General features: G+C 41.4%; 8 protein-coding genes, 1 long non-coding RNA gene, 1 other non-coding gene and 2 pseudogenes across 28 annotated transcripts; 8 read left to right on the top strand and 4 right to left on the bottom strand.

Moving 5' to 3' along the window:
* Positions 1 to 13,009: 13,009 nt before the first annotated feature.
* On the top strand, positions 13,010 to 43,100 carry SGO2 (shugoshin 2). 2 transcript variants are annotated; one of them, XM_022567367.3, is made up of 9 exons: positions 13,010 to 13,267; positions 15,904 to 16,038; positions 18,148 to 18,323; positions 19,252 to 19,329; positions 20,036 to 20,121; positions 29,194 to 29,402; positions 31,112 to 34,300; positions 35,757 to 35,907; positions 41,280 to 43,100. In XM_022567367.3, exons 2-9 carry the CDS (start codon positions 15,906 to 15,908, stop codon positions 41,293 to 41,295), a joined length of 4,038 nt encoding a protein of 1,345 aa, XP_022423075.2. In that variant the 5' UTR covers positions 13,010 to 13,267; positions 15,904 to 15,905; the 3' UTR covers positions 41,296 to 43,100. The 2 variants fall into 2 exon arrangements, with proteins under 2 accessions (XP_022423075.2, XP_089772661.1); XM_089916535.1 differs by lacking the exons at positions 13,010 to 13,267; positions 15,904 to 16,038; positions 18,148 to 18,323; positions 19,252 to 19,329; positions 20,036 to 20,121 and adding an exon at positions 20,141 to 22,417.
* Positions 43,101 to 52,406: 9,306 nt separating this feature from the next.
* Positions 52,407 to 114,141, top strand: LOC111171714 (aldehyde oxidase 1). The gene is made up of 33 exons (XM_022567369.3): positions 52,407 to 52,574; positions 55,245 to 55,341; positions 56,852 to 56,960; positions 58,445 to 58,571; positions 60,906 to 60,967; positions 61,967 to 62,056; positions 62,695 to 62,775; positions 63,833 to 63,977; positions 64,689 to 64,781; positions 65,631 to 65,782; positions 65,973 to 66,066; positions 67,403 to 67,512; positions 68,537 to 68,721; positions 69,678 to 69,840; positions 71,913 to 72,005; positions 76,551 to 76,720; positions 77,070 to 77,196; positions 79,403 to 79,525; positions 82,827 to 82,923; positions 85,680 to 85,804; positions 87,841 to 87,974; positions 89,017 to 89,104; positions 93,532 to 93,618; positions 94,458 to 94,649; positions 96,812 to 97,039; positions 102,174 to 102,269; positions 104,209 to 104,337; positions 105,028 to 105,102; positions 106,501 to 106,553; positions 107,770 to 107,884; positions 111,054 to 111,119; positions 112,722 to 112,910; positions 113,544 to 114,141. The coding sequence occupies exons 1-33, from the start codon at positions 52,508 to 52,510 to the stop codon at positions 113,763 to 113,765; spliced, it is 3,984 nt and encodes a 1,327-aa protein (XP_022423077.2). The 5' UTR covers positions 52,407 to 52,507; the 3' UTR covers positions 113,766 to 114,141.
* On the bottom strand, positions 113,397 to 207,479 carry LOC115802101 (uncharacterized). 8 transcript variants are annotated; one of them, XR_016394051.1, is made up of 6 exons: positions 207,087 to 207,478; positions 146,597 to 193,167; positions 116,846 to 146,474; positions 114,735 to 114,804; positions 113,781 to 113,875; positions 113,397 to 113,686 (listed from the first exon to the last, which is right to left on the bottom strand). It is a non-coding gene; the product is annotated as an uncharacterized LOC115802101 (long non-coding RNA). The 8 variants fall into 8 exon arrangements; XR_016394053.1 differs by having other exon boundaries at positions 146,402 to 146,474; positions 207,087 to 207,471; XR_016394049.1 differs by having other exon boundaries at positions 116,846 to 193,167; positions 207,087 to 207,479.
* Positions 207,480 to 225,271: 17,792 nt separating this feature from the next.
* Positions 225,272 to 297,573, top strand: LOC111171715 (aldehyde oxidase 2-like; annotated as a pseudogene).
* A 35,508-nt stretch (positions 297,574 to 333,081) lies between these two features.
* On the top strand, positions 333,082 to 345,775 carry BZW1 (basic leucine zipper and W2 domains 1). Of its 5 annotated transcripts, none has more exons than XM_022567372.3 (12): positions 333,082 to 333,195; positions 334,374 to 334,447; positions 336,729 to 336,905; positions 339,308 to 339,402; positions 340,198 to 340,263; positions 340,888 to 341,023; positions 341,766 to 341,875; positions 342,011 to 342,181; positions 342,626 to 342,772; positions 343,285 to 343,423; positions 344,782 to 344,904; positions 345,334 to 345,775. In XM_022567372.3, exons 2-12 carry the CDS (start codon positions 334,384 to 334,386, stop codon positions 345,363 to 345,365), a joined length of 1,260 nt encoding a protein of 419 aa, XP_022423080.1. In that variant the 5' UTR covers positions 333,082 to 333,195; positions 334,374 to 334,383; the 3' UTR covers positions 345,366 to 345,775. The 5 variants fall into 5 exon arrangements, with proteins under 5 accessions (XP_022423080.1, XP_089772653.1, XP_089772651.1 ...); XM_089916524.1 differs by lacking the exon at positions 333,082 to 333,195 and adding an exon at positions 333,263 to 333,351; XM_089916527.1 differs by lacking the exon at positions 342,011 to 342,181.
* LOC149748539 (uncharacterized) lies at positions 333,292 to 333,933 on the top strand (annotated as a pseudogene).
* A 2,550-nt stretch (positions 345,776 to 348,325) lies between the features above and the next one.
* Positions 348,326 to 368,332, bottom strand: CLK1 (CDC like kinase 1). The gene is made up of 13 exons (XM_022567375.3): positions 368,205 to 368,332; positions 366,903 to 367,066; positions 366,358 to 366,586; positions 365,257 to 365,347; positions 364,791 to 364,857; positions 363,551 to 363,667; positions 363,294 to 363,460; positions 362,362 to 362,456; positions 362,145 to 362,274; positions 361,377 to 361,459; positions 360,846 to 360,925; positions 360,657 to 360,747; positions 348,326 to 360,533 (listed from the first exon to the last, which is right to left on the bottom strand). Exons 2-13 carry the CDS (start codon positions 367,064 to 367,066, stop codon positions 360,390 to 360,392), a joined length of 1,458 nt encoding a protein of 485 aa, XP_022423083.1. The 5' UTR covers positions 368,205 to 368,332; the 3' UTR covers positions 348,326 to 360,389.
* LOC149748538 (uncharacterized) lies at positions 367,281 to 374,457 on the top strand. The gene is made up of 3 exons (XM_089915914.1): positions 367,281 to 367,458; positions 367,693 to 369,376; positions 370,177 to 374,457. The coding sequence occupies exons 1-2, from the start codon at positions 367,281 to 367,283 to the stop codon at positions 368,598 to 368,600; spliced, it is 1,086 nt and encodes a 361-aa protein (XP_089772040.1). The 3' UTR covers positions 368,601 to 369,376; positions 370,177 to 374,457.
* Positions 374,047 to 383,561, bottom strand: PPIL3 (peptidylprolyl isomerase like 3). Of its 4 annotated transcripts, XM_022567380.3 has the most exons (10): positions 383,458 to 383,561; positions 383,184 to 383,251; positions 382,572 to 382,644; positions 382,203 to 382,272; positions 381,693 to 381,768; positions 381,524 to 381,598; positions 379,702 to 379,795; positions 379,262 to 379,329; positions 377,102 to 377,220; positions 374,047 to 374,813 (listed from the first exon to the last, which is right to left on the bottom strand). In XM_022567380.3, exons 4-10 carry the CDS (start codon positions 382,205 to 382,207, stop codon positions 374,687 to 374,689), a joined length of 564 nt encoding a protein of 187 aa, XP_022423088.1. In that variant the 5' UTR covers positions 382,208 to 382,272; positions 382,572 to 382,644; positions 383,184 to 383,251; positions 383,458 to 383,561; the 3' UTR covers positions 374,047 to 374,686. The 4 variants fall into 4 exon arrangements, with proteins under 4 accessions (XP_022423088.1, XP_089772655.1, XP_089772656.1 ...); XM_089916529.1 differs by lacking the exon at positions 382,572 to 382,644; XM_089916530.1 differs by lacking the exon at positions 382,203 to 382,272 and having other exon boundaries at positions 383,184 to 383,555.
* LOC115802180 (U6 spliceosomal RNA) lies at positions 376,082 to 376,188 on the top strand. The gene has a single exon (XR_004022580.1). It is a non-coding gene; the product is annotated as a U6 spliceosomal RNA (small nuclear RNA).
* NIF3L1 (NGG1 interacting factor 3 like 1) lies at positions 383,466 to 399,497 on the top strand. 3 transcript variants are annotated; one of them, XM_022567379.3, is made up of 7 exons: positions 383,466 to 383,622; positions 386,244 to 386,704; positions 387,554 to 387,716; positions 390,255 to 390,381; positions 392,477 to 392,615; positions 394,233 to 394,316; positions 398,095 to 399,497. In XM_022567379.3, the coding sequence occupies exons 2-7, from the start codon at positions 386,269 to 386,271 to the stop codon at positions 398,277 to 398,279; spliced, it is 1,134 nt and encodes a 377-aa protein (XP_022423087.2). In that variant the 5' UTR covers positions 383,466 to 383,622; positions 386,244 to 386,268; the 3' UTR covers positions 398,280 to 399,497. The 3 variants fall into 3 exon arrangements, with proteins under 3 accessions (XP_022423087.2, XP_022423086.2, XP_089772654.1); XM_022567378.3 differs by lacking the exon at positions 383,466 to 383,622 and adding an exon at positions 383,632 to 384,349; XM_089916528.1 differs by lacking the exon at positions 383,466 to 383,622 and having other exon boundaries at positions 386,223 to 386,704.
* Positions 395,173 to 453,412, bottom strand: ORC2 (origin recognition complex subunit 2). Of its 2 annotated transcripts, none has more exons than XM_022567377.3 (18): positions 453,140 to 453,412; positions 450,017 to 450,065; positions 448,987 to 449,090; positions 448,373 to 448,516; positions 436,911 to 437,000; positions 432,289 to 432,381; positions 431,362 to 431,393; positions 429,360 to 429,420; positions 426,745 to 426,938; positions 425,684 to 425,782; positions 416,362 to 416,471; positions 413,691 to 413,823; positions 412,552 to 412,648; positions 410,502 to 410,648; positions 409,724 to 409,895; positions 407,365 to 407,426; positions 406,200 to 406,318; positions 395,173 to 404,068 (listed from the first exon to the last, which is right to left on the bottom strand). In XM_022567377.3, exons 3-18 carry the CDS (start codon positions 449,081 to 449,083, stop codon positions 403,982 to 403,984), a joined length of 1,737 nt encoding a protein of 578 aa, XP_022423085.1. In that variant the 5' UTR covers positions 449,084 to 449,090; positions 450,017 to 450,065; positions 453,140 to 453,412; the 3' UTR covers positions 395,173 to 403,981. The 2 variants fall into 2 exon arrangements, with proteins under 2 accessions (XP_022423085.1, XP_089772649.1); XM_089916523.1 differs by having other exon boundaries at positions 453,201 to 453,412.
* Between the last annotated feature and the right edge of the window lie 17,775 nt (positions 453,413 to 471,187).

Genomic DNA, 471,187 nt, shown 5'->3' with positions numbered 1-471,187 from the left:
CACCCTCTGGCTGCTCCCAATTCTATGGTAAACTGAGTGAATGTACAGGTCTTATAAGGAACCCAAGCATTAAGGAAGCCTTTGGGTGACTATTCCCTCCACCAGCTCTCGCAGAAGTAAAAGATAATCCTAACTCTGATGCATAGGAACTTGAGGGGAAGGGAGATAGGACGCACCAGATAAATCAGAGCCTGAGTCATAGACCTGATCAGACTCAAGACTACCCTCCTCTTCTGGTTCTTCCTGGAATGGGAAAGATAGGGACTTGTCATGTTGAGGAGGAGTAAATAACTTTATGTTCATCCTTTAGGAAAAGATTCCCAAACCATAAGCAGCCCCCTCCTTCCAACCCAGGACAAGGTATCAGAAAGAGAATGAGGTGTCTGGTTGCCCCTTTACTCGCAAAACCTGGATGAGCTGCATTGTTTTTCTTTTAAAAATTCCTTGTGCAGAGTGTTATTTTTCATCAAAATAACACTAGGGGTGGAATTCCTGGGTAGCCAACATAATAGCAGACATCACGGCGTAAATCTGAATCTCCCAAATCATTCTCCAAAAAGCTGAATACAGAATAGATAACAAATAAAACTGCACAAAACTCATGCCATCTGCATAACTAAGAATGCCCAAACTTCAAATTATCTGGAAGTAGAAAACATAAAAACCAAATCTTGGCAAGCTGTGTCCCATTCTCCTGCCACAAAAAAAGAAAAAGGCTCTTGGTGGACCTATGATTGATCTAAGATAACCACAAAAAAGAGAAAGTCTGCTTTTGTGCTAACATACTGGTAAAGAACCCTCGTAGATCAAAGCACTTACTATGTATTTTTAAAAATTAAAGCTGCACATAATTCAAGGTGCCAGTGTGTGAAAACCATTGCTTCTGGTATCGAAGGGGAAAAAAGGAATGGAGAGGCACATTTTGGAACCTGGTGAAGAGGAAAAGAAGTAAAAGGAAATTTAGGGTCAAGTAAGAAAAACGAGATCCAAAGCTGTGAAAATATGCAATCTTTAGCCCATATCACTCACACACACACATACATACATACACGTAAACACACAAGAATCATCCATTAAGAAAGTATTTAACTGCAGAAGAGGACACCCTTGAACCTGAAATCTTATAAACCATTCAAAAATCTTTGAAATGAGTAGATGAAAACAGAGTAAATATACACAAAGATATTATAAGAAGAAAACAGAAAACAAGACAACTTCAGCTGATAAAAAGTGCTTCCCCCCAAAAAAACTAACCCAAAGCAGAAAAAAAACAAACAAACTACAACACAAACTCCAAAGTGAATTAAATATCCACTTTGGGAATATGAAAAACCACCTTGAACCAGAAATTCAAAAATTCAAAAATAGAAACAAACAAACAAAAAAAGAAACAGGAAGAAATGAGAAGGGAATAGGTTGAATGCAGGAAAGAAAATAGGAGTAAAAGACAAAAATTATCACAGAAGTGAAGAATAAATTGCAAAGATTCTGGGGGAAAATAAGATCAAGTGAAAATTTAATAAGGGAAATTGAAAAAGGCAGAAAAATAACCAAGATAATGAAAATGAGATACAAAGTTAAAGTAATTAGGATCAGAGAGAAGTGGTTGAAATGAAAGAGAAAGAAGAAAAAAACATACAAATAATGGCAGTCCCTAAACTGCCTAAACAAAATGATGAAACAGAACTATATTTAAAATCCAAAAAATGTTCAGAATGTGAAAGAAGATATATTGATAATTCTATATACCCATAAATTACATGAGGAAATTAAACCAGAATTGTCAGCTCCCAAACATATGCAAGTAAAGCTATTGGACTTCAAAGGTAAAGAAAAAATACCTAAGCCTTGAAACAAAAAAGATAAGAAATGCCAAGGACAAGAGAATTAAACTGGGACCAGCCTGCTCAAAAATAACATACAAGAAAGGCAGCAGTGGAATAGCATTTTTATAAAAACACAAAGAAAAAAAAGTGTAAATCAAGGATATTCAGTCAACCTGTCCTTCAAGTATCAAGGCAATAGAAAATGAGTTTTTTGTTTTTTGTTTTTTTTGCGGTACGCGGGCCTGTCACTGTTGTGGCCTTTCCCATTGTGGAGCACAGGCTCCGGACGCGCAGGCTCCGCGGCCATGGCTCACGGGTCTAGCCGCTCCACGGCATGTGGGATCTTCCTGGACGGGGGCACGAACCCGTGTCTCCTGCATCGGCAGGCGGACTCTCAACCACTGTGCCACCAGGGGAGCCCCAAAATGAGTTTTTAACATGAAAAATTCAGGGAATTTTGTATACATGAGCCTTTCTTGAAGAATCTTTGAAAAAGTGATTTCCATTCAACCAAGTAGCAAAACTTCATCAAAAGACGTGATGGCAATCATTCAGTATATTTAATGTAGACCTAAAACTAAAACCAGGTGAGAACAAAGCTCAAAGAATAATGTTATATGTAATGTGTAACCGGTTCTAACATAGCAGAAATAATGCAAGTAAAAATGGGAGGAGGGAGAGAGAAAGAGGAAAGTAGAATAAGTTCATTGATTGTGATATAGCAGTAGGTGGGGGTTAAAGGATAATATTAAAATTGACCAATCAGATAATAAAAGGTTAAGTTAGAAAGACAACTAAGGGCTTTATAAAAAGTATGAGGACAAAGATAACCACTAGAATAACACTACAAACTTTCCTAAATACAAAAAGAAACTTTAAAAATCAAAAGAACAAGGAAAAAGCATTATGTACAGAAAGAAATATAACAACTATAACAATATTAATGTCATTAATATTAGATAAAATAATTTAAACATAAAATAATATGACAGTGGGACTAAATATATGCCATATTAATAAATATGGATAGGTTTAACTTATTAAAAGAAAAAAGATTTTCAATTTGATTCACAAAGAAAGCTGCTGAAAATGAGACATGCCTAAATCAGAATGTCAGAAAGTCTAAAACTAAAAGAATGGGCAAAGGTTTACTAGGCAACTGGAAATGATAAGTAAGTGGAGGTTATGATCCAGATACCAAAGTAGAATTTAGGGCTTCCCTGGTGGCGCAGTGGTTGAGAGTCCGCCTGCCGATGCAGGGGACACGGGTTCGTGCCCCGGTCCGGGAGGATCCCACGTGGCACAGAGCGGCTGGGCCCGTGAGCCATGGCTGCTGAGCCTGCGCGTCCGGGGCCTGTGCTCCGCAACAGGAGAGGCCATGGCAGTGAGAGGTTTGCGTACCGCCAAAAAAAATAAATAAAGTAGAATTTAAACCAAAATGCATTAAATTAGACAATGAAGGACATGTTTTAATGTCCCAATTCACAATGAATATATAACAGTTATAAATTCTATTCACCAAATAACTCAGCAACACATTTATAAAGCAAAAATCATAGGACATGCAAAGAAACATGGAGAGAAATACGTTAGTAGCAGGAAACTTTTAATATGCCACTTTCAGTACATGCAGACCAAGTAAACAAAAAATAAGTGAGGGAAAGAAATATAGATGTAAATAGCATAATTAATAAGGTAGATCTTATGGATATTTTTACTTTGGACCCAGAAAGTAGAGAATACAGTAGTAACAGAAGATAAAATGTTTTAGAATTAAGTTATCAAGAAATGTGCAAATCTTATATGAGAAAAATTTTAAAGCACTCCTGAAAGATACAAAAACAGACTTGAAACAAATGAAAGACATTCCTTAATGTCATAAAGATACCAGTTTTATCTAAGTTACTTTATAAATTTAACAAGTACCAATAAGATTTTTATGGAGTTAGACAAGTTATTAAAGTTTATGTGGAAAAATAAGCATGAAAAAATAGCCAGGAAAACACTGAAAAAGAAAAGTTTATGAGGGATACTAGCCCTACCAGTTGTTAAAATACACTATAAATCTGGTTTGTTTATCTACTCATGGTACTGGTGCATAAATTGACAAATAGACCAGTGTAATAAAATAGGAAGTCCCAGAAATAGATTCAAATACATATGGAAATTTAGTATGTGACAAACATGGTATCTCAAATCACTTGGGAAAAGATGGACATTTTAATAAATACTGGTGGGACAACTGGTTTGCTATTTGGAGAAAGATAAAATTAGAACCAAGTCTCACATTATAATCAAGAATAAACTCCAAATGGACCAGGGATATAAATGTCCAAGATGAAACCTTGTAAGTACTAGAAGAAACCATGTATGATTTTCTCTATAGCCTGGATGTAGGAAAAGACTTTCTAACTATGACTTGAAATTCAGATGCAATAAAAAATAAAATTGATACATTTGACTATGTTAAAAAAAAAACTTTTGAACAACAAAAAATAATAAGAGACATAACTAACAGGGAGACAATTTGCACATACACATTTCTCAAAAATATGAAAATATCTTCAAAAATCACTCATTATGGGCTTCCCTGGTGGCACAGTGGTTGGGAGTCCGCCTGCCGATGCAGGGGACGCGGGTTCGTGCCCTGGTCTGGGAGGGTCCCACGTGCCGCGGAGCGGCTGGGCCCGTGGGCCGTGGCCGCTGAGCCTGCGCGTCCGGAGCCTGTGCCCCGCGGCGGGAGGGGCCGCAGCAGCGAGAGGCCCGCGTAACGCAAAAAAAAAAAAAAATCACTCATTATAAGTGAAATGCAAATTAGATCTACCCCGATGCTACAACTCCAACAGTATGAAAATTCTGTACACAAAGTTAGTCACTGTAGTATTATTTGTAATTGCAAAATATCAGAAAAAACCTAAATCCCTATACATAGGAGAGTGTGTGAATAAACTGTGGTACATCCATACAACAGAGTACTCTGAAGGTGTAAAAAGAATGAGGCCATTTTCTGTGAACTAATGTAGAGTGATTTCCAGGATATTTTGTTAAGTGAAAAAGACAAAATGCAAGCGTTTTTATACTATGTCACCTTTTGTGTAAGAAAGAATGGGAAATGAGAAAACACACATGTATCTAATCATTTGTACAAATAGAAACACAGGAAGCATAAACAAGATACTATTAAGATTAGATACCTATAGTTGGCTAAGTAGTGGCCACCAAAAATGGCCGCCCTGGAACCTGTGAATGTTACCTTATATGGAAAAAGAGTCTTTGTAGATATCATTAAATTAGGTATCTTGAGGGAATTCCCTGGCAGTGCAGTGGTTAGGGCTCCGCACTTCCAGTGCAGGGTGCAAGGGTTCATTCCCTGGTAGGGGAACTAAGGTCCCGCATGCCCTGTGGCACGGCCAAAAAATAAATAAATAAACAAATAAATAAGGTATCTTGAGATGGAGAGATTATCTGGGATTATCGAGGTAGGTCCTAAATGTAACCACAAGTATCCTTATAAGAGGCAGGCAGAGGGAGATTTGACTACAGGCAGATGAGAAAGTCTTATGATGGAAACAGAGGGAAGAAGAGTCAGAAGATGTTATGCTGTTGGTTCTGAAAATGGAGTTGAGGAATGTAAGGAATGCAGCTCTAGACACCGGAAAAGGGAAGGAAACAGATTCTCCCCTAGAGCTTCCATGGGAGCTTGCTCCTGCTGTCACCTTGATTTTAGCCCCATAAGACTCCTTTCAAACTTCTGGCCTCCAGAACTATCAAAGAATAAATTTCTGTTGTTTTAAACTACTAAGTTTGTGGTAATTTGTTACAGCAGCAATAGGAAACTAACACAGGTGGTAAGGAATTAGGAGTGAGAAACAGAAAGAAGAAAGGAAGAGAGTGACACTTTTGAATACACCTATTTATAAAGTTCTGGCTTTTGAAACTAGTTAATGTTTCGCATACTAAAACATAAGAAAATAAACATACGTGCACATAAAGATAGGGAAAAACTCTAAAACTATATACAAGTAGACCTAAGTAAACCTAACCGTAATTCAAATGAATAGCGTAGTCACGCTGAAGTGAGGGGGAAAACTAATGAATCCAAGTAACTTTAGATCACTGTATTTGATGACATACCCTTAAACTTAAGACTTTAAAAAGAACAGTAAATAAATTTTAAAGTCTAGTTAAGTTTTCACAGAGGTATGGGGTAGCAACTCTGAAGTTACTTTCTATGTATTCTAGGACTGAGCAAAAAGTAATATATTGTAAATAATAGGAACCATATTTCTCACTGTTAGAAAAGTAGTTATATACATTAAAAAGGAAAATGCTAGAATGAACCCTATGGTTTTTATTTGGAATGGAAAGTATTGGTGTGAATGCATGGGTTTTCAAATAGATGATGGATAGGTGGATAGATAGATAGGAAGAAAGAAATGTGGATATGTTTATATTCATGCATGTATGTATATACAAATGTATATAGATTTTCAAGCTCTCTCCCCTGAGTGAACCTAGAGCCAATGACACTCCAGTAGCAATGGGCATATCGAGTACCTAGATTTTGGTTTCTAAATTCATTCTGCCCCATTCTCCAGTAAAAGGAAACAGAGCTTCTTGGTGAAATGGTTGATTGACTGAGGCTGGGACTGAGAAAGTACAAAATGAGGCAGAAATATCCTGCTGTTTCAGAAAGTAAGAGTGTTCAGTGAATGATGGGGGCTGTCAAAGGGACACAGGAATCATCTTGAAGGGCTGCTGGCCAAATATGGGACCATTGGCTTGTGAAAATTAATTATGATAGTAATAGATTATAATCTATTGAATAAAATAAGAATCCATGAGTCCATACTGATAAATACTGATAGGTGGTGATAAATACTGATAGATGAGCCCATATTGTTGGATGGATAGGTATACAGACAGATAGGGGTGGAGAGGAAATCTCTTGCCAATCAGCAAAAGAAATAATAAAATTAGAAAAATCACCATTTGGCAACTATCACAGAAATACTTGATTCAGGCAAGATACATCAGTAGATGTTAAAACTAGTGAGTGAAAATTTTGATTAGTAGCAGAATAGTTATATACACTCAACATGTCTCCCTACCAGATTCTTATTAATCATAAATAATAGCAAGTCTACAGTGGAGAAACCTGGCAGACAGTACTTAAATCAAATGATCAAGGTAACGTTGCAAACCAACATTATGTGCTCTTGATATATACTGAGAACTCAACATCACTTCCATGCTACTTTTGCCCAATAAGAACCAGAATTTAATCCTGAGGAAATATCAGACAATCCCAGATAGAATGACATTATAATTTAGTTGGCCTGTACTCTTAAAAATGTCAAGGTCATGAAAGACAAAATAAGAATTTGTAACTTTTCCAGATTAAAGGCGTCTATAGAGTGAAATTGTCAGAATAAAAAGTATCATAATAAAAATACAAGTTTATTTCAAAATAAAAGGTTAAAAAATGTAAACATAATTCCATGTTATATAGACTGTCTGTAAATTATTCTAACAAGTCCAGAAACCTTTCTGCAAGCTGATAGAAGTATATCTTCTGCATAGCGCTGATTATGTCCTTTTTCTGCTCAAAAATGTACCTGTGTCCTTATTGCAAAATAACTGCCCCATCTTTCTTTTCCTACCTAGCCCTCTATATTTACATCATACCTGAGCTGAACTATTCGTTAGAAAATTTACTCATTTTTATCCATATTATTGCCTTTATCCTACCCCTCTCTCAAAATAAACTGCCCCTTTCCACACGCTGTAGTTCTCATCTGGTGAAACCCTCCTCATCCTTCAAGACCCCTGTATTAGTTTCCTGTGGCTACTATAACAGATTCCCACAAACGGGGTGGCTTAGAGCAACAGAAATTTATTCTCTCACAATTCTGGCAGCCAAGAGTCCAAAATCAGGGGATCAGCATATCTGCACTCCCTCTGAAGGCTCTAGGGGAATCTGTTTCTTGCCTCTTCCAGCTTCTGGTGACTGTTGGCATTGCTGATTGTGACTGCAGCTCTTTCTGTTCCATCCTTCTCTGCATGTGAGTTTGTGTGTCAAATTTCTCTCTGCCTGTCTCTCATAAGGACACTTGTGGTGAGATTTAGGGCTCATCTGATAATCCAGGATAATCTCCTCATCTCAAAATCCTTAAATCTTCAAGGACTCTTTTGCAAAATAAGGTAACATCCATGATTTTGCCTTATAAGGTAACATTCACAAGTTCCAGGGATTAGGAAGTTAATATATCTTTGGGGGGGGATTTTTTCAACCTACCACAACCCCCAGGTCACATGAACTGTCCCCTGTGTGGCTTCCTGGATCTACAACCAAATAGGAATCATTCTTTCCTTTGCTACTGTCGTGGCAATGAGCCTGGACCACCTTGTGTTGTTATCATTGTATGTGTCAGATCTGGTTGTCTCTAAAATTCTTTGACAGCTCAAACTTTCCATCATTATAACCTCATAGGACCTAGCACCTATTAGCTGTTCATCCTTTTTTCTATTAGCTGTTTATCCTTTTTTCTAACTTCTACCACTCTCTATATAGTGCATTACTTACACATTAAAATGGCAAATATGATCTTAAGAAAACCACCTATGTCATCAACCCTAATAAAATTAGGATGATAGAGAAGATACATGATGTTTTGTGAGTTTAAAAAATTATGAGTTGTCCTTTAATTGAGAAAAGTACTTCACATTTGCTTTAACGGTGAATGTAGCAAAGATTTCTACAGCCAACTGTTACGATAAATATTTAGCTACTTATAGGCTCCTGCCTTGGCTGAGAAAAGTTTGATTTGATGACCCTATTTGTTTGAGTTTATTTATACTCATCGTCTAAATTTTTACTTTGGGAGAAATCTGCAATCTAGCGTATTTATCTTTTCCCTCTCAAATTCCACAGTGTTTTAGTCAGCACGCAACTGAGTTTGAACCCAGTGCTTTTTATATTTCTTTCCATGACTAACTGTATCTCCAGTTAGTCCTAACCTTGTATAGTGATTGATATGATAGCAGCTGAGAGTTTTAGGCACAAACTAATTATTTCCTTTCATTCTGTTAGAGAAACGGTTTACAGAGATGGGGAAGTTTTGGTTCTTGTCTAAATAATGTCCCTGACCTTAGTTTTTACTAAATTAAAGCATCAAGATGTTTTAAATGTAGAGATGGCTTTTTAAGGAAGCAACTGTTCTAAATAAAATGATAGGTAATAGTCTTATATTCGTATGACTTTGAAAGCTTACAAAGCAGCACTTTTGTTTTTAAACTCATCTATGTCTACATCTGGTCTTTTATCTTTTCTTCCTGCCTCAGAGGAAGAGGCAACCCTTCAGCCCATGGCTTAGCCCTTGTTCCAACCTCTGCATCCATGGAACTCTGCTCCACCATCCTGTATCATCAATTCTCCTTTTCTACCAACCCTTCCTCCAGCCTATGCAAAGAATACAAACCCTCCTTCCACCTGGATGCCCCGGAGCTATTGTCACTTCTCTTTTCATCTTCAACGAATTGTCTGCTCTCTCATCTTTGCATCCTCTCTGCTGCATCCTAACTGTTGACCCCGGAGCTGTTTGTGCTCACATCTCCAGCTTCTTAAGACAAAGTTGGCTGTCTCCTCATTGAAATGAGCTCCTCTCTTGGCCTGTGTGAAGCCTATGTCTCCTCCTCCCTCTCACTGCCTTTCTTGCTGCCCTTTCATCTTTCCTCCCTGCACTGATGCTTACCAGGGTTCTACCTTCTACTCTCCCTGTGCTTCTAAACACTCTCCCTCCTTAACTTAATTGATTCTCCTGATTTCTGTTACTGTTCACTGCCGACACCCAAGTCCAGACATCTCTTTTGAGCTCCATGTTTTATACCTGTGTGTCTGTTGGGCGTTACCTCCCACGCATCCCAAAGGGACTTCAAAACAGCAGAATTCATTATTATCCACAGCTGCTATTCCTTTGCATTTGCAGTGAGGGGTAGAAGGGAGACGGGATATGTGATAAGGAAGGGTGTGGACGGAGACCTCTTGGGACCCTCTCCAACAGCCAGGGGAATGTCCTCTGGGAGAGAACTCTGGAGATGTGGGCTTCAGGGCCTTGAGTTGTTGGATGGTGCATGTAAATGTAAGCCCCTTAGTAAAGCTAGTGAGCACAACAGCTGACTTTGCAATCCCTCCCCAAGCTTCCAGCTTGTATGGTTTGAATCTTATCACTGGAAATCTTGAGGAAAGAAATGCTTAAGTCTTTTTGGAATTCCCTGTGGAGGCACAGAGTAGAGGTTGGGAAATAGACACTGCCCCCACCCCCTCCCTCTCTCTCAATATAGTCCAGCACGTGAACTAGTGTCGTGTAGGTGAAACAGCTGCAATGAGAACTACTGCTAGAGGTTATGCGGCCAGACAAATGATAGACCAAGACCCCTGATTATTTTATCCTTCCCCAGAGAAGCCTCCTTCCACACATACATATACCTAGACCAGAGAGAAGAATGCTTGGTGTCCCTATTACATCTTCCCTGTCCTTGCATAAATCAAAGAAACAGTGTCAAATCACCTCCAGTCTCTACTTAATAGAAATGTATGGGAATGGATAGTTTGCCTGTCAGCCTCATTGATCTTCACCTCTAGCATAATGCCAAAAGGGACTCCCCAAAAATGTATACTGAAGAAAAAGAGGAGGCTGGGAAGCCTCGAAACCGAAGTGGCAGATGACAAGTCACTTATCCTCTTTCAAAGAGGCCCAGGCCAGACTGCCTGGCTTTAAATCCCAGCTATGCTGCTTACTAAACTTTGCAGAAGTTACTCAAATATTCTGTGCCTCAGTTTCCTCAACCATAAAAAGGAAATAATAGTACCTACCACATAGGATCGTTGTGACAACTTAAAAGCTATATAAAGGGCCTGACACAGGGCTTAGGAAATGGTAAGCACTTGATAAATGTTATCTGTTGCAATTATAATTATTACCTGTCCCTCACCGGGCATAGCAGGAAGTCTTCTCATTAATGAGAATAGAAATAATGGTTGTAGTAAGGTAGCATCAAATACTGAAACAAACCTTTGTCATTCTTTTGGCTGCCCAGCTCAAAATGCGCTTCCTGAGTCTAGGTGGGAGGCAGAGATGGCCTCTCACTAAGAATCTGATAAAGCCAGATACAGGCTGAATGTTCAGGACTCCCTTGCAGCTAGGGTTTGTAGCCTGTGATCCAGGCTTGACCAGTCAGGCACACCCAACCCAGGCCTAGCAACAGGAGCTAGTGATGCCAAGTGGCAGGGGTGTAGGGCACTGACATACAGTATGCCCACTTTTCCCAGAGGTAGCAGCAGTGATGGTCCCAACAGCAGCATTCAAAGCCACTGCTGGCTGTGCAGGATCAGCAGCATCTTCACAGGCTGTGACTGTGGCTGGGTCCTTGTCCGCTGCCAGACCCCCTGTTCCTGCCTGTTTTCCAAGCCTGTATCTCTATACTCTCCAGAAATCCTTTAAATAACCCAGTGGCCTTTTCTGCTTCTATCAGATTAGGTTAATTTTTCTTGGGCTAATTTTCAACCTGCCAGACTGATATGGATTATCAGATCAGATGGTTTAATAAAATATACGTACACTATTTCTACTTTGTTTTATTGGCTTATTGATTTGCAGTGTGCTTCTACGTGGCTCCTGTTCAGGGACTGTTTTTCTTGGATGATTTTTGTTTTAGTAGTGCTGAGATGGTAAAGAGGATTGTTCATTCTTATTGTTGTTTGGCAGGAAGCTTTCCCTCTTCTCCCTTGCCCTCCTTCCTCTTTTTTTGGTGTGTGTTTGGGGTGTGGGTCAGGACATTCAAATTTTAATTGACTGGAATCTACTCCTAGGTAGAGAAAATTAGGTAACTAATGAGTACGAAAATTAAGGAGATGGAGAGGAGCAAAATCAGCGCCCTGTGCAGGAGAGTATCCCAACACAACTGTGAGCTCATTTAATTTATAGATAAGGAGCTTGGAACAAAGAACCCAAAGGTAATGTGTGTTCAAGATACAGCTAACTGTATCTTCACACTCGTAGCCCAGGGCTTTTGGCTCTATTCATTTGCCTCCACCCAAGAGGCAAACGACCTAAAAGCAAGCTGAGGTCAGGTTAAATTCAGCCCAGTCAATTACACTTTTTAGGTTTATGATTTTGTATGATAAGAACTTACATTTTCAAGAGCTTTTTATAATTTACAGGCATTTGGTTCATGAAATTCCCTGAACTGCTCTGAAATAAAGTACATATAATATATATTGAGCATTTAATGTGTCAGGCTGGGTACACAAGATAGAGAGCTAGTTAACCCCTTGATAACCAGAAATTTCTATAATCGACATATTTCATTTTAAACCACTATTATTGAAGTTTTTACTGTAGTATAGACTTATTTTAGCAGGCGGCCAATCAATAAAAACTGTTCTACTTACACAAGACTCACGTAGCTAGATCTCTATGGAGACCAATCTTGAAATATATTTAAGATCTAACTCAAAACCATGTTTTGCATCATTTGTCTAGATTCTGTAAAGTAAAATGGAAAGTTGTGATTCTCAAATGTCCCCAAATGAACAAAATATTGACAAGAATATGAAGTTGACTGCATCACTGTATAATTAATTATTAAAACCTAGATTTAACAAGCTATTTTCGTTTTCAGTCTAATGGCATACAAAGAGGAAATTTTATTCTCTGTATAGTTTTTCTAAATTCTTTGTATGGAATATGAAAGTCACTTGTGAAAGGAAACTAAGCTAATTGACCTGTAACATAAAGTGAGTAATATATATTTTTGTGTAGCTCTGAATCACAGAAAATGCCATTCTTGTATATTTAGCTAAAACAAACCATTAGTATAAGACCTAAGAATTAATGAGATCCAGGATTTTCAACGAAATTTCATTGCCGCTTTCCCCTCGAAAAGTTAAAAGAAAAATGGGGAGGGCTTTTAAGTGGAAACTAAATGACGCAGCTGGCATCATAGTGCAAAGATGCAGAAGAACTGGTAAAATGTGGGCGGGCAGTCTCACAGTAACGTCAGAAACAACAAAAACTTTCCAACAGGCTTCAGGTGGTTGTCAAGCCTTTTAAACATCTGACTGACAAAGGTAGCTTTGTCAAAGGAGCGTTTTCTTTTTCAAAAACATTAGGCGACAGCGCAACAGAACCTGCTCAAAGCCTTGCACCCAGGCTAAGTTGCCCCTGGCTTGCCGGGCCACGTCCCCTTCGAACGCCCGCGGCGAGGTCCCGCCCCTTCCACCTCCCACTTCCTGGTAACCAAGCTGCTTTGCGCCGCCTTCTCGGGACCTGATTGGCTGACGAGGCAACCGCTAACGGCTACGGAGTTTAAACCCAAGCCCTGACCCCGAGCGCCGGGCTCCGGGAGCTGAGTGGTGGTCCCGCCACGCTGAAAAAGCGGTAAGTCAGTGATCTGTGACATTTGGCGTGGTCTTGCCCTGTCTGGCGGGACCCATGCCCTTCCCGAGCTGAACCTCCCGGCGCTGCCCTCCCGGGTCTCTGGTCCGCCGAGCCGCGCGCGGCCCGCGGCCCCGCCCACTCCGCCTCGGGTCTCCCGGCCCCCGGGCCCAGTGCTGGCTCGGAGGGGCTTCTTGAGGAAGGCCCTGGTTTGGATCTAAGTCACTGCTTCTTGCCCCTGGGATTTGAGCTCTCGGCTCCGTGAGGGGGGCCAGCCGCCAGGCAGAAACCCAGCTCCTGTAGGAAGGAATTTCTGTCTATATGACTGCTCTACTGCTTTTAGAACAGTATCTGGCTCACTGTGAGCGCTCAGTAAATAGGCTGAATGAATGTTAGAGACTGCTTTTTTCAAGTTCTTGGAGGAGCCCTTTCCTTTGGAGTGCTCGATTAAAAGCGAGACTGACTGAAGGCGAAGCGATGATAGACGACTGGGAAGAACTTAGAACCAGAACTAGGTCTTGACGCACAGGTAGGATTTCGGTAGGCAAATAGGGACTATGAGTTTTCTAGATGAGGAATCCAATTCAGGAGAATTGAATGTGGGATTGAGTAGTTCTGCTTTAGCCGAGATGCTAGCCAGACAAGAGCTACGGAGTAATAATACATAGGTAATGTTAGTGAGCGCTCTGTGCTACGTCCAGTACTAGGCACTGTATATGCGTTGGCTCATTAAGTCCCTACAATGAGATGCTCTGACTTTTTATAATTTTCTAAGTCTGGAAATTGAGACTTGGAGATGCTAGGATCACGTAGCTGTGAAATATTAGAACTGGGGCACCAACACAGGCTAACCACTATTTATAATACAGTCAGCTCTCCTGTCCGACTCTCGGGTTCCGAATCATCTCCTTCAACCAACCGAATCACTGAAGGAAAAAATTGGGGAAAATTCCAGAAAGTTCCAAAAAGCAAAGTTTGACTTGCTAATTGCCGAGCTACTATTTACATAACATTTATATTGCATTTACAACTATTTACATTGTATTAGGTACTATAAGTAATCTAAACTATGCAGAAGGATGTGCCCAGGTTATATGTAAATACTATGCCATTTTATATAACGGACCTGAGCATAGTGGATTTGGGTATCTGTGGGAGTCCTGCAACTACTACCCTGCAGATACCAAGGAATGACTGTACCTCAATCTCTGTGTGGTAAGTCACCCTGCAATGGGTACTCCAATACAAGGGACCTGAAGCTGAAGAATGCCTGGCATATGTCAGGAGCAGTTAGATCTTGGTGGCCACTGTGGCTTGAGAGTCATGGACTAGGGGGGAGAGAAGGAGGAGTTTAAAGTTACAGAAATGGGAAGAAGAGCAGTTGGTGAAGAGTTTTAGATAGTATAGATTAAAACACTGTAGTGAGGGCAGGAGTGGAAGTAGGGAGGTAAGAGGCTATTGAAATAATTCAGGTGAGACATGTTAGTGCCTTAGTCTAGGTTGGTAGCAGTGGAGATACTGAGAAGTCGTCAGATTCTAAATGCATTGTGAAGGTAAATTGGGATGTGAGAGATTTTTGACTAGAGCAACTGGAAGGATGGAGTTGCCATTAACTGAAGTGGGGAAGGCTCTGAGTGAAGCAGTTTTGGGCAGGTTAAGTTTGATATGCTCTTTCAGTTATCCAAGTGGAATTGTGGAGTAGACAACTATATGAATCCAGGAAAGTTCAGGAAAGAGATCCAGACAGAGGACATAAATTTTGGGGTTCTTGATATCTAGGTAGTATTTTAAGCCATGACTTAAATACATAAAATACACCAAAAGATTTAGGGTAGATAAAGAGAAGAAATCCAAGGAGAGAACTTATTATAGGTTGGAAGAATCTGTAAAAGAGACTGGAAAGAAGTAGCTAGTTAGCTAGGGAAAAAAAAAAAACAAAACCCAGGAGTTTGGTGTTCTGGTAGCTGAGGAAATATTGTTTTTGAGGAGGAAAGAGAAATTAACCACATTAAATGCTGCTCTTAGATCAAGTTAGATGCGGACTGAGAACTGACCGTTAGATTAGCAGTGTGGAGGTCATTAGAAACCTTGGCAAAAGCAGTTTTGTTGGAATTGAGTGAAATAGGTTACAAGAAGATTGGAAACTGAGTATAGGCAATTTTTTAAGGAGTTTTGCTGTAAAGGCTGCAGAGAAATGGAGTGTATGTCCAAGGATGAAGTGGGAACAGTCCCCATAGGATTAGGTGCATCTCTTCTGTGCATGTCTCTAAGGTTACACTTCTTACTTTGTATCACAATAGAGTCTGTGCCCACACTGGACTGTGCATTCCATGACTGTGCATTCCTATGCAGCTTTATCCTGTTTTTTTTTCTCAGTGCCTAGCCTAGCTCCTGGCAGGCAGATATAATGGTATAGGTTTAAACAAAAAAACAAAGTCATTTACCTTTTTAGGATTCTACTTTTAAACCACTTTTGATTATATTCATACTTTTAGATTTTATATGAAGGGTTCTGCAAATACTTATGTACAAAGTATATTATTAAAGTCATGATTTACTTCTTAGAATGTATTTATCAGTTATCCTTTTTCCCTTTATTAATCAATACTGTGATTTCCTGCTTTCTTTTTTTACTTCAGTGATGGAGTACCCAGTGATGGAAACTGGTTCACTTTTTACCTCAGGAATTAAAAGACATGTGAAAGAGAAAAGAATTTCAAAGGCTGCTAAGTTGAATGTTTCTCTTGCTTCAAAAATCAAAACAAAAATACTAAGTAAGTGTTATTAGTCTTAAAGTATACTCACATTTTTACTTTTTTCTGGAGAATTGATATAGTATTTGATACTTTTTCAAGTATAGAAGATGACTAAAATGACTATTTTGTTAAATGAGACTTTCTCTATTCAATTCTTCCTATCTCCTTCAACTCCTGTTAGTTGGGTGGTTATGATGATTTACGGTCAGTGGTGACAGCTGAATTTTCAGCAGTGAGGCTGGGGTGGCCCAAGGCAGCTACCTCCTACACTGCAAAGAAAATACCAACGTGACATTTCTGAAAAAGAGCTGAAAAAAAAGTGACGGATTGTCTTTCTGACATGTTGCAGCATTTGGATGATGGGTAATCTAGAGGTGGTTGGCGCAGATAGTGTGCTGTAGTGGGTGATTTTATGTAACCAAAGCTCATCATGAGTGCACTGAGCTCTTTGGAGATGGTGTTTCATGGATTCTGGAGCTAAGATGTCACAAGGCAAAAAAAAAAGAAAGGGAAATGCCCCAAGATAAATTTTCATTACTTCTGAAAATTATCTCAGTGATTCATTTCCATCTTAGCAGGATTGGGGGAGGTTTCCTGTTGATCAACACATGTGAAAAGTAATTGTGCCTTGTGAAATAGCCCAGCCTCCTGAGTGTCTTTAAATCGTAATGTTGCTCCTACCCAGGTCTCTAGGACCATCTTTTGTGTTAGAGCACTTTCTATAGTGGCAGTTTCCTATTCTCTTTGGCAGGACCATTGCTCGCCCACTGCTATGAAGGAATACACTGAGTCTGAGGAGTGCAACAGGAAAATGTTATTAACCTTTAGCTTCTGCAAGTCCTAAACTGGTTCTAGTCTATTTCCACTTGATATGTCAAAGGTGGCTGTCTGAATCTACTTTCTTTGTGCCAAAAATAAAGTACTTTTTGGACTCTGTTTTTTTTTGACACCCAAGCTTTCCCTGAGTATTTTAAAATATATTATTAGTATTATAAACTATTATTACCATTACTATTACTATAGCTATTAATACTATTACATAAAAATATATATTACTATTATAAAACATATTACAGGGCTTCCCTGGTGGCGCAGTGGTTGAGAGTCCGCCTGCCGATGCAGGGGACGCGGGTTCGTGCCCCGGTCCGGGAAGATCCCACATACCGCAGAACGGCTGGGCCCGTGAGCCATGGCCGCTGAGCCTGGGCGTCTGGAGCCTGTGCTCTGCAACGGGAGAGGCCACAACAGTGAGAGGCCCGCGTACCGCAAAAAAAAAAAAAAAAAAAAAAACATATTACATATACTATAACTTTAAATCCACGGGATGTGTTATTGAATAGTGGCATGTAAATCAAAATTATGAAAATACAGTTATGCTTTAGGTGTACTAAGGGAACACTATATGTAAGGTGAGCGTTACCAAGGAATTCACAATTAAATTTCTTTTGCTAACAACGGGGAAGCATTCTGATTTAAATTATATTTACATAGTACTTGTAAAGAGAAGGGGTCAAGTTTAGATTGCAATAGATGCCTAGAAATAAGAGGTAGGATATCTAAGGTGGAGGTAGAAGATCCCACAGGGTTTAGATGATCTGTACAACATTACAGTAAGTATGCTGCCTTTCTACTTGAGGTTTTGAAAAATGGACTTTGGGAGCATTAATTCAGTTCTGGAGCCACAGAAACTGGCTCTAAAATTTTCACAGATTGGCTACCCTAATTTCTCTAGGACATCTTTAGTTATAGCTGTGGGATCAGCTTCTCCATTCTACCTCCTAGTCAAAGGTAGGAAGGAAGGCAGAGCAACAAGTATCAAGATTTAGTTTTTGTGACTGATCTAATTATCTAGAATACTGTGTCTATATTAGAGTCCTCTTATTCCTAACTCTGTATTCACAAACATTCTGCATTTCTCACAACTCTTATTCACCTTCTATCTAGCTTTTATTTCTTCAGCTCCAAACTCTGGGTACATTTTTTTCAAAATTCCATCTGTGTTGTCATGCTCTTCTTTTCTAACTTCAGCTAAAACAAAATGAAATATGTTTTGTCCAAAGTAGTTTTATTAAGGAATATGAAAATGTATTAAGATGTTCAATATTAACTCTTAAAATTTTTTTACAGATAATTCTTCTATTTTCAAAATTTCTTTAAAGCACAACAACAGGGCATTAGCTCAGGCTCTTAGCAGAGAGAAAGAGAATTCTCGAAGAATTACAACTGAAAAGATGCTATTGCAAAAAGAAGTGGAGAAACTGAATTTTGAGAACACATTTCTTCGTCTAAAGCTAAATAATTTGGTATGGAAACTATATTGTGTTTGAATTCTAAAACTGTATTATTTTAGAAGCTCTAAATGTTTTTCAGACCTGTAATTAATGTAAAAAATTTATTGAAAGAGTGTGCCATGTTAATGGACAAACAACAGGGTAATAAAATAGGTGTCTTGAATCTACATTCTAAATGTGTACTTGTGGCTCTGCAAACTAATATAATACCTTGATCAACATTTGATTGCTTATCATAAGCAAAACTTGATACATTTAATATATTATAAGATGGGCATAATTCCTCCAGTGAATTGAAAGGAGGGAAGTTCCCTGAGTGTGTTCTCTCTTAATGGCAACATTCCACTGGCTATAAGCCAAGTAGAATGAAGATTGTAGTCCTTGCTTTTCCTTCCAACTTCCAACTTTGTCCACAGCAGGGCAGTAAGAGCCAGTGCTTAGCTAGGTTACAGCTACAGCTATAGCTCTAACTCCAAAATGAGTAGAAATTAATTTAAAATGGAAAAATGACTTACTATACTTCTTGGAGGTTAAATTCCTGTGGCTGACAAACTGTGTTCAGTTGCCACATGATGCATTATTATTATGAGAAGATTAAAAACTGTAGGAAGGGACTTCCCTGGCGGTTCAGTGGCTAAGACATTGTGCTTCCAATGCAGGGAGCTCGAGTTCGATCCCTGGTCAGGGAACTAAGATCCCACATGCCGCGTGGTGCTGCCAAAAAAAAAAAGTAGGAAAATTTATGACTGATAGCTCAAAAGCATTCAAAACGTGTGTGTATGTGTCTGTGTCTGTGTCTTTTTGAACTATGCAGTGTAGCACCTTTTTAGCCTAATGTGATCTGTTATTTTTTAAGTCTTCTCAACTGATGGTATTTGTAAATGTATGGTATAATAAACTCCAAATCTTAGTTGATTAGAAGGCTCTTTCTTTATTTCAGAATAAGAAGCTTATAGAAATAGAAGCACTCATGAACAATAGCTTGATAACTGCAATTGAAATGAGCACGCTTTCTGAGGTAAGTAGAATTTGTGTCTAAATAGTGTAATATTTTTAGCATTACTGAGGATAATTCAGATTAGTTAAGTAGCATCAAGGTTAGAGATGCGTATCTTAAACTTTGTACCAAGGAATGGAGATAATATTAATTTTAATTGGCTAACAGCACATTATTATTTGATATAATTGGTTATTGTAATTTTTATATAAAAATTAGCTTTTGATTAAAAGTAACACAGGATTAGACAGCTCATGGAACACAAGACAAAACAGACTCAAACACGTAAAAGATATTAGTAGAAAACTCATTTCAAATTAGGGAAGAATTTGTATTATTTTTAAAAAGATGGACACAATCGAAAAACTATTGGGGAAAAAAATAGAGGTAGATCCTAGATCCCCATGTTCTTCAAGGGTCAAATGTATATGTAGAAATATTGTATATGCATGAGTATAGACATGTGTATATATTCATAGGCATAGAATAAAGTTTGGGAGGTTATACACCAAAATATTAGTAGTGATTATCTTTGTATGGCATGATTAAGGAAGAACTGTGTTTGACCTTATCATCACATTATTCTCATTAAACTATTGAAGGCTACACGTAAGAATTGTTCTATTACTGTTAGTATCTTGTATATTTGGTACTTTAATGACGAACATGATCTAATGAGATTAGAAATTTCATTCATTTTCATTTTCTTTGTTCTTTTCAAAAATAGTTCCATCAGAGTCCCTTTCTTCTGCCAAGTAGCAAGAAGAAACGGGTTAGTAAACAGTGCAAATTGATGCGTCTTCCATTTGCAAGGTAATTGCTCCAAAACTTGGTTAAATACTGACTGGTGCACTTTTACCTGAATTGGACTTTGAAAAGTTTTTATTTGGTTTGCTTCCTTGAAACAGAAAAACATTTAAAAATAAATAATGAAATACTTGTCAATATTGTGCCAGTGAAAGAAATTGAAGATATAATCTAATAGAATTCAGTTTTAAACTTTGAAATAATATTCAGCTTTCCCATAGTTTCTAGAGAAGAAAGAGGCACAGGTAGACCTTGAGTTACATAGGTTTGAATTACACTGGTTCAGAATACTTAGATTTTCATACAACATAATCTGTGTGTGTTATGCAATGTTCTGGTTTCATCAACCTGTAGTTGCCTGTTAAGGTAGAAATGAGATGGTTTGTGGTATCTTGCTACAGGTTGTATTTCCAGGGCTCCAAGGAAACTTACCCATCAATTCAATAACCAAGGTCATCTATAGAATCCTGCTACTCTTCAGTTCTTTCTTTTCCTCCAGGTCACCACTGGCCTCATGTTTTCTGCTGGGTAAATCTGATAACTATTTCTACCTTTATTATCTTGCATACTACTCAGACTTTAAAATAAACTTTCATCATTACTATTCTCCTGACCAAAATTCCCATTTCTTGATTAATTTGATTATAATCTTAGTTAATACTCTATTTCAAACCTATCACTTTTACCGGTTTTTTTTGTTTGTTTGTTTTTTGCGGTACGCGGGCCTCTCACGGTTGTGGCCTCTCCCGTTGCGGAGCACAGGCTCCGGATGCGCAGGCTCAGCGGCCATGGCTCACGGGCCCAGCCGCTCCGCGGCATGTGGGATCCTCCCAGACCGAGGCACGAACCTGTGTCCCCTGCATTGGCAGGCGGACTCTCAACCACTGCGCCACCAGGGAAGCCCAAACCTATCACTTTTAAAGATAGTTACTGAGGTCCAGAGAGGTAAAATGACTCAATGAATTAATAGCATTGATCAGAATTGTCTTGTCTCTTTTAGACAGTGTTCTTTCTGTTACATAAATTATAGGTTTAATGCATTTTTTTAAGTGTACAAAGTGCACTTATGTATTGAAGTGGTATCTGTACTATAGTAAAAAAAAAATTCTTATATCCACTGTGTCATTTTCTATTCATTCCAGTTTGTTCCATTGTTTTGTCTGTTCTGTACTGGCGCCACATTGCACCTGTACATTTTAATTAATATAGTTTTAAAATAGTACATTTTGTTGTCTTGTAGGTGCTCAGGTTTTTTTCAAGAAAATCTTGGCCGTCATTATGCATGCATTATTTCATGTAAATGTATGAATCAAGTGTTAACTTGCCCTCCAGAAAATTTTATTGTGTTTTTTTAAGTAAACTTTTTTTTTTTTTTTTCGCGGTACGCAGGGCTCTCACTGTTGTGGCCTCTCTCGTTGCGGAGCACAGGCTCTGGACGCACAGGTTCAGCAGCCATGGCTCACGGGCCCAGCCGCTCCACGGCATGTGGGATCCTCCCGGATCGGGGCACGACCCCGTGTCCCCTGCATTGGCAGGCAGACTTTCAACCACTGCGCCACCAGGGAAGCCCTTAAGTAAACTTTTGTTTGAAGTATAATGTACATTTTAGAAAAGTGCAAAAATCTTTAGAGAATGGTGAATTTTCACAGTGAACACTATATGGTATAGCCAATACCCAGACCAAGAAACAGATTATTACCAGTACCTCAGATAGCCTTGTGCCCCTTGCCAGTCACTACTCATCACCCACCCGAGGATAAATATTATCCTGACTACTAACATTGTAGATTAATTAATTTTGCCTAGTTTTGAATTTCCTTTAATGAAATCATACAGGATGTATGATTCTGGTCTCTGGCTTCTGTAGCTCAACATTGTGTTCGTGAGATTTCGTCCATATTGTCCTATGTAGTTGTAGATCAGTCATTCTCATTGCTGTATAGTATTCCATTGTATGTATTCCATAATTTATCCATTCTTCTGTTTTTAGTTTTTTTGCTAGGTTTGGTCTATTATAAATAATTCTACCTTGTATCTGCCTTTTGATTAATATATGTATACATTTCTGTTGGGTATATACTTAGGAGTAGAATTGCTGGGTTTACATGTATTTGGCTTTGGAAGGAACTGCTAAACAGTTTTCTAAAGGGATTATGCCAGTTTACATTTCTAACAGCAATATATGAGAATTCCTGTTGTTATGTATCTCCAACAACACTTGTTATTGTCTGTCTTTTTCATTTTAGCCATATGGGGTGTAGAAGTATTACACTGAAGTTTTAATTTCCCGATACTTAATGAAGTAAGGCATCTGTTTATATGTTTATATGTTTATTTTCTTTCTATCAGGTTATCTTTTTTTTTTTTTTTTTGCAGATTTGTAGGAGTTCTTTCTATACATTGTGTATAAATTCTTTGTGCATACAATTGTCTGTTACTCTGTGGCTTGCCTCTTTGCTCTCTTAATGGTATCTTTGGATGAACCCAATTTATATATCTATTTGTCCCCCTCCCTCTTATGGTTATGCTTTCTGTGTCTTTTAAGAAAGCCTTTACCAATTGCAAGGTCATGAGGTGTTCTCCTATGTATGTTTTCTTTTAAAAGCTTTATTATTTTCCCTTTCATGTTTAGATCTTCAGTCTACCTAGAATTTTGGGTATGATGTGAGAGAAGAGTCATTTATTTTTTTAGTGTGGAAATCCTGGTGACCTTGAACCATTTATTGAAAAGACCATCCTTTCCCCACCTCATTGCAGTGTCATCTGTATAAAAAATCAAGTGACTGGATATGTATGGGTCTATTTCTGAACTCACTATTCTATTACATGAGTCTTTTTGTCAAAACCACACTATCTTAATTACTAACTTTATAATAAGTCTCGATATTTGATAGTTTGAATCTCTATTTTAGTTATTTATGCTTTAAGAATATATATTAATTGGCCATTCTTGGCCTTTTGCATTTCCATGTGAATTTTAGAATCAGCTTGTCAGTTTACATACACACACACCTGGAATTTTGATTGGGATTATGTAGAATATAGTTCAGTTTGGGGAAAATTGACACTTTATAAAATTGAGTATTTCTTCCATGACCATGGTATATCACTCTGTTTTTTAGATATTATGTATGTAGTTTCAGAGCTTTTAGAATACAGTTATTGCACATCTTACATTTATTCCTACTTATTTGATGTTTTTAGTGCTATTCTTAATAGTTTTCAAATTTTCTTTTTGATGATAGTATATAGAAATACAACTAATTTTTGAATATTAACCTTGTTTACATTGACATTGCTATTAATTTTAATAATTTATCCATAGTTTTTAAAAAATTTTATATTAATAGAATTTTATTATTTGTAAATAAGAACAGTTTTCCCTTCACCTGTCTCTCCAGTTTATAGGCCTTTTATCTTTTGTTTCTTACCTTGTTGGACTGATTATTTCTTGTTCAGTAATGAATAAAAGTACTAACAGTGGGTATTCTTATTGTATTCCCATTATTTAATATGTTTGCTCTTAGGTTTTTATAGATTCTCCTTATCAGATTAAAGTAGTTCCACTGTACTCCTAGTTTGCTAAGAGTTTTTTCATCAATGGCTGTTGGATTTTATCAAATGCTTTTTCTGTCACTATTGAGAAGATAATATTTTTCTCTTTTTTTTCTATTAATGTAATGAATTTTTTATATTTTTTCTACTAAGGTAATGAATTATAATTGATATTTTTAATGTTAAATCACTTACAATCCTGAAATGAATTGCTCCTGATGATATGTCCCTTTGATATATATCACTAAGTTTATTTTGCTAATCCTTTAAAGGATTTTTGCATGTATTTTAATAATGAAGGTGATGTATAATTTTCCTTTATTATAATATATTTTGTCAAGTTTTGATATTTATATTATGCTGGTCAAAGTAAATGAATTGATAAATACCCCTCTTTCTATTTTCTGGAAGTATTTGAGTAAAAAATTTTTTTTCTTTAAATATTTGGGAGAAGTTATCTGGACCTGAAGTTTTTTTGTGGAAACATTTTTGATAACATCCCATTTTAATAGATGTAAGAACATTCAGCTTTTCTATTTCTTCTTTTGTCAGGTTTGTTAATTTTTAAAAAGATTTGTCCATTTCATTTAAAATATCAAATTATTGGCATATAATCGTTCAGAATAGCTTTAGTTACATGTTTAATGTCTGCTGTAGGGTACATAATGATGTTCTCTTTCAATATTGGCTATTTGTTTTTTCTCACTTTTTTCTTGATTAGTTTTGCCCTAGAGATTTATCAATGTTGTCATCTTTGCAAAGGTGAATCATCTTTGGGGTTATGTTGATCGTTCTTTTAGTATATTTATTTTCTATTGCATTTATTCTGCTTCTTATTATCTCTTTTCTTTTTTAAATTTTATTGAAGTATAGTTGATTTACTGTGTTGTGTTTATCTTTTCAATTTAAAAGTTTTATTATTACTGTAATTATTTGTTTCTTAAAATGGTTTAGATTATTGTTTTTAAATTAAGCCTTTTCAAAAATATGAAGTTGTTGGGGTATAGCTGCCTACATTTAAGGCTATTTTTCTCCTTTAGCTGCATCCCACATTTTTTGATAAGCTGTATCCTTATTATCATTTATTTCAAAGTAGTTATTACCTTCAGTTCAGATACATTGTTTGACTCATGGATCATTTACAAGATTATTTAATCTCCAAGCAGCTGGGTGTTTTCTTCTAATTACTTTTTGTTGGTTTCTAATTTAATTCCTTTGTGATTACAGAATATAGTTCAAGTGATTTTAGTCGTTTTAAATTTATTGAGACTTGCATTAGAACACAGCTTGGTCTAATTTGGTAAATATTTTTGGTACACATGGAAAGAATGTGTATTTTGTGGCTGTTGGATGCAGTATTTTATATATGTCGATTATGTCAGGTTTGCTGATTATATTGTTCAGACTTTCCATATCTTTCCTGCTTCTCTTGTCTATCAGCTGTTGAGAGAAGTGCATTAAAGTCTACCACTGTGATTATGGATTTATCTATTTCTCCTTTTAGTTCTGTCAGTTTTCTGCTTTATATATGTTAAAGTTGTTACTAGATGCATATAAATTTAGGATTGATTTGTTTTCCTGATAAATTGTTTTATCAATATGAAATATTTCTGGAAATGATACTGGAAATGATACTGATACTTGTCTGATATAACATTGCCATGGTATGTCCTTTTCTATACTTTCAAACTCTCTGTTATATTTAAAATGCATGTAGGTTTACCTTTTTTAAAAAATGAATTTAATGTAATATCATCTCGTTTAATTAGAATAGCTGTTATGTTTACATTTCATATAATTCCTGAGAGTTGGGTTTATATCTGCCATCTAGTTATTTTCTGTTTGAGCCACCTGTTTTATGTTCCTTTTTTCTCTCCTTTCTTTATTTCATTTGAAATAAAACATTTTTCATAATTTAATTTTCCTTGTCTATCAACTTCTATTCCTTTATGATGACCCTAATGATAGCAACACTCATCCTTGATTTATTATACTCTAATACTGATTATTATATTAACATTCCTCAGTGATGCTAGCATCTTCGAACACTTTGACTCGACATTCCTGTGTCCTGCCTTTATGTTATTATTATGTATTTTCATTCTGCATATATTTTAATCCCACAAATTAACTACTTTCACTGTTTTGTGTAGTCAATATTCATTTCCAATTTCTTCATATTGCTTCCTGCATTTTTTAATTGTATGCTCCTTTTTAATTGTATTTTATTTTTTGTTTTTCCAGCTTTATTGAGGTAAAATTCACAAATAAGCTTCTTGCATTTTATTTCCTTCTGAAATCATTTTCCTTCTGCCTGAAGAAATCCTTTATTATTTAGTTCAGGTACTAGCAATGCATCCGCTCAGCTTTTATTTTTCTGGAAACATATTTATATCACCTTCATTTTTAAAGATTATGTTTGCAATGATAAAACTTTAGGTTATTAAATTTTAGCAATTTAAAGGTATCATTTCATTGTCTTCTGTCTTTACTGTTGAAAAGTTGGCACCGTTTCTGCAAGTTGAGGAAGTTCCTTTTTATTCTGGTTTGCTGAGAGTTTTAATAATGAATTTGTATTGAATTTTGTCAAATTTGTTTTTTCTGTATCTGTGGAGAGAATCATAACTTTTCTCCTTTGTTCTATTAATGTGACTTTGATTTGTTTAATGTTAAACCAACTTTACATTCCTAGAATAAATTCCACTTGGTCATGGTGTATAATAATGGTGTAGTATTATTTCTATGTGTTGATGGATTTGATTTGCTAATAATTACTTAAAGAATTTTGTACTTATTTTCATAAGGAATATTGGTCTATAATTTTCTTATTATATAGGTTTTGATAATGGTTATGCTGGCTTTGTAAAATGAGATAAGAAGCATTCCCTCTTCCTCCATTTTCTAAAAAAAATTGTACAATTGGTATTTATTTCTTCCTTAAGTATTTGAGAGAATTCATAAGAGAAGTGGGTCTGGAGTTTTTAATTATTAATTTCATTTCTTAGATAGATATGGAGGGCTTTTCAGATTTTCTGTTCTTTTCAGGTCAACTTAGAAAATATTTGTCTTTTTAGAAAATTATCCATTTCATCTAGACAGTAAAGTTTGATTAAACTAGTTAGAGTATTGTCAATTTTACGGATCTCTTAAAAAAACTCAGCTTTTGGTTTCATTGAATTTTTTTTTCTCAATTTTTTTTCGGTTTCATATTTCTTTGGTGTCTGCACCTTATTATTTCCTTTTTTCTACTTATTTTTTTAAAAATGAGATATAGTTCACATAACATAAAATTTCTCATTAATATGAAGTTTATTTTTTAAAGTATACAATGCAGTGGTTTTTAATATATTTATAAAGTTGTGCAACATTCACCACTTTCCAATTCCAGGATATTTTCATCACTCCAAAAAGAAAACCTATATCCATTAGTAGTCATTTCTCATCTCTTCTTCCCCAGCCCACAGCAACCACTAATCCACTTTCTGTCTCTATGGATTGCCTATTTTGGACATTTCATATGAATGGAATCACACAGTATGTTGCCTTTTGTGTCTGGCTTCTTTCACTTGGCATAACATTTTCAAGTTTCATCCATATTATAGCACGTATTAGTATTTCATTCCTCTTAATGACCGGTTAATATTCTATGGTACGGATAAACTACGTTTTGTTTATCCATTTATCTGTTAATGAGCATTTGTGCTCTTTCCACTTTTAGGCTGTGAATGAGTAATCGTACTATGAATATCCATATAAAAGTTGTTGTGTGGACATATTTTTCACTTTCTTGGGTGCGCCCTTACCAGTGGAATTGCTGGATCATATAATTCTATGTTTAACTTTTGGAAGAATTGGCAAACTGTTTTCCAAAGGTGCTCTACTGTTTTACATTCCCACCAGCAAAGTATTAGGGTTCCAATTTCTCCATATCCTCACTAACACTTGTTATTACCTATCCTTTTGATTATAGCCATCCTAGTGGATATGAAGTGGTATCTCACTGTGGTTTTGATTTGGATTTTTTGGGTGACTAATGATACTGAGCATGTTTTCATGTGCTTATTGGCCATTTATTTATTTGGATCATTCTCTGTTGATTATCTTTTCTCTTGAGTTTGAATCATGTTTTTCTGTTGCTTCATATTTTGAATAATATTGGATTGTACCCCTGACATTGTGACTCCTATGTTGTAGAAAATCTGGATTCAGGTATATTCCTCCAACAAGTTTGATGTTTTATTTTAGTAGATAAGTTACCTTATCTGAACTCAGACTTGTTATTACTTCCCTGTGATGAACAACATATGAAATCTCATTTCAGTTCTATAATCCTTAGCTGGGCCGCTTGGAATCTTTCTCATATATGTGATTCAGGAATGAGCTCGAGATTTGGAGAGAGTTTATGCACAAAATTTGGGGCTTCCCTGTCTACTTTTCCTGTTATTTCTCCCATCACACACACTTTACAGCAGTTGTAGTTGCCCTGAATTCTGACCTTGAACTAATAATAATAAGACTGGATTTCTAACTTCTAGAAAAGGTCGCACTGACTGAGGTTTGTAAACAGTGAGAAGCTCACCCTTTTTCTAAGTGCCAACCCCTCTTCTGTATCTAGTTGCTTTTTATTCACTCTCCAGTGACTTTGGGTAGTTGTTTTTTTTATACTTTGTCCGGAATTTATATTCATTATGTTTGATAAGGTTGATTCAATAGTAGCTATTTGGCCATTACCTGAAGCAGAACCCCTCCTCTGTAAAATAAACAATTTTTGCTAACCTGTTTCTTCAAGTGGTATAGACATTTCTTCCCAATGGCTATTCTACTGATAGGTGCCTTTAAATTTTTAACAAATATTTTCTAGTATTTATTTTTATCATTATCAATAATTTTTAAATATCTATGATTTGTTTGGCATACAAAGCAAAATCCTTATCATTGGAGCATATTACTCTTTCTTCTTTGAATTCAAAAAGGTCATTTTGTCTATTTCCATAGATTTCTTTTTCCCCCCATAGATTTAACTACTCTAGGAATATGGCTTTAGTTTACATGGATACCTTTTGGAAACATAGCAGACTTTATTACACACAAAAGTTTACATACAAGTTGTACTTGTTTGAAACCAGAGGAAGAGTTTTGGGTTTTCCATAGAGTTAATTACAGGAAAATTATAACTATTATACACGAATATTTTTAAGTATGTTTGAACTTTATTCATTTCATTAATTTTATTGTCCTAATAGCTCAACCAGTGATTATATCATTTATCTCCTTTTGGAGTCACTGGAGATAAGGGGATAAGAAGCATTCCTGTTTCACTCCTCTGTACTATTAGAAACTACCTATTTCCTACCTTCATTGAACACAAAATGGTATCATTGCCTTCATTGAACACAAAATGGTATCAGGGTGGGTTTGTGGTTGGATCTTAAATAAATGGAATATAGAAAGAACTATCCATGTAATTTTCTAAATAATTTTTGTAAAATACAAAATTCCTCATTCATTCTTACTTGCTCTTAGGGTTCCATTAACTTCAAATGATGATGATGATGAAGATAAAGAAAAAAAGCAGTGTGACAATATCATGTCAAAGACATCACCTGATAGCCCCTCTTTGGTATCAACTCAGCATAACTTGGAATTGTTATTTCTTAAAGAAAATGATCAGAATGTTTGTGGTGTAAATGATTCCAAACACATTTCTTCTATTGTTGATATACTTCCCAAAGGTGAGATTTTTTTTTTGTTAATTCATTTTGAGTGTCAGTATTAAATAGTTAACATTCATTGGATTTTCTTCTTGGGGGCCATCATGTATAAACAGTTAATAAGTTAGACTTCTTATGTTACAGATTTCCTAACTTCTACTATTTAAAATTTCTGGTGAAAAAATTAGTTTAAAGGTAAATATGCCAGGACTTCCCTGGTGGTACAGTGGTTAAGAATCTGCCTGCCAATGCAGGGGACATGGGTTCAGTCCCTGGTCCAGGAAGATCCCACATGCCATGGAGCAACTAAGCCCATGCGCCACAACTGCTGAGCCTGCGCTCTAGAGCCCGTGAGCCACAACTACTGAGCCTGTGTGCCACAGCTACTGAAGCCTGTGTGCCTAGAGCCTGTGCTCCACAATTAGAGAAGCCACTGCCATGAGAAACCCATGCACCGCAATGAAGAGTAGCCCCCACTCACCACAACTAGAGAAGGCCCACGCGCAGCAACGAAGACCCAGTGCAGCCAAAAAAAAGTAAATATGCCAACAAATGTCAGGTCTACAGTGGCCTAATACTACTACTCTGGAAACAGTATTTAGAAGTGAGCTGGCCTAAAGAGCTTTTCTTGGTATCTTAGCTTATGAATTGAAAGACATGATATATTATTTAGTTATATCTTCTCTTTTTCAGAGATATAAAAATTGAGGTTCTAGATACGTGTAGTGACTTTTTCAAGATCATAACCAATTGGTGATAAAGCAAGAACTTGAGCCTAGGTGATGGTTGAGCAAGAAAAAATGATGACACTTAAATTTTAATTATATGGTATTTTAAAATAATAATCCTGTGGTGTAGTCTGGTTTATATATTTGACATAGAATTTCAGATTGGGATATGGAACCATAACTATATTGAATTTGGAGTTTGAATTATTTTTCCTTTCTAAAAGGTATATGACTGTGTGTATGTAATTTTTATAAACTTTAGCTACCTGCTGATAACATTTTGATAGTAATCCTTATCAGAGTTATCACTGTTACTTGGGTTCATTTCCCAGATTCCTCTCACTTAGAAACATATGTTAATGTTAATGGCTCTATTGTTGGCTATTCTCCACTCTACTGCTGAGGCCAAGGCAGAGTGAATTCCCAGTATATATTTTTTGTAGATAGAAATGTAAAATGTGACTTATGACTACTCCATTCATTTCTACTTTATTTATTTGTTAAATATTTTTTTATTTTTGGCTGTGTCGGGCCTTAGTTGTGGCATGCGGGATCTTCATTGTGACATGTGGGATCCTCTGCTGTGGCACGCGGGCTTCTCTCTAGTTGTGGCACACAGGCTCCAGAGCGTGTGGGCTGTGTAGTTGTGGCATGTGGGCTCTGTAGTTGGCAGCACGTGGGCTCTCTAGTTGTGGCCCACTTGCTCAGTAGTTGCAGCGTGCGGGGTTATTTGCTCCACGGCATGTGGGATCTTAGTTCTCTGACCAGGGATTGAACTCTCATCCCCTGCATTGAAAGGCAGATTCTTAACCACTGGACCACCAGGGAAGTCCCCTACTTTATTTTTTATCAGCATAGATTCTTCATAATATTAGTATCTGAACAGAACACATTGTCAGAAATCCTTTCTCTGAAACAGTTTGATTCCTAATCTCATTTGTTTAAAGTAATAAATTCCTTGTTACTACTTATTTCTGAATTTTGTTTCCCTTTATTTTATAGAAAGCCATTCCCACTCAGACCAAAGTTCCAGGAGTTCTCTAATGAGTGAGATGAAAACTGCCCAGTCAATGAGCCACAGAAAGAAGTCATCTCCTAGTAATGTGACTAAAAGGAAAAAACGTGTATCATCTTCGGAATCAAATAATCCTGCAGACACTCCCTGTGTAACAGATTTGGATCAACAACAGATTTCAAGTCCAATATTAAATTGGAATAATGAAATAAAAGATTGTACTAACGAAGCAAATATTAAAATGCAAAGAAACATAATGTGCCTTCCTGCCTCATCTGAGTCTGCAAGTGAACCTACTGCAGAGGGCCTGAATCCAGTTCAGGGTAATGATGACTTTCAATTGCAAAAAACTGTGTATGATGGTGACATGGATTTAACTGCTAGTGAAGTAAGCAAAATTGTTACAGTTTCAACAGGCACTAAAAATAAAAGAGATAATAAAAAACCAAATGATTGTGGAATGAAAACTTTCAGAAAAGTGAAAGATCCAAGCTCTGAAAAAAAGAGAGAAAGATCAAAGAGACAATTTAAAAATAGTTCAGATGTGAATATTGAGGACAAGATCAAAAATGGACCGGAAAGAAGATCTGTTGTCCTGGATGGCAAAGAGGATTCAGAAGAACCAAATTTTATTTTCAGTACTGAACAGCTGACTCAGTTGAACATGCCGAAGAAAATAACCCTTCACAATGGCTTTGATCAGGATGACAGACCAAGTACACAGTATAACAAAAAGAGGAAAATAATTCATGTAACAGATGATCAAGAGGAAATATACTCTTTCTCCCAAAGTTCAGATAAATTCGAGCAGGACAGTAAATTTGATATGGGTCCTAGTTCTCTAGCTTATAAGAAAAGTAAAACTTCTAGACAGACATTTGTGATTCATCCGTTAGAAAAAGATAACTTATTCCCAAACCAAAAGGTTAAAGAAACCACCTCTGAAAACCTAGGAGTCACAAGTGAATTTCAAACAGTTTATCTTTCCAGCAAAGATAATGAAAAGTTATGTGATTATGAGACCCAAAATATGTTAGATTTGAAAAAGCACGTCACTGATAGGCAACCCACTCAGCAAAATGAACCAAAAATAAATAAGAGGCTTAGGCAGAAAATAAATCGGAAGACAGAAATAATTTCTGAAATGAACCAAATACTTGGGGATAATGCCAAAGATGTGCAAGGCCCAGAAAAAGGTAACTTTTCCTTCCAAACCCGAGAGGATAAAGAAATCATCTCTGGAAACCTAGAAGTTTCAAATGACTTTCAAAAATCTGGTGTTTCCACTAGCAATAATGGAAACCTGTGTGATTGTGAGACCCAGAATGTATTGGGTCTGCAAAAGCAGATCACCGACGTGTACCCTGTTCAGCAGAATGAAACAAAAATTAATAAGAATGTTAGGCAGAAAGTAAATCGGAAGACAGAAATAATTTCCGAAGTGAATCTTTTAGATAATAACAGAAGTGGGTATTGCCCAGAAAAGGGTAACTCTTTCTTCCTAACCCAGGATAAAGAAGTTATCTCTGAAAACCTAGAAGGCACAAGTGCGTTTCAAACACCTGCTCTTGCTTCCAAAGATAGTAGAAACCTATATGATTATGACACTCAAAATGTTTTGGGGGTGAAAAAGTATGTTTATGATATACAACCTGCCTGTCAAAATGAATCAAAAATAGATAAGAAGCTTAGGCAAAAGGTATGTCGGAAGACAGAAATCATTTCTGATATCAACCAAATATATAAGAATCATGACAAAGGAATGCATGACCCAGAAAAAGGTAACTTATTTTATCTAACTCAGAAAGATAAAGAAATCATCCCTGAAAACCTAGAAGATGCAAATGAGTTTCAGATAGCTGATCCTTCCCTCAGAGGTAATAGGAATCCATGTGATTATGAGACTCAAAACCTTTTAGGTGTGAAAAAGCATGCTACTGATACTGGGAAGCAAAATGAATCAAAAATAAATGAGAGTCTCAGGCAGAAAGTAAGTCGGAAGACAGAAATAATTTTGGAAATGAACCAAAAAAATGAATTTAACGACAAAGGTATACATGACACAGTAAAAGGTGCCTTCTTCTCCCTAACCCCAAAGGATAAAGAAACCATTTCTGAAAACCTAGAAGTCACAAATGAATTTCAAACGATTTATCTTCCCACCAAAAATAATAGAAGTTTATATAAGACCCAGAATATGTTGGATTTGAAAAAGCCTGTCACTGATAAGCAACCCGCTCAGCAGAATGAATCAAAAATAAATAAGCTTAGGCAGAAAGTAAATCGGAAGACAGAAAGAATTTCTGAAATGTACCAAATATATGAGGATAATGATAAAGATGTGCATGGCCAAGAAAGCTATACAAAAGATCTTAATTTTAAAATAAATAAATCTAAACAAAGGCTTGAAGGCCAAGGTATTAGTGGATACTGTATGGAAATCAGCAGTAATGAAAAAGAAAATTGTGGTCAAATTTCAAATCCTTACAAACCAGTTAAAAAGCATGGGGAAGAATCATCAGGCAAGGCAAAGAACATTTTGGCAAAAGGTAACAACAAACCTATTTTGCACTTAACAGGTTCTTCACAGACGTCTGTCTCCTTAGAACTAGGTTTAAAACACACTACTGATGAGACAGATTCTGACCCTGGAAACCAAATGGAACTACATAAGAATCCAAAGCAAAGCACTACAACGCTGAATAAAAAGAGAGATATCCCCTTCATGGAAGTGACAAAGGAAGGAGAGTGCCAGGTCAAAAAAATAAATAAAATGACATCCAAATCAAAGAAAAGGAAGACCTTCGTAGATCCTTCTCCAGATAGTCATGAACTAATGGAGATAATATCTGACACCATTCAGGGAATATCAGTTGAATCTGAATGTGCTGTTAAGGAAAAAAAATTGGAAAATGAGGAAATTGTCAAAATTAAGCCAGACTTTCACACAAAAATGTTGAAATCTTTATCTCAGATATGTTCACCTAACAGACAAGATTCTTCCTTTAACAGTGTTCCTGAGGGTTCAAAACCTTTGAGTATTTCTTCTAGTAAAAACCTGAAAGAAAATTTTGCTCTGGAGAGCTCACCCGTCTTTCAAATAAGTGATGATGTGCATGAGAAGATGAAAAAGATGAATTTTAAAGTCAGCCAAAGAACACAAAGATCAGAAATAGGTATGTCCATACCTGAAGTGATCAAGTTTCAAAATTCTATATATTTTTTCATTTAACCAGTAAAGCCTTTCCTGTTATAACATTTTTATGGAATTTTAAAACAATGTATAATTGTGTAGCCCGATCTGTAGAAGCAATATGGAGGAATTTAAAGAAAGTTTAATACTTTGAGAAGATAACAGTGAGAGTGGCTTGGACATTTATACACTAAAAAATGTATTTGGCCTTTAGCACAAAGTTGTCTGATAATGACATTAGGCAGATAATTTCATTTTTCATATTTTTGAAGGAAATTGGCTATTTTAAATGTATATAATAATGAATTGCCCTGGTTTGATTTTACCAAAGACAATTGCAAATTTCTTAAGGTTGGGACTCTCTCCAATAGCATATATTTAATATGATCAAAACTTATTCTAGGTATTTTAGAAGATTAAAAAATAATACCAACTCCCTTTCCTCAGAGTACATGTATGGAAAAGTAACAGGTACAGTGTTTAAATATGGCAAATGCTTTAATAAAACCACACATGTTAAGGGATGTAATGACGGGGAATAATTTTGGCTAGAGGAATCTGCAGAGGCATCATCAAATAGATAGCATTTTAAGCCCTAAAGCATGGGTAGGATTTTTACCTTTAGTGTTTATTTCTTATTTTCCCCAGTTATTAAAATAATACTCACTCATTGCAGAAAATTGAAAGTAGAGAATCAGAAAATAGTAGAAAAAACAATCACCCAGAAGAACTACAGTCAATATTTTGGCATATGCATGCAGGCTTGAATCTATGCATTTTAAAATACATACTTGAAATCATACTATATATAACATTACTCACCTCACTTTTTCCCCTTAACATTGACATTCTTTTGTTATTAGCAATTTTGCAACATTAGACATTCCCATATCAATTAAAGTTTTCTACTGGGAGCCTAACATCTCAATGTATGTATGTAGAACACTAGGATTTTTATGGATAAGACTTCATGTAAAGGGAATACTGACGCAAAAGAAGTGCCAGGGTCTAGAGTTGCAGGACATTTTAGAGACTGGTGAGCCGTCTTTCATCTCTGTTCCTCACGGTGCCTTTCATAGCTTGAGCAGTCGATGACAAATGTTGAATGAATGTGCAGTAATTTGCGTGATTCGGTGACTAGAGTTGAATTCATGAAGAATTTCTGTCAGCCTAAATGTGATTTCAGAATAAAAATATTGCAGGCTACTACTTTGCTAGTTTGTCTTAAATGGTAGGTCTCTTTTCCTCTCATTATTGCTAGAAAAAAACTGATTTACAGATAATTTCAGTGCTACTTTCGTAAAATTTAAAGTTATAACTTGATTATTAAGTTTAAAAATTTGCTACCAATAATTTACAAACCAGTAAATATCCTATGTGTAGTTCCATATCTCTATATATACTGTTAAAAATATTTTTGAAAACAATACTCTTTTCAGGTGTTAGAATGCTACAGGACTTGACAAATACCAGTTTTGTTTCAAATAACACTGCTAAATCTGAAAACAAGTTAGAAGATCTATCTTCGGAGCTGTCAAGCCGAAGAAGAAGGTGTACTCCTCTCTCTTTAAAAGAGCCAAGTCTCAAAGGGTGAGTATTCAATGACATAAAAGCGATTTCAGTGCAGTACTGTAAAATACGTGCTTTCAAAAAGATTCCTGCCTGAATTAGTATTTGAACACTTCTGAGTATCAGTGAAGCATGTATTGTTGACATGTAACAACCACAGTATGATCTGGGTAAGATTTGAAGAAATGTCTTCTTTTATTCTTTGAACAGGCTTAAAAGTGTTTTTTTGTTGCCTATAATTTGCAAACCTCATTATTTGTTACCCCCATTTATTGATTCAGAGTGTTTATATGTCCTTTGGTCTCAAAGAATAATAGTCCTTTTTCTTTTTTTTTTAAACCTCAAACATATACCCCCAAAGAGGGAATAGTACTCCCCCCACCATTTATCCATCCCTCAGCTTTGAAAGTTATCAATATTTTGCCATATTTACTTCCACTATCTGTTTTTTGTTGTTGTATCTTTAAAGCAAATCCCTAATATTGAGTCATTTAATTCCTAAAACACTTCTGTATATATCTCTAGAATATAAAAACTTAACAAAACTGGACAACAATGACCACAACTAACAAAATTATCAATAATTCCTCACTGTCATCTAATAGCAAATCCCAATTCACATTTCCTTGATTATCTCAAAAAATGTCCAAATGCCTTTTACGTATGTTTTATTCAGAATCTTATTTTTACAAGGATAAATGAAGTTGCTATTTCAGAGAACCTGATCATATTTGGGATGGTATTTCCAAAAGGATAGAGAGAAATATCCTCAAATTTTCTCTTTGCATTTGTTTCAGTGTTTGCTTCTGTAAAATTAAAGACATTGATCGTTTTTGACAGGTATTTTAAAACAATAACCAGCAGGTGGCAGCAATGCAAGAGAGGGTGCAAGAGAAGCCAGTTAACCAAGGGCTTTTTTAAAAAACAGCTTTATTGAGCTATAGTTCACATATCGTATGTTTCACCCATTTAAATTGTACAATTCAGTGGGTTTTAGTAGATTCACAGATACGCACACCGTCACCACAGTCAATTTAAGGACGTTTCTTCATTTCAAAAAGAAACCCCATGCCCTTTAGCTGTCACTCCTGTATCTCCCAGCCCTAGACAACCAACCCATCACCTACTTTCTGTCTCTATAGACATCCTCTTCAGACATTTCATATGAATGAAATCATATAATATGTGGTCTTTGTGACTGGCTTCTTTCACTTAGCATAATGTTTTCAAGGTTCATCCCTGTTGTAGCATGAATGAGTAGTATTTCATTCCTTTTTATGACTAAGTAAAATATTCTATTGTATATATACACCACATTTTATCCGTTTATCTTTTGATGATCATTTAGTTGTTTCCACCTTTTGGTATTATAAATAATGCTCCTATAAACATTTGTGAGTTTTTTTGTGTACATACGTTTTCATTTCTCTTGGGTATTTGCCTAGTCGTGGAACTGCTGAGTCATATGTTAGCTATGTTTAATCGTTTGAGGAACTGCTAGACAGTTTTCCAAAGCTGCCGTACCATCTTATAGTCCCACCAACAGTGGGACTCTGTTGGGTCCTGATTTCTCTATATCCTCACCAGCACACTTGTTATTATTTGACTTTTTGATGATTCTAGCCATACTAGTGAGTGTGAAGTGGTATCTTATTATGGTTTTGGTTTTCAGTTCCCTAATGACTAATGATGTTGAGCATCTTTTCATGTGCTTATTGGCCATTTTTATATCTTCTTTGGAGAAATGTCTATTCAGATCCTTTGCCCTTTTTTCAGTTGGGTTATCTTTTTCCTATTGAGTTGTAAGTTAAACTTTTTATTTTGAACTAATTTTATACTTACCAAAAAGTTGTAAAAATAGTAAGAGGTTTCTCATATGTTCCTTACCCAGCTTTTCCCAATTCTAACATCTTACATACCTATACTACAATTATCAAAGCTAGAAAATTAGCATTGGTACAATACAAGATCTGGGCACTAGGTATTCTCACTGCTTATGTTGTGTTGTATTATCTGTTGTTGCATAACAATATTATCATAAACCTGGTGGCTTAAAACAACACACATTTATTTTCTTTTGGTTTCTGTGGACCAGGAATCTGCACTTAGTCAGCTAAGTTGGGTACTCTGCTTAGTGTCTCACAAACCTGTAATCACAGTGTCATCCAGGCTGATTCTCGTCCAGAGGCTCTCGTGGGGGAAAATCCGCCTCCAAGGTCACACAGATTGTTGGCAGAATTCATTTCCTTGTGGTTATAGGACAGAGGGCCCCAGCTTTTTTGCTGTTGGCTGGAGGCTATCCTCAGCTCCTAGAGACCACCATTAGCTCCTTGCCCCATGGGCCTCCCAACATGGCCACTTACTTCAAAACCAGAGAGAGTCTCTAGAGCAAATCCTCTGGCAAGATGGAGTGCTATATAATGAAACATATACTCAAAAGGGAGACACCCCATCACCGTTGCCATTTCTGTTGGTCAGATGCAAGTCACAGCTCCTGTCCATACTCAAGGAAAGGGTATTATACAAGGGCATGAACACCAGTAGGCAGGGATCGTGGCGGGGTCCTCCACAGAGTCTCTCTACCACAGGGACAATTGATATTAGGCCCCATCAACAGACAGAGCTAGGAAATGTATGTATTATACTAATCCATGAATATGCATACTTTTATATTTATCTGTCTGTGTGTATAGTGAAAACCTTGAGTTTAGACTGATACCTCTGATTCCTGTTCAACATCACAGGGTTCATTTTAGCTTTGCTTATTTGTAATTTCTTCCTCTATTGGTAAGTAGCCTGGCTCTCATTATCTATGACATATTTATTTATTTATTTGTTTGTTCAATTCTAGCATACACATAAAGTAGTTTCAGAATTGCTGACCCATATCCCTATGAGAAACGTACTAACTAGATCATAACATTTAGGTACAGTTCTTTTTGTCTTAGGTTAGTTCTTTTCTTACCACCCACCTTCAACATAATTATGTTATTCATTTGTTATTGTTTGTATTCCATTTTCTTCTCCCACATCTTGGTAGGTTTAGTCATTTACTTTTGGAGTATGTGAGTCATTTCTTGGGTTGTACAAGTCAGAGCTATACAAAGTGGTATATGCAGAGAAGTGTTAACTACTTTCATTCCTGCTACCCCATTCCCATTACCCCTCCTTTCTATCCTATTTTCACCACCTCCTGTGGATAATCAGTTCCTTTAGTTTCTGGTTTATTGCCCCTGTGTTTCTTTTGCACAAATGAGCAGATATATGTATATCACCCTTTTTCTTACATAAAGGTAGCATACTTAACTACTTTTTTGGGCTTTGCTGCTTATCATTTAACAGTATGTTCTGGAAATCACTCCATATCAATTTGTAGAGACTTTTCTCATTCCTTTTTACTGCTGAATAATAATTAATTCTTTTAAAAGAGCTACCTATTCTAAACTAAATATAGCAAAATGCTGTAATGAAATAGTATTCTATTTTAGTTTGGATCTTCTGGGCATGCAGATTATCTGGTAATCAGTTTAGTTGGCAAAATTTTTTTTTTGCGACTCGCGGGCCTCTCACTGTTGTGGCCTCTCCCATTGCGGAGCACAGGCTCCGGACGCGCAGGCTCAGTGGCCATGGCTCACGGGCCCAGCCGCTCCGCAGCATGTGGGATCTTCCCGGACCGGGGCACGAACCCATGTGCCCTGCATCGGCAGGCGGACTCTCAACCACTGCGCCACCAGGGAAGCCCAGCTGGCAAAATTTTTAAAAGCAAATATCACAATGTACATTAGTATAAACTAAGAGTAATAACAATCCAGCTGCTGTTTTTTTCCTTTTGGACTGGGAATGGCATGCGGCAGGTACATCACAGCTTTTGATAGGCCCCCACTGAAGATAAATCCTGATGGAAACTGCTTACAGTATATTATGGAGTGGTCATCACAGGCATTGAGAGTAGGAGTCGCAGGAGTTACCAGGAAGGTAATACAAATATATTTTTTAAAGTCTTTATCTCTTAAGTCCCAAAGTACTGGATATAACAAAAGGGGACATTTTAAATAGTAAAAGCCCTAATCCACAAAGAGTATGTAATAGTTATGATATTTATGTACCAAATAGCAGAACAACTACTTTTATGAAGCAAAAACTACAGGAGATACATGGAAACAGATAGGAACACACTAATAAGTTTTAATATACTCAGTATAAAACAAATAAAGTGGGCAAAAAATAAGTAAGGAGATGGAAGGTCTAAACAACATAATGAATAGGGTAAATCTTATGTATACATATCAAACTCCACACTCTGATAAGAGAGAATACATATTCCTCTCAAGTGTTCATGGCACAATTACAAAAGCATATCCACACCATGCTATGAAAAACATATACCATGACTGAGTAAGGTTTATTCCAGGAATGCAATGTTGGTTCAGTATTAGAAAACCTATCCTCATATACCATATTAATAAACCTAAGAAACTAAAGCATATGATTCTTTCATAGATGCTGAAAAAAGCCTTTGACGAAATTCAACAGTCACTCATGATTAAAACACTCGATAGACATTGAGGGATACTTTCTTATAATGATAAATTGTATATACATACCTTAATCCTAAAGGCAGTATCTTGTTTAATGAGGAGACAATGGAGGTATTTCCATTTAAATTAGGAACAAGGCAAGAATGCCCACTGTTTCTGCTACTATTCAACAAGGGATTGATGAACTCAATTCAAAATGGTGGTTTCTTCTCGGGAGATGAGAGAACTGTGATCTCGTCTCACAAAAAGGAGCACACTGGAAAGGGGCACACTGGAGGCTTGTGAGGTGTGGTAAGAGTTTATTTTTTAACCTGGGTGTAGGTGTATCAGCATTTATTTGAGTTTTTAAATTGTACATTTTGGGCATCCCTGGTGGCGCAGTGGTTGAGAGTCCACCTGCCGATGCAGGGGACATGGGTTCGTGCCCCGATCCAGGAAGATGCCACATGCCGCGGAGCGGCTGGGCCCATGAGCCATGGCTGCTGAGCCTGCGCGTCCAGAGCCTGTGCTCCGCAACCAGAGAGGCCACAACGGTGAGAGGCCCGCATACCAAAAAAAAAAAAAAAAAATTGTACATTTTTATATATTCTTATATGTATGCTAAAGTTCATTAATAAAAAGGAAATATATAGTAAATCATGAAATGTGTAAAATCTATGTTGATTAATTTCTCTTAAACCTTATTTATAATTCCCATTATCATAGAGTATTTTAAATATGTGACGAAGCTTTGTGGTTTGAGGAAACTGCTTTCTACTGGTATGATGCAGCAATTTTCCTCTCCATACTTTGCAGCAAAAGCATTAGCTTTAGGTTGTTATTATTGTTAATCTTCCTTTTTTTTCTACTTTGCAGGAAGATGAGAAGATGAGTGAATTTATACATTCTGGTTTTTCTGAATTCTCAAACCATAACAAGTCAAAACAAGGATATAACTAAGATCAAGAAGATGAAACGTATGACAAAAAGTTTTGGGTTTTTTTTTCTTTTTCATTTTCTGCCTTTTCATGGAGTGTTTATTCTTATGTATAGATAATATGCATAAAATAACTATTTTGTAATACTAACCTTTTAAAATTATTTTGGTCATCCTATAACATCTTCCTGCTCATTTAAGCTCCTTTCAACCAAACAACCTTTAAGTAAACAATAGCTATTAGCCTTTTAACCAAATAAAATGTATTATAAATACTTTTGTATTGGTTACCTTGTTGTACACCAAGCTATCTTGTTTTGTTTTGTTTTTAAAACCATTCAGTAAATGTGAACACCTGTAAGATTTTAAAAGTCACCTTCTGTCCTGGCTAGTTGTCTTTCACCCTTTGTTCTTCAACTTTCAAGATTACTTCTTCAATTGCAGCTTCTGTATTACTTCCATTATATGTAATCTGATGAGGGGTTGGCTGAGGGGTTAACCTCTCAGGCTCTTTTGAATTTGGTTTTTATAACTTTAAGTAGTAAATCCTATTCCTATCTGAGATTAATGAACATAGCTTACTGTATTCAGATGACTAGTCAAATTCTATTCTGCCTATATGGAAAAGTTTTCTTAGACAATATCCGACAACGAAAAGGGTGGGCCCAGAAATCTGCATTTTTAACAAACACCGCAGATAATTCTGGGGCAGATTGTCCTAGGACCAAACTTCGAGAAACTGCTGTAGGACTACAGAGTCCCACAGAACTTACTCATTATCAACAGTGTTGGCTGAATGGAGGCTAGAGGCTTTATTAAAGGAACAGTTTACACAGTGGTTAAGAGCTTGGCATCCTGACAGTCTGTTCCTTTCCTGTACTCCTATTACTTTAAGGCTTCAGACCTCCTAGAGTCATTCTCTGGTATTATGTTTCCTATTGTTTAGTTCTATTTTTTTCTCTTTTCCATGAGGTTTGTCTTTTCTTTTTTTCTGTTCCCATGCAAATTATTTTTCATTGTATGTATCACACTTATAAACCTTTTCTTTTATTGTTGGCGGAATTTGGTCACAGCAAGAAACAAATTTCCTATTCCCATATTATAAAGACATTTACCCATGGTTTCATTTTGTTTTTACATTTAAATTTCTGATTCATATGGATTTTGTTTCATGGTGTGAGACAGGAATGCAATTTTGACCTTTTTCCAAATGATTCCCCATTAATTAAAAAGTCCGTGTTTTCCACTACTGATTTGAAGTGCCACCTTTTTCAATGTTGTATTTCCATGTACACTTAAATTTATTTCTCAATTTTCTGTTCCCTTTACTTGTCTGTGTTTCTTTTGATGCCCCACTACCATCCTCTAAATTATAGAGACTTTGTGGGAGTTTCAAAGTTTCCCTCATGGATGTTTTCCACATTTCTTGATGCCTAGGCATTCTCTCTTTTTTCCTGGTAATATAAATGGGAAATAAACTCTGTTATTGTTTGCAGTATTTTCTAAATCTATCTCCTGAAAACCAAGCTATCTTTACTCCCTTTTTCTCCCCAATTCTTAATGCCTCTTGTTGCTTTCTCTTGTCTAATTGCATGGCTGCTACCTTGTGTTAAATGTTAAATAGCAGTGACAATAGTGGGTATCCTTGTCTTGTTCATGATTTTCATGGGAATGCCTCTGGTTTTATCCCATTAAGTAAGATGCTGTGGTTTGAGCTGGTTATGTATGTTTATAATCACATTAAACTATTATCTACTGATTATTATTTTATTGAGTGCTTTTTAAAAAAATTATGAATGAATGTTGAATTTTGTCAAGTGACTTTTGGCGCTGATGGAGACTATTAGTTAGGGTCCAGCCAAGAGATAAAAACCACAGATATACTGGGCTTCCCTGGTGGCGCAGTGGTTGAGAGTCCGCCTGCCGATGCAGGGGACGCGGGTTCGTGCCCCGGTCCAGGAAGATCCCACATGCCGCGGAGTGGCTGGGCCCGTGAGCCATGGCCGCTGAGCCTGCACATCCGGAGCCTGTGCTCCGCAATGGGAGAGGCCACAGCAGTGGGGGGCCCGTGTACCACAAAAAAAACCCCACAGATATAAATTGTTAACCATATTCTAGAGAATTGAACAAGAACTGAAAAGGCAAAAGGGACTAGGGGAGTATCATAGAGGAAGTAACTATGGGAAGCACCCACCATCTCTGAGGCTGAGGGAACACAGAGAAAAGGATGGAAGTATTGAAACTTAAAGGCTTAGAGGAAGACTTTCAGGAAGACTTTAAAGGCTTAGAGGACTCTAGGGGGAGGGTGTGCAACTGGTTGGTGCTGTTTCCCTGAAGGGCTACACAAGACTGGTCCGATAATGTGGAAAAGCTGCGAATTGGAGCCAGCTGTGGCTGCTGAAGTCAGTTGTTCCCGCCGCATGAACCACTCTGTGGTGACCCTGACAGGAACAGGAAGCAAACAGGAACAGCAAATGTCTCTCTCCTCCATCCTTCCAGTTCCCCTCTATCACCTATCGCCAGAGACTGGAAGGGAACCTGGCAAAGGAGAAATGTGGTTTGCCAAGGCTTAGCCTTAAAGTGGAGTAGAGAAGTGTGGATTTGAAGTCAAAGCATAATAGCTTAATGTGAATCAGCACAAAAGAGAGATATGATTATCCTCCTTTGATATATTCACATAGTGAACTATATTCATTAATTTGTTGATCCTGAAACAAATTCTTGCTCTCGTGGAATAAACCCCACTTTTTAATGTGTGCCAGCTCTTGTCTCAACTCTAAGCCCATCTCTCTATACTTTGCCGTGTGATGCCAGAACTCTGCAAGTCACGTTTCTTCTTTGCTAGCTGACTTTGAAGCTTCTGTCAATAGGGGACGATAGAAGGAGATGGAAAGTCATGTGAAATCTGAGTGCCCGCTGACCCCCGGAAGCCCTTTTCCTACATCCTGAGGTATTAACGGCAGCTGAGCAATGCTCTCCCCTCAGAGGTCTCCTCTTAAGTTTCCAAGTTCTAATAATCCCAGCCTCTTCCTTTTTTCCCCGGGAAGGTTCCTGTTCATTGCTGGAGGAAATGCAAAATGATACAACATTTATAGAAAAGGTTTTGACAATATCTAGCAAAATTATTCAATACATATGCGTATAAAATCATTTGACGCAGCAATCCCACTTTTAGGAAACTATACCAAAAATTCTCTTGAAAAGAATACAAAAATTTCACCATGGTATGGTTTGTAATAACAACAACAAAAAAGGAACAACATAAGTAGCAATAGGGAGCAGCTAACTTGAAAAACAAGTGAAAATGAAAACTATCAAGATGGTGACAAACACAGAGATAACTGACCTTAGAATTATAAATGTGTATCTTTATTAGGGTATACTCTAAGAATAAAAGAACTGTAAAGAAATCTTAAACTTTTATTCACTAACCTTATTGCGGCCATAGTATTGATGTGGTTGTTTTGAAATCGATCTAAGGACAAGATAAAGCAATTATGTTGAAGTTTTAGAACCAAGATTTTTGGCATAAGCGAAAAGAGATACAATTGTAAAACCCAAGATGGTTAAAAAAAATTGAACCTGAATTAAATCAAGGCTTTAGATCCGTAAGCAGGGTACAAGAAGTCAGTAGCATGGAGGAACAAAGAACACCAGGGAGAAGCAAACAGTCATATTCAAAATGTGGTTCATTCTGTAGGACAACTGACCTAGGTTTCTTCTTCAGAGTGTTGATAGCTTTAGAAAGGAGGAGGGGATGAGGAGACTATTCTAGATTTAAAAAGACTGAAGAGACGACAAGGACGTACATCAAGTAGAAATCAAATGTAAAAAGACATTTTTTAAGACACTGGGAAATTTGAAGGTATTAAAATACTCATTTTGTTATATTTGATAATGGCATTTTCCTTTGTAAGAACAAAAATTTTAATGTATACTGAAGTATTTAGGGGTAAAATAATGTGCTTGACATTGGCTTTAAAATACTCCAGAAGAGACATGGGAGTGTGGCAAAATGTTGCGAATTTTTAAAGCTCAGTGAGTCAGGTGTATGGGGATGCTAGTTGTACTCTTTTATGTACAAATTTTAGAAATTTTCACAATAACGTATACGTTTACATAAATGAGATGGCAAATGTTCTAGGTATGTTAAGAGAAGTCTGGAAAAGAGTGTGAGTCCATTTGAGCTTTTGTTATAGTGCAGATTTCAAAAATGTAAAAACAGACCCAGAAAGTTAACAGTGGTAAGTTCTAAGTTGTGGACACAGGTGACTTCTTTTTATGCTTTTCAGTATTTTCCAAGTTTTATTTTTAAAAAGTTTTTCGAGATGTTTTACATCACTATTAACACTCATCAGATAAACTTTATAGTGATTCACTGGATAAACTGAATAACGATAAAACTTAAAAAAGATAGTTTATATCAAGGTAGCTCTTGATATAAAAAACTGGAATAATTGTTTGTAAAACTGTGAGGTAAAGTTGTAAAACCATCCATTGTCCTTAAGTTTCTTTCCTGCAAAGCTGGAATGAATGTGATTGTTTATCAACTGTTAAAAGTACAGGATGAGGCAGGCGTGGTGGCAGGAAAGGTACAAAAAAAAACCCTACTGTTCCCGGACTTCAAATCTAGCTGGAAAGCCATTAAAATATGTACTAATGTAAGAGACCGTAGAGAGTCACAGGACCCGCCCTACCTGCTAAGAGGCGGGGGAGTGGGGCGCAGACGCCCACCGCCGCAGGCGAGGGAACGAGGGTCTCAGCCAATGGTCTCAGGCCGGAGGGAGCGCGGCGGTGACGTCCTGATATCCGGGGGGAGAGCTTCCCTGGCCGGGCGCTCACCGCACTTTGGATCTTAATTGGGACTTTATCCCTCGGCGGTGGCTGGACTTTAGGACTCTGCAGCCAGGTCTGCGTCGTCGTGTCGGGTCACAGGTGCTGGCGACTCTTCCTCGGGATCCTCGGACCGCGGGCCTGCGCGGTGGGACCGCGGGACGCCACCATGGACGGGACGACCGAGCTGCTCTTCTATGTGAACGGCCGCAAGGTGAGCGCGCCCCGGGGCTGCCCGGCCGGTCCCGCCGGGCCTCCCCGGTGCTGGAGCGCTGCTCACGCGCCGGGCCCTGGGCTGCACGCGGGTTTGCCTGCGCGTCGGGGCAGGGAAAGGATGCGTCTTAAGGGACTGCCTGGATCTTTGGGTTCCGCCTTCCTCATGTTCCTTTCTCCTCTCCTTCCAAGACGCACGGTATCAACCGCACCCCACCCCATAAACAGGAAGAGAAATGACTGTCCTTGTTCGGCAGAGTCAGCACTCCCAAATCTTCCCTCCGTAAGACCCATCCCCAAACGGGAACGTCTTTCATTAGGCCTCAGCTCTTGGGTGTGTTTGGATGAGCAGAGAGCGGCTTGGAGTCAGGACAGGACCACAGAGATGAATTCATTGAGACCTCTCACTCCCATCGTTTCCAAAGTCACAGCTAGTTCCTGGCAGCACTGAGCCGACACCCTCCTCTGGGGACTCGAAGGCCCTTAGTGGGTCCACTGCTGGCGCGGCAGCTGCCCTCTCAGAAGCCGTGCTGGCTCTGCAGATCCTCTGGGGCAGTTCCAGCGATTGTCCGATGTTTGGAGGCAGCAAAGCGCCCGGGGAATCCTTTAAAACACTCCCACGGACGTGACCATAGATTGCTCACTCTTCATGTTGTCCCAGCATATTGCCGCCACTTTGCAAGGGGGAAACTGAGGCAGGAGTGTTAAAGGGCTTCCTTAAGAGCAGACAAAGGAGCAAGGGCTGTGATAGCGGCCTTTCCACACGCCGGCGCCTTCAGAGCCGCCCTGTGATCCCTGCTTCTGGGCCGGGATAGGCCGACTTTCCCTGACTGGCACAGGGACTCACCAGAAAGCTAAGGAAGGTCAAGCATCAGGGCCTCTCACTTGTGAGGCCTCTTCTAAAGCCCTGAGCCTAGTTTCGCATTTGGATTTTGTATTATTTTTCTTAAAGAGGACTCCCTCCCCCAAACTGTGCAAGTTCTAGGCCCTATAAAATCTTCCTCTGTTCCTGCTGCCTGGATTCCACCCTGGGTAAAATGAGCTTGTTTTTCCTGAACTGTGTTGGGGGCCGTTAGGACCCCCTCGCAGGACTGCTATGAGCGTGAACCATGATAAGGGCGAGGATGGCAGATGGGAGTTGGGTTTGAAGTGATCGCGTGATGTCGTTTTTTTTTTCTTTTGCATAACTGAATGGTATAGTAGACACAGCTCTGGCCTTTATATTTGGACAAACAAGTATTCATTTCCAGCTCCAGTTCTTATGGAGACAACCTAACCTAGCCTCAGTTCCTCTGTTAAAGAGAGATAATACTGCCTACTTCACAAAGAGTGATGGTGAGTTTTTAATCCGTTTATTTAAGGGCCTGCTATATGCCAGTGTTCCAGTGCCCTCAGGGGACACAACAGAAATGACCAAGTCCCTGTCTGCACGGAGTTTATGTTGTGCTGGGGAGACAGAAGACAAGCATATAAATAAATAGAAATGTATCAAGCCAGGCAGTGATAAATGCCAGGATAAAAAATAAAGCAGAGTGAGGGGCCGGAGAGTGGCGAGAGCTGGTTCTTCAGGCGGGATGGATGTTTAAGACTTTCTGAGAGGCTGACATTTGAGTGGTGGCCAGTATGAAGTGAGGAACAGACGTCTGAGGGAAAAGCATTCCAGACCGAGGGAGCGGAGGTGCAAAGATCCTCAGACACGAGGATTTCTTCATGCTCGGGGGGGTTAGCGAGGAGGCCGGTGGGGCTGGAGATGTGGCCAGGGGCTTTGGAGGAGATGGTAAGGGTTTTGGTTAAAGGAGGAAACAGGTGTTTGAGTCTAGCTTCTTCTCCCCCTCCTCCCTCCCCTGCTCCCAAACAAACTGTAGTGGAACTTGTAACAGAATGGCTAATAATAGTTTGTGCTCTGTTGATTTTTTTTTTTTTTTTGCGGTACACGGGCCTCTCACTGTTGTTGCCTCTCCCGTTGCGGAGCACAGGCTCCGGACACGCAGGCTCAGCAGCCATGGCTCACGGGCCCAGCTGCTTCGTGGCATGTGGGATCTTCCCAGACCGGGGCACGAACCCGCGTCCCCTGCATCGGCAGGCGGACTCTCAACCACTGCGCCACCAGGGAAACTCGTGCTCTGTTGATTTTTAAAAATAGATAAGCTGGTTCTTATCTATGGGCTTGTTTTATTTATGAGCCAAAAGTCCTGTGATCATTTGGAAAGTGCAGGCTAGAAATATTGATTTAGTTTTTGCAATTACCCTGTTAAAAGAGATTATGTCACCCCTTCCCTTTCCTGCCCCTCCCTTCCAAATTCTGTTAGGTGTGTGCTTCAATCCCAGCAAGCAAGCCTGATTGCCACATGGATAGAATTAGAATAAAGTCTCTGGTTCAGAGGGCGAGTGGATGTCGAGAAAAGTGAGAGAAGAAAGCCACCAGGAGAGGGGGTCTTGAAGTCAAACATAACCTCTGGGATTAAAATCCTGCCCTTGAAAGGAAGCTTTGAAGCCAGTTAGGAGACTCTGGGTGATGTGATTGGCCTCCAGTCTGGGTTTTTTGCAGAATCCCCCCAGGTCACCAAAAGGTGTCGTTGGGCAGGGGCTAAGGCCATGCAGGTTGGTCAGAGATCGAGCTGCAGAGAGATTTCTGAAATCTTACTCGCTTCACCAGCAGCCTCCAAAGCAGGTGACTCAGTTAACATGGAGTTTGCGGGAGGCAGAGCCCAGGAATAAGTTACATCCTAGATGCCACTCTCAACACATCTCAGGAACCGTAGCAACTCGTTTTATGAAGCAGTGAGGTGTAGAGATCAAAGGTGTGGGCTTTGGAAATGGTTAGGCGTGGATGTGAGTCCTGTGCTGTCTGCTCTAACGCTCAGCAGCTCTGGGGCCTTGAGCAAGTGTCCTCATTGGTTGTCCCCTCAGGCCTCTTTCCGTCTTTCTCTCCTCGCCATGTCCCACAATACACACGTCTTCTGTCTTCTTCCTCTCAGCTTTCCTTATTTTCTGTTCTTTTACCCCTTTCTCTCTCCTCCTGATCTCTTTCTCTTTCTTCTTTCTGCCTCTGTCTTGTATCCGGCAAGGCCCCCTTCATGCACTAGTCACAAGCCCTGCACAGAGGAAAGTGATTTGTCAACCTTGTGCAATGTGAACTTATCTCCCAAAGGGCCAGTGGAAATACAGAGGGACACATGCCACCCTTGCAACATGCAAGGCTTTACTGAGACAAAAACATGCAATGACCCTGAGCTGAGAGCTGGCATCATTTCTCCCAACCAGAGTCAGTGAGAATAACTCTGTTCCTCATTCCCTCCCTCCCTCCCCACCCCCTGCCAGCTACCATCTGAGTCCTGACCTCCCTGTTTCACTCCAAGACCTGCCGGGACAGGGTACATGCCAGATCCCTGCCCCACTTCCCTCCTCCAAATGTGCCATCCACCAAATCAAGAAAAGTAAACACATTTCAAGCCAGGGGCACTTTGAGCCAAAGTCCGATCTCTTGAGACATCTCCGGGAACAAATACCCAAGCAAGCAAGGCCTGCTCTTCCATTAATTCCTTATGAAAATACAAATCTCTCTCAAGCCTAAAGTGCTCTTTATTACCCAGATCCTGTCTCTCCATTAAAATTGGGCTTCTGAGGATTCATCATCATATGTATGAATTAGAATTAGTTTCACCTGCAAATGGCACAAATTCAAAACTAAGTAGTTCAAAAAAGATATAATTCATGTTTACTTTTACATAAAGGATACTGTATCTGGGGATAGACATTGCAGAGCTGGTCTAGAAGCTTCTTGGTGTCATCTGAGACCCAAGTTTCTTTTCTTTTTTTTCCCCTGTTGCCGTTAATGTGTTGCCTTATGGTCTAAAATGGTTGCTGGCATTCTAGCCACGTCATCTTTATTACAGGCAGCAGGAAGGAAGAAATGGAGAAAGCATGCTGAGGTAGACAATCAGTAGTTTGTGCCACCATTACTGGTTCTTCTGTTTTTCTTTCTTTTCTTCTGTTTATAAGTCCCAGCCTGTGAGAAATCATCCCTCCTTTCTTAGTGTTGTCATAGCAAATTGTACATATCAAGTTATTCATTTAGATTAATTAACATTTATTATGTCCTTGTCATATATCCCCAGCACCTAGTTCAGTGTTTGACATAAAGAATAATGGAAGGTGGTTTCTCTCAGGATCAAGAGAGGCTTATACATAAACAACTAATTATGCTGCAGAGTAACACGTTCTGTGAAAGATGTGTAGATGTTGACCATGGGAGCACAGAGGAGGACTGTTTCTTGGAGCAGAGAGTGGGAAGGATATATTAAATGGCAGCAAATCCCACAGGAGAGAACACTTGAGCAGGGCTTTGAGTGGCAAACAAAATTCTGCTAAGTAGAGAAAAGAGGGAGGACTTTCAGGACAGAGGGAATCCTATAAGCAAATGTAGTTAAGGGTAAAAGTCCCTGCACTGCTGGGACCAGCCAGTTCTCCCATGTGACCAGAGTTCAAGATGCATGGGTTGAATGACAAATGATGGAAAGTTTCTCAAAGAGGCCTTGTAGGCTATGCTAAGGAGTTTGAATTTCTTCTTGTGTTCCAGGAGCTCTTGACTAGAAATTCACCTAAGACCCACTCAGTATATTCATTAAAGATGCACATTTTCTGGTTCCCTCTCCCAGAAATCCTGATTCGATAGGGGTTTCATTTTAACAAGCACCCTGAGTGATTCAGGAATTCCCAGCAGAGCAGTTTGGCATCCAGGAGCCAGTGTTGGATTTAGGCAGATACAGGACATGATCAGACTTGGATTTTAGAGAGGTTGCTCCAGTGGTGGTATAGAGGGGGGGCATTGCAGGTGCCCGGAATGGAGGCAGGAGACCTGTTAGGCAACTGTTATCATTGTTCAGGCTGGAGGTAATAAGGGTGGATTTCAGGGAGTGACAGTATAAGTGAAGGGTGTTTAGAGAATCGTTTTGGAAGTTTAAATGGCAGGACTTGGTGATGCTTACTGTGGTGGATTGAAGGAAAGAAAATGTCGCAGATAGCGCGGTTTTTTAAGCTTAGGTGACCTAGCAGATGGTAAGGCTATTAAACAAGTTAGGGAAAAGAAAGGAAGAAGTAAGTTTGGGAAATAAAGAGTTCCATTTGAGGACCAATTTAGTTAGGGATGCCTGGGGACGTCCCACAGTTTTCCTTGTATTCTAGTATGTACACACACACACACACACACACACACACACACATAATCACTTGTCTGTTACCATATTGCACATTCCTCTAGGGCACAGATCTGACCTTGGTAATTGGCACGTGCCTCACTTTGCCCGGCCTATGGCCACTTAGAATTGAGGGTGAGGAAGCATGTGTCCCCTTGTCACCTACTTTCCAGAAGGGAAAATTAGTATAACATGGTGAAGGATGATTTCTAGTTCTGAAATTGTGAAGCAAATCATGCTTCTATTTGTGAATGTAAAAGAAATCCAAATTTGTCATCAAAAAAGAGAAAACACGGTCACTTTGGAAAACATAACCAACCGTGACATTTCAGTCATGCCATCCATTGGGTGCCCCTGTTCTAACTGCCATCCTGCTAGGCTGCCCACACAAACTTACTTCTTAAGTGTGTCTTTGCTTGCACATGTTTGTATCATCCTTTGTCTCTTAGATTTGGGAGCCATGGTTGGTTGTGATCTCTTTCTGGAAACTGTAATTCTTTGAACATGGTGAACAAATAAGTCTTTAAAAAAAAACTGTATCAATTTCTCAGAGACTATTCTAGTCCAGGAGACCTCCCCCACCTCTCTCTTTCTCTTCCTCCCGCTCCTATATTCAGTTCTACTGTTATCTTTACCCTCACTTGCCTCAGACTTTCTAGGAGAAGTTGGACAGGAGTCAGTAATGTTTTGTTAGCAGAAACAACCACCGCCTTAGAGAACAGTGATAATTCAGGACCAAGGACAGTGGCAGAGTAGTGGCCGGGGCTCAAGATGTAGACTTCACACTTCAGAGAGGTGATTTGTATATCACAGGTGTTCCGTAAACATTAAATCAAGTTTAGAATATGAGTAGAAGAGCGCATGTTCATGAAATCACCGATGTAAATATTCTAGTTGTCTCAGCTTTGTGAGTTAAACTCTTTCTTATGGTACAGGTGATAGAAAAAAATGTCGATCCTGAAACAATGCTGTTACCATATCTGAGGAAGAAGCGTATCCTTTGCCTTGAGTGTGCATATGTGTGTATGTGTGTATATCCCTGATATCCTCATCAAGTGTTATTTCAAATATCTTTTTAGAGCCACAATGAGTCATATTCCCTACTGGGGCTTTATGTTCATCTTTAAGAAAGTCCTAGATTGGAGTTTTGTAGGCAGTGAACAATTGTGCTTATCAGAGAACCAAGTTCTTTCTAATCTCTCTTTAGGCATTAAATATATTGAATAAAATGGAGAAGCTAACAATGGGAATTAAAACAATGGGTGCTAAAATGGCTTAATTAAACACCCTTTAGAATTGAGTCACAATATTGATATTCTACCTTCAAGGACTAATCATCGTGCACATTAGAAAAAGAGAGCACAGGAACTTCTCTGGTGGTTCAGTGGTTAAGAATGCACCTTCCAATGCAGGGGTCACGGTTTGATCCCTGGTCGGGGAACTAAGATCCCACATGCGGCGGGACAACTAAGCCCGCAAGCCGCAGCTACCGAGCATGCAAGCCACAACTAGAGAGAGAAGACCACGCACTGCAGTGAAGAGCCTGTGCACCACAATGAAAGATCCCGCATGCTGCAACTAAGACCTGACGCAGCCAAAAATAAAAAATAAATAAATAAACAAGTAATAAAAGTTATTTAAAAAAAGAAAAAGAGAGCACAGAAATCTCCTGAAATGAAAGTGAAAGAACAATAGAGACATTAAACCTGAAAATGTTATCTTGGAAAAACTTTCTCAATAAAAGTCATCTAAGGAATGGATTCTTATCCTGCTACGCATGAACTCCAGTGGGCTTCCAGAGGTCTGTGGACCCCGCTACATTATATGCAAACTTGTGTGACAATGGGAATTTGTACATTTTTCCCCCAGAGAGAGTGAAATTCCCAAAAGAGCACACAACTCAGAAAATATCAATAGCTATCTTCTGAAAGTCATTCAAGGATTTATTATTATTATTATTCTATTAATTTTATTTATTTTTGGCTGCATTGGGTCTTCATTGTTGTGCACGGGCTTTCTCTAGTTGTGGCGAGCAGGGGCTACTCTTTGTTGAGGTGCACAGTCTTCTCATGCTGCAGTGGCTTCTCTTGTTGCAGAGCACGGGCTCTAGGCGCACGGGCTTCAGTAGCTGCAGCACGCGGGCTCAGTAGTTGTGGCACACGGGCTTAGTTGCTCCGCAGCATGTGGGATCTTCCCAGACCAGGGATACAACCCATGTCCCCTGCATTGGCAGGTGGATTCTTAACCACTGTGCCACCAGGGAAGTCCTCGAGGTTTTTGGACATAAAAGTAATTAATACTTATTTCCTGGTTATCCATGGTACCAATGTGATATTTAAGATTTGGTTCACTTGTGAGTGACAGAAAATCCCAATAGCAGTAAACAAGATAGTTTATTTCTTTCTCATTGTGTTATTTCAGGTTCTCTGGGAAGCACACACTAAAAAATGAGATTAAATATTCAAGGGTTTTATTAGGAAAAATGCCTGAGTGAAATAGGGAGGCAGCCATAGAAGACTGAGACCTGTAAGGAAGAGAGGGAGAGAAGACTGAGTAGAAGGGTCTCAGACTGCTGTGCAGTCTAAGGCACGTTCATCAAAGCCACTGAGAATGGTTGACAAGGACTCCCATACCTCTGCATAGCACTGAGCCATTGGTGGGAAGCAGCCCGTGCGAGGCATAGCCTTGATGAAAAGTGGGGTGATGGATATCAAAGTGCAGCAGTTGGCTCTCTTGGTCAGTTGCCCTCTATGTTGAAGGAAGTCCCTGAGGCACATTCTCATGGTTGTCATACTCACATAAAGGAATCCCAAAGGTACGTAGATCCAGGCTAGCAAAGCATTGTCACAACATTATCAGGAACCAAGCTCTTTCTGTCTTGCTGCTTCACCCTCCTCAGCAAGAAGCTTTCTCCTCATGGTCAGAGATAACTCACTGAGGTCCAGCCATCATATCTGAATTCCAGCAAATAGGAAGAAGTAAGGGATGAAGGAGGGGCACCCCTCTCCCTCTGAGGACATTTCCCTCCTGGACGTCAAAAACAGCCTTTATGCTTACATCCCATTGGCCAACATTGTTAATGACCCCACCAAGCATCAGAGGAGGCTGTGAAAATGTATTTTTTTAATCCTGGGCAACCATGTGTGTAGCTCAAAAATTAAGATTTCTATTACCAAGAAAGAATGAGGGAAAAGGTATTGGGAAACAACCAGCAGTTTCTGCCACTGAGAAGCAGAGAAATATGGCACACTTGTATAACATGACACAAATATTCTAAGAATTATTTACAATTTGACATTCTACTTTGTATGTCATCAAAGACACAGATAAGGATAAGAACAGATATGCAGTGTACTCATACCTTCAAATCCTCAAGGCCTTATATGTGTAGACTCTTCCTCTTCTTAAGTTTGGCCTTATTTTTGGCAACCTGGGGTCCAGTTGTTTTAAAAAGGAAGAGACTAGATATAGCATGCAAATGTAAATCAAGAATTTACAAGATTATAAATAATAGCAGCTAAGACATACATACATTATTTGATAAATAAGTATCAAACTTAACTGTACATTTAAGAGTCTTTGATGGTGTTGTCTCCTAAGGCCAGAGCTATTTCACAAAGAGAATTATGGAAAACACATTATCTTTAACTGTGCTTTTTCCAGTCCGACTCACAGGAACTAAATATGGCTGTGGAGCAGGAGACTGTGGTGCCTGCACGGTGATGATATCACGATGTAACCCCATTACCAAGAGGATAAGGTACCTTGCTGCAAAGTCCAGATATGGTTGAAATTTTGTAGCTTTGAACTTTGTTTTTCTTCTTCCTTTGGTAAATATGCATTGAGCACCTACTATGTGACAGGAACTGTGATAGGCATTGGGGATACATTGACGGGCATCAAATCATTCCGGTTCCAGCAAAAATGTTACATTCTCAGCCCTCCCTGATCACCTTCTCCATAGCAGTGCCCCATCTCACCTCGGCAACTCCCTACTCCCTTCGCCTATATTAAGGTATTCATAGCACTTCTCACCATATGTTTGTGTATGTATGTATCGTCTATGTACCTATGTATTGTCTATCTTCCTCAACTAGAATATATACTCTACAAAGGCAGGGATTTTATCTGTCTTGTTCACCAATGAATCCTAGTGCCTGGTACTCCACCTGGCACACAGTAGGCACTCAATAAATATTTACATTTATTTAATAAATGAAAAATATTCTTCCAGTCTTTCTTTTGTGTGTATACTTAAGGAAGCATACTGCCTATACAGCTTAGAAACCTCTATTTTTTGCTGAACTTCTCATGAGTATCTTTTCAAAATAATAAATATAATTTTAATGGCTGTATATGTTCTGTTGTTTGGGTGTATCAAAACCAACCCCCAAATAGTGATCACTTAGATTATTTTTTGGTTTTCACTATTATAAGGAGAGTGAGCATTCATGTGTATATATATGTTTATATTTGTGTTTCTGATAATTTCCTTATGATAGATCCATGCAGATGGAATTAGAGGATAAAAGAGTGAGTGCGTCTTTAAGTTTTTATGCCTTCCAGCAAAATGTCTCTCAGAAGAGCTCTATCAGTTTACATTCTTTTCAGCAGTATGTGAATTCCATTTTCCCAAACCTTTGCTAATAATGCATATTACAATTTTTTTAATCTTTGTCATTTTCTTGGATAAAAATGATTTTTCATTGCTTAATTTGAATCTCTCCTGATTGCTTTTGAGGTTGAACGTTCATTTCATGTATTTATTGGCCATCTGTAATTTTGTTTGGTAAATGAGAACATTTTAGGAGTCGTTTTGAGTTAGACATTTTCTAGCAGTAGGTTTGTGGGATTGAGGAGTTCTGTATCCACAGCCTATTTCTTCTTCTGAGGCACAATATCCATTTAACTTTATCGCCCAACTAACCCCTTGCCCAGCATCTGCTTGGAGGATGAAACATGCTCTAGGTGATTGTCACAAGTGACTGGAGAGGAGAATGTCAGCCCCTCAATCAAGAGAAAAAAACAACGTTAGTGGAAACTGTTCTTGAGTTAGAATTAGGAGGCCTAATTTGAATCCTATCTGACACTCCAGCTGTGATCCTGAGCAACTCACTCTGACCCTCAGAGTCTCATTCTGTAAAATGGCCATGAGCTAAGGACAAAATGTATATGCAAAGCCTAGGACATTATACAAAACCTGCCATGTTGGAGGTGCTCCTTTCCCACTGGGTACAATGTAGTTTGTGCTTCTCTTTTTCATTCTGAAGACATTATTCAGCCAACGCCTGTCTGATTCCCATCTGTTCTCTGTATGGTGCTGCCGTCACCACAGTGGAAGGCATAGGAAGCACCAAGACCAGGATTCATCCTGTTCAGGTGAGGATGCACCTCTTCTTCATAGGGTTTCTGTGCTTCGAAAACCATTAATGACATGATGAGTTCTTGAAATTAATACAGTAGATCAATGAGCCCTGCTGCTTGGTCACAGCCAACAGATGACACCAAGCTGGGGGCCAGGAGTGAAACCTGGGACATGTGACTGACTTCTTAGAAAAATACTTTTGAAAGACTAGAGAACTTTCTCTTTAAAAAAAAAAAATCTTGACATCACTTAGCGTTGTTTTCTGTATTCTAATTAGATGGGACCTGTCCATTTTACATTTTCCAAACTTATAAAGAAATGAGAGCCAAGTGCATTGGGGGATATAATCTTAATATATTTTTTTCTATAAAGAGGAAAATAACATGATTTTAAAGCTGAGTGAAAATCTCAGCTACCAAAAAGATTTGTTAAATTTAGGGCTTGTTCGGAAGATATATAATAGGAGTTGTTAATGAATTTTGAAGCTTTTCTCCTAAGGAGGCACCTTGTTAGAACTTTGCCTCAATGAAAGGGCATCTCAGACTCCTAACTCTTTCAGTTATGTATACATTACCCAGAAAAATGCTGTTGCTACTTGTTTTTATCTAAGTTAATGAGTACCACTTAAGAGGAGAGGGTGGAAGAGGAAAAAGATAGGGGCAACATAGAAAATGGCCAAAGTTCAAATTCTCTCTGCTTGAAGGAATCTTGGGTTCTGTTTATTTTCTATGAAACCTCTTTACCTAGAAGGAGCAGATTCTGCCTGGGTGTGCTTGTGAGACTCGGCTGTTCGGAGGCATGAAGACACCCTTTCATTTAGTACCTGCCGCCCATCTCCTGGCTGCAGTGTAGACAGATGACGGCTTCTGAAATGGGGTTGCACCTTTGAAGTTAGACTCCAAAAAGAACAGGCTGGGGGCTGGGGGGAGATTTGGAAGAGAAATCAAGGCAATGTTTCCTTCTTGATTGTTTTTGGATTAATGATGGCACTTTGTAAAAGAATTCCTGTGTGCTGAAGTGTTAGGGCAATAGTGGGCAGATAAAGGCACTTGGGAAATAAAAGGGTTTTTTCCCCTCAACTTGAATATAATTCAGTTCATTTCTTTGAAGGACTTCCTTTATCTCGGTGATTCCCATTCTGGACTACAGATTGAAACACCTGGGAATCTTTAAAAAATATATGTCTGTGCCCCACCCCAGAGATTCTCAGTCAAATGGTCTGAGGTACTGCTTGGACCTTGGAAATTTTAAAGCTCCCCTGGTGATTCTGAAAGCTGAGAACCTTCAATGAAGCTCAAAAGCTGTTGAGGACCAGTCATCACCACCACCCCAGCCCAAGAAAGGGAGACACCAAGGCTGAGAAGGATTTTCCAGGGCTTCTTCTCCAACTTTAATGTGCATGTGAACCGCCCAGGGATCTTGTTAGAATGCAGGTTCTGATTCACTAGGTCTCGGGTCAGGCCCAAGATTCTGCCTTTCAACCTTTCTGTGCTTCCAGGAGAGGATTGCCAAGTGTCATGGCACGCAGTGTGGCTTCTGCACCCCTGGGATGGTGATGTCCATCTACACGCTGCTGAGGAACCATCCAGAGCCCACCCTGAGTCAGTTAACTGATGCTCTTGGTGGTAGGTTATATGTGTGTGTGCTTTAATTTTTAAATGATGTTGATAATGATAGCTAACATTAGCCATTTATCAGGTGCCACACACTGCATTAAGTGCTATATAAACATTACCTCATTGACTCTTTATGCTAACTTTATAAGGTAGGCATTATTATTATCCCCCATTTCATAGATGGAGAAACTGAGGTTTAAAGAGAGTAATTTACTAAAAATTATGTCACCAATAAGTGGAGGAGTCAAATCAGGATTCAAACACGATCCACACATTGCACTTGGCTGATATATTTCTCAAGTCTCTCTTTTTTTTTTTTTTTTTTTGCGGCACGTGGGCCCCTCACTGTTGCGGCCTCTCCGTTGCGGAGCTCAGGCTCCGGACGCGCAGGCTCAGCGGCCATGGCTCACGGGCCCAGCCGCTCTGCGGCATGTGGCATCTTCCCGGACCGGGGCACGAACCCATGTCCCCTGCATCAGCAGGCGGACTCTCAACCACTGCGCCACCAGGGAAACCCTCAAGTCTCTCTTAGTCTATAAGAGTCTCCTCCCTTTTTTATTGTTTGCTTATTTTAATAATAATTACAAAGCCAGTTTTTTCATTTACCCTTAGAAAGGGTCCAGTTATCTCCACATGCTGCTCTCTCCTATTGGGTGCGTGCTCTCAGGGCAATATGAAGTTATCAGAGGGCTCATGATGAATACAACATGAAATCAAAGAGACTGACATCTTCTGGTGATACTTATTTCAAAGAGCTGTCTTTATCTGGAGGTAGTTTATCAAGTTCAGGAGCTCAGTGTGTGTGTGTGTGTGTGTGTGTGTGTGTGTGTGTGTGTGTATGTGTAGTGGGGGATGGGGTGCGCATTGGAGGAGGCCTTCATTAACAAGACTCTGAAAAATTCTAAAGAATAAGAGCCTCCCAAATCCTATTTCTGGTGAAATTCTTCATGGCTCTACTTGTCTCCTGTCTCCCAGGGACCTTATTTCTCTGCCGTGTTACGTGGGCCTAAAGCTCATGTGTTCAGCTCCTCTGCGAAAGTGTTCCAGGGAAGACAGGACTAAACAGAAGTAGAAAGGGGAGGTGCATAAGACACAAACTGTCTTCTGCCTTATTTCCCTTAAGTCGTCTTATGCATTTGATCTCGTGGCCGTTTGTGATGTGAACAAGTGACGAGGGGTTCTCAAATTTTCAGGTGCTTAAGACTTACATAGGAGTTTGGAAAGAATGAAGATTCCTGGGACCCAACCCCAGACAGCTGGCTTCAGTGGCTTTGTGTTTTAAACAGATGCCAGGTTTGGGGGTTGGAGGAGAACATGGGATGTGGACCACTGTGGAGGAGCACTGGCCTAATGATTTATTGTAAATAAATTGTGTGCCCAATTGCTTCCAGAGTTTAAAAGTTATCTTTGCTGCTGTATAATGCCTTTGATCTTTCTATCAACTGCAGCTTAGCTCTTTTTTTAAATACCAAAAAAGATGATGTACAATGTAGCTTTATTTACATTGTCTTTTACTGCATATGGAAAATAAAATTTTTTTATTGAAGTATAGTTGATTTACAATATTGTGTTAGTTTCAGGTGTACAGCATAGTAATTCAGTATTTTTGCAGATTATATTCCATTATAGGTTATTACAAGATAATGGGTAAAATTCCCTGGGTTATACAGTAAATCCTTGTTGTTTATTTTATAAATAGTAGTTTGTATCTGTTAATCCCATACTTCTAATTTACCTTTCCTCTTCCTTCTCCCCTATGGTAACCACAAGTTTGTTTTCTATGTCTGTGAGTCTGTCTCTGTTTTGTATATTTGTATTATTTTTTTAATTCCACATATAAATGATATCATACAGTATTTGTCTTTGACTTATTTCACTTAGCATAATATTCTCTGGGTCCATCCACATTGCTGCAAATGGCAGTATTTTATTCTTTTTTTATGGCTCAGTAACATTCCATTATATGTATATATACTACATCTTCTTAACCCAGTCATCTGGTGATGGGCATTTGGGTTGTGAAGCTTAGCTCTTGAATGTGCCCATAGACCAAGAGTTCTTGGCTTGAAATCATTGTGTTCTTTGAGCACCTATCACAAGCAGAGGATATAAAAACTGTTTACAGAGAGAAAGTACAAATAGCTGAGTTGTTAGACTACCTCAAGACTATCAACCAAGTATCCCAAGTAGCTGACAAAAAAAAATCCGACTTTGTGGATTTGGGGACCAAAATGTCAAACAGGGCTTCCTTCTTGGATGGGGTCCTTATTTCCAGCATGCATCTGGCAGACGGTGCCTCTCTCTAGGTTCCTTGATTAACAGAGTTGGGTTTTTCCCCTCCAGGTAACTTGTGCCGTTGCACTGGATACAGGCCCATAATCGATGCATGCAAGACTTTCTGTAAAGTGAGTAGAAAGGAACACGTTTTTGAGTATATTTTTTCCTCAATGAAACAAAATGGTGCAGGTTGGCAGGTGTGATTAGGAGAATAGCCCATTTCACTAATGCAGGGCTACTTCTTATCTCAAGGTCCGTAATTGCTGTTTGTTACTTGATCTTGAGCAGGGCGCCTACCCTGGTTCATTGAGCTTGCCCTGGTAGCCACACAGGCAGCACCTGAGCACTTCGACATTGGCTGTGGGTCATTGTTCCAAGGGGTCTTAACTGACCTGCTTGTCTGGGTTGGGTACCCTGCCCCGCTGCTCCCGCACCCCTATCACAGCGCTGGGCACACGGTGGTGCAATTGCCCATTTGCTCTTCCGTCTCTTCACCAGAATGTGGTCTGCTTGACGCGGAGGCTGAGTCACTGTGCACCAATGGAATTAGGCACTCAATCGATGCTTGTTGAATGAATAGATGAACAAACAATGTTGAAATGAGGGACATAAGATGGCCCTTTGGAATTTAAATGATGAAAGCAGTGTATCATAAGAACAGAGTGATAATAATAATACTTGTTATTGTTAATATTTCTTTATTAGTAAATTAATAATAAATTAATAAATTATTTCTTGTTAATGAAATATTAAATCAACCATTGTTAATATTTATTGCCATGTGCCAGACTTTGTTATAAGATCTTTACATCCTGGTGACTATAGTAATAATACTGTGTTGTGTACTTGAAATTTGTGAAGAGAGTAGACCTTAAGTGTTATCACCACACACACATACACACACACACACACACACACACACACACAAATGGTAACTGTGAGGTGATGGATGTGTTAATTAACCTGCTTGTGGTCATCATTTCACAAAGTATACGCATGTCAAATAGTCATGTTGTACACTTTAAATATACACAATTTTATTTGTTAATTATATCTCAATAAAGCCAAAACAATATTTAGTAGAATCAACAATAAATTCTTGGTTATTTGTTTTTTTCACCCACTAGACTTCTGGCTGCTATCAAAGTAAAGAAAATGGGGTTTGCTGTTTGGATCAAGGAATAAATGGATTACCAGAGTTTGAGGAAGGAAATGAGGTCAGTGAAATGTAAATTTTTTATAAGGTTTTCTCAGGACATGAGTAGAGACCAACTTACCTTTAGGAAGATTAAATGGTTGCGTAAGGTAGCTAATTTGAGGTGTGCAGCATGTCCCCTCCCCCATTCTCACCCCATGTCTATCAAAAAAAAAAAAAATCTAACCTAACAACTTCATCCCTCACTCCTGATGTTACTCTCGGTCACATACAACTACCTATAGGAGGGAGAACACATTGATCTCTTAGTTTAAAAAAAGCCTTCTTCAAGTCTTTTTTCTAGTGGAGATGTTAGGGAAATGGAAGGGCAGGGAGTGATAAGAGCGGTGGCAATTCAGGGGAGTGTTCTGGCTCTCAGTTGTGTCTCACGCTGCTGCCTCCTGTGCTCCCCCCAGACTCCAAGGAGCACGTGCAGGGGCTGAGGGCTTTGGAGGCCCACCAGCATCTGCACTGAGGTGCTGGTGACCTGGTCTGTGTTAGAGCCCTTGGCTTAGAGCCCAGGTACCATGGCTGACCAGTGGGGTTTTTTGTCTGTCTGTCTCTTCTATGCCTATCTTCCTCTGACCTTATTCCACAAAAGGATTTAAAGTAGGGAGAATTGCCTGATGACAATAACTTCTGGTACTTTCTCTTCTTAAGACAAATCTAAAACTTTTCTCAGAAGAGGAGTTTCTGCCATTGGATCCAACTCAGGAATTGATATTTCCTCCTGAGCTAATGGTAAGTAAGACCAAGTTGAGCTCATCCTAGAGGAATTCACGGTGAAATGCCAGGAAGGATATTTGCTTATGGATCCTCTCGAAAGCTGATTGGCGAATAGGTAATATCCACCTGCCATTCTCAGTCCAAGGTCTAAAGAGTATGGGATCAGGGCAGAGATGGGGGAATGAGGGTGGAGTCACCACCAGGGGACAGTTGAATGTAAGAAGCAGCAGATGGTATGTATTAAAAAATGTCCTGAAAAGACATCACAGCATCTGTAGATTTAGACATGTTTTGTATTTCCGGTTTTGCTGAGTTTTATTCTTCCATTAAATTTTTTGATGAAATTAAGCATGTGAAGTATTTTTAAGCATTGAAATGGATTCTTTTGAGATATAAAAGCACCAAAGGGAGATGTATTGGAATAGTCTCCAGAAGGAGTAAAATATTGCCACATTTTATCTTGTACTCTGATTCCTAGTAAAGCTCTACTTTTAGGTGACTTTTATTTTATTTTATTTTATTTTGTTTTGTTTTTTCCAATGATGATTTTTTTTAATATTTATTTATTTGGTTGAGCTGGGTCTTACTTGCAGCGCATGGTCTCCTTAGTTGTGGCATGTGAACTCTTACTAGTGGCATGTGGGATCTAGTTCCCTGACCAGGGATCGAGCCTGGACCCCCTGCACTGGAAGCGCCGAGTCTTATCCACTGCGCCACCAGGGAAGTCCCACTTTTACTTTATTTTTTAATTTTTTTATTTTTTTGCGGTATGCGGGCCTCCCACTGCCGTGGCCTCTCCCGTTGCGGAGCACAGGCTCCGGACACGCAGGCTCAGCGGCCATGGCTCACGGGGCCAGCCGCTCCGCGGCATGTGGGATCCTCCCAGACCGGGGCACGAACCCGCGTCCCCCGCATCGGCAGGCGGACTCTCAACCACTGCGCCACCAGGGAGGCCCTACTTTATTTTTTAAAAAGATCTCTATCTCCTGTCTCTGTTCCTGTAAAGACAGAGAAGAAACAGGTGGAAATATTATCACGAGACGATCTTGAATCTTTACTGCTTTTTCAATAGACAATGGCTGAGAAACAACCACAAAGGACCAGGATTTTTGGTGGTGACAGAATGACATGGATTTCTCCAGTGACCCTGAAGGAACTTCTAGAAGCCAAAGTCAAGTATCCCCAGGCCCCGGTTGTCATGGGGAACACCTCTGTGGGTATGTAGATCCCCAGGGACTTCTTATGAGGAAACTGAGGAAAAGGGCTTTGGGGAGGAGAAAACCTCATATATGCATGTTCTCAGAAAAAGCAGTCTGAAATAACATTTTGAATTATTTATACTTGACTTCCCTTGAGCACTGCTCAAGAGACTTACAACTTCATCACATAAGTGAATTCCTGTTGCCCTAACCGGAGCAGTGCACAGAGCTGTACCCAAGAGGCCTGCTCTGTGACAAATTAGCAGCAGCAGCTCCAGTGACAGCTGTCCTGTCTTTCCATGTAGAGACTGATCTGGGGCTGGTATTTGAAATTGCTGTTTCCTCTCTCAGTGGTGTCTCAATGGCCATAATAGGTTTTCTTAAGCTGCAGTGACAGGCTCTTTCTATGGTGTCCATTGTAAACTCAGTTTGACTGCCTACTTCTTTGAGGAGTCTCCTAGAGTCTTCCCAAGGAGAATTTTGAGTATACCACAAGTGGTCTTGGACGTGTCTGCCAAGTTTTAAGGCTGACGAGTCCAAAGAGTTCCCCAAGTTTAGTGAAAATCCACCCGTCCGTTCTCTGTGTGTGTGATTTGGCAATAAACAGACCAATAGATATGTAATTTTTATATATTTAAAGACATCAGTTTTAATCACAATTTCAAAATTTAAAAGGCAGTTATCCCCCCTTCATCTCAGTCTGCTTATTTTTTTTTCCTAATCCTTCAGGGCCTGACATGAAATTTAAAGGCATCTTTCACCCAGTTATAATTTCTCCTGATAGAATTGAAGAACTGAGTGTTGTAAACTATACAGATAATGGTGAGTTCTTAAGGTCCCTATTTTCTTAGTTAAAATGCATTAATCAGCTTATTTGCTTTGCTCAGCAGACAAGCAAAAAAAGTCTTATTCATAATTAGAATATACAGAGAGACTCCCTTGTAAGGTGATAACTCTGGAGGAGGCTCAGGGAAGAATTCTTTATGATTATACGAGATACTAATTGTCTGAAGAGTCGGGTTTTCACTGAAGAACTTTTATGTCTGCTGTGTGAGGGAAATGTAACAGCTCTTCAGTGAAGGGTACTGTGCTAAGTGCTGGGTAGAAGATAAAGAGAGCCTTTGCTCTCCAGAAGCACAGTAGTAACCAAACAAGTTTACATATGAAGCAGCTTACAAACTGGCTTTTCCATTTCAATAAAGGAAATTGATTTAATGACAATGATGAGAAGCAATGAAATGTGGGTTTGGAGGCTGGCTCTGGAGTCCAGTTCCTGACCATGTCATATATTAGCTGAAAAACTTAGTCAAGTTACTTAACTGAATCTCAGTGTGTGGGGGGCTATTAATACTTCAAAGCTTTGTTAGAATTCAAGAAGATTCTGTGAAGCATTCAGCGTAGTGCTTGACCCAGTGAGTATTCAGAAAATTTAGCCTCCATGACCTCCATCACTCTCACCCCTGCCTCTGTCACCAGCACCATCACCTCCTTCACCATCATCATTAACACCTCCATTACCAACCACTATTCCCACCGTCACCACCATGACCACCAGTAAGCAGGGTAGCATGTATCTAGCATAAAGATCCCATATCTGTAGTCTAAAATCTAATGGACATTTCCAGGTCAGCAATGATCACATTGCGTTATCTACAAATGATTTCATTTCAGGACTGACCTTAGGTGCTGCCCTCAGCCTGGCTCAGGTGAAGGACGTCCTGGCTAATGTGATCCTGAAGCTCCCGGAGGAGAAGACACAGATGTACCAGGCTCTCTTGAAGCATTTGGGAACTCTGGCTGGATCCCAGATCAGGAACATGGCTGTATGTATCTGACGACTGTAACATCTAGTATGTGTCCCATGAATGACTGTCCCTGATAAATCATGACATTTTCATTCTTTTGGAACAGACAGAAAGAATAGTTTTCCAAAGTCTTGCTTGATTCTTATTTTACCACTTGTGTCATTATAATTACATAAGTGGAGTGAAAATAACCCATTATTTTAAAAAGTCTTTAGGGGGCCACATAGTGAGCAGGCATCCAGATTCGGATCTGAACCCCCTCCTGGCTGTGGGCAACTGTACCCTCAACTTGCTATCAAAAGGTAAGTGACAGCTCCTTCTTAGGGACTATTAAACCCTGTTCCTCCTACCCTTTTGCCTCTCTAGGGACGCAGGAAGTCCAGTTTTGAAAATTACTCTCCTTTATAATATTAATAATTCCTCTGCCTTTCTGGATGCTTGGAAAGTTGGTCAGTCTGGTCCTAAATGCACACACACCCAATGTCTTCATCTCTTTCTTTCTGAGGACTTGTGCTAGATGTTTTCCCATACTGGTCACCTGACATCGACCAGTGTTGGCTAGTGTCCCGGTGTGATCTGAATAGTGGAGAGAACTCTAGGCTATTGACAACGACTGGGCCCCTTTGTCAAAGACTTTCTCCAGGTGGTACAGGAGTATGTGAGACCCACGTCATGCTATGTGCTCATGCTGTCATTGATGGAAGCCTGCAGACCTTTTTCTATTGAACAGTGGTTGGGCTTCATTCTATATTTATTTACTTGAGTTTTGTTTTTTGAAAGTAAATCCAGGACTTTTCAGTTATTTCTTTTATTTTAACTTTGTCGACAATTATTAGGAAGTTTTCATTGGTCCTCTGTACATCCGTTGTTTTTTTTTTTCATTTAGAAATATGTACTAACTTTCTGTTACCTGCATTGTTAAATGCCTACTCTTCATGTCATCTAAACCACAAAATTATCTTAAGGAAGAAGGTGTACATTCAGTTATCAATTTAAGTAACATCCTTTAAAAAATCATTTATTGAGAAATAGGTTTTGTGATGTAAATATGAACATCAAATGCTTCTTAGCTTTATCCCGAAGTCCTATTTCATTATAGCTTTAAACGGTTCCTCCCCCCAATATACTGATTAAGGAACAGAAATTCTTTTGGTGCTGAGAAAAGATATAAACAAATAAGACTGCATCCCACTAGTATAAAAGTTCATTAAAGGCAATTTATTTATTCACTACTGTATCAAGTAGGGTTCTTGGTTATAAATAAATGTTTGTTGAATGACTTTATTAGAATATCAAAAGGGATATTAATGTCCTCTCCCTTCTTACAAAGCTCAAAATGAATCATGCTGTTCAGAAAGAGTGCCAAGGTCCGACTCTACCTGACCTCTGGTCTACTCTGCTAGATATTTTTATTTATAATCAAGCAAGGAAGGCAAAAAAAAAAAAAAGGTGGGCCCTAGATGGGAAGAAACATTGCAAGATGCCATTTCATGGTGAAAGATTTTTAAACATAGGAAGAGCACTTTTTTCCTCAAACAATAAATTTCCTGTGATATTTGGTAGAATTATTTCCCAAGTTTTGGGAGTTTGATTGTTTAATAGAACAGATTCCAGGGAAAGTGTCATTTCTTTCCACAGAAGGAAAACGACAGATTCCTTTAAATGAGCAGTTTCTCAGAAAGTGCCCCAGTGCTGACCTTAAGCCTGAAGAAATCTTGATCTCAGTGAACATCCCTTATTTGAGGAAGGTGAGAATGTCCTTTCAATTTCTTGGTTTTACTTGTGAGTGCACAGCTTGTTAATTCCAACATAGGGTGGGTTAAGAAAAGGTGTTGAGCGTTTGCAGTGGAGAATATGAGGATTTGTGAATAGTTAGGTTTCACTTGTGTTATATACCCCCCATCATTGCTAGAATCTGGAGACCTTTGACTCTACCTTCCTTCCCAACCCTGCCCGCCACCTCTCTTTCACTCTCTGTGTCTCTTTCTCCCTCCCCACCTTCCCCCCACCCAAACCAACCTCTAAAGTTACTTTCTTACAGATTTTTAAAAATTCTTTGTACCATGAGGCTTTTTCCTAAATAAGACTTAAAACTATACTTCTGCTTATATCTTGAGGTTTTGAAGAGGCTATAAATTTGCAATAGAACTTAATGGTAAGAAGAAGGGCTTTGGAGTCAGACTCAAGAGTGAATCCTAGTTTTAGACCTACTTTGACCCTGAGCTCATTACTGAATCACTCCTAATTACAGATGCCTCTTCTGTAAATGCGAATAATCAAGCTTGCCTTGGAGGGTGTATGAATTTGCTAGGGCTGCCATAATAAAGAACCACAGCCCGGGTGGCTTAACTACACTCTTACTTGTGGAGGCTGGAAGTGTGATATCCAGGTGCTGCAGGGTTGGCTTTCCCTTGGCTTTTCTCCTTGGCTTTTAGATAACTGTCTTCTCCCTGTGTCTCCGTGTGCTTTCCCTCTGTTTGTGTCCGTGTCCAAATTTCCTCTTCTTGTGAGGACACCACCATGCTGCATCATCGCCCACCCTGATTATCTCATTTTAACTTAATCACCTCTTTAAAGACCCTATCTCCTGATACAGTCACATCCTGAGGTACTGGGAGTTAGGACTTCAACTTATCAATTTTGAGGGGGGACACAATTTGGCCCATAACAGAGAGTGTGGCAAGGGTCAAATGAGGCAACATAAACAAACTGCCTTGTGCACAGTTGTACCTCAGTGTGCTTTTATAGGTGCCACTTCACTTTTGCTTTCAGTGGGAGTTTGTGTCAGCCTTCCGACAAGCCCAGCGGCAACAGAATGCGCTAGCGATAGTCAATTCGGGAATGCGAGTTTTTTTTGGAGGAGGAGATGGCATCATTAGAGAGTTATCCATTGCATATGGAGGCGTTGGTCCAACCACCATCTGTGCAAAGAATTCCTGCCAGAAACTCATCAGAAGGTATGGATTCATGTCCTTAGCCTCCAAGTAATAGAGCAGCTCTTTCTGTGGTGTCATGTAATTACAAGAAGAAAAATGCTTACTACTTTTCTGTTTAATGACATGGAATTCCAATAAGATCTCATGATTATTCCCATGTGTCTTAGTGAATTCTGAAGTGGACACCATATAGTGTGTGTGTGTGTGTGTGTGTGTGTGTGTGAACCCATCTCCCAATAGTATATAGACACAGTAAGCAAAATGAGTAAATCTGCATTCTTTATCATAAGAGAATAATTTACCATTATGAAAGACAGATTATGGGAGTTTGTTTTATAATAACTTGCTAAATGCACATGCATACCTAACTTTTTTATTTCTATACGTAATACTAGTCGCCAGTATTTCTTGAGCATTTACTAGGTACCAGTTAACATTTCAGCAGTAATAGACTAACGGTTAAAACCACGATCTTGATTGAACCACACTGCCTGCATCCAGATCTCAGTTCAGCTCTTATAAACTGTGTGATCTCTTTCAGCTCACTTAATCTTACAGTACCTCAGTTTCCTTATCAGTCAGGGAGATAATCACACCTCGTAGGACAGTTGAGAGGATTAAATGAATGGATACGTATAAGGTACGTAAAACAGAACCTGGCATGCAATAAATGTTCTAGTGATATAGGGAGCAGTTACTCCTGGGCTGAGGACTTAACATGAGTTGTCATTTCTTTCTCACGACCATTCCAGGAGCTGTGTTCTACCATTACTGCCCTTTCAGAGATGATGAACTGGTGGGCCCGGGCCAGACACCTTGAGAGTGGTGGTCTGTGATTTGAACTTGGGTTGCCTGACTCTGGAGTTTGTACTCTTTTTCTGCTGCCTTAAACGGTTGCTATTTGTCTTACAAGCTCACTGAGCCTGTGAGGTAGTGAGTCCTGTTGGGCAAGGAGTCTTCTCTTTTGACGCCCACAGGCGCTGGAATGAAGAGATGCTGGACACAGCTTGCAGGCTGATTCTGGATGAAGTCTCCCTCCCAGGCTCAGCCCCAGGTGGGAGGGTGGAGTTCAGGAGGACTCTCATCGTCAGCTTCCTCTTCAAGTTCTACCTGGAAGTGTCACAGATTTTGAAGAGGATGGTAAGTGGAACTGACCATGCATTACCTTTCCCAGTCTTGGGGGCTCTGGGGATACACACAGTGGCGGCAACAACTCCCTGCCAAATAGCTGTAGAATAGAATAGAAAAGACAACCCAAATCGGAGACTCACGGGCTTGCTGGGCGTATGGCAGGCCGTCTGTTGATGGAGTGAGTGTTTGGGGAAGAATGGCAAGTAGAAGAACACAGAGTCGTGCGGGATTTGGTTTAATACCACTCAGTTATTTTGTTTCTGACCTGTTGTATGTCTCCATGGTGTTCAGAAACTTGTTAATGATTTGAATATATTTTCCCTTAGGAAAGCGTTTCTTCCACCTGTCGAGGTTTACCTTTGTACGTTTGGCTTTCTTCTCTGGGTTCAGCTTTGTTTTCTCTCACTTGTAAGATGGCAATGGCAGCCACTCCACAAGGTTGTTGAGAAATGGGTCATCATAGGAAAAATGCTTCAGAGAACCATGGTGAAGACTGCCTACTGGTAGTCATAATCACAGTAGTAAGCATCGGGCATTCTTTCACCTGGCCTCCCTTATGACAAACAATTAGAGTTACAAGACTGTTGGCAAGGGAGGATACAACTGAAAAAAGTTTGGAATAAATTTGCTAGACCCAAAGGGAACTTCAGCCATATTGGTTCATTAATCCCAAGCTACAATCAGCGGACCAAACTAGACTAGAAGCCAAGAACATTCCTCATGTGGTATAGAAATTAGTATGATCACTTTTTTTTTTTTTTTTAAATAAAATTATTTATTTATTTATTTTTGGCTGTGTTGGGTCTTCGTTGCTGCATGCGGGCTTTCTCTAGTTGTGGTGAGTGGGAGCTACTTTTCGCTGCGGTGCGTGGGCTTCTCACTGTGGAGGCTTCTCTTGTTGCGGAGCACAGACTCTCGGCACACGGGCTTCAGTAGTTGTGGCATGCAGGCTCAGTAGTTGTGGTTTGCGGGCTCTAGAGCACAGGCTCAGTAGTTGTGGCACACGGGCTTAGTTGCTCCGCGGCATATGGGATCTTCCCAGACCAGGGCTCGAACCCGTGTCCCCCTGCATTGGCAGGCAGATTCTTAACCACCGCGCCACCAGGGAAGCCCTGGTATGATCACTTTAAATTAGAGGCAGAGTTCTCGCTTATCATTGCTTCTGAAGGTATCTTCTCATTATATGTGAGAACCAAGAGCCAGAACACTTGTATCAAAGTTTTTAGAATAGAAGCTTGAAATCATATATAAGTGACATATTGTCACTAGGTAATCAAAAGAGAAAAAGTAATAAAGCCAACTATACACTCCTCCAATTAATAGCAAACTAATACAATTTATTGGATGAATCAAATGATATAAATTACAGCTTCCATCTTGTAGTCTTTTACCTTCTATTCAATTTCCTCTATTAATATTCCTCTGCTATTAAAAATAATAGCCTTTGTTGGCTTTAATTTTCTGTTAAAAATTTAAAATTGTAAAAAATAGCCATTAGGTGCACTGTTTGAAGTCTTGCCTAAGGACCAAACTGACCCACTTTTCCTCAGCTCTAGGAGGTGTTCCTCCTGGGGCCCCAGAATGCTTACTGCTGTGAGGTTGTGACAGAGATGCAGCCCGCCGCAGTTTCTCTTCTTCCTGATTGGCCAGGCGGTACAAAGCAGAGCTTGATGCTCATTTGCAGTGGTGTACCTTGGCTCTGACTTTTTCCTGGCTTAACTACTCTCTTCCTTTCCAATCATTTACTTATAGCTCCTACTCTCCCGTTTTATTGGTTTGTAAGTCCTCAAATCATTTAGGGAGGCATGTGGAAGTATCATAAGAAACTTAAAGGTATTGGGAGTCAGTAATCTACTGTTTTCATGTGGCTCTTCATAATATGTGGTCATATGTGTGGACCTTCCAGAGTGTGTGTCCTGGAGGTCAGGGAGAACCCTGCTTCTACTTCCAGGATTCTGAATTAGGGAAGTACTTAACAAATTTAGACTTCACAGTAGAGCTGCTTGCTAAGAGCCATGTTAGCCTCCCTCCCAAGACCATCGTGGCATATTTTAAATATCTACAGTGGTTCTACTTTTCAGGACCCTGTTCACTATCCTAGCCTTACAGACAAGTACGAGAGTGCTTTAGAAGAGCTTCATTCCAGACATCACTGGAGAACATTAAAGTACCAGGTTAGTGGCTTTTTTCTTCTTTTTAATTCAGAGGTCCTGGGCTAAAGCTTCTTCACTTATCTCTCAGCGATTGTCAAGATGTATTAGCCCGAGCTCGCCTTCTGGTGAACCCGCAGCCTTCTTTACTGTTAAGTAAAATTTCAAAATCAATGCAGTATTGTGATTAAAAATAAAGCTAGCAGTGGTAATTTTTTTAAATGTCTGTTTTCAACTTGAGGACTGTGTGTTTTGTTCTGTGGCCTTGTACCACTGACATGAACAAGCTGCCTAGTTTGCCATATGCTCTTGGCCTTGGCATTGTGGAAGTCAGAACACAACAAAAGGCAGAGCTGCTGATTTATTTTGCTTGGATGTGGAGATACTCTGCTCCCCCAGTCCCCATTCTCCAAGTGTTTTCTCTGTGAGTTAGAGTTTTAGAGTTGAATCAAACGTAAGTTCTAAGAGCTAATTTCAAGGTCTCCTAATGAAAGCTGGCTATTAGAACACAAGTCCTCATAACTTTCAAACAGAATTTTCAGCTACAACATCATAAGAGTATCGCCTGAAGTCCTCCTGTTGGTAAACTAGATAAGATTCAGTGCTTCTCCTTGAAATTGTTATCAAGAAACTTTACCTTGAGAGTTTTATTAAGTCAAGAGCATGAAAAGGCTTTTTAAAGATGCTTTTTAAATAGATTCAGTTCATTGGATCTATTGTTGAATTTAGTTATAAAAGCTTACAGTATGTCATAACAAACAGTTCCCTGTTGGTATATATCTCTTCAGTTTTTAGGTTCAATATATTCAAAATCCAAATATGCCAAACTCCATTGAAAGTGTTGAAAGTGATCATTTTGAAAGTCAAAAATAGCTTCCCTCTTCCCCGGTGTAAGATACGACCACTGCAACGTTTGGCTCATTTATAAATACCCTAACACTGCCTTGACCATGGAATAAACTTCAACAACCACGGGAACAACAACAAATTAATGGGCTTTCAAATCATCCAAAGAAAAGTGATAATCTTCACATAGTTTGTTATTATAGATTGCAAGATCAAGTTTTGGAAGTAGTGTATCTCTCACATATATGTTTTATTTTTGTTTTTCCTCTGGGTTTTCACACATACACACACGCGTGCGGGCACACACACACACACACACAAATACCCACATTGCTAGAGGAACTTCAGCAGTCATGACCAATATTTTTTTTCCCCAAATCAGTTAATTTGCTTAAAAGCCTTTTGACAGAGATCACCAGTTAGAGGAGACAACATTCTTTCCTCCGTGGTATCTTTAGCCATATAACAAGCACAAGTAAGTAATCAAATACAACCTCTTTCATCAGTAGGTTCATCACAACTGACTTTAAAAAAAAAAAATGTTATAGCTTCAGCTAAATTAATCAATTTTATATTTATAGATATATGTATGAAAGATATATTTTGGGATTTATCTTCAACCTTTTGGCAGGCAGGGCTCACAGCAAGGTTTCAAAACGCTTTTTTCCCAAAGCAGTGATGTGTTTCAGTATTTATAGTAAAAAGTATTATGTCATAGAAAACTCCCAGAGCCTATGTAGAGACCTGTGAATATGTTTCCTTAGTGTCTAAGCTTAGGATTACCTGGAATTTTGCTCTTCAGGATAGAAAAAATCTCTTTGGATTAAAAAAAAAAAAAGATGTGGGTGATTCTTCATTCAAATGTTGTTCAAATGGAGAACTCAACACAGCATTATAGGGCAGCACTTTGGGGGCATTTCACAGCGGGAATCAGTCCCTACCATCTGAAACAAACTGGACCGGATACATGTTTTTCTTTGGATCACCACCTCAGCTTCTCAGAGAAGAGGGAGAAGAAGCCTGCTGAGAGCACTTGGCCGTGAGGATGGGGCTGGTGTGCATTGGAGCTGATTCAAATCCCTGTTCGTATTGCCTGAACCCCAACATGTAAAATTTTCTCTCATTCCCCCCCTTCCCCTACGTTTGTGGCCTAATGTCCACCTTTATTTAACGGTGCCTAGGCCAAGTTCTAAATTATTTTTCTTCATAATCTTCTGCTTTCTAGTTTATAAAGTCAGGATGAACACAACCACCACAAAACAAAACACAAAGGCTTAGCCAATATTCCTTTTTTGGTGCATTGTCTTGTACTAATTACAGAATTGAAGTTTACATTTAAGTGAAGCAAATATGGGCTTTAAAACAATAAATGTTTATCAGTAAGTATATATTTTACTGTAAAACAGTAAATTTTATATGAAATAGGAATAAGTTCAGAGCATCCTACACATATGTCTTATGCCAAATTCATTTGAGAAATGACTCTACTTTCTACATTTAATTGTCAGGGAAAATTTGGCTGATATCTTGTTGTCATTTATAGTATAAAAACAATAGGGTTTTTTTCCTCATTTCTCTAATAACCAATAAAAATGCTGAACGCATTTTCGGATTACATGTGCCACTCTCCTTTTCCCTCTGACAGATCAGAGGTTTCTCCAGGTTCCTGCCTAGAGAACCTCTGATCTATCTCAAGCTGAAGGTTTATTTTTTGAGTCCCTCAAGTAGGTTGGCAGTGACTGACAACCATTCTTCCCAGGTCTCGTGAGCAGCAGAGGGGCTTGGGGAGGTGTCTTTTCACAGATAGCTTTATGTAAAGTTCCCATCGTAACCATGCTGGCTTTCCTCCATTCATGGTATTTGGTAAATGGAATCCAAATGTTCAGAAAGGCAAAGAAAGCAAAACACCTGCATGAGAAGAAAACATGACAGTTGATCAGTAGGATCCCAGACAGCTAGGGTCTTTCCCTTCCATTCTGTGCAGCAAGAGCCTCAGAGCACTTTCGTTGAACCAAGGGAAGCTCTGATTCTGGAAAATCTGCAGCTATGATTGACATGAGCTACCACTCTAGGTGGAATCAAACATCTCATGTATTATCAATATGTAAAATAAGTAGGCTTTCTCAAACTGCACATTCTAGGAATCAAATACAAATGTATTTACTTTTTAAAAATTTCTCAGATGCCTTACATGATGCTGAGCTGGAAACAGGTCAGCTTCTATGGCTTCTTCTCCTCTCAGTAGAGGTGCTAACCAGCATGTGTTCTGTTGGTGCCTTTTCTTTTCTTTTTTTTTTTTTGCGGTACGCGGGCCTCTCACCGTTGTGGCCCGTCCCGTTGCGGAGCACAGGCTCCGGACGCGCAGGCTCAGCGGCCGTGGCTCACGGGCCCAGCCGCTCTGCGGCATGTGGGATTTTCCCGGACCGGGGCACGAACCCGCGTCCCCTGCACCGGCAGGCGGACCCTCAACCACTGCGCCACCAGGGAAGCCCTATTGGTGCCTTTTCTGTCTTCCCTCCTACTGTGTGATGTAGTGGAGCACTGTGAGCCTCATCTCCAAGAAAGAGCCTGTGCCTCACCCAGGCTCAGGGTGACGCCGTGAAAAGCGGTGTGGAGCAGCAGAGAGGGTGGGAAAGGGAGCCTCCATAGCTTTTTCCGGGCCTTACCTTGGCCAACCCTCCTCCTGCCCGGGTCTTCCTGAGAAAGCCTAGGGGGTCTGGCCTCAGCCCTGGTGCCGGATGCAGTACTGACCCCGCGAGGTGTGGACGGGGCAGCTCGGCACTGCTTTGCAGGCGGCTCCTCCCGCAGAGCTCCAGGCCCCAGAGCTGCCTTCTCCTTTGAGAGGAGCCTTTTGGGAGTGGCCGCTTGGCTGGCAACTTTCCTGGAATTTCCACCTCCCACAGTCCCATCACCGGACCCCTCGGCAGCCTCAGCCTTGCCCCTGGTCTCTGAGCTTGGTCTATACCATGTCTCTCAACCCTTCTTTCTTCATACCTCCAATTCTTTTCCCAACCAAGAAAGCTAACAACTCTCTCATTTTAAAATACTGGAGGAGATGTTATGTTTCTTAATTTCGACTTTGGTTAATGAAGCATATTTAAGGTATACCAGTGGCAAGACATTTTACTCCGTGGGTCTCTAAGAAAAAGTCATATTAGTGAATCATTACTCAAAATGCAGCTTCCTTTGTCTTCATTCTTTATCAGGATTGTCTGAGTTATGAGTCTTACCAATTATTTCTTAGACTTCCTCACTCAAAGAAGAAAATAAAAAAAGCTCTTGTGGTTGAATGCATGCACTTATTTTCTATAAACATGGTCATCAGGCTTTTCTGCAAAATAGTACATGTGCCATGCTTAGCTACAACAGTAAAATAATTTTGATAATAAAAGTTAAAGAAATACATGAGCATTTGAAAAGGACATCATTTTATATTGTCAGGAAGAAAGATTTATATTCATTTACTTACACAAATAGAATTTGTTAGAGATGTTTGTGGTCTATATCAAAATAGTGGGGAAAAAAATAAGAACAACATCATGGCTATACATCCCAGTTTGCCTACTGAATTATTGAAATAGGCTTACTGTCCTGGTGTTATTAATAGTGATGTTTTTATTTTCGAAAATGTTCTGGTTTGGATGTAAATGATGTAGCTCCCCTCTTATGAGAGATGTGCATAATATGATTATAAAAATGATATGTTGATTATTGATTAAACAGAATGCAGACCCAAAGCAGCTTCCTCAAGACCCAGTTGGCCATCCCATCATGCATCTGTCTGGTATTAAGCATGCCACAGGTGAAGCCATCTACTGTGATGACATGCCTGCAGTGGACCGGGAGCTGTTCTTGACTTTTGTAACAAGCTCAAGAGCTCACGCTAAGATTGTGTAAGTGATAAGGTTTTTACCTAGTAGACAGAAATGATTGCCTTTTTTGGCCAAGTCACATTAGTGAAAAGTAACGGTTTGAAGAGGGTAAGCTATTTGTTGGCAATGTCCAATGTATTAGATTTGAAGTGAAATGGGATCAAAGTGTAGACTTCACCACAGTTTGTCCCTCCGTATAATAACTTCATCGTCCCGGGAATTTTTTCCCCATTGTCTGGCATGGAACTATTGGAGGGTTTTGGATGTATCTTCCCTCTCTCGTATCTTATTCTCCGATTAAGAACGTTCTCTGTGGTCTGCAGGCTGCGGGGCCGCTCTGAGTAGCCCTGTTCTGTGTGTTCTCATCTAGGTCTGTGGATCTGTCAGAAGCTCTCAGCCTGCCAGGTGTGGTGGACATCCTGACTGAGGAACATCTTCATGGCATCAACTCCTTCCGCCTTTTAACCGTACCTGAGAAACTTCTATTGACAGATGAGGTACTGCATTTTTGCTTTCTGTTTTAAAAGTAACTTCCTCAGTTTATGACACTTCGTATTTTCTTAAAAGATAGCATTGAACTTGGCACATCATAAAGGATTCCAGTATTCTTTGAATGCTTATTATAAATCACTATATTCTAATAGTGAATTCGTTCAAAAATATTCATTTTCCACGTAAGTAAAGAAGTTGACTAGTTATATAAAAGATACTTGAGTGTTTTATATTTTCTAGTAGTAAGATCATGTGTTGCTTTCATACTTATGAAAGGATATATGAGAAGAGAATAATGACTTTTATTTTCTGATACTTTCCCTGAGAATCCCTTGCCATTGCCCCCGTCTCAGTCCAACGTCCAAGTTCAAGGGGTAGCTCCACCATGAAGTCTTTCCTTATCCTTTAATCCAGGAGTTCTCTCTCCCTCTCGGAACTCTCTCTCATTCATTCATATGCCATGTGTTCAACAGGCATCTTTTAAGTGAGCACCTACTGCCGTAGGTGAACAAGACCCCTGTGGTTCTTGCCCTTGCAGAACTTAAAGTCTGCAGGAGAAGGCAAAGTGGACCTTTATTGCACTTTCTATCTTATATTGAGCTTATGTATTTATGTCTATGTCTTACCTATTTCTCCTACCTAGTAAAATGCCTTGAGTGAGGGCCCACGTCTGGTTCATCGGCATATTCCATACACTGCTTCCTACAAAGAAGAGTAAATGAGCAGAGGAACCGTGATAGCATTGTTGCCATTTGAACGTTTCAGATGATTGAAACATTGACTACTGTATCTCAGGTTATCAGAAGATGCAGCAAGGGCAGTGTCCAGAAGGTTTTCTACATAACTCCAGATTCTCAGTTCAGTGTTTACCCAAAAGAGCTTTATCATTTGGAAGAGTCCCTGCCTCTGGCTCTCACTAGCAGACACAGTTGATAAAAATGAAAGTTTGGTGACTGAGAGTCTGAAGTCAAGGTTGAACCTCCCCCAAGGCAGAGGACAATGAGAGCTGTGGCCTTTGCGTAAATGTTAATTAACCAAGCAAAGCCTTCCTGGGCCCTGAGGTGTGTGCACGTTGATTCTGAGCATCTCAGGGGCGTGTCTGTGAACCAGCTCACAGGGCAAGACCCATGTCTGTGGAGAGCAGAGAACAGAGCTGTTGCGAATGATTGCCTCTGTTAGTTTCATTCCTTTTTTTAACATTTGTCCTTAGCACGCTATATCTTTAAAAAATCATTTCATTGCAGAAATTTTAAACACACACAAAAATAGAGACTAGTACAATGAATCCCCATAGGCCCATCACCCAGCTCCAACCATTATTAACACTTGCCATTTTTGTTTCATGTGTCTCCCCACTGCCCCCGCCCACCCGTACCCAACACACTTTTGTGTGTGTGTGCTGGATTTAACTTTTCTTTAACTACCATTTTTGTTTGGTGATAAAACTACTATATGTTCATTGTAGAAAAGACCTAATAATCTAATGTCGTTCTTAAAAATGAGTGATTATGTTTTGATTTGGATCTCAGTAAAAGGTGGGAAAGAGAATCAAAGGGTCGTATGACTTCTTCCAGTCCTGACTGTTTTACCTCTCTGGAGCCTTAGCCTTGTTTATCCCCATCCGCTTTCTACCCTGGTCCCTGGGTGACCTCCTTAGGCCGCCTACCTACCCCACCTGCTGGTGAACCGAGGAATGCTCCGGGCTCGCTCTTGGCTCCTGTAGTCACTTCTCTCCGTGAAAAGCCTGTGCTCCACCACAGTTCAGGGCAGACATGTGCTCACCAGCGGTGCTGCATTAGCACTGTCTCCCTCCTTCCTCTCTGGGTGAGATGGTCTGGGTGAGATGGTCTGTGCTCCCGGTTCATGAAGGAGAGGCCACTTCTCAGAATGGCCCAGCTCGCGGTGTGGCAACCCCAGGTCAAACCACGGGACTGACTCTTCTGCTGTACATGAGGCAGCCTCAGACCTGTCCCTCTTCAGCCACCGCTGCCAATGATGCAGCGCAAAGACCTGCACTCTCCCAGTGCCCGAGGTCAGCAGGCCAACTCTGACAAATGTGCTTCCCTACCGAAGCCTTTGTTAACCACAGCACTGCGGTTGGGTCATTGACTGTGTGTCTAGCTCTGTGCTAGCAGGGAGGGGGGGAATGAACGAAAGGAGAGGCCCTGGTGCCTGCCCTCCTTGGGAACAGAGGTCTGTTCTGTGTTGTAGGTATTTTGCGTGGGTGAGCTTGTCTGTGCCGTGATTGCTGATTCCGAGGTTCAGGCAAAGCGAGCTGCGCAACGAGTGAAGATTGTCTACCGAGATTTGGAGCCACTGATCCTGACCATTGAGGTAATGAGTTCAAAGTTTGCGCCAGAAGAGCAGATTTCAGCGGCATATCACTTAACATGCTTTTGACTGCAGAAACAGGAAAGAAAATCCAACTCAAAGTGGCTTCCGAAAAACAAGGGCTTTGTTGGCCTCAAACTCTATCAGTGTTAGCAAGAAAGCTGATCTTCTGCCTCTCCTCCTTGCTGCCCATGGTACAGGCTTTATCTCCTGTGGTGACAGGTTGGCAGCCAGGAGCTTCCAGTTCACGTCCAATAAGCAAGAAAGAATGCCATTGTCCCAACATCCCACGAGTAGGTCACATCCCTCTCTGGATTCATGACTGGCAAGAACTGGTGGTTACTGCTGGCGGGGGGGTCAGATTTCTTTGCGGTTTATGGGCTGTATGGGGGAGTGATGGAGACCTAAACAGAAATCTGAGCACTATTTGGAAGCGGACAGGTGAAAAGAATGCTGGATGGGTAACCAACAATGTTCAGGAGAGGGGACACACCCTAGGACTCCATATACACCTTCACCCAGACTCTTTCAGGTACACAGTGAGAACCAACAAGATGCTCTATGAAGCATATATTGGAGACACTAGTTTTAGATCCTTTATGCATATCTTAAGTAAGTATGAGAAATAGATCCTATGATGCCTACACCTATTTTGGCAACTTAAACAAATTGGGGAACTGCATTTCCTATCCTGTTTTTTAAAAAGGATTTTGAAATTTATAAAGGTTTTCAGACTCATCTCCCTGAAATGATATGAGTATTCTTCTGCATATATTTCACTGGTTCTTATAATTTACTAAATAATAAAAGCATGAAAGTTGGGAAAGCATCATGAATAGATAAGATTCAGCACATACAGACTCAGTGTAATCTTGGAATACAATATTATCTCCACAACATAATAAATAAATTGGGCTCTAGGTGACTAGCATGCTCTGAGGCAGAAAATAAGGAAATGAGTTGGCCAAGATTAGTGTCTCCAGGAGAACTTGGCCTTGGTTATGTTTCCTATCATGCTGCTTTATGCCAAGGAACATAGAGTTTGTTTCTGGACAATGTCCTCAGTGTTCTGAAATTAAAATAAAATCATGTCAAGGAGACAAAAACATAAAAGTTTAGCTGGAGTCAAAGAGTGATTATGCTTTCCAAATTTTCCTGGCCAGTTTCAAATTCAAACATTCTGTTCCCTTCTTAAACCCTTTTCATTCATATGTTGCCTGCTCTTCTTGCTTACTTTATACATTCCTTCCTCAACATTTTGTTTTAGAGTTAGGCTTACTTCTTAGTAAGAAATTATGTCCGTAATACTTTATCAAAAATCTTGTTTGTAATTCTTTGCCCAATTCCAGTAGCTAAATATCTTCCCTTCCCCCTCACCCCGCTTTCCAGCCAAATAAAATTCCAAATAATCAAATAGACACCACTCTCTTCCCACCCCTTCCCCCCCAACTTGGACCGGCACATCTCTAATTGTCTGCCAGAGAATCCCAGCATCAAATACCAAACTTTGACATCCTGGAAAAGAGCTACCTCATGTTTATATCAGAGGTTAAGCTCTCCAGGGTTAATCAACTAGATCAAGTAGATTTAATCAAACTGTATAGCAAGGAAGTATGTCCTGCTCCCTACACATTACAGTTCTTTTTATCACTTTGCTGACCAAGAAATATTCAGGAAATTAGCTCCAAGTTACTCAAAGAGCAAGCAGCAAGGGAAGTGGAAAAAAGATTAAACTTAAAAAAAATTGGATTTATAAAAACTTAATTTCTGTTTTGAACCTAGAATATCTGAGTCTTGGATTAATAAGAAAATCATATGAATTGATTCCATTAGGAAGTGTGTTATCAATCAAAATAGGATAAAAACAAATGGATCTCCATCACTATCACTACTGTTTAACCTAGCTTATGCTGTTTTGAATTTTTAATAGTTTGAATGGGGAAATGCTATCAAAACTCTTGGCTCACGGGGTCAGGCTGATGACCATGGTGAGAAAACTATGCTCCCGACCAGAATCTCTCATCAATCGTCATGGTCAACAACGTGACCATAGCTAATACCTAGAGTTCTCTGTGTGTTTACCTTGTTCTAAGCAGGTTTCCTTCATTAACTCACTAAATGCTCACAGCAATCCTATGAGGTAAAAACTGTTATTATCCCCATTCTGATGCAGAAACTGAAAGACACAGTTACCCAAGGTCCAGCAGCTGGTCAGCAATAGAAGCGATCCACAGACACTCTATCAAAGACCCTTGGCCCCATGGTAGTAGAAAAAAAACCAACCCACTTTTTGAATGGAGGAAATGGCAGGATCACAATAGAACATCCCGTAAGGTATACTGATAGGTCTAGACACCGATTGGTGGCCAGAGGGAACCAGAGTTAGGAGAATCCCTAGCCGCCAGCAGGCTGGAATTTCATAGATGGACAATAATCCATTGTAGAAATTCTGGCAGGAGCTGGCATGTCACGTTTGCCAAGGACCCAGGGATTACAGCAAGATGAATTCCTAAGGATGGGTAAGAAAACCAGCCTAGATTATTATAGCTACATCCCTGATTATATGTACCTACTACTGTACCCCTTTCAGTAGGCATCTGGGAGAAGCCATTAAAAACCAGAATATAAGTGCATTTGTGGTACCCACTCTGGACTTGTAACGGAATCTTTCTTGCAGGACTGGAGGTCCCAGGTGCAAATGCTGTACTCATTCCCCCAGAGGAGCTTGGGGCTGGCAGGCAAGGCCACCATGTCCTTATCACTAGGGTGTCTTCAGCTAACACTGACAGAGCACTTATTATATGCCGTGTAAGCTCTTTCATGCCTCATTTCATTCTATTCTTTCCACAACCCTATTGGAGCTATGTGCACAACTCTACCTTCATTTTACAGATGAGGCTCAAAGAGGTGAAGTAATAGACCCACAGTCAAACAGCTGGTAAATGGAGAAAATGGACACAACTCCGACTGGGTCCAGAGCCCAAGATCTAAACCCCTGTGCCTTGTTACATTGGCTGCATAACATGGGCTGTGGAATGAAAAGAATAATCTGCCTGGAAATATTAGTTCCGTAATGGGACCACCTGGTGCTACGTGTTTTCTGAGCATACTTTTTTTTTTTCTGATGCGGACATTTGCATTTGCTCCATGGGGAGTCTTTCTGCAGCCTGGTTCTCAGCTCAGCTCATGCGATTCCAGAGCAAGAGAAGCGCTGCGCACTCAGACAATGCAGCATCACATGTGGCTACTGCTGTAGGACTGGGTCTCTTGCCCCGGGGGCCTCACTTTTCTGTTCTCTTTCTAGGAAGCTATACAACACAAGTCCTTCTTCGAGCAAGAAAGGAAACTGGAGTATGGAAATATTGATGAAGCATTTAAAATGGTGGATCAAATTCTTGAAGGTAAAACTATCTGAAAAGAACGATGAGAGGGGAAGCAACCCCGGCCTGCCCAGTTGTTATACAGATGGCGTCTGTTTTCCTGAAGGTCCGGAAACTGAGGCTCAGAGTGGTTAAGGAGCACCGTCACACAACAGCCACTAAGCCACGAAGCACTGTGGATTAATAGCTTTTTTAAGGATTTCCAAAGCCCATGTTTCTTTCTGTTTCATCCTTTCTGACTTCTCCCTCCCCCCTCCATCTCTGCTTTCTCCTTCCTTTCTTCTTTCCCTCCCTGTCTCCTTCCCCCACTTCCTTGCAGACTTCCTTTAGTTATGTATATATGTAATGAAAATTAAATTTCCCTCTTGGAAATCAGTTGATTTGAACTTTCCAATAAAATTTTTGTAACTTTTTATTTTGAAATAGTTTTAGATTTCAGAAAAGTTGCAGAAACATTAAAGAAACTCCTAATTACCCAGATTCCCCAATAGACATTTCATGACACTTGCTTTATTATTCTGTGTGTGTGTGTGTCTCTGTCTCTGTCTCTCTGCCTGTCTGTCTGTCTCTCTCTCTATATATATATATAGAGAGAGAGAGACATATACACACACACATACACACACACGCACATTTTTTTCTGAGCCATTTGAGAGTAAGTTACTGACTTGATGCCTCTGTCCTCCTAAATACCACAGTGTCCATTTTCTAAGAACAAGGATATTATCTTACATAAACATACAGGTGTTTTTTTGTTTTGTTTTTTTTTGCGGTACGCGGGCCTCTCACTGTTGTGGCCTCTCCCGTTGCGGAACACAGGCTCCGGACTCACAGGCTTAGCGGCCATGGCTCACAGGCCCAGGCGCTCCGCGGCATGTGGGATCTTCCCAGACCAGGGCACGAACCTGTGTCCCCTGCATCGGCAGGCAGACCCTCAACCACTGCGCCACCAGGGAAGCCCCCATCTGAGAATGTCTTTTTAATTTCTTTTTTATCCTTGAAAGATATTTTCACTGAATATAGAATTCTGAGTTGACAGGTCTTTTAGCACTTGAAGAAATATGTTATACCAGCTCTTCTGGCCTCCGTGGTTTCTGATGAGAAATCTGCTGTCTTTTGAAGTATTTTTCCCCAATAGGAGAGGCAGTGTTTTTCTCTCTCTTCTTTCAACATATTTTGTTTTTAGTTTTCAGAAGTTTGACTGTGATGTGTCTTGGCATGAGTTTCTTTGGTTTATCTTCTTTGGGATTTACTCAGCTTCTGAAATCTGTAAGTTGGTGTCTTTTACCAAGTTTGGGAAATTTTCACGTATTACATCTTCAAATACTCGACTTTAATGACACAAATGTTCAGACTTTAATTTTAATCACAACTGTTTCTGAGGCTCTGCTCATTTTCTTTTCAGTCTATTCTCTCTATTGCTCAGGTTGAGCAATTTCTATTGTTCTGTATTCTTGTTCCCTGATGATTCCCACTGTTCTCTCTATTCTGTTGTTGAGCTCATCCACCGAGCCCCTTATATTCTGAGTGTTGTATTTCTTAGTTCTAAAATTTCCATTTTGTTCTTTTATATCTTCTGTTTCTTTGCTGAGATTTTCTATTTTTTTTCATTTGTCCCAAGTGTTTATGTAAATTAAAGCATTTTTATGATGGCTGCTTTAAAATCCTTGACAGATAGTTCCTACATCTGTGTCATCTCGCTGTTGGCATCTGTTGATTGTCTTTTCTCATTCAAGTTGAGTTCTTGGTATGATGAATGACTTCTGATTTTATCCGGTTCACTTTGGATATTATGTTGTAAGACTTTGGATCTTATTTAAATCATCTATTTTACCAGAACTCCTCTGACCCTGTGTTGGAAGGAACGAGGGGTGATGTCTTGTTATTGCCAGGTGGAGCATGGAAGTAAGTCCAGGTTCCCTGTAGGGTCCCCATTAACACCACCCCAGTGGAAGATTTGGGGTACCTCATCACAGCTTGATAAGGGTGGAAGTCTAAGCTTCCCACTCAACTTTTGCAAACAGAGACAGGTCTGCAGTTTTTTCTGTAGTGTTTGGCTAGAGCAGAGTAGGTATTGCGTAAAAGTTTTCTGTCTTGATAGGCTTCCGCTCTCCTGGTCCTTTGGCTAGAGAAAGTAGGCTTTTCTTGGGGGATTTTTTTCTCTTTGCCTGTTGGTGTTTCTGGATTTCTGCTTCCCTGGCACCAAGTCTGGGATATATGAAGCAAACAATAACTAAACCCACTGAACTCAACATTGTGTCTTTCCTTGGGTCCCAAAGTCCCTAGCTGGTTTGCCTTCTCCTCTACTTTTCAGAACCTTCTTATGTTTCTTTTATTACATATAATGTCCAGAATTGTTAGCTGTACTTAGAAGAAGGAACAGGGAGAAATGCATCTACTCCATCTTGTCTTGGAACTGGAATTCTCCTTGCTGTAGTATTTTGACTCTGAAAAGTCACACATCTTTCCCTATCACTTTGAGACCTACCATGCTGGCAGACATGACACATTCCCCTGCAGAACTCTAATTCAAATATGCAGGTATAATAAAAGCTAAATATTGTTATGTTTGGAATACATAAACACTTGGAATAAATGAAAAAACAAGAAAATCTCAGCAAAGAAACAGAAGATATAAAAGAACAAACTGGAAATGTAACCCACTGCCCCAGCAGAAGCACTGTCGGTGGAATTTCTCTGTAATGAGATAACACCTGAGGAGTGCTACCTGTCCTATCTGACTGTCTCCTTGATTCTGGAATATTTTCCTCTAACAGGTGAAATACACATAGGAGGTCAAGAACATTTTTATATGGAAACCCAAAGCATGCTCGTTGTTCCCAAAGGAGAGGATCAAGAAATTGATGTCTACGTGTCCACACAGTTTCCCAAATACATACAGGTAATGTGGGGACCATTATGGAGGGGACATGGCTAAGTGGTTTCTGTCAACAAGATATACCAAGAACAGTTTAGAACATTTTAGAAACTGAAGGAGTTTGGAATACTAATAGCCATATCCATTTGGGTATTAATAACCATACAACTTTAAAACTTTTAAGATAGTATTATGAAAGTAATGGCCTTCTGCTTGTGGGTCTGTAACTTTAAAATCAGTTATGGGATCAGCCGGTCTCTTTTTCTATACCCTTGGCACTGTTAAGAACACGAAAGAAATGATGACTATAGTCAACACTGCTGTATTATATATGAAAGTTGTTAAGAAACAGATCCTAAGAGTTCTTGTCACAAGGAGAAATTTTTTTCTTTTAATTGTATCTATATGAGATGGTGAATGTTAACTAGACCTATTGTGGTAATCAATATATGTAAATCAAACCATCATGCTGTGTACCTTAAACTCATACAGTGATGTATGGCAATTATTGCTCAATAAAACTGAAAAAAACCCCAAAATTTAACAAAGGAAGGCCTGCCCTCCAAAACTTACAGCCACCTAACTCACATGAAGCAATTAGGAAATAGTACTGGGCAGAATGCAACCAGCAAACTCAGAATTTACATAGGTGGAAGAATTAAGGGAATGGAGGTTTGTCAAGCCCGAGAATCATCCAGGAAGTCTCATGAAGATGAAGTCTTAAGCTGGGATTTACAGTGGGAATGAGGTTCGTCTAGATGGTGAGAGGAGAAGCCATTTCCAGGGAGTTCCACACCACGATCAAATGCCACTCATTCGTTCATTCATTCATTCACTTGTCCCTTCTGCAAACACTTTTTGCCTGTGTCCTATATGCCAGGCAGCACGTGTGTAAAGAAGGAGGAATAGTACGCAGACTGTCCAAGGTGGATGTGCCTGGGGTGGCTAGTTTAAGCATCAGGGTGAAAGTAAGGGGAACAAACACTGGGGTCTTGATTCAGTAGGTCATAAGGAGCCAGTGTCATTACCAGAGCAAGTAGGAATGTGGGAATGTGGAGAATGAGGCCTCTTAGAAGGTGGAACACTAAGAAGGATCAGGCGAATTCCATTCCATTCCTGTTGTGCCTCTCACTCCCTGTGTGACATTGGTCCCATCACTTCATTCCTCTTGGGCTCCCCACCTATAAAAATGAGTTATTAAGACTTAATGACCTGGACTTCCCTGGTGGCGCAGTGGTTAAGAATCCACCTGCTAATGCAGTGGACATGGCTTCAAGCCCTGGTCCAGGAAGATCCCACATGCCACGTAGCAACTAAGCCCGTGCACCACAACTACTGAGCCCGCGCACCTACTGAGCCCGTGCTCCGCAACAAGAGAAGCCACCACAGTGAGAAGCCTGCGCACCGCAACGAAGAGCAAGCCCCGCGCCTCACGCGCCACAACTAGAGAAAGCCCGTGCGCAGCAACAATGACCCAACGCAGCCAAAAATAAAAAATAAAAGTAAGAACAAATAAATAAATTTATAACAACAACAACAAAAAAGACTTAATGACCTCAAACATTAGGATGGCAAGGAAGAGCAAGGCCTACATCCAGGGAAGACCCACCAGCCAACTGAATCCAAATGTAGGGTGAGGAGTGCTCGTTCTCCAGTGGAGACAGTGGTGTGCAGGGAAGAGACCCAGTCTGAGAGAGGCTTGGAAGGCCACGAAATCTCACTGCTGCAGGAAACATATCCCTAGGGGTTAGTCTGAAAAGGATACCTTGGGTGTAGTTCATGGGGAAAAAAATTTTTTAAATTTTATTATCACAAAAATATCTCATTGATACTGGAAGGACTACTTAATATTAATGATAGTTTTGGTGCTGTCATTACAGCTGAATACTACTGAGATCAGCATGGATGCATGCTTAGGTTACTGGAAATCATCCCTTTATTTAGTATAACCACACAATTTGTGTATCACGTACAACATTAAGGAATCAAAATGTGTAAGGACTATTCCCACTCCCTTGCTGCACATGGGTCAGATTAATGAGAACTGTTATCATTCACAGGACATAGTTGCTTCAACCTTGAAGCTCCCAGCTAACAAGGTCATGTGTCATGTAAAGCGTGTTGGCGGGGCTTTCGGGGGGAAGGTGATGAAAACTGGCATCATGGCAGCCGTCACCGCATTTGCTGCAAACAAGTAAGTGGAGAAAATCTGTTAAGTAGACTAAAAATAAAATGAGGTCACATTGAATATTTTCAATATTGCGGTTAAGGAGGAAGAATCTGGGTCAAGGTTATTTAAAATCACATATAATATACAAATATACAAACCAGCTGCCAGCTTATTACAACTTCTTTATTTTATATTGTCAAACTACATACTATAAAAACAAAAATGAGAATCAATTACTGAAAAGAGTAAAAACCACAGTAAAATATATAATACCTGGGGAGTAGACAGAAGCAGATCCTGAAAGGGTGGGGTTACTTGTCCTTAGCACCTGTATATCTACATAGGTCAGTTCAACCTTTTGAGCTAGACATTTATATCTATCTATATATCTACACCTATACATATCTCAAAAGGTTTATATACATATAGATAGATAAAAATATGTGTATCTCAAAAGGTGTGTGTGTGTGTGTGTATATATTTTTTCCCCTTAATTTAAATGGAAAATTTGCTTCTGTTATGCTTACCTTTATTTATAGTACCATTTTCCTTTAAGGGTGTCAGAATATAACCATAGGAAATTGTCTTTGGAACAGGCACACCTAGAAGGCTTAGTTTCTTTGCTAAGTAATGTACGTCAGTTCCTCTGCCCCGTGACACAAAAAGACCTTCATTCCAGACCTGTCCTATCAGGGAATACTTGGCAGTCAGATACCACTTGAGTTCCTCCATTTGTAACCATCTATAATGTGGCCTTGGGACTGTTTGCCTATCATGGAGGTGATTATCACAGTGGGAAATAACCCCAAAGCAATACCCCGGAGCCTTGGGCCTGAGAGCCCCCTTGCATAAGTAGTGAGTGCCAGGCACTGTGCCCTGACCCAAAGGAAGAGGAGGTCAGGGCACAGTGAGGGCAGCACAGCCTGGGCTCAGGGAGTCACTCTGCTGTTCTGCGGTGTGTGTGGACGCCACCAGGCTCTCACTAGGCGTTACATAAACCCTAGATAATACCTGTTAGGTAAAAGAGTTTACCTCTCCCGATTTTTTTTTTTTTTTCCTGTTTTAGGCATGGTCGTGCAGTCCGCTGCATTCTAGAACGAGGAGAAGACATGTTAATAACTGGAGGCCGCCACCCTTACCTTGGAAAGTATAAAGTGAGTAGAAGGATGGGGGATTTATGTTGTAAATATAACATTACAGAAATGCAGAGGGCAGCATCTGGCTACTCTCTACTGGGGAATGACAGTGAGCAAATCAACAAATTGTGCGTCACACTTTCTCTTCCTTGTGCTAACTGATTACTGGCTGGTTCAGTGAAGCTTTTCTGCTTTCCTCAGAGATACCAGTTTGTGGAAAAAGTACGAGCTGGTATTGGCTGCTACAGAGTGCATAGCTGAAAAACATGTGAGTATATACACATACGTCCATGAAAGTGGATCTGATAACCACACTATTCCCACAGTTTTATACGTGGGAGGTAAAAACAGAATAATTTCTGTAACAATAATGTTATGCGAAATTGCAAATACTTGCCAACAGCTTCCTCATTTATCAATATGTCAAAGGTATTTTGGTAAAACTCTGTACCAGAAATTCCTAATTCCTAGAAAAGTTTCTGTAGCAGAAAATAAGTATTCTTTTGCTTTATAAGAAATAAGTTTACTTGTCAGAATGGGCTAACTGCTCTAACAACTAAAAACTCTCTGGGACTTAGAACTTTTTTGTGTTAATTCTTGCTCAAGTAACAGCCCAGCGTTATCAGAGGAGGGTGGGAGGTGGGCGGAGAACAGGAGAGAACCCTGCTACACAGAATCACTCATGGGCTCAAGCTTTTTCCATCTAGTAACACCACCATCCTCCCCTCAGACCACACTGTTGAATATGGAAGCCACTAGGCACATACGGCTATTTAAATTTAAATCTACTAAGTTAAATGAAAGTTAAAATTCAGTTCCAGGGCTTCCCTGGTGGCGCAGTGGTTGAGAGTCCGCCTGCCGATGCAGGGGACACGGGTTCGTGCCCCGGTCCGGGAGGATCCCACATGCCGCGGAGCGGCTGGGCCCGTGAGCCATGGCCGCTGGGCCTGCGCGTCCGGAGCCTGTGCTCCGCAACAGGAGAGGCCGCAGCAGTGAGAGGCCCGCGTACCGCCAAAAAAAAAAAAAAAAATTCAGTTCCACAGTTGCATTAACTGTATTTTAAGTGCTCAGTAACCACCTGTGGCTAGTGGCTGCCATATAGGACATGCAGATAGAGAACATTGCCATCATCACAGGAAGTTCCATTGGTTAGCACTGCCCTAAAGACTCTTTGTCCTCCACTGGATTTTCTGCAGAGGGCAGCAGACAAGGGAAGGGAAGGGAAGAGAGGGAGCAGAGTGTTGTGTGGGAGATGTTCTGAGCACCAGGCCTGGAAGTGGTGGTCCTTGCTTTAATCGACACATTATTGGCCAGAACTTTGCCACGTAACTGCAAGGGGGCATGGGAAATGTAGTCTTCCTGCATGCCCAGGATGAAAGACCACAGGATTTGTTGAACACATCACATCGTTTCTACCACAACTGGTGTACCTGCATACATATTGTTAGAAGATAACGAATGTATCTATTTCAACTTACATTCACCCTAAGCTATATTTTGAATTGGGTTTAGTGCAACATAGATTTATTAGAGCAAACTTTGTCCTGAAGGAGACCACGTTCTAGCCGTTGATGGGGAAATAAGACTTACACATATGAAGTCATTATGAAAACATAATTATCTCAGGTTAAAGGAGGAGGTGCACATAGTAAAACTATGGGGAGAGACGAATATGAGTGGGAGTGCGCACAGGAAACCTCTTAGAGAAGGTGAAACGTAAATGACCTTCAAGAATGGATTGGCAGAAAGAAGGCATACCAGGTGGTGGGAATAGTAGCAGCGTAAATGCAGAGGTGGGATACACGTGGCCTGTTTGATAGGGGCAGGAGTAAGGGGAGAAGGGGAATTAAGAGCACAGAGCGCTTACTGGAAAGTAATGGGAAATAAGAGGGGTTGGGTTAGGTGATGCCAGACTCAGAGTGGCCTGAGAATCCCAGGATGGGGGGTTAAACTTGATCTCATAAGATACAGTGAGACTGAGTAGATGCTTGACCAGTCAAGTGTCATAACCAAACATGGGCGCTTTGTGGGGGAGAATACGATGGCACTGGGCAGGACGGCCTAGCGAGGAGGGAGGACGCAGACCACCTGGAGGCAGCTGATGCCTTCAGACAGGAAGCAGTTGGGGTCTGGCTACGCTAGGAAGATGTAGAAAAAGAGATGGGTCCAAGAGCTATGATAAAATAAAATAGAATTCGGTGACAAACTTAGCAAAATATAGTGGAGAATAAAAACCACAGACATGCCTTGGAGGTTTCTGATAGAAAGAGCCAAGTTGGAAGGAGGAAACAGTCTAGACGGACAGGGATGAGTTTATTTGTGTGTTTGGAGAAGAAGTGACAGTGGGACATTTAGAAGTGGAAATGTCCTTCATCGATATGGGACTTTATTGAAAAGACTGGATTATAAGTTACAGAAACCATCAGCGTAGTGATGATTAAAACCTTGAGAAAATAATGTGTTCGGATGGAGGGTAGTATGAGGACAGGAGATGATATTAATAATGTTTACAGTAGTAGTATTTAGGATACTTGCTAGGTTTCAGTCACTGGCTTATGATTTTCCCTGCATTACCTTACTTATTGCCAGGTCACAGATAGTCAGAGAGGTTATATGACTTGCCCGAGATCACAGAGTGGGTTAAGTGGCAGAACCGGGACTCAGACTTAAACTGCTGAATTCATAGTTCATGCCCTTGACTTCAGTTTGCATTTGGTTCCAGTCAACAAAAATCATTAAAATAAACTTTACTTTTATTATTATTATTATTATTATTTTTGGCTACGTTGCATGGCTTGTGAGGTCTTAGTTCCCCGATCAGGGATCGAACCCGGGCCCTAGCAATGAAAGCACAGGGTCCTAACCACTGGAGCACCAGGGAATTCCCAAAATGAACTTTAATAAGTTCAGAAATATTGAATACATCTTAAAAGCAAGGAAGATATTTATTTAAAAGACCTCCAGCAACACCAAATGCCGCTGAGAATTGTGAGGAAATTGGGCCCTATGAGAAAAATGTGCAGAGTCCATTATGTGCAGGCCACCAGATTTGGAGATTAGAAGATCGCTGGCTTTAGGGGAAAAGGTTTTGGTGGAAATATGAGGATGGGAGTCAGAATTCAAGAACTTATGGTGAGCATAAGAGGTCAAGAAATATGCAGTTGATTTGCTTTAGGAGGAGAAAAAAGATTGAACAGTAGTGACAGATTAAACAGGAGGGTTTTTTTGTGTGTTTGTTTTGCTTTTATATCTTTCTCTATCCTTCCTTTTTTATTGTTATTATTTTTATTTGTGGCAAAATACACATAACATAAAATTTACTATCTTAACCGTGTTTAAGTGTACAGTTCAGTGGCGTTATTATGTACAGTCACACTGGTGGGCAGTCATCACCATCCATCTCTGGAATTCTTTTCACCTTGCAAAACTGAAACTCTGTACCCATTAAGCAATAACTCCCCACTCCTTCCTCTCCCAACAGCCCCAGGAAACCACCATTCTACTGTCTGTCTCTGTGCATTTGACTACTTTGGGTGCCTCACATAAATAGAACCATACAGTGTTGGTCCTTTTGTGACTGACTTATTTCACTTAGCATGATGTCCACAAAGTTCATCCATGTTGTAGCATGTGTCAGAATTTTTTCCTTCCTTTTTTTTGGCTGAATAATATTCCATCGTATGTATATGCCATATTTTGTTTCTCCACTCATTTATTGATGGACACTTGAGTTGCTTCTACCCCTTGTGAATAATGCTGCTGTGAACATGGGTATACATATATCTCCCTGAGATCCTGCCTTCAATTCCTTTGGATAAATACCCAGCTGCACCGTTTTACCTTCCCACCAAGAGTGCACAAGGGTTCCAGTTTCTCCACATCTGCACCAACACTTATTGTTTTGTTTCTGTTTTTTGGGTTTTTTTTTTTTTTTGCTATAGTAGCTATTCTAATGGATGTGAGGTGGTATCTTACGGCTTTGATTGGCATTTCCCTAATTATTAGTGATGCCGAGCATCTTTTCATGTGCTTGTTACCCATTTTGTATATTTTCATTGGAGAAGTGTCTATTCAAGTCCTTTGTCTACTTTTTAATCAGGTTGTTTGGGGCTTTTTGTTGTTGAGTTGTAGGAGTTCTTTATACATCCCAGATATTAACCCCTTATCAGATATATGGTTTGCAAATATTTTCTCCCATTCTCTGGATTGCCTTTTCACTCTGTTGATCGTATCCTTTGATACTGGGAAGTTTTAAATTTTGATATAGTCCAATTTATCTATTTTTTCTTTTGTTGCTTATGCTTTTGGTGTCTTATCCAAGAAATTGTCAAATCTAATGTCATAAAATTTTTCATCTATATGTAGAGGGTTCACAAGTGACAGAGTAAACTTTAGAGAGACTTGGTCCCCAGAACCAGTATCAAAGGTCCATTCTCTTTCCCCAGGCTGGATTCATGAACGATGGCAGAATCTTGGCCCTGGATGTGGAGCATTATAGCAATGGAGGTGCCTCCCTGGATGAGTCATTACTTGTAAGTGTTTTAATGAGCAAATTCACATTCTGGAAAGTGTTACATAAAATTATTTAATTCAGAAAAATGTTCAGTAGTTAAATAATATTTAATTATAAAAGCGTAAAGATTCGCAATGCAGGGAGCAAGTAGACTCATGTTACTTACTGGTGCCCCCAGGGTGAGCCCAGAGATACTGGCCAAGTCTGCATCTGTGTGTTGTCTCTGTGTTTCCCAAACTTAGAGCTCTTTTCCCAGATGCAAGGATTAGACCTTCACCTTGACCCCACTCATGTTTTGAAATGGATAATTCTTTGCTGTAGGTCCGCCCTGTGCACTATAAGAGGTCCCTCAGTATCATTGGCTTCTATCCAGTATGTGTCAGTGGCACAGCCACCCTCCAGACCTAACAACCCAAAATATCTCCAGACATTGGCAAATGTCCCAGGAAGGAAGAGGGGAAAATTGCCCCTGGTTGAGAACAAATGCATTAGGCCAAATACCAGCATTTTTTTTCCTGTTTTTCAGGATATTTTATTCTGTAAACTGAGAGAGAGTCTACATTCTGTAGACTGAGAGGGCCTATGAATGCTTCAAAGGCTTTTGGAAATTTTTAAAACCTGGGGAAAAATGCATTAGCCCTAATGTGAAAATGTAAAAGTAATGATTTCAAAAAAAATTATTCAAACCTTTAAAAATCATTTTACAGTAAAAATGCATTTAATTTGAGACATGGGTCAAGGTTAGCATGTTTGATGTGACGTAGGTCATTTCTGGCCTGATTTTGGTCCGAAGTCTCAGGATGGTAAAACAGGTGCAGAAGGATGAGGTCTCATCACATCAACTCTGGATTTCCCCAGATGATAGAGATGGGACTTCTGAAAATGGAAAATGCCTACAAGTTTCCCAACCTGCGCTGTCGGGCGTGGGCGTGCAGAACCAACCTTCCGTCCAACACGGCTTTGCGAGGGTTTGGCTTTCCTCAGACAGGGCTGATCACCGAATCCTGTATCACGGAAGTTGCAGCCAAATGCGGGTTGTCTCCTGAGAAGGTAAAACTGAATTAGTTTCACAGACAAAAGATAGTGAATTTTAGAGGTGGGAGGGCCACTGGGAGTCTTCATGTTGAGGAATTTGTGGTCCATAGGGGCTACATGATTTGCTGGAGGTAACCCAGCTAACTAGTTAACACAGAGCAGGACTTCAGAGTTCAGGGGTCCTTGTCTTACTCGGGGTCCTCAAAAATCCTGGGGCAGAGGGTATTGAGAAGTGAACTCTGGATTCATTGTTAGTGAGAAGTCTCCATGGGTTAGAAGTATAACTGCTACTAATAAGTTCTGTCAAACCCTTCTTTCCTCTGCTTCCTTAACATCTTAGGGAGCTGTCATCTGAGTCATTTCAGTTACTAAAATGGCCTCCTTTCTGTTCTTTAAGTCTTGGTCCCAATTTCATTCATTAACAAGATCGGTTCCCTTCCCAGGATCCTGGAGTAGAGTTAGGGTGGGCAGAAGGTGTGCCGTCTGCCCCCTTCTCCCTCCCGTGAGGACCAGGGAAAACAGACAGCATCTCCCCAGCTGACTTCTCCCAGCAAGCTCTCTGTCCTCTTCTTGGTTAGATGAAGCCACTTTTCAAGTATGTTGTCTCCGGGCTCCATTTCTGCCAGCCCTCTCAGAAATTGACAGTCCCCTGCAAGCATTAAATCTCCAACTGACCCTCAGCTGGCCCCTCACGCAGCATCCCCTGAAGCCCACACCTCTTGGCCCCATGCTGCAGCCATCCATGGAAAGCCCCAGTCCCTGATTCATCTACCTCCTTCCCGCCCCCACCAGCACTAGAATTTGTGACCATAGACAGGAGCCATCATCTTTATGTCTCTTGAACTTGGGGGGGGGGGGGCCTTGCCCCTCCCTTCCTGGCTGTCTCACCATGGCCTCTTTCCCAGATGTGCTGTCACATTGGTAGCACTAGGAGGAGGATCAGCTAATGACCTCCCTTCATCCCCAGAGAAGATGGAGGAGAGAGTAGCCATCCTTCAAAACACCACAGCAGGGGACTTCCCTGATGGCGCAGTGGTTGAGAGTCTGCCTGCCGATGCAGGGGACATGGGTTCGTGCCCTGGTCCAGGAAGATCCCACATGCTGCGGAACGGCTGGGCCCGTGAGCCATGGCCACTGAGCCTGCGTGTCTGGAGCCTGTGCTCCGCAACGGGAGAGGCCCGCATACCGCAAAAAAAACAAAAAACAAAAAACACCACAGCAGGGATTTCCCTGGTGGTCCAGTGGTTAAGATCCACACTCCCAATGGAGGGCATCTGGGTTTGATCCCTGGTCAGGGAACTAGGTGCCGCATGCCGCAACTAAGGATCCCGCGTGCCGCAACTAAAGATCCCGTGTGCCACAACTAAGACCCAGCACAGCCAAATAAATAAATAAATATTTTTTAAAACCCCCCAAAACAAAAAAAAACCACCTTCCCCCAAATGGCACAGCTCACTAATTTCCAGTCATCCTTTTATAATGATCTGGGACTTTTTGGAGGGGGAGATGGGAAGAAGATATGTCTGTAATGACCCCTGTCAGCTTGGGGAGAGGGCTGGCCTCAACTGCTGAGAGTTTTCTCAGCTGAGAATGTGAAGTACTTGACCTTTTGTTCTCAGCTGGGTGCCTTAGTCACCAATTTCTGGGAATTCAGGAAGAATTCTACTCTGCTTCAGACATCCTGGGATAGAATCACTTAATTGTCTTTTCATCCTAGTTATGGGCTATATTTAAACAAACTTTCTTAGTTTCCTGTTTGGAAGTGAGTGGTCTTCTCTTGCCTCAGCATCTGAAAATTGAAATCACACGGATCATGTAGCCTGGAATTAAATTCAGCATTACCTTTCAACAGATACTCACAGGTACAACTGGAATTAAGTGTCCACAGTGTACCTGGACTGCACTGTTGAGTTATATAAGAAATATGAGGAAAGGAGTCCTTCCTCTGGACTTACACAAGAGTGGCATCGAAGGCATATAAGTGCTAACACATTTGATAGAGGCTCTGAGTAGAGGAAGAGGAAGATGTTATGTGTTGGGAAAGGCTTCAGCAAGGAGTAGATTGAACTCAGTTTGGGTTTTCTGTGATGAGCAGAATTTGACTAGGAGGACAGTGGGTGGGAGAGACTATGTGCCTAGTGCCCCACCAACCCTTTTGATCTCCTTCTCTTTTGTAGGTCCGAACGATAAACATGTATAAGGAAATTGATCAAACACCCTACAAACAAGAGATTAATGCCAAGAACCTGATCCAGTGTTGGAAAGAATGCATGGCCATGTCTTCCTACGCCCTAAGGAAAGCAGCTGTAGAAAAATTCAACTCGGAGAATTGCTGGAAGAAGAAGGGGCTGGCAGTGGTCCCCCTGAAGTTTCCTGTCGGCCTTGGATCAGTTGCTGCTGGTCAGGTCAGTTCTCCAAACAGACAAATCAAAAGGTGTTGAGGAAACTTTCCATTAAGGTGGATTAGCCATATGGTTGCAATATCTAATTGTTCAACTTCCCCAAAGCTGTGCTCCGTCCAGCTAGTTTTTCTCCAGAGGAGACAAGAGCTACTTTGCCCACTTCCCCAGGGTTGGTGACAAGCATTCTTGCTGGGAAATTGGGAGACCCAGCACCTATTCCTGGCCTTGGAATTGAACAGCTGAATTAGCTCACTGTGGGCCCATATCACTTAAGTATAAAATAAGGGTGGGGACCAATGACCCCCAAGACTCCTCTTCAGCTACTCTGATTCTGTGAGATAGAAACCGGAAATGGAATAGTAACAGGAAGCTGCAAGGCACTCGGTGCTCCTCCCATTTTTGGTGGGCTGGGGAAAATTACATCCAGAAAAATAAATCATTTAAATATCTTTTCAAACAATCGTAGAAGTTTTTTTTCACTTTATAGCCGTTAAAGGTATCACGGGGAGGACTGAAAATCTATTCTTTTTTTTAATAAATTTATTTATTTATTTTTGGCTGTGTTGGATCCTGTTGCTGCACGTGGGCTTTCTCTAGTTGGGGCGAGCGGAGGCTACTCTGTTGCGGTGCGCGGGCTTCTCATTGCGGTGGCTTCTCTTGTTGCAGAGCATGGGCTCTAGGTGCATAGGCTTCAGTAGTTGCAGCACACGGGCTCAGTAGTTGTGGTGCACGGGCTTAGCTGCTCCGCGGCATGTGGGATCTTCCCAGCCCAGGGCTCGAACCCGTGTCCCCTGCATTGGCAGGCAGATTCTTAACCACTGCGCCACCAGGGAAGTCCTGAAAATCTATTCTTGTTGTTTACTTTCTTGAATTGATTAAATGAATTCCCTGCTCGGTTGCTAAACCTCACTTGCAGGTTCCAGCTCTTCATTCTTGAGTGGGACTTACCCCGAACAGCTGGTGGTCTTTATTGTCGCTCATTGTACAGCAGGGACGTGGGAACCCTGTTCCCTATGTTCTTACGTGTCCGTATGTGTATCTGTACATACATGTGGATGAGGTGGCAGAGCCCTCAAAACTGTAGTCCCTCCCCTTCGCAGAGTTCACTTTGGCTGAACCGTGAAGAAGGTACGGCAGGTGTGTGTTTTGAGCGCTGACAGAATAGGGATAAGTGGGGGTGGGGCCGTGAAGAGCACTAGTGTGTAGGCCGTGTGATGCGGAGGCCAGGAAAAGCAGGCAGGAAGGCCCTCCCCCCATTTCCACACCCATCATTCACCCATCTATCCTGACTCAGCCTCGATGAAATCACCAGAACGTTTTCATGCAGCTTTGATTGTAGGTGGGTTAACGCAGAGGGGCATATAACAACACAGTGGCGATCTGAGTGCAGCCTTCCTGTGCCTCTCCTGTTTACGATGGCAAAACAGCACAGATGTTGTTTAGTCATCTGCCTACAATTTACTCAGATGAGAGAGTCAAGAGGCTGTGGTTGAGGAATAAAGGCAAAAACAAGGTTATTAAAAAGGAAAGGAAGGGGGAAAACTATCCCTAGAAAAGGGTTAGCGAGCAGTGACTCTTTGTATATAGTTTTGGGGCAAACTGATCAGCCAGCGGCCAGCAAAGAGGTCAGTCTGGGCCATCTGTCCTTGAGTACACCGACCAGGATCATGCAGAAAACAATTTCCATTGTATATGAATCTTCTGGAAATTTGGGGGCGTTAGGCTGTGGGTAGACATGGCAGGCTGTCTCTATTCAATGGTTGCCATTACTTAATACCTGGCCTCCACAGGAGACTAGTTCTGTCCCATTTCCCTCATCAGAAATTTCTCAAAAAGTAGATAAAAATTAACGATAATTACTGAGCACCTACTATGTTGTAAGTTCTTTTAGATTTTATCTCATTCAGCCCTCAGGGCAACCTATAAGATTTGTAACCTTATGTTAATGATGAGAAACTGAGGCTCAGAGAGCTTAAATAACTTGTCCAGAATCCCACAGCTGGTGAGAGGCAGGGCCGGTGATAGAACTCAGGTCTCAGAGGCTCCAGAAGCTGTGCTTTGTCAGCTACATCAAGCTGCTTCCCCATAGCACCTTCTGGGGGGAACTGAGGTGGGATTCAGCTCAGCTGGGAAGAAACTAGACAACAGCCAGCAGCACAAATTCATTCTCAAAGGCTCCTGAGACGCCTTCCCCACCACCACCATCCCCTCCCATCCTTGCCTGGAAACCAGCTTCTGTGCTTAAAACATTTGCTTAGGGCTGAATTGCAGAGTTGAATTGAGGAGTTTGAGATCACTCAGGCTGCTTCCTGGAAGCCATACGCTGAAAGCCTCTGTTCTGAAGTAAACCAGATGGAGGGGGGAACTAGAGCACCTTCTGCGTCTACGGCCCTAGGCTGGGTGATTTGCAATTTCCCACTTGATTTAAGCCCTATCTCCCCTCTGTTGGCTGGTGTGATTCTGTTTCATAGAAGGGGGAGCTGAAGCCCACAGAGGTGTGCTCTCCTACGGAAGGACATCCAGCTAGTGAGTGGTAGAACAAGGACTTGACTTCAAGACTGTGCTCCCAACAGCTGAGGGTGTCAAACATGCCTCACCTGCATTATATTTAATTCCTAGACAGAGCACTGAAGTGCGCACAGTATCTAATGAACCTCTGTATTCCCAGTGCCTTCATACGGCACCTGGCACAGAAGAGGAACTCAAACGTTTGAATGGCTGAGACATTTTGGGAATCTGTTGGGTCAAAGCTCATGTCTCACCAACACCAGCAGTCATTGCTTGAGGACTTAAATTTCACAGACTAAGTTCCAAGTTTATATTGGACAACCATCTGTTCCCACGTGCCAGTTGTGCTGATTTCGTAGATGCAGCTTTGCAGAATTATCTTTTCTGGCGCTAACAATGAGCCATCCGGTGGTGCCACTTAACTGAACCGAATTCGACATTTTAAGTGGCCCAGGAAGACTGCAGCAGCACATGGGACAAGTTACTCAGCAGTCTCGGACAGAAATGCTGCCCTGGACACACAGGCAGAGCGCTGCTGCCAGTGGGGTCACACGTGATGAAATGCAGAATCCACTGTACTTGTAGTTCAATCACATGTGCCAGTCACACATTTCACCCACAAGCAACTTCTGAATTGCTGGCAGAGCCAAGGAGGCCAAATAGAGTGTCTACAAGCTTAAGGAACAGATTAAATGGCTATGCTGTTGCCAATTCATTTATCAAACTTTTATTGAGTACTTACTACTCGTGAGTTACTATGTTGCTTTGCAAAGGATGCCTTAGGACATGGACTTTCCTTTCAGGGGGCTTACATTCCAGCAGAGGACAAAGAGGTGCCTTAGAATGGAGCCCAGGAGCAGCCGCTGCAGCTGGCATCCCCTGCCGTCTGGTGCATAACCCCTGGGCAGCCCTCCCCGGGTGCTCTGTAGAGGATGTCACTCCTTACCTTTATTGTTTAGAGAATAAATGACCAGGAGCACAAGACAGTGTTACCAGGACTGATATGTCAACAGAGTGTAAAACGTGCACTGCTGGATCTCCCCAAGGATATGACTCCCCACTTGGATATGACTATTATGGCAACGATGCCTTTCCTAAGGTTCTAAGATCCTCCCTTGGGCTGTGAGTGTAGGTGCCTTTGTCCTCAGAGAAAGTGCTCCTATGTCCCCATTTTCTCAATACATCCCTAGTTTATACCAGCTGACCAGGTAAATAGAGCCCATTTTCACTGTCAAAGTGCCTGATTTGGAATGCTAGAGGCTTCTGCGTGTCATTTGCTAGAGTAGTGTGAACCTTTGGATGCCAGTAGAGGCAGCTCTCCAAGTGTAGCCCATGGCCCACAGGTGGCTCTAAAGTTCCTTCTGGTGGGCAAAGAATCGATCTAGGAATGCACGCCTTTCCTTGGGCATATCTGGTGACTGACATGCAGTTCCTTTGACTTTCACTTCTGACCAGGGTTGTTTATAAGTAATCTAAGTGAGTAAAGCAAGGCTTAAAAATTTTAGCTTCATTAAATGGAAATTAGCTTGTTACCAGAATTTTCTGAAGACCTGCCTTTACAAATCCTAGATTATTATGCCACTCTGCATAGAAGCTTAGATATTAAGAAACCTAGCCGATAGCTTTTGGTGACCCCTGGCTGGCCTAGACTACATCTAGGAGGCTGGCACTTCCCAGTTGAGCAGCAGTAGAGGTGTGCCTTGGAGACCCCCTGAATCACAGTGGAACCAGTAGAAGCATTTTTCTCTAGGACCATATGCTGTTAATATTGCTCGTATACTGGAGACTCAAAGTGAAGACGCCATTCACATTTTCTGCAGTCTCCTGGGATATCTCAGTCTCCTGGCCCATCTCCATACCCCCTAGTTTAGCACAAGCAGACTTGGCAAGAAGGCACATTCCTATCGACTGTAAAACATGCTTAGCTTAGAGCCTGGGTGTTTCTGACCACAGCAGCCTTTTATTCTATGTTAGCTGTTTGGTTCCTTCTGTATTCCTGTGGGAGCTGTGCAGTTAGATAAGATTACTTCGAAGTTCTCTTCGAACTCTAAAGCCCTATAACTCTGAGCCAAGATGATTGAGGGAGGGCTTAGCTCATTTTGCAGCAAAAAAGTAATGTCTATCTGCCCCATCTTATTTGGATTTTTATTTTTGCTTCTCTATAACATACCTACAACTATGGGGATAAGTGTTCATGTAAACAAGTCTTCCTTCTTCCCCAAACTATCTATACATAACTCTGCATTTAAAACTGACGACACCCTCTCCCCCAAAACACCCAAATCCAGATTATTGTTCCGCCCTGGGTAGGGGGGATCCTTGAAGGTACCAGGGCGCTCAGCTGTTCTACTGAGGAAATAGCGTAAGCAGCCTAATCCTGCCCCAGACTCACAGCCATCCAGCGACAGGCTGGCCTCTTGTGGGACGATCATGAGGCAGCACCTGTCCCTGCCTTGCCCTGGCTCTGCTCAGTGCTCTCAGGGCAATGGGGAAAGGGTCTGCGTTTATTTTGGCAGATGTGGAAAGGAGGGAGGGGATGCTTTACAGGGAAAAGGTTTTCTAATTGACAAGATATGTGACAATGTCAATCAAAAAGATCGCGGCAACTGTTTTCATCTTTTTTGCTTAGGCTGCTGCCCTGGTTCACATTTATCTAGACGGGTCTGTGCTGGTGACTCATGGTGGAATTGAAATGGGGCAGGGGGTCCACACTAAAATGATTCAGGTAAGAATGCAGATAATTGGGTTAAGTCGGATGTGTGCTTGTAGATATGTGTAGGAGAGAGAAACCTGGAGTGTACATCTTCTGTTCCCAAATAAAAAGGATAGGACACTTTAGCTTTGACTACTTCAACTGCTAAGCTATTCACAGAAACTGGGTAAACAAGCCAGTTTTGTAACTGACCCTCCTAAAAGAATGTGGTAGAATTGCCTCTGGTTGTCTTACTGCTAAAGAAGGTTGTATGGTCATTTGCTGCTTTCCTTTGGATATATTAACAAGTGTGTTGTCTTTTTTGAACCTTTGCTGGGCAATAAAAAGATTTAGAAATTCTGATGTATTGCGTTATTTCTTGCCCTTTTTATAGTAAGGACTCTGAACAACTGATAGTATAAAACACGTTTGATATTTCTAACCGAACTACCAGTTTTCTTTTCGCTCAATTATTTTAGAATAATTTTTAGCTACTGTTTCTATTTTGCTAGTTATTGTAATATTACAGATTATAAAACATTTGAAAGGCAAACATTATTTTAGAAAACCCTGCACAATTATACCACTTAGCAATAATCACTGTTTTGGGGTCTCTCTATTTTGACATTTTTTCTTTTTCAAAACATCACTGGCATTCTTTTTATATAATTTTATATCCTGGATTTTCACCTATCCTTATATAGAGTGACCATTTCCTCCTGTCATTAAGAATTCTTTACAATCATGATTTTTAATGCTGCATGTATATGTCTGTATAATTTATTTAGCCATCCCCAATTGCTGAACACTTCAGTGAAATTTTTGTCCATAAACCTGTGATCAAACCAGTGATTTTTTTAAAAAATAAATTCCAGGAATGGAATTACTGGGTCACAGAATATATCTTAAGTCACTTGCCACGTTATCAAATTGTTTTCCAGAAAGTATCCATCACATTTCACCACTACCCAACATGTTACATTATGGATTGTTTAAAAAAAAAACTTAAATTATAATTTAAAAATATATAAGCTTTTATCATTTAAAAACTTATAATTATTTCCTCTATTAAATTATCTATTTAATAGAGGAAAGTATCTCATTATTGCTTTAATTTGCACTTTTCTGATCATAGAGGTGCTGAATATATGTTTTATTTCATGTTATCACTTGTTTGAGAATTGTGTGGTCATACCTGTCCCCCTTTCTGGGGTGAGACTTCTGTGTTTTCCTTGTTGGGCCGCCAGAAACCTTTCTTTTCTAAGCCTATGCACTTTGTGTAGGCGGTCTTCTGAAAGCCAGTGATGGGGAGGGCTCTGTATGCCGTATGCCCCTGTGGTAACTGTGGACAAACTCAACTAAGCCATACTGCTAGCAGGAAAGAGAATGTGGGACCAGCCGAGATGAGTAGTATGATTTTGCCCCATCGTTAAACACAAAGGAAGAACCTAGCAGCCAGCTAAGTCCTTACGTTGGCCAGTGGCGCTGGCACCATGTACTTCTGGCATCTCCGGTTGGTGCAGCTGCTTTAACAAAGCCATTGTCCTTTCTCAGAAATGCTCTCTTCCTGGAGCATCTCCAGAAATGTGCATAAGGCATCTCCTCTCTGATGAAGTCAGATTTGCTAGGATTTTGCAGAGTGCAGAGGTAGGAGGGGCCTTGAAGGTGCTGATTTCATGATGATGAAAACATGAAACATTTCTTCCTGCCTTGGCTTGGGGCCTCACCTCCTCTTCCTGGTGCTGTTGCACAAAAGAAAGTCAAAGAACAAGAAAGTGTGCTCAGGGCTGGGGCGCCAGACTAGCTACAGGGTCTTAGACAAGAGGAACTTCTTGTGGCTGGAAGAATTCGTGGTCCTGCCACTTGTTCCAGTTGGGCATGGGGGTGTTCCACACACATGCTATCGTATGCTAAGTGCACGGGTCTATGACTAACCAAAGAAAAGTGAAAGAAGATCTCTTCCAAAATCCAGGTGGCCAGTCGTGAATTAAGGATGCCATTGTCCAACATCCACCTTCGGGGAACAAGCACAGAAACCGTCCCTAACGCAAACATCTCTGGAGGCTCCGTGGTGGCCGATCTCAATGGGTTGGCAGTAAAGGTAAAAATCGTTGCAGTGGCACCCAAATCATGAACCCCGTCAAGGCTGGAGCTCAGAAGATGTTGCAAATCAACCCAGTCTTGTCTCCTTCCCACGCCCTCTTGGGGAAAACTGCGCCTTCCCCCAGTCGGGGGCTCAGTCAGTGTCAGGACTGGCCACTCTCCTGAGCGGGAGATGCCACCTCCTTTCTCCCTCACTCCTGAAAGCTCACTGGTCCCCAAGCCTTATCAGTTCTACTCAGAAATGTCTCTTTCCAGTTCCAGGTTGCAGTACCACGGCTGCTTTGGTTCAAACTTGCGCCTCTTGTCAGGGCCATCGCGAGCCTCTGTCTGTCCACCCCAGCTTCATTGCCTTTCACTCTGGCTTCCTGCAGCCAGGGAAAGCTTTCCCACAAAATAAATCTGACCGTGCTGTGCTTAAAAACAGTGACCGGTGGTTTATCAACAGCTTTTCTGTTAAGTCCTGACCGCTTAGCAGGGCTTACACGGCCCCCATCCCAGGCGGTCTGTCTTTAAGACCAGCTCATGCTTCACCCCCAACCCCATGAGACCTTTCACCCCACCTCTTACGGGGTTGGTGTCTTCCTTCTCCTCTTAAATAAGCCTATATAACAGCACATAATAGTGTGTTTTTGAAATTGTTGTTCTCGTGACATTATGGTCATAATTTTAACTAAAAAATAATCCCTAGGACGCTTGTCAAACTCTTCTAAAACGCCTTGAACCCATCATCAGCAAGAATCCTGGAGGCACTTGGAAGGACTGGGTGAGAACCGCTGTTACTTTGTGTTGTATGTTAGGGAAAAAGGAGAGAGGAGAGTGAGACGTGTGAATCAAATACCAGTAGAAAGGGCACATCAAAAGGTACTGCAGTTACATCATGATCAATAGAAGCCTTTGGCTCTCGGCATGTGGAGATATTATCACAGCATGATGGAGGAACTCCTACATCTGGGACAATTCTCTATTAGAGAAAAGATGGTTCTTGTGTCCAGAACTCTTGTTTTAATCAAGAATTAATTAATGTTTCTTCCTAAGGAATCTAGGTATTTTCTAGATAATAGCAGTCCATCCATTTGTTCTTTTTTGGGGGGTTCCCCTGTTCCTGAAATTGGAAGATAACGCTAGAATCCTTTTATAAAAGTAAAAATCATATAAGCGCCCTTTAGACAGAGGAAACCAAGCCATTTGGGTATATAGTCAGCAAGTAGTAGGCACTAAATGGAATGGAAATATTCAACTGCTTCCTTTCATCTACCTAAAATCTAATTGGATGAGAAGACACACATTCTAAAGGCAACTAGGAAACTTTTCAGAGTAACAGGTTCTAAAGTACCAGGTGGTGTGGAATGGATACCCACTGAAGGCTGACAGTTCTAGGATGTCAAGTCATATTAAAGCACTGGTGTGGAGGAAATAACATTGGAGAGTCTTACTTAGAAATGGTTCCTGCTATTCCATAGAGTTAGGATTCATTCTATAATTCATATTTATAGGAGCTCTCAATCCTTTCTGGGCATATTTATTTCTGCCCTTTGCCCAGTGCTTCCTGGGAGAGTCTGGTTGGAGAAGGATGGACAGAGATGCAGTGCAAGAGAGTCAGTCCTCCACCATCAGAAAATGCTGTCATTCAGCCCACTTTCCTCTGTAATGGTTGCACTTCTCACATTTTTCTTTCTCAGACTTGGGGGCATCATTTTGTATCTTAGTCAACTGTGTACACTGCAGAGTCAGGAGAAGCCTTTTGGTGTATTGTACCCCTCTCCTAAGTCTGTTATGGATACATGATATTAAAATTAAATGTCTGACCACCCATTTTTTCCTGAAATGTTCTGTGTTAATAGGCTAAGTCTTTCCAGGTGACTGAGTGAAATTCTTCATAAGCAGAACATGTGTTGCCCCCAACAGTCCAATTTATAAGTGTAACATACCATGGGAGTCATTTATTATGATGATATGCATTGAACAAATGCTATTCCTACAAGCAGTGAACCATAAATGCCTATAGAGATGGAAAATGCTGAAAGGAATAAATTAAACTTGGTCCTTCCTAGTTTTTACTACTGATCACTTTATTTAACACAGAGTAAAATTAATACTGAAGTCTCGAGTGATTCTTACTTTAGACATCTTTATCGCATCACGTTGTATTCTTCTTTCCCAGGCACAGGCTGCTTTTGATGAAAGCATTAGTCTTTCAGCTACTGGATACTTCAGGTAAATCGTCCTTTCAATCGCATGCTATGGAAAATGGCAGCGGTATCTTGAGGGGAGGTTTCATTTCTGTTTGCCATTTTGGCAAAAAATGATTTTGTACCTTGTGTTAACCCACTGTTATAAAGAACAATTAGGTGCTACTTAATCCAAATTTCCAGAAAGCCTGGGAAAAAATAGACACAGAAATAAAATACAGCTGAATCGATGATTCAGATCATACTGGGAAGTACTAACCTGGGGGTTAGTGCTTGGAACCCACAACAGTGGTTGACCTTTTGTTGAAAACTCAGTGTGTCCCTTAAGTTAGGAAATGAAGGAAAAGGGATGCAAATTAAACCCATAATAAGATAAATACCATCTCACACCTTCTAGATTGGCAAAATATAAGAATTTGACAATAACTGTGTGTTGTCAAGATGTGGCACAACTAGAACTCAGACACTTTGGAAAAGAATCTATCAATTTATCGAGTTATTTTAATGGAGAGTGGAAGCCATCAGAGAATAGAGTGATATAGAGTCATACCTGATTTTGTCTCTTTGTCACTTGTCATGGGAGTCCCAGGCTATCAGGAATTGGCTCTCAGGAATAAGCCCCTCCAGACTGGGCGGAGCAGAGGAGAGAAGGGTAGAAAGTACTGGCAAGCTGCTGGCCTGTGCTTCTCTTCTACCATGGCATTTGTTTGGTGTTCTTAAAGAACAGCTAGGAACAGAGCAGGCCATGGTGCCTGATGGAGCGACCAGAGTAGTGGTACAGAATGAGAGCCAAGGGGCCTGATCCCTCGCACAGAAGGCTGAATCCTAGAGCCAGCAGATGGGTGAACTGCCAAGCGTGCACCTTTGATGTAGTGTTTGGTGTAAAATCCAGGTGGAATCCCCCACATCTGATGACGATAGGATTACATGACCCAATATTAGCCAAAAGCAATAGGATGAATATCCATACAGTCAGCAGTTAACTTCCAAGCATAAGGAGTCAGTGGTAGGGAGTGGTTTCATGTTTTTATCAGGCAAAGCAAGTAAGAAGTAAATATTTATTTATTCAGCAGACTTATTGCATGTATTATGTGCTACACACCATTGTACATGTGCACTCCTCTGGTTTGCTGTGCATACAAATTGAGCACAGCTCTTAACGGGTCTGTTTAATCATTGTGGTCTGCAATTAGGGGACTTGGTCACTTAACAACGCTCCTCAAGAATTCTATTTCCTCCAGGGGTTATGAGTCGAACATGAACTGGGAGACAGGCGAAGGCCGTCCTTTCGAATACTTTGTTTATGGAGCTGCCTGTTCCGAGGTTGAGATAGACTGTCTGACAGGTGCTCATAAGGTCAGTACCAATTGGGAAGGTCTTCAAGTTGAACTCTAGATACATCTATTTTCCACATATTCCATCTGTCTGAGCACCAGAGAGGCACCATGTAATCGGCCTAGGGATAATTTGTCTGTTTTACCAAGGAAAATAGAAGCTCAGCAATCGCCTCAGTGTTTTATGTGGAAAACAACTGGCAGCCTCTCTTCTTTATTTCCCCTGCTCTTTCAAATGGAATCAGGAAAAAAAATCACTTCAAGGAAGAAACACAGCCTACAGGGGGCTTCAAGGAAGAAACAGCCTACAGGGGGCTTCGATGTAGAAACAGCCTACAGGGGGCTTCCTCGTGCATGAAATGCCATCATATGGCATTCTTTTTTTTTTTTTTTTTTAAGAAGATGTTGGGGGTAGGAGTTTATTAATTAATTAATTTATTTTTGCTGTGTTGGGTTTTCGTTTCTGTGAGAGGGCTTTCTCTAGTTGTGGCAAGCGGGGGCCACTCTTCATCGCGGTGCGCAGGCCTCTCACTATCGCGGTCTCTCTTGTTGCAGAGCACAGGCTCCAGACGCGCAGGCTCAGTAGTTGTGGCACACGGGCTCAGTTGCTCCGCGGCATGTGGGATCCTCCCAGACCAGGGCTCGAACCCGTGTCCCCTGCATTAGCAGGCAGATTCTCAACCCCTGCACCACCTGGGAAGCCCCATATGGCGTTCTTGAATGATTTCATAAGCATCCACAATCTGCTAACAAGCACCAAGGGCCAGCCCAGGGGAGCTAGTGGCCAGCTTTTGATATCTTTTGTCCACCTAGGTCCTGCTTTTTAGATAGTTTAAGAGCATCCTTATGCTTTTAAGAAATGCTATGGGGCTTCCCTGGTGGTGCAGTGGTTGAGAGACATGCTTTTCATGCTACAGTAGCTGTCCTGTGTTAGGGAGTTCAGTAGAAAGTCCTCTGATGCTAACTGATTTCTACATTCCCCCCTCCCTCGAAGAAAATGTTGGTGAAAACTTAATCATTTGGGTTTCCTTGTGTCTTGCATATGCCTTGGTCTTGTTAAGATCTAAGAACAGGGTAATAATTAGCCTTGGTATTAAATGTTAAGGTGTGCTCTTATAATTTATTGAACAATCTTTTTTTTACATAAATTTATTTATTTATTTTTGGCTGCATTGGGTCTTTGTTGCTGTGCACGGGCTTTCTCTAGTTGCAGCGAGCGGGGGCTACTCTTTCATTGCAGTGCGCAGCCTTCTCATGGCAGAGACTTCTCTTGCTGCGGAGCATGGGCTCTAGGTGCAAGGGCTTCAGTAGTTGTGGCATGCGGCCTCAGTAGTTGTGGCTCGCGGGCTCTAGAGCACAGGCTCAGTAGTTATGGTGCACGGGCTTAGTTGCTCGGCAGCATGTGAGATCTTCCTGGACCAGGGCTCAAACCCGTGTCCTCTGCATTGGCAGGTGGATTCTTAACCACTGCGCCACCAGGGAAGCCTAACTGAACAATCCTAAGAGATGCATGAGACAGCCTTATCAGATGCCTTCATAGAAGCTAGATCTGAGGCTCAGGTTAGGTATCACCCCAAGGCAAAAGGCCATAATGTGACATCCCACTAAGGGACCTCCCTGTGGCCTGTTTTTCAGAAATTCTCTTCATATTGATGGAATTGCTTTAACAGACATTTATCAGCTGATACCATTTCTGAGGGTCAGGAACCTGGGAGTGGCTTATTGGGGTGATTCTGGCTTGGGTTTCCTCATGAGGTTACCGCCAAGCTGTTGACTACCGCCAAGGGTTGCAGTCATCTCAAGGCTCAGTGGCAGCTGGAGAATCCGATTCCAAGCTGCATTGCGTGGTTGTTGGCAGGAAGCTTCAGTTTCTCACTGGCTGTTGGCCAGAGGTCTCCGTTCCTCACCACATGGACCTCTCCATAGGATGTTTCAGTGTCCTCAGGACGTGAAAGCTGGTTCCCCGTGAGGGATTGGTCCAAAGGAAGAGGAGAGATAGAGAGTATGGGCGATTAAGATAAAACCCAAGACAGAAGCCAGAGTCAGCCTAGTCTCGGAGTGATGAACTATTACTCCTGCCATATCCTACTGACCACACAAGCCACCCCTGGTAGAGTGCGGGAGCGGGCTGCATGAGGACGTGAATACGGGGAGGTGGGGGCCATCGAGGGCCATCGTGGAGTCTGGCTGCCACAGCCTAGAGCAGCCCTGTCAAATGACAGTGCAGACAGCAGTAAGTCCACAGCCTTGAAAGCAAAACCTTCACTAGCACTGCAGAATTGAGAGCATCCCTGCTCGCCTCCAGTTGAGGCCACTGGTCTCCTAGAAGAGGCCACCAGCCTTGCTAACTTGTGTGGAAGAGAAATTTACATTTCACTGTGTCTTTAAACAAGATGGGTGGGTACCTGAAGTTTTATCATAGTAAAACATTCTAGATCACTATCTAATTTGCTTAAGAAAAATGCTAGATGAAAGTCCCAGATCAAATAAGGAAATTCTTGGGTTTCCTTTGTTGCATTCATAATTATAAGTAGAATCTGTCATGACAAAGACCATATGTCACAGAAAAGAAGGTACAGACCTGCTGGGGAGCAAAGGTGTCACCACCAGGCTGGCTGGGCCTGCTGTCCTTCTCCTCATTTGTAGGTTATCAGAGAACTTTTGGTCACCAAGGTGGTAATGTTAGATTTAATCTCTGCTCTGCTCTAAAAATGAAAAATGTAAAATAGCATATAACAGATTTTTTGCTGATGTGCCCTGAGCTCTTGATTCAGTAACTATCACCCAGCCAGCTGGACTCTGAATGTGGGGTTGTGTGGTAGCCACAGAGTTTTGCAACAAGGATCAGGAGGGCCATAGACATTTCCTGTTTTCTGTGGCATATGTTCTATTTGTTGTAGTGGATTAAACTGAATATGTTACATCACTCAGCTGGAATCAAAGTCAAGTAAATATTTTTCTCTCCTATTTTTTCCAAGAAAAAAAAAATCACTGATTAAGCTGGTTGAGTATTTATATAACTTTGAAAGTTACACATAATAAACTTTGTTGCTTCTTTCTCCTGAAATATAATGTGGCCCAAAGATAGGTTCTTTTCCAATGCCATCCTGACAGGAACTGCTTCTCGACTTTGTCTCCCCAAGTTGTATTCATTAAACTAAACGTCTTTACTTTTTTTTTTTAATTACTAGAACATCAGAACAGACATTGTCATGGATGTTGGCTGCAGTATAAATCCGGCCCTTGACGTAGGCCAGGTATGTGGAACTGACTTTCCTGACTCCCTATTTGTAAAAGTCAAAGCTTCTGGGGGATCTGCCAGGAACACATCCCGTTGGCTTGTTCATCGTCTTCTTATTCTATCCCTTTATTCAGAATCTTTCCATTCAGGACAGCCACGGAACTCAAATCTCTTAGTGTTTAAAAAAGGGAAGGGGACAAAGGTGTTTCAGTTCCACGAGGAAAAGTTGATTGGCTGCTTCTTTAGAGAGTCACATGCTCTCTGGAAGCTTCCCTCACTTTCTTTACCTGCCTCAGCCCCAGTGGGCCATTCAGCTCCATACTTGCAATGAAGCGTATAGTCTGAGGGACTCTCCAATTAGGACATTGACTGGAGAACGGGAAGAATGTATGGGTTGGAGGAGTCAAAGCGGGCTTCCGGGAGGAAGTGGTGTGGACCAGGTAGTCAAAGAATGATCGGGAAGAGGTGTTCTGGGTGGGAGGAGAGTGGAGGAAATCAACCTAAAGAGAGAGCTAAGATTCTGCACACCTTGTGTTCATGGCTGGCAGTGAGGAGAGGCTGGTGGCAGCGCTCAGCCATGTCCCAGGAGCAGGATGTGAGGCTGGAGGTAGGGAGCAGAAGAGGGCCGGGCTGGTGGAAGCCTCCAAAGACAGGCACCTCACTTAGCAGGGGGAGGGGACTTGGCCCCGGGAGCAGTCTGGAGTGTTAGGAAGCTTCCTCTAACATCGTGGTAGAGAAGAACATCTCTGCTAATAGATAGAAGTGAGGATGGAGATGGGTGGAGAAAATATGGCCACAGGAAGGAAAAAAGGAAGAAGAGACTCAGAAATCACAAGTCTGTGTGGGCCTTCCCTGGTGGCGCAGTGGTTGAGAGTCCACCTGCCAATGCAGGAGACACAGGTTCGTGCCCCGGTCCGGGAAGATCCCACATGCCGCGGAGCGGCTAGGCCCGTGAGCCATGGCCGCTGAACCTGTGTGTCCGGAACCTGTGCTCCACAACGGGAGAGGCCACAACAGTGAGAGGCCCGCGTACCGCAAAAAAAAAAAGAAAAAAAAAAGAAGTCTGTGTGGAAAGGTAATTTTGTCCACGTGCTGACATCTAAGAACCGGAGCATTTTAAACCTGTAAAGGAAGCTAAGCAAGCACACGGTTCAAACCCTTCATGTTACAAGCGAGGAAACTGAGTCTAGAGATGTGAGGCCAGCAGGCTCGTGAGTGAGGAGCTGCTAAGGTTCCGGAGCCCCGAGAGTCTTTCCTGGGGTGCTGGGGTCTGTGGCCAACCAGTCAGAGAGCGTTTCATCTGCCTTGTAGGCAGAAAAAGTCAGGGCATTTGGGCTACAGGCTCCCTGAGGGTTCTTCCAGAGCTGCAATTTTAATGCCAGGCTGAGATTCGAACTCAAGTCCTTTGAGTGAACTTAGCGTTCGCTAAGATGTTCAGACATGCTTCGAGGTGAACTTGTAAGTAAACATTTGGAGACATACTCCAAGACATGCTGAAAACCCCCTTCAACTTCATTTTTAAGATTCACACTAACAGCAAGAAGGTGAAATGTTACTGTTGACTGTCTTTTCTCATATATGGAAATTTTTATTTTTATTTATTTATTTTTTGCCTCAGATTGAAGGTGCATTTATTCAAGGCGTGGGACTTTATACAATAGAGGAACTGAATTATTCTCCTCAGGGGGTCCTGTACACTCGGGGCCCAAACCAATATAAGATTCCTGCCATCTGTGACATCCCCACGGAGTTGCATGTTTCTTTGTTGCCTCCGTCTGAAAACTCAAATACCCTGTATTCATCTAAGGTAAGCTGTGCTCTATGAATAAATGCATGTTTACGTGATATCTGTGCCAGGAGGGAGGGGCTACAGTCATCTCTTGGTTGTTTGGGGGGTTTGCCAGGATTGTAGGGGAAAAAAGCCCTATTAAACATTTTTTTTTGTTTGGCCGCCATGCGGCTTACAGGATCTCAGTTCCCCAACCAGGGATTGAACCCGTGCCCCCCGCAGTGGAACACGGAGTACTAAACACTGGACCACCAGGGAACTCCCAAAACATTTTAATTTTAAAGTAATTTAACAACATTATACAATTTAAAAAAAATACTCCAAATCGTGGAGACTAACACAAACTACTATTACCATCAGGTTGTCTGATTTTTTCATCTTCATGCCAATAGTCACCTTAATGCCTATATCTGCTTTCTCCATTTGGGATCATTTCCTTAGGCTGGAATCCTAAGAATGGGAATACTGGGTTAAAATAGTGAATTAGTTTTTTAAAGGAAAAAGTTGTACATGTAATATTTAATATTTTATGTACCCGTACATGCACATATGTACCTATAGATGCACATATACATAATACACATACATAGGTATATATATACAGAGAGGGAAAGAGAGAGTCATAATCTAGTTGACTTGTTTCCCTTCCAGGGCCTGGGAGAGTCTGGGATATTCCTGGGGTGTTCGGTGTTTTTCGCCATCCAGGACGCGGTAAGTGCAGCACGACGGGAGAGAGGGCTGTTGGGACCGTTGAAGCTCAATAGTCGACTGACCCCAGAGAAGATTAGAATGGCCTGTGAAGACAAGTTCACAAAAATGGTATGTTCTGCTCATGCAAGTCTGAGTTGTTTTTTCCCCTGTCCTTGTGGTTAAGTTTCATTAACCCACCGTGGTGGTTTTCCACGGAAGAAGTGGTGACAGGAATCCTGAAGACATCTGAGCAGGAGAGCAGCCTGCCTGCAGTGGGGCTCAGTTCTACACCACTAAAAAAGAAAGGTTCATTCTTCATTTCTTCACTCATCAATTGTATATTCCTCCTTATTAGTTTTATTCCCTTCCCAGGACACATCAGTCAGGGATAAAGTTCAGGAACTGTGCCCTGAACCCAAGAATCCCAGGCCGAGAATCTGGGCCACCTCCACAATCTAACTTCCTCGGAAGGAAGTTTAGAGGACAGACTAAACTTCCTTCCAAACCACTGGGAGTATGTGCCATTCCTCATTTGAACCACAAAGTAGGATGGGCCCTTTCCCAACCCCCAGCAGCAGGAATCCCTCCTGCAAGCCAACCCCCCTCCCGCCCCGCCCCCTCCGGCTGAGCAAACATCTCAGCTCTCCTTGGGCGTTTCCAGTGGGATTTTTCATTGTGGGAGGAGGTCATGCCATTGACAGTGACTCCTCTGACTGTAAACAAGTTATTCCTTATACTGAGGGGAGAGCCCCGTCCTATACCTCCTCTCATGAGGGCTCTTCATGGTACCCCTTATAGCTCTTCCTAAACCCCACGAATCGCTGCTTCACTCTGGAGAAGCACAGAGGCTGATTCCACCTTTCCTTTGTCCCTCTTCAAGCATGAGATGACTCTCATAGCTGTCCTGCCTCGCCCGACCCTTGGTCTCCTCCTGGATTCCTCCACGTTTCTCATACTGTCATGGCCAGACCTCTCGTTGTCCTGGTCACCCTCTGGGTGGCTTTTATCCTATTTTATAGTCTGCTATTTGTCACACATCACAAACATTTTCCAAGTTGCAAACATCCAAACTTGTCCTTTTATTCCAGATTCCAAGAGATGAACCTGGATCCTATGTTCCTTGGAGTGTACCCATATGAATCAAATACAAACCTCTGGCGAAGATGGGGTGGCTCTTCCAACAAAGCAATCTATCCAGTCTCAATGCTCTAGGATGATGGGTCTGAAAGACAAATTTTCACAGTTCAGAAATCATTTCACAGAGTATTGCTTTTATAGGATGCTGATTTTAAATGTTCCATTTGGAATTTGATAGATATGCTTAAGCAATTTAGAAATCATATTTTAAATGGCATAAATGCTAACTGGTTTCCTCTAGAATGGTATTCTTTATTATTCTGTCCCTTAAATCCATCCAGCTGAATGGAATGGAAGATGATGGTTTATATGTAATTCATAGTTGGCTTGTATTCACCAACAGAAATTATACTGTCTAGTGAAAGGTGGTTTTCTAAGTAACTTTATTAGTATGAACTGTAAAGTTGTCATTTTCTCATTTGTCCCCATCTGCTAACACCCTCTTTTTCTTGTCAGAATGGATCTAGGCACTATGTCTAAAGAGTCTGTAGGACCAAAGAAAAAAAACCAGATAAATTGAACTTAATCAAAACTAAAAAGTTTTGTGCTTTAAAAGACACTATGAGAAATTGAAAACACAAACCACAGAACAGGAGAAAATATTGAAAATATTTGCAAATCGTATGTCTGATAAAGATCTACTGTGCAGAATATATTTTTAAACTCTTACAACTCAACAATAAAAAGATAAATAACCCAATTTTTAAATGGGCAAGGGAATTAAATAGACATTTCTCCAAAGACATCCAGGTGGCCAATAAGCACATGAAAAGATGCTCAAACTCATTAGTCGTGAAGAAAATGCAAATCAAAACCACAATGAGATATCATTTCACACCCACTAGGGCAGCTGTAATCAAAATGATGGACAACAGTAAGTGCTGGCAAGAATGTGGAGCAATTGGAACGTTTATCCATTGCTGGGGAGAATGAAAATGGTGCAGGTCCTCTGGAAAACACTTTGGCAGTTCCTCAGAAAGCGAAACACGTAGTTATCATATGACCACTCTTACATATATACCCAAGAGAATTGATAAACGTATGTCCACACAAAAACTTGTACACCAAGGTTCATAGCATTATCTATAATAGCCCAAACTGGAAACAGCCCAACTCTATAAACTGATATATGTGTTCTATCCATGTAAGGGAATATTATTGAGCCATACAGTGAATGAAATACTGATACATGCTACAACATGGATGAACCTTGACAACATTATCTGAGTGAAAGTAGCCAGGCACGGAAGGCCACATATTCATAGTATGATTCCATCTATGAAATGTCCAGAATAGGCAAATTCATAGAGACAGAAAGTAGATTAATGGTTGCCAGGCCCTGAGGGGAAAAAGGAATGGGACGGTGATGGCTAATGGGTACAGGGTTTCTTTTCAGGCTGATGGCAATGTTCTGGAATTGGATAGAGATGATGGGTGCACAACCTGTGTATATACTAAAAACCACTGAATTACACACACTTTAAAAGAGTGAATTTTATGGTATGTGAGAAACAGAAAACAAGGAAAAGAGTGAGAAGTTGTGAGATTCATAAGAAATATATCCCAGTGGCCTTTAGTGACAGGAAACCTCAAAGCAGCAAGACAGAATCACTGAAAAACTCCAAACATCAGCACTGATGTATAAAGGACTAGAGACTAGAGTATAATATCTTCTCCCTGTCACACTTGCAACTCTTGACTCTTGTCCCAGAGCCAGGTAAGACGGCAAAACTTCTTCAATGACCTAGGACTAAAGACTAAGGTCATTCTTATTATGGTTACACATGGTTACATTAAAACCCTTTAAAGAGCAGACTTTCTCATTCATATCACAAATGATTATGGAGCACCTACTATGTGCCAGGTGCTGTTCTAGTCACTTAGGACATAACAGTAAACCAAGTCAACAAAGATCCCTGCCCTTGTGAAGATTATAATCTAGTCAGGGGAGACAGACAGAAAATAACAAATATAATTGAATTACAGAGTGTGATCGATGGAGCCCAGTGCTGAGGGAACAATCAAGTAGAGCAGGTTAGGGCGACAGAGAGTGAGGGAGGCCTGCAGCTGGTTGCAGCTGGTAGGTCTGGGGATGAGGATGGTGAGGGTCTGAGCCAAGAAGGTACCTGGAGGAAGAGCACGTCAGAGCATCTGGGGGCAAAGTCCGCACCGGGGGAGTGTGCCTGCCTCTCTGTGGACAGAAATGGCGCTTGTGAGCCCGGAACAGGCCCGGGGAGGGGCAGACAAGCAGAGCCTTGAGACCACTGTGAGGACGTGGGCTTTTAATCTGAGTGAAAGGCAGAGCAGAGAAGTAACACGAACTGACCCATTTTAAAATCTCACCCTGGATGCTGTGGTGGCACAGATCAAAGGAGGGCACATTCTTAGGCTCCTCACAGCTTGGCTTCCCCAGGTTTTCTGTTTCTTCTGCTTTCTCCCCCTCTCTTTTTGTCCCTTTGCCAACCCCTCCTCCAGCCCACGTCTATAAATGCTGGGATTTCCCAGGGAGCCGTGGGTCCTCATCTCACTCCCTCTCCCTGGCGGGTGCCTTCACTCCTGTGGCTTCTCTGCCTGCAGCCTGGGCTTCTCTCACTCAAAGTCCAGCTCTGAAAACCCAACTTGCCTGTCACTGCCACTTGGATGTCTCAAAGGCACCTCCATCTTAATGGGTCCCAAACAGATCTTCTTGTCAGTGCAGCCATCCACAAGACGCTGTGCCGAAGCCCGGGGTTGGGGGGAAGGGGGAAGTGATCCGAGATGCTCCGTTCTCCAGGTGCGCAAGTCCTGTTAATCCCACCTCAGAGAAACGTCTTACATCTGCCTCTCACTCTCTTTGTTCCCCTGTTGTCCCAAGCCATCATTATTTCTAACTTGACTGTTGCGGAAGTCTCCTCATCTTTGCCCTGTGTTCATTTTGCTTCCCTTCCAAACCATTCTCCAGATTAAAGCCAAAGTTACGTGTACAAGTATGGACACACACACACACACACACACACACACACACACAATATGATCATGTTACGATCTTGCCTCAAATCCTGCCATGGCTTCCTATTCATCCCACCAGAATACTGTTCCAAGTCCCTAAGGTGGCGTGTGTACCCTCAGTGCTCTGGCTCCTGCCTACCTCTCCAGCATTATCTCACAACCCCCTCTCTTTTACCGTGAGCACTTCCCGTTCTATTTGGGACCTTTGCGTGTGCCCTCTGCCTGGAAGACACTATCACTTTGACCCATCCTTTTGTCTGTCTGATACTACGTAGTGCTTCTCTCATTTTAAAATGCATGCAAATAACTTGAGGATCTTGTTAAAATGCAATTAAGCAAGCCCAGAAGCAATAAGGTAAGCCGGAAGTGGCACATCCAGAATCAAACACAAGGAATTGAAAGAACAAGCAAGCTGCAGGTAACCCAGACCCCGTTACCCACTACTGTTGCATCAGCATGTCTCCCGCAAATCATCCCTGTGGCTACACGGTGGAGCGAGAGGTCCTTTAGGACAAACCGATGGAAAAGGAAAAGTCAGCTTGGTTCACAAATGGGTGGGCTCAGTATGTGTGTACAAGCCGGGTATGGGTGGTGTCTTCACTACAGCCCCACTCAGAGGTGGTGAGGGCAGATTCCCCTGATGGGCAGAGCTTTGGATGGCGCACCTGGTCATCCATTTTGCGTGGAAAGCTGAGTGGCCCGAGTGGCCCATGGACTCATGTGTAGTAGCGACAATCTCATACTTGATTGGTTGTACTACCGCACACATTTTGGAAGGTGATTTAGTTGGACCCAGCAGTGTACATACCCTTCGACCCAGGAATTCCAGTTCTAGCAGAAAACACCCACCATGAAAGAGGCAAAGTAGACAAAATGGCATTTGACATTAGACACCTCTGTCCCTGGTCACTCCACTGCTGACACAATGGATGTGGGAAGGGCCAGGGGGGCAGGGGTGGGCCCTGTGCATCCATGTAGCTGCTGCTGAATGTCCAACGGCCCCCAATACAGACTAAAGCTAGTCCCCAGTTTAGCAGCATCCTTCCAGGAGACCAATTCGCCACTTGGTGGCAAGCTGCCAGCATTGAACACTTCTACCCTGGAAGGAGACGTGATTTATTTTAACAGAAAGAGACGCATATCTTGGGGGAAGGTTTGCTGTGCCTGCCTCCAGGACCTCAGCCATCACCACTACCTAAGGGCTTACTTAGTATTAAATCTGCTCTCTTAAGATCCCACATAACATCACCTCAGAACAATTTACAGCAAATACTGTCACCTGCTTTGCAGCAGGGTGGGGTAAGTGTGAGATATGGGATCCAACGGTCATATCACATCTGTACCACTCAGAAGCGCCTGGGCAATGGAATGACCTAGAGAGGGTACAACTGACATGCCATCTGGAAGGCTTGTGAGGTTGGAACTCCATCCTCCCAGATGCAGGATACTCGCAATTAAAGGGCTATATGTGACGTCTCCAGTGGACAGTTAACAAACCGGCATAAAATACCTGGACATTTACAGCAGCTTATGGTTAATATCCCTTGTACGTAAGAAAATTCTTCAAATTAGTAAGAAAGTAAAAAACCTAATAGAAAATAGAGGACAGAAGAATAAATACAAATATTCACTCAATCTATAGCAAGATGGAATATCTCACAATAACAGAAGAAATGCCAATTATGAACTGAAATTCCCCCCAGATATTTGAAAAATGCCAAGTGTAGATGGTACTCAGTGCTGGCGAAGGATATGGGGAAACAGACACTATCTCATACACAATTCATTGTATTACTGCACATTTTGGAAGCCAGATTAGTTGGACCTAGTAGCATGCAGACCCTCCAACCCAGGAATTCTAGTTCTCAGAATTTGTGCAGCAGATATACTTGCTCAAATGTGCAAAGATAAAGCCTACTTGTAATAGTGAAAAAAGGAAAACAATGTAAACTGAGAACAGTTTAATAAATTATGACAATAATAAAAATAGTTAACATTTATTGAGAACTTACTAGGTGCCAGGTGCTGTTCTAAGCACACCTATTAGCTGATTGAATCCTCACAGCAATCCCCAGAGAGATACTACTATTTTGTCCATTTCACAGGTGAGGCAGTTGAGGCACAAAGCGCCTAAGTAACTTGAGAAACGCAAATTTCGAAGTAATATGAATAGTTTGATTTCACTTTCTAGATTCATGTATGTACATATATTTCATATATGCATGGGAAAATTCTGTATGGATACAGAGGAATCTGGTAACAGTTAACTCTGAAAAGTGAAAATTGGGAAGGAGAATTTTCGCTTTTACTTTATACAATTTTGTGGTTTTGATTTTTAAAAAATAAGCGTTAGTTTCATAATTTAAAAACAAATACATCGGGCTTCCCTGGTGGCGCAGTGGTTGGGAGTCCGCCTGCCAATGCAGGGGACACGGGTTCGTGCCCCAGTCCGGGAAGATCCCACATGCCGCAGAGCGGCTGGGCCCGTGAGCCATGGCCGCTGAGCCTGCGCGTCCGGAGCCTGTGCTCCGCAACGGGAGAGGCCACAACAGTGAGAGGCCCGCGTACCGCAAAAAAAAAAAAAAAAAAAAATTAACACCTAAAAGCACACCTGAACGCATTATATCTACATGATTTAGTTCCATTTCAGATTAAAGAAGGTTCTTGTTGCTGGCTGTAAGAAGAAATTTTATTCCGGTGGGTCGCCCCCAGGGCAGGGAAAAGTGTACATTGTGTAAGAACTAGATTGAGATTGACCTTTCAAATTGGCCTAAGGGAGGAGGAAAGTGAGGGTAACAGAGGGAGGTAGGGAAATAAGACGACTGAGAGCGCAGGCAAACAAGATTTGATGGCAGGAACGCAGACAGAGAGCAGACCAGAATCACCCCTCGGGGCTGCCCTCTGTCCTGCTGGTCACCCTCCCATGGGAGCATCCCGGCCCCTGGCTCAGGTGGACACAACAGCAGGTGCTTTAGGGGCAACTCCACAACATTTCAGCCGATTATTCTGGCGTAATGTCTCATTCTAAGGAGTCCGATGAACTTGTTTTCTTTGTGAATGGAAGGAAGGTAAGTTGATCACGCTGTAGTTTCTAAATTTATGTAGAGAAAGAAACCATGGTAGCAAGAAGGTATTAGGTTCAGGTGACCAGCGTGTGAACTGGTGATCGACTCCGTGACCATGGCACTCTATCAACCTGTAGGTCTCTGGGAGGAGGGGGTGGAATCTACTTGTAAAATGCATTAGGACTACTAGATGAAAAGCACTTGATTATATTGATGTCTTCAGACTGCATTTGGTAATTGCATGCCAAATTAGATTGTATTCATCTAAGTGTTAGGCATGGATTTCTCTTTATGACCATCTTCCCCATCTCTCTCTTCCTCCCCACTTCCTTCCTCCCCTCTGCCCCAAGCCACCCTCCCCCGACACACACAAATTAGAAGTGTAAAATCTTCAGATCATTTGCAACTAATTATAAAACTTCTGACCAGCAAGACTAGAAGAGAAGTCATCCCGGAAAGCTAGGGATAAATTTTACAGTTAGTTTACCTTTTAATCTGTTACTTCTTTAAGTGGGCTTAAATCAGACCTTTGTCCTTAAATTAGGACAAAGGGCAAAATAATTTTCTGGTCCCACTTTTGTTTTGAGTTCTTGAGATTTAACTAAGACACAATCCACGAATGGAATGTGCACTTTGCTTTTCACTGTCTTTAACGCTGGGCCTGAAGGACAACCCAGCATCGTTGTTCTCAGCCCCACTGGCGGAGAAGAAGAGGCAGTTGTGGTTGAAACTGAGCATAACGGTCCCATGTGCGCCCATTCCACGTAGGGCTGTGTACAGAAATGGAAGCTCAGGGCAGCTATGTAATGTGCCCCAGATCACTCAGCTAATAGGCATCAGAGGGACATTGCTTCTCATCTTTCTGCTCCCAGAGTTTGTGCTGCTTCCCCTGGACCAAGTTTCCTCTCCTCAGGTGGTAGCAAGCCTTCTAGAATCCCTTCACCAACGGGAAGTGAGTTGTGCAAATGTTTTCCCGTGGGTGCTGAAATACTGCTATTTGATTACTACTGCCAAGGTCTTGTTTTCTTAACTTTGCAAATATGAGTGAAAAACAGGAGTACGTTTTTTAGGTAGTATTGAGAGTTAAAACCATTTTACTCAACTCTGTGAACTCAAGAATTTAAAAAGTTTATAATATTCAGTATTTCATAATCTTTTATTATTTTCCTGAAACCCGTGTTGTGTTAGAATGCAAATCCTTGTTGGTTATCCTCTGACACAAAGGCAAACATTCGGCCAAAATAAAGCCAAATACAATACAGTGTTACGTAATTTTATAATTGCAAAGAGTGATGTTTGATCAACTCAGGCAAACAAGATCAACAAGCATAGTTCGAATGATTCTTATTATTCAGAAATAACGGGCTACAGGTAAACTGCCTCAATCTATAGAATCATTTTCTCTGCAGGGGTCATTGAGAGTAATTCAGATCCTGAAGTAAATTTATTATTCCACCTGAGAAAACACTGTATCGTTTTGTTTGTTTGGGAAATCAAAGCTAATAAGAAACTCTGGAAACTTTGCAGTCTCTCTTGCAAAGTTTAGAACTGTTTCTTCCTACCATGCTTCATTGCAAACATTTTTTTTTAAACCAGATTTATTGCTTGTTACATCATTTTACTGTGGGGCTGATTCACTGAATCAGTTTATTTAGCAATTAAATAATATTAAATAAGGCAACTGTGCCAACTTACACCACCAGCCCTAGCTTAGCTGACTCTACCACCTCCTCCCTCTTCTAATCCGTAGCTTAATAAGGCTGATCTGTATTCACAGGGATAGGCCTTGACTAGGAGATGTAATGTAAGCTTCTTCTTTTTTAAAATATATCTTTATAATGAAATTAGAACATTACCTAACACCATACACAAAAATAAACTCCAGATGGATTAAAGACTTAAATGTAAGACCAGACACTGTAAAACTCTTAGAGGAAAACATAGGAAGAACATTCTTTGACATAAACCACAGCAAGATCTTTTTTGACCCACCTTCTAGAGTAACAGAAATAAAAACAAAAATAAACAAATGGGACTTAATTAAACTTAAAAGCTTTTGCACAGCAAACTAAACCATAAACAAGACAAAAAGACAACCCTCAGAATGGGAGAAAATATTTACAAATGAAACAACAGACAAAGGATTAATCTCCAAAATATACAAACAGCTCATGGAGTTCAATATCAAAAAAACAAACAATCCAATTTAAAAATGGGCGGAAGACCTAAATAGGCATTACAAACATTTCGATTGTAGGTAGGATTAAAGTAAGTGGCTTGTCTTGCAAATGGAATGGTATAAAACAATGGTTCCTGAACTTAATCAAGGATAATGATTACCTGGAGATACTGTTTAAAATGTGGAAGTTTTTGCGCCCCACTCCCTGACACCTGATTCATTCTGAGAAACTTAAGTTCATGGGGGCCCTCAGCCTCTTGGTCAGTATCACATGTAGCTGAGGGTCCTGCCTTGGTCTCCAGGGCCAGCCGCCAGGTCAGCTGTGAGCACGTGGTCACTGTCTGCACAGACCCTCTATGGAACTGAGGGTTGACCAGTGAGAGCTCTGGAGAGCTGGGGTCTGCCTGAATTCACCAGAGTTGAGCCCCGGACTGTGGCTGACAGTCCGGCCTCCTGGAGGCTGTTCTGACTGATTCCTAACCTTCAGTCACAGTGTAAAGACAGGTGCCCCCTGTAGACTTGTCTTGGGGCAGGTTTGGAGACCAGAAAACACATCTATACCTGCAATCAGGCAAGAAGTGAAAGCCACCATCAAGAGAAGGACCCTGAGAGACATTGATTTTTTTTTTTGCTTGTTTCAATACCAAAAAAAAGTGTGAAAAGTGCCCTTAGAAACTCAACAGGCAGCAGTACCTTGTTTGTGTACCTTCTTTCCACTTTGACATCTTCGCATTCTGTGACTGTATAAAGGTGTCATGACAGCGTTGGGGTGTGTCCCACAACCATGCAGAAAACCAGCTCTAATTCACTACATCCCCTCTACTCATTCCATCATCGATTTATGAATGAATTGAAAGCTCAGGCATTTTGTGCGGGATGGCTATAGATTTCTTTTTCTTTTTTTAGGCCAAGCACCCAAAGTTGTATTACATTCTCTTCCAATTATCCCATGTTTCCTTGTTTAAAAGAAGTGGTACTGGGGAGGCTCCAATTATATTAGAAATCTTCCATTTTCGATGGTTTGTGTGCCTTTTAGATACTTTCTCCTTTCCTGTCTTTGTGTGAATGAAAAAAAGAGAGACACCCCAGGAGAGATCTAAAAGCCTGCTCTCACCCTTCCTAATAACCCTCCTGTAGACAGATGACCATATCCAGGGTCAAACTCAAGTTCTCTCCTCCTCTTGAGAGGTACAATGAATTTCATGTGCTTTCAAAAGCCTGAACATTTAGGGGAAATGCCCAATTATCGTCATCATTTATTCAACCAGTATCTATCAAGCTTCCCCTGTCCTAGGCACTGGGAACCAAAGTTACCTGCCCTCGTGGAGTTTACACTCTGCTGAAGTTATTGAATGATTTGCCTTCAAGGTGGTCTCTTAACTTCTTCCTCATATCCTCTGAGTCTTTATAAGGTCACAGGTAACCTGGAGATTGTCTGAAGGGTAACGAATTTATTTGACCAGACATATAACAGCTGGCAAACTGAAAAGGGCATAGGAATAAACAGAGACTATTTCAACTCCAAAAATATTTTTCAACAAGATAGTTTGGAGGGGGAAATGGCTTTTTTAATTCCAAGTAATAGAATATTTATTTTTAGGTCTCCATACTCAAGTTCCAAATCATTTATGTAATGGCCCAGCTTTGATACATACTCAACTAATTGTATTCATATCAAAGTAATTACTATTATAATCATCTAAATACATTTTCCTTTTTCTTTTTTGGAAACTGCTGCTGTCACTGTGCCAATTCTTTTCAGCTTCACTGTGTGAACTCTGAGGTCACTCCTCCATCACTGCCTGCCTGGTGCCCATCTGCCCTCTCGATGGGGTGCTGCCACCACCTTAGAAGTCACAGGAAGCACCAAAACCAGGATTGATCTAGTTCAGGTAAGAGCATATGTTAATGAGTTCAGGATAAATATGGATCTAGGTGGCTCCTTTAGCTGTTTGGGCCATGGCTTATGGTTTTAGAGAACAAAGATAGCAGGCGAAAAAGTAAAACAGACAGCTAGTAGGAAGCAGCCGCATAGCACAGGGAGATCAGCTCGGTGCTTTGTGACCACCTAGAGGGGTGGGATAGGGAGGGTGGGAGGGAGACGCAAGAGGGAGGGGATATGGGGATATATGTATACGTATAGCTGATTCACTTTGTTATACAGCAGAAACTAACATACCATTGTAAAGCAATTATACTCCAATAAAGATGTAAAAAATATATGTATGGTAGGTGAAGGTCTCTGTCCCTTTCATAGGAAAAAATGGTAACCTTTTCTTAATTTCTTTTTTCATTCTGTGGCTTTCTTTATTATTATTTGAAGCTTATTACGCTTCCGTAAAAATGTACGGGCAAGGGGTGCAGAGGGAGTGACTCTCTGAGTCACTTCAGACCATCTAATTGCCTCAGGGAGGAATCCTTCCTGCAGGAAGGTTTTGGGACCTATGCACAAAGACACGGAAATGCATATTTATCTTGTTTCCTATAACGAAATGAAAAAGACAAGGTTGCCTATTCTGTGTTTGTTCTGTGTAAATGGCCAAGCTGCTAATTCTAGCCAGAAAAAAATACTTAGAAAAAAAAAAACTTTTGTGACTAAGATATTTGAATTTGGCATACTATGTGATAGTCTTTAGTCAAGACTATATATGTTGAATAAGTAATAAACCCTTTGGGGGCAAGGGCTATGTCTCGTGTAAATGACCCTCCCACACCATAAGGCATTGGTGTACCAGGAATGTCGCTGGCAGACCACTGAGCCAGAGGCCAGGGGGAAGGAACCTCACCGGCCTTTTGTCCTTCTACTCCCACGAAGCCCCTCACACCATCAGAGGCACACAGCTGGGCGCATTCGTCTCAAGGCTGAGTCTGTGTGGGATTTTTAAACTCAGGTACTCAGCTGCATTAGTACAAATGTCCAAAAATGAATGAAACACCAGGTAACCCTTCAGTGGAAATAAGAAGGAAAGCTGGAGCTCTCTCTATGGACAGAAGACTTTACAACAAATCCCTCGAATTCAATTTTTTTCCCCAATTGGTAGCAGAATGAGAGGGAGAACAAAATAAAAGCAGATAATCTCAATGTCTGTGGTCTTGGTTGAATCCAAACTGTGCCCTTGAAGTCATGTCCCGGGTTAACTTCGAGGACTTCCTCCCCAGCGACATCAATGGACTCTCTCCCCAGAAAGCATCCCTTGGCATCTTACATGTGAATAATCACAGCACTTCCAGCCTATACCTGCCGGGCCTGTGCCGACCTTCAGTTGCACCAGTCGGAGCCTCTGCCTCATTTCTGAGAGCTTCCTACCCCTCAGCTTTCAGGCTGGGTGCTCTGTGTCCTCTGCTTTTAGAAAAGGATTGCTAAAGGCCATGGTACCCATTGCGAGTTCTGCACCCCAGGCATGGTGATGAGCATCTTCACTCTCCTAAGGAACCACCCAGAGCCCCACCACAGAGCAGTCAATGGGAAGCTTGGGTGGTGAGTCCCAAACCTCTACACTGTAGAAGGAGTACTATCCTTGACAAGATGAGCAGGACACTCAAGAATTTTCCTCCAAGGAATCAGCCCAAAGGACTTGGCAAAGATTGACTCGTTGATCTCTGTGACCCACTTCTCTCAAGCTGTGTTGGCAAATATTATCCATCCCTATTTAGCAGGAGGGGAAACTGAGGCAGCCAGCCAAGAAGTAAAGTGAATTTTCCACATGACTGTTACATTCTTGGCATCATATCAATTGTTTCTGCTCACTTTAACATAATGTATGTTTGGGAAGCACATGTTTATGGAAACAGTCTTTGCACAGGTGATTTTGATGCAGTTGCAATGTTATTGGAATGGTGTTTGGAAATATTAGGCCTTTAAAAATCTTTTAATTATGTACTTAGAGTCAGCCAAAAGAAGCAATGAACTTTTGTTTGCTTTATGTTTTGTTGTGGCTGTAGCTGCTACAGTTGTTATTTAAGTATTATTAATGCTTATGAAGTTATAGACTCTTGGGGATCAGAAGAAACTCCCTATGACTCATCAACTTGTACTCAATCGAAAAAAGCCTTAAGACTTTTAAAGCAGTGTTTCCCCTTTTGCCATTTTGGAAACTTTTAAATTCTTATTAAATTGCATATATGCCTGTCACGTTGTTTTCTAACTTTGATACTATTATTTGCAAATCAGATAAACATTACCTTCTGTCTGTATGTATGTCATTGATTAAAATACTGAATAGAATAAGCCAAGAGGAGAACTATGAGAAAATTAATCAACACTGTTGACATTGGACTTGTTCACTCAAGTACAAACCCTTCTGGGGTATCATGCATTTACATTTCTTCATCCCCTCCACAGAGGGAGCACAGCCAGCATCAAATGCCTCCTAAAACCCCCGCGCACTGTGTCTACAGCACTGACCAGCTTCTCAGTGTAGAAATCTTCTCTCAAGGGACTTCCCTGTTGGTGCAGTGGTTAAGAATCCGCCTGCCAGTGCAGGGAACACAGGTTTGAGCCCTGGTCCGGGAAGATCCCACATGCCGCAGAGCAGCTAAGCCCGTGCGCCACACTACTGAGCCTGAGCTCTAGAGCCCGCAAGCCACAACTACTGAGCCCATGTGCCACAACTACTGAGCCCACGAGCCACAACTACTGAAGCCCGGCACCTAGAGCCCATGCTCCGCAACAAGAGAAGCCGCAGCAATGAGAAGCCCGCGCACCGCAACGAAGAGTAGCCCCTGCTTGCTGCAACTAGAGGAAGCCCATGCACAGCAACGAAGACCCAATGCAGCCATAAATAAATAAATAAATTTATTAAAAAAAAAAAAAAGAAAAATCTTCTCTCAAAAGGGAAAGAGGCTAGTTTTCTTCAGTATTCACTCTCCTCTTAGGGACCACTTCTCGAGGCCCCCTCATCAATAACCCATTCCAGAATAGATGCAGAAAGTTGCCCAAGAACAAAGTCAACCTCATCAGCGTGCATTTTTTCGAACACCAGGATCAATGGTTGCCTGTCTCCCGGGCTCCAGCTCTGCTCTGGTTTCCTATGATGTCCCAAAACACTACTGACCATGGTTTCACAATCTCATCTATAAATTCAAGGTCATGGGACAAAGTCCACCTTGATCGATCTGACCACTTGAACAGATCTAAAGAAGCTAAGTGCTGTCTTAAAATCTCCACGTGTGGTGGGCATCATATCTTTTTAAATGTGCTTATCTGATGCTTTTGGTTTACCAAGTATTCCTCTGGTGAGAAATACGGAAGCAAAACTAGGAATAAAATAGTTGTGCCTTCTCTCTGACACTTGTTAATATTACTCTATCTTCATTGAGCAGTATATTTGTTCTTTGATTGATACATCTTATGTTCGATAGCATTTCCCACAAAAGTTCTCTCTGTCTGGCACTTAGCCAACTTGGCACTGCTGTGATTCACACTTCTGCCTTTGGTGTCAATTTGCTCCATTACTTCCATAATTTGTTCACGTCCTTTCTTGTTCTTTGCCTAGCAGAGAACAATCTGGTTACTGTGCCCCCCGCACCCACAGTGCTTATTTCTTCTTCATTTACAGTTACATCCTCCAAATTTCATTTCTGAGAGCTTCCTGGGCATTTTATGCTATATTTCCTTTTTACAGTTGCTGGTAAATTGGAGAAGAGCCATCACTGCTCTGTACTTTCTGAAATGGACTTCTGAGAAGCCTATAGCCCTGAATAACAACACCCAGCACTCTTGTCTTTCTCTTGTTATGAACCCAAAGATGTTCTCCCTAAACATTCTGTCACTCTCCTATCACAACCTTTGTGGTTGGCTCGACAGCCATTCCCCTCATTTATTCCTCTCACTTTTTGAGCCACGCAGGCATTTTTTAGGTCTTCTTCTTTAAAAGAGGTAGAGCTTCTCAAACCTGGGTAATTGAAGGATCCCTTCCCAGCTATATTCTCCCTCTGTTTAAGTTTTGTGATTTGCTTTAGGGAGGCCCCATCCGTACCTTTCGTTGGGCCAAGAGGCTTGTGTTGTCCAAACCCCGCTGGGAGCAAGCTTCTGGTTCAAGCGGTAGGATGGGTTTGGAGGCACGAAGACAACCCCTGTTGGGGCCACAGCGGATGCTGAAACTATATGTTCAGATCAAGGAAGCTGGATGCGATAAGCCAGAAGTAGAAGTCTCAGACCCAAAACTAAGGGACTAGAGGCAGATATCAAAGGTAAAGCAATTATACTCCAATAAAGATGTTTAAAACAAAAAAGCCACGGAAAGCCAAGGATCAGAGGGTCAGGTATAAAAACACTAAGTTAGGGGGCTTCCCTGGTGGCGCAGTGGTTGAGAGTCCGCCTGCCGATGCAGGGGACACGGGTTCGTGCCCCGGTCCGGGAAGATCCCACATGCCGTGGAGCGGCTGGGCCCATGAGCCATGGCCGCTGAGCCTGCGTGTCCGGAGCCTGTGCTCCGCAACGGGACAGGCCACAACAGTGAGAGGCTCGCGTACCGCAAAAACAAAACAAAACACTAAGTTAGGAAAATAAAAGCTAGGAATCTGGACAGTTACTTTTAGCAAGCACTGTGGCCTGTAGTGTGAGGTACGAGAGTCATAGGTACATTTCTGTTTGTTTCTATTTCCATTCTCACCCAAATGGTCTCTACTCCCTTTCTTCCTGTGAAGTTCCTGGATTTCCACTCAAGTTTATATTTTATGATCATATGGTCCCACCCTTTGTTAGTGTTCTTGTTTTTAACATTGCCAGGTACCACGTGGATCTCATCCCTCTAGGTTTTGGTGGTGTCCATCAGACAACAGTAGCATCATTGCACCAAAATTGCAGGTCTTCTTTCTTTATCACCCACAGTCTGTGCTTTAATATCTAGATGCCACCGTAACGGCTAACGTTTATTGAGAGCTTTCTGTGTACCGGGCGCTATTCTACGGCAGGTACTACATGCCGGCTGTGCAAATGATGAAACTGAGGTACACAGCGGGTACGTCACTGCCTGAGATCACGTCACTAGCAAGTGGAAGGGTCAGGATTGGAACTCAGGTAACCTGGTTGCAGCATCCACGTTCTTAACCACTCATCTGAATACGTTTATTTTCCTGAGGTCATTTTCCTCGTTATCTTCTCTGGAGAATTACCAGGACCTCTTTTATTATTATCACTTTTCCCTCCCACTATAACTAGTGTCTTCTTTGGTTTCATATTGTGGGTTATCACCTATATAAGTTTTTAGTATTCTAATTTAATTATTTCTCAAATTTATTCATGCTCCTTTCTACAAGCATCAGTGCCTACTGTGTTATGAGCAGTATGCCTATACGGTCTTTACACCTAGTGAGAATCAGTCCAGACCAGAGGTTCTCATCCAGGGCCAATTAAAGTCTTTAAAGGGGTCTGTGAATGTGCAAAATGTGTGTGTATCCACATGTGATTTTGAGGAAACATTCACAGAACAGAAATCATCAGTTTCTCAAAGAGTCTGTGACCACTTCCCATAAAGGTGAGAATCACTGGCCTAAAGAGACACAGAGCTAATTACAATACAGTGACATCCTGATCGGATCTAGGAGCCATTCCCGCAAACACGCTTTCCCAGCCTTTGTAAGAGATACTCCCTCTGTGTCTGGGTCAGTCCTTCCAATGTTAAAAGATATCTTAATACCACCTAGTGACCTCCAAGAATGTAAAGGGTCTGAGATTTTACCCCACTTACAAACTAACAAGTTAGCCTGACACAGTTTGATGGATGCTAGCGGAAGGCACAAGACTCCTGGATCAGAGACAAAGGACTTTATTCTTCACAGCAATAGCAGAGCTAGATTATTAGAATTTATGCCTGCTTCTTGAGCATCAATTCCGAAGGCAATATGAGTAGGGCCAGTGGACACCTGGATGTGCAAAGGGTTGCATTGCAGGAGAGGAACCCTGAGATTAGGGAACTCAAATCTTTTATAATGGATGGTAAGCCTGCCAGAAGGTGATGTTATCTTTAGTATACTGGACAGTAAGAATGTCTGCTAATTCCTCCATGGGAGACACTGCTTTATCTTCCGAAGCTGTTCACTATACCAACATCCTTGAAAAGAGGGTCTGGAATCAGAAAACAGATCAGTGGTTTCTGGGGACAGGGAGTTGCTGGAGGGTTGATTCCAAAAGGGCATTGGGAGTTTGTGAGGGAGATAGAACTGTTTCATAGCTTGTTCGTGGTAGTGGATATACAATTGTTTGAGTTTGTCAAAACTTGCAGAACTGGACACTAAAAAGAGTGAATTTTACTGTATGTAAATAAAAAATAAATATTATAATTTAAAAAACAAGAACAAAAGAAATAAGAACGACAACAGAAAAAAGAGGGTCTGGAACAAAAACAGGCAGAGCCTCTGCTCACGAGATGGGCACATCTCTGGCACGTGGCTTGTACCCTTGAAGACGTTTCCTCAGTCCTTTGCCCTTTCTCTTCACTGGTTTCCTGCTCTGCCCCCTTCCACAGAGTGCAGTCCAGAAATGTGTCCTAAATGTCTTCTGATGATGCTAGTTCAATCTAGAAAAAGTACTGGGATTTTGTAGACCGTCCTTTTTGGAGGGGAGAGGAGTCCTGGTTATGAATGAGGGAGACATTCCAAGGGCAGAGGAGTGAACTTTGGGTCGAATCATTGTATATTTCTTTCTACCCAGGCAATTATGCCGCTGTACTGGCTACAGACCCATCGTGGAGAGTGGGAAAAGTTTCAGTCCTGTGAGTATAAAACATCTGAGAGCTGCCGAGCCAGGACTTCTGGAGGAAACAGCAAAGCGTCACACCCATTACGTGGAATTGGTTTTCAAGGAAAGCACAATACTGTCCATCAGAGACTCAGATGTTTGCCATTTTGCCCTTCTCAATGCAGGTAACTAGATACTCTTCTCAGAAATACAGTCAGGGAGCGCCTTAATGGCTTTTTTGAAGGTGAAGTTTATAAACTAGCATGTTCTAAGTGAAAACAGATTATGCCATCTTCCTTACATCTAGCTTTGTGATAGGGAGAAACAGAAAAGAATCTATTTCTCACACTGTCATTTCAGCAGCACGTTTTGTGGAGTCATAGCCAAAGTGAAACATGTTTCTGAAATAAATGCCTGTGTTCACTCTGACTGTGATTCCATCCTTGATTAGTACTAATGGTCTATGGGGAAGAGAGGAGAAGCTGTTTCCATCTTTCATGCTGTGTGGAATGAATAGCCACTAAGTATACGTACCATCCATAGAGCTTCTGTTTCAGACCCTCTCGTGCCTACTGCCTCCACATCCCTCTCCCTAAAAAACCTATGATAAGTCACTAAGAAAGACTATATAGAATTATTAATTTTAAAAACATAACCTTTTTTCTACAAACGTATAAACTGTAGAAGTTAAATATCCAGAGATGTTTGGATTCCTAAATTGTTAAGAAGAATGTGGAAAAGTGAGAAAGCATTATGATGATGCCAAAGGGGGATGTGCAAGGAAATATGTCTAAAGGAAAGATTAAAGAATGGATTAAAGTCCTGCATTGGTGTCATCACAGACTGGGCGCTCAGCTCATGTCTCCAAGCTCCTTCCATGCCCCAAAGAGCTGCCCTTGGCCACCACACAGGCCTGGGGGTGAGCCCCTGGTTGTACCCCTGCCCTCTCTGGGAGGAGGGACCAGAGCAGGGGCCAACATGGGCCCTGGAAGTGGGTTTGGGGCCTTGGCAGCAGGGAATTCTGAGGTTGTGTGTGTCTGTGGCTTGTGGCTGGAAGGTGGGGTACTGGCTGTGAGTGTAATGTCCCTTTGGTCCCAAGGACCCCTGCCCCTTGGGGATGGGTGTGGCAAGAAGGGGCCAGAGTTGGGACCCAGAGCGGAGTCCCAACAATCTGAGACTAAGGACGGTGTTGGGAATGGACTCCTTAAGCCACATTTGATACTTCTGACATCAACAGAAATATAAAGAAGAGTGGACTCCAGGATGGTTGTTCATGTACACAAAAAATAATGTTACAGAAAATCGAATAAAGTGCTTAATCTCACCATTCCTCACTCTTCAGCTATAATTTTCCTTACATCACCTCCCTGCAAAGTGTCAACTAACCATGTTTAGTCCCTGTTAGAACGGGTAGACTTCCTTTGAACTGTAATAGCCAACAGACAGAACTGGATTCAGTGGTTCCCCAGGCCAACTCTGGTTTAGAAAGCCATTTCTAATTTTGTCTGAGACCCGCTTTCCTGTAATGTCCACATATGGGATAATGTTGGGCAAATCCGTGCCTCGTTTATGAGACAGCCTTTCCCATAGGTGCAGCCAGCTCTCATCCCCTCTATCCTTATTCACTCACCCTCCTTGTCCCCTTTCTTTTTTCTTTTTCTTTTTTTCCCCACCCTGGCATCCCTTCCTTGTCCCCTTTCTAGCTGAGTTATTGTCATACATTTTTCTAACGTCTCTTCCTTCCTGAGACTCCAGGTAACATCTCCATAAATGATTCCTGAATCCTCTCCTACTGCTGCTCTCTCTGGACCCTTCCCTCCCATACCTAATCCTGAGCTCACTGTCACCTCCACTCTTACTCTGCTGAACCAGCCCCTCTCCTGCCTTCCATGCTTATGGTAAATGGTACCACCATTGTGTGCTTTTTCTCACCCAGAACCAAGGCCTGATGATTTCAACACGCACTAGCCCTCAAGCTCATCTGTCGCTTTTCCTCCGCACTCACGCTGCCCTAATCCAGACCATCTTCATTTACACTGAGATCATTACACAACTTCTGCACCTGGTTACCTTCCTTCCCACACCTCCCACACAACCCAACTCACAGCAGGGTCCTCACATTTCCCAGAATTCCTTTCGAAGCGTTTAAAAAATGTGATGGCCTAGGATTTCCCTCAGTTTTACTGGATTGGAACCTCGTGCGGAGTAGCCCGGGAATAGCTCAGAATTTTTACAAAGCTCCCCAGGTGACAACCGCAACCAGTCTGCAGGTCTGGAATCAGGAACCACTGCATACTGTAGCCCAAGAAACCTTCCAGAACTATCAGTTCAGAGATGCTGAGTGGCTCCCACTGGCCCCAAATGCTGTCTCAAAACTGAAGCCCGCCTTTGAAGACGCTCCACAGTCTGTCTGCTCTGACCCCTCACACAGCCTCCTTCTAATCACTTCCCTGTGGTCAAAGCCACCGACTTGGTTTCTTCCTAACACCTCGTGGACAGCCTCCCAATCTGGGTCTGTGCTGGCTCCATTCCCTCCTCGCCCCTCTTCCAGGAAGCCTCTGCAACCACTGTTCCCTGACCTCCGGGGAGCCTGCCTCTGGACCCCTCTTCTGATGCGTGGCTTCTGTTGGCCCTAATTGTAGTTCATCTTGCTCCAGCCAGGCCCTGTGCTTGGCACAGGACAACTGCTTGACAGATGCTCCTCTCGTCAGAGTAAAACTGAGGGACTGGTCTGTCCCTCACTGCCATGTATCCCGAGCCCAGTCCAGGGCCTTTCAAACAGGAGAGACTCAGTACTTGGCTGTTAATGACCATGGTGCTTATCAAACTTTGACTTTTTTTTTTTAACCAAAAGATTAAAACACTAATTTTTCTTCTTAAAGTTTACCAAATTGTGTAAAAAGAAGACCTGCAGCCCTTGGACTCAACCCAGGAACTTATATTTCCACCTGAACTAATGGTATGTCCTTTTCTCCTGATTTATTTCTCTTTTTGTGTCAACTCTAAGGGAATAAACAGTCCATCAGCTCATCCCCAGGTGATACTTTCCAGCATCTTTAACTCAGATATCTTAACGTGAATGTCAGAAGGAAAATGTAAAACATCTTCAAAGAAAAACACTCTCTTCCTTATAACTTGTTTTAGTTTTTGCCCCACTAAAAATAAAGCCAGAGTGAACAAGGATTTACTATCTATCATAGGAAATTTTACATACTCAAAATGTTAATAGACTTAATATCAAATTGTCCCATGGGTACCTTTGCACTACCGTCACCTTCAGGAAACTGTGGAAGGCATTCCCCTCCCTGCCCTGCCCCTGGGTGGACCCACCTTGTCCATGACCTCTCATTTAGTAGAACTCATCTCCTTCTGTGTCCAAAGCAGGACAGTCAGAGTCTGTTTTGGCACACAGGCATCTTTATTAAAATCCAGGGAAAACCCAGGGTACAAACTGTAAGCAGGTGAGGGCAGTTACCAGCTCCCTGCATCACTTACCTGACAGCCTGGCACAGGTTTAAAGCATTTTCTTTTCTTTTTAAAAACCTGTTCCTCCAGGCCTCTCTTGGACTCATCTGTAATTGTTGCACAGACTTCTATGGGGAGCATCCCATACGTCGGCCCTTTGCTAGGCCCTTGGGATACAGAAATGATACACTGCCTGTCTCTCAGGAGCTCAGTCGGATGGAAGAGTCAGACAGATGTGCCCATAACAATTAACGATAGAAGGCCAAGAGGGCTGTATGGAGACCTAGGAAGCGGGGCTGGGAGTGGAGCAGAGAGCAAGAGGTGGGAGAGGGTGGACAACCAGAGAGACTTTGCCAAAGCGCCAAGCTTGAGCTGAAACTTGAATTATCAATAGAAGTTATCAAGAAGTAGGAAGGGGAAATGAATGGGACATGGAGAGGGAATTCTAGGTAAAGTAAAAATCACGTGTATTGGCTAGTGGCTTTGCGGAACTCAGAGCTTTCAGGAAAAACCAACAATCCCAAATGATGAGGGCATCGCCTGTTGGAGGGTTCATTGTAACCCCCACCCCTACCCCAAAGTGTGGGACTGGAAAGGGTGGAGAAGGGCAGATCCTGATGGGCCTTTAGTGCACATCTAAAGAATATAAATATTTTGCACAGGTAATGGAGAGTCATGAAAGGATTTCAATAAAGGATATTTACCATTCGGAAAGATTACTCTGGCTGTTGTATGGGGTAAACATTGGAAGGGGTCACAAGTGAATGCAGGGTGACAGGTGGGTATCACAGAGCCCAGGAGAGGGACAATGGTGTCTAGGATTAGGGTGCTGGTGGTGGAGGTGGAGAGAGGGGGCAGACAGGAGAGAGGGTTAAGAGGCAAAATCAATAGGGTTTGGTGGAGAATTGGGATTGAAGAGTGTGAGTTTTGTCTTATTTATTAGTGGAGGAAGCTTGAAGATTGATGGGAAGAATACAAGTAAAAGGGAGAAGCTGAAAACTTCAGAGATGGAAGGGGTGGGTCGAAAGCATAGACTGAGGAACGCCTTCTCTATTTCTTTCAGAAACCTTTCACTAACACAGTCTTCTCAAGTCTGGGGAGGAATCCCCCTGTGCTCCCTAGAGCTCTGTCCTTATCCTGTAGGGTATCTTCTGCCAGATCGACATCACCTATGTACTCACTAGGTTGTGAGCATAAACCACCTGTGAGGAAGATGTGGCATTCACTGCTGTGTCACCATTGCCCTGCAGGGCATCTCAATTTTTTGGTCTCAAGACTGCTTAAGCCCTTAAAAAATGATTGAGGGCCCTAAAGAGCCTTTGTTTATGTGGGTTATATCTATTAACATTTGAAGTATCTGAAGTTAAAACTGGGAATTTTTTGTCTTGGTTTTTTTTTTTTTTTTTTTTTTGCAGTACGCGGGCCTCTCACTGGCCTCTCCCGTTGCCGAGCTCAGGCTCCGGACGCGCAGGTTCAGCGGCCATGGCTCACGGGCCCAGCCGCTCCGCAGCACGTGGGATCCTCCCGGACCGGGACACGAACCCGCGTCCGCTGCCTCGGCAGGCGGACTCTCAACCACTGCGCTACCAGGGAAGCCCTTTTGTCTTGTTTTGTTTTGTTTTTGGCCACACCGCGTGGCTTGCGGGATCTTACTTCCCCAACCAGGGATTTAACCCGGGTCCCAGCAGTGAAAGCACCGAGTCCCAACCACTGGACTGCCAGGGAATTCCCCAAACTGGGAAATGCTTTACACATTTTTTAATTTGAAAATAACATGGGGCTTCCCTGGTGGCGCAGTGGTTGAGAGTCCGCCTGCCGATGCAGGGGACACGGGTTCGTGCCCCGGTCTGGGAGGATCCCACATGCCGCGGAGCGGCTGGGCCCGTGAGCCATGGCCGCTGAGCCTGCGCGTCCGGAGCCTGTGCTCCACAGCGGGAGAGGCCACAACAGTGAGAGGCCCGCGTACCGCAAAAAAAAAAAAAAAAAGAAAATAACATGGATGTGGTCCTAGAGACTGTCATACAGAGTGAAGTAAGGTCCTAGAGACTGTCATACAGAATGAAGTAAGTCAAAAAGAGGAAAACAAATATCGTATATTAACGTATATATGTGGAATCTGAAAAAATTGGTATAGACAATCTTATTTACAAAGCAGATATAGAGACACAGACGTAGAGAACAAATGTATGGATACCGAGGGGTAAAGGAGAGGGTGGGATTAATTGGGAGATTGGGATTGACATAGATACACTATTGTTTTTTAAATAGTTTGGGGTCTTTTTTTTTTTTTTTTGCGGTACGCGGGCCTCTCACTGTTGTGGCCTCTCCCGTGGGGAGCACAGGCTCCGGATGCGCAGGCTCAGCGGCCATGGCTCACGGGCCCAGCCGCTCCGCGGCAAGTGGGATCCTCCCGGACCGGGGCACGAACCCGTGTCCCCTGCATCGGCAGGCGGACTCTCAACCACCGCGCCACCAGGGAAGCCCTTTTATTTTATTTTTTTAAATAAATAAATTTATTTATTTATGGCTGTGTTGGGTCTTTGTTGCTGCGCGCGGGCTTTCTCTAGTTGTAGCGAGCAAGGGCTACTCTTCATTGTGGTGCGTGGGCTTCTTATTGCGGTGGCTTCTGTTGGTGAGGAGCACGGGCTCTAGGCACGCGGGCTTCAGTAGTTGTGGCGCACAGGCATGTGGGATCTTCCCGGACCAGGGCTCAAACCCATGTTCCCTGCATTGGCAGGTGGATTCTTAACCACTGTGCCACCAGGCAAGTCCGACACAGATACACTATTGATACCATGTATAAAATAGATAACAAATGAGAACCTACTTTATAGCACAGGGAACTCTACTCAATGCTCTGTGGTGACCTAAATGGGAAGGAAATCCAAAAAAAGAGGGGATATATGTATACGTATAGCTGATTCACTTCGCTGTACAGTAGAAACTAACACAACATTGTAAAGCAACTGTACTCCAATAAAAATTTTAAGAAAAAGAAAATAACATGGGTGAACACATTGCACATTAGCATGAATAACATATGGTTCATGAAGAATAACTCTATCTTTCCAAAGAGAAATCAGTGAGAAGAGTGGCATTGTTTCACAATTTTTGCAAAGCTCTTTAATACTGGCTTAAAAGACAGCTGGCTTTGCATATCTGCTTCTACATTCAGCCTGTTACTGTACCACACATGACGCAACCTTTGGAAAGCTCCAGTGTAACTCGTGAGAGAATGAGAAGGAAGAGGGTAAATATTATTATAAAATAGTTTTGACCTTGGAACCCATAAAAGGAATCCATGGACTATCCTCTGAGAACCACTGGCCCAACCTGGTGAGACAAACGTATGGACTGTTTCATTAACTGGAGCTTTTAATCAATTCCCAGAAACTTCCATCTCTCTGTCATTCTTTCCGACAAAACACATACCTTAAGACAAAATTCTTATGAAAAGAAATTCTCTTTTAGCCAATCTGCCTTTATTGCTCAATTTCCATCACTTTAGTCAGTTAAGCAACTTCCACCATGATTTTTGTTCAGTGTTGAAATTATTCAGTGTGAAATGATTTATGGAAACACAGAATTCCACCCAAAGATCTGCCCTTTTGATGGCTCCCACAAAGAGCAAAACAGTTTTGCATAAAATACTTTTATAAAGGTATCACCAAATTTAATTTCAAATAAATTAATTCAAATCCCTTGAGAAATGGTTTCCTTATTTTTTTTAACTAGCGAAAGTTGTTTAAACCATGTTTTTTCCAGATGCATGGAACCATTTCAATTTTAGAGAACTCCAGGCAGGGAGCCTGGTGCCCTCGGGCTCATGGTTCTGCTCACATTAACCATCTGTGTCTCCTTGACTAGGTCACACCCCCTCTTTGAGCCTCATTGTTATTCCCTTCTATAAAACTAGACCAGTGATTCTCAGATTTACTCATGTGCAGGAGCAAGCAGAAGTCCAGGGCTTTTCCTTGAATACCCTATTCTTTGCTGAACATCATAAAATAGTGGCAAATTTAGTTAGGCTGAGTGGAATAGGAACTATTTCAGACTTAGGAAATATGACTTATTATATGGTCCCTGTACCAGGTCAAAACAGGAAGCACAGAAGTCCATTAAAAAGAAGAAAAAGGAAAAGAAAAGGTCACCCAATTAAGCATGATCTACTCTTTGCAAACTACCCTCATAAATATTTACTTGTTCATTCCATCTTTGTCAACTCTCACTTGCAGTGCCCTTGGCTTTAGAGAAACGAAATGGGAGGAAAACTTTAACAAAATTCTGCTCTTTAACTACTTCTGCTGAGAAAAGTCCAACTTTCCGCTGTAGCTGTAAAACCCCTCAATCTTGCTTGGGAAACAATGATGGTCGGTGAAAGGAAGGTCCCTATTGGCTTTAAAAAGTCTGACATTCTGTTCTTTTACCATGTTTCAACACACAGCCAGCCTTACCTCACAGAAGTATGGCCTCTGAGAACCAAAGTAGCTTCTAGTCAAATCCCTAATTTGCAGATAAAATCAAGCCTAGAGACTCACTGAGATTTTCCTAAATTCACCTGGCTCCCTAGTGGTCAGTCAGGGCTTAGAACCTGGGTCTCCCATTTCCTGATGGACTCAGTGTTTTTGCACTTTGCAAGCCTGCCTGATAATAAATAGCACACATTCCCAGCACACATACAGTTAATTCTCTGTTGATGTTCTGTTATCATTTGTAACTTAGCCAGCAATTATTTCTTCGGTTGAGAAGTTGACATTAGAAATCTCATCCCTGGCACATAAGATTCTTGTTTGTTTATAAGATAAGATTTAATTAAAATCCACTTAGTTTTTTTTTTTTTAAACTAGAAGAGGTGGAAAAATAAATATGCAAAGCAGTGAATTTAATTGTGAAGTGATTAGGCTACTGTTCTATGAGTATCTGTCTTTGTTTTGTTATCCATGGTGGGTTCCATTAAATCTTGTTCAGTTTGTAAGCTCTAATGAAGGCCGTGTGTTTGTCATTGACACCAGCATTAAGTCTGAATTTATCTGTTGCTGAGATTGGCAAAAGAGCCCAAAAAGAAATGTCTGGCTTTCTATGGGGAGAGGACTCCCTGGATCACCCTAGGAACCATAAATGACCTCTGGGACTGACAATGAAGGACCCTAAAGCTCCCCTTGTGGGGAACACTTGCGATGGTGACAGCAATGACACCACAGTTCCTACTTTGATTGAAAATCAAAATTAATGAAAGATGTGTCATAGCATCTGCTCACAAATCAAAATACATACCTGGTGATTCAAACTCACTCTGTTGCCCAACTAATAGCCAGCTTGTTATATAATTAAGATCTCTGGCTCCTAAAGAGCAATTTCATCTCAGTCCAACTCTAGAATGTGGTCGAAAACAAGCCTCATCTGTCACAGTTTTATTTCACTTTGCTTATTAGGCCTATGATAATTGCTTCTAGGTCACAGTGTTATTTGCAACATGAAATCTAGCTGGCTTCTTTCCCACTAATGATAATTCTCCTACCTGTGAGGGCCTGATACAAAGTTTAAAGAAATGTTCCATCCAATTATTATCTCTCTTGCAAGGATGCTGGAATTATTTATAGTGACTAACACAAAAGGTGTGTTCTCATTTATTATAACAAGATCCTTATGTTACAGATGGTTCTGCTGAAGAAAGCTAAGGCTACTTGCCACTAACCAAATCACAGGATCATGAGGCTGGAAGAAATCATACTTTCCAGTGTGATGCTCAACCGCATCTGATCTTTCGAAAATTCAGAAAATCCTGGTAAAGATTGCACATTGTCTCTCTTTTTTTTTTTAAACTGACTTTAAAAATTTTTTGATTTTATTTATTTTTTTATATAGCAGGTTCTTATTAGTTATCTATTTTATACATATCAGGGAATACATGTCAATCCCAATCTCCCAATTCATCCCACCCCCACCCCCACCCCCACCCCCACCGCTTTCCCCCCTTGGTGTCCATATGTGTGTTCTCGACATCTGTGTCTCTATTTCTGCCCTGCAAACCGGTTCACCTGTACCATTTTTCTAGGTTCCACATATATGCGTTAATATACAATATTTGTTTTTCTCCTTCTGACTTACTTCACTCTGTATGACAGTCTCTAGATCTATCCATGTCTCTACAAATGACCCAATTTCACTTCTTTTTATGGCTGAGTAATATTCCATTGTATATATGTGTCACATCTTCTTTATCCATTCATCTGTTGATGGACACTTAGGTTGCTTCCATGTCCTGGCTATTGTAAATATTGCTGCAATGAACATTGTGGTACATGACTCTTTTTGAATTATGGTTTTCTCAGGGTATATGCCCAGTAGGGGGATAGCTGGGTCGTATGGTAGTTCTAGTTTTAGTTTTTGAAGGAACCTCCATACTGTTCTCCATAGTAGCTGTATCAATTTCCATTCCCAGCAACAGTGCAAGAGGGTTCTCTTTTCTCCACACCCTCTTCAGCATTTGTTGTTTGTAGATTTTCTGATGACGCCCATTCTGGTGCATTTTCTCTTCAGACTCAGTTTTCTGCACAGAGCTGTGGCTCAACAAATATTTGCTGATTCACCCAGAAACTCCTCCAGCTGCCCTAGCTACCTCCATTGTTCAAGCAGGCTTAGTGAGTTTCTCCCCTCCAGCAGCAGACAGCAACAGCGACCGCATTCCCTGTTAAACAGCCCGTGGTGTTTTCACAGGCCAAAATCGTCACCAGGCACTCACTCCTTCAGTTTTCCCTTCTCCAAGCAGCCTGTCCCAAAGGTATCCAACAAGGAGAGGCTTTTTTTTTTTTTTTTACTATTTAGAACTCAATTCTTTCTTTTTATTTTTTTGTACTCAATTCCATAGACCAATATTACTGTGTGAAAAGTACAGGTAAAATAAAATCATTTTAAAACACTCATTTGGGGGACTTCCCTGGTGGTGCAGTGGTTAAGAAGCCGCCTGCCAACGCAGGGGACACGGGTTCGAGCCCTGGTCTGGGAAGATCCCACATGCCGCGGAGCAACTAAGCCCGTGCACCACAACTACTGAGCCTGCGCTCTAGAGACCGCGAGCCACAACTACTGAACCCTGCGCCTCGAGCCCATGCTCCGCAACAAGAGAAGCCACCGCAATGAGAAGCCCGCGCACCACAATGAAGAGCAGCCCCCGCTTGCCGCAACTAAAGCCCACACGCAGCAACAAAGACCCAATGCAGCCAAACATACATTAACTAATAAAAACACTCATTTGTCTATTAATTGTATAGTTATTAAGCACTTACCATGTGCCAGGCACTGGGCTATATGCTGCTAAATCATGAAAAAGACATGATTTCTTCCCTAGGAACTCATCATATTGTGGGAAAGATAGACGTAGAAAAAGAGCGATAAGTGTGATACTATTTGGCTGTACCACTCGGCTTGCAGGATCTTAGATTGAACCCAGGCCCCAGGCCGTGAAAGCATGGAGTCCTAACCACTGGACCGCCAAGGAATTCCCAATATTTTCTTTTTCATCAGTGGAATCTTCCTCCACAATCTAAGGGATGCTTTCAAAATTGTACTGTTTTTGGATTAGCCCAGTTAAGGCAATTTTTAAATTTTAATGAAGGAGAATTTGGGGATTTTTAAGTGAGGAAAAGACAAAAATAAATAACCATTTTAAACACTGATACATATGAAACAGAAATAGACTCACCAACATAGAGAACACACTTGTGGTTGCCAAGGGGGAGGGGGTTGGGGGAGGGATGGAGTGGGGAGTTGGGGTTAGCAAATGTAAGCTATTATATATGGAATGGATAAACAACTAGGTCCTACTGTATAGCACAGAGAACTATATTCAGTATCCTATGATAAACCATAATGGAAAAGAATATATAAAAAAAGAATGTATATATATATATGTACAACTGAATCCCTTTGCTATACAGCAGAAATACAACATTGTAAATCAACAATACGTCAATTTTAAAAACACAGCAAAAAAACCCCACCCTGCATACATTAATTTTAAAGCTAGATATAAAGTTGCAAGTGCTAATCTAAAATAAATATCTTGTGTTTTTTATGCTCTTCTTAGCGTTTTTTCCCTCAATTTTCTATTAATAAATCTGTTTGACTTTGCTAATAAGAAGTGTGTTTTTAAATGTTGCTTTCTATCTTGTAGAAATGAGAATTAGAATGCAGAATTACTAATCAGATATGTACAGTAAGAGGAAGTCTACCTAAGAGACCTTTTCTGTCATTATTGTAGTCCTCTGGGAAACTGAAAATTGTAGTTTACACACACAAAACCCCAGATGTTACTGCTGCTCATTTCACCTGTGGTTTCAGAAATGCTGAGTCAACTTCATGGTTCTGGCTCTTTAAGAGATCAACTCATTCTCTCAATCTTTACTTACTCTGCCTTTGACCTTGGCTCATGTTGTAGTAAATATTCTTTGAAGTCTAAATAAATATCTGTTTTATAATTTCAAAGGCAGGGGGACCTCAACATGCACGCATTCAGCGTCAAATCACAGTCACGTTAGAATGAGTCAAGTAAGTTCATGTCCTGAGTTCAGAGTGCAATTTAACAGAAAGGTGGACAAGTGGACAGCTGTCTTCTTTCTAGATGAATCCTTAGACTCCTGAGCTGGGATACCTGTTCTAAATTAGCCTATTTGATATGTAAAACAGAACCTTATTAAAGAAAATCCTTCCCCAAAATGAATTCATCAGTCACATCTATTTATGTATTAGTCAAATGGTCTTAGCTCCAAGAAGTACTCAAAGAAAACCTTATTTCAAATGAGAGTTGCAGCATTTATTTCAGGCTCTTTTTAAAGGATCTTGCTTTCTGTCCAACTTCCCAAAATTAAAGCATGAGCTCCCTCTGCTGAGTGAATTATTGTATGAAACAGAATTTGTGCAGTGCCTGTGATGCCAGAAAATTCTTAGAAACAAGCAATTATGAAGTGAAAAAAAATATTTTCCTTTTTAAAAATCACGACTATAATATGGGATGGAAGGGAAAGGTGGAGGAGAGTAATTTACAAGGTAGAGATTCGTTAGTTGAGATTTCTCTCCCTAAGCCTCACTCCTGCATGCTTTATAACCACCATTGCTGGAATCACCAGGAAGTGCTTACAAGCCCCTGTTCTCACACCTACCCTATCACCTGGCTTTGGTTCTTCACAGCACTTAATCATATCTGAAATTACCGTCCTTGTTTATTCATTGATCTGGTGATGGCTGTCTTCCCCTGCTAAAATGCTGGCTTCCTGTTAGAGAAGAACTTGTCTGCTCTCAGCCCTAGAGCAGTGCCAGGCACACAGTAGGTGCACAGGAATATTTGTTAATGGGTGGAGGAAGAGAGGGAAGCAGGAAGTCAGGTTAGCACTTGCTGAAAGCGTCACCTAGGAATGTGATCCATTTAGAGAACGATTCCGTGCCAGTCATGTAGAACTGGATACAAATTAGTAGGAAATGAGAGAAAGAGAGAATTACTGAAGGCATAGGGAAAGGGGTGTGGAATTCAGGCTTAACCTTAAAGATGGGGAGGGTTTGGTCAAGTTAGACAAGGAAGCAAGCAAGCATTGTGCTAGGCACTGGGATACAATGGTCTTTAAAAAAAAAAAAAAAGGCATGGGCACCACCCTCACGAAGCCTACAGTTTAAGCGTGAAGATAGATGTCAAACAAATAATCACACAAACTAAAATTTCAACTGGACAAGTGCTCCAAAGGAGAGGTGCATGGTGTTAGGGGAAGAGATAACAGGAGGACCGATTTTATAGGGGAGTTAGAGAAGGCTTCTCCTAGCTGAGATCAAAGGGTAAGTGGGGATAACCAGGTAAAGAGGATGAGCGCAGCGCATGCCAGGGGCTGGAGATGGAAAACTGTGCTGCTGCTGGACCACGAGGGAAGAGGCTGGAGATGGACCCATCACCCAGGAGGGAGCGCCGACTTTGTGGAGCAAGAAAGGGTTCTAATGGCTTCCGTATCTTTTTCAGGGGTTCTAAGCTATTTTGACTCTCTTTTTCTTACTTTCTGTATTTACAGGATGGTCCACAATGAGTATATGTTACTTTAATAATCAGAAAAATGGGACATCTACGAACGAAAAAGTTGTCACCACATGTCCACTGGAGGCTTCTCTCCCTACTCGCCTTCTTTTCCAGGCTTACAGAATATGAATGACGGTATCTCGCTTTCGGGCAGGACAGCCTGGGAGAGGCCGCCACACAGCTCCCAGAGGCGAAAACACAGCGGTGAATCACCTGAGAACCTGGGCTTCACAGCAGATCATGGCTCTGTGTTCTCTTGGCCCACCTCCGGGTGTGGGTACCTTAGTGAGGAAAGGTTGTGTCACTCAGTATTGCTGCCGTTTCCTGCTACATCCATCTGTGCTTCCACAAGGCCAAATCAGACGGACTACTTAATTTCAGATCTTCGTGGCATAAGCCACTTGAATGACCAGGTTCTAAGGGAGGTGGGTGCTGCCTTCCTGGTCCCCCCACCCAGGCCCTGTCTGCCATTGTCTGTTGAGGGTCTATCCCATCCAGAAAGTCTATGTTATCAGCCCCCAAAGGGGATTTAAAAAGACAACTAATGGATTTGTTGAGAGCAACTGAACTGGTAATCAATGTGAATGAGAATGACACAATTTATTCAACCTTTTAGGGTAATTCTATATTATAGCAACTATAATATGTCATATATAGCTGTAAAATATTAACTATAAACTATAATCTATATATAAATAACATACCACAGAGTTATCCTCGTTACCCCTCAGTGTCTCTGTACGAAAGAATTGTTGGGTTGTGCCTGCAGCCCAGTCTAAACCCTCCTCTTTGAATGCTGGGGCTTTGTGTTTCTGTTGGCTTCCTCGGGATCCTGTTCTGTTCACATTCTAGCTGCTTGAGTTAGAATGGCTGTATCTCTCTGCGAGGGCCTTTAACCACTGATGGTAATCTCAGTCTATCTGCAGTCCAGTGTTCAAAGGGAATTCTTCAAAGATGGAATCCTCATCCATGGCCTTCCCTGGGAGGCAGCTTCCCCAGAAGGAAGGTTGTGACTGTGTGTTGCCCACGGGTCTTCGTTTCTCTGCCCTCACTCACACCTGACGCCCTCGTTCCTTGTCAGCTCTGGGCTGCCTGCATCTGTACTGCAGCCATGGGACGGGTTCAATAGTGCTTCACTGGGAACAATTTTAACTATAGTGGAATCCCCAGAAGAGGATTCATGAGGATCACAAGACATCTTTCATGGTGTCAAGAGCCTACTGACTATAAAATACCTAGATTTATACTGACCTTGTCAGGTAAATTAATTGGAAAGGGAAGTTCCCACAGGACCGGCCTGGGGAAGTGCCCCTCTGTGGTGAAACTGAAGACAAAACAGAACACATTTTGGTTTACAAACTACACGAGAAAAATAGGTCTCTTTTTACTTTTTTTTTTTAAATAACTTTTTTTCGTTTTTTAAAATTTATTTATTTATTTATTTACCTTTGGCTGCGTTGGGTCTTCGCCGCTGCGCACGGGCCCTCTCCAGCTGCAGTGGGTGGGGCCCACTCCTTGCCGCAGTGTGCAGGCTTCTCATTGCGGTGGCTTCTCTCGTTGTGGAGCACAGGCTGTAGGCGCGCGGGCTTCAGTAGTTGTGGAGCACGGGCTTAGTTGCTCCACGGCATGTGGGATCTTCCTGGAGCAGGGCTCAAACCTGTGTCCCCTGCATTGTCAGGCGGACTCTTCACCACTGCACCACCAGGCAAGCCCTTTACTTGACTTTGGACCAAAAAATGTTTTAGCCAATCTGACCCTCTGCCTTATCCATCAAGCTGGCTTTTGAATGTCTTTTACCTCTTACCATGAAGCAACCGCCCTTCAAAGGATAAACATTTATTGCCACAGAGGCCACAGGCTTTGAAAGAACATCCCTCCCAGAGGGCTCCGCAAATATCTTGAGGAGGACAGCACTCTTGAGATAAGTGTGTGGTCTCTCCCAAGGAGACTGCTTCCAGGGGAGTAATATTCAGTTGCACGTCTACAGTTCAGGATTTGGATTGAAAATAATCACATGCCTCTATGGCTGTCTTTCACTGATTGATGTTATCGCTGTCATTTGGATTTTATTTGTTGACGTCCCTGTTCTTGTGAGTAACATACCTGTGTTTACCACTGACCCTCTCAAGATGTTTCAGCTCTTCAAACTCACCCACATGCTCTCTCCCACAGTATACCATCTGTCTGCCACTGTCACATTTACTCACTGATTCAGGCCCTTCTGCCCGACAAATTGCCCCTTGTAGCCTCGGCAGAGTGCTTCCCGTAAGCTGGAGGAGTCTTGCTCTGTTAGCACAGGTGGAAAGCTTTTTCTCCAAGGCAGGGTCCCTAGATACATCTGGATATAACCATATCATGGGAGAGTCACGATACTATGTGTGGCTATTTTCAATTTCATTTTAACTTTAGAATGCCTTTTTATAATAAGAATACTACTGGATTAATAAAGTATAAGGTTGTTTCAGTAGTATATGGTGCCTATAATTAATGCTTCTTCCCCCACCCCCCCAACAAGAAGGAACGCAGTAAATTCCTTTAAATGATCATCTTCTTTCTGGAGAAACCCATGCAAGCCTTAAGCCAGATCAAGTCCTAGTTTCTGTTCTCATTTCTGTCTTTAGAAAGGTATAAGATTATGAAGTTTATGATGTCCACTTTCATCTGTTTTAGTTATTTTTATCTTGAATTGGATTCAGCATAATAAAAATAGAGTTTGCAGCAAATATTTTACACATGCCTAGGTGCAAACAGTAATAACAGATTAGATGTTGATCTACATCATTAGAGGGCTTTAGGTCATTGCACTATTTTCTTATCCATCTTCTTAAAAAGTTCTAAAAACCTAGGATCCTTAGCATCACAAATCATATCATTGAAAAAGACTAATAAGCTTGTGGTATAGGTGAGGAGGGTTGAGGTCCAAAGAAATTTAATTATTTCAACAAGGTCTCGCAGTGAATAGGTGGCAAAACCAGGACCAGAACTCTCAGAGAGTAAAAATACGGAAACCAAGTAGCATATTGCTTAAATGTTTGAAATAAAACGTTAGGGGTTAGTAGAATCCCACCAACAGGGGGCAGCAAAGACCTTCTCGCCTGCCTCGGTGTAATTTATGTTCTAGTTTTAGGGATGTGGCTTTTTCTCTGATGTGGTTTCTGACGTGACAGAACCAAGAAAACAGATGTGTTATCAGTCCTGGCCTTAGTGACAATGAGAAATCAGGTGGTCGCTGTCTAGGTGGTGTCTCCAGGCCAGAATATGTACCACAGAGCCCAGTGGATGACAGCACCTCTGTTCCTAGGTTATTATTGAGTGAGGCAGCTGTCTCTGCAGGAAGACAGCATTTAAAGCACTCGGATCTGGATTTTTCACTAAGAATTGTTTCCAACAGTCAATAAATTAGGCAAAGGAGAGCAACAAAAGTAAGAGACTGCCAGAAATTCTCATGTGCATTTCTAAGCAAATACCAGCGACCACAGTCATGTCAGCTGCGTGGCTATGGGGTTGGAAACGAGGTGAAGTCGGGAGGGGAAGATGAAAGATAAATTCGGAGTGTGGGTGCAAAAGAGTAGCCTGAACCAGCTCCCTTCCCAGCCTACAAGGGGGCACTGGGGTCTCCGCAGGCTCCCCCTCCAGTCTGCTGCCTCCCGCTCTTTCTCATGCTTGGCCCCCTTTCCTCCTGTGGTCCTCTCTGCCTTCCCCTGGGTCTCACATTTCAGACCTTCCTGTGCTTCCTGTCCCTCACTCAGGACTCTGACTCGTTTCCATTGATGAAGGGGGCGGGAGGGGGCGTGTCCTTACTCAGGCACTTGTCCTCAGCTCCCACTAAAGAAGTTTGTCCCCCGTCCAGCTCAGCTGACAGTGGAAATGGATTTTATCAACCTACCTGTACTTATCCAGCAACACAGATTAGTTTTCTGGGAGCATAATAACGCCTTTTCTTATCTGTCCCCTGGAGTCAGAGTCTGCCCTGTCAGTGGCAAAGCCACGTTTGGAAATCATCGGGGAGGTAAGCCCTTCACTGGGTATAGGACCAGGTCAAGTATGGACTGAAAAATCAACTTAGAATGTACGTATACGAGTATACACATACATTTTGTGCTTTTTTTATAAAAGTGAAACATGTCCTTTCATGGATGTTTGACAAATATGGAAGGATGTAAGGAAGAACACTGAAATCTCTTATAAACCTACCTCCAATATACAGCCACAGTCAAAGTATTTCGAAAATATTAAAAACTTGATTCTCATACAAATCTAAACTAAGCACACATGAAAGATTGATTTAACTCATCACTGAGGGAACCAGCTAGATGATAAAACTGAATGAAAGTGAATTTGAGAGACTGAGTGTACACGCACTGAGAGAACAAGGAAGGAAGACTGCTAGTTTAGATACAAAGATGGTTCCTATCTTGCAGAGAATAAAACCGTAATCTTTAAGAGCAGATATAACTTGATTAGCTACTGGGGGAAAAAAATCCACATGTTGTCATGTAACTTCACAGAGTCCAGGCTCTAAATCAATAGTAAAGACAGTCATCCTGCTTATCTGCAGTTTCACTTTTCTGTGGTTTCAGTTACCCCTGGTCAATCGCACTCCAAAAATATTAAATGGAAAATTCCAGAAATAAACAATTCATAAGTTTTAAATTGTGCACCGTTCTGAGGAGCATGATGAAATCTCTCAGAGTCCCACTCCATCCCGGCAGGGACATGAATCACCCCTTAGTTCAGCGTTTCCTTCCCGCTGTTCACTTAGTAACCACAGTATCCTAGTGCCTGTGTTCAAGTAACCCTTGTTTTACTTCATAATGGTCCCAAAGAGCGAGGGTAGTGATGTTGGCAATCTGGATATTCTCTTACTGTGCCTTATTTATGAACTTTATCATAGGTATGTATGTAGAGGAAAAGAACAATATGTATAGAGTTCAGTACTATTTGCAGTTTCAGGCAGCCGCTGGGGGTCTTGGAATACAGTCCCTTCAGATAAGAGGTGACAACTATAGTAACTTAAACAAAGGAGTGTTCCCCTAGAGAATCAGATAATCACTGAGCGGCTCTGCTAGACTGTTTTGATATGACATGGAAAGGACATACAGTCATTCTTTTTTCCAAGCCTTGGATAGTTTTTCTTAACACATCATTATGATTTTAATAGATTTCCTCTAGTCTTAAGAGTTTTTAGGGTGTATATAAATATGTGAATAAATAAAACACATATTTTTACCAAGTGATGATTATGTTTTATATATAATCAGACATGTTTCTTTTTTCACTTTATAGTGTATCATGAACATTTTTCCATGTCACTATTTTTCAAAAACAATTTTAATGGCTATTTTTTTTATTCAGATGGATATGCTATAATTTATGTAACCAATCCCTCATTGTTGAGAACAGAACAATAATATTACAGTGAATGTTCTAGTACATAAACCTTTGCATTTCATTTCCACTTATGTCCAATTCCAATTAATTCCTAGAAGTGAAGTTTCTGTCCACTTTTTAGGTCCTTAATACTTGTAGCCTTTAGGAATATCATTTCCACTTATACTTTCAGAAACTGAGTATGATTACATTTATTTCATCACACCCTTACCAACACTGGGTATGTATATTTTTTATATATATTGTATATAGACAGTATATATATTTCTAACATATAGATTTCTAATACTTGACAGTTTAGAAAAAAGCGTATCTTATTATTTTGATTAGCATTTCTTTAATTATCCGTGAAGTTATACGTTTTTTAAAAAATTATATTGACTTTTTTTAACATCCTTATTAGAGTATAACTGCTTTACAATGTTGTGTTAGCTTCTGCTGTATAACAAAGTGAATCAGCTATATGTATACATATATCCCCCATCCCCTCCCTCTTGCGTCTCCCTTCCACCCTCCCTATAGCTCTGTTATGTTTTTATGCTAATAAAATCTCACAAAAATGAACACTAAAGACAGATCTGAAGGACAAAAATACAACAAAAGGCAGCAGGAAGCCTGAGAGAAACGCAGGGGGAAAGGATTTTGTGGCTGACCCCTGTGGCTGGAAGCAGAAAGACTTATTGTTGTATGCATGTACGACAGACGGTCACATTCACATGGTCCTCAGGACCCCAGACCAACCCACTGCTATAGACCCGGGACGAACAGGAGAGAGAGGGCAGAGCAGTGGTCAAACGTGTTTCCCAGATCAGAAAGCTGGTTCTCGCCCTGGCACTGACTGACCTGCTGTGGCTGGGTTGGTTGTTGGCCCACAGAGGTTTACCAGATGGCACAAAAGAGCCTGTTATTTGGAGATCCGCCCGGTGTTCATCCCCAGGATCTCTGGAAGACGTCTGCAGGGGATAGGAGTATTCCCTGTGTTACATGGAATTCCTCTGGTTACATGGAATTACAGAAGGTAAGAACTGACACTCCTTAAAGATCTTCTTTTACATGTTGCCCCATTTGCCTGAATGGAATTTTATCCTCAGTCCACCTCCAAATTCAGAGTCCCACGTCAATAGAAAATTCTCCGCTCTCGGTTTATAAGTTCAAATGTTTTTTAGTTGAGAAGCATGGATCTAATCTTGCACTTTTGCTGGTTTAGAAACTGAAGCCCAAAGGGCTTAAAGCAAACAAGCAAATGAACAAAAACTCCTTCCCAAAATTAAGACAGCAGAACCGGGACTAGAACTCCTGTCTCCCAGTTTCCCATGTGACCCTCGTTTGATCAGCACTGCCTGCCTGGAGGGAGATATCACATAGGCTGGCTTCCAAAGCTGTCAGATGACGCTGACCAGAGCACATGGCCTTCCACTTGCCAGTATTAGAAATGTTTACCTCAAGTGGACTTTCACTAAGATCTGTTTTATGAAACATGTATGCTCTCTCAGAAAAGCAGACTTTCCCACATATTAGCTGTCCCAAATCCATCTTCTCTCGTGGTCCAGTCCCCACCCCAACTCATCTCCATCACACCTACCCTCTTAGCTTCACACTGGTAAGACAACGAGGAAGAAGAAAATTCCAGTTTAAGCTGAACAGACTAGTTTGGAAAGTTCTTTCTCACATAGACTAGGGAAAGATCTACCCATTTCTTAGTGGATGTCTCCATCTCATTAACACTCCTGCTTGGTTGATTTGCTTCGTGATTGGCTTTGTTTTTGTAAACATAGAGTGTAGATCCTCAGCAGCCCCTCCAAGACCCAGGTAGATGCTCCATCATGCACCAGTTACGTATTAAAGATGCCACAGGAGAGGCTGTATTTTGTGGTGACATGCCTGTCTTAGCAGGAGAACGCTTCCTGGGTGTGCAACCAGCACCACATGCTAAAATCATGTAAGTAAACAAGGGCAGAGTTAGAAAGCCAGAAATATCTAGTAGGTATTATAAAGGCATAATTATCTATTAACAATCTACCCAACTCAGTACATCAAAGTATTTCACAAAAAAGCAATCCCAGTATTTAGCTTGGTCAAAGAAAATTTTTAAAGAAGAAAGAAAACTGGGTTTGGGAGCAGGTAAAGAGTGCACCCCTGCCAAGATAAGGAGCTGGTATATGAAGAGCTGGCCGTTACTCCCCGAGGATGTAAAGGATGACAATTACTTCCTCAGCTCATGAGATCCCAAAGAGCTACAATTCTCTCTACTGTTTTACTGAATGTCCATCTTCAAAGGAGCCTGAGTTCCCAGAAGTGCCACCAACTGAGCATTGGTTTAGGAAACCTCAAGGATATGCCTTCAGTGGAAGGTGAGAATAACAAAATGCTCCCCTGCGGACGCCCTTTTTTGTCATCCTCAGCATCCAACGAAACCAATATTTTCCACTTCCATAGCGTTAGCACAGTTTTAACACACTGCCATTATAGACTTGCCTGGTGGTGCTCCTGTGAATTACACTGGGGTTCTTGAGATGCTGTTCACACATAAGAGGGCCACGACATCCCATGTAACACTTGGCTCCTTTGTGGTTCTGTTTCCTCCCCAGTCCCACTGATGCCTCCAAGGCCCTGGCATTGCCTGGTGTGGTCCACCTGATAAAAACTCAGGATGATCCATGATAATGGCCGTGAAGTAGGAAGGCCATCTGCATAGGACCAGGTGGTATGACCAGAGTGTCTCAGATTCTCATGGTGTTTTCATAGTGGCAACTGCTACTCCCTGGTGCTATTTTCCAAAGGCCTTTATACACAGGACCACATGTAACCCTCCTCACAACCTTAGAACCTTAGATTATTTATTTGTACTAAGCCTTATTTCAGAATGAATTTGAGACAGCAAAGAACCCTCTTAAGTTGGCATTTTAAGATGAAGACACTGAGGCTTAGAGAGTTCTAGTGAATTGCCTGAGGTCATAGAGCTAGTGGTGGCAGAGCTGAGCTGGCGTTCAAACCCCATGCTCTACCCTACAAGAAACCCCACGCATCATCCCAGGGCATGTTGTCCCTGGCTGACAGGGACCTTGCTGCTATACATTTTCATTCCCTTCTGACATGTTACTTATGATGGGGGCAAGACTGTCCATCAAATACATTTTGATTCTGTTTGATTCTGTGTTGTTTAATTTTGAAAAATAAATTTTAAAAGTAACCTTGAAAAATCCCTTGAATTGTCCATAAAGTCCAGAACACAAGGTTTTATACATATGATCCTATTCGGTAATGTTTATGCAAACTGAAGTCTGAGAACAACGTGACTTAAAATACGGAACAAAGGTTAAGTTTCTATGCAGGTGTCTGAGTATTGAAATCATTCTCCTCTAACATTCCCATCAAATTCCTGGCTAGGGGTGGAGGGAGAATTCTAAAGACCATCTGCTCGCCTGCAGGGATTAGACTAATCTAAATTAAGCCTCCAGAATGTTTGTGGTTGTGAGGATTAAAGGTGTTAGAGGAGTCCCAGTTTCAGTGAAGGCTGAAGTTCATAGGTAAGTTAAGTATGCACATGACGGGATTCCATTATATGATGGTCATATTTTCTGAGCTGTACCAGGTCAAGATGGTTTGAGGCACTAGGACATTGTGTCTGAAATCTGTGCTGTCCTAGGAAATTCCTGGAGTGACGGTTAACACTGCGTTTGGTTTTCAGTGTGAGAATGTGGAGGCGACCAAAATCAGGAATCTTGAATTACACTATATCGGTAATACCTTTTGTTTGTTACCACCCACGGGATGCAATACAACACAGGTCATTCATCAGGCCTGACAAAAAATGAGAACAAAGAAATGTGGAGGAGGCATTTCAACCTTTGATCAAGTAATTGAAGGTCAATTCTTGCGGCCATGGCTCACGGGCCCAGCCGCTCCGCGGCATGTGGGATCCTCCCAGACCGGGGCACGAACCCGTGACCCCTGCATCGGCAGGTGGACTCTCAACCACTGCGCCACCAGGGAAGCCCTGAAGGTCAATTCTTAAGTCCCTTTTCATCATGAAAGTTTTAAAATACTGATGCGATTTTAATCGATGATGCTGCTTCTATAGAACTTGGGTGCAACTGACTCATCTTAATTCTTCTCATGGAAGTTAGTAAAGAGATGGACCAACCAGAACATCAGACTCAGAGAAGAGTGGGAGGTTTTATGAAGGACATTGAATCCTTGGCCAAAAAATAGTACTGGTTCCATAGACTATGGAAGTCATTTGAGGGTTTGAATAGGAAGGTGATAGGATCAAAATTTCCCTTCAGTGAACCTGGCAGTGCAGTTTGGATGTAAGTGTCCACTGGAAACAAGGTCAAAGGTCATTATAGTATGCCAAGTGAGAGACGACGGCTGGCACCTTGGAGTAGAGAGGAGAATACAGGTACGAGTCGCTAACTAGGTGTGAAGAGTAAAAAGAATCAAAGAAAACCTTGAAATTAGAGATTGGCAGAAGACGAGGGTTCAAGGGGCCAGCAAGCCATTTGAGGGTACTGTCCACAGCCAGTTAGAAGGAAATTCTGGTGCTTTGAGAAATGCTGAGGCTGGAGATGTAGGTTTGGGAGAAGCCGTGTGAGTGAATGACATCACCAAAGGAGAGAATAATATCTGAAAATCAATTTTTAAAACATATATCACACCTAGTTCTTCAGAGATTTCCGAATAAAAAGACAAATACTCTAAGACCAGAATCTGAAGTAAAGGGGTGGAGAGAGAAGGAATTGGTCCTATGATTTATTAAGGAAAATTATAGCCACCAAACTCATGGCAGAAGCTGGAGGGAGAAGAGATAGAAAGAGAGGCCTGAAAACAGAATCTTTAGCAACACTTTTCATTGGAGTTACTATTAAATTCCCAGACTTCTATCACAGAGAGAACTAAAATTGGATGAACCTAATAATTCCAGGATACCCATCCTAGATATTCAGGGGTATGAATTCAAAAGCTGCCCATATATAAATATTTTTTGGTACCAGGTCAGTTTAAAATTTATGTTGATGGGTTGATCATTAAATGCTTCTTTCCAATTGCCCTGGTAATTTTCTGCACCATCTCCAGCTTCTTGAAGGCAAACAAACTTTATATTCTACTACCTACGATTAATTATAGATTTCTGAAGTTTTTACCTCCCACTTCGGTGAAATTTAGAGAAAAGAAAAGATTTTATCCTCCACTCCTTCCCTCCCCTCTCCCCCTCACATACAACCATTTATTCTTCACAGCTGAGGTCCCTGTGGGTTTTAAAGAGGACTCTTTCTCCTTTTTAAATTTTTAAATATATTTTTTAACTTTTTCTTGAAGTATAGTTGAACTACAATGTTGTGCTAATTACTTCTGTACAGAAAGTGACTCATATATATATATATATATATATATATATATATATACATACATACACTCTTTTTCATATTCTTTTCCATTTTGGTTTATCACAGGATATTGACTACAGTTCCCTGTGCTGTACAGTAGGACCTTGTTGTTTACCCATCCTGTATATACCAGTTTGCATCTGCTAAACCCAAACTCCCAGTCCAACCTTCTCCCACTGCCCTCCCCCTTGGCAACCACCAGTCTATTTTCTATGTGCCTGATTCTATTTCATAGATAGGTTCGTTTGTGTCATATTTTAGATTTCACATATAAGTGATATCATACGGTATTTGTCTTTCTCTGACCTACTTCACTTAGTACGATAATCTCTAGTTGCATCCATGTTGCTGCAAATGGCATTATTTTGTTCTTTTTTATGGCTGAGTAGTATTCCATTGTATATATGTACCACATCTTCTCTATCCATTCATCTGTCGATGGACATTTATGTTGCTTCCATGTCTGGGCTATTGTGAATAGTGCTGCTATGAACATAGGGGTGCATGTATCTTTTTGAATTACAGTTTTGTCTGGATATAGGCCCAGGAGTGGGATCGCTGGGTCATATGGTAGTTCTATTTTTAGTTTTCTGAGGAACCTCCATACTGTTTTCCATAGTGGCTGTATCAGTCTACATTCCCACCAACAGTGTAAGAGGGTTCCCTTTTCTCCACACCTAAAGAGGCCTCTTTCAGTGGGTGCTGGTTGTGGTTTGGATTTAATCTTTCTAGTAGATAGATGCAAGACGAATGACTGGCTGGGTGTGACTGCTGAAGTGCTAGTCTCTATGTGCTGGGTAAAGCCACCCCTGCCCCCTGGGCAGTTTCATTGCAGAAGTAGATTCACCCTTGGGTGAGAACATCTCATTATTTATTCTGATCTGATCACTGACTTTTTGCTCAAGTCAGTAATAATTAGTTTCTAGTTCTTGAGAATACGCCAATGAAAGCAGATAGGGAAATGGAGCCAAACATGTGGGAGATTTTAAATTGCACATAATCGCTCAATTCTCCTGCGTAGAATAATAGCTGCCTGTGAAAACGTTGCCAAATTAAAATGATTCTTTGTAATCAAGATAGGAAACCAAATGTTGCTCCCATGACCTAGAAGAAAATAATAGTAACACTTAGTAAAACGTGCTGTATTGTGTTTTGAATATGTTTAAATTAAGTAGCTCTAAAAATAAGACCCTGTGGGAATTTCCTGGCAGTCCAGTGGTTAGGACTCTGCGCTCTCACTGCGAGGGCCCGGGTTCGATCCCTGTCGGGGAACCAAGACCTCACATGCCGCAAGGCAATGCCAAAAAATTTAAAAAAAAATTTTTTTTAATGTTTTTAATAAAAATAAATATAAGACCCTCATCTGCTTGCTGTGTTTAGCAGGGGAAACACACTTAGGACAGGAACATTATTATGTGATACCAAAGGCAGAGGATAAAGAAGTGGACATATACCTGTCAAGCCAGGATGCAGCATTAACACAGGTTGGTACATTTCTAGTCACGATTTTGGGGTCATGATGCATTTCTAAATGAGGTGTTGTCATTTTCTTGATTTATAGCTGTGGAACCCAGGTATAAAAGCTAATGCTTAGGCAAACGTTAAACATCAAGAAAGAGGCAAAGCCCAGCTCGTATTTGTACCAGTCTCCTCTAGTCTCCTCCAAAAGTCCTCCTCCCCTTCTTCCCAGATAATAGCTGCCTCCTACTTCATAGAAAAGGAATAATAAAAATTGAGGCCCATCAAGTATGAATGGCCCCAATCCCCATTTCCCCTCCCCACCTCCACCATGCATGCAGTCTCGGATGGTGAGGGCTCCTCCCTCCTTTCCGGGGTCAGTGTTGACACCAGCTCCCTTGTTCCACTCACTCTCCACAATTATCCCTTCTATGTTCCGTACCTTTAACTTCCATCTCTTGACTGCCTCATTCTGAGAAACTCAAGTCCACCCCATCCTTAAAAGTAACCCTCTCTTGATTCTGCTTCCTCCCCTAGCTATTGTTTCTTTATCCTTCCCTTCAGAGACAAGTTTTTATAGCAATTTCGTACCCTGTGTACTTCCTTCCTTCCTGTTTATGCCTCAACTTACTGCTTCTGCCAAGGCCACCAGCGGCCTACTAGTCCTCCAATGTGAGACACTCTTCAGCTCTTTCTGGTCATCTCTGCTGCCTTCTACACTGCAGACCGTTTGGTCCTTGCAACTCTACTCTCCTGGCTTCTCTGACATTAATCTCTCGAGTTTGTCTTTATGCCTCTTTGTTCCTTCTTTAATTTCTCTCTGGCTCCTCCATCTCTGCCTAGACCTATTATTCTTCTGGAAATCCAGACCCCTTAGAGTATAAAGGTATAGACCTTTCTCCCAAAGAAAAAGGATCTTTCTCCCAGATAAACTATTTCCTGTATAAGTAAGTCTACCAGCTTCAATAAACAACCCCAAAGCTTAATGGATTAGCACGACCGAGGCTGATTTCTTGATTGGGCAAATCAATGTGAATGTTCTCCTAGGTGGCTCTTCTCCAAGCATGATTCAGGGATCCGCCCTCCAACATTATGTGGCTCAGCCACCTTGGAGTCTTCAGCTTCCAACTGCACAGATGGGAAGTCAGGGAGAGTGAAAGATGCATATGATCCTGCCCCCATTCCATTGGCCAGAGCTTGGTCACGTGATGTCACCTAGAAGCAGGGAAAGCTGCCTGCCCCCCACTCCATCGACCAGAGCTTGGTCACATGATATCACCTAAAAGCAGGGGAAGGTACCTGCCCCCATTCCATTGGCTGGAGCTCAGTCACATGATTTCACCTAGAGGCAGGAGAAACAGAAAAGTAGCTAGCTACACACTTAGGAAGGAAGAGAAGTGGATATTGGCAAATGCTGTGGAGTCTCCCAGACTCCTTGATGCCTAGATTAAGAACTGCTTTAAATGTCAGAGTTCCCCTGGATGCCGTAGCTCATCGCTCTTCACTCTCTTTAAGGTCTCGCTGGTGCTCTCACCGTCTCTCATCGTTTCTCTACCCTCCCCATGCTGGTAATTACCCACTTTAGCCCTGACCTTTCCCAGGAAGATCTGACTTCTCTATCTAAGATATTTCATTTGGTTGGGCCATGGACATCTTAAAATCAACAAGATCAAAACTCAGCTAACCATCCTCCTCCTTAAACCAATTTCTTATTCTGTTTTTGACCTGAAATAATGACCTTATCGTTTACTTATGCACAGAAGGCAGAAAACTAAGTGGCATTCTCAATCTCTCACCCTCACTTCCTGCAGAAAATCCTCCCAACTACCTCTTAAATGTTCTCTGAAAACTATTTAACATGTTTCTCTTATGTTTTACTATTTAAATTTTTTTGAAAATTTTCAGTCATTTGGAAGAATGAAAACCTATATGCTCTTCCCCTAGATTCACCAATTATTAGTATTTTGCCATATTTGTGCCCTTCTCTCTCTCTCTCTCCCCTACCCCACCCTCCTCTATCAGTGTTCGTTCTTCTGAATGCTTGAAATTCTTCAAAATAAAAAATTTAAATAGCAAAACATCAGAAGGAAATAAAATGTTAAATACACACACACGTATTCCTACAGTATCTTCCTTCATAATCACAACACAATCATTCTTGGGAAATTTAACGTTACATAATACTATTTCTCTCATATATGAGTCATATTCAAATTTCTCCAATTGACTCAATAATGTCCTGGGAATTTTTGGTTTGTTTTTTTCTGGTCCAGGATTGAATCCAGGATCATACACTGCATGTCTCTTTTATCTCTTTTATTCTAAAACTGTCTCAGATATTTTTTTCATGGCATCGATATTTTTGAAGAGCCAGGAGGACCGTTCAGCAGAATATCCCTTTGTTTGGATTTGATGGTTTTCCCCTCCTGATTGGATTCAGGGTAAACATTTTTGGCAGGAACATCAGGAATGTCTTTCGAGCACCACACATCTGGAGGCACAAGACCTTAATGTGCCCCATTATCAGTGATATTAAGTTTGATCATTTGGTTAAAGTGGCACTGCCAGGTTTATCCTATGCAAAGGTATCTTTTCCCCTTTGTAGTGAATATGCTATCCGTGGAGTGATAGTTTGAGACTGAATGAATATTCTGTTCCTCCCAAATCTTTCACCCATTGGTTTTATTTATTTATTTTTAAATTTATTTTATTTATTTATTTTTGGCTGCATTGGGTCTTCATTGCTTTCTCTAGTTGCAGCAAGCGGGGCCTAATCTTCGTTGCGGTGCACAGGCTTCTCATTGCGGTGGCTTCTCTTGTTGTGGAGCATGGGCTCTAGGAGCACAGGCTTCAGTAGTTGTGGTGCATGGGCTCAGTAGTTGTGGCGCACAGGCTTAGCTGCTCCATGGCATGTGGGATCTTCCCGGACCAGGGCTCAAACCCACGTCCCCTGCATTACCAGGCAGATTCTTAACCACTGCGCCGCCAGAGAAGCCCCACCCATTGGTTTTAATATCACTGATGATTCTTGCCTGGTGATCTCTTCTAACTTTATTATACATTTTACATTTATTACTTGAGATTCTTCTGTAAAGAAATTTAAATTTTTTGTATCAATATGGACTTTAAAAAAATTAATGTGTCAAAATCCTTTCCAACCATATGATTTTTGACACTCAGATTGTTCCACATTTGCCAGTAGGAGCCCCTTCAAGCTGCCTCCTGTAGCCTTTTGACATAAATCCATCAGCTTTTGAGCACATTCTTACTTTCTAATTCAACAAGATTGCCCCAAATCTGGAATTGACCTTTCTCCAGGGAGCCCCGGTTACTTTTAGTGGGAAATGGTATTGAGAAACCAGATCTGGTGTTAGGTGTGTTCATTGCTACTGGGGTGTCTTTGCTCTTTCCTATTTTCAGCTAGGAAACACATATTTTTAAAAGAAAGGAGTTCATATTTCTTTTAATACTTCTAATTTCAATCCAGAACTACAGGGTTCTTCTTCACTTTCCCCCATTCCATATTTGTATCCCCCTTCACCCACACTGAGAACTCTGGTTCCCAAAACTATACATGTATTTATTCATTTGCTCGGTCCTGTAAACACCCACACAAAACAGTTTCAGAATTACTACACTCAGCGCTACAAACCACAAACTTACCAAGGAAAGTCGAAGCTTTCTTCTTATTCTAACGATCGATCCTAGCGAGAGTGTATACCCTGAGAATCGAGTTCAACATCTACTTGGATTAATGTTTTGTGGTAATAGCATCAGTTTTACATACAGCTAAATTCATTTGTTTCTGTTTATATATTCAATTTTAGAGAATTTTCCCCATCGCCATTTATGTGATTTTTTATCATGTAAAACGTCCTCATAACTATTAATGGCTGTATATAATGCTTCACTTGTTGACATTTCACTGGTAAGCTATTTGGGCTTAACTTCAGACTTTACAAAGACTTCTTCAGGGGATCCAGAAGAGTTTTCAGAAATATAATTAGTAATTTGTTCTTCCCCAGTGTCCTTGTACACCTAAGAGTGTGACATACCATCTCCTGCCAACCTACCTGCCATGATTATCCCTTGGGATACGGGCCACAAGCTGGGACTCATGGTGTTTATCGTCGCCTCTACTCCTCTTACCCCAGCCACGGTGTTTGGGGCGCTCCTGGGACTCCCGCCACCCCCAGGCAGAAATGACCCAGCAAAGACCATTCTTTTGAGCAGTGGTCTTAATCCCTGGTGCAATTACTATCACCTGGCGAGATTTTTGAATGCTGATACTTATCTCCCCTTCAGACCAGTTAGATCAAAATCCCTGGTGGTGGGATTTTGTCAGTCAGGCTTTTTTGTTTGTTTTCCTTCATGCATTGCTTTATGAGGAGCTACTTATCAGTCTTGCAAACTCTGAGCACAAGACTCTCGAGATGCCACCCAATCCAAATATCTATTGATAACAATCCATGGAGGGGCTCTTTTCTTCCCCAGAAGTATATCAAGAATTAATTATGCATCCCTGAATCTTTAGAAATCATTTAAAATTTTATGTAACTTAGATGTAAATATAGAGAATAAGATGATAGAAATCACATGCAGTGGTGCTTTGATATTTTCAGTTCATCCCTCATCCAAGAATTGGTGAGTCTTCAGACACAGCTAAAGACCATCCTTGGTCTTTCTCTGCTTCCATTTTACAATATGTTTATGTTTCTAGTATCTTTCTTACCCCACACAGCTCTGTGGATGTCTGATTCAGGACCCTTCTTGCCCTACACGAATTATTCTCAGTTCCTAGACACCTAGTCTTCTTATCATCGTGTTTCCACAGAGGCTGCTCCCACCACCACTCACTGCAAAGAATGCCTCCTGCTCCTCCCCTGGCCTCTCGTGCAGGGGCTCACCTACTCTACTTTCTACCTGTCTATTCCTAGTGGGGCCCAGCATTCTGTGCTGGTGGGCTGTATTCTGCCCAGTGAGGCAGCAGAAATTATTTCCTGATTGATGTCTGAGTCAAACACGGATCCTGTACTGAGCAGACACACAGCCATACAAAGAAAGAGAGACACCTTTCTTTAACTTGCTCCCACCTGCAGCTGCAGAGTTACCATCACCACTCCTCACCTGCCTCAGTGGGACCATCACCAGCCTCAGACCCAAGGTTATCTTCGTGGCACACGGGCTGCCTTGCCCGCCTGACTCAGGATCATTTTTAAAAGGCATTATAGGCATATGTTCAATTTTTAGTAGTCCAACCAAAATTAGGCAGACTGTGATCTTAAGAGCTTCATAAAGGAGGTGGTATTAAGTGACTTAGTGAAAAAAGAAAAGGGTGGGGTTCAGTATACTGAAGAAAACCCACTAGGTTTCTGTTATGGGTGCCACAAGCAAAGTGATGTTTTCTTGGGAGGTGGCTTCTGCCACTTTTATGGGGTGGATTTAAAATAGAAATGGTTAGAGAAGACTCTGGAATTTGAACAGCTGCAGTAGTTTGGATGTGAGAGAATTAAGCCTCAGACAAAAGTCTGGCTGTTGAAAGAGGAGAATGGAATCCTAGAAATATTATGAGAGAAGAAATAAATGGCAAGGTTTGAACATGGATTGGTATTTGGATGGAGAATATGAGAAATTAAGGCTTGAAACAAAACTCTGCAGAACAGTGAATCATTAACACCATTAATTATATAAAGAATCTTGTCAAAGTTAATAATAAAGGAATCAAAAAATATCTCAAACTAGAGGGTATGGAGAAAAGGGAACCCTCCTACACTGTTGGTGGGAATGTAAATTGGTACAGCCACTATGGAAACCAGTATGGAGGTTCCTTAAAAAACTAAAAATAGAGCTACCATATGATCCAGCAATCCCAATCCTGGACATATATCCGGAAAAGATGAAAACTCTAATCGAAAAGATACATGCACCCTAATGTTCATAACAGCACTGTTTACAACAGCCAAGACATGGAACCCAAATGTCCATCAACAGAGGAACGGATAAAAAGGATGTGGTGTATATATATATATATATACATATATATATGTATATATATATATATATATATAATGAAATACTATTCAGCCACAAAAAAGAATGAAATAATGCCATTCCCAGCAACATGGATGGACTTGGAGGGTATCATACTAAGTGAAGTAAGTCAGACAGAGAAAGACAAATATCATTCGATATCACTCATATGTGGAATCTAAAGATATTATACAAAGGAACTTGTAAATTTACAAAACAGAAATAGACTCAGACACAGAAACCAAACTTACGGTTACCAAAGGGGAAATGTGGGGGGAGGGAATAATTAGGGATTTGGGGTTAACAGATACATGCTACTATCCTTAACATAGATAAACAACAAGGTCCTACTGTACAGCACAGGGAACTGCATTCAATATCCTGTGATAAACCATATGGAAAAGAATATGAAAAAGAATGTACACATGTAACTGAATCACCTTGCTGTATACCTGAAACACTGGAAATCAACTATACTTCAGTTTTAAAAAAAAGAAAGCACTGAAAAAAAATCTCAAACTACTCAGAGGAAATCCAATGAATTGCTTTTGATAACCAATCTTAAAAACTGAGAGTTATGTACAAAAACCACAAAAAGTGGTCCATTGTGACTCCTAAGAAAGATCAACAGAAAAGGAACTTCTTAAACATAAAGATAGCTTCCCAGCTGCCTCATTTATTAAGAAGAAGCAAGAAATTTACAGCTTCCTACTCTTTCCTGGGTATTATTCTACTCTTTGTCTCCTAACTCATATAGTCGAGAAGATGACAATGGTTTCTGGAATACTCCATAAACATGAACTCACAGTCTCAAATCATTTAAAGTTGTGATTCTATTTTTTTCCTCTCCATTTTATTCCAATCCATTTTATTCTAAAGGTAGGCATGACATAATAATAAATGGAGGATGCCACCTACTACTTGGGAAATATAAGGTGTGGAAAGTCATTACATGCAATAAAAATTCAGTGATTGACTAGCTTGCGGTTTCAAATATCTACAGAACCCTGTGTTCACCCACAGGCTCCGCTGACAATGTGATTTCTGCATCTTCTTATCAAGCCCCACTACTGCACTCTGTGACAGCTGAGTCACTGCACATAAAAGAAAAGGGAACATTAATGCAGGGAATGAGAGAAAGGCTAAAAGCAGGATGAACGTATGAATAGAAGCCATAGCATTTGCAGGTCTCCTTGTTTGGGGGGACCTTGGGAATACAGACAGATTAGGATTTGGGGTGACACTGCGCCAAGCCTGATTCATCCCCATGCATTTATAACCTGGTTATACAAATGCTCCTGTTCACTGAAGGATATTCTTCTGGCACCATCAACACTGTGGAATATAGCCTTGAGTCTCTAAAGAAGCAGAAAATACCACTAAGAATCTAAAACAACCATCACAAAGCCCAAGCACTATACCCCAGGAGATTTCAGCCTGTGGGAGAGGCTCTTTGGTTCTTACTCTGAGCTTTATCAAGACTAATTTACAAGCATGGGTGATTTCCCACTCCACGGTGCATTAGAAGTAAATCCCTGCTCAGACATCACCTTCTCTAGGAAATCTCCCCGTGTGAGCCTAGATTCCCTCCACAGTTCATTCAGCACCATAATTGGTGAGCACTTCCCACATGCCAGGTGCTCTCTTTCCCAGTACCCTGAACATCTCATTCTGAATCAAGTGGCTTGTCACAAGCTGGTCTGCCTGCCAGACCACTGGCTTCTTGTGGGGGGAAGTTTCCTGCCTCTGCATTTCTATTCTCCTAGTATCTAGCACATAAAATACACATACAAGATGCTCAACAAGTATGTGCTGAAGTGCAGTGTGTGACAGCACACCATAAAGGAGTCAGGGGTCAGGCAGGTAGAGGGTCATATACGGCTGCTTCCCTTGGAGGGATCATTCATTCAACAGATAGATAAATAGTTCAGGGTTCTTCAATACAGCCCACCAGAGAGTATCAAGTAAGTCAACCAGAACAGTGATTGAGAGCTACAACATTAAAATAATGGAAGAAACTCAGAACGTTTAGTCTGAAGAAGGAAAGAACTGAGGTGTGAGCGTGGGCTGCTGTCAGGAGACGGGAAGCAGCCGAGGGAGGAAGGGCTGTACCTGTGGACGCCGCCGAAAGCCAAACAAAACACAGCGACTGGTCAGCCAGGATAGAATCCCCAGGGCTCCCGTCTCACCCTGCTCCCTCCCTGCAGTCTCTAAGCTGGGGCTCCCTGGACGTTGGACTTCCTCTCTCCCCTGATCGCCTTCTGGCATCGATGGTTGCACATCAGAGCTCCCCGACATTGACGCTCGGCCACCCCATCTTCAGCTCTACTCTAGTGACTGCATGTCCTTTCGATGGATGTCCCAGGTTTCCCCCAAACGACTTCCACAGAGCTCACTCATCGTTTCCTCTCTTCCCTCCCACCGCCCTCACCCCAAGGCTTGTAGGTGTCACGGCATGACACCCTTGGCATCTGGAAGGAGGGAGGGCAGAGGTTTGAGCCTGTCCCAGGCACATCCCTCCTCTGCTTATACCAAGGGAAACACTTACGTGGGCACTTCTCAGCAGCTCCTCTCCTGCCCGGGGCCTGGGCCTCATTCTTGACCCTCATCCAAGCCCAACTGCCTCTGCAGCTTTGTCTCGTGTTCCAGAACCGCACTGAGTCCCTCCCACGGCCCCTTTGACTCACTGTCTAATCCCTTGGCAATAGGTATGAAGGTATCACTGGCCTATTGGGCTTTTTCCTGTGTTCCCCCGATGTTTCTGACTATTCTAGAAGCTTCAGAACTCATCTTTTCTCTACCTGCTCATCTCCTTGAGGGAGGCCCCACCTTTTACCTTTGCTTCCTAATGAGCCCTCAAATAGAAACCCACAGCCCACTCCATTTATAGATGGAATCTTCATGACCCACCCCCCCCATGATTTTGTGATGCACATATTTTTTAATTCTCACAATACATGTATTCTAATTTAAATAACAAATATATGCTATAACACCTTGGAGGAGGAGGTGCTGTCCTGAGATCCAGAAAACAATGGTTTGTCCCAGCTCCACAAAAGGTTGGGAATGCTGCACCATCCAGCAGAGCTGTTCTTTCCATTCTTTTATTTACCTGGGGTCAGACTCACTGATTCAGGAGATATTTATACAAGAGGGCACCCCCCCCCCAAAAAAAAAGTGTTCCTTATTTGGGACTTCTTAAATAAATTACACTGCATCTATATGATGGACTGCTAGGCAGCTATTAAAATAACTGAGGTAGAGCTTTATATGCTATGGGAAAATATCCAAGAATGATGTTTACATTATACCTTTTGTAAAAATCATCTCACAAAATTATGGCATATTCATAAAAATAAATTCTAGAAGGAATTTCAAGGAAATGATGACAGTGGTTACCTTTAGGAAAAGAGACAGGGCTGATAAGTGGGCAGGGGAGACTTCATTCTTCATCTTGTACTGTCCTGTATTGTTTGATTTTTCTAACTGGGTACATGTACATGTTCATAATCCCTTCTATGAAGCCCTTTAGGCCAGACGTATTTTGGGATCCTAATTTTCCTGATTTAAAAGATCATATGATCTGTCTACCAGATACTATGTAAAATCTTCAGCAGAGTCTGGGGCAACATACCCTATTCAAGCTTGTACTTCCTCAGTGAAGTGTATGATTATTCACACTGAGATTTTTTAAAAGACTATGAATCTCATCATTGGATAAGATCAAGTCAGGTTTCTCCACCACGTTGGCTTTCAGGGCTTTTTGGAATTCATAATTGCAGATAAGGGACTGAGGACTTATATTAGCGCTATTCAATTTTTCTTATGATAACAGGGTGTGAGCAATGAGATAATGGATGATTTTTTTTCTTTATACTTTGCTATATTCTATTCCTTACTTTTCTCTGCATGCTTTTTACTCCCCAGAAGAAGTTGACAGTAATAGGCTCAGAGGAACAGGAACACACACTCACTAGGACAGAGTGGCGATCCCTAAATGACAACTGCGGGCAAAAGGAGCCAGTAAGCCAACAAAGGACAAGGAGCTCTAAATTCCGCTGGGTGTTAACAATTTGGGTCAATTTGTTATTGCTTCGCAGGGCAGAAGAAGCAGGGTGAGAGCATTCCCCATTGAATTCAACCTCACGATAGGAAAGAGGGAGATAGGAGAACAGTGCCCAGCAGGCATTCGAACTGTAACTATTCGTGCAGCTGAAAATGGCAAGAGGACCGAGAGAAAGCTCAGGACTAAATTCTAACAATAAAGTGTACATGTAGGCTTTTCTTTACTTCACAGTTTTCATGGAGTGGCACCTTTGCTATTCACAGGTGGCACACACCTTTGGATGAACCCATTGATCCTGTACGTACTTGAATGAAACTGTCTTTATTTTAGGGACTTTTGGTAGTTCATTTGTGACTGCCTCACTGTCAAAGATTCGCGTACAGATGGCAGGAAGCACAGATTTCTAATTTTATTTCCAGGCTGCTGTTTGATTCATGTCTACACAGATGGGGCTGTAATGGTAGTTCATGATGTAGTTGGATCGGGACAAGGTATTAACACCAAAATGATACGTGTGAGGTTGTTTCAGTTTCGCCATCAGCCAAGATTAGACTTTATAAAATATTCCCAGACACTATTATATCACCTGTGGGCTTTCTAATGCAATGACCACAATTGCCCACAGGTGTCCCTAGGCGCTCATTCTGGATTACCTGTCAATGAGGCAGCTGGGATTTGGGAAGGGGGCTTCACCTCCCCTCTCTACTGAGAGGGGTTTCACCAAAACTCAGCTCCCCAAGGACCACTGGCTCCTTCCCTCCTGTAGAGAATCTGTAATTGCTCAAGGGCTCCTAAGCCAAGATGCTGGGCTACCAGCATTCCCAGACAACTCTTGTACATAATTAGCACCCCAAATTCAGACTTCCTGGTACCAGACAACCTGTTCATTGCCTCATCAATGAGCCCACTTTCTCATGCTCATCCCATCAAAGGGGGACCCACAGTAGAGTCAGGGCCCTTCCTCTAGAATATGGACCCATGCTGCATGTACAGTGGGCCTCTCCATGGGTCATGAAAAGATGGGGAATCTGTGCTTTCTCTTTGCAAGAACCCCCTTTCCTCAATAAAGACTTTTTTAAGCCCATGTCATGTGGCATTGTGGGATCTGTTTTGACCTCTGACACTTGACAGGTTTGGGGTATAGTGAAGCACTTCCTATTTAAAAGTTTTTAAACTCTTAAAAATATTTGGTTGTTATGTATCCACCTAAACCATAGATTATGAATCTCCTTATCACTTTTCAAAAGAGATAAAAGACTTTTCTATAGGTTTAAATTAGTGTCCCAGAGCACATTCTGTCCACTTGTTTTCCTGTGCAGGTAGCCAGCCATGAATTAAAGATACTGATGTCTTGTATACATCTTGGCGAGATAAATACCATGACTGTGCCCAACCTTGGTCTCCACTAGTGCAGATGTCAATGGAAAAGCTGTGTGGGTGATGATTTTACTGACACCAAACCTCCTCTTAAATCTCAAACCCTTTTTCCAGAGAAGCCCTCTGCTCTAGAGTCCAGAAAATTTCTCATGATGCCGTCCTTCCTCATGAGCACCGGACAGAAGAGGGTAAAACACCATGTCATAGCGTTTCTCTGGACCACCTGAAATAGTGGGCACTGGATTATTGTTTAGCAGCGTAAGTTCTACTTTTCCTTAATACATTTTAAGAACACCACCCCAAGACCCTAACTTCACAAAGGCAGGACACACTGCCTTTCTTCCTGAAGCATTATTTGAAGTATAGAATGTAATATGATCCATTCATTCCCAGCCTGGCCATGGGAAACTACAGAAGAAGGGGGCTCAAGAGGAACTCTCAGGTGGAGGTAATTGGATCTTGAGCCAGGAGGTTACCTCTTTGAAAGGCTTGAAAAGTAAATTGGTACCACTCCTGTACCCTCGTCATTTCACTCTCTATGTCCAAGCAGAGCACAGTTATAACAAGCCCCTACACAAAATACCTCCTTACTTGAGAACGATGACCACCCCAGACAGCCCTCTCAGGGGTTCGGAGAGCCAAAGGTCATGGTAGCTAAAAAAGGACAAGTGCAACGTTCCACTTTGAAAGGGTGTGGGCAGAGATCTCCCTGGTTTGGTCTGCCGAACTTGAGTACCAAGGCCAAGAGTAACCTACTCAATACTGGTAACTCTGTAACCATTCGGGTTACAAGAATGTCTTCTTTAATAAGTGTCACTTAGATGACATCAAGCACTGTAGTTACCTAATCTTATTTAGTACCTAAAACCACCCTTCAAAGTAGGTATTAGGGTGACCATATCATTCAAACCAAGATACTCTGGAGAGCAAAGGAAGTCGTCAATATTAACGTAAAGATAAGAAGTGTGACCAAGGGACTGTCCTGGGCAGACCAGGTGTGTGGTCACCTACTGTTAGTATCTCCAGCTCACAGATGAGACCCCTGAGGCATGGAGAGTGTATGTCTGCTGAGGAGAAGCAGAGCTATTCAAGCCGAGGGATGTCTGACTCCAAAACCCACGTCTCTTCACACCACGCGGCCTTGCTCTTAACCTGATCTGGGAATAGTTCTGGTGCTCGCTGCTCTGGGCAGTGGTATCCGTAGCCTTGCTAAGTATTCAGCAAATCTTAAATGGAACCTTAACAGATCAAGCAAATAAGAACAGAGCTGTTTTGGTAGAACTGGGCAAATGGGGCTCACATTGTCTGGCTTCCCTCCAGCCTCCTCCTTTACCTCCTGGGTGACCCTCTAAGCCCCACCGTTTCTACAAGGAACACCAGGGCCTGGCCGTCACCTAGATGTGGGGTCAAACCACATGCAAGCTATTTGAGGAAGGACAGGGAATATAATGGTCGGTGCCACATGAGAACCTCTGCTGCATTTAGAAGTCCTGACCATTTAATTCTCTATCACTCTGCTTTTTCCACCTGCAGCAGTCCTGCCAGACCCTCACACAACACCGTGAGCCCATTAGTAGCCAGAATCCTAATGACACCCGGAAGGGGCAGGTGAGCTCCAGGTGTGGCTGAAACCTGCAGAGCTCTGGTGGGCTATGTGGTAGAAGCGCTTGTCTCATGTTCTACTGCATCCCTCAGGGCTTCCTTCTCCTCCCCTGCCCAGTGCTGTCCCATCTTCAGGAGCAGACAGATCACCTGGGCATCTTGTTAAAATGCAGATTCTGATTCAACAGGTCTTGGGTGGCGCCTTAGAGGCTGCATTTCTCTCAAGCTCCCAGGTAATGCCTATGCTGTTGGACTACACTTTAAGTAGCAAGAGCTTAGGCGACAGATACAGATCAGCAACACAGATTTTACAGAAGTATCTGGTTCATATGGATATGTTTTCACATCTGGAGAAGCAGTTCAGAGCTGTTAAATGCTGTTCTTGTTTAAATGCAACTTAGTGTGTGTCTGGTTATTAGCAAAAGAAAGTAGACCTTACACCATCCCGTTCACTTCTGGGAATTTACAGAGAAAAAGCAATACATTTATAGGAAGTTCTTGCGTGAGAAGCTGTTAAGTTTGATCATGTTTTGAAAAACATCTTTGACTAATTTACAAATATGTGCTACTCGCCACATGCACATTTTAAACTTTCATGGGAAAACTGGATAGGTATCCCCTGGGTGGCAGTCCTTGCTCTTCTGCCAGGAATAAAACATTCATATGACAACATGACCCAGATTTTAAAACTGAGGGAGCAGAGGTTCTGCAAAGCCACATGAGTGCTTAATTAGTGCTGTTTGAAAGTCACTTTGATGTTTCACGGGAAACCCTCAGGGAGCAGTGATGGATGGGACACACTGGCAGCAACATAAGTGATCTACCAAAATTACCTCTTTTTCACTTTGTTCCTTTGAACTGAAAAATATACTATGCATATTCTAACCATAGCCCATAGCTGTAGCTCCACCCTAGGCCCAGGAATGGGGACAGGAAGATCTTGCTTGGGGTCCCTGCATTTAAACTTCCACCACAGACTTTTACCTTCATCACTTTTACAATTGTTCTTCAAACAGATTCACCAAAACAGTGACTTTGTCTCCTCACCATGCTCGCTGTTCACTCAGCAAATTAATATTCCCAATAAGAAGTATGACTGCAAGAAAATGGGCATTTTCCCATGTTTTGCTCCTTTTGTCCAGTTTTATATTTTTCCTCTGAAAACATTTCTCTTTTGCAGGTTAACGAAGCCTTTACTCAAAAGCATTAGTCTTTCTACCACTTGGATATTTTAGGTAACGGGTATTTAATACTGTCCTAAAATTATTCTGTATTAGAAGAGAAAAGAAGCTTTGAAAAGTCATGCTTCATTGTTCACATTTTTAATATTGTTTATTATTATTTATTTTATTTTACTTTCATTGAAAGGAATGCTTCTTTCATTAGGGAGAGGAATGTATTATCATGCTGGGGTGGTGGAAATTTTTGAGATAAGTCCCATAATTTCCTACATGTAATGTCTCGTTACACCTAAAACAACCACAGGTTTACAAGCTAGTTGTTGATGGTCCCGTGCATAATGTCAACAGCTTAGGATAGAGGGATTTTTGCAAAGCTTTTTAGTGCTGTCTCACATGGATTTAGCGCTTATGCCTTTCGGTCTCAATAATTAATAGGATGCAACATTTGTTGCTTCCTAGTATATCTTGCCCTCCAGAAATATTGCCTTACATTCTGCCTCCTGAGGGTCTCTTGTCAAATGGAGGCTTGATTATAGTAGCTGTGAGTCAAACCATAGATGACCAAAAGAGCCCCATACAAATAAAGTTGAACAATGTACCACATCAGACAAAGGAGTCTGTCCAAGCAGGCAACAAGGAGATCCCACTGGAAGCAACAAAAACTAACCCTGCTCTTACCAGATAAGCATATATGGGCACATCTTTCGGGCTTATTGGGAGGGTGGTATGATTTCCTGGTGATGGCCATAAAGTCACAATCCACACCCGGAAGTAGGTTGGGATCCACCCAGAGTGGGGTGCAGGCTCAGGGCGGGGCAGGAGCCTTGTTCCTAGATCTGTCAAGGCCAAGTGAGATGACCTGCCTACTTTTATACTGGAGTCATAGAAACACGGACAAATCTGGAAAGAGCATGGAGTCAGCCCTCTGAAAGTCTAATTGTGCCAGAAAGCAAGGGAGTGCTTGAAGAATGATGAGAACAGGTCAAAAGAACACAGGAAGTGTTGAAGGGGTTTTCCCACTGGCCAAGGCTGGTCATGAATTTTTGTTCTTTGTTTCTAGGATCTCTTTTCCTACAGTGTGATCATTTTTGTTACTCTTTTTAAGGCACTAACTTGCTATATTTCTCTAAACTTAAGACCTCTACAAGGAGTCCCAAGATACCATGAGTAGGAGATTGCTTGCTGACCTTTGCTTTTTACAGTCCTCTAAAGACCTCATAACATTCTGTGTATTTCTTAAATTCACTCTACTGTTGGCCTCTGACCTGTTTTGCTTTCTCTCTCAAAGTAAACTTAGATGTGAAGCCAAAACATCACCAGAAAACCCTCCCTGCTTTTTTTGCTCTTCTATAGTTGCGGAACAAGAATCGTAACAACTGTAAAAGGAACAGACTACTCAGATTCTCTGTGACCATCACAGTCTCCTCCCTGGAGGTGGGTCTACACAGGAAGCCAAATCAGAACCAGAAGTTTCCCCAACATGCACAGAATCAGAAGGGAGGTTGATGATCCGGCTCTTCAATGCAATCATACAAAGCCAGGCTCACACATCACCTCACTGGCAATCAAACCAGGAAATGCCAAACCTGGCCGAGGTTCCCTGCCGACTGCCAGTATTTGGCTGTTTTTTTCTTTTCCCCAAGCTTGCAAGGCTTCTCAAACTCCTCTTCTGATTAATGTGTGAACATGGGCATTTCCTGACAGGTATTCTGAAAAATACTGCACAACTTTTTAAATGTATATGTCAAAAACAACCTGTCTACAAGAAGAATGGTAAAAAGGAGTTGTCATACTCAGAAAATATTATAATCTGCACTGTTCATATATACAATACTAACATTTATTATGTTATAATATATGTTATAAACTTATAACTATAAACTAAAGCCATGAAATACAACAAATGGAAGAATTTGTTACCAAGGGATGAGTAGAGCAAACTGAAATGACTTTAAGGTAAATATGTTTAAATTCCATTCCTCAAAGAAATATATTTTTCTAAATGGGAGGATATGAAAAAGTTGGTGACTATGAATCAAGCATAAGTTCATATGAAAAGAATTAGTAAAATATCCTGATGATGAAAAATATGGTCCTTGAACTTAGAAAACTTGAGACTTAAAAAAACAAAGAAAACTTGAAACTAGACATAACTTTTAAATGAAAATATGTGTAACAGGTTGTCTTTAGCCCCAGGATTAGTGAATAAGCACCACTTACTGAGTGTTTACTTTGTGTAAGACATGTTAACAATTTTTTTTTAACTGAGGTATAGTTGATTGTGTAAGTTTAAGGTATACAATGTTTTGGTTTGATACATTTATATATTGCAATATGATTAGCATTAGCTAACACCTCTATTATATTATTGTATTTCTTTTTTTGTGGTGAGAACCACTAAGATCTACTCTCTTGGCAACTTTGAAGTTTACACTTCAGAATTGTTGATATAATCATTATGTTGTGCATTAGATCTCCAGAACTTATCTACTAATTGCAAGTTTACACCCTTAACAACATCTCCCCAATTCCCCACACCCTAATCCCTGGTAACCACCATTCTACTCTCTTTAGAGTACAAGTTGTTATGAGTTTGGCTTTTTTAGATTCCACATATAAGTGAGATCATGCAATATTTGTCTTTCTGTGTCTGGCGTATCTCACTTAGCATAATATGCTCCAGGTTCACCTAAGTTGTTGCAAATGTCCCGATTTCCTTCTTTTTTAAGGCTGAGCAGTGTTTCAGTGTATATATAGACCACATTTTCTTTACCCACTCATCAGTCAATGGATACTTATGTTGTTTCCATATCTTGGCTACTGTAAATAATGCTGCAATGAACAAGGGAGTGCAGATGTTTCTTCAAGATAGTGATTTCAATTCCTTTGGAAAAATACCCAGGAGTGGAACTGTTGGGCCATACAGTAGCTCCATTTTTAATTTTCTGGTTTTCCGCAGTGGCTGCACCAATACATTCCCACCAACAGTGCACAAGCGTTCCCTTTTCTCCACATCTCACCTATACTTGTTGTCTTTTGACTTTTTGATAGTAGCCACTCTAACAGGTGTGAAGTGATATCTCATTGTGGTTTTGATTTGCATTTCCCCAGTGATTAGTGATATTGAGCATCTTTTCATATAGCTGTTGGCCATTTATATGTCTCTTCTGGAAAAATGTCTATTTGGGTCCTTTGCCCATTTTTCAATTGAGTTATTTGGATTTTTGCTATTGAATTGTATGAGTTCTTTATATATTTGAGGTATTAACCCCTTATCATATATACGATTTGCAAATATCTTCTCCCATTCCGTAGGCTGCCTTTTCATTTTGTTGATTGTTTCCTTTGTTATGCAGAAACTTTTTAGTTTGATGTAGTCTCACTTGTTTACTTTTGCTTTTGTTACCTGTGCTTTTGGTGTCAATTCCAAAAAAATCATTGCTAAGACCAATGTTGGAAAGCTTTTCCCCCTATGTTTTCGTCTGGGAGTTTTATGGTTTCAGGTCTTATATGTACATAATTTCATATCCTGCCTTTTTCCCCCATTTGATATGTTTTTATCATACCTATTTGCCACATTATTACCTCATCTTCATTACTATTATTTTTAATGACTATAATATTAAGACTGATTATGGTGAAAATTTGCAACTTTAATTTTATAGGGAGATGGACGAGTATAGGTACTTATAAACCTTAAAAATTCTATTAGATTACGTATCAAAAATTTTATAATGAGTGACATCAGCAGCACGGTGTCATGAGTCGTTCCTTTTTTCTCTCCCCGTTGATTTACAACTAATCGGACATCCATAAGCAAAAAAAAAAAAGCACCCTGAAAGGCATAAACAGGACACCCATGAGATCCATCCCTCTGTGCATCTGAAAGAGGGTGGATTGGACCCTAGAGGAACTGGCAAAGAGAGGGAATTGGAGGCAGAGCTGGTGGCGGCAGAGAAGGCTTCGAGCCAGCACGACTTTTCTACCTGAGGAGGTGGAGGGTGAAGGCAGTGGGGGGGGGGGGGGGGGGAGCGGGGCCTGCCCAGCCATGTGCTGAGCTGTAGGGATCAGTTGCTCTGTTGCTGTCTCTCAGGAGAGGCCAGAGTGACTGGGGAGAGGAAGAGGAAAGGGAAGCAGGCAAAGAGAACTGAAGGAAAATGTCTCCCGCTGTCTGCCTCAGGAGGCAACAGCACTGCCCAAGGACCTCTGGGACTCCTCTACTGGAGGACCTCCCTATCAGGCATCGGTACACTCAAAGCCCCAAGTGCTAACTGGCTCACTTGCTCTGCCATCACATTTTGCTTTTTTTTTTTTTTTTTAAATACACTGCCCAATCTCAGCAATTAATTAGAGCTGGTAAGAGAAACCAAAAACTTGTGCTATAGCACCACCTTCTGGAAAACAAAAGGAACGCTCTTAACTACCAGTCTGTAGAACGGTTAGAATCAAAATAAAGCCTTGCCTAAATGAGAAATTTGCTACTTCAAATGCAGCGACAGAGGCACTTTTCACCAAACACCGTGAAAAATCATGGTAATATGGCATCACAAAAATAAAATGACAATTTTCTAGCAAAGACACGGAATATTGAGATCTAACTGATAAAGACATTAAAATAGCAGTTATGAAGAAATTCAATGAGCTACAAGAAAATTCAGGAAGACGATACAATAATCTCAGGAATAAGATTAATGAACAGAAGGACTACTTTACCAAAGAAGTTGAAAATCTGAAAAAGAACCAAACAGAATTTCTGGAACTCAATAAATGAGATGAAGAATGCATTACAATACATCGGAAATAGAGCAGATCATATGGAAGAAAGAATTAGTGAGCTCAAAGATAGAAATATAGAAATGATTCAAGTGGGAGAGGAGAGAGAACTAAGATTTTTAAACAGTGAAGAAACCTTATGAGAACTATCTGACTACATTAGAAAAGCCGGCATAAGAATAATGGGCATCCCAGAAGGAGAAGAAAGACACGAGGAAAAAGCATATTTAAAGAAATAATAGCTGAGAGCTTCCCAAACTGGGGAAGGAACTGAATATACAAATGTACGTAGCTATAGAACATCTTATTTTTGCAACACAAAAAGACCTTCCCCAAGAGACATTATATTAAAATTGTCAAAAGTCAACGGTAAAGAATTTTAAAGGCAGCCAGGGGAAAAAAGCAGTAACCTACAAATGTATCCCCATTAAGCTATCAGCAGATTTCTCAGCAGAAATTCTATAGGCCAGAGAGAGTGGAATGAAATATTCAAAATACTGAAAGATAAAAATTGTCAGCCACGAATGCTCTCTGGCAAAGTTATCCTTCAGATATGAAAGAGAAATAAAGTCTGTCCCAGACAAGCAAAAGCTAAGGGAGTTCACCACCACTAGACCTGCCTTATAAGAAACGTTGAAAAGGAGCTATTCAAGTTGAAACAAAAAAAGGAAAGTACACAGAACTCTGATTAAGGTGATAAAGAGTCAGAATTAGAATACTATAACTTTTTTTTTAGAATAATATATTATATTCTTACCTATAGCACAAAGGTTAAAGGAAAAGATCATTAAAAATAACTATAACTACTACATCTTGGTAATAAAATCACGGCATTAAAAAGAGATAATTTGTTACATCAAAAATATAAAAGGGAAAAAATATATATATAAAAGGGGGAAAGTAAAAAGATGAAGCCTTTATAGGAGACTGAAAGTAAAATGTTATCAGAAGAAAAAGGACTCTTTTATTTATGAGATGTTTTATGTAAACCTCATGATAACCACAAAGCAAAAATCTAGAATAGAGACATGAAATATTAAAAACAGGGAGACTGAGCAAATCCTCATGGAAAACCACCAACTTAAAATGTAAACAGAAACAGAAGGAAAAAGAAACAATGGAGAGACAAAATAATCAGAAGGCAAAAGATAAAATGGCAGTAGAAAATCCTTACATGTCAATAATCACCCTAAATGTAAATGGATTGAACTCACTAATCAAAAGGCACAGAGCGGCTGGATGAATAAAAAAACCAAAAAAAAAAAGCCAAAACAAAACCCGAAAACAAGACCTAACTATATGCTGCCTGCAGGAGATTTAATTCATCCTCAAAGTGAAAGGATGGAAGATGGTATTTCAAGCAAGTGGAAACAAAAAGAAGGCAGGCATAGCCAACTTATATCAGACAAAATAGACTTCAAACCAAAAAGGGTAACAAGAGACAAAGGAGGTCATTATATAATGAAAAGGGGGTCAATACATTAAGAAGATATAACAATTTTAAGTACATACACTCCCAACACCCAAGTACCGAAATATTGGGTTGGCCAAAAAGTGACTTCGGTTTGTAAGTAAAAATAAAAGACACATTTTTCATTTTCACCAAGAACTTTATTGAACAACGTATTCACCCTTTTGTTCCACTACCTTCTGCCATTTTTCAGGCAACTTCATAATTCCATCTTCCCCAAACTTTTTATCTTTGTGAGCAAAGAACTGTTCCAGGTGCCTTTTATAGTCTTCCAGGGAATTGAAATGTTTTTCCATTAAGAGAATGTTGTAAAGGTCGAAATAAATGGAAATCCAAAGGTGCAATGTCTGGTGAATACAGCGGATGAATCGGAACTTCCCAGCCAAGCCGTAACAGTTTTTGCCTGGTCATCAAAGAAACATGCAGTCTTGCATTATCCTGATTGAAGATTTTGTGTTTTCTGTTGATTAATTCCAGATGCTTTTCGTCGAGTGCTGCTTTCAGTTGGTCTAACTGGGAGCAGTACTTGTTGAAATTAATCTTTTGGTTTTCCAGAAGGAGCTCATAATGGAAGACTCCCTTCCAATCCCACCATATACACAACCTCACCTTCTTTGGATGAAAACCGGCCTTTGGTGGTGTTGTTGGTGGTTCATTTGGCTTGCTCCAAATCTCTTCCATTCCACCTTACCGTACAGTATCTACTTTTCATCACCTGTCACAATTTATTTTAAAAATGGAACATTTTTCTTACTTTTAAGTAGAGAATTCCATGCAGAAATACAGTCAAGAAGGTTTTTTTTGCTTAACTTATGTGGGACCCAAACATCAAAGCGATGAACATAACCAAGCTGGTGCAAATGATTTTCAACGCTTGATTTGGATATTTTGAGTATGTCGGCTATCTCCCGTGAGGTATAACATTGATTATTCTTAATTAATGTCTCAAATTGATTGCTATCAACTTCAACTGGTCTACCTGTCTGTGGAGCATCGTCCAGCAAGAAATCTCCAGCACAGAACTTCGCAAACCACTTTTGACATGATCAGTCACAGCACCTTCTCCATACACTGCACAAATCTTTTATTGCATTTCGGTTGCATTTTTACCTTTCTCGAAATAATAAGACATAATATGCTGAAAAATGTTGCTTTTTTCCTTCCATCTTCGATACTAAAATGGCTACACAAAAATTCACCAATTTTGATAAGTTTTTTAAAAATGCATGCTGATACGACAGCTGTCACAATACAATCTAACAAAATTGTTTCGAATGAAGTTAAAGACGACTAAGTGCTACTAGATCCATCTTATGGAAGATACCAAATGAACTTTTTGGCCAACCCAATATATTAAGCAATTAATAACATGTCTTAGGGCAGAAATAGACAACATAAAATAATTGGAGGGGATTTCAATATTCCACTCTCAGCACTATTGCTGATCATCCAGACAGAAAATCAACAAAAATATTGGAATTGGACCACACTTTAGACCAAGAGAACTTAATAGAAATATGCAGAGCATTCATCCAACAGCCTAATATACATTTTTCTCAAGTGCACATGGTATATTCTCCAGGACAGATCATATGATAGCTACAATATAAATCTTGGCAAATTTAAGAAGACTGAAATTGTATTAACTATCTTGTCTGACCATAGTGGTATGAAACCAGAAATCAACAAGAGGAAAGTGATAAGACCTACAAATATGTGAAAACTAAGCAACACACTTCTAAACAACCATTGGGTCAAAGAAGAAATCGAAAGGAAAATAAAAAATGATTTTGAAACAAATGAAAATTGACATAGGACAGATACGTACACACCCTATTCTATGGCACCAGTGAGTTGGTACATGAATGTTCCACACACTAATCACATATTTTACTTGCTTTGAATACAGGTTGAGAGAAGCAACGCTCTTTCTTCTGTTTCCTGGGCATCACTAAACTGTTCTATTAACTAAAATTATTTCCTTATCTTCTTTTATTTTTTCATACAAGTGTAGAAGGAGAATCCTTGAATTTACTTATTCACTCAACAAACATTTATAGATTGCATAGTTGTAGGCAATACTACAGACCTACTGAATCAAGTAGGGTCCAGGAATCTGTGTTTTCAACAAATTTTCCAGGAGTGTGTGATACCCACTGACAGTAGGAACCACTGACTGATGATTGACTGTCTAGGTAACCACTAAGGAGATCAGTCAGGAACTCATCACAGACAGGCAAGAGATGGAAGAAGCATAAATTAGGTCAGTAGAAGAGTGAGGAGGAGGAGACAGATGTTCAGAAATGTGAGGTAAATTGGCTGGTGTTGATGGGGTAGGCAGTAGATAGGAAGAAAAAGAAAGACTAGATCACAAATTTCCATAATGGAGATCCAATCATAGTGGTCTCAGGGACTGAAATTTCAAGTTAAGAAGGAGATGAACACTTAAAAGACAAAAGTATGAGCTCAGCTTAGTTCTGTTGACTCCCAGGTATCTATGAGAGACCCAGGTGGAAGTGTCAAGGGGAAGGCTGGAGATCCAAGTCCAAAGTTCAGGGCCTGCAATGAAGATGTAGATTTGGAAGTGATCCACAGAGAAGTGGTAGTTGAAACCACAACAGAATCCAAGATCATGGCAGGGAGAGAGAGAGAGAATAGATGGGCCAAGGGTGAAAGCTTGGGGGCCTTAACTCCACAGTGAAGAGCTGAACAATTGTGCTCTTTAACATTTTAATATAATCCAAATGTTTTAGCATATCACAAATATGAACAAAGAAAATGCTTGAAAGTTTATTTCAGCATAAAATTTGCAGTTCCAATCATTAATTCTTTCTTGAACCAAATTTTTGTAGGGCTCATTTCTATTTAAATAACTACTAGATTAAAAATGTAGTCAAATTGTGTCAGAATTTAGTCCTTGGAATGAGGGAAAGAGGGGGACTAATGCTGGGATATGAACCCACTGCTAAAGAAATTGGCTGGGACATTCTCCCCTGAGAGAGAACAGATCCAAGACCTTGGCCACCATCCTCAGACTTTGAAAGACATCCTAGTAACTAAAAAAGGATCTGAGAGCTCCTTCTGTTGGTCAAATGACTTTGAGATGAATGAACCTTGTTCTAAAGGTTGGACCACAGGAGAATTGGGGATCTGTTTCTAAAATCACCATTATGCAAATGATTCATTGGACCATTGAAGATTAGCATTGTTTGTTTTTATAAGCAAATACAGGCACTTTCCTAAAATCTGCAAAAGAACATCAGAAAGTCATTTCTTGCATCTGCAAGTAGAAATATTGAGAGCTGGAGACTCCTGGACTCCAGAGGAGTCAGTCACTAAAGGAACTACATCTTTAGGTGATACTTGGAAATTCTTAGCACAGTATAAAAAAGTGAGATTCATTTCTTTCTGTGCCTTAGATTTGAAGGAGTGTTTATTCAAGGTCTTGGACTTTATACTCTGGGGAGCTGAAATTTTCTCCCAAAGGAATCGTAGACACCCATGGTCCAAAGCTGCACAAAATACCTGATTAAAAAAAAAAAAGAGTGCTGATATCCCAGAGGAGCTCCCTGTGCCTCTGCTGGCACCAACATGAAATCCAATAGCAATCTATTCCTCTGAGGTAATCATCTAAACCTTCCTTTCATTTGTCCTGTAAAAATATTTTATGAATGAGTGAACCAATCTATCTATCTCTCAGGGGAAAAAAATCATATTGAGGAATTCACTGAGAATAAAACCCTGAGAGATACAGAAATGAAAACCGCAAGAGAGAAAACGCAGAAGGGAAAACTACATTGAGATGATGCCAGAGTGTAAAGGCATGACTACAGCTCCTATCAGCTATAACTAGTTCTCAGAAGGTGTCTCTAGCACCAAGACATTCATTTCAGTGTCCAGAGTCCTTGGGGTTTTTTGATAAAACACAGAAGCCATATTGGTGTCCTTTGCAGAGTATTGGGAGGTTTTGTAGTCCTTGTATCATCTGCCAGCACCAGAGGACTTGGCACTTCTCAAGCTTAGCCCAGAGGGATGCATTTGAGCCAATGCTTAAATAAAATAAAAAGATAAACCTGATTCCTTTCACAGGCCCTCACAGTTTCATCCCCCTTGTCTCTCATGTACCAATGGATGACAGGAGGAGCCAGGGTCTCCCAAGGCAGAGGGAGAGGGCCTGCCAATGCAGTTTGCATCTACTTTGCTCACTTCTTATGGCTAACAGCCCTCCCATAAGACCCAAAAGGTTTCCAGGTGGATCCTGGCTTTACCCAACCTCTTTGACCCAAGACTATCAAATGGATCCTTCCTCGAGTGTCTCAGACAAATATGTACCAGAATTTCCAAATTGGTTTTACCAAATATAAAAATTAAATAAATCCGTATATCTACTAGAAGAATAGGGCAAAACATTTCAAAACAAGAGTGTAGTACTTTATCAGTAGATGCCCTTGTTTAGTATTGGATTAAACCATATTAATTTGTTGGTGTTTGACTATTTTTGACATAAAAATGATAATTTCGTGTGGTTCAATATAACAAGTGAGGAATTACTGGGATAGCAAAGGCTAATGGTGCCTAATCTGGGAAAACACTAACCAAGGCAGATTTGTCTCCAGATTCACACTGATGTAGGAAGAAGGACTAGCTCCCCAGATGCCAAAGACTCCTCAATGTTCCCACTTATAATCTCATAGCAGAAATCCTTTCTCCTCAGATGCTGTCAAATGTCCCTTATGAGCCCCTAAAAATTACTAAAACTCAGGTATTTCAACAGCCCACTCTAAGTTTAAGAGAAATTAACTGTTTTGCAACTAGAAAAGATTATGTAAGTAGAGCATACCACTGTGAAGAGCAAGGGACAGTATGGGAACAATTGGGGACCTACATTATTCTCCCTGACCCTTGACCTACACACTGTCCAGCTTTAGAAGACAGACACTTCACTCTCTTCCCTGAAACAGGGTTTTGAATTGTCTAGAAACAAATGAACTCCTCAGTTCTCAATTAATCAGTACATCTCCAGAAAGAAAAATGTCAAAAACAAAAAAACTTCTCATACATATTTAAAGTCAGTTCCAACAATGATACACACACACACGTATACACACATTGAAAACTTCCCAAAGTTTTCCCAGTTGAACAAACTACTGAGTCCTTGAATTAATAAACAATATGGACATTGGTTTTAAGTGAGCATTGTTGGTTTTTCTGTAGTCTCTTACTTAAGGACAAAATTCTTCTCTAGAAAAGTTTTAACTTATGCACACACACACACACATTTGTAGAGCCTTTCTGTTTATGCTTCTAAAAGAAGCTTTTAATCGTCTCACGGTGGGGTAGTTGACAAATAATTATAAATAGCAATGACAGGGAATCCTAAACTCCCCTAAACTCTCTGACTCCTGCCCTCAAAAGTCCCAGACACTGACGTACAAATAAGCTGATTTTTCCTTTGGATCTTCAGCCCAAAGCCCTGATGTAGAAAGTTGGGAGCTACATTGGCAAACGCAAGGGACAGTATGCCCAATTTATGAAAATTCCTTTGCATAAACTGGAGGTAAGAAGAGTTTCTCCATAAAATCTAGAGTTTAATCCCCACCCCAGGCCTTCCAGAATTTGGACAGCTCCCTTGTTGGCAATGTCCCAAGCTCTCTTTCCTTAGCCTAGTAGGAGGAAAAGTCATGGAGGCAAAGAGGAACCAGAGAGGGAGAGAGAGTGCACCTGTTTCCTCTCAGGAGAGGAGACCCTGCCCAGCATCTCCTGCATCTCACCTCTACAGCCTCCCTTTGAAAGCAGCCCCAACCTTCTCACTCCTCCATCCTATGGACAGAAAAGCACACAAGACAGTGGTGAGAGAACATCTCAATTTGAGCTTGTCACTAGGAAAGCCCTTCTCATTGAAATGTCCCCACAATGAAAGGAGTAACCAATAAAATAGCCTTAGCCCTTGGCCTATTTTGGTGGCAACACTCCTTCCTTTTGGAGGGAAGTGGAGGCAAGGGGGAATGGGGATTTCTGTTAGCCGGTAGACCATGCATTCCCTCTTTCTGAACCTTTAGCTGTGTTTACTGCAGCTTTCTTGGGCTGGCTTATCTCTGCCCCCAATTAATTACATAATGCCCCCCATGAGAACCTCAGAGCCTGAACAATCCCACCCCACTCTTGGACCACATGATGCAGTAGCTCACCTGCACTGGTAAAAGTCTCAAAATAAGACTCCAAGGATTTCTTTTACAGTCAGCCTGTCTGGATTACATCTCAAACAAGTCTCAGGATTTTGGAATGTCCACACAGCAAACCAGCAGTGGGAGCTGCTCACCTTCTCTGAGAGAACAGGTGAACGATGAATTCCTTTCACCCTGTTCAGCCTCTGGACCAGCAGCAAAGAGAAGGAACATCTTCTATCCCCTAAAACAAGAAGGAGGTTGCATCCTGTAAAACTTGCTCACACTGCTAGAGAGGGAGGAAATATCTACATCACCACCAGAACCTCACTACCAAGCAAGAAGCAAGTTAAGTCCTACTCACAACACTTTGTTACCAAGGGCCTTCCTTCCTGAGGCCACCCTTACCAGTGAGAGGGTTACCCCAACATTCCAAAAAGTGAAATCTACACCTGAAGAGAACAAAACCAGGGCATCCCTGCTAGGCAAGCTCAGGATGCTGAAGCAGAAAGCTGGTCCTGCATCCTTCTCCCTTCTCCCTCCAATTCTATCCCAACCCTCATATGATGCCCAAAGGGATCTCCTACACTACCCCAGCCCCTCCAATGTACAGTGACACATCCCCTATCTCAAGCCAAGCTCAAAGATGTCATTGTACAGGAACTTAATCCATTCTGTAATTGTAATCAACCCTTTCTTGGGTGGATACTCTGAATTGTCACTCATCTGACTTTCCAGGACCCCTGCTCTACTACTCCCGTCTAAAGCCGACTATGTTCCCATTTCTCAGGAACTTTTTGGTGTTCCTTTTCCCTATTAAAGAAAGCTGAGGGTTTTATGCAATCACCTAAATGTCACATAAGGGGATTAAAACCTGGGCTCCCATTTTAATATGTGTGGAGCTTAGGGGCTTCCAGTCCCTGGAGAATCTAGTCTTCCATTTGATTTTTCATCTTTTTCTAAGTTTTAAAGACTGACATGGCAAGATGAACATCCTTATCTTGATCTCAGTTATGGTCCTGGATATAGTAGCTCAAAGAGGTTGGGCTTAATACCCTTTCAATCTACAGAACTGATCGTTATTTGTGATGTGGCAATACATCAGCCCACACATAGAGTTGGGGTGTTGGAATGGAAAATGTTAATAAAGCCAAGGTGATGTTTCTCTGAGCTTGTCACTTCAAAGGCCATCACCTCTGACAGCATTTCACCAAACCTGGTTTATACAGCTTATAGCTTACCCACTTCTCAACCGTATAATCTGGCCTCCTCTCTCACCACGCTACTGAAACAGCTGTTCCCAAAGTCCCCAAAGACCTCTGTGCTACTTTAGCCCTTCTTGACCTCTTAGCAGATTCGTCATGGTTAGCTTCTCCCACTCCTTCCTTCTTAAAATACACTCCTCCCTTGGTTCCTATGCTTCACCCTCGTGATGTTCCCGCTCCTTCTCAGGCTCTTCCTTCCCTGTTTGCTTTTTGTTTGTCTGATTTTGCACATTCCCACCAATGTTGGTGTACCTCAGGACTCCGTCCTGGACCTCTTTGGTTTCATTCTATGGGCATTTCCTAGACAGCCTTATCCACTAGTCAGTATCTATAGCATCTTGAGGCCAAGGCCTGTTTCTCTCACCTGTATCCTCAGTCCCAGAACAATGGCTACACATAAGATACACCTAACAAACATTTGGTGGGTTAAACTGCTGTTTCTCTTTAATAGCATCAAATCTATGGCTGGCTCCCAGGCCCCCTCCATCAGTGCCTGTATTTCCCCACAGAAAGTGTAAAGTTTACTACACTGTACTTCCTAAAGAAAGACAGAGATTGTTCTTTCCTTGGCCCTTCTCCTGTCCCTTGGGTAAAATTTCTCAGGTAGGCTCCTGAATAGTTTTTCAACCTGCAGTTCACTGCCTGATAGAAGATCATAAAGTTAATGTACTAGGTTACAACCACAATTTTTAAATTAAGCAGAATATAATACACTAATATAGGCAATATCAAAATGTTTTATACATGAGGGACGGGATTTATTTCTTAAATCTCTGTATGTGTGAATGTAGCACACATTGAGTGTACTGGTAAAAATGTAAAATTTATATATTATGGTCAAAAAAAGTTTGAGAAAATCTGCTCTGAAGTGTCCACATACTATATCCAGGTCAAGGGTAATCCCAGTACAGTTTATCTCATAAACAACATATCCTTCTACTAAGCCCTAACAAGTATCATGAACTTAAATCCATTACAGAGCAAGTTTCAGAATAAGTAATCTTTTCATTTTAGTAGTTTCCTAAAAAGATGGACTACTCAAAAATTCAGGGCCTGTGTTGCCACTTAATTTTTTTCTTCTTTTAAACAAACTTCATCAAAATAAAAATTAAGGGCTTCCCTGGTGGTGCAGTGGTTGGGAATCCGCCTGCCAATGCAGAGGACATGGGTTCAAGCCCTGGTCCGGGAAGATCCCACATGCCGCGGAGCAACTAAGCCCGTGAGCCACAACTACTGAGCCCGCATGCCACAACTACTGAAGCCCGTGCACCTAGAGCCAGTGCTCCACAACAAGAGAAGCCACTGCAATGAGAAACCCATGCACCACAACAGAGAGTATCCCCCACTCGCTGCAACTCGAGAAAGCCCACGCACAGCAACAAAGACCCAATGCAGCCAAAAATAAACAAATAAAATAATTTTTTTTTAAAAATTAAAAGGTCATGATATATTTTGCCAGAATATATTTTCATAGCATCAAAATGATCTGTTTCAGAAAATGCATTGTTCTATGTGAAATGAGTATCAGGAGTTCTCACTAATTTCCAAAAATCCTTTGGAAATCCATACATGTGGCAAGTTTGGACTGACACAGACACTCTTCAGGACTGGGAAGGTGACCCATGATTCTCAGATTTTACCTCCTCCAGAGGGCTTACAAGAAGGACAACTAGGAACCTATTCCAGGCCCTAAAAATAAGGGTATAAGTGGTAGAAGAATCTCCTTTCCAATGGTGGTGAACTTTTGAAATCCTGGGATAAATATATCTGGTAGATTGGGAGAGTGTCACCTTGTGCAGTTTCAGAACCACACATGGAAAAGGCCATAAGGATGCATCACAATTCTCTTTGTGTTTTTTGCTGTTGTTGTTGCTGTTTTTAGTGTGCTTTTTCAACAACATATAACCCAACACTACATACACCGTTGTCTCCCAGTTTCCCTGTCTTCCTCACCCAATAGCATACCCATCTAGGCCATATGTCAGAGAGTAGGGAACCTCACTGGAGACCTGGGATTATCAACCTGTCGTGAAGCCCTTGCCTTTTTGCCCTGGGGAGCATTTGTATCTTCTCCCTGAGAGTTCTTGACCCCTTGGGACTTTTCATTCATAGGTGCAGATGGACTGGGCTTCATTACCTGTCTTAGGTGTTGGGCTTCTCCCCTAGTCCAGCACTCAGAGGTATAAACAACTAAGTTATATAGTTGCTATATGCCAACCAGGAGAAAGGGGAAAGCCCTCTAAGGAAATAAGAAAGCTCTGTACAATAGAGACAGTGGGTATCTGTAATATCATTCAATGCACAGTGGCAGAAAATGAGACTGGAGAAATCACCATGTAACCTGGAGATGAGGGAAAAATCAGGCGTTATCAACAAACATGACCACCCTGCAGACGAAACAGTATTCCCATATCAAAGAAGAGTGTGTCTATAGAAGAGGTGAGTCATCATCAACTATAGCAAATTGGCCTCAAAGAGGAAAAAGGCTGTAGCCGCAGCCTTGCTGAGGGAGAGGGAGGTTAAATCACAGTAGTGCACGTCAGAAGTGTGACTGAATTGAGTCCAGTCCCAGCTCCCTCACTAGCTGTGGGGCCTTGGGCAGTTAGTTACCTAACTGTTCTGAGTCCCAGTTTCCTCATCTAAAACGGGGACAATGGCAGTGCCTGACCCATAGAATTGTTGTGAGGGTTAAGGGATGCAACCCATGCAAAGTGCTTGGCAGGTGCCTGCACATGGTCAACTGACAGTAAGTGTGAGCTGCTAGTGTTACTTATGTTACTGTTAACACTAATAAGCAATTCATCCTAGACAGGTGTTTAATCATATTTATTCATTCAATAAATACTTACATCAAGCGCCTGTTATATGGGAGTTCGGCCACGAACATGGCCCATATGGTCCCTGTTTTGACTGAGATGGTGCATTGTTCATCAGGTTTCTCTATGGCTAGAGTGAAATATCATTCAAATATTTCTGCCCAATGTTAAGCCCACCAGAAAGTGTTCTGATCGCAGTTTGGCTTCCCCTGTACATTTGCCTGCAGGAAGAGTGCACTGGGCCAACGCTGTCTGTACAGTATGGTTTCTCTTGTAAACTAATGTACTGAGTCTGCACTGTAAGCAATCTCTGGGGAGTCTGAGCAGTCTCCTGGGGCCAAGCGACTCTAGAGCTCTGATACAGTTAGGTATCCAGGCTATGATGAATGCCACCCTCCAGGGTCCTGTTTCACCCCATGTCTCTTCACCCTATGAACCCTTCCAGCCCTGGACACTCTGCCCGGGGGCTGGCATCTGCCTATTTTCGAATAAAGACAACTGAGGCATGAGGGGCAACAGCCCTGAGCCTGGACCCTGAGGAACTCCAACTGAGCCCCGACTCCACCACATCTAGCCACCTGACCCTGGGCAAGGCACTCAGAGTGCAGGGACCTCATTCCCCAGGGTGGTGGAGAGGATTCAAGAGTGGAATATATGTGGAAAGGCACTGGTGGCATCAAAGAGGAGACAGGCGTAAGAATCACAACCATAGGATCCCTCCTACCTCCCTGGAGCACTCTGGCTTACCCAGAGGGAGGTAGGGGAGACCTGTGTACCTCCAGCTGCAGGGAAGACCAGACTGCTGGCGATGACAGAGCTGCTCCATGGTCACTGCTGCAGGACCCGAATGAACCAGTATAGGTGGAGTAGTGAGCCACATGTTGATGTCATATGAAGGCCCTTGAAGTTTTCTTGGGCCAAAATAACTCTCCCACCTGCCTGCTAATTCCCAGCATTAGTCACTCACTGCTTGAGGGATATCTTAGGCGTATTAATGTGAGTTAAGGTATAATTGATCTGTTAGGCAACAGATTAGCTAAAGAATACATGAGTAGAGAAAAAGTTATGTAATTCACAGTAAAAACCCTTCGATGGCTTCCCTTGTTCTGATAATAAACTATGCAATTCTGAATGTGATTGCCAAAGCCTTGCATGGTCTGCCCTGCCAACCCTTCCCAAGGATCCTTGTGCCACAATGACTGCACTAGGACCACGTGGCCTTCTTCAGCTCCTTGAACAGACCCAGCTTTTCCCTTCCTCAAAGCCTTCGCACATGCCGCCGGCATCAATCAGGGTGATGATGGTGCATATATATATTCTTACATGCATGCATCCACATACATATATATGTAAACGTGCATACACACATACATAGATACACATATATACCTACAAAAGTATACATATACACATACATACATATATGTGCACAAAAAGATTTATTTTAAGGGACTGGCTCATGCAATTGTGAGGGCTGTGAAAAGTCTAAAATCTGTAGGGCAGGCCAGCAGGCTAGGAAAACTTAGGCAGGATTTCTATGTTACAGTTTTGAGACAGAATAATTCCTTTTTCAGGAAACCTCAGTTTTTTGCTCTTAAGGCCTTCAGCTGATTTGGAGGCTCACCCAGTGTCAAAGCAATCTCCTTTACTTTACAAGTCGACTGACTGTAGATGTTAATCATATCTACAAAATACCTTCACAGCAACATCTAGTGTTTGACCAAACAATTGGGCACCATAGCCTAGCCAAACTGACACATAAATTTAACCATCACACTGCCCCTCTGCCTGGGATTTCCCCTCCCTCCCTCACCCGACTGGCACCTTCTTGCCTCCTAGGTGTCACTGTATCACTTCTTCAGGAAGCCAGCTCTGCCTGTCACCTTATCTAGGTGCCCACAGCGGTTCTGTCTCTAAGCACCTTTTATTTTTCATCTGCTGCCCTGCCCCAGTTCTAAGCTTACTTCTGAGTCTACTTATTTCCCCACTGGATCTCCCCACCTGGATCTAAGCTCTATCACAGCAGGGTCACGTAGGTTCTGGTCACCGCTGCAGGTTGCTCTAGCCCATAGAGCATCTTCAGGTACCTTAGAAAAGGCTCCCTTCCTCCAACGTGCCCCTCACAGGTCAGGGCCTGGGGAGCAAACTGGGCTTCCACTGCCTGAAAGCCCCTGTGCAGGAGTCAACCTGTGCAGCCAGCAGAATGAGAGACAAGGCCTGCAAGAGAGGACAGGATGAATGAGTATCCCTGACACATTTGGACAGGGCCCATGTTCTGGGATGCTTAGATTTCAACTTGAGAAAAAGACACGTAAAAACACAAGGAGTAGCACTTCCCTGGTGGTCCAGTGGTTAGGACTCTGTGTTTCCACTGCAGGGGGCATGGGTTCGATCCCTGGTCAGGGAACTAAGATCCCACATGTCTCGAGGCATGACCAAAAAATAAAATTTTTTTTAAAAATTAAAAAACAAAACACAAGGAGCTTGGTGGTGAGGGAGCAGGGTTCAGGCTTGTGTGTGGGAAGTGGGGTGGGATTGAGGCAGCAGGAGGGCCTTAGTGGGGGTAGATAGAAGACTAAAGGATAAGAGAAAGATACCAAAGAGGAACACCCCCTAGCAGGAGGAAAGGAAGACAGGGTGGGGTGTCAGTGGCAACTGGAAATTGGAAAGGACCCAGAAACATACCCCATCAGAATTAGAACAGAAGCCGGGGGACACCTAACCCAGAGACCCTCAACAGCAGGCACTGCCCCCCAAGAGGACACACTGGACTCTCCGAGAAGGGGCATACTTACTCTGTAAAAGCATTGATTCATTATTATAGTACTCCAAGTTTATACTTTGGAAAAAGCTTTTAAAAACCTATTATTTTCTTAATTCAGAATACATACAGAGAATAAATCTTTGACACGGGCCTGACTAGGCGTATCATCCAAAAAGCAAGATGTTTCTAAACACTCCTCATCCTTTGAGAGTTTGTGCTGTAGGTAATACCTGAAGCTTTGGCCAGCTTGGCCACCCTCACCCACACAGTCCCCTCGGGCATGTGCACTCCAGCCCTCAGCCAGCCACTCACACCTTGCAAGCTCGGCCAGCTTCTGAATTACTGCCTGGGCCTACTCTCCTCCAGAACAGAGCTCCATCGGGGCCCAAACAGTTCCCTGCACAAATAGAAACCAAGCTCTGCCACAGAATTCGGGGCTGCCCTGGAACTGCTCACAAGTGACAGTTGAAAATACCCTCATCTTAAAAAGAATAATCCCAGGAAGCAACAATTTAGAAGAGGCCAGAGGCTGCCAGCCAGGACTGACACATGTTTAATCAGTGGTGTATTTATTCTACAAACATTCACTGCACCCCTGTGTGGGCCAGTCACTGGGCCAGGCTGGAGGATACAGTAGTGAACAAGAGAGATCCCGCTCTGTGCTTCCCCAGCAGACTGCCAGCTACAGGTTCCAGAGATGGAAGAAAGGGGGACCTTAAGGTGCTTATGTAAATCAGCTAGGTCACTGTGCCTACCCTTCATGGGTGGGGTGTTCCAGGGTATGTTATTTATTACCCTCCCTTTTAATTTCTTCTCCTCCACCCCTAGGGCCTAGACGAGTCAGGAATATTTCTGGGGTTTTCTATGTTCTTCACCATAACGGATGCTGTGGTTGCATCTCACAGGGTGAGGGGCCTGGCCCCAACTTTAACAAGCAACAGTCCAGCCATGCCAGAGCTGATTCGGATGGCCTGTGTGAATTGGTTTGCAGACCTGGTGTGAGGTCCTTCCTTTCTGTCTGTGAATTCTCTGCAGCTCCTTCAGTGATGCCGAATGAGCATGGGGGCTGGTGATATATGTTAATTTAAAACTAAATTCACACGTTCAACAAATAGAATGTTTTCATTTCAAAAATAAAACTTACTCATTTTACATTTTCAAATATGAAGCTATAAGATTTTTATATTTATCAAAAGGGCATATGCATTTTAAAGGACTGAGAAACGGTGCTTCCTATCTGGGCCCTGAAGGGGTTACAGGCAGGCTTTGATCCTTTGAGCTGCAGCAGTCTTCAGCCACAATCAGCCTCCTCTGCTTACCCCAGGTGTGCTGCGCACGATCATTTCCTTCGAGCAGCATGACCTGCATTGCCCAATACCATAGACATAAACCACAAGTGGCTATTGAGCTTGGAAATGAGGCTAGTCCAGACAGATGTGCTAGGAGTGCAAGATACACACTGGATTTTGAAAACATGTTACCAAAAAGGAAGAATGTAAAATACTTCATTAATAATTTTATATAATTAGATGTTGAAATGATAATATTTTGGCTATATTGGGTTAAGGAAAACATATTATTAAAATGAATTTCACCTGTTTTACTTTTCTTAATGTGGTTATTAGAAATTTTTTAATTATATATATGTGGCTTCCATCTGTGGGTCACATTACATTTGTATTGGACAGCACGGCTCTGGACAATCCCTACTGCACCTTAACCTGAGGAAAAAAAGACAAGACTTACAGGCACTGGTAGTTAGAAGAGATTTAGTGGATGTAGCGGGCTGGGGAAGGAGGATCAATTCTTTGCTTAAGAAATAAACTTTTACAAGATCTAGAATTAAAAGTGCATACCAAGAAAGAAAGAGAGGAGGGGAGAACAAAGGACAGGAAGGGGATCGGGAGGGAAGGAGAGGAAAAGGGAGGGGAGGGGAAGGAAAAACATCAAAGGGAAAGGACCTCTGTCTCAGTCAATTCAGGCTGTGATAACAAATTACCATAGACTTAAACAGCAAACATTTATTCTCACAGTTCTGGAGGCTGGGAAGTCCAAGATCAAGATGCCAGCAGATTTGGTATCTGGTGAGATCCTGCTTCCTAATTCATAGACGGTTGTCTTCTTGCTGTATCCTCACATGGTAGAAGGGTAAAGAAGCTCTCAGGGGTCTCTTTTATATGAGCACTAATTCATCCATGTGGGCTTCACCCTCATGACCTAATCACCTCCCAAAGGCCCCACCTCCAAATACCATCAGCTTGAGGCTTAGGATCTGAACACAGAAATTGGCAGGGGAGGGGGTTGGACATAAACATTCAGTGTATAACAACCTCTAACCTTATTCTATCCCTCAAGTCTCCTCTCCTCCCAATGACCCCAGCCAGACTGACTGGCCCACAGTTTCCCTGCTATCGCATCTGTCGTCTGAACACCATTTAGCAGTTTGGGTCAGTTCCACAAGCACATTCTGTGTGAGGCATTGTGTGGCACCAAGGGAGAACCACAGTAACGATATGTCTGCCCCGAGGCAGTCAGTCTAGTGGAGAAGCAGCCATGGAAACAGCACTGGCCATACCAACCTCCCCGTGCTGGGGACTGTACACTGAGGGCTCCAATTCTCTCTTCACCCCCAGCTGGACTGCAAGCCTTAGAGTTGGGTGGCATGTCTTATTTCTTCTGCCTCCATCGCTGAGCTGCGATATTCATAAAATGCTAACTTATTGGAAAAGGTTTGCGATATAGTGGCTTTAAAATCAGGTGACTGCAACTACTGAGCCTGCGCGTCTGGAGCCTGTGCTCCGCAACAAGAGAGGCCGCGACAGTGAGAGGCCCGCGCACTGCGATGAAGAGTGGCCCCCGCTCGCCACAACTAGAGAAAGCCCTCGCACAGAAACGAAGACCCAACACAGCCATAAATAAACAAATAAATTTATAAAATCAGGTGACTGGAACTTCCCTGATGGCGCAGTGGTTAAGAATCTGCCTGCCAATGCAGGGGACACGAGTTCGAGCCCTGGTCCAGGAAGATCCCACATGCCGTGGAGCAACTAAGCCTGTGGGCCACAACTCCTGAGCCTGCGCTCTAGAGTCCGTGAGCCACAACTACTGAGCCCATGTGCCACAACTACTGAAGCCCGTGTGCATAGAGACTGTGCTCCGCAACAAGAGAAGCCACTGCAAGGAGAAGCCTGCGCGCAGTAGCAAAGACCCAGTGCAGCCAAAAAAAATCAGATGACTAGGTTCAAATCCCAGCTCTGCCACTTAAACTAGCTGTGTGGTTTTTTTTTTTAACATCTTTATTGGAGTATAATTGCTTTACAATGGTGTGTTAGTTTCTGCTTTATAACAAAGTGAATCAGCTATACATATACATATATCCCCATGTTTCCTCCCTCTTGCTTCCTCCTCCCACCCTCCCTATCCCACCCCTCTAGGTGGTCACAAAGCACCGAGCTTATCTCCCTGTGCTACGCGGCTGCTTCCCACTAGCTATCTATTTTACATTTGGTAGTGTATAAGTGTCCATGCCACTCTCTCACTTTGTCCCAGCTTCCCCTTCCCCCTCCCCGTGTCCTCAAGTCCATTCTGTACATCTGCGTCTTTATTCCTGTCCTGCCCCGAGGTTCTTCAGAACCATTTTTATTTTTTGGATTCCATATATATGTGTTAGCATACAGTATTTATTTTTCTCTTTCTGACTTACTTCACTCTGTATGACAGTCTCTAGGTCCATCCACCTCACTACAAATAACTCAATTTCATTTCTTTTCATGGCTGAGTAATATTCCATTGTATATATCTGCCACATCTTATTTATCCATTCACCTGTTGATGGACATTTAGGTTGCTTCCATGTCCTGGCTATTGTAAATAGAGCTGCAATGAACATGGTGGTACATGACTCTTTTTGAATTATGGTTTTCTCAGGGTAGATGGCCAATAGTGGGATTGCTGGGTCGTATGGTAGTTCTATTTGTAGTTTTTTAAGGAACCTCCATACTGTTCTCCATAGTGGCTGTATCAATTTACATTCCCACCAACAGTGCAAGAGGGTTCCCTTTTCTCCACACCCTCTCCAGCATTTATTGTTTGTAGATTTTTTGACGATGGCCATTCTGACTGGTGTGAGGTGATACCTCACTGTAGTTTTGGTTTGCATTTCTCTAATGATTAGTGATGTTGAGCATTCTCTCATGTGTTTGCTGGCAATCTGTGTATCTTCTTTGGAGAAATGTCTATTTCGTTTTTTAACCTTAGGCAAGTTTTTGACCTGTCGGTGCCTCAGCTTCTGCACCTGTCAACTAGAGAAAAAAAATGGTACCTACCTAGTAGAGGTCCTGCATTAAATGAGCTGAGCTGTAAAAGTCTTTAACATAGTCTGACACATATTAACAGCTAAATAAGTACTAGCGATAGATATTATCAGCCTCTGCCACCTGATAGGATGGGGTGATAGGATAGGGTGGGCAGGGGAGAAGGAGTCCAAGGTAAGTCCGAGGTTATACTCAGGTGAGTGGAGGAAGTGCCTTTAACAGAAGTAGACAACACAGGAGGAGCTGCTTTCAAAGGCAAGGTGGAGAATTTGATTTTAGATTTATAGCCTGGTAGTCAGCCAAGGGGTTTATCCAACAGGCAGTTAATTCAGGATTGGCAAGAGGTCTGGGCCGCAGACAGATTCATGAGTCAGTGCAAATTAGTCATTAGAGCCAGGAAGCACTGAACACCTGGAAAGAAGTGGTGAGCGCTGGAGTCTGGGCACACAGCCAGAGCAGGAACACACCTTCAGGCAGAGCCAACGTCTGCCACGGGGAAGGGGGAGACCACTAGACCGCAAGATCTGAAAGGCCCTGAAAAGTCCCCCATTACACACCTACTTAAAACAAAAACCCTCTCCTCCGCCGAAAAGCACAAGATCACACCCCTGCAGTGGATGAACCCCAGCAAGCCTCGATTAATGTGCACCTAACTCCAGGGGGGCTGAGGGTCTCAAAACTCGGGTGAGGAGCCATGGACTCCGGTCTGCGGGCTGATGGGCAAATGTCACTTGGCAGTGGCATGGATGAGGCCAGCCAGGCGGGAGAGGCGGTCACAGGAAATAAGCCGCGGAACGCTGGGCGACTTCGGGGGAAAACGCGCACAGGCTCAAACCGTTTGCGGCCTGGGAAGCGTTCGGTGATGTGCAGCTCACCCAGACCGGGTCTGGAGCCACTGGCCACTCTGACCAGCCTCTCCCGGTGCCCAAACACCCGTCTCGCCATAAATCCGAGACCGCCAAGGCCTGGCGAGGGTCCCGCCGAGATGCGAAGCGCCTGGTGATGAGCGAGGAATGAATGCTACCTGCTCAACCGAACTTCCCGCGGGACACGGTCGCTTTGCTTTCTCAGATAAGAGTCAACGGAGAGCGTGGTCGTGCGCCCACCAGGTCCGGGGCGCGGCCGAGCTTCTCGGGCGGGGAGAAGTCACCGGGGCGGGGGTCACCGGGCCGGGGCGGGGCTGGGCGGAGGTCCGGACGCGCAAGCGCGAAGCACCGGCCGCGCCAAGGTCCGCCCCGCGAGGCCCCTGGGCACCGCGGCCGTTGGGCCGTTGACGCCGCGACGCGGGGAGGACCAGGACCCAGACAAGCCAGCCAGCCCCGCCAGGACCCGCTCGCGGGGACCAGGGGACAATGACCAGGCCAGCAGCAGCCATCCTCAGTTCTCCCTCCAGGGCATCCTTGTAAAGAAAGAGCACCGCCGGGCGTCTTGAGGACCCATGACCACAAGACCAGAGTGGTGGCGTTTATCCTTGTGCTCTGGAGCAAAGAGAATTTAGGCCAAACCTGTTTAAGCCAGCCTGGCTGTTTTCTGCTGTAGATTCAGTGGTTCTTGAAAAGCGTCTTGGTAGGAAAAAGAAACTGAAAACTGTACCAGGCAAGGGCCGAAGGAAACCGTTCTGTAAAGAGAAGTGCTTAGTGGTGACCAGCCAGGATGCTGGAGCGAGGCTACCTGGGTTTGAGTCCTGGCTTTACTACTTCTAGGGTATGACCTTGGGCAAGTTTCTTAAACTCTCATGCCTTGGTGTTTTGGACCTGTAAATGGGTACTATAATAGTCCTTGCCTCATTAGATTGATCTGAGGATTAAATAAGCTAATACTTAGAACAGCGCCTGGCACATAGTGAGCACTCAATAAAAATGAACTCTTATTGTCATTCCAGAATGCAGGTGCCTTCACCAGTGCAGAGTCATGGCGGCATTGCTGGTCCTGCAGAGAGAATGAAGCTACCAAAGAGAACACAGACACAGGATGCTCAAGTTAAACAAAGCCACAGCATCATGCAGTCCTTTTCATTAAAAAATTAAATAGCCGTCTAGAAAGTTGTGAAGCAAAGTGGAGAGAGGCCAAGACTTCAGTAGAAATCACTGAAAGGGATTTTGTACTTAAAGACTTTTCTTTGAGCAAGTGCCTAAGTAAAAGTTAGCAACTGTCTGTGATGAGCACTGAAAGCCCTGAAATAAGTAGTGGGACTCCTAGCAGGACAAGAACAGCAGAAGAAGGTCCAGAAAGAACATAGACTATCGTCTGAGCCACAGTGGATAGGCTTATTATCAGTTCTTTAGTACGAAAGAACAGGATAGACCCACTCTAAAATCTTCAGGATAAAGCTCATTACAGTATAAATTTAGTCATTCTTTTTAAAAGAGCATCCATTTTGTCTTTATAAAGTCATAGGTGAACCAGGCTTTGTGCTAGACATTGGAAACACATGGTGAACAAGACAGACCCTGCCCGCATGGAGTTTATGATCCTAGGAGAGACCTGACATTAACCGAGTAATCACACAAATGTCATTGCAAGCTTTGTTAAGTGCTCAGAAGAAATATGAAATGCTCAGTGAAGATAATATAAGGGACTTTGAAACTTGGGAGTCCAGCAGCTTTCTGAGAGAGCAACAGCAATGGCACGCCCTGAGGATAAGGGGACGTTGCCTGGGCAAGAACTGCAGCAGACGGTGCCAGGGAAGAGCATGCTTGAAGGCTCTGCGGTGGGAAATGAGGGGTGTGAGCCAGCGACTGGGAGAAGGCCTGTGCAGGGAGCATGTCAGTGGGATGGAGAGCCTGCCAGGCAGGACCATGTTAACATCTTTCTTCCAAATACAGGGCAGGTCACTGAGGGGTTTAGGCACACGCAGTTGACATTGACATATTCAGATTTGTGTTTTCAACGGATCCTTCCAGTTGCAGTGTGGAAGCAAGTTTGAGGGACTAGAACGGAAAACAGAAGTCTATTTTGGGAGGCTCTCAACCTGGCTGTTAGAGTCAAAGTTATGGTGCCCACAACCAAATACAGAGACCCCTTTACTGAGTCGGATCCCAAGAGGCTCATACCTATCTGGGTGCTCCGCATGCTAGAGTGACACCCAAACCATAGGAGTCCATGTGACCACAGTGAAGCTTTTATTTGGGTAAATTTAGTTGAATCAAAAAGGTGTCAAGAATAACATTAGCCATATAGAAGTTTGTGAAAATAATGGGTTTGACCTAGTGAACTAAGCTGGGAATGTGAGACTGAAATAATTAGCTGATGTGCTGGGGTTTGAAGAGGCTGTCTGATTTCAGGACAACTGAGAGACAGAGGAATTAAACAGATGAAGATCAAATTACTATACCAATTTTATTAAAAGCAAAGTTGAAGAATTGGCTTAGGGCTGTGGGCAAGCCATGTTGCACATATTCCACTTCTGAATTCAACCTGCCCTGATCGTAGTGGGCCCTGTGACTGGGGCAGGTGGTACAAGATGGGGCCTGTTTGGGGGACTTTTGCCTTTGGGGGCTCCTTCCTCCATAAACAAATATTAGAAATTATATTTTACGGCTGAATTGGTACAAAAGTATAATCCAGGGTGGTTTATATTCATTTTTTCTTCTGATTTTAAAAGAAAAGAAAACAATTCGTGGCCCTCTGAACTGGGGTACGTCAGCCCAGCAGAGGGCAGAATCCTAGAGTCGCAGGCAGGTAGGTCCTGAGATGGAGGAGAGGGGATTTGAGCTGAAAGTGCCAGTAATGGACAGTGCTACTCTCATAGGGTCCGCCCATGGAGCATGACTGGTTGTCCCTTCAGCAAAGTACACTAGGATCCAAATAAATGTTCTGGTCCTGGCTGACCAAATTTGTGTACCAGCAGATTCCAGTCCCCATGGATCCATGTACCAAGCGGCATTAAGAAATACAGTCTGGTAGCCAAAAATAATGTTAGTGTGTTTTCCAGTCTTTGTGTCTCCTGAAGAATGTTCATTGAAATCTGTAACTCATCACACCTCCAGAAAGCCTGTTTCCTCCTAATTCGTTCAAGCCCTGCAACTAACTGCCCTTACTGCAAACCCACCTGTCTAACCCTAGTCTGGCTTGTCTGTCTTCCCCAACTCTTTCTTCCTTTTGTTTCCTCCCCACCATTAACCTGCTTGTTCTCCAGGAAAGGAAGCACAGAGACCTGTGGGGAGGGGGAAATGCCCCTCCCTGTGAGGGGTAGAGAGGAGGAAGGAGGAAGGGGTGGGAAGGACTCACCTACTGCGTCAGTCTTTGCCCTGTCACACCGCAGAAGCCAGAAGCCTTAAAAAATAGCCCGTTTTGTTACAATGACAACAGACAATGTCTAATAGAAAAAGAAATGCCCTATAGCAGGGCCCAGCTAGAGATGCAGGTAAGCCAGCGGGCACAGGAGGTGCCGGGTAGGGAGCGGGGAGTGGCAGAGAGGCCACACCCCCGTTTTTGACCGGAAGAAGAGAAGGGCAGTGTTATCCAGCCCTCCATGTGCCCGTTTGTCTTAGCTCCTGGGGTAGAGAGCAACTGCATGGCAGAAGAATGCTATGGAATTCTTGGCCAGCCACTTGGTGGGCAGAACCGAGGGCTCCATTGCATAGATGAACCAGAATTCAAAAACAACAACATCAAGTACAGATTGTAAATTATAGGCAAAAGCTATGGAAATGTTTGAGGAAAGCAGTACTCTTTAAACAATTCTGTCCTAAGGGGCCTTATTTCTGTCTAGGTGTTTGATTTGTTACACATGGACAAGTGGCATGTGTGTGTTTCAACAGCTGGTGCTTTTATTAGACTCCAGAGGCTGGTTCCATGAAATCTCCAGGCCTGTGATGCAGCCCAGCTCCCAACATGACCTGCATTTCCAGGGAGGATGAGAAGTCCATAGTTTTACATCTTTGAGCAAACAAGATCCATGCCTACTGATAAGGCAAGACCTCAAGAAATATCTAACTCCAAGGGATAACTGCCCATTTTCACATGATAGGAGAAACCATATCTCTGTATTATTACAAGCTCAAACAAGCCCTGGAAGGAACTCTGTGCTATTAAATCTTAAGGAACAGTTGGTGTTCTATATATACACATTTCTACTCACCAGGGAGACACTGCAGCTCCATCTGCTTGAAAACGATGTCGAAATAACCTGGACCTGGAATTGCCAACACATCTCAGGAGGGTGGTACTGGGTCTTTCAACCAAGCAGTTTCCATCAGTGGTGAAACTAAGCCAACCCAGCGAGGGGCTAGAAGGCACCCAGAGTCAAGCCATACAATTTTTAAAAACATGATGGATAAAAGCTAGGGGATAAATTACCATGACATTTAAAAGCTGCAATAGTTTCTATTTCACAGGCAGTGAAAACTTTATTACTCTGTTAGGGTAGACTATTCCAGCATTCCAAGGAAACTGAGAATTATTCTCTGTCTCACAGGTGGTTGAGGAAACAAGGATGAGAAATTACAAATAGGAATCTCATAGGGCACAGACTCACTTGTACAAAACATGTAACTATCTTTGGGTGCCTCAGAACCTCATTTGTAAAATGGAGATTTGATTCCTACCTCAAAGATTATCAAAATGGGGGGCCTTCAATATGGTGAAGGAGTAAGATGTGGAGATCACCTTCCTCCCCACAAATATATCAGAACTAAATCTACATGTGGAACAGCTCCTACAGAACACCTACTGAACGCTGGCAGCAGATCTCAGACTTCCCAAAGGGCAAGAAAATCCCCATGTACCTGGGTAGGGTAAAAGAAAAACGAAAAAACAGAGACAAAAGAGTAGGGATGGGACCTGCACCAGTGGGAGGGAGGTGTGAAGGAGGAAAGGTTGCCACACACTAGGAAGCCCCTTCACTGGCAGAGACAGGGGGTGAGCCGGGAGGGAAGCTTCAGAGCCATGGAGGAGAGCGCCGCAACAGGGGTGCGGAGGGCAAAGTGGAGAGACTCCCGCACAGAGGGTCGGTGCTGACTGGCACTCACCAGTCCGAGAGGCTTGTCTGCTCCCCCTCCAGGGCGGGCTGGGCTGGGAGCTGAGGCTTGGGCTTTGGTCGGAGCGCAGGGAGAGGACTGGGGTTGGCTGCGTGAACACAGCCTGAAGGGGGCTGGTGCGCCACAGCTAGCTGGGAGGGAGTCTGGGAAAAAGTCTGGACCTGCCTAAGAGGCAAGAGACCATTGTTTTGGGGTGTGTGAGGAGAGGGGATTCCTTCCCCGTCTGCACACAGAAGGCAGAACACCACCTAAATGAGCTCCAGAGACCAGCATGAGCCGCAGCTATGAGCTCGGACACCAGAGACGGACACCAGAGATGGGTATGAAACGCTAACACTGCTGCTGCAGCCACCAAGAATCCTGTGTGCAAGCACAGGTCAGTACACACACACACACACACACACACACACACACACACACACCAGGAGCCTGTGCAGCCTGCCACTGCCAGGGTCCTGTGATCCAGGGACAACTTCCCCAGGAGAACACATGGCGTGCCTCAGGCTGTTGCAACATCATGATGGCCTCTGCCGCTGCAGGCTGCCCCACATTCCAATTATAACTACCGTACCCCTCCCTCCCCCAGGCATGAGTGAGCAAGAGCCCTCTAATCAGCCACTCCTTTACCACCCTCCTGCCTGGGTGGGGAACAGATGCCTGAGGGTGACCTACACGCAGAGGTAGGGCCAAAACCAAAGCTGAACCCCAGGGACTGTGCAAACAAAGAAGAGACAGGGAAATTTCTCCCTGCAGCCTCAGGAGCAGCAGATTAAATCTCCACAATCAACTTGATGTGCCCTGCATCTGTGGAATACATGAATAGACAATGAATCATCCCACAATTGAGGCAGTGGACTTTGGGAGCAACCGCAGACTTGGGGTTTGCTGTCTGCGACTGATTTGTTTCTGATTTTTATGTTTATCTTAGTATAGTTTTTAGCACTTGTTATCATTGGTGGATTTGTGTATTGGTTTGGTTGCTCTCTTTTTGTTATTATTATTACTTTTAAAATTTTTCTATTTAAATTTTTTTAATTTTTAATTTTAGTAATTAAAATCTTTATTTATTATTATTATTTCTTTTTTTCTCCCTTTTCTTCTGAGCCATGTGGCTGACAGGGTCTTGGTGCTCCAGCCTGGTGTCAGGCCTGAGCCTCTGAGGTGGGAGAGCCGAGTTCAGGACACTGGACCACCAGAGACCTCCCGGCCCCACGTAATATCAATCAATGAGAGATCTCCCAGAGATCTCCATCTCAATGCTAAGACCCAGCTCCACCCAACAGCCAGCAAGCTCCAGTGCTGGATGCCCCATGCCAAACAACTAGCAAGACAGGAACACAACCCCACCCATTAGCAGAGAGGCTGCCTAAAATCATACTAAGTTCATAGGCACCCCAAAACACATCACTGGACACAGCCCTGCCCACCAGGAAGACAAGGTCCAGCCCCACGCACCAGAACACAGGCACCTGTTCCCTCCACCAGGAAGCCTACACAAGCCACTGAACCAACCTTACCCACTGAGGGCAGACACCAAAAACAACGGGAGCTACGAACTGCAGCCTGTGAAAAGGAGACCCCAAACACAGTAAGTTAAGCAAAATAAGAAGACAGAGAAATAAGCAGCAGACGAAGGAGCAAGGTAAAATCCCACCAGACCAAACAAATGAAGAGGAAATAGGCAGTCTACCTGAAAAAGAATTCAGAGTAATGATAGTAAAGATGATGCAAAATCTTGGAAATAGAATGGAGAAAATACAAGAAACTTTTTAAAAAGACCTAGAAGAGCTAAAGAGCAAACAAAGATGAACACCACAATAAAATGCAACTTAAAATTCTCTAGAAGGAATCAATAATAGAATAACTGAGGCAGAAGAACGGATAAGTGACCTGGAAGATAAAATAGTCGAAATAACTACCACAGAGTAGAATAAAGAAAAAATAATGAAAAGAATTGAGGACAGTCTCAGAGACCTCTGGAACAACATTAAACGCACCAACATTCGAATTATAGGGGTCCCAAAAGTAGAAAAGAAAAAGAAAGGGTCTGAGAAAATATTTGAAGAGATTATAATTGAAAACTTCCCTAACATGGAAAAGGAAATAGTCAATCAAGTCCAGGAAGCACAGAGAGTCCCATACAGGATAAATCCAAGGAGAAACATGCCAGGACACATATTAATCAAACTATCAAAAATTAAATACAAAGAAAAAATATTAAAAGTAGCAAGGGAAAAGCAACAAATAACATACAAGGGAATCCCCATAAGGTTAACAGCTGATCTTTCAGCAGAAACTCTGCAAGCCAGAGGGAGTGGCAGGACATATTTAAAGTGATGAAAGGGAAAAACCTACAACCAAGATTACTCTACCCAACAAGGATCTCATTCAAATTCGACGGAGAAATTAAAACCTTTACAGACAAGCAAAAGCTAAGAGAATTCAGCACCACCAAACCAGCTTTACAACAAATGCTAAAGGAACTTCTCTAGGCAGGAAACACAACAGAAGGAAAAGACCTACAAAAATAAACCCAAAACAATTAAGAAAATGGTAGTAGGAACATACATATCGATAATTACCTTAAATGTAAATGTATTAAATGCTCCAACCAAAAGACATAGACTGGCTGAATGGATACAAAAACAAGATCTGTATGTATGTTGTCTACAAGAGGCCCACTTCAGACCTAGGGACATGTACAGACTGAAAGTGAGGGGATGGAAAAGATATTCCATGCAAATGGAATCAAAAGAAAGCTGGAGTAGCAATACTCATATCAGACAAAATAGACATTTTTGTTGTTGCTGTTGGGGTATGGACTTTAACACTGTATTTTGAAGTCCTGTTATTAAATAAATCACTGTTAGGATTTTTAAGTATTTCTGATAAATTGTCACATTTATCATTATTTTTGGTAATACTTCTTTTTTTGCTCTTAATTGTATACTTCTTTCTTGAAATGTTGTTTGATGTTTCTATAATCACACTCTCTCTCTACTTATTGTTTGAATGGTTTATAATTTGTGTCTTTTTATTTTCAATCCAGACAAAATAGACTTTAAAATAAAGACTATTACAAGAGACAAAGAAGGACACTGCATAATGATCAAGTGATCAATCCAAGAAGAAGATATAACAATTGTAAATATTTATGCACCCAACACAGGAGCATCTCAATACATAAGGCAAATGCTAACAGCCGTAAAAGGGGAAATTGACAGTAACACAATAATAGTAGGGGACTTTAACACTCCACTTTCACCAATGGACAGATCATCCAAAATGAAAATAAATAAGGAAACACAAGCTTTAAATGACACATTGGACCAAATAGACTTAATTGATATTTATAGGCCATTCCATCCAAAAGCAGCAGAATACACTTTCTTCTCAAGTGCTCATGGAACATTCTCCAGGATAGATCATATCTTGGGTCTCAAATCAAGCCTTAGTAAATTTAAGAAAATTGAAAATGCATCAAGTATCTTTTCCAACCACAACTATGAGACTAGATATCAATTACAGGAAAAAAACTATAAAAAATACAAACACATGGAGGCTAAACAATACACTACTAAATAACCAAGCAATCACTGAAGAAATCAAAGAGAAAATCAAAAAATACCTAGAAACAAATGACAATGAAAACACGATGACCCAAAACCTGTGGGGTGCAGCAAAAGCAGTTCTAACAGGGAAGTTTACAGCAATACAATCTTACCTCAAGAAACAAGAAAAATCTCAAATAAACAGCCTAACGTTACACCTAAAGCAATTAGAGAAAGAAGAACAAAAAAAAAACACCCCAAAGTTAGCAGAAGGAAAGAAATCATAAAAATCAGATCAGAAATAAATGAAAAAGAAATGAAGAAAACAACAGCAAAAATCAATAAAACTAAAAGGTGGTTCTTTGAGAAGATAAACAAAATTGATAAACCATTAGCCAGACTCATCAAGAGAAAAAGGGAGAAGACTCAAATCAACAGAATTAGAAATGAAAAAGGAGAAGTAACAACTGATACTGTAGAAATACAAAGGATCATGAGAGATTACTACAAGCAACTCTATGCCAATAAAATGGACAACCTGGAAGAAATGGAAAAATTCTTAGAAAAACACAACCTTCCGAGACTGAACCACGAAGAACTAGAAAATATGAACAGACCAATCACAAGCACTGAAATTGAAACTGGGATTAAAAATCTTCCAACAAACAAAAGCCTAGGACCAGATGGCTTCACAGGCGAATTCTATCAAACATTTAGAGAAGAGCTAACACCTATCCTCCTCAAACTCTTCCAAAATATAGCAGAGGGAGGAACACTCCCAAACTCATTCTACAAGGCCATCATCACCCAGATACCAAAATCGGACAAAGATGTCACAAAAAAAGAAAACTACAGGCCAATATCACTGAGGAACATAGATGCAAATATCCTCAACAAAATACTAGCAAACAGAATTCAACAGCACATTAAAAGGATCATACACCATGATCAAGTGGGGTTTATTCCAGGGATGCAAGGTTTCTTCAATATATGCAAATCAATGAATGTCATACAACACATTAACAACTTAAGGAATAAAAACCATATGATAATCTCAGTAGACTCAGAAACAGCTTTTGACAAATTTCAACACCTATTTATGATAAAAACTCTCCAGAAAATGGGCATAAAGGGAACCTACCTCAACATAATATAGGCCATATGTGATGAACCCACAGCCAACATCATTCTCAATGGTGAAAAACTGAAACCATTTCCACTAAGATCAGGAACAAGACAAGGTTGCTCCCTCTCAGCACCATTATTCAACATAGTTTTGGAAGTTTCAGCCACAGCAATCAGACAAGAAAAAGAAATAAAAGGAATCCAAATGGGAAAAGAAGAGGTAAAACTGTCACTGTTTGCAGATGACATGATACTATACATAGAAAATCCTAAAGATGCCACCAGAGAACTACTAGAACTAATCAATGAATTTGGTAAGGTTGCAGGATACAAAATTAATGCACGTGAGTGTGGGAGGGAAGGAGACGCAAGAGGGAAGAGATATGGGAACATATGTATATGTATAACTGATTCACTTTGTTATAAAGCAGAAACTAACACACCATTGTAAAGCAATTATACTCCAATAAAGATGTTAAAAAAAATTAATGCACAGATACAGAGTGAAGTAAGTCAGAAAGAGAAAAACAAATACCGTATGCTAACACATATATATGGAATCTAAAAAAAAAAAGAACCTAGGTTCTGATGAACATAGGGACAGGACAGGAATAAAGATGCAGACGAAGAGAGTGGAGTTGATGATAGGAGGAGGGGGAAGGGTAAGCTGGGACGAAGTGAGAGAGTAGCTTTGACATATAGACACTACCATATGTTACATAGATAGCTAGTGGGAAGCAGATGCATAGCACAGGGAGATCAGCTCAGTGCTTTATGACTAGAGGGGTGGGATATGGAGGGTGGGAGGGAGATGCAAGAAGGAGGGGATATGGGGTTATATGTATACATATAGCTGATTCACTTCATTATACAGCAGAAACTAACACAACATTGTAAAGTAATTATACTCCAATAAAGATGTTAAAAAATAAAAAGATTATCACAAATATTAAATGAGCTAATACAGGGAAGCTTTTCACTCAGCATGTACTTGAGTACTGAATAAAGGTTAGCTATTACACACCTGTAATATATTTTATATATTCATTTACTATATGTATATATAGTAATTATATATATATATGTAAATATATATGTTTAAATTCTTTCTCAAGCTCTATTCCACCTTGCAGCAGAAACTGAGTCCTACTCAATGGAAACCCAGCAGTACAAAGATCCTGTAGTAGATTTGGGACAGTGGCATTAGGAGAAGACACTCACCTTTGGCATCCCTGTCTCTGTGCCTGGCATTTCTGCATTTCTTTTTGCATTCCTGATGTAAGAACCGCACTCTGAAGGCTGGGAGTGTGGCAGGCCCTCACCAATACCTGAAGAGTGGGATAAGGAGTGGCAAGTGGGAAGCACATCAGCTAATATTTCCTGCCACAATAGAAATATGACTTTACAGTTCCCATGGAGTTTGTGCTTATATATCATCTGGGAGCTGATGACTCTTAAATTGGCATCTACAGTCTGGATGACTCCTCTGACCTCCAGATTCCTATATCCAATTGACATGTGCACTTGAAGGTCAAATAAGCAACTCAAACTGAACAGACCCAGGAGAAGACTCTTGGCTCCCTTGCTCCCACCCCCAACGTTACAAACCCAGTCCTCCTATCTCAGCAAATGGCTCCACAGTTCACCCACCTGCTCAAGCCAGAAACCTAGGACTGATCCTTGAGTCCTCTCTTTCCTTTACCTCCACCTGTATGTCATCTATCAACTGATCCAGTTGGTTCTACCTCCAAAATTCATACCAAGTCTGTCCCCTTCTCTCCGTCTCTGATGCCACCACCTTACGCCCTAGTCTAATTCCCCATCAACCCCGTCAATAGCTTCAGATCTGGTCTCCAGGCTACGCTCTTATCAGCAATAACTCATTCTCTGTACAGTGGAATGATCTAATATAAATCATGTTACATCCCAGCTCAAAACTCTCCATGGCATCCCTTCCCACCTAGAAACCTGCGAACCCCTCTCCCTGGCCCTGCCATCTCTGACCTTCTCTCATGCCATCTTCCTCCTTCTCTCCACACACACCCACACTGGCTTTCTTCCTGCTTTTCAACATGACAAGCTCATTTCTTCCTTGGGGCCACTTGGGGCTCTTTTCCTGTGCCTTCTCTCAGCAGGCTGGCCTTTAGGACTCAGCTCAGACGCACCGCAGTGCTGAATACCCAAAACTAAACTAGTCTTTTAAGTCAGTTTGTATCACCTTCCCCTCTTTATCACATGGCTTACCATTTCCTGAAGTTAACTTATTTCTCTAGTTGTTTTTATCCCATCACATTCTAAATACAGGGCATTTTGTTGTGTTGGCCAAAAAGTTCGTTTGGGTTTTTCTGTAAGATGTTAAAGGGAAACCCAAACAAACTTTTTGGCCAACCCAATATGTAGTACTTTACGGTTCCCACAGAACTCACACACACACACCCCTAAGATCCAGGAGAACAGGGATCTTGTCAGGCACGCAAATATTTTTGAATAAATGAATCATCTTATTTGATACTCATATTCCTCTCACTCATTCTCATGCAATTCATATGCAAGGATAAAACTACTTGTAAATCTCTGAAACATAATATGCAATTTCAAACTTCCTTGACTTTACATGGTGGTTCCTTCTGCTGAAATGTCCTTTCTTTGTTCTTGTATTCATCCTTCAAACCCCTGTTTGGGTAAGGAGCACGCAGAGGCATGAGGATGGGAACTGCGGAGGCAGCAAGGCAGGGGAGGGTGGGGCTGTACTGCCCAGCTGGTGAGGTCAGAACTTGGGGCTTGAAGGAAGATCGGAGTCTCTGTAGTGAAATTCTGTCCCAAACCCGGAGCCCTCCCTCTCCTCAAGACAGGAAGCAAAGGGAGGCAGCTTTGAATATCCAACAACCCACTCACCGTCTCCATCTGCACCACGTGCATGTTTTTTAGGGTTCCCAAACTTTACGTATCCAAATAGAACTTGAGATGTAAAAGACAACTCCAGTCCCCTGCTCAGCCCAAAAGCTGTGGAGACTTTTCTTTTTTTTTTTTTTTGTGATACGCGGGCCTCTCACTGTTGTGGCCTCTCCCGTTGCAGAGCACAGGCTCCAGACGCGCAGGCTCAGCGGCCATGGCTCACGGGCCCAGCCGCTCCGCAGCATGTGGGATCATCCAGGACCGGGGCACGAGCCCGTGTCCCCTGCATCGGCAGGCGGACTCTCAACCACTGCGCCACCAGGGAAGCCCTGTGGAGACATTTTTGATTCCACCCCCCCCACACACACACACCCCTCACATCCAATCTGTCAGCAAATCTGGCCCCTTCTTACCACTCCCCCAACTGTCACCCTAGTCCAAGCCTCATCATCCCTTGACTAGGCCAATGTCATAACTTCTAATTCTCTCTCTTCTCCCACCCTTGCCCCTACCCTTCATTCTCTGCAAACAGCTGAGCCATCGTTTTAAAACTTAGACCCTGTCACCCCCTCCTAAAAGCCCTCCAATAGCTTCCCATCATATTTAGACAGCTCAGCAAAACCTTTACCATGCCTACCAGGCCTCCCTACATGCTCTGGCCCAGACTCTGCTCACTGGCAACTCCTCCAGCCTCATTTCCTACCATGTTTCCATCTGGAGCACAGGAAGGAGGTCAAAGACACAGACTTTGGAGGAACTCTGTCACCATGGTCTATGTGACATTGGACAAGTTGCCTAATGTCTCTGTGCCTCAGTTTCTGCATCTTGAAAGTGAAGATGACAATACCATTTTACCAAGCTGCTGTAGGATTAAGGGAGTCCTGAGAACGGTCTCCAGCCCATAGCAAGCTTATGTACATGTTTCTGGTTTTAAGTAGTTCAAGGTCTTAACCCTTAAATTTGAAGAAACAAGTGAATATAAAAAAAAGATTAAGGGGCTTCCCTGGTGGTGCACTGGTTAAGAATCTGCCTATCAACGCAGGGGACATGGGTTCCAGCCCTGGTCCGGGAAGATCCCACATGCTGCAGAGCAACGAAGTCCGTGCGCCACAACTACTGAGCCTGCGCTCTAGAGCCCGCGAGCCACAACTACTGAGCCTGTGTCCTCTTTTCTCTGGGTTCAGTGTTGCTGCCCTTCCTGATGAGTTTCTCTCCAATTCTCCTCTCTAATCTTGCCTGACTGTACCCAGCAGAGGAGCTGCCTGAGCCAGGGACGGCAGATAGCTTTCATCTCATGTGCCAGGTTTGATCTATTGGGAGGAGCAGCCTGGAGCACCACAGGACAGACAGAGCAGAGATTTATGTTCTCTTCTGCTCTTCCTTCACATTGGCACCTCCGTTTCACTGGGGGAGGGGAGGTGGCAGAGACAGAAGTGGCTCCCCTATAACATACTCCCTTATGACTCCCTTAGGGAATCTTCTCAGGCTAAACATTTTTATGACTTTATGTGGCTGTGAGTTATCTTGAGTCAATTTTGGAATCTACCTGTTTCCCCATCTTGGTCCTTTCCAGGTAACTCTAAGGAAAAATAATACAGAATTTACAATTGTCACATATTTAGAAAGTTCTGAAATAATGCTCCATTATTTCTCCAAAATTGTAGTTCCAAGTGTTAGAAATGGTTTCCTTTGTTGTTTTTGGTCCTTGTGAAGCCACCACCTGTCAAAAACATGCCCCCCAGGCTTCCCTGGTGGCGCAGTGGTTGAGAGTCCGCCTGCCGATGCAGGGGACATGGGTTCGTGCCCCGGTCCGGGAAGATCCCACATGCCGCGGAGCGGCTGGGCCCGTGAGCCATGGCCGCTGAGTCTGCACGTCCGGGGCCTCTGCTCCGCAGCGGGAGAGGCCACAACGGTGAGAGGCCCACGTACAGCAAAAAAAAAAAAAAATGCCCCCCAAAACAACGGATAGAATTGCCATAACATGTTGGTATTATCTTCCTAAAATCCCTTCTCTTATTTCAACAGTATAGGTCATAGAGAAGAATGGTGATCCTGAAGTAAATCTACTATTCTACTTGAGGAAAGTCTGTATCCTCACATTTTACTGCAATCGATCTGGATTGGGTGGTGAAAAAAGACCATGCTAAGACTTCTGAAGACAGTCACTCTGTATTTGCTCTAGGTAAATAAGCTTGTGTTCAATTTGTACAGTCCAGTGAACCACGAGGGTGCTAACTTTGGAAATAACTTTATGACTTTTGAGCCCCATGGTCACCTTGATGATGGTTTTATATTCAGGAGTGTGAATGTAAAAATGTCCAGCCAGGGAATCCCCCAGCGGGTCCAGCAGTTAAGACTCTGAGCTTCCATTGCAGGGGGCACGGGTTCAATCCCTGGTAGGGGAATTAAGATCCTGCATGCCGCGTGGCAGGTCCCCACCAAAAACAAGATTAAAAATGTCCAGCCACTTGCTCAAGGGTGCATGTTACTGACAATAGCTTCCCACAAGGGCATTTCATTGGCTTGTCACCTTTTTATAATCTGTATCAGAGAAAACAAGATTTTATAAATATATTTCAAAATCCCGATGTATAACTAATGCACTCCCAGCTGTTAACCTCTGATCTGGACCCTTTTTCACTTCTCACTCCTCCTGCACCTTCAATAAATAGTCAAAAAGAAACTCCTGGGTTTGGGTGCAACTATTAAAGGGTAGCACAAGGGAGTGATTGTGGCAGTGGTGACACAGATCTATGAGATAAAATTGCATAGAACTGAGTATACCCACATGATATGAGTGCATGCATAAGTGATCAAATCTGAAGAAGCTCTGGAGTCTGGTTATCAGCATGATGGCGATGTCAATTTCCTGGTTTTGCTATTGTACTGTAGTTTTGCGGGATGTCATCACTGCGGGAAGCTGGGGGATAGGCCCATAGGACCATGTACTATTTTTGCAACTTCTTGTGAGAGTATAATTGCTTCAAAATAATAAGTTAAGGGAGTTCCCTGGTGGCCTAGTGGTTAGGATTCCGGGCTTTCACTGCCGTGGCCTGGGTTCCATCCATGGTCGGGGAACTGAGATCCCACAAGCCACAAGCCGTGGCCAATAAATAAATAAATAACAAAATAGTAAGTTAAAAATAAGTATACTTATTGAGCACCTACTAAGAGCCAGGCACTGTGTTAAGTACTGAGGAGTCAGTGGTGTACAATACAATCCTGCCTCCAGAATCTTCACTTCCTTCTGCTTCTGTCCTTTTGCCTCCCAATGTGCACATCTAAAAACATGACTTCCTTTCTCCCTGTTCTTTCCTTGCCAGACTTGTCTAATAAATTGTGTGTATCTGATGCCTCATTTTCTCTCCAGCCTCCATCTTTCACTATTTAACATTTCAATCTGGTTTCCTACCCCATTATTTTACTACTGTAGCCAGTATCTTCCCCTAGTGTCCCCATTGCACTCACTATTCCAGGAATTGGCTTATAATTGAAACAAAACAAAACAAAAAACAAACAGGCCAAATCCTCCCTCACTGGTTCCGCCATCTCCCATTTACCCAGCTTCAAAATCTCAGTGTTAGTCAGCACACCGTATCACTTCCCTTTTATTACACTTCTAAATCTACTACACACTTTATCATGCTTTCTCTAGACATCTTAAAATGAAGAAATCCTATATCAGGAACAAGCTGAAAATTCATGGACTCCCAGGTAAGCATAGCCAGAAGCAGCCCCAGCCTCCCATTTTGCCACCCCTTCCCCCAGTGTCCCTCTCTGTTCATTCCTTTCTGGTGCCTAGTATCATAAATAAGTTGTGCTAAGGAATTAAGACTCACCTAAGACTTCCAGATCTCAACCTCTGATTACAGAGTCAGCAGTTCTGAGATGGAATTAAGGGCTTTATTTTTAAGTTGCTCCTCAAGTGGGTGATTCTCATGAATATTTATGAATAAGCACAGATTTCCTACCAGAATCAGCACCCCACATGCACACACCAGCATTGACCTTCTTCACTTTCCACAGGACTCTCATGGTCCCTCCCAGAGCCCTCTACCTAAGTTTATTCATAACTTTATCTCTTTTTCCTTAAGGCAGGTGTCCAATATTACAAAAACTTCAGGCTGCCACAAAACTCCAATTTACTGCTGGAGCTTGGAGCCTGGCTTAGGTGTCATTTCCAGAACAAGACACAGTCACACAAAGAGGAAACTTTGTCTGGAGCCATCTCCACCTCCCTTCAACCATTCCACTCTTTCCTTGCCCAAGTTCACAGCCTCCCACTGAGCTACCCACCCAGACCAGCCTCCCTGCCCAGACCTGTTGGGGTGCAATCCTGCATCACCTCTCCTTCCACATGACACCTCCTAGCCTGCTGTTAAGCAATCCAATCTATAAAACAAGATAATGCACCACAAAGAGTGGACGGCCCACAGCTGCTTGGGTCAAGGAGGGTGTGTCATAGAGAGTTGCTTAATCCCGGTGAGATCCTGGCTCTAGGATAAAACTGGAGAAATGGGATGTGTCAGAGGCTCCCTAAACATTTGTCCTTATTTTCCCCTCGCATATACCATCACTGAAGCCCTAACACTTCTTGCAGTTCTTGAAACAACTATTCAGTTGACGAATTTTACCAAGCACCAGGTGTTCAAATGACAGTAAGCTAGAAGACAGCCTCTGCCCTCGGTCTAGTGAGGGAAACAGCCAGTGAAGAAGTAGACAGCGGGCGTGATGAGTGCCATGTTGTCGGGACACGGGCACGGCACTCACAGCAGGCTTGGGGACAGAAGGAGGAGAGGAGGGTTATATAGGAGTTGCTAGGCAAAGGGAAGTCTTAGGGGCAAGGGTATCCTTGTTGGTGTTATGTGCGAGCTGAGGTGGATACAGAGGCGAGAGAATATATTGCTTTTGAGGAACTGAAAGCAATTTATTCTGATGGATGTAAAGAGTTGGGTGTGGGGATGGGACGGTGTAGCAAGAGATGAAGGAGGAGTGAGATCGTTGAGGCAAAGAATCAAGTTTGACCCTGACGTCACATTCTCTGCCTGGCACGTGGGACACAATCACTCACTGATGGATGACCAGAAGCCAGTGGAAATTCCATGGTCAACTGCCCGTGCTGGCCATGAGCATTTAGTCTCAGGGTAACTTCTGGATATGCTGTAGGGCTGTGTATCTTGGGGGCACTGAGAAAGCTCTTTTCTTTTTTCTTTTAAATTAATTAATTTATTTTTGCTGTGTTGGGTCTTCGTTTCTGTGCGAGGGCTTTCTCTAGTTGTGGCAAGCGGGGGCCACTCTTCATCGCGGTGCGCGGGCCTCTCACTATCACGGCCTCTTTTGTTGAGGAGCACAGGCTCCAGACGCGCAGGCTCAGTAGTTGTGGCTCACGGGCCTAGTTGCTCCACGGCATGTGGGATCCTCCCAGACCAGGGCTCGAACCCGTGTCCCCTGCATTAGCAGGCAGAATCTCAACCACTGCGCCACCAGGGAAGCCCCAGAAAGCTCTTTTCTTAAAGGACCAAAAAATAAACTTCTGATATATTATTGTTTGTATTTGACTTATGTAGGGTTGCCAACTTTAGCATATAAAAATACAGTATGCCCAGGTAAATCTGAATTTGAATGCATGGGACATACACTAAAATATAATTCATTTTTTATCTGAAATTCAGATTTAACTGGGTGTCCTATATTTTATCTGGCAACCCTACCTAATGATGAGCTTTAGGATGAGTCAACAGAATATGGAAGAAACTGCTTGAGTCAGACACTTCTGGTGGGAGTGGCATCAAATGAGTTGTTTGACGACCAGAGGGCAAAGCAGCCAATTGAATCGACTTTTTACTTTTCACTCAAGGCAACGTTAACATGTGCAGCACAGAGCTGTTTTAAGGTCTGACAGAGTGAAAAGTGAAAATTTGCCTCCATCTTTGAGCCAGGCGGCTCCTGGATTCCTTTGCTTGGAAATGTCAGGACACCAAAGGCAAAGAGAAAGGGTTTCTCTGCCTTTTCTGTTCTGGTCAACGGTGCACTCTCACTAGGTATCACCCACATGACCCTGCCTGAAGGCCGAAAGCTTGACTTTCCTGAGCTGGCTTAGACTGAGGACCAAAGAACAGAGGAAGTGGGTGTGCAGCCCCTCTGAACCTCTGCAAAGAATCTCAGCACTTTACTCCAAGGTGTCCTGATCCAGTATTACTTCTTCATGGGCAGCAACTTCCAAGATGAAATCAGTCTCAAACTCCACCCAAGCCAAGTATAATCTGCATCCATGAAGTCCTTTTTAAACCTCACCCAGAAAAGGTCCCAAGCAAATTCCAGTAGATTCTAATAGAACCTATAGCAGGGGATTTACATATATTGTTTGTTGTTTCTTTGTGAAAATATGCCAGCGTCTTACAGGGAAGGGGAACACAGAGGCTGTTGACATTACTGGTTCAGGAGCCAAGATTATTCAATTAATATTCTCTAATCCCATAAGAAAGCAAAAGCATTACATTGCCGAACCAGGGAAAGTTTAACTTCCCAATGGGGGTTTCTGAATTTTACACATGCACCATCTGCCAGCACTTCCACAGCAATAATATAACACGAGTCCAGAATCCATCGTCCACAACCCTGAATTCAACAGGCTTTTTCATACTCATTGGGATGCAGACTCTGATCTAACTGGCATGAGGCTTTTTGTAGTCTTCATGTGTCCCACTCAGTGTGAATATACATATGGCTCACTGCAGAAACAGTGTTTGATTGCAAACACTAGCCCCACCTGGAGGGCGATTGTACTATGTTTCTAAAATCCAGAAAATGTTGCATTCAGAAATGCATCGGGGTTTTCAGATAAAGCAGTGTAGTGTGGGTCTGTAGGGATTTCTTCTCGCCTTTCATCAGTTAGCTCATTTATATGCAAAAAAGTAGAACAACTCTCTAAGCAGGAAATCTTGGTGGAAGACTCCAGAAAACTACTTACTTGTTATCAGTATCCGAAGAAGAAACCAGTGGAAAGCAGAGCGGCCTGGGCCCCTCTTTTCTTTGACTCCCTTCCTTCCGGTCCACCTTACAGGTATGAAGTATGGTTGCAGGGGAGGAGGCTGCGGTGCCTGCACCGTCATGGTGTCAAGATACAACCCCGAGACCAAGAAGATCCAGTATCCTTTGTGTTGGCCCCAGCACTTCTGGAAAGAGTGCAGGGCCTCCACTTCCTGTCCATATGTCCCCTCTCCTCTCTCCAGGTGTCCATCGCGCTCACACGGCCTCCAGGCCTGCTCTCCTGCAACGTCCCAAGCTCCAGATCTTTCCCATGGACTTTCTTCCCATCAGAGTATATCTGTCCTGTGTGCCAATCTCTCAGGGCCATGCTCTCTATTGCTGTATAGCTACTTCCTTTGCTTTTGAGCAGGAGATCTCAGAGTGGGAGCCAGGCAACAATGCCTTTAACACAAAGAGGTGATACACTGTCCTGGCAGAAGAGTTAGGTCAACATACACTAGAAGAGTTGTTCCCCTGGAAGGGCTGAGTGAGACCTCAAATCATGCTACATGATTGAGCATTTTAGGCCACCTTGACCTAAAATGTAAATTTGCTCACTAATTGAATGTGGTGGGGGAGTTGTCTAGCATGATTCCCAAGTTTTTCTGTTAGGTCCCTGGGTGATGCTGTTCACAGATTAGGAAGAGGAGAAGCAGAGGAGGGAAAAGGAGTGAGTTTAGCTTTGGACGCATTGCATTGCAGTAATTATGGGACACCTGAGAGGGATTGTCCACAGGTATCTATGTCGACAGGTCTGTTATTCAGAGGAGAGGTCTCACCCGGAGCTATAGTTTATTCGACTTTATCAACATAAATACTAAAAATGATAATAAAAATAGCTAACATTTATTGAACGTGAGGCACTGTTCAAAGTAGTTTACATATGTTATCATATTCAGTACCCAAAACAACACTGAGATAGGTTTGAGTATCACTCATACTGAAAAAAGCAGAAACGGAGGCAAGAGGGTTAAATAACTTGTCAATGTCATGAGGGCCAGTTAGTGGTGAAGGCAAGTTTTCAGCCCTGGTTGTCTGGAATGTAGCAGGAACCAGAGAAGAGCTTCTAAGTGCAGGACACTGTAGAACAACAGACAGGGAAATGGGCAAAGAAAGACACCCTCACAAAGGAGACCAAGAGGAGCAACTAGATGAGAAAGTTCCAAGATGGTAGAAGTGCAATAGTATGAAACGCCAGGGAGTGGCCCAGAGCCATTAGATTGCTCCCAGAGCATTGTCAGCAGGGCCGTGGGGCTAGAAGGCGAGGTACAGATGGTGAGGTACAGACAGGAGTGACTGGAGGGCCAGGAAGTCTTGGACAGCTTTTGAAGAAACTTGACTAAGAAGGGGAGAAAGATGGGCTATTAGGTGAAGAGAGACAATGATTTGGGGATATTTTTTAGCACAAAAAACACTTGAACTTTACTCTTAAATTCAAGGGAATTTAGGGAAATGAGACCCTAGAAAGGAAGAGCTTAGGAAGGCAATTGATAATGGAGCAAGTCCATGGGGAGACAAGAATAGATGGGAAGCAAGATTTTTTTTTTTTTTTTTGCGGTACGCGGGCCTCTCACTGTGTGGCCTCTCCCGTTGCGGAGCACAGGCTCCGGACGCGCAGGCTCAGCTGCCATAGCTCACGGGCCCAGCCGCTCCGCGGCATGTGGGATCTTCTCGGACCGGAGCACGAACCCGCGTCCCCTGCATTGGTAGGCGGACTCTCAACCACTGCGCCACCAGCAGAAACTAACACACCACTGTAAAGCAATTATACTCCAATAAAGATGTAAATAAATAAATAAATAAATATAATAATAATTTTTTAAAAATTTTAAATAATAAAAAATAAAACGTTAAAAAAAAGAAAGAATAGATGGGATCCAGAGCACAGGGGAGGAGGTGGGGGGATTCCTCACCCTCCCGGCCTGGAATGGGGATGAGGCTGACTGCAGCTATAGATGAGTAGGGATGGTCTGGGTGGTGATGGGAACTCTTGCCTCTATTTCCTGGAGGAGGCATACGGGTAAGACAGGAGAGCAATGAACACTGGAAAATTTGAGAGAAAAAAGGAGAGCGAGATAACATTAAGAGGAAGTAAGCTTAACGGGGGAGGGGGACTGGAGGACACAAAAAACAAAACTGCACAGTGAACCCAGGGTCCACTTTTGCTCTGTACACCAAGCACTCTTCCAAGAGACTAAATTGGACTAATGAAGCCTGGACCCTATTCCCAACCAGTGAGATGAGAATCTAGTGCTAACACATCTGCCATGTCATCAATACAGACTCTAGTGTGGGAGAGATGGTCAAGACAAGGGCATAAACTCATGGCTTCCAAACTTGGCCATACATCTGAATCAGCTGAGGAGTTTTGAAAAGTGATGGAGTGATTGCATCCCAGAGATTCTGGTTTAATTAGGCTGGCGTGCAATCAGAGTATTTGTATTTTTAAAAACTTCACACAGTTGAGAATCACTGGGGTAAATTACCCCATGGTGGTTTACATAAGTCAGTATATCATCTTATGATGAGTAAAAAGGTTTCTTTCCCTGAAATGAGAAAAATAAATGGAGAGTGAGTGTCTCTTGGAGGTCCTATGCAAAACTCATTGTTCTTTTTTTCCATTTCTCTCTACCATTCTACTCCAGCCATATGTAAGTCCTTTCTTTTTTTTTTTTTTTTTTCCGGTACGCGGGCCTCTCACTGTTGTGGCGTCTCCCGTTGCAGAGCACAGGCTCCAGATGCGCAGGCTCAGCGGCCATGGCTCACAGGCCCAGCCACTCCGCGGCATACGGGATCTTCCCGGACCGGGGCACGAACCCGTGTCCCCTGCATCGGCAGGCGGACTCTCAACCACTGCGCCACCAGGGGAGTCCTATTATTATTTTTTAAGATTTTTATTTTTTATTTTTTGGCTGCGATGGGTCTTTGTTGCTATACGCGGGCTTTCTCTAGCTGTGGTGAGCGGGGGCTACTCTTCATTGCGGTGCGTGGGCTTCTCATTGCAGTGGCTTCTCTTGTTGCGAAGCACGGGCTGTAAGCACAAGGGCTTCAATAATTGCGGCACACAGGCTCAGTAGTTGTGGCACACGGGCTTAGTTGCTCCACGCCATGTGGGATCTTCCGGGACCAAGGCTCGAACCCGTGTCCCCTACATTGTTAGGCAGATTCTTATCCACTGCACCACCAGGGAAGTCCTTCCACTTCCATTTTTAAGTGTGTATTTACATAATAACAAAAACTATTAGTTTTTCAATATTTATATTATATCCAATCACTAAATCGAGTTTTCTTCTCTTCCAATGTTTATATCAACTTATACAAGTTATCTCATTTTTCTGTTATTTTACTACATCTGTTATAACCTCCAAGGCAGTGTTATCCAATTATGGTAAGAAAGGGCATCCCTAGCTAATCCTTGATTTTAATTGAATTTTTTTATTTTTGCCTATAAGGATAATATTAATTATTGTTTTTTGTAAATACACTTATTCACTAGTTTCTTCCTGTTCTCTTTGAGTTAGAGTATTTCTTAGGAATGTCTGCTGAATTTTATCAAGTAACTTAATAGCATTTATCAATTTGATTAATTTTGATCCTTTATTTTCTTGATGTAACAAACTAAGTTAAATTTTAAAATGTGATAAATTTCTGATATTGAACTGCATGTGTGTCCCAGAAACAAGCCTTACTTCGTGTATTATCCCTTAGTGCATTGCTGGATCCTATTTACTAATATTTTATTTAGAATTTTTGTGTCTACATTCATAAACAGAACTATTCTACAATTTTTTGTACTGTCTGAGTTGGGTTTCATTGTTAACATTTTGCTAGGTTTATAAGATGAATTGGGGATAATTTCTATTGTATACGACCTGGGAGAGTTTAAATAACATTGGCATTATCTTAATAATTATGTAAAATTCATCTGTAAATACATTTGTTCCTGGTGCTTTGTTCAGTGATAGAGCTTTAATCTTTGCCATTCTCTTCCATAATAAGTTGTCTTGTTGTTTACATTTGCCTGTTATGTCTTTCACCCATCTACATTTCATCCTTTCTTTTTCACTTTAAACATGTTTCTTAGTATATGTATATATATTTTTTTTTTGGGGGGTGGAGGGTGGGTATTTTTCTAATCCAATCTGCTAGTCATTATTTTTAAGTAGTAATAGTTATTTCATTTCTATATCTTATAATTATCTAAAATGTTTAATTTTTCTATTTATTTATACATATATAACAAATAATATAATGTCACATATTTATATAATTCAGGCTTCCTCTCCTCTTCACATTTCTCAATGGGGTTGTTTTCTGTTTGATCCTTCTCAGGTGGTAAGGTGGTTGTTACCCTGGCAGGAATACTTAGCTCCACCCACAGGGTATCTATTGCCCTTCTCTCCTCTCAGAAACCAAACCTGCAGCTGCTAGTCTCCCACCCTCTACCGTCCACGTGGCAGCGAGAAGTTTGACGCCAGGCTGAAATTTTTTCCTTCATAGAAAACTTGATCTTTCAACCTAGTACCTTGTAAGAAATTCTTTGTATCCTTGGAGTAGGAAAATGGTGTCAGGAGATGTCAGATGGTGTCTTTCTCTTCAATCCAGCCTGGAACTTGAGGAGAATTTCCAATCTCTAGACTCAGATCTCTCTTCAGCTCACAGAGAGTGTCTTCCTTGGTGTTCCCTGGCTTGTAGACACATCTCCCCAATCTTCCTCCATTGATTGAATTGTTTGTTAGTTGGTTGGTTGGTTTTTTTCTTGAGAAAGTCTTGGGGGCAGGGGTTGTCTTAGTCCATTGGGTACTATAACAAAATACTACCAGGTGGCTTACAAACAACAAGCATTTATTTCTTATAGTTCTGGAGGCCAGAAGTCCAAGATCAAGGCACCAGAGAGTTGGTGTCCAGTGAGCACCTGCTGCCTGGTTCATAGACTGCTGTCTTCTAACTGTGCCCTCACTTGGTAGAAGGAGCAAGGGAGCTCTCTGGGGTCCCTTTTATAAGGGCACTATATGAGAGCTCTGCCCTCATCACCTCATCACCTCCAAAAGCCCCACACCTCCTAATACCATCATCTTGCGGGTTAGGATTCAACATATGAATTTGGGGGGACACAAACATTCAGACCATAGCATTCCACCCCTGCCCCACAGAATTCATGTCCTTCTTTCATGCAGGCAAACTGCTACATAGAAAATAAAACATGCTATGTGCTTTCAAAATACAATGGTGGGACAGGCATAGAATAGACATTTCCATTGCAAAAGGAAGAAATAGGAAAGAAGAAAAGGATGGCGGGTCCAGAGATGTCCAAATCCTTAAGGCTCCAGAATAATCCCCTTTGGCTAGATGCTCTAGAATAATCCTCTTTGGCTAGATGTTCTAGAATAATCCCCTTTGGCTAGATGCTCTAGAATAATCCCCTTTGGCTAGATGCTCTAGAATAACCCCCTTTGGCTAGATGCTCTAGAATAACCCCCTTGGGCTAGATGCTCTAGAATAACCCCCTTGGGCTAGATGCTCTAGAATAACCCCCTTTGGCTAGATGCTCTAGAATAATCCCCTTTGGCTAGATGCTCTAGAATAACCCCCTTTGGCTAGATGCTCTAGAATAACCCCCTTTGGCTAGATGCTCTAGAATAACCCCCTTTGGCTAGATGCTCTAGAATAACCCCCTTGGGCTAGATGCTCTAGAATAACCCCCTTGGGCTAGATGCTCTAGAATAACCCCCTTGGGCTAGATGCTCTAGAATAACCCCCTTGGGCTAGATGCTCTAGAATAACCCCCTTTGGCTAGATGCTCTAGAATAATTCCCTTTGGCTAGATGCTCTAGAATAATCCTCTTTGGCTAGATGCTCTAGAATAATCCCCTTTGGCTAGATGCTCTAGAAGCTTCCAGGCCCACTGGGGCTATGACCTGCCTTCAGGAGCTGCTGGGACTGCCTTCAGGGTCCCACCCCGTCAGCTCTGCTGGGCAGAAGTTGGGCCTGATGCCTCTGCTGGGCATTGCCCTGGAGGGGGCTGTCTACCATTGTCCCGCCCCAGGCTGTTCTCTGCTTGGTGGCCAGCACAGCTCCAGGTGGCTCCATCCCTCAACAACAGGCAGAGGTAGCCACGCCCCAGCTGGTACACTCAGCAGGCAGGTGGAGGCTGTGCAGCTTGGAGCAGCCAAAGGCCCTCACCTAACCAGTTGGACAGGAAGTGGAGCCCACAGTGCGGGCACAAGGCAGCAGCAGCCCCTCCTTTGAAATCATTCTGCCTCCCAGGCCCTTGCACACTGGGCCTCTGATGGAAGGGGCAGCCCTAATGAGGGCTGCACTTCAAGGATCTTTTTTTTTTTTTAATTCAAATTGACAGTTGTCACCTCCGACAGCTCCCTTTTGCTGAGTGTGCTCTATTTTGAATAATTGTCCCTCTAACTCTTGGGTCTGTATGAGTTGCCAAGGGCTGCGCTAACAAATTACCACACGCTGGCTGGTTTAAAACAACAGAAATGTATCCTCTGACTGTTCTGAAGGCTGGAAGTCTGAAATCAAAGTGTCAACAGGGCCATACTTCCTCTGAATGCTCAGGGAAGGAGTGTCCCTTGCCTCTCGCTAGCTTGCGGTGGTTGTCAGCAATGCTTGGTATTCCCTGTTTATAGACACATCACTGCAATCTCTGCCTCCATGTCTATCTTCCCTCCGTGTATGTCTGTCTGTCTCCAAATCTCCCTCTCCTTATAAGGGCCCTTATAGGGCCCACTCTAATCCCGTGTGACTTCACCTTAATTTGATTGCATCTATAAAGACCCAGTTTCCAAATAAGATCACATTGGGAAATTCATGCAGCTCAATCTACCACAGGCCCCCTTGAATATATTTGTCAGCTTACTGGGCTCCAACCTAGTTACTGGAGTACCCTAAGAAGCACCAGGCTATAGAAGCCAAAGTGATCCTGATTCACCCGGTGGGCTGGCAGGGCAGAAGCAGGAAGCCTGCCAGCACCCTTCTAAGGAAACCGAGGAAGACTTACAGCCTTACAGCTCCCTTGACTCCCCTCATACTCGCCCAGACCATTGGGAAGGAAGGGCTTGGATGGCCCATGTGGCACACCTGCACCCCAAAGGACCAAACTCCTCCAGATTCACAGTTCTCAAAGTGCAGATTTCCAGGTTCTTCCCCCAGCCTGGAACCTCTCCCCACACACAGCCCAGGCCTCACTGGCACTCAGCTTCCCACAAGCCCAGCAGCCACCTGGCTCCACAGAGGTTGGAAGATTGGAGCTGGGAGGGTCAGGGAAGGGACCTCACAGTCAAAGAGGTTGAGAATGGAGGGCCTGGAACATAGACATGTAATGACCAACCTAGGGTTCCTAAAAGCACCCTCTGTTGGTCTGCTTGCCAGTGTTCCATCTTTAGGTTTTGAGGAGCTCGCAACAGAAAGCAGCCCCCCAGGGACACAGAAGTAGTGGCAAGTACTTTTCCATTTACATCAGCAGGCAAGACTGGTTACATTTTTTTTTCCCAGAAATAAGTTCATTTGAATTGTTGGGGAGGGGTGTCATTTCCAATGTGAATTCTTTCCCTGGGTGACAAGGATTCTTTGATGTAACTCATAAGACCTTTTTTATAACAAACGTACAAGCACCTGGGTCAATAGATGTGGCATTTCTCTCACCCACCGGAACAACCCACTTAAAAGGAAAGAAATTAAAAAAAAAAAAAAAGGCAGTGGTTGCTTTTTTCCTGTTGTCTTGAACGAGATCTGAGAATCAGAAAAACTTGGCAGAGACAACCTCCTACCTTCCTACTGTGAACAACCTTTGTTCCCTCTGCCATGAGGGATCTTTACACTCAGCTCCCCAGAGCCCTGAGGGTTTCCGAAGGAGAGAAAACCAGAGGACTTCAGGCCTCACCCATAGCCCTCCAGGATAAGCAGTAACCGTCTTAATAATTTGTTTACACTTCACAAGATACCATTCAAGCAAAACTTTCCCTGCTGAAACGTGTTTGAAAAACACTTCTTTAAAGCCATTCAAGGTCAGTTTCCAGTTTCCCAGCAATGAATGTATTTGGTTCCCTAATCCATAGTATTTATATCTTCCAACTCTAATACCGTAATTTGACTTTAGTACTCTAAAAGTGATCTTCTCCAGTAAATGCTTGTGTTTTATATTGACTCTTAAGGAGTTACTCCTATAAGTATTTTGAAACACCATGATTTATGCTTTTCGTTGGCAGTATCCGCGCTCCTATAAATGGGAATTGTGTGCTTTTTGTGATCACTGGCTGCTCTGTTTTAAGGAACAGAGTGAAGGAATTCCCTGGAAGTCCAGTGGTTAGGACTCCATGCTTCCACTGCCAGGGGCAGAGGCAAAACAAACAAACAAAAACCACAAGGGCAGAATAAGATGGTGAACAGACTGTGTGGACCCTTAAAACAATCCCTGTGTCGGTTTTCCCCTAAGTGGAAGCAGCCAGAGGAAGGGCCTCCGTCTCCACATGCCACTCTCCCTCTCCCCCAGCCTGCCTCCCCTCCATTCCCAACTCTCTTGGAATCAACTCCTAGTCATCTTGCGGGCCTACATGTCCCTTCCTCAGGGAAGCCTTCTCTGATCCCTCTCCCCAGACAAAGCTAATTCCCCTGTTCTATGTTTCTCACAATGGTTGATATTTAATTACATGTTAATTGTCTCTCTTACTAATTATAAACTCTTCGGAGGAAGAAAACATGTAGATCTTATTTTCCACTGTGCCTCTACCACTTAGCATAGTGCCTGGTGCAAGGTAGATGCTTAATAACTGCTGGGCCAATGAATGAATGATCACTAATGCCTCCTTCATTTAAAGTATTTGGGGTAATCAGTCAAGCATTCATGAATCCCTGCAATGAACAAGTTGTCATCCATGCTGAGCATGGTGGGGGAAACAGCCAGCTGCTTAACCTCCAGGAGCTTATTACCTAATTGGGAAAATGAGACATGAACATTGATAAGCCAACAAACTGTTAGTAGCAGATTAGAGACTGGTTTCCTGGTTTATTAAGTAGAAAGTAAAGAAGCAATTGGTTGGATCTGCAGATGCCTTTGGAATTGAGAGAAAGCAGTGAAGGGAGGTTTGATGCTGCTTTTTGATGGTAAACAGAGAAGGAGGGAAGATACAAGGACAAACAACCACAGCTGGACAGGAACAGGGTTGCTATCACTGCAGCATGGAAGAGCCTTCTTTGGTCACTTAACAGGTACTCATTGGGCATCTATTCTGTGGTCAGCACCATTCCAGGCCTGGGATACAGTGGTGCCCTCAGGGAGCTTACATTCTAGTGGAGAAAGCAAATACCAGGAGAAGAAGCATCCACGTCAGGTAGGACTGAGTGTCATGAAGAAAATGAAACAGAGCTGTTAGGAGAGTGACGGACATGCTCCTTCAGACGGGGTAGTCAGGGAAGAGCTCAGACCCAAGTACCAAGAAGGCACAGACATACCAGCATCTGAGAGAAGAGAAGTCGAGGCGGAACGGGTAACATGCACCAAGGCCTAGGACAGGAACGAACTCAGCACATTCAAGAAGCAGGGAAAGGCCAGTGTGGCAGAGACGATGACCAAGGGAGAAAGCGGTGAAGCTGCGCTCAGAGAGGTGGGCCCCAGTTTATTTATCTGTTGAGTGGTTACCTAGACTGGATCATTATTTTCCAATGGAATAATCCTGTGGGCCAGGAGGAAGGAGGAAGGGCATCAAGGTGCTGGGTGGATGCAACACCCTACACCTCCACTTCAGGGCACAGACTGGACTTGTCCATGCAATTTCCTATGAGGAGACATTTCTGCAGCTAGAATAAGAAAAACGTTGGGGCAAGTGGGAGGTCTCTGAAAGCCCACTGCTAGCTCTCCATGAGAAGGAGGAAGTGCATCCAGGACATGCCCCTGGGGCGGAAGCAGCATGCAGAGTGGGTTTAAGTTTAAACAGTTGTTTATGGTTTTCACACTGAAGAGGTGTGGGCTATTCACGAGCAAGCTTCAAAGCCAGGATTGGTGGGAGGCAAAGTGAGGCATGAGCTAGGAGGCCGGGCCACACAGGTGTCCTTGACTTAAAAGGCCACGAAGCAAGGGAGTCTCCACCCCCTGCCCTGCTCTCTGGGGCTCCAGGCTGTCTGCTTCCACACAGGGAGAGATTTCAGTTGCTCAGACCTAAATCCTTTCTGCTCATTTCTGCAGCTGGTGCCAAAGAGCATTCCCATTTGGAGCTGGAAGGTGAAACTTTATCTATGGGTACAATGCCTTGCCCATCGAGATCTGATGAATTGGTTTTCTTTGTGAATGGGTGGAAGTTAAGGGTTGGGTATCACTACCATAGTTTGCAGAGACAACAGGAAACTTCTAATGTGAGGAGAGCACTTGTGGCCTGTGTGGGTTGAGACCGCTCCAATCAGGAACAAGAAGCCATAGGCTGGGAACCAGGCTAATTTGGCCCGTTATCCAGTCCACCCAGGCTCGGCCTCTGGGAATGTGGGGAGGCGGTAAAGCATTGGGGGTAATGGCACATGCCTCGGTGTCAGACAGACTTGGTTCCAAGCCGGCTCTGCCTTTTACTGGACAAGTTTCTTCACCTCCCTGAGCCTCAGGGTGCCCGTCGTTATGACTATTGTAAAGATTAAGAGAGAGACGCTTCTTTCATTGATTAGGAACCTCTTAAATTCTTATACGAGGCCCTTAGCACTGGGCCTGATATACTGGAGGCCCTCTATTCTAGCAACATATACTGATTCTCAAACTCAGAAGGATAAGAAATGGAGCGCTCTTTATTTTTCTATTTTTTGAACTTAATTTTTCTGTTGAGTCTCCATTATACAGAATTAGTTGACGTGTAATTGCAGTCAATTTCCAGGCCCCCCCTTTCCCTGAGTTGCAGTTGAATTGCAGGAGGAAACTCTACAACACTTTTCCCTGGCAGCCACCCCTCCAGGCCTCACCATCAGTCCACACAGGCCACTAGTTAACCCTCAGTGCCTTCTGCCGGGCCTGTTCCTCTCATGAGTCTCTCAAGGGACCATTCTGTGCTCCAAGGCATGCAGCTTCTCTGGGGTCTTGCCACCTGTCCTCCAGGGCCCCTCAGCCTTCCCATCCCATGAGCTTAGCTGGAATTTGGTCAGGTACCTCCACCCCTGCCTCATGTGGGGGCTTGGCCCAAGGAAGGAGATAGAGCAGAGCCTCTACCTTCTCATGACTTTCATTTTAACTCTCTCTCCTGTATCCAGTCTCCACTGCCAGCAGACACCAAACATTCTTCCAAAACTCTCACTTACAAGCTGAGTCCTTACTCACTTGTTCCACTGGCTAGGGCTTTGGAGCCTCCTTCCTCTATTTTCTGTCCCGCATCCCTTCTGAGTCATGAGCCCAGAATGAAGTGGCTGCAGCCCGGACAGGGAATAAGTCAAGGGTTAGGGGAAACACAGGTTGTGTGGTAGGGGTGGAATCAGCTAGATTATAAAAATATTATCCAACCACATTCTCATTAAGTGCTTTCAAAAGACCTGGGGGACTTCCCTGGTGGCGCAGTGGTTAAGACTGCACGCTTCCAATGCTGGGGGACCAGGTTCAATTCCTTGTCAAGCAAATAGATCCCACATGCATGCCGCAACTAAGGAGCCTGCATGCCACCACTAAGACCCTGGGCAACCAAATAAATAAATAAATAAATAAATAAATATTCAAAAGACCTGGGATGAAAGTAAGGGCAGTCAGATGAGGGCTGCTTCTTTCATTGATAGCAGCCCCTAGAGATCCAGAAAGCTCTTGAATTGTAATATCTCAACTTGGAAGCATCTTCCTGTACTATTTTATTCTTTGAGGTCTACACAAGTTCATGTTTTTCTTCTGGGGAGGAAGAAGAACCAAACATGAATGGCCCACTGTAGCTTCCTTTCCTCTGTTGCAACAAAATGGCTGGAGGTGTTTACAGGACACCCAAAGAAAAAGTGAAAGGAAATAAGCAAATGGGAAAGAAGCAGCAAAGAAGCTCCCTCCGTGGCTTTAGAGTGCCAAAGCCCCCAGTTTTCAAGGTGAGGGAGGGAGGAATTCTAGTGTTCTCCTAGAGCCTCCCTGGGTCCTGAGCTGGGGCCACAAGGCTCACCATTGGCCACGCTGCCAGTGGCACATTCAGGGACCACTCCAGGACGGTAGCAACTCCCTCACTTCCCCTTTCTGCCACCAAGTCTTAGGATCCCAGATGTTATCAAACATAGTCCCCACAGGAGGTGTCTCAGAGGTGCCAGAATAGAAACCCTTACTATTCAGCCTTCTTCCCTCAAGGACCCTTCACACTTACATACACAGACACACATACACAGACACACACACACACACACACACACACACACACACAGCATCCAAGTCCTTCCCCAATTTGAAGTAGTTCAAGAGTACAGAATACTGGGTTGAAAGACTCCACAAAATTAGATAGCAGAGCAAACGTGAAGAATTTAAGTGCCAGGGGCATTTTTTGTTTTATAGCTCTCTCTATTTTTTTTTATAGCTCTCTATCTTATAGCTCCCTCTAAACTGTGTTAGTTTCTGTTGTACAACAAGTGAATCAGCCATACACATACATATATCCCCATATCCCCTCTCTTCTGAGCCTCCCTCCCACCCTCCCTATCCCACCCCTCTAGGTCATCACAAAGCACCGAGCTGATTTCCCTGTGCTATGCTGCTGCTTCCCACTAGCTAACCAAAGCAATCTACAGATTCATTGCAATCCCTATCAACCAATGGCATTCTTCACAGAACTAGAACAAAAAATTTTACAATTCGTATAGAAACAAAAAGACCCCGAATAGCCAAAGCAATCTTGAGAAAGAAAAATGGAGCTGAAGGAATCAGGCTCCCTGACTTCAAACTATACTACAAAACTACAGTAATCAAGACAGTATGGTACTGGCACAAAAACAGAAATATAGATCAATGGTACAGGATAGAAAGCCCAGAGATAAACCCACGCACCTATGGTCACCTAATTTATGACAAAGGAAGCAAGAACATACAATGCAGAAAAGAAAGCCTCTTCAATAAGTGGTGCTGGGAAAACTGGACAGCTACATGTAAAAGAATGAAATTAGAACACTCCCTAACACCATATACAAAAATAAACTCCAAATGGACTAAAGATCTAAATGTAAGACCAGACACTATAAAACTCTTAGAGGAAAACACAGGGGCATCTTTACTCAGTGGTGGTTCCCAACTCTAATCACATATAAGAGCACTGTTGCCACAGATGCTTGGTGCATCTTTTACTCCATAGATGTGTGTAAAAGTTGTTTGCCTGTAGAGCACAAAAAGAGAGGCAAATGAAATCAGGCCTAATATACCCCAGTCCATAAACCAAGCAGGCCATGACAGGCATTCCTCTGGGTCACCCATTTAATTCCCATAATATTCTCTTTTCTGTTTCCAGTGCAGGTGATCGAGAGGAATGTGGACCCAAAAGTCACCCTGCTGACCTTCTTACAAAAGAACTGGACCCTTTTGATCCAAGTCTTGGCCGTGTCTGTGTTTGCCTTAAAACATAGGCCAGGGGCTTCCCTGGTGGCGCAGTGGTTGAGAGTCCGCCTGCCGATGCAGGGGACACGGGTTCGTGCCCCGGTCTGGGAAGATCCCACATGCCGCAGAGCGGCTAGGCCCGTGAGCCATGGCCGCTGAGCCTGCGCATCCGGAGCCTGTGCTCTGCAATGGGAGAGGCCACAACAGTGAGAGGCCCACGTACCGAAAAAAAAAAAAAAAAAAAACATAGGCCAGCTACAATTATGAGAACTAATCAAACCTCTCCATCCCCACACAGCCAGGTCCCGTGGTCCTTGCTCTCTATTTGCTTTTGGCAATGGTTCTAAGGATATTAAGTTAATTGAGCTATTTGGAGAGGATAAAGTTTCCCCAGAGTTTCTTATATCTTGATTTAATAGCCATGAAATAGAAGCTAAGTTCTTTCTTTCAGCACTAATTATTCCTTTAAGTGCCTTCCAGATCCCCAAGACAGTGGTTATGTAATAGAGGTTTGTGTTGCATGTACCCTTCCCTGGAAGAAAACCAAATTCTCCAGATTCAGGAAGAGCACGTGTCATAGGAGAAGATTACCTTTCTCTACATCTGTTTTCTCACAACAGATTTTCCCCACCATTCTATATTCTGAAATTTAGATCTTCATAATGGCAAACATATTTTAATTGGTAAATCTAATGGATCTCTCAGAGAAGCCAAAAAAAAAAAAATACAGAAATTACAAGTTTTGTTTAAAAGCCCACATGGTTTTTAATTCGTTGTCAACGTTTTAAAATTAGGAAATCTCATTTTTAAAAAAAAAAAAGGAATTTCTCATGAAAAATGGGAAGATAGTCCTTCCTGCCTGGCAGCAGTCTTGCTTAGAGCTGAGTGGGGCCTGTCATCCTCCATCTAAAATGGGGCACAAGCTCTCCAGTCACACCCAGCCCACTCCACTCATTCACACACCTCTCTGATAAGCATTTATGGTTATGACTTAATTTAGATGAGCAAGCCATATGGCTTAAAAAAAAAAAAAGCCAAAGATTCCAAAGTCTTCTTAGCCAGTCTAGTTAATTACATCCAATCCATAAACTGTGTGGAAATGGGCCACAATCAGGGAGAAGGATGCCTAAAGAGAGGTGCAGAGGCTGAGCCTTGGGATTGGACCTGGACCAAGCAGGAGCAGAGGGACACTCCAGGTGGGATATGAAAATAAGGACGGGAGTTTTCTCCAAAGGGTCACTGACTTGGTTTCAAATGCAGTACAAATTACTGGGCAAAACTAGCAATACATTAAACTGCTAAAAATAAGTGTTTCTCTTCCAATTACATGATTGGAACCCAGAAGAATACCTATAATGAAATAGGATTTTTCCAAGGGCTTTTACTTCTGTTATCCTACAAGATGCTTATGCTAAGCCTGAGAAAATAAAGCAGGTATTGCCTTTCGCTCTTTGCAAGTGAGGAAACAGGCAGGGAGAGGTTCCTATGTCCAGTGTCACAAAGCTAGGAAGATACAGAGTGGCCTTGACTGAGGCCTGCGGGCAGGCGAATGCCTTCTCAGATCTGCACCTCACCCCACAAAGGAGACTTTCCTCGGTAGTGACACCCTAGGAAGGCAGCTCTGATAGAGGCAACATGTCCGCCTGGGAGTCTTTCCTTGACCACCCTTCCCAGTGCACCTGACAGGAACCAAGTACACCTACAGAAGAGGAGGCTGTGGCGCCTGCACCATGATGGTGTCTAAGCGAGACCCCACGTCCCAGGAGATAAGGTATCTGTCCAGATGCCCAGAGACCAGGCTTGCACTCTCATCTCACAGCTTACGAAGATCTCAAAGACCTTCCAGCCTTGTGATTCTAACTCTCTCTAGGTCTTAGACCCCTCTGAGAAGCTGATAAAATCTATGAGCTTTTACAAAAACTAATAACGTTTTGCACACAATTTCCGGGAGATTGTGGACCTCCCAAGGCCCATCAATGCATCCCAGGTTAAGAATCCCCAATTAAGGGACCTCCCTGTTGGTCCAGAGGTTAAGACTCTGTGCTTCCACTGCAAGGGGCACGGGTTTGATCCCTGGGGAACAAAGGGAAGGGAAGATCCTGCATACTGCAGATACCGCATACCACAGATCCCGCATGGGCACAGTGCGGCCAAAACAAAAAGAAAGAAAGAAAGAAAGAGGGACTTCCCTGGTGGCACAGTGGTTAAGAATCCGCCTGCCAATGCAGGGGACACGGGTTCAAGCCCTGGTCCGGGAGGATCCCACATGCCGTGGAGCAACTAAGCCCGTGTGCCACAACTACTGAGCTTGCACTCTAGAGCCCGTGAGCCACAACTACTGAGCCCATGTGCCACAACTACTGAAGCCCGCGTGCCTAGAGCTCGTGCTCCACAACAAGAGAAGCCATCTTAATGAGAGGCCTGCGCACGGCAACGAAGAGCAGCCCCTGCTTGCTGCAACGAAAAAGAAAGCCCACGTGCAGCAACAAAGACCAATGCAGCCATAAATAAATAAATTTATTAAAAAAAAAGAAAGAAAGAAAGAAACCGCAATTTAGGCCAAGCATTCATTTTACAGATGAGGAAACTGATGTCAGAAGGATGAAGTGACTTGTTCAAGGTCATGCAACTAGTATGTAGAACAACAACTTGAGCCCACGTTTTCTGGCTCTGACACTAATGCTCTTTCTACTGTTGGGCTGGATCTGGGCCATGATTCCAGCCTCTCATTAAGGGCCAGATTCCAGGACTTGGGCTGCTCCCAAATCCACTGGCCCAAGAAATCAAGAAATGGCCTCAGGACACAGGCCTTCCAACTCTACTGAATGACCTTATACAGAGAGTTTAAAATGAACAAGCAAAAAAATTATCAAATACAGTTAAAAGACAAAGGTGCGCCTTTTACCTGTTATGGGATCAATGTCCTAATGTTTACTAGTTGACATCCAACTATATTCCTGATGACACGAGTCCATTCCCACTGAGACCAGACCCAGGTGGGTCTGTTCTAGGCTTGGAAAATGTTTCTGAGGTTCAGAATGCCCGCATTCCCCCTAAGGATCCCAATTCTTATAGATAATACAGAGTCAGCAGAAAGGACTCTAAATTCTTCCTCCCAGGCACTCCTCCAGGTCTCCATCCTCTCGGCTGAGTGACAGGGAGAGGGGGTGGTTTCTGATGCCCTTCTTGGTTCCCACATTCCCCACAGGGCAGAGCTGTGTTTCTCCTTCGGATTTTCCTTGTGCCTCTCATATAAGACACTTCTCTGTCACCGTGTGCCTGGTGCCCATCTGCTCTCTGTGTGGGGCTGCTGTCACCACTGTGAGAGGTGTTGGAAGCATCAAAATGAGGCTTCACCCCATGCAGGTAAAAGCACATCCTAAATTTCTCATTTCTTAACTCTGTCTTTGTAATCAGCGCTGTGTTGACTGTGCCTCCTGGGGCTTCTAGGTTGTGGTCCAGTAAGTAGAAGCTTTGGATGCATATTGATCAAGATAATAATATCTGTTAAGTGATTTAAAAGAAAGCTAGAAATCCATCTACATTTCATTAGCTGATTATCTTTCTTCTTACTTCTTCTGCCTGAATGATAACAGCATGATCAAAACATGGATTAATGCCAATTAGACTGTGAGGCAGAATAAATATTGCACAAAGAGCATTGTGCATTGAATAAAACACCTCTGAGGATAACAGGGTAAAATTCAGGATTATTCCCTCTGGCGTGGAGTTTTAAGAGTACTGTGACATGCACTGGTATAAACACACCAGTTCCTCTGTCATTGTCACAGGGGTTTGGAGAGTCATAAGTCCAGACCCATTAACACTGCGAGTCCTTCCAGGAAGAAGGAGTCTGGATTTAACCACATAAGAGTCAATTCCAGGAAGGTCAACAAAGGCAAAAGACCCAGCAGAGTTTACTAGAGTCTCTGAGAAGGTCAGAGAGGATGTTCACCCCAAGGCCAATAAGCCCAAATCCTAGAATTATACTACATTCTGAATCCAGAGCAAGGCTTTAATATGCCCAAGAATCAATCAGCTGGGAGCTTGTTAAAAATGCAGAGGGGCTTCCTAAAAATGCAGAGGGGCTTCCCTGGTGGCGCAGTGGTTGGGAGTCCGCCTGCCGATGCAGTGGACACGGGTTCGTGCCCCGGTCCAGGAAGATCCCACGTGCTGCGGTGCAGCTGGGCCCGTGAGCCATGGCCGCTGAGCCTGCGCGTCCGGAGCCTGTGCTCCACAACAGGAGAGGCCACAACAGTGAGAGGCCCGCGTACCGCAAATAAAAATGCAGATTATGAGTCAAGAAGTTTGGAGCAGAGGTCTGAGGTTCTACATTTCCTAAAAGACCGCAGGTGGAACCAACACCGCTGGTCCACGGACTGCACTTTAAATAGCAAGGATCTAGAACACAGACCAAAATCGTGGACCTTTGAAAGCAGAGCTCCTTTTGAGCCACACCAGAAGAATTTAAAGAACAAAGTAACATGAGGTCCATAGTGGAGAGTCTCCAAGTTAATCAGAAAGAGGTGACCCCATGCTCAGAACCAGGCTGGGAAAGAAATAGGGGTGCTCAAGGAAACTGTTTTTGAAATTACACACGCTTTCCTTATAATTACTGATTTCTGGAGAATTCTTCTCTCTCTGGGAATGGAGGTTGCGTGCTAATTCCCAATTAGAAGGATCTGGGCATTCGAGCTTGAGAAGTAATTGTAATGCTAGAACACGGCTTCCAGGTCACCTCCTCCAGAAGGAAAGGGGATGCCGGCCCACCCTGCCCAAGGGGAGGGTGCACTGCTCAGGGAGAGGGTTCCACCATGACAAGAGAGACACAGGATGTGGACCCTGGCAGGAGGCGGTGACAGCAGGAAGGCAGGGCCTGTGACCATGCCTGTGTCCTTCCAGGAGAGGACTGCCGAGAGCCATGGCACCCGGTGCAGGATCTGCACCCCAGGGATGGTGATGTCCATGTACACGCTGCCCAGGAGCCACCCGCAGCCTTCAGAGGAGCAGCTGCCGGCAGCCCTGGGGGGGTAGGTCTGACTTGAACAAGCCCACTGCCCGCCAAAGCCAGGTGGGGTCATGCGTCAGCCTGTTCCTCCCCACCTACAATGCCACCCCAGCCCCGTTCAGGGATCCCTCGGTTGTTTCTGAAGTAGCTGCTTTCACCCCTGAGCAGAGAAGAACGTCAAGGTGTATCTGCTCATCAGAGCACTTGCTGCACAGAACTAAAGAGCACGCGTGGCCCACACCCGCATCTTGACACCCTACTTTTCTACCCAGTGACTTATGTGGCTGCCTTCATTCAGGCTGTCATAACAGAGCACCTCAAACTGGGGGTGTTAAAACAGCAGGAATTCCTTCTCTTGCAGTTCTGGAGGTGAAGAGTCTGAAATCTAGGCTCTAGAAGAGGACTCTTCCTTGCCTCTTCCTAGCTTCTGGTGGTGGACAGCAGTCCTGGCGTTCCTTGACTTAAGAGATTCATCACTCCCGTCTCTGCCTCCATCTTCTCACGGCCTTCTCCCCTGTGTGTCTGTGTCCAAATTTCCCTCTTCTTACAATCCAGTCACTGGATTAAGGCCTACCCTAATCCAGTAGGGCCTCATCTTAACTTGATTACATCTGCATCACTGCAGATTTCCAAATAAGGTCAAATTCACAGGTTCCAGAGGTTAGAACGTCAACGTATCTTCGGGGGCGGGGGGACACGATTCAACCCATAACACAGCCCTTCATGTATCGAAGGGATCCTTTAAAATTTGCAATGGGCTTAAGTTACTAAAGAGTTCATGGGAATTCCTTGGCGGTCCAGTGGTTAGGACTCTGCATTCATTGCTGAGGGTCTGGGTTCAAGCTCTAGTTGGGCAACGAAGATCCCACAAGCGGTGCAGCACAGCCAAATAAATAAATAAAGAGGAGTTCATAAACATATCCCTTTTGCAGGATCAATAAAGCTCACGTTCAGCTGTCAACAATCCCTAAACCAGATATCTGTTACACCATAGATATACAAATCCCTAGATTGAGGCCTGAAGGGTGAGCACCACACACTCTCCTAGTCTGCCAGTTGCCGGTGGACTTCCTTTACTCTCTCTGCTCCACTGCAGAAAATCAGATCAAATCACCTAAAACCCTGCCTTCCTTAGGTCCTTCCACTATTTGAGGTCCTTCAGCAGCTCCTTACCCCTCGTGTGGCCACGCCTACCCTCCTTCACCCGGCATTCAGAGAAGTCCAACAGCTGGCCTCCCAAACTCATTCTTCCTCCTCAGCTACATGAGTCCCTGCTGGCCAGTCTCCTCTCAACCCTCAATCCTCCGCATGTTTCCACTTCTGCACCTCTGCTTGTGCTGCGCTGTGAACCCCAAATGCCCCTTCCTTGCTCTCCACCAATCCATTGCTTTCTCGTCCTTCAATCCCAGCTTCTTTGTGAAGTCTCCCCCGATGAACTCGATTCCACACTGACCCTCCTCCAACCCACCCTCTCCCACGCCTTCATCTGTGGAAACCTGAGTTTCTTACACTTTACCATGCAATAGAATTACCCGCAGGCCTCTTAAATGCAGATTCCTCCACCGGGACCCAGACGTTCTAATTTAGGAGAATTGGAGAAAGGCCAGAGATCTGCGTTTTAAACAAATAGCAGAAATTCTGATGCAGTGACCTAAAATCCACTGAGGGGCACTACTAACAACCTGTCCGGGGCATTACACTTCACTCATATGGTGCCTTAGAAACGGCCACATTTTCTTGTTTTGGGATCGCTTGCATCTTACATAGTATCTGAAATATAGTTGCTGTCAATAGATACGTGTTGAATGAATAAATAATTTAATAGATGGATCCAACTGAGCTCACCAGATAGACTATCATCTTCTTTAGAACAGAGAATAAAACTGGAATTGAGGTGGTGGGAAGGATAATTATCTAAGGAGAAAAGAAGCAGTGAACAGCCTAGTGGCTATCTAAATATTCTCAAAAACAAAACAAAACACCAGTGTTTGTTTCAATTTTCTAAAGAAAAATAAATTAAAAGTCAGTAAAAACAGAGAATACTGATAACTTTTCTTCTTCTCTGATTAGGTAATCTATGCCACTGCACTGGGTATCGGCCAATTCTTGCAAGTGGAGGGACCTTTTGTTTGGTGAGTAGGGGACTGTGGGGGCAACCTACAGAGCAAGAATGACAGTGACAGCTGGTCCAGGCTGGGAGCACAGGAGGTGAGTTGTTTTTTTGTGTTTTTTTTTGCGGTACGCGGGCCTCTCACTGTTGTGGCCTCTCCTGTTGCGGAGCACAGGCTCCGGACACGCAGGCTCAGTGGCCATGGCTCACGGGCCTAGCCGCTCCGCGGCACGTGGGATCTTCCCGGACCGGGGCACGAACCCGTGTCCCCTGCATCGGCAGGCGGACTCTCAATCACTGCGCCACCAGGGAAGCCCTAATTTTTTAGACCATCTAAATAGACCATAAGGAAGACCAATTGAGTTAGCTCCAACTAACTCACGGGAGTTTGAGCTCTTTGTTGAGAGAAGGGTGAACGTTACACCACCTTTGATGCTCTACATCACACCACTGGGAAGCTGGGTGGTCTAGCCAGCCAGCCAGGCATCTTCCGTGGCTAGTTCAGCAAGGCCTCGGGACAGGACATGTAGGAGGGCTCAAGGAAACCCAAGGAGACAAGCAAAGACATGGAATTTGCTTTGGGGAGGCAAGGTTAGTTCCAAGAATCCAAACCAGCTGGGAAAGTGTGAGCAGATAAAGAAGCCAAAAATCTAGAGTGGAATCCAAATTTCACCCCAAGTACCAGAGTGCAGGGAGTTTCCCCCACCAAAGAGCGATACCGCACTAGGCTGCTGTGAAAATCAAATGAGAAATTGAAGGCTCATAACAAAGTCTTCCTTGGCACTTAGTAAGAACTCAACAAATAGTTACTACTGTATTGAGGATGCTGTCCACACTATGAATAGTGTTTGCCAGGGAAACCGGACAAGTACATCTGATCACCCTCTACAGAGGGCAGGATGGATGTAGGCAGTACAAGCAAGGGGGATTCCAAACTTTGGAGAGCCCCTCGCTGGTCCTCCTCCAGCCAATCTCAGGAGGCCATGGGGCCAAAGTGACTTGTTTGCCTCAAGCCTTCACCCTTTTCTAGACTGTGCTCCAGATACATTCTTGACCCCATTCCCAGGCACAAGTCTCTTCCCCAAGTCCATCTTCCTCAGGAAGATCATAACAGGCAGCATGTGCACCCTGAGGCCAAAGACTAGCTGTTTGGGGAACGAGTAGACAGAGCTTGGACACGCAGGCTGGCTCACAAGTGTGTGAGGCCCTTCACGGTACAGAACAGAGCCAGGGTGGGGAGGGAAGGGCAGCAGGCCACAGGCCAGGGGCCTCCATTTGTATTCTTGCCTCAACTCCACAAATAGTGGATGAGGGCCTGGAAATAGACCAGCAGGTGTGTCCCACTCCCCAGAGCCAGCCAGGTCCCCAGTGAGTGTCCCATCTTCTACTGCCACATGGGGGAGCCAGCAGGTGACAAGCTGAGAAAATGAATATCTTGTAAACCCATCGAATTGCTGGTGTAAATAGGAAAACACTTGTGAAATACAAATAAAGGAAGTTAAAGGCAACCTCTCTCCCTCTGGAATATGGATGTTATCCATCTTTCCAGGCACAGACTCTGGGGATAAAAGCAAAAATACAGTCAGAGACCCACCCTGCAGCCAACTGGCCCCAGGGACCTTAATGGGTGAAAGGAACCTAGCCCCGGTGGGAATACCCAAGGCTCCCATTTATTAGGCAAGAGAAGACTGACTTCTTCTGTTATCTCTCACTCATGAGAGCGCTCAGAGTTCTGAGTGAAAGAGGAAGCGCTACTGGCTTCGCTCAGCTGGTTTTGCTTCTTGGACAGAGAAGAAGCTGTCTGTGCACAACTGCCAGCCTGAGACATTTGTGCAGAGACAGAGAACTGAAGTATCTGGAAGAAAGTATTCTACTAGAAACTTAGGAGAGACTATTTGAGGAAGAAGGTACAAGAGGTAAGCTTGGAGAAAATGGGAAATGAAAGAACCAGCAAGTGGAAACCCGCTTTAAAATTCATTGATTGTCCATTCATTCCCAGTCAGTCCCATGCAGATCACAAATGTCGGGAAGATCTGGTTCCAAAACGGTTTTCTTTTGTCTTTCTTTTTTTTTCTCTTTTTAAGGTCCCTTTATAAATGATAATACTCAATGTTGTTGAGTCTTGTATATACTAGAGAATGGATAAATTATTATTGCTGTGAAAAGCATCTTATCAATTGATTCTACAACTAGGAATTCACCTAAGAAAAAATTCAGAGATGTACACAAAGCTGTACATGTAATGAACAGAAATGTTCACTATGTTATTTGTAGTTATAAAATGTAAAAGAAACCCACTAAGTATAGATCAATAGCATATTTTACAACTATATTACGGAAGAGCCAGAAGATGGACTATTATGCAATCAGCAAAATTATATTTTAAAGGCTTTTTAATGATAGGCAAATAAATGAACAAAAAGTCAAAGTAAAAACTATATTGTACTATAACTATTGTACAAATATATATTACATAAAAATATCAGTGGAATAGAGTAATGATAGTTTATTTCTTTTATGCTTCTCCATATTCTTTATTATTGTTTTAAGCTATATAATATATACTGTGTGTGTATTATATATTCTATATATTTATCTGTATCACTGTATTTAAAAAATAAAGTTAAAAAAAAAGGAAGATCTTATGATTACCCCTATTCCAGTAGAAACCACCAAAAGTGACTTTTAAAAGTTTGGAGCCTCATTTAAATTGTCAAACCCTTCAAGGCACACACCCATTTACATGTTAAAAAGTTTTTCATCTCAAGGCATTTCACTATCCTAGGAGTCAAATGGTTGTCAACAGAAAGGAACAGGAAAATGCCGCCTGGATGGGGGAGAAAATGATTCTTCCTCGCTCGACAGGAAAAGTGACGTGAGTCCCTTTGTTTGTCCTCTTCCTGAGAGTATCGCTTAATGCCGGCCAGTGCTGCAACTGTGCTGTGAGTTTTGATAGTCATTCTCCACTTTACTTACAAACGTCCAAAGTGCAGGCACGAATAATGCACTTTTCATTTGGGATCTGGGTAAAGTGGTGATTCAAAGCCCACGCTCTGATTTCCCCTTCACTCTCTGGAAGGCTGAAACAATAAATCATAAACCCACTCAGACAAGAGAAAAAAGACCTACCCCAACTACGATGAGTCCCATCCTTGCCTGGCCCTACTCATGCAGAGCTGGCCCCTATCACCATCTCCTCCTTTGCAGAGAGAGGACACTGCAATGTCAGGAAGGCTGAGGAGCCTGTCCAAAGATACATGGCGAGTTCATGGCTCCCACAGCTGGGAAGTCCAGCCGGAAACACACCAGTCTCTGGCTTTGCTCTCTGAGAGACACTAGTTTCAAAAAAAAGACCCACGGCCAAGCTCTTAAAGGAATTACTTAGAAAGAATTCTTAGTTCAAATATAGGAAAAATAGAGTCTGCTCCCTGTAGACACGGAAAACTAAGAGAACACAGTTGGCCTTAGACAAAACTGAGCCCGTCATTCCCTGCTGTATGTGTTTCTATCCTTAACACCCCGGGAATTCAATCTGGGCAATGATTGCACTCTGGGGTCCACCTGGATCACTTTAACCAAATGCAGAAGAACATATTTAAATTGGACTGTGCCCCAATATTCCTTATAAAGAGAAACACAAAGGATCACTGAGCCACATGTCCTTTCCCTATACGAAAAGACACACAGGAAGCCACATGATAAGGCGAAGGTTGCTTGGTGACCATGGATGCAGAGCAGTTGGATAATCTTAAGGGTAACATCATAGAAGATGCCCCTCCATCCATCAGGTAGACCTGCTGGATGGCAGGAGTCTGCCCCATGACACTCCCTTCTCTTGAAGCTATGTTAATATCTTCCATGGGGTAACTGTAAAGTCTTGGCCTGGTCCCTGTTTAGGGGAACTTTAATCCCTCAGCTCTGATTCATTTTGTTTGTTTTACATTTTAATTCTCAGACACTATCAGGTACTGCCTATACTTCTAATTCCAACTTACACAAAAACTGATCTACAGATGTTGGCCGGCTATGCTTCAGTCTGGGGTCCTAACCCACACAAGGAACAACTGCAAGTTGTCCTTCTGCAACCTAGAAAGACGTTAGAGAGAGAGGAAAAAAGGCAGAGCAGTATTGGACAAATGTCAGGTCATTTCACTTACTTGTCACAATTTCTATTTAATCTTCAAAGAGGTTAAGTACCTTTCCATTGAGAGGGTCAGAGAGCCAAGTCATGGCAGAACTGAGAAGGAACCCAGACCTGTCTGTCTCCCTATCCCCCATGCTCTTCCCCACTACACAGCCCTCTAGCCCTGCATCCCACAGTTCCCTCCCAATTTGTCTTTCTCTTTAGGAAGGTTTCCTGGGAATAAGTGTTTCCAAAAACTGAAATATGTTTGATTCAGACAAGATTCCAGTTTGGGTAACTTTTCACTGTGCTTTAGTTTCCTAATAGGTAAAGTGGAGTTGATAATTTACTTTCTTTGTACAATTGTTGTGAGGATTAAGTGAATTATTAATACGTGTAAAAGTACTTGGAACGTAAGCACCCCATAAATGTTAACTATTGTTATTAAAGCAAGTGGGGTGTGTGTGTGTGTGTGTATGTGTATATGTGTGTGTGTGTGTGTGTTTACACATGGGTCTGTATGTTTAGAGTCTTTTTTTTACTTAAACTATAGGACTTCTCGGAGTTTTGAATCCTGACTTGACAGGTGAGGGGATAGAGGTTGGGGCACAGTGGAGAGGGTTTCCCAAACTTATTTGACCTGTGATTGTTTCTCATAGGCTGTCTTGGTGTTTCGCAGGGTACTGTTTGAACTATTTAATAGAATACTCTTTTCTTTAACATCACATTAGTGTCAAATCAGTGTTTCTCTTACAACAAGATTCTTATTTAAAGCTATTTGGTTTGAACTATTTTCCCATACAAGGAGAACTAGATAGTTAGTACTACGTTCATTTTGCCTAATTAATGTAAAGAATTACAATGCTGTTTCCATTTGAGCAGGGCTGACAGAACGATCTTCTTCTGCCCTTTATAGAGATCTGCATGGAGCTATTTGCAAAAGAGGAGTTCCAGCCCTTAGACCTTACCCAGGAGCTCACATTTCCCCCAGAACTCTTGGTAAGATGAGTTGGGTGTTTTATGTGCTCGTTTCAATGCCACTGGTTATAAGCTCAGTTTTCTAAAACCACATTTTCCGTCCTGTGAAATTATCAAATGGTGGAAATGCTTGATCAAATCAGTATGCCTGTCCCTGTCCAGCTCACCAAGCCCTGGCTGTTGCCCTGCACACTTTCCCTGAAGCCTCAGCTGAGGTTATTTTTTAAAGCGATTTCGTCATTACTCCCATCATTGTCATCTGCAGTGTGTCCCTATTGACTGTCCCAAGCAATCCAGTTTTTCTCAGCTTCTAACTTGGCCTTTCCAGCCTTTTCCAGATAGTGACCTCAAGGGGCACTTCCAGGGCCTCCCGATACCTCAGCCTTCCCTCTGTCAGCATCTCTATCTTTCCTCTCTAACATCCAGTGGTCCCATTCCATAAAATGCCTATTTCTGAAAGATTCTGATGTGTTTATTCATGCATTCAACAAATATTCATCATTCAGCAATGTGCCAGGCACTGTTTGGGGTACTGAATATACAACAGGGAACAAAACTCACACAGACCTGACCCCAAGGAGTTTGTAATCTGGTGGCAGAGACAGACAATGAGCAAGATACTAGATAAGTTATAGTGTGTTAGCAAGTGAGAAGGAGAACAAAATAAAACAGAGAAAGGGGATAGGATGATGCAGGGGGTTGCAACTTTAAATATCCGGCCAGAGAAAACTTCTCTGAGAAGATAACATTTGAAGAAAGTCCTGAAAGAGGGGAGGGAACTGGCCACGAAGATACATGGGGGAAGGGCAGTCCAGGCAGTGGGGCAGCAAGTGCAAAGGTGCCAAGGAGGGGAGAACTCCTGGCCTGATCAAGGGACGGAGCAGGGGCCAGCCTGGCTGGAGCGCAGTGAACCAGAGAGATCAGAAAGCTGCGGGCAGCGGGGTGGGCAGACCATGCTGAACTTAGACTACTTGGCTTTTACTCTGCCTGAGATGAGAAGCTATCAGAGAGGTTGGACAGAAGAGGTGTACGCTCCTATTAACCTTGTAATGGGATCCGGGGTCGTTTTGGCTGCTGGGATGGGAATAGCCTGCAGAGGGGGCGAGGGAAGGAGCAGTGAGCCCATTAGGGCACTAATGTCATCCTGAGGATGGGGGTGCTGGACCAGGAGGCCAGCATGCAGGTGGTGAGGAGGGAGTGGATTCTGGATACATTTTGGAAGAAGAGCCAACAAGATTTCCTGATGGGGCTTCCCTGGTGGCGCAGTGGTTGAGAGTCCGCCTGCCGATGCAGGGGACACGGGTTCGTACCCTGGTCCGGGAAGATCCCACATGCCGCGGAGCAGCTGGGCCCGTGAGCCGTGGCCGCTGAGCCTGCGCGTCCGGAGCCTGTGCTCCGCAACGGGAGAGGCCACAACAGTGAGAGGCCCGCATAACGCAAAAAAAAAAAAAAAAAATTTCCTGATGAATGTGATGTAGGGGAGGGGAGGGGTCCCCAACCCACCCGGCCGCGGACAGATACCGGCCGCAGCCTGTTAGGCACAGGGCAGCACAGCAGGAGTAAGCGTCGGGCAAGCAAGCTTCATCTGCCGCTCCCCATTGCTCCCATCGCTCGCGTTACTGCCTGAACCATCCCCCCACCACCACGTCCGTGGGAAAGCTGTCTTCCACGAAACCAGTCCCTGGTGCCAGATAGGTTGGGGGCCGCTGCTGTACAGTGTGAGAGAGAGAGCACAGTCACTGCTGACTCCGGGGCTTTGGGCAGCTGGAAAGGGGTGTGGCCATTTACAGAGGAGGGGAAGACCTCCGGAGGAGCAGGGCCTTTTGCCTTTGGGGGTTCCTTTTCCGGGGCTTGGAGGGCGATGGGATATGAGGAGCTCAGTTTTGGACACGTTAAATTTGAGATGCCTATTACACATCTAAGGAGAGACACTGAGTACTCGTTCAGGATTTCAGAGGAAAAGCTGAAGATTCTAATTTAGGAGTATTAGTATAATTATGATTTTTAAGGCCATGATACTAAATTACGTTGAATTAATCTGTACTGAAGGGTCAGTGACAGATGCCAGCTCATATTGTCGGTTTCCTCCAAAGAACTACACATTATCAAGGCTTAAGCTAAAGGCGTAAATATCTAACTATGGAAAATTCAGGCCTTAGCCAATGGGTGCAGTGAGTGTCTTTTTGGTCAAGGGGACCCCAGAACTTCTGAAATCTCTCTAGAGGAACATACCTCCACCTAGGATCTATCATAACCCAGGAATACAGGTGTGCACAGGTGCACACACCTTGTTATTTGCATGCAGAGAATGGCAAAGAACCCAGAAAAACGAACCCTGGCCTTTCATGGAAAGAGCGTCACCTGGATCTCCCCTGGGACCCTCAAGGACCTCCTGGAGCTGAAAGCAAAACACCTGTAAGGCCCTCTCATCCTGGGCAACACCTCGCTGGGTGAGTGATTGCAACGATTCTCACTCCACCATTTGTGCCGAGGTGGATTTCCTGTCCCCCACTGTGCTCACAGTCTACAAAAACTACTTTTTAAGGATAAAAACCTCATTTTTTAAATAAAAATGCTATAATACTGTATCATAAAATGTACTACTATATTGTATATTATATAATAATTATTTACATAACATAGTATTTTTATATCTACTATATATTTTTATAAATACTAGCATATATGTGCTATATAGACTCATATATAAATTATATATACAATATTAAAGTATAATACAAATATCGTATTATTATATAAAATGGTCTCCAAAATTGGAGGTACATATACCCTGGGAGTATGCAGTGTAACCTCTTGAGGTGTGGGAAAAAAGTATTAGAGGACAGTTTATCATTTAATTTACTTTGTCCTTTTTAACTTTGTTTTTGTTAAATAAAATAGAATTTTATAAAATATGTATGGATATATTAACAATGCACACCCAGTTATCACCACACCCAGTTTAAGAACCAGAGCTTTACCAAGAACTTTGAATGCCCCATGGGCCCTCCCAAACCACAGGCCCCCCCCCGCCCCGCTCACCTTCTTCTCAGAGGCACTCATTAGCCTGAATACGATGTTGGTCAGTCTCTTCCTCATTTTTACAATTTTACCCCATATATTTGAGTAACTAAGCACCATGTCCCTTAGTTTTGCATATTTTTGAACTTCACATAAATAGACTGACACGGTATTATTCTTCTGCAATTTGCTTTGTGCGTTCAACATTCTTGAGCTGAGATTCACCCACATTGTTGCGTGTGACTGTGCTGCTGGATTCCATCGTGTGTCCAGGGCACAATTTGCTCATCCATTCTATTGCTCAAGGATGTGGAGTGTTCTCCAAGTTTTTGCTATTACAGATATCTTTATGTGTCTCCTGGTGCCAACATGCAAGGGTTTTCTAAGAACCTCTCATCCATTTTATTTCCTATTTTTATATACATGTAGAGAGTATAAATAAATACATATACCAGGAGAGACTGTGCTATAAAATTACTTGGCAGGGTGTATGGCCACTGCTTTCACATCTATACACACTTTTTTTTTTTAAAGCATTGACTAATTTAATCCTCACATCCACGGTGGCATTGGTACTTTTTGTTTTTAATTAATTAATTTATTTTTGCTGTGTTGGGTCTTCGTTTCTGTGCGAGGGCTTTCTCTAGTTGTGGCAAGCGCGGGGCCACTCTTCATCGCAGTGCACAGGCCTCTCACTATCGCAGCCTCTCTTGTTGCGGAGCACAGGCTCCAGACGCGCAAGCTCAGTAGTTGTGGCTCACGGGCCCAGTCGCTCCGCGGCATGTGGGATCTTCCCAGACCAGGGCTCCAACCCGTGTCCCCTGCATCGGCAGGCGGACTCTCAACCACTGTGCCACCAGGGAAGCCCAACATCTATACACATTTATTGCCAGTTTTTAAAATTAGCATCTGAATATTTTTATGAGAAACTCTCAATGCCAAAAAATTGCATTTTCTCTTTCCTAACTCTCTCTAGAATATATAATGCATTTACTTTCAGGACCTGCGTTGAAATCTCAAGGACATTTTCACCCGGTTCTCCTCTCTCCTGCTAGGAGTTCTGAGCTGATTATGGTGTCTAAAACAAGTGATGGTGAGTTCCAGGTGTTCTTTGTAAAATATCAATGAACCAATTCCTGCACTAAACTTAAAACTTGCTATATAGTTTAGAACCTCTTCATACTTTTATCTTGTCTGGCCTGTTTCCAGTTCTTCATCATTTTTCTGATGTGATATGACATCCCCACCATGAAACTTTACTGTCAAAAGCTTTGCACAGAATATGAGGTACTTGGATAATGTCATTCAAGACCCTGCACTCAGCTGCAGGATTCTTGCCTATAAAAAGCTACAGTCGGGCTTCCCTGGTGGCGCAGTGGTTGGGGGTCTGCCTGCTGATGCTGGGGACACGGGTTCGTGCCCAGGTCTGGGAGGATCCCACATGCCGCGGAGTGGCTGGGCCCGTGGGCCATGGCCACTGAGCCTGCGCATCCAGAGCCTATGCTCCGCAACGGGAGTGGCCACAGCGGTGAGAGGCCCGCGTACCGCAAAAAAAAAAAAAAAAAAAAAAAAGCCACAGTCTTGCAGTGTCACTTTAATGGGAAGACAGCAAGAGAGAACTGGCACTCTCCAATGGTTGGATGGTCAATTCCAGGGAGGGAGTATGTTCGCAGGAGGAAAGTAGGCGATGTAGTGTCTGGCACTCAAATGCTACTTGTCTCATGGGGACAACGGCAAAAGGCCAAGTGAGACAAAAACCTGCCTGGGCAAACACCTCCAGTCACTTACAACATCCTTAAGGGCCCCTTTTGTACAGATACTGCATCAGGCAAGCTGGCACCCACAGAGTAGGAAGGAAACATGCAAGGCTTTGCCTTCAAGATGCACTGCAAACCCTTTGGCAAAAGGAACCTTATTTTAGTCCTTCCCTCATCTCCCAGATCTCCTAGCATATATGTGCCTGTCCCAGATACATGCATATATGTGCTAAATTACTGACAAATAACTTAATGCAAAAAACAAACAAACAAATCAGTGGGTCAGAAACTTGAATTTGGGAGGCAGTGGTAATAATGACTTCCTTAACTCAGGCAACAGGGAGGTTGACTGAACTGAAAGCTTTAGTCCGGACTGACTGGTAGGCCACTGTATGTTTTTGGAGGTTGGTGGTGGGCAGGGGAGGGGACCCACCTTGGCTGTATCACTGCTATCCAGGAGTCCTACCCTCCCGGCCTCAACCATCATCAGCCAGACTTTGACCGTGCTGCAGACCAGCAAGCCTGCCCTTCCCTGGCCTCACCCCACCCACTTGCTAGGAAAGGGACCCTTCCTGGTTTTGCCCAGCACCACAGCTTCACAGCTTCAGCTTTGGGACAACTCAGGTAGCACACCTGCATACCACTCAGAAGAGGAGGAGAACGTGCTTAGATTTATCTGAAATCTTGGGGTTGGAGAGAAGAGAAAGAGGGAATAGTAAAATGGGTGGCTTGGGAGTATAGTCAAGTAGCTTAAGCAGACGGTCAAGACCCGAAAACCCTTCCCCTCATGTTCACCCTAGGCATCGTTTAGCCCACGGTTTTCAAACTTGTCTTCAGCACCACAACCCTGTCCTCAAACAAATCTTAGTAAATGAAAATAAGCTGCTCTGTTTGAAGGAGGGGGAAGACTTTCTCCATCCCACTGAGCCCCTATATCTACCTCCGCCAGGGCCAGGACTCAAGGAAAGTGAACTTGCCCAAGGTCCCCAAACTGGCTAGTGGCGGGTCATCAAGCCACACATCTCCCACTTCCAATCCAGAACTCTTGTCTTTACTGCCATTCCCCGTCCCCCAGGCCCACCCCACGGCCTGTCCAGTTGGCTATTTATCAGTTTGGACTCTGCAGGCAAAGTAGAGCCAGATTCTAAAATCTGAGGAAACAAACAATGCACTTTCCTCGGGGGCCCCTTAAACTTTAAGTGTGAGTAATTTCTAGTGGCCTCCAGGGACCTTTCCAAGGATGCCCAAACTTTTCCTAAGGCCCAGAAGAAGGAAGGACACTGGTGGGGGAGGGGTACGTGGGAGCCAGATGTACCCACCACCACCACCACCAGCAGTCTCCCGCAGGAAATCAGTTTCTGTGACAGCTTCCATTTGTTTAAATTTTGTGTGCTAATCCATGTCACATACACGCTTGGCTCTGTATACTTCTTTTTCCTCAAAATCTTTAGCATAGTAAATGCTCCAGAAAGTTGCTGCGCCTTTAACCCATAGACCTGCAAACTCTGAGAAGCATGGAGTTAAAACAAAATCCATGTTCTGAGAATCAAAGATAAGGCTCTTTTCAACTCTGTTGAAATACAGGCTAGGTTTTGTGACCAAAGGTGGAATAAAATATGAATGGAAATACAGTAAATAGAATTTCCTCGGTACAGCTGTGTCATGCCTGGCACAGAGCGAGGGGTAATGTGAGCAATGGAAAGAGCCAGATGAAAGCCCCAAAATGGACTGTCTGGCCTCAGCCTGAGTTTGAAATCCATTCTTCTGAGAACCCAGGCAGTAGCAACAGCTGACAGTTTACTCTCCCCTAGGGCTGAACTGCCCTATTCTGTGTCAAATAAGGGATGATCATACTGGCCTGTGTGATGCTCCTGACCTTAAAAAGATTAATAATAATGTCTTTGTCTCTGATTTTTTCCCTACGAAGAAGGCTCTGGGTCTCTAGGGTAGGAGGAACTGTACGATAGGAAACAAGCTTGGTCTTCCCAGTGCTTCTGCAGGCAAAGGGAAGGCAGGATTTTGCAGAAGTTAAAGACCAAGCTTTATTGGAACTTGTAGTGATGAGAAGCAATAGACCATCCCTGGTGGGTCTGGGATGGGATCCCGTGTTACGGAGTGCCTTGGATGAGATGCTGAAGCAGAAGCAGGGCGAGGACTCTAAGTTAAGAGACGCTCCAGGGCAGAGGAGAAGTTTACTTTTAGGCAAGATTTGCTTAGCATATAGATAATAAGGAGAAACTAGTGGTTTCCCTAATCAATTAGGTTAGCTATGATCATTGAAGCAGCAGGGGGTGTTGTGCGTGTATGTTGGCAGGGGTGGGGGAAGTATTGTGCCAAGTACATTGTTAATACTGATGAAGATAAAGTTATGTGGGAGGGTGAAATATTCTCCACGATTAATCCACAAGAGAAAAATCAAAGTCCAGCCCACAGCCTGTTAAAAAACAGACTAACTGAGGTTAGAACCCAGCCTTGGAAATGATGTCAAATCAGATTCTATGTGTTAGTGATTCATTCTACAAACCCCAGAGAGATTAATTTTTAAAGTCCAGCTAAGTCACCTCCTGATGGTTTGGTGGCTTCTTCATTTTCAAAGATTGATCTGAACGCTTTACATCCCTACTACAGAGAAGCCCAAAGCCAGCGCTAAGATACTGCCAGTACTCACGAGTATGGCTGCAACAGTTTTTAAATTCTGAATTACTTCCTTGCCAGCCAGCAAATAGCATTGCCCTGATCCCCCTAGATGGATGCTCTTCCATTGCTCCTGCCCCCAAGCTCCTCCCTGGGAACCCCCAAGATCCACACACCTAACAACAACCAACATAATACCTACGGCAGCTCCTTGCATGAGCTGTGTTCATTCTGATTGGCCGGTGCCCCTCCTGGAACTGGTTGTTGACGATTTTGAATAGCAAGGCTACCTGTAGAGGTGCAAATCAACAGTAAAAGCACTATTGATTTTAGACAATGACCTAGGAAATTGAAAGACCTTTGATTGTTTTCATGCCATCATATTTATCCCCCTTAATCACAAAACAGCTTTGCATAGCTTCACTGTGGTCAGTCAGGAGGGGGTCACGGAAAGTTCTAGTAGAGTCTGCCACCTGCTAGTTTTTACCGTCATCCCTTCTCTCTAGCCTCTGTTTTCTTGCGTTCATTCAAAGAGTGTAGACCAACCCAGGGGTTCCCAACCCTGGCTGCCCAGGAGAACTCCCTGGGGAGACTTTGATAAAGCCTTGCACCCAGAGATTCTGATTTGATTGACGTGGGAGTGGGCCATCTGTGCTGTTGATTCTCTGAGCAGCCAGTGTGGAGAGCCACCGCACTAGCTGGTCACCAAGGCCCTGGAGCCATGATTATAATCCAGCTGCTCCTCCCACATCACCTGTAAAAACAATGTGCTTTCCAGGGCTGACAATAGGTGCTGCCTGTCTTCTGGCCCAGGTCAAGGACATCTTGGCTGAGAGGGTATCTGAGTTCCGCGAGAAGACCCAGACACACCAAGCATTCCTGAAGCACCTGAAGAGCCTGGCGGGCAGGCAGATCTGGAACGTGGCCGTATGTCCTCCGGGCCAATCACGAACCCCACTGCACCTATTTCTTAACCTCACCGAAATGTTGAAATAGGCATTGGCAGAATCAGTGTGCAAAATGGTCTCAGCAGGTTGAAACGACAGGCACAATAAGTAACTATTCAATATTTAACAAACATTATTTAATAACATATTTCAAAGAAGACTCTAAGTCAAGTTCAACAGAATAAGCCAAGTAGGAATACAAGTGCTAATTTTGTGGTAAGACCTTCAAATAAGCTAATTTAGACTTAGGCTGCGTTAACAGAAGTATAATACCTAAAATAAGGAGGGTAGTCTCCTCTACCTCAGACTGTTCAGATCACAGCTGAATAATAATGCTCAGATCAGGGAATCACACTTCAAGGTCTGATTGTTTTTGACCTCAGAAGAAAGCAGAAGTAAGTTTTCAAAGTACACACGCTCCTTCCCTTATGTACCCCAAATGGTGTATTAGAAATCCTTGGGATACAGAGAATGGAGAGAGAACATGTTTCCTTTGAAAAATCTCTTCAAGTGATTCCAAAATGTTCCCATTCACTGTCAAGAACCCTGACTCAAACCCTGGAGCCTGGCAAGGAGATGGTGGCAGGAGAGTGAGGGGTTGGAAACCACATCAGAAAGAGGAATGGTGGGGGTGGGGACAATCAGAGGGACCATGACAGCTGCCTTCAAATATTTCTAGACTCCCAAGGAGACGTGTGATGTATTTCATATGATCACAAAGGGTAGAAGTACGACTGATAGCTGAGAATCCAGGGAAGCAGATTTCTACTCAGTGGAAACAAGAACTTTAAAATTGAGCTGCTCATCGCTCTATGACATAAATCACAGCAAAACCCTTTTTGACCCACCTCCTAGAGAAATGGAAATAAACAAATGGGACCTAATGAAACTTAAAGGCCTTTGCACAGCAAAGTAAACCATAAACAAGACGAAAAGACAACCCTCAGATTGGGAGAAAACATTTGCAAATGAAGCAACTGACAAAGGATTCATCTCCAAAATTTACAAGCAGCTCATGCAGCTCAATAACAAAAAAACAAACAACCCAATCCAAAAACTGGGCAGAAGACCTAAATAGACATTTCTCCAAAGAAGATATACAGATTGCCAACAAACACATGAAAGAATGCTCAACATCATTAATCATTAGAGAAATGCAAATCAAAACTACAATGAGGGCTTCCCTGGTGGTGCAGTGGTTGAGAGTCCGCCTGCCGATGCAGCGGACACGGGTTCGTGCCCTGGTCCGGGAAGATCCCACATGCCTCGGAGCGGCTAGGCCCATGAGCCATGGCCGCTGAGCCTGCGCGTCGGAGCCTGTGCTCCACAACAGGAGAGGCCACAGCGGTGAGAGGCCCACGTACCGCAAAAAAAAACCAAAAACAAACAAACAAACAAAAACTACAATGAGATATCATCTCACACCGGTCAGAATGGCCATCATCAAAAATTCTAGAAACAATAAATGCTGGAGAGGGTGTGGAGAAAAGGGAACACTCTGGCACTGTTGGTGGGAATGTAAATTGATACAGCCACTATGGAGAACAGTATGGAGGTTCCTTAAAAAACTACAAATAGAACTACCATATGACCCAGCAATCCCACTACTGGGCATATACCCTGAGAAAACCATAACTCAAGAAGAGTCATGTACCACAATGTTCATTGCAGCTCTATTTACAATAGGCAGGACATGGAAGCAACCTAAGTGTCCATCAACAGATGAATGGATAAAGAAGATGTGGCACACACATACAATGGAATATTACTCAGCCATAAAAGGAAACGAAATTGAGTTATTTGTAGTGAGGTGGATAGACCTAGAGTCTGTCATACAGAGTGAAGTAAGTCAGAAGGAGAAAGACAAATACCGTATGCTAACACATATATATGAAATCTAAGAAAGAAAAATATCATGAAGAACCTAGGCGTAAGATGGGAATAAAGACACAGACCTACTAGAGAATGGACTTGAGGACACAAGTAGGGGGAAGGGTAAGCTGGGACGAAGTGAGAGAGTGGCATGGACATATATACACTACCAAACGCAAAATAGATAGCTAGTGGGAAGCAGCTGCATAGCACAGGGAGATCAGCTCGGTGCTTTGTGACCACTTAGAGGGGTGGGATGGGGAGGGTGGGAGGGAGGGAGACGCAAGAGGGAAGAGATATGGGGACATATGTATATGTATAACTGATTCACTTTGTTATAAAGCAGAAACTAACACACCATTGTAAAGCAATTATTCTCCAATAAAGGTGTTAAAAAAAAATTGAGCTGTTCATAGAGGAACTGGGGTTTCCTATCCTCACCCATGTTTCAGCCCGGGTCAACACAGCCCAGGTTGTCACTGTAGATTCCATCACTACATGGGAAGGAGAGCACTGAGTGGACTGGCCAGTCATTTCCCTGCCACGTTCTGAGATGCTACAGCCTCAACCAGATCCAAGTGGAATCTCCCAAGAGGAAAAGGGCAACTCTCCCTCAGTGATGTGGATGCCCAGCACCTCAACACAGCCCACGGGAAGTCCAGCAATTTCAGAGGCCGTGCGATGAGGCTGAGATCCCAAGGCAGGATGGCACCTCTGTGGCCAGCACTGTGGCCACCTGCACCAGCTAAGTAGGGGTGGCTCAGAACTGGCTGCTGAGCCTCACTCACTTGAATCCCAGTCCTGCCCCTTCCTAGCTGGCAGACCTTGATCAAATTTCATCATTTCTCTGTGCCCCAGTGTCTTCATCCGCAAGGGGGGGATAATCGCATCATCTCACTGGGTTGTTGTGAGGATTGAGTAAATACGTGTGAAGGGGTTAGACAGCAGGTGGAACGTACCAAATGCCGTAGAGTGTTACCATCCATTCCTCACCCGATCCAAAATCGCAGGTGGGTGGAGGCCTCCCATATGGTCTGAACTGAGTCTTGTCTGCAGAGCGCACTGAGACTCCTCTTGACCCTTTCACTAGCAGAGAAGACCGTAAGCAGGTGCCTACGGGTCTCGGATTTGAGGGATCGAAGGCCGAGGCTGTAACTCTCTCTCCTTAGTCCTTAGGGGGACACATTATAAGCCGGCATCGCTATTCAGATCTGAATCCATTTCTGGCTGTGGGCGACACTAACCTCAATCTGATATCAGAAGGTCAGCTACCCCAGAACACTCTGGACAGAACCTAAAAAGTTTTTGTCTCTTTTTAAAGAATTGCTATATCAGAGCCCAGGTCTCTGGCTCTCAATCCACCATGGGAAGCTCAGGCTCCTGGCAGGAGGCACACTGATGCAAGGGGTGGCTGATGCTTCCTTCTTCACCACCTACCACACATACACGCAACACCCAGCCTGGACCACAGTTCAGTTAGCCCGCATCAGCCTGGGGCGGTATCAGAGGCTGACGTGAAGGCTCTCTGTGGCCCAAGGACCAGTACCTCCTTCTCTTAATGCCCACACCCCCAGTTTCTGTGAGAGAAGCCACAGATCTAGTTAGGACACGCTGGGGACACCGTGGGGCCCCTGGGGGCAGGAGGAAGGCGATGACTAATTGTACGTGCTGGCTGAGAGGGACGCTCCCTTGGGGCGCTCCGTGCTATACCACCCTTGTCTCCCCCGAAGTGCTCAGCCTTCACACTGCCTCCGGCTGCTACAGGGATGCTAGCACTCCCGTTTACTGGGTGCTGACTTTGTGCCAGGCTCTGCTGGATACTTTACACACATCACGTCTAATGTGTGCAACCACCCGGTGGAGGTCGCTTGTAGAGGCGGGCATGGGATGGAGACCCAGTCTGCCTGATTTCCAAATAGGCATGCTTGTTTCTTCTCCATCAGCGCCTCCCCAGGGCTTCTAACTCCCCGCTTCCCTTGTTCCACCCCCTCCCTCACCCATCAAATGCCCTCCTACCGGCTGACAGGCTGGCACTGGATGCAGGGGAGCAGTCACACTGCCCCTTGTGAACTTCGGGGTGTGGCCAACCAGGAATTATATTACAGGCATTGTAACCCTCCCCAGGGGATTGCTGGCTGTCCCTGGTGGGTGGAAACTGAAAAGTGTTGGGAGAGACCTACTGGCAGAGGACAAGCTCTCATGCCCCCATTCAGCTTTGTGTGGGACCCACCCAGCGGGGAGGAGAGGAAAGGCCTCACCCCTGCCTGGCCCAGTCAACTGTTTTGCTGAGTCCTCCAGGCCTGCGGTCCAGGACGACCTTAGCTCAACCCCCAAAGACTAAAGGAGAAGCAGCCTAGGCTCTGGGGCATCAGGATAGCAAGGATGGCCCGGCCCCCATGGGGCCTTCTACACTAGGACTAGTAGCACTAGCTGTGTTCTTCTGCTGGGATGTTGGTCGTTACCTTTGGCTTAAGGTCTCTGTTTTCCCAGCTCTGCCAAAGCCACCTCCAGCCTGAGCTCAGCCTGCTCCGGTGAGGCCAGTAGCAGGGAGGGAAAGGTCCACAGGGGCTCCTCTGGGGTCCCCCTGCCGCCTGCCTTCCAATCAGCATACCGCTGTTGTGCCTGGAGCAGAACCCACGTCAGATTCCCTGCACTGCCGCTTGATCTCCTCACCACATCTCCTCTGTGGAGCCACAACCACTTTTTAAAGCCAGAGGGGACTTCTCTGACCACCATGTGGTGACAACGGGGCCGAAAGGAGGTTTTGTGAATTGTTCACTTTGCTTTAAAGGTGTGGGTATCCCACTTAGAGGCCAACAGCGGTGGCAAGAACAAAAGGCAAATCCAATGATTTGAGCTCTGTTCATAATGGAAACAAACCACGTCTCAGCTTAAGTTACGCCCTTACCTTGATCCCAGTATTGAATGAGTTAGATTTAGTTAACCAGCCTCTGCTGAAAGATGAAAACAGGCCTGACAGGGCTTGGGGACAGGAAGAGACCCAGTTCACACGGCACGTGCACTAACAAGAGTAAATGTCATGCAGCTGCCGCCACCCCTCCCTGTGGAAGGGACAAGGGGGCCTGGTCCCCGGCGCGCTCAGATCCCCGCGCTGCTCCTCGCAGAGAAAGGTGACCTTTTCTTCTCCGCTGCTGACATTTAAGAGTATAGAATAATCTCGCAATCCTGTTGCACCTGTGCAGAAATGTCATTTTCTTCAACAGATTCCTCTAAGCGAACATTTTCTTGCTGGGCTGGCGAGTGCAGACCTGGAGCCGGAGGGAATTGCGGAGTCTGCGTATATCCCCCACTCTCAAAAGGTAAGAATTCTGTTGGTCACTTTTGAGAGTTGTTTTTCTCTTTGCATAACTGAGTCCAGTCATCTGTAGAAATTTCAGAACAGATGGAAGGAAAATAAGGCTGCCCTGAAAACCTGTTTCCTGTCCTCTGTAGCCTGGTGCGGCACCAAGGCTTTCAGCAACCCTTGAGCAGGCGGCTCCGGGTGACCAGCTGCGGTCGTTGCTTCAGCTGTGGGGTGGCACCTGCCCGGCCCGCGGAGGTACTTCCACACCCCCTCGTGTCCAACATCAACGCTGGGAGGCGGAAATTCAAGTTCTCCTGCTGCAGAATGAGCTTCTCCACCTGACCCAAAGGAGGCAGAGGCTGCGGCTGGACCTCTGTGCTCCACCCCCACCCCGGAGCTGACCCCAACAGTTCAGAGAAACAGGAGTGCCTAATACGCCAGCCCTGGGGGAGATGTGGCCACCCAGCCAGCTACCGAGGGAGCCCTCTGTCCTCACTCCCTGTTCCCTGTGCTTCTCCCCCAAACTGTACCTGAATCCCAGAGGACAGTCTTGCCAAGAGGGGCAATACTTCATACACACACACAGTGATCCCAAGCCAGGAGTCACCTTGGTCATGTAGGAAGTCTTATATTAAGTCATGCTTTCAGCCATGTATGACCTTCATTTATTTTTCCTTGGGAATGGAAACTTTGAAATCTGTTCCTGAGCCAGTGTGCATCTGGGTAAGGGCCCCAGAGAGGAAAACAAGCTAACCAAACACAGCACCCTCGGTGGCCACACAGATGGAAACACTCGAGGCACCGGCCATCTCCGTTAACACTATGTCAGCACACCAGTGGTCATGGTGCCAAGGGTAAGGGGGGCAGCCATCACCATCCCGACTCTTGTCTCAGATAGAAGAGTCCCTAGTCCACCGTTGGAAAGTTCTATTCAACGCCTTTACGAACTTTGCAAAATGGAAAAATGATAGCATCTACAAACCAAGAAATTCGGTGGGTCTCTTTCACACTTTCAGCAAATCACGTTTAAAAGCACCTGTGTTGAGAAGGCTCCTCCATCCTCACAGGGGACAAAGGGAACTGGAGACTGGAGTTAATGGCACCCGGAAATAAGAGCATGTGGAAATGCTCCAGGCATTTTGTGCAGAGGCATCCTGGCCTCAGAGGGAAAGTGCGCAGTGATCCCTGTTCATTGAGGGTATGGGGGGTTGGGGACAGACCTTTGGGAGGATGTCATTCTCTCTTTGAACGAACAGGCAGCCAAATTGTCCTCAAATTGTGCCAAGCGTCCTTTGTGTCCATTTAGATTGAGTCTAAGTGATTAATTAGTGGCACCAAGGAGCAGAAAACTTGCTCTTAGTTTTAACATATCAAATAACTCCAAATGGCTTTTGTCTCCACAGTGGGAATCTGTGTCAGCCTTCTGACAGGCTCAGTGCCAGCAAAATGCCTTGGCCCATGTGAATGCTGGCAGGCAAGTCCTCTTCAGGGAGGGCACAGACACCGTCGAGGACCTGAGCATCGCCTACAGAGGGGTCGGGGCTGCCACAGTCAGTGCACAAAAATCCTGCCAGCAGCTCCTGGGGAGGTAAGCAACAAACCCTGGACCCTGATGGTGAAGCTTGATGTCAAAAACAACAAGTGGGAAGATGGAAACTCCTATATGTAGAATCATTGCTTGTTCTTTCTATAATTTTGCTAAATGAATCCAACCTTATTTGACTTTGATTAATTAGGTGCCACTCTTTGAGTGAGGGACACAACAAAAATGGCCCAGGACTGTGTTCAGCCCCACTGCTCTTGTGCACATCAACACTCCTGCAAACCCACACTGGGCAGCATCCAAGTGGTACCTACCACTCCCACTGCTCGGGGGCACTCTATTTCTTCCTCAGTAAAGGCAGTGTCCAAGTCTAAGTCCTGTCCAGTTCATAATGGAATTGACCCTAATGGTCTATTTATTTCATGTCTGGTTCCAGCATGTTCAGGCTACTCAGTGCAGCCTCCCAGGCCCCAGTTTTCCTGAATGGCTTGTTTAGGTGATTTCTAAGTGCCTATCCAACTCATGAGACTCGGGGGTGTCTGAACCGCCACCATCCAATATCTAGCACGTGCCAGTAGTCACTGAGGCTGCCCTTCTCCAGGTGCTGGGGTGAGCTGATGCTGGATGAGGCCTGCAGGCTGCTCCTGGACGAGCTTTCCCTCCCAGGCTGGGCTCCAGGTGGGAGGGTGGCATTCGAGAGGACTCTGGTGGTCAGCTTCTTCTTCAAATTCTACCTACAAGTTCTGCAGGAACAGAAGAAGCTAGTAGAACTGTTCTCTGTGCCTGTAAGTGCTCTGGCTTTTATGTGCTCCTGGCAGCGGAAGCTCCCACCTTCCCCACTACTTTTGCAAACTGTCTTGTGGGCAGCCTGTCAGTTCCCAGCCATCCCTTCTTCTGGAAGTCAGCCCTGAAGGGCTACTGCGTGAGGCTCAGGATGCCAGACTGTCTTCAATGCACAGATGTTTACCACATGCCCTGAGCAGGGAAACATGACGGGACCCCTACCTCCTATGTGCAATTCTTTTCTTTTTAAAATCAACTTTATTGAAGTAGAATTACATAGAACAAAATGCACCTATTTAAACTCAGAGAGTTTTGACAATTGTGTAAACTGGCATCACCATCACCTCAAACAAGAGATAGGGTATTTCCATCACCCCAAAAAGTGCCCTTTTGCCCCTCTGCTGTCAATCCTTCCACCCCTGCCCCCAGGCAACACCCCTGATCTGCTTTGTGACACTATAGATTAGTTTTGCCTATTCTAGAATTTTATATTCAATATGAAATGTAAAACAAACATTTAGTTTTCAAAAAATCTAAAAGGTTGGGTGGTGGTGGGATGAATTGGGAGATTGGGATTGACATGTATACACTGATGTGTATAAAATGGATGACTACTAAGAACCTGCTGTATAAGAAAATAAATAAAATTAAATTCAAAAAAAAAACCCCTAAAAGGTTTATATGCTAATATTTAAGTAGCTTCTTTTCAGAATTTCTGATTATAAACTTCTGGAATATGTTACCAAAGCAAAATATTTTCACTCTCTTTCTCCCTCTCTTTCTCCCCCTCCCCCTCTCTCTTCTGAATCTATCTTTCCTCCCCTGACTGTGACTACAACTCTCACCCTAACTTGCACCCCTGTTCCCCAGTCACACCCCACGCCAACAGCCCAGTGTGTTCCTAAACTGTCTGGTTTTCATTCATTCAGATGAAGACCCTCACAGGACTTCCCTGGAGGTCCAGTGGTTAAGACTCCGTGCTTCCACTGCAGGGGGCCCGGGTTTGATCCCTGGCTGGGGAACGAAAATCCCGCAAGCTGTGCGGCGAGGCCAAAATAAAAAAAGAAAGAAAGATGAAGACCCTCACAAACCACATTTACTAGAATAACTCTTGCTGCCATTGAGTTTCTTAATCAAGACCCTTGATGCGTTTCAGTGACACCCAGAGAGCCTTCCCAGTTTTGCTGCTCTCTCAGAAAAACTGAGTTGCTGAGGGAAATAATCAGGATTTGGGCTCTTTTGTGTACAATGAACCACCCCAGCTCGTTCTAGAATGGCTTTTCCAACCCCAGATTTTCTTGCTTCTCCTCCTGCCTCTGCCCAGCTTGCTGGCAGGCCTCTCTCTCCTCAGACTGGCTTGAGGATCAGATTCAAACAGTCAGTCCAGGTCTTCCTTATGTGGAAAGGGAGGGAGGGCAAAGAACATTCACAGAAGTGAATCCTGGGAGGTGATGTGGATTTGCGTCATCCAGGCTACCCGAACCTTACGGTTTCTTGGCTACTTAAGCCAAGTCACTTTCAAAGCCCAGTTTAATCAGAGACTAATCAGCTTATCTTTATTGTTTTGAATTGTCTTTCAGAACAGATGCCGTTATCCTGAAATTTCAGACCAATTCCTAAGTGCTCTAGAAGACTTCCCGGTCACAGTACCCCAGGGAGTCCAAAGGTACCAGGTCAGTGAGTTTAATTTAATGGAAACCGAGACACTAAGAGACAGCTGTAGCTGTGTGAACAAGCAAGTGCTTCAAAGTTGTGATTTTCCCTTCTAACTTTCTAGTTTTTGCTAGCACATTGGCCCTTTGTTCAGGTCGATCCAGGGAGAGGCTGGATCTAAGATCAGGCCTGAGCTACCGCTGGATGCACTCAGGGCCAAACCGACCTGAAACAGTTTGACCATCTGACTAATAATTGAGAGTGTCTTCAAACTGCTGTTCTTTGGGCATTTGTTTGAGGAGCAGCTAAGCCAGGAGTGGGGGGAAGGACAGAGCAGGACAGTAGCAAGGTTCAGCCTCCAGCCCTGATTGCAAATGTTTAATCTCCAGTCGGCAAGACAAGAGTCCTGCAAGTAACTGAAGCCCCTCTTCTTGAAGGACAATTTAGAAAGTATCTATTATTATCTATTAGAGCACAGCCCCTCCTGCCACCCGATCTCCACACACAGTCCACACATAGATCTTCGCTGAGAAGAGTTCCAGAATAAACACGTGCTCCCTTTACTTTTTAGTTTTTATTGGAGTACAGGTGATTTACAATGTTGTGTTAGTTTCTACTGTACAGCAAAGTGAATCAGCTATACGTATACATATATCCCCTCTTTTTTGGATTTCCTTCCCATTTAGGTCACCACAGAGCACTGAGTAGAGTTCCCTGTGCTATATACTGTAGCTTCTCATGAGTTACCTATTTTATACATAGTATCAATAGTGTATATATGTCAATCCCAACCTCCCAATTCATCCATTTACTTATACTGCCAGTGATATTTTTGTGCACAAAAATATCACAAGGGCAGCCGAGGCACCTTAGACCAGATCTGGATAGACTCCATTGCCATGTGCCCCCCATCTCCCACCAGAGGCCCTGCTCCAGCCAATAAGCAGGCTTTTGGCTTAGATTTTGGCCCCCCATCCTCAGGAATTATAGCACTCAAGGCCTCATCATCATGGTCACTTTACGTGTAAACAGGCTGATCATTGGAAAGGTAAGAAAGCAGGACAGGGAGACCCTCTGAATTCCAGAATAAAGGGGTGCAGGGCACCACTTGGGAAAAGAACATGCCAAAAGGGGAAGCCAGAGTGCCCCTTCACCTACTTCACAATTCTGCCAAAACATTGGCCCTGTCTAAAGCATTGCCGCATAACCGAAATAACAATTCCCCAGTCTAGTTACATCATTAAATTGCCACGCTCATCTGACCCACTCCACTGTTTGTTGCCTGAGGGTGACCGTCTGATTTCTCAATCCTGAATCAGGAGTGTTGGTAATCGGCCAGGTCACTTCTTAAGATTAAAGTTTTCCAGGGAAACTCTTGTCTTTCTCTGTAGAGTGTGGATTCTCACCAACCCCTCCAAGATCCAGTCGGATGCCCCATCGTGCACCTATCAGGCCTTAAACATGCCATAGATGAAGCCATATTTTGTGATGACATCTTCATGCTGGATAAAGAACTTTCAATGGCTTTGGTGACCAGTACCAAAGCCCATGCAAAAATCATGTAAGTAAATGAAAAGCTTTCGAAAGGCTTTTTTAAAGCACACTTGGGGATTCCCTTGGAGGAATGTGACCATTCTCCTGAAATGATCTAAACCCCAAGAACCTTATGGAAAGAATTTTTAAGAGGTCACCAGCCCCAGGAAGAGGAAGGGAGTGTAACTGGAAATGCCCATCATGAAAGAGAGACAAAAATCACAGTTAGGGCCCTCGCTTTCATTCTAATCTCATCTCCCTGCTGCTGCCTCAGGCATGGCTCAAAGGAGTAACTCTGAGTAGGGCTAATATTCAGCTGGTGATAAAACAATGAATGAATGGTAAATGGCCACTGTCCTAAGCTTCCAAAGGACACCCCTGCCACAGCCCCACTGGTCCTTCCCTCCCCTCCCATGCCAGTAGCTATGATGTTACCCCAGGCCCAGCAGGGGGGCTCCTGGACCCTGCTCTGTGTCAGATCAGCTCTGATTGGTCAGGGCCTACGGTGAACCAGTTGTTATATATTTTGATTTTCACCCATGCTCTATCTCTCCCTCAGGTTTAGGGCCCTCAAAGCTTGCTGATTTCTACTTCTTAAATATTTCTCTTTTTTCAGATCAATTGATTTGTCCGAGGCCCTTGAACTACCTGGGGTGGTTGATGTGATAAGAGCGGAGGACATTCCAGGCACCAGTGGTACCGAAAATGACAAATTGTTGGCCGTGGATAAGGTAAGGTACAGAACGTGCCTTCCCACATGACTTTGTGCAGATAATCACCAAGGTACCACCTCCAGGTGGCCTTCCGTCGCCTCCCAGCCCTCTCTGTCACTGGGGGCTAGAAGTGCCAATTCTTCCAGCTTCTCTCTACCCCTAATGCCTTTATTCAGATGGACCTACTCTTCTGGAATCAGGAAATAACATGGAGAAAAGGAAATTTATTACAGGAAAACAACAAGTCCGAGTTTTCCCACTGTGTGCTCTTGAGTCAATTTACTCTTATTTGAAGAATAAACGCTGGAATTGACATATATCAGGATAGAAAACCCTTGAAAAATCTAGAAAGGAGAGTACAAATATATAGCCAGTCTCTGTTATTTACACTGAACTCTTTCCTTTCCTGGACTAACCCTCTTCCTGCCACCTCCCACTCACCTTCACATACTCCATTTTTAATAAAGTTGCTCATGTCATCCTTGACCTTTTAATTCAAGTCTACAATCATTCATTGAGCACTTGCTTTTGGAGCCAAACTACCTTGGTTCATGGTCTCGCTCTGCCACTCACTAGCTGTGTATCATCACCTGTGAAATGGTATCATGATACCTGTAAAATATCATTATCTGTAAAATGGGAATAATCGTAGCACCCACCTCATTGTGGTGTTGTGAGATTTAAATGAGCTGATACATGCAAAGTGCTTACAACAATGCTTGGCATGTGAAGGCTCTCAGTAGGTGTTAGCTACTACTGTTGCATCTCAGGCTGTTTCTCTTCCAGCCATGAAACAAATCACTGTCCTTTTGGTTGAACTCCAGATAAAGAGGTTGGCTGTTATTTAGGAGCCATGTTATCTGCTCGGGCTGCCATAACAAAATACTGGGTGGGCCAAAAAGTGCCTTCAGTTTTTTTAATAAAAATAAAAGATATTTTTCACCAAGAACTTTATTGAGCAATGTATCCACCCTTTTGTTCCACTACCTTCTGCCATTTTTCAGGCAACTTCATAATTCCATCTCCCCGAAATTTTTATCTTTTTGAGCAAAGAACTGTCCCAGGTGCCTTTTATTGTCCTCCAGGGAACTGAAATTTTTTCCATTAAGAGAATTTTGTAAAGACCGAAATAAATGGAAATCCGAAGGTGCAATGTCTGGTGCATACAGCAGATGAATCAGAACTTCCCAGCCAAGCTGTAACAGTTTTTGCCCAGTCATCAAAGAAACATGCGGTCTTGCGTTATCCTGATGGAAGATTATGCGTTTTCTGTAGACTAATTCTGGACACTTTTCGTTGAGTGCCACTTTCAGTTGGTCTACTTGGAAGCAGTACTTGTTGGAATTAATCATTTGGTTTTCCGGAAGGAGTTCATAATAGAGGACTCCCTTCCAATCCCACCATATACACAACCTCACTTTCTTTGATTGAAGACCGGCCTTTGGTGTGGTTGGTGGTGGTTCATTTCGCTTGCCCCACAATCTCTTCTGTTCCACGTTATTGTACAGTATCCACTTTTCATCACCCGTCACAATTTGTTTTAAAAACGGAACGTTTTCTTTACGTTTCAGTAGAGATTTGCATGCAGAAATATGGTCAAGAAGGTTTTTTTCACTTAACTTATGTGGAACCCAAACATCAAAGCGATTCACATAACCAAGCTGGTGCAAATGATTTTCCGCGCTTGATGTGGACATTTTGATTATGTCGGCTATCTCCCGCGTTGGTATAACGTTGGTTGTTCTCAATTATTGTTTCAATTTGATCGCTATCAACTTCAAGTGGTCTACCTGTGTTGATGCTCAGCTGGACCGTGGAGCATCGTCCAGCAAGAAATCTCCAGCACGAAACTTTGCAAACCACTTTTGACACGTTCAGCCAGTCATAGCACCTTCTCCATACACTGGACAAATCTTTTTTTGCGTTTCAGTTGCGTTTTTACCTTTCTTGAAATAATAAAGCATAAGATGCCGAAAATGTTGCTCTTTTTCCTCCATCTTCAATATTAAAATGGCTACACAAAAATTCACCAATTTTGATGTCTTTTTCTAAATGCACACTGATATGACAGCTATCACATAGAACCTAACAAAATTGTTTCAAATGAAGTTAAAGGCAACTAAGCGCTACTAGAGCCATCTTACGGAAAAAACCGAATGAATCGTTTGGTCCACCCAGTACCACAGACTTGATAGCTTAAAAAAGAGAAATGTATCTTCTCACAGTTCTAGAGGCTAGAAGTCCAAGATCAAGGTGTTAGCAGGTTTCTCCTAAGGCCACTCTTCCTAGCTTGCAGATGGCCACCTTCTCCTGTGTCCTCACATGGCCTTTTCTCTGTGTATGAGCCTCCCTGGTATCTCTACCTCTTCTTCTTTTTTTTTTTGTCCCTACCTCTTCTTATAAGGACACCAGTCATACTGGATTAGAGCTCCACCCTTAGGACCTCATTTCACCTTCATTACCTCTTTAAAGGCCTTATCTCCAATACAGTCACCTTCGGGGTCAGCCCCTCAACATATGAATTTTGGGGTTGTGGGGTGGGGGGAAGCACAGGAATCACATTGTACAAAAAATACTCTCCTTATCTTTAAACTCTAAAATGACTCCATGAAGGCGACACTCGCGGACGACCCTTGACAGAGGATGCAGCCGATTCAGGTCACAGCCAATCTCACATCCACTCTGGGGCTGACATTCACTGAGTAAAATGACCAGTAGAAGCATCTGTATGATTTTAATTAATTTTTAAATTAAAATTTAAAAGAAATTTTTTTTAGCCAAGCACATGTAGTCACATGTGGTTATTATTGGTCAACAATGATAACTAAAACACCAGCCATTGGTAAGCTTGCACTAACAGTACTTCTACCCAGAATTTTCCACCTGCTTCATGTATGTACTTTCCGCAGGTACTCTGCGTGGGCCAGATCATCTGTGCTGTGGTTGCAGAGACAGATGCACAGGCAAAGCACGCAAAAAGATAAAGGTAACCTGTGAAGAACTGGAGCCCATAATCTTCACCATTGAGGTAAGCAGGCTGCCTGATCTCTCCCGTAAGGTTGTAGAATCAAAAGTTCCTTTACAAACTTCTTAATGCAAGACTAATTCAGGGCTCTATTTTTTTTTTTGTCACAGGCTTGCTCTGGAAAAATCAGCTTGCTCTGGAAGATATTACTTAAATGAATTAAAATTAGCTTTGGCTCCAAGAAACAGGAAAAAAATAGAAGTTTCTTTCTCTCTCACGTTCAGAAAATCTAGAAGTGGCCAGTCCCAGGCTTATATGTGTTTCTAAGTGTCAAGGGTCTGGCCTTCTTGTATATAGTTGCTCCGTTCTACGTGGTTTCCATTCTCCAGATCACACTTTGGTCCACAATGGCTACTGAACTCTGGCCGTTGAGTCCACATGTCAGTCAGCAGAGAGAATGAGGTGAGGACGAAGAGCATATCCCCTCCCCTTAAGGACACTTCCAGAAGCTGCACATAACCTTCCTACCTCTCCTTGGGTAGAACCTAGTCACATGCCACACCAACATACCTAGAAAGGGGATCTGGGAAAGGTAGACTGTATTCTAGGTGGCCAGGTATTCACTAAATTGGGGATTCTATTACTTGAAAATAGTGAGAATGGATATTAGGAACAATAATCTTTTCAAGGTAGAGCCCAAAAGCAGTGGGACTTTCATGATGAAATTCCACAGAAATTTCCACTCTCACTTCTGGGTCTAGATGATGGAATGAAAATGCTACTTCCAGCAAAAATAATGAATTTAGATTAGAAAAGTGAGATGTGGACAGGGGTTTGCATGTTCTAATTCAATGAAAGTTGAGAAAAGCTTATTTCTTTCTTTGCTTGCAAAAGAAAATAAAATTTTTTCAAAGGCCCTAGTGAACCATTTGAACATTTTTAAAATGTGCCTAAAAGGTACAACTTACTCAATATTCATAGTGTTAAAGAGGTCATGTTTCTTGTTCTTTCTAAACCAAATCAACTCTGTTCCAAATTCCCATTTCATCAAGTTTGCAAGAAGTCCAAGCCATTGTTCTTGGCTCACCCCCCTTCCTAGGGTTGTACTAGGATCCTAACAAGGGTTTTTTGAAATTTTAATTCCAATCCCATTTCCTCAAGGGGGAAATGGTACCCAAAGGACACACTCATGAAATATATTGGGACTTGGAATGTTTAGAGATCCAGAGTTCCCTCCGATTAGGACTGTCCACCATCAGCAAAAAAATTCTTTTGCAAAGAAAAGTAGGTCGGACTTCCCTGGTGGTGCAGTGGTTAAGAATCCGCCTGCCAACGCAAGGGACACGGGTTTGATCCCTGGTCTGGGAAGATCCCACATGCCACGGAGCAACTAAGCCCGTATGCCACAACTATTAAGCCTGCGCTCTAGAGCCCAAGAGCCACAACTGAAGCCTGCACACCTAGAGCCCATGCTCCGCAACAAGAGAAAAGCCACCGCAATGAGAAGCCCATGCGCCGCAACGAAGAGTAGCCCTCGCTCGCTGCAACTAGAGAAAGCCCCTGTGCAGCAACGAAGACCCAACACAGCCAAAAAATAAATAAATAAAATTTAAAAAAAATTTTAAATCCTTTTATGAAGAATAGCAGGTAGGACTTCCATGGTGGCACAGTGGTTAAGAATCCACGTGCCAATGCAGGGGACATGGGTTTGATCCCTAGTCTGGGAAGATCCCACATGCGTGGAACAACTAAGCCCATGTGCCACAACTACTGAGCCTGCGCTCTAGAGCCCGTGAGCCACAACTACTGAGCCCACGCACCACAATTACTGAAGCCCGCACGCCTAGAGCCCATGCACCCCAGCAAGAGAAGCCACTGCAATGAGAAGCCTACACACCGCAACAAAGAGTAGCCCCCGCTCGCCACAACTAGAGAAAGCCCACGTGCAGCAACAAAGACCCGACACAGCCGAAAATAAGTAAATAAAATAAAAAATAAATAAATTAAAAAAAAAGAAAAGTAGCTAAAAGAACAGTCATATATACCAACACTCATTAATCCATTCATTCATTAACGTGACTATATATATGAGAGGCAGTATAGGGTACTAGTTAAAAGCACAGGTTCTAAAACCAGGGCTTCCCTGCTGGCGCAGTGGTTGGGAGTCTGCCTGCCGATGCAGGGGACGTGGGTTCGTGCCCCGGTCCGGGAGGATCCCACATGCTGCGGAGCGGCTGGGCCCGTGAGCCATGGCCGCTGAGCCTGCGCTCCGCAACGGGAGAGGCCACAGCAGTGAGAGACCGGCGTACTGCAAAATAATAATAATAATAATAAATAAAACCAAACTGCCAAGTTTGAATCCTGGCTACACCACTTCCTAACTGTGTGAACTTGGGCAAGTTTCTTAACCTGTCTGTGCCATGGTTTCCTCATTTGTAAAATGAAAATAATAATAATACCTACTTCATCGAGTTGTTGTAAGACTAAATGAGTTAATATGTACAAAGCACTTAGAACAGTGCCTGGCACATGTTGGTAGTTAGTACTTGATAAATATAGCATATATTATAATAAGGTTATACTACCCTAGGACACATTTATGGGACGGCAATAAACATACTTCCACATGTACTACGGTGACATATTGAGATCTTGGTTTAGCAAAAAATGAAAATTTCAACTATATTCTTCATTTCCTGCTGCTTTGAGAAATCCAGTATTCATTATTAGGCAAGATGCTTCTGAAAGGTAAGCCCAGGCTTGGAAGCTGCCTCTATCACTTATTTGAAGCGTGACTTTGAGAAAGTTATTTTAACCTCCTTAAGCCCAGTTTCTTCAACTGGAAAATGGAGAGAATAATAGAATTCATGTGAGAATACATGTAAATACACTGTATATTGTACAGTGTTTGACACAAAACATGCACTCAATAAATATTAGCTGCTTTCATTATTCCCATTATCGTCATTAGCAAGAAAGGCGATGGACTTAAGGCCATTGGCAAGTGAGAATGCAGGAGTCAGGTGCCATTGTCAAGTGTGGAAAACACCTGGATCTAAAGGTTAAGCAAGGATCAGCTGTCCTAGGTCAATCCATAGAACCACAGGACAGGATGGCTTCCAGTCTTCATGTGTGAGTCAGTTCATGTAACTGTCCAAAAAACACCCCTAGAGCAAAGGGCTAGAAAGGCCCTTATGAGATATGCCAAATACAAAAAGAAATGAACAAACTGTGTACTGTGTCTGTTGGGCTTTCTTGCCCAAGAGCTGTGTTAGGACTTTAGTCCTCCCCCATTAACATGGTCTCCATCCTATACGTGAGCTCCCTAAGTCTGACACGAGTATTTTTCTTCCAGAAGAGGGGAAAAAGGGAGGGCCCTGAGCCTCACTCTTACTGCATTTGGATCTATCACTTGTTCCCTGGAGATCTACACTGAAAATGAGAAATGAGTAGTTATCATCCCGGACCATCATGGTGTCCCCAGATCTCAACTTTAAATGTTTCTCTAATCCTTGTTGGTTTTCTCTGCAATTTAGAAGTTATTTCCTCCGACATCTCATCTCTGCGGGGAGTCTGCTACTCTAGTATGTGCTCCCTTGCTTGCCTGACTCCTTTGTGTGTCTTAGCAGATGGCGATTTTCGGGAGTTTACTGGTTTTTGAGTAAGAACACATTGCCATTGGAAGAAAACAGTCAAAAGAATGAGCTCTTTTTCTTCCTGTCACTCAGGACGCCATAAAACACAACTCATTCCTGTGCCCTGAAAAAAAAACTTGAACAAGGAAACATTGAGGAGGCATTTGAAAAAGTCCATCAAATTGTTGAAGTGACTCAGGATGTTTCACAGAATCTTTGCGCAACGTTCTCCTGAAGCAGACATTGAGGACATGTGATTTCCTCTCAGAAAGACCAGCTTCTAAAGTCTTGGCATTTTGCCAAAGTTCTCTTTTCTCGCTTCCTTTCAAATTGGCTTATGTGTTGCTTTGGGGGGTGGGGGGTAGGAAGCAATAGAATAAACAGAAGAAACATTCCTAAGACTTTGATTAGTCAAGGACAGAGTGAAGAAGGGAAGCAGACACTTTCAACTTGTTATCCAGAACCTCAGTCTCTGAAACAGATGGCCTCAGTTGTCACAGGACAAACGCCTGATCCATCAATGCCTTGGTCAGGACAAATCCAGCTGGCCAGTGCACGTCTCACCTGCTTTTGAATTCCCCAACCAGCATACAACTTCAGGCATTTCCCTGTGCTTACCCTTGACAGGAGAAATCCATGTTGGAGGACAGGAACAGGTTTACATGGAAACACAGCGAGTGCTTGTTATTCCAAAGACAGAGGACAAAGAACTGTGTCAACACAGGATCCAGCCCACGTGCAGGTGAGGTCCAGGATCACCCCCAGCTTCCTAATTGTGTCATGGCCTTCGACCTCCACAGTCTCACAGCTGGCCACCATTTTACCTGCAGAATCTTAGAATCCAAGTATCGGACATCAGCAGAGCAGCTAAGACCCCAGAACCTTTTCTGATTTTTTTCTGGTCTTGTCAAGTAAATGAAAGAACTGCCACAGCCATTTTCAGTTTGAGGTGTACATTCATGGACTTCGTGCTTAAATGTGATTGTGATTGGATGACAACACTTAATTATTTCCATACTTGATTTTTCCCTAAAATAATCACTACAGGTAACCTTTGGAGTAAACACATCACTTCACAGCACATTTTCATTTCCCCAGTCATAAAGTGCTCCAGGTTTTAGCTGCAAACATATCTTCTTCTTTAGTAAATTGTCAGGTGTTCACTAGCTTTCACCTTGCTGGGACTTTAGGGGTAGGTGGTTGTCTAAGATTCAGGTTCTGACAGGAATCCAGGACAGTTTCCCTTTAGGAAAGTACCATTTTTCTGCTGGAAAGTCTGCTGGAGACTAACAATGTTTATAGACTCAGTAGAGCTCTGAAAGACAGATTCAGACTATCTCAGTTGTTTCTTTCTTTGTTTTTTACTGACAGTAGATGTCGATGAATTTTGCTGTGATGTTTCAGGAAGCAAAAACCTTCTTTACCATTTCAATCTTGTAAACCTTTCCTGTTATCTACCTTTTACAGAAAACAGTGTCCTCTACTTTAAACATCCCATCAACAGAATCACCTGTCATGTAAAACGAGTGGGTGGAGGTTTAGGCGGGAAGGTAGGAGGACCAGCTGTATCAGGGCTATTGCAGCTGTGGGCACTATCAGGTAAGTGCGCTTGGGGGCACGGGAGGGCGTAAAATGCACACAGCTGAGAGCAAATCAGTGGCCTGAGAGTCACTTGGGCTGCTGTCATAACCACCTGAGTGTCCTTGGGCAACTCAGCCTCCTGTCCCTTTTTCTTTATAATTGTAGATAACACCCACCCTCCTAGAGTTATTGGAAAAGTCAAGTGCACATAGAACTTTGAATAGGCTAATTTGCTCTATAAAGGAAAAGTGGTATTATTTGTTGAACACCTCCAGAGCTGACGCGGCCCCGTCCCCGAGCTTCAGGGAAGGTGACCCACTTAGGGGTGGGGCAAGTCACCTGCCCAAGTGGAGTGTCAAGGGGGAAGGCTGCTCCCCAACTTTTCCTTCCTACCGTCAGCTGAAGACAGTGGGACGAGGAAAAAAAGGCTCCCACCCTCTCCCTCACTGCTCCTGAGAAGGGCTTGCTCTTCAATGTGTGCTCAGTTGACACATGACAACCTCAAAGAGAGCTCCTGGGCTGACCTCAACCGGAAGTGTTGCTCTTTCACTGTTCATGGCACTGGCTTTTCTATTTCTCATTCATTTTTTTTAACATCTTTATTGGAGTATAATTGCTTTACAATGGTTATTCCTCGTTCATTTTTTATGGCTGTTTTTTGTTTTGTTTTGTTACTATGTCAAAGCCCGAATCAGCCTGCAAATGTCAAAGGTCCTGCTTCCTTTGACAACTTCCATGTAGTTCAAGGGTCCCAAAGCACTCAGATATGTGTCTCATTTTGCAATGACAGGTGGGGAAAAGGTGGAATCTGAAATCCATCCCCAGTGTTTTCCATAATGAAACTCTTTGTATTCACACCCAACAAGGAGTCAGCAAGGGATAATTAATTCATCGTATTCCCACCAAGCTTTGTGCATTTAAAACTTCTCAAACATGACTGCACATCAGAATCATCTGGGAGCATCTAAATCCCAGTACCTAGGCTTCCCCATGTTGACCCAGGCATCAGTCTATTTTAAAACAGTGATTCCACTGTGCAGCCAAGTGTGGGAACCAGTGCCTTAAGCTACAACACCTGCCATGCACTAAGTGGTCCCCAGAGCAGTGTTCCCAAACTGCTGATAATAAGAGTCTCCTGGGCTCATAGAAATTCTTGCCTCCCCGTCCCAGACCCACTGAATCAGAATCACCAGGGGATGGGTGTGGAAACTGTACATTTAACTGATACTCCAGGTGGTCCTCATCATTAAAGAGGACCATAAAACCCTGTGGTAGAGTCGTGGTTTTCAACATGTACCTGAAGACACCTGCATCAGAATCACTGAGGAAAATCCAGATTCTAGGGCTCCTCCCAACCTATCGAATCAGAGTCCTAGTGCTAAGGCTCAGGAATCTGCATTTCACCAGCACTCCAGATGATTCATCTGCACTTCAAACTCTGGGAACCTCTGCCCTAGAGAAACAGAAAGCCTGGACGTCCTCACTACCCAAGGGCCCAACTTAGCTAACATAGTAGCATTCATAGCTGAAAATGAAGATTCTAATCCAGACTTCCTAGGCCGTGTGCTTGGCCTTGTTTTTCCAGTTGTGTTGTTAAGTTTGATCTACCTGTTCACACTCTTTGGCCTCTGTAACTAGTGGCGGGGATATGCAAAATGGTTGGATCTAGGTGAGGGTCAAATTTGAAGCCATGAGAACACAAGTTAACTGACATGTGACATTAATCTCCTTTGGCTAGGTCGTCAATGAGTTCTAGAACACAGAGATAATAGTAATTTAGCCATACATCAATTCATATCAGTGCCTAGCATATCATATGCACTCAGTGAATATATATAAGTGACGGGTGGGTGGTTAAATAAATGGTTGGCTATATAGGTGGAAGGGTGGATGGTGGATGGATGGGTAGAAAGGTGGATAGATGGATGGGTGGGTAAATAGTTAAATGAGGGGATGGATAAATAGATGGGCGGATGGCGGATGGTGGATGGTGGATGGTGGATGGGTGGATGGGTGGATGGGTGGATGGATGGATGGATGGGTGGGTGGGACGGATGAAGAATCTAAGATTCGTTTCTTTGTCACCCCATTCGTCTTGTTCTTGATTGTGAAGATGATATGTTAATAACTGGGAGAAGACACCCATTATTTGGAAAATATAAAGTAAGTATTAAAGATGAAAATATTAAAGTGCCTCATTTTATTTGAATGGTTTATCCTTTTCTATTATTTTGATTTTGCTAAATTCTAAAAACAATCATCTTAGTACCTACAATATTAAAATGGATGCTGTGTGTTTGAATACTCATAATAACATTTTATGAGGAACTTTTAGTAAATTTGTGGTAAAATTATGAAGAAGCTAAATGATAAAAATAATTTCCAATAATGATAAAAAAACACTACTGAAGGAATGGGATTTATGTTAGTGGTTCCTCAAAGACAAAAAAAAAAAAAAAAAAAAGAAAGAAACTACAGACATTGTTGTACCAAAACTTCTTGACTATAAAAATATTATTTTGCAATGGAAACTGTTTGGAAACCATTTGACCGTTTTAACTGCAAAATTATTTTTTACAAGTGTTTCCACCAAATGGTTATGAAAGCACCACAAAAGCTTTTTGCAAATAGGAAAAAAGAATAAACTAACTAGTGAAATAAATTGTCTCAAACCACGTTCATTGCATTTTTATGCAACTATAGCATAAACACTATTAAAAATAACTGCTGGGATCTGGGTGACAACAATACTACTTTTCAAGTTTGTGACTGAGTGTTAGGACAGCTCTAATGTAATGTTTCTATATCAAACATGCTTCATTTGGGAATTGCTTATAGCATACACATAGCTAGATTTTCTGTCTGATTTTGTCATTTGGTAATTTTGACAAATGCTAGGCTGAAGTTTTCATGAAGAAAGGTTTGCTAAGCAAAATAGTACCATAAATGAGGGAGCAGGGAGATTCTTAAGCTGTTCGATATAAACCTTTCAAGAATTTTGGAATTGGAGGCTTCCAGGAAGATGGCGGAAGAGTAAGACGCGGAGATCACCTTCCTCCCCACAGATACACCAGAAATACATCTACACGTGGAACAACTCCTACAGAACACCTACTGAACGCTGGCAGAAGACCTCAGACCTCCCAAAAGGCAAGAAACCCCCCACTACGTGGGTAGGGCAAAAGAAAAAAGAATAAACAGAGACAAAAGGTTAGGGACGGGACCTGCACCAGTGGGAGGGAGCTGTGAAGGAGGAAAGGTTTCCACACACTAGGAGTCCCTTCGCGGGTGGAGACGGCGGGTGGCGGAGTGGAGAAGCTTCGGAGCCGCGGAGGAGAGCGCAGCCACAGGGGTGCGGAGGGCAAAGCGGAGAGATTCCCGCACAGAGGATCGGCGCCAACGGGTACTCACCATCCCAAGAGGCTCATCTGGTCACGCGCCAGGGCGGGCGGGGCAGGGAGCTGAGGCTCGGGCTTCGGCCGGAGCGCAGGGAGAGGACTGGGGCTGGCGGCGAGAACACAGCCTGCAGGGGGCTAGTGCGCCACGGCTAGCCTGGAGGGAGTCCGGGGAAAAGTCTGGACCTGCCGAAGAGACAAGAGACTTTTTCTTCCCTCTTTGTTTCCTGGTGTGCGAGGAGAGGGGATTAAGAGCGCTGCTTAAAGGAGCTCCAGAGACAGGCGCAAGCCGCGGCTAAAAGCACGGACTCCACCGCCACCAAGAAGCCTGTGTGCGAGCACAGGTCACTATCCACACCTACCTTCCAGGGAGCCTGTGCAGCCCGCCACTGCCAGGGTCCCGGGATCCAGGGACAACTCCCCCGGGAGAACGCACGGCGCACCTCAGGCTGGTGCAACGTCATGCCGGCCTCTGCCGCCCGCAGGCTCGCCCCGCCCTCCGTGCCCCTCCCTCCCCCGCGGCCTGAGTGAGCCAGAGCCCCCTAATCAGCGGCTCCTTTAACCCCTTCCTGTCTGAGCGAAGAACACACGCCCTCCGGCAACCTACATGCAGAGGCGGGGCCAAATCCAAAACTGAGCCCCTGGGAGCTGTGAGAATAAAGAAGAGAAAGGGAAATCTCTCCCAGCAGCCTCAGAAGCAGCGGATTAAAGCTCCACAATCAACTTGATGTACCCTGCATCTGTGGAATAACTGAATAGACAACGAATCATCCCAAATTGAGGAGGTGGACTTGGCGAGCAAGATTTATGATTTTTTCCCCTTTTCCTCTTTTTGTGAGTGTGTATGTGTATGCTTCTGTGTGAGATTTTGTCTGTATAGCTTTGCTTCCACCATTTGTCCTAGGGTTCTATCCATCCGTTTTTTTTTTTAATTTTTTTCTTAATAATTATTTTAATAACTTTATTTTATTTTATCTTATTTTATTTTACTTTTTCTTTCTTTCTTTTTTTCCTTCCTTCCCTCCTTCCTTCCTTCCTCCCTCCCTCCCTCCCTCCTTTCTTTCTTTCTTTCTTTCTTTCCTTCTACTTCTACTAATTCTTTCTTTCTACTTTTTCTCCCTTTTATTATGAGCCGTGTGGATGAAAGGCTCTTGGTGCTGCAGCCAGGAGTCAGTGCTGTGCCTCTGAGGTGGGAGAGCCAACTTCACGACACTGGTCCACAGGAGACCTCCCAGCTCCACATAATATCAAACGGCGAAAATCTCCCAGAGATCTCCATCTCAATACCAGCAGCCAGCTTCACTCAACGACCAGCAAGCTACAGTGCTGGACACCCTATGCCAAACAACTAGCAAGACAGGAACACAACCCCACCTATTAACAGAGAGGCTGCCTAAAATCATAGTAAGTCCACAGACACCCCAAAACACACCACCAGACGTGGACCTGCCCACCAGAAAGACAAGATCCAGCCTCATCCACCAGAACACAGGCACTAGTCCCCTCCACCAGGAAGCCTACACAACCCACTGAACCAACCTTAGCCACTGGGGACAGACACCAAAAACAACGGGAATTACAAACCTGCAGCCTGCAAAAAGGACACCCCAAGCACAGTAAGATAAGCAAAATGAGAAGACAGAAAAACACACTCAGTTGAAAGAGCAAGATAAAAACCCACCAGACCTAACAAATGAAGAGGAAATAGGCAGTTTACCTGAAAAAGAATTCAGAATAATGATAGTAAAGATGATCCAAAATCTTGGAAATAGGATAGACAAAATGCAAGAAAGATTTAACAGGACCTAGAAGAACTAAAGATGAAACAAGCAATGATGAACAACACAATAAATGAAATTAAAAATACTCTAGATGGGATCAATAGCACAATAACTGAGGCAGAAGAACGGATAAGTGACCTGGAAGGTAAAATAGTCGAAATAACTACTGCAGAGCAGAATAAAGAAAAAAGAATGAAAAGAACTGAGGACAGTCTCAGAGACCTCTGGGACAACATTAAACGCACCAACATTCGAATTATAGGGGTTCCAGAAGAAGAAGAGAAAAAGAAAGGGACTGAGAAAATATTTGAAGAGATTATAGTTGAAAACTTCCCTAATATGGGAAAGGAAATAGTTAATCAAGTCCAGGAAGCACAGAGAGTCCCATACAGGATAAATCCAAGGAGAAATACGCCAGACACATATTAAACTGTCAAAAATTAAATACAAAGAAAACATATTAAAAGCAGCAAGGGAAAAACAACAAATAACACACAAGGGAATCCCCATAAGATTAACCGCTGATCTTTCAGCAGAAGCTCTGCAAGCCAGAAGGGACTGGCAGGAAATATTTAAAGTGATGAAGGAGAAAAACCTGCAACCAAGATTACTCTACCCAGCAAGGATCTCATTCAGATTCAATGGAGAAATTAAAACCTTTACAGACAAGCAAAAGCTGAGAGAGTTCAGCACCACCAAACCAGCTTTACAACAAATTCTAAAGGGACTTCTCTAGGCAAGAAACACAAGAGAAGGAAAAGACCTACAAAAACAAACCCAAAACAATTAAGAAAATGGGAATAGGAACATACATATCGATAATTACCTTAAATGTAAATGGAATAAATGCTCCCACCAAAAGACACAGATTGGCTGAATGGATACAAAAACAAGACCCATATATATGCTGTCTACAAGAGACCCACTTCAGACCTAGAGACACATACAGACTGAAAGTAAGGGGCTCGAAAAAGATATTCCATGCAAATGGAAACCAAAAGAAAACTGGAGTAGCAATACTCATATCAGACAAAATAGACTTTAAAATAAAGACTATTAGGAGAGACAAAGAAGGACACTACATAATGATCAAGGGATCGATCCAAGAAGATATAACAATTGTAAATATTTATGCACCCAACATAGGAGCACCTCAATACATAAGGCAAATACTAACAGCCATAAAAGGGGAAATCGACAGTAACACATTCATAGTAGGGGACTTTAACACCCCACTTTCACCAATGGACAGATCATCCAAAATGAAAATAAATAAGGAAACACAAGTTTTCAATGATACATTAAACAAGATGGACTTAATTGATATTTATAGGACATTCCATCCAAAAACAACAGAATACACATTTTTCTCAAGTGCTCATGGAACATTCTCCAGGATAGATCATATCTTGGGTCACAAATCAAGCCTTGGTAAATTTTAAAAAATTGAAATTGTATCAAGTATCTTTTCCGACCACAACGCTATGAGACTAGATATCAATTACAGGAAAAGATCTGTAAAAACTATAAACACATGGAGGCTAAACAATACACTACTTAATAACGAAGTGATCACTGAAGATATCAAAGAGGAAAGGAAAAAATACCTAGAAACAAATGACAATGGAGACATGACGACCCAAAACCTATGGGATGCAGCAAGAGCAGTTCTAGGAGGAAGTTTATAGCAATACAATCCTACCTTAAGAAACAGGATTAATAAATAAATAAACAACCTAACCTTGCACCTAAAGCAATTAGAGAAAGAAGAACAAAAAAACCCCAAACTTAGCAGAAGGAAAGTAATCATAAAAATCAGATCAGAAATAAATGAAAAAGAAATGAAGGAAACGATAGCAAAGATCAATAAAACTAAAACCTGGTTCTTTGAGAAGATAAACACAATTGATAAACCATTTGCCAGACTCATCAAGAAAAAAAGGGATAAGACTCAAATCAATAGAAATGAAAAAGGAGACACTGCCGAAATACAAAAGACACTGCCAAAATACAAAAGATCATGAGAGATTACTACAAGCAACTCTATGCCAATAAAATGGACAATGTGGAAGAAATGGACAAATTCTTAGAAATGCACAACCTGCCAAGACTGAATCAGGAAGAAATAGAAAATATGAACAGACCAATCACAAGCACTGAAATTGAAACTGTGATTAAAAATCTTCCAACAGGTCTTCCCTGGTGGTGCAGTGGTTGAGAGTCCGCCTGCTGATGCAGGGGACACGGGTTTGTGCCCCGGTCTGGGAGGATCCCACGTGCCACGGAGTGGCTGCGCCCGTGGGCCGTGGCTGCTGAGCCTGCGCGTCCGGAGCCTGTGCTCCGCAACAGGAGAGGCCACAGCAGTGGGAGGCCCGCGTACCGCAAAAAAAAAAAAAAAAAAATCTTCCAACAAACAAAAGCCCAGGACCAGATGGCTTCACAGGCGAATTCTATCAAACATTTAGAGAAGAGCTAACACCTATCCTTTTCAAACTCTTCCAAAATATAGCAGACGGAGGAACACTCCCAAACTCATTCTACGAGGCCACCATCACCTTGATACCAAAACCGGACAAGGATGTCACAAAGAAAGAAAACTACAGGCCAATATCACTGATGAACACAGATGCAAAAATCCTCAACAAAATACTAGCAAACAGAATCCAACAGCACATTAAAAGGATCATACACCATGATCAAGTGGGGTTTATTCCAGGAATGCAAGGATTCTTCAATATACGCAAATCAATCAACATGATACACCATATTAACAAACTGAAGGAGAAAAACCATATGATCATCTCAATAGATGCAGAGAAAAGCTTTCGACAAAATTCAACACCCATTTATGATAAAAACCCTGCAGAAAGTAGGCATAGAGGAACTTTCCTCAACATAATAAAGGCCATATATGACAAACCCACAGCCAACATCGTCCTCAATGGTGAAAAACTGAAAGCATTTCCACTGAGTTCAGGAACAAGACAAGGTTGCCCACTCTCACCACTCTTATTCAACATAGTTTTGGAAGTTTTAGCCACAGCAGTCAGAGAAGAAAAGGAAATAAAAGGAATCCAAATCGGAAAAGAAGAATTAAAGCTGTCACTGTTTGCAGATGACATGATACTATACATAGAGAATCCTAAAGATGCTACCAGAAAACTACTAGAGCTAATCAATGAATTTGGTAAAGTAGCAGGACACAAAATTAATGCACAGAAATCTCTGGCATTCCTATACACTAATGATGAAAAATCTAAAAGAGAAATTAAGGAAACACTCCCATTGCAACAAAAAGAATAAAATACCTAGGAATAAACCTACCTAAGGAGACAAAAGACCTGTATGCAGGAAATTATAAGACACTGATGAAAGAAATTAAAGATGATACAAATAGATGGAGAGATATACCATGTTCTTGGATTGGAAGAATCAACATTGTGAAAATGACTCTACTGCCCAAAGCAATCTACAGATTCAATGCAATCCCTATCAAACTACCACTGGCATTTTTCACAGAACTAGAACAAAAAATTTCACAATTTGTATGGAAACAGAAAAGACCCCGAATAGCCAAAGCAATCTTGAGAACGAAAAACGGAGCTGGAGGAATCAGGCTCCCTGACTTCAGACTATACTACAAAGTTACAGTAATCAAGACAGTATGGTACTGGCACAAAAACAGAAATATAGGTCAATGGAACAGGATAGAAAGCCCAGAGATAAACCCACGCCCATATGGTAACCTTATCTTTGATAAAGGAGTCAGGAATGTACAGTGAAGAAAGGACAGCCTCTTTAATAAGTGATGCTGGGAAAACTGGACAAGTACATGTAAAAGTATGAGATTAGATGACTCCCTAACACTATACACAAAGATAAGCTCAAAATGGATTAAAGACCTAAATGTAAGGCCAGAAACTATCAAACTCTTAGAGGAAAACATAGGCAGAACACTCTATGACATAAATCACAGCAAGATCCTTTTTGACCCACCTCCTAGAGAAATGGAAATAAAAACAAAAATAAACAAATGGGACCTAATGAAACTTAAAACCTTTTGCACAGCAAAGGAAAACATAAACAAGACCAAAAGACAACCCTCAGAATGGGAGAAAATATTTGCAAATGAAGCAACTGACAAAGGATTCATCTCCAAAATTTACAAGCGGCTCATGCAGCTCAATAACAAACAACCCAATCCAAAAATGGGCAGAAGACCTAAATAGACATTTCTCCAAAGAAGATATACAGACTGCCAACAAACACATGAAAGAATGCTCAACATCATTAATCATGAGAGAAATGCAAATCAACACTACAATGAGATATCATCTCACACCAGTCAGAATGGCCATCATCAAAAAATCTAGAAACAATGAATGCTGGAGAGGGTGTGGAGAAAAGGGAACACTCTTGCACTGCTGGTGGGAATGTGAATTGGTACAGCCACTATGGAGAACAGTCTGGAGGTTCCTTAAAAAACTACAAATAGAACTACCATACAACCCAGCAATCCCACTACTGGGCATATACCCTGAGAAAACCATAATTCAAAAAGAGTCATGTACCACCATGTTCATTGCAGCTCTATTTACAATAGCCCAGAGATGGAAACAACCTAAGTGTCCATCATCAGATGAATGGATAAAGAAGATGTGGCACATATATACAATGGAATATTACTCAGCCATAAAAAGAAACGATATTGAGCTATTTGCAATGAGGTGGATAGACCTAGAGTCTGTCATACAGAGTGAAGTAAGTCAGAAAGAGAAAGACAAATACCATATGCTAACACATATATATGGAATTTAAGAAAGAAGATGTCATGAAAACCTGGGGTAAGACAGGAATAAAGACAGACCTACTAGAGAATGGACTTGAGGATATGGGGAGTGGGAAGGGTAAGCTGTGACAAAGTGAGAGAGAGGCATAGACATATATACACTGCCAAACATAAGGTAGATAGCTAGTGGGAAGCAGCTGCATAGCACAGGGAGATCAGCTCGGTGCTTTGTGACCACATAGAGGGGTGGGATAGGGAGGGTGGGAGGGAGGGAGACGCAAGAAGGAAGAGATATGGGAACATATGTATATGTATAACTGATTCACTTTGTTATGAAGCAGAAACTAACACACCATTGTATTGCAATTATACTCCAATAAAGATGTAAAAAAAAAAAGAATAGTGGAGGTTTTGGTGAAAGGCAATTGAGAGGATATTAAAAAAATTTTTAAAATAAAAAGAATTTTAGAATTACCATAAATTCTAAATTTGTACATTTTGCTCCATTTCCTAACTTCTCTGATTTACTATCCAGCAGTTCCCTTGGAGTAGATGATAACCAAATAGGTAAATGGTTCCATCAATGGATCTATCACTGATTTCAGAAAGGCAAAGGGACCAAGGCCAATTCTTTTTTAGTAGAACTACACTAGGGAGTGGGAATTTTTCTTTTCAACCTGGGCTGTGCAGACAAAATGATCCAGGTGGGCGGGAAGGGAGTGGCAACTTGAGAAAAATGCAAGCTGCCTGGTACTAACAGCAGCACGAGCTCACATTTGTTACATGCTTCATCAGTGACAAAGTGCTTCACTAGCTCAGTAAGATGACAGCAGTCATTCCCATGTCCGTTCCCCGACCCCAGAGGCTTTCCTGTAAAAAGATGCACTGTGATTCATTCCAATGCACTCTGGAATCCCAGAGACTTTTCCACAAGGGGGGAAATCACAGACTAAATTAGAAGGAAAACCAGTAAAAAGTGAAGGAAAATCTTCCAAGGACAAGGAAGAAGAGGGTAGCAATTATATGCTGGGAGACAAGCAAAAACTTTAGAATTCCATACTGACTGTGAAGCCAGAAAATTACACGTTGAAACGAAAGGGCTCAGCAAAATTCAGGTCAGAGGAGGTCTTTGTCAGCCAAGCACTGAAAAACAAGAGAATGTCCAGACGTGGTCCACCACAGAGCAAACGGGGGTGGTCTGTCTTCAGTCCTGCCCATGGAGGAGCTGGGCTGCGGCTCAAGCTTAGCATTAAATTCTAAACATATTGTAAAATGTCCATCATTTGGTGACAGGTGGGATTCATGAACAACGGGCGAATCAAAGCTCTAGACATTGAGTGCTTCATTAATGGAGGGTGCACACTAGATGACTCGGAGCAGGTATGTGCATCAGAAACCAGTACCGTCCTGCTTTGTGAACAGAATGCAGAATTTCTTTCTTTTTTATTTATTTATTTATTTTGGCTGCATTGGGTCCTCGTTGCTGTGTGCAGGCTTTATCTAGTTGTAGCGAGCGGGGACTACTCTTCATTGTGGTGCGTGGGCTTCTCATTGTGGTGGCTTCTCTTGTCATGGAGCATGGGCTCTAGGCACACAGGCTTCAGTAGTTGTGGCACGCGGGCTCAGTAGTTGTGGCTCGCAGGCTCTAGAGCACAGGCTCAGTAGTTGTGGCACATGGGCTTGGTTGCTGTGTGGCATGTGGGATCTTCCCGGACCAGGGCTCAAACCCGTGTCCCCTGCATTGGCAGGTGGATTCTTAACCACTGTGCCACCAGGGAAGCCCCAGAATTTCTATATGAGTCTTTGTGGAGCACTTTCTTCAAGTACTTACCTAGTTCCACAAGAGGTTCAACTCTGTACTTGAGTTTTAGAGAAAAGAAAAAAAATGTTGTCCAGTATTATGTGAATATCTCCTTTTACTTTAGGTAGTAGAATTTCTTATACTGAAGCTGAAAAATGCATATATAAAATCCCCAACCTCAGGTTCCAGGGCCATGCGTGCCTGACAAATTTACCATCTGACGTGGCCTTTCACGGATCTGGCTTCCCACAAGGAACCCTGGTAACAGAATCTTGCATCACAGCTGTGGCAGCCAAATGTGGCCTTCCGCCAGAAGAGGTAAGGTTGTAATCGAAGTCATAACCAAGGTTGCTGAAGAGTCAGATGAGGTGTGAAACCAGCTACCCAAGGAAACACCCCAGAAGAACCATACAAATTAGCCCTGGCTCAGAATTCAAGATAAATTAGGGGCTACCTAAAAGAACTCACCTCTGCCTATCGGTCTCCTTTCTTATGCAACGATTTCTCTTTTTCTTTCTTTTTTTAATTTGTACGAAAGGAATTACTCTTTTTAAAATTCAAACCATACTGAAGTTATTAAAGGAAAAAGTGAACATCCTTTCATCCCCCATCCATATTGATTGAGGGTAACCATTGTTAACAGTTCCACGTTTATTGTTCTAGCCCTTTCTCTATGTTTACCCACCCATCTGTATTCATACACAATTACATAAATGCTGACATATGATGCAAATGTGCACATATGTGCTTATTTACCAAAATGAGACCATAATAAACACATAATTCTGCACCTACTTTTTCTATTTATTATGCCATGGCCATCTTCCCATGTCAGTAAAATGATCTACTTCATTCATTTTCATGACTGAATACTTCTGTGTAATATGAATGTACCATAATTTATTTAGCCACTCCACTATTGATACACATTCAGGTTGTTACCCATTTTTTGCTATTAAAATGGTATTGGTACAGAGGTACCAAGGTTGTATCTTTGCTCTATTATACATATCTGTAGGATAAACTTACAGAAGTGGAATTGCTGGTGCACTTGAAAACTTTTGAGAGGTATTGCCAAAAGAATGCCCTCCAAAAATATTATCTTGTGCAAGATCCTAGAAGGTACATAGTATGTACGATATGCCAGACCAAAGAGAGGCAGCCACTGGCAACTGAGATAATTGTTGATAACAGTCTTCCACTTCTCACACATTCCAAGCAAATCCCAGCCTTCTTTTTCCACTTCTATCCCCTGTTTCCCCAGTATAGACCCTCTGCTCCAGCAAAGACTCTCCATGTCTTCAAACCCCTTTGTCCTTAAATTCAACAGGGAGAACCACCAGGTCTGTGAATTGTGATTGTTGAGGTACTTCCTACACACAGGGGAACACCTGTGTGTTGAACAAGGAAGACGGTAGTTATCCTAAGAGAAGTCACATATAGTGTTCTATGGGTACAAAGGAGAAAAACATCACATTGGCTTGGGGGAGGGGAGTCAAGCAGAACTTTCTGGAGAAGATGGCACTGGGGTAGGCCTTGAAGAATAATAGCACAGGGAATGGAAAGGTAATCTGGGCCAGTGGAACACTTGAACAATGAGAGGCAGCCTCTTTGTGGCTCAGTTTCTTTATCTACAAAATGAGGACAATATGATTCACCTCACAGAGTTTCCACAAGAATTAAATGAATTTGTTAATATTTGGTTTCATAAACTAGGTAGTAGTATGCCAGTGTAACTGCTGATAATCATAATTCCTTTATTGTCATCACAGTGGTTGGGGATGATGAAGAACCCTGAGCGTATCTCTGTGGGCTCCCCTTCTTCTTTGCCAGATGTTGCAAGTTTCTAGGACATGACACACCTATATTTAAATACATTTCTAAAAAGATTTGACACACATTCCAAAGGCAATTGGAAGGCTTGGAGAAGATCTGCTATTTGTCACTAGCTGCAGTGCTCTTCCTCTCTAGCAAAACAAGTCTTCAGTTATGACAAGAAATCCTTGCCTTCATATCCTGTCTACCAACACTGCTCCCCCCTCTGAACCTCGTAGGAAAAAAAGGAAAATCTACCCCCTTCAGCCCCTCCATCCCACTGCCCTTCAAAAATCAGTTACTACCTCTATCTTCCACTTCCAGGAGGGAGAAACCCCAATTGGTGCATTGAAGAAGACAGGAGAAATACCACCCCCCACTATTTCTGCAAAAACACGTGCTGTTCAAAGAAAAAGAAGAAAGACCCTGTCTTCTCCCCACTGAAGTTTATGCTTTAGTGGGGAGGCTTTACAAGTCTCTGTTTTGCAATCATTTTCTGTCTTATCATAACTATTGACTCAATTTCCCACCCACTTCAGATTAGGGAGAAAAACATGTACGGAACGGTTGATAAAACCATCTACAAACAGGCATTCAACCCTGAAACCCTGATAAGATGTTGGAATGAATGTCTGGACAAGTCTTCCTTTCACAACAGAAGAATGTAATAAGAAGAATTCAATAAGAAGAATTACTGGAAGAAGAGAGCCATTGCTATGATCCCCATGAAGTTTTAAGTCGGATTTGCTGAAACAAGATATCATCAGGTAAGTCTTGTATGTGTGGGAAGTAACCCTCGTTCAGACACACTCTGGCTCTCCGATGTGGGAAGAGTGTCACATTTCCCAGGGTACTGAGCCCCTCCCCCAGCACCTGGGAGAAGTGTACAGAGCCCTCCTGAGCAGTCCCCCATCTGCAAGCACTTTCAACACAGTGCAGTAGAAAAACACCTCAATGGCAGAAAACGGCATCAGCAAGCATGAGATCCACAGAAGCAAAACTGCCATGATGGAGCGTTGACCCCTGCTGAACCCCTGCTGTTCCAAAAGGGGACAGGAGCCCACGAGGCCCATGGTGCCATGCTTTCTGAGCTTGGAGGTCTCACGGCTTGGGCAAGAATGGGCTTCTCCTGCTCTGTGCCCCAGACCCTGCAGCACACTTCCGTGCCTCTAAGTCTGAGGCAGAGAAGTCATTCCATCTTGCCGTTGACAGGCTGGCTGTTCTCCTAGCCACCTCTCCTGGAAATCTGTGTCAATTCTGCAGGGGTGGAATGGGGGTTGGGAGGGTCCAAAAATCCTCCCAGGTAGATTTGTGAAAGAAGAGTCAAGTCATTCAGAGGCTCATCCAGAAGGGAGGAGGAGGAAGGGCGGCATAGGGATGGGACATTTGAACAGCACAAAGACTGGTACAGACGAGTTTCCCAGCAATCCCAATGAGTCATATACAGGAAGGATGTTAGAAAACTGGGAAAGGCTGCTGCCTCCCCATTGCTGTCCACCAAAAGCAGAAAATCGGCAACTGGAAAATCTTACATGCATTAGATCTAGATATAAATCTAAAATCCAAATCTGAAAGTGCATTAGATCTCCCTTGTGCGTATCATTGAAAGCATTCTTCCACTTATACTCAGCTACTGGCAGCCAGCGCACACACATACACACACAACACAAAAGCTGCCCTGTCAAAGGGAATCCCTCTTAGGGAATAAAGCAGTTGCCCCAAATCCCTAATCAACTGGAGCCAGATGGACCTGAGAAATCCTTGGCCCTGCCACTTATTAGCTGTGTGATATTAAGCAGGTTATTCAAGCTCTCCGAGCCTCAGCTTCCCCAATTATAAAATGAGAATAATACCCCTTTCTCCTAGGACTGACGAGGATTCAATGAGATGCTGAATGTAGGATTTGGCAGCGTTCCTGGAATGCTGTGTGCTATCCAGGGCAGCCCTAAGCCCCTCCACAGGAGATCTCAGACACATCTCCCAGGGCTGTGGCTCCTCTGGTGGGTAGGACTCCCTGGACTCCTGGATCACATTCCTGTTTGGGTCCAGAGTGCCCATTTTATAAAGAGACACAAGGAGTTTAACCGTCACGTCTACAAGTCTGGACTGAATCAACAGCCGGGGTATAAGAGATCCTGGATAGCTGCCAGTGTGGTTTTTCTCTCTGACACCAAGTGCTGTCTGTCCTCCACCAATTCCCCAACACCAACTGGGTGTCCAACAATTCAGTTCCGGCACTAACTACCCAGAGTTGGCACAGAACCCACAGATCAAGGACTGAGTCCTACAGGATGGTCCCCACTTCAGATGCCAGTGCAAACAGGGTACCTGTACTACCTACACTTCTGCCCAGACAAATACAAATTCAGGGGTTTCCACTACCCACCCTCAGGTTTGATAATGCCATAGAACAACTCACAGAACTCAGGAAAGCACTTTACTATGATTATTACTAGTTTATTACAAAGGCTACAACCCAAGAATAGCCAAATGGGAGAGGTGAACAGGGCAAGGGATGGGAGAAGGGGAGTCGAGCTTCCAATGCCCTCTTCACCCAGGCATGCTGCCTCCAGCTTGTGGATGTGTTCACCAACCCAGAAGCTCCCAGAATCTTGTCACTTGGGGCGGGGAGCGGGGGTGGGGGTTGCTAATGGACTTCATTACATAGGTGCCGTTGATTACATTATTGACCATTGGTGATTGAACTGCTCTCCCCTCCCTGGAGACCGGGAGATAGGGCTGAAAGATGGCACCCTCTGACCATGTACTTTGTTGTTCTAGTAATGAGCACCCATCCTGAAGTTATCTAGGCTCCCTCCATGAACCATCCCATTAGCTTACAGAAGACAGTAAATTCCAAGGGTTTTGGGAGTTCTGTGCCAAGAACCAGGGCCAAAGACCACATCTTCTTTGGTTTTTATTATTTTTTTATTGATGTATGGTTGCTGCACAATATTATAGTTACAGGTGTACAATGTAGTGATTCACAATTTTAAAGGTTATAATCCATTTACAGTTACTATAAAATATTGGCTATATTCCCCATATTGTATAATAGATCCTTGTGCCACATATTTACTTTTTTTTTTTTTTTTTTTTTTTTTTTTTGCGGTATGCGGGCCTCTCCCTGTTGTGGCCTCTCCCGTTGTGGAGCACAGGCTCCGGACGTGCAGGCTCAGCGGCCATGGCTCACGGGCCCAGCGGCTCTGCGGCGTGTGGGATCTTCCCGGACCGGGGCACGAACCCGTGTCCCCTGCCTTGGCAGGCAGACTCTCAACCACTGCGCCACCAGAGAAGCCCCACATATTTACTTTTTATTATACCACATCTCCCCTCACTTGCATGGCCACCTTTCACCTAAACCATAGCCTACTCTCTACCATCATCCATGGGAGACAGCTTCTCATCTTGCTACAAAAGAAAAAAATCTTTAAATCCAGCGCCGACTTTGTCTCCATTTGAAAGGCCTCCAGCTTCCCCACAGCGTTCTAAATTGACACACCCAAGACTCATCTGGCTGGGAGTTGAAGTGTGTTATTCCAGGTCAGCCAATGACTCACAAAGCTGGAACACCTACTCTCTCAATTAGGTATGAGAAGTACTCTCCTCAGAGGGAGTCAAAGGCCCACGGTGGATAAATACTATTATTAGCGCCTACAAGCCTTGATGCCCCGGAGCACCTCCAAGCCACCCTGGGCTTCCGGGCATCTCCAGACATGAATAATGTCCCAATTCCTCCTCCTCTTCCTGGAAAGAAAAATACCACATTTCCATTTGTCCAATTCAACAAACATGTATTTAGTGTCTCTGTGATTCAGATCTGCTCAAAGTTCTCTGCAGGACTCAGAGATGAACAAGACCAGGGCCCCCTCCTCTGAGAGACTCACAGGAGAGCCTGTCACCCCAGTATCTGTTTCCTATGGCTGCTGTAACAAAGTACCACAAGCTTGGTGGCTTAAATCAACAGATTTATTCTCTCACAGTTCTGGAGGCTAGAAGTTCAAACTACAGGTGTCAGCAAGGCCATGTTCCTTCTGAAGTCTCCTGGGAAGAATACTTCCTTGCCTCTTCCAGCTTATGGTGGCCTCCATCTTCGCGTGACCTTCTTATAAGGACACTAGCCAATGTCCTAGTGGGCCCGCCCTAATCCACGATGACCTCATCTTAACTAATTACACCTGCAAAGACTCCATTTCCAAATAAAGTTACATTCTGAGGTTCTAGGTGGACATGAATTTGAGGTGTGGAAGGGGACACTATTCAACCCAGTACACCCCTGTAAGAGGAAGTGCAGAGGAAGGGGTCATTGATCCTTCCCAGAGGGGAATGAGAAGCATTCAAGGAAATTTTCACAGACTAGAGACTTGGGGTGTGGGTCTGAAGGCTGGGGAGCAGGCCAGGAAGAGAGAACGGCATCAGCAAGAGTACAGGTCAGGAAGGAGCAGCTGTCAGGCCAGACTTGGAAGCAAGGAGGAAAAAGACAGGGATGAATCTGGGAAAGTTCAAGAGACCAAATCCCAAAGGGCCTCATATTGTGGTAAGGAGCCGGGCTTTCCCTTACAGACAATGGGGAGTTTTCACCCACCTTTCCCAGTGGTGAACCCTTCTTCCCTCCATGATTCCATTCAGTTGTAATTTGGGGGAACACTTCCCGGGCTCCCCAGAAGCAGCTGGATCTGTTCTCCCAGAGCCCCTTCCGCCACATCCATTATCTCACAGAACATTCCACACAGTAATGACTTGCTCTCCAGCCTGTCCCCCCACTATGCTGTGAGCTATTTGAGGAAGAACCACGTCTTATTCGTCTTTACATGTCGAGCTGAGCACAGGTTGGCACATAACCTGTGCAAGCACTTACAAATGTTTAAGGAGCTGGTTGAGTGGTCAGCCAGAGGATTTAAGCAGAGGAATGACTTTCAAAGAGTTCATATCTACACCAATGGGTCCGTATTGGTCACACATGGAGTCAACGAACTGGGACAAGGTATTCACACCAAAATGCTACAGGTGAGAGAAATAAAATTCATCTCTCTATACATTGTTGACATGACAGACATTTGGCACTAATTTTAGAGTCAATGATGACTCCCTGTATGCAAACCCTAAGATCTTGACTATTTAGTTGAAAAACTTCTTATATGTGAAAGAGAATGGCTGAGGTGGTGGAAGTCCTACACGTGTGCAGATACTCCTGGAGCTTGGCCCAGGTTTATGGACAGAGATGGTTCTTAGTGAAAACACCATTGATGTGTCCCCAGAGCACTGTGGTGGGTACTCTAGGCTTACCTAGAGTAGGCATTTCTCAACTTTTCTACTTTGAGACCAGTATGTATAATTTTTGGAGTTTGGACAATAACGTCAGGTGGCTAATGGATTGTTTTGAGAAGCAAGAACAAGTATTTCATAAACTGTCATAATCCTATAATTTTTAAAGGATATCTTAACACACACACATATACCCAAAGTAGGAAGATACAATCCCAGGATAAAAAAGAGAATAATGCTTTAAATTGAATAAATGTAACTTTATGACTAATTTACTAGATTGTTATAGTGCACATCTGCGGCTTTTGACTATCCAGCCCCTTAGCTCCTTTGGAATACCCCTCCCACATTCCATATAGTTCTGAAAGACTCCTCAATTCTGGTACCTTTTAACCTCATCCCCCTCCTGGCCCCAATGCCTGCCACAGATATATAGGCACAGGACCCTGGTCTGACCAATCATAGTTCCTGAACCCTGCTGGCTGCAGGGATTGGTCGAGGAAGAAGAAACAGGGCCAAGCGAGGCCAATCAATGTCCTTTCCTGGAACTGATGTGTAGATGTTAGGAGAAAGGAACTATTTTTCCCTTGTGGTAGTTTAGCTACTATGCTATAGGCCAGTGGCTGTCAGAGGCAATTCTGTGCCATGGATGAAACCTGTCTACCATTGAAAATGATGTGGCCATCATAGAAAGAAAAGCAAATATGAGAGGCTGTGGGAGAATCCAGATGAGACCACAAAGCCCCTAGATACAGATATATGTGATACTAGCTCCTCCATCCTTCCCAGTGATGTGGACCAATAAATTCCTTTTGGATTTTCATCACCAAGAATTCATCAAATTGTCCTTTTTTTCTCATTTTGCATCTTTCTGGAGAAACTTAATCACTGAACAGTATTAGTCTGAAGATTGGCAAGTATGAACAGGTACATACCTGCAGATATCTAGAGAAAGTGTTTTTGCAAAAACTAAAACACAGTATCTGCCAAAACAGTGCTTTTTTCTTTTCCTTCCTTCCCTCCCTTTCTTTCTTTTTCATTTTTTCTTGATTAAATATCTTAATTTCCACAAGTGTCTGCTAGAGAAACGGAAGGAAAAGCACAGAAAAGGAAAAAGTGAATAGCACATACTAGAGGAGTATAAGCAAGTGGGAACAAATAGAAGAAAAGAGGGAGGAAGCTAAACTTAAGGTGGGAATGAGGGCAAGAAAGAAGACAGGCCCCCGGGGTCCTTCCAAGTTCATCTGATAACCAATACCAACAGACTTAAGACCAAACTGAGTCAGTCAATCTAATCTCTGTCTCTCTTCCTGCCACTGCCACTAAGTAAATATGAATAATCTCAACTTGGCCTATTCTCTACACATGTAAACTTTAGAAAAAAGGAAATCCTTAACATCCTAAATGCACTAAATTTGAATAGAAGAACTGCTATGGGATATTACCAAGAAAACACTTTAAAAAATAGCATGAGGCCCTACTAAAAAGTGGTTTTAATTCTTAAAAGACACATTATTTTAGGCTTTAAAGGATATTGTGGATGTACTAAAAATAGTAATTTTTTAATTAAGAAAAATAATGACTCAAGTCTTCATAGAAGTCCCTACCAGACTTGAAATTATTTCTTTTTCTCATGAGTGGCCAGCCGTGAATTAAAAATACCCATGTCATACATGCACATCTGTGAAACAAGTACAGCCATGGAACCTAATACAATTGCTACAGCAGCATCCATTGGCTCAGATGTCAATGGCAGAGGCGTACAGGTGCTTCCTCCTGTCTGTCTTTCCCTGGGTGCTTTCTCCACATCTCTGGTTTTCTTAGCTGGATATAGTCACAGTGGTTGGATTCAGAGAAGTTATCTGTGTCACTGAACATAGGCTTGGGATCACCAAAATGCCAGGAGAGGGTGTTAGTTGGAGTAAGCTAAACTGAGGTGACAAATAGACCCAGAATATAATGGCTCCAACACAACAAAAGTTCTTTCTTGCACACAATCCAGAGGGAATATTCGGTCATTCGAGCACCCAGAGTGTGATGGCAATTCCTTCATCTTCAACACGTGGCTTTCAAGGTTGCCCTAAGCATCATCACTTGGATGATCTGAAGGGAAAGAACATGGAGGCCAGACTTGGGAGGGATGCAAGTCACTTCCCCTCATCATCCATTAGCAGAAACAGTCTCAGGCCATGTCCAACAACGGGGGAGGTTGGGGAAATGTAGAGCAGTGGGAAACCATGGCCCAGCTACTATGGAAGAAGGGGAGAATGGATTTTGGTGAACAAATTTTCTGTGTCCCTGGGAGACACAGAACAAAGAAATCTGGGTACCAAGTAATGCAGACCTGTGCAAGTTTCCCTTGATACAAACAAGTTCTTGCAGGCAGGTAGGCAGACAGAACCCCAGCCAGGTAGATATGGTACAATTAAAGTGTCTGCATTAGTAGAGTTCCACCAGGCTACTCATCCTTTTTCTTTGTACTTATTTTTCTAACTAATGTAAAAAAAGACTGCTAAATTTTCACTAGTTCAGAATAGAACCATGACTTCATATTCCTAATTCAAAGATCTGACTGCATGTACTTTTGAAGTAATATCTATTTGTCATGTTTCTGTTATAAACTGTCCACTTTTTCCACTGGGACATTCTGAGGAGGCATATAGCCTCACTCCCAGGACACTGCACTTAGGCTACCAAGAGGAACCACTTTCAAATCCATCTTATCTTTGTGGAGACACCTCCTAGGGGCTCAAAAAACAGACTGTTTTTGCTCAGAACAAGGTGGGAAACCTCAAATTCATGAGATCCAATTTTAGGTAGAATCAAACACAAAACAGGAACTGCTCTGTGTGTATGGAAGTTGTCAGCCCAAACTAGGCATTAATCCATCTTCTAGGGTTTGGGGCTTCTATATCATGGATCATAAACTCTGTGGGTCTAGGTTATCAGAGAAACAAATTTAATTATTTTCTCACTTCACACTCAAAGCCAAGGCCTTCACTGCAGTAGTTTGATGACAGATGGATGAACAGACAAAAGACTGGACAGACAGTTGAACAATATTTCAGACCCAGAGGGATACTGGCATGTCACTGTTACAGACTAAAGGGCACAAATTTGAATGAAAATAGGATGTTTTGTTCCATAGATCTTAATGGCTGGAAAATACGAAAGAAGGTATAAATCCAAAATGTAGAAAAAAAAAAAGAAGGAATTAAGAATATGAATATTCTTAGAAAGGGGATCTGAGAGTAGAAATTCAGCTGAGCCCATAGTTTCACAGGAAGTGAGTGAGGAAGGGAAAACACCCTCTATAACTGATACTCTCCTCACGATCAGGGGCTGTGTTGGTATCGTCTCTGCATTCCCAATGTGTCAGTATAGGCACCCCAAAAGCATTCACTGACCTGATCAATTGTCAACCAATATTCTTTCAAATCCTAACCACCACGCTCTTCTCTAATGAGGATTCACTTCTTTACTCCTTCAAGAATGCTTGTCAGATTCTTCTGAAACACCTTGAGCCCATCATTAAGAAAAATCCAGAAGGTACCTGCAAAGACTGGGTAAGTGTTCCACTCTGTCTGTTACTACAAATGAGAAAGCAATCCAAACCTGTGCTGAGAGAGCTGTGGTAGTGTGCACACGCACCACGTAGAGTCAGACCTAGGAGTGGATTTCTGTGAAAGGGCAGGATCACCAGGTGATACAACTGCTCCATGATGTATCCCAGGTATGAGTGGAGAGAGAGCACAGGAAACTGCATTGCTGAGAGGAGGAACAGAAGTGTATGAAGAATTACCAGAGGTCTTACCTCTTTTCTTTTTCTTTTTTTTTTTTTTGCAGTTCGCGGGCCTCTCACTGTTGTGGCCTCTCCCGTCACGGAGCACAGGCTCAGCGGCCATGGCTCACGGGCCCAGCCACTTCGCAGCATGTGGGATCTTCCCGGACCGGGGCACGAACCCGTGTTCCCTGCATCGGCAGGCGGACTCTCACTGCGCCACCAGGGAAGCCCACCTTAAATAAGAAAGAAAAGACTGAGCCTTCCTAAGCCATAAGAATGTGATATTTGGGGAAGGAGGAATAAAACTAAAAAGCCTAATTGCTACTGAATATATCTCAAGGGAGAAGACTTGTTTAGTCCAACTTTACAATGTCCTATATCTTATTTCATTAGAACAATTATCTCACACTTGCACACACACTTACCAGAGCTCTAACACTTAGAAATGAAGCTCCAAATATCTTGTGAACTACGCCCCTACACCACAGATGTGCAGCAAGATTCTATTGTACTTGCTTAATTTAGATTTCTGAATTCAATCAGAAGGAAATTGTTAGTGCACTAGCTGAGGAGAAAAAAATATTAGGATGGGTTCTATTATTGGTTACAAAGCACCAGTAACAATTGTCAGATGTCAATTCTGATATACAGAATATTTTCCTTCTCACCTATCAGATGGTATGTTTATTTTATTCTGACTAAATATGCCCATTCTGCACATAGAAACTGCTTTTGAACAAAGAATCAGTCTTTCAGCCACTGGATACTCCAGGTAAAAATTACAATAATGCCTTGACTTGGCTAAGAAATTATGAGGCCATCAAATCACGCTGGGCCTCAGTTCCTTCAGTTGTAAAATAAGTTGGGTTTTTTTTTTTTATAAATTTTATTTTTATTTCTTTATTATTTTTGGCTGTGTTTGGTCTTTGTTGCTGGGTGCAGGCTTTCTCTAGTTGCAACGAGGGGGTGCTACTCTTCATTCCGGTGTGCGGGCTTCTTATTACGGTGGCTTCTCTTGTTGCAGAGCACAGGCTCTAGGCGCGTGGGCTTCAGTAGTTGTGGCTCACGGGCTTCAGTAGTTCTGGCGCACGGGCTTAGTTGCTCCGCGGCATGTGGGATCTTCCGGGACCAGGGCTCGAACCCTTGTCCCCTGCATTGGCAGGCAGATTCTTAACCACTGCGCCACCAGGGAAGCCCATAAAATAAGTTTTTATTATGTGATCCTTAAGGTTCCTTCTAGGCCCCAAATTCCATGACTTTGAATAGGCCTTTGAGCTATGTCCAAAGAAATATTAAATAATAAAAATACCCCTATTTGGTAAAAAAATAAATAAACATGACTTACGATGTCTAATCGTTATTTACTATTCTTTACTATGAGTAGTAATATCATTAGAAATAAGTTGCAACTCAATTTTACACATCTCCCTCCCTTTACCATAAAACTTTTCTATTTTGAAGCTCCTTGCTGGGCAAGAGAGATGGATAGGATGCTTAATTTAGACTTCTGAACTCAGTCAGAAGGAAATTGTTAGTGTATCAGCTGAGGAGAAAAAAATATTAGAATGGGTTCTATTGTTGGTAACAAAGCAAAAGAGATGGAGGGATGGATAGGATGGATAGGACGGTCATCACCAGGCATCCTGGGTGCAGTGCCTGGCAGTGGGAGGCCCTCAGTAGATGCACGTTAATTAAATGAAGCACAAAGAGGGGAGCTGATTGTCAAACGGGGGAAGTGTATGACATTAGTTTTACAATCAAATGAAACAAGCCAACAAACCACACACACACACACACACACACACACACACATACACACACACGAGTATAGAAAATCCTCATGAAGAAAGGAGGTAAGGGCCAGCCCAGTGCCCTGTACGTAATAAGTTCCAAATTCCTGAGTTCAGTAATCCAAGAAGAGGGCAAATCAGCCCTCTAGCTGGGTCCATCTTCCATTAATAAACACATCGAATTACCGGCCCTTTCTCACCAGCCCTGAATTACCACCAGTCCCCTATGAGTTTGGTTAGCGCAGTCTAGGGGGTCCCTCTGGGAACCCTAATAAAAATCAATTGAGGTTTTCAACGTGCAGATCTAAAAGTCAAACCTTAAACCCTCAAGATGCAGACACCCTGTGAGGTCTGGACCGAAACAGTTTGTTGGCTTCTCTCTTTTAGGCATCTTAACTGCAGCACAAAGCATATCCTCTTTAAAAATGGAGGCAAATGTTAGTGTTGCTGTAAGTAGCTAGACTGTAAATATGGGTAACTTAAAAGCAGTCACAATGAACATCGATCAAATAAAATGCTGTCATTAAAACTCTGGTAAATTTAAAACAAATCAACATTGTTTGCACCCCCCCCCCGCTCCCAAGCTAAAGGGCTTTATTTCTTCCATCAGGGGCTACAAGGCCTTCATGGACTGGGAGAAAGGAAAAGGAGACCCTTTTTCCTACTATGTCTATGGAGCAGCCTGTTCCAAGATTGAAAGTGACTGCCTGACAGGAGCTCACAAGGTAAGTCATTTGACAACTTTCCTCTTAGCAAGTAAAAACAACAACAAAATTATGTTTACACTAATAGCTCAATTTCATGATGTAATACTTGTACAATAAGGACAAGATTCTTTCAATTCCATGGGAATGTCTAGAAATTCAGCTTTATCCTGAATTTCCACTCAAAAAGAAGTACAGAAGGAATTGCTCATGACAGCCTAAAATGCATTAAATATTTTATTCCATTTCAGACAGAATTACTTTCCAAAGTTTTTTTTTTTTTTTTCAGAAAAGGGTCTATTCCTAAAGAAGGTCAAGTTATCTATCTGACTAGGTAATTTAGTAAATTGTCTTGAGTAAAAGTTTTGAAAGCACATAGCAATGTGATATTCCCCCAAAGTCAATTAACCCAAAGGTACTACTGGTCCTAAAGAAATAGACTAGGGGAGAGGGGAGGGCAGGTAATTAAAATAATTTTTGTGTTTATTATTTAATTGAGCATCCGAAAAAAACCCTTATTGGAGACAGGGAGTCATATTTAACCAAAAACTAATAACTTCCACCATAAAGGATAAACCCCAGGTACCATTCTGGAAACAGAGAGATTACAGAAGCCTTAAATAGAATATAGTACAATCCAAAGTATAGGAAATTTACAGGATGTACCGATGACACATCTAAATTCCATACACTAATTATTCTAACATCATCTTGAACCACCTTGCCCCAAAATAGAAATGGTCAGTCCATGTAAAAATGGGAAGGACTTTGCAAATACTGACCTATAAATTTTATCAAAATGTCTTTTATTGCCCCATTTTTGGTTAACTTGCCCACTGCTTAAATATTACATAAATAAGATAAAAATACAATAAATGAAGGGATGTCTGGAGAGCAGCTGCCCTCACATTCCACTCAATTTTATCCTTAGGACACATTAATATTATGTCTCCATTTTCATTCTAGATCGTTGTGAAGAAGTAAACTCATGAAATTAGGATCACAGATTACTCACATGATTATTTTAAAACTTGTGTTTCTGGATGTTTTTCACATCCTGGCACACATAGACAATGATCATATTTGCACGGCACACTGCTGCAAACAAGGAAACCATGTTGGCAGGTGACCAGCCTGGGTGTCCTGCCCCAGGACCTCCGAAAGCCTGTGTCTGTACCTTGGCACCCCTGTAACCCATTTGAGGCTCTACACTAGGTGGGAAGCTGTTTTTAGAAATCAACTAGCTGTCTGATCCTCCACCTTAAAGGAGGTGTTGCCAGATTTAGCAAATAAAAATATAGGACTCCCAGTTAAATTTGAATTCCAGATAAACAACAAACAATTTTCTGGTATAAATATGCTCCATGCACCATATGGGACATATTTATTTTATCTGGCAATTCCACCTGAGGGTCTTGCTAGAAATCCCTGAAGAAATGAACCTCATGGAGATCTTCCAGAATTTGGGGTGCCAGGAAAGTTAAGATTTGGTCTTCCCTGCCTTCCTTATTATAGCTTAAGGTTCAGTCATTTCAGTATCACTTTGGTCCCTTGAAATAGTTCATTCTTTGAAGAGGCAAAACTGATTTTAAAGAGGAATCAGAGCAATAAAATGACAGGCCTTATTGCTGATGGCTATTTGTGGTTGGTGAACTAAACCATCTGAAGGTTCAACTAGTGCACAGCCATCTCTTCCCATTTTCCAATACCTATAATGCAAAATACACCAGGTTTCAAGATGGAAATAAGTTGAAAACTCACTCTGGGGTGTGTCTAATCTCCTGCCCTATCCAGGTTGAGAATGGATGAAGGTTGGTCTCAGTGCCCATAGTAGGTTGTCTGAGAGGCCAATGGTTGAATCAAAAGAGAATTTCCCATTCAAAGGGCTAGAAAGTAGGAGCCCAGGTATTGGGCCTAAACAGTGAATGATGATGTTGGAACAAATGCTGGACGTGGGGGAGAAGGAAAGCCCAGAGATATTCCTGAGATAGACCACAGCCATATAGGGCTTTCTGTGGCTCCTTCACAGCCTGCATGCACATGCCCGGTGACACAACAGAAGGGCCAGATTAGTGTGATTTTTCTCAGGAAAGGAAGTAAATTGGTCTCAACATTCGCCCTTAATACACCCAAGATCTTGCAAATCCCCAAATTCATATAAGCCGCTGTGACTACATGATTTCCTCAATAAAATGGCAATAATACCACCTACAGTGAGCCATTATGAGGACTAGATGAGCTCATGATTATATTAGAACAAATCAAGGCTGAGAATCAGATGAAAAGTCAGGCTCAATTATTTACTAAGAGACGCTCAAACACACCAACATGCCATGGACTTTGGAGTCACCTGAGAGGAATCAAAACCACGAATGCAGAAGACCTTCTGGGGTCATTGACAGTCCTAGCACTAAATTTGAAGAGCTTAGCAGATGTCTCGTCACCTCTAATGTTGATGGGGTTCAATGCAGTGCTAATTAACCAGCCCGAATCCTGGAATAAATTGGGACCATTTAATAAACCTTAAAATAGTATTTTTAATTCAAGTTCTCATGGTCAGATAATTTTAACTTTGGCAGAAAATCAGAACAGACATCGTCATGGATGCATGTTGCAGTCAAAATCCGGCCACTGATATTCGGCAAGTAGGTGCTGGCCCACCAAGATGGGTGCTGCTTCCTGAGAGCCACTGTGGGGTAGGTAAAGGCCTTCTAAAAAGCACACGATATCACAGAGCTTGACATTTTTCCCCCTTCAGATTGAAGGTTTATTTATTCAGGGAATGGGCCTTTATACCACTGAAGAGGTGAAATACTCCCTCTGGGAGTGTCCTGTACTCTCGAGGTCCAGATGAGTACAGAATTCCAACCATCAGCGATGTCCCAGAGGAGCTTAATGTCTCCACGTTGCCATCATCACAAACCCCGCTAACCATCTATTCATCCAAGGTAAGCATCCAAACCTACTACTACACAATGTGATGGATCAGGTAGCTTGGTAAATGAAAGCAGGTGGACGAAATAAAAGATAGAGGTCAATGGTTATCAGGACCCAATCCCGATAAACTGTTACAATTTGGAGATGAATCACCTAGAGAAAAGTGAGATTCAGAGAAGATAAATGATCTGCCCAATGGCAATCCTGGGATTTTATTTATTAATATTCTTTTTCACTGAAAACTCTAAAATTCAGCAAGAAGCTTTGATTTGATAGAATAACATTTTCACTTAAGACATTCTCACTTAAGAACCTGAAGACTGAAATATTAAATGGGATTGAAGGCACGATGCTACTGAAATCTTAGAAAGCAGCGGCAGCATGGACACAATCCCGGACTGAGGGCTCAGAAGACCTGGAGTCCTGCCCAGCTCTACCAATTGCCTATGATGTTAAGCAAACCACTCACCTCTGAGGGGCCCAGAGTCCTCAGTCATACTGAGAAATGGATCTAAAGCAGCATTTCTCAACTGGGGGAGGGGGGATATTTGGCTCCAACAGGGAACAGCTACCAAATGTCTGGAGACATTTCTGGTTGTCACAACTGGGGGAAAATATTACTACTAGTGGGTAGAGGCCAGGGATGCTGCTAAACAGCCTTCGATGCACTAGACAGTCCCCAACAAGAAATTATCTGGCCCAAAATGTCAATACTGCCAGGAAACAAAGACACCAACCCTGAGTAATTGCTAAAATAGTGAAATTGCGAATTAAAGTAAAGGTCAGAATTTGTTTGCACTGCTGTATGCAGATTATGTGAAAACTACCCTTAGAGTAGAAACTTCATTTAGGTTTGAGATGCATTGTTAAATTTTTCTTTAAAATCTATTGTGTGACTTCTTACTAGGAGTAGCAAATTGATAACTCTTTTTTGCGGTACGCGGGCCTCTCACTGTTGTGGCCTCTCCCGTTGCGGAGCACAGGCTCCAGACGCACAGGCTCAGCGGCCATGGCTCACGGGCCCAGCCGCTCCGCGGCATGTGGGATCCTCCCAGACTGGGGCACGAACCCGCGTCCCCTGCCTCGGCAGGCAGACTCTCAACCACTGCGCCACCAGGGAAGCCCCTCATAATCTTTATTTATAGCCACTGGAATAAGTTTTGGAGGCAAGAGCAGGGCAGAAGTTTTAACTTCTTAATAATAAGCTTCTTGTTATTAAGGCTACTTAGAACATGTTGAGAAAGACCATTTATCTTTCATTCTCATCCTGGCCCACAATATTCCTAGCCATTCCACTGACCTCACATCTATTTGAATCAATGAGAATATAGCCTTCTTCAAATCCTTGACAAGACTTGCGTGAGCCAAGCGTTCCTCTGTTCTGGCCTGCAGGCCCCCTCTCCTCAGCTGTACACCAACAGAGGAGAGGACAGCCAGAAGCCAGCCTTGAGTGGGGCCTCCCAAGAGAGACAAAGAGGAGGAAGTCCTGACTCTTAGTTTAACAGAGAGAACCAGAAACGCACAAAACATAGATTCTGCTGCCACTTCCTGCCACAGGAAATGTCGATACTCCTTTATCCATATAGTAACACAAACCAGAAACCTTGGACTTGGCCTGACAGTTCTCTCCCTCATACTCAGTAGCTAGTCCTTCACCATGCCCCTAACAATCTTTTCCACCAGTCTATTTCCTCCATTTCTAACCACTATGTCACTCATTCATTAAACAAACATTTGCTGAGTATCTAATAGGTGCCAGGAATTGATCTGGGTGCTGGGAATACGGCAGTGAATGAAACAGAGAGTGATCGCTACCTTCAAGAAGCTTATTTTCTAGAGACTCTAAGTCCAACTACCATCTCTGTAGCCTGGGTCCAAGCAGCCTCCTAACTGGTCTCCTTACACCCACTGCAACGTGGTGTGACAAATACGATCATGTCACTCTAGCATGTACAGAGGCGAAAAGGTTCCCATTGATCTTAGGATAAAGATAAGCCTGTTTACATTGCCCTGCCAAACCCATAAACCTGGAAAGTCCAGCATGGCTGGCCCCCACCCACTTCCCCAGCCACACGGGGTTCCCTACCCCACCTTGTCTCTCCACATTAGTTACATTTGCTTTCTGTCTGTTCCTCATGTCAAGGACAGAGGCCTCCACCAGCTCTTCCCACAGCTTGGAACCATTTTCTTGCTTTTCCTCACCTGGCTAACCCCCTACTCACCTTTCATATCTTAATCAAATTTCATATCTTCAATCAAATTCATATCTGAATCAAATCAAATTAAATGATACTTTCCTTCTCACATAGTTTGAGGTACGAGGAGTATAGTGGTGAACTAGACTCAAAGGCGCCTTCTCTCTAGTTGTTTATGGTATACCAGAGGGGGAAGACAAACAATTACTGTAAATTATAAGCGCTTGCCTAACTGTGGGTTATCCCCGTGTGTCAATAGAATAAACTTGTCTAACTTAACCTTTTCTTACAGTCAAAGGGGTATGAGATGTGGCCCCAGCTTTGATCATTTATCATGCAATCATTCATTCATCTAGCATATTTATTCAGCCCTTTACATGTGCCAGGCACTGCTGGTAACTAAAAAAATAGTGAGATAGTCAATCTCTGCCATATGGAGCCTACATTCTATTGGGGAAACCAGACAGTAAACAAATAAAGAAACCTACAATTTCAGGTGGTGATAAATACTGTGAAGCAAAATAGAAGAGTAGGGGGCTAGCTTGTGATAGATTATTTTAGATTATTAGAGAAGTTTTCTCTGGAGTATTTACATTTGAGCCGAGGCCTATATGAAGTGGGGGAGCAAGCGTAAAGCTGGTAAAGGTGTGTTCCAGGCGGAGAACAGCTAGTGCAAAGGCCCTGTGGCAGTTTCAATGGATTCAAAGTAGCCTGGGACTAAGTAGTCCTCCAAAATGGCCTTCTTCGTAAGTTTCTGATCTTGACTCCCTGGTGGAAAAAAACTTGTAAATGAAAGGCTGCAGTTGTTGTTCTCCATGGCAGAGAGAGAAAAGAAATAGAAATGTGTGGCCAAGCAACTTTATCTTCACGTCATCAGGGTGAAACCCGGATAGTCCTTATCCAATCAGCAGTTTGCTGGCAACTAGCCCCTATCACAGTGCAGGTCTGCTGCTTCAGATCTTTCGAAACTACAGTTCATTCACACAGCAGGCCTCCTGAAATTGTTGTAGCCTGGCTTTTGACACAGACCAGTTTCTTTAAAGCACCTTGGAGCAAATCTGAGCCTGTATTAGCATTTACATTTGGTCGAACTCCAATGTGGTTTTTTAGTTGAGATATATAATGCTTCACACTGGCATACAATATTGTACTATGAAAAAAATTTTTTTTGAGAAATATAGATACTAACACTTTGTATTTGGCCTTTGAATACTTCTGTCAAAAGAATTTGTTCTGACAAGTAAGAAGGTGAGACGGTCAGGTCTGTGTACTAGAACATGAGCATTGGAAAGTCCCAAACCTCGTCTTATAACAAGCTTCTTATAATCATAAGGTAAATAAAAGCCAGGATATAGCTACTTCTTAAACAGAAATCAGGGTCAAACATTCAGTATTTTTCCTTTGGAATTAAGTAAAATAATGCATGTAAAAATACTGTGTAAATACAAGTCACCATGTAAATATTACAGTTAAGGTCTCCACCTAATACCTATAACTGTTAATGACATTTTTCAAAATATACCTCTCCCAAAGGCTTAAAAAGAGTTTTCCGCATTAAATCAAGTTGAACTGCTGAGAGCAGAAAAAACAGCCCTTAAGATTTAGCAGCCTGTTTTTCACGGGTAATTGACTTTTAGCATCAATGAAAAGCAGACATTTGTAAGAAGGCTGGAGCATTTTTGTTATAAAAATTTCTGCAGTTTGAATAATCATATCAAAAGTTGTTTGTTTTTTTTACCAGTGTGGCTTTGGTAACCTTGATCAGAGTTGTTGATTTTCGCTCTTATCCCTTTCTTAGGTGGTTAACTTGGTCAGAACAGTGCTGCTGGTGATAGTTTCTGCTCTGAGCCCAACAGAGCAGCCTGGCTCAAACAGATACCACAAGAAATATCATTTCTATACAAAATTTCCTTTTTCGTGATGGGAGAAAGAAACATGTATTTATTGGAAAATGTATTTTGTGTAGTCATTTAAAATTCCACAAGAAAAAAAATGAAATTTCCTTTATACAGAAAATGACTACTTAACACTTTCAAATTAGGACCTTTCTTAGAAACAAGGATTTCATTTTTTAAAAAATCTTTAGGACTCAGAGACATGAAGGGTTCCACAACCTTAAAAATTAGAAAAATACTGCTTTGGAGAACTTGTCCTGCCCTGTTATTCTATAAAGTTGGTGAGTGTCTTGTTTCTAAAGACATTTACCTTCCCCACTTTGAAAACCTAAAACATACCAATGGGGAGAGGGCCTGGGGAAGGGGCATTAAGATTAAGAGACGCAAACTACTGTGTATAAAATAAATAAGCAACAAGAATATATTGTACGGTACAGGGAAATATAGCCACTATTTTGTAATAACTTTAAATGGAGTATAATCTATAAAAATATTGAGTCACTATGTTGTACACCTGAAACTAATAAAACATTGTAAATCAATTTATACTTCAATTAAAAGAAAAACTGAAAAAAAGGAAAACCCTAAAACAGCCTCCTTCTACCTGCTCTCCTCCCTCTACATCACTAGCACCCATGTCTCATTTTCCCTCCCTGCTTCTTTTGCATTTCTAGGTACACAGACTCTGAGAGCTGGCAGCATTCAAAGTGCCACCTGTTTAGTGCAGTAAAGGAAGCCCTTCCTGCCAGATGAAAGAGGAAAGGCATGTGAACATTTCCTGTGCTGTGGCCAGCCTGCTTTACTCGCACTGTTCTTGGATGGTTTGACCCCAAACACTAGTCCCCAACCCCATATCCTATGCATACACAGCCTTGCATTTCTCCAGGTATGGGGAGAGTCCTGACAGTCCTACAAGCCTGCATTCTTTTTCCTTACGGTTTTGGAACCTACCCCGATAACGTGTAGTAGTTGTGGCATGCATGTGGGATCTAGTTCCCTGACCAGGAATCGAACCCAGGCCGCCTGCATTGGGAGGTCGGAGTCTTAACCACTGCGCCACCAGGGAAGTCCCAGTGAATGTGTATTTTTGCATCTAAAAATTCTCCTACCTGGTCTCTGGAAGGTTACTCCTTTAGTCTGGTAAAGCTGGAGGCATCCTGGAATAAACATATTTAATGTGGAACCAGGGAGGGAATAAGTGATGCTGCATGGGAAAAAGGAAAATGGTAGCCATCTTATCAGGTCAGGGAAAGGAGTTATGACACACTTTTTTAGCTTTGTGTTTAAGACATGGCCCTGGAGTCAAAGGGATCTGGGTTGCAATCCCAGCCCTACTTTTGATGATTTATTTAACCTCTCTGATCATTTAGTTTCTTTATAAAATGAGGGGAGACGTTTGTGGAGAGAATAAGTCTAGTTTCTTTACAGCGTTGTTATAAGGTTTGAATGAGAACCATGGAAAGCATGTAGCAGTTGTCACACATATTAAATGGTCAGTATACATTGATGATGATGATTGAGTCCGAAGTCCCCAAGGCTATCTTCAGTTTTGATGTTTCAGTGATGGACTCACAGAACTCAGAAAGCTGTTATATTCATGGTGATGGCTTATTACAGTGAAAGGATACAGATTAACATCAGCAAAGGCAAAGGCACATAAGGCAAAGTCCAGGAGAGACCAGGTGAGGCTTCCAGTTGTCCTCTTCCAGTGGAGTCACACAGATAGCACCTCCTTTTCCCAGCAGCAATGTGGGAGAAGATACACAATGTATTGCCAGCCAGGGAAGCTCAGCTGAGCCTTGGTGTCCAGGAGTTTTATTAGTGATCAGTCACATAGACAGAGGTCACCTGCATAGCTGACCTTAGTCATTCAGTGTCCAGGTCTTCCAGAGGTCAAGTGATATCACATGGCCCAAGGCCTCAGGTAAACAAAAACACTCCCATAAGGCAGGATATTTTGAGGGCTGAGGTGTTATCTCCCACGAGCTGGTCAAGGGCTAACCCCGTCTTAGGAATGTGCAGAGTTGGGACAACGGAACCTCCTAAATTCATCCTTTACTGCCCAAGGAGGATGATTAACAATCCTGGATTGATGACACTAGGCCTTGAAACCAGTGAGACTGGGCACAGATGTATCTCTGACAGCCATAGTGATATATTGCCTTAATCATAGCTATCAAGAACCAACCAGGATGAGACTTTCCTAGTGGTGCAGCGGTTAAGAATCCACCTGCCAATGCAGGGGACACAGGTTCGATCCCTGGTCCAGGAAGATCCCACATGCCACGGAGCAACTAAGCCCATGCGCCACAACTACTGAACCTGTGCTCTGAGAGCCCGCGAGCCACAACCACTGAAGCCCACATGCCTAGAGCCTATGCTCTGCAACAAGGGAAGCCACCACAATGAGAAGCCCGCGCACGGCAATGAATAGTAGCCCCCGCTCACTGCAACTAGAGAGAAATCCCACGTGCAGCAACGAAGACCCAACGCAGCCAAAAATAAATAAATAAATTTATATATATATATATATATATATATATACATATTTAAAAAAAAAAAAAAAAAAAGGAACCAACCAGGGAGAAAGAGGAGGAAGGAGGAAGGGAATGATGGCCCCAAACAAGGGAGAAGTTAAAGGGAACATCAGCCAGGGCCGAGGAAGAGCAGTTTAAGTCCCAGAGCTGGGATCCTTGAGAAAAAAGGAAAGTTGTGTCCTCACTCAAGGAGCTAGGGAGTGGGTGAGACCCAAGAAGGCTGGGGTAGCTAGAGAATGAGTATTGATCTGAGTCCCAAAGTAGACGGGCACCCCAGGAACCCAGGTCTAGTGAGAAGAATAGGAAGCAGGTTTTAGAAGAGACTAAAAATTGCCATCACCTTTAGCAGAAGAGTTGACCTGAATCTACCTCAGACGAGGTCGATTTGTCCTGCATCCAGCCCAGCCCAGGTGGAACAGGCTGATTCTCAATAAAGATAGCCAAGTAACTCCCAACGCAGCAGTTAGGTAGAGAATAAGGGAAATCCCTTTGAGGAGGGCAAACTAGCCCTCCATTTACGTTTCAATACAGATTAAGAGCAAACAGTAAGAATAAAACTTGTAGAGATATCCTGGGGGTCGGGCTGTGTTTTTATTTGTGTTTGTTGTCATCTTTTTGTATTTTTGTGAAATAAATATCAGGAGAAGCTTCCCGGAATCTTCATAACTTTTCATTATTTATGGGAAGTTTTTTTTATGTTTTTAACACCTCTGTAACTAAAAGTCAACTCTGCAAGCAAAAACATGACAGTAGTGGAGGCAGGGAATGTATCTTCTGCTTGTTCTGCTTTTCAGCCAAACCTAAGAGGGAGAATTCCCAGCAGAGACAGGAGTTAAGAACCACAAGGAAGATTTGTGTGTACCACACAAATCATTTGGCTAAATGTGTAGACAGGGCTGTTCTCGGATCACTGCAAAGGAGTCTGGGTCTAAAGGCTCCAAGCAACACTCAGCCTAACCACTTTCCCCTTTCTGTTCTCCTCCCCCAAAAGTTTTCATAGGATTTATAATTCTCTTTGGGATTCACATCTGAGAAGCAGAGAAGATAGGTAACGAATCGAAGTGCGCTCTTAATTAGCAACATTACAGGTAGCAGAGATGACAACACTGACCCACTGTCTTTTCAGAGTTGTCACTTGAAAGGAATGGTACAGTCCCATTCCCCAGGAAAATCCTGCCGCCTCCCATCAGAAAAATGTTTCAAAACCTACATATTTGATATCATTTTCCTGGTGAAATATTGCAATCGTATTACGATATTAAGTATTTAATTTGCTTTCTTTCTTAGATCCCAAGAAACGATCCTAAGACATTTAAACCCTGGTCTATCCCTATAGCATAACACTGCTGTCATTTCCTAAAAGGTAAGATCAATAAGCTGAAAGATTATTCCTCAAAATGACAAGATCAGCTAGTCCAGTGGCTTTCAAGCTGTGCTCTGTGGAATCTTAGGATTGCACAAGTGTGTAAATCAAGTTTCCTTTTCAAATCTTATCCAACATTTCAGTCCTTCAGCACTAAATGTGAATGGCTTTGGATGCTGACAAAGGAAAGTTCAGGGTGTTTTACCCAACATGCAGTTTTTCTTTTTATTTTAAAATAAAAATTTAAATGGAAATGCTGTGGATTAAGATATTTTAAAGGTCCTACTCCCTGATTCTTTCGAGAGTCACTTACAACTTGAGTGCAAAACATCAAATTAAAATCTATTGATTACTGCACTTATAATTAACCAGTGCTATTTGGAAGAGTTGTCTATTTGTATTCGTTGAGTTCAACTGCTACAATTTTGTACTGCTGCTTAGCACAAAATACAAAGCACTGAGGACTTTGGAGAGTGGCCACCAAAACTACCTGGGAGATATATGCTGATAAAAAGGAACAAGTATTTTCGTTGTTAGAAAATTAAACTGCTTTTCTGCACACTTAATGGGCAACATTAGAAAAACTGAAAGCAAAAGAGAACAACATTATAGATTCAAAGAAAACAAAGTTTTTTCATCAAATGCCAATTTTCCAATTAAATGTCTAAAACAACCCACAAGTTGTGGGCTAACATGTGCATGTTTAATTCCATTGTGCTTTGTCAGATGAGAACTTGCATTGATAGTTTTGCTAAATCAGACTAAATAAATGAGACTTTTGTTTCTCCTCTCACAATACCAACCACAAAAATCAAAATAGGCAACATTTAAAATTTTGTTTTAAGTTATTATAAAATAGTAATTTAAAAACATACACCCAGGTATGGATGTGATGGCGAGTCCACTCTAATTCCTACATAAAACAAGGTATATAAAGTGCATAGTATTATGCCTGACACTAGTACTCAATAAAGGACAGCTACACACACACACACACACACACACACACATACACACACACTCAGATGTGCTAAATGCCGTATTTTAACAAATCGGAGACCACTAATGAATGAACAGGTTGTTGAGTTTTTGTACAGACTTTAAAATAAAGACCAGCTTCAAATTGCAAGACAAATATAAAAAAACAAAATGAAATGAAACAACGCCCCCCAAAAAAACCTCTTGCCACTTTACCACTTACAACTATTTCTATGTGTCAGAATCTTCTCCATGCTGTGCAATTAAAACAAAATGCAAATAGAAATTGCATTCTGAGTCTTTAACTGTCATCCTTTACCTGCAATTTGTATAGCTTTGTTTTTACTGTGGAGTAGCTGTGGGTCTGTGTATTGTTCTGTTTTTACTATGGAGTAGCTATGGGTCTGTGTATTGTTCTGTTTTTACTATGGAGTAGCTATGGGTCTGTGTATTGTTCTGTTTTTACTATGGAGTAGCTATGGGTCTGTGTATTGCATCTGACAGCAAAGGAGTATTTTCCTCATGGTAGGTCAGCTATTCAACTGGTTAACATTGTTTTGGAATTTGGAGGGAAAAAGCAATGTAAAAACGTTTTCATAACATGATCAGAAAACTTTTTTTTAATTTGTTTATGAAAAATATACAATCTGGTATCAGTTTCAGAAATACACAATTGCTCATTTTCCCACATACTGAAGTGGGTAACATGGAGCAAAAGAATTCTAAATTGTAATCACCTTTATGTTGTAGTTAAAACATGCAGGATTGGGATTCCCTGGTGGCACCATGGTTAAGAATCTGCCTGCCAATGCAGGGGACATGGGTTTGAGCCCTGGTCCAAGAAGATCCCACGTGCCGCGGAGTAACTAAGCCCATGCGCCACAGCTACTAAGCCTGTGCTCTAGAGCCCGTGAGCCACAACTACTGAAGCCCACGTACCACAACTACTGAAGCCTGTTCGCCTAGAGCCCGTGCTCCGCAACAAGAGAAGCCACCGCAATGAGAAGCCCGTGCACCGCAACCAAGAGTAGCCCGCTCGCCGCAACTAGAGAAAGCCCGCGTGCAGGAACAGAAATCCAATGCAGCAAAACAAATTTTTTTTAATAAATAAAAAACTTTAAAAAATACATATCATTAAAAAAAAACAAACATGCAGGATCCATCGAATTCTACTAATCTGCATTTTAGAGACCAGCATATGAATTAGGCCTTATTTGACCAGAAAGTGAGAGGGAAAAATGACACCCTGTCAGCCAGAATCCACACTATCAGGCTCACCAAGCCTTCATCTGCAGTGACTCCCGGAATGAATGCACAGAGGAGGTGAGGCTGAGCTGGGAGCTCTGGGTGACTGTGGGGGAAGGCAAAGACTGGGCATGTAGTCAGTCTGGAGGAGGCTGAGGGCTGCTGAAGGCCATGAGTATGTCTGACTGAAGTGACTGGGACACAGCTGTCCACAGGCTGACTGGAGGCCTCACTGGGCCACAGGAGTCCAAGGGAGGAAGTGGGGCAGGAGCACAAAGAGAAAGGAGACAGAAGCAGAAGGGTCACAGGCAGGGCAAAAAAATTACACAAGACATTTGCACACATGAGCTGAAGAGCTGGGGAACTTAGTGGGAGTAGCCAAGGTAAAATAAGTTGAAAGTAGTAAAGAAAAAATGTTTTGGCTCTTTAAAAAAAATCCTTGGGCTTCCCTGGTGGCGCAGTGGTTGAGAGTCTGCCTGCCAATGCAGGGGACACGGGTTCGTGCCCCGGCCTGGGAAGACCCCACATGCCGCAGAACGGCTGGGCCCGTGAGCCATGGCCGCTGAGCCTGTGCGTCCGGAGCCTGTGCTCCGCAACGGGAGAGGCCACAACAGTGAGAGGCCCGCGTACCGCAAAAAAAAACCCAAAAAATCCTTAACTGTGTAGTCTAATATGAATGTGAGAAATGTGTGTGTTTTATCATTTGTATCATTTTAAATGATGGTGAATATAATTTTTATTTTAATTTGGTGTATTAGGGCTAAGGATGGTTACTGGGTATTTATTTAACGTTTGTCACGGTTGAGAACCATAAAGCACTAAGAACAGAGGGGTCTGAATAAAAATTATTCATGTTAGTTGATGCACTAAAATCTGGGTGGCATGGATATGAATAAAATACTTTTTTTAAAAGACATATTTGAAGCCACATACTAAAAACCAGTTCTTTGGGCTCTATAAGCCTTGTTAAAGAATAAAACTTACTAAATTTTTAAAATAAGTAACACATTCACACAGTTAAAAAAATATGAAAAGTTATACAGTGTAAAGACTCTCATGCCACCATCCCATCCAGCCAATTCTTACACAAGCGCAGAGTATAACCACTTTTATTAGCTACTTTTTACCTTTTTCTTTCCTTCAGGAATAGCTGGTCCCAGAATGCCCAGTCACTGTTGTCAAGATTAGAGCTACTCTCGACTGACCCCACGGATGGATGGGACACAAAGGCCAAATGTCAGCATGTCAGGGGGAGTCTAAGGCAGCAGGACAAGCAGGTGGTTCCTGCCTGTTACCCCTGCTGGACCCACTGAGTGAGATGCTGTTCCCCCTTTCTCTGTCTAGACAATTCCACCCCCTTTTCCATGTCAGCAGTACCTTGGTGCCCATAATAGTGAGAAATTGTAACCCCTGACACTCATCTGGGCTCTATGTTCTTCCCCCTTGGGTCTTGGGTGCACAGGAGGCATTGTACACTTGCCTTCAGAGCCTGGCTTCTCCGGGTGGGTTTTCTCTCACGTAAAGGAAAAACAATCTGCTCTGAGCTCCACCCTGGAACCGTAAAAACACTTGATCGTCTCATATAACTGGGTAGACAAGTAGCAAAAAGTAAGCTTTCTGACTTTCAAGATACCAAAAAGAAGTAAAAAAATAGGCGGAAATAATTGGCGATAGAAAATAAAGGCATCTCTCAGCCTCCCTATACAACATTGAATGAGTCAATGTTAAGAAACCACAGATTGCAAAACGAGAGCGTTCTTTCCTTGGCACAGACATGGCAGCAGGAGACGCCCCCATGCTCCCTTAACTTCACTCTGGCTGACGTCACCAGCTGTCTAGCTACTCTTGCTCCAAACCGCTCTGCATGGAGCTGCCAGGATAATCTTTCTCAACATCTGTAACCACCCACCCTCCTTGGCTAAATGAGTAGCATCCAACAGGACAGTTTCTTCTTCCAAAAAGGATGGTGCTAACATTGGCATAGTGGTCATCTGTCACTTTTATCTGACTGGGGTCTTTTCCTTTGAGAGGTTACCTGTCCTCCACTCCATGTGTTCCAGGAGGGCTGTGGGAAAGGCACAGAATAAGCCAGATCAGAGTTTCTCTGATGAGAGTCAGACTCTTGAGTGAGGTACACAAGGTTAAAAGGCCACTGAAGCAGATTGCCTGGATGGCCGGGCCAGGCATGGAGAGTACATGAGCTCTGCAGCTGAGATCCTCAGAGGTACCCCTGTTCCTACACATCTGAAGCCTGGCTTCTTCAGCTCAGCACTCAGTTCTGTGAGCTACAGAGTATCTTTCCAATTGTATTACTCTCCTTAAAAAAAAAAAAAAAAAGAAAAGAAATTCCCTGGCGATCCAGTGGTTAGGACTTGGCGCTTTCCCTGATCAGGTGCTTTCACTGATCGGGTTCAATCCCTGATCAGGGAACTAAGATCCCACAAGTCGCACGGCGCAGCCAAAAAAAAAAAAAAAAAAGGTATTACTTTCCTAGGGCTGTTGTAGCAAATGACCACAAACTGAATGGCTTAACTATTTATTTCCTCACAGTTCTGGAAGCTGGAAGTCTGAAATCAAGGTGTTGGCAAGGCCATGGGTTCTAGGGAAGAATCCCTCCTTGCCTCTTCTGGAGGCTCCTGGTCTTCTTGGCTTGTAGCTGCATCACTCCAATCTCTTCCTCCATCATCATATGGCCTTCTTCCCTGTGTGTCTGTGTCCAGCTCTCTCTCTTTCTCTTATTAAAACAGCAATCATTGGACTTGGGACAACCCTAATCCAGTATGACCTCTAATCATAACTAATTACATTTGCAAAGACCCTATTTCCAAACAAAGTCACATTCTGAGGTTCCAGGTAGACATGAATTTGGGGTGACACTATTCAACCCACCATGCCAATAAACCTTCTTGCTGAGACTAACAGGTACAGTTTGGGGTGGATGTGACCTTTCCTCCTTTATGCCCTATTGTACCTGGTTCTTCTTTCTCTCCCACCAAGTATTTGTCTACACGTGTATTCTCCCTTTCTAGATAATGGGTCCACTGTGGTGTCAGGGACTGTATTTTACTCATCCTTTACCACAGGGTCTATCTCAAACTGATACTTAACACATGTTTGACTAAGGAAGAGCAAACAATATGCTCTATTCAAACAGAAAGTTTCGATAGTTGTGAAACCTATACTGTGTAACTCAGATATTCATGAGCGAGGAGATCTAAGGAAGGTAAAAATAAAGAAACTAGTTCCTTAACAGAGAAATCAGGCTACATTGTTATTGAATTTTAATCTGTTGGAGTCACTATTTATGTTACTTGCACATGTTGAAATTTTTTCCAAAACTTGGAAATAAGGGGAAAAAATACTGTGGGAGGGTTCAAAGTCATACTCCAGAACTAATAAACCCATTAATGAGTAATTTGATGCTCTAGGGATGCCCTGTCCAATATGGTGGCCGTAAGCCACATGTGGCTTATTTAGATTTTAATTTTAATTAATTAAATTAAAAAATCAGTTCTCTAGTTACCCTAGCCACCTTTCAAGTATTCAAAAGCCATGTGTGGCTGGTGGGTACAATATTGAACAGCATAGAGGAGACCATATTCGTCATCCCAGAAAGTTATATTGGACAGTACTGCTCTAGGGAAATGGAACTTTATGTATCCACTATTTAGTAGGGTTCATCCTCTGAAAAGGTATGTCTTGAGGTAGGCAGTCTCTAGAAGCTGGAAAAGGCCATGAAATGGGTTCGCCCCTAGAGTCTCCAGAAGGAACACAGCACTGCTGACACTTGATTTTAGCCCAGTGTGACCCATTTTGGACATATGACCTCCAAAACTGTAAGATAATAAATCTGTATTATTTTAAGCCACCAAGTGTGTGGTGATTTGTTACAGCAGCAATAGGAAACTAATACAGGTGTTAACTTGTAGAACATTGACAAACAGCAAATGATTTCTGTAGAGTGGAAAAGATAACCCCAAAGGTTTCAGGAGTTTTTTTGCCCTGTAGGACATTCACCAGTTTTGTTTTGATTTTTGGTTTTGTTTTTTTGGGTTTGGGGTTGTTTTTGGTTTTGTTTCTGTTTGTTTGTTTGTTGTTTTTGTTTTGTTTTGTTTTTGTCTAACTGTGTAATCTTATTCTGGCATTCTTTTCTTCCGTATCAGTCTCTCATATCTTCCTTTGAACTTGTGTTTTCATCTTGGCTCCCTCATTTACTATATCTTTGATCTTGCTCACTGTACATTATATGAGTCATGGTTTAATATTTTTAAAGTTAGACACTGATACACGGCTAGCAAGGAAAAACAGACACAGGACTCTGAGATTTTTCTGTATGTCAGAAGAGGGTACACAATTTATATAGTGATGAAATTGATGAACACAGTTCATTTACAATTTAACTGAATAAATTTCATATCCTACAACAAATATAATTTATTGACTAAATGTAACCAGTAGACAATTACATTCCAGGGAGAAGATGCAAGGAACTTTGTCTTAACTTTGAACAAGCCCGATGTAATTAACATTAAATGTATAACTAAGGAGGAACTTCTTCCTTTTTTAGCAAATATTACAGGAGCAGAGCCTGTACCAATACAAGCAAGTCCTTTTTCCACTTGTTCAGTATCTTAGTTCCTTGTGCTTAAGAAATTGCTGGCATATAAATGTTCTCCAAGGCTTATCCAAATCAGTATATTGAAAATGCAAAGTACTTGATTTTTTCCTCCTCAGGCCTGTCAAACACCATTGTGACAATAGTTTATTTATATTTTTAACTAAAGACTAGATGAATCAAAGTTTAGGGGCTTAATATTTCAACATCCTATTCTCAAGTTGCTCACAATGTATAAACATTGAGGAGATACGATGTACATACAAACAAAACAACAGCAACAACAAAACCCTGTCCCCTCTCCTGCCCTGAGGCTCTTCTCCCCACTCCCTTAAGCACCTGGAAGAAGCAAGCATGAACATATCAGGACTATGTAAAGAGCTTTTTTAAAATTCCCCTATCTGGCTGCCCACCCCTACTCTATCCTGATACACCACCCCAAAGTGGTATTGCCAGAATCTAGGTAGCTTAAAAATCTATAGGAGGAAGAAGAGAAGCAATTATACAAAACACATTGTAAGAGGTATATATCGCCCTAGTTAAAATAGAATCCTATGGGGTCTCACCTTCTAGCTCACCACACCTCCCTTCCCCCAAAGTGATCTTTCTAAAATGCTAACAGTCTGCTGGTGGCTTGCTTTGATAATCTCCAGTGGTCTCCACAGTTGACCAGATTGTCACAAACTGATCTAAAGCAATTGGGCAATTGACAGATACAACAGTCGACAGATTCTTTTAATAAATATTGGCTGACTCCACCAGTTAAGGGTTAGGTCAAGCATCTCACATGGCAGGTTCACTTTGAGTGGGCACAACACTCTGATGGCAGAATCATCTAACCTTCCAGTCAGACAAGTGACAGCATCCTCTGGGAAGAAGGCACTCAGAGCCAATAGTGCTCCCAGCACTGCCTGCTGGATCCCTACACCTTCTTCAGATAAGGGTCATAGGGCCAGTTTATCTTTCTAGACAACCATGTTATCTTATTTCTATCATCCCCTATACCAGTTAACAAAACCTTAAGATGGAGTTTTAGAAAATTATTTGAAATGTTTTTTTAATATAAATTTATTTATTTAAATTTATTTTTTATTTTTGGCTGCATTGGATCTTCGTTGCTATGCACGGGCTTTCTCTAGTTGCAGTGAACGGGGGCTACTCTTCATTGTGGTTCGCGGGCTTCTCACTGCGGTGGCTTCTCTTGTAGCGGAGCACGAGCTCTAGGCACACGGGCTTCATTAGTTGCGGCTCGGGGGTTCTAGAGCACAGGCTCAGTAGTTGTGGCGCACGGGCTTAGTTGCTCCATGGCATGTGGGTTCTTCCGGGACAAGGGCTCGAACCCGTGTCTCCTGCATTGGCAGGTGGATTCTTAACCACTGGATCACCAGCAAAGCCCAGGTTATATTCTATTTAAAGTTATCATAAAGGGACTTCCCTGATGGCACTGCGGTTGGGGGTCTGCCTGCCAATGCAGGGGACATGGGTTCGAGCCCTAGTCTGGGAAGATCCCACATGCTACAGAGCGGCTAGGTCCGTACGCCACAACTGCTGAGCCTGCACTCTAGAGCCTGTGAGCCACGACTACTGAGCCCACGTGCCGCAACTACTGAAGCCCACACGCCTAGAGCCCGTGCTCCGCAACAAGAGAGGCCACTGCAGTGAGGAGCCCGCACATTGCAGCAAGGGGTGGCCCCCGCTCGCCACAACAAGAGAAAGACCTCACGCAGCAACGAAGACCAAACACAGCCTAAATAAATAAATAAATAAATAAAATTTATTTTAAAAATGTTATCACAAAATAATGGCCGTATTTCCCTGTACTGTACAATATACCCTTGTTGCTTATTTATTTTATACATATTCAGTTTGTATCTTCTAGTCCCCTACCCCTATCCTGCCCCTCCCCACCACTTCACTCTTCCAACTGGTAACCACTGCTTTGTTCTCTACATCTGCGAGTTTGTTTCTGTTTTGTCTTTGTTTTGTTTTGTTTTTTGCGATACGCGGGCCTCTCACTGCTGTGGCCTCTCCCGCCGCGGAGCACAGGCCCCGGACGCGCAGGCTCAGTGGCCATGGCCCACGGGCCCAGCCACTCCGCGGCACGTGGGATCCTCCCGGACCGGGACACGAACCCGTGTCCCCTGCATCGGCAGGCGGACTCTCAACCACTGCGCCACCAGGGAAGCCCTGTTTCTGTTTTGTTATATTCATTCATTTGTTTTCTTTTTAGATTCCACATATGAGTGATAACATACAGTATTTGTCTTTCTCTGTCTGCCTTATTTCACTAAGCATAATACCCTCTAGTTTCAACCATGTTGTTGCAAATGGCAGTATTTCAATCTTTTTTATGGCTGAGTAATATTCCGTGTGTGTGTGTGTGTGTGTGTGTGTGTGTGTGTGTATACGTATATATCTATATCTCACATCTTCTTTATCCATTCACCTATTGATGGATACTTAGGTTGCTTCCATACCTTGGTGATTGTAAATAATGCTGCAGTGAACTTTGGGGTGCATTTGTCTTTCTGAATTAGAAAACACCAAAGTTCTTAATGTTATTTAACCTTTTTACTTGGCTTCTGAAAATTCTTAATGGCATTTTTGTATTTTAAAATGTGAACTGAATGCTAAGAAGTAGGTATAGAGAACTGATGGAGAATTTCACTTTTACATTTCCTATAATAAGTCACCTAGTGCTAAGAATCTCTGTTGTGGGTAAGACTTATTGTATAATGTCCCCTGAGGCTACAGCTCCTGCAACTGGTCAGGTTCTGAAAAAGGAAGCTATGTTTTAAAAGAAAACTATTTTTATCCCAGAAGGACCTGGGAAATCCTCCAAGACAGTTTTAATACTGCATTTTAAGAGTAGAACCTGAAACGCATCTTAAGAAAAAAGGTTCTACTTTTTCCTCACCAGCTAAATTGATATTATATTTACTTAACAGTAGTCCATGGCCTTCCTTCAGAAGAATAACAATCATTGTCAGCTTACTTTGAAAGTAAAGCAGTCCTTCTTACTCAGAAAGTTTCTGTGGAAAGTTATAAAATGCATGTGAGGGATTTCCCTGGTGGTCCAGTGGGTAAGACTCCAAGCTCCCAATACAGGGGGCCTGGGTTCGATCCCTGGTCCAGGAACTAGATCCCGCCACAACTAAAAGATCCTGCATGCCACAGCTAAGACCCATCACAGCCAATATAAATAAATAAATAAATAAATCGATAAATATTTAAAAAATAAATTAAAAATAAAATTAAGTGCATGTGAAAATATTTTGTAAACATTAACATCCTCTATAAACATAAGGTCTACTATGACCAGTGTATTAATATTAATAGCAATAGAACACACCAATTAGTAGCAGTAGTAGTAGTGACTACTACTAGTAAGAGTAGTAGTCCACTGCTGCTGCTTCTACTAATGCTACTTTGAATAATAATAATAATAGTAAAGCAGTTCTATTAGTTTAGTTGCCTTTTTATTTTTGGTAAATAACTTTACATCACACAGAGGCCTCCAAAAAGTAAAATTTGGTTTATAAAAAGACATCAAAGAAAGATGGCCATGTAAATATGTCAAGCAACAGTTCAACATATATTTGAGATAATTTTCTAACACAGAAACATTTAAATCTGGGTTATCAGTAAGATTTCTTGTTTTTAGGAACAAGGAAAAGATTACCTTTGCATTTTAATATACCAAAGGGTATGAATTAATAAGCAATAAACAGTCCTTCCTAAACAATCCTATAGCTAACAATTATACCATATGCCATCACAGTTAACTCTGTTAGGTTCTTTTTTGTTTTATTAATAAATACCTTGAATGTTATATAACTTAGAATGTAGATATTGTGGTCATCCATAATATTACTTACTCAGCAAGTCACCTCAAACTACTTTCTGAATAAACAGTTTACAAGAACAAAGAGTTTTCACCTTAACCTATCATCATTCCTATGTGGAGAGATTGAATGCCAGGTTTCTTGAATCCCTAAGCCTCAAAAATCTAAATAATAGAGTGTGTTTGCTGATCCTGAATAAACCCATTTTTGCTGGAGAGATACCTGCCAGTCTATTTGTTTTAGGTCAATATTTTGGTAACCCATATGGGGGCCAGATGGCTCTGGGGCAGATGAGCCAACAGGTGCAGTAACCACAATTAAGCCCAGTGAGCTCACTGCTTTTCTTGCTGACCCTGAAGTTTGAAGGTATGTCTTTCTCTTGGACTCAGGTTTCCAGGCTCTTTGCACTAGAAGCTCTCCAGGACTTATTCAGGATCTCTTTTAAGGTTTTGTCCTTTCTGGTTAAGGCCTTGTTCTGTATGTGAGTACTCATTTGGCACTTTATTCTGATTCTGAGATCAGACTGTTTCAACTGAAGCTGGCTGAGAAGCCTTTGGCCCATTACTACTGCAACAGGAGCTGTTTCACTGAAACTGTGTCAATTCAGCTGTCCACCTATTCCATTGGAATAGGGATTGTCCTATGGGAACTGGCTGAGAAGTCTTCAGCCTGGCTCCTCAGGGATCAAGCTGTTTCCTTAGAACTGACTGGTATTAGGCCTGAAGGCTGTTTGAGCTATAAGTTGTTTGAGATATTTGACTGTTTAAGCTATTTGAATTGAGTTGTTTGAGCTGTAAGTTGTTGAAAAGTATTCTTTTAGAATGGAAAGATATCTCATGCTCTTGGATTGGAAGAATTAATAGTGTTTAAATGGTCATACAACCCAAAGCAATCTACAGATTTAATGCAATCCCTATCAAATTATCCAGGACATTTCTCACAGAACTAGAACAAATAATCCCAAAATGTATATGGAATCATAAAAGACCCAGAATTGCCAAAGCAATCCTGAAGAAAAAGAACAAAGCAGAAGGCATAACTCTCCCAGACTTCAGACAATACTACAAAGCTTCAGTAATCAAAACAGCATGGTATTGGCACAAAAACAGACATATGGATCAATGGGACAGAATAGAGAGCCCAGAAATAAACCCACACACCTAAAGGCAATTAATCTTCGACAAAGGAGGCAAGAATATACAATGGGGAAAAGACGGTCTCTTTAGCAAGTGGTATTGGGAAAATTGGACAGCCGCATGTAAATCAATGAAGTTAGAACACACCTTCAACACCATACACAAAAATAAACTCAAGGTGGCTTAAAGACTTAAATATAAGACACGACACCATAAAATTCCTAGAAGTAGGCAAAACATTCTCTGACATAAATCGTACCAATGTTTTCTTAGGTCAGTCTCCCAAGGCAATAGAAATAAAAGCAAAACTAAACAAATGGGGAATTCCCTGGTGGCCTAGTGGTTAGGATTCCAGGCTTTCACTGCCATGGCCTGGGTTCAATCCCTGGTCAGGGAACTGAGATCCCACAGCCATGCAGTGTGGTCCAAAAAAACCCAAAAGGGACCTCATCAAACTTACAAACTTTTGCACGGCAAAGGAAACCATAAACAAAACAAAAAGACAACCTACAGAATAGGAGAAAATATTTGCAAATGATGCAACTGACAAGGGCTTAATTTCCAAAATATACAAACAGTTCATATAACTCAACAACAACAAAAAACAACCCAATCAAAAAATGGGCAGAAGATCTAAATAGACATTACTCCAAAGAAGACATACAGATGGCCAATAGGCACATGAAAAGATGCTCAACTTTGCTAATTATTAGAGAAATGCAAATCGAAACTATAATGAGATACCATCTCACACTGGTCAGAATGGTCATCATTAAAACGTCTACAAATAACAAATGCTGGAGAGGGTATGGGAAATGCTGTTGGTAGGAATGTAAGTTGGTGCAGCCACTATGGAAAACAGTACAGATGTTCATCAAAAAACTAAAAATAGAGTTGCCATATGATCCAGCAATCCCATTTCTGGGCATATATCCAGAAGAAACCGTAATCAAAAAGATACATACACCCTAGTGTTCATAGTAGCACTATTTACAATAGCCAAGACATGGACACAACCTAAATGTCCATCAATAGATGAATGGATAAAGAAGAAGTGGTACATATAGACAATGGAATACTACTCAGCCATAAAAAAGAATGAAATAATGCCATTTGCAGCAACATGGATGGACCTAGAGATTATCATACTAAGTGAGATAAGTCTGAAGGAGAAAGACAAATGCCATATGATATCACTTATACGTGGAATCTAAAATATGACAAAAAAGAACTTATCTATGAAACAGAAACAGGCTCACAGACATACTGAACAGACTTGTGGTTGCCAAAGGGGAGGGGGATGAAGGAGGGATGGAGTGAGAATTTGGGGTTAGCAGATGCAAACTATTATATACAGAATGGATAAACAACAAGGTCCTACTGTACAGCACAGGGAACTATATTCAATATCCTGTGATAAACCATAATGGAAAAGAATATAAAAAAGAATATATGTGTATGTATAACTGAATCACTTTGCTGTACAGCAGAAATTAGCACATTGTAAATCAACTATACTTCAATAAATATGTATATATTATTAAATATAATAAATTAAAAAAAATATATTCTGTTACTCTGGAGAAAAACCTCTGAGAAATTATACCCCAGTTATCAAATATTTTGAGGATGCCCCACCCTAGAGAGGGACTCTGGCTGATTTCATGTTTAAAATGCATTGTCCTTCCTCATGCACATTTCTGACTAAATGGACTGACTTGACCAAAGGCAATTTAAAATAATGGGAATTCCCTGGCAGTCCAGTGGTTAGGACTCTGCGCTCTCACTGCCAGGGCCCAGATTCGATCCCTGGTCAGGGAACTAAGATCCTGAAAGCCACTTGGTGAAGCCAAAAGAATAAAAAATAGAATATCAATGGCCATTATGGGGAACTTTTGAAATCCCCAAACTTAATTTTCTTAAAACCAATTTATATTACAATAGCTCTAAAACTTCCAGAACTGAATGGAATGCCTATTTTGATTGTTATTTTGAGGCTTCTGAATGTAAAATTGCCTCTCTGCAAAATAAGATTTTAAGATTAACTGAGGGAAATAAACAAATAATTAAAGGAAAAATGTCTCCCAAAGCCTCAGGCTTCTTTGTCTCAGGCTCCACCTCCAGTGCCATCTTCCTCCCTTCCTTCAATGCCTTCAGTTCCTCCATAGTAATTCTCTCTCTGAACTTCCCTTTTTCTCTGAAACTCTCCCCACTCCTTTTCCTCTGAATTTATCAGAACCTGTCCCTTTAAAATTGAGCCTGCTGAGGATCCAGAGGCTAAACCCTTAATTTCTTATATTCCCTAGACTAAAGCTGAACTGTGAGCCATAGTCAAATATTTTCCCAAAGTAACCAAAGATTCTCACAGATTTGCTGAGGAATTTACTGTAGTCATTCAAACTTATCAATCTGGTTTCTCTGACTTATATCAGCTAGTTCATACACTTGTCAGTGAAGGTCTGCCCACTATTGGATGAAAACTGCTAACTGAAAAAATCCTAAAAGGTTTCTAAAATTACAAACAGGAAACCAGCCCACTACCTTGTTGTATTATCAGGCTTGGGCAGTTGCTACCGGACTTCACTGAGCAATTCCTAGGGCTTTTCCAAAGCCTGTTGACTGGAACAAAATTCAGCCTTGTACACAAAAACCTGATGAAACTGTTCATGACTGTTACAGTTGACTTCAGATAATTTTTAAAGAAAATTCTGGTTTTCCTTCAGATGTTGATTCCACCCAGGTGGGTTTTAGCTCTATGTTTATTAATGGGCTGAACTGGCATCTTTCCCTTCAAGTAAAAAAGGCCAGAATGGAATGCAAAATTATTTCCACTCCAGATTTAGTGAATCTGACAAACCAGTGCTCTCACACTCTAGATGACTCACCTACAAGGAAGACGGCCAAAATTCTTAATCTTCAACTCCAGCAATTGAGGGTCCCTAAATAAGACCAGAACCCTCCTAGTTTCTGCTACTACTACAAAGAGCTAGGACACTGGAAAAGAGATTTTACAGATTCAAGCACTTCAGGTGCCTTCAGCCCTTTAACCAGCCTTTCCAACAGCCTCCCAATTCTCAATGATGGGGTGCCAAGGAACTAAAGGGGCTCCTCCCAACCCTCCCTCTTAATTGGCTTAGAGAAATATTTCTCCAGGTTGGGAATGAATCTCTTCCAGTCCTAACAGACATCAGGGCCACACTCTCAGTGCTCAACCGCACTACTATAAAGCAGCCCCTGCTTCGGAGCACTGAAACAGTTCAAATAGTGGGAAGCTCTAATGAGCCAAAAGAGATTCCTGTCTCTGAACTGATTCCCTTCCATTTAGACCCTTTGAGACATATACACCCTTTTCTCCTTAGTTCCTCCTCTTCTAGCCATTTATTAGGCTGAAACTTCTTAGAGAAGTATCATGGCAGAATTTCTTGCTCCCAAAAGGGGGAATAATTCTAGAATTTGAGTCATCACAGCGGCCAACAAGGTGAATCAAATGACCCTATGATGTCTTTTATTTGCTCCATCTCTCATGGCACTAGAAATGATTGTGGAAACACTGATCATTTGTCCCTATTGAATTAGGAGCTACCATTCTCCTTATGGGCAAAATCTCCAACCGATATTGGCAAAATTCACAGCACACCTACCATCAAGATTCAAATAGATCCTTCAAAGCCTCCTCACAGAATTAATCAATACCCTACAAGTAAAGAAGTCCTTCAATGCACAGAGCCCATAATAAAAGAATACAAGGCTCAAGGCCTCAGTATCCTTTGTACTAGTCCCTGTAATACCCCCATTTTACTAGTGAGAAAACCCAAGGGCCCACGGTGGAGGTTTGTCCAGGACCTCCAAGCAATAAACAACATTGCTCTCCCTTGACACCCTGTTGTCCCTAACCCTTACACATTACTAATACCCATTCCCACCAGAGAAAATTCTTTACTGTAATTGATTCATGTAGTGAATTCTTCAGTATTCTGATTGATGAAGCTAGCCGATACCATTTTGTCTTCACTTGGGAAGAAAAACAATTCACCTGGACACTAATGCCTCAGGGTTTTTACTCGGGATCCTTAGTCTCACAAATCCTGAAGGCTGTTCTGGATGATATAAAGTTCCCTTGAGGTTCTACTTTGTTGCTATATGTGGATGATTTGCTTCTTTGCTCTCCTTCTCAAGCCTCCTCACAGGAAGACAGCATCTACTTGCTAAAGCTTTTAGCCTTAAAGGGATGTAAGGTCACCAAGGAAAAATTGCAGTTTGCCCAAACCCAGGTTTGATATTTAGGACATCGGATATCAGAATAAGGGCTACACCTAGATCCAGACAGACTTCATAATGTCCTATGTTTCCCAGACCCCCAAACTAAGCACCAACTGTGAGGTTTTTCTCAGGCTCGCTGGTTACTGCTGAAATTGAATTCCAAATTTCTCTTTTACGGCCAAACTTCTGTATGTTTTACTAAAGAACATCAACCCCGACCCAATTTTATGGGAAGAATCAGACAACATAGCTTTTAAGTCCTTAAAGGAGAGTTTGATGAGCCCACCTGCCCTTTGGGCACCCCAATTATCAGATTCCCTTTTGTATATGAAAAGGAAGGGAAGGTTCTTGGGGTACTCACCCCAAAACACAGGGGCCTCTGTTAACCCATAGGGTATTATAACCAGAAACAGAACTGTGTGGCACTGGAATACTCCCTTGCCTTAGAGCTGTTACAGCCTTTTGGTTAAGGTCATCAAGAAAACAATTGTGGGATCCCCTTTATCCATTTTTATACCCCATACAGTAGAAGCTCCCCTCAACTCTCATCACACTCAACATCTTTCGGTGAGCTGCCTCACCTCCTGCGAAATCCTTTGGTTAACTGCTCTTCACGTAATTCTTTCATTTTGTAATAACCTTAACCCTGCTACTCTTCTCCCTTCCATCACTAACAAAGTCCCTCACCACTACTTAATTCTGACAGGTCACCTCCAGACTCCCCATGATGACCTGCAGGAAATACGTTTACGTAACGCTGACATCTCACAGTTCAATGATGGATCTTATTTAAAAGGTGACAATGGCCAGTTTTTGTAAATGTTCTACATATTTTTGAGGAGATTGTGGATTTTCAGTTTGTTGATTCTGAGAATCCATATATCCATTAAATTTAGATTGTTAATAGTGCTTTTCATAGCTTCTCTATTTTTCCTAATTTTCTATATTTGCTATATTAAACAATGCATAGTGAAAAAAAAAAGGTGACAATGGCAAATGTTGTGCTGGGTATGATACTGCAACCCCTTTTGATGTTGTTGAGGCAGCATCTTTACCCATGACTACTTCAGCCAAGAGGCTGAATTATACACTCTTACATGGGCTTGCACTTTAGGCCAAGGGCAAAAATGCCAATACTCATACTGATACTAGATATACTTTTGAAGCACTTTCATGATTTTGGAATGTTGTGGAAGCAACATGGCTTCCTTATTTCTGCAAAAATGAAATTTAGAATGACCCCTATGTTCAGGAATTATTGGATGCAATACTTTTACCTGCCACTTTACCTATTATTAAGATTCTGAGGCATTCTAAACTTGACTCTCTGGAAGCTAAGGGAAATCATCTTGCAGACATTTCCACAAGGAATGTTGCTCTTAAAGGAACCAACAGCAGCCAAACCTCTGTCATGGTTCAAAGGGATATTTCCCCAAATGATAACTTAGAAAAACTGGCTAGAGAAGTTAGCCAGCCTCAAAAAAAAAAAAGAAAAACAAGATTTAAAATTCAACAGTTGTTGGTTTGATAAAGAGAAAGCTCTCATTTGGATGAAATAACACCCCAGGCCTACCAAAGACTAAAATTCCCACTGCTCACCATTGTACATGCACTAAACCATTAGTCTACTGACAAAGTGATAGCATTCATCAATCAGTATTGGTGGGGAAACAACAAGGCTGCAAAAAGTGCCTATCTCACTTGTCCCACTTGTCTGAAATACAACCCAGGGATTCTTGTCCATATTGCTCCCATTTTTTTTTAAACATCTTTATTGGAGTATAATTGCTTCACAATGTTGTGTTAGTTGCCGCTGTAAAACAAAGTGAATCAGCTGTACGTGTACATATATCCCCATATCTCCTCCCTCTTGCGTCTCCCACCCTCCCTATCCCACCCCTCTAGGTGGACACAAAGCACCGAGCTGATCTCCCTGTGCTATGCGGCTGCTTCCCACTAGCTATCTATTTTACACTTGGTAGTGTATATATGTGCATGCCACTCTCTCACTTCGTCTCAGCTTACCCTGCCCCCACCCTCATGTCCTCAAGTCCATTCTCTACATCTGCATCTTTATTCCTGAACCTTTTTTTTTTTTTAGATTCCATATATATGTGTTAGCATACGGTATTTGTTTTTCTCTTTCTGACTTACTTCACTCTGTCTGACAGACTCTAGGTCCAACCACCTCACTACAAATAACTCAATTTCGTTTATTTTTATGGCTAATATTCCACTGCATATGTGTGCCACACCTTCTTTACCCATTCATCTGTCGATGGTCACTTAGGTTGCTTCCATGTCCTGGCTATTGTAAATAGAGCTGCAATGAACATTGTGGACTCTTTTTTTTTTAGAAGATGTTGAGGGTAGGAGTTTATTAATTAATTTATTTATTTTTGTTGGGTCTTCGTTTCTGTGTGAGGGCTTTCTCTAGTTGTGGCAAGTGGGGGCCACCCACTCTTCATCACGGTGCACGGGCCTCTCACTATCACGGCCTCTCTTGTCGCGGAGCACAGGCTCCAGACGCGCAGGCTCAGTAGTTGTGGCTCACGGGCCCAGTTGCTCCACAGCATGTGGGATCTTCCCAGACCAGGACTCGAACCCATGTCCTCTGCATTAGCAGGCAGATTCTCAACCACTGCGCCACCAGGGGAGCCCACATGACTCTTTTTGAATTATGGTTTTCTCAGGGTATATGCCCAGTAGTGGGATTGCTGGGTCATATGGTAGTTCTATTTGTAGTTTTTTAAGGAACATCCATAGTGTTCTCCATAGTGGCTGTATCAATTTACATTCCCACCAACAGTGCAAAAGTGTTCCCTTTTCTCCACACTCTCTCCAGGATTTATTGCTTGTAGATTTTTTGATGATGGCCATTCTGACTGGTGTGAGATGATATCTCATTGTAGTTTTGATTTGCATTTCTCTCATGATTAATGATGTTGAGCATTCATTCATGTGTTGGAAATCTGTATATCTTCTTTGGAGAAATGTCTATTTAGGTCTTCTGCCCATTTTTGGATTGGGTTGTTTGTTTGTTTGTTATTGAGCTGCATGAGCTGCTTGTATATTTTGGAGATTAATCCTTTGTCAGTTGCTTCACTTGCAAATATTATCTCCCATTCTGAGGGTTGTCTTTTTGTCTTGTTTATGGTTTCCTTTGCTGTGCAAAAGCTTTTAAGTTTCATTAGGTCCCATTTGTTTATTTTTGTTTGTATTTCCATTTCTCTAGGAGGTGGGTCAAAAAGGATCTTGCTGTGATTTACATCATAGAGTGTTCTGCCTATGTTTTCCTCTAAGAGTTTGATAGTGTCTGGATTTACATTTAGGTCTTTAATCTATTTTGAGTCTATTTTTGTGTGTGGTGTTAGGAAGTGTTCTAATTTCATTCTTTTACATGTAGCTGTCCAGTTTTCCCAGCACCACTTATTGAAGAGACCGTCTTTTCTCCATTGCATATCCTTGCCTCCTTTGTCATAGATTAAGTGACCATAGGTGCATGAGTTTATCTCTGGGCTTTCTATCCTGTTCCATTGATCTATATTTCTGTTTTTGTGCCAGTACCATACTGTCTTGATTGCTGTAGCTTTGTAGTATAGTCTGAGGTCCAGGAGCCTGATTCCTCCAGGTCCGTTTTTCTTTCTCAAGATTGCTTTGGCTATTTGGGGTCTTTTGTGTTTCCATACAAACTGTGAAATTTTTTGTTCTAGTTCTGTGAAAAATGCCATTGGTAGTTTGATAGGGATTGCATTGAATCTGTAGATTGTTTTGGGTGGTATAGTCATTTTCACAATGTTGATTCTTCTAATCCAAGAACATGGTATATCTCTCCATCTGTTTGTATCGTCTTTAATTTCTTTCATTAGTGTCTTATAGTTTTTTGCATACAGGTCTTTTGTCTCCTTAGGTAGATTTATTCCTAGGTATTTTATTTTTTTGCTGCAATGGTAAATGGGAGTGTTTCCTTAATTTCTCTTTCAGATTTTTCATCATTAGTGTATAGGAATGCAAGAGATTTCTGTGCATTAATTTTGGCTCTTAGACATTTTAAATTGCTTAATGGACCGCTCAAGTTCTGGCAAATGGATTTCATACAACTTCCTTCATCTCATAGATATAAATATGTTGTTGTCACAGTCCATTTGTTTTCACACTGAACTGAAGCCTTCCCTTGAGACAGGCTACTGCCTCTTCTATGGCTAAAGTACTTTTGGAAAAATTTATCCCAACCTGGAGAACTCCTCTTGAACTTCATAGTGATTGAGGAACCATTTTGTTGGTCAGGTACTTTTTTTTTTTGCCATGCCACACAGCATGCGGGGTCTTAGTTCTCCGATGAGGGACCAAACCCATGCCCCCTGCAGTGGAAGCTCAGAGTCTTAACCACTGGACTGCCAGGGAAGTCCCGCTGGTCAGATACTTCAACAAGTCGGCACTGTTTGGTTGGTTTTACAACACTTTTACTGTATTTACCTCCCTCAATCCTCTAAGTTAGTCCTTCGAAATCTCAGATCCATGCCTTCTGGAACTCATAAACTTTGAGAGAGTCACAGGACGCCCAATGCAATTGGCTCTTGCCTCTTTTGATCCACAACTTATAAAAGGAGAGATACTCCAATATTGCAAAAGCCTAATTGCTTCTATCAAAAATAACCATGTTTTGGTAGGACAATCTTTTCACAGGTACTCTAGGAAGACAAAGACCTTAAGCATCACACCTTGAAACCTGGACATTTTGTCTTTTGGAAAAGAAACCTCCAGAAGACCTTGCTGGAGAGGGCCCTTTCAAGTACTACTAACCAACCCTTGTGCCACCAAACTCCAGAGAACAGACTCTTAGATTCATATGACACACTAAAGAAAGAACCAAATGCTGACTGCAACTGCAAATCACCTGGTGACCTGACAGCAAAGATTTTCCAGAATTGAAGCAGATGACATCTAATGAGATGGTTTTCCCAAGATACAGAGAAGGCATGTTGGAAGTCTGTTGCTGAACCTTTGATGATGACATAATACTTCAGATAATCTCCAATCTCTATAATCTTGATACATATGGATATTAAATAAAAAGTGCTTGAGAGTTCTCCCTCAAATGTGACTTCAATAGGTTTCCAATCTGTGCACTTTCCCCCAGTATGAGACACCACACCCAGGAAAGATCCTTCCTGGCATTGATGAACAAAAAGCCATTGAAACTGGAAAACCTGACTCTTGATCAGCAGTGCTTTCAGAGAAAGATCTTGATCAAAAGGGGGAACTATAAAAAATTAATAAACGGAAACCTCAATTAAATAGAGTTGGGAGACCAGCAGGGGGAGCACTCATGGCGTGGGACAAGAGCAGAGCCCAATAAGAAAACTCTTTTTTCCTGATGACAACTCAGCCAGTGAAAAGCCATGGACTCTTTGCTTTCTATAGCCCTCCCCACTTCCTTTTCCCCTCTATAGAAGAGTTCTCCTGGGCTTCCCTGGTGGCGCAGTAGTTGAGAGTCCGCCTGCCGATGCAGGGGACATGGGTTCATGCCCCTGTCCCGGAGGATCCCACATGCCGCGAAGCGGCTGGGCCCGTGAGCTATGGCTGCTGAGCCTACGCGTCCGGAGCCTGTGCTCCGCAACGGGAGAGGCCACAACAGTGAGAGGCCCGCGTACCGCAAAAAAAAAGAAGAGTTCTCCTTTCCTTGCTGTGCCAAGACTTGCATGTGTCTCACCATGGTTGCCGACCACTAATTGCAATTATCTGCTGATCCCAGATAAACCTATTTTTACTGGAGAAATAACTGGCAGTCTGTTTTAGGTCAAGAACACACATACGTATATGCATACATACATATGTATTTATGAGTGTGTGTGTATATATGATACAGTATCTAAGCCAGGTTCATCAGGTGCTCTGTAATCTTCTATTCAAAGCATAGGAGTATAAATACTTTTCCCAGATCATTTTCCAAGGGAAGCAATGTGCTTGTTGAAAGAGGCCCTTGGCATCTTCCCAGCTACGGGAATAAAGACCTATTGTTACTTGTCCTTGAAAAAGAAGCATCTATTTCCACCACCAAAGTTAAAAGCAATATCAAGCTCACATGTTGCAACTAACACCTTTCATCTAAGTAGGGCAAAATTTTTAATCCAAAAGTACTATGGGGATCTCACAGCAAAGGCAGAGTAAAGAGGTCAGCAAATCCTCTCTCCAAAAAAACTAGAAAACTGGGTAAAATTGTCCAAAACTACCATTTCAGGACTCTAGAAATCAACCAAGGGCAACAACAAATTTAGAAGTTTATTCATGAAAAACTGCTAAACCTCAGATAAGAACAGGAATTCTGTGGCATTCTTGTCTGGAAGGAAAGAATAAAGATCAGAGTGGAAATTAATGAAATAAAACAAAAACTAGAGAAAAATCAATGAAACCAGAAGATTTTTGTTTCTTTGAAAACATCAACAAACTGATAAACCTTTAGCTATACTGACCAAGAAAAAAAGAGAAGACACAAATTTACCAAAATAGGAATGAAACAAGAGACCTCACTGCCAACTTTACAGATATTAAAATGATTATAATAAAATATTATGAACATGGGGCTTCCCTGGTGGCGCAGTGGTTGGGAGTCCGCCTGCCGATGCGGGGTACACGGGTTCGTGCCCCGGTCCGGGAGGGTTCCGCGTGCCGCGGAGCAGCTGGGCCCGTGAGCCATGGTCGCTAGGCCTGCGCATCCGGAGCCTGTGCTCCGCGGCGGGAGAGGCCACAGCAGTGAGAGTTCCGCGTACTGGAAAAAATATATATATATACATATATTATGAACAACTTCATGCCAACAAATTAGACAATTTAGATGAAATGACAAATTCCTAGAAAGACACAAATTACCAAAGTTGACTAATGAAGAAAGAGAAAATCTGAACAGATCTATAACAAGTAAAGGATTTGAACCATTAATTTAAAATATTCCCATAAAGGAAAGCCCCAGTCCATATAGCTTCACTGATGAATTCTATCAAATATTTTGAAAAGAAATACCAGTCCTATACAAATATTATGAAGAATGCCAGGAATGATTAATAAAATATGCTCATTCATGAAATAAATCTTAATTGAAAGTAGGGAAGCCAAACTGGCCTATCAATGATAAAAGTTCCAAAATACTTTTAATCGTAAGACACTGCCTCAAGGACTTCCCTGGTGGCTCAGGGGTTAAGAATCTGCCTGCCAATGCAGGGGACATGGGTTCGAGCCCTGGTCCAGGAAGATCTCACATGCCACAGAGCAACTAAGCCCGTGCGCCACAACTACTGAGCCCGTGAGCCACAACTACTGAAGCCTGCGCACCTAGAGCCCTCGCTCCACAACACGAGAAGCCAGCGCACCACAAGGAAGAGTAGCCCCCACTCGCCGCGACTAGAGAAAGCCCACACGCAGCAATGAAGACCCAATGTAGCCATAAATAAATAAATAAATTTACTAAAAAAGAAAAGACACTGTCTCGAATGTTGCTAATATTTTGCCAAAACCTTTATTATTTACAGCTGGAGTTTGCAAGTTTAGCCAGTTTAGGATTCTTAACTGAGCATTGAAAGTCTGAATAACAAAGTTTTATACAGCACTAACAAAACAAAAGCCAATCTGAGGCAGCCCTGGACCTTGTCTTATGAGATATTTCCTCAAAGATCTGATTTATCCCTCCTCTCCTTAAGGTCATCAGTTACACTAGTACAGTATTTATCAAGTAGGAGCAGAATATATTGCTAGGAAATCCAATCAGTTCAAGGATACCAATAACGAGGATACAGAGAGATCTGGAACCCCAATTACGAGAGTTAGAAGAATCTTAACTATCATGTAAAGCTTTGGTACTCACATTTTACAAAGAGCTTAAGTGACTCATGTGAAATCACAAAAATAGCCAGGGACTAGATCCCCCTTTAATTGTCTATCTTCCAGCATCCCTGTAAGTAAACCAGCTTGTCACCCTTTCTCCTCCATAGTCAAGTCTATGATTGTGATATAAGTACTGGCTTTATCAAATTCATTCCATACATATTAAAGCATGTTCCTTGCCATACATTGAGGCAGCACTACAATGAGTGAGAAATTGCCATTGCCATCAAGAATTTCAGTTTAAGAGAAAAGATAAGACAACTGCAAATGCAAAAGTATACCAAATATCAGGAAGAAAGTACAAGGTGCAAAGTTCAAAAAAGGAATGTGTTCACATCAGATGCAATGACTAAGAAAGGCTTGCAGGAAAGGGTAGTATTTAAGATACGGCTTGAAACAATAAGTAGGATTTTGACAATAGAAAGTGAGGGAAGGCCATCTCAAGAAAAGGGAAGACACAGTGTGTCCAGTCTGACCAAAACATAGAGTTCAGTTGTTTAAGAGCTTTCTCTGCCATGATACCAGTTTATAAACATTTCCCATGCCAGCCCACTGCACCTATTCCTATGGGTGCACCCAAAAGCATATATAAAGTAGGCTGCTTGCCACATACAACTCCTAGTAACCCCACTCCCTCTCTCACTTCCAAGAACATGTATCAGAATGCAAATGAATGATAATGATCTTATAATAGATGACTTTGGATCTGCTTTAATTTTTAAAGAAAATAATTTGCTAACTTTAATAAAGTTTTTTGTCAAGAATTGCTTGCTACACACCCCATAGTGGATGGTAATAAGTTAAGAACAACCAATGTGATGGGAAATAGTGGTGGAAAACATTGGTCAGAGCTATCCTCAGGTGGCCTCAAGTACAAACCAAGGTATTTAAACTGTGAAGAGAAATGATTCTGGCTGCATTTGGGAAAATTACTCTGGAAGTGTGGAGAAAGAGATAGCACAGTTAGGAAGTTATTGCATAAGTCCCAGTTAGTTAGAGGTAATAGAGGCCCAAATCAAGATAGTACCAGGAAAGGAGGATGGAAATAAGAAAGGTGACAAATATAGAAGATAAGCTTTGTGAGTGCACAGGTCTAAGTTATGACTTCTGTATCTCTAGAAGTCTCTAGTTCAATAAATATTTGTTGAATGGGTAAATAAATAAGATCTTGGTGGCAAGGCAGTATATTATAATGGTGGAGTCAGACTGCTTGGGCTCCATTCAAGCTCTTTACTTACTAGTTCAATAAACTTGGGCAAGTTACTTGACCTCTCTATGCCTCAGTCTTCCCATCTATAAAATGGGGCTAATAATAGTTTCTGGAATATAGTGTAGTTTTGAGGATTAAATGAGGTTAATATGGAAAGTGCTTAGAAGAATGCATGATACATACCTGCTAAATTAAAGTAGCTATTATTTTTATTAGTGAAACATTATATCTTTAACAGAACTTCAGAAGTGAGAAACGCAGTTTTGGGGGAAGAGTAATCAATAGTATTAAGGGTTTAGTTTGGTATTCCAGGAGAGATACCAGATAGGGTGGACTGGGGGCTTGAGAAAAAGGATGGGGCTAGACTTAGAGGTCTGACTCTTGCCACTTCATTCTGCTACGCACAGTTCTCTCATCTCCCACCAAGCCCCAGTCACACTAGCCCTGTCAGTTCCTCCAGTAGGTCAGGTTTTTTTCTCCTACCTCAGGATCTTTCCACTGCTGTTCCCTCAACCTCAAAGAGCACAGAGCCTGGACTCAACAAATATTTGTTCAATAGATAAATTTGGAACTCTTTTAAATGGAGATAAAAGTTAAATCCCTGAGAATGTATGACACTGCCACGTAAGAAAATCTGAGGAAAGATGATATAAGATGTGACTACAAAAAAGATGAGCCAAGTAGGTCAGAAAGAGAAAAACAAATACCGTATGCTAACACATATAAGAAAAAAAATCTAAGAAAAAATATTGGTTATGAAGAACCTAGGGGCAGGACAGGAATAAAGACGCAGACGTAGAGGATGGACTTGAGGACACGGGGAGGGGGAAGGGTAAGCTGGGACGAAGTGAGAGAGTGGCATGGACTTGTATATACTACCAAATGTAAAACAGATAGCTAGTGGGAAGCAGCCGCACACCACAAGGAGATCAGCTCGATGCTCTGTGACCAGAGGGGTGGGATAGGGAGGGTGGGAGGGAGACGCAAGAGGGAGGAGATATGGGGATATATGTATATGTATAACTGATTCACTTTGTTATAAAGCAGAAACTAATACGCCATTGTAAAGCAATTATACTCCAATAAAGATGTTAAAACAAAAAAGATGAGCCAGCAAATACAAAGGACTATGCAGAGGTAACCAGGAGAGTTGGAGTGAAGTTTTAAGGAGATGGGTAACACCCTAAATGCTCAAGATTGAAAGAATCACTGGATTTGGCAATAATTCTGGGAAAGAACTCTGAGAAAGTAATTTTCCATGAAATTGGGAGGAGCATGGGGCAAAGATCAGATTGTTAAGGAAAAATAAATCAACTAAAACAAACTAATTTACCAAATGTTTGATAAGGAGGAGAAGCAGGGTCCAAGAAAGGTGATTTTAGGGACAAACCCTGTTTTTAGAGGTCCTCTGGTAGTAGGAGAGTAAGGAAGCAGATGGAGAGGCAAACAACTATGGTACAAACGGAATATAAATATGAGGCTAGATCCTGGAGACACTGTGCATCGTTATTTGTACAGGTTTACAACGTCCACAGTACTTTTCCCACTTTTAGTCCCCCAGCTCTCTGATGATACATCCTCTAATTCAGCGATTCACACATGAGGTCCCTAGACTGGCAGCATCAAGCATCACAGGGAACTTGTTAGAAATGCACATTCTTGGGTCCCACACCAGATCTACCTAATTCAGGCGAAGCTCAGCAAGGTGTTTTAACAAGTCCTCCATAGTATTCTGATGATCTCCAAGTTCCCACAACCATCACACTCAGGACGGAACTACCAAGACCACTGCAAGGATGGCGGCCACAGTCGGAGGGCCGAACTTCCTTCCGACCCCTATCTGGATTTTCCTCGCTCCTAAGAGGGGCAGTGCACAACCCCACCCAGCCAGCACCGCAGAGCAATGTTGCCCCGCTTCGGACTTAGCCTGAGCAAGTGCTGCCAAGCCCAGCCGCACTAGAGACCACGTATGGACCCCCTTTGCCAACTCGGTCTCCGCCCACGAGGGGCCCGGGCGCCCCCAGCCCTCGGGCTTCGACTTCCGGCGCTACTGGGGCGTGGTGGGTGGGGGGGCTCGGTGGGGAAGGGACTCAGGCCGGACGTGTCCAACTTCCTCGGCACCGGCAGGGGTGGTGGGGGATATTCGTTCTCCTAACCCCTCCATGTGCTAACTAAGAGGCCGGAGAACACGGCGATGGAAGAAAGATGGGCTAGTCTAGGCTAAGTGTCCGGGAAATCTGGAATCCAATAGAGGAATAAAGAATCTTTGAAAATCCTCTTCGCTTTCTTTGCCTCCTTTCCCACCCCACGCCCCGAAGCCGCCATCAGGGAGGGGCGGGCAGAGCACCCGAGGAAGAAATCTCGCGATAGGAGACCGGCCGGGGCGGGGGTGGCACCTCTTCCCTCCTCCTCCTCCCCTCCTCTCGTTAGTTCCGGTCGCAGAGGAGACACCGCCGCAGTTGCCGCCACCTCCGGGATTTCTGGCTCTTTCCTCTTCGCCTTAAATTCGGTGAGGCGCGGGGCCCGCTCGTCTCGGGCCGAGGTTGCGGCCCGTAGTCGCTGGGCAGAGGATGAGGGAGGCGGCAGGTCTTGCGGCCCGGTTTGGATGGGCCCGGGCGGAGGCCGCCGCATGAGGCCGGATCAGATCCGGCGCCGGAATTCAGAGGTCGGGGCCGCTGCTTCAGCAGGGAGGCCGAGGGACGGGTGCCCGGGCCGGAACGTGGGGCCCGAGTGTGCCCCGCGGCGCCACAGGCGGAGGCAGTGGGCTGGGCAGGTCCCCCTGCGGCCCTGCCCGGCCTGGGTAACAAAGCGGCCGTGGCCTCTGTTTGGTGATGTACGCGTGGGGGGTTTCGGCAGGCGGGGCGGAGGAGCCGCCACCACCACTGCGGCCGCCTCCGCCGCCGCTGCTCTCCCGGGAGGGAGGGCGGATGTACGGGGCGGCTGGGCCCCAGGCGCGAAGCGCCTCGGCGCCTGTGGTCCGCTCGCTGCAGCGGCCGCCACCGCCAACGACGGGGTCAGTAGAGAGGGGGCTGAGGGCGAGGAGTCCCCGCCGTGCCCAAGGGGGTCCTGGGCGGGAGGCACGGGAAGGGTTGGATGGGGAGACACGTGCCCAGGGAGGCGGCTTGTATTGTAAGGTATGGGGCGGAGGAGGCTAGGCCGGCTCTCAGCTCCTTTCTCAGGCTGGAGTGGTGCAAGCGCACGCTGCGGTCACGGGCACGACTTCAGAGTAGGGTAGTGCTCCTCATAACCAGGCCCCTCGATGAAGGGATTCGCCCTCGATAGCGTCTTTAAATTGACGTGCATATTTGGGATACCTCCTGACTGTGGTGGTCATCTCTGTTAGTCCTCTGTGGTGCTCAGAGTGGTGGAAGATGTAGGCGAATTTAAAGAGGAAGAGACTAACCTCTGTTTATGGTGGGTGATTTGCCACTAGTCGTGGCGCTGAAAAGTCATTTAAAAGTGTGCTTCACATTTCATCTTTAAAGGGTTTTGTGTAGGGAGAAATGCAGGTTTTGAACTTAAGTTTAATTCAAGCAAAGGTAATTCTGTGTGCCTGCCCCAGGTCTCTTGCTAGACTGGAAGTGTATGTTCTATGTGGTTTACATGTGACTAGGCCAGGGTTTGATACTTTGTTTTTAAAATGGATGTTGGGGCACTGATTTTTAAGGCCTTATTTTCCCCCCCCAGGGTGTCTTTTATGAATAATCAAAAGCAGCAAAAGCCAACGCTATCAGGCCAGCGTTTTAAAACCAGAAAAAGAGGTAAATATTTATATTTTAATAATATCTCTCTTCAGATCTCCAAAGTAACTTTTATGTCTTGGTTCCTCTGGCAAGCTATTGCTTAGCATTAAAACCTAAAGAGAAAGTACCGAAAGGAACTTGAATTTCTAGTTGACTGCCATTTCAGATATACCCTGAATATTTCTACTACCTTTAAGACTTTTGGTATCAACATATATGTATCTAAGCAGGTTAGTGAATGATGTTTTTGTTGTGCAGATAAAGTGCCTCTAAAAAAGAGAAAGTATGGGCTGCATTTTCACTCGCTAAATTTCATTTAAGGAAACTTCTGCTTGAGGGAAAAGGTTAATTTATAAAAGGAGAGCTCCTAACGTGACTACTAGTTTCACCCAAACTTTGTGAACATTTGTGGGAGAAAAATCAGACTTTAACCCATGGAAGTTAATTATGGAACAGAGGTCACATTGCAGTGTCTTTTGAAACTATTCCCTCACGAACTTAGTAAGAAAACTACGAGAATTATATTAACTACTTCTGTGTATTATCAGGTACTTCAATGAATATTGAATTCTGTAGCAAGGCACTGCACTAGTGACACACAGTTAAATGAGATGTGGTCTCAGATATATTTTGTTTTGGGTTTAATATTTTACCCCTACACTTTTCAGTGTTCTGCTCAAAAGCACATATTGACCTTATTTTACAGGAAACTTTTAGGAAATAGAGAACTGGATAGGCTACTCGTTATAAATTGTGTTTTTCTATCCTGAGTGGCAGACACTTTGAAATATATATTACAGAATCTTTTATGATTTCTGATTGTAGCCTGCCCCCTTACAGCAGGGAGACCAAGGAGTAATTGGATTCTAGTCTTTGCAGATTCATTTAGATTTAAGCCAGTAAATTTTCTCAAGAGGAGGCATAGAAGTTGGGAACCAGAGCAATTCTGCAGTAATGGAAAACTCTGTATCCTCAAGTTATGTGGATTACTGATACCGCCTTTGTGTAAATATAGTATCAAGTAGTTTTATTATTGTTGTTAGTACCAGGAAGAGATGTCACTTGCCCAGTTCCAGATTGCGATCACTCATGGCCTCCTAGTTCTTGATGATTGGGTCCTGGGTATGGTGAACAACCATCCCAATTTGCCTGGGACTGAATAGAGTTCCCAGGACACAGATCCTTTCAGTGCTAAAAACAAGAAAGTCTTAGGCGAACAGGGAAGAGTTGGTCACCCTAGTGCTGTGTAGAAATTAAGATATCATCTAACCTAGATAGGGAAATCAAACCCTGCCCTGGAGTGTGTGATAGCAGCACAGTAAAGGCTAGGTATGTACCCAAGGCACTTTTTAGAGTGCTTTATATTTTATTTATGTCATTTAATATTCGCAACAACTTTATGAGATAGATCCTACTTTTAATCACCATTTTACCATAGGGAAATTCAAACATGAAGAATGGGGCCAGTTGCTAAAATTCAGACAGTTAAGCAAAGCATTTGCTTTTTGATCTCGATTTGAATCAGGCAGTTTGAATCCAGAGCCCTTACTCATAACTGCTACATGACATGTATTGGATACTCAGTAAATGTACTTTCTAAAGATTACCTTAATAAGTATTAAATGAGCGATTTTTTTTTTTTTAAGTAGAAAGTGTTATGGGCACTTTTAAAGAAAATCAAGAGCTCCCTTTCACTCAGGAATGAAGTTTACCTGAGGTATAGAAGATATCCTAAATTTCAGAAAAGCTCAGAGGCAATGGAAGAGCATTCCAGGTGGAAATGGTAACCTGGCAGTAGGAACACACCAGCTCATTTAGCTCACTTAGGAGACTTGTGTGAAAAAATAGTGGGAGAAAGGCCACACACTTCCTTCCCCCCCCCGCTGCGGAGCTCAGGCTCCGGATGCACAGGCCCAGGGGCCATGGCTCACGGGCCCAGCCGCTCCGCGGCACGTGGGATCCTCCCGGACCGCAGCACGAACCCGCGTCCCCTGCATCGGCAGGCGGACTCCCAACCACTGCGCCACCAGGGAAGCCCCACACTTCTTATGATAGGCAGTCCTCCCTTGCACTTGTAGAGGTGCAACTTGCAAAGCACGTGTGTTTAGTCTCCTGTTGTGTTTGCTTGTGTTGCAGGTCTTGGGTAATCTAGGTAGTGTTTGTTTTTTCCAGCTATTGAAATAAATGAAATTGTGATGAATGTGGTTAACTTATTCAGTAGTTATAGCTTCATAAGGTTGTGGTTTCATGGTATTTTAGTAAGCCTTTTAAAACTGAATGTTTTGGGGTTTTCCCCCAGATGAAAAAGAGAGGTTTGACCCTACTCAGTTTCAAGACTGCATTATTCAAGGCTTAACTGAAACTGGTACTGATTTGGAAGCAGTAGCAAAGTTTCTTGATGCTTCTGGAGCAAAACTTGATTACCGCCGATATGCAGAAACACTCTTTGACATTCTGGTGGCCGGTGGAATGCTGGGTAAGTGTCTGGGTCTTGTGGGAGGTGTGTTGTATGGGGATTATGTAGAATCCAGAATATGAACTATTTGACAAACCTATCAAATCAGGGTGGCTTTTTTTTTTTTTTACCCCCTTAGGATTTTCCCATTTTTTTCTTCTCAAATTATAGTAAATTTGCCAATTGCATTGCTCTGTCTAGCTTTATATTTGAAATCCATTACAGAACCATAACATTTGGGGAAGACTTGTCTGACATACAAGTCCCAACAGTATCTTCCATCAGTGATTTTTCCAACTTGTGTTTGTACACTCTCAGTTAATGAAGAAATCCCTATCTCTTGTTCTGTCTTACCAAATACTTTATAAATTTAACCCTCGTATCCGAGGGTTCCGCATCCATGGATTCAGCAAACTGTGGATCAAAAATAAAAAATATTCCCTGGAGTGGTGGTGGGGGATTGTCCAGAATGTTCCAAAAAGCAAAACATGCATTTCCCATACTCCAGTAACTATGTAGCATTTACATTGTATTCTGTTTTATAAGTAACCTAGAGACTGTTTAAAGTATACATAAGGATATGTGTAGGTTATATGTAAATACTATGCCCTTTCATATAAGGGACTTGAGCATCTGCAGATTCTGGTATCCACGATGGTCCTGGAACCAATTCAGGACAGCTCTGTACCTGAAGACTCTAATCCTGCACTCTTCTGTGTATTAGCCACTAGCCACTTGTGGTTATCAATCACTTAGAATGTGGCTAGTACAAATTCAGAGGTACTGAAAATGTAAAATACACATTGGATTTTAAAGACAATGCTAAAAAGAATGTAAGATATCTCTAATATTTTGAATACTGAAATGTTAAAATCAATATTTTTGATGTGTTGGGTTAAAGTATATCAAAATAATTTCACCTTTTTTTTTAACTTATTTATTTTTGGCTGCGTTGGGTCTTCATTGCTGTGCATGGGCTTTCTCTAGTTGCGGCAAGCAGGGGCTACTCTTCGTTGTGGTGTGCAGGCTTCTTATTGCGGTGGTTTCTCTTGTTGCAGAGCACGGGCTCTAGGCACGTGGGCTTCAGTAGTTGTGACTCGGGGGCTCAGTAGTTGTGGCTTGCGGGCTCTAGAGTGCAGGCTCAGTAGTTGTGGCACATGGGCTTAGTTGGTCCGTGGCATGTGGGATCTTCCCGGCCGAGGGCTTGAACCTATGTCCCCTGCATTGGCAGGCGGATTCTTAACCACTGCGCCACCAGGGAAGCCCCTCACCTTTTATTTTTAATATGGCTACTAGAAGATTCAAAGTTACATTATGTGCTCACATTATATTTTCTACCCATAGCCCTGCTGATTTACTCCTGCCTCCACCCTCAACAGGCTCAGACTATCTTAATAGAATGTGCTACTTAGTTACATATTTTCAAAGGATACTGGTAATTTCATTTCCATGGCTCTTTAAAGTATTCCAAAATGTTTTCACAGTAACAGTGTATTGAACCTCGGCCAAGCTGGTAGAATCAGAACTCTATTTGTATACATGCAGGATGGAGACTTAGAGAGGCTTCAGTAGCTTGCATGCGATCAAACAATTGCTCAGTGGTGGAACGGGAACTTAAATGTTCATATGTTCTAATGCCTAGTCAGATGAGCATCTCTTTTATTGTAGTATCAGTTGTAGTAAGAAATGGGAAACATACCTATTTTCTATTCATAATACTGCTATCAATAAGCCGCTTTTTTAAATGCTTTTTAAAGGATCGTTTTAATAAGGAGATTTTCAAACATATCCTGGAGAGAATAGTGTAATAAACTAAGGATCTGCTATCCAACTTCAGCAATGTTTAACGATCTTACTTCATCTGTTACCCCACCGACTTCATCTCCCCTCCCCTGTATTTTAAAGTGTACGTCAGACATCATTGTATCCATAAATACTTACAAATGTATCTAAAAGATAAAGTCTCTAACTTGCAGGTTTTTATAGCCCAGCCTCTTTGGAAGTTTATGAAAGGTTTTCTGTATGGAAAGTCAGAACCAGTTCTGAACATCTCCACTTGAGTGACAGATTTGGCACTGCTGAATTAATGCAGTGAGTGAGTTTCATTGGGTTGCTGAAGAGGGTTATTTTATTTATTCCAGTAAATTGTTTTCACTTTGTTCACACGTATTGAACCAACCAGCCATGTTCCTACTGAGAAATTGACTTCGCTTTCAGATCATCTCAGAATTTTTATCAGTTTATTTTATAATGAGAATCCTTACAGAAAATAAGATTGACTAGTATATACAGAGGTTGAACTATAATGTTATACACCTGAAACATAAAAATAAGTTAAGTTAAAGTTTAAAAGAAAGTAAGATTGAAATAATTACTAATTTTAAATGAAGGTCATTGCAAATTTTTTGTAAAATATACCTTAGCCCCAGGTGGTACACTGGCAGATGACATGATGCGTACAGATGTCTGTGTGTTCGCAGCACAAGAAGACCTAGAGACCATGCAAGCATTTGCTCAGGTAAATTAAACTTTACATAATTATTTCAGTTAACTGTTATCCATCTAATGTTTAAGGAATATTCTGCTTTTAAGAGATTGCTGGTAGCAGGTTGAAGGAATCTGAGCTGAAGGTTTAGAGGTGTTCTGGGTGTGCAGTATGATGGTTTAGGAACTTAAAAATGTGCTGAGGAAAACAAAATAGAAAAAAATTGAATCAGCTCTCCTTTTCCTGTTTGTCCCTCTAAAATTAATCCATTTTTTAGGGAAAAAATTCAAGCTGAAAAAGGAAAATCAGTTCCCTGTCGTGATTTTCATCACTAAATTATTCTGCATATAGCTTTTTAAAGGTGAATGAGTTATAGGCAGATTAGCTTCTTTACCAGTCAGAATCTCATTTGAAAGTTGCATACATAGTTATGCTTGTGTTACTGTAAGCAAAGAATTAAAATGCATCTAACCTAGGGATTGTTGTCTATGTCATTAGGAAAGTAGAACTATATTTTATGATCCTATTCTGTTAATATCCTACAAATGGGTAAATGACTTGTATTTGAGCAATAATTAGTCCATGCTTTGATATTTGGCAATAAAATCTATTGCAGGGTGGCAGTTAAAGTGGTAACAGTACTGGTATATTGTAGGATTTGGGAATTGACAGGCTTCCCAAGCTGGTTTAAACATCTGATGAAAGGTTCACTTCTTTGCTATTCTGGAGATACTGTGGAGAGGTCTTAGTTGCCCTGACTTAGATCTTTGGGGAATCTGCCATTTTTACGTATGAGGTTATCATTCAGTTCCTTTACTGTTCTTACAGGTTTTTAACAAGTTAATCAGGCGCTACAAATACCTGGAGAAGGGTTTTGAAGATGAAGTTAAAAAGGTATGAGCAGCAGTATGCTTTGTGGAAAACAAGAGGTTGGGGTCAAAGAAGGGAATGTTAAATCCTAATTCTGCCACGGATTTGAGATAATTTTAGATATTTAGGTAGGCTGTCTTTGAAATGAAGTTTGGAGGTATATCATTTTGTAATTTGCTATACACTGTTTCTTAGCTCTATATCCAAACAAGTGGCAAAGGGGTTAAAATCCAAGTGGGGTTTGTTTAGAAGACAGAGAGTAGCAGATCAGAGCTAAACACATTGACAAGGAGAAATTTAACATACTTGCTCTCTGAGTCTTAGATATTCTACATATAAGTGCACAGAAAATTTGGTAAGGTTAATAGTATCATTTAATGAATATGAGACACTGTCTTAATTATTAACTCATTTAATATTCTCAAAAGCCCTGTGAAACAAGTTTTATTATCCACATTCACATATGAGAAGACTGAGACAGGTTAAGTATCTTGCCCAAGGTCACTCAGCTAGTGAGTATTATAACCAAGATATAAACTTGGATGGTTAGGCCCCAGAGCCCACAATTTTAACCAATATAATATGCTTTACTGCTTCTATTTATGTAATGCATTTGCTCTTTTAACCGTTAACTATTTACTTTTATAGCTGCTGCTGTTCTTAAAGGGTTTTTCAGAGTCGGAGAGGAACAAGCTGGCTATGTTGACTGGTGTTCTTCTGGCTAATGGAACACTTAACGCATCCATTCTTAATAGCCTTTATAATGAGAATTTGGTTAAAGAAGGTAATCAACCTTTAGTAAAGGATGATCTTTAGTTGGCTGAGGGTGGAGTACATAAGAGCCTGAAAGATGAACTGATACGAAAGTTAAGATATAGTTTACGTAGATTTGATTTGTGTGATAGTCTTAGTTTTTTAACTAGTATCCTTAAATTTAATTGGTTCATTTCAGCTCATTAGTTATTTAATGTATACCTTTGGCATTTAGGCTTAACAACTGTCTATCCAGGGTCTAGACAAAATGTGACTGATTGTAAAGTAAAAATAGAAATGCTGTGGAAACCCAGAGAGAGATTAATCCCAACTGGGAAACTTGGGAACATCTTGAATAGAGAAAATGGGGAAAATGGCAAGCTGAAAAAGAAAATAAGTTCCCTTTTGTGATTTCCATAGTTAAATTATTCTGTACAGTAATTTAAAAGCTAACTTCTTTTTATTGCTTAGAGTACTGAGTTATTTAACATGCCTTATTTTTATTCTCACAACAACCCTGTCAAGTGTTAAGAATTGTTACTCTCATTTTACACATCAGAAAACAGTTTAACTTGACTAACAGTACACAACTAGCAAATGGTAGAGTAGAGAAATTGGAGTAGAATGGTAAGCAGTGGCAGAGGGAAGTTCAGGGGTAAGCTTGGGGATAAAGTGAATAATCCTGTGTGGTGGAACCTCAGAGGGAGGAAATGGGAGATAGTCATTGAAATCCAGGAAGGTACTTCTGTTAAGTAAGCTCTGTTTTTCTACAGGGGTTTCAGCAGCTTTTGCTGTAAAGCTCTTTAAATCATGGATAAATGAAAAAGATATCAATGCAGTAGCTGCAAGCCTTCGGAAAGTGAGCATGGATAACAGACTGATGGTTTGTAACTTTTCATTCTTCACAGTCTTGAAAGCTTAATAGGCAACTTTCCCATTTTTAATCTGTGAAAAGAGGAAAAGTGTTTTTCTTAATCTGATTTGAAGACCATTTAACCAGATTAAATTCTCCTTTCAGGAACTTTTTCCTGCCAATAAACAAAGCGTTGAACACTTCACAAAGTATTTTACTGAGGCAGGCTTGAAAGAGCTTTCAGAGTATGTTCGGAATCAGCAAACCATAGGAGCTCGTAAGGAACTCCAGAAAGAACTTCAAGAACAGATGTCCCGTGGTGATCCATTTAAGGATGTGAGATATTCTTATTTAAACTATATGGCCAAGTTTCTAGCTAAGAAAATTTTTACTCATTTCAGAAACTTTAAAGTATTTCACCAGTGAGTTTTATAATAGCTATAGAATGTTATGCTGGGACTTTGCCTCAATCTTTTTCATATTCATTGCCTTATGGGTACCCAGAAATCATAACACTTGGGGATTTTTGTAAGGTGCAAGCCAATAGACAGACCTGTTTCCATCTTGGTCTTTTCCTAGGTAGTTTGCCTATGTGTAATACAGGGTTTGAACTAGAAGTCCATACCTTCTTGTTCTAAAAGTTCTATGATTATATATGGTCTCCTGGTCATTGTTAGTGGCATGGAAAGGTGTTTATGCTTTTGTGAAAGGTCTAAGTTTCATGTGTGTAGTATCTACATATCAAACTTATTTCTGTACTAAATTTGGATTCTTTTGCAGATAATTTTGTATGTCAAGGAGGAGATGAAAAAAAACAACATCCCAGAACCAGTTGTCATTGGAATAATATGGTCCAGTGTAATGAGCACTGTGGAATGGAACAAAAAAGAGGAGCTTGTAGCAGAGCAAGCCATCAAGCACTTGAAGGTATTAGAACTGTGCCTTGGTAAAACATTATTCTTGTAAGTGGGGTAAGTGAACTGTCAGTGTACTTTTCTAAAAGGATTTATCACATCCTGTGCTTCCTGGGGATAAACCACCAGTAAGTAGACAAATAACATATTAACTATTGATGATAACCTTTTAAAAAGTCTGATTTGGGCTTTCTTTGGCTCACAGGTTAAAAACAAATACATGTTTAAAAGTAGATTGAACCTGTAATATGGTCTTTGCTTTTGAGAGAATATTGGAAAACAGGAGGATTCTTTTTTTTTTCCTTTAAAATGTTAACATTGTATTCACATTTATCTGGAATCCTTGGTGTAGTATTGCTTTTTTGATTTAAATGCTTAATTTTTCTGCTTTACTCTTTTTTTTTTAACTTCCACTAAACAGAATATAATTCACAGTGATTATAAAAGATGAGTTATGTCTTAGGAATTTATAATAGACGGCCATCGTACTAAATGACTAAATCTTTTCTCCCTTCCCTTTAAAAGCAATACAGCCCTCTACTTGCTGCCTTTACAACTCAAGGTCAGTCTGAGCTGACTCTGTTACTGAAGATTCAGGAGTATTGCTATGACAACATTCATTTCATGAAAGCCTTCCAGAAAATAGTGGTGCTTTTTTATAAAGGTAATTTAAATTTTGAATTTTGTGAATACATTTGACAGATATCCTAGGAAACTCAAAATAATTCTAATGAGTAGTTCTCTGAACGTCAGCACCCTAAAATATTTTACTCTAATCACAGGACTGAGTTGTCTCTGATTTAATTAGTTACTTTTGAGTGCATTATCTTTAAAACATCTCTAAAGCTTATTAACAAGTTAAAATCTAAAGCCTTCTTGATGAGGCCTCAAACTTTGCCTCCTATATTCCCCCAGTCCTCTTCCCCAGACAGATGATTTTGTTGGTTCCCATATTTTAAACTTAGAGGTCTACCTGCATCCCTGCATCCCCAGGTTTTGTTTTGTTTCGTTTTTTAAAGGATAGGGTAATGAACTCCAAGTACCCTGTGCTTCAGTGATTATCAACTTGTGGTTAGGTTTCTTTAAAGTATCTATACCTCCACTTCCTCCACTCAGATTGTTTAGAAATAAATCTTAGAAATCTTCATTTAATTCTGGAAAAGTTAGTAATTAACTTTTAATTTTATCTATAAAACACATGGACTTTTAAAAAATCACAGTACCATTTTCACACCTAAAAAAAAAAAAATTAAAGAATTATCTATGAGATATCCCTGATCATTTATCACAAGATTTCTCAACCTTGGTACTACTATTTTGGGCCAGATAACTATTTTGTAGGTGACTGTCCTATGCACTGTAGAGTGTTTAACAGCATCCCTGGCATCAGCCCAATAGGTGCCAGTAGCACCTCCCCCCAGTGTAACAACCAAGAATGTCTGTAAACATTGTCTGGTGTCCCCAAGGGATAAAACTGCCTTCAGTTGAAAGAATCACTGGTTTAATAAGGTTGATTTCCTGTTTGTAGGTGCGTACATTGGCCACAAGTTGATAAAAAGTTTCTTAATGTAGTGTTCTCATTTCATCTTTAAATTTTAATTCATTGAAGAAACCAGTTAAGAGAGTTCTGAACACAGATTTATTTTGTAAGCAACCAAAATATTTGCTTTTCAGTGAGATCTTTTTTTGCCATGAAGGCGTTTGCACCCTAGGGCAGGGGGTCCCCAAACTCTGAGCCGCGGGCCGCTACCGGTCTGCGGCCCATCAGGAGCCGGGCCGCACAGCAGGAGGTGAGCAGCGGGCGAGCAAGTGAAGCTTCATCTGCCGCCCCCCGTCGCTCACGTGACCACCTGAGCCATATCTCCCACCCCCACCCCCCCATGGAAAAATCTGTCTTCCACGAAACCGGTCCCTGGTGCCAGAAAGGTTGAGGACCGCTGCCTTAGGGGGTTTCTAACTCTGCCTTAGTTAGAGAAGTACTGTATGAAAACTCCACGAATGTAAAGGTTGCTCTCTTTATAGCTGAAGTTCTGAGTGAAGAACCCATTCTGAAGTGGTATAAAGATGCACATGTTGCCAAGGGGAAAAGTGTCTTCCTTGAGCAAATGAAAAAGTTTGTAGAGTGGCTCAAAAATGCTGAAGAAGGTAAGTCTTTTCATTTGAGCAGGGTTTTTTTTTTTTTTTTTTTTTGGTAAAGCCTGAGAACTTATTTTAATGTGGCCAAGAGTATGTCCATACATGTTGCCTTCTTTCATTCAGGTACCATTTTGTATGTGAGTACAGATTTTTGTTCATTTATGACAGACCTGCAAAAACTTATTACTTTAAAGTAGGTGAGGAAAACTACACTTCAGGTATTTTGATGGCTTGGCCATAATCCTATCATTCTTAGGAAATTAGAAAATTTTGAGAATAGTTAATATTTATGAATTTTGAGGTTTACAAATGAATACATTTAATATCCCCCTCATATGAGTAGAGCATTATTAATAAAATTCCTTAAATAAAGTTATAAACAGAAGTTTTGCTTTCTGATGCCATGTAATGCTTGACTGCACTTTTCCCCTTTTCTAGAATCTGAGTCTGAAGCTGAAGAAGGTGACTGAATTTGAAACTACACCCTCAGTAAAGCAAACAGGAATTGTAGATAAAATGTCATGTCTCATGTGTCCTGGTTCTTACATCTTCCTACCTCCCTATATCAAGCATGATATAAGGGCTTTCATGGCAAATTTTATTTTAACTGTTTCTATGGTTACTGGAAATGTTGGATTTAGTTTCTAAAACCATGTTTTAAGTAGCTACAGGAGCTATAGATTTGAATCTAATGTTGCATTAGTCTTTTCAGTTATCTTCTACCTCCTGTATTTTCTACTGTAATAATGTAATTTAAGGCCTTCCACAATGAACAGTTCACTTTTTCCCTGGGTTTTCTATATAAACAGTTTTCAAGATATGATTTGGTTAAAATAATTTGTTATAAAAATTCTGTTTGCAAATTAAACTGTAAAAGTATCCAGAGTCTCAGAAGGCAGTGATTTGTGTGATAATTTGGTATGCCCAAAGCCCTGCTCATCAATGGAAATCTCATATACAGTAGATTCATTTACATGAATCTTGAGTATTTGGCCCACTGCTTGCATGTTGATATTTTCTTGCATTTTTAACCCCAGATGTACTTGAGCTCAATTGTTTGCTCTCTGATTTTCATTCCTTAAAATGAAGCCATGGAGAACAAACTTGAAAGTGAGGTGTTTGGGAAATTGTATGTGGTGGTGGTGGGAAGAAAAAAGTTGAGCTTTTACCCATTGAGAAACCTCTGCATTCAGTTTGCTTCTTTCTAGACAAAACAAATGAATATTCTTTTCATACCGCCATTTTCAAATATACCTTGGAAAAGCATTGTCATTTAAAGTATTTTACAGTTGTCATACACTTAGATTGGTAAGAAAGGACTCATAAAACAGTATAAGTAAAGCAAATGACTGTACTAAACCCAGAAAATTGTTGAAAGAAAAGTGGTTACCATGTTCTAATTGGGATTCTAAATATAACTCATATTTCCTGTTGGCTTAGAGTATTTGTTGCAAAGAATGAAGTGCAGTGATAATGATTATCCTACTTGGTCATACTGGGCCAGCTTCATTCTCTTCACAGATTCATATATGACTCAAGCATCTGCCTGTTAATTTACCCCAGTTGCCAGTATTTTAAATTGCCATGAGCCAAATCTCTCTTCTGTACAGTTGATCCATTTATTTTAATGGCTGCCTTTTAATTTCCATCTTAATTTTCTTGCTGCTACCCATCTTTATATGTAGTCATTAGAAAAGAAAATGTGGCCACACTTTTTGGTGGAAAGATTTCATGTTAAAAGTGAACATTTTGAAAGCTTTTTTGATTGGTGAAAGAAATGAGCTTGGAATAATGCCGCCGGAGACTGAGTGGGAATTGCCCCTTTCAGAGGTGCCATTCTTAGGAGCTAAAAATTAGGTGTTTAAAAGTTTATCTTGAGGGAATAACATGTAATATAGTTTGAAATAAAGGTATAATAACCTTATGAAGAAGAGCATCATAACTGATACGGTTGTGAAGGGGGTGAAATTGTTAAATGAATAACTTTGATAAAGCTTTCATGCACAGACAAAATGTATTCACTAGGTTTCTACATAGTGATCTGCTTTTACTTTGTAATTTGTAGTCCTTAAAAGACTTTTTTTTTTAAATAAAGTCCATCCTTACACTTAGGTTTATATAGGTTAATCTTTTTTAATTTTTTTGTAATTTCCATGTTACTGCCTACTGGTAACTGTATGTTATGCATTCAGACATCTCTACTATGTAAGCATTAAATAATTGCTCTTTTCATCCTTATGACCCCCAAACTGTAAACACCTACACAGAATTCTGATGTAGCAGAAACTACATTAACATTTCTACAACCAAATCATTGCATGTTACTTGCAGTACAGAGTGCACCTTATTATATACTGTGTATAGTGAAAATGTATAGTCTTCCAGAACTACATTATGATCCCTGATCACAGTGTTTTCCTTCACGGCAAAGTAGTGTTTACTTACTACAATATTCTAGTAAATGGATAAAGTCACCTGTGACAGTATAGTGTAAAGAAAGGGAATGCTTTCTAAAAAGGCTTTGCAGATTTTCATTTTGAATTTTAAGTGGCAATTTTGAATTTCAGCTGCCAGTGCCAACCTCAAACATGTAATTCTTAATATAGTTGTTAAGATTGTACTTGTAATTATGATCAGATAAATGTTAATTGATTTTCCTAACTTGGTGTCAGTTTCTAAGGATAAGTCTCCTCTTAGATGCCATAATTAAATGTGTGTAGAGCTGATGATAAATTTCTTAATCTTAATTATTCTGGGAGTATTGCCCTAGAGACATTATGTTCTTATGAAAATTCCAAATACCAAAAATGCCACAGGGTATTTTGACATAGCATAGTGATGGTGGGGAGAAGAAATGCCTGTGACAGAGACTGACTTCTAATTGTTTTCTTAAAGCTTTTTTTCATCAACCCCAAGCCCAAAGCCTTTTAAACTTTTTTTTTTTAATAGTGCCCCAGTGAATTTTTTCGGCCACGCCACACAGCTTGTGGGATCTCGGTTCCCCAACCAGGGATTGAACCCCAGCCCTTGGCAGTGAAAGTGTGGAGTCCTAACCACTGGACCGCCAGGGAATTCCCCCCAATGAATTTTAATATCATAGATATGCTGTATATATATCTGCTTTATACATGAAAAGAGTAAGGGGTTTTTTTGGTCCTACTTGGGGGTGACACCACCCCTGCTTGAGAATGCGGATCCTAATATATCTTTTTTAAAAGGGGAGGGGACCTAGTGATAGACATTTGCGTTGGCGGATGTATCTTTATGTGTGTCCAGATCTTGAAGCAGTATTTTTTTCTGCCAGGGTCACTAGAAAATAGAAGAACTTTGTTTTCTGCCAGTCACCATCTTATAATAGCTGCACTTTATACCCTTCCCACCATAGGCATCAGACAAATCATTTCCCATTGGCTTTGGAGGTCTTGCCAGATTCTTACTTTTTTTTTTTTTTTTGACTTATAAATGTATCATAAATAGAATCATTCAGGTTCCTTCTCATCTATAAAAATCAATTAAAATCCTAGGTGAGGGGCTTCCCTGGTGGCGCAGTGGTTGGGAGTCCGCCTGCCGATGCAGGGGACGCGGGTTCGTGCCCCGGTCCGGGAGGATCCCACATGCTGCGGAGCGGCTGGGCCCGTGAGCCATGGCCGCTGAGCCTGCGCGTTCGGAGCCTGTGCTCTGCAGCGGGAGAGGCCACGGCAGTGAGAGGCCCGCGTACAGCAAAAAAAAAAAAAAAATCCTAGGTGAATGTTTATTTTAATTAAAGTTGTTCATCATAACACATTGATAAACGGCACTGAAATTTTACTGATGAGTCGACTGTCACATTCAAGTAGGCTGCTTGCAGGACCTGATAGAACTATTGGTTGATTTAAAATGTAACACAGATGCCAAAGTTCTAGTGTACATTATTACCTAGACTACTGAACTATCTTTGTAAAAATTTCCTCAGATGGTATTTACAGGTGCCATGTAAAATAGGCTAATGTGCATTTCTATGAGAATTCTGGTAAACTGCCGTGCTATGATTTTTCATGTAAAGTATTAGTCCTCTAGTACTGATATAGGGTATGTCTATTCACCAGCCTACTGAAACCTAGTGGTTTGAAATATTATTAAGTTTTTTGTTTTTTTTTTTAAGAAATAAGTTTTTAAGAAGACTTTATTTAAGTGGGATCTAGAAGACGTGATAAGTACTTTTGACTTTGAAATAATGAATTTATAATTGGCCTCTGTCTAAAAACTTGAATTGCAGTGGATTTGTACCTAAACAGTCTTATGCATAATTGTGTGAAATTTGGTATGGATCAGAAAGGCTTCCAAACTCCCTTTCCCTCCCCACTTTTATTCCTTCTATTTAACTGTGGGCTATATTAGTAGCCATATTAAATCCAATCATTTTAATTTTCCAATGCACCTACAATCCTTTTATCCTTATTCTAAGATGATCATTTCACCTCTTAATGAAAAAATGGTGAGGATACTTTACAAATTCACTCTATCACTGTCAATTTAGTAACTCTTAATAACCTTAGTTAAAGTAAAAGCTCAACTGCTTGTGCCTACTACAGTGCAGTAGAGGAAACGTGGCAACAAATCTGCGCAGTCCTTTGCTTTGTAGACTTTACCTAGAGGGACCAATCTCTTATTAAACTATGATATGATTAGAATGGTTATGGTTGTATTACTGCAGGTCTGGGAACTATGCATTAAATGTGTGTAATGAATTTGGGGTGCTACAAAGTTATCAAATATAACTGAGCTGTTTCAGGGAATTTCCAGTCAGTGTAACCATTTTAAAATCGGATGAAAATAGTTTAAACCATTTTTTTAAGCTTGAAATCCTGAAGGCTGTGCTTCAAGTTGACTTAGAGGTAAACCTATTGGGGAAATAAGTGACCCACTTACAGACTGAAGCCCCTATTACTTCAGAAAGATGTTCTACATTTTCTGGCATCCTGAGAATAAAATATTATGTCTGTAAGTACACCTAATTTCCATTCTAGTTAGGACTAATGGATCCTCATGTGGCAAAAAGCTGAAGAATGGAGAAAACTGGGTAGCCGATAATCCAGATAGTTCTTGGCACTCTGAACAACCTCAAGTACAGCCATCCAAGCCAGTGATTATATTGCTGCGTTATTTCTCTGTGAAATTTGCTTCTTGTCTGTACACTTGAAATTGAATAAAATTTCATGAGACTCCTTATTAATGTAAAGAGAAAAGCAGTGACTTGCACTGGTTGTTGTATGCTAATAACGTTTGAGTGCTGGGGTTGGTTAACACTCAGTTCTGTCCTGGTCCTTACTGTTTTGACTTCGTGTTTAAAGTACCATCAAAAGGCCTGTGCCCCTCAGAAAATTTTTTTTTTTCTCCAAACAACGTTTGCTTTTGTTTGGCTCACATGTACTTCAAACTCCTATCCAAACACGTACATATTCAAAAAATGCCAGTGTTTCACTTCGTAAAAAGTAATGGCATCTACCCTCTCCGGAAGGCTTCAAGTCCCTTCCCTTTCAGCCCTCACATCTAACAGATCAAATCCTGCCTATTCCAATTATTGAAATCACTTCTCTCCAGTGCCATCACCTGAATTCGAGCCATCAGCATCTATCAACAGCCAGAGTATTTAAATGCAAGTGTAGTTTGTTGTTAGGCGTTTGCCTTTGCCTGGAGGGCCCTGCATAATTCTTTAACTTAATCCGCCTTCCCATCATTCGCCACTATATGCCCAGTATCCAATATTTGTCAGGTAGTAAACATTACGTTTTAGTTGAATAGGTGAAGTAATGAGAACAAATCCAGTGTTTCCTGGATTAGAAGTTGAAGGTATGAAAAAATGCACTGAGGGGGATGTTTACGTGTAGAATGAAGGCTGTTGTGTGAATTACAAACATTTAGAAGCAACTTTCTTTAGAAAAGATGAATCCAAGATTTCTGTTCTGTGGTTAGGGTTGCCATGACTGATGGCGGCCAGGATGGATTAGAGGCTGTCAGTCAACAGATGCATGCTGCTGGGTGCTCCGCTGAGTTCAGGGCTGTGGAGGTAAGCAGGACTGGATGCCTGAATTCAGGCCTACAGGAGGAGGCAGGTAATGGAGAGTGAGGTGAGTGCAGAGCAAGGATGCTGGAGGTGCTAGCACATTGGAGAGAGTCCACTTCAAGGGCTATCACCTACCACTCAAATCCCATGAGGGAAGCTACACTGGACAAAATACGGTTTGCAAGCCCTCAACATCAAAACTGCATGCCTACCTGAAACACAGTCTTGGAGAAATGTCTCACTCATCTATGAGCTGTGCGATTGAGGCAAATAATAAAACTCCTGAGCCGCCTTTTCTGCATCTGTAAAATCAAATGATGCCCATCTCATGGAGTGGTTGAGGCGTTTGCAATGAAATAATCTATTTAAATAAAAGAGATGCTTGATGCAGTACTTGTCACATAATCACTCAGTGAATAGTGGCTATTATTTTTATTTGGCAAGGAAAGATATGTTCATGGGGAACTAAGAGCCCTGGCAGGTTTCTTGTTTGATCTGAACTGGTAAAAGGTAAGGGAAGTTCCAACAACCATCATCATCGTGCCTGCTTTAGCAACATGTAGAAAGACCCATGATGACAACTGAAAGCCTCATGGCCTAGTAAGAATGAATGTCATGTTTTCTAAGTGTGGTCAAGCATTCAGAGTAAATGTCCTCCCAAGACTTCATTCTCACCTTTTTAACTTTTACATTTAACAATGTAAAGTTAAAAAGCTACAAAGACAAGAGAGAAGAGTTAACGGCAGATGAAAAATAATCAGCTGTTGGAAGAAGGAAAGCAGATAGATGACCCACTGGCTTGGTTTTAGCTTTCTCTGTTCTAAGCCCCTGTAGCACAGCAGAGAGCTAACAACCATGAGAAGCAGACTGATACTTCAGGGCCCAGGAAAGTCTCGGATGTTGGGACCACTAGTTTTTCTAAGGATGGGAGTAAGGACTGGAGCTGAAAATAGATGCGCTTACTGGGCTCTGTACAGAGGAGTAGCCACCTCCTCTATCCCTTCCCCTTATGCCACCTGCTCACTGCCCTTCCACAAGTTCAGCAGAAAATGGGTTACCATCTGGAGAAACTGGGGAGAAATGACAGGGGCTATGGACTGGTTGATACCAGACACAGATGAGAGTAAGCACCGTATTAAAACTCAGAACCAAAAAAGTTAATAAAGTGGGCAGATCCCTAGCACTATACCCCTGTGTGGCAGACGTATCATGGTCCCCAATATTAATTCCCTGATTTTTTCTTAGAATTCCCAACTTTTAGCTGGACACGTCCGCTCAGAAAACATCTGCCAGCCTCCCTTGTAAGCAAGTGTGGCCATATGATTAAGCTACAGAGGGTGGGATGGGCTCTTTCTAGTGCCCTTAGAGCAGGGGTCCCCAACCCCCGGGGCCGTGGACCCCTACCGGTCCACGGCCTGTTAGCGACTGGGTCGCACAGCAGGAGGTGAGTGGTGGGCGAGCGAGCGAAGCTTCATCTGCCGCTCCCCATTGGTCCCCACCACTCCCCACTGCTCGCATTGCCGCCTGAACCAGACCCTCCCCAGCCCCGCAAAAGTTGTCTTCCACGAAACCAGCTCCTGGTGCCAAAAAGGTTGGGGACCGTTGCCTGAGAGCAAGAGGCTATGTCTTTTTTCCTTCCCTATCTCCTTCCTGCTAGCTGGGAAATGGGCACAATGACTGGAGTTCAAACAGGATCCTTGGACCGTAAAGATGAACTATTTGTGGAGAATTGCAGAGCAACAAAATAGGAAGAGCCTGAGTTCTTGACACAAACAGCATTCCATCCCTGGACAACCTACATCTGGACTTCTTTCAGATAATAAAGAAATAAAATTATCTTATTTAAATCATTATTTTAGGTCCCCTAACACATGCAGATGAATGTAATCCTGAATGGTTATTTTAAAATATAAAGAGGGACTTCCCTGGTGGCACAGTGGTTAAGAATCTGCCTGCCAATGCAGGGGACACGGGTTCAAGCCCTGATCCAGCAAGATTCCGCATGCCGCGGAGCAACTAAGCCTGTGTGCCACAACTACTGAGCCCGCGTGCTGCAACTACTGAAGCCCACGCACCTAGAGCCCGTGCTCTGCAATGAGAAGCCCGCACACCTCAAAGAAGAGTAGCCCCTGTTTGCTGCAACTAGAGAAAGCCCACGCACAGCAACGAAGACCCAATGCAGCCAAAAATTTTAAAAATATATATATATAAACATAATAAACTTGAGGAGAAAATCCAAATAGATCAATCATCTCAGGAAAAGAAATCAAGTGGTAGTGTGTGAGAGATGATGAAGCTATCATCTCTCAGCTCCGGACCCTTTCATCCTATGTGATGCTGGGGCTGGGACTCTGCCGACTACCTTTCTTATATGTCATCTGGTTCCCAGTTAGGCTCTGCCTATAGGGGGTTCTAGAGGGAGACTGGAATGATGAAGAACTTGCTCCTTCCTGTTTGCTTCCTGTTCCTGTCAGTGTCACCACAGCAATGGCCCTCACCCTGGCAGTGGCACTTGGTTCCATTTTGCAGTAGTCCCATACTACCAGAATCAGTCTTATTATGGTCACTCTCAGAGATACCAGCACCAGCCAGTTGGCATTTTCCTCGCAAAGGTCTGCCCCCAGCTCTGTGAAGTTCATTCTCTGAGTTCAAGGCTCTAGTACCAGCCAGGTAAGGGCACCTCCCCCCAAACTAAATCGCAGCTCTTTGGGCTCTCTTCTAAACCTTTAAATTATTTTAATAATCCAAACATCTTTCCTTTTTACCCCCAGCCATAGAGATGATTTCTACTTCCTGTAATTACTACCTCTGTGATACATTAGTATTCCCTCTTTGCCTTTTCAATTCTCTAGTTCTTGCTTTAAAATACTTTATATTAAATCCCTCTGTTAAAACAATTCGATTTTCTCTTGTCTCCTGGCTGGAAAGAATTGGTACCAGGAGTGGTCCTAGAAAATTCTGAAAGAAGGGTATTTGGGATCTGGTTTGTACTTGAATACACTGCTGAGCTTTTTGTCAGTGGGAAACAGAAGTCGAGGAATCTACGGCATGGAATAGCATCCCAGTTAATCAAATTATCGATGAAGCACTTACAAATGAAGTGTTTGAGGAACCAAGTGCCTGCTGCATTTGGCGATTATTGCAATAATGATTACTACAAGGACTGTGGCTTGGAATGGCTGCATCTGAATGCATGAGACACCACAGAGGCCAGAAGGCAATAAGATCACAGATTCAAGGTGCTAAAAATAAAACCAGAATGCCAACCAAAAATTCTATATCCAGCAAATTTATCCTTCAAAAATGAAGGAAAATTTGAGACATTCCCAGAAAAACAAAAACTGAGAAAATCTGTTACTAGAAGACCTGCCCTACATGAAATACTAAAGGAGTCAGTCCTTTAGGCTGAAATGAAGACAGTGGGGACTTCCCCGGTGGTTCAGCGGCTAAGACTCTGCGCTCCCAATGCAGGGTGCCCAGATTCGATCCCTGGTCAGGGAACTGGATCCCACATCCGCAACTAAAATTCCCGCATGCCACAACTGAGATCCCGAGTGCCGGAACTAAGACCCAGCGCAGCCATATAGATAGACAGATAGATAGATAGATAGATATTTTTTAGAAAAAGGACACTGGATAGTAACTCAAACTCACATAAAGAATGTTGGTAAATGTTACTACATAGGTAAACATAAAAGATAGTATAAATGTATTTTTTGTTTCTAATTCTTTTTCTCTCCTGATGTATAATACAAGTACCATAAACCAATAATGATAAAACTGTGTTGATGAACTTCTGATGTCTAATTATGTAATCTGTATGACAGTAATAGCACAAAGACGACTAGAGAGAGCACAGCTACATAGGAGCAAACTTTTTGCATTCTACTGAGCTGGATTCCAAAAGGTAGTCCCTGACGAGCAAGCTGCCGAGAGCAGGTGCTCAAGGAAAACAAGAAGGAAGCTTCATGGGCTTTTACGACCTAGCATGACTTCTGCTATAGTCTATTATTTGAAGCAGTTACCAGTGCCAAAGAACATGTGAAGTGGGAGATACTGTGGTAGATATTTTTAGAAAAGTTCTGCCACACCTATCTTACAGAAATACTTGTGTTTGTTAAGAGGAAAAAAAAGCAAGAGGTGCAATCTCATTTGTAAAGTTTAAAAATGTATACAGGGCTTCCCTGGTGTGGCACAGTGGTTGAGAGTCCGCCTGCCAATGCAGGGGACACGGGTTCATGCCCCGGTCCGGGGAGGTCCCACATGCCGTGGAGCGGCTGGGCCCGTGAGCCGTGGCCGCTGAGCCTGCGCGTCCGGAGCCTGTGCTCCGCAACGGGAGAGGCCACAACGGTGAGAGGCCTGCGTACCGCAAACAAACAAACAGAAATATAGATCACTGGTACAGGAGAGAATGCTCAGAGATAAACCCACGCACTAATGGTCACCTGATTTATGACAAAGAAGGCAAGAACATACAATGGAGAAAAGAAAGCCTCTTCAATAAGTGGTGCTGGGAAAACTGGACAGCTACATGTAAAAGAATGAAATTAGAACTCTCCCTAACACCATACACAAAAATAAACTCCAAATGGATTAAAGAGCTAAATGTAAGACCAGACACTATAAAACTCTTAGAGGAAAACATAGGAAAAACACTCTTTGACATAAAACACAGCAAGATCTTTTTTGACCCACCTCTTAGAGTAACAGAAATAAAAACAAACAAATGGGACCTAATGAAAATTAAACGCTTTTGCACAGCAAAGGAAACCATAAACAAGACAAAAAGACAACCCTCAGAATGGAAAAACATATTTGCAAATGAAACAACAAAGGATTAATCTCCAAAATATACAAACAGCTCATGGAGCTCAATATCAAAAAGCCAAACAATCCAGTTCAAAAATGGGTGGAAGACCTAAATAGACATTTCACCAAGGAAGACATATAGATGGCCAAGAGGCACATGAAAAGATGCTCAACGTCACCAATTATTAGATAAATGCAAATCAAAACTACAATGAGGTATCACCTCACGCCGGCCAGAATGGCCATCATCAAAAAATCTACAAACAATAAATGCTGGAAAGGGTGTGGTGAAAAGCGAACCCTCCTGCACTGTTGGTGGGAATGTAAATTGATACAACCATGATAGAAAACAGTATTGAGGTTCCTTTAAAAACTAAAAATAGAACTACCATATGACCCAGCTATCCCACTACTGGGCATATACCCTGAGAAAACCATAATTCAAAAGGAGTCATGTACCAAAATGTTCACTGCAGCACTATTTACAATAGCCAGGACATGGAACCAAACTAAATGTCCATTGACAAATGAATGGATAAAGAAGATATGGCACATATATACAATGGGATATTACTCAGCCATAAAACGAAACGAAATTGAGTTATTTGTAGTGAAGTGGATGGACCTAGAGCCTGTCATACAGAGTGAAGTAAGTCAGAAAGAGAAAAACAAATACCATATGCTAACACATATATATGGAACCTAAAAAAAAAAAAAAAAAGGTACTGATGAACCTAGTTGCAGGGCAGGAATAAAGATGTAGACATAGAGAATGGACTTGAGGACACGGGGCAGGAGGGGGAAGCTGGGGCAAAGTGAGAGTAGCATCGACATATACACACTACCGAATGTAAAATAGCTAGTGGAAAGCACCAGCATAGCACAGGGAGATCATCTCAGTGCTTTGCTATGACCTAGAGGGGTGGGATAGGGAGGATGGGAGGGAGGCTCAAGACGGAGGGGATGTGGGGACATATGTATGCATATGGCTGATTCACTTTGGTGTACAACTTCACAGTACTGTAAGCAACTATACTCCAATAAAGATCTATTTAAAAAAAAGTGCAGCTAAGACAAGAATTTAGGGGTAACAATCTATGAGATTGGGGCACTATCCTTCAAGATGTGTTATATACTTTGAACTAATGACCATCATGTGCTATTGTTTCCCCACTGGATAGAATGCATGACTCGGGGCCAGCAACCCACTTGGGAACACTCCTGAACTGGCGGTTTTGTTCCAAGGACAGGAGGAAACTTCTGCAAGGGGGACACCCAGTGAGTTCCACTAAACCTAAGGCTTTGACTGCTGCCTGATTATTTGGGCCTTCTTATGCTGGCTGACCATAAGCCAAGTAAAGGTGTTAGTATATCACAGGGAAATGGGCCTGATTATTATGAAAGATAGGGTTGCTGCTACAGGGGCAAGGCAGAATATGTCTGGAACTTTAAGGACTTACTCTTGGTATGTCTATGACTTGATAATTCCAAGTGGGCAACTGCAGCAACCATGGCCTTACAAAGGCAAGGTAAGCGGAGACTGAGTCGCCTCAAAAGGGATGAAAGTCTGGGCATCCCATCGATGAGAAGCAAGCATTCTCAACTAGCAGTGTGAATCTACAATGTGTGGTAGACGAGAGGGTGATAAATATTAACACTGGCCTCAGGACCAATTATAGCAGTGCAGGCTTTATAGCTTATTCTAATCAACCTCCACTTACAAGTGTTTGGGTGTTTTTTTGTTTGTGTGTGTGTGTGTTTAAATTATGACCAGCCACCACCTGGAGGATGCAGTGTCAGGACAGAGTAAACTTAATGTAGGGCCTGAGGTGGGGCAATGGTTAAGAATCTGCCTGCCAATGCAGGGGACACGGGTTCAAGCCCTGGTCCGGGAAGATCCCACGTCACAGAGCAACTGAGCCCACGCACCTAGAGCCCGTGCTCCGCAACGAGAAGCCACCGCAGTTAAAAGCCCCTGCACTGCAACGAAGAGTAGCCCCTGCTCGCCACAGCTAGAGAAAGCCCACGAGCAGCAATGAAGACCCAACGCAGCCAAAAGTAAATAAATATTTATAAAAAGCAAAGCACAAAATTTAATCTAGAGGCTTAAATCCTTTACAAAAATTAACTCAAGATGGATCAAAGACTTAAATGTAACACACAAACCTATAAAACTTCAAAATAACATGGGAGAAAACCTAGATGATCTTGGGTACCAATGACTTTTTAGAAACCTACCACCAAAAGCGCAACCTACGAAAGAATGACCAACCGGACTTCTTACACATCAACTTCTCTGTGAAATACGATGCCAAGAGAACAAGACAAGCTACACTGGGGGGAAATCACAATTTCTCACAAAACTAAAAATACTCTTACTATTTGATCTAGCAATCGCATTTCTTGGTATCAATCCAAAGGAATTGGAAACTTAAGTCCACAAAAAAATCCCTGCACACAGATGTTAATGGCAACTTCTTCTTAACAGTTAAACATGTCCTTCAATAGGTGAATAAACTGGTATATCGAAACAATGGACTATTAACTCAGCACTTAAAAAAAAAAGGAATTACAAGCAGATAATGAAGATTGACTACTGGAAAAAGAAAACATGAAGAGCTAATATTTGAACAAATGGAGATGATCTATGAAAATGTTTGAATGTTATTTGTCTAAAAACTCCAGAGACTTCCCCTGGTGGTCCAGTGGTTAAGAAGCTGCCTTCCAATGCTGGGGACTTGGGTCCTTGGGGAACTAAGATCGCACATGCCATGGGGCAACTAAACCCATGCGTGCACTAGAGCCTGCGTGCCACAACTACTGAGCCCACGCACAACTAGAGAGAAGCCCATGTGCCACAACGGAGACGATGTGCAGCAACGAAAGAGCCTGCATGCCACAATGAAGACCAGACATGGCCAAATAAATTTAAAAAAATAAGATAAAAAGTCCACATAATCTTAGAGAACAGATGTTTATTATTTGCAACCAGAATGCTTTAGTTCTTGATGGCCCTCTCTGGTACACATCTATTTTGTAATAGGTACAAACCACCTTGGAAAATATATGCTCATACAGGTTCTTTTTGTAAAAGATATTTATGATAGACAATTGTGAACTGCACAAAGACAGACTAAATTGGAATGTTTCAGAAAGAACTAGGATAAAACAGCATTAGGTAGTAATGCTGCTAAGTCTTTATTAGTGTTACCATGTAAATGAGTGAAAGTTTCCATTTTATGTGGTTTTAGGATACTTAAATTCATTTTTATTTTTTTAATTTGATTACGTACGTTTGTAATTTACATTACATTAAAATATTAACGAGGATATGCCATGTATAATTTTAAAAATTGCAGTAAAAATATATCCGTACCACACAACTCTGTTGCAGTGCTTCCTACAAAGCGGGCTCTTCTACTGGGTTCCTGACCAGGTGTTTGCATGTGGGGAGCACTACCCAAAGTTTAGACCTTGCAGTGTCTTTCAGAATTTAAAAAATAAACTGGGGACTTCCCTGGTGGTCCAGTGGGTAAGATTCCATGCTCCCAATGCAGGGGGGCCCGTGTTCCATCCCTGGCCAGGGAACTATATCCCGCATACATGCAGCAACTAAGCCGCCTACATGCAGCAACTAAGACATTTGCATGCCACAACTAAGAACTGGTGCAGCCAAAATAAAAAATAATTAAAAAAAATAAATTGTAAGCTAAAAAGAAATGAGCTATTAAGCTATGGAAACACAGAGGAACCTTCAATGCACATTACTCAAAAAGTGAAAGCCAATCTGAAAAGACTACATACTATACGACGCCAACTATGACAGTCTAGGAAAGGCAAAACTAAGGACAGTAAAAATATCAGTGGTTGCCAGAGGTTGGAGGTGAGAAGGATGAATAGAGCAGATTTTTAGAGCAGTGAAAACACTCTGTATCCTATAATCCTAAATACATGAGGGATGTGGATAATGCGGGAGGCTATACATGTGTGGAGCAAGAAGTATACTGGAAATCTCTGCACCTTCCTCTCAATTTTGCTGTGAATCTATAACTACTCTAAAGAAGTCTTTAAAAAAAAAAAAAGCCAACTGCGTAGAATCCTAAATTCCCCACTAACTTAAGCCATTTGTGGAATCCCACTGAGGGTGACAAGAAAGCAGCAATATTAAATATGGGAATAAAGGGAGCAAACAATTCTCTTGGCTCATCTCTAGTTCTTTGTATTCTATAACCTGGTTTCACTGCATTTGGTTTAGAGAAGGCAGGCGTAACTCCCAATGCTGGCAACCCCTAAAATGCAAACAAAGCTAAACATTTCCAAAGACTTAAGGAAAATGCCAGGAAGAGATACACATCCATTCTTACAATAACAGGTAGAACAAAAATGGTGCTAAAAACAAACTATACAGATTCATATAAATTTTATAAGTACAAAAATTTATTCTGAATAAATCATTTTGTAATTACTGAAAGATGTTCATTACTTTACTTAGCTAATATTTACTTAAATCGAGTTACCCAAACAAAATAAACATGGCAATACAAAAATGTAAATTTACAAAAGCTGTACAAAATAACTTAAATTTAAAAATTAGACTGATACAGTCCATATGATCTCTTAAGGGAGCTATACAATTACAGATTTATATACTTTTTTTAAGGGGGTAAAAGAAAGGATGCTTTAAGGCTTCTTTAAGAGTAATCCTTTTAGCTGGATCATACTCCAACATTTTCTGAATGAGGTCAAAGAGAAGCTCATGTTCAGCATCTTGAGAAAGCATAAATTCCTGAAAGGAAAATAAATACAATCAACAGCCTTTTCTACTACCACTTATTATAATTTTATTTCCCCACCAAAAAAATAGGGAAAACTCAAGGTTTTGATCACTTAAGCAATGACCCAGGCTTACCTTCAGAGGTTTACAGCGCCTTGAAACATATCTGCCAGCGGAACTATGTTCATCCCAGTCTAATCGATCATGATGGAAATATTTACGTTTCCTAAGAGTAAGTCCATATCCATTCATGTTTATAATGTTGACAACGAAAACTTAAAACATCTAGCAAAGGTGATCAATGGCACTTACTCTTAAACATACCTGGTTTTCTGTATCATATGTTTTGGCAAAGGTCCAAGAATCCTTTCCATCATTGCCAAATGTTCCTTACTATCGTGTGTCTAAAATAGTAACAAAAAGTTATTAACTACTTCTATTTGCATGTTGTGCTTTGTTCTTATTTAACACAGCTGCTAAATTTTTAGTCCGTAGGTTACAGGTCACAAAGGAAGGTGATCTCTAAAACAGGCATACTTTTAGCAAGTTACAGCTTAGAAGAAAAAATAATTAAGGCCTACAGAAGTTCACCGACAATTTCCCTAAATAAACAAAGATAACTATTTGTAATATACTTAGAAATGTTTCCAATAAAATGATAAATTATAAAGAAAATACAAATGCCCAACAGCATCAGAATTACACGTGATTTTATTTCTTTACCTTTACCTACAATTAATAGTCTATAATGAGAGAGAGAAAAAGCGCTACCTAAATGTGTATACTTTGTGTTAAATTCATATAAACAGGCAATTTACTTTTGCAAAGTCATTGAAACAGATCATTGTCACTTACTGGAAATACTGTAAACCCAAGGTAATATTCAATAAGAATACATCCTATACTCCAGACATCACATGGCTGGGACCATCCTAGGGCTGCAAAGTAAAGCAAATTGTTAATGAAAAACTCCTCAATATTTCTTATCAACATTTTAAAAAACAAGGATATAATCTGATGTTTGAGCTGGAAAGATCCTAAAGGAATCACTTAATCCAAGCTTAAACATAATACGATAGCATAGCATGTAAGAATTAGTTAGGGCTCTGGAGACATCTAGTTTCAAGCCCCAAATCTGGCTTACTCTTTTGGGACTGATTTGGGGAAAATTTTTTTTCCTAAACCTCCATTTACTAACTTGTAAAATGGGAGCAAGCTACACCATGCAAAGACTAGACATGACATGTATGAAGTATAAGAGGCATTATATGATTATGTTTTAAAATCCCATCATGGGATTTCCCTGGCGGTCCAGTGGTTAAGACTCCATCTTCCACTGCAGGGGGCGCACGCTGGTCGCACAGCCAAAATATAAATAAAAATAACATCCCATCACATATTACAAATGTGCAAACTGCATTCTAGAAAGATTAAGCAACTTCTCAAAGTCCCAGAGCTGACTACTTGGAATAACAAAGAGCTTAAAACCCTTAATGTGTTTTACTATACTAATCCCTAAAAGGGAAAAAGGTAGTCCTACAAACACCTAGAACTGTAAATAAATTTTAGTTAGCTTCAATAAAAACATACACAGGTCTCAAAGCACAATTAAGAAATTCTTACCTAAAATAACTTCAGGTGCCCTATAGTGTCTTGTAGATACCAATGTACTGTGATGTTCATCATCATATGTTGCACTTCCAAAGTCTACAACTTTAACATCTGGATTTATTAAAGTACGTTCATCACGTTTCTGAAAATCATAAATGATTAAGGAGGCATTACATTAAGGTGTAAAATATTCACTTAAAACTATGAAGATAAAACATCAAAGACTTACCATTTTGGGATTATATGCCTCTGTGTAGTCAGACTGTACAAATAAGATGTTTTCAGGCTTTAAGTCTGTGTGAGTCAACTTATTACTGTGCAGAACTGAGAATGAAACAGAAAAAGTTCCTGTATTCTAAAAATTGAAAACCAAAACCCTAACCAAACCCCAAAGCCCTGTAACAAAAATCCTCTCTGAATGCCTTTTCATGTCCAAATAAGTGGTCAACATTCAATAGCCTACTACAAAACCACCAGGGACTAAAACCCATTACCCCTCTAAAAAGTTACTTCACTGACAGCTAACTGCTTAGAAGTATCTTTCTCTTATGAAGCTGAGATCTGCCATTCCTTAATTTTAACCCAGTGGTTCTAGATTATCATTTTTAGAAATTAGAAACGTTGAATCAGTCTTATACAATTTATTATTATATGCTGGACAATATTCTCTTTACTGAATGAAATGCAGTAAGCTGACCAACCGCTTGTAATCAACCACATCTTTCTCCTACCTACTCTTAAACAATGCTTTTTTTAAAAATTTATTTATTTATTTATTTATTTTTGGCTGTGTTGGGTCTTCATTGCAGTGCGCGGGCTCCTCATTGTGGTGGCTTCTCATTGAGGAGCGCAGGCTCTAGGCGCGCAGGCTTCAGTAGTTGCGGCTCGTGGGCTCAGTAGTTGTGGCGCACGGGCTTAGTTGCTCTGCGGCATGTGGGATCCTCCCGGACCAAGGCTTGAACCCGTGTCCCCTGCGTTGGCAGGCGGATTCTTACCCACTGCACCACCAGGGAAGCCCTCTCCTACCTACTCTTAATTAAGTCAGGCCTCCAAGTCATATATGTTAGATTGTACTTTTTTCTTTTCAAAGACTCAAATTGGTCTGGCATTAAAACCAGTCTCCATAAACTCAAGTTTCTGGAATATATGCCAAACACTTACAATTCACAGACTTGCATATCTGATATGCCATCTTCCTGATATGATCCAGTCGAAAGGGCAGAAAACCATTTTCCTTAATGAAGTCATAAGTACTAAGTCCTAGTAGTTCAAACACAATGCAGACATGACCATGATGTTCAAACCACTCCAACATCTCAACACAGCGGCTATAAACATATGAGAAAAAAACTGAGTACAGCCTCTTACAATTCAAATCTACCCGAGGCCATTTTTCTAAGTTCTATTTTGATACTTACAATGTTCTGCTGGGGTCTGTTGTATTTAAGTGTTCCAGAACTTGTATTTCTGAGCGAGCAGCTTCACAATATCTATCCACATTTTTAACTATTTTTACTGCTACATGTCTACCTCCCCTGTTAACGAAAAGTTAACATTAAAAAAATGATAAAGATGATGTCCAATTCCATTTTTCCATCACTCTTCAAACTGTACTACTTCTATTCTGACCCATTGTATTTGTTTTTTTGAATTTATGGTCTAGCATTCAGTTTTGTCTAATTATATGTAAGTACTCTAACTTCAACTCAGTGTAAGCAACTAGAATGACCTTTGGGCATACGGTAGGGTCAGTAACACATGCTGAATGACAGATTTTTTTCATCAGACCACTTGAATTTTTTTTTTTTTTGGTCCTTTAACTACATACCAATAGCTCTAATTTAACAATACTGGGACATTATCACCTCAATTTACATTCCAACTAAGACGTAAAACAAATGTACATAGAGCAGTTTCTTCCTATAATACCAGTCACTGGCTAATAACTCCAATCTTCCTTTGGTCCAGGTTACCAAAAAAGTTGGGATATAGTGGGGATGAAGAGTTCTAGTTCTCAGAACCTTACCAACCAATAGTAGAAAGCCTCCTCTAATAATTCATTTAGAAAAGCTTTGCCATTCCAAAGGGAAAAAAAAAATCAAACAGGAAACAAAGTAAAGAAAATTTCTTACACTACGTTAAGAAATTTCAATCAGTTGTTTGAAGGGCATAGATAATTAAACTTATGACACCAATCTAGGAGAGTTCTCAGCTCTAGCTGTGTTACCCCTTATCAATTAGGTTACTTTCTAAAAATATAGGTTCCTAGGTAAGCTACCCTGAAGACTGGTTCAATGTCTGGGGTAAGCAAAGCTCCACAGACTCCTAATATAAAACCAAGGCTAAAAAATACTGATCCAGAAAAAAAAAAACAACAATGGCCACAACTGTGCCCAGTGGGACAACAAAAGAATACTTTCTGAAACAATAAAATCTATTCTCAGCTTGTAATTAGAGACTTACACATACTATTAATAGCTACTGCTTAAGAACACAAAAGGCTAGTAACTTTATTGGAGTTTCCTATACACAAGTCAAAAATCCAAGCTAAAAGGGTATAATGATGTGTCTAATTCGTGGTCAGACTATATCTTAAAGCTGAATAAATTTTCTATACTGTTCACCTTCCCAAGTGCAATCCCAGGCCAGGAGACTTACGCTTTATGATCAATGCACTCCATGACTTTCCCAAAAGCTCCTTCACCTAAAGTATCTACAATTTCATCTAAAAGAGAGAAATAAAACTCAGTTATACCAAGAAGTGGAAACAGTTTACTTACAATAAAGGCTATCAAATGCAGATTATTCTAGTTGATGCTACAAATTTCCTTAGTCACTAGATATTTTATTGGTCAACACTGCCAAAAAACATATATAACTATTTTTAGGTCTAATTTCATTCTTAAGCTAATTTCATTAACTTGATTTACTGTTTTGGAAGTTCTGCATAACAAACATTAAATTTCTAAAGAAAGTAAAAACACAACCCCTCCCACCAAAAGAAATGGAAAAAAACAAAACAAAAACAGAGAAAGAAAAAAAGATTTCCAAATCCCTGAAATCTTAATCTATATATAGATTATGTTATCTGAAAAGTTAATAAGTGTTGAAAAATATTCTATACATCTTGCACTTAGTACGTCTCCACTCTGACAGATCAGGTGACCCTCCTCATCATCCTCTACACTCCTGGTTCTTTTCCTTCGGTGACTCTTCTGGAAACGTCAAGTGGGCGGCACCAAGATCATCCAGCCAATCAATATACCCGAGTGAATTCAGGGCAGAATACGAAATTCATTCAGCGGGGAGATATTCAGGCATTCAGATACACGCCAGGCCACAAACGGTTGGCAGGAGCAATTTCAAATTCAGTCCCCAGAAATTCACAGGGCACATAGTTTATGTTAACAGGAGAAAAACATGGCAAGGAACAGATTTTCAGATAAGATACTCAAAGTGGCAAGGCAACAAAACATAATACAATTGTTTTTCTTTTTTAAAAAATGCTTAGTTGTAGCACTCACTGAAACATAATTTTAAGTTTCTAGTGTCCTAATTTAATGTTGCAAAATTGTAGAATATTTACTTGTCAAAAGTAGACTGTGGCCAAATTATAATTTCCCAGCTAAACTAAGAAAATAACAAAACAGCAAATAAAATTAAAAATCCTAATTTTGGGGAGAAAAAAAAATTGGCATACAAGAAACACTATGGTATTTAAAATGTCATCTGAGCTTGATCTCCAAATTAACCCATAACCCATAACATTCAAATCTGTTTAAGTGGTTTCCTTAGTGAAAAAAGGATTAGAGAATATGCTTTGCCAGAACAAAGAGGCATGCATGGCATAATCCTCAGTCGTACAAATATAAAAATTCTACTTCTATTTGTAGTAAGACTTTAATTTAACAAATCACATTTCTTGAAGTACTATAAGAAAACTTTCAGAATATCTTGTAATCCCTGCTATAAACTAACCTAAATTACCTGTCACTGGAATGACAATTAGTTGCCAACTACTAATAAAATCTATTACTATATTAACTATACAGATATGGTATTTGAAGAATTTCCTATCCAATGCACAAACACAAAGACTCCTGCAAGTTAAAATCGAGACGACTTTATCTTAAACAGAACTTCCTCAAATGATCAAACACAATTTCAAGTTTTCCTGTTCCACAAGGGAAATAAAATTTCCAAAATATTTTAAAAGAGCTCATACCCCATGTGAACGATGATATGAAGTGCTGTGGTGAATTCTGTGTTTGCTTTTATAACTACTTCTTCCACTTCTACCAGAGGACTTGCTACTATGGTTCTGATATCTGCTTTCATGATCTCTATGACGATGTCCAGGTTCACATCCTTGATTGTAGTCATTTCTGTATTCATCAATGTAGCGTCGACTATGATAATCCTTCCCATTTATGGATCTGCTTTCCAGATAATAGCTAGAAAAAGTGAAAATGCATTTTCAATGCTCTATGTTAATCCCAAATATCCTCAAATTCTCAGTAAATCTCTTAAAACAGTACTCTTAATAAGATTTTACTCTTTTCTTACCAAAAAGCAAAAAAAAAAAAAAACTCCCAATTTTACAACCATTACAAGTTGTCACTGGAAACAGAAATGGTAATCAGTTATCGTAAGTCGCCTCTAGTTTTAATCATGAAAATGTATTTTTCCCAGTTTTACTGAGATACAACTGATACGTAACACTGTAATTAAAGTATTTTTATACTGAGACACTATAAATATTCTCATTACCTATCAGATGTTTTAGAGTAATTGTATCTGCAGCGCTTGTTCTCCCGTGCACTGCTATGTGATCTCCTCCTCCTTTTATGACTGCCGCTGCTGCTCCTCCATTTTCCATAATCCCAATCTTTTTCATCCCAATCAGGACAATAAGTTCTCTTTGAGTGTCTCATCTACATAAAAGACAAGTTTTTCCCAGTTAAATATTACCCCACATGTCAACACTGTTGCAAATTCACTCTAGTTGTGACGTTTTATTGTTCTTTTAAATCAAAGTTCAAAAATCATTATCACCCAACCTGAAATCACTGATAAACCCAATGATTTTTTTTCTGCTGCCTCAAAATCTAGAGTCGGAACCTTATTCATAGATATTCTGCATTATTCATGTCACGCTCAGATTTACTAGAAGAGGATTGGAAAAATAGGAGGAAATCCCAATTTCTGAACGTTGGGAAAAATCCTTTCCTGCCAGAATCACAAATTCTTAACTTGAAAAAGACGTTATACAGAAACTTTTACCAACTACCGTTCATATCAGTACTAACTGCCCAGGCCTCACCTCGTCTCTAAAGGCACCTCGAAATCAAGAAGCTCCAATTGTTCTGGGCGGGGGGTTCTGCAAGAAGTACCTTCGGCTAAATGGCCCCACTGCCCGACTTCTCTCACGCGCTCCTTCAAATACGCCATATTATTTTTCTTTCCTCGAGATCCTAAACCTGACTTTTGTTTACACCACTGAAGGCAAAGGCACGCGCCATTTTCCCCGGAATCCTTTAAGACTCAACTGGACATTAAGTGACACCGCCTTACACCAGGTCAACGTGTTCTTTCTTTTCATTTGTTAAGAACACTTCCTCAGAGGAGCGAGACTCAGGCACATTCCAGAACCCGAGTCAACGCCACCGCCCGCGGGCTGCCTTGCCGTCTCCGCCCCGCCGCCATTTTACAGCCCGGCCGAGGCCTCCACCGCCGCAGACAACATGGCGCCCGTGGGTTCCGGGGCTCGGCCCTTCCCCCCTCCCTTTGGGGAAGGCAAACGTTCGAGAACCTTCCCCCGCCTGGCAAACCCTACCGCTACCTTCCACCAGTGACTGGAGCGTTGCGGTTCAAACAGAAATTCGCAGCGACGGGCTTGGCAAAGCATGGAAGACGAGCGGGCCACCTTTGTGCAGCCGGGAGGGTAGGGAAAAGAGGGGTCACCGTGCCGGAGACTGCGGGCGCCCAACAAGCTTGGAGGGGAGCGTCACAAGCGCTCTTGAGGCACAAAAAGAGGCCCTGACACCTGGCCTGCTTCCTCCCGCGTCTTACCGTCCTGGAAAAGAGTCCAAGCCTAAGGAGACAATGCTTGCAACGCGACCACGGAGAAAACGCAGCGTCTGCTGCGAGCTCCGGCAGCAAAATGGAGCTGACAGTCACCGCGTCAGGGCTCTCCTGGAAAACACGATGACGCTGCAAGCGGGCCTCCGCCTCCGGGCGGGGCGCGCAGGCGGGGAGGGCGGAGCCGACTCCGGCTCCGACTTGTGCGCAGGTTCTGGGTCGGGCGCTCAGCGACCAAGGGTGGAGGGAGGGAAGCTGTTGGTGGCCGCCATGTTGGCCCTGCTCTCCGATCGGACTCTGAGAAAACATTGTAAGAGTTGGAGAGAAGAGACTCGCTCATGGTCACTAAAAATTGTGTTTGTGAACGCTAGAAATGAGGAAGAGTGAGGGAAGCAGGGTACAAAATAGCCTGTACCCTATTGCAATCGCTTAAACGATGCTTTAAAAAAAATTACACCATCTGCATCAAATAGCCCCAAATTGGGAATTGTCTGGATTTGGGCTTTTGTTAAAGTTCTGAGACCTGTTTAAAACTAGTTAAATCTTCGGTGGCTGGGACCCACACGCACTGAACTTGGATTGTAAAGATTTTTCCCGAGGTTTTAGAAGTCGAAGAAATGTGAGCGCAAAAGCCTGGAGACAGAAAGTGGAACTCCTCACAAGCAACATTTCCGCGTTAAGCGAGACCTCTGCGGTGTAAAGATGAAGTAAACTGTGAAAGGGGGAAATGGAAGGTCATTAGAAGAAGACAATTTTCAGGAAACAACCTCTGAACAACAAAAATCAAGCTGCAATTTTTTTTTCCAAGCTGCAATTTGATGGAACAAAGTAATTGCCAATCCTGACTCCCGCGCCCCGCCCCTTCTCCATTTGTCACTTGAAGAAAATCACGTACTCATTACAAATTTAGTGGAACGCATAAAATTATCACGTATTACGGTAAAGCGTAATCTTACTGGCTTTATTTAGACAGGAGAGCAGCGTAGATAACTTGCCGGATACGGATGCACAACTACTGTAGGGTAAAGTGATGAGGAATATGCATCCCCAGGATCCCCATGCTTGTTTGCCTTTCTTAAGCCGCTTCTCAAAATGGCTTTGAAGATGCTTTAAAACCATTAATACCTAGATTCTTACATGGGGTCAGGATCACTAAGTACAAGGTAAGTATTTCACTTGTGAGGGAGAAATTTCTCACAGTAACTTGTGAAATTTACAGCTATTCGGTATATGTTTAACAGCACATTTAAATGTTAAGCAAAACCTAGGGAATCCCAGTCCTTGGAGTATAACAGTTAATCGAAGTCGTTGTGCCAAACACGGTACATAAGTTCTCACTTAATCCTAACAGCAATCTAAATATGGGCATTAGCCATGTTCTGCTATTACAGGTCAAAGTTGCAGTTTGTGCAGACAGCAATTTAGAGTATTTAATTTCTTTAGGCGAAATCCTCACAGTAAAATTACAGGGTAAAAGCCAATGAAAAAATCCTGTACATGTTGCCAAAATTGCTTTCCAAAATGGTTTTAAATTTAGCAAGGCCCACAAACAGCCGATTACTGGTTCAGGATATATCCAAAGTTTCATTAATGAAGTTAGCCATTTTAGTGCGTCTGTTAGTGCATGCTATGGGCTGTTTGAAGGGCTGTGCCCCCCCCCATATACTCATGCGTTTAAGTCCTAACTTCCACTCCCTCAGAACGTGACTGTATTTGTAGTGTGGACTGAAAAAAATGCACAATGTGAGAGTAGTGAGGTAAGTTTTATTTGGGGCAAAATGCCTGGGGAGACAGCCTCTCAGCTCTGAGGAACTGCTCCCAAGAGGTAGGGGGAGAAGTTAGTGTTATATATGATTTTAGTGAAGGGGGATATGTGCAGTCAAGCACACCTTTTGTCAGAGGGTTGCTGCTAGTCACGAGGAGCAGGTAGGTGTCTCCATTAATGATTTTAGTGCTTTTCTAGATATGAGAAGATGCAAGAAAATTGGGCTCATAAAATCTTCTCCTGAAAATATCTATCCGAAGGCCTGTTCTGCCTGTTTTCCCCAAAGCACAGGGTGCCTCATTCCTGATCTCCACTCTGAACTCCTTTCAAGGTGTGTTGAAAGTCAGTGACTGCAGTGGCTAGTGACTTCACTCTTATACACTAGAGCCAGATGGTAAGCGACAATTTTTAGTTGGCAGTAAATAGGGTCTTTACAGAGGTAATATGATTAAATGAGGTCATTAGGGAGGGTCCTAATCCACTTTAGCTGGTGTCTTTTAAAGAGATTGGGAAACACACACCCAGAGGAAAGATGACGTGAAGACAGGAAATGGTCATCTACGTGCCAAGGAGAAAGGCCTCAGAGTAAACAACCCTGCCCACACCGTGATCTCCCAACTTGTCTCTAGAACCGTGAGAAACTTTTCTGTTGTTTAAACCACCCAGTCTCTGGTACTTTGTTTTGGCGGCTCTAACTAAATTAGTGCATAACATTAAAAATTTGTTATTTTGGTGGATACTTGTAACTTTATTTTCTAATTAGTGAAGTTGCACATTTTCTCTTGTGACTTGTCCATTCATACCTTATTGCTTTTCTGTACAGTTCTCTTTTGTCCTATTTTCATGCAGTTAAACCTATTCCATCTTTACCTCTGTCAAGTTTGTAAACTGAGAAATTCCTTTCTTCTTCAGAGGAATTCTTTGAAATGTTTTAAATTTTTCTTCTGTTTTCTTTAAAAAGGCAACTCTTTTATCCATCTGGAATTTTGGTATATCATGTGAGGTGAAATTCTTTTGCTTTTTTTTTCTCCATGTCATTTACTGGTTATCCTAACACAATTTATGGAATAACTTTTTTTTTTGGCTGCACTGTGCAGCACAGGGGATCTTAGTTCCCTGGCCAGGGTTCAAACTCGTGCCCCCTGCAATGGAAGCACAGTCTTAACCACCACCAGGGAAGTCCCCTCTTCTCTTTTTAAAGTGATTTTTGGATACTGCTTTAAATAAACTATGTATACACTACTGTTTACACTCTATTATTCTAGTCTTATCCCTCACACATCACAGTTCTAATATTGATATTTGCAGCTTTATAAAGATTGGGATTAATTCCTTTTTCATTATATTTAAAAAATTTTCCATTATCATGTATTCTTCTAGATTTGCTTTATAATTATTATATGGAGTATCACTACCTGAACCACAATTGGTACAAATTGAATTTAAAGAACCACCAATCCATTAGTGAAATAGTAACTAATCTATCCACTTTACTAAACTGATTAAAAGTTGAGTCCTTTGTATTAAAATTTATCTATTTACATGTCTCTTAGGTCCTTAGACTGTGCTCCCATGGAGTAGACAGTGTCCGATGTCCTTTGTAGCCAAACCTGGAAGAAGCTCAATAAATTACTTACTAGTTTTAGTTGTTCAAACAACAAAAATACATGTCTTCAGAAATACCCACCATAGAGATTAAGAATGTGTTGCTAAATGGATTTGGAAATTTCCAAGTTCAACCAAGGTATGAATTACAACTCTTCAATTTGCCATTAACCAAAAGGTCTGCAAGCCTTCTACTCAAGAGCTCCAAACGAGGATCTAACAGGACTCAAGAATTCTAATGAATTCAGGTACAATTCAAGAATGGTGGCTGCAGCAAAAATAGCCATGAAGTCTTCCTTCTCCTGAGACCAAGGGAGACAAAGGGAGCAGCGAACAGGCAGAGAAGCAGCACAGCCGGCCCTGAGAGTTAATCATGTTGCGATGTAAATAGAAGTGAGTTTTCTTTCTCCTTCTCCTGAGAGCAAGGGGAAAAAAGGGAGCATCGAGCAGGCGAAAGAAGCAGCACAGCTGGCCCTGAGAGTTAATCACTCCTTGTTTAACTGTCACTAATTTGTAGTAAGTAGATTTGTATTTTACAAAGCGAACCTCACTCCCTGACACTAGGTAATTTACCTTCGGCACCCATCACCCCTGACTCTGTGTGTTACATACCCCACCTCTCACTCCCGGCACTTACATTCTACACGCCCCTTGTAACAAATCACCCCCTATAGTTTTTGAATTTCAGAGACAAGGTCACAGGCCGATAAACGAGAGGCAAATGGATGCGGTTACCAGACTGCCAGACTCCAATTACCAGGAAGCCTGACGCCAGCTATGACTGTTTTGAAATAATGCAAAGGAAAGGAAGCATGCAAGACCTTCACTACTTTGATCCTTACCATGTACCCCGGGCTGATCTAAAATCTCCCGATTCCCAAGGAGGGGGGGCACAGTTGAGGCGCTAGCTTTCTGTCTTCCCTTCTGCCTAGCAGAAAAATAAAGCCATCTCTCTCTTCCTCCAAAATCCCTGTCTCCGTATTTCTGTTCGGCCTCAGTGCACAGGGAAGCCGATTTTTCGGCAACATGGTGAAGCAGATTTCAGGCATAGTTTATACTATCCCTTAAACTCGTATGAGTTTTAACTCCCTTTGCTGTGAAACCATGATTATTTGGCAACTTCTGATAGTCTGGGTCAAGGGTTGGCAAACTTTCTTAAACGGCCAGAGAGTAAATATTCTAGGCTTGCAGGCTATTTGGTCTCTGGCACAGCCAATCATTTCTGCTCTGGTAGCACAAAACAACCAGAGCTACTGCATAAACATGGGAATGGCAGAGTTCCAAGAAAATGTTATCTGCAAAAACAGGTGGCCAGCCTGAGGGCTGCAGTTTGCCAACCTCTTGTCTAGTTGGGGAACCACATTACTTTCGTTTTAAAGAGAACTTGGGTTGATCAGCAATATTCTAGTCTTCTGAGTAGTTTATACTTACTGCCAAGTAATACATGGAACAGAATGTCAATTACCCAACTGCTAATGTGATCAGTGAACCAGTCAATTCAGTGTGAGTGGACAGAAATCAACGTTCTGGATTTTGATCCTCATGGTAGCCTACGAGAGGCCCAAGGGGGAGCCAGTATACCTCCCTATCTATGAGATCCTTATGGGTACAACTAAGCAGACATAAGAATGAGCTCGAAGAACCCAGAAATCATATCTGTACCACTAAAAAAATGGCACAGTTTGGAATAAAAATTGAGGCAATGTCAGTACAAAAACTTCCTGACAATCAGTAAAATACTCTTAAGGGTGGTGACAAAAATTCAATGACATGTTTGGAGAAGAAATATATCAAGTATAAGAAGTGGCAAACCAAATTCTGGCCTAAAAGAGGCCTTAATACTAATTCTAGAAACTAATGGTTAAATTAAAAGGGTGAAACAAAACATGAGGGCATTAGTGTAACTGGCCCCTCAGTTTAGTGTAAGGTATGGAAGGTACCAATAGTAACAAGAGAATAACTGCAAGCTAACTCCCTAATTGCAGTTAAGAAAGAATCAATTAGATCAGCCATCTGCAGAAATGATACAAACGAAGAAATGTTTGGTATCAGTTTTAGAAATACCCCAAATCTAACCTAGGTGATCTAGACAGTGAGTGGGACATAGTTCTTTAACAAATCAATGGTAGAGCCTGATAAATGGCCTGATTAGGTGAGAGCCCTGATATGGTTAAGAGCACAGCTTCCATTTACTTGCTACAGAACACTTACTACATGCCAGAAGCTTTATACACATTATTTCATTTAATCCTCACAAGAGTCATGTGAAGGATTATTTATGTATGAGAAAGTTAAAGCTTGGAGATATTAGCTTGCCTAAAGTTAATATTAGGGGGCAGAGCTGTGATTCAAACCCAAACCAGAACTCTACAACTAATTGTATTTTTCAAATGGATCATCTGTAGGACTCTATCCTGCATTATATTTCTTTTTTACCCTGCATTTTGAAAAGATATATATAGATTTTTTTAAGAGTTTTATTTATTTATTTATTTTTAACATCTTTATTGGGGTATAATTGCTTTACAAGAAAAGATGTATTTTTTTAAAATGTTCCATGGGCACATCAGTTGGGAAATTCTGAGTGTTTACTGTACTTTGAGACCTCTCTGAGCCTTTACTATAAAGACCAGGGAAAATAACAACTGGATTGACCGGCCTTTCTAGGCCATCTCTTTATTTGTCCTTCCTCTTTCTAACTGTATAAAGTAAATAATTAATAGAAAATAATATTTCCAGGATGTGGACTACATATGGTAGGAGCATGTAATTAGGGTGCTCAACAATGCCTGGATTTGAGACTCAGCATTTTAAAATGAATATTTATATGGAAAAACAAAATTAAACAGGGTTTTTAAAAAAAAATTAAAGAAATGCATTAGGTAATAGTTACAGTAAAGAATACCCTCTAAGAATAGGAGTAAAAGCTGTTTGGCTTCCCTTGGTACCACCAACTCATAGAAGATCTTAGCTGTAAACAAGTAGATCTTAGTTGTAAACAAGCTGTATAATGATGCAATCTCTGACATAATTAAAACTGGGTAAACCATAATAGGTGTGTTCCTTGAATAGTTTGCCAAGTATTTGTCCAGGTCTATTATAGCTACTGAGCAAATGGGTTGGCATGAATAGTTATGTCCTTAATGTGTACATCATTAAGAGGTCGATATGTCTTCTCATTTACTGGTAGCTTCTCCAATTCATCTAGAGTCTCCAGACCATCTATTACCCTGAAAGAGAAACAATATAATGTTTGAAAATATCCTGAGATTGAAACATAATATCCAAATACCTATAGCAATTACAGTCTCACCATGTCTCATAGTTCTTTAAATTCCCCAGTTGAGTGTAAAATAAAATATCGCTTTGATTTTCTGCCATAGGTAGGGGCCAAAATTCAGAAACAAAAATTCATTTTTATGCCTTTAGACAATAGCAATGGAAAGGAATATTCCCACCAAAGTATCTAAACATTGCATTCGGCCTCATTCACGTGGAATAGCTACAAATGGGGCCAATATAACCAGTCATAAGGTTTTCTTTGTTATAGGAAAAACCTGGAGAAAGTATGTAAGGATGACACTAGTATTATCAGTACTGCCCTACACTGAAGGTCCTGAAGTGGGTGGCCTCTTTGCACTTTATTGTTTAAATACAGTGTTTTTATTTTTTGCTTCTGGACAACAAAAAACAATATTCAGAATAGGAGAAGATAAGATCAACAGTTATGCCACTTCCAGCAAGCCCATTTCATGCTTCTATCAAGAAAAAAAATATATATATTGAGAGCTATCCTTCTAATATGTTCTAGAAAGTTAGTCTAAAACATTTGCTAAGAAAAAGTGGCTTTTTAGATAATACCTCCTAGTGCAATTCAAATCAATTCCTAAGACATACTATGTACTTTAAAAAAAGATAACAGATTTCCATTTTATTTTACATTTCCACTAAAGTGATACTATAACCAAAGCCTTTGGATTTTTCACCCAAATGTAGGACAATTAAGGTCTTGAAATTATAAGTTTTAAATGCTTTCCCATGCGAAGGAAATCCAAACAAGAGGGGATATAGGTATATGTATAGCTGATTCATTTTGCTGTACAGTAGAAACTAACACAACATTGTAAAGCAACTATACTCCAGTAAAAACTAACTAACTAAAGGCTTTCCTACCTTCTGGGTCAGTAAGAGAGAAAGAGGGTACAAGAAACAGATCTCAGGCAAAAAAGGGCATGTAGAATTGAAGCAAGTAAGCCTAGTTAAGTATCTGGGACATGGGCCCCTTTGAGAACCAGTGGAAAGCTATGTACCCTTCTTCTCAGAAAAATGTATGTGCATATATACAAAACAATTTCAAGGAGGTACTGGGCCAAAGATTAAGAATCCTTGTTCTAAACTCTACAGTTTTTTTACCAATCCAGTAAGATAAGTCCTAGTAATTACTAATCAATAATTCTGAATGGTGGGTTAAGGGAGAAAAGAAAAAAAAGGGAGTCTGGTGCTCGCTTCGGCAGCACATATACTAAAATTGGAACGATACAGAGAAGGTTAGCATGGCCCCTGAGCAAGGAAGACACGCAAATTCGTGAAGCCCACAAAAACTACTAAAGGCAATAATATTCCTTTTCACTGATTATTACTAATCTATAAATTAGACATGTATATGGAATAAAAAAGAAAAGCTGTAGACTCTTCTATTTTTAATTAACCTAGCTTGGCATTCAAACTGTTAAATAAAACAAATTCTAAAACTGTGCCTTGGTTTATTAAGCATAGTAAATATTTGTTGACAAAGTGACTTCCTGTTGATTTATAAAAGCAATTCCCAGGTAGAGGGCTTGTAATGGATATTCTTGCAGAGACTGCTAAACACTCCCTAGGAGCCAATCTCCCCTTCTTATTCACAGAGGCCTGGTTTTATTGCGAGTGGCAATATGTCTGGCTAAGAAACACTGCCTACCCTCCCTTGTAGGTAAGTTCTGGGCTTTCCAGGAGAGCTCTTGAGAAAGGGGCTGACTCAGCTGGCAAGCACCTTTGCCCTTTCTCCTTCTTCCTACTTGGAGTACAACTGTTCCGGCTGGGGCTGTGCTGCCCAAGTTATGGCCATGAAGTGAGCTTCAGAATGATAGCTGAAGATGGTTGAGAAGAAAGACAGAGGCACCTGGAACACTGGTGATATAATAGAACCACTATCACATACCATCTTGTTTAAGCAACTGTTTTTCAGATGTGTTAGTTGATGCAAGATGCTATTCTTAATGAAAACAGATACATACTGTTAACTTGCATAATGATCCTGAAAAAATAGTACTGGCCCTTCTTTTACAAAATAAGAAAACTGAGGCTCAGAGAGGTTGTACGTTTCCCAAGGTCACAGGGCTGTTACGTGGTGGACTTAAACTTCAGCTACATTTAGCTCTCATACTGCTCTTTGAGTATTAGTTATGCTATCATCACAGCCACTCATATGCATCCTTTGCATTGAAATTCCAAAGAAAACCATAACCAGAATACTCACTTTCCAAATACTGTGTATTTCATGTCCAGATGTGGCTGCTTCCCATAGGTGATGAAGAACTGAGATCCATTGGTGTTTGGGCCATTATTAGCCATAGATACAACACCTCTAACGTTGTGCTGAAAAAGAAAGACCAAAGTATTAGCTGTTTTTACATAAGTATTCCAAATAAAGGACTGAAACAAGACGTGCACTCTACCTTCCCAGTATTTAAGGGGTCATGTAATCAGCTTCCGTTAGGGCTAATCCCAATGCTCAGTTTCTGTATTATCTGTATCTCTGGAAGCTTGTATCTAAGTTGCTTATATATATATATATATCAAATCACATTCCCCAATTAATTTCACCTTTGGAGAAGCAGAGCCACAAACACTTTTGGCAATACCAATGTATAATAGAAATAATCCTTACATTTATATTAAGGAACAGTGTGCTGGCATGAAATGATCAGGCAGACAACAAAACCAAAATCCCCATAATCTCTTCACATATACACTGGACTCTGGCTAGTTTCCTTATCTGTAAAACAAGGGAGGTTGGACTAATTCAGCGGTTTATTCATAATTCAAATGCTCACAAGGGTTACCAGATAATAAATTGATAATTGGGCAGAATGTAAACATTAGAGAATGGTGGAGCCTGGCAAAAGGAATAGTGTAGCTCTTGCCTCATGACGTTTACAATCTTTTTAAACCAATGGCCATAGAGAATGCATCTGTGGGTCTTCCATCCACGGGCTGTCAGTTTATAACCCCAGGACTGGATGATCTAAGGAAGGCCTTGTCTAACTCTAATATTCATGATACTATTTGCTATACAAGGGACTGTGTACAGGAATTAAAAGGACTTTACTGATAAGATTGAAGACAGAACTGTCTTACAGGGAGATGCCCAAATATAAAATATACTAAAGGTAACTCCAGTGATTACTCTATCTTTAGCTATTCATCTGGGGACACTAATAAGACAAACTACATAGATGCAGCTTCATAGAGATATTAATGCTTTACCGTTCCCTAAAAGGTGACTACCAATAACATATGTAGTGTTTGATACACACATAAGAATATATGTACCATTTACAACTTAATAAAATCAGCACCCATTAACCTATTTCCAAGTTTTAAGAATTAAAATTTACCAAACTGTTGCATATGCCTATGTGCTCCTCTCAGTTATTACTTCAGCCTCTCCAAGAGGTAACCAGTGTTCTGATATCTTTACATTCAATACATGCCTATACAATATATTGTTTCCTTTTGCTTGTTTCTGAGCTCTATAAAATAGTATCATACTATTTGTAGTCTTCCGGGAAATGATTTCTACACTTAACATGTTTCTAAGATTCATACATGTATACATAGCTGTAGTTCTGATTTCTTTCACTGTATAACATTTTACTTCTGAATATACTACAACTTGTCCATTCAAAGATCAATAAACATTGTTTCTAGACTTTTGTTATTACCAATAGTACTCTAGGAACACTCTTGTACATGCTTCCTAGTGCACATGTACATGAATTTCTCTAGGGTAAACATGTGGGAATGGAATTTCTGGGTTAGAGTATGTGAATATTCAATACGCATCCTCAACTCTGGTATATAAGAAAATAGTTCTTAACTTTGTCTGTCTAGGAATCACCAGGGAACCTTAAAATACAATCGAGGTCCTAATCAGTTCTACTGACTTTTTCTCTAGACTTAGGGAGGTAAGGCCCTAATCTTTTATAGTTTTAAAACTTCCACAGGTGAATCTGTAACAGCAAAGTTTGAAAACCACTGGCATAGGATGACAGATTAGTACCAAGGAAGCAGTCATTCATTAATGCCTAAAAAATCATTTCATTTCCAATTCAGAAAAAGGATGACTTTTTTTTTTTTTTTTTTGCGGTACGCGGGCCTCTCCCGTTGCGGAACACAGGCACCAGATGCGCAGGCTCAGCGGCCACGGCCCATGGGCCCAGCCGCTCCGCGGCATGTGGGATCTTCCCAGACTGGGGCACGAACCCGTGTCCCCTGCATTGGCAGGCGGACTCTCAACCACTGCACCACCAGGGAAGCCCAATTATTTTAACCTGTATTATTACAAAATATGTATCAAAGTTTCCAAGTGTAAACATAGCATGAAAAAATAGATTTTGAAGTATTTTGGATTTACCTTAAGATATTCACTGTATTCATCTTCAAATTTCTTGCCCCAGATACTGCTACCTCCTCTTCCAGTACCTATATTACAAGACAAACAAATGAAAAAATGTATTTAATTAAAGCTGAAAAAGGGTTCATTTTCTAAACATAAGGGCTAGTTTATATAGCATAACCCTTTAAATACAAATAAAATTTGGTACGTCCTCTCTTACTTACCAAAATTGAACTTTAAAAACCATAAAAATAAAATCTCTCTACAAAAACCAAAACCCCTCCTTATCAATATTGTTCATACTTTAGGGCTCGGTGCTAGTAGCTTCTGCTTAAAAATTTCTTGCTAAGGTAAGTTATAAAAACCCCACATGCTTTTATTTTTCTATTCTTTGTCTAGTCTCTTCTTCACACTACATACCGTAGGTATATACCCTAGGTATTACTGGAATAACTTACCTGTCGGATCTCCTGTTTGAACCATGAAACCCTTGATATTTCTATGAAATATACAGCCATTGTAGTAATTACTGGCACAAAGAGCCAAGAAATTCTGAAGAGAATAAAAACAATGATTGAGAAATGATGTAGCAGAAGATAAGAACCATTTAAGATTTAAGAATATTTAAGATAAAGAACCAATTGTAGGGACTTCTCTGGTGGCGCAGTGGTTAAGAATCTGCCTGCCAATCCAGGGGACATAGGTTCGAGCCCTGGTCCAGGAAGATCCCACATGCCGCGGAGCAACTAAGCCTGTGCGCCACAACTACTGAGCCTGCGCCCTGGAGCCCGCACACCTAGAGACCATGCTCCACAACAAGAGAAGTCACTGCAATGAGAAGCCCACTCACCACAACTAGAGAAAGCCTGCGCACATTAACAAGGACAGAACACACCCCAAAAAAAAGCCAATTGTATTTACTGAAAACACTACAACAACCTATTTAAATGATATCTTTTAGGCATTACTTTGGATAATGTCACTGCCTAAAACTCTTCAATAGCTTCCTTCTGTTCTTGAAATAAAATGCAAAATCCTCAGGAGAGCCTAGCAAGCCCTGCATGACCTAGCCTACTTCTACATCATCATAATCATAATAACTCCTTCCCTGCTGCTTACTGTGTTAACCCCATCAGGCTCCTGAAAATTCATCCAAAAAACACAGGCTTTCCCACCTTAAGGCCCTTGTACCTGCTATTTCTATACCTGGAATGTTCTTTTTATAAGTCCTTCCAGAGAGATGCCTTCATTACCTTTCGCACTCAGTTTTTTGTTTTTTTTTTTTGCGGTACGCGGTCCTCTCACTGTTGTGGCCTCTTCCGTGTGGAGCACAGGCTCCGGACGCGCAGGCTCAGCGGCCATGGCTCACGGGCCCAGCCGCTCCGTGGCATGTGGGATCTTCCCGGACAGGGGCACGAACCCATGTCCCCTGCATCGGCAGACGGACTCTCAACCACTGCGCCACCAGGGAAGCCCTCGCACTCAGTTTTTAAAGCATCACTTTCTTGGCTAGGCTTGCCCTCACCTTCTTTTAAATAAATCCTTTCCCATTATTCTCTATCTCACAACTTTATTTCCTTCAAAGCATTATTACCCTCTAGAATTACTTTTTTTCTAGAATGAATCTTCCCCCCTGCCTATCTTCCCAGGTAGAATATTAGCTCCACAATAGCAAGGCATGTCTCTTGTTCATCACTGTAGTTCTACTTGCTGGCAAGATAGCCTTCCATAAATAAATTACTTAATGAACGAATATATATAGCTGACTCTTTTTCCTTCTTGTATTTCTCTCTCTCTCTTTTTTTTTTTTGGCTGAGCCACGAAGCTTGCAGGATCTTAGTTCCCTGACCAGGGACTGAACCTGGGCCATGGCAGTGAAAGCACCAAGTCCTAACCACTGGACCGCCAGGGAACTCCCTCTTTTTTCCTTGTTTAAATGACAAGGATAGAACCTTGTCATTTAAACAAGTAAAATAATGTATGGAACAATTCTCTTACCTAATATCTAATGATTATTTATATTTCTTGAGGAAAATGAGCCAAAGGAAAAAGATACCAGCCACTCTGTGGTTAGAGAAAAATTCTCTACCCTTTCTTTGATCCAACTTTGACATCAGAAAAAGAAGTGTAAATTAGACCAGAAATTATCATTGCGGGTTTTTCTTGACAATAGTTTTATAGAAACTTTTTTTTGGATGTTTTTTAAGTTAGATGACTCAATTTCAAAATGGTTATCCTGTTGCATTAACTCATCTTTTATACATACATTACGGTACTCACTTCACATGTTTTGGGTGTCCTCTCACAGAAGACTTCTATTTTAATATCACCTACATCTGTATGCAGTGTCACCGACTAAAAAGGAGAGAGAATGTGAGAACGAATGAGATTTCTTCAGGTGACTTTGTGCACTGTATCATTTCCCTAACTAGATATTAAAGATAACTACCTGAATAAAAACAGAAAGAAACACCATTTCAGAGATGATCCACCCACACAGTAGCTCTGAGAGATAAGTTGTATTTCTTCAAAATTTATTTCAGCAGTAGAAAAAAAATTCCAGAAGAGAAATATAAATGTTAAGGTAAAATGATATCTATGCTAAAATATTTGGGAGCAAATATTGTGATGGAAATAATCATTTAAATTTGAATTTTTCATCAATAAAAATAAAAAGTTTTTATGTTAGTATTACTGACTTAAGTGGCAATTCACTGTCATTAATATATATTGAAAAATAGTAAGAAAATGACTTTTATAAACATAGTTTCCACCATTTCCCTTATGTAATTTAATTGCGAGAGACTTAAAAAACAATTTCTTTCTCCACTAAAGACAACAGACATAAAAAGCGTCAGTGTTTTCAGATCGTAAAAGTGCAGAGGTAACCACAGTACTTCTTCTTGCTTGCTTTTTGTTTAATCTGTTGTTTTGGTAGCTAGAATATTCCTTTTGTTACCCCATTCCAGAGAGGGTGGAAAACTTCTGAGGCTTCCTTTTAAAATTCTCTTCTTACAATAGTTGTCCACCTTAGATCAAGAGCAAAAGGATCCAATTAAAATGATCACACCTGGCTATGATCTTCTGACCCTGCAACACCACCTTTCCATCTCTATCCATCTTGTATCAATCTTTTTCCATAAAAGGTAAATTCTGTGTTTTAAGTGAAAAACATAAAGAATCTGAAATCACTTTACACTGTATGCTTCTACAGATTATCATTGCTCTGTTTTGTCACTGAAATTTCCATGCAGTTTTATTTCCCTTGACTGAATTTCTAAAAATTACTTATAATGAAAGACTTTCATAAGAATTCTGTAAAATTTACCATTTTTCTTCTTGATGCTTTCAGGAAGTACTGTTACTTTCTCAGTTTACTGAGAGAAGTTCAAAAACGAGCCCTATTTCCAAAAGAAAAAACAATTAAATTCATTTCCCTCTCTTAACTCACACTTGCTCATCTTTACCGCATATTTAAGAGAAAAAGTCTCGATGAGCACCCATCCTGCCCCAAGTAATAAAAAGCTGGTTATGAAAGCGATCAGGCGATACTACTCGTCTCAAGCCCCTCAACTCCTACTTCCACTGCTCACTCTTCACGGGCCGGGTACATTCCCGCCTTGGGGTCTAGGTACTGGGTGTTCCCCTTGCCTGGAACACGTACACTCAGACATCTGTACGGCTATTTTCCTCACCTCCAAGTCTCTTCTCAAAAGTCTCGTCTGGACCTGATAACTCTATTTAAACCTGCCTTAACGATTTCCTTTTCCATAGCACTTAGCACTAATATACTCTATGCTTTACTAATGGTCTTATTTCAACAACACCCTCCCCCGTACAGAATACTCACTGGAAGCAGTCCAAGAACTAACATACACAGCGCTCTGCGAGCATTTGAGTTAAGTGAATGAAAGAATAAGTGACGTTACCCCATACTTACTTAATCACTTCGATTAGCACAGCGGTTGTTAAAAGAGCAAAGGTGCAATCGCAGTTGCCCCCACGGATCTGCAGATTCGAAATTAAGTTTCTTCAGGCCACCGGAAGTCGAGCAAGGGACCCATTAGAGAGAACGTCCCTCACCTGCTCGCCTCCTCCCTCCGCCCCCTCCTCCCTGTCTCAAACCAAACGACTAGAACTAGGGAGACACCAATTCCTCCCCACCAGGTACACTTTTGACTATGAAAGGGTCGAAATTATCTTTTAATAATTACACTAGGACAACAAGCGTAACTCTGGCCATCCTCTAGAAGTGCCTTGGGCTCAGACGCAAAGCCGGAAAGACCACCTCCGACCGGCTCCCCCGCCCCGCCCACTTTCACGAAGCCGGGAAGTTCCGCACAGGACCGGAAACAGCGCTCGCGGAGTTCCCGGGGCTGGTGAGTCTTGGGCGGGTTAAGTTTCAGCGTGAGTAGCTGAGGCCTTGGCGGCGGGCTGTGGTTTACGAACCTGCTGCAGCGAAAGGTGGCAGGGGAGGAGATAGGCGCAGAAAACCGGCTTGCCGCGGGAGAGCATAGCGCTCTAGAGGGGCCGGGGACTTAACTCACGGACTTATCGGCCGTGCCACCTGCGCTCTTCATTGTTCTAGAAGAGGCCTGAAGGGGGACTGAAACAAGAGGGCGCAGTTTGCAGGCTGTAAAGTGGGCCTTGCTAATGAATCTTAATAATAAATAGTGCAGACTCTAGGCCAGGCATTGTTCCCAGCTTCACGGTTAAATCTTGCAACCACGCTGTGAGCTGGGCACTATTATTTGCACCCTTCAGAGGTGGAAACCACAGAGGTAGAGTCCTCAGAGACAGCTGTGGCTTTGGGAGTCAGTCTGGTTTTAGAGTCGGTGCTCTTCCCACCATGCTCTGCCACCTTCCATTCTCGTTAATTGTGACTTAAAGGTACTCAGCTTCGTAGGAAATGGGGAGTGTTTTGTTACTTACAAGGGCTCCTTCAAATGTAACAGTAGGTAACAGAACCGGCGTGGTGGCCCATTAGAGCTTCACTTTAGGGCTTGCCAGATTTAGAAGAGTCTGGAGAGTGGAGTAGTATCAGGACGTGGAATCTGGAGAGTGGAAGTGGTATAAGGACCCTTAGAAGATCTTCCAAGACCCCAGGTTCGAGTGGTTCCACCTCACTCCAAACTGTATATTGAATAAGTGCATTAAATATTTCTTTTTTATTATTTTATTTTATTTTTGTCTGCATTGGGTCTTCGTTGCTGCACTCAGGCTTTCTCTACTTGCGGCGAGCGTGGGCTACTCTTGATTGCGGTGTGCAGGCTTCTCCTTGCGGTGGCTTCTCTTGTTGCAGAGCCCAGGCTCTAGGCATGCGGACTTCAGTAGTTGTGGCTCACGGGCTCTAGAGCGAGGGCGCAATAGTTGTGGAGCACGGGCTTAGTTGTTCCACGGCAGGTGGGATCTTCCCGGACCAGGTCTCGAACCCGTGTCCCCTGCATTGGCAGGCTGATTCTTAACCACTGTGCCACCAGGGAAGTCCCAATATTAAATATTTCTGCGTACAAATATTGAAAAAAATTAGCTTTTGAAATTGAGTTATGAGTATTTCATTAAATTTACAATTGCTTTCTTGTTAATTATTTTGCATACCGTGAAATGCTTTTCTTCAAAAACAAAAGTGTTCATAGATACTACATTTAAGAATGGAGCTGACAGTGTTATCTTTTTTATTGGATATAGATGTCTATAAGGCTTACAGACTGTGTGGGCCCTTTACGTCTTCACCTCTCCCACCTCTTGATTCTGGCCTTTGTGTGGCAGGTAGCTGTTGGCTCAGGGGCAGCAGCTCCTGCCCTTTGCTGCCTTGACCCTACCCATTCACAGAGTGACTCACCTGTGCATCCCATGCTTCTGGCTGCCGATAAAACACTTAACTTTTTTTTTTTAAAACTAATATATTTTTTTGAATTTTATTTTATTTATTTTTTATACAGCAGTTTCTTATTAGTTATCTACTTTATACATATTAGTGTATACATGTCAATCCCAATCTCCCAGTTCATCCTACCACCACCCATACCCCGCCACTTTCCCCCCTTGGTGTCCGTACAAAACACTTAACTTTTTAAATATGTTATTGTTACTCTTTTGATAAAGCACTTTTTAATGTCAGTATGTACCACCCTAACTCCAGATTCTGCTATGATGGGGGAAGGGGGACTGTGTCAGTCTGTATAGTAAGCATTTAGTGCTGGCCTATGTTGGTGATCCTGAGATACAGAAAAGGTAGTTTCTGTCCTCCAGTAGCTTTAGCGTACTGGGGGAGACAGACAAACAGGAATATAATATTATGAGAATAACTAGTGCAAAAGCAGGTGGGACAGGGAGAGGGACGACACTGAAAAGGAAGGTTTGTCAAGAAAAGCTTTATTTAGGAAGTCGAAAGGGTCTTGGAAGGAAGGGTAATATTTAGAGAAATGGAGAAGGGTGGTTGAAGCACAGGTGGGGAGAACAAGAACAAGGGTGTGGGCTTCCCTGGGGGCGCAGTGGTTGGGGGTCCGCCTGCCGATGCAGGGGACACGGGTTCGTGCCCCGGTCCGGGAAGATCCCACATGCCGCGGAGCGGCTGGGCCCATGAGCCATGGCCGCTGAGCCTGTGCGTCCGGAGCCTGTGCTCCGAAGTGGGAGAGGCCACGACAGTGAGAGGCCTGCGTACCGCAAAAAAAAAAAAAAAAAAAAAAAAAAGAACAAGGGTGTGTGGGAGGGGGCAGGGAGGAGGAAAGGAACATAATTGTGTGTTGTGCACCAGGTTTGTGCAAGGTGACTTAAACATATTAATCCATTTACTCCTCCAGACGGCCTGTGAGGTAAGTTATAGTGTCTCCATTTTGTAGATGAGAAAACAAGCTCAGAGAGGTTAAATGACTTACCTATGATACCATGTGCCAGTAAGTGGCAGAGCCAGTATTTGAAGCCAGGCACGTAGGACTACAGCTCTTTTGCTCATATGCTTTGCTGTCTCAAAGGTCCATTTTCTGTGTTTTGACTTCAGATACTCAGTTTTACCTGACTTCTGCATGTTGTCATCTCGTGTACGCCTGGTCCCCGCGACAGTCCGCCTAATCCATTCCCTGATCTGCAGTTCTTCCCGTTCCTTCATGGATCTAAAGACCCTCCTTTCCTCCTTGAATGACTTTGCATCCCTCTCATTTGCTGAGGGTTGGGACAATGTTGGGTTACTGGTGGAACCAAGCCCACCACACACTGTAAACACGCTCTTCCTAACCAATGATTTGACAGAAGAAGTGATGGAGGAGGCACTGCAGAAGAAGGCAGATCTCATTCTCTCCTACCATCCACCCATTTTCCGACCTATGAAGCGCATCACCTGGAAAACCTGGAAAGAGCGCCTGGTGATCCAGGCACTGGAGAACAGAGTCGGGATCTACTCTCCTCACACGGCCTATGATGCTGCTCCGCAGGGAGTCAACAACTGGCTGGCTAAAGGGCTTGGTGAGAAGCCTCTTGTTCTTTCATATTCAATATTTTCCCTACCAGTGCTTTGAAATTTTAGAATGTATTTCCAGTAGTGTTTTAAGTGCTTTAGGGATAGGGACCATTATTCTACTTTCATATATTTTAAAATAATCTTGCTGAAATCTGGCAATTAAATTGCATTTGAAAAATGAAACTTTTATCCTTAGTGAACAAGGACAGCATAGGAAATTTTCATTTTTGATGGAGCTTTGTGATTCCTTACTCATGTGGCACAGTGCCTGGCACTCAGGCACTCCAGAAACGCTTGTTAAACTGAACTGAAAGCTTCAAGCCTCTCCAAAATATACTTCATATGTCAATCAAATAGAGTTTTACTGAATTAGTCCTTATGCCCAGCACAATGAGGGAATTCAGCATATGTGTTTTAGCAAGTCTTTTTAGTTTACTCATTTTGGGCTGAAGCTTCTGTGATGATATAATCTGGATTAATGTGGTCAAGTAAATTATGAGCATCTGCGACTTGAATCATAGTTTACATGAGTGAATTTAGTAAGCAGTCACAATTCTATATGTTATGTAAAAATTCATGAGTCAGTCTTGTCCAACTTTTTGTGATATTTACGAGTCTTCTGGAAAATCTGAAAATAAATTTGATTATGTATGTCTGTACTAAATCCCTAAATTACGGGGATTGTTGAATGTATATATAAGGGATATGTATGTGTGTGTATATTATATAAGCATCTGAGAATGAATCTTTTCAAAAATACTCATTTCTTAGAAGTTTTGCCCATAGTGGTTTATCTTTCTAATTTTTAAATAAACCCACAAAAACTCCAATTTCTGACAATTTTTTCTTTCTAGGAGTTTGCACCTCCAGGCCCATCCAGGCTTCCAGAGCTCCTGACTACCCCACGGAGGGAACACACAGAGTAGAATTCAATGTTACCCACACCCAAGACCTGGACAAAGTCATTTCTGCAGTGAAAGGAATTGCAGGTGTATCTGTCACTTCTTTTTCTGCTAGGTACAATATTTTTTCCTCTTTTTGTGTATATTAATTTGTAAGAATCTTTCTTACAGATTCTATAACTCTGTTATTTAAGTTTGCAGCAAATCACTTTCCTAGGGTGGGTTTACAAAGCAGCATACTTCTCATTTGCCTGCGGGTCCCTAAGGAGAACCATGGGATCTTTTCAAAGCAATAAAAATGATAAGTAACACTTATTGACTATTTTCTATGTAGGAGAGACTATATCACACATCCTACAGTATTTCTAGTCCTCCTGGCAATGTTGAAAGTTATTTTTACCTTAGGGTATGCAGATATACCCTAGTTATATGCTGATAACATAGGTTTACTTTTATCAGTTCCCTGCAAATGATGATTCCCAAACACTTGAAAAATACATTAAAGTGCCTCTTGGAAGGTCAATCATTTATTTAATTAGGGCTGAGATACCAAAATGTTGCTTCAGGGACATCCCTGGTGGCGCAGGAGTTAAGAATCCGCCTGCCAGTGCAGGGGACACGGGTTCGAACCCTGGTCCGGGAAGATCCCACATGCCGTGGAGCAACTAAGCCCGCACGCCACAACTACTGAAGCCCGCACACCTAGAGCCCATGCTCCGCAGCAAGAGAAGCCACTGCATTGAGAAGCCTGCATACCGTAACGAAGAGTAGCCCCCGGTTGCTGCACAGCAACAAAGACCCAATGCAGCCAAAAATTAATTAATTAATTAATTTTAAAAAAAAATGTTGCTTCATTAGAGATTTTTTTGGGGGCTGATTTACCCTAATACCTACTAAAGCATCGTAAAAGACAAGTTATACAAAGCTAGGACTTAATTGTTAAAAAAAAAACGATAGGTACAATGACTTTTTTATAAAATGGAAATCTGTTGCACGAACCTGTGTCCCCTGCATCGGCAGGCGGACTCTCAACCACTGTGCCACCAGGGAAGCCCAAAAATGACTCTTTGATGAGTGGTTTTTAAGTGTAGATACATTATAGTAAAATCGTAGTAAATGTCCTCTAATAATGGGGAATTCCAAGAATCTTAAGAAAAATTGTTTATAAGATTTTGCATGGGTTCCAGTCATGGTGTGTTTTACCATACTGAAATACTGTGTAAATACTGAAATTAAAATTATACAAATAAAGCATGAAAAATTTAAGCAATAAAAAAGTTCTCCTTGTCCCCTCTACTCAATCCCAGTATCTTCAACTCAAGTTGTCTTTTCCTTTGTTTTCAGAGAAGTGGGTATCTTTCCAAACATGTATAGGGACACAAAGAAATGTGTAGTTTTGTCTTATTCATTGCTTTCTTAATTAAATGGTATGCTGTATTTGTCTTTTTAACTTAAGATGTCTTAGAAATCTATCCATGTATGTCTCTCTTTTTAATTGCTACGCAGTGTTTATTATGAATGTACTGTAATTTCTTGAAGTATTCCTCTTCCTAACTGATGGACTTTTTAAAACACTGATGCACATTTAGTTTGGTTCCAGTTTCTCCATATTACAGGTAATATTGGGGATTTACCATTAGATTGGGGGCCAGGCATTGTTTTTGCTTTTTCTTTTCAAATCTCTACAGATGGTTCCAGTGTTGAAACTACACTTCCACATTATCTTGTAAGGTGTCTTAGTTCTAGAATTCTATGATTATATTTAGAGTATATGGTTAAATACAAAACTTTCTTGGTGCTAGTTGTTTTGGAGAGGCTCTGGGGCATTGTTTTTTTTTTTTTTTTTGGGCTGCGCCCCACGGCTTACAGGATCTTAGTTCCCCAACCAGGGATCCAGGGATTGAAGGGATTGAACCCAGACCCCAGCAGTGAAAGCACCGAGTCCTAGCCACAGAACCACCAGGGAATTCCCAAGGGCATTGCTTTTTTTATTTTATTTTTTAATTTTTTTTAAGGGCATTGCTTTTTAAAGGGTGATTCAGGGACCTCTGAATCATTGCTAACGGGTGCTTATGAAAAATGCAGATTTGGGGCTTTATCCTAGATCTGTGTAATTAGAATGGGGTTTGCCTGAGGATCTGTCCAGGAGATTCTTGTATTCAATGATGTTTGAAAATTAACTTTTCTAGGGCTTAAAAAAAATTCAGTTTGCCCCAGCCCCATTCATAGATGTCCTGTTTCACTGGATCTATGGAAGGGTCCAGCAGCTGTTATTTTAAGAAGACAGCAGGAGATTTCTGATGCACAACCAGGACTAAGAACTGTTCTAGAACAGGGGTTTCAGAGTGAGGTCCCTGGACCAGCAACATCAGCATCACCTGGAATTTGTTAGAAAGATAAATTCTTAGCCCCCACTCGGACCTACTGAATTAGAAACTCTGGGGGTAGGGCCCAGCAGTTTTAATAAGGCCATGAGATGATTTTGATGCATGTGAAAGTTTGAGAAACACTATTCTAGAAAATAGTTTGGCTTGGAATTAAGTCCTAAATTCCATATAAATCTAATCTCCTATTATAGGAGGTTGTAAACTGTGGATTCTTTTAAATACATTGTTTATATTTATCCTAAACCAGGAAGTGACTTTTTTTCTAGGTCTGATGATGAAGAACAAACACGGCTCAGTCTGAATTGTACTCAGCAAGCTTTGATGCAGGTGGTGGCTTTTCTTTCCCAGAACAGACAATATTATCAGAAGACTGAAATTCTGTCACTGGAGAAGGTAATAAAAAATATGTTACTGTGCATTTTTGTTTGACAATTCATATGTAAATTATTAGATACAAAGTGATGATTGAGGGCATGTCATGACCTGGAAAGTATATTTAAAACTGGAGACGTGGGCTTTCCTGGTGGTGCAGTGGTTGAGAGTCCACCTGCCGATGCAGGGGACACAGGTTCATGCCCCAGTCCGGGAAGATCCCACATGCCGCGGAGCGGCTGGGCCCGTGAGCCATGGCCGCTGAGCCTGTGCATCCGGAGCCTGTGCTCCGCAACGGGAGAGGCCACAACAGTGAGAGGCCCGCGTACCGCAAAAAAAAAGAAAACAACAAAAAAACGGAGACGTTTCAGGAATAAGAAAATGTTGGAACTTGTCTTAGTCCGTTCGGGCTACTATAACATGTTTGGACTGCTATAACAGAGTGCCACAGACTGGATAGCTTATAAACAACAGAAAGTTACTTCTCACAGTTTTGGAGGCTGGAAAGTCCAAGATCATGGCACTGGTAGATTTGAAGTGGTGTCTGGTGGGAGTTCACTTTGTGGTTCAAAGATGGTGCCTTCCCTCTGTGTCCTCACATGGTGGAGGGGACTAAGGATCTCTCTGGAGCCTCTTTTCTAAAGCACTAATCCCATTCGTGTGGGTTTCAGCCTCATGACTTAAGTACCTCCCAAAGGCTACACCTCCTAACCCGTATGTTAGGATTTCAACCTATGAATTTGAGGGGGACGGAAACATTTAGACCCTAGTGGTACTTCTTCAGGATTAGAGACTCAGTTACAGGTTCAGTCTCTTATCTTATACCCTATGCCTGGACCGTTTTTATTCATTCTTTTAACTTGACAGCCATTTGTATGATGATTCCTATGTCTTTACTTCCTGTCTCAGAATGCTTTCTTAAGGTAAAAGATAAAAAATTTTAAAAGAACCTATATTTCCAGCCACTTTCTGAACATTTTCCACCTATGACTCTTACAAGTATTTAAAATCCAGTATATACAAGTATTGACCTTATCCCCATACCACGCCTTTAGATACCACTTTTTTCTGTTTTATTGGTGGCATCATCATCTATCTTACTTGCGGTTTGCACAGCTCTCCCTTGCCCCTGTAAATCCAACCTGCTGATTCTGTCCCGAAATCTACAAATGTTTCTCCTCTCTGTTTGCTTCGCCACCACAGTAGTTGAAACTCTCATCTTCTCTCACTTGGGATATGAGTAGTCTCCTGAGTGGGCGCCTACAGGAGACAATCCAGGCTTTTTAGCTTAGAGTGTGAAGCCCTTCATGACTGGCAAGGACCCCTGTCTCCGCGTCTTCTCCATCCGCATCCCTTGCTCTGTATACCAGCTACACTGTCTGCTTTTGCATCTGCCCTGTGCGGTCTCTCCCACCTTGGCACCTTTGTACGTGATCTCTCTCTTTAGAATGCCTCTCCACATCTCACCCTGTCCCTAACCCACCACACTGCACTTGACATCACTCCTTTTTTAACTCCTTTCTGGTCTGTCTTCGAGACCCAAGTCGTTGTAGAACCTTGTTTGACTCCACTTAGTCCAAGTACCCACCTCCCCTAGTCTCAATTCATTTATTTTGTCATTCCTTTGTGCTCCCAGAAAAAAACAATACCTACTTTGTATTTAAAAACACTTTTATTTTCATTGTTTAAACATCTGCCTTCCCAGGAGACTGAGCTCCTAGAAGTCAGAGAATGTTTTTGTCAGGTTTGCATCCCCAAATTTTAGCCTGGAGCTGGTTTTATAGCAAGCTGATAATATGCTTGTTTTTTTTTTTTTTTTTTTTTTGCGGTACGCGGGCCTCTCACTGTTGTGGCCTCTTCCGTTGCGGAGCACAGCCTCCGGACGCGCAGGCTCAGCGGCCATGGCTCACGGGCCCAGCCGCTCCGCGGCATGTGGGATCTTCCTGGACCGGGGCACGAACCTGTGTCCCCTGCATCGGCAGGCAGACTCTCACCCACTGCGCCACCAGGGAAACCCAATATGCTTGTTTTCTTGATCTCGGCATTTGCTGTCTGTTCTATGGATTTGTTTTCTAGGACTGATGATGTACAGTTTTTCTAATTTGTTTCTCTTCAGCCTCTGCTTCTACATACTGGGATGGGACGGTTATGCACCCTGGATGAGTCTGTCTCCTTGGCAACCATGATTGAGCAAATCAAAAGGCACCTAAAACTGTCTCATGTTCGCCTTGCTCTTGGAGTAGGGAAGACCTTAGGTAAATATGTCTCCTTTATTTGTCCAGTATACTTACTGATACTGTTGGGCAAAAATTGAAACTCTTGGCTGTGTCAGTATAGATGATAGAAACGTGTTAGCAGCTCACAGGAGATGACTGCTTTACTTTATCGATCAGGATGGTTGAGGTTATACTGTGATATACATCTCATTGGCCTAAACACGATTTATTTCTCAGGCACACTCCACATTCATCTCAAATCGGTGGGGGAAGTTTGCTCATTGTAGACTGGTTACTGTTGCAGAGGGAGGGTCTCAAACCATCAGTTAAACATTCTAGTCTGGAAATACATATTCTGTTCAGTTCATTGTCCGGAATTACTCAACCCAGGGAGAGCATGAAGTGCAATCCTACCAATATCCAGGAAGAAAGCTGGAAATTGTGATTGCTCCAGTTACAATGCAAATCTTACATTTTACAATACTGGCAATATTTTATAGTGAGGTAGTACTAAGTGATGTGATCCAGTGCAGTTTCTGAGTTTTGTAGCCACTGCCTTTTCTCTTGGCTTTCCCCAGTATTTTGGGTAACAAAAGGAACGGACAGAACATTTGTTGGACCCCTGCAGTGAGCCTAGCACTGTACCTAGTGTCCTGAGTGTGTGAGTTCCCACTGTGAAGGTGGCGAGTAGAGCACAGGTGTTATGAGTGTGGAATCTGAACGCCTTGGGTTCATGTTTGTCCTGTCTGCTGCATGACTTGGACAGGCTATTTAACCCCCTGTGTCCTGGTAGCCTCGTCTGTAAAAACTGCAGAAATAATAAAACCTAACTCACCGAGGTGGTGGTATAATTCATGTGACTGGCACACATTAAGTGCAGTAAATGCTGGCCATCGTTAGCTGTCTGGGAGGTGTTATTATTCCCATTGTACAGGTGAAAAAAATTGAGGTTTGGAGAGAAACTTATCCAAAGTCCACAGCTAGATCAAACAACTCATGAGTGTTTGTTTCCAAAAAGCGTTGGTGGCAGAGATGGGATTGGACTTCTGACCAGCTCCAGTGCCACTCTTTTGAAATACCACTAATGAAGTGTCCATTCTAGAAACCTAAGTGCTAAACACTTATTGAATTTTGGCTTGAAAGATTCTGTATTTCACTCTTCAGAGGATGCTCTTTCAGGATCAATACGATATTAAAAAAAATGTGTGTCAAATCCATTCATAGCATCCTCTAACTAGCCCTTTTAGTTCCTTAGCTTCCTTACCTGGGAACAGAGAGTTACCTGCTTACCTCTCACTGTTACCTGGAGACCCGGGTGAGGTTGCTTTACTGAGCAGCATTGCAGTGAAGCCCAAAGCCTAGTGCTAATAGTGGTTGATACTATTCAGGGGTGCCTTATGTGGGCTTCTGCAGCAACATACATCTGAAGGAATAATAATGCTGCCTTGGGTTAGCTCTGCAATGCCAAGGAATAGTCTGTTTGCCTATGTGAAGGTGTTTTTTATTATTTTTTAAAACTTGGTAAGCAAAATTCACGTACTGGTGATGAGACTAGGAGTGGAATCTGCATTACATTTAGGATTCTCTGTACAAATTATAATATTAAAATGAAGGGGAATTATAAAGTAGTGGCCTCTTGTTTCCTTTATCTGGAAGAGTCCGCAGTCAAAGTCGTGGCCGTGTGTGCTGGTTCTGGGAGCAGCGTCCTTCAGGGAACAGAGGCCGACCTCTACCTCACAGGTAGGACAGCCTTTGGATCTTTTTTCTACCCTTTTCTTGTGCATCCCTTCCCTACCTTGGTTTATTTTTTTCAAGTTAAAAAATAGCATAGGGCTTCCCTGGTGGCACAGTGGTTGAGAGTCCACCTGCCGATGCAGGGGACATGGGTTCGTGCCCCGGTCCGGGAAGATCCCACATGCCGCAGAGCGGCTGGGCCCGTGAGCCATGGCCGCTGGGCCTGTGCGTCCGGAGCCTGTGCTTCGCAACTGGAGAGGCCACAACAGTGAGAGGCCCGCGTGCCGCCAAAAAAAAAAAACAACATATTTTAGGACATCATCTGACATATAGATGGATCTAATAATAGCAGGCTTTAGGACAGCATCTGACATATAGATGGATCTGTTACTTGAACCTGAAATAAATAGGGACTATGCCAAAATTGGGAACATACCATATTCTTTGTGGAGGGGAAAAAAATCATTAAACAATTAGATTATCTAAAAAACTGATGTTCAGCACTTATTTAACCTAACTTCTTCCTAAACATGGTTTCTCTCAGATTTCATATGTAAGTTAATGGGACACTTTCTACCTTGTCGTCTTAGGTAGAAAATGGTTCCTCTTACTCAGCCCTAAAGACAATCATCAGTTTCTATCAGTTATAACTCCAAAATCTTTCTAGAACTTTTCTCTGTGTCTCCATCCGGGCATCCTCTACTTGAAGTACTTCATCAAGCTTCTAATCTTAATCTTCCACACACTCCCACAAAACTAACTTTCAGAAGTACAAATATGATGGTGGATAATATTATCCAGGCTAAAAACCCTTCAGTGATCTCCTTCAGCTGTCCTGGTGAAGCCTAAATGTTTCATCCTCTTTCATGCAGCCTTTGCTCATGCTGTTTTCCCTGGCTAAGGTGTCTTCTCTTTGCCCCTCCGGACGCGCAGGCTCAGCGGCCATGGCTCATGGGCCCAGCTGCTCCGCGGCATGTGGGATCTTCCCGGACTGGGGCACAAACCCGCATCCCCTGCATCGGCAGGCGGACTCTCAACCACTGCACCACCAGGGAAGCCCTGCCCCTTTCTTAAACTTCTAGTGGTAAAAGCTTAGAGACACCTCCCCTGAGCAGCTTTTTCTTGACAGTGTCCAGCTCCTGCCCCTGGTGGTCATGACTTCCTCTCCCGATTCCTGTCACTTTGTTCTTAACCTACAGTATGCATTTCTTATTGGACATTAATTGTTTGGCTCCCAGGCTTTATACTCTGTCCTTGTGGGTAATACCTAACTGGTAACTTGGCCCATCATTCCTCCAAGGAGTTGGAGGCACTTTGTACACTGCTGCTACCAGCGGTATTTCCACCTCTGCGCCTCCTGAGGGTTAGGAGACTGGGGGTTAAAGATTACTTTTCCCACTTCTAGGACTAGACTCAAGGGTCTTAAGCCCCTGGCTGTTCCTTTGGCTATCCCTGGGGCCCTCCATTACTAAGGCTTCTCCTGCCACCCACACCCATGCCTTATTGTCTAGCACACCCCCTTACAGAGGCTGCTGCACTTGAAACATTGTCACATCCCTAAGTATAGAGGTGCAGCATCTGAGCAAGCATGATGTATTTTTTGAACCAACTAAAAATGCATGTGACCATTACCTGTTTTCTTTTCTATCCTTCAAAAGAGGTAAGATTTTTATAAGCCCTCAAATTTATACCAGATTGAAACAAACTTTCAGTGTATAGGCAATTTGATATCTTATGACATGGTGTTTCTATTTTAAAATTTTAACATTTTACTTTGAAGGAATTTCAGACCTATAGAAAAGTTGCAAGAATAGTACAATGAACTCCTGTATACCCTTCACCTAGATTAGCAATGGTTATATTTTGCCACATTTGTACATTTTCTCTCTCTCTAACATATCATACAATATATGTGTATATATTTGTGTATGCATACCTATATTTATATATTTACATGTTTCCTCCCAAACCATTTTGTAATAAATTGCGGATATGGTGACCTTTTACCCCTAAATACCTCAGCATTGTATCTCCTAAGAACAAGGATGTTCTCTTATATGACCATGCTGTGATGATTTCAGGTTGATATCCAATCCATGATCACACACTACCTCTGGAATAGTTCTAAACTTTGTCTTCAGAGCATTGACATTTTTGAAGAGTGTAGGCCATTTGCTTTGTTGTATATCTCTCAGTTTGGAGTGTCTGTTTCTTCATAAATAATGACTTTTTTTAAATTAGTTTTTTTATTATAAAGCAATATGTACCTAAGATAAATTCACACAGTTCCAAAATGTTAAAATGTCCTTCCTATCTGGTTAGTTGGGGAAACAGAAAATATCTTCTTATCTGGCTAACTTAAGATGTCTACGGTCTGTGAGGCATCACTTTGAATGTAACTTCAGGGATGGGAAGCCCCAGCCAATAGACCAGTTTCATCACCCTTCCTTTGAGCTTGATGTGCTAGGTCATAAAGGGTAATATCCTAGAAAGACCAGCAGATGGCGAGATTGCTCCTTGCAAATATAAATTGTCTTTGATTTGCTTTTTCTTTCCCATAGCTGCCATCCTGAGCCAGCCTTTCTTTCCTTTGTCTTCTGGTGTTACTGCAGGGTCTTTATGGATTTTCCCACTTCCATGCCTTCTCCAGCCAGTGCATTTATAATAGTCCAGGCAGCCAGATTGTCTTTCCTAAAGCATGACTTCTAACTGAGCCACCCTAGTGTCTTTTTCTCCTTTTACTTTTTCTCTACTGTTACTTAGATTAAGATGTTTTAAAAGGTGCCTGAATAAAAACTATTCCTTATAATGAAATGATGCATATTTGGGTAGGGGGGAGTGTGGGGAATTGAAGATTTGGGCAGGGGGGCTTTTTTTTCTAAGAACCATTTTTTTTAATGCGTTTATGTCTCTTAAGTATATTTCAAAATTATGCTTTTTATGAACAAGCCAAATTGTGCATAATATATTTTTGCTTTTAAGTTGGAAGTCATCAGGTTCATACATGGTGTTTTTTAAAATTCAAAACACTTGAGTTTTCCCAAAATCTTTTCACAAAAGATGAGATCCTCTTCCACCAGTAACTTCTAGGCGTTTTGCCTAAGTCAAAGGAAAATACCTTGCTTTTAATTTAGAAATAACCTTAAGTTCATTTCATCCTTATGAATTAGACTACGGTTGATGCTGAAAATTTTGGTACTCACAAAGTGTAAAGGAGTCTCTGGGAAGTAAGCCTAGGACTTTCTTTTTTTTTAAAGATTTATTCATTTTATATTTTATTATTGCTGCGTTGGGTCTTTGTTGCTGCACACGGGCTTTCTCTAGTTGCGTCGAGCGGGGGCTACTCTTCGTTGCCGTGTGTGGGCTTCACATCACTGTAAGCCTAGGATTTTCTTGAGGTATTTGTTATTTCATAGTTACATAGGAAAGAAACTTTTTGAAAGCCCCATTTTACTTAGCAGTGGTCGTTTATTTTATTGTGGAAACATTTTGAATGGGTGTTCCTACAGGTCTAGTTATGGCAGTATCAGATACTGTTGGATGTGTGAATTTGGCTACTTGCCTTGGATCTGCCAAGGAGAAAGAATTTGGAATTCCGTATCTCTTTTTAAATTGGAGGACATATAAGAAACATGCATATAACTTTCTAGATTTATATGTAAAGTTCTGGTGTATTACATTTGCTTCATACAGAATGCAAAGTTGGTATTTCTGCTGTTATGGTTCAGCATTCCTCAGACTCTGTGTCTAATATTTAAATATTTGTTCTTTCTTTTGTTGGCAGGTGAGATGTCCCATCATGATGTTCTAGATGCTGCTTCCCAAGGAATAAATGTGATCCTCTGTGAACATAGCAACACTGAACGAGGCTTTCTTTCTGATCTTCGAGATATGCTGGATGCTTACTTGGAGAATAAGATTAATATTATCGTGTCAGAAATAGACAGGGACCCTCTTCATGTGGTATAATGCATGCAGGAACAACCAGATGACACAATCTGCAAATCGAATGGCTCCCAACTCAAATGCATAACATGAATCAGTGGGGTATCCTTCTGAAAGAATGTCTTAGAAGGTACATTATCATTTCTGGTTTCTTGATCTGCTTCACCAGATGTTCTGTAGCTCAGAAGGTAAAAACAATAATATAATTACCATTAAAGCACAATTATTATAAAGAACAAATTAAAGAATATATTGTATAATATGTATTCATTATAACCTCTAGGAAAGATGGAGTAAACCTGTTTACTTAACATTCTTGGGAAATATCAGTAGCTCAAGTAATCATCTCCTTAGCTTAATTATAGATGGGATGTGTCATTCTATATCTCTCTGTCCTTAGTTATTTTAAAAATATACTTTTCCAAAAAATATATATATATACATATAAACTTTAAAACTCGGGATTAGAACACCTGTATATAGGTAGTAGCCCCTGGAGGGTGATAAGGTCTATCTGTATGTTTCTGTTCCTAGATCACTAACCTCCCACCTAAATTTCAGAATCAGGATGAGTTTTTTGGGTTTTTTTGGCCATGCTGTGCCACATGCAGGATCTTAGTTCCCCGACCAGGGATCAAACCAGTGCCCCCTGCAGTGGAAGCATGGAGTCTTAACCACTGGACGGCCAGGGAAGTCCCTCAGGATGAGTTTTGCTTTTTGTTTTAAATATACATGATCATTATTCATGTAATTATTGCTTTATTGCTTTTTAGGTAACTCACCTGTAATTTTATTAGTAATGTATTCAATATAAAGATGGTTAACTTTCAAAATAATGTTAGTGAGTACTTACTTATACAGTATTAATTTTGTGCCAGGCACTCTTCTAGGTGCTTTATAAACACTTTCAATCCTTTATAAACAAGCATGTAAGTATTGTTACTCCCATTTTACAGATGAGGAAACTGAAACAGAGGTTAAGTAGTTTGCCCAAGGCCACGTAGCTAGGAAGTGATGGAGTTAGTTAGGACACAAACTCAGGCAGTCTGGCTCCAGAGCCTGTGTGCTTAACTACAGTGTATCTTAATCAAATACATTGATGACAGAACTGATAGAAGAGGTATGGAAGAAATCCTGAAGGGAAAAAAAAGTCCATTTTAACTGTGATTTTCTCTGGGGGGTATGATGAGAGGTTTTTTGTTTTTTTTTTTTTTAATTTAATATATATATATATTTTTTGGCTGCGTTGGGTCTTCATTACTGCACGTGGGCTTTCTCTAGTTGCGGCGAGCGGGGGCTACTCTTCGTAGCGGTGTGTGGTCTTCTCACTTCGGTGGCCTCTTTAGTTGCGGAGCACGGGCTCTAGGCACGTAGGCTTCAGTAGTTGTGGCGCACGAACTTAGTTGCTCCGCGGCATGTGGGATCTTCCCGGACCAGGGATCAAACCCACGTCCCCTTCATTGGCAGGCGGATTCTTAACCACTGCGCCACCAGGGAAGTCCCCATTTTTTCTTTTTAATGCTTTTATATGTATTTCCAATTTCTCCACTGAGCATGTTACTATGGTAATGGCAAAAGCAAATCTTTTAAAATACTATTTGTCTAAGATGAGAAGCATAGAATTTTCTATTTCCTTTGTAGGATCCTTTTCCTACCAATCTTTTTTCTCCTGGAGGCTTTGGGATCCTAACTTATAAATTATTCTTGGTGGTTCATCTGTAATACTGATTCACTACAGAAATAACCAGTAGGAGTGAGCCTTATGAAATGCCCCCCAGTTAGAGTTGGAGGAGCCACCAAGAAAGGTGGGAGAACAGCTAAGTGTCAGAAGCCAAGAACAGAAAGCTTCAATGAGATGGTCAGCTTTGTCACAGTAGAGAGAATGAGATGATAGCAGCTTTGAGAGACTGTCTTAATGGTATTTGCTTCCTTCATTCATCCACTGTTCACTTTCTGTGTGCTGGGCCCATAGAGATGTGGGGAGGATAGGACAGAAGTCTGGATGACGGTTACAATAAACTCTTAAGTAACTATGATAAAGATATGCATAGGGTTTATAGGGAAGGTCTTCTGGGGAAAGGGGGTAGAATTCAGTCAAGAGGGACAGCTTGAACAAGTGCACTAAGTAGAGAAACAGCACGGCACAGTGAAAAACCCAAGTAATTACTGTCATGGTGGAAAGCACAACGCAGGAAGGTATGGTCAGAGGTGATGACAGAGAAATGAACTGAGGCCAGTAGCTCTCAAACCCTCCTTTTTTTCTTTATAGCACACTCAAGGTGTGATGTGATTTCACCTGTAACTGACTGATGACGGCAGTAAGGATCTCAGTGAAGTAATTTTAGTTAAATCCGGTTTCTTTACTGGCATGCTAGCATTTCTAAATAATTAAAAATACCCCCAAACACATCCTATGCAGGATTTATTTTTATTTTTTATTTTTTTCTTCCTGTGTTTTTTAAAAAGTACCACTCAAGATTATTTACTTTCAGCTGTCAAATTTTCTGAACTGTTAACTTTAACACGTTGATCGCTTAGTTGTATACATCATTGCTTTCCATACTTTTAATGTGTACCAGAACATCTGGAGATTTAGTTAAAATGCAGATTGATTCAGATGCATGAGTAAGGGCCCAAGCATTTCTTAAGTTCCCAGGAGATGCTGATGCTGCCATTTTGAGGACCACACTTTGGGTAGCAAAAGTAAAGATGCTGAAGTATTTAGGTGACCTAAATACTTAAGACTTGAGGCCCAAGTGATATATGCCAAAATAATGAAAATTTGGTAATGAGCTTTGTTATACTCATGCTTAAAGTTATATTTTCCATAGTGTTAGTTATTTCAAATTTACTTTATTCAACACATTAAGGATACTGTAATTTTTAATGCTGTTAAAACCTCAACTAGATATTTCACGTCACATTTTCATATTCTCTCAACTGCCTAGCACAGAGCCTTCTACTTAGTAAGTTCTCAGCAAACATGAATTAACATGGCTTAACAGCAATTTGAAAAATTAAAGTATGGGAGACTCTCCCAAGGGAGAGAGATCAAATAATTACAAAAAGCCTGAGAAAGTCATTTACATGACAGTTTATCCCTTGGCTTTTAGGAGACACAGTCTGTGATGAGGCAGACTCTCATGACTCACTGTTGTATCTGAGAGCCATTCAGGACTAAGCTGGAAGAGTCACCTCACCTCCTAGAATGTAGGAAAATACATTGTGAACTTGCTACTGGCTCCAGGTTTGAATTGGTTGGGGGGAAAAATACAGTTGACCCTTAAACAATGTGGGGTTTAGGAGTGTTGACCTTCTGCACAGTAAAAAAATCCAAGTATAACTTATAGTTGGCTCTCCCTTTGTATGCTGTTTCTCTTTATATATCCGTGGGTTCAACCAACCGTGGATTGTGTAGTACTGTAGTATTTACTATTGGAAAAAATCTGCATTTAAGTGGACCCACACAATTCGAACCTGTGTTGTTCAAGGGTCAACTGTAGATTTCTAAAGTTTTGTTAGTAATTTTTTTTTTAAGTAAAACCTATGCACCATCCCTCGAACTTACTGATCTTTTGTATGAATGACATGTTCATATATTAAAATGGCAAACATGATGCTAAGAAAGTTCAGTTTCTGGAGTATCACAAGAACTGGTTTAGAACTCCCTGCCTAAGGAATTCAGTATTATGCCAAGTTTGTAGAGTGTAACTGTCTGTCCTGCATCCCCTGTGCCTTTTTTGGCCTATTTTAGCCATTTTATTAAGAGAAGCCAGAAAAATCTTTCAAGGTTTCAGGTCTGTTCAGTCTTGCGAGAAGCGAGCAACAGCAGAAGTTTGGAGCCTTAGCAATCAAACTGATAGAGCTGAAGCGACACTGACGTTGAAACAAGGTAACGAAGAACATATAATTCTGTCAAGATCACCATCAGAACTGTGAGATGCACTCATAAAACTTCTGAAGCACTTCAAGATATCTTTAGTAAAAAATCCCAGTACTATAAATGAAAAAAAATGGTTATATCCAAATTGGTTTCTTTATTAATAGTAAAGACTATTCACACATACTGCTTGCAAACAGTATAGACACAAAAATTATAAAAATAAACCAGTAGATATTTAAGGGCAAATGCAAAGTTTGCACATTAGGTCATTAAAGATTTCATATACTTTTTTATACTGTAAGTTATAATAAACTAAATATATTAAGCAAAAAACAAACAAGGTGCAAACCAGCAAGCATCATATGCCACCATTTGTGTTTTTAAAATGAGAAATACAGACAAATATACCCTTAGATGTGCATAGAATACCTTGGGAAGAATGCTTAAACCGCTGTCAATGGCTGCCTAAGGGACTGGATCGGGATGGTAAGGAAAATCACTTTTCATTGCATATCCTTTGGTACAATTAAACAATTTTAGAATCCTATTCATGTATAAATTTAAATATTTTGATTAGTAATTATGCTTAAGACTAAACCCCTTAATGCATGGATTTAAAATAAAATTACTTCATTATATGACACAAAGAAATGGTTTTAAAAATTCTGATCATTTTGGGAAATATTTTCATAAAAGGGGTTTACAAGATGAGAAATGAGTGAGAAATGCTGATGCAGTATATTACAGTGATATCTTAATGAAGAATTTCATTTCCAAGTATGAAATAGTTCAGGGAGTATGTGAAGACTATGAGCTGACTCCAGTGGCCGAGATTAGCCTTCTCACCTTTCCTAAGAGAAAAAAAGGCTTGAGTATTTAGGAGATTGTCATTTTAAGGAAAAACACTGAAATGTCTTACAGTGAATTTTAGGCCTACTTGATAGAGAAATCAAATTCATTTAAAGCCAGCCATTAATATGCTGCTCATCTGCATGTTATTCAAGAAAAGAAAAACATGTTGATGTACAAGAATAGCTAAATTTTTATTTTCTGTTGCCTTGAAAAAATAACTAAAATGAAATTCAGGTTTGTGTTTCTCTAGCCTGGCTTCTAACTTGTATCCTGAAGGTGACGGCACAGACATTAAGCGTCCTGAGCAGCACGATCTGTTACTGTTCACGTGCTTTCTGGGATGGGCATACACCCTATATACTCTTTATGCTTTTCCTACTCTCCCAACTGAATAGCATCATGCTCCTTCTTCCTCTGTCAGCATGGAGCCTAAATACAAAAGGAGAAAGCTGAATTACCTACTTTCCCCCAATCTTACACCTTTTGTTAAGCCATTTCAGAAACAGTAAGAGATGATCTGCCTTCTCTATTACACTCTTCAATTCTGACACATGGAATAGCAAATAAAGCCGATTTACGTGATGCTGCAACGTCTTTGTACTTCCACACTCTGGAACAAGCACGCAAATAGCTCCAGGAGTGTTAAAAGGCCCTCGAAAAATTAGGAGTATCATCTCTGGTATAAAAGAATTCAAAACATCCAGCTCCAAATAGTCCCTGAGCACACTGTTCCTTCCAGCAAGAAGTCTCCAGAGAGGTAATGAATGAAAGGCACATTTTCTCCAACTTGAGGACCACTGCATAGTACTAGGATGGTACACCAGCCAGGCTAATAATCAAGGTGCTAATTGATGACATTCCCCCTCCCAATTTTAAATCTTGTACATTGGAAAAAGAGTCTAATATTGGATGTAAACATAACATTTTAGACTAGAGGAGTGGCAGCTGGGGTACAACTCTTCCACAGAAGATTCAAGAGTACAGGAGAGCTTCAAAATTCCTCTTCTTCCTTCTCCAAGAAATCAGTCAATGTTCCATTGTCAACAGGAATTAATAAATATTCCACTCCATCAGTTCCCTAAAAGATGTAAGAATACCCTGGATGTTAGTCATTTGTAAGAGAGATATTTGAATCCTGTTGTAAGTTAAACAAAAAACTGATTTGATTTCATTAATATTTTATATAAATATAAAGGTATAAAAATTAAGGCCAGAGGGCACACAGGCATATATATCTACTAAATACACTGAATTTATAGTTAAGCCACTTTATAGTGGAAAAGACTAAAGGATGAGAAGGTGGGTATTTTATTTTCCACCTTCCTGCTCTTTCTAAAATCTTATACCACTGATTTCTCTGTTCTTTTAGTCCCCTTTCAACTGGATCCTTCCCATTGGCTATAGGTTCGGGTATCTCCCATTTTAAAATAACCCTCACTAGATTCCTCGTTCTTCTCCATCCGTCTTATAACCCTGGCACCTTTCCAGAAGAGTTGTCTATAAATGGTGGTCTCCATTTCCTTGCTTTTCACTCAACCCAGGCCAGCCTACCTACTGCCACCATTATCATGTCACCAGAAGAGCTTTTGCTTAGCCCACCAAGGAATTCCAGTGTCCTAAATTCATTATGTATCTTCAGTCTTTGTCTTTTTTGGCCTCTCGGCAGCTCCTGAGACTGCTGACCTTTTTTTTTTGGCTGCACCGCGCAGTATGTGGGTTGTGGGATCTTAGTTCCTTGACCAGAGATCAAACTCGTGCCCACTGTGTTGGAAGCGTGGAGTATAAACCACTGGACCACCAGGGAAGTCCCTGACCGTTCTTTCTTAAAACATGCTTCTCTTGGCTTCTGTGACAACTTCGTTTTCTTCTTGGCTCTGTGGCTGTTTCACCTCTGCAGGCTTATCTTCTACTTGGCCATTAAGTGTCACACTGCTAGGCTTAGTTCTTGGCCCTCTAATCTCACTATATGTCCTCTCTCTAGATAGTCTCACCAATGCCTGGTTTCAGTTATAACTTAAATATGTAGGAATCATAACCTTGTATCTCTAGCCCAGATCTTTTGTCTGGTATCTTGTCCCAGGAATCCAAATGCCTAGCTGACATCTCTACTCGGAAATCTCAGAAGAACCTCAAACAGAGTTAAGTCCAAACATAAGACCATGAACTCATGCTATGTCTCCCCCAAAATGTTGCTCTTCCAGCTTCTCATCCAATGATCCCACCACCTCTCTGGTTGTGCAAGCCAGAAACCAGGAATCACTCTTGACACCTTCCTTTCCCTTGGCTCCCGTACCCAATCTATCATCAATTCTTGTCAATTTTGAATCCAACAACTCTTCTCTCTTTACCCGAGTCCAGATTACCATCAGGTGACTAACACCTTTCTAGCTGGTCTCTGTGCCTTGACTTCTGGCAATCCCCATCTTACCCTGCCCCATTCCACTCTCCATACCATTGTCAGAACAATTTTTTAAATGACTCCCCATTATTTCAGAATAAAGATTAAAACCCTTTCCTTGGCCTAAAAGTCATGCATAGTCTAGCCCTTTTCAGCCTCATTTGTGTCATGCTGGCTGCCTTTTGTTCTGGGGCCTCTTTACATGCTGTTCCTGCCTAGAATTCTCTTCCCTTCCCTGTCTGACTAGTTATCTCCTAGTCTTCCTAGGTCTCAGCTCAGTGGTCTCTTCTGATACCCATAACTAGGTCAAATCCACCTACTGTAATATGCTCTTTCAGAACCATGTCCCTTCTGATCACAGGACTCACCACAGTGTAAACTTTACGTGTGTGTGATTATTTGGCAAATGTCCATCTCCTCCATTAGACTTTAAGCTTTATGAGAAAAGAAATTAGGTTTTTGCTAACTTCTGTATCCTAATGCTTAGTGAAATATCTCATATAAAGTTAGTGCTCAATAAATATAGACTGGATTAATGATAGGGTAGAAGGAAGAGAGGGAGAAGGAAATAGGATTATTTGACTCATTTCTAATGGCCTGTTACTCTGAACTAGAAGTCGTAAGTCTTCTGCTCTACTCTGAAGCAGAGTACTTTTACCTTCTCTCTGTCTACACAACTCAAATGGCACACTGCCTAAATGGATCCTTGTGACCCATCAGGCAACCTCAGTTTCATAATCAGGCATACTTGTCCTTAAGTAAATGAGATACACTAATCGTGGCACACAATGCTACAGCAGCAAAGTCTCACCTTCTTTGTTCTTATAAGCTTGTGGTCCCTAAATTCAGTTAATTGGGCCCGAAGTGTCAGATCACTATTGACAAGGAATGCCTCCCGGCACTGCTGGTAAAAGTCTTGAAAAGAAAGTCCTGGAGAGTTCAAAAGATAATGTGAACGTAAGTCAGTATTTAAGACATGACCCCATATATGGATACCCATGCCGAAGAACACAGAAAAAAAGTGCTATTACCAAAGTATGTCAAAGCAGCCAGTAAGTGTTGAAGTAAGTATCTCTGGAAGAAGCAAAGCTAGGGAATACTTAGGTGTTATGTACTGTGGCTTACATTCTTAAAAGAGAACTGATTGGTTGAAAGCAGTCAGCTGTGGCCAAGTATGACATAATCCCATGGACAGTTTTAAACAGCGTGAATAAAGTTGACTTTTTTTTAAAGAGGGAACTAGTAAGTCAAACGAGAGCTGAATGATTATTAAAATGTGTGTTTAAATTTAACACATTATTTCACTCAAGGGGAAGAAAATCTAAGATGCCCAGCATATGAAATATATGTAGTTGGTAGACACACATCCATAGGTGGCACAGGAAATTTTAAAATTAAGCTGGATTTGTCTTTCAACTTGTACTGGCAAACAGCCTGTTCAGCAGTGTATCTGTAGGGCTGCTTGAAAATTTTCGATATGGCAGACACGATATCACAGAGCAAACCATTTATTCACTGCTGTGAAAAACTGCAGTGCTATTATTAGATTCTAGAAAAAAGAATTTATGGGATGAAACAAAAAGTCACACAATTTAATATAAATATTGGATACCATGGGGCTTCCCTGGTGGTGCAGTGGTTAAGAATCCTCCTGCCAGTGCAGGGGACACGGGTTCGAGCCCTGGTCCAGGAAGATCCCACATGCCATGGAGCAACTAAGCCCGTGTGCCACAACTACTGAGCTTGCACTCTAGAGCCCACGAGCCACAACTACCGAGCCCACGTGCCATAACTACTGAAGCCCGTGCACCTAGAGCCCGTGCTCCCAACAAGAGAAACCACCTCAATGAGAAGCCTGCACACCACATAGAAGAGTAGCCCCCGCTCGCCGCAACCAGAGAAAACCTGCGCGCAGCAACGAAGACCCAACGCAGCCAAAAATAAAATAAATAAATTTAAAAATATATAGTGGATACCAATGTAATAAGGGTTATCCTGGTTATCCAGCTGATACTTTATTAGTAGCCTGAAAATCCCCCTAGGGAAAAAAAAAAAACAGAAATTCAAATCCACAATGTTAACATTCAAAGATAACAGCTAATAGTAAAATACACAAAGAGTGTGAAACACCTGGCCTGTCTGTATTACCTTCTGTTCCTTTCTCAAGGAACATCGTATCCTGGTCTACTCAAAAAGGAGAAGCTTTTTTATTTCCTTTTAAAGAAAATCTAGGAGTACAGCTGACCCTTGAACAGCACAGGTTTGAACTGCGTGGGTCTACTTATGCGTGGATATTTTTCAACAGTAAACACTACAGTACCACACAGCCCCCAGTAAGTTGAACCTGCGGATGCGGAGGAACTGCGGATATGGAGGGCTGACTGTAAGTTAGGCACGGGTTGACCCCCACGTTGTTCAGGGTCAACTTGTTTTTTTTTAGACTACAGGTTGGTCCACTATAGAAACCTTGTAATATATAATAAAAACTAAAGAGGAAAATATTAACCCCATAACCTTAAAATAACAGCCACTAATATTTGATGTGGAGATCATACGTGCATATGCTGCTTTCTCAAGTCTTTGTGGAACTAGGCAGTGTGAAAACATAAATTCATGCATTTACATATGGTACACACCATTTTATACCTCTCTTTTTCACTTACTGATTTTCCCATGTCTTTAAAAATTCTTCCTAAAGTTTTTAATGTCTGCTCATCTATCGTACCACAAACTGACCATTTCCCTACTGGTTTTGGATGTTCACATTACTTCCAATTTTAATTAATAAAAAATATTAATTTATTAAATTAAATACAATTATAAATAAATACTCTTTCATATTTTGGACTGTTTCTGTAGGAGTGTGTACCAAGTAGAATTATTGGGTTGGAAGCAGTGTTACACAAACCAAGTTCCCCAGAAGTCCCTGGATTTGGCAAAAATTTTAAACCTTTTGCATTTTCATTTTTATGACAGTCTAGAAGATAATTTCTGTAAGCATATTTTGGATCATCTGAATGACCACTTTATAACTAAGTACTACCGCTGACTACACTGCTGAATTTTGGTGAAGACTTTTTGATCAATCACATTCATACCAAGTAAAGACTAAATTATACTGGAGTGTACAGGATGAACCAAAAAAGCACTGGAGACTAGCACACAGACATTTAGGTATGCCCAACTAAAAAATAATTGCATTAGAGCATTTACATTGCATGGATTCCCAAGTTTATATGTAATAACTTGCAATAGTCCATTAGGAGTAAGCATAATAGTAAAATTAAATGAACACTTTTTCTATTCCCAATTCCATCAAAAATTTTGATTAGATATTCATTTAATACATATTTCACTATTACTGCAATGATAACCTTCAAGTGTACAAAAACAGCTTCATACAGTAACAAAATTCACTGAAATTAGCATTTGAGGGTTAACATCACAAGGGAGTCTTGTTGCGTATCTTGATTGTGGTAGTTACACAAGTGACAAAACTGCACAGACCTAAACACACACACATGCACAAATGGGTGCACATATCAATGGTGAAATCTGAATAAGCTCTCTGGATTATGCCAATGTCAGTCTCCTAGTTTTAACACTGCACTGTGGTATGAGTTACTGGCAGGGGTTGGTGGGGAAAGGAATGCTCAGGACTTGCCTCTTACATTTCTCTGTGGCCTCCTGTGAGGCTACTCAATACCTTTTTTCAACAGGTTAATTATGCAATTTATTTTTTCCTGGCTTATGCTGTATACAACTTTCCTTAACCTTTATTAATTGCTTTTATTAATTCAGATATGCCTCTTGGTTAGGCTGCTGAAGGGCTTCACTGGAGACACTATACAAAGATGTCCAAGATTTAAGAGGATGAGCTTTGGAACCATGCAGATTTGGATCAAAATCTCTGTGCCCTTCACTATCTACCTTAGAGGAGCTGTGAGGATCAAATGAGCTATTTCATGTAAAGGGCCCTGTGTTTGAATCATAATGTTCAATATGTAATTAAAAATAACTATCAAATTTAAGTAAAATCCATCAAAATTCTTTTTCCTCTATGATGAACATTGAGATGCTCTTACTCAGAAACATAAAAATCTATTAAAAACAAAAATGCTGGTACTCTTGCTTTATTATTATATTTATTATTATTATTATTTATTACTACTGAGTAGTCTGCCTAATGCATAACCCAGTACTGGCAACTATTATTACTACTATTTCTCTCAATCCTGCAAACTAAGTAAGGACTTTAGTATAGCCATTAAAAGTATGGCATATCTTAAAATATATAGAGTTTTTTGAAAAAGAAACTATAGTTTTCATTCTTACCTTGCGTTAGGGGTAAGGCTTCGTAAGACATGAGTTAGGGAACTAAGTGGTAGTGATCCAGATTGTTTAACCAGAAGAGAATTCTCATAGGAGGTTTCTTCAGTATAATGACTATATGTAGTAGCTTCATACCAGAGCCAGTTATAAAGACTCTGCTTTGCATGATCCCACACTAGAGTACATGATCAAAGAAAACAAGAATTACTAATTATTTTCATATTGTCTTGTTACTAGATTCCGCTCTAGGAAAGAACAGAAAGCATTAAATAAAAAGTGAATCCTGAAAATTTTCATTTTTGCTATTTCCCCATCCAAATCAGTACCTCACAATCTAATTTCACTGTCAATCAACATCTGAATCTTTATTTGTATATTAAATACAAGTTAAAATATATTAGCACTACCAAGGCATTCTTTTAAAAATTTTAATAATTTAACATTTTATTTTATAGGATTATCACAAAGTCTGAATTAAATGCATAAAATAAATGTTGCAATTCCACAAAGAAGAGTAGAAAGAAACCAAAATAATAGTTGGGTCTCCTCTCCTTCATGAAACTTTAGCTGTAAAACACACCCTTTACTATCTAAATTTTTATTTCCAAGAATTATGTTCTAAATCAGATTAAGGACACCTACATTTTTGGCAACTATGTCTTTAAACACGCAACAAAGGAAAAGCATACTTTAAAACAATAAAAATGCTGTGACAACATTAAGAAAATTAATTTTCAAAGACTGATATCTCAAGAAGGAAAAACAGTAATATTTAACTTACTGAGAGGAGCATTGAGGTGATCAATAGATGCTATAAGGTATATATTACGTAAAGATGACAACTGTCCAATAATCTGCTGGCTTTTGTCTCCTCTCAACATTTGGCTATCCAAATTGTGGATAAGAAGAAAGAGTTCTAAAGAAGATTCTAAAAGGAAAGAGAATGCAATTATTATATTCAGTGAGTACTTGTGAAGCCCCCTACCACATGCAAGGACTGTACTAAAGAATATATCAAAGTAGCACAGGACAAAAGAACTATTGCTTAGGGGTATGCAATTTATTTGAGAAGCTATGTCAGTCACTCATAAAACAGGCAAGACATTATTATAGTCTTTAAAAAAAAAAGAAATTCATTGGAAATCAGTAGACACTGGAGCAGTTAGAGACTTAACCAGAATGGTTAACACTTGAATCAGACCATGAAGAAACCAGTTTTAATACGGCATAGGAAATAAGGCAAGATACATATTGGATTGGAGGTGAATCTGTGCATGTTGAATTGCAAGGTGGGATAAAGGAGGGAGTCGTCCCCTCCTCCAAAAAAAAGAGTTCTCATTAAGCATTAAGAGAGAATATAGAAAACCCTGGTTGTCACAAAAGCCAAGAGACCAAAGAAGGGGAGAGGCTTAGGATACTGCCCAAAGCATGAAGAAGGTCAGAGAAGTAAAATATCATAAAAGTCAGTGAAGGAAGAATTTGGATGATGGAGATGTCAACACCATCAAATACTGGAGAGATGAAGATAAACAAAGGGTGAGGCAAGGTCAGTGTTTTTAGCATGAAAAAAATTACAGGTGATCTTCAAGCATACAATTCAGGTAGCACAGAGACAAGAAAGTAAGAAGGAAACAAACAGTAGAAGGCAGGACATGTCTTCAAAAACTCTCAAATCATATTGAAATAGGGAAATAAAACAGAGTAAAAGGGCAGTAGAATCAGGTAAATATTTTTCTTAAGATGGAAGAAGTTCTATACATGTTTAAAAGCCATTGCTAAGTCCCTCAGGAGCTGGTAAGAAATGGGACATTGGCATTTATGACAAAAGATGAGCCTTTTAAAGAGAATAAGTACATTTCTCTTCCACTGGGGATAGAGGGACAAGAGAGACAATATAGTGACAAAGATTCTGAGATGACACACTTCTGAAAGTCCAAGGTTCCTTAAATTCTAGAAGTCACCATAGTCAGTATTTAAATTATATGTAAACAAACATATAATTATATTACATATGTAATATACAATTATAATTTATATAATTCATAATTATATAACATCTATATTATAACTATGTAAAACATTTATATGATTTATACAATTATAAATTATTTAATATAAATTATATTTAGATAATACAGATTATATAATATATAAATATTTATTATAATACAGATTATATATAATAGAGTAACTACATATAAATATATATAAAAAATGATTCAGGCACCTATTTTAGTGAGCATACAAACAATATCAAAATCATCCATTAAATCATTAAGCATAACCAATTACTCCATTTAATTGTTAAGCAATGACTAAATGACAATTGTTAGACCCTAAATAATTTTATTTTTAATTTTCTGAAATGCTCATATAACAAAAACATTCACACCAAAAGAACAACAAATGTTTTTTCCCCCATTTCTCAGATTTTAGTATATGAAATTATTCAAATGCATTGATACTTACTCAGGATAAAGATAAGAATGCTTTATAAACATATTAAACAATATAAAACTATCGGACATAGAGGTGCCAATTAACTGGAAGCACTTTACACTGGCCAAACAAAACTTGAAAATTATCCTGAAATAAAAGGTTTTGGGGGGAAAAAAAAGAGGCTTTGGCTATATAAATTCAAGGTAGCAGGAGTAATTCTTTCCTGTTAGGTAAGTTAAAGTTCACAGAAAAAGATTTTAAAGAAATCAAAATCTAAATCAGCATTGAGAGAAGTGTCATTATTAAAACAATCCTCAATTTTATGTATACTAGTACACAAATAAGTATGCTTAGCTTCACCCTAAAACTATAGAGCATCTCCTTCACATTACCTTCTTTAAATTTGTTTATTATCCAGTCTAGCTGATCCAGCACACTGCGGAAAGTACCCATATGATTAAGGACTTCTTCTGTTATAGAATTCAGGATCTATGTCATAAAAGTGCAAGAGGTACATCAGTTATAACTTATTCTGTCATGTAGGATAAATACAACTAGCAAACCAATCCTTTTTTTTTTTTTTTTTTTGGTACGCGGGCCTCTCACTGTTGTGGCCTCTCCCGTTGCGGAGCACAGGCTCCGGACGCGCAGGCTCAGCGGCCATGGCTCATGGGCCCAGCCGCTCGGCGGCATGTGGGATCTTCCCGGACCGGGGCACGAACCCGTGTCCCCTGCATCGGCAGGCGGACTCCCAACCACTGCGCCACCAGGGAAGCCCCAATCCTTTTTTTTAATAAATTAAAACTATATTTGGATTTCCCACTAAGTCTGAAAAATCACTTCAAAAATTCTACTGGTACTTAAGTACATCTAATTCATTTCTTTGCATAAGTTATCGCTAAAAGGAAACAAGGAAGAATAGCAAAGGTGTAAAGATAACATAAGCAGGTAGTAAAAACAAAACAAAACCAAAAACTAACAATATGAAAAATATTAGAAAACTATAGATTTATCAAATGAAAGAGGACCCAAACATTAAGGACACTTTTAAAAAGGAATATTACATTGGTTAATATCCAGAACTCAAAAGGTTTAAATTAACTTTCAAATGATGAAGAGATATGAGCATCTGGAGTAAAAATGATCAAAGAACTGTAAACCATTCTTATATTTTTATTATTTTTAGAGCACTAAAGTGACATAAAAGCATAATAAAACTGAAGTCCCCCATAATCCTATCCTTGAGAGAAGTACTGTTGGTATTCAATGTAGTAAACAAAGCTAACATTTCCCTAAGATTTAATATATTATCAGTTACCAAATAGGAAATTCAAGGATGGGGATTCAAAGCTAGAACCCTCTGAGTCCAAACACATGATCTTAAGCACTGTGCAATCCTACTAGTGTGAAAACTATTGCAGTAAAAACAAAAACTGAATGCTCCAGAATATGAAATAGCATCCTCATTAACATGGGGATATGGATTGGCAGGGGATATGATGTTGTTCCTTTTAACATTTTTAAAACTTACTGATTTCACACTGATTCCAGGAAAGAAGCCATTGATGACAACATGAATGCAATCTTGCAGCATGGTGGTTCGAAATCTTTCCAGTAAATCTCTCTTAGAACCCAAACCATAAAGCACAATGTTGAACCCCAGGCTGTAAGAAAAACAGCACTCATGAAATTAAAGTTCAGTACTTCTCTTTTTTTTTTTTTTTTTTTTGCGGTACGCGGGCCTCTCACTGTTGTGGCCTCTCCCGTTGCGAAGCACAGGCTCCGGACGCGCAGACTCATAGGCCATGGCTCACGGGCCCAGCCTCTCTGCAGCATGTGGGATCCTCCCGGACCGGGGCACAAACCCGCGTCCCCTCCATCGGCAGGCAGACTCTCAACCACTGCACCACCAGGGAAGCCCAAGTTCAGTACGTCTTATTGCCAATTTTATAATCAACCAGTTTCCTTAATTTAAGCTTATAAAGAATACAGGAAGAAATGGCATGGCTAAATAACTATTGATTCCCAACTTATATAAAGCAAGTGAACAGTTTTATTATCTGTACACCAAGCTTGCAGTTCCAACTTTCTCTCAAACTTCTACTACCTTTCAAGTAATAAGAGGCAAGGGAGAACATGGCACTAGGTACAAGACACTAAAAAGTCTTATAGGCTGAAGCAGAGTTTTAACTGATAGATTAAACTGGAAAAGTAATCAGGGGCCAGGTCACAAAAGTGTTGTTAAATCAACTAAGACATTAACTGGATTTTATTCCAAGGAACATAAGCATTTAAAAGTAAAGAGTCAGGTGTTAAGTGAAAGGTTTTAATAGGAAAGTAACATGATCTTTTTAGAAGATTACATTGACTGAGTGGGGGAACGGATAGGAAGGAGGGTAAAACCACCAAAGACTATGGACTTGAATTAGGTGTCATGGAGACAAATGTGTCAAGAGCTTTACAGGTCAAATTGGTTGGATTTGGAGAGTGATCAGACATGGAAGGTTAAGTGAAAGGGACTATTAAGAATAGCTCAGTTTTTTGGCATAGACTGCATGAATGGGGTGCATCCACTATGCGAGGTAGCTGGGGCAGGTGGGATTGAGGGATTTAAGATAAGTTAAATTTTATGTATATTGAATTATTTACAGGACACCCACATGGACACTTCCAATATACATTCACATTTGCTGCCGAGGAGTGAGATCTGGCTGGGCTAGAGATATAGTTATGGCAGTTATTCACATACAAAAAGCAACTGAAGCCAAGAGAGAAAATGAGACAACCCAGAACACCAAGCACTAGGGGTCAGGCTAAAGTTCAACTCTATGATTTTTTAACGGAGGTCAATCAGAAACAATATTTACGTGATGCTCTGTAGCAATGCAGGATAGCCTGGAAATAGAAAAGAAAAGAGATAACCCCCAAAGGCAGAGATTAGCAAAATAGAAGCAGCAGAAAAAAGAAGCAAGGGAGTTCAGAGAGCTATCAATTCTACTAAAGTAGCTGACTATGAGGTCTAGGCTGGGAAGCAAAGCAAATCAAGTTATCAAAGCTGACATATGGGAAGAAAGAAGAATTGGTGGACTGGGGGGTGGGATCAGCGTGAAGATCTGCCTTATAAATTCAAAATGAACAGGTCCATAAATAGTTATTGAGAGAAGGTAAGGTCCTAACAGGGAAGATAATCATTTTCTTACTAGCATACTCCTTTGCTTTATTATTGGCAAAGAAAACCAGGATCAATTGGGGAAAATTGTGGCAATTTTTATGTTCTTACTGTACCATTCACATTTTAGCATACACTTCAAGCACTTCTTTATACTAAGGTCCTTTTAAATACGAATATAAAAGTAATTATAGAAAAAAATTATTACGTTTTAATCTTTATCATTCTTCTAGGTGTTTTAATGGAAATTTAAATTTAACCTGAGGTATTTGAAAAATGATAAAGTTAAAAAAATATTCTAAGAAACAATTTTAAAATGGTAAAATAATGTTTAGAGAACAGATCTTATGAAATTCTGAAGGTCTACAGTACATGTAAACAGAATGAGATTGAAAGAAAAATATATATTCTTTCATTTTAGATACTCTGAATTAAAATCTAACTGATATATTTATCAATCTTGACAAATTATATTTTCAAATATTTTTATAAGTAATAATTCATAATTCTAAGAAAGGCTATTTTACACAATAGCTTTCAAGTCTGATTAAACTTAGAAAAGACAGGGCTTCCCTGGTGGCGCAGTGGTTGAGAGTCCGCCTGCTGATGCAGGGGACACGGGTTCATGCCCCGGTCCGGGAAGCTCCCACATGCTGCGAAGCGGCTGGGCCCGTGAGCCATGGCCACTGAGCCTGCACGTCCGGAGCCTGTGCTCTGCAACGGGAGAGGCCACAACAGTGAGAGGCCCGCGTACTGCAAAAAAAAAAAAAAAAAAAAAAAAAACTTAGAAAAGACAAATTTCTTGAAAATTGGAATTTCTGAGAAGAGTCATATAATAATATGACATTTCTACATTTGGGTCATAAAATTGGGAAAACGCCTGTTTTTTCAAATTTTTACATATAAATAAAAATACATATCAAGTTCATTGCAAAAAGAAAATTAAATGTCAAACTGCTTTGATTTTAACATAGACATGTAAATATATATTATTCTTTATTTTACAAAGGTTTACAATGATAATAGTACTTACTGTAACTGCAACATCCATTTATGAAATAACTGTTCATATTGCTGATTTAGTTGTTTAAGTTCAGCAGAAAAGGAAGGAGAAACCTTGCTCAGTAAGTTATGCAAAGTTTGCTTTAAAAAAAAAAGGAAGAGGGAGGGAAGAAAATCACTCTCAATCCACATACATCACATCAATCCACACTAAAAATATTTCCTTAGAGGTAGAGGTTAGAAGAGGCCATCAGTGGAAATATTACTTTAATCAGGTTTGGTAATGAGTGCATCTACTGAGAATACACATAATATTTCAATATTTCTTTCTTAAAATGTTTTATACATTCTTTAAGTACAAATATGTAAAACAGTAAAGAATTTGCTACATTTTCTCTAGAACCATTTACATGACTATAAATTCCAAATATCAATATACGTCTTTAATTTCTAAAAATACTGTTACCATAAGGAGACAATTAAACCTGCCTCCCAGCTTTGACAACAAATCCAGACACTCTTTTAAAAACCTACGGATTTGAAAAAATGTAAAAGCTTAAGGTAACAGTTCAGTATTAATTCTCAGAAAACAGTCAAGTTTCTTTATAATTTACCATTATCATTAGTAAAATTCACTGCTCCTCTTTAAAAGCTGTTTCTAACAAATCCTTTATCTTTGGTAAGTACGGCAAAGTTTTTAAAACAATAATGTAAAAATAAACTGAGGAAGATACATTGCTCTGTACCCAAAACTTGAAAATTCATGCTAGTGACTCAAACACAGCTCACTTCTTGAAATGAAAACTCTAGTAAAAAGCTGTATATGCATTTCTACCCTGGCACTACTGTGTTTTCATGATTTTATCCTTTAAGTAAAATATTTTTTTAATACTGAAGACTAAAGCAGCAACCAAGATTCCAGGCACTCTAGCCTATACAGTTTTTATTCATCCATATACTTAAAGAGAAATAGGACAAATTCTAAGTAAAACTGTAAAGTAGTAGATTTCAAAAATTTCTCTCTCCATCTGATGTTTTTTTTCCTAACGTCTAGAGCCCTGAAAAGCAGATAAAGCACTAGTGTCATTTTCAGTAGTTATTTATACTGTATTATCAGAGCATACTCACACTTAGTGTGAACTCTGAAATGTTATGTCACCTATTCACCTTCATTTCAAACTTTAGTATTTGTGCAGAATTACATTACTAGCCCCAATACTTGCCCCTCCTCCTATCTGTACCCTTTGCCATGTGACTTTGCAATCCCTCCCACTAAACGGGTGGAATCTAGTTCCCATCCCCTGTTCTGTGACTTTGTTTTCAGCCACGTGATTTACTGTGGCCACTAGAATGAGGCAGAAGTGACACTGAGACAGTTTGAGCCCAGGCTTTAAGAGGTCTTTTGTTTTTCTACTTCTTCTGTCTCTGACATTTTTATGAGAAGAACATGCCTCTGCTAGCTTTCCAAGGAGGTCCAACAAGGAAGACAGACACGTGGAGCAAATCCTAGATCAGCCAACTCCCAGGTGACCCGCAGACATGAGAAATAAATGCTCATTGACACATGTTACTATGACCGTATCTGTCAGCTATGTCCACAATTAATGAAAGACCTTCCTTTCTTCACTATCAGTAACAGGTGTTTCTTTCATCCAACAGGTCTGTCTCTAGGTCCTATGAAGTCCTACTTTGACCCTGGATCCACTTCTCCTGCCCCCATGTTGCTTATATAAAAATACATGCAGGGCTCCCCTGGAGGCACAGTGGTTGAGAGTCCGCCTGATGCAGGGGACACAGGTTCGTGCCCCGGTCCGGGAGGATCCCACATACCATGGAGCGGCTGGGCCCGTGAGCCATGGCCACTGAGCCTGCGCGTCTGGAGCCTGTGCTCTGCAACGGGAGAGGCCACAGCAGTGAGAGGCCCATGTACCGCAAAAAAAAAGAAATACATGCACTAAGGAAGAAGTAAGAGGAACTACAATCCTGCAGCCTGTGGAACAAAAACCACATTCACAGAATGACAGACAAGATGAAAAGGCAGAGGGCTATGTACCAGATGAAGGAACAAGATAAAACCCCAGAAAAACAACTAAATGAAGAGGAGATAGGCAATCGTCCAGAAAAAGAATTCAGAATAGTGATAGTGAAGATGATCCAGGATCTCGGAAAAAGAATGGAGGCAAAGATCGAGAAGATGCAAGAAATGTTTAACAAAGATCTAGAAGAATTAAAGAACGAACAAACAGAGATGAACAATACAATAACTGAAGTGAAAACTACACTAGAAGGAATCAATAGCAGAATAACTGAGGCAGAAGAACGGATAAGTGACCTGGAAGACAGAATGGTGGAATTCACTGCTGTGGAACAGAATAAAGAAAAAGAATGAAAAGAAATGAAGACAGCCTAAGAGACCTCTGGGACAACATAAAATGCAACAACATTTGCATTATAGGGGTCCCAGAAGGAGAAGAGAGAGAAGAGAGAAAGGATCTGAGAAAATATCTGAAGAGATTATACTCGAAAACTTCCCTAACATGGGAAAGGAAAGATCCACCCAAGTCCAGGAAGCGCAGAGAGTCCCATAGAGGATAAACCCAAGGAGAAACACGCTGAGACACACAGTAATCAAACTGGCAAAAATTAAAGACAAAAATTACTGAAAGCAGCAAGGGAAAAATGACAAATAATATACAAGGAAAATCCCATAAGGTTAACAGCTGATCTCTCAACAGAAACTCTACAAGCCAGAAGGGAGTGGCATGATATACTTAATGTGATGAAAGGGAAGAAACTACAACCAACATTACTCTACCCAGCAAATATCTCATTCAGATTCAACAGAGAAATCAAAAGCTTTACAGACAAGCAAAAGCTAAGAGAATTCAGCACCACCAAACCAGCTCTACAACAAATGCTAAAGGAACTTCTCTAAGTGGGAAACACAAGAGAAGAAAAGGACCTACAAAAACAAACCAAAATGGTAATGGGAACATACATATTGATAATTACCTTAAACGTGAATGGATTAAATGCTCCAACCAAAAGACACAGGTTTGCTGAATGGATACAAAAACAAGACCCATATATACGCTGTCTGCAGGAAACCCACTTCAGACCTAGGGATACATTCAGACTGAAAGTGAGGGGATGGAAAAAGATATTCCATGCAAATGGAAATCAAAAGAAAGCTGGAGTAGCAATTCTCATATCAGACAAAATAGACTTTAAAATAAAAACTGTTACAAGAGATAAGGAAGGACACTACCTAATGATCAAAGGATCAATCCAAAAAGAAGATATAACAATTATAAATGTTTATGCACCAACACAGGAGAACCTCAATACATAAGGCAAATGCTAACAACCATGAAAGGAGAAATTGACAGTAACACAATAATAGTAGGTGACTTTAACACCCCACTTACACCAATGGACAGATCATCCAAACAGAAAATAAATAAGGAAACACAAGCTTTAAATGACACAATAGACCAGGTAAATTTAATTGATATTTATAGAACATTCCACTTAAAAGTAGCAGAATACACTTTCTTCTCAAGTGCACACGGAACATTCTCCAGGACAGATCGTATCTTGGGTCACAAATCAAGCCTCAGTAAATTTAAGAAAATTGAAATCATAGCAAGCACCTTTTCTGACCACAACATTATGAGATTAGAAAGCAATTACGGGGAAAAAAAAACATAAAAAACACAAATACATGGAGGCTAAACAATACATTACTAAATAACCAAGAGATCACTGAAGAAATCAAAGAGGAAATCAAAAAGTACCTAGAGACAGGGCTTCCCTGGTGGTACAGTGGTTAAAAATCTGCCTGCCTACGCAGGGGACATGGGTTCGAGCCCTGGTTGGGGAAGATCCCCACATGCCGTAGAGCAACTAAGCCCTTGAGCCACAACTACTGAAGCCTGCATGCCTGGAGTCCGTACTCTGAAACAAGAGAAGCCACCACAATGAGAAGCCCACACACCACAACAAAGAGTAGTCCCCGCTCGCCACAACTAGAGAAAGCCCACACACAGCAATGAAGATCCAATGCAGCCAAAAATAAATAAATAAGTAAATTTATTAAAAAAAAAAAAAAAGAAGTACCTAGAGACAAATGACAATGAAGATCCAAAACCTATGGGATGCAGCAAGAGCAGTTCTAAGAGGGAAGTTTATAGCTATACAAGCCTACCTCAAGAAACAAGAAAAATCTCAAATAATCTAACCTTACACCTAAAGGAACTAGAGAAAGAAGTACAAACAAAACACAAAGTTAGCAGAAGGAAAGAAATTATAAAGACCAGAGCAGAAATAAATGAAACAGAAACAAAGAAAGCAATAGCAAACATCAATAAAACTAAAAGCTGGTTCTTTGAGAAGATAAACAAAATTGATAAACCATTAGCCAGACTTATCAAGAAAAAGAGGGAGAGGACTCAAATCAGTAAAATTAGAAATGAAAAAGGAAAGTTACAACAGACACCACAGAAATACAAAGCATCCTAAGAGACTACTACAAGCAACTCTATGCCAATAAAATGGACAACCTGGAAGAAATGGACAAGTTCTTAGAAAGGTATAACCTTCCAAGACTGAACCAGGAAGAAATAGAAAATATGAACAGACCAATCGCAAGTAATGAAATTAAAACTGTGATTAAAAATCTTCCAACAAACAAAAGTCCAGGACCAGATGGCTTCACAGGTGAATTCTATCAAACATTTAGAGAAGAGCTAACACCCATCCTTCTCAAACTCCTCCAAAAAATTGCAGAGGAAGGAACACTCCCAAACTCATTCTACCAGGCCACCGTCACGCTGATACCAAAACCAGACAAAGATACTACAAAAAAAGAAAATTACAGACCAATATCACTGATGAATATAGATGCAAAAATCCTGAACAAAATACTAGCAAACAGAATCCAACAGCACATTAAAAGGATCATACACCATGATCAAGTGGGATTTATCCCAGGGATGCAAGGATTCTTCAGTATACGCAAATCAATCAATGTGACACACCATATTAACAAACTGAAGAACAAAAACCATATGATCATCTCAATAGATGGGCATTTAGGTTGATGCAGCAAAAGCTTTTGACAAAATGTGACAAAATTCAACACCCATTTATGATAAAAACTCTCCAGAAAGTGGGCAGACAGGGAACCTACCTCAACATAATAAGTGCCATATATGACAAACCCGCAGCAAACATCATTCTCAATGGTGGAAAACTTAAAGCATTTCCTCTAAGATCAGGAACAAGACAAGGATGTCCACTCTCGCCACTATTATTCAACATAGTTTTGGAAGTCTGAGCCATGGCAATCAGAGAAGAAAAAAGAAAAGGAATACAAATTGGAAAAGAAGAAGTAAAACTGTCACTGTTTGCAGATGACATGATACTATACACAGAGAATCCTAAAGATGCCACCAGAAAACTACTAGAGCTGATCAATGAATTTGGTAAAGTTGCAGAAAACTAAATTAATGCACAGAAATCTCTTGCATTCCTATACACTAATGATGAAAAATCTGAAAGAGAAAATAAGGAAACACTCCCACTTACCATTGCAACAAAAAGAATAAATACCTAGGAATAAACCTAACTAGGGAGACAAGAGACCTGTATGCAGAAAACTATAAGACACTGTTGAAAGAAATTAAAGATGATACCAACAGATGGAGAGATATACCATGTTCTTGGATTGGAAGAATCAAAATTGTGAAAATGACTATACTACCCAAAGCAATCTACAGATTCAATGCAATCCCTATCAAATTACCAATGGCATTTTTCACAGAACTAGAGCAAAAAATCTTAAAATTTGTGTGGAGACACAGAAGACGCTGAATAGCCAAAGCAGTCTTGAGGGAATAAAACGGAGCTGGAGGAATCAGACTCCCTGACTTCAGACTATATTACAAAGCTACAGTAATCAAGACAATATGGTACTGGCACAAAACAGAAATATAGATCAATGGAACAGGACAGAAAGCCCAGAGTTAAACCCACGCACCTATGGTTAACTCATCTATGACAAAGGAGGCAAGGATATACAGTGGAGAAAAGACAGTCTCTTCAATAACTGGTGCTGGGAAACCTGGACAGCTATGTGTAAAAGAATGAAATTAGAACACTCCCTAACACCATACACAAAAGTAAACTCAAAATGGATTAAAGACCTAAATGTAAGACCGGACACTCTCAAAGTCTTAGAGGAGGGCTTCCCTGGTGGTGCAGTGGTTGAGAGTCTGCCTGCCGATGCAGGGGACACGGGTTTGTGCCCCAATTGGGAAGATTCCACATGCTGCGGAGTGGCTAGGCCCGTGAGCCATGGCTGCTGAGCCTGCGCATCCGGAGCCTGTGCTCTGCAACAGGAGAGGCCACAACAGTGAGAGGCCCGCGTACCGCAAAAAACAACAACAACAACAACAAAAAACCTCTTAGAGGAAAACATAGGAAGAACACTCTTTGACATAAATCACAGCAAGATCTTTCTTGATCCATCTCCTAGAATAATGGAAATAAAAACAAAAATAAACAAATGGAACCTAATGAAACTTAAAAGCTTTTTCAAAGCAAAGTACAAACAAGATGAAAAGACAACCCTCAGAATGGGAGAAAATATTTGCAATCTAATCAACAGACGAAGGATTAATCTCCAAAATATATAAACAGCTCATGCAGCTCAATATTAAAAAAAAAACAACCCAATCCAAAAATGGGCAGAAGACCTAAACAGACATTTCTCCAAAGAGAACATACAGATGGCCAAGAAGCACATGAAAAGATGCTCAACATCACTAATTATAAGAGAAACGTAAATCAAAACTACAATGAGGTATCACCTCACACCAGTTAGAACGGGCATCATCAGAAAATCTACAAACAACAAATGTTGGAGAGGGTGTGGAGAAAAGGGAACCCTCTTGCACTGTTGGGGGGAATGTAAATTGATACAGCCGCTATGGAGAACAGTATTCAGGTTCCTTAAAAAACTAAAAGTAGAATTACCATATGACCTAGCAATCTTGACTAATGGGCATATACCCAGAGAAAACCATAATTCAAAAAGACATATGCACCCCAATATTCACTGCAGCACTATTTACAATAGCCAGGTCATGGAAGCAACCTAAATGCCCATCGACAGACAAATGGATAAAGAAGATATGATACATATATACAATGGAATATTACTCAGCCATAAAAAGGAACCAAACTGGGTCATTTGTAGAGATGTGGATGAATCTACAGACTGTCATACAGAGTGAAGTAAGTCAGAAAGAGAAAAGTAAATATCATATATTAACACATATATGTGGAACCTAGAAAAATGGTGCAGATGAATCGGTTTGCAGTGCAGAAATAGAGACACAGATGTAGAGAACAAACATATGGACACCAAGGGGGGAAAGTGGTGGTGGGTGGGTGTGGTGGGATGAACTGGGAGATTGGGATTGACATGTATACACTGATGTGTATAAAACTGATGACTGAAAAGAACCTGCTGTATAGAAAAAAAAAAAAAAATACATGCACTAAGCAGATGTTAGTGCCATCTCTTCCTTGAACAGCTTGGTTTCTTGACACATGTTTTCAGCTAGTCTCTGATCTGAGTTACAATACCTATGAGACAGGTGGGAAGAAACAAACAAAACAGAAAAAACCAAAAACCCCCAACCACACAGCACCACGTCATCCAAGCCATAGAGGTTTACCCTATGGTAAACCTCTCTTCTCTCTTTTCTATAGCTTGAAAACTCTGTCAAAAGCCCTGTATACCTTAGGAAATTGCACTGAATTCCTATTTCAGAAAATAATAAAATCTTGATTCTCTCTGAGTCAATAACAATCTCTTCTTGACTTAAATTATCAAGCCCACTTTCTTTTTTTTTTGGCTGCATGGCTTGTGGGATCTTAGTTCCCTGACCAGGGATTGAACCCATGCCCCCTGCAGTGGAAGTGCAGAGTCCTAACCAAGGATCGCCAGGGAAGTCCCTCAAGCCCACTTGCTAATGAAAGATTTTCTTATTCAGATGGTTCTTTGTCCTCTCTTAGTGAGGTATCTGTCAAAGCCCTGAGTCTAACTGTATGCTATTTTTTTATAAAATGAGACACTGGAACCAGAGTATACAGCAACCTTGTTACCTTACTGCAATGGGCAGGCTTTCCATAATAGCAAGAAGCAGAATATCCTCTGCTTTTTGCAAGGTTTTCAACTGAGAGTCAGGTCAGTCTTTGTTTTATGACCAGTGTGAGGTTCAATGAATATGTGGGTTAAATTGGTAACAAAAATTAATGGTACATGCATATCAAAGAAACTAAGACCCTGCACAGGGAACTATATTCAAAATCCTGTGATACATATATACAACGGACTATTATTAAGCCATAAAAAGGAACGAAACTGAGTCATCTGTCGTGAGGTGGATGGACCTAGAGACTGTCATACAGAGTGAAGTAAGTCAGAAAGAGAAAAACAAATACCGTATGCTAACACATATATATGGAATCTAAAAAAAAAAAAGAAAAGAAAAAAACAAGAAAATGGTCAGAAGAACCTAGGGGCAAGACGGCAATAAAGATGCAGACCTACTAGAGAATGGACTTGAGGATATGGGGAGGGGAAGGGTAAGCTGGGACAAAATGAGAGAGTGGCATGGACATATATACACTACCAAACATAAAATAGATAGCTAGTGGGAAGCAGCCGCATAGCACAGGGAGATCAGCTCGGTGCTTTGTGACCGCCTGGAGGGGTGGGATAGGGAGGGTGGGAGGGAGGGAGACGCAAGAGGGAAGAGGTATGGGAACATATGTATATGTATAACTGATTCACTTTGTTATAAAGCAGAACTGACACACCACTGTAAAGCAATTATACTCTAATAAAGATGTTAAAAAAAGAAAATCCTGTGATAAACCATAATGGAAAAGAATATGAAAAAAATATATACACAGGTATAACTGAATCACTTTGCTGTATAGTAGAAATTAATACAACATTGTAAATCAACTATACTTCAATAAATTAAAAAAAGAAACTATGACCCTGATGATTATTATAGATCCTAAAGAAACGATAAATAAGAGAAAAATACGTAATTATACATGTATAATTAGAGTACATCAAACAATTCTAATCCAGTGAACCAGTTACCATTTACAAAATAAAATACGCGATAGTGATGTCACACTAATTTGTGTTTCATTTGATCAGGATAGTATTCTGCTATATACACTTATTCTTCAGATTTGCTGCTTATGTACTATATTTTTCAGCTCACAATAAGAACAATTTACAAGTAACACTCCTTGCAACATACCTGATCCAGTTTAGCCCTCTTTAGTTTCTGCAGTGTTCTATCAGAGGTTAAAACTTTTGAACTGCTGTGGGCTTCAAAATATTCTTCTACTAAGTCACTCTGAAAGTGGACAAAGCAAAGTGAGTTCTTAGTTTCAGATATTTGTTTTATGTGAGGACTAGACAGTAATATTAGCATAAACAGGATATGTGAAATTCTTTACTTGGCAGTCAGTATTTTCTTTTTGAAGCAACAACACAGACTAAGGACCAAGCAAATTTAATTCCAGTAATAAAACTGAGTAACTCTTAGGGTCATAAAAGTTGAAGAAAATGACTAGATTGAAGTAGTCGGCCCAAAAACGATTCCTAAATTCCAACATATAATTCCCGTTTAGACTGGAAAAAAAAAAAGGGTTTTTACAATCACACACTCCTAGCAAATCCTTTAATTAGTACAGTTGAAGGACTGTGGAAATGAGAAAGACATCAACAGCAAGGTAAAAAAAGACCTGCCTACTATTCCAGTAAAATGACTCACCATGTGTTCTACTGATTTGGGGCAGGACTGAGCTCCGTGGTGGTAAGGAAGGAATGGAAAGTCATTCAAGCAGGAGGCTTCCTAGACTGCTCTGAGTCTTTACAGAGCACGCTGGGATAATTAGCCTTTTCTCAGGCCATAATATGTGCAGTGTTCTCCAAACGACCCAACATGGGTCCATAGTCCATCATTTATTACTTACACTGTTACATCAGCAACGTTACAAAAATGAAACTATATAAAAAGGTATATACTGAGAAGTCTTGCCTCCAATTATCCAATTAATATTTATTTAAAAGCTCTTTTATTCAACTGAATTGTCACCTTTAGCATACACTATGGTACTGATACATGAATATGGATACAGAGAGGCCAAGGATACGACGTCCAGAAATAGGCACAAATATATGCGGGAATTTATGTGAAAGGCTGAGAAAATGCAGAAGAGAAAAAAAAATTATGTTCATCCTCCCATTTGGATCTCTTAGGTAGCTTATCTTTGAGATATTACTGATTTTTCTTTAAAGTCTCTCTTCACTTACTGTTTTATCTCTTTTCATTTTCTTAGAAGGCGTTTCTTTGCAAACAGGAGCCGAAACTACTCTATTCTGAGCTTGAATCTGTTCGCTCAATATGACTTCATTAGTGTCCTCTTCACATTCCTGTGCAACCCCTTCATCGTCCTCCGAGTTGGAAGCAGAATATTCACTTTCACTGTCAGAATGAAACCTTGGAACTGTGTGGGGAGGAAGCAATTGGGAAAATTGGACAGTTTGACAAAAGAGGCATTCTGGGGTATTAGGAAGAGTGTGGGCTTTGAAGTAAGAGATCGTGGCTTCTGGTTTTGTCATTACTTGCTGATGATTTCACCAGAGCTAGTTATGTAAGTTTTCTGAGCACCAGTTCCCTCACTTATCAAATGAGGTTACCAGTGCCTAATTTAATAAAGCATTGTGAAGATTACATTGAAATGCATGTAAAGCAACTAACAATGCCTAACACAAAGGAAACGTGGCAGAAATTGTCAGTCATACCTAATACCATTCTCTTTCCTTCTTCCTTGCTAATAGAATTCACTGTAAAATGTGGCAATGTGCTCCACCCTAAGGGATAAATAATCAGTAATTTAATTGTCTTTTCCTTTGCCAGATACATGCTCTCTCAGCCTCCTTTGCAACTAGAGTTGGCCATGTAAACCTTTAACCAATGAAACTTGAGGGGAAATTTGCTGGAAGCTTCTGGGGAAGATTTTCCTCACTTAGGGAAGGAAAGCCCCTTACTTATACCCATAGCTTAAAGCTATGGAAGCCACTTTGCAATATAAAACATCAAAACTAAAGACGAAAAACGCCAGCGGCAAAGCGAAAAGATAAGAAGAACCTGTATCCTTCATGACACTGTTGAGTCACTACATCAACCGTGAACTGTGTATCCCTAGACTTCTAATGATGTGAGATACTTCAGTGTCCATGGCTTAAGCCATTGTTATAGAATTTTCCATTGCTGCCTACTGAAAATGCCATCCTAACTGATAGAGCACTCAATAAATGACAGCTACTACTTTAAGTACTACTAATACATACGCACAATCCATCCCATAGTAGATATAAGACTTATATTTTTAAACAAACCATGGCCACCCCCACCACTCTCCAGAAATAATAAAGCTAGTTTTATAATCATAAAGTAAGGATAAAACTTACACTCAACAAAATAAGTATAAAACTACCATAAAAGGTTAACTTCCAAAATATGAATGAAATAATTTTAAGCAAATCACTCTTTATTTTGAAGAGCATATTTCAGAATATCCAGAGTCAGCAAATAACAAATATAGATACTGAAAAAAAAAAAAAAAAAAAGGCTTGATTTTGTGGGCATACATAGCTTAGCAGATTCAGATTTGCACTGATTGCTGCCCATGGTAGATGCAAGGGTTAGAAGTGGTAGGAGGTACCAGACAATGTCTTTACCCTATTTACATGAATACATCACACATGTTGATATATTTGTTTGGTGGTGATTGAGAAGGAGAAGGAAGTTCACCTTTTCTCTAAAAAGGATTCTTCTGTGGGGTAAGGAGGAAACTTAAGATGTGGGATGTATTTGACATAAAATAATAATAATCAATTGCATATATCATCTTTTATTGCTTCAGATATCCAATAATTTAGTGTTATAATTTTTATGTTGATTAAAAATGTATTATCAACTGTATACCTTGAAAGAAGAAGGGCTACAGGGCATAGATTTAACAATGTTAGCTAATATTATTGTCAAGGGGTCAATCCCAAGAAAGGAGTTGACATCTTTCCGAAATATAAAGGTCAAAAAGTCATTTGCCCCAAAATTAAATATTTAAACCCCAAACCAGAGAGCTCCCTGGCAGTCCAGTGTTTAGGACTCAGCGCTTTCACTGCCGTGGCCCGGGTTCAACCCTGGGCTGGGGAACTAAGATCCCACAGGCCACATGGTGTGGCCAAAAAGACCCCCCCAAAACATAAAAAAAAACCCAAACCATTTTTAATTTCCCCAAAGGCGGGAACCATGTCTGTTTACTTGGCTTTGTATAGTATTCAGTATCACTGTAAACATTTAAAATTGTTTCAATATATTGATAAAACTTCTAAATAAATCAATAGAACTATTTCTAAAACTGTCTCAGGCAAATAAACTAAAAGGCATGTTATTTTATTGAAGAATTTTAACTAACCTCAATATCCATTGACTATAATGTAAAGACATAGTGCTAAGTGTTATGAGTTAAAATATAAGATATAGTCCTTGCCCTTAAGGAATCTACAGCTTAATTGAAGACATGAACATATTCTTTCTTTCATGAAAAGAAATAGCAATAAGTAGTTATAATAATAAAAGGTAATAATAGCCAACACCTGTTAAGCACATACCAAGGTCAAGCACTACGCTCAGCACTTTGACATCCTTTATTTCAATTAATCTCAAAATAACTCTGAGGCTGGTACCATTATTATCCCTATTTCGCAAATGAAAAAAATTGAGGCATAGAGAGGTTCCTGTAAGTGGCAGCCCAAAGATAAAACGTAAGCATTCTAAGACTAGAACCTGTATATTTAACCATTATTGCCTGTTTAGATGCTTCTTTTTATAAAAACTCAGTGTAAAAAGAAATACACACCTATTAGTCTTTTCCTTAGCCCACGAGGTGCTGTTGACAGAAATTCACTTTTATCATTGTTCTGTTTAAAAATAAAAAAGCAATATAGTTTATATAGTCAAATAATAATGATGACATGAAAATTAATGATGTCTCTGAGTGAAAGAAAGGCTAGAAGGAAGAAAAATATTTTGTTTTCAATAGACATTAGAACCAGATGAGCTCCTTCCTAGATCTGGAAGACAACAATATATGAATTTGTTGCGGGGGGAGATTATCACAACAAAAACGATACAACGAATTCCGAAGGATTCCTAGAGTGGTTCTAGAAGTTGTATTCCAGACACCTGCGAAGGATGCACTTCTATTATTATGTAAAGAAAAAGCTTATCAGCCTTTGAATCATTCTTCACCCATCAGATTAGCAGAATATTTTTTCTAAAAAAAGGTAATACTGTCCAGGGATGATGAGTAAGCAAGGAAATGGGACTCCTATACTTACTGCAGTGGGCCTTTGCATGTACGAGCAATTTACTGGTGTTAAAGTAGTCTGTGAGAAGGAGAGAAAAAAGATTTCTACTTTTTACTTCTGTATTTTTAATTTTTTAAACATTTTACAGAAGTATAACGCACGTTTTTCTTTTCCTTACAGAATCCTTTAACACCATTCAATTTCTAGCACAATAAAATGCCTACTGGTGTATACGTGATAACTTAACAGTACTGATAAAAAGATAAAGTACCCTGTGTTTTTTTTGGCAATGTGAAAATATGACAAAAAATTTAAGTCTTATCTTGTGATAAGTTGTTGGTGCTAGTTACAAATATTATAACAATTTTTATTTGAGATATTAAGAATACTATTATAATAGGTGATCTGATCACCTATTGGGTTTATAAAGTATATCACAGTATATTTCAAACTTCTTTGGTCCAGATCCTTACAATTTTTTTTTACGTTTTGCCACCTTGATCCAGTACACATATGCATATATAACTTAACCAAATTATAATTAAATAATACTTACAAAACAGAAATTTTCTAATTTATTCTATTTCATTTTTTTAAACTGTAGATCATGCCCTACTAAACTGATTTCAAGACTGAGAGTTGAGACAACCTATATCCATATAGCTTAATTATCAGGTCTGAGAATATTTGTGTCAAAATAACCGTTTCAGAAAATTCTTGCTCAAAAAGATAAGGCTATAAACTATTAAATAACTTCACTGTTTGCTACAGAAATTTCTGCAAACTAATTTATCTTGACAGTTTGCTCATTTGGGCAACCTATTTTCCCATCAGGACAACAGACTACTTACCTGGGCAAACAGCTAGCTTATCAAACATTGGTTTATTTATCAAAACTCAATTCAAGACCCTCTCCTCACTGTGTCCACTACTCCTAAAATACCATGCCATGAATTCTGTCTAATACAGATCAGTTCCCCATCTTGACAGGTGTGCCTTAAACCCCTCGAGTCCAGATCCCCAAGCCCTATACATATTCTCTCCTGAACTCCCCCTTCTAAGACAGTGCACTAAGACTTGCAGACTGATGTTCTCTTTTATTGTGGTATGTAAATATAATACCACTGATTAACAGGTTTTCTGATGGTCTCTTAGGGAATCAACAAGATCCACTAATGTGATGTGATCCACAACTTGAAAAAGAATGCCAGAAGACCCAACACAGACAAAAATAAATAAATTAAATTAAATTAAAAACAAACAAACAAACAAAACACCCAGGGATAGTTCTGACACAGAAAAGGCACAACAGGTGGGTCCAGAAGACCCAGCTTCATTTTCCAGCTTTTCTCCTTCCTAGTTTGGTGAACTCAGACAAGTCACTTCACCTCTCTGAGCCTCAGATTCTTTATCTGTAAGTTAGGTATTTAATTGGCAAATACCTATAAATGATAAAAGTATTATCTAAATTAAAAGATGAAATGGATATTTTTCATCATGTCTTGACTTTGTAACAGTAAGGGTTTTCCTTGTTTTTACTCAATTGCTTACCTTCAACTGAACTTTGTCTGAAGCAGAATGCCCTAAAGAATGAAACAAAAAGCCATTACTTACTACAAATACTTCACTTTCCATAACAGCCTAGTTTCATTAAAAGCAAAGGTGCAGGTTCTACCCAGAAGCCACTACATATTATTGAATTCTCAATTAATTGCATCTCCACTAGAGGCTGAACTGTCACTATTAATTTTATGATTTCTCCCATTAATGACATTTCTGTAGCACTCATGTAACAAGAAAAAATGGAGTCCTTTTCATTGTTCATTATTTTAAAAGTACACTATTTAATCTAGTTAGAATGGGTCATTCAAAAACAACTGTTCCACAGTTCTCCAAACTATAAGACTTCCAGGACTTCCCTGGTGGTGTAGTGGTTGAGAGTCCGCCTGCCGATGCAGGGTACATGGGTTCGTGCCCCGGTCCGGGAAGATCCCACATGCCACGGAGCGGCTGGGCCCGTGAGCCATGGCTGCTGAGCCTGTGCGTCCGGAGCCTGTGCTCCCCAATGGGAGAGGCCACAACAGTGAGAGGCCCGCGTACCGCAAAAAAAAAGACTTCCAAATCCCCAAAACCTTATTTCAAATAGTATTTGCCAAAGCAAATCTTCCACGAACATTTGGCTAACTCAAGCAAATGACAACAGGATTTAAGACTGTTTCTAGCTGGCCCTGTCAATCTGTACAACTTCAGCCCACACAGATCTTTTCCCCTTTTACTGATAGCTAAATATGGGTATACTAAAGCACACAGGTTGGGGTATTAACTGCATTTACTGAATGAATTTTCAGAACAGAAAAGAAGAAAATATATAAAAATGCACTTAGACTTAGAAAGAATGCACTTAGAAAGAAAAGTAACATACTGTAACTTTGAAGCAACTATGAAAACTCTCTTTAAAGAAGTGAAGTAAAATCTTACCCTTGCTACATTGAGGAATGTCTATGGTAATTTCAGGATCACTCTTCAAATTGGATGAAACACTTTTTCTTGGTGTTTTTGCTAGTTCTGAAGCTGTAAACAGACAAAAGAAATATATTAAAAAAACTTTTAATGGACAACAGTAGATTAAGAGGGGAAATAGCCTTATTTCATTTACATAAATTAAAAAAAAAACAGAAACCTGATGTTACTAATATCAGAAAGATAAATAAACCTAGCCATATTAAGAGTACTACTGCTTTCACCTTTACTCACTGTCTTCCAAGTCTTCCTTCAGTTATCCACAGGTCTCGCAAAAAAATACAAATAAGGAGCTAACTTTGACCTTGCTGGTTTCTCCAATTATCACACACTCTTCCTCTCTCTTCTCCATTGACAGGTTTATACTCTTTCCATTTTTTTACCATATATATTTGAGGCACATCTCTGCTAACAGTTAAGAAAGAATGGCCAGAAAGTGGGATCTAAAATCAACTGAAAACTGTGTATATTTAAAATTATACTTTTAAAGCTCTTAAGTCTCCCATAAAATGTGGTTTATTACTTGTGTCTAAAACTCTAACACATATTAATAATGTATAAAATATGATAGAGCACTGAACAGATGATATTTCTTCTTTTATTAATATTTATTTATTCATTCATTTATTTGGCTGTGCCGGCTCTTAGTTGTGGCATGGGGGATCTTTAGCTGCAGCATGCGAACTCTTAGTTGCAGCATGTACGTGGGATCTAGTTCCCTGACCGGGAATCTAACCCAGGCCCCCTGCATTGGGAGCGTGGAGTCTTAGCCACTGGACAGGGAAGTCCCAGATGGCATTTCTTCAACTGAGCATCAGATGAAATAGTTGGCTTGTGAACAGAAGGGGCCAGGACTTCCCTGGTGGTGCAGTGGTTAAGAATCTGCCTGCCAATGCAAGGAACATGGGTTTGAGCCCTGGTACGGGAAGATCCCACATGCCACGGAGCAACTAACCCCATGCGCCACAACTGCTGAGCCTGCGCCCTAGAGCCTGTGAGCCACAACTACTGAGCCTGCATGCCATAACTACTGAAGCCCGTGCACCTAGAGCCCGTGCTCCTCAAGAGAAGCACTGCAATGAGAAGCCCACGAACTGCAACAAAGAGTAGCCCCCGGTCGCCACAACTAGAGAAAGCCTGTGTGCAGCAACAAAGACCCAACACAGCCAAAAATAAATAAATAAATTTATTTTTAAAATAGGGGGCCATTTAAAATGAAAAATACAATGTTTATCTTTTTTTTTTTTTTAAGATGTTGGGGTAGGAATTTATTAATTAATTAATTTATTTTGGCTCTGTTGGGTCTTCACTTCTGTGCCAGGGCTTTCTCTACTATGGCAAGTGGGGGCCACTCTTCATCGCAGTGCGCAGGCCTCTCACTATTGCGGCCTCTCTTGTTGCAGAGCACAGGCTCCAGATGCGCAGGCTCAGTAGTTGTGGCTCACGGGCCTAGTTGCTCCGTGGCATGTGGAATCCTCCCAGACCAGGGTTCGAACCCGTGTCCCCTGCATTAGCAGGCAGATTCTCAACCACTGCGCCACCAGGGAAGCCCTACAATGTTTATCTTTAAAGATGCTCACATTCTCATACTGTGATAGGCATATGGGAATTGAGTCTAACTGAAGGATAGATTTACATTTCATACACTAAGAAAATTGTTCACTGAGAACACTATTTAAATTCTCTTCCATCTTTTTTTTTTTTAAAGAGAAAGTATAGTTGAATTTGTGTAAATTAAGCCACTTCACTGACTCAAACTCTTTTTAACCTATTTCACACAGCTTTATCCAATCTTGGAACTGACCCAAGATATTCATGACAGTCCCTACAAATGCACTGGCTTCTTTTTTCTTAACCTCCTCAATCCTCTGTATCATTCATTAAAGTTTTTTATATCTTTCTTTGAAATTATTCCTCCATCTGGGTTCCATGGTATTAGCCTGGTCCCTGGCTACTGCTGGTAGTTATTCCATCTCTACTTCACTGCCCTCATCCTCCTAAGCATTCTAACCTGCAGGTACCTAAAGCTCAGGCATTGGCCTTCTCTTTACACCAGAAAAATATGCCATGTTTGGATTAAAGGCTGTTGATCCACAGGATAGGAAAAAAACCTTCACATCAACAAAAAGCCACAAAAGTACAAAGTGACTTAGCTGAGATCATTTTGGTTTTATATTGAAACATAAAAATTCTCTGCTTTTAAATAACTTTAAACTACAAAAGGAGAAAGGAAGAAAAAGGAAGAATTGAAGAGGAAAGGAAACAAGAGACAGTCATCCATGTATGGATATTAATTTCAATAATAAAAAATTGGGGCAAATATTTAATTCATTTGTATTATATTTCACACATCAGCTGGTCTGCAACATATTAGAAATTTTAAAATAAAACTCCTCTTTGCCTAATAATAACTTCTCATCAGGTTATTATCTGATCCTATCTATCCAATCTAGTTTCAATTTCCTTAAATTCATCTTTCTCCAAGCTGGTCAAACTCCTTACTGTCCTTGTCCTTTCTATGTGATAATTCTACCTTTGCTTTTTCTTTGCATTTACTTACTCATCCTGGACGTGTTCTCTGTGTTTTACAAAGCCTTCCAATCTAACTCTTGCTCTATTTCTAGCCCTATATCTTGGTTAGTCCAGTTATATTTAATCATCTTTTATACTCAGAGTAATATATGATTTTCTGACAGATCATAACTTATTTTAAAATATTAAGGCATTCTATTTTATTGATATATTTACATGTAAACACAATTAGCAAAAATACTTAATAAGTCAAAGAGTGACATAACTAAACACAGGTCCTAACTAAACACAGATTTTGGAAAGTATGATCAGTCTTAAACTATCCAGAAAACTATCTTTTCATGACTATATTTCTTTCAGATGTGATGAAAGAAATGCCCATCATAACAATACTTAAGTTCCTCACAGCACATATAGATATGAGACATGTATCATTGCAGTTATGTGCATGTTGACTATCCACTCAGGGAACTTCTACTTGATTACTCCAGTGAGGTTCCATTTTTCTTTTCACTATTAGTTCTTTCTCCAATGCTTCATTGTCGTTAGGGTTTCACTTTGGCCTTGGTGTCTATCTGATCTTTCCTCTAGTAATTATATTAGCATTTTCCTCTGGTGTCCCAGAGATCCTACACAGAATTCAGTCATTTTTACAGATCAAAAAATTTTAAATTTCTTTTCTTAAATTAATTTATTTTTTATTGAAGTATACTTGATTTAAAGCGTTGTGTTAGTTCCAGGTGTACAGCAAAGTGATTCCGTTTTTTTCAGATTCTTTTCCCATATAGGTTATTACAAAATATCAAGTATAGTTCCCTGTGCTATACAGTAAGTAGGTCCTTGCTGTTTATCTATTTTCTATATAGTAGTGTGTATCTGTTAATCCCAGACTCCTAATTTAAACCTCCCCCGACTTTCCCCTTTGGTAACCATAAGTGTGTTTTCTAGGTCTGTAAGGCTATTTCTGTTTTGTAAATAAGTTCATTTGTATCAAAAACTTTTTAGATTTCTTTATGTAGATAATAAACTCTAAGAAACACATCAATTAGTGTAAATTATTGTATGTACCATGTTAGGTTCAAAATTAATGATGCATATAATATTATACCTTTCAGAAAAACCGAATTTTGCAAATGCTTAAATTGTATTATGTTCAGAAACACAGGTCTTATAATTACTTCTTATATGTCCCTCATCAGTGTCAACACTCAACAAGTGTGACATTCATTTGACTTTGAATGTTTAAATGATCACTGACTACAATGACTGCATAAAAATACACCACTTAAGACACATATACAGATGTTCTATAATTATAGATTATAAGTCCTCTTATACAACGACTACATTTTGCCAGGTAGTTAATTATTATTCCCTTGCTCTTAACTTTTCGGTATTCCCAAACTTCCATAAACTTATGGACCTCCTTAATTTTAAAGTGCTTTCACGTGTTATTTCCTTTCCTCAAAGCTTTCAAAACTGATGACCCCTCATGCCGCAGGATCCAAGAATAGTGCCACCTGAATTTTTAAAAAGAATTAAATTGCTAGTTTAATTTTAATGTTATATATAATTTATTTAAGTCTAGTTCTCTGAAAATCAGTAATTCACATGTAATTAGTATAAGTGGTAACCGGGGTAAGAAAAATGTTAGAACAGCCCATTTCTAACAATTTTACATAAATAATTTTCTATAATACGGACTCTTTTCTTCTACATACAGTGTAAAACTCTTATTCAATAAATTCAGAATATCTCTGTGTGACTTAAGTCACTTGTTTACATAACAAAAATTTGTTAAGAGCCTATGCTAGGTGTTGTGGGAAGGAATCTAAGACAGGGTCTCTACTATAACCTTAGAACCTAGCTGAGAACAGAAGACATCTGAGCATGAAAAAAACTAATGACTTTAAGTATGCTTGAAAATAAAACAACATCCCTCCTTCATTCTTTTAGTGAATGCAATGGGGTGATAACAGTGGGAAATGTGGTTAAATACACCTTAGAAAAGGTGAATAGTGATTACAGAAGTCAGAAAAGCAACATACCTAATTTAGCCATCTTTTCAGGGTGTTTTCTATTCTGAAAAGAATAAACTTTATTCCCACCATCTGTAGCAGAGCCATTTTTCAAGGATTCTGAAAGAAAAATGCAACATACATTTAGGAAAAATGGGTGAGGTTAATTAACAGGAAAAAAAAGACAGAATTTTAACAAAAACTTAGGATTTGTACCCCTCACTGTCTTGCACAAATGTTTAACAATACATATTTATAAATAAGATATTAAAAACACACAGTAGACTATGATACTGTTTACATAAATTTTAAAACACAGAAAACATGTTATTCACAGATACACAGAAATATATAAACAAACACAACAACAATAAAAAGCCCACTAAAGAACACTCCAGACTAGAGGGATATGCATTCAATTCATGATAGAAGTTGCCCCTGAGGAGGGAGGACAAAAGGGACTTTATTAGTTATGCTTCTTTCTTTTTTTTTTAAAATAAATTTATTTATTTCATTTATTTTATTTTTGGCTGCGTTGGGTCTTCGTTGCTGCATGCAGGCTTTCTCTAGTTGTGGCGAGCGGGGGCTACTCTTCGTTGTGGTGCGCGGGCTTCTCATTGCAGTGGCTTTTCTTGTTGCGGAGCATGTGCTCTAGGAGTGTGGGCTCAGTAGTTGTGGCTCGTGGGCTCCAGAGCACAGGCTCAGTAGTTGTGGCACATGGGCTTAGTTGCTCGGCAGCATGTGGGATCTTCCCGGACCAGGGCTCGAACCCACATCCCCTGCATTGGCAGGCGGATTCTTAACCACTGCACAACCAGGGAAGCCCTGAAGTTGAGATTTAAACAGTTGTTATATGATAGAAGTTCTCTTACTCTCAACTAAGACCCTGACTTAATTTCATTCTTTAATCCTCCCTTAAATAACAACTGCTACCTACAACATACCAGACACTCATGGCTAGTAGTCTACTTGCTATCACAGTGATTCTCAAAATGTAGTCTGTTATGGGGTGGCGGGTAGGGCGTCTCTGAGGTCCCTGAGGCTGAAACTGTTTCATAGTGACACTAAGACAAGATCTGACTTTCTGACCCTCAATCATGAGTGTACGTTGAGGTAATCCAGAAACTACATGATGTGTGGTGACATCACCACCCTGTCAGCTAACAAAATGCATGAGCAGGTATGAAAATCCAGCTGTTTTCTATTAAGTCAGACAGTAAAGAGATTTGCAAAAATATAAAACTATGCCCTCTTCAATAATTTTTTGAAATAGATATTTTTCATCAAAATACATGTAATTTTTGTTAACATGTAATGGGTTTATTATTGTGCCAAATTTTTAAAAAAAATTTTTTTGGCTGCACTGGGTCTTCATTGCTGCCAGTGGGCTTTCTGTAGTTGCAGTGAGTGGGGGCTACTCTTCGTTGCGGTGCGCAGTTTTCTCATTGTGGTGGCTTCTCTTTGTAGCGGAGCATGGGCTCTAGGCATGTGGGCTTCAGCAGTTGCAGCACGTGGGCTCAGTAGTTGTGGCTCGTGGGCTCTAGAGCACAGGCTCAGTAGTTATGATGCACGGGCTTAGTTAACCCATAGCATGTGGGATCTTCCCAGACGAGGGATCGAACCCGCATCCCCTGCACTGGCAGGCAGATTCTTAACCACTGTGATGCCAGGGAAGTCCCCAAACCTTTAATGAGTTTATTAAAGTGCCAAACTTCTCCGAAGTCAGTGTTTGCTCCCTTTATTGCTTAAGAGTTCCCATTGGTGTGTATATGCACGAACACTTGGTATTACCTAAACTCCTTAATCTTTGCCAATCTAGTGGGTACAAAATGAATCTCACAGGGAAAGACATTTTAATATCCTTTCCCTAGTCACTAATGAAGCTTAACACCTTTTTACGGGTTTCTTATTTCCAGAAGAAGAAATATCTTCTCTATCCTGTGTCTCGTCTTTTCACTTCTTGATAATGTCATTCGATGAAGAGAAGTACTGGATTTTTAAAAAACAGACTATTTTTTAGAGCAGTTTTAGGTTCACAACCAACTCAAGTGGAAGGTACAGAGATTTCCCATGTATCTCCTGCCCTACATATCCACAGCCTCCCCCCATTATCAATATCTCATACCAGATGGTACATTTGTAAAAAAACAAACAAAATGAATAAATTAAAATTAAAAAACAAAAACAAAAAAAACAGAGTGGTACATTTGTTGGAATCAATGAACCTCTGTTGACACTTCATTATCACCCAGAGTCCATAGTTTACATTACGGTTTACTCTTGCTGTTGTACATTCTATAGGTTTTGACAAAAGTACGATGACATGTATCCATCATTATAGTATCATACAGAATGGACTCACTGTCTTAAAAATCCTCTGTACTCCATCTATTCATCCCTTCCTTACTCCTGACCCTTGGCAACCAATGTCTTCTTTTACTGTCTGTATAGTTTTGCCTTTTCCAGAATGTCATAGAGTTGGAATCATACAGTATGTAGCCTTTTCAGATTGACTTCTTTCATTTAGCAATATGCATTTAAGGTTCCTCCATATCTTTTCATAGACTGATAACTTATTATTTTTTTTAGCATTGAATAATATCCCACTGCATGGATGTATCAGTTTATTTATCCTTGGTTGACTTCTTGGTTGCTTCTAAGCCTTGGCAATTATGAACAAAGCTGCTACAAACATCTGTGTGTGCAGGTTTTTGGGTGGACAAAAGATTTCAACTCATTTGAGTAAATATGAAGGAACACAACTGCTAGGTCACATGGTAAGAATATGTTTAGTTTGTAATAAACTGCCAAACTGTCTTCCAAGGAGCTGTACCATTTTGCATTCCCACTAGTAGTAAATGGGTTCTTGTTACTCCACATCTCTGTAGCATTTGGTGGTGTCAATATTTTGGATTTTGGCCATTCTTTTTTTTTTTTTTTAATATTTTGTTTTTTTGATGTGGACAATTTTTTTTAGTCTTTATTGAATTTGTTACAATATTGCTTCTGTTTTCTGTTTTGGTTTTCTGGCTGTGAGCCATGTGGGATCTTAGCTCCCCGACCAGGGATCAAACCTGTATCCCCCACATTGGAAGGTGAAGTCTTAGCCACTAGACCACCAGGGAAGTCCTGGATTTTGGCCATTCTAATAGATGTGTAGTGGTATCCCACTGTTGTCTGAATTTGCAATTCCTTAATGACATATAATGTTGAACATCTTTTCATATGCTTATCTGCCATCTGGGTATCTTCTTTGGTGAGATGTCCAGGTCCTTTGCTCATTTTTTAATCAGGTTGTTCATTTTCTTATTGTTGAGTTTTAAGAGCTCTTTGTATATTTTGGGTAACAGTTCTTTAATAGATATGTCTTTTGCTATATTTTCTCCTAGCTGTGGTTTGTCTTCTTGAGAAATTCTGAATTTTAATTAGTTTAATTTGTCAATCTTTTCTTTTGATTACACATTTTTAAAGAAATTCTTCTATAAAACCAAAGCCATATTCTCCTATATTTTCTTGTAAAAGCATTTATAATTTGCTTTTCATGTGTAAATCTTTAATTAAGGTAATTAAGTTGTTTATGATGGCAGTTAGGAATCCAATTTCTTTTTTTTTTTTTTTTTTGCAGTACGCAGGCCTCTCACTGTTGTGGCCTCTCCCGTTGTGGAGCACAGGCTCCGGACGCGCAGGCTCAGCGGCCACGGCTCATGGGCCTACCCGCTCCGCGGCATGTGGGATCTTCCCGGACCAGGGCACGAACCCGTGTCCCCTGCATCGGGTCCCCCTGCAGGCGGACTCTCAACCACTGCACCACCAGGGAAGCCCCCAATTTCTTTTTTTCATAAGGATAGTCAATTGTTCCAACACCATTTATTGACCAGTTCATCCTTAGCCTAGTGATCTCCAATGCTACCTCTATCATATATCTATAATATGCACATATGGATAAGTCTGTTTATGGAGAACTTGTTACTATAATTATGTAAATTAAATGTTTGGCACATAGACAAAATATGAATAAAAAATATCAAGTAGTTTCTATGTAAACTAAATTAAATGCTTTAGAAAGACTTGATAAAAGTTATTAACTAAAAGAACTGATTTCAAATTAGGTATGGATGAGAAACCATAAAAGATTTAAGAAAAAAACTGAAAAGCATAAAAGCACACTACATTCAGACTGCATCAGAAGTGTCTTTAAATGATCAATCTAATGGAAGGAAATAAAACTTGAAATCCTAGATAATACATTATGGATATGCTATTTAAAAATACCCAAAACCAAAACCAAAAGGTGCTGCTGTTCTTCAACCAGCTGACTGGCAAATGTATATTTAAAGAAAAGACAATGATACATAAATATCTACATATATGTTTATATGTAAAACAAAATGTTTAGAGTATATAATTATTTTTATGATTTCCTTGTTCTGATATTTTGATAAACTGACCAATTAACAATGGCTCTAATCACACTGGCCAACAGGGATTTAGTATAATATATAAATAAAACTTTTTAATAGTTTTAAAATTACTCAAAATAGACAATACCAAAATAACTATGAACATACAATTCACAGAAGTTAAAATGGCTAATAAATAAAAGAAAAAATGTTTAATGCTGATGAGGGATCTTAATACTAGTTGATACAATCTTCCTAGAAAGTAATTTAGCAATATGTAAGCCTTATAAAGTTCATATACCTTTTTTTAAAAATTAAGTTCATATACTTTCACCAGTAATTCTATTTGAGGAATCTCTGATGAAAAAAATAAGACATCTGAACAAAGATTTATGTTCAAGGGTAATCACTACTGCATTAGTTATAATAATAAAAACCTAGAAATAATTCAGAAGTCTAACAGAGGAAACTATGTATTATTTATAGGTTAGAATATATTATTATTCAGTTACTAGAGTTTTCTTTGTCCAGAGAATAATCTCTAAGAATTTAACAATGTTAAATTCAGAAAGAAATAACACTACTACTTCACACGCATTGGGATGGCTATTATTAAAAAAAAAAAACGTGCTGGTGAGAATGTGGAGAAACTGGAACCCTTGTGCATTGTTGGTGGAAATGCAAAATGATGTAGTTGCTATGGAAAACGGTATGGTGGTTCCTCAAAAAATTAAAAATAGAATTACCATATGATCCAGCAATTCCACTTCTGGGAATATTCCCAAAAGAATTCAAATCAAGATCTCACAGAGATATTTGTACACCCATGTTCCTAGTAGCATTATTACACTGTACAGCAAAGTGAATCAGCTATACATATACACATAGCCCCTCTTTTTTGGATTTCCTTCCCATTTAGGTCACCACAGAGCACTGAGTAGAGTTCCCTCTGCTATACAGTATGCTCTCATTAGTTATCTATTTTATACATAGTATCAATAGTGTATATATGTCAATCCCAATCTCCCAATTCATCCCATCCCCCCCACTTTCCCCCTTGGTATCCATGCTTGTTCTCTACATCTGTGTCTCCATTTCTGCTCTGCAAATAAGATCATCCTAGTAGCATTATTCACAACAGCCAAAAGGCTGAAGCAACCCAAATGTCCATCAACCGATAAATAGATAAACAAAATGTGGTATATACATACAATGCAATATTACTCAGCCTTGAAAAGGAAGGAAACTCAAAAAAGAAAAAAAAAAAAGGAAGTAAACTGACACTTGCTAAACATGTATGAACCTTGAGGACATTATGCTAAGTGAAATAAGGCAAACACAAAAAGACAAATAGTGTACAATTCCACTTATATGAGATACCTAGAGTAGTCATATTCATAGAGTCAAAGGAAGTAGAATGGTGGCTTCCAGGGGCTGGGGGAAGGGGGGACTGGGCCGTTGTTTAATTGAGTACAGAATTTCAGTTTTGTAAGATGAAAAAAGTTCTAGAGATCGGTTGTAAAATAATGTGAATATACTTAATACTGAACTATATACTTAAAAATGGTTAAGATGGTAAATTTTATATTAATGTATATCTTACCACAATATTTTTTACCACAATTAAAAAAATAGATTTTTAATTTAACCACAATTAAAAATCTGACATCATCCTTAAGTTCAAAAATGGAACTCTGAATAAGGCTAAATTAAAAATACTATGGATTGGGACTTTCCTGGTGGCACAGTGGTTAAGAATCCTCCTGCTAATGCAGGGGACACAGGTTCGAGCACTAGTCTGGGACGATCCCACATACCGCAGAGCAACTAAGCCTGTGGGCCATAACTACTGAGCCTGCACTCTAGAGCCCACGAGCCACAACTACTGAAGCCCGCACGCCTAGAGCCCATGCTCCGTAAAAAGAGAAGCCACCGCAATGACAAGTCCGCACACCACAAGGAAGAGTAGCCCCTGCTTGCCGCAACTAGAGAAAGCCCACACACAGCAACGAAGACCCAACGCAGCCAAAAATAAATAAATTTTAAAAAGTACTATGGATGGACCACATATTTGTCTCAGAATTTTCTAACAGCCAACTTATAATCAATTAAAGAATTATTCTGTTCATAAAATTGAAAAACAAATCAATTGTTTAAGAGAAGCATCAATAAGACAAATTGCTCTTGAGGACACCTGTCTGATTGTTTGGGGGAGATCTTTCAGAAAACATTCTGTTTAATGCCTGAGATCACCTAGCACCTCCATGCAATGATTTTTCACCAGAGTGGATGGATTAATAGAATATAAGAGTTATGCCAGGTATGTCAAGATATGTGCTGCTTATAAGAAGCAGCTTATACTTCAATAGTAAGTAAAGGGATTGATTAATAAAGTATTTAAAGGTCCTTGTTGAAAAGTTTTTTCCTTTTAAATATTCCTTAAGATTCTTTGTGAAATGTCTGTGTTTTAAAAGTAATGCTTAACAGGACTTCCCTGGTGTTCCAGTGGTTAAGACTCAGTGCTTCCACTGCAGGGGACACAGGTTCGATCCCTGGTTGGAGAACCAAGTAAGATGTGTGGCCAAAAAAAAAAAAAATCCTTACTGTCTTCTGTTTGTAATTAAGGATTAGGCAGAAGCTTATTGTTCAGTATCTCAAATAAAGTTAAGCAAGATGGTATCAGATGTCACCTTTTCTTCCCTAAAGAAAACATTAAAAGAAAACTAAGAAAACTCTCCTTCCTACACCTTATCTGAAACACCACTCTCCACCCCTATACACATTGTGGCAAATAAGAAAAAACAAAGCAAAATAGGAAAAGTCATGTTTGCAAGACTTAACTGTAAGTTATGGGCTCCTCTGTCGTACATGCCAATAGGCAAATGAACAGCCCCACTTCCTGTACTCGAGACAAACTTATGTGTGTGCATGTATGTGCAGACAGACATATACACACCAAACTGTCAACAGGTCCCTGTTCTTTTTTTAAAAATTAATTAATTAATTTATTTTTGGCTGCGTTGGGTCTTCATTGCTGCGCATGGGCTTTCTCTAGTTGCGGTGAGCGGAGGCTACTTCTCCTTGCAGTGAGTGGGCTTCTCACTGTTGTGGCTTCTCTTGTTGCAGAGCACAGGCTCTAGGCACGCAGGCTTCAGTAGTTGTGGTGCACGGGCTCAGTAGTTGTGGCTCACAGGCTCTAGAGCGCAGGCTCAGTAGTTGTGGCGCACGGGCTTAGTTGCTCCACTGCATGTGGGATCTTCCTGGATCGGGCTCAAACCCGTGTCCCCTGCATTAGCAGGCAGATTCTCTTTTTTTCAGTTTACTTTTTTTTTTTTGATGGAGTATAATTGCTTTACAATGTTGTGTTAGTTTCTGCTGTACAACGAAGTGGATCAGCTCTATGTATACATATATCCCCTCCCTCTTGGACCGCCCTCCCACCCCCACCCCACCCCCAATCCCACCCATCTAGGTCATCACAGAGCACTGAGCTGAGTCCCTGTGCTATACAGCAGGTTCCCACTAGCTATCTATTTTATGCGTGGTAGTGTATATATGTCAATCCTAATCTCCCAGTTCATCCCACCCTCCCCTTCCCCTCTGTGTCTACATGTCCGTTCTCTACGTCTGCGTCTCTATTCCTGCCCTGCAAATAGGTTCATCTGTACCATTTTTCTAGATTCCACATATATGCGTTAATATACGATATTTGTTTTTGTCTTTCTGACTTACTTCACTCTGTATGACAGACGCTATGAACTTTTAAGAGACCACAGGTTAAACAACCACAAAAACAGCTTGGCCTTATCCAGTGAAGTTGAAGATACCCATATCTTATGACCCTGAAATTCCACTACTTGGGATATATTCTAGAAAAACTAGTACATGTGTATACCAGGATAGATGTATATTCATAGCAACATTGTTCCTGATAGCTAAATGGCAGGCGGATTCTTAACCACTGCGCCACCAGGTAAGTCCCAGGTCCGTGTTCTTAAAGCATGCATTCTCAACAGGAATAATACTGCTCCTGATGCAACGGAAATGGCTCTTGGTGGGAGGAGGGGGAGTGTGGAAAACATCTTAGATATTGCAATGGTCTGTTGCCCTCCAAAGAATCTTAGTACATAAAGAGATATACAGCATATATGTAGTATTAAAATTCCATGGGTGGGGGGTAATAAGGAGAAAAAGTCTAGAAAGGTTCCTTAGGGGTTAATAATTTTTAAAAGGTTGAGAAATACAGCTTTAAAGCAAAGTTCCCCAACCAGTGTGCAGAAATTAAAGACATGGGTTACAGGTGTGCTGAGTATTGATCCTCTCAGGCCTCTGAGGATGCAGTCAGGGCCTGCAGAGGGGGTGGGAACAGGGGTCAGAAGCCCAAGGCATTTATCCCTGGTCTGGAGCATTTTCCTCTTTTCTTTTTTCTTTCTTTTTCTTTGCCTGCACCAGGGATTGAACCTGGACCACAGCAGTAAAAGCGCCAAGTCCTAACAACTGGACCACCAGGGAAACCCCAAATTTTTCTCTTTATTTCAGTGTGCCTCCAAATATCATTTGCTGTGGGTGCTGTTACAAGAAAGCACTGAGTTTCTACTACAGATACATATTACCATTACAGTAAGAAACTATTTTAAAGAAAACACTTAGAAAAAATATTGTTTGCAATCTGTTCTTAGGTCTAACACAATAGTCAAGAATCCAAAGTTCTATTCAGAATATGCCCTAAGGGCTTCCCTGGTAGCACATGTGGTTAAGAATCCACCTGCCAATGCAAGGAACATGGGTTCGAGCCTTGGTCCAGGAAGATCCCACAGGCCACAGAGCAACTAAGCCCGTGCACCACAACTACTGAGCCTGCGCTCTAGAGCCTGCAAGCCACAACTACTGAGCCCACGTGCCACAACTATTGAAGCCCACATGCCTACAGCCCACGCTCCGCAACAAGAGAAGCCACCACAATGAGAAGCCCACGCACGGCAACAAAGAGTAGCCCCCGCTCGCCACAACTAGAGAAAGGCTGTGTGCAGCAACAAAGACCCAACACAACCAAAAATAATAAATAAATAAATAAATAAATAACAAGAATATGCCCTGTCCAGTAAGCCTACTGAGGGACAATGGTTGTTTTTTGTTTGTTTGTTTGTTTTTATTTTTTTAAGATGTTGGGGGTAAAAGTTTATTAATTTATTTATTTATTTTTGCTGTGTTGGGTCTTCGTTTCTGTGCGAGGGCTTTCTCTAGTTGTGGCAAGCGGGGACCACTCTTCATCGCGGTGCGCGGCCCTCTCACTATCGCAGTCTCTCCTGTTGCAGAGCACAGGCTCAGCAGTTGTGGCTCACGGGCCTAGTTGCTCCGCGGCATGTGGGATCTTCCCAGACCAGGGCTCGAACGCGTGTCCCCTGCATTAGCAGGCAGATTCTCAACCACTGCACCACCAGGGAAGCCCAATGGTTGTTTTTTATATCATATCATTTAACACTGGGAACAAATCCAGAAGCAGTATCACTCAAGAGGTGACAAAAAGGTTGGGAGTAGTCATAGTGGCCATTTATAAGTCAAATATGAGAGAGTAAAAGACATGTACATGAAGGAGACAGGTGGCATAGAGAGAACAGAATTGATGCACAGAGATGACATGAGGGAGACCAGGAGATATGTGAAAGCAAAGTCCCTCATTTCTTAACATGCTCCCAGCTCCAATGCCCCTAGTGCCCAACAATACTGAATTTGTTTCTTGATCTTTATTTTTTTAAGTCAACTTAAGTAGGTCTATGCTCCTTGCACCCTAATATAAATCTGTGCTCTTTGAGCCCTAAGTTAAGTAAATTATAATCCAAGAGTAAGATTTTTTAAGCACAGTCTGGCAGGAATCTGGCTTAGGTGTAAAAAAACATAACACCAGCATGCCTAGGTTGGAACACATTACTTCTTGGAATCTTCCTTCTAACTATTTCTGTAAAGAAGATCAAGTTAATAATAAAGTGACTTGCTTTATGAAATTATTTCAAATTAGTTAAAAGTATAGATATCTTAAAAAAACAACTTTAGGGTGCTTGGTCTGTAGACTATCTTTCTAAAAATATTTAAGCAGCAAACTCGTTTTTAAAAAAAAGAAAGGAAAAAAAAGAACTATGTATAGATTAAAAAACGTACAGTAGAAACTCAGTGCTTCCAACCTTTCCAACTGTAGAGAAAAAGTCTGAAGCAATGTTCTTTTTTCTTTTTTTAAAATTTATTTATTTTATTTACTTATTTTTGGCTGTGTTGGATCTTCATTGCTGGGCACAGGCTTTCTCTAGTTGCAGTGAGTGGGGGCTAGTCTTGGTTGCGGTGCGCGGGCTTCTCATTGCGGTGGCTTCTCTTGTTGTGGAGCCCGGGCTCTAGGTGCACGGGCTTCAGTAGTTGTGGTGCATGGGCTCAGTAGCTGTGGCTCATGGGCTTAGTTGCTCCACGGCATGTGGGATCTTCCCGGACCAGGGCTCGAACCTGTGTCCCCTGCATTGGCAGGCGGATTCTTAACTACTGCGCCACCAGGGAAGCCCTGAAGTAATGCTCTTCTGATGAGAAATAAAATAATATAGCACACCACATAAAAAGTTTTGGAGGTGGATGATGGTGATGGTAGCACAACATTACGAATGTATTTAATATAACTGGACTGTACACTTAAAAATGGTAAAGATGGTAAATTTTATGTTATGGGTATCTTACAATTTAAAAAATTGGGAAAGGGACTTCCCTGGTGGTCCACTGGGTAAGACTGTGTGCTCCCAGTGCAGGGGACCTGGGTTCGATCCCTAGTCAGGGAACTAGATCCCACATGCCATAACTAAGAGTCCACATGCTACAACCAAGAAGTCTGCATGCTGCAACTAAGAGCCCACATGCCACAACGAAGATCCTGCATGCCACAACTAAGACCTCGCGCAGCCAAAATAAATTAAAAAGAAAAAAAAAAATTGTAGCACAATGTTGCCTAACCTACCAGACTACTTTTATGTATCCTGCAAAGCAATTTCGGCCACTCACAGAAATATGAGCGTACACTCCCAACTCCAACAACCACCACCCCCCTCACCCCACAAATACCTTGAACATGGCGTCCTAAAACTTCCACATAGTTCTGATCTTTTAAAACTTCCTGGTCATCTTCCTCCAAATCATAGTCTGGCTTCTTTATTATTTTTTTTGTGTTGACCAAAAGCTGGGCTCTCTCCTTTTTTATTTTAGCTCCTATAAGAACATCCAAAGAATCAGAACATGACAGGTATAAATTCTTTCTAAACACTACATTTAAATAAATAAACTATACTATTATATTGTCATTACTTAAAAGCTGGAAAAAAATTCAGTGTTTTCTCTTTGATTCAAGTACAGCTCTCTCTTCCACAGTTTATAAGTTAAAAAAACAAAACCTTTAAATTATATATTTTGGGGGGTCAAAATAACTATACATTTTAATTACAATGGGTGGTTATCACTTACCACCACTACTGAGCATTTCACATTAGATAAGGCTTTATTATTTTTAATTTTCAGTACATTTTGAATGGAATAAACTAAAAATTAAGGTTTATTTGCAGTCTTACTAGATCAAATATTCTGTGCTCTATTTTCAAAATAGAAGATTAAATTATTTTTAAAGGTGAAATAATACATAACCATTATATAAGCATCCCTTCAACTGTATAATCATTCAGTACCTCCTTCTCTATCAAGAATGTGATTAAGAACATCATCATCTCCCACAAACTGAACCTCCAGCATCTTGTCTTCCTTTGATTCCAGCTTGCTCATCATTGCCAACCTAAACAAAAGCAATGAAGCACTCAAAAGTGATGAAAAATTCATATCAACAGCCAAATAAACATTCACATAATGAATACATGTATTTGCATAAAAGTTTTAAAAGTCTTTAAGTATGAAAAATACATTATCATTATTGTATCGATATTGTGTTTTTGATAATAAGTAACTCAATTCTTTATCTGAAAAATGGAAGAGAGGAAGAAGTGCCTGAGATTAGGAAAAAGCCAAATCCAATCAAGGCAACTAAAATATAATGACAATTCTGCCTGTAAAGAAAGCTCTAACCAATATACAGAATAACAACATTATTAGAAAGGGGGAGGTTAATACATGAGAGTTTAGAAAGGGGGCAGCCAAACAAAGAATAATGGTTTGGTGGATTTTCATATCTGTTCACTAGAAAGATATAGTCCACTGGGGGAAGTCTGTGTGCTTCACTGGTGTACCAAGACTGGATCAAATAATTTTCAAGCATCCCCCTCTACTATGAAATTGCATGCTCACCAAACAACTTGACAATCATGAATATGGCTTTCTAGGTATCTCGGTAACTAAAGAGTAAGCATGAATCTTTCCAGTACTTTAGAATCAGTTCTTCACTGAACAAATTTCGGATTTGGCAAGCAGAAGTTTGATCAACTCTGGCTACGCTGACAAAATTTAGTTTCAGAACTTATAATGCTAATGCCTGAAACAAATAAACGATTCCAACTAGTTGTCAGCTAATCAGTTTACTCAAAAAATGAATTTTTTTTCTCTCTTCTCTCTCTCATAAATCCTATTTATGCCTTTTCCCCTGACAAGAGGATCTACTGATTGAGTCCCCCATGAATCAGTTATCTGCATGCAGATAACTTACTAAATGTTGCCAAGTTTTCTTTTGTAACTAGCACACTTAAATGATTTGTCTCAGTTTTCATTTACCTTTAAAGGTACTACATATTCTGCAGCTGGGAAATTCAAGTAGAGTCACCTGTAATTGGAAAAAGAACTCAGTCAGGCCAGCTAACAGGAAAACGACAGCAACCAAAGAAGTTCATGAGTTTTAACAACCAAGATGAGTAGATAAAGGCAGATCTTAGAAAGCCAAAGTTGTTATGATGGCACAGTAAAGGGCAAAATGACCATTACCATTTTGGCCAGGGAGCCTCAGAGACTGAGAAGATCTAACTTATGGGGGCAAGTAGGTGGAGGGAGGCCAAAATGTGAGCACTTACTATGTGCTAGACACTCTTCTCAATATTCTATATGTATTCTCATTTGATCCTCACAACAATTCCATTAGGTTTATACTTTGTGTACAAAGATTATACTTCATCTATAATTTATATGGCCACTGCCAGTAGAACATATCCATTTGGACCAACCTCCTAGTCATGACACTGCTTCTTATTATGGGGAACTGGGTGTATTAGAGAAGAAGTTTAATGCATCTATGTGACATTTATACAAAATTAAGAAACACAACTTCTTTCTATCTGTATAAAATAAAGTTTTTTAAGGGGCTGTTTGTCAGGCACTGTGTTAGGCACTTTTATGTATACCAGATCAATAAATCCTCAGATTCTCTGAGATGGTTAAAATATATTTAATTCCCCCAATTTACAGATGAGTAAACTGAGGTTAAAGATTAAATTACTCACTCAAATTCACACAATTAGAAAGTGTGTTAGGGCTGAAACCCAAGTTTAACTAATTCCAAAGACCCTGATCATTTTATTAAATGACACAACTTCTCCTGCCATTAAATACAAATCTGTTATCCTAAATGCTTGTCTTGACCTCTGGAAACTATTCATAATATGTTTAGTCATTCTCCCACACAGCGGTTCAAATATCCAAGAACTTCTACAGTTCCCCTAGGTTTCTAGTTCATTAGGTTAAACATCACTAGTTCTATCAAGCATACTTTTAAGAGCAGCATAGGCTACATTATTTAAAACTATATACTGCTGTGTTCTACAAAGGATTTGAAGCAATAACAATAAGCAGTGCAATACAACAAATGATAAACTATACACACTAATAGGGAATCTGGGTCAGGGAACATATAAAGAAAGGCAGAAAATAAAATCATACAAAGAATTTGGGCTCTTAGCTTCCTGGCAATCAAAAGGAGTAAAGGTCAGTTACATTACCTCTTATTAGCAAAAGTTTAGTAGTCCCTTCAGGGGGAAAAAAAAGATTTTCAAGGAAAATTTAAAAACAAATATTCTAGACAACTTAATATTGTCCTAGGCAATTTCCGTATGGTATTTTATGTAAGAATTGTCTGGACAGAGGCAGCCTAACTTAGTCTTGATTGTAGCCAAATGCATTTATACGTAATTTTCTTTTCTAGATATTAAGGGCATCTTACTATACAGTACAGAATCAAAAAATTGAAATTTCTACAAAAACCTTGAAAGAAACCTTTCCTTCCTTCTTCTCCAACATTTTCTGAAAACAAAAACAAAAAACCCCCAGTACAATCGCATAATAAAATGAAAATATTTAGTGACCACTTACTCTTCAAGGCACTGTCTTGGTGCTTACTTTTAAGTAGACTATTTTCAAGGAGTTAACAAGGTAATACAGCAGCACCAAATGAGCGTTACCACAATACACTCTCCTTTGAGAGCAAACAAAAGATTTGCTACAATTTAAAAACAAACATAATCCTTTAAAAAAAGAAGGTGGTATAGTTTAGTGGCTATGCACCAATTTTAATATCAGATAAACCTGGGTTCCGATCTTAACTCCACACTTACAACTGTGTGACTCTGGACAAAGTTGTGACGATTAAATGAGACCATGCGCTTGGCCTACGAAAATGCTAACTAGGTTCCTTACTACGGGTATTTTTACTTTAAATTTCAACTTAACCATGCAGATCTCTTACACAACTCCATATCCCAACTAATGTCTGACGAAATAAAATTCATATTTTATGGCAAGACGATTTAAACATATTTAAACATAAACATAAAATTTTTCTTTGCCTACTTGGGCCTCCTCCCTCCACTTTAGTGTGTATTGCGCATCTGCATTAACCAGGTCTCTTTAGGAGATAACTTCCTTCTTATCTTGTAAGGGGCCAGGATGACCCATGACCCACTCTTTGCTTTGTATGTGTAGATTTGGATTGTGTAAACTGTCAATAATATGCCATTTAATGTACAGCCCACAGTCTCAAAAACATCTAACAGTGCTTTGACTTCTAACAAACGGAACAGTTCTTAGAGCTTTCTGAGAGGCTGTTCTCAGAGTTATAACCCTGTTTGGCTCAAATAAAATTTTCCACTTCTTTCTTAGATCGACTACTGATCAATTTTCGTCAGCACATCTAACAGAAAAAAGTGCTCAATAAATGTTGAATGAATGATGCCCATTTAATGTGCAGTGCCATCACACAAAGGTGTAGGGCCATGCTATTTTTCTTCAGATTGCAATTGAACTAGGGGAAGGTGTAGTGGTTCTATTAGGATTTCAGCTGTAAAGCGAAAAGTACTGCATCAACTTGTTTTAACTTAAAAAGCTCTACCAAAGGAGTCTGGTTTATCAACATTTTACAACCAAGCACTGTCCCAGGGTGACTGTGTTCAGTTAGGAGGATTCATTTGGTGCTTCCAGGCTGGGATGACATCAAAGGGTTCTCGCTCCAGTGGTAGTTCTGGGACAAGATCCCTTCCTCCTCAGCCCTCATTGTACCTGTTCCTCTCCCAGGACACCTTACTACTTTCGGTATGGAGTTTTACAGTTCTCCCTCTGCACGCGGAAGGCTCATCACGCCGGAAAACATAAGTTGGTAACAGACACCCCTTGCACAGAAGGCACATCACTGCTGGACAGAGGAACGGTCTTTAAAGAGGGAGCCTCTCACCCCAACAAGTATTTACTGACTTCGGTCTGGGCCTCGCGCAACTGACCAGCTGGCCGTTCTCGGCCAGCCGAGGGTCCTCAGGGCGGCGGGGCCGGAGGCAGCCTGGGGAGGGCAGAGAGGGAGGCGCAGCGACGCTGCCCGGAGTGCCGAGGTGAAGGCCGGGGATTGGGTGCACCTGGACTCACCTCACAAGCCCCGAGCTAAGCAGGAGAGGGAGGCAAGCTGCCCCGCCGCCCAACCACGCACCGCCAGGTCTCCGGGTGGCGCGGCTGCGGCCGCCTCGTGCCTGCCGGACGCTACCCCGCTGAATGGTCGCCGCTGGAAAAGCGGCTTCGGCCCCAGCGGGAAAGGCCAAATTCTTTTAGGCAGTGCAGAAGCGAGGTCGCGGGGTCGCAGGATCGAGCAGTGCCGCTCCGGAGGCCGGCGAGTGGGGCGGGGGATGGGCAGCCTCCCTCCTTCACACCGAATCTCCCGCCCTGCTCAGGAGGCGGAGCCCCAGGGAGCCAATAGGAAGTGGCATTGGCTGAGAGCGACGGCTCTGCCCGCCAGTCGGCGCCGGTCTGATGGCCTCGCCCACAAGAAACCCGAAGAAAACGAATCCCTAAGCGCTGGGTTCTGGGCTTTGCTTTTCCTCTTTCCGTTTCCGGTGAAGGGAGAAGGAAGTGTTGGTTAGATCTGAGGAAACTGGAGGAGTTGGAGTGGGCTGAGTGAGCTCTCTGGCTTGACGCAATCTTGAAAGTGTTCATTGGTTTCTCTTTACACCTTCTTTGACGCAATCTTGAAAGTGTTCATTGGTTTCTCTTTATACCTTCTTTTGAGGAAAAAGATAATGGGAATGAATTTGAGTTTATTTATTTATTTATTTATTTATTTATTTATAACGTTACCTCATTTGGCGTGAAAGGTAGGATCAAGTGCATCTCAGGGGTTTGGGGTGGGGAGGCGGGGAGCAATGCTCTCTAGTAAGAAGAGAATTTTGGCTGGGGCACTGAATGTAGAGATGGGAATCAGACTGCTAATAGGATGAAGAGACAGGGAAAATAGAAGGAATAGATGCAGAGAAAGCTGAGGAAAAAGATAATGAGGAAGAAAAAGAATGAACCTGCTGGAGTAACAGTGTCACCCACTAATAATACGATTTTATTTGGATTCATTCATTCATTCAAAACAAAACCTGCTTACAAGATAATAACGTTACACTTTTGAGCGAGCTGAGCACGGTCTCTGCCCTCACAGTAGATCCTATAGGGGAAGATACTGAATAGACAATATAGAGAAAAATGCTACGATTTGGGAAGTCCAGTGTTTATCGAACCACTGGCAGGAGTATCTAATTAAAGTACAGCAAGATTCAGGAACAATTTTCTTGGAAGAAGAGATATTTAAACTGAAACCTGAGGACTGAGTAGCTTTAAGCCAGAAAAAGAGGAGGGGTAAAGTTTTCCAGGTAGAAGGCCCAAATCAATATAGTGGGTGTATAAAGGGCCAAGAGGCAAGTGCCACAAGTGCCAACGTTGGATCTGTTGTTATGAAGGGCTAGTTTGGCCCTTGGGGCACTAGTCAGATTTGTATTGAAAGATCATTCTGGATAAAGGAGGTAAAATGTGGGAGCAGAGGGAAGGAAGAGACAGATGGAGTCACACCATTTTGGAAGCTGTTTAGGACATCAGATTGGGAAATGGAAATGGTTGTAGCCTGGATAGCTCAGTATTCCATTTTGTTTAGCAGGATTTAAGAAAACAAAAGAGAAAGGTAATTTTCCGTACATTGGAGATAAAGAATTTGGGGGACTGAGTAGAGAGAAGATGAAAGAAAACGTAGCCAACAGTTAACAGTGAAGCGCTTGAAAAGTTCTTAAAAATGTGAAGATCTGGGAATATTTAATATTCAACTAATATGTTCTTTATGTTTCTATGATGTAAACTCTCTTCCATCTCCCCCTCCAATCTTCACTAAACTCTTCTGCAAACTCACAGGACTTGGTGTGAGCAGTGGGTTTTGATTTTGTTTTTAATGGTATATGTGTGGAAAATAGAGGGAAGGAGCTGAGTTTCCCTTCTAGATTGATACTAGGCTAGATAAAAACAAAGAGCCATACCATTCAGAATGGAGATCCAGGATTCAGAAGTGGAAGTTGAAGATAGAGGTGATCATAAAATGGCAACTCCTGCATGTATTCACACACATTTTGTGTAGAACATTAGAACATTAGATTTTTCCAAGAGAAAGAGAGGACCAAGTCAATTTTGTGTATATCTTAAGGGGGTAGAGATGCCAGCAGTTAATTGGGTTATAGTTTGAAATTTAGGGCTAGGCTTTAAAAGTCTCTAATAGAATCTGATTAAACATGGTGAATTGAACACTGTCTCGAAATCCCACTAAAATAACAGCGTCAAAAAAATTTTTTTGAAGTATAAACATACACACAAAAGAACAGGAAAGGAAGTGAGATAAGTTAATAAAATTTTGGAAGATGTATAGTGATCAGGCAAAGCAGAGTAAGCTGAAACCCAGGCCAGCAAAGGATGACGACAGTAAGTCTGTTCCTGTCCCAGAACTCCAGTTAGTCTCAGGAATTAGTGTACAGGAACCTCTGAAGTCAGAAGAGGAGAATGGGACTGAGAACTGGAGAAATGGTCAAAGTCTGAAACAAGGAACAATTAGATCCTACATCTCTTGTCGTCGTACTTAGCATAATAGCAGGCGTTTACAAGGTGAACCAGAGGATTGAGACTCAACAGAGTGGAAATGAGAAGTCATACTGAGTTTGGGGGTGGGGGTGGAACTGGAAGATTATGTGGGAGACTAGGAATTTTCTCTTGTTTGGCTCCCAGAGCACTGGCAACTAATCATTTATTTAAACACTTCTTCTTCAGAAGACTGATCAGAAGATGAGGAGGCCCCAGTGGGAAAAGCCAGTTGATCTGTTGATCCACATTGAAACCTGCTAGCTGATAATCCCTGCCCCTGCAGGCAGACTTCCCAGTCAATTTTTGCTTCACCAAACTTGAATAAAGCCTCAACTCTGAAAGAGACAAAACAAATAGACCAGGAGCAAAAAGATTATGTAGGAACTAGAAGAAAATTTATTCTGAACTGTAATTACAAATACCTCAGAGATAAAGACTTTATGAAAGAAGGAATATAAAAAAGAATGTGGGTCATCAAGTTTAGATTTCTAAAGAAATAACTTAAAATTTTAATTTTTAAACAGCAGACTGCAGCATCAAGATATCAGCTGCACATTTTTTTCACCAATGATCTCATTTGTCAGCACAACAAATCAGAATGTCTTTATGTATTTCTTCCTCAGGAAGATGACTGAGTTAAAAAATGTGAAATCATTTTTTCAAGTTTAATTATTTTTATATTCAAACAAGAGGTTTTTACCCAAACCATATTTTAGAAGATCAAATTCAAGAATACCAGTTCCTATGTTGCAAATTGAAATATAACTTAAATAGCTGCATAGATGTCAGTGAAAGATCTAGGTTAATCAACCAGGACCAGGTAGTTGTTGCGGACAAGTTAGGAGAGATTTGCATTTGTTCCTAAATTTGGGAAACTCAATTAACTTTTGTTTTTATTGCCAGTTCTTATGAAAAGCTTTATATTGATAATTTTGCTGTTTGAAAAAATCCATTTTGTCTTTGGGTCTTCTTTTTTGAACTGTTCAGTTTATTCAATGAACTCTGAGCGCCTACCTGTACCAGGAACATAGCGCCCAGGTATGTCCCTTACCCTTAAGATTCTAGTTGGGTAGAAGGAATCAGATAATTTCAATACTAAGGTGTTAAGTGCAAAGATAGAATTTACTGAGAACTGCTAGGACAAATACCATTTAGCTCAGGCTGGTGGGTAAATGAGTAAGAGGGTGGGGTAGCAGAGTAAAGGCCATTCCAACTTTAAACGGTAGAGAACGGGGGTGGAGAAGGAATTTCAGGAAGAAAGTATGGTAATACAAACTGGGTGTGGTAATACAAAGTTTGGTGTTACTTAAATCTTAAGTGTAAGTAAGAATGATAGGAGAGGGACTTCCCTGGTAGTCCAGTGGTAAAGAATTCGCCTTACAATGCAGGGGATGCGGGTTCAATCCCTGGTCAAGAAACTAAGATCCCACATGCCATGGGCAACTAAGCCCGCATGCCACAATTACTAATCTCATATGCTGCAAACTACAGAGCACACGTGCCCCGAAGCCTGCACGCCACAACTAGAGAGAAGCCTGAGCACCATGTCGAAGAGCCTGCGTGCTGCAATGAAAGATCCTGCATGCTGCAACTAAGACCTGACACAGCCAAAAATAAATTAAATAAATAATAAATAAATCTTAAAAAAAAAAAAGAATGATAGGAGATGGGTTGGGAGAAGTAAAGGCCAGGCTAAAGAACATAGAATTTATCCTCTGTGATGGAACCATTGAATAATTGATAGGAGTTTTATATTAATCACTAAAGGAAGATAAATTTGAGAGGAGCATGGGGTCTAGTTAGGAGGCTATCAAAGTAGTGTGGATATGAAGTAAGACATGAATTTGGGCTGTAGTAGTAAAAGTTGAGAGGAAATGATGGATTTGCAAAAAAAAGGCAAAGTCAGCAAGATTTGGAGACTGGTTATAGAGGTAAGGGAGAGGAAAGATATAATTCCCAGGTTTCTGGTTTGGTTGCTTGGGTATAAATTCCCAATTGTGCTATGAAAGAGAGATTACAAATAGAGGGAAGGAGTAGAAGAATTGAGTTTAGCTTGAGGCATCTTGACTTTGAAGTGCCTGAGGGATATTCAAACATCCTGCAAACAGTTGGATATGAGTTTGAAATTCATTCAAGAGGTCAAGCCGAGAGAGAGAGGAGAGAGAGAGAGAGAGAGAGAGATCTAGGGGTCATTAGTGTATAGATTAAATCCAAAGGGGGAAAATTAAGAATTACCCAGAGATGTTGAGTGCAATAAGAAATTAAGTGAGATACTTCATCTTCTGAGGCAGGCAGCAAGGAGATGAGGATAGTTGCAGATATAGTTGTTCTTTGAAGTGGTAGGTGAGAAGAGGAAATTAAGAGTGTTCTAGCTTGATGACCTCCATTTTATGGAGGAAGCAAGAGTTGAGGCTGCTGAGAAAGTGATACTTAAAGTGATAAAGCTTTGGGACAGAAACTGAAAGGAATAGAACTAGGGCAGGCCAAGAAGTACAAGGACCTCAGTGTTGGGGGCTTAAGTTTGGGGCCAGTGAAATTGTATTGATGCCCATAGTGTTCAATGGCCTGATTAAGGTATTAGAGAAGGCAAATTGCAACACTGATATAAAAGAATATTTTTTTAATGGAATGGATTACTGCCTTTCTTATATTGTCGTTACTGTTTTATATATTTCTTTAGGAAAATATTCTTACTGAGTCAGTGGTTCTGGATGGAGGAAGGGAAGTTTAGGTATGAATGCCAGAAGATTGTCATAGGATTAAGGAGAGTCTTCAATGATGACTGCACATGAGAATTACCTGGGGAGCTTTTAAAACTACTGATGCTGGGCTTCCCTGGTGGTGCAGTGGTTAAGAATCCGCCTGCCAATGCAGGGGACACAGGTTCGAGCCCTGGTCCAGGAAGATCCCACATGTCGTGGAGCAACTAAGCCAGTGCACCACAGTTACTGAGCCTGCACTCTAGAGCCCGTGAGCCACAACTACTAAGCTCACGAACCACAGTGACTGAAGCCCACACGCCTACAGCCCATGCTCCACAACAAGAGAAGCCACCTCAATGAGAAGCCCACACACTGCAACAAAGAGTAGCGCCCGCTCGCCACAACTAGAGAAAGCCTGCATGCAGCAATGAAGACCCAACGCAGTCAAAAATAAAATAAATTTACTTTAAAGAAAACAAACAAACTACTGATGCCATATCTCAATTCCAGAGGGTCTCAATGTGGCCTGTTCATCAGAATTTAAAAAAGAAATTCCCAGGGACTTCCCTGGTGGTCCAGTGGGTAAGACTCTGAGCTCCCAACGCAGGGCTCCTGGGTTTGATTCCTGGTCGGGGAACTAGATCCTGCATGCGTGCCGCAACTAACAGTCCCCATGCCACAACCCTGCAGGCCACAGCAAAGATCCCGTGTGCTGCAACGAAGACCCGGTGCAGCCAAAAAAAAAAAAAAAAAAAAAAATTCCCAGATGATTTTAATGTTCAGCTAGGGGTGAAAACCACTGAGCTAGGGAGAATGAAAACTGGCAATAAATTTTTATCAGATATGAAGTGACCTAGATGCTATGCATTAAACACACACTTGATAGGGGTACAGTAGGTCTAGAATGTCAGTGGCAGATGCCTCAGCAAGTAATTTCTACTGAGATATATTTAAAGATATCAATTGATTTTAATCATGCTCAGGAAACAAAAGTGATTACCTCTTAGCGTCTAGGAATAAAAGAATATGGTAACCAGAAGCTATTTTATCTGCAGGATTTTCTTGAACCAGGGATAATGAGGCCTTCATAAATCACACACAAATTAGCAGTGAAAGATTTGGCAGAGTAAGCCCTAAAAAATGTGCACACAGTAATTCAAGTTCTGGGAAACTAGATATAGACTATAATCTTCAATTCAGAAATAATTTTACAGTGTGCATAACACCATTATTTATAGCAGTTGATAATAAATTAATGTCTATAGATTTCTTAAAATCCTGTGATTAATCTTTTTGAATGTAATAGTGCTTTTTAGTTAAATTATACAGTGATTCAGAACATAAGATTGTACTGGTTAACATAATCTGCCATAAAAAAAAGTTTTCATCATTCAATGTGTACTAAACATTGTTCCCTAAGACAAAGTGCCAAAAGTGATTGGCCCTTCAAGTTTTAAAAGTCAGTACCACCCCTTTCTGATATAACATCTTGAACAAAACTAGGGCTGTTACCACAGATTATATCCATCCTATTTGGATTATGACCTAGGGCCACAGTTAGACCTTTAGAGGCCCTAAACACAAAAGACTTTTATTTCTACCCTCTCCCATGTAGTTTAAAATAACATTAAATCATAAAATAATTTCAAGTAAGTCTAACAAAATACTGATTTCTTCCTAAGTTACCTGGCCACTTTTTTCCACGGTGGTTGGGAGGAAGGAAGTAAAATATTTTTGGGTTCTGTATTTTGGGAACCTCTTCTTTTTTTTTTTTTTTTTTTTTTTGCGGTACGCGGGCCTCTCACTGTTGTGGCCTCTCCCGTTGCAGAGCACAGGCTCTGGACACGCAGGCTCAGCAGCCATGGCCCACGGGCCTAGCCGCTCCGCGGCATGTGGGATCTTCCCAGACCGGGGCACGAACCCGCGTCCCCTGCATCGGCAGGCGGACTCTCAACCACTGCGCCAGCAAGGAAGCCCTGGGAGCCTCTTCTTTATTATGGTCTAAACCAGCTTTTCTCAATTGAGGTTCCTCATATGAGCCACAGAAAGACTATTTTCTCATTTCTCCAGAGAATGGTACATAATTAAGGATAGTACACAATTAGAACCATTGTATATATGTAGGAGAAGAGTTAATTTATAACTATGGATACCTAGGGTATTAGGACTCAATTCTTTCATGGATTTAATTTGCCTGTTAGTTATCTAGCTCTACTGAGGTCAAATCTCCCCTTCCTTCCCAACTCCCACAGGGTCCTTGGCCTTGTGGGGATAGGGCAAGTGTACCAATAGCTGAGAACAATCAACATTTTATGAAGCAGTATCTTGATAGTTAAGTGCATAAGTCTGTGAGCCTGAGTGTCTGGGTTCAATCTCAGCTCTACCATTTACTAGCTTTGTGACCTTGGACAGATGAACTTTCCTTTTCTTATAAAGGAAGAATAACTACTTATCAGACACTTGTATTAACTGAATATTGAATTGTGGCACTTTCATCAAAGTGTTTAGAACAGTGCCTGGCACATCCTAGCACTGAATAAATGTTGTTTTTGTTTAATACATCTTTGGACCATAAAGTATTGTGACCTGGACCAGACTTGTATGTGTATGGAGGGATAGTACCTCCATTATCTTATTAATATTCACTATTTTATTACAGTACCTTAAAGTGACTTTCCCCTTTGTACTTTCTCTGTATTTTCTAAGGTTTTCAAAATGAGCAAGTAATACTTTCTTTTTTTGGCTGCACTGCGTGGCATGCGGGATCTTACTTCCCCGACAGGGATCAAACCCACGCCTCCAGCAGTGGAAGCGTGGAGAATTAACCATGGGAATGCTAGGGAAGCCCCAAGTAATACATTTTTAATAAAAGGAAAATTGAAACTGTCAACTGGTAAAGCTCATTCTTCCTAACTAATGCAGAACTAGAGTCGAGGAGAAAAAAACCAGGCTTGGTGAGTTGCCTTAAGCCACTCTTCTGGAACTGCTAATCTACACCAGCAATTTTGGATTAAGGCATAAGATATAAAAGAGAAAACAAAGTTTTGGTCCATCAATAAGGAATAATAGCCATAAGGAACAGGTATAGAAGAGATTTTTCTAGGGAGTGCATGTAAAGGGAAGGGAAAAGGAGGCCTGGGGCTCAGCCCTTCATTAAACCCACATTCCAAGAGAAGGCTAAATAAAGTATTACCTTTAGAAAAGACAATGTGGGAAAGAGTGAAAAGTTTATTGATTAAAGAACTAACTGCTGGTAAGACTGTCAGGAAAACAGGCACTTTCATACATTGCTGAAGAGTGTAAATGGTACTGCAATAATGATGGCTCCTCTTATAAGGACCCAGGAAAGAAAATTAGTCCTAACGTCTCAGTATTAGAAACAGCTGTGCTTCACCCGAGAAGTTGATTTGTTCTATCGTAAGGATATCTGAAAATCACATGACTAATCTATGCCTCTTTGTATTTGGCTGCTATAAAGTTCAGAGAGAAATTTGTATCTCAACAATAACATAAAAGTATGAACACATTTTATGTATTAATTTCACTCATGCCTACATGTTATTTCTTATTTTGGGTGCTATATGTAATTTTATATATTGCCTTAATTTTATAAATTTCCTTAATAGGGTATCATATAAATTAAAAAGTTCAGGGAGATAGGTTCAAGATGGCAGAGTAGAAGGACATGCACTCACTCCCTCTTGCGAGAGCACTGAAATCACAACTAACTGCTCAACAATCATCGACAGGAAGACACTGGAACTCACCAAAAAAGATACCCCACATCCAAAGACAAAGGAGAAGCCACAATGAGATGGTAGGAGGGGTGCAATCACAATAAAATCAAATCCCATAACCGCTGGGTGGGTGACTCACAAACTGGAGAACACTTATACCACAGAAGTCCATCCACTGGAATGAAAGTTCTGAGCCATGCGTCAGGCTTCCCAACCTGGAGTCTGGCAATGGGAGGAGGAATTCCCAGAAAATCAGACTTTGAAGGCTAGTGGAATTTGATTGCAGGACTTTGACAGGACTGGGGAAAACAGAGACTCCACTCTTGGAGGGCACACACAAAGTAATGTGTCCATCAGGACCCAGGGGGAAGGAGCAGTGACCCCATAGGAGACTGAACCAGACCTACCTGCTAGTACTGGAGGGTCTCTGCAGAGGTGGGGGACGGCTGTGGTTCACTGTGGGGACAAGGACACTGGCAGCAGAAGTTCTGGGAAGTACTCCTTGGCATGAGCCATCCCGGAGTCCACCATTAGCCCCACCAAAGAACCTGTATGTAGGCTCCAGTGCTGGGTCACCTCAGGCCAAACAACCAACAGGAAGGGAACTCAGCCCCACACATCAGCAGACAAGGGGATTTAAGTTTTACTGAGCTCTACCCACCACCAGTCCCTCCCACTAGGAAGCTTGCACAAGTCTCTTAAATAGCCTCATCCACCAGAGGGCAGACAGCAGAAGCAAGGAGAACTACAATCCTGCAGCCTGTGGAATGAAAACCACACTCACAGAAATATATACAAAATGAAAGGCAGATCACTATGTACCAGATGAAGGAACAAGATAAAACCCCAGACAAACAACTAAATGAAGTGGAGATAGGTAGCCTTCCAGAAAAAGAATTCAGAATAATGATAGTGAAGATGATCCAGGATCTCGGAAAAAGAATGGAGGCAAAGATCGAGAAGATGCAAGAAATGTTTAACAAAGACCTAGAAGACTTAAAGGACAAAAAACCAGAGATGAACAATACAATAACTGAAATGAAAACTACACTAGAAGGAATCAATAGCAGAATAACTGAGGCAGAAGAACGGATAAGTGATCTGGAAGACAGAATGGTGGAAATCACTGCCACAGAACAAAATAAAGAAAAAAGAATGAAAAGAAATTAAGACAGCCTAAGAAGCCTCTGGGACAACATTAAATGCACCAACACTCGCATTATAGGGGTCCCAGAAGAAGAGAGAGAAGAGAGAAAGGACCTGAGAAAATATTTGAAGAGATTACAGTTGAAAACTTCCCTAACATGGGAAAGGAAATAGCCATCCAAGTCCAGGAAGCACAGAGAGTCCCAGGCAGGATAAAGCCAAAGAGAAACACTCCGAGACACATAGCAATCAAACTGAAAAAAATTAAAGACAAAGAAAAATCATTAAAAGCAACAAGGGAAAATGAAAAATACATACAAGGGAACTCCCATAAGGTTAACAGCTGACTTCTCAGCAGAAACTCTACAAGGCAGAAGGGAGTGGCAGGATATATTTAAAGTGATGAAAAGGAAGAACCTACAACCAAGATTACTCTACCCAGCAAGGATCTCATTTAGATTCAATGGAGAAATCAAAAGCTTTTCAGACAATCAAAAGCTAAAAGAATTCAGCACCACCAAACCAGCTCTACAACAAATGCTAAAGGAACGTCTCTAAGTGGGAAACAAGAGAAGAAAAGGACCTACAAAAACAAACCCAAAACAATTAAGAAAATGGTAATAGGAACATACATATCGATAATTACCTTAAACGTTAATGGATTAAATACTCCAACGAAAAGACACAGATTGGCTGAATGGACACAAAAACAAGACCTGTACATATGCTGTCTACAAGAGACCTACTTCAGACCAAGGCACGCACACAGCCTGAAAGTGAGGGGATGGAAAGATATTCCATGCAAATGGAAATCAAAAGAAAGCTGGAGTAGCAATATTCATATCAGATAAAATAGACTTTAAAATAAAGAATGTTACAAGAGACAACGAAGGATGCTATACAATGATCAAGGGATCAATCCAAGAAGAAGATATAACAACTGTAAATATATATGCACCCAACATAGAAGCACCTCAATACATATGGCAAATGCTAACAGCTATAAAAGAGGAAATTGACAGTAACACAATGATAGTGGGGGACTTTTACACCTAACTTACACCAATGGACAGATCAACCAAACAGAAAATAAGGAAACACAAGCTTTTAATGACACAATAGACCAGAGAGATTAGGTGATATATATAGGACATTCCATCCCAAAACAGCAGAGTACACTTTCTTCTCAAGTGCACACAGAACATTCTTCAGGATAGATCACACATTGGGTCACAAACCAAGCCTCGGTAAATTTAAGAAAATTGAACTCATATCAAGCATCTTTCCCAACCATAGCGCTATGAGATTACAAATAAATTACAGGGAAAAAAACGTAAAAAACACAAACACATGGAGGTTAAACAATACGTTACTGTACTTCCATGTTAGCGCAGTGGTTAAGAATCCACTGCCAATGCAGGAGACATGGGTTCGAGCCCTGGTTCAGGAAGATCCCACATGCCATGGAGGAACTAAGCCCATGCGCCACAACAGAGCCTTCGCTCTAGAGACCGTGAGCCACAATCAGCGAGCCTGTGTGCCACAACTACTGAAGCCCATGCACCTAGAGCACATGGTCTGCAACAAGAGAAGCCACTACAATGAGAGGCTCACTCACTGCGGCGAAGAGATTCCCCACTCGCCGCAACTAGAGAAATCCCGTGTGCAGCAACAAAGACTCAATGCAGCCAAAAATAAATAAATTAATTTAAAAGAGATCTTGTAGCCTCTGCTTTAAAAACAAAAAACAATCTGTTACTAAATAACCAAAAGATCACTGAAGAAATCAAAGAGGAAATCAAAAAATACCGGAGAAAAATGACAACGAAAACACGACAATCCAAAACCTATGCAATGCAGCAAAAGTAGTTCTAAGAGGGAAGTTTTTAGCAATACAATCCTACCTCAAGAAACAAGAAAAATCTCAAATAAACAATCTAACCTTACACCTAAAGGAACTAGAGAAAGAAGAACAAACAAAACACAAAGTTAGCAGAAGGAAAGAAATCATATGGATCAGAGAAGAAAGAGATGAAATAGAAACAAAGAAAGCAACAGCAAACATCAATAAAACTAAAAGCCGGTTCTTTGAGAAGATAAACAAAATTGATAAGTCATTAGCCAGACTCATCAAGAAAAAGAGGGAGAGGACTCAAATCAATAAAATTAGAAATGAAACAGGAGAAGTTACAATGGACACCACAGAAATACAAAGCATCCTAAGAGACTACAACAAGCAACTCTATGCCAATAAAATGGACAACCTGGAAGAAATGGACAAATTCTTAGAAAGGCATAACCTTCCAAGACTGAACCAGGAAGAAATAGAAAATATGAACAGATCAATCGCATGTAATGATATTGAAACTGTGATTACAAAATTTCCAACAAACAAAAGTTCAGGACCAGATGGCTTTACAGGTAAATTCTATCAAACACATAGAGAAGAGCTAACACCCATCCTTCTCAAACTCTTCCAAAAATTTGCAGAGGAAGGAAAACTCCCAAACTCATTCTATGAGGCCACCATCACCCTGATACCAAAATCAGACAAAGATACTGCAAAAAAAGAAAATTACAGACCAATATCACTGATGAATATAGATGCAAAAATCCTCAACAAAATACTAGCAAACAGAATCCAACAGCACATTAAAAGGATCATACACCATGATCAAGTGGGATTTATTCCAGGGATGCAAGGATCCTTCAATATATGCAAATCAATCAATTTGATACACCATATTAACAAACTGAAGAATAAAAACGATATGACCATCTCAATAGATGCAGAAAAAGCTTTTGACAAAATTCAACACCCATTTATGATAAAAACTCTCCAGAAAGTGGGCAGAGAGGGAACCTACTTCAACATAATAAAGTCCATATATGACAAATGCATAGCAAACATCATTCTCAATGGTGAAAAACTGAAAGCACTACCTCTAAGATCAGGAACAAGACAAGGATGTCCACTCTCACCACTCTTATTCAACATAGTTTTGGAAGTCCTAACCACAGCAATCAGAGAAGAAAAAGAAAAGGAATACAAATTGGAAAAGAAGTAAACCTGTCACTGCAGATGACATGATACTATACATAGAGAATCCTAATGATGCCACCAGAAAACTACTAGAGCTAATCAATGAATCTGGTAAAGCTGCAGCATACAAAATTAATGCACAGAAATCTCTTGCATTCCTATACATTAACAACAAAAGATCAGAAAGAGAAATTAAGGAAACACTCCCATTTATTACCATTGCAACAAAAAGAATAAAATACCTAGGAATAAACCTACCTAAGGAGGTAAAAGACCTGTACTCAGAAAACTAAGACGCTGATGAAAGAAATCAAAGATGACACAAACAGATGGAGAGATATACCACGTCCTTGGATTGGAAGAATCAAAATTGTGAAAGTGACTCTACTACCCAAAGCAATCTACAGATTCAATGCAATCCCTATCAAATTACCAATGGCATTTTTTTACAGAACTAGAACAAAAAATCTTAAAATTTGTATGGAGACACAAAAGACCCCGAAGAGCCAAAGCAATCTTGAGGGAAAATAATGAAGCTGGAGGAATCAGACTTGCTGACTTCAGACTATACTACAAAGCTACAGTAATCAAGACAATATGGTACTGGCACAAAAACAGAAATATAGATCAATGGAACAGGATAGGAAGCTCAGAGATAAACCCATGCACCTATAATCAATGATAAAGGAGGCAAGGATATACAATGGAGAAAAGAGAGTTTCTTCGATAAGTGGTGCTGAGAAAACTGGACAGAAAACTGGACATGTAAAAGAATGAAATTAGAACAGTCCCTAACACCATACACAAAAATAAACTCAAAATGGATTAAAGACTGGACATATAAAACCCTTAGGGGAAAACATAGGAAGAACACTCTTTGACATAAGTCACAGCAAGATCTCTTTTGACCCAACTTCTAGAGTAATGGAAATAAAAACAAAAATAAACAAACTGGACCTAATGAAACTTAAAAGCTTTTGCACAGCAAACTATAAACAAGACAAAAAGACAACCCAAGTATGGGAGAAAATATTTGCAAATGAATCAACAAAGGATAATCTCCAAAATATATAAACAGCTCATGCAGCTCAATATTAAAAAAACAAACAACCCAATCCAAAAATGGGCAGAAGACCTAAATAGACATTTCTCCAAAGAAGACATACAGGTGGGCAAGAAGCACATGAAAAGCTGCTCAGCATCACTGATTATTAGAGAAATGCAAATCAAAACTACAATGAGGCATCACCTCACACCGGTTAGAATGGGTGTGCTGGAGAGGGTGTGGAGAAAAGGGAACCCTCTTGCACTGCTGGTGGGAATGTAAATTGATACAGCCACTATGGAGAACAGTATGGAGGTTCCTTAAAAAACTAAGAATAGGGGCTTCCCTGGTGGCGCAGTGGTTGAGAATCCTCCTGCTGATGCAGGGGACACAGGTTCGTGCCCCGGTCCGGGAAGATCCCACATGCCGTGGAGCAGCTAGGCCCGTGAGCCATGGCCGCTGAGCCTGTGCGTCCGGAGCCTGTGCTCTGCAACAGGAGAGGCCACAACAGTGAGAGGCCCACGTACCGCAAAAAAAAAAGAAAGAAAAAAACTAAGAATAGAACTACATATGACATATGAGCCAGCAATCCCACTACTGGGCATATACCCTGAGAAAACCATAATTCAAAAAGACACATGTACCCCAATGTTCACTGCTGCGCGATTTACAATAGCCTGGTCATGGAAGCAACCTAAATGCCCATCGACAGACGAATGGATAAAGAAGATGTGGTACATATATACAATGGAACATTACTCAGCCATTTGCAGAGATGTGGATGGACCTAGAGACTGTCATACAGAGTGAAGTCAGTCAGAAAACCTATTATCGTATATTAACGCATATATGTGCAATCTAGAAAAATGGTACAGATGAACCGGTTTGCAAGGCAGAAATAGAGACAGAGATGTAGAGAACAAACGTATGGACACCAAGGGGGGAAAGCGGGGGGTGGGGTGGGATGAACTGGGAGACTGGTACTGGGAGACACATTTACACTAATATGTATAAAATAGATAACTAATAAGAACCTGCTGTATTAGAAAAATAAATTTAAAAAGTAAAAAGTTCAGACATGCATAGATAAAATTGCATGCTTTGAAAAATGCAATGAAGGACAATTTTAAGCTATGAAACTTAGGTAGATATAAAATTAACTCCGGGAAATCCAGTCAAAAGCCAAATAAAGCTGTATTTTATACTGTACAAAAGAAAATTTACATTCTTAATATATCTAGATACATTTAGGGAAAAAGTATACATCTCTCAAGAAACACAATATTTAACATCTTAGATATGTTTCTGCATTGCAGACTGTTAATGAATTTTATACATCTTTATTTACAATAACTTAAAATATTTTTTCATCTCTGGCAGATATTTACAAGGTCAACAGTGACTACATTTCACATTTCAACAATCAACAGCATTAACCAGTTCAGTAAGACAGTTAAGATAATGGCTTACATGCACCAATAAATATGATCTTAAATGTACGGTTTTTTTTCTTCAGTTCTGAAAAAAATGAATGTTTTCACTAGTCCTAGTTTGAAAGGACATCAGTCAACAGAGATCATATTTTCTTCATGCCTAGCCTATTTAAATTTTAACCAGCACTATTCTCTGAATACTTGAGAAGTTTATACCAAGCAATAGGTTGATGCTCGTTAAAAGACAAACAAAAATGCAAGAGCTGACCTATACAATCTATATCCTTTTATGAAGCAAACATGTGCAAGTGGGATATTTCCTGTATACTTGTCCATTGTGACAGAGATCAGACTACCTAATGTTACAGCAGTAAAAACTTTTCAGAAATTGTAGCTCAGGAAAGCCAAATTATTATGAGAAAGTGGGGAAATAATCTGCACCATAAAAACTGTTTCACTTAACCAGTTAAACTGAATGTAAAGCCAGCATAATTTTTAGAATAAGAATCCACTGTAGTTAATGAACTTATTACAAATATTTTAAAACCAACAAAGAATATTGAACATATCTCTCAATTCAGTTTGGATGATAAAACTTAAAAAAACCCACAAAAACCTATATTAGTAACTGTTAGAAAGCCAATCTTCTTTTCTAAGATAGCTGATCAACACATTCATTACTTTTTAACTACCACCTGATATGAAAAAAATAATACATATAGCCTGTTTGGAACATCAGTTAATATACTGTTTTATATTTTCCCAAAAAATCATTATTTAATAGTTTAAGTAAATCCATTAGTTCTTATTAAGCTATACATTTAAAAATGAGTGTTTCAGCTTTCTGAACCCAATCCTGTTTTTCTGCAAAGAAAAAAAAAATACCCAGAGTGATCATGTACATAAATATGTAAACATACTGTTTTAGCCAATATATTTACTAGATATAATTGACATTGCCCATTTAAAAAGATACATTTCCATAATTTACCCAATTTTATTTTTTAAAAGTCACAATATCATACAATATGCCAATTTTAGGAATTCCTCCCTCCCCCTTTTATTTAATACTGATGAGCAGAATCCTCAGTCTGAGTTAAGGAGACATGAAAATGTGCCATAAGAAATAATATTTGGACTTAACCTTTCACTGGTACTTTTGCTGGAAGTATAAATGTTGACATTTTACCAACATGATAAGAAAACCTCAAATGGAATCTTGTAAGTACTGTATATCTGTTCCAGATGGAAGGACATTTCCCCCAGGGCTAGAAATCAATCCTTTATGTTAATGGGGCCTCATTCCTTAACAGTTAGGTACTCCGAAATTTATATTTGGTTAATACATTTTCTTTGGTAAATTTTGTAATTTATGAAGATGTGAAGAACTTCCTCTGATATAATTAACACGGCACTTTTGACACTCAAATACAGCAAACCAGATTGATATCAATTCTGTAGTTGGGGATGGATGGTCCAATTAACTTCATTTTCTTTGAAAACAAAAGACTTTCTTTACTAAACCTACCTCCAGGTATGCAATTATGAAAAAAAGACTCATTTATACTTTAAGCTACACCTAGTTCTAATTTTGGGGGTAAAATCTGTATTAAACAGAATAGCATAATAGCAGACATCCGAATGTGACTTAATTTGTAAACAATTTCTTAAAATCCAGAAACAAAACATAGAACTTACATATCTGTACTATGCTGCCAGTTATTTCACATCATTCCCAGCTTTCTGCTAATGTCTATCCTGAACTGTTTGCTCTTGTGTGTATTTCTCATGTGACTAATGGCAAAGACTACAAAAATACTGAAGAGATTGAAGTTAACCAAAATTTTGTGGTTGTGTGGTCAGGTTCAGAAGGAATGTACCTACATGGGCAGGGGAAGGTTGGATGATATGACTCCTCTAATTCTAATGGGTTGAGATCACCACACAAATTTCTGGCACCTCCAAAAATCTAATATAGTTTAAGTGCACATCGGTTGACTCTTTGAATAATATTTCCTATGTATGTTCAGTGCCAATATGATATACCCATTAGCTACACAACGCAGGTAATACTAAAATTTATGTCTTACATTTATCAACATGACCACCTTGGCAATGGAAAGTTGTAGCAATCTGGTGACTCATGATTTTTTTTTAGCATGTTAACAGTTTTACACTGCATTTCATCTTCTTATAATCTGGCAAATATTCTAATATTTAGAGTTTAAGCTATCAATTATTTCTAATTGGTTTCCAAACAATTTGTTTCTAAAAAGCACTTTAAAAAAATTAAAGTATTACAAATAAGTGTCTCAACCGACTTCGTGGTTTGAAACATGACAATTCATTCAACTTGAAAGATAAAAAGTCTCAGGTTCAGACTGTTTAACATAGCCATAGTATAGAAAAGTTGCTCTGAAATTCTTGTAGATTTTCT

This window comes from Delphinapterus leucas, chromosome 8 (genome assembly GCF_059928025.1).
Source record: "Delphinapterus leucas isolate spDelLeu-1000000601 "Yukka" chromosome 8, BTC_Dleu_Yukka2, whole genome shotgun sequence".
In the NCBI taxonomy this organism is placed as follows: domain Eukaryota; kingdom Metazoa; phylum Chordata; class Mammalia; order Artiodactyla; family Monodontidae; genus Delphinapterus; species Delphinapterus leucas.
Note: the sequence above shows the minus strand (reverse complement) of the source record. Positions and strands in the feature narration are given on the sequence as shown.

Bases quoted from the DNA above. Each gene is read 5' to 3' on its own strand.
- SGO2 (XM_022567367.3), top strand. From the start codon at position 15,906: ATGGAGTACCCAGTGATGGAAACTGGTTCACTTTTTACCTCAGGAATT. The intron at 19,330-20,035 runs GTAAGTAGAATT...TTTCAAAAATAG, and splicing joins AAATGAGCACGCTTTCTGAG to TTCCATCAGAGTCCCTTTCT. The intron at 29,403-31,111 runs GTGAGATTTTTT...TTTATTTTATAG, and splicing joins TGTTGATATACTTCCCAAAG to AAAGCCATTCCCACTCAGAC.
- LOC111171714 (XM_022567369.3), top strand. From the start codon at position 52,508: ATGGTACAGGTGATAGAAAAAAATGTCGATCCTGAAACAATGCTGTTA. The intron at 66,067-67,402 runs GTAAGTGACAGC...TTCTTTCCACAG, and splicing joins CCTCAACTTGCTATCAAAAG to AAGGAAAACGACAGATTCCT. The intron at 69,841-71,912 runs GTAAGTGGAACT...TCTACTTTTCAG, and splicing joins CACAGATTTTGAAGAGGATG to GACCCTGTTCACTATCCTAG.
- BZW1 (XM_022567372.3), top strand. From the start codon at position 334,384: ATGAATAATCAAAAGCAGCAAAAGCCAACGCTATCAGGCCAGCGTTTT. The intron at 339,403-340,197 runs GTAAATTAAACT...CTGTTCTTACAG, and splicing joins CCATGCAAGCATTTGCTCAG to GTTTTTAACAAGTTAATCAG. The intron at 341,876-342,010 runs GTTTGTAACTTT...TTCTCCTTTCAG, and splicing joins GCATGGATAACAGACTGATG to GAACTTTTTCCTGCCAATAA.
- CLK1 (XM_022567375.3), bottom strand. From the start codon at position 367,066: ATGAGACACTCAAAGAGAACTTATTGTCCTGATTGGGATGAAAAAGAT. The intron at 363,461-363,550 runs GTAAGTATCAAA...ATATGTTTATAG, and splicing joins ACAGACCCCAGCAGAACATT to CCGCTGTGTTGAGATGTTGG. The intron at 362,457-363,293 runs GTAAGTGTTTGG...TTTCATTCTCAG, and splicing joins GATATGCAAGTCTGTGAATT to TTCTGCACAGTAATAAGTTG.
- LOC149748538 (XM_089915914.1), top strand. From the start codon at position 367,281: ATGTCACGCTCAGATTTACTAGAAGAGGATTGGAAAAATAGGAGGAAA. The intron at 367,459-367,692 runs GTCTCTAAAGGC...CTGGACATTAAG, and splicing joins AACTGCCCAGGCCTCACCTC to TGACACCGCCTTACACCAGG.
- PPIL3 (XM_022567380.3), bottom strand. The intron at 379,330-379,701 runs GTAAGTTATTCC...CTTGTAATATAG, and splicing joins TCAAACAGGAGATCCGACAG to GTACTGGAAGAGGAGGTAGC. The intron at 377,221-379,261 runs GTAAATCCAAAA...TTTCTTTTTCAG, and splicing joins AATACAGTGAATATCTTAAG to CACAACGTTAGAGGTGTTGT.
- NIF3L1 (XM_022567379.3), top strand. From the start codon at position 386,269: ATGTTGTCATCTCGTGTACGCCTGGTCCCCGCGACAGTCCGCCTAATC. The intron at 390,382-392,476 runs GTAATAAAAAAT...GTTTCTCTTCAG, and splicing joins AAATTCTGTCACTGGAGAAG to CCTCTGCTTCTACATACTGG. The intron at 392,616-394,232 runs GTAAATATGTCT...TTTATCTGGAAG, and splicing joins TGGAGTAGGGAAGACCTTAG to AGTCCGCAGTCAAAGTCGTG.
- ORC2 (XM_022567377.3), bottom strand. From the start codon at position 449,083: ATGATGAGCAAGCTGGAATCAAAGGAAGACAAGATGCTGGAGGTTCAG. The intron at 437,001-448,372 runs GTATTTGTGGGG...TTTTTCTTTCAG, and splicing joins TTTAGGACGCCATGTTCAAG to AATCCTTGAAAAATGGCTCT. The intron at 425,783-426,744 runs GTAAGTGAAGAG...GTCCACTTTCAG, and splicing joins AAATGAAAAGAGATAAAACA to AGTGACTTAGTAGAAGAATA.